Raw genomic sequence first — 491,414 nt, 5'->3', positions numbered from 1 at the left:
AGTGCTGGGATTACAGGCTTGAGCCACCGCGCCCGGCCGCGTTTGCTTTTTATAGCCCGAAAGTTGCAGGGGAACAAAGAAATTCTTTTGGCTCCCGCGCTTTCAGTAACCTTGAACGGCTGTCCCCTTATCGGAGACTTTCCAGGTGGTGTTTGTACTGGGCTCAGGGAGTTTTGAGCCCGGGGCTGAGGAATGTGCCCAGCTCCTTTCAGTAGCAGCTTTAATCATTATTAACAGAAATCTGGAAGTAGTAATAATATCATTCAATAGGTGAATCGATAGATTAAACAGCCAGGTGAGGTGGTGTGTGCCTATAATCCCAGCTACTAAGGAGGCTGAGAAGGGAGAATCATTTGAGTCCAAGCGTTTGAGGACAGCCTAGGCAACATAGCAAGACCCTGTCTCTAAAAAAAAGAAAAGAAATAAAGAAAAAAGTAAAACAGTGGTATACCTATACAATAACCATATAATCAAATCCTACTCAGGAATGAAAATGAATGAGCAATTGATCAAGGGGAAAAGATTCCATTTGTATGACATTCTGGAAAAGGCAAACAATAATGATGGAAAACAGCTCAGCGGTTGCCAAGGGTTGTCGGGAGGTGTAGAGGCTGATTGCAAAGATCACAGTGGGGAATTTTTAGTTGTGATGGAACTGTTTTGCATGGTGTGCGGTGGTGGGTATATGACTGTGCGTTGTCCACTCTCATAGAACGGTACACCACAAAAAAATCAACTGTAATGTGTGGAATTTTAAAATATCATCCCGAATGTGAGCAACACAAGGATGGAAAGCAGATTGTGACAAGTGAATCTAACTATATTAGAAATATATGACATAACTTTACTGAAGGACATAGGGTAAAATGATGACCTAAGTAATGTTAAAAATGGTGCTTTGAGTAGAAACTAAGGCTAAAGACGAAAAGATGTGACATGAATACTGTACTCTAGTTGTAAATTTGTTTCACATGGGGATATGGGTTACTAATTCAGAATTACATTATACTATGGATGAATGCATGAATGACTGAATAAATAAATAAATGCTTTAAAAAATGGAAGCCAGATTTATTGTAGTCAGAAAAAGAAGTTACAAATAAGACCACACAAGATCAGAATGAACCCTGTGGTACTGGATTGGAATCAGACATTAGAACGAACTCATGTTTACTTATATATCCAGGTAGACAGATGCAGAAATGATTGTAGGGTGTGTGTGTGTGTGTGTGTGTATATATGTTGGTATACATAGATATATTTCTAACTCTGTGTACCAAGAAGCCTTGGCAGTGATACCTATTACAGAGAGCACACCAAGCACCCAGATCTTGGTTTCCAAATATCTTTCTCTGATGAAAGGAACCAGGGCTGATTCTAGGGCTGAGGCAGGGAAAACATACCATGAACCTGGAGTGACTTGTAGTGCCAGAAAGTACTCAAAAAACACAATGTTGGGGGGCAAGTGGCAATAGGGCTTTCTACACACACACACACACACACAATGATGGAGGTAAATCAAAGGGACACAGCAACCAACCTGAAAGAGTTCCCAATGGCCAAAACTGAAGCCATCTGAAAAACAAAACTTAAAAATTTAGTATTAGACTATATCCCAAAGTATGAAAGTGTATGAGTCTATGCCACAAATAAACGATTGAGTAAATAAATAAATGAGGGAGAAAGGACACGTGTTTTTTACAGAAGAATTCCAGACAACATATGTAGATTATTCGATACGTTCCACCCCAGGACGCAAAGCCTTGTTTGCGGATCTTGCACTCAGAACTGGAACCAAGGATCCGGCAGCCTCTACATTGCCTTGGGGGAACATAATGTCAATATCAACTGATCATGTGGGTGGGGTTACAGTAAGGATGTTAAGGGGGGAAAGTTATCCTGGATTTTCCAACAGGGCCTGATATAATCATGAGGATTCTGATAAGTGGGAGGCAGGAAGATCAGAGAGAGGAAGGCAATGTAACAATGAAAGAATATGTATTATTCTTACGGTAGCAACTTCATTAACATTTTTGCGATTCCGGAAAAATGGTGGTGGTGGCAGTGTCGTTTTTTGGGCTAAGTCTTCACATAAAAACACAGCAAATAAGATAGTAAATCTAAAGATCCACAGACAACATCTGACATCCCCGAGGATATGAAAACACCCAAGTCACCAACAGGTGCTCACCAAAAAGCATGGAGAGCCTGTCTGAGAACAGGTGGAATTAAGGGAGATTCTGCAGAAATCAATTTGTGGGTGGCAGCAAATTGACAATGATGCTACAAGACTGATGTGCAGGGACAGTCTGGGTGCTACACACTCTAGATGTTCACAGAATAAAACTTCCTTCTTTATTTGAGAAACATCTATTCAGATCCTTTGCCCACTTTTACATTGGGTTGTTTGCTTGCTATTGAGTTGTTTGAGTTCCTTATATATTTTAGATATTAACCCTTATCAATATATGGTTTGCAAATATTTTATCCCATTCTGTAGGTTGTCTCTTCACTCTGTTGATTGTTTCCTTGGCCATGCAGAAGCTTTTTAGTTTAACGTAATCCTATTTGTCTATTTTTGCTTTTGTGGTCTGTGTTCTTGGGTTCACATCTTTAAAAATAATTTCCCAAATCAGTGTCATGGAGGATTTACCCTGTGTTTTCTTCTAGTATGAAAGAAGCTTCATTCTAAGACAAAATCTCTCACTGAGAGACAATTTGGAGTAAATTCCAAATTGATCACAGGACAGAAAAGGTAGTGACAAAGGAAAAAGAAAGTTTAGATTAAAGACGGTAGAGAAGCAGAGGAGGTAGCACTAGTCCATATATATTTTTATCACTGAGAAAACAGCCGAAGAGAGACTTAGAGAACTATGAAGTTAGGAAAAAGGTAAATCATGTTCCATCTCTTCTCTCTAAAGTATAAGCACATTCAACTCACTTAAAAGATGAACAACAGAAAAGATGCACCCTCAAATTTCGTGCAAAGTCTTTAAACAGAGAGCGAGGAAGAATCAGAGGGAGTATAATGTCTCTGCAGATAATGAAACCCACCAGAAAGACATGCCCACAGAGCGGATGTAAACTGACCCATCATTTCAAAACCAGCCAAAAGAAATTAAGAGAAGATAGATCCTTAAAAAAAACCAAAAACAAAAACAAAAAAAACAGCATAAGCCAGAATCAAGGATGAGGTGATTGAGGAAAAGGAAGATTTGACAAGAGCTGTAAGAGAACTCAGGAAAGTACTGGAAATAAAAGAACAAAAATAATTTCAAAATAAAGACTGAATTAAAAGGAACACAAGAGCAAATAAACATAGTGAGCGATGTTTTAAGAGAAATCAAAGATGAGAAGGAAAAATGTCTTAAAAATCAAAAAAGATATTCCAAATGTGACATTTGGGAAAAGACAAAACTATGGCGAAAGTAAAAAAAAAAAAAAGAAAAAAAAAAACCAAAAAAACGAGTGGTTGCCAGGGGTTGGGGAGATAGAAGGATAAACAGGTGGAGAGCAGAGAGTTTTAGGGCACTGAAAATACTCTGTATGGCACTGTAATGGTAAATACATGTTGTTATGCCTTTGTCAAAACCCACAGAATGTACACCACCAAGAGTGAACACCAGTGTAAACTATGGACTTCATGAGAAAACGGGTCAATGTAGGTTCGTCTCCACAGCAAATGCACCTTTAGTAGCACTACCAAAAATATGGAGTATGTTGCAGGTACATGGGAATTTTGCTGTGAACCTAAAACTGCTCTTAAAATGCTTTTTTAAAATAAAAAACAAATGGAAAAGATAAAAAGAATTTGAGAGAAAAGTGATGGAGAATAAACAACAAAGATCTAACATGTTAATAAGAATCCCAAACAAGTACCGAAGCACAGGAACAGAGCCAGACACTAAAACTTATCATGTAAGAAAAGTTCCTGAAATAAAAATTAGCTTGAACTAGATATGGAAGAAACATTCTGCATTCTGGGAAAACTGAGCCAGGAAACTGGCACTGAGACATTTAGAGTAAAACTTATAGACTCCAAAAGAAAAGAAAAAATGTTTTTGACATTCAGGCAAAAAAACAAAGTCACTTACAAGGGGATAATATCAGAGTGCCTTCAGACTTTTATAAAATAGCACTTCATGCTAGAAGACAATGAAACAATACATAGGATATTCAAAGACAAAAAGTATGAGCCACAGATTTTATGTCCAACCAAACTGGCCTGGAGGAAGAAAGGCTACAGATAAACAGTTACAAACATACAAAAACTCAGGAGTATTGCTTTCATGAGCCCTTCCTGAGCAATCCACAAGAGAAGAACCTCAGAAGACCAAAAAGACTGGGAAAATATTGACATAAGGCCAAGTACTCTGCTCACTGAAAAAGCTCAGAACAATAACTCAGTAGCAATGAGTACCCACAGCACCCAGGTTGTAGTCTCTAAATACAATTTCACATTTAAAGGAACCAAGATGAACCCAAAACATTTTGTTTTGCCGGAAAGCGAGGGAATTATCAAAGACTACTGAGATGATGTCAGTAGAATACAGAATCCAATTTGAATGCACCTCCACTGGCCAAAGATGGGAGAATGTGAGAATCACAAAGAAAAACAGCTGCAACTGCATGTACTAAGTCAAATATATTTTTCATGGTCACCATTGCAACTTGTTCCAAAAATTGTCAAAGAGAAAGAATCAAGCAGTTATGGCTGACTTTCCTATACAAAAACTGTATTTCAGAGTAACCTAAACAATTGAAGAAGAAAAGTTATTTTTCTTTTCTTCTGTAGAGTCAGGATCTCACTATGTTGCCCAGGCTGGTCTTGAACTTCTAGGATCAAGCAGTACTCCCACCTCTGCCTCCCAAAGTGCTGGGATTATAGGCATGAGCCACCATGCCCAGCTGGAAAGTTCTTCTTTATAGAATAATTCCAACTAAAAAAAAATATTATCTCATAGAATATTGGATCTAGGCAATCATATAAAATGGATGTTAAAACCACTAGTTGCAAAGTTGATGGGGGTGGGGGGGTAGAGCTAGACAGCCAAATAGAAGCCACCAGTGATTGTTCCCCCACCACACACACAAGAATGCAAAATTGAACAACTATCCACACACAAAAGCACCTTCATCAGAACCAAAAATCAAATAAGCAATCACAGTACTGGTTTTAACATCGTATTAAGGAAGGATACAGTGAAGAGGTAGGAAAGACAGTCTTGAGTTGCCCACACCACTCCTCCCCTATCCCTCAGCAGCAGCTGCATCGCAAGAAGAGAGAATCTGTGTGCTTGTCGAGGGGAGAGTGCAGTGATTGTGGGACTTCGCATTGGAGCTCAGTGCTGCCCTGTCATAGCAGAGAGCAATGCAGGGCAGAACTCGGCCGACACCCGTGAAGGGATATAGACTAGCCCTCACCAGGCAAACTGTTCATCCCAGCAGTCAGAACTTGAGTTCCAGCAAGCCCTGCCACTGTGGGCTACAGGGCTCTGGGGTGCTGAGTAAACGTGAAAGGCAGTCTAGGCCGCATGGACTGCAATTCCTGGGCAAGTCCTGGTGCTGTGCTGGACTCAGAGCGGGTGGACTTGGAGTACAGGCAACCTAGTAAGATATCAGCGGAGGCAGCCGAGAGAGCGCTCACATCATTCCTCCTCTAACCCCATGCAGTGCAGCTTGCAGCTCCAAGAGAGACCCTCTCTCTCTTCTTGAGGAGAAGAGACAGGAGAGTAAAGAGGATTTTGTCTTGCAATGTGAGAACCAGCTCTGCCATAGCAGAATAGGGCACTGGGCAGTCATGAGGCCCCCCTTCCAAGCCCTAGTTCCCAGATTACATTCTAAACACCCCCAGGGCCAAAAGGGAACCTGCTGCCTTGAAGAGAAAGATTTAGTCCTGGCAGAAGTAATCACCTGCTGACTGAAGAGCCTCTGGGCCCTGAAGAATAAGTAGTGGTAGCCAAGCAGTGCTCACCAAGGGCCTTGGGCAAGACTCAAGGCTGTGCTGGCTTCGGGTGTGACCCAGCACATTCCCAGCTGTGGTGGCTGTGGGGAGAGACTCCTGTTTGAGGAAAGGAGAGGGAAGAGGAAAGGGGACTTGGTCTTGCCGCTTGGGCACTAGCTTGGCCACAGGTGGGTGAGCACCAAGTAAGCTCCTGAGTCCCCAGTTGTAGGCCTTGGCTCCTGGACAGTATTTCTGGACCTACCCTGGGCCAGAGGGAAGCCTACTGCCCTGAAGGGAGAGACTCAGGACTGACAGCATTCCCCAAATGCTGACTGAAGAGCCCTTGAGCCTTGAGTAAACATCATAGGCAGTAGCCAGGCAGTAATTGCCATGGGCCTAGGGCAGTGGTGGCCATGAGGACAGACTCCTCTACTTGACGAAATTGGAGGGAAGAGAGGGAGGGAAGAATGGGAAGGACTTTATCTTGTGGCTTTGGTGCCAGTTCAGCCACAGTAGAAGAGAGCCTCAGGTGGACACCTAAGGTTTCTGACTCTAGGCCCTGGCTATCAGACGGCATCTCGGACCCACCTGGGGCTGGGAAGAACTCACAGCCCTGAAGGGAAAGATACAAACCTGCCTGGATTTGTCATCTGCTGATTGAATAGCCCTTGGGCCTTGAGTGAATATAGGTGGTAGCCGAGCAGTGGTCACAGAGCAGTGGAGGCCTTGGGCATGACCTGGTACTGTGCTGGCTTCGGGTCTGACCCGGCACAGTCCCAGTGATGGTGGCCACAGGGGTGCTTGTGTCAGCTTTTCCCCGGCCCCAGGCAGCTCAGCACAGAGACAAAAGGAGAAAGAGAGAGACTCTGTTTGTATGAGGGAAAGTACGCAAAGAGAACAAAAGTCTCTGCCTGGTAATCCAGGAAATTCTCCCAGATCTTACCTAAGACCACCAAGGGGATACAACTAAGAGTCTACAAGAACTACAGCATTCCCGGGATTGGGGTGCCCCCTAAAGCAGATATGGCTACAGTGACCAGAGAAAGATTTAGATCACAATACCCACGTTCCTCCAAATACCTGCGAAGCTTTCCCAAGAAGGACAGATACAAACAAGCCCAGACTATGAAGACTACAATAAATACCTAACTTTTCAATACCCAGGCGTCAGCGAACATCCACAAGCATCAAGCCCATCCAGGAAAACATGACCTCACCGAACAAACTACCTAAGGCACGAGTGACCAACTCCGGAGACACAGAAATATGTGAACTTTCAGACAGAGGATTCGAAATGGCTGTTTTGAGACAGCTCGACAAAATCAATGGCAACACAGAGAAGGAATTCCAAATCCTATCAGATAAATTTAACAGAGAATGAAACAATTTAGAAGAATCAAGCAGATATACTGGAGCTGAGAAATGCAAATGGCATCCTGAAGAATGCTTCAGAGTCTCTTGGCAGAAATAATCCTGCAGAAGAAAGAATGTGTGAACTTGAAGATAGGCTACTTGAAAATACACAGAAGAGACAAAAGAAAAAAGAATGAAAAACAATGTAGGATACCAATAAGATCTAGAAAGTAGCTTCAAAGGGCAAATCTAAGAGTTATTGGTTTTAAGGAAGAGGTAGAGAGATCAGGGTTGAAAGGTTATTCGAAGGGATAATAACAGAGAACTTCCAAAACTTAAAGAAAGAAATCAATATTCAAGTACAAGAAGGTTACAGAACATGAAGCAGATTTAACCCAAATAACATTTCAAGACATTTCATATCAAACTCCCAAAGGTCAAGAATAAAGTAAGGATCCTAAAATCAGCAAGAGAAAAGAAACTAATAGCATACAACAGAGCTCCGATACATCTGGCAGCAGACTTCTCAGCAGAAACGTTACAGGCCAGGAGAAAATGGTCTGACATATTGAAAGTGCTAAAGGAGAAAAAAAAAACCACTTTTATTCTAGGATAGTATATCCAGCAAAAATATCCTTCAAACGTGAAGAAGAAATAAAGACTTTCCCAGACAAACAAAAGTGGAGGGATTTCATCAACCCCATACCTGTTCTACAAGAAATGCTAAAGGGAGTTCTTCAGCCAGCCATGGTGGCTCACACCTGTAATCCCAGCACTTTGGAATGCCAAGGCAGGTGGATCACCTGAGGTCAGGAGTTCAAGACCAGCCTAGCCAACATGGTGAAGCCCCATCTCTACTGAAAATACAAAAAATTAGCCGGGCGTGGTGACACATGCCTGTAATCCTAGCACTTTGGGAGGTCGAGGTGGGCGGATCACTTGAGGTTAAGAGTTCAAGACCAGCCTGGCCAACATGGTGAAACCCCATCAACATGGTGAAAATTAGCCAGATGGTGGCACACACCTGTAATCCCAGCTACTTGGAAGGCCAAGGCAGGATAATTGCTTGAACCCGGGAGGCAGAGGCAGAGGTTACAGTGATCCGAGATCGTGCCACTGCACTCCAGTCTGGGTGACAGAGCGAGACCCTGCCTCAAAAAAAAAAAAAAAAAAAAAGTGGGGGAGCTCTCCAATCTGAAAGAAAAGTACATTAATGAGCAAGAATAAATCATCTGAAGGTCCAAAACTCACTGGTAACAGCAAGTACACAGAAAAACACAGAATATGTTAACACTGTAATTGTAGTGTGTGAACTACCCATATCTAGAGTAGAAAGACTAAAAGATGAACCTATCAAAAATAATAACTACAACAACTTTTCAAGACATAGCATAATAAGATAGAAATAGAAGCAACAGGCCGGGCACGGTGGCTCAAGCCTGTAATCCCAGCACTTTGGGAGACTGAGATGGACAGATCACGAGGTCAGGAGATCGAGACCATCCTGGCTAAACCGGTGAAACCCCGTCTCTACTAAAAATACAAAAAACTAGCCGGGCGAGGTGGCGGGCGCCTGTAGTCCCAGCTACTCGGGAGGCTGAGGCAGGAGAATGGCGTAAACCCAGGAGGCGGCAATATCATTAAAATGACCACACTGTCCAAAGCAATTTACAGATTCAAGGCTAGTCCTGTCGAACTACCAATGACATTCTTTATAGAACTAGAAAAAGCTATTTTAAAATTCATATGGGGGCCGGGCGCGGTGGCTCAAGCCTGTAATCCCAGCACTTTGGGAGGCCGAGACGGGCAGATCACGAGGTCAGGAGATCGAGACCATCCCGGCTCACACAGTGAAACCCCGTCTCTACTAAAAAAATACAAAAAACTAGCCAGGCGAGGTGGCGGGCGCCTGTAGTCCCAGCTACTCGGGAGGCTGAGGCAGGAGAATGGCGGGAACCCGGGAGGCGGAGCTTGCAGTGAGCTGAGATCCGGCCACTGCACTCCAGCCTGGGCGACAGAGCGAGACTCCGTCTCAAAAAAAAAAAAAAAGTTTCTGTAGCTTTTGCTCCATAGTATTACTAGTCATCTACTGGCCAACAAAACGCATTAAGTGCATTAATAGCAAATCATATTAATTAAGGTAATGCTAGCCACTGCGATGAATAAGCTTCCAGCGTTTGGTGGCTTGATGCAATGCAAGGTTCTCACTCAGCAACAGTGCAGTATGAGCGCTCCCAGATGGCCGGGCTCCAGACACTATTTTTCAGCTTTGCCCTTCCCTCAGAGTGCAGAGCTCTGCAGCAGCCTGCAGACAGGGCAGGGGAGACGGAAAAGGTACATCTGCTTCATATTCACCTTGCAGAAGAGACACGTGTCACTTCTATTGGTGAAAGCTTGTCACATCTAGATGCAAGTGGGGGTGAGTGGAGAAGAGGGAGGGGAAATAGTGATCCTTGACTAGGTGGTCACTTCCCAGTGACAACTCTACACTCTGGAAAGGGAACAGTCTCAACATAGACATCTAGTTGTCCATACAAACTAAAATCAGCTGAGAAAGCCCTCAGAATTCGCGTAATTCCACAGCTTCCTTTCACGTGTTCATATTTGCTCTCAAATTCGATGCTATTTCATATACATATAATAGAATCAGTCGTATTTTCTGCCAGCTAAATATGCCAGGAAAACTGAGTCACCCCTTATATAAGTGCTGGGTAAGGGGGTGATCAAAAGTAGTCAAAATTGGGCCAGGCACAGTGGTTCACACCTGTATTCCCAGCACTTCGGGAGGCTGAAGCGAGTGGATCACCTGAGGTCAGGAGTTCAAGACCCACCTGGACAACATGGTGAAACCGCATCTCTACTAAAAATACAAAATTAGCCGAGTGTGTTGGCCGGTGCCTGTGATCCCAGTTACTCGGAAGGCTGAGGCAGGAGAATTGCTGGAACCAGGGGGGCAGATGTTGCAATGAGCTGAAATTGCACCACTGCACTCCAGCCTGGGCGACAGAGCGAGTCTCAAAAAAAAAAAAAAAAAAAAAAAAAGGTGGTCAAATTACCATAGGAAATCTCTTGAATTGCCCTCTGCATATACAGTCTGGTTAGGTCCTCCATAACCAGTATTCCCTTCAGTGGAGCAGACTGATCACTCTTTGACTGGGACCCAGAGGAAGGAGTTAGCTTGTTTTTAATGACCATATTCAGGACTGTTCTAGTTGTGCACTGCCCAAAAGGGACCTTCTAAAGAGGTGTCCTGCACATTCTCGCCGTCATGGATTTTTTTTGGTATTTACTCTGGCAGATTTCCAGCAGATGGCAGTAGAGGGTCTTGTGCTAATGGTCCCTATACGATGACCATTTTCAAGGGCAGGACGTTAAAGTCTTACCTAGACAGCGCTGCTTTGCATTAATCCTTTTCCCGTAACAACAGAGACATGGGTTCTTAATCAGAACGAATGTTTTGACTCCCACCAGACTTGCAGCATACTGGCAGCAATATTTACTGAATTCATTTCTGAGTTCTTTAGTATATATTTAACTCAGCCAGTAACAGTTGCCAGTGGAGAACATAGCTTCTCAAAATGAAAATTACTTTAAAACTCCTTAAGATGTACAATGTTGCAAGAAAAACTGGCAAGTGCAATGATCCTTCTTGTTTAAAAAAAAAAAGAGATCACGGAACACATACGCATTAAAACTGCTGAAGAATTTCATTTCCACAAAAGCAACATGTGCATCTATTTTTTTTTTTTTTTTTTTTGAGACGGAGGGGTGCTCTCTCGCCCACGCTGGAGAGCAGCGGCGCGATCTCGGCTCACTGCAAGCTCCGCCTCCTGGGTTCACGCCATTCTCCTGCCTCAGCCTTCCGAGTAGCTGGGACTACAGGCGCCCGCCACCTCGCCCGGCTAGTTTTTTTTTTTGTATTTTTAGTAGAGACGGGGTTTCACCGTGGTCTCGATTTCCTGACCTTGTGATCCACCCGCCTCGGCCTCCCAAAGTGCTGGGATTACAGGCGTGAGCCACCGCGCCCGGCCCATGTGCATCTATTTCATGATAAATTAATACATCTTACTGATTTTGAGTCACTGTTACCAAGAACTTGAAACTTCTATTTTAGGTTGGATGTTTTACATAATTCTAAACAGTGGCTTTATGTTTGTTATCACTGTTCATATTGAAAAATAAATACTATATCAACTTAAATAATTCCATATGCCTGGGTCCTGGGGTGGTGGCTGTCAGTGTGATGAGCTGCTCACCCTCTGAGATGGTTTTGGGATACTCATTGCAGCAGCAGAACACCAGGCAGAATCTTCACACCTGTTCAGATTATTTCTCCCCTTCCATGCAGTCCCAGACTCAGAGAGTTAGATTTGGAGGATTTCAACGAGCAAGTGGTTTAAATGTTTCCAGACGTTTTGTCAGCCAAAGACACTGTGTTCAAGGCTCTGGGGGTGGGGGTTAATGTTGCTGCCAACAGGCTGCCTTCAGGGCTAGTGCATCTCTCTGTGCCCGGGGAAATGTGTTGCTCACAGCTCTGGAGGCCGGGAGGTCCAAGATCAAGGTGCCGGCAGATTTGGTGTCTGGTGAGGGCCTCTTCCTGGTTCAGAGATGGCTTTGTCTCTTTGTGTCCTCACGTGGTAGACGCAGTGAACGAGCCCTCTGGTCCTTCTTCTACAAAAACATGAATCCCGTTCTGGGGACTCTACCCTTCTGACCTAATCACCTTCCAAAGGTCCCAGTTCCTAGAATCATCACCTTCGGGCTTAGGACTTCAACATACAAATTTGGAGGTAACATCCATGTCCAGTTCATTGACATAGGCATTTCATGATGAATGGATTTCACAAGACTTCAACGAAGCAAGACTTTTAAGAAAAAATCCATGCCAATGGCATAGCTCTTTAAAAGTTGCCTATCCCTAAGACAACGCAGCTATACCAGAAACCAGGTTTTGTGCCTAGTAACTGTTACACAGCGACAGCTGCAGTTGACAAGAATCTGATGACAGCATCCTTAAATGTGTGGCAACCCTGAAGCTCACTGACTCCCATATGATGATGGCTTTAGATACTGAGGATAAGCTCTTGTTAAAAAGGGGGCATGGGTCGGGCATGGTGGCTCATGCCTGTAATCCCAGAACTTTGAGAGGCCTAGACGAGGGATCACCTGAGGTCAGGAGTTCGAAATCAGCCTGGCCAACATGGTGAAACCCCGTCTCTACTAAAAATACAAAAATTAGCCGGGCATGGTGGCGCGTGCCTGTAATCCAAGCTATTCGGAAGGCTGAGGCAGGAGAGTCGCTTGAACTCAGGAGGCAGAGGTTGGGTGAGCCAAGATCGTGCCACTGCACTCCAACCTGTTGACAAAATGAGACTCCATCTCAAAAAACAAAAACAAAAACAAACAAACAAACAAACAAAAACAAAAGCATGTATTTCAGGCCGGACATGGTGGCTCATACCTGTAACCCCAGCACTTTGGGAGGCTGAGGCAGGCAGATCGCTTGAGGTCAGGAGTTCGAAAACAGCCTGGCCAACATGGTGAAACCCCATCTCTACTAAAAATAGAAAAATTAGCTGGGTGTGGGGGCACACACCTGTAATCCCAGCTACTCAGGAAGCTGAGGCATGAGAATCGCTTGAGCTGGGGAGGCAGAGGTTGCAGTGGGTGGAGATCGCACCACTGCACTCCAGCCTGAGTAAGAGAATGAGACCCTGTCTTCAAATGATGATGATAATAATAATAATAATAATAATAATAATAAGCCGCGCACAGTAGCATGTGGCTGTTGTCCCAGTTACTCAGGAGGCTGGGGCGAAAGAATCGCTTGAGCCCAGAAGGTGGAGGTTGCAGTGAGCCCAGATCCCTCATTGCACCCTAGCCTGGGGATAAAAGTGAAACCCTGTCTCAAAAAAAAAAAAAAAAAATCAAAGTTCTTTTGACAGTTCCTTTGAAATAATCCTAGTTCTGTTTCACCAAGGCAATGATTGTAAGATGAGAATTTCAATATTTTTTTAATTTTGGAAATTCTTTTAACTTCGGATATACTTTCAAGTGTTAGAATTAAATTTTAATTCATATATTAACAGAAATCTTACACTGTCAACGAAATTGCCTAGGACAAGACAGTTATGAATGACACACTACAAGTGATTTGGATGGTATTTGCCCATGGGTTCTGGTACAGCCACCGAACCATGTGGACCAGCTCTTCACGGTTGATGGCAGCAGTCGTAAACCTGAGACCCAGACAACAGAGTTTGTTTTGACAGGATGATTTAATTCTTCCATTCATTTTGGATGGTTATGCAAATTTGATTCATACATATGATTTGCCGATGTTGGATTTAAGCACGGTCCATATCTTTCCTAACTGAATCAAAGGAAAGAAATCTTGTGTGTGAGATTGTTGTATACAAAGACAGGCTGATACTCAGGGAAGGGAATTCTAAGAATACTTTTGCCAGTGCCTGGAGTGGTTTTCCAGCATAAGGGAAGGGTTGGGCTGAGCTGTGCACATCTTCCCACCCATTACCTCCCCCTGGGTAGGGGAACATGAGTCAAAGACAGATATAACTAGTTAGAGTGGGATGCAACAGCCCTTCTCCATGCAAACCTCAGCTTTCAGGGGGCTGTCAGCAAGGCATGGTTTGGTCTTTTTAGCACATTATTTTCAGTAATAAGTCAAAATGCCAAAGCAAGAATGCCACTGACATAATTTGTAGGATTTCAGATCCAATGCCTTATAATAAAGGAACTCCTGTGTATTTTTCCTTCTTGGTGAGTGGGCTGGCTTTTGGTGATAGGGTGATGGTCACATCACCTTCTCTTCTTCCTCACCTCTAGGTGAGGCAGCGAGGGACTCACCCTCCTCTCACCACACCATGGCCTCCTTACCTACCAGCCACTGTTGCAGTTAGGCTGATCAGGTGAGCAGAAGTGTTGTTGGTGTCTGAGTGTGACTGTCCCATGCTTTTCTCCTGATTTGCAGTGGCTGTGCAGGCCTTGAGTTAAAGAATCCGGATCAGAAGGAGAGGGGTACATGATGGGAAATTAGTTAATGGGTACAATGCACACTATTCAGGTGATAGACAACCTAAAAGCCCTAACCTGACCACCATGCAATCTATGCATGTAACGAAACTGCACATGTGCCCCATAAATTTGTACAAAAAAAAAACAAGAGCCTGGATCTCTGAGCCATCACTGCCGCCCACAAGACTGTGATATGATGAAGTAATAAACCTTCACTGTGTAAAGCCAATGACATTTGATATTTGCTGGTAACTTTTTATAATATTTGCCTGTATTAGTCCATTTTCACACTGCTGATAAAGATATACCCGAGACTGGGCAATTTACAAAAGAAAGAGGTTTATTGGACTTACAGTTTCACCTGGCTGGGGAGGCCTCATAATCACAGTGGAAGGTGAAAGGCACGTCTCATATGGCAGCAGACAAAAGAAGAAAGCTTGTGCTGGAAAACTCCCATTTTTAAAACCATCAGATCTTGTGAGGCTCATTCACTATCCCAAGAACAGTGCAGGAAAGACCTATCCCCCTAATTCAATCACCTTCCACTGGGTTCCTCCCACAAAGTGTGGGAATTGTGGCAGTTACAAGTCAAGACGAGATTTGGTTGGGGACACATTCAAACCATATCAGGCTTTGCTTTTTTCTCTCCGTGGATATCCTAAAACTTTTTTTCTTTTTTTCTTTTTCTTTCTTTTTTTTGGGTGAGACGGAGTCTCGCTCTGTCGCCCAGGCTGGAGTGCAGTGGAAGCTCCGCCTCCCGGGTTCAAGCCATTCTCCTGCCTCAGCCTCCCCGAGTAGCTGGGACTACAGGCGCCCACCACCTTGCCCGGCTAATTTTTTGTATTTTTAGTAGAGACGGGGTTTCACCGTGTTAGCCAGGATGGTCTCGATGTCCTGACCTCGTGATCCGCCCGTCTCGGCCTCCCAAAGTGCTGGGATTACAGGCTTGAGCCACCGCGCCTGGCCCTAAAACTTTTTTTCTAAGCCAAGGAACACTAGAAAGCTTTTGGAGGTAATAAATATGTTTATTACCTTGATTGTGGTGATGGTATCACAGGTGCATGCATATGTCCAAATTCATCAAATTATGCACATTAAGTATTTGCAATTTTTTGTATATTAATTTCACCTTCATAAAGTTGTAAAAAACATCTGAATATGGAAGGAAACATCTTCCTTCCTGTGCCAGTGAGTAGGGATAATATTTTTATACCTTGTCATTTCCAAATCTGCCTCCTGAGCTGCAATGCTCCTGAAGGTGCTGTCCTCGTCTCCAGGCTCTGATGATGTACTCTGCCCATCACCACACATGACACCTTGGGTCCGGAGACCTATCAGTTATTACTACCTGCGAGATGGCCAGGGGTGTGCTTGGGTAGGGGACAGATGTGGGGAGGAAGAATGGAGGGATATAGATATATCCACATTCAGATGGGGAATTGAGGCTTAGCAAGATGAAGTCATGTACGTGTCCAGAGCATACAGCTTTGAAGCCAGATAAGGATCCCATGCTACGTTATGCTAAGAGGAGTAGGCTCAGCTTGACAAGTTCAAGCTGAATGTGCCCAACTGCTTTCCTTGCAAATTTACTATGATTCTGTGGAAAACATTGTTTTTTCAAATTGTGGGCCGCAATTCATTATTGAGTGATGAAATCAACCTAATGATAAGTTTTAGGAGAATACAATAGAAAACAACAGATCACATTGGCACCATTCTTTAAAGTATTGTCCCTGAAATATGTGTTTGCTATACACATATACACGTGTCTGACTGAGGCGTGCGCCACATCTCTGGTGACAGATAGCAGTCAACAGAGTCTGAAATCATTGTGAGAATTAGGCTTTAAATATTTGCAAAGTTAAGAGAATTTTTAAAATGTTACCTTTGTGGGTAACTTGTGATGTCCAATGGGCCAGCCCTTAGAAATGTCCCTCTGTTCCTTGGTCCTAAGAGCATGAGGTGAATGAGGCTGCTTTATTTACTCTATCTTGAAAGGCACTAAAGCCAGCCTGCTCCGGCCGCCAGATCTGCTCCAGCCCTCCAACACACAGACCCGAGGATTCCTCTAGTAAACCTGGATCTTTCCTAAGGAACTGGCAATACTGAAAACAGGAGTCATCCTTACCAAACATCCCATCCCAAAGACCTCCCATATCCTGATCCTCAGTGTACCAAGAAATGCTTCCATCCTTCCAACGGCCAACCACACCTTCCCTCTTCCCTCCACACCCAGGGAATCCTCTATCCACTATCTCATTTCATCCCTCCCTAGTCTCAACCTGCTTCACACTGGACAGTCCGTTTTAGCTGGAGAAGAGAATATAATATGACACCTTTTTAAGGGAAAGTAAAGCAGAGTGATTGAGAAAGGAATTAAAATTCAGTGTGCAAGGAACTGAATGTTTGTGTGATATCTACAGCACTGTTTCTTAGACCTTAATGTGCATGCAGGTCATTTGGGGATCATGTTAAATGCAGATTCTGACTCAGTAGGCCTGGACCTGACACTCCGTATTTCTAGGTTCCCTGGTGATGCTGACGCTGCTGGTTCACAGAGCACACTTTAAGTAGCAAGGGTCTGTTTGCACAGTGGCTGGCACAGAGTGGGCACTCAAACATATTTGCCTAATTGAATTAAATTGCAGAGGAATTTGGGCTTTATGCCAGGACTCACCAGCAAGAAGAAGTGTGCTAAGGTAAAGTTATCAGCTAAACCACCAGCTCATATCCCAGAATCACAAAAATTCACCCAGGAAGTCATTTAAAAATTCCAATGCTTAGGACCCCGTCTTCAGAGATGCTGATTTAATCAGCCTGGGGTGAAGACTGGACAACCAACATTTAAAAAATATTTTTAAGTGATCCCAATATGCAGCCAGGTTAGGGAAATACTGAATTCAGTGAAACTGCGTCATTGCCTTCTATGGCCAGGCATTGGACTCTGAGCAAGGCACTGGAAGTACAGAGTTGACTGAGATCAGGTTCCTGCCCTCAGCGATCTAATAGGGGAAATAGGTCCACGTGTGACTTCAATGCAAAAAAGCGCTATAGTTTACTTATGAAAACTGTTTTGGGAGGACAGATGAGCGAGGAACTGATTCAGCCTGAAGGAAGTGGGAGGAAAAAAGGCCAGTGACCAAGAGTTAAGACATTTTGACTTTAAAGGATGAGTAGAGGGTTGCCAGGGAGATACATTCTGTTTTTCCAAATCTCTGTTCTTCCCCATTATTAGCCAGGGAAATAATGCTTGGCCAGGACGCGGGCTCCCGAATTCTGTACTAGCTGCCTCCTGCTGCCACAGGTTTATGGTGAAGATCTATCCACAGGGAATAAGGTCAATCCAATGCATGTGCTTTTTTACCAGCTGGGGATATTTGTAAGGCCATGTATATGCTATTAGCATGCTGTCTGAGTCAGAGTGCAGTCAGGGAAACAGCCCACATCTGATATTCAATAGAGTGACATTAATGGGGAACTAATTATTTGATAGAGTTGCTGAAAATCCAAACAAAGAATCATAAAGCAAATGCAGCACGCCCAAAAGCTCAAGGGATGCAAGGAGGTGATGGGATTAATGAAACCCAGGGGTCAGAGGTGTCTGACAGGAGCTGGAATCACAACACAGACTGCACAGAGGGAGCTGGACTGACCAAGGAGATGGAGCCATTTCCAATAACACGAGGATGATACCCAAGCGGGAGGCCAGAGGGAGACAGCGGCCTTTCCCTTCCTTCTGCTCCACAGTCTCCCATGAATGCATCCCATTGGCTAACTCCGGCCAGAAGACAGTTGGTGAAGAAGCCTAGGGGATCTAATTTTCAGGAGTTGGCCTCTGAAGGGTAGGGAGTGAATCTGGGTGTTAGTAAGCTTAACTCATGTATTCTGGATATCTGGCTAAAGGCTTACCCCAAAAGTGGACTGAGTAATTTCCTTGTCCCTCTCTCCTACACCTAAAACTTTTATCTTGGCCCAGGGTAAAACTTACCATCTGGTGTACTTGAGACACTCGGGTCAGAATCCCCAAGCAGGACACCTCTAGCTACGAGTGGATTTTTCCATTTACCCTAGGATGCTAGTCAAATATATATCATCTGTGTGCCATGGAGTAAACATATTTCGGAAGCAATACTATAAGAATAGGCAAAGAAAGAGGGATTAGAGGACGCTCACAGGTAGGAAGCTTCTCCTTGAGCAGAGTGAGTGTCAACAGCCCAAACTGAGGAGTTCCAAGATGAGGCAGTTCCAGACCCACCCAATAGTACTAGCAAAAAGAAAAGCAATCAAAGGAGACAGCCAACCTCAAAGGAGAGAAATGTGATTAAAATGCATTTTCTTCACATAATCCTGATGAAAGATAACTTAAAATAAAACCAAAAGTTTCCAAGCACCAGGTTTTGATATAAATAACAGGGCCCTGTAGAATGTTCTGCATCATAAACAATTGTGTCTTTCAGTTCCTATACCCACAGAAACAAAGTGTGGCACACACATGGGGAAAAAGAACAGGCAATGCAAACTGCCTAGGAGAGGGCCCAGATTGAATTGAACAGACAAAGACCTTAAGTCTATCATTATAAATGTGTTCAAAGAACTAAAGCAAACCAGGCTTAAAGAAGTAAAAAAGATTATGACAATGTTTCATCAAACAGACAGTATCAACAAAGAGACTTTATTTTTAAAAAACAGTAAAATTATGGCACTAAAAAGTACAGTAATTGACATGAAAAAAATCACTAAAAAGACTCAACTGTAGATGTGAATTGGCAGGAGAAAAGATCAGCATAATTGAAGATAGATCAATAGAGAATATGAAATCCAAAACAGAAAGAATAAAGAATGAAGAAAAAGAAACCAAATCTTTAAGAAATATGGGATACCATTAAGCATATCAACATACACTTAATCCGAGTAACAGAAGGAGAGGAGAGAAAGGAGCAGAAAAATTCTACCCATCCAAGATCAACCAACTCTAAGTAGAATAAATGCAAAGAGCTCCCCATGTACAAATGCATCATAGTAAAAATGCTGAAGATAAAAGACAAAAGGAAAATTTTGAAAGTGGCAAGAGAAAATGACTTGTCACATACAAAGAAACCCTAGTAAGAATGACATCTGATTTCTTATAATAAATTATGGAGGACAGGAGGCAGTGGGATAGCATATTCAAAGTGCCCCCGCCACCAAACAGCCAAGACTCATATCCAGAAAAACTTTCTTTCAAAAATAAAGGTGAAATAGCCAGGCGCAGTGGCTCACACCTGTAATCCCAGCACTTTGGGAGGCTGAGGCAGGTGGATCACCTTAGATCAGGAATTCTAGACCAGCCTGGCCAACACAGTGAAACCCCATCTCTACAAAAAATACAAAAAATTAGCCAGACTTGGTGGTGCACGCCTATAATCTCAGCTACTCAGGAAGCTGAGGCAGGAGAATCGCTTGGGCTTGGGAGACAGAGGTTGCAGTGAGCCGAGATTGCACTACTGCATTCCACCCTGGGTGACAGCGAGACTCCATCTCAAAAAAAAAAAAAAAAAAATTAAAAATTAAAAATAGGCTGGGCATGGTGGCTCACATCTGTAATCTCAGCACTTTGGGAGGCCGGGGTGGGTAGATCACGAGGTCAGGAGATCGAGACCATGGTGAAACCCCATCTCGACTAAAAATACAAAAAACTAGCCAGGCATGGTGGCGGGCGCCTGTCGTCCCAGCTGCTTGGGAGGCTGAGGCAGGAGAAGGGCGTGAACCAGGGAGGAGGAGCTTACGGTGAGCCGAGATGGCGCCCCTGCACTCCAGCCTGGGCAACAGAGTGAGACTTCATCTCAAAAAAAAAAAAAAAAAAAAAAATTAAAAATAAAGGTGAAATAAAAACATTCCCAGATAAACAGAAAGTCAGATAATTCATTGCTGGCACAACTTTTTCCTACAAGAAATACTAAAGCAGGTTTTTTATGCTAGAAGCATAAAAACACCAGATAGCATTTAATAATAGAAATAAATAGGAAAACTCACCAATATATAAAAATTTGAAAACAAGCTCTGAATAAACCAATAGGTCACTGAAAAAAATCTCAAAGGAAATTATTAATAGAAAATATTATAGATGAATAAAAATGAATACCCACCACAGAAAAACTTATGAGACTCAGTTAATGCAGCAGTTAGAGAGAAACTTATACATGCCTACTTTAAGAGAAGAAAAGAAATATTTGAAAACAACAACCTAACATTCCACCTTTAGACAGTGAAAAAAAGAGCAAAAACCCAGAACAAGCAGAAGGAAGGAAATAAGGACTATAGCAGAAATTAACAAAATATGTTATAGAAAAATAATAACAATTATCAATGAAACAAAAAGTTGCTTCTTTGAAATGATCAATAAAATTGACAAACCTTTCGCTAGGCTGATCAAGAAACGAGGGATAAGACTCATATTACTAAAATCAGGAATAAAATAGAGTATATTACTACTCATCTTAGAGAAATAAAAAGGAATATAAGGAAATACTATGAACAGATGTATGCCAACAAATCAGATGACCTGAATGAAATGGACATGTTTCTAGAATGATACAGACTATAAAAACTGACTCAGGAATAGGTAGAAAACATGAATACATCTATAATAAGTAAAAACATTGAAACAGTATCTATCTACAAAGAAAAACCCAGGCATAGATGACTTTACTAGTGAATTATGCCAACCTTTAAAGATGAATTAGTACCATTTCACAACAAATTCTTCCAAAAACAGAAGAGGAGGGAACACATCTCAATGTATTCGATGAGGCTCGTGCTATCCTGATACTGAAACCAAACAAGTACCTACAAGACAATAAATCTGCACACCAGTATCTCTTGTGCATATAAATGTAAAAATCTTCAACATAATACTAGCAAATTAAATCTAGCAATATATATGTTTTTGGTTTTCTGGAGTTTTGGGGTTTGTTTTTTCAGACATGGTCTCACTCTGTTGTGCAGGCTGGAGTGCAGTGGCACAATCATAGCTCACTGTAGCTTCAAACTCTTGAGTTCAATTGATCCTCCCATCTCGGCCTCCTGAGTAGCTGGAGCTACGGTTGTGTGCCACCACACTTAGCTAATTGTTTTGTAAAAATTTGTGTAGAGACGGCGGTCTCACTTTGTTGCCCAGGCTGGTCTCACACTCCTGGCCTTAAGTGATCCTCCTGCCACATCCTCCTAAAGTGCCGGGATTGCAGGCATTAGCCACTATGCCCAGCCCACATCCATTAATATATAAAAAGGATTATAACCATAACCAAGTGGGATTTATCCTAAGAATATAATGTTGATTTTATATCAGAAAATCAATTAATATGATACATCTTATCAATAGAATAAAGGAAATAAACCACATGATTATCTCAAAATAATTTGACAAAATTCAACTCTTGATGGCAAAAAGACTCAAAAACTAGGAATAGAAAGGAACTTTCTCAACCTCATAAAAAGCATCTATGAAAAACCTACAGCTAACATTATACTTAATGGTGAAAAGTTGAAGGATTTTGTGCTAAGATTGGAAATAAGAAAATGATGACCACTCCCACCACTTTATTCAACATTGTATCGGAGGTTCTAGCCAGCACAATTAGGAAAAACTAACTAAATAAAAGGTATACAGATTTCAAAGACAGAAAGAAGTCTCTAGCTGCAGATGCCAAGATCTCATATACAGACAACTCTAAAATATCCAGTAAAAAGCTTTGAGAACTAACAAATGGGTTTAGCAATGTTGTAGGATACAAGACCGATATACAAAAATCTACTGTGTGTTCATACAGTAGGAATGAACAAACAAAAAAGAAAATTAAGGAAACAATTTTGGCCCAGTGCAGTGGCTTGTGCCTGTAATCCCAGCACTGTAGGAGGCTGAGGCAAGTGGATCACCTGAGGTCAGGAGTTTGAGACTAGCCTGGCCAACATGATGAAACCCCATCTCTACTAAAAATACAAAAATTAGCTGGGTGTGGTGGTGCACACCTGTAATCACAGCTACTTGGGAGGCTTAGGCAGAAGAATCGCTTGAACTTGGGAGGCAGAGGTTGCAGTGAGCGGAGATTGTGCCACTGCACTCTAGCCCGAGCAACAGAGAGAGACTCCGTTTCCAAAAAAAAAAAAAAAAAATACAATGGGAATAAAGTTAACAAAAAAGTGCAAAAGCTATACTCTGAAAATTATAAAACATTGTTGAAAGAAACTTTTTAGAAGACATAAGTAAATGGAAAGACATCTATGTTTATGGATTAGAAGACCTAGTATTTTTTTCTTTTTTGAGACGGAGTCTCACTCTATCGCTCAGGCTGGAGTGCAGTGGCATGGTCTTGGCTCACTGCGAGTTCTGCCTCCTGCGTTCACGCCATTCTCCTGCCTCAGCCTCCTGAGCAGCTGGGACTACAGGTGCCCGCCACCATGCCAGGCTAATTTTTTGTATTTTTAGTAGAGATGAGGTTTCACCATGTTAGCCAGGATGGTCTTGATCTCCTGTCCTCCTGATTCGCCCGCCTTGGCCTCCCAAAGTGTTGGGATTACAGTGTGAGCCACCGTGCCCGGCCAGACCTAGTATTTTTAAGATGACAATATTCCCCGGATTTATTTATACTCAACACATTTCCTAACAAAATTCTACCTGGCTTCTTTGCAGAAATTATTAAGCTGATGCTAAATTTCATTTGGAAATTCCAGGGACCCAGAAGAGCCAAAGCAATCTTGAAAAATAGCAAAGTGAGAGAATCACACTTCCTGATTTCAAATTTTACTACAAAGCTAGTAATCAAGATAGTGTGATACTAGAATAAGAAAAAATGTACAGATCATTGGAATACAATTGGGAATTCAGAAATAAGCCCTCACATTTCTAGTCAGTTGATTTTTGGCAAGAGAATCACTGGAATTCAATGGAAGAAAGAATAGTCTGTTAAACAAACAATGCTTGAACAGCTGGCTATCTAGAAGACAAGCATGAAGTTGTTGTACCCTTACCTCACACCATATTCAAAAATTAGCTCAAAATAGATCAAATATCTCATGTAAGAGTTAAAACTATAAAATTCTGAGAAGAAAACATTGGCATGTATTTTTGTGACCTTAGAGTAGGCAATGGCTTTTTAGATATGACACAAAAAGCACAACCAACAAAATAAAAAATAGACAATTTAGACACTATTAAAATTAAAAACTTTTGTTTTTCTAAGGATGCATCAAAAAATTAAGCACCCCAGAGAAGGGGAGAAAAATTTGTAAATCATATTATCTGAGAAGGGATTTGTAACCAGAATATCTAAACAACACTTATAACTCAATAATACAAATAATACAATTTAAAAACAGGCAAAAAATCTGAATAACTATTTCTCCAAAAAAAAAAAAAAAAAGATATACAAATACCCCAAATGCATATAAGACGCTCAATTATTATTTTCTGCATTGAATTGTCTTGGCATCCCCATCAAAAATCAACTGACTATAAATGTGAGGGCTTATTTCCAGACCCTCAATTCTGTTCCACTGATCCTCATTTCTATTCTTACATCAGTGACATACTGTCTTGACTACTGTAGATTTGAAACCGGGAAGCATAAGTCCTCTAACTTTATTCTTTTTCAAGATTGTTTTGCTTATTCTGGGTCTCTTGCATTTCCATATAAATTTTATATCAGCTTGCCAATTTCTACAAAGAAACCAGCTGGGATTTTAATAGGGATTGCTTTGAATTTTAGATCAAGTTGGGGGAAATATTGCCATCTTAAAATATATAGTCTTCTGGCCACGCACGGTGGCTCACACCTGTAACCCCAGCACTTTGGGAGGTTGAAGTGGGCAGATCACTTGAGGTCAGGAGTTTGAGGTCAGCCTGACCAACATGACGAAACCCTGTCTCTATCAAAAATACAAAAATTGAGTGTGGTGGTGCATGCCTGTAGTTCCAGCTACTCGGGAGGTTGAAGCAGGAGAATTGCTTGAACCTGGAAGGTGGAGGTTGCAGTGAGCCGGGATCATGCTGCTGCATTCCAGCCTGGGCAACAGAGTGAGACTCCACCTCAAAAAAGTGAAATGAAATAAAATAAAATAAAATATATAGTCTTCCGATTCTTTAACACAAATGTGTTTCTGTTTACTTGGGTTTTCTTTAATTTCTTTCACTGGTGTACACGTTTTTGGATTTTCAGTGTACACATTTTGGACTTCTTTTCTTAATGTATTCCTAAGTATTTTGTTGTTTTTGATACTATTCTAAATGGAGTTTTCTTAATTTCATGTTCAGATTGTTCCCTGCTAATTTATAGAAATACGTCTATAAACTAGAAATGACTGTCTTGTATCCTGCATCCTTACTGGTTTGTTAGTTCCAGTGTTTTCTTTTTGGTGAATTCCTTAAGATTTTCTATATACACAATCATGTATATAGAAATCCGCCTATGTACAAGTAGTCTGTATACATGAATCTATACACAAGATTGTGTCCTCTACAAATAAATATAGTTTAATGTCTTCCTTTTAAGTTTAGATGCCTTTATTTTATTTTCTTTGCCTACTTGCCCTAGCTAGAACTTCCAGCACAATGCTGCATGGAGTGACAAAAGTGAGTATCCTTATGTTGTTACTGGTCTTAGTGGTAAAGCAATCAGACTTTCATCCGTAAGTATAATATTAGCTGTGGGATTTGTCAGTGTTTTTTTGTAAAATATTCTTTGTTAGTTTCTTTGTCTATTCTTAGTTTCTTTAATATTGGATGTTGAATTTTGTCAATTGATTTTTCTGCATCTAATGATATAATTATGTTTTTGTATTTGATTTTGTTAATATGGCATATTACATTAATTGATTGTCATTAACTGATTAATCGATTTTCCAGTGTTAAACTAACCTGTACTCCTGGAATAATTCCACCTGGTCATGGTGTATAATAATTTTCATGTGTTACTAGATTCAATTTGCTAATAGTTTTGGAGGATTTTCACATCTATATTAATAAGAAATGTTTCTCTGTGGTTTTCTTTTTATTGTGATGTCTACCATTTTGGTATCAGGGTTATACAAGCCTCAAAAGTAAGTTTGGAAATGTTGTCTCCTCTTTTAATTTCTGTAAGAGTTTGTAAGGATTCTTACATATTTGTTAAAATTCACTAGTGAAGATATCTGTAGCTGAGTTTTTGTTTATGGGATGTTCTGAAGCTACTAATTCAATTATTCTTGTCTTGTTATAAGTCTACTCATATTTTTTGTTTCTTCATGAGCTGGTTTTGTTAATTTGTTTTTGTTTCCAGGAATTTCTCCATTTCCTCTAAGTTACGTAGTTTGTTGGCATACAGTTATTTAGAGTTTTCTTTATAACCGTTGTTATTCTATGTAAGGTCAGTAGTGAAGTCTCCTCTCTCAGTTCTAATTTTAGTAATTTGAATCTTCTCTCTCCTTTTTTGTTGGTCAGACTAGCTAAAGATTCATCAAAATTGTTTATGTTTTCAAAGAATCAACAACTGGTTTTGTTGATTTTCTCTATTTTTCTATTCTGTATTTCATTCATTTCCATTCAAATGTTTATTATTTCATTTCTTATACTTGCTTTGGATTTAATTTGTTTTGTTTTGTCTTCCTTCCTTCTTTCCTTCCTCCCTCCCTTCCTTCCTTCCTCCCTCCCTCCCTCCCTCCCTCTTGCTTTCTTTCTTTCTTTCTTTCTTTTTTTTTCAGAGTCTTGCTCTGTTGCCCAGGCCTGAGTGCAGTGGTGCAATCACAGCTCACTGCAGCCTCAACCTCCCAGGCTGAAGCAATTCTCCCACCTCAGCCTCACTAGAAGCTGGGACTACAGGGTTGCACTACTACACCCAGCTAACTTTTCTGTATTGTTCTGTAGAGAAGGGGTTTCACCATGTTGCCCAAGCTCCTCTGGTACTCCTGGGCTTCAGTGATTCACCCACTTCCACCTCCCAAAGTGCTGGGATTACACCATGTTTGGCCTATTTTCCTATTTCTTAGGGGGTATAGTGAGGTAATTGATTTTAGATCTTTGTTTATTTATTTATTTTTAGAGGTAGGGTCTTGCTTTGTCACCCAGGCTGGAGTGCGACGGCAGCATCATAGCTTACTGCAGCCTGAAACTCCTAGGCTCAAGCCATATTTCCGCCTCAGCCTATGGAGTATCTGGTATTACAGGCAGGAGCCACCACATCCAGCTTTTCCTTTTTTATTATAATATAGTTTTTCCCAACTATAAATAGTTCTCTAAACACTGCTTTATCTGCTTCCAGAGGTTTTGCTATTGATAGATGCAGGGGGAGGATAAGAGGGAGGGTCCCCAGAGAACTTCCCGCTTGCCTGTGCACTGGGAGAACCGGGTGGAGCCGGGGGAAGTTAGGGCCATTTGCAGCCTGGAGAAGCCTGGACTCCTCAGTTTCTGTGTGGTGGCCTGGGGTTCAATCTGTGAGGTCGTGGGCCTGTTAGCAGGACTCCGTCTCGCTTTGCTGAGTTTTTTTTTTCTTTTTTTTCTTTTTTTTCCCTTTTTGCCCAATAAAATCCTGCTCTACCCACCCTTCCTTATGTCCGCATGCCTAAATTTTTCTAGTTGTGTGACAAGAATCCAGTTTTAGCCGAACTAAGGAGCAAAGTTCTGCAACATTTTGGGGCCCAGACGTGGGGCTTGAGAAGAGGTAAGATGTGAACCGAAAATTCTTTTTCCCTTTCATTTCTAAGCCTTTTTATCCTCAGACTTCTTCTGAGGTAGAGGAAACTGTGCACCAGCCCACCCCAATGGCTGCAGGCACGCAGGATGAATGGGCAAACAGGGACTCCCCTGCCCACCTCCGGGCCAGGGCTAGGAACCCATCTGTATAAGAACAAGAGGTTCTTTCCCCAGGCATCTTTCCAACCCTGCACTTTAAACTTTTTTTTCCCTTTTTCTCTACCCTGTCAGCAGTAAACTTTAAAGTGAAAGGGTTTTTTTTTTTTTTTTTCCCTTCCTTTTCGAAGGCATTTTACTAGGCCAGGAATGAGAAGGATCACTGTTTATAGTCTCTGCAAAGTTTTAATTATGAAAAAGGATTTGGGAGGTTGGTCTTAAGCTGTAGCCAATCTGGTGTGCTTTGCGTGCCTTTCTGTACGGTCTGCAGCAAACTTTGCTGAAGGCTTCCATCTTGTTTTACGCCGTCGGAAGCTGGCCTGTAACCACGTGGCAATGCTTTGTGGAGCCTCTGCCATTTTACAACGGTGGCCGGGGTTCAATCCTGGCCAAGGGACTGAGTACTTGAAGGTTGATACCTGTGTGACTTTCGCCATTTGCTGACTCTCTTCTTCTCTATGAACAACGTCTAGGCTTTTTCTTAAGTCTTCCTTTCTCTGGGTTATCTTTAAAGGTTCTAAATTTTGTAAGAACTGCTTACCCGCTTTGAAAAGACCCCAAAGACCCACAGTTGAATCATAGTCTTAATTGAGGCTTGTTGGTTTCACCTGCAAGGTTACTTCCAGTAAGGTTTGAAAGCCAGAAATATTGGCCACTTGGCAGGGCTAAAGGCAGGTAACAAGGGAGATGGCAGGGCTAAAGTCAGTTAACAAGGGAGGTGGCAGGGCTAAAGGCAGGTAACAAGGGAGGTGGCAGGGCTAAAGGCAGGTAATAAGGGAGTTAAAAGGATTTTCTTAAAGAGCACTGAGCTTAATTAAAAGTGGATATCCAAGTTAAATTTAAAAGGCTTTTACGTTTTTCTTTTCTTGGACCTTATTTTGCTGGAAAAGGGTTTTTTCTCAGGTGACTAAATTCTTTTTCTCTATTTTCTCTTGCTACTCTTATTATATATGCATTGTGTGTGTAATGTCCATAAAAAGACCTCTAATTAATTGGCCTAAAGGAAGACCCATGCTTGGATCAAATGTTTTTTAAAGGGAAAATAAAAGCTGTGATACCTTTTAGTTCACATGACTTTAATCTTTGAGAAATAAAAGCAGCCTTAAAAATTATCAGTGAAATGCAGATGTCCTCAAAGTGTAAATAGGTGAACTAAATTATGCAGGTCAGATACTAAGTTTGCTAAATGTTTTAAGGTGATAAACTGCCTTTTTGGTTTTTGAGAACTGTTTGACTTGCCTGCTTCACAATTGGTAAGCCCTGGGAACAATGGAATTAACCATGCTCTTAATTCTGCTGGAAGGAGTCAAACTTTGGCTGCACCCAGCACATAATTAAATTACTAGGTTTTGCATTAAAGTTAAAAACTGCTAGGAATGACCATTATAACATGAAATTAAAAGTACTGGAAATAAATTTACATGCAAGGTGCGTAAGAACAGTAAGATGTGTTTTTAGTAAAAGATTGTACAAAAGCATGGAAATGTAAATCCTTGCCTAGGGTTGAAGGATGATTTTGAATTGGATAAGATAAAGCTGAAGGTTTAAACAAATGATGGAAGGATTGTAAAAATTAATCTTGCAAAAATTCCATGTGTGAATATATTGACTAAATTAAAAAGGGCGTTATATGATTTTTCTGTAAATCGAGCATTGAACTAAAAGCACAAGGTGTTCTTAAGGCACTAATATTCTCTTTAGCAAAATTTGTAAGGGTTATAAAAGGTTTTTGCTTTTTTAAACTTTTGAGTCATAATTTTGGCAAAATAAGTAACATGGTAATCTGGAATTCTATTTCATAACATCAAGTGTTTTAAACTTCTAAGGCCTTTGTCCTTATCCTTATTCTTATTCAACAGCAGTTAGATGTACTTCTTTAGAGGGGGCAATGATAGATGCAGGAGGCAGATAAGGGGGAAGGTCCCCAGAGAACCTCCCATGGGCCTGCACACTGGGAGAACAGAGTGGAGCCAGGGAAAGTTTGCGCTGTTTGCAGTGGGAAGGAGCCTGGCCTCTCCTGTTCCCGTGCAGTGGCCTGGGATTCAATCTGTGAGTCCTGTTAGCATGACTCCATCTTGCTTTGCTGAGTTTTTTATTTTTTATTTTTTTCCCTTTTTGCTCTGCTCACCAGTGTGTCTGTGTGCCTAAATTTTCCTGGTCTTGTGACAAGAACCAGATTTTAGGGGAACTAAGGAGCAAAGCTCTGCAACAGTATGTTGAGTTTTCATGTTAATTTTTCTCAAAATATTTTTGAATTTCCCTTCTGAGTTCTTCTTTGACCCTTTGGTTACGGAGAACTGTCTTGTTTAATTTCCATTTATGTGCAAATTTCGCAAATTTCCTTCCGTTGTTGATTTCTATTTTAATTCCATTGTGGTCAGAGAACATTATTGGTATGACTTCAATTGTCTTTTATTTGTTTAGGCTTTTAAATGTCCCACCATATAATCTATCCTAGAGGATATTCCATGTACAGTTGAACATGATGTATGTTCTGTTACTGTTGGGTGGAATATTCTACAACTTTGTTAAATCTAGTTGGTTTATAGTATTGTTCAAGTTTTGTATTTCTTTTTTGATCTACCTCATTATTTTATCCACTACTTAAAGTGGAGTACTTCAATCATCAATTATTACTATTACAATGTCCACGTCTCCCTTCAACTCTGTTTTTGCTACATGTGTTCTGGGGCTGTATTGTGGATGTATATATGTTTCTAATTACTATATCTTCCTCATGGTTTAACCTTGTTACAATTATAAAATGTGTCTGTCAGTATTGTTGTTTTAAGTTTATTTTGTATTATATTAGCATAACTTCTCCAGTACTCTTGTTGGTTATGTTTCTGTGGTATACCTTTGTTCATCATTTTACCTTAAACCTATTTATACCTTAAAATTTACATTCATCTCTGTACACAACGTGTAGTTGGATATTTTTTAAAAGTCCATGCAGACAATCTCTGCTTTTTGATTGGAGTATTTAATGCATTTTTACTGATCCATTGATTGATCGAGACAGAGTCTTGCTCTGTCACTCAGGCTGGAGTACTGTGGTGCAATGATAGTTCATGATAGCCTCAAACTCCTGGGCTCAAGTGATCCTCCCATCTCAGCCTCCTAAGTAGTTGAAACTACAAGTGTGAGCCACCATGCCTGGCTATTATTTTTTAAAATTTTTATAGAGATGGGATCTCACTATGTTGCCCAGGCTGGTCTTGAATGCATGACCTCAAGCAGTTCTCCCACCTCAGCCTCCCAAAGTGCTGGGATTACAGGCTTGAACCACCACACCCAGCCACATTTACATTTAATATAACTTGAGATAAATTAGTACTGATGTCTGTCATTTGGTATGTATTTTCTATATATCTTATATCCTGTGTGTTCCTCCATTCATTACTGTCTTCTTTTATAGTAAATAGACATTTTCTAGTATGCTATTTTAATTTCCTTGTTTCATTTATATATGTATATATAAAGTCATTTCTTAGTATTTGTCCCGGAGGTTACAGTTAGCTTCTCAGTTTAAAACAATTGAGTTTTTAGAACTTAATTTCAATGGCATACACAAACTTTACTCCAGTTAAGCTCTCTTTACTCCCCCACTTCTTTGTGCTATTATTGTCATACAAATTATATCTCTTTACATTATGAGCCCATCAACACAGATTTATACTTACTTTTTATGCAGTTGTCTTTTAAATCAGAGAGAAGAAAAGCATGACACACTGACTTTAAATTTGCCTTAGTTGTTTTCTTTGTATGAATTTGGGTTACTCTCTGGTGCCATTTTATTTCAGCCCAAAGGACTCCTTTAGTGCTTCTTAGTGGGTGGATCTGCTAGCAATGCATTCTCTCAGTTTTTGTTTATCTGAGGTAGTCTTAATTTCTCTTTCATTTTCAAGAACAGTTTTGCTGAATATAGAATTCTAGCTCTGCTTTTCCTTCCGTTCCTTTTATTATTTTATTATTTGTCATCTTATTGCCTTCTGGTCTCTATGGTTTCTGGTGAGAAAACAGCTGTTAATTTTATTAAGGATTCTTTGTACATGAGGAGTTGCTTCTTTCTTGCTGCTTTCAAGATTCTCTCCATCTTTGGCTTTAGATAGTTTGATTATGACGTATCTCAGCATGCTTCTCTTTGAGTTCATTTCAGTTGGAGTTTGTTGAAAGTTTTGGATTATAGATTAATTTTTAAATCAAATTTGGGAAGGTTTTGGTGAATGTTTTTTTCTGCACCTTTATCTCCCTCTTCTCCTTCTGGTACTCCCAGTTGGTACTAGATATATCTTAGTATACTTGATGGTGTCTACTGATCTCTTAGGCTCTGTTCATCTTTCTTCATTGATTTTTCTGTATGTTCTTCAGACTAGGCAGTATCCATGGACTTATACTCAATTTTGCTAATTCTTCTGCCCCTCAATCCTGCTATTGTTCCCCTCTAATGGATTTTTCATTTCAGTTACTATAGCTTTCAATTACAGAGTTTCTTTATATATAGTTAAATAACTCCTATATCTTTAACTATACTCTCTTTTTGTTGAGATATTGTTCTCGTACTTTCCTTTAATTTTTGAGACATGGTTTCCATCAGTTCTTTGAACACATATATAATAGCTGATTTTAGTCTTTGTCTAGTAAGTCTACAATTTGTGCATTTTCAATGATAGTCTGTTGACTGTCTTCCAGCCTGTGTCCTTTTCTGCCTGTTTATGTGTCTTTTTTTTTTTTTTTTTGAGACCGAGTCTTGCTCTGTCGCCCAAGCTGGAGTGCAGTGGTGCTATCTTGGCTCACTGCAACCTCTGCCTCCTGGATTCAAGTGGTTCTCCTGTCTCACCCTACCGAGTAGCTGGGACTACAGGCGTGTGCCACCACGCCTGGCTGATTTTTTTTATTTTTAGGAGAGATGAGGTTTCACCATGTTAGCCAGGATGGCCTCAATCTCCTGACCTCGTGATCCACCTGCCTTGGCCTCCCAAAGTGCTAGGATTACAGGAGTGAGCCACCGCGCCCGGCCTTTGTTTATGTGTCTTATAACTTTTTGCTGAAATAGACATTAAAAATAATGTAATGCTGCAACTGAAAACCATGCTTCCCATTCCCCCAGGGTTTGCTGTTGTTACTGTTTCTATTTGTTTAGTGCCTTTCTTGGACTGATTTTGTAAAGTCTGTCCTCTTTGTCATCTGTAGTCACTGATACATCACTGTAGCCATCTGTAGTCCTTGCTCAGTTAGCTTAATTTTTCACTAATGATGAGAGAAATGCTCTATCATTCCTCAAATGCTAGAATCAAAGATTTTCTCTTCCTTTGTTTATGGCAGGACTATGTGTGCATATTAATGCATACCTTCAATTTTCTTTTCTTTTTTTTTTTTTTGAAACGGAGTCTCACTCTGTCTCCCAGGCTGGAGTGCAGTGGCACAATCTTGGGTCACTACAAGTTCTGCCTCCCGGGGTCACGCCATTCTCCTGTCTCAGCCTCCCGAGTAGCTGGGACTACAGGAGCCCACCACCACGCCCTGCTAATTTTTTGTATTTTTAGTAGAGACGGGGTTTCACTGTGTTACCCAGGATGGTCTGGATCTCCTGACCTCGTGATCCGCCTGCCTCGGCCTCCGAAAGTACTGGGATTACAGGTGTGAGCCACCGCGTCCAGCCTCATGCCTTCAATTTCAGGCAGACCGTTCACATCTTTGCCTCAGCCTTCACATCCTGCTTGCTCAAAGCCTCAAGGTTAGCCAGAAGTAAAACTTGGGCCTTCTCAGATTTCCAGAAATATGTTAATCTTTTTTTTTTTTTTTTTTCCTGTTAGATGAGATCTTGTTATGTTGCCCAGGCTGACGTCCAGTGGCTATTCACAGGTGCAATCATAACACACTACAGCCTCAAACTCCTGGGCTCGAGTGATCCTTCCACCTCAGCCTCCTGAGTAGCTGGGACTACAGGCATGTGCCACCAGGCAGCTTATGTTAAATCTTTTTAATGCCCCCTCCCCATGGACATCCCATTCTTCACTTTTCTTTTTCAGGTTTTTCAGTCAGCCTGTTGTTAGCTTTAACTGGTGTCACTACCTGAGGCTGCTGTAATAGTAAACAATTGTTACTGATTGTTTTTAACAATGCCCTGTGGAGAGGGCCAGCTCTGAGTTATGCCAATTTAAAGACAAACCCTGGGAATGTAGCCTTTCCAGGAAGCTGCCAGACAAGTCAGATAGTGACAAGACTCTGGGGATGGGGCTCTTTCAGGTGCTCCACATCCTTTTTGCCCCCCAGTGGCTGCTAGACTGCTCTTATGGCTTCAGGACTGTTGGCTTTCAAGATTACACATATTCTTTTTTCTTCTTGTTTTTCGTCTTCTTTTTTTTCTTTTTTGAGACAGGGTCTCCCTCCATTGCCCAGGCTGGAGCACAGTAGTGCCATCTCAGCTCACTGCAATCTCTGCCTCCTGGGTTCAAGTGATTCTCATGCCTTAACCTCCTAAGTAGCTGGGATTACAGGCACACGCCACCATGCCAGGCTAATTTTTGTATTTTAAGTAGAGACAGGGTTTCATCATGTTGGCCAGGCTGATCTCAAACTCCTGACCTCAAGTGATCCTCCTGCCTTAGCCTCCCAAAATGCTGAGATTACAAGTGTGAGCCATTGCGTTCAGCCTGTATCCACCCATGGATACAAAAATCCGTGGATGCTCATATCCCTTATATAAAATGGTGTAGTTTTTTCATATAACTGATGCACGTCCTCCTGTATACTTTCAATCATCTCTAGATGACTTACAATACTTAATACAATGTAAATGTTATATGAATCATTGTTATACTCTATTGTTTAAGGAATAATGACAAGAAAAAATAGTCCATACAAGTTCAGTACAGATACAATTTTTTTTCCCAGATATTTTTTGATCTGTGGTTTGGTTGAATCCATGGATATGAAAACCATAGATTTGGAGAGTTGACCGTATACCTGCAAAAATACCCTGTTAAATGGCCTGAAGATAAATTCTCACGTAGGATGGTTCTAGTCCTAAAGATAACACTGCTCACCTCTTAATTATTGTCTACAGATCATCTAAATCAGCTTACTTATTGTATATAGATCATTTAAGTCAGTATGTTCATCAGAATCCCTTGGAGGGCTTGTTAAAATACAGGTCACTTGGCCCTACTTTTAGAGTTTCTGATTCAGTAGATCTAGGGTGGGGTCTAGGAATTTGCATTTCTAGCAAGTTCTGGGAGGATGCCGATGCTACTGGTTAGGGATCCCATGTTGAGAACTTCTGAAGGACTGAGATACTTTACCACCAGCATACTTAGCTATCACATTGTGATGCTCAGGGAAGATACAGCATGGTATTGTAAATCAAAAAGTGTCTGAGACAGATCTCAGTCAATTTAGAGGTTTATTTTGCCAAGGTTGAGAATGCAACTGGGAAAAAGAGGCACAAACAAAAGTAGGATTTGTGGCCTATGCTTTTTCCCAAGAGGGTTTTGGGGACTTCAGTATTTAAAGAGGAAGGAGTGGGCAGGAGGGGAAAGAGGAACAGTGAATTATGCATTTTACATAAGATAAGTAAACCAGAGTAGAGGAAGAGGTCAAATATGCATTTGTCTTGGGGTGGGTGGATGCATGATTCCTCCTCTTGTCTTTGTCTCATTCCTGTGAAGATAAGCTGTTAATTTACATTGTCAGGGTGAGGAAGGCCACCTGGGGAGATATGTGGCCTTCTGTCTTGCAGCTATCTCTTAAGGAACAAAAAGAAGGCAGTTTTTTTACATGATTCAGTTCTCAAGCTTAGCTTTTCCCTTTGGACTAGTGAGTTTGGGGGTCCCGAGATTTTATTTTCCTTTTACAGTATTAACTAACACGTGGCTCCCTTTTCTCTTGATAATTTTCATTCTACAGTGGAATTAGGGTCTCATTTGCCACACTGAAAACATGATTGATCTTTGAAAAATTATCCAGAATTACATAACAGTCAAGTGACAAATGTTATTGGAAGCTGATCCTCATTCAGTGTTACTGTACTAAATGAATGAATACCGAAATTAGACTGATACCTATTTTCAAATCTCTATAAATTTAATTTTTTTCTTTTTTAAAAGTTAGTGTTTAACAACTTTCTTAGCTTGATTATAAATAGCATGGCCATGACTGCCGGGCGTGGTGGCTCACGCCTGTAATCCCAGCACTTTGGGAGGCCAAGGCAGGTGGATCACCTGAGGTCGGGAGTTCAAGACCAGCCTGACCAACATGGAGAAACCCTGTCACTACTAAAGAGAGATGTCGCTACTAAAAATTAGTAGTCTCTACTAAAAATACAAAATTAGCCGGGGTGGTGACACATGCCTGTAATCCCAGCTACTCGGGAGGCTGAGGCAGGAGAATCGCTTCAACCCGGGAGGTGGAGGTTGCGGTGAGCCGAGATCACGCCATTGTACTCTAACCTGGACAAAAAGAGCGAAACTCCATCTCGAAAAATAAACAAACAAATAAAAATAAATAAATAGCATGGCCATAAAATTTATTGTTTGAACAGGAATACTTTTCAGAGGGAAAGGAGGCCCTGTTAATAATTTTGCTGGTAAAAAGATGTAAATGGGGGCTGTTCCAAGCAAACTAATTGGTCACAGTAATTAAAAAAAAAATACAAAAATATTTTTGCATTTCTACAAATGTGATTTTCTTGGATTTAAGTGTACTGTGGAGTCAAGGTTCTGTCATTATTTCTTTCCATTTAGCTGGAGAAATAATAAGAGGGAACTGTTTTATTACTAAGTTACTTTTCAGAAGAGAAATAAAATAAAAAGTCAGAAAAGAAATAAAAATTTAAAACTAGGGCTCTTTCTTTTTTTGTTTTTTTGAGATACAGGGTGTTGCTCTGTCTCCCAGGCCTCAAACTCTTCTGCTCAATCGATGCTCCTTCCTCAGGCTCCCCAAAAAACTCGTTTTTTATTTGTTTATTTTTATTCCAGACTATTGTCTGTATTTTGGTGACTCGAGGAGGATCAGAAGTAATTCTAAATGAGTTCGGAGAATTCTTTTCATTCCTAAATCTCTTTTCTTTATGAAGTAAATTATATGTATAAATGCTCTGCCTGAGAAGTATTCTGGTTTATCGAATTAAAATAGTTCTAAGAATTTTTTTTTCGGATAAAATGTGAAGACTCAAAGATAAAGATACGTTTAGTCCAATATTTGCCCTTGCTCAAGGAGAAATGTTGTTTTAAAGTCTAAGTGAAAATTTTTTTCCAAAACCTCTGATTCCTCTTCTTGTCTATGGCAAAATAGAAACTTGGGGCCAAGCGTAAGGACAGATGCTGCTGCAAGTCTGTGAGTGCACACTTAACGCACACAGGCCGGAACAGGTCTGGAAGGACATACACTTAGAAGTTAGCAATTTTCTTCTTTTTGCAAGTCTGTATTTTCAAAGAATTAAGATTTTAGTTTTTTTGCTTGTCTCTGGTTGGAATGTTCAGTTTCCTGAACATCTCCTGGGAAGTGAGCACGTCTGCATTTCAGGAAGTGCTGTTGTCTCAAAAGGTTGGGGGCGCACCCCCGGGTCGCGGCTCCTCCAGGAAACCTTCCCTGGGGGATCCGTCAGGGCCTCAGAAGCCTCAGTGAAGGTGCCACCGTTCAGTCAAGTCCAGAAGTTCAAGAACTCCTTGCAGGTGAAGCAGTCACAGGCTAGGGTGGGATCATGTGGGAACCCAGCAGTAGGAACTGGCGCGGGCAGCTCGGCCACCGGCCCTGCGGCCTCAGGGGGCGGCCCCAGCTCGGACTGGTCGCGGGGCGGGGGTCGAGGGCGCGGGCAGGCCTCAGCGCGCATGCGCGGCGAGGGGGCGGGGTCAGGGCGGGGCTGCGCCCGGCGTCTAGAGCGGCGGCGGCTGGGGCTGCGGCGAGCGTGGAGGGTTCGCGGCTGGTGCGCCGCCGGGTCGGGCTCCGCGGGCCGGGGCGGGAGGACCAGCACCTGAAGCCGGGCCCGCCGCCCGCGACTTCACAACCAGGCGGCGGCGCTGCTGCTGCGGGGCTCCGGCGCGCGACCCGGCGGGACAGCGGGGCGGCTGGCGCCGGGGGCCGGGGAGCGCCAGGTAGGTGGGTCGGGCCGGGCGGGAGGCGACGCGGCCGCCGCGGGGGCCGGGGCCGGGGACTGACAGCGGGCGCGGGGGCGCGTCCCGGTCCCTGCTGGGCCGGACGGAGACGGCGCCCGCGGTTTTCATGGAAATTGCACTGCCTAGCGGTGCCAGCGGTCCACCTGCGGTGGCGTCTTTTGAGAACAATCCGAGCCCGGCCGACCCCGAGCCCCGTGAAGACGCGGCCGCCCCGGCAGGGGGCCGGGTGCCGAGCGGGCGCGGGGCCGCGGGATGCAGACGCGGCGCCTGCCCGGTGCGGCTCCAGGGCTGGGTCTCCGGGCTCCTGACGCTGGAGGCCTTGCAGTGTTTTGGGTGAAAACATCACCGGGTGAAAGTAAACATGCATCTCCGGGTAGGAAATCTGGTCTCTATCCTCGAAACTCCTCCCTTTTCTGCCCGCCCTTAGACCCCGACAACATTTCTGGCATGTTTGCTTTCTGTTATTTTATTTCTCTCTGGCTTTGCTCGTCAATTAATTGAGGCCTGAGAAATGTGCAGGGATCTGTGGCAGTCTCTTGAAAAGCCAGCCAGGAATGGGTAGGCCCCAAAGACAGACATTCAAAATGTCAGAGGTAAATTTGTGTCTTTGTGGGCGAAGGAAGGGCGTGTTGATGGTCTCGCTTCCCTCCCCCTGTTGCCTGCCCTCTGACATTACATAATGATGGGGCCTTCCTGCCCCGAGTTCATCCATAATGACAGACCATGAAAATGTTCCTCTGGGTGAAAGACCTATAGCTGGTAGAGCCCATCTTCTCTTTGGCTTTGCCACGGAATGTGTCTTCTGCTGGGAAGCTGCCTAAGAGTGGAATTTGATTTGTCACCTGCCCCTCAGGACATTTAAACCAAGGGAATGGGGGTGGGGTGGCGATTTGGGTGTTGCAGAGAAATTCTGCCAGGTTCATCTGTTCACAGTGGGTTGTGTGGACCGTGGGGAAGCCAGTGGGGTTGGGGACAGAGTGGGTTGGCTACGGTGTGAATCATGGTTCTGCCGCTTGCTGACTCTGGTTCTCGTCTCTAAAAGGTGAGAGCAGAGCTTTTTTTGCTGTTTGTTTTGGAATCTAGCTGCTGTTGGCGTTGGCCGGTGCACGTAGAATTGCTAATTTTTCTTTGGTTGAAAACACGCTTTCTTTAACGAAAATTTTGTTTTTGAATCTGGGCTAGGGCATTTGTTTCGGGGGTTCTTTGCTGAAGTGTCGACTGCTAATTTACTGTTGTCTTTGAAGAAAGAATGATGGGGCCCATGTGAGAAGCACAGTGTGGTTGGTCCGTTGGAGGACTGGTACCAGGAGACCTTGCTGCTGTCTGTCCCAGGGGTGGCGTTGCATGTGAACGGGCCTCCCAGTGCCTCATTCCCTGTGATGTCTTGTAAACACGCCTGTGAAGCCAGAGCTACTTGGTAGAGTCTGGCTTGAAGATAAGGCTTAAAGAAATGGATGTAGGCCGGGCGCGGTGGCTCAAGCCTGTAATCCCAGCACTTTGGGAGGCCGAGACGGGCGGATCACGAGGTCAGGAGATCGAGACCATCCTGGCTAACACGGTGAAACCCCGTCTCTACTAAAACATGTTGTGTCTGTCGGCGCCAGTTTGCCACCGGAGGTTGAGGTAGAGAATGGTTTGAATTGGGAGGCGGAAGCAGTGAGTTGACGTCACTGCACTTCCAGCCCGTCGCATGAGCAAGACCCGCCCCAAAAGAAATGGATGGGACAAATTCAAAGAGAAAGAAACATTGTATTTCTACTGAGCTCCTTACAGAATTCGTCCACTTACCTGGCCACCTTACTCATCATGTGGCAACTTTCTTCATTTAGAGTTTTCTGTCTCAGGGTGTTCATCTGCTTAGGTAAGTCTTGTTTCCTAACTAGATTCAGAACCAAGGGCAGATGTTACAGTGCGTCCCTGTTTTCAAAACTGGATATTTTGTAGTATTGCTGTTGAACCGAATATTAGCTTTTTTTTTTTTTTTTTTTTTTGAGACGGAGTCTCGCTCTGTCGCCCAGACTGGAGTGCAGTGGCCGGATCTCAGCTCACTGCAAGCTCCGCCTCCCGGGTTCCCGCCATTCTCCTGCCTCAGCCTCCCGAGTAGCTGGGACTACAGGCGCCCGCCACCTCACCCGGCTAGTTTTTTGTATTTTTTAGTAGAGACGGGGTTTCACCGTGTTAGCCAGGATGGTCTCGATCTCCTGACCTCGTGATCCGCCCGTCTCGGCCTCCCAAAGTGCTAGGATTACAGGCTTGAGCCACCGCGCCCGGCCAGCTTTTTTTTTTTTTAATCACTTTAAGGAAAGGATGAAATAATATGCATGAGAGCTTTTTGTAAACTGTAGAGCACTAGAAAAATGGGATGTGTGTGACAGAGAACTATCAGCCGTGCAAGTCCCTTTAACTAGCTGCCTGCCTAAGAGGGAGCGTTCTCAGCCAGCATCTCTTCAAATGCACACAGGAATGGACCTGAAGGCGGTGTGGGGCCAACAGACCCACTGATCCCCAGCCCAGGGCTTAACATCTCAAGAGTTCAGTGAGGCAGAGTGGAGGGGGAGGCTTCCCACCAAGACTGTTTCATGCTGTTTTCATTTTTAAATGAAAAGCTCCTTTTTAGCTTAGTAATCCAGAAAGGTTGTCACAACATCATCAACCGCTCGTGGTGTCAGGAGGCTCTGACTTTCACTGAGAAAAAAATAGCACAAATCTGCAGTGAAAAAGGCTTGATTATGTTGGCGCTTCTGTAGAACTTGATTAATGAGCTGGTCTTGAGAGAGCCTTCAAAATGGCTTTTTTTTTTTCAGTGTCCTAAAACAGAAGCTCTGTGAGGAAAACATATTTCCAGGAGACCAATATTAACGCCCATGCATGCTTGCTTCATTTTCTCTCTCTGTTTTAAGGAAAATGCCATCAGGAAGCTAATCCCAGGGAATTTACCTATATTTCTATTCATATGCACATGTTCTCTAATTTTTTTTTTTTTTTTTAGTATTTTGATATAGTTTTAGACTTACAGAAAAGTTGCAAGAATAAGCCAAAGGTTTCTCAGATTCTCCAAATGTGGACATTCTGTTACACTGCTTTATCATTCTCTTGTATTCCTATGTATTACTACTTTTTTCTGAACTACTTAATAGTAGGTTGCAGGCTTGAGGCCCTTTTACCTCTAAATGCTTCACTGTGTATGTCCCAAAAAACAAGGATATTCATAACAACAGTAATCCCAGCACTTTGGGAGGCTGAGGCAGGCGGATCACAAAGTCAGGAGATCGAGACCATCCTGGCTAACATAGTGAAACCCCGTCTGTACTAAAAATACAAAAAATTAGCTGGGCTTGGTGGCAGGCGCCTGTAGTCCCAGCTACTTGGGAGGCTGAGGCAGGAGAATGGTGTGAACCCGGAGGTGGAGCTTGTAGTGAGCAGATTGCACCACTGCACTCCAGCGCGGGCAACAGAGTGAGACTCCATCTGCAAAAAAAAAACAAAAAAAAAATCATGGCTGGGCGCAGTGGCTCATGCCTGTAATCCCAGCAATTTGGGAGGCTGAGGCAGGAGGATCACTTGAGGTCAGGATTGTGAGAACAGCCTGGCCAACATGACAAAATCCTGTCTCTACTAAAAATACAAAAATTAGCGGGGTATAGTGACAGTCCCAGCTACTTGGGAAGCTAAGGCATGAACTCAGGAGGTGGAGGTGGCAGTGAGCCGAGATCATGCCACTGCACTCTAACCTGGGCAACAGAGTGAGACTCTGTCTCAAAAAAAGAAAAAAAAATCAGGAAATTAAGGTTGATACAACACTGTTTAGTGTAGAGGTCGTATTTAGATTTTGTCAATTGCTTCTATAATGCCCTTTATAGCAAAAGAAAATCCTAGATCATCTGTTTTGCATTAGGTTTTTCTGTCTCTATAGTGTCCTTTAATCTGAAACAGTTATCAAGTCTTTCTTTTGTATTTCACAGCATAGACATATTTGAAGACTACTGACTTTTTAAGATAATGCCCTCAATTGGGTTTCCTGTGGTTTCATGATTAGATTCAGGTTTTGCACTTCTGGCGGGAGTAGCACAGGGTTGAAGCAGTCGCAGTCTTCTCTTCTCTCTCTCTCTCTCTTTTTTTTTCTTAAAGAGAGAAGGTCTCTCTTGGTTGCCCAGGCTGGAGTGCAGTGGTGCCATCGTAGCTCACTACAGCTTGGACCCCCTCCACTCAGTGATCCTTCTGCCTCAACCTCCTGAGTAGCTGGGACTATAGGTGTGTGCCATTGCACCCGGCCAATTTTTAAATATTTTACAGGGACAGCATCTCACACTGTGTTGCTCAGGCTGGTCTCAGATTCCTAGTCTCGCCATCCTCCTGCGTTGGCCTACCACAGTGCTGAGTTTACAGATATGAGCCACTGTGCCCGACTGATGCTGCAGCCTTCTTAGTGTGCCCCAGCAGGAGGCATATGCTGTGATTTTCCCCTTCTCTGGCCCTGTTAACTTTGATCACTTGAATTAAGGTGGTATCTATCTCATGGAAAAGTTACCATTTTTCCCTTTGTAGTTGATCTGTGTCTCAAAGGCAGAGAATTTGACACTATGTAAATATACTGTTACTTCTCATACAGTTACTGACTAGTTTCAGAATCCATTGATGTTTCTTACCTGAGTCAATTATTAACATAGTTGGCAGATGATGATTTTCTAGTTTCATAGTTCCTTCTATATTTATTAGTTGGAATTGTACTGAAAGGAAGAACCTTCCTTTCTCTATTATTTATTTTTTGATTTGTATCGCTGGACTCATGAATTCTTGCTTTATTCAATAGATTATAGTCCATTGCTCCAATCATGTATTTTATTGCTCAAATTATCCTAGATTTGGCCAGTGGGAGTCCCTTCAATCTGGCTTTTGTGTCCTTTTGACAAATGCTCATCATTCTTTGAGGACTTTTCTTCCTGGCACAAAATCTTCAAGACTCAGCCTCTACTTTCCTTGTCCCAGCCCTGGAATCAGCCAAGCTTTCCAAAAGAGTCCTGCAGGGTTTCCCTTTAGTGGGAGAACGGCATTAAAAACCAACAGACGGCCGGCTGGTGGTTCACTGTAATCCTGTTATATTTTTGGAGGCCCAGGCTGGCTGGATCACGGTGATCAGGAGATCGACCAATTTGCTACGGTAAACCCCGCCTCTACTAAAAAATACAAAAATCCTAGCCGGGAGTAGGGCTTCTGTAGTCCCAGCTACCCAGGAGGCTGAGGCGAATGGCATGAACCGGGAGGGCGGAGCTTGCAGTGAGCCAAGATGGCTGCCCACCCGCGACTCCAGCCTGGGCGCATAGAGCGGTGACCCGCTCAAAAGGGCGCTGCGGCTCGCTTCCTGTAATCCCAGCACTTTGGGAGGCCGACGGGCGGATCACGAGACTATCCTGGCTAACACGTGAAACCCCGCCCCTACTAAAAAATACAAAACTAGCTGGCGAGGTATGGCTTCTGTAGTCCCAGCTACTCGGGAGGCTGAGGCAGGGAGAATGCATGAACCCCAGGTATGAGCTTACAGTGAGCCGAGATCCGCTACTGTGACTCCAGCCTGGGCGGCTAGAGCAAGACCTCGGGCTCTCAAAAAAAAAAAAAAAAAAAAAAAAAAAAAATTATTAAAAATAAACAAATAAATAAAACCCCCTAGATATAAAAGTACCTTCAAGCCCGCCCTACTAAGCTACTGAGGCAAGTCAAATTTCATCTCTAGACCTTCTCAGGGGATGGATGCTCTCATTGTAAACATTAATGTAGTCACATTACACAATTTCTGTGACTTGGTACTCCTTCCATTAGGCTGTGAAACTGTGTTTCCCTTTAATTCGGCCACCATTTAAGAGAATAAGTCTTGTCAATTTTGCCAGTCTAATGGGCAAGGAAGACATTATTGTTTTAAGTACATTTCCCAAATTACCAAAAATATCGGATACCTTTTCTTGTTAATGTATATTTTAACTTCTAATGAATTACCTGTTTATATGCTTTGTTCATTTTTTCTTATCGGGCTGTTTTTCCTTATCTTACTAGATTGTGGAAGTGACTGTAACTTTGAATTTTATTCTTGGCAGCTTTAGAATGCTTTCTAAAGTGTGAGGCTTTTTTTTTTTAAAGTCCTAAATGCCAAGGAACCCCAGCTTTTCTGAGTACCCCCTGCATGCCAGGCCTCCCTGGACATCCTGTGGGAGGTTCTGTCCGAAGGTGAGCTGTGGTATTGAGGAGTGGTTAAGACACCCTCCTGAGGGTAGTTAAAAGAGGCTAAACTGGGACTAAAACCCAGTTATATCACCTAACTTCCTTCACAGGATTAAAAAATAAATGCTTTTCAATGTAGGGATAAAAATTGATTACCTGGACTTGCCGGTATCAACAATTTCTATTTTCAGTATTTTGGTTTATAAATCAGGACTTTCTTTTACACAGTCCTTTTTGCTGAGCATACACACATGCACATCTTTCAAAACTCTTTATTTTATCCCTAGAACTATTGTGGACTATGGCGCTGCACTTTCTGTGAGCATCCAGCTAGCTGTGTGACTTTGGGCAAGGGGCTTAATCTTTCTGTGCCTCAGTTATCTCATCCACAAAACTGGGCTGATGGTAGTAGCGGCCCCAGAGGCCTGTTGGGGGATTAAATGAATTAACAGTTAATCCTGGTGCCTCAGAAGTGTGCAGAACGGAAGTGGTACAATGGGTTCATATACAGAGTGTGGGTGGTTGGCGGAGCTTGGAATTAGATCAGCCTTTCCTCTGTGGATTTAAGCTCTTAGTTATCTCTCTTTTTTTGAGATAGAGTCTCACTCTGTCACCCAGGCTACAGTGCAGTGGCACCATCTTGGCTCATTGCAACTTCCACCCCGTGGGTTCAAGCAATTCTCCTGCCTCACCCTCCCGAGTAGCTGAGGTTACAGGCATGCACCACCACGCCTGGCTAATTTTGTATTTTTAGTAGAGACAGGGTTTCACCATGTTGGCCAGGCTGGTCTTGAGCTCCTCACCTCAGGTGATCCACCTGCTTCAGCCTTCCAAAGTGCTGGGATTACAGGTGTGAGCCACTGCATCCGGACTTAGCTGTCCCTTGCATCATAGCCTGTCTGGTATTGGAAAGCCAGGGTCCTGGGTGCGGTGTGCGTGTCTCCTCTTTCTGGTCTTTGCACGTCCCTTTGTCGTGCCTTGTGAGGCTCGCAGGCCCATGCCTGCCAGCCAGCCCAGCTGGCCTCTGGTGTTTGCCCACAGCCCTAACCTGGAGTATGTGTAAGACTGCTGGTCTTTTAATATGGAACTTGTTCAGTGAGGCTCACCTGGTGAAGGACTTAGGCACAGTAAGCAGATGTATATGGTGGGGGCGGTGGCGGGGATCATGCTCTGGTCAGGTCCATTTTCTGGAATAGGGGCAGGAAGACAGGGATGTCCTCTGATGTCCAGGAGGAAGGGTGGGGACCACTGGAAGAGGAAAGTGTTTACCTGCTCCCAGCTCTGGTCCTGGGATCCTCCTAGAGCCCTTTCCCTGAGACACCTGGTAGTTCTGACCTCCGGTTGCTGCAGCGCCCCTCTTGTTGCACCTCACCAGGTGGTATTCTGATGTCTCCTGAAAATCCCCTACCCCTTTCCTGCGCCTCCCATAGGCCTCACGCAGGTGGCCTCAGCTGCTATTATGAAAGCTGTCTATTATTAATTCACCCTAGTATATTGAACACCCCTCTTTCCCTCTCTCGTGTTGCTTGCATTTCTAAATGGTGTATTCTCAAACCAATTAATTTGAATTTTCAAGAAGGATGACCTGAGTGTGTGAACTCTGGAAATGTGAAGGAAGTGTTTAGGCAGGTGGTTGTTTCTGGGGAACAGGGTCCTACGAGGAAACAGGGATGCCCAGTTCAAGCTTTTCCCTGGATTATGGGGTGTGTTAGTTGGGATGCTTTAGGCTGCCAACAGTGACATTTATTATCTCAGAGAACTGGAGTCTCCATCAGCACGCCACAGTTTCATCAAGGACCTTGATTCTGCTCCTCTGTGCAGCCATCACTGCCGGTTTCATCCTAGCGGGTTAGTCTCCTCGTGATTCTGAGATGGTCGTTAGGGGCAGTGGAACTGCATACTTCCTTGTTCCTGTCCAGCAGGAGCAGGGAACGAGACCAACCAGCTGATTCCCCAGCCAGCGTGTACCAGTCCTTCCCTCTGGACTGTGAGAGCAAAGGGTCACGGGGCCTTCCCTGGACCAGCAACTTGAGGCTGTTGAGAGTGCTGTGTGCTGATTGGCTTAGGCTGGTGGTCCTCCAGGTGTGATCCTCAGACCAGTAGCGGCAGCATCACCTGAGAACTTGTTAGAACTGAAGATTCATGGATCCCACCCCACCCACTGAATCGGAAACTCTGGGATGGGGCCCAGAAAGCTGTGCTTTGAGAAGACTTCCAGGTGATTCTGATGCAAGGTCACATTGGAGAGCAGCTCTTTTAGTTTAATCAAGACTTCCCCCACTCCCCAGTTGGAGACAGAGCTGACTTCCTGAGGACCGGGGAGGAGGTCAGGTCCTAGAATAGCAAGAAGGAAGAGTGGATGGTGGGTGGCCGGCCCACCGTGTGAACTAGCCAGTGTTTAAGGCCCTGAGGGCCACTTTGCTCTCCTGAGTCCTTCCCCTGCCCCCCATTCGCCGGCTTCTCCACCCATATAAGTTTCTCAGTCCCCTTGCGTGAAGCTTCTTCAGTTCCTCCAAGTGTGGCCTATACTCTCCCTGTATGACTCGGTGCCAAAGGAAGCAACCTCAGTAACACCCCAGCTCCAGGTCTGTCTCTGGCCTAGCAGGGACGGAGTCCACCGAGCTGGTGCCGAGAGTCCCCATGGGCTATTTTTTTTTTTTTTTTTTTTGAGACGGAGTCCCGCTGTGCTCCCAGGCTGGAGTGCAGTGGCTTGATCTCGGCTCACTGCAAGCTCTGCCTCCCGGGTTCACGCCATTCTCCCGCCGCAGCCTCCCAAGTAGCTGAGACTACAGGCGCCCGCCACCACGCCTGGCTAGTTTTTTGTATTTTTAGTAGAGACGGGGTTTCACCATGCTAGCCAGAATGGTCTCGATCTCCTGACCTCGTGATCCACCCGCCTCGGCCTCCCAAAGTGCTGGGATTACAGGCTTGAGCCACCGCGCCCGGCCCCCATGGACTATTATGACTCATCTTCTGAAGCCATTCCTGAAGCGTGTTCATTTGTGTAGGGGCTGCCTACGCTGCTGCTCCTTGCTCGGCTAGAAAAAAAGAGCAGTGCAGTTAGTAGGTGCTTGAGAAATATTTAGGGAATTGGCCTGGAGACAGCCCAAGTGATTACTTTCAGTGGTGGTTTTTGCCTGTGTTCTGTCCCCTGTTTTGCAAGTACAACTCCAACTTAATGTTTGGGTGAAATGAGTAGCCACCTCCATGGTGTAATTTGTGAGATCACAATGACCCACTTTTCTGAATTTTTCCTGAAACTAAAGAGTTGAGATATTTCTGGACTTTCAGCTTTAAAGATTCATCTTAATACATAAAAATAACGTTTAAGGGTAGTCTTGCGCTGAGCTCTAACCACATTTGCACTAATTATTGAGGAAGGAAGGGCACCTGAGGAGGAAACAGGCTAGAGAAGGGTCCACACGGCACGTTTCAAAATGCAATGGTTCATGAAATCAATTTGAGGTTGTAACTAGCATTAAAAAGCTTTTTTGAAATATCAGATATCCAAGTAGATTTCCTGGGGGAAGCATAACCCTTTTTTGGTGAAATATCTAGTTATTCACATGCAGTGTATTTGGGGTATTGTGATGGCGTGACTGTTTCTTACAGTGGGTTTTGGTAAAGATGTGTCAAACCCTAGGGCTGAGTGCAGCGGGTCCTAACCTGTAGGAAGGCGGGGCCTATGCTGGATATGTATACACTTGGGGTCTTTTCCTGGGCCTGGGGCCTGTGGCTTTTGTCAGAACGTGGTGGTCTGTGACTCGCCATAGATCGAGAACCACTGACCTAAAACCAGAGGAGACTTTCAGTGGTGTGGGCCAGTGGGAGTGGAGCTGGGAGCATGAGGAGCAGGCACAAAGCCCTGGGCCTGGTCCTGCTGTGGAGTATTGTCCATGGCATTAAGCCATCTGGGCCAGATCCTCCTGATGAGGAGGCCTCTGCACGGCCACCCTGAAAGACAGGGGAGATGGTGGCAGGGAGTGTGTTGATCACCTGAGGTCAGGAGTTCAAGACCAGCCTGGCCAACATAGTGAAAACCCATCTCTACTAAAAATACAAAAATTAGCTAGGTGTAGTGGTGCACACCTGTAGTCCCAGCTACTCAGGAGGCTGAGGCAGGAGAATCACCTGAACCCGGGAGGTGGAGGTTGCAGTGAGCTGAGATCACACCACTTCACTCCAGGCTGGGTGACAGGGCAAAACTCCCTCTCAAAAAAAAAAAAAAAAAACAAACAAAAATTAACTCTGGTTGCCAGATGGGTCCTTTACCTATCAGGTGGATCCGCATATTTCTTCATAAGAGAGAGTCTCCTTGTTTGGGGCTGGCCCCAGTGAAAGCATTGCTGCTTGTGACTCCCCGCTGGAATCCTTTGTGCCTTGACACTGTCAGGATAGTTCCCAAGGCTGGCTTCGGGTCAGCCATGACCCCCATTATTTAATGCAGGCTCTAGTCTGGTTTGTTTCACAAAGCTTGTGTAGTGATGGCTTTGGCATGTTTGTACTTGTTGTTTTGGGGAAGGGGCAAGTTGGATTGTAGGTAGAAAGTGCTGGATGTGAATCCAAGTCAGCTTTCTCATCTGTAAAATGGGGAGGGTGCTAGTCTCACGGGAGGGTGGCGGGGATTGATAATATACATGGGAGAGGGCTGTGAACCGCAGTGCACTGGATCAGTCCAGACACGAATGTTTCCACCCCCGCTCCACCTGACAGTCTTGGTAACTCTGTTTTCCCCACAGCACTGTTATTTTTCACGTGTGCTCAAAGGGCTGGAGTATACCCTATTGTTGACTCCTGCTCAGGGCACCATCCAGGGGAAATGTCACAGAAGAGGGAGGTGCTGAGAGGCAGGGACATCCAGCCGAAGTTCAGAGGAGAAGGGTGTGGGGGTGGGGGGTGGGAGGAGGAAGTGGAGGGCTGGCACTCCCTAAACTCTCAGTCAGCTGGTCACTGACCCAACTGAGCCTTCTACTGACACTGTTTTTATAAGGAATGGAAGGACTAATGATTGTACAACGAGCTGAAATGTTGAGTATTTTCACATTTCTTATTCATTCTTTGTTCTCAGTGTATGCAAATGTTAAATGAAATGATCACATTACATAATTGGGTGATAATCAAATGGCAATAAAATGGTATGTTTGACAGAGCCCAATATTTTAAAATAGGGCTACGTGCCAAGAAATGTCAAGATAGGCTGGGTAAGGTGTCTCAGGCCAGTGATCCCAGCACTTTGGGAGGCCAAGGTAGGAAGATCGCTTGAGCCCAGGAATTCAGACCAGCCTGAGCAACAAAGCAAGACCCCGTCTCTACTAAAAATTAAAAAATTAGCCAGGTGTAGTAGTGCACACCTATATTCCCAGCTTCTTGGGAAGCTGAGGCGGGAGGATCACTTGAATTCAGGAGGTTGAGGCTGCAGTGAGCTACGATCGCACCAGTGCACTCCAGCCTGGGTAACAGAGTGAGGCCCTGTCTCTATAAAAAAAGAAAAAAAAAAAGAGATACCCCAGAATCTTCCAAATATTGTTACCCCTATGGTTTGGAAGAGGGGAGTGAATAAATGGATTGGCCTTAGGGACGACACCTTGCTGGTAGACTGTGCCCACCTCAGGTAGACGGGAAGGGCTAGCAGTCTCATGTGTAGTTTGTCTCCAACTTGCCAGTGACTTGGTGAAGTCATGCCTGAATCTCACCCTCCTCTTTTCTTGTTCATCTAGTGAAGGTGATTTCCTTTGTTCCTCCCCCGTGGCATCCTCCCTGACGGCGGAATGGAGTGGTGGTAGTGCCCAGGGGCTACATGGGTGAAGTGTGGTGTGTTCTTGATTTAGTTGGCATTGGACTAAGACACACACGCATACAAGTGTCTATTTAGGGAAGTTGTTCTTTGGTCTGTTTCCTTGGAAATACTGCCTTTTTATTCTTTCACTTTCTCTCCCCTCTGCAGTGATTCAGCAGCAGCTTTCTAGAGAAGAAGAAACTACATAGTGTCAGAGACCCTGGAATACCAAGGATCGGTCAGTGGAGAGGGAAGCTGCCTGTGTGTCACGCAGGCCACATTCTTCCTGGTCCAGCTAGAGCGTCCCGTGCCTTTCCTTGGTTTTTCCAGCCTCTCTCCATCACTCCTTCTGAGGCCCTTTGCAGACAGTCCCCCAGTGCAACTACAGCATTTTTGTAAGACCAGCCCTTGTCGTTTTCCCCTTGACTGAGGGAGACCACTTGACTCTAGCATGCTGTATGCACACTTATCTTCTGTTTCAGGTCTGAACTGTCTTTCTGGCAACTTTCTTTCCTCTTAGCCATTCCTGACTTGTTTCAAAAAGGATATGTGGACTTGAAATTACCAGTTAAAGCAGAAAATGATTAAAAAGAAAAAAAGGGCTTCAAATGTCAAATGGATACAACTGTGTAAGTTGTAGAAGAAGCTCTGAACACGTTACGGGGAGGTTGCCATTGCTAAAAGCTTTTACATTTTTTATTTACTTATTTTTAGAGACAGAGTCTTGCTGTGTTGCCCAGGTTGGAGTGCAGTGGTATGATCATAGCTCACTGCAGCCTTGAACTCCTGGGTTCAAGCATCCTCCTGCCTCAACCTCCCAAGTAGTAATGACTACATGCGTGTGCCGCCACACTTGGCTAATTTTTAATTTTAATTTTTTCTAGAGACTGGGTCTTGTTGTGTTGCCCAGGCTGGGCTTGAACTCCGGGCCTCAGGCAGTCTGCCTGCCTCAGCCTCCCAAATTGCTGAGATTACAGGGCATGAGCCACTGTACCCAGCCACTTTTACGTTTTTCATTCTCATCTGTTTCTTCTGGAAACACCACAGAGACCATGAGAATAGGAGCTTGTCTTACTCCATAGTGCAAATAGTCTTACAGATAGTGTTCCACCATCAATTGCCCAAAACATGTGTTTTGTGACTATTATTGTAGGGTGCCTTTGTGTATGGTATGTTAAATAACTCCACTGGAGGGAGGAAGATCTTTGTGTTTTGAGTCAACTTAATTATTTAATCATTCTTTAATTAGTGTAGTGTCTTTACCAAGCTAGATAATTAATATCTTTTGTCAAAGAGAGAAGAAAGCCAGTGGATGGGTTGTGAAGTGGTGAGGGACTTTTTGTATGGGTGGGTTTTCGTGTGGCTCAAAGGGAAGGATACCTCAGTGACAGCAGTGTCACCGGAAACAACTTCGTACCAACTTGCATGGTGAGGAACATTCAGGTTTTAAAGTTAGTCTCACTCAGTTCCTCCTGGGGGACAACATTGGCCTTTCTCATTGGGGATTTGACTGTTGGGGTTGGGCCATGTCCCTGGGTGTGTCCCAGCCCAGACACTCAGGGTACTGGCCACCCTGCCTCAGCCCCCTCTGGAGTGAAGAGAATTTTAAGCAGTAGTGGATATAACTCATTTCAAGTAGGATTAGATCTAGCGGGGTGAGCATAGTGGCATGCACCTGGTGAGGCTATAGTCCCAGCTACTTGGGAGACTGGGGCCGGAGGACTGCTTGAGCCCAGGAGTTTGAGACCAGCCTGGTCAGTATAGTGAGACCAGCCTGTCCCAAGCAAACAAACAAAAACAGGATTCCGTGAGCTATGACTAAATTCCAGGGCGGTAACTGCTGTGTTATTCTTTGGGAACTGAGCATCCCAGGGTTTGACCAGTGTTTCATATGATAGATTGGCTCTTTTGTAAACTATTAGGACTATACCAGTGTTTGTCATGGCAGCTAGCAGCCTGTGGCGTAGATGGTGAACCTAACTTAATGGACTACTGTCATGAATACAGACAGGTGCTATTTTTACCTCATAACCTAGATTTGTCTGCAAATTAAACATTTGAGACAATAAACAGGAGTTTAGTTTATTAAAGCTGTTTGAACTTGCTACTCAGGCAGGCCTAGAAATAGGATTGGCTAGCTTTTTTAGGATTATATAAATGTTGACTCTATTAGGGAGAAATTCTTATTTTTGTTTTGTTTTTATTTTAGAGACAGGGTCTCACTGTGTTGCCCAGGCTGGAGTGCAGTAGACAGCCATAGCTCGCTGCAGCCTCAAAATCTGGGGCTCAAGTGATTCTCCCACCTCAGCCTCCCAATTAGCAAGGACTACAGGCGTATGCTACTGTGCCCAGCTAATTAAACAATTTTTATTTTATTTTATTTTATTTTTTTTAGAAATAAAGTCTTTTTCTGTGGCCCAGGCTGGTCTGGAACTCCCGGCCTCAAGTGATCCTCCTGACTCAACCTCCCAAAGTGCTTGGATTGCAATCATGAGCCGTCACACCCTGCCTGACTTCACATTTAAAAAAGGCTTGAGCCTGGGCAACATAGCGAAGCTTCATCTTTACTAAAAATTAAAAAATTAGCTGGGCACACACAATTATGTGGTGCACACGTATCTGTAGTCCCAGCTGCTCAGGAGGCTGTGGCAGGAGGATGGCTTCAGCCCAGGAGTTCAAAGTTGCAGTGAGCTATGATTGTACCGCTGCACAACGTCTTGGTGACAGGGGCTTGCCCCTGCCTCGAAAAAAAAAAAATCATCAAATAGCCCTTTCTCACCTTCTCTACCCTGGGAGTGGCTGCGGACAGGCAACAAATGAACACAACACATTTCCTGGTACCCAAGATGAATCTTTGCTGCCTGTGATGCCTGAGCCTAGTGATTATCTTCCAGAGTGTTTTGCTAGCCAGTTCTTTCTCCATAAAAACATTCGGATTTTTTTTTCCTCTTTGAGAGTGAAATGTTTTACTTAAGGAAGCTGACCACCGAACTTCATAGAAATGCCTTCCAGCCCCGTCATGGCTGTGCTGGTCTGTGTGGTTTTCGAGGCTTGCTTTCCCATTCTGCTGGTATCCTGGGTGAGCCTCTGGCCCAATGAATGGGATGCCACACATTTTTTTTTTTTCCAGGAGAAACAGAAGGTGTTGGGACCTCTGAGTATGCAGAGTGAGGCGTGGCCAGGGGGAAGTGGTTCTGATTTCCACATTGCGTCTCTCTGGACCTTAAGGGGGAAGGCACTCAGTGGAGCACGGCAGGGAGAGAAGCACAGCAGAGGTGAAGGTCTCAAAGCGTGACCGACTGTGAAAAGTGGCTTTCAGCACACCCCTTGTGACCCTGCTAACACCTGTCAGGATGGCAGCCACCACACGCCCGAAGGCACCCGAAGTGCTTGATTTTGACTGACTTTTACCACATTTGCCACCAGTGTGATTAGAGCATTCATGGGGCACGGAATATGGTACCAGGTCAGGACCGCGTAGTACTCAGGCAGAGCTTTGTCCTTCGGGAACGCTGCTCACTTGTGAGACAAGATGGATGGTTCAGGTCTGGACTGGCCCAGCGGAGGGAGTGACACTGAGTAGACCTGGGCCAGGGGCTTGCCCCTAAACCAGTGGTCCCTGCACCTGGGAAAATCAGCACTCTGATTGCCTCACCTGGTTTCCCGCCCACCCCTCCCTACCCTAGTTGAGTGGCCTAAGAGAGGGTAGAGTTCAAGGAGCTGTTAGGAGGAAGGGGGTCACTGCTAAGTAGCCAAAAGGAAAAACAACATAGAAGTAAGAAAATCTACCAGGACACCCAGGAGGGCTGGCGTGCAGAGTGCTGAGGGGCCGACTCCCCTGCGTCCGTGTGTGGGAGGCCCTCTTACCCTCTTGTCCTTGGTGTGCAACTGGTTAATAGTAATTCCTTGAGGATCTGGAGAAGTTGCTCAAGTGTTAGATTCCACTTCACTGCGTGCTGCGGGGCATTGTGTCCCACAATGGCATTTATAGTTTGAAGATTGCCAGAGTTCTCTATGGATACACCCTGCGAACATCGTGGATCTGGGTTGTCATAAGACTTAAGTGTCCTTCAGGGCAGGGACAATAGCTCAGTTTTCTTTGTATCTCCAGAGTGCCCCACTGTGCCTGGCACAAAATAGGCATATAATCAATGTTTGTTGAGTGAATGAATGAACAAAGCTAGTCTGTCCTTGTCAAAAGTAGCAAGAAAAGCCTCAGCCTCTCTTGGGAAGACAGCCTGCTTCCCTGAGGTCAAGTTGAGGTTCAGTCTCACTGAGGAGAAGGAGGTGAGACCAGAAGCCACTGCACAGCTGCTGCCCCAGTAAGTTCTCGGGGAGAAACCAGAACGGTCAGTTTGTCTCACTGTGCTTGTCAAAGGCAGAAGCTTCTTCTCAGCAGTGACCTTTTTTGTCCTTGGCACACAAGCCCTTTTGTCCAGGTGGCTGGAACCTAGGGCTGCTTCCGCTCCTCTGGGTGAGAAGGTGCCACACCTTCGGGTTTGGTCATCGTGTGTGTGTGTGTGTGTGTGTGTGTGTGTGTGTGTGTATATGTTTAAAAGTCAAAGTTTTCCCCATACGCATGTACATGTACACACATATGCAAGTGTGGTATTATAGGTGCTAAAGGGTGCAGAGAAGCCTGGTAGGGTAGGGGCACCCAGGAAAGGTGACCTCTTCCTCTCATGGGTTTTGGGGAGCATCACAGGGCCTCAGGGAAGGGTGAGTTATGTGTCAAGGGAGGGCAGTGGCTCAAGCCAGGGGCCTTCAGAGATAAATGAGGAGGGACTGGGGCAGTGCATCAGGAAGGAGGCTCTGGAGAGGCAGGGCCAGATCACCCAGGGGCTTGAGCCCCTTCAGGCCTTTCGTAAAGTTTGGGAATTCATTCATCCCACACTGGAGGGTGTCAGACTCTTTAAGACTCTTCCATTCTTTTTGTTTGTATCATTACTTTAAATGACAGAAGCAGTTCCATACTCATTTTCATGGACTGGGGAGACCTTGCTTGGATCACGGTAATTCTTACAACAGTGCCAGCGCTCTCACCACCAGTTTCGGGGGATGGTGGGCTGCGACTTGGCTTCCTCGTCTCCGCTCCCTGTTGCCTGTACAGTTGCGGATGCCACAGCTCACCGAGTGCCGCGTGGCAGTGGGTCCTATTGCAGGATGTTCACAATGCGGACCACAGGGCAGGGTGTCCCTGGCCTCCACGGGGTCAGGGGTGGAGCTGTTATCTGTGAAATGACAGAAATGAAACCCGGCAATGGGGAAGAATCGTCTGCACCCCCTGTAAGCCACCTATGAAGCACTGTGCTGAAACACCATGAGGAAGAGGAAGCATTGGGGTGTAAAGAAACCCGGAAATACTGGTTTCTAGAAACGGTATTAATTGTCCCAGGGGCTCTCCCTACAGTGTGAAATAGCTGACTGGGCAGCTGCAGCAGGCTCCATCTTCTCCATAGCCATGCTCTTCCCGTGACCTCACGGGGTGTCTGCGCAGCAGGTGCGGTGCGAAAAGACCCAGTCAAGCCTGCGAGCCAGTAGCTGGCGAGGGGTGGTCTGGTAGTGAGAGACGATTACAGGGACGGGGTTGGCTCGTGGTTCTGCCACCCCACCCTCCATCTCTAAGATCCTGGGACTCTGACTTGGAATATAGACTTCACTGTACCACGTGATGTAGTGACGTGGCAGAGGAGGCAAACAGGGTAGAAGGAGACAAGTCAGAGAAGAAGGAAGGAGGCTCACCGCCAAGGCCGTGGCAGTCACTGCCGGCAACAGTCGTGGGCCTGGCTTCAATTCTGTCACCTGCGGGGGTGACTGCCCCAGAGCAGGGCCCCTTGAAATCTTCCATCCCCTTATTAACTGTGCACTAATGTCTCTTGGAGAGGCTTCTCAAAAACCTCCGCGTACTTAACTTGGTTTGAGGCGTTTGATAACATTTTATATTTTGTTTTTTAATAGGCAAACATTTTCATGGCTTAAAAATTGTAAAATATAGCAGGATATGTGGTGAAGCCTGCTTCCTACCCTATCCTCTAGCCATCCGTGTCCCCTCTGTTAAGACACCAATGCCATATGCTTGTGGGGTGTTTTCCTGAAGTTATGCTGTGTATATGCCAGCGGGCCTGCGTGTGCAGACATGAGACAGTTTTCCACACCCCGGTGCCATGCTGCGTGCTCGCTCTGCGCCCCTTCTCCTGACGGTTTCACTGGCCCACAAGGAGTTTTGTGTTCCTTTGTCCAGCTGCATGCTGGCCTGCTGCTGCGCTGTGCTGCAGATTCTTCAACCAGTGCTTTCTGGATGCCTATTAGCCTCTTTCCAGCCTGTGCTTGGCACTAATACGTTAGTGAAAGAAGTTGCACCCCCCTTGCTGTGAGGTCTGGCCCTAGGCTCTGGCTGGATTGCGTATCACTCTAGCTGGAAAAAGAGGGTGGGGGTAGACGACGTTTTTAAGCTTCTGCCCATCTATTTTAATTATGACCTGGCCTGTAGGGTTTTCTTTGGGAAATGGGCAGTTAATGGTTAGATAGTATTTGTAAGGCGTGTGCCTTTAAAAGATTGCCTTCTAGTGGCCGGGCGTTGGTTACTCGCACCTGTAATCCCAGCACTTTGGAAGGCCAAGGCGGGCGGATTACGAGGTCAGGAGATTGAGACCATCCTGGCTAACACGGTGAAACCCCATCTCTACTAAAAATGCAAAAAATTAGCCAGATGAGGTGGTGGGCGCCTGTAGTCCCAGCTACTCAGAAGTCTGAGGCAGGAGAATGGCGTAAACCCGGTAGGCAGAGGTTGCAGTGAGCCCAGATCGCACCACAGCACTCCAGCCTGGGCGACAGAGGGAGGCTCTGTCTCAAAGTAAATGAATAAATAGATAAAAATAAAATAAAATATTACCTTCTAGTTAACACACAGACCTTTTATTTTTTTAATTTTAATTTTAATTTTTTTTTTTTTTTTGAGACAGACTCTGTCATCCAGGCTAGAGTGTAGTGGCGGGATCATGGCTCACTGCAGTCTCTGCCTTCCAGGCCCTAGTGATCTTCCCACTGCAGCCTCCTGAGTAGCTGGGACTGCAGGTGTATGCCACCATGCCTAGCTAATTTTTAATTTTTTTTTTTGTAGGTAGGGGGTTTGGCCATGTTGCCTAGGCTGGTATTGAACTCCTGGGCTCAAGCAATCCACCTGCATCAGCCTTTCAAACTGCTGGGATTACTGGTGTGATCCCATGCCCGGCCAACACATAGACATTTAATTTTTTGTTTATTTTTAATTTTTAATTTTTAAAAATTTTTATTCGAGACAGAATCTTACTCTGTCGCAATCTCGGCTCACTGCAACCTCCACCTCCCAGGTTCAAGCCATTCTCCTGCCTCAGCCTCCCAGGTGGCTGGGATTACAGGCGTGTGCCATCATGCCTGGCTCATTTTTGTATTTTTAGTAGAAACGGTCTCGTTTCTACTAAAGGATCTCGAACTCCTGACCTCAGATGATCTGCCCGCCTCCACCACCCAAAGTGCTGGGATTACAGACGTGAGCCACCATGCCCGGCCCACATAGACATTTTAAACTAACCTGTAGCATCCTACAGTGAGGCTTGTCAAGGCTGCTTTTGACCCCAGTTTCAGGTACATTGGCTCTGTTGGGCTTTCCTCCGCCTGGCCTATCAAGGGGCCAACTCAAGCTGCAGGTGCAAAGGCAGATGGTTCTGAAGGGACCTTAATGACAGCCAGGCCCAGGAACATCCAGTGCTTGTGTGGAAGTCTACATTTCAGCTGTGATGATGTCTCGCTGAGGCTGGTTCTGGCCATGCCCTCCCGGCGTTTCAGCTGTACCAGCCAAGGTGCCCTGCATCTTAGAGGGAAGGGAACGGCCTGGGCAGGGCATTGCACATACATTCTGGAGTCGTGTTGGTTGGTGGTCTTCAGTTTCTGAATCTGCGGCATGGTCATTCGTCACAGGTGGGGTGATACGAAGTTACCAAGTGGGAGCACACCTGCCCCTTCTCATTTCACTCATGCAGCAGGTCATTTTCAGGCACAAAGGAAGTGACTTGTGGAGCTGGCGCTGGGGTCCGTAGGAGAGCAGGAAGTAGTAGCCACCCACAGAGGGCTCACAGGCATGTGCTTTCGAGACTGCTTACAAGCCCCCGTGTGGGATTTAAGGCAGATCAGAGCCATGAGCCTCGGTGGACAAGTGAAGGTCTGGTGGGTGTGCGCTGTTAGCCCTAGAGTCTGCTGCGTGCTGTAGTGCCAGGGGCCGAGGAATGCTGAGGCAGCTCTTCCTCCGGTCTCTGCTCGCTCCATGCGCAGCCCTTGTCTCCTGCCTGATAGTGGTCAGTGGTCAGTTGGCTCAGGGTACACGGTCTCCACCCAGTGAACCGGGCGCTGGCAGAAGCTCATAGAAGAATGTGTGCAAAGAAGATAGCTCAGAGGGCCTGCAGATGGCTGCTTTTAGGAAGTGAATAGGCTTCTTCTTTTTCTTCATTTTTTTCTTTAACATACTCTTGAGGTTTTGAGGCTCCACCCTGAGCTCTTTGTGTCTGAGGGTGGCTGTGGCTTGGTGAAGGGCACAGTCTTCAAATCTTGCACAGGCTGGGGAAGGTTGGGACAGCACAGCCCTGACTCTCAAACAAAATGGGGCAGAGGGGAGGGCAGGAGAGCCGTTAGATTCTCAGGGCCTGATCCTCACAGGAACTCTGGGGAAGCTGAGGCGCAGGGTCTGCACGGCGGAGGCCGAGCTCGGCGGAGGAAGTGGAATTATTGCACACGGTGTGTTTCGACACTTGAGTCTCACCCCTGAAGGAGGAAAATCGAGAGTGGGGGTGCACGGAGCAGGGGTGAAGAAACAAAAAGCGGGGGTTTAGGGGAGAGAGAAACCTCTTTGCATGAGTCAAGCTGAAAAGCACTTTGGAGGGTCAAGTGTTAGCCAGTGTCTTCTTTTGCCTGCCCAGCTCCTCCTTCTGCCGTGTCTGCCTTGACAGGGGCAGAGTTCTCAGTTCCCACGTCAGACTCAGCAGCAGCTTCTCCTTTGACGGTTGCAAGTCCTGTGGCTGAGAGAAGTACTTGTGCTGTGTTTTTGCAAAGGTAAGGTGGCCCTGATCGCAGCTCATGATGCCTCGGATCCGGGGGGTCCGCTCCACGAGGTATGAGCAGAGGCCATCCTGTGAAATATTTTCACTAACTGAACTGAGTGTTGAAGACAAGGCCTGTGGCAAAGTTATATTTATATGGGACAAGCTGCGAGTCCTTGGACAACCTTGGAAACTCCTTTTTAGGACAGAATCAAGTGAGATGATACACACGCAGGAGCTTTTGTGAGCGGGGTACAGAACTCACTATTGCAGCACAAGGTTGTAGCTTTTCACACAGCTTTTGAGGATGGGTTGGTGGTCCAGGGAGGATGTCAGGAACTGTCTTTCACTAATGGGGATCCTGGAATTCCTACCACGTGCCAGGTAGCGTGCTTATGGCTTTGTATCCACTTCCCTTTTAATCCCTTGTATTAGCTTCCTGTGGTTGCTGTAACAAACTCGGTGGCTTAAAGCAACAGGAACTTATTCTCTCACTGTTCTGGAGGCCAGAGTCCAGAATCAGCCTCACTGGGCTGAGTCAAGCTGTGGGCAAGGCCGTGTTCTCTCCAGTAACTTAGGGCAGAATCCATTCTGTGGTTGCTGGCGTGTGCCTCAACCGCTGGCCCCTTCCTCCATCTTCACACCAGCAGGGTGGCATCTTCTCTCCATGACTCCACTTCTCTCTGCTTCTGTCACACGGCCTTCTCTTCTCTCCAAAATCTGCTGCCTTCCTATAAGGACATTTGTGATGGCATTTGGGGCCTACCAGCGTGACCTGGGATAATCTCATCTCAAGATTCAAAACTTAATTGAGCCTGCAAATCCTTTGCTGTGTAAAGTAACAGTAATAGGTTCCGAGGATTTGAAGGTGAACCTCTTTTGCAGAGGGCATGATTTGACCTGCCACACCTCACAGCAGCCTGATGAGGACTATACTGTCCCACATACAGTGGACTTGATGAGGAAGCTGAGGCTTGGGGAGGCCCAGGGGTGGCCGTGGTCCTTTCCTCTCCCAGACTCTGGGGTAGCTGACTCTGGGGTCATTTTGTCGTGTTGCTGGGCACTCACTTGGTGAACAGATAATCCCCTGTCGTTTTACTATGTTGTTACATGGGTTTGAAAAAAGAGTTTTTCAGCTCTCTCTGGCTGAGCCCCCGTTCCCGTGAGGGCCTGTGGTTTCTCCTCCTGGCTCCACCCTGGCTTCAGCGCGGTGCTTGAGCGGACAGTGGCTTGGGTCTCACTCTGGCGCTCTCCCCCTTCCTCTCTGCTCTGTCTGCCACAAGTCTCACGCCACCCTTCCCCCCGACTGCTGAGGAAGGGACCTTCTTGTTATTTTTATTTTTATTTTTTGTGATGGAGTCTCACTCTGTTGGCCAGGCTGGAGTGCAGTGGCGCGATTTCTGCTCACTGCGAGCTCTGTCTCCCGGATTCAAGCAATTCTGCTGCCTCAGCCTCCTGAGTAGCTGGGACTACAGGCTGCCACCACCACGCCCGGCTAATTTTTGTATTTTTAGTAGAGATGGGGTTTCACCATGTTGTTCAGGTTGGTCTCCAACTCCCAACCTCAAGCAATCTGCTTGCCTCGGCCTTCCAAAATGCTGGGATTGTAGGCGTGAGCCACGGTGCCCGGCCTTGTTATGTTTTTTTAGCTAACCCTATAGAGCACTCACTGTGCACCAGCACCTGCTGGCTGAACGGGGTGACAGACATTGCCTATCACAGATTACGATGAGTCACCGGCATTTTTGGAACTTTACTGTGTTGCTGTGCATGCTCACTTCATGTAATCCTCTCTTTACTGTGTTGCTGTGCATGCAGCACTTCATGTAATCCTCTGGGATTAGATGATAAGTGTCTGTCATCCCATTTTACCAGTGAGAGAATTGCAGCTCAGAGAAGTTGTCGCCCAGCTGGTTGGTGGCAGAGGTTTCAGAGGTCTTTCTGTGCATGAAACCCTCACTTACGGTTATGCCAGGTAGGGCTGGAAGGGGGTAGACCCATTGCCAAACTCACAGGAGAGAGAGGAGGGCACTGACAGGTGGTGATGTCTGTCTGTCTTCTTTCTGGTGGGGACCCACAGTTTTATTTCCATCTCTTCTTCTTTTTCTTTATTAATACTTGTCTCACACTTGTGTGTGTTTTGGGCAGTCCCTGAATAACTACAGCAGGCTTCCGAAGGCTGAGTTTCTTAGAGTAGCCGGGAAAGGGCCTTTGTCTTTTCCTCTTAGATGTTCTCTTGGTCTGGTTTGTGCTGCTATAAAAGAATACCTGAAGCTGGGTAGTTTTTAAAGAAAGGAGGTTTACTTGGCTCACAATTCTGATGGCTGGAAGGTTCCAGACTGGACATCTGCATCTGGTGAGGCCTCAGGCTGCTTCCCCACGTGGTAGAAAGTGAAGGGGAGCTGGCGTGTGCTGAGCTTGCATGGCGAGAGAGGAAGGAAGGGAGTGGTGTGGTGGTGGTGGTGTCCCAGGCTCTTTTCACAGCCAGCTCTTATGGGAACCAACGGAGTGAGAACTCATGCGCTCCCAAAGAGTGGGGGGTTGGGGGAGGGCATTAATGTATACATGGGAGATCCACCCCCATGACCCAAATACTTCCCATTAGGCCCCACTTCTAACATTCAGGATTAAATTTCAGTGTTTGGAGGGGAAAACATTGTCCCCTTGTGCCTGTGCCACACCTGCCCCTCCGTCCCCCTCGTCTGCTGATTATTCATCACATCACACTGTTAACTTGGTCTCTCCATCCGTTTAAACCCTTTCTCCTTTCCCCCTACTATGTTACTGTGAGGACTGCGAAGCTGTCAGCAGTGTTAGCGACACCGCCCACGTGTGGGTGCGACAGGTACAGTGAACCTGGTATCATTAGTGTCCTTTGCTCTTGGAACTGAGCAGAAATGATCTTCTCAGCCTCCATGGATTTGAATTCTGTGTTCTTGATGTGAAGCTTCTTTTCCTTAAGTTCGAGTTTTTGCATATACACCCCACACAGAACACTTGCATTTAATTTTCTTGTCTATATATGCACACACAACACATACTTGATTTTCTTGCATCATAACGTTTTTCTGATTTTAAATTAGAAAAGGGCAAATGAGTTGAATAGTTACCTATTAATTATAGATAATTATCTATTATCTAATTGTCTGTTATCTAGTTCTCTATTATCTAACAGTTATCTATTATTAACTATCTAATAGTAATCTATTTCTTTGGAACTTAAGTACCAACTTAGTGGTAATTTTACATGAAATGAAATGTTCTCTGGGTTCCAGATAACTTATGAATGGGCTTTTAGAGTACAGCCTGTTGGCTGAATAGGCCGTAAGTTCAGCCTCATCTTTGTAGAGTTCCACAACTAAGTTTTACAATTATTTAGGAATGATAATGCTTAGCATACTTTCCAACTCAGTGAGACCATGTCCTGACTGAACTTGTAATAACCCTGAGTAAACCTTAGTGAAATAATATTGAAACTTGGAGGTTTTACAGTCAGAGAGATCCTTAGACACACTAATTTTAATGTCTCAGTAAAGAAAACAATTTTATTGGTTGATTGAGACAGGGTCTTGCTCTGTTGCCTAGTCTGAAGTACAGCCATGTAATCATAGCTCACTGCAGCCTTGAACTCCTGGACTCAAGTGATCCTCCCACCTCAGGGTTCTGGGTAGCTGGGACTACAGAAATGCGCTACCATGCCTAAATTTTATTTTTTACTTTTTTGTAGTGATGGAGGTCTTGCTATGTTACCCAGGCTGGTCTTGAACCCCTGGCCTCAAATGATCCTATCACCTTGGCCTCCCAAAGTGCTAGGATTTCAGGCATGAGCCACCATGTGTGGCTGAAAACAGAAAATTTATAAGGTGCCACTAGGGGAGGGTAATGAAGGAAGGGGATTAAAATCCAAACCAAAATAAGTGCTGTGTGGTGTGTGGCTGGTGGGTGGGTCGCATTTCTGATTCTAAGAACTGTGGCATTTCTTTTTGTTGGTTCTGTTGATCCTGAAACCAGTGAGACTGCAGTTTGTGAAGGATGGTGCTCGAAGTTGATAACTCCTCCTGGTTCACTGCAGGACCATGAGTCCAGCTGAGACCAGATGCAAAGCTCAGGGCTGAGATTGAGAGCCAGAGAGACCCAAAGTCTCTACATCACACCACACTGGTACTTCCAGCCTAGGAGGTACGGTGGCCGCCTCCCAGGGTGGTTGCTGAGATGGTTTTGAGCAGAGATGAGCTAACCATGGCAGGACAAAGTGAACGTCTGGGAAAAGGGGTTGTGGGGACTGGAGGTAAAGGGAACTGGAATAGTGTTGCAACTTTCCCCATCCTGGCTGTACCTTACCATCACCTGGAGGCTTTTGAAAAACATGGCAGTCCTGCCCCGCTCCCACACTATGCTAATTAGTGTAATCCTGGGTGCAGCCAACATGACGTTTGCCACCTTTCCCATGAGGTGATTCTGAGGTACAGTTGGGGTGGAGAGCAGTGGGCCTTAGAGGTTCAGAACTTGGCCTCCTGGCTGGGCACAGTGGCTCACGCCTGTAATCCCAGCACTTTGGGAGGCCGAGGTGGGTAGATCACAAGGTCAGGAGTTCAAGACCAGCCTGGCCAAGATGGTGAAACCCCATCTCTACTAAAAATACAAAAATTAGCCGGGTGTGGTGGCACGTGCCTGTAGTCCCAGCTTCTCGGGAGGCTGAGGCAAGGAATTGCTTGAACCTGGGAGGCAGAGGTTGCAGTGAGCAGAGATTACTCCACTGCACTCCAGCCTGGGCGACAAAGCAAGACTCTGTCTCAAAAAAAATAAATAACTTGGGCTGGGCACGGTGGCTCACACCTGTAATCTCAGCACTTTGAGAGGCCGAGGTGGGCGGATCACCTAGGTCGGGAGTTCAAGACCAGCCTGACCAACATGGAAAAACCCTGTCTCTACTAAAAATACAAAATTTAGCTGTGTGTGGGGGCGCATGCCTGTAATCCCAGCTACTCGGGAGGCTGAGGCAGGAGAATTGCTTGAACCTGGGAGATGGAGGTTGCGGTGAGCTGAGATTGCACCATTGCACTCCAGCCTGGGCATCAAGAATGAAATTCCGTCTCAAAAAAAAAAAAAAAAAGTACGTGGTCTCCTGATGAAATAGGCCCACCTATTTCAAATCCCCTCATACTGGTATTGAGCCAGTCCCTTAGATGCCGAGCCTCAGTCCCCTCCATCTCTCAGGCTGTGAAGGTGAACTGTGATGTGTGATGTGTGATGTGCATAGTGGCAGTATGTTCTGCTGTGCACCACGGAGGATTCCACGGCCATAGAGGCTTAGTCATGACTGATGTGAAAGGGCCAGCAGCACGTGACCTCCCGCCCCTCTCCTTACACATCTCACTTGGTAAAACCATAGTCCTGGCTCTGGCCACTTCTCAGCACAGTGGCCTGTGGCTGGAGAAGAACACATGACATGTTGGTGAGTCTCTAAATTCATGGTCTCAGAGCTCCAGTGAGCCATTGGACGTGCTTGGCATTCGGCGTGTTTCCCTGTGGTCCTAGACTGGGGAGCGGCCCCTGGATTTTAAAGAGCTCTGGACCCAGTGGTGCAGGTGGGGAGACCTGGCCGGGGAGGCCACTGAGAGGCTGACCCAGTGCAGGTGCAGCTCCACCTGGAGCTCCCCTGATTGGACTCTGCCTCATGAGGGGCATGAGACTCACTCGGCGCTGCTTCTGAGCTCTGAGTCCTTGCTCCTTAGTGGTCTGTCCCTTCCCTTCGCCGGGAGGCATGGCTCGCTGGGCTTTGGCCCCCGCAAGGAGGCCTGGTGGGGCCTTTCGCCTTCTTAGCCAGGCACTGAAGGAGCAGGAAGGGGAAGCATGATGCCAGAACTGCAGGAAGAAGTGGTGCTGAGTTGGGTGGTCACTTGCTTGGTGTGGCCTCTGGTTAGACGTGGTTCAGGACCATGCTGCAGGAGGAGCTAGAAGACTTTTCTTTCTTTTTTTTTTTTTTGAGATGGAATCTTGCTCTGTCGCCAGGCTGGAGTGCAGTGGCGCAATCTCGGCTTATTGCAACCTCTGCCTTCTGGGTTCAAGCAATTCTCCTGCCTCAGCCTCCTGAGCAGCTGGGACTACAGGCGCGCACCACCATGCCCGGCTAATTTTTGTATTTTTAGTGGAGACGGGATTTCACCATATTGGCCTGGCTGGTCTCGAACTCCTGACCTGGTGATCCACCCACCTCAGCCTCCCAAAGTGCTGGGATTACAGGTGTGAGCCACCACACCCGGCCGCTGGAAGACGTTTCTGAAGAAACCATTACCATCCTTCTCTGAATAGGTTTCAGTGTGGTTTTATGTTTGTTACAACCTTGTTGATCTGTAGTTTCAGAAACCAGAATGGTTTGGCCCAAGCTTTTGTTTTGAGGTCACACTAAAACAGTGCTAGCTGTGGGTGTTGGAGGTGCCTCCTGTGTACGTGAGTGTGCGTGTATGTGGTGTGCAGTGCATGCATGTGTGTGTCTGTGGCTTCACAGTAGATGGCCGGCGTGAATGACGACCTGACGTGAATCCTGTGAGAAGCACTGTTGAGTTACTTCCCAGTCATTCCACGCAGGAGAAAAGGACGAATGACCCTGTTGGGTTAAAACACTGAGTTTCGAAAAGCTTTTTTCCTTTTATACTTGGCAGTCTCGCAAAGCTATCAGGAGAAAATGTAGAATTAAAATATATAGCAGGTGGGAGTATGGTTTTTTAACTTACACTTAAGGTTTCTATGGTATCTCATCGTGTGTGGAATATTTCTGTTAGACCATCTGAGAATTTTAAGCTCTGGTGGATGGAAGTAAGGTTGCTTTTGAGCAGAAGGTTTGCCGTGCTGCTGCTTCTCAGAGGCTGAGCGCTGAGGAACCAAGGTCGACGCCCAGTATGTGCTGGCCACAAGTGGACTGTGTAGATTCGGAGTGCTTAGTCTGGCGATCTGCAAGCTTTTAAAACATTTCTTCATTTAATAATCTATAAATGTCGAAGCCTCCCACAATGTTGCCGACCCTGTTAGTAAGTTTGCCGCAGCCCCCCCAGCTGCCAGGAGTGCCTGAGAACCCCTGTGGGGGCTGAAGTCACAGACAGTGCCGTGGAGTTCGGGACTGTAGCTCTGGAATTCTGCCACAGGCCAAGCAAACTGCCAGGGGTGTGTGGTCTGGGGTGAGGCCTGATTGAAGAAGTAACAATCTTGGATGACTTTGAAAAGCTCTGGGAGGTGCCGCTGATGTGATGTTGGTACTGGGAGTGTGCTGGAGGGTCACCTGTCCCCGCCCCTCTTTCTTTGCCCCGCAAGGAGGGTGTGGGGATCAAGAGTTTCAGCTGGGCGCTGGTCGGCTCCAACAAGGCCTCTTTTTGGTCTCCCATGTGACTCCATTTTCTCGTTCTCTCCTGTGGCCGGGCCTGTCTCTGCCGCCCCAGAGCAGCAGTGTGGTCCACGTGGGTGGAGACCTTCAGGGGCCAAGGAGGGCTGGGCCTTGGGAATGATGAGCTTGAGCTCCTGTTAGAGTCCGGGGTTGGGGGAAGGGCACGAGGTACACAGCTGGGCTTGACCCAGCCCTGCTCCTGGGAGTTCCCTCAGAGTGTGCCCCGAGCAGAAGGGTCTGTGCTGTGAGCACACCCACAGCAGTGTGCACAGACTTGAGTCCTCCAGCAGATTCTCTTGGTTGCCCTGGATGGAGTTAGGATGAAACTCTGCTGGGGAGAGCACTGTCCATGGAGAAGCCGACCTGATGTGGACAGACGAGCTCTGTGGCAGGTGTCCAGGGAACCAGGCCGGTGGTGCAGATGTCTGTCCCTTTCTGCTGAAGTGCTCTCTCCCGCATGCAGCTGTTCTCCGTGTGTCCTCTGTCCTCTGGACGATGACTTTCTGAGGGAGAGGCCACAGCAGATACGTCTGTCCCCTCCCGTAGCCCAAGCCCAGAGCTCACTGAGGGTCTGCAGTGGGCATTCAAATCTGTGCATTCTCAGCAGGAAGCATCTGCAGGACGGGGGAGTGAGGATTGAGAACCTGAGATTCTCTTCTCACAGGAGAGGGCACTGGGGAGCCCAGGGCAGTGGCCTAGGTCACAGCAGCTTAGCTGGGGCATGGCTAGCTCTGGAGTCCAGGCTCCAGGCCTCCCTCTCCGCAAGGTGCTCCTTCCTGCTGCTCTGAGCTGCGTTTCTACTGCATGTGATTTACTGGGCGAGGCAGAGAGAATTGCTCGTAGGTGCAGTGGAAGTGTGGAGGCAGTGTGGTAGGAGTGTGGAGTGTGGAGGGCAGTGTGGGGACAGTGGAGAGTGTGGAGGGCAGTGTGGGGACAATCACGGCAATCAGAAAAAGTAATCAGGATTTCATCGATATCGGTAAATCAAAGAACAAATCACGAGAAATAAAACAAAATCGAGAGACAAATCGGCGTAAAAGCAAATCGAGAACAAATCGATAAAACGTCATCGAGAGATTTCGTCAGAAATAAGAAAAACAAATCCGGGACAATCATCAAATCTCCAGGGTATAATCGAAAATCATCGCTAAATCACGGCGAAAATAAATCCGTTTCGTCGAAATAAAACAAGGTATCATCCGTCGTCATTATCTCGGCACAAATCATCCAGAAATCCTCGAATCTCGAAGGCACAAAATCAGAACAATCCGAAATCATGAAAAACAAATCATCCAGAAATCGAGAAAAAGGCAAATAAAAGTTTCAAAATAAATCCTAAAAGTAATCTCAGAACAATCGAAATAAAGAAAAATCTCAGAATTTCATCTTGGAAAAAATCTCAGAACAATCGGCATCAAACAAATCAGAACAAATCGGCGAAAATCAAACAAATAAAGAACAATCATCAAAACAAATCTCGAGAGATATCGAAAAATCTCGGCAAATCCGAGAGATAATCGAAATCTCGTAAATCGTTTCATCGAAAAATCTCGGCTCATCCATCTCAATCTCCGAAACAAATCGAGATCCAGCAAAAAGCAAAATAAATCTCGGCTAAATCAGGATTTCAAATCGAAAATCTTCGAAAACAATCAGGATTTCGAAAGAAATCTGAAAAATCAGAGACAATCATAAAAGAAATATGAACTCATCCGAAATAAAGAAATAATCAGAGACAATCATGAAATCTCGAAAAACAAAATCGAGACAATCGAAAAACAAATCCGAGATTTCATCCGAAATCTCGGCACAAATCAGGACAAATAAAGAAAACAATAAATAAGAGAATCATAAATCTCGAGAACAAATCTCGAAACAATCAGTAGAAAAGTCAAATCAGGAGCAATCATCAAAGTCAATCTTAAAGTTTCGTCGAAAATCCGGTAATCGAAAACAAAAATCGAAAATCTGAAAAAACAAATCAGAACAATCGAAATCAGAAAAACAAATCTAATCGAAGAAATCTCGAAAAACAAAAATCTCCAGAAGTTTTTCAAATCATCTCGAAAACAAATCTCCGAGAGACAAAATCGGCATCTCGTAAATCAGATTTCGTCGAAATCATCAATCATCGAAATCATCGAAAAATAATCCAGAGACTCAAATCTCCGAAATCTCGGCATCTCGAGATTTCATCGAAAATCATCGAAAAATCTCCGAGATTTCATCGAAGTGAGGGGAGGGAGTGTGGCTGTGAGTGAGGAGGTCAGTGTGGGTGCAGTGTAGAGGGGCTGACGCCGTGTCGTGGGCTACCTGCTTCCCCTCCTTACTCTGGGCATGGGCCGTGATGGGCTGCAGTGTGCTCAGGAGGGCCTCGAAGTCCTCGGTGAATACAGCGCCTCACCTGGGCCGGATGGTGACCATGAGCTGGTTGCTACCTTTTGAGTCTTGGTGGGTGGGTGGATGGCACCCAGGGTCACACAGCATTAAAAAGTGGATCCAGGCCTTAAAGTATCTTGATTTTCCGCTTCACCAGGTGGTTGAATGAAAACATGTTGGCAAGGTAATACATGTGATCGGGGAAGATAAGTTTATTTACAGGAGGACATTTTCATAAGTTTTGTTTCAGGGCATTACATATCTCACATGGTTACACACTGTGAAGGTATTACCTCTGGTCTCATTCAAAAATTACAGAACAGCATATCGAGGAGAATCACCTCTCCCACCTTGTCTTCCAGTTCCTCTCCCCAGAGGCAAGCAGCGTGCCCAGCATTTTTGTGAGGCCTTCGGGAGCGGTCTGCCATATACAGACACGGATGCTTCCACACCCTTTCTTCTGAAGTGTGCATTCGTTGGAGCAGCTTGTTTGGAAAGCCGTATATGCGGGTTGTGAAGTCACTTTTGGTTTTGATTTCAGCCTTCCATTCTTTCCCTTTCTGCATGTGTGGTATCTACTATCACCTTGGCAGCCTCAAGAGCAGCCTGTGTGGGTGGGTTTTGGTGTCCATGGTGCCGTGGGCGAGGGCCACCCCCAGCCCTCCCAGTGCTTGGCGAGGCCCGAGAGTGGATTTTGCTTTTTGAAGCAGGATTTGTACACAAAAGGACATCCTCTGAAATAGTTGGGGTTGGGAGCTTGCTTTTCGCTGCGTTGTGTTGTCTTCTCTGTAACGTGGAATACCTTAGAGATCCAGTTCCACCTGTGCTCCGAAGAGCCCTGGGTGGGATGAGCCCACGCTGGCACCGCATGGCCGCTTACCCCACAGGCATTATGGGGAGAGCCAGATCAGGCGAATGGCCTGCCCGGGTCCTCCTGCTTGGTGAGTGACAGACAAGACCCAAACCGGGCTTCTGGCCCTAGCTCTGGGTGTACCCCGATGTCCTGGGAGGCGGCAGACCCATCTCACCCGAGTGCCATCACCCCGACATTTGGCAGCCTCTCTTTGCAGATTGCCATTAGCATCAGCCTAAGTGAGGTGCAGGAATTTCATAGTTACAGCTTGGGTTTTTTTTTTTTTTTAAATTCTATTTCATGAATAAAAAGCATCTTCAAATAAGTTTTCTTGTGCACCAAACCCATGTGGGGCCCTGGGGGATCCAAAAGTTATTTTTTATTAATCACTTGATAAAAGCTTATTTGGGGCTCCTGCAGTGACTCAGCTTTGTTAAAGATGAAGAGTTAAAGACGACTTAGGCCCTTCCCCTAAGGAGCTAGAGGAGACAAGGATGTCCTCTGTATCAGAGGTTTTTTTCTTTGTGGCAACAGAAAGGGCCATGTCACAATAAGCAGAGGGTATTTCCTTCTGCCTGGAAGTGAGTGAAACTTCACAGTGGAATTGCTGTTTAAATTGGTCGTGTAACATCAGTATGAATTGCCAAGCAGACAGGAACAGGAGGGGCGCTCCAGGTGGGAGCGGACGGCTGAGCAAAGGCATGGAGAGGGCCCTTGTGAGATGCTGTCGGGAGCAGCTTGTGAGTGTGGTACTTAGGAAGCTTGGGAGACGGAGGAGGGCGGGAGATCCACCCTGGGTGCAACCTCATGCTGCGTTCGGTGTGTGCCGAGAGCCACAGAGGGGATTTAAGCCAGGGAGTTAGCCCATTCGATTTACAAATTAAGACAGACCTCTCAAACCCCATGGGTGGTGCTTGAAGTTCTGAGGTCATCTGTCTTTCTCAGCTATTTAAACTCAACTCTTGACCAACCGGGATGACAGGTGAGGTAGGAGAGGGAGTATACGCCTTGGAGGCAAGCAAAACTATGGGTAATACAGGAGTCAGAATATAGTGCAAAATACATTTAATCTGGCTGAAATTCCTTGTCAAATTTAGCAGGACATTGAACGTTTACAGATACTTTGTTTTTTTGCTTTAGGCATCAATATTACATTGCATGACCAACAGTGGTTGTAGTCTCCTGCTGTTTGCTGGGGCATACTGGGCTGTGTGGGCAGGGCTGGGGCTCAGCCACCCTCTCCCTTCTACCTGCTTTCCTCACCTGGGGTGGGGGTTTTGGGAGGAGGGGAGCAGTACTACCTGTGATGGGGAGGGACGGACCTCTGTAGGGGGCCCTGCATATCCATCTTGCCTGCCAGTAATCACTGTGTGGAATGCAGTTATAATGGTTTTTATTTTAAAACTTTTTCCACAAATGCACTATCTTCTCATTTGTTTACCAAGGCTAATCCACAAATGTTTAATCCACCCACAGGTAATCCAGATTTGATGGCAGAACTTTACTGAAATCAACTCCAAATAGTTTTGTGGTAACAAGTCTTTGCAATGATATCTTGCCCTTGTTTTTTTCCTTAATGAGTCAGATTTGCCACATGAAATTTCTGCCATCTCAAAACTTTTTAAAGAATTTAATTAGAATGGGTACATAGGATAATGAAGATTCACATTGTAGAAACTTTTAAATGTTGAGTTTCAATTGTTCCTGGAATTTTAAGTTTCCTTTTTTGGTGCCAGGTGATGCCCAGTTTCAGGGACAGGTGTTGCCAGGACACACGAGCCAGTGCCAGTTTGACTAAGCTTTAGGGTTATATATTAAAGTAACGCATGGCTGGATGCCCAGTCAAACTAAGACATGCTAAGCTCCACGTCTGAGCAGTGATGGCCCTGTTTGCTGTCCCTCGGAAGGGTTCACACCCAGGAGCTCAGAGCAGGGACTTCTCTTTGCTCTGGGGACGAGCTCTCCTCCACCAAGGCCCGCTTAGGTATCCAGTCTCCAGCCACAGTCGGGGAGGCTCTCAGCTGGGGTGCTGGGACCCAGTCCTGGGGTGCGTGTGGGGAGGAGCCCTGCTCGGGGGAGGGGTGGTGCCCCCGGAGACCTCTCCGGGCTCAGAGGGCAGTGATGGACATTCTGAAGCGGATCCAGCAGGGCCGGCCTCCCTCTGAGCTCATGGTTTCCGCAGCGCTTTCCCTCATTCACCATCACCTGGGAATGGCCACGAGAGCCTTGCCTCCCTTCCTGTCTTCCAGAAATTCTCATGGGACCCTCCCGCCCACTCTCTTCCTGGCCTGTGACGATAGTGGGTTAAGTTTGCACTTTTAACAGATTATTAACCTTCATCACGGCCTCGTTTGCTGTTGTAACTGTTCCCTGTTCTCTGGGTGCTCGTGGAATTTGAGTCAGGAGGACCACCAGCAGCCATGCTAGCTCTTGCGGCCTCAGTCTTCTGACCTTTAAAATGGGACTGGAGTGGGAGACGGATCCAGTGCGAGTGCAGTCCCTGCGGCCCGCAGCCTTCTGTCTCTGTGCAGTGCTGGTCTCCAAACTCCAGGTCTGTTTTGTGGCCTGTTCAGGAACTGCCTCTGAGCTCCCTAAAATAGGATGTGCTATTTTGGACACTGCTGTAGGTGGGAGGGGTGTGTGTTTAAAGCTAAAATAGAACGCACTTTAATTTGCGGGTGTTTCCTTTTTCTTTCTCAGCCACACTGTGTTTAAGTCACAGTGTCCTCCCTCCCACCCAGGGGCACAGCCTCAGGCAGGCCCTGCTCTCGGTGGAGGCCTCGTCATGACGAGGGAGGTGGCCACCAGGGAGGAGGATTCCTGTCGCTTGGGACCAGGACTCCTCCAAGTCCAGGGAGCTGTTACAGGGCTCTGTTCCTGGATGGCTTGTCTGCCGATCCGAGGTCCAGGGTGTGAGAAGCTGAGCCAGCCTTGCAGTCCAGCTGAGTGCCTCTCCACCAGACCTGCGCTGCAGTGAGAGTGAAGGCGAGGCAGGCTGTGGGGGTAGGAGTGGCAGAGCATACCCCGATCCCTAGTTAGTGGAGTTAACTCTGGGCACGTGTCAAGTCTCCCTCCCCCGACTTCCTTTGCAACAAATCATGGTGATCTCTTTGGACCTTTTCGATGGTTACCAATGTGGCTGTGAAGAGGGTCCCTGCCCCAGCTGGGGAGGATCGGGTGAATGGGCGTAGGAAGGGTGAGGGGGTGAGGGTCGAAGGGTATGATGGATTTCCGAGAAGCCTGCAGTTGTGTGTCTGTCCCATTCTGTCCTGACTTACTCTGCATTCAGTTCTAGCTGAGCGTGAATGCAGCCCACACCCATGGCTCTCTGTGGTGGTGCGATGTTTCTGTTTTTTGAAAAGAGAGAGGTCTAGTGTTTTTGTAGATTGTTAGGACTTAACTGGAAATAATCGTGTTGAGTCTTCAGGCATCTTTCAAAGATGGCAGGCTAGAGATGGCTACTCCAGCTTGAATGCCTAGCAGTCACCTGGAAGACGTGTTCAATGCAGATGCTGGGCCCTACCCGCAGGGAGTCAGGCTTCGTAGATGGGCACTCCTCCCAGCTCCCGGGGGCACTGCTGCTGCCAGTTCACAGAACACACTTCCAGTTGCCCGAGAGTGCTTGTTCCTGTTCCACTCCCCACTCAAGATATTATTCGCTGATTTTTTATCACTTTCCCCAAACTAGGCTACTTATTTTGGTGCTAATTGATGGCCCTTCTAATTTTAGGAGTGGGAGGTACTCCTGTCCCCATTTGGCTGCAGTGGTGCCAGTGGGGGGTATCTGCTGTGCCTTGGGTGGGAGCTCCTCCTGTGTGTGCGTCGTGAGGTATCCCAAGGCTACCCTACTTTGATGAGTTGAGCAAGGTGTCTTAGAAGCCAGGCGCTGACTGCTCTATCATAATTACAAGCCAGTTCGAGATAAATACATAGTCAGTGGCATCTCTGCATGGGGATAGCTGGTTTGAAGCAGCTTGCTCCAGCCATGGGAAACAGAGTTTTGACCCAACTATTTGTGAACTGACAGTGTGGGCTGCATCAGGATCTTCCCAGGTGTGCCAGGAGGCACAGAACCCACGTGTAACCTGCAGCCCACAGTTTCTGTGACACAGAAAGTGTGGCCAGGTGCTGGGAAATTGTTGTCTCACATAAAACATCTGACATGCACCAGCTTTTCTGAAACAAATAATGGTTGCAAATGGAATTCGGGGCACACAGGACAACAGATTTCTTCCTCTCCTTGAAGAAAGCTGTCTCCTTTATCCCTTTGACCGACTTGGATTGAGCTGGAGCCCTTTGTGCCTGACTCTGGGCTGGCCCTTCCCTCAGGGTCTCTGTCTGGTCCATGGGTCAGCTCTCCCTTGGGCTGTGCACTTCTCTAGAACTGCCTCCCAGACACCTAGTTTGTGACTTCCTGGAAAGCCTGTGGCAGGGAGGTATTTTCTTAAGGCTGTAGAAACTGCCCCCAGACAGCCCAGAGGAGCAGGGTCCTGCCCCCAGGAGTGCTGCTTGAGGTCTGTTTCCTGCAGTCAGGGCTTCCAGCCAGCTCGCTGTCCTTCCAGTGCCTCTTCTGCTGCCCGCCAGACACGGAGCCTCTGGCTGACGCCCTCCCTGCCAGCCCCAGAGGCCTGCCCTCTCAGCCTCTGCTGAAACTAAAGCTTTTTTCTGTTTCTGTAGGGCACTGGGTGGGGCCTTGCCAGGGGCTCCTGGTTCTGACTGTCTTGGGTGGGTAGGGAACTCAGCCCTGAGAGGTTGGCTCGCTGAGCATTTACCATATGCTGGGCATTGGGCCAGATGTCTGTCTAGGATCAGTTTATTAATCCCCGGCTACCTGATGAGGTAATTATTATTCATTTCCATTTCGCAGAGGAGGGAAGGGATGCTCAGAGAGAGGTGGAGTGACTTTAATCTGGTGCCCTATCATATGCTCTCGTGACACAGGGCAGCTTTTTGCTGTGGAAAGGACTGTCGTCATTTTACCTGTGTTAGGAACATCATCACTGACTGTGGTTCCCCTTCACTGTCATTCTGGACATCAAGGGCTGAGTCTGGGCTCTTTCTCCTATGGGTGTCTGCCCTCTCACTTGGCCCCAGGCCTTGGTGGCCCTCTGTGCACTGAAGGAGTAAATGACCCAGGTGGCCAGCTAGCTCCTTTGATTTACACACATGGTCCCTCACTCCTGGCCAGCATCCCTTGCCAGGCAGAATGTGCCCATCTCCAGTCCCTTGCATTGCTGGCAGCCTCGGACCCCAGAGCACTGCACCTTCCACCAGCCTGTCTTCTTGCCAGCTGTAGCCCCGGGGCCCGTGTGTCCATCTCCCCAGCCAAACTCCCCCTGTGCTGGCCTGTGAAGGGTGAGTTGGGGGCAGGGCACCGCACACCCCGGACCCTTCCAACCCCAGGAAGGGGTTGTGGTGCCGCACGTTCTCCGTTCCGACGTGCTTCTCAGGCTGCAGGCCGTGCATTACCAGTGTGCAGTTTAGGAAACCGAGGCCCAGAGAGAGCAAAGCAGCACCTGGGGATTGACCTTGAGTCAAACAGGTGTGCTGCAAGTTCTCCTGCTAGTTACCTTTCAATGCCAACACTGGGGAGGGGGTGTCCTAACAAAACAATTTAATCAGAGCACCGTGAACTTTTCCTGCAACTGACACGTCCATCTCAAGGTGGAGGGTGTTATTACCTGCTGTCCATTGTAATCCCTCACCCCACAGAGAGATCAGGAAATGAACAGGAGACTTGGAGGAACGTGAACCTGGTGTGATCCTGAGCGGAGCAAAGACGTCTTCCTCTGAAAATCCTCTGGAGGGAAAGAGACGGTGTGCATTTCCTGTACCAGTGGCGGCTTGGTCCCTTGGCACGCACACATCGACCACTCTTGGCAGCCGGAACCCTCGCTCCTTCTCCTTCCGGTTGCCTGTGGCTCTTGGATAATCCTGTGGTCTCTTCGGAGTGCTGGTTTCTTTAGGGAGCTGCATTTGGCTTAAGGCTGGCATATGTTTTAGCTGTCTGAGTGGGTTTAGATACAAAGATTCAGTGACAGAGTTCTCTATATAAAATGATTGTATCACAGTGAGCCTCAGTAACAGATTAATGGGGACGGAAGGATTTATTATGCTTCCAAGTGATCCAGTGTGAGCAAGCAGGCTTTGTGCCAGGGGAGAATTCTAAGTGCTTGTCCTCCCTGGGGAATGGTGTTTTGCAGAATCCCAGGAAGACAGGGAGGCTGTGACAGCCTGTACATGTGATGCTCGGCTGGCCTTGAGCGTCAGCTAGCTTGCTGGTCTTCAGGGTGCTCCCTGTCCATGGCACCGCCTCTGGCTGGGCATTCCGTTCTCTAGTGAAAGGTTTCCTCAGCAGCACCTTTGCCTCTCCTCCTTCCTTCATGACGAGTTTGCCATGTTGGAATTGGATTGTTTGATGTCTTGTCCTGGTTTAACAACTCAACATTGTGTATGTTAAAAGCTCGAAGTTTAGACTCACACCTGTAATCCCAGTGCTTTGGGAAGCTGCAGTGGGGGGATCACTTGAGGCAAGGAATTTGAGACCAGTTTGGGTGACAGAGTAAGATCCTGTCTCTAAAATAAATACAACTTTTTAAAACTTGGAGTTGAAGCAGAAGCCATGTTAAAGAAAGTGGCATGGCAGGTGATGTGAGGGACCCTACTGGGCCACCTTGCTGTAAAATGTTTTCTGTATCCTGCTTTTTTCCTCGTTGCCTTTACACCTGTGGTTGCCACAGTATCATATTTTGGGGCTGAGACTCTGGAGATCTGGGTAAAATCCCATCCTAGAGGGACAGCAGGTTAAATCGCTTTTCCTGTCTTGGCCAGCTGTGGTTTAGCTTATTGGTGCCAGTCAGAGCAGGGCCTCGAGGGATATTGGGACTAGTTGCACCTGGTTCAGAGTACAAGGCCCTGCAAAGAGTGCAGTCTGAAGAAGAGTGGGATTAAAAACGAAAGCAGCCAACAGAAAGGTGGGCACCTAGAGGCAGGCACAACTGGCTGTCCTGGAAAGCAGAGAGGGGCGGCTGTGGGCCTCTGTGCAGGGGCCCTCCAGTGGTCACACCTGCCAGAATGGAGGTGTCTCCCCCGTGGGCCTGTCACGGGGAGGCCAGCGACCAGCCAGTCAGCGCTGACGGTAGGCAAGTGTGGTTGACATCCAGGGATGAGCCTCTGAACGACCCTGGGATGTGATCCAAAAAGATACATGTGTACTCTTGCATTTAAGAGAAGTGCAGAGCTTTTGCTCTAAGCTTACACTTGAAAAAAATTTTATACTTACATTGCTTTTTTGAAAATAAGTGAAAACATAAGATAGGTTGAATATCCCTGATCTGAAAACTCAAAATTTGAAGTACTTCCAAACCTGACACTTTTTTAGCACTGACATGACCTTCAGAGGAAATGCTTATTGGAGCATTTTGGATTTCAGATTTTTGGATTAGGTATACTGAATCTGTAAGTATATAATGCAAACATTTCAAAATCTTAAAAAAAATTCCAAACCCTAACCATTCCTGATGTCAAGCATTTCAGATAAGGGATACTCAACCTGTTCTAATAATGATTTTGGCAGGTACCTTTTTGTACTCTATAATAATAAAATGTTTATTAGGCAGTCCTTTGTGTGAAAAATGATAGGAAGAACAATACAGTGAATCACCACTCAGCTTTAGACATTTTGATGACCAATACACTTGAAACTACATATGCCTTCCCACCTTCTCTCTGGGTTACCATCACCCTGAATTTGCTTTTCATTTTTTCCATTCATCACATTCTTTTTGTTTTGTGACCCAGTCAGTCTTCCTAGTTTTCACGCTGGGAGACAGGAAGCAAGCATTGCTTAGCTTCACTCTTGTGATGCTTGTGGTCAGAAACAGGTATTGCTTGAAACTGGGCTTGTGGCTGCAGGGCTGCCCCAGGCGGGCAGAGATGGTCAAGTGCAAGGTGGGGCTGCTGTGGGGCCAAGTCCTGATGGATCATGTTCCCCCTGGTCTTGCCTTTCTGCTGTCTCGCTGCATGTGGGGTCTGTCCCCACTGCCAGTGGGAAGGGCAGGCTAGTCTGTGTCCGTCTTTGTTGCAGAGTTGGCTTCCTTCAGGCAGGTTCACCCTGCCACTGAACGTCCCTGTGGTCCATGCCTCAAACACCTCATCATTAGTGTTGCTTCTGAACCCTGCCTAAACGTAGCAGCATGGACCAGCTCTCAGTCCTTTCTCTTCCTGGGCCTACCCTACCTTCCTGTTGGCTACTCTGCTCCCATGGACGGTTGAGAGGGAGACCCTCTTTGTGGCTATCCAAAGTTGCACATTGGCTGCCTGCAACAGATGGACTGCATCTGTAGTCGGTCTAGTGAAGTCCGCGCTTCCTCTCCACCCTCTTGCCTGAGCCTCCGCCTTTGCATAAAGAAGCTCCTGCACCCCCATCCCTCCTTGCCGATGCCCCTCTTCCCACGCCACCTCTTCACATAACCGAAACATGGCTGGTTCTCCCAGAAGAGCCAGAGGCCTCTAAATGGAGTGAGGACCTTTCTCTGCATGTTCTGTCTCTCTCCAGAGGTGGGCTTGGAATCTCTTTCGCTTTCACCCATGACTGTGCCACCCCTTCCATTCCTGTCCCTGCCCTGTGTCTCTCTCGGTTACCCCCAGCCCCAGAGGTCTCTGAGGTCCCATCACCTTCTGATGACTCTGTCTGCGGGGACGAGTCTGTTGTTCACTGAGCCCCTGGCCTTCGGCTTCCTCTCCCATGGTCATTCCCGAGGCTGCCCGCCCCACCCAGTTGCCCACCAGCCTTCTGAACTCCCATCTCCGCTCCTCCTGCGTGGCCTGTTCTGGCTCCGTCTCCTCCCTGTCTGCCAGGCCCACTGGATCTTCGTTTACCTTGACCCTGCAGTCAGTGAAGACCAAGCCCCAGTGACTGTCCTGATGAGCTCAAAATTCAGAACACAGTCACGTGGCCGGGGCGGGGAGCCGTGCACAGGGCCCTGAGAGGGTGTGAGGGATTTGAGGCAGCCTCTGGAAGGAGAGCCCTTCCAGCTGAGAGGAATGCAGCCCCGGAGAGGCGCTAAACAACCTGAGGATGGTACAGTTCCCCAGTTACTAAAATTTTGCATACTTCTTGTAAAGAGTTTAGTAAAACATAGTCTAGAGGAAGCAAACCAGAAAAGCATGATGTGTCCATCCCCCAGCGCTAACATTTTTGTATGTGTTCTTCTCCTGTCTCTCACTCTGCGCGAGGGCTTCTGTGTCTTCGTACTGGTAGGTCTTACTTAGAATCTGACTTTTTCGCTTGCCAAGTTGTCATAAAACCGATTTCCATTTCAAATGTCTGTATGGTATTTCACATATGATGAAGCCATTATTTACCATTTCCCTGACAGGCTTGTAGGCTGCTATTAAATCTTGCAGTTTATGGTGTCAAATCCTTTATGGTACAAGTAATGCTGCAGTGAGCATCCTTGTCTGAGATCCCACTGAGAGTATTGGCTTCAGTCTTCCAGTCAGTGGCTTTTCTCCCACTTGGCTGGCCTCTTGTAGGGAACAGAGAGTGTGTGTGTCCTGGTAGCTGAGTAAACTCCAGCTCTGCACATCTGCTTGGTGGAGTGGTTGGGGTCTAAATGAGTGTGACTTCAGCTTTTGTGGTAGTGGAGACCGTCCTGATCACGCAGAGTCCTTGCTGCTTGCAGGCCTGTGGCTGCTGAAGAGCTGAAGAAATGTTACTTCTTTGTAAGAAATATTTTAGATGGAAATGAAAACCTGTGATAATCATGTGGTCTGGTTGCAGCATGAAATGTGTTCACAGGCTAAGATTCAGGTGAAAAGGTAGGATGCCATATCTTGTGTACTTGCTGAGCTTATCTGTGTAGAATATCCAAGTCAGAACTGATTTTAGTTAAGGTATCTGCGGGAGGTGGGGTTTCCCTCTCTCTGTTTTCCAAGCCTGCAGTAACAGAACTATGGCAACCATCTTTCTTTTTAACCTTTCTGTCTTACTGCCCTACGTTGGCCACAGTCAGATTTCTTGAAAGCCCCTAGGGCTGGGCGCGGGTGTCTGGTTGCCCCTTCGAGGCTCAGGGCTCACTCTCGCTTCGGGAACATGAATGCAGCTCTTCTGGTGGTGAGAACCCAGCGGAGGGTTCCTTTATTTTGTTGATTTCAGGGTGTAAGTATTTAAATATTTGAAAGTATTTTGATTTTTAAATGAGACATGTGGGAACTTTTTTGATTCATCACCCTTGGAATGGTTACAGAGTTTTGTTTTTATAATACAAAACTTTCTTGAGGTAAATCTGTGACTGAGAAAATAGAGATCTATTTGAAATATCTTGTCTAAAGTACTAAAGTATTGCTAGTTGATAACCACTTAAATTGAGTATTTTTCTTCGTAAACATTAAGTTTTATTGAAAGAGTTGCTGTGATTTCCAGACAGTCTTCTTTACTGCTTATTAAAATAAGGGGAGGGCGCCTCCAGATGAAAACGTTAAACTAGAGGCAGGTCTGCTTGAAAGTTTTGACTCAGGACCTTCAGTGGGAGATTTGCCAGAGTCCCACACAATAGGGCACAGGCTCCTGTTTCCTTGAGTCTCTGGGAGGAGGTTTCACCTCTCTGTAATGGAAAGTTGGATTTCTAGGTTTTTTTCTGGATACTTGATGGGGTACTGTAATTGTGTTGACTGACTGATGCTCTTTCCTGGAGTCTCGCTCATTAATTAGGCCCATTTCTATGGAATGCACAAATATTGAAGTCTAAGAATCAGATATATGCTGGTTGAAGATGCTGTGTGAAGCAGCAGAGCTACTGTGAACTCTCTGGGGTCCCAAAAGTCTAGGAAGTTTGGAAAATCATCCTCCTTGTCCAGGCCTGTGCTCCCCTGTCCTCTCTGTTTGCTTTGCTTCCTCTTTCTCCTTTCCTTGCTTTTGGTTATCTTCTGAAAGATGAGACTTTACTTTTCCACACCTTCCTGACCCTCCCTTTCCCCAAAGCAGCGATGCATCTGAATGGCCTAAAAAGGCATGGAAACCCAGGGGTTCCTGATCAGGCAGAAGTTCCTCAGGTGCCCACAGGGCCTGAGGTCTGGGGTGAGGAACACCTGGTTCAGGTCAAAGAGCTTTTAGGGTGTGGGACTGGATTTTTGCATACAGGTTACATCAGAAGGAGTCCAGGAGTAAAATTAATTCTTAGAAGGCCAAATTGCATGAAAGGCAAGGCGAAGAGGGGTCTGCAAACACCAACCGCCTCTCAAGTGTCTGACTGTACTTGTCTCACGGCCTCAGCCTGGAGGGAGCTGATGGGGGAGGCATCTGTGGGCCCTGACCTGGAATGCTGCACAGTGGCCTCAGCCAGTGACAGGGGTGGGTGAGGCTGAGTCTGGAAGCAAATGCCAGCCCACAAATGTGCAGTGATGGGTACCTACAGAGGTCAGGGATAGCTAAGTACTGTGGAGAGATAAAATGTGGCGTACCTGGCCGGGCCCAGTGGCTCAAGCCTGTAATCCCAGCACTTTGGGAGGCCGAGACGGGCGGATCATCAGGTCAGGAGATCGAGACCATCCTGGCTAACATGGTGAAACCCCGTCTCTACTAAAAAAATACAAAAAAATCTAGCCGGGCGAGGTGGCGGGTGCCTGTAGTCCTAGCTACTCGGGAGGCTGAGGCAGGAGAATGGCGTGAACCCGGGAGGCGGAGCTTGCAGTGAGCTGAGATCCGGCCACTGCACTCCAGCCTGGGCGACAGAGCGGGACTCCGTCTCAAAAAAAAAAAAAAAAAAAAAGAAAAGAAAAAGAAAAAAGGGGGGAAAAAGCAAAGACTAGTTGATTCAGAGCTAAGGTTGTTTGTTAAATAAACTTTTAAATTTTGGAATAGTTTTAGATTTACAAAAAAGTTGCAAAGAGTGCCTGAAGTTCTTCCTTATCGTACCTCCTGCCAGCTTCCCTGTTGTTAACATGTTAATCACCATGGTACATTGTAGTGCATTAGTCGTAACCAAAATTGATACATTATTCACCAAATTCCATGTTTTATTCACGTTTCCCTAGTTTTTAACGTAATCATTTTTTTCTGTCCTAGGATTCTATCCAGGATACCAGGTTATGTGTGTATGTCATATCTCCCTAGGCTCCTCGTGGTTGTGAGTTTCTCAGAATTTCCTTGTTTTTAATGACCTTGACGGTGTTTAGAGACAGAATCAATTTTTATTTTATCCTATTTATTTATTTTTTTTGAGACAAGGTCTTGCTATGTTGCCTACGTTGGTCTCAAACTCTTGAACTCAAGCAATTAGCCTGCCTCAGCCTCCCAAAGTGCTGGGATTTCAGGCCTGAGCCACCATGCCTGGCCTGTCTCTTATTTATTTAGTCATTTATATCAATATGAACTCATGTTTTTTTTTTTTTATTGTTTGGGTTATAGTTGTCAAAGTTGAGTAAAATATAGAGACAATTCTCTGTTTTATTTAGGAAGCAAGAATTGTAGTTTCGGGCATGTACACAGACTGGGTGGTCTTCTGTATGTCTGAAGAACAAAGAGAAGGTTGGAGGTTTCAGAAAAAGCAGAAACGTTACCCATTATTTTGAAAGACAGTTCATTGGTACTAGTAATGTTTCGAGGAGCTGGCAAGCTCTGATTGGTGAGTGATGGCAGTGGATAAAGCTATTCTTAGAGTCACAGCAGGTTGTTTCAGTAGCTATTAGATAAAACCGGTTTCAGGTCACAACAGGCAGTTTCAGCAGCTGGACTTGTGGAGAATTACCTTCCTGTGGCAATGGTATGTGCCCAGGGTGCTCTGTCCCGCCTTGGCTTCTCGATTCTGTTTTAGTTGGATATGACAGGAATAACCCAATCCATATGATCAGTGTAATCCAGTACTAGGGTATTCATTGTGTTGCTCAGATTGTTCCAGCTTTGGCCACTGGGGGCTCTTCCAGTTAGCTGGTGTTCCTCTGACACACCTCCATTACTGTGGGTTGTTTGATTTTGAGTACTTCCTTATTGGCACTGCAAGATACTCCAGGCTCATCTTGTGTATCTCCTGTCCGAGCCCTAGAATCACCCATTTCTCCAGAGAACCCTCATCCCTTTTATTGGAGTGTAGTCTTAGAAATCAAGATGTGGGTGCCAAGTGGCTAAAGTTATTGTGATCTCAATTTGTGTGTACTCAGCTGAGCAAAAGCAAAGCATCCAAATGGCAGTGGCAGCAAGAACTACCTGAGGATTTCTCCCCATTTGCCAGTCCTGTGTTTCCTTCTTGGGCTCTCCCCACACAGTTTTCTAGTTGCAGACCTGCTGTGCGCCTCATTCAGAGTTCTTTACCTGAGATTGTCTCTGTCGTGGTGATGTCTGTATGCACAGGCACTCACTCTTGCTCTGAAGTCACTCACCCTCTCGCCAGCTCGTGGTGGAGAGGCAATAAATAGATCTTGAATGAATGAATTCTGCTAGTTCCTCTCTGAGTCCTGTAGTGGCTCTAGGTCGAAAGCAGTAAAATCTAAACAGAGGAAAAAAACCAGAGGGGAAAATAGCTTGGACACACGAGAATCTTTGTAGACAGGAAAGCAAGTGGGAGCTCCTTGGAGAGGGGAGTTGCTTGAGACTGGAGTTCAGGGAAAGGACCAGGAGACTGGGTTGGTACTGGTTCCTGCGGGCTGGAGGGGGTGGAGTAGGGAGTGTTGTGAAAGCTTCAAGTGCAGAGGACTGAATGGAAGCCTCACAACGCAACCTAAGGACTTTGGATTCTTGCTTTTGAATACATGCACTGCGTGTGTGTGTGTGTGTGTGTGTGTGTGTGTGTGTGTGTAAATGGTGTAGTTTGTTGACTGTCAGCCTCACTAGGAGGCTGGTTTGGAGCCTGTTGCCTTAGCTCTGTGGGGGGATGATGGGAATAGTGAAAAAGAGGGTGGCAAAAGCAGAGAGTCTCAAAGAGGGGACAGAACTCAGTGACTGACCAGTTTGGCTGATGGTTGGAAAGAGGTGTCAGATACATCTGAGCTCTCAAGAATGGTGGTATCTGGAAGGGAGAGAAATCGGGAGGAGCCAGTTTTGAAGGGAATGTGGTCTCGGGTCTCAGTGGATACCAGGAGTTCAGAGGTGGGTAACTTGGAAATGCAGGACCGGGCCTTAGGAGAGTCGTTAGGGCCAGGGCGAGAGGGGTTTTGACATCATCTCCTGGATGGCCTTAGTGGATAAAATTGACAAGGCTGCAGAGTGGAAGGATATACCAATGCCCAACCCTGGCTTGAACTTGTCCCTGTCCCTCGAAGTTGGGAAGCAGAGATTCCCTGTCATGTTGGATGACTCAGAGGGGCCCTGGGATGCTGAAGCACCAAGTGGGGGCTGTCATTTACACACCGTCTGTGGATACCGTTGGTACCAAGCAGTATAGGGTCTTTTATCTTGGAGATTCTGAGCCTCTGTGATGGAACCCTGAGGTGCGCATCTACTATGACAGTCCCATTCTGAGGGGAAATTTGGCCCTAATGCTTCCTCTTCGGCATAGCAAACTCTGCTTCCTCTTCTGGATAGGGTGCACAGAAATGTTTTCTCTAGTCTGTAACTATGGACAGGTAATTTGTTTCTGGGAGGTAAACGAAGTAGGTCACCTTTAACGATTTGATCTGAGTTTTTGTCCTCGAATGACATGGAATTACACATAGAGTTTATATTTATACACCCCCCTACCCACCTCATGCAGCTGCAAGATTCTGTCTGCCTTTTCTTCTCCTTCCATATGGGATTGACATCCTTGTAGGATCCAAGTGCTTGTGGAGTGAGGAGGACAGTCTAGAAAGGCCTAGGGCGATGGGAGCTAATGCAGAACTCCTTGTAACCTCTTAAGGTGCGGTGGCTGGCACTGAGGTTGGGGCTGTGACCATGGTGAGAGGTGCTCCAGGTCTGGGTGTGCCTCTAAGTCTTATAGATGGCTTGGACATGAGGGAGGGAGGGACTGACAGGAAGCACGAAGATTCCACGTGTTTGGCACGGCCACTTACTTGGAGAATGGCAGTGCCATTGCTGAGATGGAGAAGACCGGGGCAGAGCAGGCTGGACACAGCAACAGCGAGCATCCTGGAAAATTGGGCATCACTTGAAGGGCTGGGTGTTTCATCTGGTTTCCTTTTTCTGGCCATGCTGCATATCACATGGGAATCTCTACAAGCAGAGGAGGAGAAGGTGGTTTCAGAAACAGCACTTGGCCCTGGAGAAAGGCATCTTGTGTGAAGATGAAGGTGCCCTGTGGGAGGAGCTGTGCCCATCCCTCAGTGGTCTCCTCCATTGGGCCTCACAGAGGTACCTCAAGTCCCTGCACCTGTGCTATCATGGCTATATATGGAGGTGGAGCCCGGGGTTTCTGGTGAGGGAGTTTGACACTTCACTGGTTCATATGTGACATACTCCAGAGGTATTCGCGACCTGGTTCAGTCCTGACCCCTTTATTGTTCTCATGGGGATACTTTCCTTCCTCTCTCGTTCTGTTTGAAACTAGGGCTCCACATCTTGCCCTAGAATTGCCAGCCACCTGTGATGCCAGGGCCTCCAAGTAGATGAGGCCAGAATCTCCAACAGTCACCTGCAGCTGGTGTGGATGGAGATCCTCTGCCTGCCTCTGGCCAAACAACAGCTTGAGTTTATTTAAACCATCAGTCCTTTGGGCGTCATAACAAGTCACGAGGGGCTTTTGTTCGTTTTCCAAAATTATTACTTTGTAACGTCTGGAGTCTTTCTGCTTTGGAAACAAAATGAAAACCCTTTGCAAAGAAAATAAGCATTTTAATGATAGCATTTTAATTAAAAAAAATTACAGTATGGAAAAAAATAAAATGAGGTTACTTTTTTTTACGTTGACAGAGAAAAAAATTCAAAACCCAAACAGGGTCAGACAGACAATAGTAGGAACAACAAGTTCTGCCTGTGTCTACGTGCAGCAGAAGCAGAGACTCAGTCAGAAACAAACTGTATTTCCAAAAAGGGGGCGGAGGAGGAGCTTCGTGCACTTCCTTGGGATTTTCCCATCGCGGGTAGTAACAACGTCAGATGGCAGATTTTTCTGTTTGGATTAAAGTTTCTATTTTCAGCAACCACTTCGCTGAAAGCATGCTGCTCTCTGACCCGAGGGTCTCATGAGCAGCCATCCTGGACGCAGCCCCATGTAGGGCCTGGGGAACAGAAAGTCAGCTGAGTGCCCTGAGTCCCCACTTACACCCCCAGGCCCCCACCATCGGCTGTTCTTTTTAAAGCATTCACTCTTGCTGTCATCTGGATGATTTGGTTTCCAAGCCTCCAGCCAGGAAGACGCTGCACGTGTTTCCCTTGACAGGAGCATCGAAAGCTGGTAACCTGGTGGCAAGTGAGGAAGGTGAGCCCATCACGATGAGTAGACGTGACACCTGGAAAGGTGCAGCAAGCCAGGTGCATTTAATACGATCTGCGGTCCTGTGCATCCCAAGAGAAGGCACTTTGTACACCAGTCACCTACCTGAGTCATGTTCCTTTTCATCCCCGTGTCAGAGATGAGCAGACGGTGGAGCACCAGGGAAATGACCCTTCGGGGCACACAGTCATGAACAGGATTGGATCTATACAGCATTTTAGCTGTGTTATGATTCTCTAGTTCAGAATAGTCTTTAAAATCGGGGAAGAATATACAGATGCTCCTCAACTTACGATGGGGCTGCATTCCCACAAACCCATAAGTTGAAAATATCATATGGCACAAGTGCATTTTTTTTTTTTGAGACAGAATCTTGCTCTGTCACCCGGGCTAGATCTCAGCTCACCTCAGCCTCTACCCTCTGGGCTCAAGCGATTCTCATGCCTCAGCCTCTCCAATAGCTAGGATTATAGGCATGAACCACCATGCCCGGCTACTTTTTGTATTTTCAGTAGTGATGGGGTTTCACGATGTTGGCCAGGCTGATCTCGAACATTGACCTCAAGTGATCCGCCCGCCTCAACCTCCCAAAGTGCTGGGATTACTGGTGTGAGCCATCGACAGCTGCAGTTTTTACTTCTGATGTTTTGGTCTTATGATGGGTTTATTGGGATGTGACACCATTGTAAGTTGAGAAGCGTACTGAGTGGATTTCACACCATCCTCAAGTCGAAAAATCATTGAACTCTTGTAAGTTGGGGACTGTCTGTAGTACATGATAGAAAAATTTTCTCCTAGCATGGTTTGCTTTTTATAAAATTTCTACCCAAGTTGTATCTCACTGGCCAGGAGCTGCTGCTGGAGATTTTCCTGCTGTAACATCTCTCTTGTCTGAAAGGGTTGGTTCTATTGATGTGCTGCCCCTGGGAGGGCCAATGCATTAGGCCTTTACTCATTCCTGTCTTACTCAGAGAATCGATCCTGCCTTCAGCTGGCTAGGAGGAGATCTCAAAGGGGTGAGAGGGCAAGGCTGTAGAGACCTGGGAGCCCGTTAGGGATGACTGGATTGGTGTGATCATGAAGGTGAGCACAGTCAGGTCCCAGGGGGAGGTGAAGGCAGGAGCCAGCTCTGGAAAGGGTCCCCGTGGGGCCTGTACAGGAAGCATAACTCTTGGACTGTCTGGTATCAGTTTGATATCTGAGGGACTCACGGAAAACAGAGCCTAGCCAGGACCCCTGTCCAGAGTAATAGCAGCTGTGGTTTGCCAAGTACTGACTTTGGATCTTGCAGGCTATTGAGAATTCCCATTTAATAGACAAGGAGCCTGGGGCCAGAGGGGTCCTGGAGTCCAGTTCAGTTCTGCAGCACCTCCTACATGGCAGAGCAAGCATTGGAGCCAGCGGCTCTGGCTTCTTCCCTGATATCATGGGCAATGGTCTTATCCTGGAGCTTCAGCCTGAAAGACCCTCCACCAGCTGCCCATCAGGTGGACGTGGTTGGCTGGTGGCGTCACATTCCCTCCTTAATGTGGATTCTGAGAACAGTCTTCTGTCCTTGAAGATTGGGCAACAGTTGGGGACTTCCAGGAACGTGTTGGTGACTCCCTTTGCCCCTGTGCTGGGTTCCCTGAGCCCTGTGTTTTTTGGAAAGGGTAAGCCCTTTTTTTGGATGTTGGTTGTGAGTGGGAACTGCGCCCCCTACGTATCCAGGGAGCTACTCCGAGGGAGATGTGGCTTGTCTGCCTACCCTGACTTCCTGGTGACTGGTGATCACACACCTCTCATGATACTAAATTTTCCTCTTATTTTCAACTTACTTACTAATGAGGATATATGTCTGGGTGACTGTTATTTTTCTGTTTTTATTTTTTTTTTTGAGACAGGGTTTCACTCTGTCATCCACGCTGGAGTGCAGTGGTACAGTCTTGGCTTTCTGCAGCCTCAACCTCCCAGGCTCCAGAGGTCCACTCACCTCAGCCTCCCGAGTAGCTGGGACTACAGGTGTGTGCACCTCCACGCCTGGCTAATTTTTGTAGACACAGGGTTTCACTATGTTGCCCAGGCTGGTCTTAAACTTATGAGCTCAAGCAATCTGCCTGCCTTGGCTTCCCAAAGTGCTAGGATTACAGCCTCAGCCCCAAAATAATGTCTTTTTAAAAGCGTGGTTTAATTCTATCTGGCGAGGCAGAACTCTACATAGAGTGTAGAGTTCATATTCTCCAGGTTAATGCCAGCTTCCCTAACATGGCATATTAAGCAGGGAGGAACTTTTGAGTATAACATTTTGTGGATTAAGAATAAAGAAATTAAGATTAAATTTTATTGGGATTCACTTCTGGAATAGTGGTATTAGGGGCTGTGTGGACTTGTTGCTCAGTGAAACAATAACCGATAAAAATTATTTTAAGAAAACAGCCAAACTTGGAAACTTGCCGTATGTCCTAAGGGCATACAGCAAATGAAGAAACATTTATTCAAGAAAATCTGCTAGATCTCACTAAGAATAGCAGATGTCTGTGGCACTCGAGCAAGGACCTGCTCCCTCCTTCCCTTTTCCCATCCACTGCCCAGCTCAGCATGAGAAGCTATCAAGAGTGACCAAGAAGACTGGGCTCCCTTTTCCCCAAGTTCCCCTCAAGGGCTATGGCATCTCCCCAGGAGAGCAGGCTATCAGCATCCTCCTATCTCTGGCAAGGTTCCATGTTGCAGAGGCTAAATTCCAGGAGACTGTTGTTGCCCCTACTCATAGGGCAGAGATTCTACCTGAGGCCGAGAATACTGGGTCCCCAGTTGCCCTTTGTCAGTCCAGCTAGTTTGTAGGGCAGAGGTTCCATCCTAGGAGAATCAAGCCAAGAAGAGCAAAGGCTACTGCCCCCATCCAGCACCCTGTTCATAAAGTGGAAGCGTCACTCCGAGAGAAGTGGGACAGTGTCTGTGCTCCCAGCTCTAGAACAGCGACTCCATTTTCCCAAGTAGGAGAGGTAGGATATAATAACAGAAAGCTCTGAAGCTCTCTGAAAGATACTGACTTTGTTTATAAAAGTGTAGGGAAAGTTCAAGCCTAAGGGTGTTCTAAAAAAAAAAAAATGGAGATTTTGGTGGTAATTAATAAGAGACTGATAAGCAACAGGCAAAAACTTGGGCCAGAGACCAGGAAAGAGACAGTAAAGAGTCATCTGGGGTCAGAACAAACCTCAAACCCTGACATCAAAAACTATCCCTGTGAAAGGTCTCCATTTAATTAGATAAAATGTAGAACAATTTATGCCCTAGGCAGTGGTCAAAAGCAATAGAGCAATCAGGCAGCAATTAGTGAGATCTAACAGCTGGGTATGAAAACACCAGAGGTAGACAGCTTCATGAAGAGATTAGGGTAGATACAGACAGCCCTGATAAAATGATTGTCATCCCGGAGAGAATGTGTGTACACTCAAGACTGTGCCCCCCTGAGGAGCAAAATCAAAGGTTGGGTGGGGAGAGGAATATACTTCACCACAGGAGTCCAGCCAAGTCATTGAAAAAATAAGCAAACAAAAACAAGCTCTGGGATAGAGGAGCTTGTAGTATCCAGAGTTGCTACAATATTTTAGCTAAGATGTCATTTTCAACACAAAATTATATGCAAAGAAATAGACAATGACAGAAAAATGGGTATGACAGAAAAAAAGCAGGCAACAGAAGCTGCCTGGGAGAGGATACAGATGTTGGGCTTAACAAAGACTTTAAAACTGCTGTTGTATTTGTTCCACTGGTCTACTTGTCTATTTTTATACTAGTACCTTGCCCAGAAATAAATTTAGACATTTGTAGCCAACTTATTTTTGACAAAGGTGCCAAGAAAAGGCAATGGGGAAAGGACAGTGTTGTCAATGAAGAGTCAAACTCTGTAAAATATTTGAAGAGATTTATTCTGAGCCAAATATGAGTGACCAGCCCCAGGAGATCTTGAGAACATGTGCCCAAGGTGGTCAGGCTACAGCTTAGTTTTATATGTTTTAGGGAGACATAAGATATCAATCAGTACATGTAAGATGTATATTGGTTTGGTCCGGGACAACTCAAATTGATGGGACTTCAGCTTATAGGTGGATTCAAAGATTTTATGATTGACAGTTGGTTGAAAGTGTTAAGTTACTACCTAAAGACCTGGAATCTTAGAAGGGATTGTTTGGGTTAAGATAAGGGGTTGTGGAGACCAGGGCTTTATCATGCAGATGAAGCTTCCAGGTAGTAGGCTTTAGAGCTCTTGTAGGACCTAAAATGGTGCCAGACGCTTAGTTAATTCTCTCCTGGGTCAGGCAAAAGACCTGGAAAGGGAAGGGGATTTTCTACAGAACATAGATTTTCCCCCACAAGAGACAGCTTTGCAGGGCTACTTCATAATATGTCAAATAAATATATTTTGGAGTAAAATATTTTTATTTCTTTCAGGGCCTGCCATCTATCATGTGACGCTATACTGGCATCAGGCTGGAAGCTGGTGTCTTATTACTACAGAGAGTCAGTCTTAAGATCTCTGTTTTATCAGTCTTAAGACCTCTGTTTTAATGTTAATGCTAGTCAGTTGTGCCTAAATTTCAAAGGGAGGAGGGTATAAATGAGACATGTCCAACCTCCTCTTCCCATCATAGCCTTAACTAGATTTTCGGGTTTACCCTGAAATGCTCTTGGCCAAGAGGAGGGGTCCAGTTCAGATGCTTAAGGGGCTTAGAATTACATTTTTGTCTTATAGTCTCCAATAAATGCTGTTGAGAAAATGGGATATCCACCTACAAAAGAATGAAATTAGACCCTTATTTCTTACCATATACAAAAATTAACTCAAAATCAATTAAATACTTAAATATGACACCTGACACTATGAAACTGCTGAAGAAAACATAGGTGAAGTGCTTCAGGACATTGGTATGGGCAAGGCTTTTTGAATAAGATCTCAAAAGCACAGGCAACAAAAGCAAAAATAGAAAAATGGCATTACATTAAACTAAAAAGCTTCTGTACAGCAGAGGAAACAATTGACAGAGTGAAAAGACAAACTGCAGGATTGAAGAAAATATTTGCAAACTATACATTAGACAAGGGGTTAACATCAGAAACATACAAGGAACTCAGACAGCTCAATTGCAGAAAACAAATAATCCAATTTAAAAATGGGCAAAAGACCTGAATAGACACTTCCCAGAAAAAGACATACAAATGGCCAACAGGTATAGGAAGAAATGCTCAACATCACTAATCATCAGGGAAATGCAAATTAAGGAAACAGCTGTAAAGTGAGGAAGAAGCTTGGGGCCTGGAGTTTATAGTCTGGGGTTGGAGTGTCCTGGTTCTACTGCTATCTGCTTTATGACCTTGAGCTGGTTGCTTTTCCCTCTCCGACTCTGGGTTTCACGTGTGGCCCTGAGCACTCAGGAAATTATCACTGGGAAGTGCTTGATGGAAGGTCTTTTCCACCCTACTCTCAGCAGGTCAGATATGGGGAGGAGAGAGAGGGAGTTAGGTTTCTCTGCTTCGCTGTTGATATGGACTTGGTGCCCTGTGTCCCAGCCGCTCTAACTGTGGCTGAAAGCAGCCAAGGTAGAGCTCAAGCTGTGGCTTCAGAGGGTGCAAGCCTCAACCTTGGCAGCTTCCACATGATGTTGAGCCTGCCACTGCACAGAAGTCAAGAATTGGGGTTTGGGAACCACTGCCTAGATTTCAGGATGTATGGCAACTCCTGGATGTCCAGGCAGAAGTTTGCTGCACAGGTGGGGCCCTCGTGGAGAATTTCTGCTAGGGCAGTGCAGAAGGGAAATGTGGGGTGGGAGCCCCCACAAAGAGTCCCCACTGGGTCACTGCCTAGTGGAGCTGTGAGAAGAGGGCCACTGTCCTCCAGAGCCCAGAATGGTAGCTCCACTGACAGCTTTCACTGCGCACACCTGGAAAAGCCACAGACACTCAAAGCCAGCCCATGAAAGGAGCCAGGAGGGGGACTATACCCTGTTGGCTCTTTGCACGTCTTCTTTTGGGAAATGTCTATTCAGATCTTTTGCCCATTTTTAAATTGGATTAGTTGTTTTCTGCAGTTGAGTTGTTTGAGTTCCTTGTATGTTTCTGAAGTTAACCCCTTGTCTAATGCATAGTTTGCAAATATTTTCTTCTATCCTGATTTTGTCTTTTCACTCTGTTGATTGTTTGCTTTGCTGTGCAGAACTTGGGCACAACTGCCCAAGGCTGTGGAAGCCCACCTTTTGCATCAGCATGACCTGGATATGAGACATAGAGTCAAAGGAGATCATTCTGGAGCCTTAAGGTTTGACTGCCCCTTTGGATTTCAGACTTGCCTGGGACCAGTAGCCCCTTTATTTTGGCCAATTTCTCCCATTTGGAATGGCTGTATTTACCCAATACTTGTACCCCCATTGTATCTAGGAAGTAACTAAGTTACTTTTGATTTTACAGGCTGGTAGGCAGAAGGAACTTGCCTTGTCTCAGATAAGACTTTGGACTGTGGACTTTTGAGTTAATGCTGAAATGAGTTAAGACTTTGAGGGGCTGTTGGGAAGGCATGATTGGTTTTGAAATGTGAGGACATGAGATTTGGCAGAGGCCAGGGGTGGAGTGATATGGTTTGGCTCTGTGTTCCCACCCAAGTCTCATCTTGAATTGTACTCCCATAATCCCCATGTGTTGTGTGGGGGGCCTGGTGGGAGAGAATTGAATCATGGGGGGTGGTTTCTCCCATACTGTTCTCATGATAATAAGTCTCACGAGATCTGATGGCTTGATGAAGGGAAACTTGTTTCACTTGCTTCTCGTTCTCTCTTGCTTTCTGTGATGTAAGATGTGTCTTTTGCCTTCTGCTATGATTGTGAGGCCTCCCCAGCCACGTGGAACTGTGAGTCCATTAAATTTCTTTTTTATTGTAAATTACCCAGTCTCAGGTATGTCTTTCTCAGCAGCATGAAAATGAACTATTACAACTGTGCACCCTCTGCAAGCAGAAGCTGGCTCTTCTGGCTCTTGGCCTCTCACTGGCAATACTCACCAATTCAGGTGCTGGATTGGGTGGTGATAAGATGGAAGATGCAGATACAATCCATAAAGCACTGTGTTAAGGACTGAATTGTGTCCCGCCTTCAGATCCATATGTTGAAGTACTAACCCCCAATGTGACTGTATTTGGAGATGGCATCTGTAAACAGATAATTAAGGTTAAATTAGGTCATAAAAGTAGAACCCTAATCTCATAGAACTGGTGTCCTTATAAGAAAAGAACTCATGAAAGAGGTGCACAGAGAAAAGGCCACGTGAGGACACAGCTCAAAGGTGACTATCTGTAAGCCAGAGAGTGTGGCCTCACCAGCAAATGAATCAGCTGTCACCTTGACCTTGGACTTCCCAGCCTCCAGGACTGTAAGGAAATCAATATCTATTGTTTAAGCCCCCTCGTCTGTGGGATTTTGTTATGGCAACCTGAGCAGACTGATCCACATGTCTAATGTGGAATCTCAGTGCTCTTTTTGCCAAGTTCTGCCCCCCTGAGGAACTAGGAAAGCAGTCCCACTCACAATTATCAAAGCGCAAGCATGAATGATGATGACAAATAAAAAAGACTGTTTTGGAGATTATTTTCTTTCTGCCCTTCTTCATATCTGTTTGCTGACCAGCCTGGTGACAGAAGCCATCTGTCAGCCTGCTGTGGGGTCTGATTGTGAGCATGGTGACACAGGGGAACAGAATCGCATGTCAGCATTTATCCCAGAAATGCCAGGTTTGCTTCAGATTTTGATTTCCTCCCTATTTTCTCCCCTCAAACAGTGGTGGATCATCAAACAGTATTTTTAGAACTGCCTTGCAGCTTCCCTGTAGAAACCTTTCCTCACTACATGGTTTAATCCTCTCATCTAGCCTTGTTTAAGATCTACAGAATGCTATATTTATTTAACTTTATTTGAGATTTCAAGGCTTTTCTGATTGTTGCTCCAAGTAATCTGATGAATGCAGAACTCCAAAATTTATGCCTTAAAAGGCTTAACTACTGGTATGTTTGGGGACTGACTTATTTTCTCCCTTTATTCTAAACCATATAGGGCAGGGCAGCTAAAAAATCCCCTTGGAATTAATGTCAGAAAGTCCCTTTTCAAAAATTAATAAACTTAAAAATTTTTAGAGCAGTTTTAGTTCACAGAAAAATTGAGTGGAAAGTACAGAGAGTTCCTGTATATCCCTTATCTTCACACATAAAGTCTTTTAATTGGGCCATTGTAACTTTCAAGGACAAAAGGATAGTATTCCCCTTTATGGAGAAGTAGTAAGTTTCCTGGCTAGATTAATGGCCTTCAGTGATGGATAGGGGAGAGTGCAAGTGTCTGGCTAACTGCTCAGCCTGCGGCTTGAGTGAACCTGAGCCCAGGACCCAGCAGAGTGTACTTGTGTCTGTGGGTCTGGTGGAGCCATATGAAATGTCAATGGCAGACCCATATCTAATTCCAGGGGAAACCTTTCCAGTGGTCACAACCTTGGGCTGTGGTGTTCTCCAGAGAGAGTGTGGCATTTAAAGATTGAAATCCTAACTCCTACCTTTTTAAGGTAGTTTTTCCTGTATATCTCATTTGATCCTAGCAAGGCCTAGTGTCGTTTAACTTAGTAACTTGTGGTCTACAAAGCCCTCACGCATGTTTTCTTACTTGAGATTTCAGCGAACCTCTAAGGTGGGAGTATTGTCCCCACTTTATGACATTGGGTGTGAGCTGAGAGCCAGATTCTCCAACAGCCAGCAGCTGATTGGTATGTTTGATGATCCACCAGCACTGTTTGAGGGGGGAAAATAGGGAGGAGATCAAAATCCAGCTGTGGATGGAGATGGCATGCTGTCCTCCATGCACCCTGCCGCAGGTCCACTGTCTGCCAAAGGGGATGTCTGCTGTTCCAGAAAAAAAGTCATTCAGTGGCACTTGCGAAAGCATGTGAATAAAGGAAGACTTTATCCAGGACCATCACGATAGGTATGGGGACCACAGCAACAGGGGCTTGCAGAGGAGCGAGATTGGGCTCAACTCCCAATACAGCACAGGCAAGTGGGAATTTATAGCCTAGGAACAGGGTAGGAGGTCAGCGGATGAGAACTTACTAAGAAGAAACATCAAGAGTAAAGTGGATTCTGGCTAAACCCACCTAACAGGATTCTTGCTAAAGACCGGCCAGGACAATCAGACATCACCTAGGGAATGGTGGTAGAGGAGCCTAATCAGATATTGAGGAGGGGAGGTTTTTGCTAAACTGGCTCGGCAGGGTTCTTTGCTAAAACTGGGTTTTACAAGGAAGTGCACAGATGGGCCTGGAAGGTTCAGGAACCTGACTCAAGTTTGGCTAAGCAGAAAATCTTTGTTACTGCCACTGGTGGAATGGCCGCAAGCCTTCTATTTGAAGAGTTTTAAATTTGTTTTATAAATCCTTAAATACTTAGCTAGTTTAAAATATTCCATGTAGTAAATTTAAATTAAAAAATGTGTTTAGGCCAGGTGCAGTGGCTCATACCTATAATCCCAGCACTGGGAGTTTTTTGGGAGGCTGAGGCGGGCGGATCACTTGATTGGGGGTTTGAGACCAGTCTGGCCAGCATGGTGAAACCTCGTCTCTACTAAAAATACAAAAATTAGCTGGGTGCGGTGGCACGTGCCTGTGGTCACAGCTGCTTGGGAGGCTGAGGCAGGAGAATTTGAGGCAGGAGAATTGCTTGAACTTGGGAGATGGAGGTTGTAGTGAGTCAGGATTGCACCGCTGCACTCCAGCCTGGGCAACACAGCAAGACTTCGTCTCAACAAGAAAATGTATTTAAAGAAAAACCTATGGACCACAGTACAAGGTCATGGTAGAAGCAATGATTTCCTGAGTGCCAGTAGTTCAGGAAATACTGTAGTATCCATGCTAACTTCGGGAGGTGACGGTGGAAGTCCAAGTCCTGCGCTCTTTCCAGCCTTGCTGGTTGTACACAGAACGTGGAGGGCAAGAATCACCCCAGCCCCCCATTCTCTGAACCCTGATGTCCTCACTGAGGCAGGGAGTCATGATTTCCCTGTGGTGAAGCAGGCCTTGTTGTGAGGAGCACATGACAAACAGAAGAAACACCACTGATACCGCTTTGGGCCCTCCAGCAGCTTAGAACCCTAGCCTGGGGGAGGGAGCTGAGGGCTGGGGAAAGGGACCACATCTGGCAGGGGGACACTGAAGTGCCTAGTTTGTGATTTCCCTGGAATTTGATAGTTAAATTCAAACCTGGACCAGGTTGAGAGCCCAGGGGCTCCAAGTCTACATCAGTTGCATTTGCATCACATTTATCTGCCTCTCATGGTTGAAGAACATGTCGGGCCCATGCACGGCTGAGCTGAGCAATGCTGTGAAGCGTTCAGCGGCGTTACTGTTAGTCTTGGCCTGTGCAGGTTTCTCTGACTGATCCTGTTGGTATCTGTGACCTCAGTTATCTTCCTACATCAGTGTCCACCTGCTCCTGGGTACACTGTTCTGGAATGATGTGAATGTGTTCACACCTTGCTAGTGGGCGTGCATCTGGCCATGCAAGAGCCCAGTCCTCACGGAACCCTGGTTATGGGGCCAGATGATAGTCCTGAGGGCATTAGGCGGTACCTGTGTTCTCCTGGGCTGGCCACGTTCTCCAGATGAGACAGAGCATTCCTTCTGCCAGAGGCCTGCCCACAGTGGCTCCACCGTCAATGTCCTGGTTTGCACGTACGGAGGCAGGGCCTGAAGTTGTTGTTGGTAAGGAGGGGCTTGAGGTGGCTTGGAGGCTGTACCTGCTACATGTTGGTTTACAGTTTTTAGTTTTTCTATAGGTTTCTTCCAGTGGGAGATGGGATTACTTCTAAAAAATGAATTCCAAAGGCACATTTTTCCCTGATCTCTTTATTTTCCAGCTACCAAGAGTGTTTTAAAAAATGTAAAAGCACACGTAGAAATTGTAATGAGCTTTCACTGTCACTGCTCTTGGTGGTGGTAATTTTACGTATAATATATGACAGGGAGACACTTTGTGAGGGCCTTTGTTCTCAATGCATTCTCTCCCTCTCAGAACTCAGATGTAAATAAAGTTTGGAGAAAGAGATAATGGTGAAAGTACCTCAACATTTTCTTATTTTTGCATTGATATTCCTACTTGTTAGCATTTTCTTTGGAAACAGCACCACAACCAGATTAGGAGTCTTTCTGGAACAGAGGGAAGATAGTTCTTGTGACTTTTGTGAGCAGTCTCACTACTGCACTGTTTATGGGTGGGGTCACCTGGGAGACCCAGCTCAAAGGCAAAAGATGACCCTGCTGTAAGGGTTTTCCTAATAGACCTGAAATTGCTTTACCCTCTTGAATTACCCAAGTGGTTTTAGTTTCTTTTGTTGTTTTTGATGTTGTTGGATTTTGTTTTATATTTGCAGAATCAGTGCTTCCTTCAGAGATAGTGAGTTTGGACTGACTAGGTTTAGTCGTGCTGATGACAAACTGACCTTTGGAACCCCTGGAGACCTCCTGGGACAAACGAGTTGCCCTTTATGTGTTGGTTGTGAATGTTGCCTGTTCGTTTGGTGGTGGGTGCCATCGTGACCCAGCTGTACCAGGTCTGAGCAGGGATCTGTCTTTGCTGGTGAGAAGGGATGCTCATTGCAATTCTTGTGGGCAGGTTCCTCCCTGGTTTGCCCCAAGTGAGAAAGAGATTTATCTTCAAAAGCCCAGTAGGAGAGTCCAAGAGAGTACCAGGACTTTTCAGGTTTGTTTGAACAATTGAGATCCTAGGGAGTTCTTCACTGCCTGCAAGCTAAAACCCAGCTCTGTGGTCTGGTGTTAGAGGATCTCCAGAATTGACCTCGTCCTGGCTCTCCAGCCCCATTCTCTCTTTCCTTAATACACAAGACTTTCCTGTTTCCTGAATGAATGCTTGTTGCTGGATGCGCCTGTGCCTGTTGCTTTTGAAGTCAGATCAGTTCTCACCTCATCTGGATCATCTCTTGCCAGCTTTCAAGCTTCCTCCTTGCCTCCCTTGCAGCATGGGGCATGCATCTCATTTTGTCTTGGAGTTGTGTTATCTGAATGTCTTACTCCATCATTAAACTGTTGCCTTCTTGCAGGCAGAGATCGCTTCTGACTCACTTGTGTGTTCACTCTAAGTGCCTAGCTCAGTCCTTGTTAAACAGACGAATGGACATTTCCAGATTACAGACTTCTCTGGACACTCGCCTCAGAAGGCATTTCAGGCCATCAAGCCAGGCTTGCTTGACAGGATGACAGAGACTCCTCCTCCTGCAGGCAGGGCTGCTGTCTGTCTTCTGCCCTGGTCCCTCCCCTGTTAGCCTGATCTTTGCTGGTGGTTGAGAAGAGGTGCCACGTGAGAAGAAGGCAGATGTTGCTGTTGAGCGTGAAGGTGCTGCGTGTCAGTTGGCACCTGTCCCTACATGGTTGAACTTACTCAACCACAGCTGTGGTGGGTAGCTACAGAGCACTGCCCAAGGAAGGGCATGGGCCTCAGAGGCACAGCTGGTTGCACTCTTTTAAAAACTGCATTTCTTTTTGAGGTTTCTTGATTCCAGCCGCTGTCAGCTTTGCAATAAAGAGCTGTGGTCAGGCCACTGTGGAAGAGGCCCCTGGAGGGCTGCCAGTGGGGGGTCCTCCCTCACCAAACGTTGAAGGCTGAACAACAGCAACACAGCCGAGTAGCTGAAGCTGTAGAACCCTCTCTCCAGGAAGGTCCTATATAAAGATGAGGACTGCTTGCTGCCCTTTTGATTAGTTTTAATGAGAATATGGAAGACTGAAGTCCTTTTGTGTCTTCGCTAAGTGTTCGCCCCAACACTGAATGTTTCAAACAGGATTCCATTTTCACAGCAAAAATAAACAGGTGATACATCACTTTGCCAGAGATCTGCATGTAGTAAGGTTGCTGACTGTGTGACCACTTTGTTTCGTGGGACCCAGAGGACCAAGATGTCTCTCCCCGATTTCAATTTGTTGATGAGGAAGCTAGAAACAGCATTGTAACGTTGGTGCTGCCACTCGGAGGCCTCGGGCAGGTCGTCCCCAGTCTCCTGGCTTACTGCCGGGTTTCTAAAATAGCATTGTCTTCCCGGCATTTCATTGATCTGTGGTGGTGGCTTCACATTTATAGCCCTTTATGGAATTTTGTTGCTACTCAGAAAATTTTTAATTTTCTTGTGAAGCCAATTTTGACACTTGCGAATTAGAAAGCAGGCTTTCCTAGTGCTTGTAAAAATAAACAGAGCCCGCCTGACTCCACTTGTCTGAAACATGTTATTATTAACTTTCAATTTATTATCAGTTCTGCTCTTAACGTGGTGCTCTAGAAGGAAATGATGTGTCTGGTGTTAATCTTCAGTGCCTCATCAGGGCCACGTGCCATCCTGCTGAAGGTGCAGGACTGGTAATGGCGAGGGGGTCGACAGCTTTGGCTGGCCTTGACATTCTGCACCATGGGATTGAGCAAGCTTGAGCCCGTCTTACCAGATTCACTGTAAGCTCTCTGTCTTGTCTTCGTTTTCCCAAAGCTCTGTTAGCATGGACTTTTGAAAGTTGCCTGAATATTAAAGTGTACTATTCTAATAACTTGTTTTCTAGTAAACAAAACCAAAAGTTGGCTTCATGGTTGCTCACTGACCTGGCATAAACTAGAACATGAAGCTTCTCATTTAGAAAAGGTTCAGGCAGCCTGCTGGGATCTGCCCAACCCTCTAGGAGGTGCCATGGATGCCCAGCTCTCCTTCCAAGGGTGCACTTCGCCTTTAGGTTTGGGGAAAAGTACTGGGCGCGTCTTTGGGACTGTTGTCTCTCATGAGTGGGCTGACCTTGGTGGAGGCCTGCGTTTCCCATGTGAGGCCTGACGTTTTACGTGTCCAGCCGGAGGGATGAGCTGGTTCACTTTCCCTGCAGCGCTTCCTTGTTGAACCTGAAAGAGAGGACAGGGGAGCTTTTGTAGGAGAGGGAGGACACATGCTTTATTCTTAAAACTGTGGGGCGTGTGTCACCAGAGAGAACTGGAGACAGCGGCGACTGTTTCTCTAAACACCTTGCACACTCTTCCCTGACCAACTCAGGAATGAGTAAAGCCTGTCGGTAATAGTAAAGAGAAGGCAGTTACAAATAAAACACAGTCGTCAGACAAGCAGAGCAGAGAAGCCGCACTCGCAGAGCCAGCCGTCACCGCAGACACCGAGGCTTGAGTTGTGTCTGACCGATTCCGCAGGAGGGTGCGTTTCCCCTTCCACTTCCCCATTGAAATATATTATTTCTGTACAATATTTATGGAACCCCTGTCTCCACCATTAGAAATACAGAAGAGTTTTGCTTTTTTACTTTACTATTAGTTGATATTGTGGGCTAGGTTTTTGTCTGTTTACCCTGTTCACAAATTTTTTTTTTTAATTTATTTTTTTAACTATTTATGACAGAAACATTAACAATATTTCTTCAAGGGGTTTAATTTCAGCTTAATTTAAGAAAAGAAAATCAGGCTCAAGCCTGTAATCCCAGCACTTTGGGAGGCTGAGGCGGGCGGATCACGAGGTCAGGAGATCGAGACCATCCTGGCTAACATGGTGAAACCCCGTCTCTACTAAAAATACAAAAAACTAGCCGGGCGAGGTGGCGGGCGCCTGTAGTCCCAGCTACTCCGGAGGCTGAGGCAGGAGAATGGAGTAGACCCGGGAGGCAGAGCTTGCAGTGAGCTGAGATCCGGCCACTGCACTCCAGCCTGGGCGACAGAGCGAGACTCCGTCTCAGGAAAAAAAAAAAAAAGAAAGAAAAGAAAATCAGACATGAATGATACAAAAAATAATCTTCTCTCATCTTAAAGTTCTGCCTTTCGCTTCTCCAGGAAGCCCCATTTCCTGACTGGAGTTTGGTGTTGCTTGATGGGAAAAGCTGGAGATGGAGTCAGAGACTGAGTAACCCCAGGGGATGCTTATGAAGACATGGGTGGGGACAGGGTGGGAAATAATGAGGAACTCTACAGCTGAAACAGATAACGCCTTTTCTTAGCATTTGGTAGCAGTCCAATGAACGTGCTGTGCGCTGTCCTGCATATCAGAAAGAGCACTGGACTAGTAAGGCCTGCTTTTAGGTCCTGACTGCTGCTCCTGACCTTGAGGGAGCCCCTCTACCACGGTGTGCCTGGCTCCCAGGCATCAAACTAGAACAGCCGTCTCTCCCAGCCCAGCGGTGTGGTGTGAGGACCAGGCGCGTCAAAAACCGTGGGCAGCATTTGCAAGCTGCGTTGTTGTTGCTTGCACTGACAAATTTCTTCCCCCTTGAGGTTTTTGACCTACAGAGACCTCTAGAGAAGGTATTTCCTCCCATGGAGACCAGATGAGGCAGGTGAGCGGGCGGAAGGCACCTTGGCCTGAGAAGTTCTTGGTCTCCTCCTGTCTTGACCCTCTTCTGTGGATTGGAAACATTGTGAGAAACCACATCCCTTGCATGCATTGGCAGCAGATCCTGTTGAAGTCCTGGGAGAACACAATGCTGTGAACAGACGGAGGGGAGGAATGGTGGCTGCTCCTCGCAAGAGGAAGGGGTCCTGGGCACATTTGGACTTTGCCTCCGGGAGTGGCCCACAAGGCGGGCCCTTCCCTACGACGGGGAGGGGGAGTCAAGGAAAGGAACTCAGCATTTTCAGGGCTACGTTTTCACACAGCAAGCCCTGAAGCTGTGTTTGTTTCCTGAAACGATCTTGATTTCATCCAGAGGAGGAAAACGAGGTTTTGGAGAGTCTGCGGTCTGGGTGCTTTCATCCTCGTTCACAGTCCAGGGAGGTGTGGCCGCATTCGCCTCCTCTGCCCTGCTTGGCAACTCACTTTCTTGGGGAATGGTGGCCGCTGGCCGCTGCTGTTTTGACCAGATAGCTGGGTAGACCCTGAAGGGGCCATTCTGGCCATTTCTGGCCTCAGGCTGGGCAACAGTAGAGTAGAGGATGTAGAGGCTTCTGGTTATGCCTCTGTAGTGTGAAGGTTGTGCGTGACGGATCCTTGTGTTGGGGTTTGCTTGTGTTAATTTATAGATCACTTTTAGTTTTCCAATAGTTTAAATGTTCTAAACAAAAGAGTTTATAACTAATTATGTGTTTCTGTTGTGTGTCTGCTACAATGTAAAGCCATCTAGTTAACATGAGAGTTATTTGACCGTTCCTTTTAAAGTTGAAGCAACACCTGCTGTAGGGGAATCTCCGTTTGGCTGCTGAAAGTTGTGATGGATTGAAGGGTGGTGGTGCCCCATGCCTTTGTGGGCGCTGTCTCACACCCAAGCTCATGGGTAGTGTTGAAGCCCCCACGCTACAACGTGACCCCCACTCCAGCCTGGGGGGCCTGGCTCAAGCTGGAGAGAACTGGGAGAGCACCCATGCAGGCGGCCTCTGGTGGCTGGAGCTGGAGGGTTTAAAGTTGGGGGCTGCCGCAGCCCCCACCGTGTGGACTGGCTCATTTGCAGAGTGGGAGGATGATGGACATGAGTAAGCGGAGGGGAAGGGCCACATGTGCTGCCAGCCTTGGAGTCAGTGGGCCAGCTCAGCCATGTTCCTGCTGAGGTGTTTAGCTCAGCCCAGACTCCCAAGACACATACGCCTTTCTGCCTGAGCTCCCCCCACCCCGCAGTGTCCTGCCTGAGCTCCCCCCCGCAGTGTCCTGCCTGAGCTCCCCCCGCCCCCGCAGTGTCCTGCCTGAGCTCCCCCCCTGCAGTGTCCTGGCTGTTCTCTATGGTGTCTTAGTCAGGCTAGAAGGAGTTCCCATGACTGTTCTCACCGTGATGGCATCGTCACTGCATCCCCGGGGTTGAGGGCGTGGATGGTGAGGGCATGGGGTGAATGCAAAACACTGTAAGGCAAGCAAAGGACATTGCAGTGGCTGGGATGTGGGCTGCCCACTTTGCATTCTGTGCTGAGAAGCCATGAGCAGCTGTAGTCACACCCCTACCGGAAGGGAAGAAGGAGAGAAGCAGAGCTTGGGTTAGAGACTGTTCTAGAGGCTGGGGCAAGTCAGGGTCCAGCTTCCAGGTGGCCAGCTCTGAGCAAGGGAAGCAGGAGCAGGCACCAGGCCAGGCCTGACAGCCTTGTGTTTGGGTGGAAGAAGAAAAGGGAAGAGAAATCACCATCTTAGGCAATGAATAAGGCACACCCAGCCTGCTTTGGGGTTTGGAGCCTCCCACACCCGGCCTTCACCATAGAGGAGCCAGACTGGGTTCATGCTCCACAGTCTTCCAGCTGCGTCTCCTGGAACCAACCTTTGAGTAACAACCCCGGTGAGTGATGGTACCCCCCTTATTGTGGACCCACACTCAGAGATAAGCCCAACCCACAGATCACAGGAAGCTCGTGTCCTTATCTCTTCAGTTCTTGGCCCTCTTGGAGCAGCATGTCTCCTTTGATGAGGGGGTTGAAACACTGGATGCTTTCCTCGGTCCTTTCATACACTTATTTAGAAATTTGTGTGGCACTGCTGGAAGGCCTTCCTGGACAACAGACGGGCAAACTTTCAGTTAATTGTGTGAGGGCTTCAAGTGGTTTCAAGTGAGAGTGGAGTAAGAAATGAGACTTGTCAAAGTCCTTGCCTGTTGTAGGAGAGAGAGCCGTGCTGCCCCTGGTGCATGCTGACTGCAGTCCTAACCAGGCAGCTCTGACAGCAGACCGCCATGTGCAGTGTTCCTGTTGTCTTTGTCTGTGGTATTGGGAAATTGATGTGGTAATCAAATGACGAATGAGGCCTGGTGTGCGGGAGTGAGAGGGGTCATGTGTGGGAACACTGGGTTGATTTAACTCAAGGAAAAGCCCCAGAATTCCTGGCTGCAGCACGCAGGGTTGCCCCTGCCTGGAAAGGACAGAGTAGCAAGCCAGCCCCTCACCCAAGGGAAGGCTGCAGAAGAGGTTTGGCCCCCACCATTGTGGCCCTCAGGTTGTCCACCATTTATCTTTGTTACACTTTGTGATGTAGCTCTAGACCAACCCTCCCATCATCTTTGTATCCCTAAGGCCTGCTCCGTAATAGACCCTCACCTGTTTGTTAAAGCAGGGGTCCACAGTCCCCGGGCTGCAGACCAGTACTGGCCTGTGGCCTGCTAGGAACTGGGCTGAGTGGCAGACATTACTGCCTGAGCTCCACCTCTTGTCAGTCAGCGGCGACATTAGGTTCTCACAGGAGCCAAACCCTGTTGTGAACTGCACATGCGAAGGATCTGGGTTGCGTGCTCCTTAAGAGAATCTAATGCCTGATGATCTGAGGTGGAACAGTTTGGTCCTGAAACCACTCCCCTTGACCAGCCCCCCAAAATTGTCTTCCACAAAACCAGTCCCTGGTGCCAAAAAGGTTGGGGACCGCCGTGTTAAAGACATTGCCAGTTGACAGAGAAGAAACAGCATGAGGTGCAGAAGCAAGAAACTGGAGGTGCTGAGGAAAGAGTGGCTGAAGTGTGTGGTGTGGGAGGTGGCCAGCAGACCTCCGCCAGCCCCAGGCTGCTCCTGGCAGCTTCCAGACATTGCGCTTGTGATGATTGACACATCTCCCTCATCTCCCAGACTGTGAGCACCTGTTTTGCTCAGCACAAACATTTTAAAGCACTTTCTTCAGGGCAGCTTCTTTTCAAACTGCTTCTTACAGAAAGTCCCCTGAAGGTTCATGGTGTGTGGGTGAACCACAAGGAGCTGAGCTGCAGTTCTAAACTGGGCTGTCTCAGAGAGCTCCAGGAGAAGCTGGGAACCAAGAAGGACATCAAAGAAGTGAGGGAGTTGCCTGCCTTGTTATCTGAGGAAGGACAGTCCCAGACAGGGTGGCTGATGCAAAGGCCACACCAGATAAAGTCTAAACAGCAAAGAGGCCAGGGTAGGCGCAGGGTGAAGACACTGCTAGGAGATTCACGGGCCCCATCATTGCTGTTGGACACAGACTCTGAGGACTATGGGAGGGACACTGGTCAAATTCCCAGGATGTGGGAGCTGGGGTACTGAGGGAGTTGAAGTTGTACTTATGGGGAAGATAGAGCTGATAGAATTGTCGATGGATTGGACGTGGCATGTGAAAGAAGGAGGAGGCCTGGATTTGATTTCTTGCCTGGAGCAATTGGAGGGACAGAACTGCATCTACTGAGATGGGAACCCTTGAGGGGCTGGTGAGGTGGGAGAGGAAGGCTGGAACGGTCTGGGCTTATTTTGCTCCTGGAGCATCCTCGTCTGCCCTTTTGTTTCCAGGGATATCCATGTCCCTATCCAAGGTATCTCAGTCAGTTCAGGCTGCTATAACAAAACTGAGACTGGTAAACAACAGAAATGTATTTCTTAGACCTGTGGATGTTGGGAAGGCACTGGCATTTAGGGTCAGCTGAGGGCCTTCTTGCCATGTCCTCACATGACAAAAGGTGAAGGGCGAAAAGGGCCTACCGAGTTCCCTCCAGCCCTTTCATTCAGCACTAACCCCACCCATGAGGCCAGAGCCCTCAGGGTCTAATCACCTCCCAAAGGCCCCACTTCTTAATACTATCACATTGATGGCTACATTTCAACATAGGAATTCTGGGGGATACGTTCAGACTGTAGCACAGTGACCGACTCCCTCCATCAGAGTCTTGGATGTGCATTTGTATTCTGGTTCAGGCCCTGTATTATAATAGTCAACATATTTATTAAACTAATGAGGCATGTCAGTTAAGTAAATGAAGTTAACTCGTTGCCAGTGCTACCTGTCCATCTTCACTGGCAGACAGTGAGGCTTGGGAAATGGGAAGCCAGAGATAAATGAACATCTCCCAGTGAGCACAAGCTCGGGGGCCCTGAGTCAGGTCATTTCTGTCTGCAGGTGAGAAGGGATGCGCATTGCCAGCATGTTACTTCTCTTCCTGTGCTTGATTTAATTTGTTTTTTTTTTTTTTTGAGATGGAGTCTCACTGTGTTGCCCAGACTGGAGTGCAGTGGCGTGATCACTGCAACCTCCGCCTCCCGGGTTCAAGTGATTCTTCTGCCTCAGCCTTCCTAGTAGCTGGGACTACAGGCATGTGCTAGCATGCCCGGCTAAGTTTTTGTATTTTTAGTAGAGACGGGATTTCACCACGTTGGCCAAGATGGTCTCGATCTCCTGACCTTGCGATCTGCCCTCCTCAGCCTCCCAAAGTGCTGGGATGACCCGGCCCCTGTGTTTGATTTTCTAAAGCACATTGCTTTCCTGTGTTTAAGCCCTAGCAGCACTGCATGGACGTTTTGCAGCATGCTTGTGTGTTAAGTGTCCTTTGAGTCAGAGCTTTCCTCACAGTGACCCTCTCCTGCCCTGTGCAGGTCCAGGGAGGTGGGAGAGGGCTGGGCCCCGGCTCTGAGGGGAGGAGGAGGAAGACCTCTCCAGTGTAAGAGGACTGTGATGCGGCCCCTGGAGAACATGGATGTTGTATCCTGGAGGGACAGAGCCCCTGCCTCACTTCCCTTGAGAACGTGGATGTTGTATCCTGGAGGGACAGAGCCCCTGCCTCACTTCCCTTGAGAACGTGGATGTTGTATCCTGGAGGGACAGAGCACCTGCCTCACTTCCCTAGGAGTCCAGGGTCCGCTCACTCTCCTCTGAGTGGGGGACTGTGAATTCCTTCCAACAGTGGTCGTACCTTCATTGGACAGGTGAGGAAACTGATGCACAGAGATGGGACCCTGTGGAAGGTCACACGCTTCATGGTGCCTCACTAGGTCTGATGCCACTGCCTGGGCTCCCCTCCCCCATGCCACCAAGCCGTATTGCCTCAAGAACAGGCCTGCGCTCTCATGTTCCTTTCCAATAGCAACCTTTGGGCCTAATTTTTGGTGATTGTAAACTGCACCGCAAGCAAAGTACCGGTGAAAAGTTCTGGTTGGAGGAACTGGAGAAAGTAGGAAAGTTGGGTAAAATTCAGATAGACTTAGCTATAGAGAAAGGGCTTCCAGGCTCACAGATGGCCCCAGTACAAGCGCTGTGGGGGCCAGCCTCAGGGGAGGTTAGGAAAAGCCAAGGCGAGAACCTCGCATGGCCGACAGCGCATGCCCCGAGCTCTGTGCAGACGTTTTCTGTGTTTCTTCACATACGTGCTTGCTCCTCTGTGTCCCGGTGAGACCAGTGTTATTTCCGTTATACAGAAACTGAGGCTGAGAGAAGCTCGGTGGCTCTTGCACCTATCGGGGAGGAGGGATCTGAAGTGGGATTAGCTGAGCAAGTGGTTGGATTCCTGAGGCCCCACTCTGGGCCTCACAGGTTGATCCAAGGGTTTAGTTTGCGGAAGGGCAGGTGTCGACACCTGTCTGAATCCATTTTCTGCTACTCTAACAACATACCACAGCCTGGGTAGTCTGTAAAGAAAAGCACCTTATTTCTTACAGTCTGGAGGCTGGGAAGTCCAGGAGCATGGTGCCAGCATCTGGTGAGGGTCTTCCCATGGTGGAAGAGCGGAAGGTAGAAGCCAGCACAAGAGATAGGGAGAGGAAACTGGGCTAAACTCCCGGTTTATGGGGAACCCACTCCGCTCACTCCTACAGAAACAGCATTAATCCCTTCATGAGGACAGAGTCCTCGAATGGCCTAATCACCTCTTAAAGGCCCCACCTCCCACTGCTGTTACGACGACAAGTTTTCAACACAGGAACATTAGGAGAACACATTCAAACTGTATCAAGAACCTTCTGTGGACCAGGGTGCTAGGGGCCTGGTGGGCTGGGAGCCAGAGCTCAGGAGAGGCATGAGGAAGGCCTTCCTGAGACCCCTCCCAGGTACCCTCCACTCTTGTCCTTGTTCCTGCAGCATCTGGCCTTTCCATCCTAGTTAATACCTGGGCCTTTGAGACAGCATTTGTGTGTGTGTGTGTGTGTGTGTGTGTGTGTGTGTGTGTGTGTTTTATGCTAGAGAAGCATATTTTACTTTGTTTAAAAGGTTAAGATCTTCCTAAGCAGTTGGCTTTTGTTTGAAAGAAAAAAAAAGGAAGACCTGCTTGCTTCCACTATTCCCTCGCACTGTAGGATGGGGAAGGACATGCAGCGCTGGAGGAGTCTCCATAGTGGGCAGATTAGAATCCAGGACCCCAACTGCTGTATCCTAGGCCTCACTCCTCCTGCATCACCTCCCAGAATCAGTCCTTTTGCTTTTATGACCCATGCCCACGCCACAACCCCTTCCCACTTGCCATCAGATGGCAGTTTTCTCCAGTGTTCACCATTCTCTTCTTCTTCCGGGGCAGCCCCCTCAAGTTGGCCATATTTAAGGAAGAATGAGTTTTCGTGTGTTCTTCTCACTCCGTGTTCACACACTCCTCTTCTCATACCCATTTTATCATTTGCTTTGCATTAAAAGTAGATTCGTAGCACTTAACGTTCCCATTTGTTATGTAGAGGCATTCATTCACTCACTCACTCACTCACTCATTTCAAATATGAATCAGAGGAAGTTTCTGTTGCCATTGGCTGTTGCTGTGGAATACTTGGAAGCAGGCCTTCCTGGTCCTTGCTGTGTGCAGCATGTACCTCGGCTGGTGACGGACCTGAGTGGATGCTTGGGAGCAGAATGTGAGCTGTTGTGGCAGTGGGTGTGCCAAGCCCACGCATAGGCTGGTGCTGCCTTGTCTTTGGAGTGGAGCCTCCAGGTTGCTGGTCACCTTGGGCTTGGCCATTCTGGAGTTACTGCTCCTGTTCTCTCTGTTGGTCTTGCCCTGTCCCTGCTGCCCACCCCTGTCACCGCAGTCATTCTGGGTCTGGCCCATTCAGTTTGTGTCATCAGTGGCTGCACTTTACTTACCCTGTGCCCATCCCCATGTGTGTGCCCATGTTATAGAAAGTCCTTCTAGATGCCCATTCTCTTATTTGCTGGGCTTCAAGAATGGGTGGCCCTGAAGTCCCCAAGGGTCTCAGGACCCCTGTTAGGTATAAACAAGGTCTGAGTAGAGCCCTGGGTAGACTCAGTTTCCATCTGGCTCTAGGGGACCTATGGAAACAGAGCTGGTCTGGGACACTGTGGTTGAGATTGGGTCACATTTAGGTTGGATTAGCAGCTCTAGTAGAGCCACTTCAGTGAACCCATCATCTTGACATTAAAGCCATCTCACACCATAGAGTGTCCAGAGTGGTGACGTCCAAGGCTGGCCTAGGGAACACTGGGAGTCGGGGAGGATCAGGGGATGTGTTCCGGGTGTCCTGAGCCCCACCTGGAGTTGGGGGGGGGTTGGTATTGTGAAATCTATATTTGGTCTTTCTCCCTCTTTTCCTGAGGTATTCTTAGAATCTCTGGAGTGATAGGAGTGTCTTTGTATGCTAGTGACATGACTGGTGGCTGGGGGCTCTTAGATTGCGCTAGGATTGGCTGGTTGCCAGGGTAACCAATCCCATGATTAGAGGGCTGGAATTTACAGTCTTCCACCCTCCCACCTCTGGGGAGGGGAGAGAGGCTGCAGGTTAAGCCGGTAGATCAATGGCCAGTGCTTTAGTCAATTATGTCTATAATGAAGCTTTCATGAAAGACCCCAAAGGAGGCCAGGTGTTAGGGCTCACACCTGTAATCCCACCACTTTGGGAGGTCAGGGTGGGATGATTGCTTGAGGTCAGGAGTTTGAGACCAGCCTGGACAACATAGACCCCATCTGTAATTTTAAAAAATTAATTATTATCCAGATTTGGTGGCACACACGTGTAGTCCCAGCTGCTCAGGAGGCTGAGATGGGTGGATGGCTTGAGCCCGGGAGTTCGAGGCTACAGTAAGCCTTACATCATTGCACTCCAGCCTAGGAGACAGAGCAAGACCCTGTCTCTAAAAGCTGAAGGGGGAAAAAAAGTACAAAACCCCAAACCTCCAAAGGACTGAGTTCTGGGAGCTTTTGGATAGCTGAGCATGCAGAGGTTCCTGGGGAATGGCACACAGGGCAGGCAGCTCCACGCCCTTCCCACATGCCTTGCCCTATGCACCTCTTCTGGCTGGAGGTTCGTCCGCATCCTTTGCAGTATCCTTCCTGTCTGTCTGCAGGAAGGTGATATTTGTCTCTCTGAGGTTATTATTAATAGTAACTTTCAGTGCCAGTGAATGGTGTGACACCTCACTGGTGTATGATTTTAGCGGTCCTGGATTTGGGGTTTCTGAGAGTAAGTCTTTCCTCTTTCTGCCCCTGTAAAGTAGCCTCTTTTTTAGGGACTCCTGACTCATGGTCAGCTTCATGCCAGCCTTTCATTTTACTTTCTCTCGTGCTGCCTGTGTTTGGAGAGTAGAGGCACAGTGAAGCTTCTCAGCCCATTTGCTGCCGCGGTGACAGCAGTAGGCTGTGGTGGGTAGGACGGGGTGGGGTAGGACAGGGTCCGGTGGGTAGGGCAGGGAGAGGGACCCCCATCGCACCTGGGCTTTTTCTTTGGGTTGATAACAATAGTTCATCCTTCATCTCCATGCGACTTTGAAAAAAATCACTCTGTCTGAGCTCCGTGACCTCATCTGTGCAACTCCTTTTAGAAATTATTGTTAGAAGAACTCCAATGAATAAGCAAAAGTGGAGCTCTGACGTGTTAATCCTCGCCCCTCAACTCCAGCTCAGGGGAGCCTGAGAGGTTCCTGGGGCGGAGGGGCCTGCAGTCCTCCCTCTAGGCCTCTGGCGAACCTTTCCCAGGGCTGCTGCTGAAGGCCTTGCCACTTCACTGGTCCTGTGTGAATCCTAACACCCCTCCCGTCCTGCCAGTGCCCTCTCCACCACCCCTTTCCCTGCCCCCCATGGCTGGAACGGACATCATGGGAAGTGGAATAGAACCTCAGGGTTTGCTGTCCACTTGATGCCCCGCTGCCGCTTGTTGGAGGGGTCATGTGACTGCACAGCATGAGGAATGGGAGCTGCTCACTTCTTGGGTTTTTGCTTTTTTTTTCTTGACACCAAGAAAAAATTCCAACCCCCTAGGCAGCTCCCACACAGTCTGTCTCCTCTTCTACTTAAGTGCAGTTTTTCCTCCTCATGAGCTCTGGTCTTCAAATGGAGCTGGGAGGCAAAACAAGGACCTTGGGAATAGAAGAATCCTTGGTGAATTACCTTATATTAATGAGACCAAGAAGAGAAATCACGTTCAGCTGAGCAAATTAGCTTTGCGTTCTGGGCCTTGATGACTTAAATTGCAGATTCTAATTAAATGTCCCCAAATAATTACGAAGTGCTTCTAAGGTCTTTTTGACCTAAAAGTTTCTGTGGCCTGTGAACTCTCTCAAGTGTAAAATTGGTCTGTAGATGTACCCCGTGAGGCATTTCTATCTCCAGAAACCTCACCGCGCCTAAGATACAAACCACCCTCCTAAGGGCAGAGCAGGCAGGTGGAGTGGGCAGGGGCCCTGCGGGGAAAGGTGGAAAGGGGTGGGCATGGGTGAGTTTTGGAGCTTCCCCAGGGCTGGCAGGATGTTGGGGTACAGATGTGTCCCTCTGTTAGGTGGCCTGTCTCCACTGTCGCAACCGAAGGGGGTGACGGACACCTTCACTAGCAGGCTGAGCTGGGCGGCAAGGCAGGCAATGGAAGGCTGGAGACACTGGGAAGAGGTTCAGAAGAGAGGAGCCCTTTCTTCTAGCTGAAATCATGCCTCGGGTGCTGCCCTGCCTCTGGCCAGCATGGGGTGCAATCTTCAGTGACACAAGAGGATGGCCGTTAGAGAAGGAGGAAGACAGTTCCCCATGATCACACCCCCAGCATGGCTGTCGTCTTGATGCAGCCTCCTGCTGGCTCTCCCCTCTGTACAGTATCTCTTTAAACGGCTGCAAACAGAGCAAAGGTGGGCTATTTCTTTAAAAACACATGATGCAGAACTGACGTCAGTGTTTTTTTGTTTTTTGTTTTTTTTTTTTTGCTATGCTGTCTTGTATACACTTTGTATTGGGGTATAAAAATCACCTGCGTAGAGCTCAGTGAATTTCACACAGTAAAGTCTGTGTGTAAGTCACACCCAGATCATTTCCAGAGCCCCAGAAGCCCTCTCACTCTCCCCAGTCAGTACCCACCCCTTCAGGAGACCACTCTCCATACTCCAAACGCCACAGATTCGTTTGGCCTGTGCTTGAACTTCATATGAATGGATTTGCCTGGAACGGTCTTAACTTTTCCCCTTGACGTTGTTTCTGAGACTCATCCCATTGTTTCATCTGTTCTGTTGACGAACATTTAGGTTGTCTCTAGTATCTTACTCCTGTGAACGTTGCTGCTCCAAACCTTCTCTACAGGCTTTTGGTGAGCGTAAGTGTGCGTTTCTGTTCGCAGCTCCCAGTCTGAGTTGTATGCCAGGTCACAGGGTAGGTGTATGTTCAACTTAAGTAGAGACGGCCAGTTTTCCAGCATGGGTGACTACTTACGCTCTACCAGTAGAGTGTCACTTCCAGTTACTCCACATCCTCATCAACACTTGGTGTTGTTGGTCTGTGTCATTTTTGCTGTTCTAGTGCTTGTGCAGAGGTATCTCATGGTTTCAGTTTGCATTTCTCTCGTGACGCATGGGGTTGAATAACTTTTTATGTGTCTATTGGCTATATTATGATCATTTTGATAGCCAGATAATAGTGTGTCTTATGGATGTTCCAGAACATTCTTTTCTTACCTGCAGCTGGACATTTGGATTGCTTTATTATTTTAAGTAATGCTACAATAAGCATTTTTACCCAGTAGTCTTTTCCGTGTTCTAGACTATTGGCAAGAGTTTTGTTATCATTTACACATTTTGATCATTAATGCCAGATGGCTTTCTGAATGTTTGAAGTACTCTAAGATGGACTAACAATGTAGGAGAGTCCTAGACAGCTTCCCCCAGGTCCTCCAGCAGTGTGTATTCTCATTAAAGAACAAACAAAACTCTTTAGGAGGACTAATTTAGGTGAAGGAAAGCATATTTAGCATTGTGTTACTTAAATGAGTTTGGTCACTTTTTCAAAATGTTTACCACGTGTGTTCCTCATTTATGAATTCCTACCTTTTGCCACTTGCATTTTGGTGAGTGTTTTGTTAATGTGTACAAGCATTACTGTAAAAAGCAGATGTTAGTGTGGTAAGTGCTTTCCTGTTTTACCAGTCACATTGCATATTGCTTCACTTGTGTGCCTTTGACGTTCACCAGCAAATCTTCCCCTTGGTGATTTTTATTGTGGCTCCCCCACCAGGACACTGCCCTGCCTGCGGAGATGCCCAGGCTGAAGGTCCCTGGGCACCCCTAATGGGAGGGATGGGAGCACAGCCTGCAAGAGACACTGAGTCGGCCTTGGGCTAAGCACTCTGCTCTTGCTGTCATCTGATTCCCCGACCTGGTGCTTTGAGAGGGATGGCTCATGAGCCAAGCCCTGAGGCCTGCCTAACAGCCCCTGTGGTGCTGAGGCTGGCTGGGGCCTGGGGGCCCAGCAGCAGCAGCACTGTGGGAGCCTAGTGGAGTTTGCAGAGCCCTCTCCTGTTCATGCACATTGGTTTTCATTGCAGCCCCATGAGACGGGTGCAGCCCATCCATCCCGAAGGGCAGGGCCTTAGAGAGCCTTGCTGCTTCTCCCAGGGCCTGTAGTTTGTGAGTGGGGAAACTGGTCTCAGATTCTCATCTCCTCATCTCCCTAAACCACACCCAGCTGCCCACTTGGCTCTTTAGGACAGGCCCAGACTCCCCCAACAGATCAGCCCTGCAGGGGAGAGGCAGATGTGCTTTCTCTTTCTCATTCATTTTGGGTTTGGGCAAAACTTGTATTTCTGAGCCAAAAGGTTGGATTGGGATGTGGAGCTCAAACAAACGTGGATTAGCTCTTGGCCTCTCCACGTTTCCAGGCATTGCAGTCTCAGGAACTTCATGTTTGAGCAGCTTGTTAAGTTTTCGCTTTCTTATTTTTAGATGATGGATTTGGACGTGCTTCTATGAAGAAATGCCACATGGTCCAAGAGCAAACATGTCCAGTAAGTTGTTTGGTGAATTAACCCAAGGACAGGAGCCCAGGTCCTTCAGGCACAGGGTGTGGACACTCTTTGAGAAGACAGGGCTGTCTCTGGAAATAGGAAGACCCCTGAGACAGTGTTTAAACCAGGCTTATTGCTCAGTCTAATTATCTTAACTTCTAAAGGTTGGTTCTTTCTAGAGACAGCAGGAGTTGTAGCACATAGGGTTGGAAAAACCTGAAACTCCCTTCTTGCTGCTTAACCTAGTTCTGAGAGCAGAGTGTGAGCTCTGGAGCTCGGAGCCATGTGAAGTGTCTGACTCAGCCTGTGGCAGTGTTTTACCCAGAACCCTCCCTTTCCACAGCACAGCACCCCCCACTTCGCTTAGGCCTAGATTACGTGCTTTGCGGGAAGCAAAGCCTGAGACCCAGACACGTGAAGTTTATGCAGCTCCGGGAAGAAAGCCAGCAGGCTAGAGTTGTGAGCTTCGTCCCGCTAGTGTTTTGCCACCTCTACGTAGCCCGTGGGCTGCTGCCCTTACCCTTGTCACAGAGGCTGTGTTGAATTGATTTAAATTTTTAAAGGTTCTACGAGACTTGCCAACAGAAGAGCATAATAAAGAGAACAAGAAAAATCTTAAAAGCCATATTTTATGATTATATGAAAACTGTCATTCACTGTGGCATATCTCCATTGAATAGGACAGGACATCCTCAAGGGATCCCATGGACACCCTTTGTTGGGGAGTGGGGAGGAAGAAGTGACCGGAAGGGGCGGGGAGCAGCGGACGGTCCACCCCGGTTCCTCACATGCTGGGGAACCCTGTCCCTGTACCTTGCCCCCCTTAGGTCACGTTCTTTCTAAATGAGAGCATGGTTTCTCTCGTCACCATCCCCCTGATTTCTTACCAGTACTCCTTTTCTCAGGGCTACTGCCACTTTAGCGGACTAGGGCTCGGTGCCAAGGCTTCCCGGGTAATCAGGCGTGGTCTGATCCAGGATCAAGAAGCACGTTATCACCAATGACATCATGACAGCAAGAGAGCACAGCCCTCGCCATGGCGCCAGGGCCCGTGCGGTGCAGCGGGCTTCCACCATCGACGTGGCGGCCGACATGCTGGGCCTCTCTCTGGCAGGTGAGCCTCACGGGGCCTGCACCGGGCTCCAGGTATGAGCTCACAGCGCATGGGCTCCACACTGTGGCAGTGCTGGGAGGGACCCGATGAGTCCCCACGACTACCCTAGACTACAAGGTACTCTGGTTTGGCATCCTTTTGGTTGAATGAGGAAATAGGGGAGGGGGGCATCAGCCCTCTTCCTGTGAACCGCTTCTGCTGGAGCCTGACTACATTCGTTTTCCAGTGTGGTGGGGGGCACCAGCAGGGTAGTGTGGGAATGTCCAAGTGTCTGGCTGGCTCATGCCCAGGCCATGGTAAAAGCCCTCCCTGTTGTGGATGTATAGATCCGAGGAGAAGCAGGGGTTTGGCTGTGGGGTCAGGGGCTTCTTAGCAATCTCAAAAACAAAGTATTTTTAAAATAAAGAAATTGTCTTGCATGGCAGTTTTTGTTGTTGTTGTTGTTGTTGGGGGAAAGTAGAGGGTTATTTGTGCATTTAATCTGAAAACAGGGAAAAGTTTATTAAGGGTGATTTTTCTGTCATTTCTTTTCTATTCAGGAAATATACAGGACCCAGATGAGCCCATTTTAGAATTTAGCTTAGGTAGGTATCTTTCATTGTTTTTTGTCTTAAAAAATATTTTACTTAAAAATGAACACAAAAACAAGACCACCAGCACATGGGCTTGTCTCAGAGAGCTTGCTGACGCCGCCGCCGCCACTGCCGCAGTGTTTCTGAGAAGGCGGGGCCCTCACAGCTGTCAACTTCTGTGGATGGGAAGGCACCTCGGAGGCTCCGTGCCCACAGGTTCCTGGCTCCTCAGCATGGGGCCCGCTCCCTTGGGGGTGTGCTTTCCACAGGGGGCTGGGGACGGGGAGGTGAGCCCACATAGAGCTGCCGACAGAGCCCTCCCCACCCCCACCCCGATGGGAGAAAGGGAAGGAGGGGCTGGCAAAACCGGGCGTAGAGTTCAGCTTTGTTGCCCCCGGCTGCAAGGCCTTGTGTTGGCTGAGTTTCACTCTCCAGCGCTCAGTTCCCTGTTGTATAAAAGGCAACACTGGCACCTGCGTGCTGTCTTTCTCAGAATCAGATAAGAATATACTGAAAAGTGGATCAGAATGTGCTGAGTCTGGGGTCAGTGATGCGTGGCATCCCTGTGCTTACCCAGAGGCCTGAGATGCCTCTCCATCAGAGCCCAGTGCTACCCAGCACTCCACTCCCCTTTTCCCATTCCTTGGTCAACATGAGTTGGTGGCCTGGCACCAATGTCCAAGAGGTGATGTGACATAAAAGAGGCACCTCCTGGGGAGTCAGATGACCTGGATTCCAGCCTTGACCATGCCAGGCTAACCACGTGGCCTTGAGCCTGCCACTCAACCTTGCTGGAACAGTTTCCTCCTGTGGTACATGAGGATTCTACTGCTTGTTTGAGAGACAAAGAAGATCAAGGTGGTTAAGCACCCCCCAGCCCCAAAAGACTTGGACAAATTGCAAAACCCATAAAAGTGTAAGTACACTACTGGCTGGGTACAGGAGCTCACATCTGTAATCCTAGCACTTTGAGAGGCTAAGCCAGGAGGATTGCTTGAGGCCAAGAGTTTGAGATCAGCCTGGGCAACGTAGCAAGACCCTGTTTCTAAAAAAGATAAAGAAAAAGAAAGTACCTGGCTGTGGTGGCACACACCTGTATTCCCAGCTACTGAGGAGGCTGAGGTGGAGGGCGCCCTTGAGCCTAGGAGTTTGAGACTGCAGCAAGTTATGATTGGGCCACAGAGGGATACCCTGTCTCTAAAAAATAATAATGAAAAAGAAACAAAAAATAGAATTTGGAAGAAACTGAGACATTGCAGAAAGTTTCAAAGAAATTATAATTTGTATTGGCCAGGTGTGGTGGCTCACTCCTGTAATCCCAGCAGTTTGGGAGGCCAAGGTGGGCGGATCACCTGAGGTCAGGAGTGCAAGACCAGCCTGGCCAACATGGTGAAACCCTGTGTCTACAAAAATACAAAAATAGCCAGGCATGATGGCGGGTGCCTGTAATCCCAGCTACTCAGGAGACTTAGGCAGGGGAATAGCTTGAAGCCAGGAGGTGGAGGTTGCAGTGAGCCGAGATTGCACCATTGCACTCCAGCCTGGGCAACAGAGCAAAACTCTGTCTCAAAAAAAAAAAAAAAAAAAGCAAAAATTATAATTTATATACTCAAGAAAAGATGGTATATCTATAAAACAAAACCAGGACACTATAAAGATAAAAAGAACAATTGAAGAACAAGAACAATCTTAGATATTTAAAATATGATAGACAAAATTTAAAAAATTCTGTAAAGTTTGGAAGTTGGTCAAGGAATTCTTCCAGAAAGTAAGATTTTAAAAACAAAATAGAAAATGGGTAGGATATAGAAATGGAAATTTTGAGAGTAAATCCAGAAGGTCCAATATTTAGAAGAAAAAACAGAAGAGAATGTAAGGGAGGAAATGCAAAGAAAGAGGAAATCTCCAAGAACTGAAGAATGTGTCTGTAGGTTAAAAATGTCTACCAAGGCTCAGCACAACAATGAAAGAGACCCATAGCAAGATATGCTGTGGTGAAATTTCAGATCATAGAGAATAAAATGAAGATCCTAAAAAGTTCCAGGAAGAAAATAAAACAGATCATACCCAAGGATCAGGAATAAAACTGGCATGGAATGTCTCAGGGACACTGGAAACTGGAAGACAGTGAGACAACACCTTTAATTATATTTTCAACCCAGAATTCTCTGCCCAACCAGACTATCAGTCAAATGTGAGCGTAGGAAGAAACTTGTTTCAGCTGCACAGAGTTGTACAGCAAAAATTTACTTCCCCTGCATTCTTTTCTCCAGAAGCTAGTGGAGGATGTGTTCCCATCCTAAAGAGGGACCACACTGAGCAAAGAAGTCATGGGATCCAGGAAACAGGGTCATCACAAGAGGGAAGTGGAAGGAATCCCACATGGTTTTTAATGAGTAATATGTGCTTAACTTTCATCATGACAATGTGGATTTAACAAAAATTGAGCTAAAATGATTGCATATGGAGAGAGGATGACAGTTGGTATAATTGAGTTAAAAATCCTCATCCCCTATAAAAGAAATCAGGACATTTCTGAATCTGGTGAATGGAAAACAGTAATATAGTCATGTTAATTGGGCACATGGAGGAATAAACTGCTTTAAAAAGTAAGGATGAGTTTTATGTTAAGTGAATTTTACCCCAGTTTTTTAAAAGGGGAGGAGCCGGGCGTGGTGGCTCACGCCTGTAATCCCAGCACTGTGGGAGGCCGAGGCGGGTGGATCACAAGGTCAGGAGATTGAGACCATCCTGGCTAACACGGTGAAACCCCGTCTCTACTAAAAAATACAAAAAATTAGCCGGGCGTGGTGGCGGCGCCTGTAGTCCCAGCTACTCAGGAGGCTGAGGCGGGAGAATGGTGGGAACCCGGGAGGTGGAGCTTACAGTGAGCCGAGATGGCACCACTCCACTCCAGCCTGGGCGACAGAGCAAGACTCCATCTCAAAAAAAAAAGGAGGAGCAGGAGCTGAATTATTGAATGGACAAATGTGTTGACTTTTAAAATAAAAATTTACAATTTAAAAAATGTATGTTCATTGTGAAACCTTCAATACAGAAAATGTTGAAGAAAAAGAAAACTCTATTGCAGCGAGGTTGTCAGTTACCACTTTGGTATATATCCTTCCAAGTATATATGTTTGACCCTCACAGAGTAGTGTATGGAGATTTTTCGTGATTTTTGGTTGTGGAAGTGATAGAATTATTTCCAAATATGTCATCATAGTGCTCTTGACATTCTTTTTTCATGTAGCAAAACATCTTTTTTAATATGTATGGGATCTGCTTCATCATTTTAAATGCCTTCCTAGAGCTCTAATAGCACTGTGCCATACTTATTTTAGCCAGCCTCCTACTGTTGGACTTTCAGGTTCTTCCCAATTTGCCATTATAAACACCATCACAGTGAACGTATTTATGTATAGATCTTTCATACATTTTGCTGGTTATTTCCTTAGGATGTACTCTTGAATATAGCATTGTTGAATCAAATGTATGCAGTTTACCTCAACAGCATTTATTTAGCATTTATTCAGCTGGGATTACAGATGATCAGGTTGGAGAGACAAGGCTTACACATCAGAGGTGTGTGGTTTCTATGGAAATATGCCCAATGAGTGACGTAAGTGAGCCTGCAGGCTCAGAGAAAACTTAATGGAAGCTATGGAACTTGAGGCAGGCATCAAACCCTGGTTGAAATTTAGATAGGCTGGGTTGCGGGAGGAGGCCAGGAGAGAATGTCCCTTGTAGGAAGGCATGTTCTGAAGGTGGCCATGGGACCATCAGCCCTTAAAGTAATCTCAGTCTTCCCAGCCTTTGGCCACCTGCTGTACCTTAGTCCGTCTGCCATCATTACTGCCTGAAAGACCTGAATATTCCTACCTTGCATAGGTGTCAGGAAAACTCACACCTGATAAAAGGGCAAGTAGAGGGAGGTCACAGGTCGCTTAAGGGTACTTTGTAACTTAAAGGAGAGACAAGTAGATCAGTCAAATTGGGGGATTCCTGTTGAGGCAGACATAATGGAAGAAACATGAGAGAACTTAAAATAGTAATAAAACCTTGAAGCCTCTAGAAGAAAAATAGGAAAACTTTCAAACTCAGGGTAGGCATAGATTTGGACAGAGCACAAAAAGCACTTCGTTTTAGTTTGCTACTGCTGCCATAACACATTACCACAAAAAATTAGCAGGTTAAAGCAATACAAATATGTGATCTTACAGTTCCCTTAGATTAGAAATCCAGTGTACTCACTGGGTCTTTGCGTAGAGTCTCACAACACCAAAATCAGCGTTAGCAGGGCTGGATTTATTTAGAAGGCCTCTAGGGCCTGTTTCCTATCTATTTCCTTGCTCATTCACGTTGTTGGCAGAATTCAGTTGCTAGTGGTTTTAAATTTTAGGACCCCAGCTTTTGGCTAGCTATCAGTTAAGGCCCGCTCCCAGCTCATAGAGGCCACTCACATTCCTCTTGTGGGCTTATAGTCCTCTTCCTCCATCTTCAAAGCTGGCAGTGGCAGGTCTAGTGGCCCTCCATGCTTTGAATCTCTCCTGCCTCTTCTTCCGTTGTTATGTCTTTATGATTCACCCTAAGGCCTTCCTCTTCTACTTTTAAGGGCCTCTGTGATAGATTGAGCCCATCCGCACGATCCATCTGAAGATCCCGTAATCACATCTGTAAAGTCTCTTTTGCCATGTAATGTCATCGATTCGTAGTTTCTGAGGATTAGGACATAGATACTTTTTGTCAGGGAGGGGCTTCTCTGCCTACCGCTCCCTAGAATTTAAAAGGGATACATTGAATTTCATCAAAATAAGAAATTGCTGTCCATAAGAAACATCACTAAGAAAATGAATAGATGAACCACAGACTGGAAAAAAATATTCACAACACATATACTTCACAAAGGACAAATAAATAGTGAAAAAGTAAACAACCCAATTTTTAAAATGAGCAAAAGACTTGAGCAGACGCTAGACAGAATAAGTTATACAAATGAACAATAAACAATAAAATGATGCTTAACGTCGTTAGTCGTCATGTAACCGTAAATTAAAACACATCCATTAGAATGGGTAAAATTAACAACAACAACAAAAACACTTAACTGTACCCAACTGGAACTTTTGTATATCGCTGGTGGGAGTGGAAAATGATACAAACACATTGGAAAACAGTTTCTCGTAAAGTTAAATAGATTTCAGTCGTTTGTAATTATGCAGAAGAAATGAAAAAGTGTTCACAAAAAGACATGAACAACAACATTTATGTCACCTTTATTTAATAGTTCAAAGCTGAAAACAACCCAAGTGTCTATTAACAGTAGAATGAATAAATTGTACAGTGGAATATGACTCTTTTTTTAAAAAAGAATGAATTATCAATACATGTAACAACATAGATGAGTCTCAAAAACATTCCGTTTGTATGAAATTCAAGAACAGACAAAAGAATAGTGATGGAAATCAGAAAATGATTGCAAAACTAGGAGATTTGTATAAGAGGAAACTTTCTAGTCTAATGAAAAAGTTGTACCATCTTGTTTTGATGGTGCTTACATGGGTGTTTATGATTGTCAAAACTCATTGATCAGAAAAACCTAAGCTCTTTGTATTTTATTGTATCCAATAAATAATGAAGGTTCATGAAGATATATGAGAAGATATTACAGAGAATGAAAATTAATTTTTGGAAATAAAAATCAATTTACTAATTTTAAACCACTAGTTGACATTTAAAAAATAAAATAAGAATGATGAGGGCAGATATGGCAGAGTGAAGACTTCCAAAAATCTTCTCTTCTATAAAGGCAATGAGTGTACAAAAATGGTCAAAATTGTTTCCGAACTCTGAAAATTAACAGAGGCCTACAGTACTCTGGGGAGCATTTATTTAAGAAAAATGGTGTATTAGTCTGTTCTTGCAGTGCTATAAAGAAATACCTGAGGCTGAGTAATTTATAAAGAAAAGAGGTTTCTTTTCTCTTATGAGGCTTATGGTTCTGCAGGCTGTTCAAGCATGGCACCAGTGGCTTCTCAGCTTCTGCTGAGCCCTCAGGGATCTTTTATTTACAGCAGAAGGAAAAGCAAGAGCATCTTACATGGTGAGAGAGGGAGGAGGTGCTGCACACTTTTAAACAACCAGGTCTCACGTAAACTCAGAGGTAAAACTCACTCATCACCAAGGGGATGGCGCTAAGCCATTCATGAGGGATTTGTCCCCCATGATCCAAACACCTTCCACCAGGCCCCACCTCCAACATTGGGGATTACATTTCAACATGAGATTTGGAGGGGACAGAACATCCAAATAATATCAAATGGCTTCTTAGTTAGAACAGAGAGCTTTATGATGTTTTAACTTGCCCCGTTATCATCCTCTCCCTAGCTCCAGGTAGCCTTGAAAGCCAGCATCTCTGATGTTATAGTGAAAAGCAATAGCCTAAAGGTCACTGAAGGGGACAGAATGGGGTTGGAGATCCTACAAAAAGCCCCTTTCTTAGAGAGTTGTCATTATTTGTCCTGTCTGGCAGTTCCCTGGAAAACCCCACATCCCATACCTGCCTTTATTTGGCTTAACTCAGAATCAGTGGGAACAGTTTTTTCCCTGAGAATGTTTGTCAAAAACAATCACTGTCCATTTTTTGACATTACAGCTGTCTGAGGTAGTGATAACAGTTGGAGCAAACAAAAAGCTAAGCAAAAAAACCTTAAAAGGGGAAGCTGGGGAATGAGATATTCACAGGGAGATTTGAAAAGCTCTTTCATATTCCTGGGAACCTCAAAGGCCCGTGAAGGGCTGTGCACATGTCCAGAGCTGTGTGCATACTCAGGAGACTTGAGAAGGCCCTAAGCAAGTACCTGAGATTGACCCTGAGGTTCTATGCAAGCAGCACATGAAGTCTAAGACAGAGTTATAAACTGACTGCCTGAACGATGAAAATGCACCCCAGTATACACACAGGGACTGTTAGCTAAAGCTACAGCAAAGGTCTGTGATTCTGGTATTTACAGAAACATCTGTCCAACCATTATCTGACTACTAACCTAATGAAGCAGTCACTTCAATGGCCACACATGACAAAGAGTATTACTTTACAGAATTCAATCAGAAAAGGCACTGAAGAAACAGCCACACAAAAGAGCAGCAACAACAAAGCCTGGGGAAGGGGGAGAATCTAATTCCAGAGATCCCACATTGTATTATCTAAAATGTGTAGTTGCCAACCAGAAGTTATGAGACATTGCAGATAACAAAGTATGGCTCATACACAGAGGGAAAAAAACCCATACAGTAGGTAGAAACCATCCGTAGGAAGCACAAATGTTGAACTTAGTAGACAAAGATTTGTAAATCAGCTATTTTAAGTATGTTGAGATAACTGAAGGAGACTATGTCCAAAGAACTGAGGAAAATGTGAGAACAATGTCTCACCAAATAGAGACTTGAAGAGATAGAAACTATAAAGATATCTAAATAGAAATTCTGGAGTTCAAAATTATAATAACTGAAATGAAAAATTCATTAAGAGAAGCTCAACTGTAGACTTGAGAAGGCAGAAGAAAGAATCAGCAAACCCGAAGACAGGTCAGTTGAGATTATCCAGTCTGAGGAACAGAAAGGAAAAAAGAATGAAGAAAAATGAACAGAGCCTCAGATACCTGTGGGACACAATCAAGTGCACCAATATATGTATAATAGGAGTACCAGAAGAAGAGTAAATCGAGAAGGGGGAAGATAAAAATGTTTCAATAGATAATGACCAAAAACTTCCCATATTTGATAGAAAACATGAATCTACATATCCAGGGAGCCCAATGAACTCCACGTAGGATAAACTCAAAAGAGATCCACACTTGATACATCATACTCAAACCACTGAAAGCCAAAGACAGAATCTTTAAAGCAGCAAGAAAGAAGTGATCTATCGTGTATAAGGGATCATCAATAAGAGTAACAGCTAATTTCTCATCAGAAACCACGGAGGTCAGGAAGGTGGTGGGATGATGTATGCAAACTGCTGAAAGAAAAAGACAACCAAGAATTTTCTATTCATCAAAAATGTCCTTCATAAATGAATAAGCCATATGTGGTATGTTTGTACAATTGAATGTTACTCATCAATGAAAAGGAACGAAGTACGGATATTTGCTAGAGTATGGATAAACCTTTATAATATTCTAATTGAAGAAGCCAGATACAAAAGCCACCTATTGTGTGATTCCACTTATATGAAATGTCTGGAATAGACAAATCTATATAGATAGAAAGTAGATTAGTGGTTTCATGGGGGACCAGTGAATGTTGTAATGGGTTTGGTTTGTTGTTGTTTTTGGGTTGATGAGAATGTTAAGATGTTAAGGAATTTGTGGTGATGGTTGCACAACTCTGAATGCCTTTAAAAACCACAGAATTGGGCCGGGTGTGTAGCTCATGCCTGTAATCCCAGCACTTTGGGAGGCCAAGGCAGGCAGATCACAAGGTCAGGAGATTGAGAGCATCCTGGCTAATATGGTGAAACCCCATCTCTACTAAAATTATAAAAAATTAGCTGGGTGTGGTGGCAGGCACCTGTAGTCCCTGCTACTCGGGAGGCTGAGGCAGGAGAATGGCGTGAACCCGGGAGGCGGAGCTTCCAGTAAGCTGAGATCACGCCACCGCACTCCAGCCTGGGCAACAGAGTGAGACCCCATCTCAAAACAAAACAAAACGAAACAGAGAATTGTGTACTTTAAGAGGGTGAACTTTATGATATGTAAATCATATCTTAAAAGAAACGTAGTAAAAATCAAAGCAACACTGCTGAAAACTGTTACAAATCTGTGAAGGTAAATGAAGGAACCATCTCACAGTTCAAGGAAACAATATCAAGAAAGAGATTGTTGGTGAAGAGATATGACAGATTTGGGAGTTCTGGTATTTGATCAATAGGAGACCTAGAAGCAGAGAGCCGCAAAGAGGAGTAGCAGCGAGCCAGAAGCAACAGAAGAATTCTTTGCAGAGGGAAGAATGGACTTAAGACTCAAGAATATTCCAACTGCCAGGCATCTCCTTGTGAGACTAACACATTCTAAGGAGAAAGAAAATCTTTTTCTAGATAAATAACAAACAAAAATCAAATCTACCATTAAGGACAACTAGAAAAAATGAAAAAAAAATCTGAACTATCTGGTCCATGCGACCAGAGAACTGATAGGACCGTAAAGAATCTGAGAGCAGAGGCCCACTTATTCCTTTGAGGGCTTACAGTGGTTCCCAAGAGGAAGGCCAAGAGGTCCAGAGGCTGCGCAATGCTTTAGACAGTGTCTCAGTGCAGAAGTGACAGGGATTGCTTTCTAGGGTCTGTTAGGGGAAGGATACTTGACGAAACCCCTCTCACTCTGATCTAGAATCCAGAAGGCTAAATCTAAACCTCTAGAGTAAGGGGAACCAGAAGCAGGTGTTCATAGGGACTACAGGTTCATTAAGTTACTGCAAGTAAATGAAAACATTTCAGAGTGCTAGTCCTCCCTAGAACCTTGCAGAAGTAGTTACAAATCTTCTCTGGAGAAAGACAGCACCATCCTAGGCCTCAAATCACTTCTACAAGCAATTCTTGTAGTATTCAGCATAAAATCATGATTTCTCAGAAACATGAGGAAATAAGAAATATGAACAGAAACAGTAAGCATAGAAATAGACCCAAAGGGGCCGTATATATTAGAGTTAAGAGACAAACACTAAAATAACCGTTATTGACTATATGTCTTAGTTAATAGGGACTACTATAACAGAATATTGTAGACTGGGTGGCTTGAAAAATAGAAATTTATTGCTCACAGTTCTGGAACCTGGGAAGTGCAAGATTAAGATGCTAGGATATCTGTTGTCTGATGAGGGCCAGCTTCCTGGTTTGCAGATGGACGTAGTCTTGCTGTGTTCTCACATGGCAGAGAGCAGGGCAGAGGGAGCAAGCTCTTGTGTCTCTTCTTTTAAAGGCACTAATCCCATTCATGAAGAGTCTACCCTCGTGACCTAATCACCTCTGAAAGGCCCCATCCCTAATACCATCACATTGGGATATAAGATTTCAACACATAAGTTTTGATGTTTGTGTCAGAGGACAGACCTACTTAAAGAAACTTTAGGGGGACACAAACTTTCAGTCATAACACTATGGTAAAGAAGAAAAAAGACGACATTGAACATTTTCAGAGAACTAGAAGCCATGAAAAGAACCACATACATATTTTAGAATTCAAAGAAAAATTTCAAGAAGAAAATTTACAAAATGAAGCCAGAGCCATAAAAATAATGGAAAAAAAGCTCAGAGGAGAGTAAAAACAGCATAGTGAGAGGTCTCACATTACATTTATTCCATATCTTTAAGAAGGAACACAGAAAAGGGTCCGAAGCAGTATTTATAGGTGAGCATTTCTCCCAAACGAATACAACAGTTTCACCAAATAAATACAAACAAACGTACCTCGGCACATCATAATGAAACTGCTGAAAGCCGCAGTCAGTGGGAAAATTATAAAAACTGTCACAAAACACAATCTTAAAGTAGCAACAACTAGACCAACAGCTGACTTCATAACAGAAAACACAGAGGCCTAGAGACAATACATTTAAAGGGCTTAGAGAAAATAACTGCTTAGAGAACATTTCCTTCAAGAAGTAAGGTGGAATACAGATATGTTTTAAACCTTGAAAGCTGAAAGCATGCCAACACCACACTTACAGAATAAACAATGCTAAGAGATGTTCCTCAGTAGAAGGCTGATGATTCCAGGTGGGCGCTCACCAATAGAGAAGGCACTGAAAATTCCAAGACATGAGATTAGGGGTCAACATCTGGGTTATAGCTACACGAATAGCAACTATAAAAAAACATGCACACACACACAAATGTGTGTGCTAACAAAAGAGAGAGCTGGTATGGCAATCTTAATGTCAGAAAAAGTGTAATTAGAACCCGGAAGAGTAGATCGAGCTGTGAACGGTGGTTTAGTTAGGTCACCACAGGTCCTTTCAAAGGACGGAGATAGCCAGTAACTTACTCCAAATGAACAAAGACATCCTCCCAACTACACTCTCCTCAGAGCATGTCAAGCTATTGCTCTCCCCCACCCTTCCAGAGTCATAGCTCTTCCTTCCCTCTTTGTATTTTTCTGTCTTTTAATCTCTCCTTTTTTCTCCCTGTTCTTTCTTTCATTTTTATTAGTGTCTTCCTTCATCCCATCACTCCTCCTCTCCCTGAATTTTCTGTGCATTTGTCTCACCTGTTGTGGACACAATAATATATTTTTAAATAGGAGTTCATATGTTTTTTCTATTTTATTTTAAAATTGCAATAAAATGTACACAAAATGTATTATTTTAACCATTTTTAAGTATACAGTTCGGTGGCGTTAAGTATAGTCATGTATCACTTAACGGTGAGGATACATTCTGTCAAATGTGTCATTAGGCGATGTTGTCCTTTTGTGAACATGGCAGAGTGTACCAACAGGATCCCAGATGGTGCAGCTTCCTAGGCTCCTAGGTATAGCCTGTCACTCCTAGCCTGTTAGACTATGTTCATGGTGTAGCCTGTTACTCCTAGCCTGTTATTATGTCCATGGTATAGCCTATTACTCCTAGCCTGTCATGTCCATGGTATAGCCTGTTACTCCTAACCTGTTACTATGTCCATGGTATAGCCTGTTACTCCTGGCCTGTTACTATGTCCATGGTATAGCCTGTTACTCCTAGCCTGTTGCTATATCCATGGTATAGCCTGTTACTCCTAGCCTGTTACTATGTCCATGGTATAGCCTGTTACTCCTAGGCTGCCAACCTGGACAGCATGTTACTGTACTAAATATTATTGGCAGTTGTGTATCTAAACATAGAAAAGGAAATGTGTTTGTACTGGGATGTTAGGATGGCTGTGACATCACTAGGCAATAGAAATTTTTCAGCTCCGTTATAATCTGTGAGACCACTGTCATATATGTGGTTTATCATTGATTGTAAATGAACAGTGGCTCACTTAAAAAAAAAAAAGAAGAGCTTTGTTTACTTTGCCATAGAATTCTAATTTTCTTCCAGCATCCATCCATCCACCTGCCAGGACACGTGGGGCACCATATGCTCAGAGTCAGCCACAGCAGTCACAGGATGCAAGCACGGGTAGCTCTGTCTTAGATTTCATAGACTCCGTGGCTCCTTTGCTTGATTGCTTAGAGTTGGAATAGTTACCGAGGTCAAACTTGAAGGGTTGGACCTATATGAGGTTTCTGGCTTTGTGTTCCACTCCATGGACATGGGAAGCCCCCGTCAGCGCAGCCTTTCACTGAAGTTATGGCATTGCTGTCTTGGAGGGTGCTGGGGAGGGGGCGTATAAAGAGATTGTTTCAAATTTTAAAAATCACCTCCCTGTGACAACTGACGATGTGATCGTCTCACCTCTTTGAATGTCGTTTACTCTTTGTGCTTTCTTTGAGTCTATTTGGAACAGAGAACTGAATGAGAGTCTGGTTTTAAAGGATTCATTTCTTTCCCATCTTGATTCTGTAGCTTGCAGTGAGCTGCATACTCCATCGCTAGATCGAAAGCCAAATAGTTTTGTTGCGGTGAGTGTCACCACCCCTCCTCAGGCATTCTGGACGAAGCATGCACAGACGGAGATCATTGAGGTGGGTGCTGGTGGTCCCTCCCTGAGGTGCTGTGGGACATTCTCTAGTGGTGTCTCTTGTCCTGATGTTCAGTTACTCGTGCATCTGTAGCTGAAGCCGTATTTACGTGAGTTGTTGCTATTTTCCCGTGGGTTTTCAGTACATTGATATTGTTCATCACATTTACTCATCTGGGTAGCATTTATGTTGCCATATCCTTTACAGTTATTGATTAACTATTGGCAGCTTGTTTTCGAACAATGATCCTGTAAGCTTTATTGCCTTGTAAGAGGTAAGACCTAATTCCTTCTTGTCACCTCCAGTTGGCTGTTACTTTGGAAGAGTTGTGCTCGTTAATCAAAGTTTAGAAGAGTATTAACTATTAACCACTCTCTTGTCCAGACATACCCCTATTTTTGTTGGTTTTTGTTTTTACAGCCTTTTGAGTTTTGTGTCACATGTTTACGTTTTCCACTAAGTTACATGATAAACATTTATGGAGGGAATTTTGCAAAATCCTTTTAGATCATTGAGCACATTATGTAACACTAAGTGTAGGAGTTGGTGGCATGAGATTCTGCAGTTGTAAAGTGAAGAATTACCAAACTTTAACTGCATTTCTTCTTCTTCACCAGTTGTGCATTTTGGAAGCTAGCCCACCCTTTCAGTCTCTTAGGAACTTATTTCCAAGTTCATGTCAACAATTCTGCTTTCTAAGCATTTGTCGAGTGCTACCTACACATCTAAGCATAGTGCCAGGCACTGTGGATGATACAGAGCCCACCAGGGCACAGTCCCTGCCCCGAGGAACTGACCAGCTGGTGGATGGGGGAGGCAGAAATGAATATGGCTGCCCCTGTGCACAGCGAGTATGGGAAGTATTGGAGTAGGAAGGTGAGGAGAGCACCAGGAGGCTGGGATCCTATCTGACTCTCAGAACAGGCTTCCTAGGGTGGGGCTTCATGAAATTCTGCTTCAGTACGTCTGCATTTCTCGCAAGCATTTCTTGCAAGCTCCCAAGTGCATTTCTTGCAAGCTCCCAGGTGATGCCCAGGTAGCCAGTCGGGGGACTCCATGTGAAGAGCCCGCCAAAGTTCTGTTGTGGTTATGCAGATGTGTGACCACAGGGAAGGACCATGCGGGTTTGGGGTCTAACTGTATCCTGGTCGGTGTGTGAAAGGCACACGTAGGAGAGCAAGGAACGAAAGCCTTGAAGGCCGTGGTGTTAATCAGCACACGGTAGTGAGCCCCAGTGTAGGCTTCTGGGCAGGGGAGTCACCTGACCAGATGTCCTAACTTGTATAGGACAGTCATTTGGAGGAGTGAGAGTGGGAGGGAGTGGAAAGAAAGGAGTGTGTGACAGAGGCTTTGAAGGTGAACCTTGCAAGGGGAGTTGCAAGAGAATATCGTCTCCCAGACAGCAGGGAGTTTTGTCTGCTTTGCTTCACTACTGTTTCCCAGACACTTAGAATAGTGCCTGGTGCCCAGTAAATGTTTGTGGAAGGAATGAGTGAATGAATGATCACTGGGTGGTTGAGAACAACAGAGAAGAAGGCACCAAAGTGCATGCCCGGGCTTTTAGCCTGCTTGGAAAGGGAGTCAGAGGTGGCCTTAGCCAAGGGCGGGTAGAGGGAGAGATGAGTTGGTCGAGGCCCTAGCAGCCCACCCAGGTGGAGTTGTCCGGTCAGCTTGACCGCCTGGATCTGGATCTGCAGAGAGAAAATGGAGGCAGAGGCCCAGGGAACGGTGGCTGTGATAATTACCTGGTACCTGAGAGAGTATGGTATTACGGGGCTTTGGAGGACACGGCTAAGCTGCCGGGAAATAGTCACCTATGATCTAAAAACTAGTAGTTGATCCTAAAAAAAGGATAGCTTTTAAAAAGTCAGGCTTTAATTATTCCAAACACAGGCTTCTAGAAATATATAATAAACCACTTAAGCCATTCATTTTCTCTCTTTCATCTGCTTGTTTGTACCTCTTAAAGGAATAACCCAAAGTCGTAGGTCTAAATACACATTACACTTTAAGTCATAAAACTAAGAGTGCCTGTGGACATCCAACTTGTTTCAGTTTTTAGAAATTCCTCCCTCTGAGTGTGAAACCCATGAAATGAGTCCTCAGGCCCAGCTTGTTTCATGGGCTGATTTATTGTGTGTGGATCTGTCATGGTCTGTCAGACTTCCTTTTCCTCTTTTAAAAAGCAGAGGGTTTTGTTTGTTTGTTTGTTTTATGTATTTATTTGAGCTGCCTTTAGCATTCGTGTTGATTCAAGACAGTGAGAATGTTAGTTTCTCATTCTGAAAATGTTGATGTATTTCAAAAGCAATTACATTTTAAAAACCCAACCCTGTGTTCTGATTATTTCCTTTTCTGTTCTAGGGAACCAACAATCCTATATTTCTAAGCAGTATTGCCTTCTTTCAAGACTCTCTTATCAATCAGATGACACAAGTCAAACTCTCCGTGTATGATGTCAAAGATAGATCTCAGGGAACAGTTAAGTAATGCGTTGTAGTTCGTGGGATTTTCTTCCCTTTGAAAAAATTATGTAATCATTTGAATGAGAGGTGAACACAGATTCACTTCACTACTGGCTCACAAGTTAGCTCATGTCTAAATGCATTTGTCTTTGCAAATTTTTAAGCTTTCCCATCGGGCTTCTGACATCAGAGTAAGAGGTGCTGTGGGAGGCAGTCAGCTGGACTCTCTGGGGCCGTGGTAATTGCATCAGAAGCAAAGCAAGTACACCAATGCTGCCTCTCTTCCTTCTCTTCCTCAGATGTATTTACTGGGCTCTGGAACGTTCATTGTCAAAGATCTGCTGCAGGACAGGCATCATAGGTTGCATTTAACACTAAGGTTGGTGTTCAGTGTTATTCCCTTGGAAGGATCTGGAATGGTGAGGTCCAGGGACAGGTGGGGGAAGGACCCACTTCCTATACTGAGAGAGCACCCTTCCCTTCCCAGAAGCAGTCTGTGTGGCGACACTGTGTTGTCTAAAACAAATTACTTAGCCTATCAGGGAATGGAAACTTTTAGCATCCATAGGAGATATGAGCACAGCTGTTGCGAGCCCTAAAGGAAGGCCTGGATACATATCTAATAATACTGAGTGTGTTTCTCTGTTATTTAGCCCCTCCCCAGTAAAATAGAATCTCCCAGACAGCAGGGAGTTTTGTCTGCTTTGCTTCACTACTATTTCCCAGACACTTAGAATAGTGCCTGGTGCCCAGTAAATGTTTGTGGAAGGAATGAGTGAATGCAAGAGAAACCCCCACCGTGTCCCAGGATGAAAAGATGAAAGATATCAGGATGTCAATCCTTCCAAATCATTTTAGGGGCACTTCCCACCAAAAACTCTGACATGGTGTTCTTTTTTCAGAATAATGTAAAAATTGTGAGAACTATGATCTGGGAAAATAATCCAAAATAGCTAGGAAAATTTGACAAAAAATTAAGTCCCTGCAATGTTGAGACGTTCTGAAGTTACTGTAAGTAAAGTAAAGACAGTATTGCAGGCGTTGACTATCTAATCAGTGGACAGGATGAGAACCCTGCAGCATCGTCTAAACATAGTTTGTTTAGAGAACTTCATTCAGGAAAAAGGAAAAAGGAAAAATCTTAGGTAAAATGAGAGGGATCATGTAAGGAAAAGGACTTCGAGAAAAATATTTAGTTACATCATGCGTCAGAGTTAACTCTAGTTGGGTTAGAGTTAAATGTACAAAATGGACACCATTCTTTTTAAAGGAGCTAAAGGCGACTGATCATTGAACAGATAGAGCAGGAAAGGACTTCACAGGCACGAGGACAGGGCGAGGAAATCACAAAGGAAATGGTCAGTAGATGGGACCAGACAAAAATTTAGAACCTGGTTAAGTGAGACCTTGTAAATAGAAAGCCTGAAGTTCCAGGGTGTCCCCAGGCTCCCTGGATGGATCAGATGAGCCCAGGCCACCATCAGCCACCTAGGTAAAATTAGAGGGATCGTGTAAGGAAAAGATGTCAGGGCGAAGCTGACTGAGGCTGGGGTAGCATCAGCTCTGTCATCTCAGGATTCAAGGGCTTCAAGGAGCCCTGACTGGATTCCATTACTTGGAGTCCAGGCTTAGGCCTTGGGCTAATATAAACCTGAGGGTGGGGTGGGAAGGAACAGAAAAGGGCCCAGGGCCAGAACAAGGTGTTCTCTAGTCCTCACTCTGCCACGTGTCCCCCTCACCCACTGGGCAGGGGTGAACCCAGGCACTGGCAGCAGCTCGAGAACAGCATTGGCTCCTCCTCAAGGAGGCACCCTCTGACTTCACCCGCACGTCCACACTTCCCTGTGGTGCGTTGTCCGTGCAGACACAGCCCTCCGCTGTGCCCCATGGTTTCCTTGTCTGTCTCGCTGGGGAGGAGCCCTGTGTACACAGCGAATGCTGACCGACTGGTCAGTCAGCTCGGCCCTGCTGCCCTCAGGACCCTGATGACCCAGTATGGCCAGGACTTTGCATTTCAGCAGAAAAGAAGCACAGTTGCAGCACCACTCATTAAAGCATGTTGTACATCACAGGTCTGCAGAGAGTGACCGTGTGGGTAACATCACCGTGATTGGCTGGCAGATGGAGGAGAAGTCAGACCAACGGCCCCCTGTGACCCGGTCTGTGGACACTGTCAATGGGAGGGTGAGTTACGCCACTTTCCTCCTCTCCTTTAGAAAGAGCAAGGGAATTAATTGGTAAAAATGCGGCTCTCGTGGACGTAGCCTTTGTGCTCAGCAATGGGCAGGGCCTGCTGCTTGATGTCGCTCCCCATGGACACTCCGGTCCTCCTTAGGCACACCTTGAAGCAGGAAACAGGGCTCCCGCCTGTAAAGCCCTGCTGCCCCGGAGCCTGCCTGTGTTCTGGGTGCTATACTGGCCACATCTAGAGGGCAGGAGTAAGCAGGAAAGAGCCCTGCTGGAAGAACTGCAGTCAGGGGGCAACTTAGGGGGTGTGGAGGGCAAGTGAAGAGGCATTTAGGACCCAGGTCATCTGTCCTGTTTTGTTAATATCTTCCTCTCCCAGACACATGCGTGCCCTGCAGTCTCCTGGTGCATACCTTCACCTTTTCATACGCTCCCATCTTCCCCGATCCTCCTCCCCCTCTCCAGCTACACCCTCCTGCACCCACTCTCATGCACAGTCTCTCACACAGACACTCAAAGAAAAATTCTAATTTCAGAGCCCCAACGCTGGTAAGTAGTCATTGTTGTACAATACAGAGATGTCTCATTTCACCCAAAATAAGCCCAGAATGTTAGTTCTGGAAATATCCCTTGCATCATCTATTCTCTTCCTCTCGTTTTATACATCAGAACACTGAAACACAAGGTGAAGTGGCTGAGAAACCACGCATGCCTGGAGACTTGTGTGTGCATGAAGTGGTTCAACACACTGGGAGGTGAATTACTTTGTGGCTTGGGCAGCATCTTTATTGTAGAGTTCATGGTGGATATTCATCTTAAGAGTTCTGTTGTGATGTATTTAGGCCACTGTTTCTGCTGAGTGTTCTGGAGTCATCTGAATCTCACAGTTTTCTTGTGCATTTCCTTACACATTATCAGATGGTTCTTCCCGTCGATGAGAGCTTGACGGAGGCATTAGGAATCCGATCCAAATATGCTTCATTGCGAAAGGACACTTTGCTGAAATCGGGTAAACAGCTTCCTCCTTTGGTATTCTTGCCTCTCTTGTGAGTATCCACTTGGGCCCACAGTCCCCTTTGCTCCCCACCTGCTGCGATTGTCCCAGCCATGCACCCTAATTGTCACCTCTCTGCTGCTTATCCTCGTGTTCTTTTTGCAGCATATAAAGAGTTACTACAAAAAACAATAATAATTTTCCTTTAAAGAGGATTAAAAAATAAAAAAGAGTCAGTAATACTCCAAGGAAGTCATACTTCATCTCACTCTTTCCTGTTTCACATTGGGGTTGGTGACTGGCGACAGCCTCCCTGCCCCCAGCTGCTCGCGCTTTAGAGTTAGTTACATGTTCTGGGACAGGAAGATTGCATGTTGCTGGGAAGAAGCGTTCAGACCTAGTCACTTGGTAGGTTTTCGGTGTAAGTGTTTTAATTCCCGTGAGATGAACAGTGAGAGGACTTGAGTTGTCACCATCCCCGAGGGCCAGGAGCGAAGAACCCACGAGGCAGGTCTGCAGCCAGTTCACATGCAGCCTGTCTCCCGTCATCCCACCTCAGTGTTCGGCGGCGCCATCTGCCGCATGTACCGGTTTCCAACCACCGATGGTAACCACCTGCGGATCCTGGAGCAGATGGCAGAGAGCGTGCTCTCCCTGCACGTGCCCCGGCAGTTCGTGAAGCTCCTACTAGAGGAAGATGCAGCCAGGTGAGGCCACACGGAAGGACTGACTGTCCATCATACCCGTATCATGTGCCCCTTCCTTTCTGAGATATAGTGGGCAGAGCACGGGCATCAGATAGACCGGACTGCAGACACAGCCTCTCCCCTGCAGCTCTGTGGCCTTGGCTTGCCTAAGCCTCAGTGTGCTCATTGGGATCATGGATTCCTGTGCAGGGATTTTGTAAGACAGCGTGCTTGAACCCAGATGTGTGTCCTGCACTCAGAACCTCCTCCCTTCTCCTCTTTCCTCTTCTTTTTGAAACAGAGTCTTGCTCTGTTGCTCAGGCTGGAGTGCAGTGGTGCAATCTCAGCTCAACGCAGCCCCCGTCTCCCAGGTTCAAGTAATTCTGCTGCCTCAGCCTCTGAAGTAGCTGGGATTACAGGTGTGCGCCACCAGGACTGGCTAATTTTTGTATTTTTAGTAGAGATGGCGTTTCACCATGTTGATTAGGCTGGTCTCGAACTACTGACCTCAGGTGATCCACCCACCTCTGCCTCCCAAAGTGCTGGGATTACAGGTGTGAGCCACTATGCCCGGCCCGCCTTCTCTTCTTTTCTTTCCCCTCTCACTAGTCCTTCAGAAAGTTAGAAATAACTGGTAATTGTTTGATCCTAGCTGCCCAGCAGTAGTTTTCTAGGTTAGGGTCATAGATAAGGGCTCCAGAAGACTGAGTATGACCTGTCAGCTCACTGTGGTCCCATAAGGGTCTTAACCCTTCTGCATCTCTCAACCCAGGGCATATTTTGTCAGTCCTAAGGTGAGGAGAAGCCCAACAGGTGGCCCAGGCCGTGCAGATTATGTCCCCTGTCTCTCTCTGTTTCAGTTTTGTGCTGCTGTAACAGAATGCCAGAGACTGAGTAATTTATAATGATAGAAAAGTGTTTGACTCATGGTTCTGGAAACTGGGAAGTCCAAAAGCATGGTGCTGGCATCTGGTGAGGGGCCTTCATGCTGCATCATCCTGTGGTAGAAGGCATCACACAGCAAGAGTGCTCTTGAGAGAAGGCCAAACTTGCTTTTATGACAAACCCACTGTTGCAATAACCAACCCGTTCCCACCATAATGACATCAATCCATTCATGCGGGCAGAGCCCTCAGGCCACATCATCTCTTAAAGGTCCTACTTCTCAAAACTGTGGCATTCAGGATAAAGTTTCCAACATAGGAACTTTGGGGGATAGTCTCAGACTGTCATTTCTCCTCCTTGTCCTCAAATGATGTTAATTATAAACACAATATAACAGAAGCATGAAAGAAAGCAAGGTAGCCAGAATCCTGCTGTTTTCAAAGAGCTATTTTGTTTACATTTTTTATCTGGAAAAAACATCACACTTAAAGATGAAGGGCAAGAATAATGCAATGAGCACCTAGATACCTTTCACCTAGAATCACCAATTGTTAATATTTTGCCAATTGCTTTCTCCATGTATGCACATATTTTAGTAATTTTAATTTTACAAATTTTCATTAAGCTTTGTCCATATTTTTGTGTATTTACATAGTGACAATCTATTTTTCCATGTATTTTCGGTTTTTATGTTTAAATTTCCCATTACATGGTGTATTATAACTTTAAAGAGTTTCTTCATTTTTTATTTGAGACAGGGTATTGCTCTGTTACCCAGGCTGGAGTGCAGTGGCGCCATCAGAGCTCACTGCAGCCTGAAACTCCTGGGCTCAAGCCATCCTCTTACCTCAGCTTCCTGGACAGGTAGAACTACAAGCACACACCACTATGCCCAGCTAATTTTTTCATTTGTTGTAGAGACAGGGTCTTGCTATGTTGCCTAGGCTGGTCCCCAACTCCTGGCCTCAAGCACTCCTCCCACCTTGGCCTCCCGGAAAGCTGGGATTCCAGGCATGACCCACCATTCCTGGCCAAGAGTTCATTCATTTAACAAGTGCTTTAGTTCAAGGGTTTTGTTGTTGTTTGCAGCAAGAACCACATGTCAGGCACTGTTCTCGGTGTGGGAGGCTTCTTGGTGAGCTCAGTGTGGGGGTTGGTTGGAAGCAGAACTGGGAACCTCACACAGGAACTCCAGATGTGTCCGCGTGTGCTGGGAATGAAAAGGGAACTGTGAGAAGAAAGAGGGTGCTCAGGGCAGGCCTCTGTGAGATGATGACATTAAACTAACACCTAAAGCCTAGGAAGCAGTCACATGAACACGGCAGACACAGTCCAGAGACAGAAACTAGCAGTGGCCTGGCAGACAGAGCTGCTGTGCTCAGAGCGGCCTGAGGTCATGGGGCGGCTGGCCATGTAGCCCTACCTGCTCTGGGTGTCCTTTTGTATTAATTTTGCTATTTTAATAATAATAAAATGGCACAGCTTTTAAAAACAATTTAGACAAGTCAGATTTCCTAAGACCTTATATAAAATTTAGCTTTTTTTCTTTCTCAAAGGAAAACATGAGTGCAGTATAAAAAAAACAAATAGCGCAGAAAGGTTTTAACTAAAAACAACTCTTGGGGCTCTACTTTCTGATCTGCTTCCCAGAAACGATCACTTTTTTAGAGTTTTCGTGTTTACTGATGTATTTCTAAATAGATGTGTAAAGTGTTCTCTTCATTAATCAATTTCAGGGATTAGCTACCGATTTTCTATGCTGAGGGTTTGGCCTTTTATACCTTCCCAGTCCCCATTTTCCTAATTTGGTTATCGTTTTTGTTTTTAAATCCATCTTGTGATTTTGCTGTTAGGATTGTGTAGCTGTTCTTCATTGCTGAGCTAAGGAATTTATATTTCAGTTCTTATACAGCTTTTATTTTTTTGGAGATGACAATTCCTCTTTTTCTTCTCTCCTCCCTCCTCTTCCCCCTTCCCCCTTCTGTTACCCTGTGCGTCTGTCGAGCACACACATAAAGACAAGATCTGGCCTGATTTCATCCACAGTGACACAGCGGGCCACTTTTAGGTTCAGACGGCTCCTCTCTCACATAGACACGGAAGGAAGAATAGCCAGAGGTCCCAGCTCCCATGGTCCTCGTCCCATACCCAGAAAGGATGGCAGTGAGACAGAAGGGCTTGTGACGGCAGCGCGATCTGTGGAACTCCGCTGCTGAGGAGCCAACTCGAGGCTGCAGCTGAGCAGTTTTAGATTCTGCAGCTCCCTTATCAGGGGGAGGGCAGAAGGCCCACACCTTAGGAGAACCCGGGAGGCGATGAGAAACGCCGTCCTGATAGCCTCCTAGGGGAGATGATGAGACAAGCAGGAGATGGCTCGGGGCGGTTACTCACTGCCTGCAGTCCTCTCTGTTCCGGGAGGATCACACGTGGTTTTGCCCAGACTCAGGTGGGCTGTGGTTTGAGCCTGTGCCTGGGGGTACCTGCAGGTCATCAAGGTAAAGCTTCTCCCCAGCAGCCCTGCCTCCTTCTCCCCACCTGCACTTAGTTTCCCTTGAACATTTGACTAAGTTCCCGTGAAAAGCTACTCTGGATACATTCCCGTGTGGTTAGTGGTCTGCCTTTCATGTAGCTAGTTGCCCTTTGGACAGGTAGTGTAACCATTGTCCTGGCCCGCCCTAGGCATCCGTGATTCTTGCCCTGCAAATGCTGTTGTCCTGGGTAGGCCTCCTGGGCCTCTCTGGGGAAACCAGTTAGCCCGCAGCCTGATGCATCTGTGTCTTGCTTTCAGAGTGTGTGAGCTGGAGGAGCTGGGAGAGCTGTCCCCTTGCTGGGAGAGCCTCCGTCGTCAAATTGTCACCCAGTACCAGACCATCATCCTCACATACCAGGAGAACCTGACCGACCTCCATCAGTACAAAGGTGGGCGCACCCCCATGCTGTCCCCACACACACACAGGCACACACACACACTCTCACTCACTGTCACTCACCCTGCTTTCCCAGCCAGAGATCTGGAAGACAGGGCCACTTACACATTCCCACTGACAGACCCTTTAATGGATTTTTAAAAATAACTTCTCATGTAGGTGTGAATTCTTTCAAATATGGGTTTTTCAGATCTTAATTAAAAAGACCAATCTGTGAATTGCAGTGAAGAGTCCTCCTATGGTGTCATCTACCAAAACAGTCACTGTGGAATGAAATTTAGGGGAGGCGAAATCTCGGGCTATTACTGGTTCATGTTATTTCTTCATCTTGGACTAATGTCAGTATAGTGACCGAAAGGATGTAGGTCACTCGCCTGGAAACAAAGCAGGTTTTCTTTTTTTTTTTTTTTTTTTTGAGACGGAGTCTGGCTCTGTGGCCCAGGCTGGAGTGCAGTGGCCGGATCTCAGCTCACTGCAAGCTCCGCGTCCTGGGTTGACGCCATTCTCCTGCCTCAGCCTCCCGAGTAGCTGGGACTACAGGCGCCCGCCATCTCGCCCAGCTAGTTTTTTGTATTTTTTTAGTAGAGACGAGGTTTCACCGGGTTGGTCTCGATCTCCTGACCTCGTGATCCGCCCGTCTCGGCCTCCCAAAGTGCTGGGATTACAGGCTTGAGCCACCGCGCCCGGCCTAAAGCAGGTTTTCTTGATTTCGCGATTTAAAGAGTCAGGGGTAACTTCTGTTAAACATATAAATTGTTAAGGGGGAACTCTGTATTTTAAGGCACAGAAAGCAAAGTGGAGTGTGAATGAACACCTCACTGTTTCTCCTTGAAGGATGCCATTTGATTTTCAAAACACTCTCAGGGCAGATTTAGAAATCTGTTTTTGCACCTTTTTTATTCCAAGTGGAATGAATTTTTTGGTTTTTCATTACTCTATGTATTACTTTAGCATTTTGAATTATTCTCTATTTTTAGATTCTTCCCTTTGATTCCTCTACATAATGGAATTTCAGGGTTTAAGGAAAACCATAAGCCCTTAATGTGGTTTTGACACAGAACCTATGAACCCGTCCGTAAACTTGGATGAGAAGAAGCCAAATGCAGAACTGACAAGGAGGTGTTGCTTAGGCTTGGCGTGAGTCTGAAGAGAGGGTCTGAGTATGTCACCAGGAGAAACGGCAGCATTTGCCCAGGAAGGAACCGAGGGACTCACCCACGCCTGCTGCCTCTTACCTGGGAAAGTGTGAAACCCACCCAGCCTTGAGTGTTCTAGAGCAGAGCTTCTCAAATGTCAGTGTGCACCCGGATTCCTTGAGAACTGTGTTGAAGTGGCGGTCCGGGATTGTGCCTTTCTCATAGGCTCTCGGACGCTCATGCCGCGCTCTGTGGACTGCACCCTAAGTATCAGGCCTTAGAGAGCCATCTCCTGTGGCAAACTGGGGGCACACAGTGGCTGGTCTGCGATTCGTATGCTGGCAGTATCAGTTGATATTTTTCATTAGATGAAACGTTTTTTTCTTCTACTCTTGTGGTTGTCAGTTTAATTTGCAATCCCTTTATTTTGTAGGCATGTGATTCTCTAATTAGTTATGGATTCTGATTATAGAAACAAGATTGTGGATATTTGTTATAAAATAGTGTCCAGGCTCCTTAACCAACAGACGTGAACAGGGAAACATCGAAGTTCATGTGTCAGAAGGCTGGAATCAATGCTGTATTGCATTTGCTCATCTTGATGGGCCTGAAGGGTTGAGAAGGCCTCTTCATCGCCTTCAAGAGTTGAGATGTATTGCTCTAGCCAAACCAAATTCTTAGCTGTTTGATGATGGCGGTCTCTGGAGTCAGAACAGGCAGTCTCTGGCATGGACCCCTTTGCTTATTCCAGTAGTGCTGACATCGTGCTGCACAGAATGACATTTTTTGTATCAGATCTCTCAGTAGAGAGCCGGGTCTTGGAAGACGCGGCATCATTACCATAGCTTTTTGAAGCCAGTTCTCCCTGGCGCCATTCATTCCCTGAGCACCCAGAACCAACTCTCCTGACCAGCGGGCTGCCCTTGGCGTCTCACCCACCTGCCACCTGCAAATGAAATGTGCTCATGGCAACTCAGAACCTTCTAGGCCACTGCTGACACATACCTGCATATATGCCACAGCATCCTCTGAATTCCATGTTCGACTTGCAGCTCGTGAACGCAGCATGCGTGCTGATGGCCTTTATCTTCTGTTCCATTTCTTAGGGCCCTCGTTTAAAGCAAGCAGTTTGAAAGCAGATAAAAAGTTAGAATTTGTTCCCACAAACTTGCACATACAAAGGATGAGAGTTCAAGACGATGGAGGATCAGGTACCTATTTTTCTGCCCCCTCTCGTTGAATCACATTTTGCTGCTTTTCTCTCTAGGTACTCGGTCCCTGAGTGCCCCACATCTACCCATTTCCCTGTGTGCTCTGGGCGGCTGGGAGGAGAGATTTGTCACAAAGACCTTCAGAAGGTCTCTGTTAAGAGCCCACACCCCTTCCTTTTGTCACTCCTCGCTCTAGCTTCCCTTTGTATTTCTGCAGTAGAAAGTTGCCTGTAGGCCATTCTTCCCAAGGAGGGATGCAAACAGGAGTTACAGGGTGGCTTTCTGCAGCCCGTGTGGCTCCACTTGAAATGTTTTGAACCCCTTTTTGCTGAGGTGATGGCACTGGGCTCCAGGAGACCCTTGGGCGGCCAGGGCTGTGGGAGGGAGGGTCAGGACCCCAGACTTGTGTGCATATCCCTATAGCTGGCTTGTCCACAGGCCTGAGCCCAGAGTAATGGAGGAGAGCTTTCTGTCATTCAGATCAGAACTACGATATCGTCACCATCGGGGCGCCAGCAGCACACTGCCAAGGTTTTAAGTCAGGAGGTCTCCGCAAAAAGCTGCACAAATTTGAAGAGACCAAGAAACAGTAAGTAGCCAGAGAGAGCTTGTGGTCCTTGTACAGTTTTCTGATGCTTCTTTTCTCCGTTTAAAATAAAATCAAAGTATGACCACAAGAACATCCAGCCATCTGATCTGCCTCTGCGTGGCGGGAGGATGTGCCTCATGGAGCCTGTGCCGCTCTGTTGGCGTGTGACTGAGCTGGGTGGGTGATGAGGGCACTGGATCGATGGTCCTGTCCTGCAAAATGAGGAGCAGATTGTGATCCCACCTCAGAAGTGGTGCTCCAGGCAGCCACCCTGTGCGGACTCTGCTGGCTCGGCATCCTTTAGAGTCCCTGGCCAGTCAGTTGAGCACCACAGGCACTGAGCCTGGAGCACGCTGTTTCCTAGAGTGCAGCAGTGGTAAACATTCCCAGTTTCTGAAAGATCTGGGGGGCCGTACAGAGCTCCTGTCCTGAGCAGGAAATTTCCAGGTAGGGCGGGTGGTGAAGGGCATGTCAGGCAAAGACGTGGCAGAAGCAGTGCACGTGGCGAAATGTGGCCGGGTGCGCAGTGCCGGCGGCGGAGAGCTAAGAGGGCTGGCCTTGCTGCCAGCCTGCTCTGTGACCAGAGGTACAGTGCCCAGCAGATCTAGGCTTGGTTCCAGGAGCTCAGGGCCTTGCCTGGGAGTAGACAAGTCAGCAAGCGCCATTTGGCGTGACCAATGCCCGAAACAAGCATGCTGTTTCGGGTGCATGGAGCAGGGCATCCACCCAGCCCCCAGGGGTGGGAGGGAGAGAGCCAGAAATAAACCCAAGCTGTTGTGTTAGATGTGCGGGAGGCATTGATGATCTTCCAGAACGTCACCTGTGAAGATTTCAGCGGCTCAGGAAGTGGGGGTGATGAGTGTCGATGACCAGTAAGGTCCTTGGACTGTGACCGTAAAATAGAGGAAGTAGCATGAGGTGTTTGGTTTAGGGAGAATAATTATGACTTAGCGTGTGTTTGGGCTGATAGGGAAAGACAGGAGTGGATGAGGTAAGGTGAATGAGAAGAAAACAGTGTTGGAGCAGGGTTCTCACGGGATGGAAAGAGGCAGGAGCAGGCGTTCGTCAGAAGGGCCAGGAGAAGAGGGGGCGCTGCAGAGAGATGTTTGAGGTGGGAAGGAGCAAGCGGAGGCATCCATGGCAGCCTCTGCAGCGTGTGGGCTGGGGAGGGTCGGACTCAGCAAGCGAGCATGGAACAGTGTGAGGGAAGGTGAGCAAAGGCCCAGGGAGCATCACAAGAATCCCATGGATGGTCAGGTGAAGCACTCTGGCACAGGCCACGGAGCTGGTGGGTGGCACCTGACTGTGCTGCCACGGCTGGGAGTCAGGACATGACCTGAGAAAACGGACTCTAGGCTGGAGCTGGAAGGAGGTAAAAGGTCAGATCCGTGGCTGAGGGGGTCAGGGAGGCAGCTAGGGGCATCACTGCTCAGGGGCAAGGCTGAGCAGGGAACGGAAGAGCGTGCCCTGTGAGAAGTCACGTTCAGATACATGCACAGGCTGCCTGGGCCAGCCCAGAGCCCAGTGAGTCCTGGAGACGGGAGGAGAAACAGGGAAGGGGAATTCAGGCCCCCAGACAACCTACTTGACCTCGATTCATTCCCAAGGGTGCTTCCCTAAGACATACCAGGTAACTGGACCTGCCTTAGGATTCGCTGACTCCAGCGTCCCTTTGGGAAATAGGAAGAAGACGCAGCTTCCTGTGCCCACCGCAGCTCTGCACAGCCAGCCAGAAAGCGTGTCTGTCGCTCCATTGCATGTTGCCCTGTGGAGAGTGTGAGCGTGCAGCTTGAGATGGGGTGGGGCCTTGAAGGAGAACGCGTAGTAACTCTGTGTGGCCAGTCGAGAAGGGGGCCTCCTGGGGGTCTTCATCCCAGGCGGCTTAGGGTGTTGATTCCTGATAACTCTGCATGTTAACTTTAGAATTTATTTCTCAAAATACCTCTTTAGTATTTTTCAAATAGATAAGTTTCTACTTAATTTCCTACTAATGCCATCAAGCCACTTATGGATACGGTATTCATGATCTGAACTTTCCTTCCAATGCAGAGGTAACTTGGCCTGAGGTGAGATATCTCCCTGGGGCTCGAGCACAGGGAATGAGGCTGCCCTGAGGAATAAGCACGTCGGGCTCATAATTGTAGTCATCCCTGTAGTTGGGACCTCAACACATAATTTTAAGTATTTTGTCAAAAAATAAGTTGGCTTTTTAATTTTTTTGTTTTTGCATTTGGTATTTGCTAACAAACTGCTAATATTTCATTTTGGTTCTTTTCTTTAGCAGTTTTGAGGAGTGTTGGTGAGTTTTCTGTCTGTGGAGAGAGTGTCTGTTTGGGTCTCGTCCTCACGCAGAGAAAGCTTGTGCCATCCCCACCCCTCCTCGTGTGGGCTTCCCCCACGGTGCTGCCATGGTTCCTAGTCACGCACCTCGTAGACAGTTCTCCCTTCCAACTGCAATGTTCTTTAATAATGAATAGCCAATCTTCAGTCTGCTGTTTTACCTTTCAAACTTGGCAGCCGCGTGTTGCCGTGCTCGCTCTGAGAAAGGTCCTCGTTCTGTTTCTCCCAGGAGGAGGAAGGGCCCAACCTGGGAAGCCTCTAGGTGCCGAGTTCTTGTGTCAGCCCCTGGGTGCAGCTGGGAACCCCTTTCTGTCTTAAACAGGAATCTTGTGGCTTTTCAGTTTTCACTTCACTATTACCTCTTGTACAAATGAAGCCAGCCTACCTCTTCATGATACTTATTAATTTATGCTGATTTTAACAACACTGTTACCAGGGTCAGTTTTACTCCTGGGGGTGGGTGCAAACCAAGATTTAATACAACTGAGTGGCTTTTGCCACCAGATAATTAGTTGACAGTTAGAATCCACAGTGTCTGCTGCCTGGGCTTCCCTCCTGCTGCCCCAGGCTCATAACAGAGGCTCTGCGGTGGTGCTTCATTCAGAGGCACCTCCAGCCCCTCAAGAAATGCTGCTGCCTCAGAGCCTGTGACCCATGGGGCTCAGGGGCTATGGCTGGGCCCTGCTGGCGGTGTCAGGCTCTGCTGGGGGCATCTGACAGCAGGGAGCACTGAGGACATTCCTCCATGTCCAGGCTGAGGCCTCTCAGCTTCCCCCTGGGGTCCTTTTCCCTGAGGGTACTTCAGGTACAAGGGAGGGAGGAGGGCATCTAGGGACGGTCGCTGCTGCTCCCGCCTCCCTAACGGAGGAGACCCACGCTACTTCTGTGGAAGTGGCTCCCAGCCTCCCCTCCCTGCCTTTTCTCTACTGGGGCCTCTTTCAAGGCCTGATCTTTCCCATGGGGACAAGTAAAGTACTTAGGGGTTGAGTCTAGGGGTGCAGGGGAAGAGGAATGGGAGGAGAGTGCCAAAGGCCCAGCTGCCACCAAGGCCTGCTCCTGGGTAAATCCCAACCCAGGTGTTTTGGGTTGAACCTTGTTCCTGGGGAACTTTCTGAGTTCCTGGGTTCCCTCTGAGGACCCTCCATTGCCCAGTCTGGGCCTGGTCACCCCTTCCCCCTCTGCCCCCTGCTCCCCGTATACAAGACTGTCCCCAAAGCGGGGAGGGGATGGAGTGGGGAGGGTTATAGGCAGAAGGAGTGTCCTTTCCTGGAGACTGTGTGAGGGGCTAAATCCCAGGTGGAGAGGACCCAGCCTCCCAATCCTCCTACCCTTGCAGAACCCAGCTCCATGGGGGCTCAGCCTCTGCAGAGGTGATCCTGCTCTTCTAATGTCCAGAGTGACTGTTGCTCAGCAGTTACCAGCAGTTCCTGGCCAGGGCCACAAGACTCCACCCTTACGCTCTCGTGGCATCTTCAGTTTAGCCCATGACCCCAGCTCTGGGTAGGTCCGGGTCTGGGGTGGGGTCCTAATGCAAAGTCCAAGGGCCATACCTAGGATACTGCCTCCTGGGGCTGCCCCTGGGCTCATGTCTACACCTCCATCCTGCCGCCTTCATGTGGCCGCCTGGTTTTTAAAACTAGGTAGTTGAGCACACATGCTTCTATTTTCCTCATCATCCTAAACAGTACTTCTTTGGAATTTGCCTTTTCTTGCCTCTGCCATGTATATCCTGTGCATAAGTCCCAGGTACCATCGTTAAAACATGACTTGTGAGAACACAGGGCAAGTAGAGGGCAGTGCTTTTCTCTTGGCCTGGGCAGAGGGTATATATTTGTTGAAGGGCACACGGCCACCTCCTTGCACAGAAGTAGATCTGCATACAGCACATTTAATATATGTACTCTAAATATTGGGGGTCTGGGAAGAATCCATTTTTTTTCACCATTTTTGGAGTCAGGGTCTTGCTCTGTCCCCCAGGCTGGAGTGCACTGGCACCATCAAAACTCACTGCAGCCTCAGACTCCTGGGCTCAGTTGACTCTCCTGCCTCAGCCTCCTCAGTAGCCAGAACCACAAGCACAAGCCACCATGCCTAACAAATTTTTACATTTTTTTAAAAGATGGGGTCTCCCGATGTTGCCCAGGCTGGTCTTGAACTCCCGGGCTCAAGCAGTCCTTCCACCTTGGCCTACCAAAGTGCTAGGATTATAGGCCACCATGCTTGGCTGAATTGATTTTTTAACACCCTGTTTTGAGATTGTGTTTTTAAGACGAAATGATCCTAGAAGGCAGCTATTCATTTGGAAGAGTGATTGCAGATTGGAAAGTAGTCGTGTGCACATCGTGCTGTGGAATGACTCCTGTTGTGCCCCGCGAGCTTGAGTGCGGTCTGCTGCATGAGCTTCTGGCACATCCATTGTTTTTTATTGTGGCGTGTGGGCTTGTGGTGGTGGTGTTTCTTTCTGGGGTGCTTTGGTTTTCGGTTTTTGCATGTTTGCCGCATAATCCAGCAAGGGAAGGGGTAGTGGTGGTTTCTTGATGACCCACTTTGGGACTTCCCTGGGAAGGGGCCAATGGGAGAAGATTCTCAGCCCTGAGCAAGGTGACTGTCATCTCCAGGGGAAGTGATGGAGGATGTGGTGAGAGGTGCCCTCGCTCCTCCTCTTTCTCGCTGTTCCCCAGAATTCAAAGGGTCACTCTTTATAGGGACCAGTCAGGACCCCTCGTCCTATGTGTGAAGGGACACCAGTTCTACCTAGAGCTCACAATTTCAAATTTTAGGAGGAGACCCTCTGCACTGGTGGCTTGTACTTCTTCCTGCTTTCCTCAGCTTCCTCAGATGGTCTGAAAAATAAATGTATAATATTGCATTGATTGGGATCCAGGCTAAGAGACACGCAATTCATCATCACCATGTAGTTGGACCCAACACGCTGGCCAGGCCCCTATAGCGGGGGGACGTGAAGTTGGTCCTTCAGAGCCTCCTGATTGTGCTGGGAGGGGCCAGGCTGTAGGCTTGGCATCAGACCCCTAGACACACACACTGCTTGGTGGCGAAGAGGTGGGAAGGAGGGAGAGCCAGGGTTTCACAGCCACTGAGGAGTCCGGCTTTGCCTGTGGCTTGGCATATTCTCCACTTTCTCTTCATTTGATGAAACATTAGTTCTCAAATTAGGGAAGTCCTGGAGTGAAGGAAAGGGAAAGGAAACCCAATTTTCTAGGGACTTGCTGGGGTCAGACATGAGAGGAAGGATGACTGTGGGTGTGTTCAAAGGGAGCTTGAATTCCTGATTGGCCAAGTGAAAAAAAATAGGTTTTGGTTGCTTGGGGACAAAGTCCAACACCCACTGCAGTCTCTGCTACACTGTGATAACCTGACCCCTTCTTCTGTAGATGGTCTCCACGTCTCCACTGAAGTACTGCTTATAAGTTAATAGATAAGGTTGTGAGGTGAAAGATTATGATCATTTGGGTGATTACGGGATATGATTGTTCAATACCTGTTCACACATTTACATACACAAGTGAAAATACAGATACATGCAAATACAGATGAAAGACTGAGTCATAGTTTAATATTTCAAGCTTCTGCCATATAGACAGGAAGAATCCACTGAGATATACTTTGCTCATCAACAACTAGAGTAGCCTAGGAGAACAGCCCTGAGTCCCAGAACATCCCTGAGTCATCTTAGGGTTAATGTGACTGGGGCTGGGATGATGCTGTCGTCCTTTACAGATTCTGGAGAATCCCTTAGAATCTGTTCTTATCCTTTCCAGTACATCATCTGGCTGCCAGTCCATAATCTACATACCACAGGACGTCGTCAGAGCCAAGGAGATCATCGCCCAGATCAACACCCTGAAATCCCAAGTCAGCTACTATGCAGAGCGGCTGTCAAGGGCAGCCAAGGACAGGTCTGCCACTGGCCTTGAGAGGACACTCGCCATCTTGGCAGACAAGGTAGGAGGGGTGCCCTGCTGCGTGTGGGCTGGGGAGTTTCCTTGGGTTTCTGGGGGCCGCCGGGCAGCCCAGGTGTGCCTAAGCCTAAGGTGGTCCACAAAGAGCATGACATTGGGAAGACTTTGAAGGTCTACCTGAGGTCCATTTCCCACAAAAACCAGGGAGGTTTTGTGATTCATCCGCAGAGCTGGACAGACAAAGGGCAGAGCCCAGGGCTCATGACTCTTAGGTGCAGCCTCAGGCACGTGTGCCCTTCAGTGAGTCCGTGGGGCTCATTTTGTTGAGGCTAATACAGTTCCACCTCTTTCTCAGTAATAGCCTAACCAGCACTTTTTTTTTTTTTGCCACATTTCTATTGTAGTTGAATTTGAAAACAGAAACTGAGCTATTATACAGACATAAGATAAGAACAATATAATTTTATTGGCTTACATACAGTCAGTACACCAGCTTCTACTTAGCCATAACTTGATCCTGATTTAAAAATATGTAAGTATTAATCCCAACTGAGGAAGTGGCTATTATCAGACCCTTTTGATGGATGATGCTTTTTCCCATCACTCAGTCTCCCTCTCAGTGCACACACACACACACAGATTCTGACTGCACCTCTGCACTCACACTCACTGTGCTATTGAACTGCTTTTCCTGATCAGAATGTGTAATATCCTTCACGTGTGTTCACACAGCATAAAGAGTGTGAGGTGGGGGTTAGATCCACTGGAAAAGAAAGATGTAGTTGTCAGCAGTAACATTATGAACCACAGAACCCGTGATGCGTGCAGAATTCTCCTAAACCAGACATGTTGTGCCAGGAGGCCAGCTACCCAGACCCAGAACTTGATGTATTAGATGCTGAGGAACGAAAGATAAGACTTCCACAATTGAACCAAAGTAAGACCTGACCCCTGGACACTTGTTCTCTGGAAGGTGGAGGACAGACCAGGAAGTCTGTCAAGGCTGGGGCAGTGGGCTGTCTCTGCAGGCCGCTCCCCTAGCAATCACAGGTCAGAGGCAAGCAGGGATCAGAGAATGTCAGAGATTTCTCACCCTCTTTTCCTCTTGCTTGGTGGGAAATTCTTGTTAAGATTCAGCCCCAGCGGGCCACACGGCCGTCTTCGTATTCAGACATCTTGAGGGATGTAGCCCTTCAGTTGCTTTGCACTGTGGAGAAAGGCAGAGGGGTGCAGTACTGGGCTTTAAGCCCATTCTCCATTTCTCAGATAAGGCAGGGGCCTCCCCAACCCCTGGCCTGGGCTCAGCAGCCTTGGTTTGTGTGCACCTGCAGACACGGCAGCTGGTCACGGTCTGCGACTGCAAGCTCCTGGCCAACTCCATCCATGGGCTGAACGCCGCGCGGCCTGACTACATTGCCTCCAAGGCTTCTCCCACTTCGACTGAGGAGGAGCAGGTGATGCTTAGAAATGACCAGGACACCCTCATGGCCCGGTGGACAGGGAGAAACAGCCGATCTTCCCTGCAGGTGGACTGGCACGAGGAGGAGTGGGTGAGTCTGCTGCCGTGGCTGTCATCCCACTGCTGGACTTGGGCCGAAAACCGCAAAGCCTGTTGCCAGTCTCTGTCCCTCCGAAGTGCCTCAAGGTTTGACTGCTGTGAACAAGCTCCAGGTTTCCTTCCTGGATGGCTCCTTGGCTCCTGATGCAGGGAGGGAGATTATTTTGGAAACCTGGTGTCCAGATGGGGTAGAGCTGTGCTGGGGCCTGGGCCAGCCTCAGGCCTGGATGAAGAGGAAGAGAAGTGGGTTGTCCTCCCCCGTTGGAGGTCTCTCCTTCCCCTGCCACCTGTGCCTTCTGTGGCCCTGGGATGCTTGAGACCAGTCAGGCCTCTCCTACTTCCTCAGTGCTCTGTTTGCTGTTAGATTTTCCAGGGCTATGTGTATGTGGGGATGTGGGAGCTCTGGTGCTGGGGCAAGTAGTTGTGGATTTTGGAGCGGCCGCCCTGACATTGCATCACATTATTGTTCCTCAGAGAACTGGCGCCGGGAGCAGGATCTGTGTTCTTGAGGGAGTGACATATTGTACAACTTGTTTTTGCCATTGATTGAGACTACCGCTTAGAGGCATTGTTCTGCAAGCCCTGAACTATTAATCAGCAGCAAAGTAGCATCCTGTATGCTGTGTGTGTTTCTGCACATCACTCCCAGACCTCCCTCACCTCCTCCCCACCTCCTCTATCCAAATTTCCGTTCCCTTCCATCCAAAGGAGACCTCCATCTTGTCTGTGTGTGACGGTTGTAGGAAGTCTGCAGTGGCAGGAGGAGGAGATGGGACAGTGCCCTGTGGCCCTTCAGGCAGCACTAGAGGGCCACCTGGCCTCCAGAAGAGTTACTAGCAAACCTCTCCCAAACTCTAAAAACAGTGGCCACAGGAGATCGATACATCATTGAAAAGCAAATGCAACTTTAATGGGGAATGAGGAATCATCTTTATATTTCTAAACTTTGAGGTATTTTAACAAGTGTGGAAGCCCAGGGCAGGGGATCGGTGGAGGGCGATTTGGTTTGTGTTCTGTTTGTGTTTCTGTTCGGGAGAGCTGACCCACACGGGCCCCTTTGATTTGGAAGGAGAAAGTGTGGCTGAACGTGGACAAGAGCCTAGAATGCATCATTCAGCGTGTGGACAAGCTGCTGCAGAGGGAGCGGCTGCACGGCGAGGGCTGTGAGGACGTCTTCCCCTGTGCAGGCAGCTGCACCAGCAAGAAAGGTAACCCGGACAGCCACGCCTACTGGATCAGACCAGAAGACCCCTTCTGTGATGTCCCCTCCTCACCATGCCCCTCCACCATGCCCTCCGCTGCATGCCATCCTCATCTGACCACACGTGCGTATGCATCCATGCTTCCCACACGCTGCCTCCACTTCACCTTGTGTTGCTTCCGTTTGTCTGTGTCTCTGATCCATGCACTCCTCCCCCACGCAGACTGCAGGGAGGGCCGCCAGGTGGAGCGGGGGCGTCCCAGTGCACAGAGCAGCGGGCGGTGAGAGCGGAGTCTCCGGTTGCCTTTCTATGTAACTGGAGCCCGTGTGTGATTCTGCATCTCTGGCAGTCAGAATCTCAGGGTCTTCTTGGGATACACCATCATGGCTCTAAGGGTTGGCCTCCTGGGCTTTTCAGGTTTGTAAAGCAATCTGAGAACCTGAAGGAGGCCAGGATGCAGACGCCTTTCTGATGTGATTGTCTATGGCATTAGGAATTGGTTGAGTGAAAGGGGAAAGGGGAATTGTGCAGGGACACAGCTGGATGAGAGAGATTGGCAGGTCCAGTGGACACGTCTGAAAGCTGGTTGGCATTGGCTGGGCACTCTCTGATGCAGCAGAGGCATGTTGCCTTGGGGCTTGGTAACAGAGAGTGGGCCCCTGTTCCTGGGCTTCTTGTGGTCCGAGTCGTGTGGTTTGGCAGGACCCTTCAGGGTAGGACATTGGCATGAAGCAGCTTCACAACAGTCTCCTGTCCGCAGAGACACGGCACGCCAGGACACTGTCCTGCAGAGAGCCTTAAAGCTGGGAAACAGTCCCTGCAACTGAGGTGCCTCCCGTCTTTTCCCGTAAGAGCCGGAGAGTTACAAGCTAGGTGGCTGAGACTTGCCCACAGACCTAGCTTCTGCCTCCTTTTTGTTCTCCTGCGGGAGTTTTAAGCCATAGTAGGAAAGGCCCAGATGTGCTGGGATTAGGCTTCCTGTGATGAGGGCTTTTATATTCTGAATTGGGGAACTTCCATTCAAGGTGTCAGCGTGCTTCTTGGTCAGAGCCTCTGGGCAAATCCCCCTTCGGGTTGTCAGACGCCCTTTGCCTCTTTACTCCGCCTGCAGTCTGTTTCCAGGGCACTGTCTCACTTGAGCCTCTGTCTCGACCGTTGTCCCGTCACCCATCTCTCCATCTCTGGGGGTTTATAGTTTCACTTCCCCACACCTGTGATTGGTTCATGGAACTATTTTATCTTTATTCATGTTCTCTTTTTTATGTAAATCGTGTTCCTTTTGAAAACTTTCTGAAAGTTCGTTGTTTATTTCTTTCCACTTTATTATCTTGTGATTTTAAATTTTTCTACAGATAACGAAAAGAGTAATTTATTGGCTGTTTTAAATGTGGGAGCTAGTTTATTTCATCAGATGGGATTATATCCCTAACTTAAGTGTCATTTTTTTTCTAGGCACATCCTGTATTGTTTAAATATAGATACATTTTTATTCAGTTTTAAAGTTATTTAAATGAGCATTTATGCTATTTAGGGTTTGGCTTGCGTGTGCCATAAAAATCAGCTGTTATAATAATGGGAATGTGAAGCTTACTTACATTTGAGAGAGTCTAACTCTGCTGATCAGTACTCAAAGAAATGTATGAAACCATATGCCACCAAATTATCTGTGGATGGTCCTTAATTTAAACATTTTTAGCACAGCCAGGAAGCTGTTCAGTCCTCAGTGTAAGCAGGAGGATCAGAAAGAAGCAGTCTGTGAGGTATTTATTTCGGTGAGTCTTGTCCACAGTGCCATGGCTTGGCTCTGTCGTGGCTTTTTATACCATTCCAACTTACTGGAGCCATTGTTTTGGCTTAATGAGCAGGTGTGTTCACACCAACATATTTATTATATGAAAATAACTCTGTACTGCTCTGAAAGGCATCATCACTTTTCATTCCAGTGCTATACCCTGTCCTAGGTCCTTGGTTTTTATTTTTCACCAGGGAGCTGCCCTGCCTCAGAGCTGCCCTGCCCTGATCAGAGAGCCCTGTCTGGCAGGTGAGGGTCACCCAGGGCCAAGGCTTTGTGGGGGACCCACTGACAAGTGTCTGCCAGCCAAAACCACAGAGGCTCCTCAAACTTCCCTTCTTCTCATCTCTCCAAAAGTCTCCCGTGACCCTCCACCCCCACCTGCCAAGGTGTGCCACTGTTGCCCCACTAGGATTTAGTGGCTTCCACCGCCTTCCTCCTGTACGCTCTGTCACTCTCCTCATACCCAAAGAGACCCTTACACCAAGTTTTTCTTAGTCTGGGGTCTGTGGGTACCCGCAGGTTCTTGTACCCCTGAGATTATGTGCTGGAATCTGCGTGTGTATAGAGAGGAAGTCCAGAGTGGTCATCTGTTCCCAACTGCATGACCCAAGGCAAGTTACAAACCATTATTCCAGGAGTACCAGGGAAGACCCCCTCTTTCTCCCCTTTGATTGAAAGATGAATTTAGCAAATCGGGTTTAATCCCTGATGCCTTCACAGCAACGGTCCCAACCCAGCTGTTGGGGAACAGGCTCCTAGACCTTCCTCCTCATTCATAAACTCAGAATCCTAGAAGATGGGTTATGGGGAGGCAAAAATCTGTATTTTTTCAAGGCCTCGCATAACCTGATGAGCAGATCAATATGTAAGAGCCACAGTTCCGAATCACTGTGGGTTTCTACCTTTGTTAGCAACATGGTCTCAGGGTATCTGGGTTAATGAAGAGGTTGAACTCTTGACCTTACAGATGGCTTTGTATTCTCTTTCCCCTTTGCCAGTTTGAAAAGTCACTTCCAAAGACGATGAGAGAGGAAGGATGCTTTGCCCTTCTTTACAACCTAGGTTGTAAAATACCCATCAAGCTGTTCTGGCTGTTCTTCGGGATCCGGGATCCGAGGCCACCTCATTTCCGCATCCTGAAGACATTCTTTGAACTGAAAAGCTCAGACATAAATTAACATCAATGTTTTCTCCCATGATTCCTTTTCAAACTCGTTTTCTCTTAGATGGTGCACCCAGTTAACTGGAAAGTTTAGTTTTTAAGGGAAATATGAAATTGAAATAAGGTTAAATGGAATCAAAATTGGTGTTCTTTAAGGACCTGAAGGGACATTCTAATTGGAGACTACCCCTAAATCACAAAACTTCGCATTTGGTTTAAATGTGGAAGATTGGCATCGTTTTTTTTTTTTTTTTTTTTTTTTTTTTGGTATACTGGTTTCATTCCTGGATCTTAACACTTTGGATCTCAGCAGTCAATCCTGAGCCCAGGCTTCCCCGGTGAATCAGAGCAGTAGGCCTGACCGGGGAACACTCCGTGTGCTGGTCAGTCTCTCTCCTTACAAGTTGCTTCCAGATGCCGCAAGCCAACGCAGGGCTCCCCCACTACAATGTGATTTATGTGGGTGCTTTTTCCTGCAGCATTTATCACATTGTAATAAGCTAGATCGCACATCCCGAAGAGCATTTTATGTTGAAGTATTGGCAACATGAATGTTTAAGCCGGGAAATCTGTCATTGTTTACCACTGAGAGGGCTTGCTGCCGGAGTACTTTGGTGAGCCTTCTTGGGGAAGAGGCAGCCAGGCACCAAGACCTCTTCTCTGTTTGTTAGCCACGTTACTGCAAGCTGCTGACGCAGCTGCTCTGGGATTGAGTTGCTTGGTTTGAACTGTGTGCTGCTCCTTAATCATCCATGTCGCCCTCCATTTCTGTGCAGATTGCAGCCCCCCTCCTGAAGAGTCCAGCCCAGGTACGTGGTTTCCGTTCAAGGCTCCTGCTGACGCCCTCTTACTTAATACTCAGGTAGTGTTTTGTAGCTAAATTACCAAAGATTGCCTTATGATCCCAGAGTCGGGAAAGTATTCCAGGACCTCCTTCGTTGTGAGGCATGAAACACTTTCCACAGGTTTGATGAGGGACCAGCTGAGCGGAGGAAATTGTGACCTGAGGCAGACTACCACATGTCTTTGTTTTACTCTTACATTCTAAAGTCTTTTCAGATGAGCGCGTTGGGCTTCCTGACGTGGGTGACCTGAGGTAGGGAGGTACACATTTTGGACTTTCTGGGTGCGGTTTTAGAATTCTTACCAGACATTGCTATGGGCCTCAGTTGGAGTTAGTGCCAGAAATGTAATCTCTTTGCTGCATTTGCATGTAGAAACCAATGTTTATGGTTCTAGTTCAGGGGTTGGCAAGCTACAGCACTGAGCTAAATCTTGTCCACAGCCTGCTCTTATAAATAATGTTTTGTTGGAAACCAACCTTGCCCACTTGTTCATGGATTGTCTACAGCTGCTTTTGTGCAGCAGTGCCAGAGTTCATTGCAGCAGAGAACCCGTGGCCTTCAAAGCCTAAAATATTTACTATCTAGCTCTTTACAGAAAATGTGTGCTCGGCCGGACATGGTGGCTCCCGCCTGTAATCCCAGCACTTTGGGAGGCCGAGGCGGGCGGATCACGAGGTCAGGAGATCGAGACCATCCTGGCTAACAATGTGAGACCTCGTCTCTACTAAAAATACAAAAAAAAAAGGAGCCGGGCGTGGTGGCGGCGCCTATAGTCCCAGCTACTCGGGAGGCTGAGGCAGGAGAATGGCATGAACCCGGGAGGCAGAGCTTGCAGTCAGCCGAGATCGCGCCACTGCACTCCAGCCTGGGTGACAGAGCAAGGCTCCATCTCAAAAAAAATAAAAAAATTAAAAAAAGAAAAAGAAAATGTGTGCTGACCCCTGATCTAGTTCATATTGAGTTTCCTGGGTATTGCTTGTGGTTTTGAGCATGAGTCCCCCAAATAATAAATATGATTTGATGTTCTTTTTCTTACATTCCAAAAATCAGCTGCATGGTCAGTCTATCGCTTGCGTATTTCTGACTGGTTATACATGTAAGAGAGCAGGATACTTTGTTGATGTCTAGAATGTAACGAGTCCATGACTGTGGGATTTACCAGGCTAACGGCTATTCCTGTGCGTTGCTAGTGAAGCCTGTCCACCCATACAGCCCCGTGAGTCAGCGTAGTGTGGTGGCTCCTGGCAGCAACCCCAGGACGCTCTTAGAAGTTAGCCCGTCGGCGGGTTAATCTGATTGGACACCTCATAGGGACTCTCCCAGTTTGCTTTCAGCCCCTTCATAGTTTCTCTTTCCCCAAAAGTCAGTGTCACCTTGAGCAGGCCTTGGGCCCCACCCCCTTGGACCCTGAAGGTTACTGAGGCCTTGGTAGATGTACGAATAGTTGGCCTTGGTCTCCTCCTCAATTTCCTCCCCTGGGCCCATGCCTCAGCTGACCTCCACGGCAGGCCAGTGCCTTCAGACCGAGCTGTCGCCTGAGCCTCAGTGGTGCTGAAGCCTGGGGCCATACCCAGCAGTTAGGGCCAGGAGAGGGCTGGTGGCATGTGCATCTGCTCCCACAGAAGCTCGGGGGTCTTCTCAATTCTGGGCTCCTGAGGGTTGCAGAACTAATGGGAAGTCTCGTGGGTCCCCGGGCAGCCCACGGACAATGCCTGGCCTGTAGAGCCCTCCTTGTTGTGCGTCAGCTGGGACATTTCCAGAAGCACTGATGGCTTTTTCACAGTTGATGCTGATGGACTAAAATGGTCCCTGCAAGGAGTTCTTTTGGCTTTTCCTGGAGAAGTGCATTTAATCTGGGTTAAAATATACACACTTACAAAGGCACACACACTCTCCCTTTCTCCTTCCCCTACTAATGAGGGGAAAATGCAGAAGCAAAGTCCGGAATTGAAAGTGCTCTTCAAAGTTACCTAAGTTAGTATGGCCCATGGATTCACTACCGGTCTGCAAACATTACGGGTTAGGAACTAGATAAGGAGCTTTCTACAAAAACACGGGTCGGTGACGTCACTCAGGACATTGTTTCATTGAGCTGATGTTTTTTCATAACTCGGCTTTCTAGTGAAGGAAGCAGAGTATAAACCCTTCAGCGATCCCGGTGACCCAGGTGCCTTTACGTCACTAGATCCTGGGTAGAAATCATGTTACTGCCCAAGAAACTCATTTTGGTTGAAGTTTTTAAAAATTGTTCCAGACATGTCTGAGCCCTTCTCTGGGCAGATAACCACACTCACCTTCTACCAAGTTCCATATCTCCTCTTTTCCAGGACACACGTCTTAGTGCTTTTTAGCCATTCTTTCTATACTACAATTTTTTTTTCCATTTTTTTCCTAATATAGCAAAGCAATCATTCTCATGGGAATTTAGTTTAAAGAGAAATAGGCAAAGTGAAAAAGTTGTAAGACCGGTTGTATATTTTGATCATTTTCAGATTAAAATAATCATGATTTTCACGATATGCATGATAGGTAGAAGAGCAAAGTAAAACTGGCAACATTTTCTTTAAGAGCATGTACTTCTTAGAGAAGGATAGTCTACTGCCTACCTTTCCCCAGACTGTTTGGCTAGAAAAGCCTGTTTGCCATTGGCATTTTTGATAGGCACTTCATGTAATCGGCATACATTCAGCAGAATTCTTCAAAGAAACAAAAACATGGTCTCTGAGGACTTCAGTGGAGGAAAGAGACTCGGATATTATCTAGTGCCTCTCTCTCATTTTATGAAAAAGGTCCCACATGGCTGAGGGGTCAAGGGCCTGGCCTGTGGTCACCTCTGCTCAGCAGTGGCCGGGGCCGGGACTCAACATTTTCCACCTCTCAGTTCAGTGTTCTTCGTCACTGTGGTTCCTTTGCTAAGACCTGTCTGCTGTGGACTTTCTAAATTTAAGCCTGCTTTTTCCGTTATAGATACAAATGCTGTCCACAAACAGTTAGTGTGCCTGCATGTGCAATTAGGCCGCCTCCAACTTTTGAGCTGCTACAGATGCTTAAACATTTCCATTAACCAAACACTGAGTGTAGGGAATTCTTAGCCATGTTTCAGTATCTCTTTAGGTTGGTTTCTCAGTGACATGCTAACCATCCAGCTTGAGAGGACAGGGCCAAGCCACCCTTCTCTCAGTCTCTTAGATTCTGTTTATCTGAGACAGAGGTTACCCTCTGGCAGCCGCACAGCTCCCACAGCGGGGCCTTCCCTGAGTGCCATGCCGGGACATGGCCTGGTGCATTCTGTGGCTCGAACCCTCACCCTAAGGGGTGTGCACTGCCCGGGCTTCACTCCACAACTTCTCACCATGTTTGGTGTGATGGATTCACCAAGTGGTGATGGCCAGATGCCTATTTCTGGTCTTAGTGACCTGTTACAAATAGAACCTTAATGAGGGCCTGTCTTCCCTTTTAAATGTCTTCTAAATAGGAAGGAAAAAAAGAGTCAAAACCCAAAATATCTTTCACCCTGTTTTTCTCCCTTGAGGTTCTGTTTTTAAAAAGTTGTTTTGGTACAGGATCAAAGTTTCCGTATATTCCTAAAAGAAAACTGAGCTAGAAATAGTACTGGGGAAGGAAGGTGGGGGTGGGGAAGGAAGTGAGTGCAAGGTGGGGCCGTTTTGAGGGCTGAAAGCTCTGGAACTGTGAGGAATAGTCCCCCTCCAGGTGTGCAGGGTGAGAATTGAACACAGTTGCATACAAGGCTTGGCAAGGGCAGAGGAGTCTCTGACTTGACTTCATACCCAGGTCAAGAGAAGGGGGAGCACAGAGAACCTTTCTGGGGTCCTTCCTCTTCGCGTGGAGGTGCTACCGTGTGTGGAAGGAGATGAGCCCCTGCAGACAGAGCATTTTCTGGCCTCGTCATGACTTGCAGAAGTTTTTTTGTTGTTCTCCCCCAAAGGCATTGTCTGAAGTATTTCTGTCTATGGTCCCCAACAGGTTCAGGAGACCAGGCATGTGTTGGAGGTACCAGGGTAGAACTGATGTCTGAGGTTGCTGGAAAGAGCTGGGGCTCGAGGGCTAGGGACTGGGTTGGTTCTAGACAGAGCTAGAAGATGGGGTGGAGATGGGCGAGTGGGAGGGCTGCAGTGGTTAGGGGCCAGGTGACTTGTTAAATTGCCAGAACCTAATTCTTCAAATACCTCTCTCTCATTGTGATGACCCCCTCGCTTGTGCCGCAGGTGAATGGAGCGAGGCCCTTTACCCGCTGCTGACCACTCTCACCGACTGCGTGGCCATGATGAGTGACAAGGCCAAGAAGGCCATGGTATTCCTGCTCATGCAGGACAGCGCACCCACCATAGCCACCTACCTGAGCCTGCAGTATCGCCGTGACGTGGTCTTCTGCCAGACGGTAGGCCCTGGGAGCACCCTGAGGGAGGCAGCGGGCACCTCCCAGCTCGGAAAAGACAGGCTTAGGAAGCCCTTGCCTCTCACTTCACTTGTAAAGTGAGCACGCTAACCCTAACCCTAACCCTAACTTTGCACCTGCAAAGTCTGCTGATTCTGCACCCAGGAGGTAGTGAGGGCGTGGGTGGTGCAGGCCTCTTTGCTGTGCCTTTTTTTTTTTTTTTTAATAGCTGCACAGGAGTTGAGTGAGGGCAACAACACAGGTATTTGCTGTCAGTGCAAACATTGCTGATATAACAGTGGGTGCCTTAGCTCTGCGGCTTGTTGCAGGACTCTCTCATTGTTGAGAGAAGTGAAGCCTTGAAATGAATGTAACAAGTTTAATAGTTGCCAGTGACCAAATTAGTAAAGTGAACAGTGCTTTGGGGTTGGGCTGGTTCTCTCTGAGTTCCCTCACCCATCGTGGAGAGTCCTGTTTCATTCCACAGAAAATCTCCCACTGAGGAAACTTTGAGTGACTATGTTGTCTCTCACTTCTGTTTTTTGCTGGGGCTGAGTTTCCAGCCAGGGTGGCGTGGCTGTATGAGCAGATAGACCCTTTCACTATGAGTAATTAATTATGGGCTTCCAGAAGGTTCCAGCCTAGGAATAATGCCAGGTACAGGTCAGGTCAGAAGCCAGGCCAAAACCAAACCTACGTTGTGAGTGACAGGAATAGCAAGCCCACTGTTGGGCATTTTCCCATGGCCAGGGCGTGCCCCACCTGGGCTTCTCGAGGGACAGGAGGTGCCGCTGAAGCCCCTTTGAGCAGTGGCAGCAGAGGAAGGGGGCGGTTGGGGGCTGGGCATGATCTGACTGCCATTTGGTGGGCAGGCATGTGACCCTGAACCGCTTCACCCCACGCCCCCACAGCTGACCGCCCTCATCTGCGGCTTCATCATTAAGCTGAGGAACTGCCTGCATGACGACGGCTTCCTGCGCCAGCTCTACACCATCGGGCTGCTGGCCCAGTTCGAGAGCCTGCTGAGCACCTACGGTGAGGCGCCCCGGGCCAGGATCGGGAGCCCTACTTGCGTGTGTGGTTTCCATCCTTTCTGGCTAGGTGTTTTTCTCCCTGTACCAGTAATGTGTGCTGATTGGAATAAATCCAAAATACATAACAGCGGACCAGATGGCAGTCCTGGCAGTTACACAGGCACACGCCTTGGTTTGTTGTGGTTTCTGGTGGAGGATGGATGCTAATTACTTAACCAGTAACTTCCTGTTGGACTTCGGGTTGTTCCTGAAACACCAGTGCAGCAGTGGCCTCTGTGCACGAGGCGCTTGTGGGCCTGTTTCTACGGCTCCTGAATGACTAGAAAGAGAGTTACTGGGTCAGAGGGTAGGAATATTTTTAAATTTAATAGATATTTCCAAGTTGCCTTCCAAAAAGGCTCTCTTCTTCCTACCCTTGTTTATTATTTATTTCTTCTGAGAAGGTGATAGAAAGCATTTGTTAATCTTTGGAAACTGAGGACATCAAATAGATATCAAGCCCTGTGTAACGGGAGGGTCTGGCCTCAGCAAAGCTGCTTTAGCATCTCTCATTTCGTGTTTCAAGAGCTGGCTTTGCTTTCTGAGTTTATGTATTTGTTTCCTTCCCTACTATCCTGTGCTTGCCCAAGAAAGAATGGGAAAGGATGGCGCGTGTTTCCCCTGGCTGCGTGTTCTGATGTGGCTGTGGGATTTCAGAGGCATTGTTGACTGACAGGAGTGGGTTGCAGGGGAAGAGGCTCAGAAACTCCCCCTCCCCCAGAGCCACACCTGCACCACTCCTGTCACAGCCAGGCCTGAGCTCAGCTGCCTTCTGCTGAGACTGGGGAGAGCAGCAGGGCCCTCTGCCTGACAGCCCCGCCCCTCTCTCGTGTCCAGGGGAGGAGCTGGCAATGCTGGAGGACATGAGCCTTGGGATCATGGACTTGAGGAACGTGACCTTCAAAGTCACTCAGGCCACTTCCAGCGCCTCCGCAGACATGCTGCCCGTCATCACAGGAAATCGGTAGAGTGTTGGTTTAAAATTCTCTGAGCCAGAGAGCAGTGTTCGTATTTGTTTATTTCAGGGAATCTACTCTTCCTTCTGAATTTTTTATCCTATTTCATTTTGTTAAATACTCTGATTACAGCCCCTAGGTTAGTACCACTCCCTTAAAGGTCTGTGGTTGGCCGTTTGGCCATCACTGAGCCAGAGGGCCAGCCTGGGCAGTGCCGTCTGCTCGGTGGCCCTCTGGCCTCACACTGCTCTCCCTCTCTCCGCCTTTCTCCAGTGACGGGTTTAACGTGCGGGTCCCTCTGCCGGGTCCACTGTTTGACGCCCTGCCCCGGGAGATCCAGAGCGGCATGCTGCTGCGAGTGCAACCCGTCCTCTTCAACGTGGGCATCAATGAGCAGCAGACACTGGCCGAGAGGTGTGTGCCGGCCCTTCGGGGCTGTGGGAGTGCGGCGGCCCTGGAGATGACACAGAAAACATACTTACCCCTCTTCAGGCTCCAAGTGCTGGACAGACGTCGTTATCCTTCCTTCCTTTGGCCAGCATTTTCATCATGGCCGTGCACCTCACTGTCTCTGGTGCTAGGGACACAGGGTGACCCAAAGGTGGTCTCTGTCCCCAGAGACTTAGCTGGTGGGGGAGAGAGGCATGGATGCAACGATGAAGACTGATACAGAGCATTGTGGGATCCCGAGTAGGGCACCCAGCAAGGTCTAAGGGGGTCTGTAAAGGCTTCTTGGAGTTGCAGGGGATGAGGCTTTGAAGTGTGAGTAGGAGTTGGATGATTAGGTGGAGGGGAGACGTGTCAGATTAAGAAGACTGAGGAAAGGCCTGGCGGGGAGAAACAGCATGGAGTTCAGGGGCAACAGGTTCCAGGCAGGGATTGGCAGGTAGGGGTGGACAGGCTCTGTGTGCCAGGCTGACACTCATGCCTGAACCTAAAGGCTTACACCTTGTAAACTGCCTTCCAGGGTCACTTGCCACTCTGCGGAGGGGAGTTGTGTGTGCCTGTGTGTGCACGTGTGTGAGGAGATAGGGTAGATGGGGTATATGTACCCTGTACTGGCCTTCCACTACATGAGAATGAGTCCTGTGTTGTCATTGATCTTCATGTGATGTGTGTAGATTAGTCTAAACAGATATCTTCAAGTACTTGCTGTGAAGGAAATTTGGTTTCCAGAATAATATGCCATGTTGCTGCTGGGCCTTCTCATGTCCAGCCCCAGTGGTTGATGTCCATTGACGCCCAGGTGTAGGTCACCCCAACTTAGGAAATATGGTGTTGCTGCTGGGAGACAATGAAGAACTTTCAGTGGGCCAGGGCACAATCCGATTTACATTTCAAGTAGGTTGTTTCGCTGGCACGTGCTGGGAGGAGATGAAGGGGACAAGTGTGAGGAGGAAGCTGCTGGGAGGAGTCCAGGCCAGAGGTGGGAACCTGGATCAGGGCTGGGGGAGTGTTGGTGTTCTGCAGAGGGGTAGGCTGGGGAACTGTTTAAGTGGTCAGTGGAAGGGTTTAGTCTTTAGTGGGGCTGGCGCTGAGCGGGAGGAGAGTACACCAGACAGACCCACCCACTGAGCTCATAAACTGGCAGGAGAGTCGCGTCCAGAGGCAGGTGGTGAGCTGGGTTTGGGCTAAGGGCACGAACCCAGGAAGCAAAGCCCCAAAGGTGTGAGCAGAGCTGGAGGCGCCTATGCCAGGGAGAGGCACAGCCTCACTGGAGCCCCAGCAGGGAGGTGGCCCAGGGAAGGGAGAATGATGGTGCCTGCATCTGGTAGCTGCGGATCCCACGGACTTGCAGGAGCAGTTTCTGGAGAGGACTGAGCCAGGGCCAGGTGCGTTGTGTAGAGGGGAGGGTGGAGGATGCAACACTGAGGACAGAGAGGACTTGGGAAGGGCAGGTTCTTGGCTTTGTTCCTTTATTGGCCCTGCGGTCACTGTGAGCTGGGCCTGTTTATAAGCTGAGGGGAGAGCCCTCAGAGGGGAGGCCACAGGCCCAGGGATGATCCCCAAGGGAGCAGGTGCCTAGAGAAAAGGCCATTGTGGGCACCAGGGGTGGATGGGCTGGGACTCGTAGGAGGGAGTCCTGCCCTCTGAGGGATGCTCTAGGGCTGCAAAGAAACTGATACTCAGAAGGCCCCTCAGCAGGGACTTGTGAGACTGCACTGGGGCCCAGGACCTGGACTTCAGAGCCTGCATTTTCTAATGAGCACCTTGTGCCTTCTTTGCAGGTGGCATTTTATGGCCTTGTTTCTTAGGCATTTGGCACATGCTCCTTGCAGCACACGGAGTGTAATCGGGGTGAACCTGCACGATGAGGAAAGGGCAAGGGCTTCATGGTCAGTCCTGGAGGAGCTGGCAGTCAGGCGTGTGCATTCTGCACACAGAGAGTGACTTCAGATTGGAGTACAGGGCTGCAGCCTCACCTCCCAGCCGTACCTCACTGCCGTCCCCCCTCCTAAGTGCCTCAGGTGTGCTGCACAGGGGCTGTACCAGATCATGTTCTGATCATCTCTCAGCACGCCTGTAACAGTGATACATGATTCCTGCCAATGGAATGCATTTAAACTGACCAGCACCGCTGAAGAGATGCCTTTATGCTCGGAAGAAGGAAAGTGGCTTAGAATTTAGATATGCGTAGGAACTGTTTGAGAGAATCAACATAGTTAGCGTCCATGCAGTTGTGTTCGTGTTGGAAGAAAGTAACCTTACCCAACTAATGGCATCCCCTATAATCTCCCAAGGTTTGGCGATACGTCTTTACAAGAAGTCATCAACGTGGAGAGTTTGGTGCGGTTAAATTCCTACTTTGAGCAGTTTAAGGAAGTTTTGCCTGAGGATTGTAAGTATTTCTTCAGTCACGGTAGGTTTCACTTACTCGTCTTTTTATCAGTTTAGATGTCTGAGCTCTGGCTTGCCCTGCCTCTATTAGTTCATGTTCCTTCTCTCCCTAAACACACACATGCAGAGAGAGAGAGAGAGAGAGAGAGAAAGAGAGAGAGAGAGAGAGAGAGAGAGAGAAGCTTCCCTTGGCCGCGGCCCTCATCCATCTCTTTGCTGTTGATTCTCTACTAGCCTGTGAGACATGGCTCCTTCCCACGCTGTCGTAGTCACTGACACTCGATGCGTTTGGTGGCACGCATTGTGTACCTGCTGGTAGGGCTTGGGGGAATCCCAGAGGCAGGACCCACCCTCGGCCAGGTGAGCGGCCCACACACCTCCCTTTGTGGTGCTTAGAGAGGAAGATGCGGGGCCAACATCGCTGGGTGTTTGGGAGCAAGATGGCCCCATCTCGGCGTCTCCTGGAGGCCGTGGAGGTGCTGACAGTCATCTCTCTGCGTGCCCTCCAGTGGAGATGCTGCAGCTAGGGCTCTGCAGCCACAGAACTCAGGGAGAAACCGAGGGCTGCTCAGCACTGCCTACAAGTAGAATTCCCTCCTGAGTTCAACCCAGTGAATATTCCCTGCGGACCTGCTGAGTGTAAAGTGCTAGAGGATCCGATGGCAAATGAGGGGTGGACCCTGCCTTGGAAGGAGAGCTGGTCCCAGAGTGCCGGCCTCTCTCTGCAGGCACTGCCACAGTCACTAGGGGGCGCCACGCGGCCGAAGGCGTCATCCCCACTGCGTTACACGAATGTCCTCTGCTGGGGGTTTCCAAAGAGGGAACCCACGTCGGCTGGGCTTTAAATTGGGCAGGCTTCATCTGCATCCTGTTGGACGGTACGGTAGACCTTAGACTTTAGAGATAGTCAAACAGTACTGCTGGTGAACCTTCACAGGTCACGGATGTGCCAGGCACTGTGCTGGGCTCTACATACATTTCCACGCTGAATCCACAACAGCCCATGGGTGGGTAATAGGATCCATGTCCAGATGAAGAAAGGGGCGCCTGGCTCTGAAGCCCATGTGCTTGGACTGTGGCCGAAGCCGTCCTGCTAGGAGACACTGATGCAGAACACTCCGGGCCAGGCCAGGAAGTTGTGGCTTCAGTGGTGTTCAGCAGGGAAGCAGCAGAAAAAAAAGCCGCCTCTTCACAGGTTCATCTAGCAAGAGTGTGTGGCGGGGCCGGAAGAGGGGAGGCAAGCCGCTGATGGCCAGAGTGAGGCTGTGAACTTCAGATGACACTTCAGATGAGGTGTTGCTTCACTCTGACCGCAGCCGAGTAGTGACAGTGAGCGTGGAGAGAGGGATAAGGTATTAGGAGGGTCTGGGCTGAGGATGCGCTTGTAAGCGGCCACGTGCAGCTGGCGCTGGGGAGGTGAGGGCTGTGCCTGCTGGGAGAGCTGACAGACCTGGCGCTGGGCAAGGACGCTGGAGTTGGCAGCAACAGCAGGGGCTGCCCCGCCGATGAGAGAGGCACAGGGCTGCAGGGGAGAGCGAGCACAGCACTGGCCCAGCTGAGCTGATGACGTGGGCAAGTGACCTGTGGGGAGTGCAGATGTGGAGCCACAGAGCAGAGCCCTTTTGGGGTTGAGGCCACTGAGTGGCAAGACAAGAAGGGGCTAGAACAGCATCTGGAGGGGCCCCTGCCCCGGGGGACAGCAGGGAAGGCCAGAGTGGGCATCACAGGCTAGCAGGAAGAAGACAGGAGCCACGAGGGTGTGGGGCGCTGCTGGACTCCGGATGTGTGGACAAGGAGCTGCCGGTGATCTCTCCCAGACAGTCTCACTGTGGCGAGGGCTGGGCCAGGGATCAAGGGGTGACAAAATGGTGCTGCCTTGGAAGGGCCCACTTTGTCCCGAAGACTGTCAGCGACTTGAGGGATGGGGCTGTGGGCAGGTGGGACACACCCTGGAGCTGCAGGGGCCATGGGAGTGCTCAGAGGCCTGAGGAAGGAGAACACACAGGGCTGGAAGATGCAAGAGGACTGCAGAATCCCAGGCGAGGCCCTGGAGCGGGCAGGCGGAGGGTGCCCTTGCAGGGAGGGAAGGAGGGAGGAGAGAAGGTAGGGACACGAATGGAGGAAGTTTGCTCAGGCTGGGCGGCCTCAGTCTCCCCAGTAAAACAGGTGTTCTTGTCCAACTCAACACGAGAGAGGTGAGCACAGAACTGGGGCCTTGAAGGGAGTGGAGGTGACTGGCACAGATGCCATTGGAGCCAGAGAGCCTGGAAAAATACAGATGCCCGGGCCCCACCCCAGAGTGTGGTAAGTGGGCAGGGCCTGGGCATTAGGGTTTCAGAAACTCCCCAGGTGGTCCCTGTGTGCCACAGCCAGGGTGGTAAATATAACATGAAGTCAAGGTCCTGCAAGGATTTGGCAGCTGAAGGCCATCAGTGCCGTGGGCGTGGGAGCTGTTAGAAGGCGTCCTCATGCTCTTTAGCAGGGGTTGGAGTTCAGACAGCAGATTTATCACACACTCGCCACAAGCCGGGCCCCCTGCTACCCACTTTATGTGGATTCTCTAGTCTGATCCCCACAGCAGCCCTGGGAAATGGGCACCAGTTTCACACCCACTTGGCAGATGAGGAAACTGAGGCATGGAGAGCGAGTCTCCCCAGGAGCTGGGCCAAGCCCAGGCAGCGTCTTCGGACTGCTGTGGGGGAGAGGATGGGCCCACCCGCAGGGCCAGCCAGGGAGCCAGGAAGGTGAGCAGGGAGGGAGCAGGGGCGCGCTGAGGCCGGGAGGAGCGGGAGTGCTGAGCGGCTGCAGTAAGTAGGAAGCGGGAGTTTGTTCCTAGCGCCCAGTCCCCAGGGCTCGGGGAGCCGTTACCATAGGCAGTGAAGGCCCAGGGTGAGCGAGGCCTCTGGAAGCCGAGCAGCCAGGCTGGACCACGCAGGCAGGAAGGAGCCGACTGGACCGTGACCCAGGAAGCTGGGGCAGATGCGGCCCAGGTACCCCTCCCCGCAGGAGGATGGCTGGTCTCTGAGGCTGAGGAGATGGAGCCCACCAGTTGAATATCCCCAAACTTTGCGTGGTTCCTCAGTGGACAGGTATTCATTAAAGTAGGGGCTGCAGGGGCAGCCAGCGAGAAGCCAAAGTGCATCCTGGGAGGTGAGATGGTGCTGTCTACGCCGGGGGCATATATCCTGACCCGGCTAAGCTCCCCTCCTCTGGGCTCCCACAGCTTCCATCTCAGCTGATGCCAGCTTTCCATCTCTGTCTCTGGACCGTCCCCTGACCGGCGTGGTGCGGAGCGCTCAGCAGCAACGTGAAGTAATTAGCACAGAACCTGTGTACACCACGGCAAGGCTGTGTGGTGGAAACCAGGTGTGCAGTTAGATCCCAGATGCTGCCATGTACTTGGTTTGGCTTTGGGGATTCCGGCGCTGTGTCTGTTTTCTTTAGCCATGACCTTGAGGCTCTTCTCTTTGTCTTTAATAATCCCAGTGTTTGAAAATTCCAGAGTACCTTTCGGGAGTGGTTGATGTGTTCCTCAGTTTTGTCTGGGGTTTCTTGGTAAGGTGACCTGATGGATCTTCAGGCCCAAGGGGTCCTGGAAGGACCTGGAGATTGCCAGAGTGGAGGAGGAGCTGTTAGGATGTGGCAGCAGGGGCCTCCCTGGGTCCTGCAGAGGTGTGTGCTCCTGGCAGGGGCCAAGGGACCCCTGGGGGGGGCTACGCTTTCCTGATCCCTCCCCAGGTTTCCAGGCCTGCTCAGTGGCCCAGACCCACTGCCCCAGTTTCTTCCACCCTGGGGCAGGTTTGAAGACCAGCTGGATCCCGCCTCCAACTCCCTGCTAACTCCCTCCTCTGGGAGGGGTGCAGGAGGCATGGGTAGTTACAAGGAGTCCTGTAGGTGGTTCGGTGGCCATTCCCAGCCCCTCAGAAGAACGGAAGGGAGATGAAGGAAATGTCCTTTGAAGGTGGCAGTAAAAGAAATTAAGTGCTCACCACACCAGCAGCCATGTCCTATCCCCAAACACCTCCATCCCTTCTTCCACTGGGACCTCATCGTTTTACCACTGTGTGCCACGGCAGCTCACTTGGGTGGGCTCCCTCTGCCGGGGGTGTTCCTGGGTGCGGCACCCACTCCCACGGACGCCTTTTCTCTTCCAGGCCTGCCTCGGTCTCGCAGTCAGACGTGCCTGCCAGAGCTGCTGCGGTTCCTGGGTCAGAATGTGCACGCCCGGAAGAATAAGAACGTGGACATTCTCTGGCAAGCCGCTGAGGTACTGGTTATAGAGAGGAAAAGGAGGCTATCGCGGTGCCCACTACCGAACGCCATGACAGAAACGTTACAAAGCAGAAACTCCGAGGAGAGCAGAGCTCTCCACACGGGGAGAAGAGGGAGTCACTGAGAACGTTCAGTTCACGGGTCCGTTCCTTTGGGGCTGCCTGAATTCTGATAAACCTGACACAGTCCATCTCTTGGGCATTTACTAGCCAGGCTGATGACAGTTGTCACCCTCAGAAGCCTGGCGATCGATACCAGCTGAAACCACTGTCTTACTGCATCATTTAATAGGGTCAGAAGGAGGCCATGTGACCTTTCAGGTCTCTTTAAACCATCTTTATCGTCCATTGTGCTTCTGATCTCCTCATTTTCCCAAGCACTTACCCTGCTCATATTTTTTTCTAAGTTTATTTGTGGAATTCCAAGCCACTGCTCTGAGCCTGGGTATCAGAGCAATTTCGTAGCTGGTCATTCATTCACCCTTGATGAGGGGTGAGGTTAATTCTTCTCCACAGCAGCATAACCTGCCCAGCGCTGGGACCCGGGCACACGTGGCCTCCAGTGGCATTGCCGCTCCCTGCCTGGGCCTGAGGAAAGGGAGGGTGAGCCCAGGAGGGAGGTGGCACTGCGCTGCCCACCACACCTCAGCCACCACACCTTGTCACAGAGCTCGAGCAGCAGAGGGTCCCGCCCTCCACGGCTTCCCCGAGCAGCTCACTCTGAAGTGTGCCGCTCCGTCTTGTCAGGAAGGTGCTTCTCTCAGCCCCGGGTCTCTTCCACAGCAGCAGACGGTCTCAGCTGCTCACGGTGCGTGGCCGCCACTTCAGGTTGGTTATGAGTCCTGTGTTCAAGCCGGGCTTCATGAAGCCGCACTTTGTGAACGTGCTGCACATTCTGGGTTTGTTAACAGTCGTGGCTGCTGATACCATTCCATTGAATTCAGCTTTAAAGAGTGAACATTCCCCTCCATCTGCTGAGTGCCTCAGCCGGTCAGACTTTATCCTTGTGGGAAGCAGGGGGTGGGTCAGTCTGCAGATCTCCCCTCTCTGGCCCAGGCTGCCCTCTAAATCTTTTCCTTCTAACAGAACACGTTTTGAAGCACAAAGTGACAGGAAGTTCAGCAGGTTTCTCAGGCCTCATTTTTCAGGTATCCTCTTGGTTTTGGGGCCTCATCTGGCATTGCTTGCTCAGGACAGGCCCAGCAAGTGAGGTGTAGGGCAGGGAACACACTGGCTGCAGGGGTCTCTGCAGCAGGGCAGAGGGGGCTCCCTACTGTTTTTTTTCTGGGGGTTGCTAAACCCCCCTGGCCAGGCTGTGACAGCCTCTTACCTAAGCACCTTAAGAGATTTTGTGTGAAGAGCAAGCCTTTCCCACAGGACACGAAGAATACAGAGGGTGGCCGGGCTCTGTGGCTCACGCCTGTAACCCCAGCACTTTGGGAGGCTGAGGCAGATGAGTCACCTGAGGTCAGGGGTTCGAGACCAGCCCGGCCAACATGGTGAAACCCCATCTGTACTAAAAATACAAAAATTAGCCGGGCGTGGTAATGCACGCCTGTAATCCCAGCTACTCGGGAGGCCGAGGCAGGAGAATTGCTTGAACCTGGCAGGCGGAGGTTGCAGTGAGCCGAGATCACGCTACTGCACTTCAGCCTGGGTGACAGAGTGAGACTCCATCTGAAAAAAAAAAAAAAAAAAAAAAAAGAATGCAGAGGGTGACACAGCTAGGTGTCTGAACAGTGGTGGGGTATTGGGGGACGTGCACTCACTGATTCATTCTCCTTAGAATACACACACAGGCGGCTTTACAGACGAGCGGTGCAGAGACCTTGTGCATGCCTTGTTTGGGAACTCTGGTCCTACCTGTCTATTGCCATGTAATAGAAAAATCATTAAGTATAGGGACAACTGACCATCCCCTGTCACCAGAACAGAAAAGCAGTCCATCAAGTCCTGTATTTCTTGTTCCTGTAGAGGCCTCAGGGTGTACAAGCATGAGTGTAGAGGTGGCAGGCTCTCAGAGGCCCCTAGTTGCATGAGTTCTCACGTTGTCCACCCAACCCCAGTCATTCCCTGGGGATAAGGGGTTGTGGGGTCTTATATCAGCTCAGGTCTGGTTGTGCTGCCAAATGAGATTGCCACAGATGTACAAGAAAAAATCACCTTGTTTCAGAGCTTGTTGGATTTGGTGACTGTGTGCCTAGGATTGTATCTAGTGGTGCAGGGAAAATGCGCTGAAATCTCCCCGTGGGGAGAGGAGGTGCACTCAAGTGGCCTTTTCCCAGTCCGGAGGCTGCCCTGCCCCCTACTCTGTGAGCCATTCTGTTGTGAGGAGGGAAGTGTGCTGGCATTAACTCTGTGACCGGGAAAGGATGGCGGGAGGAGGCCTGTGGGGCTGGTGGTCAGGAGGTGGCCAAAGGGCAGTGCAACTTCTGAGCTGCTCCCGTCTGTGCAGGTGAGAGAGGAGAGTCGAGATAGTAGGTCTGTTCCCTACCTTCCAGGGAGATCTGGAGACCTGGCCCAGGACTATGGGCATCCTGAGAGTGGCTCTGGCTTCCCCAGTGGGTCATCTTTGCCGCTCTCTTTCCCTGAGGGATCAGCAGTGAAGGGCTGAACGTGACAAGAGGGCCCAGGCATGGTTTGGAAGGGGACAGCACACTGCAAAAGAGTGTCCTGTGGGAGAAGACAGGCCACATGAGGGATGGCAGGGATGACGGCAGGCCCACAGGCAGCATGCTCCCCAAAGGGCTGATGTCTGTAAGTGACTTGGTTTATGTTACCAGCTCTGGCAGGGCATGGAGTTGGGGAACAGAATGGGAGCATCTGGCCAGGCCTGGGTGCTGAGTTTCTGTCCCTGCCCTTGCTGGGCTGCTTGGGAGCCTCTCTTGGGTGTGAAGGGTTCTACCTTTCTGCGGAGCCTCGCCTCCTAAGCACGGCCCATGTTTCTGTTGGCAGATCTGCCGTCGCCTCAATGGGGTCCGGTTCACCAGCTGCAAGAGCGCGAAGGACCGTACAGCCATGTCAGTGACGCTGGAGCAGTGCCTGATCCTGCAGCACGAGCATGGCATGGCCCCGCAGGTCTTCACCCAGGCCCTGGAGTGCATGCGCAGGTGAGTGCCGCAGCCAGGCCGTGCGCCCCGCCTGCCCCGGCCCGTGTAAACTGCAGATGAGCTGGTGCCCTGCTCCTGCCCGCGGGGCCTACCCTGCATGAGCCCCTTGACTCCGGCCGTCACACTTGAGTTTGACAAACCAGTCAAACTATTGGCACAATCAAATTCAGACAGGGTGCTCTTGTAAGGAAAGGTGGGGGGAAAGAGCTAGCAGGACTTTCTGAGCAGGACTGCCTGGAAAACCGGTAGACTGGTGGGCCAGCCAGGGGTCAGGCAGCTAAACGGGAAGCTGGGATGCAGCCGTGACATGCAGTGCCCTGCTGGCCACCTGCCTGGCCGTGGGCGTGACTTCAGGCCAGTGCTTTCTCAGCAGGCATCTGCTATTGTCGTCGTGTACATATTGATATCCGCACATTTCCAAACTCGAGCGAAGCAACGCGTCTGCAGGTTGCACCGGTCTGCTCCGCTGCTTCTCTAGTAGTCGACACAGTTGGCTCTCACGAGCCAAGTGTCACATGAGTGTTTTATCATGAGAGCTGTCCGTGTGCCCTGGCGACCTCACCCTAATGATGTTCTGATTCTGAGGCAGCAGGCGTGTTTGCAGAATGAAACCCGGAACTAAAAGTGTCTCCTGTTGATCGATGCCTTGTTTCAAGCACTGCTGGGCAGCCCCCTACCTCACATACCAAAAGAAAGGATAAGAAACCTGGTTTCCCGTCTCCTTCGATGTAGTCACCAATGCTGTTAAAGTCTCGTTTCCAACGGTCACTTCTACTAAATGTTCTGTATCATTTGTCCTCTCACCAAATTATTTAAAGTGTTCAATTCTCTTATCCTTTCTGTATGTTTCTGCCATTTGACCTTCTCACAACAATGCACAAAAGCAACGCGCGAGTCCCTGCCTCTTGATAAGCGCGTTTTGTAAAAATGGAATCGTTTTGTCCTGTGTTGTCTTTCCAAGTTCATCCCAACCTCTCTGTGAAAGCTCGCCATCCCTCTGCCCAGGCTCAGGGAAGCAGTGGAGACTCAAAGACCCCTGCTCTGGGGCGCCTTTTTAAAATTTTAATTCCCTGGTCTGCTCCCCAGGAGCCTTGGTGCCCTTCAGGCCTGATGTCCAGTGTGACCCTGGTGCTGAGGGACGGCGGCTGCGCCTGTGCCCATTAGCTGCACGGGGGTGGGAGGGGACGTTCTGGTGAGCTGCAGACCTCCGCCAGTAAAGAAAGGAGAATGAAGCGGACAGGGATCCCTGCGGTGGTGGCAGCAAGGAGCAGGATCAGGGCGAGTCAGGAGCCGGCACCCCAAGTTAGGCACACAGTCCACGCGGAGACCTCTACTCAGTTCTTGGGCTCTCAAACAAGTTCAACAAAAACTATTCATTCTGACCACCTCTGAACACAGAGACCTCAGGAGACCAGTGACAAAGTGGCCCCAGGGAGAGCCACAGTGCGATGGCTGGCCTGCCACTGAGCCCAGACCCGCAAGGGCCCTGTCCGCCTGCCCCAGCCCACTTGGGTTGTGTGCTCAGGACAGCTGCTACAGTTACAACTGTTAGGATGCACAGTGCACAAAGCACTTTTTATAACTTTTAATCACATAAGGAATTGAAAATCCTTGTAGGAAAATTAGAAAATACAGATAAACACCCACACTAGTTCTTCAGAACCCTCCCCACAAAGAATCCCCCAGTTTCGTACTGTGAACAGGTCGCGCTACTGACATTTGGATAGATACTGAGATAAGAGACGTGTGTACCTGCATCTGGGTGTGAGGACGTACACAGGGGCTAACCAGTCCCTGCGTTACACAGAGCAGAAACACCCACATGCACAGACAAGTGTAATTATATTTGCAATTAAGAGTCTTGTGAGCATTTTTTAGGTTAATAAATGTAGACCTTATCTCTCTCTCTTTTTTTTTTTTTTGAGATGGAATCTTGCTCTGTCACCCAGGCCGGAGTGCAGCGGTGCAATCTTGGCTCACTGCATCCTCCGCCTCCAGAGGTTAAGCAATTCTCCTGCCTCAGCCTCCTGAGTAGCTGGGATTACAGGTACCCACCACCACACCTGGCTAATTTTTTGTATTTTTAGTAGAGATGGGGTTTCGCCATGTTGGCCAGGCTGTTCTCAAATTCCTGACCTCAGGTGATCCATCCACCTTGGCCTCCCATAGTGCTGGGATTACAGTTGTGAGCCACCACACCCGGCCACTTTCCACATACTGTAATTTATCCAATTTGCTGTCATTTAATATTTAAAAGCTGTATGTGGTTTTCCAGCATTTTAATCAAAGGCACAGTGAATATCCTTACACATTCTCCTAGCCACATTGCCTTAGGTTAAAAAGTATACATGTTTGTAAGGCTTTTGCATAATTTTAGTACAGATCATCAAATGGTCCCCACAGTAGCTGCTCTCGTGCCCGGTGTCCCAGAGTGCACAGGACACTACCCATGCCAGGCGCTATCTGTCCTGTCACTCTCGGGAGGCTTCTGAAGCTGTAAGGGCTGTTGTTTCTCCGCATGAGCGGTAAGGGCCCTGGGGCCTGGCAAAGGGAAGGAAGGCCCTTCCTCCTGGGGAACAGGCAGCATTCCCTCTGCCCCGCCCTCTTCCTCTCTCAACACCCCCTCGCCTCCAATCATGGATGTCTTCTTAACTTGCTTATTTATTGGTTTTCTGAAATCTCTACAGTGAACATGTATTACTCTTAATAGTTTTTTAAGAAGTTATAAAAACAAAACAAAGCTGCATCTTACTTTACCTGTGCCTGCCCCGGAATTCTCACACCAGCCCTGGGGACACGGCTCGCTGCCACCTTGAGCCGACCCTTGCAGGTCTGAGGCTCTTGTCACAAGCATTGGTTTTAAGGTGACTTCTGTCTTCGGTACGATCCCATGAGGGGAAGACGTGTACCTGTTCAGACGGCTGCAAGCCGAGGTGGCTGGGTCACAAGCTAGCAGCTCTGGCCGCTGGGGTGCCGAGGACCTGCAGTTTAGCGGAGAGCCCCAGAAGGCAGCATAAACTTCCACCCTGCCCGTGGGTGGATGGGGATGTTTTGGTTCATGGCTTTCTGGCTTGCATCTTATCAGACGAAAGAGTAGAGCATGCAGGTGGGGTGGAGGCGGTGGGGGCCAAGGTGGCACCCAGGCTTTTCTCCTGGAGGCCCAGGGTGACTGGTGGCCAGGGCTGTGCTGTCAATGTTCAGCCACCAGCCCTCTCCCCAAGAGCCCTGATCTGTCATGTTGGCCATTTCTGTGGCATAAATGCTTCTGCCAGGGCCCGTTTCAGGCTTACAGTGTGGCACCACTGAACATGGAGTTGGGAAGAAAGTCACACATTTGGCCACTGGGGCACCCCTGCCCCCAGTCCTGGGGCTGACGCCCTCGAAGTAGGCCTTCCTGAGGAGCCACAGGGCCCCCCACCAGCCTGTCCTGGCAGGGAGTGTGGCAGCGGGCCAGTGCTCCGCGGCTTGGGAATCGCGCCCTCGCACAACGGCACATTCCAGCAGGGCCACGGGGCCTTCGGGCTGCTCTGGGAGAGCTGGGGAGGGCCCTGTGTGAAGAGGAACCCTGGGCCTCCTGCCGCCCCATCTCCCAGTGGAGCCTTCACAAGCTGCCTGCTGTGTCCTCAGGCCTCTGGTTCTGTCACTGCTGCCACTTGGCAGACATAAATGTGCTCCCAGAGTCGTGTGGTGCTAGGTACCATCTCACCTCAGTGCAGTTCTTCTGTAGCACCAAAAGGGGAGAGAAGCCCCAAATTTCCAGTGTGGTATTGGCTGGATTCCACCCTTGGGGATGCTTGTAGAACCCTAACTTGCAAAGATGGAAACAGCAGTTCGCTCGTGCCTGCATGGCTGAGCCTGGAACCCGAGGCGGGGCTGGCGGGGGCTCTGCGCTTGGTGGGTTGGTACCTGAGGTAAATGGTTTTCGTTTGCGTGGTTGATCAAGAGGCAGCTTTGGCCAAATCCTTTGGACCACCCCCTGCTTAGGCATCTGTGAGAAGGTCAAACCCCCAATGGTTCTTCATGTTCAGCCTGCTTCTCAGAAGTCCCTGTCTGTGCAGCATGTGGGAGCATGGCCGGGCGGCATGGAGTTGGGCTTGGCCAGCCGAGAGAGTGAACATGGAAAACCATTCGTTCAACCTACATGTGTTTATTTTCAGTAGATTGCAGTATTTTTTCTTATTTTCACTTCTCTTTCTCTCCTTTTTTTTTCCTGTGACTGTGCTGGTTTTGTTTTGGTCTTCCTCTCATCCCCGTTTCTGCATTCCATCTTTTCTTTCTCTTGTGACTTCATTTCGTTTTTGTTTAACCTTATCTTTTGGTTCTCTTCTTTATCCCATCCTTTTTGATAAAACCCATCGCATGTGTCTTCTTTCTTTCTTTATTTTCTTTCCTTTTTCGTTTTTCTTTCTCCCAAACTTTTTCCTTTTCACAGCATTGGAACACGGGAGGTAGTCACCCAGAAGAACTTGAGCGGCCTGGTGCCCATCCGAGACTTAAGGCTAGACCCCAGCCTCCTCTGTTCCATTCCTTTATTGGCTCTGAGCCCCAATTTACTGATTGTGTGGCTCTTTCTGAGCATAGCATACCTGGTGACCAAATTGCGTTGCAAATGAGTATCATTCTGAAAAATTAATAAGTCACAAGAAAAACAAAAGTGCCAGAACATGTCCAGCCACCGTGTACCTAACTGGACAGAAGGAATGTGTCAAAGCGTGGTCTGCCAAGAAATATTTCATGCCTTACATTTTGACGTTTTGTTCTTCTGAACTGTAAATATCTGCCAAATTATTTCACCAAGAAGACTTGTTTGTTTAGCTCCTGTAGCATCTTCAGTGCTTGTAACATGTTCTTACGGTACCCTGTCACTGCACTGTTTAGCTGGCCTGGAATTCCTTGTACCACGTCTCTACCTTCTGATGTACAACTATCTATCACCTGTACCTCTCATGTGCCCTGTTTCCAAGAGAAAGCAGTTCTGTTTGAAGAGAATTTGTATATTTGATACTATTCTTTAAGTGTACTGCTAACCCTTCCTTTCCTTTCAATGACAAACAAAAAGAAAAAGACAGATGCTTTATAACCGGCTCATCTAGAAAAACCTATCTAATAGGACATGTACTTTCTGCTTTCATTTCAAAGCGTAGTCCCTGAATTACAGTAGCAAACAGTTTGCAGAGTCCTACCATTTCCTTGCTTATGTTTATTATTTCCAATTAAGGATGACACAAAGCTGTGAATACAGTAGTACACTGTAGCAAGAGCCAGACACAGTCAGACACAGAAAGATCACCTACTGCATACGCCAGACACAGAAAGAGCACCTACTGCATACGCCAGACACAGAAAGATCAGCCACTGCATACGCCAGACACAGAAAGAGCACCTACTGCATACGCCACAGAAAGATCACCTACTGCATATGCCAGACACAGAAAGATCACCCACTACATACGCCAGACACAGAAAGAGCACCTACTGCATACGCCAGACAGAAAGATCACCCACTACATACGCCAAACACAGAGCACCTACTGCATACGCCAGACACAGAAAGATCAACTGCATACGCCAGACACAGAAAGATCACCCACTGCATACACCAGACACAGAAAGAGCACCTACTGCATATGACATTAGATTTACTCTTCACCATGTAAGGATCATTCAGCTGGTTTGAGGAATTAATGCATATAGTCACCAAAGGCTGTTAAAGTTATATACTTTTATTTATTTTAAAGCAGTATTTTTCATTTAAAAATGGTATCTTTAATTGCAGATTAAAGTTCCAACATCTTTTCTCTCTTACTAATCAAATATGATTGATAATCAAATCAAATCAAAGAAAAATTGCCAAAAAAAATGATCCCTGACTTGTGGGCAGTTGCGGTGGATGGAGCCGTGAGAGCAGCAGGCGCTCTGGTTTCTGCCAGTGCCCCTCAGTCCTCACGCGGCATTCCCTGCAACGCGATGAAGTGTAACCTTAACACCCATGTGGGGCAGAGGGTAACTGTACACCTGTAAAGGTGACCAAATAGATCAGGAAGAACTCCCCACACCCTGTGCAGGACAGGCAGCGGCTTCTCTGTTTTCCAGTTCATATTACGTTGTGCCCCCACTTTCTATCTCCGGCTAGTTCCCCATACACTGTAGTTGATGAAGACAATTTTTTTTAACCAGGCCAGAAAAATGGGAATGAATTTAGAGAAGTTTGCTTTTCCAGAAACTTGACACCCACGCATGCCCAGAAATCCAGTCGGCCACAAAAGTCCTCCCTCCAGGACTCCCAGACCTTTCCCCGGGCTTTCTCTCATTTGGTATCATCTCAGAGTCTGGGTCCTAGGAATCTTAGAAGTGGTTAGCAATGAATGGCAAATGCTAGACTCGACACTTTACATTCTAAAGCGTAAGACCATCCTGAGCACTGCAGGCTTCCCAGGGCAGGTGTCACCTGTGTGTCACCCCGTAAGTGAATCCACGCTTCTCCAAGTGCAGCATGTTCACTTGTCTCTTCTAAAATAAATGAGGTGGCTCTTGTGGCATAGCTCCTGGCAGCCTTCAGTAGGGAGTCTCTCACCAAACGCCAGCTCCTGGGTGGTGTAAGCTCTGGTAGCATGACAGCAGTCCCTGGGCAGCGTCCTGTCCAGCCTGTGATTATTTGAAAGGCATGTTTGCCACTTTCCCTCTTTCACATTGAGGCGTGCACTTCACCTGAGACCATCTTGTTTGCATTATTTGAAAGCAAGAAACAGTCCACAGCCTCCTCCAGGTCCCATTTCACAGCTTCCTGGTCCTGCTCCTGGTAATGTGGTTCCAGTGCCTGCAGTGGTGACTCACGCGCACTCCCACCTCCACAGCAGGGCTAGTGGCTGGGCAGAGCCCATGCACAGAGGGAGGCCCTGTGACTGCAGACAGCACCCCTCCCTCTCCCAGGGTTCAGGGATGCTTCTGTGGCATCCCCTAAGGGCCCCTCCCAGGCCCCTGCCCCATAGCACAGAGAAGCTGTGCCCAGGCCGAGGAGCCCCTCCCAGGGGGCCTCAAGGACACCACGGCCTGATCCTTGATTGTCACCACACCTTTTCGCCCATGTGGGCTTGGCCCTTGGGCTGAGAGAAATGAGACCAAAGGGAGCGAGATAAGGTTCTTCGTTTCTCTCCACCAGGGGCTGGGTGAACATCAGTATGCCGCCTGTGCGCTTGGAGAGCTACCAGAAGGACACCATGAGATTAGCCTAGGCAGTGGGCTGGTGTTGGCTTTTTAAAACTTAAAGTATTTGAGAAAAGAAACTCCGTTGCTCTCCCTTTATGCTGAATTTTAATGTCACTAAGGCCTTTTAACTCATGAAATCAGGCCAAATACATATTCAAAATCTTACTTGCTTTAGTGAGAAATAGGATGAAACAAAGATGGGGAGATGATTCAAGAAAGGGGTCACTGACATTTAGTGATGGTTTTTAGTTGCACAGTAGTAGTGCTGAGGCACTGTCAATGTCAACCAGCTCCTGGTGTTCAGGGAAACCATGATCAGGAGTGGCTCTCTTTGGTTGGTCTTATAAAATTGTTGTGTAAGTTTTTTCAACTAGGGTGACAGTCACCATTTACACCTATGGCTTGGTTCCAGCAGAGATTTTAACACGATGGCCTGTTCCCCCACAAAGTGGCAGGTGTAGCAGCCACGCCATGCTTGGCCATAGAATCACTAAGATCCTGATGCCTGCAGATGAGTTCTCAAGTAGAAGACCCCACTGGAACCGGAAAACTAGAGGATTCCCTAAAATTACCTGTCATTTGGGGTGTCCATTTTAATTTTCATTTCAAAAATGGATGCCCTTGGAAAGAAATAATTTGTTGATATAATAAAATAATCGTGGAGCTTTGAAATAATTAAGTCCCTCTTGCTAAAATCTATCTAAGACCACCTCAACATGTACCATTGATTCCTAAAAAGTATGCAGCCAATGTAATCAGTGGAGGTGTCCTGCCTTAGGGCAGCAGCTTGGCCTCTGCAGCAGGAAGCCCCAGTTAGCACAGGCTGCCCTCGCCACCTCTGCACACCGCGCCCCGGGCCCTCTTGCCAGCTCATCCGCACAGGCAGGTGGCGGAATGACTGTCGGCTTGTAGATCAGCCACATCAGCCGGATTTTGCAAATTCAGACATCTGGGGGAAAGTAAATACAATTTGATTTGAAAACTACGTTGAAATGAAAGTATAATCTTTATTATAATTTCACGTCTGATGTGTTCAGCCAGCTAAACTAGGCACTAGCTCCTTTAGCATGTAAATAAAAGATAACGTCAAAGTTCACAAATTATTCTGCCTCGCGCCTCACGGCAGTTTAGTGTTTACTAGTGATAGGTGGTTTTTAAGCAGTTTGTACGTTTCTATATAAATGGAGAAGCCATATCTGAAGTAGTTCATTAATGTAAGAGTTTCCAAAGATTAAAGGAGATTAACTGTATATAAGAACCTATAGCTTCTGCTTTAAGTGGAAGTACGTTTTTGATTACTGAATGAATGTTAGGCAAACATGATTGTTCCTTGCTCCAGGGGGCCTGCTCCTGTGGCCTAGGTGTTCAGCTCAGATGACACACATCTAGCTGAGGCCTTGAGGCTCTGTGACAAGAAAGCATATCCAAGTTACCAAATTAGTTATAACAACCAGGTGGATACTTTTCTAAACTATCGGAGCTTAGCTTTTGAATAAAAATTACTGTCTTACCAAAAGTATTTTACATGTTCTTGATAATGAGACTGTCATTTTCACTTTAAAAGGCTTGAGCAATTGCCACTAATGTTTTTTTTTAAATGCATGACATAATGGTCTTCACATAATTTGAAGTTTTTTAAAAAAATCACTGTTTCTTGGTAACTGCAAATTTTACATCTCATAAGGGGAATTTTGTACTAAATTTGATAACTAGTTGATTTCACTGCTAGTCTTAGACCAGTATAAAGCTATCAAGTTATACTGTGCTGTGGGAAGTCATTTATGTTTAAAATCGCTTTTGCCAGTTAGTTTTATGTCTACACCTGAACATTTCCCAGAGAACTCCCTGGATGCGCTCACTGAGCAGGTGAGGCCACCTCACGCAATGTTTGTTTTTGTCCCCTGGATTGCCATGGCAACCCTCCATCAAATGCAGCTGGGGATGACGCTGGTAGTGAGTTCTCTAGGGAAGGGTACCTGTGGGCTCTCACTGGCTCAGTGGCACCTGTGCAAGAGGGAACACATGGGGGCAGCCCACCTGTGGAAGGGTGACTGGCTGCTACCAGAACTCGGTGAGATCCCTCCCTCATAACATTCCAGCCCTGATTGCCAGGCTGCTCTGCAGACAGTGCATGAACCCACTGGATTACCTGGCACCCAGAACAACTGTCCTCTGGGAGACAGCAGACCAGAACAGCCTCCCTAGCCAGCTGGCTTTGCTACCTGTTGAATTCTGCAAGGAAAGTCCGCATTTTGAATTCGATGTGACTACAGCTCTTGCTAATATAGAAAAGTGCGGCTCTTTAAAGCTCTGAAGTGCAACTTTAGTAAGAGTAGTAGTATTTCTCTTTCCACTTCATTTGCTATGTAAGAGAATCTTGGAACCACAAGTTATGGTAGAACCCCAGATGACTCAGACATGAGCTACATGAAGCCATTCACTTGGAAAACGTTTGCTTCCACTTAGCTACAGTGCTGCTTTTAGGAACGCACAACTCACAGCCCCATGCAGCATGTGTCCGTCTCTGTGCTTCTTAGTTGCCTTGTTCAGAAACCTGCCATCTTACGTATGTATTTGTTGTAAATGAGTCCGGCACCCATTTAAATTAATCTTTTTTTTAATGTTATGAAAATAATCAGTTCATTTCATCTTAGTTTAAGTCTTTTCTTTTTTCCTTTTTTACTGCTGTCATTTCTTGTGCTTGTTTTTTTCCCCAGTGAGGGTTGTCGAAGAGAAAATACAATGAAGAATGTTGGAAGTCGCAAATATGCATTTAATTCCCTGCAGCTGAAGGCTTTCCCCAGGCATTACAGGCCTCCCGAAGGGACTTACGGAAAAGTTGAAACGTGAACACACGGTTTCCTCTAATTAGCTGTTACATAATAAATGTGGGTACCCTCTAGTGTCATATATGAATTCTTCAAGAAGACCCGAAGGATTGGTTTTTATTTTTTGTGTTTTTTTTTTTTTTAAAAAAAAGAAACATTTCACTAAAGAGTTTCTGGAGCATGTTTTTTGTTTTTTGGGGGTTTTTTTTCCCATTGGAATCAATAGGAGGTAATGTTTGGCTCAATAGTGTGGACAGTAACAACTGCCCATTTCAATAGCCTTTGGCTGTAAACTACACAGATCTCATCAATAGTTACCTACATGAATCAAGCTAGGTTTGTCCGAAATGCTAGAAGACTTTTTCAGACGCCTACTTGCTCACTTATTTTTCTACAGAGTAACTCAAAAGTGACCATTGAATTACAATCCACTTTGTAAAAATCTGAATGTAAAACAGTAAATAATAAATTAAATAATTGGATCGTAGGCAGACCAATAAATGTGATTTGGGGAAAGAAGCTAGCACCATCTCATGCACTGAGAATAACAGGTTCTGGTGAATTATCCAACTACACCACCACCTGAAGAAGTTGAAAGAAAGATTGATAAATCAACGGGAGATAAGACTTGGTTAGAAGGTAACATCTGCAAGGCACCCCACACAGTTGGGGCCACTCTTTTTTCTGTCCCTCATGAGTTACAGAACAGGGAGTCTGCTGGAGACACAAAGCCAGCAGTAAGGTCCCTTTAGCCTGTCTCCTGTTCTCTGAAGCTCCCTGCCTAGGCTTCCCCACACCCAGAGGACACATTTCCCCTTCTTCTCTAGATGTTAATCTAGGGCTTCAGATGTGGCATGTCAACATCCCCATGGGGAATTTATGACCATAGAGATAGTAGAAACCTAAATATTTTCGGAAAATTTTTTTTTGCAGGATTTCCAATTCATCTTCGAAAAGACAGTACAATCGTGTTTGAACGTCTGATAAAAGTGTCTTATTTTTAGGTTTGCAATAATTGTTACTTTCTTATTCTCATTCTTATGTAAGATGACAATTGAGAAACAGTTGAAATTATTCTCCTCAAATGAGATTTTGAAAGGGATTTATGGGCCATAAAACTTAGGAATTTCATAGAAAATTGTGTCTGGTCATCTTTTATAAGATGATGATGAGTCTTATCTGCACATAGCAGACTTTTTTTCTTAGGAGTTTATATGTTTTATTGATTCTGTTTATGATGTTTACATGTTCTTGAAAAGGTTGTCAAAGAAATATATATGGCACATATTAATGATGCTGATCCTAATGATTTGTGAACCTCCTAGAAATTCTTACGTCTAAAAACCTAGAGATTCTTCTGGTTCCTTTAGAAACATGTAACAAACTTGGGCCAGGGGTGCTGAGGCACGGGGAGGACTGCTTATTAGCAGGAACACAGAGGGAGAGGGCATCAGGTAGGGGTAGAACTGGATGACCTTCCAGACCTGCTCCTACTCAGAAGTCAGCACGCAAGCAGAGCCTGCTGTCTCCCGATGCTTGCAGGGAGGAAAATGTCTGTGGAGGACACTTTAATGAAGGATGAAGCTCTCTGCTGCTCCCTCAAAGCTGGGTTCACTGTGGCAGGCAGGAGGCCGAGAAGCTCCTGCCCGCCAAACCCACTGCACAGGTGGCTGCTGCTGGTGTCAGAGTCTCCTTTTTAAATGTCAGTTTCTGTTCACAGACAGTTCGTTTCAATATGGCTGATTTACCCTTTCACCTCCCCACCATCTCATTTAATTGGTAAATTTTTAGTTCCATCTTTTCTCATTTTAACTTTAAAAAAATCTCCTTGCTTTTAAAAAATACAAGTATTACTCACATAGCTTTCAGATCTTTTTTGTCTGAAGAGCATTAAATATCTGCACTTATCAAAGGGAATATAGCAGATGTTGATCATCTGTCAGCAGTTTTGCATGTGGCACCTTTATACGAATTATGTTCCCAATTTTCGCTTTATGTAATGGGTCACCATAAAACTGTAAGACTTGGCAAATGCTGTAGAAAAGGTCCGGGTTTCAGGATTCTCTCTGAAGGCATCGTTCCTGGGCGTCCGGCACCTGCAAGGGTGTGTGTTGCGCAGCCCTGGAGGCCAGCAGCTTCTCTCTTCTCTAGGAGTTTCGAGTTTTCAGAGGTGCAGGGAAGGCAGTTTTACAGGTTACCATAAAATAGAGGTTCCGTCTATTCCATCCAGTGTTCCTTACAATGCCTCCCCACTTAAAAAGAAAAGAGATCTGTGGAAAACCGGGAATGTCATGTGGATTCTGTCAGAGCTTCTACAGAGCACAGTTGCCTTTAGTTTCCTTTAAAGATGTAAAAATATTGTATAATACAGTTTTGTCCCTACGTAATTGTATTTGCCAAGCTTAGTGCATTATGATACCTTTATTTATTTGTTTTGGGCAGTATTAATATATATATATAAACATACAGTTACTGTTTTATATATTCTTAGGTCATTCAAAGCCATGTATGCTGTAAATGTGCTAGTCTTTAGAATGACACATAATAAATAACTGACAAGATATTAAATGTGGTCTTGCCTGATTGATCCTATTGGGAGGACTAGTTCTATGTGACCAGCCTGTGACGGGACCGTTGTTGTTGGGCATTGCGTTGAGAGCTCGGGTGCTGAGTACATATGTTTGTAAACATGGGACCGTGGGAGACTTCCATTTTATAAGCTTGTTTCTGCCTAATCTGAAGCAGAGGGGCAACAGGGTCGAGGACTTTGGGAGCGGCCAGACCAGGTCCCAGTCCAGGTTCTGCCCCTCACTGGCTGGTGACTCTGAGCAAGCTGCTTGACCTCTCCAAGCCTCCGTGTCCTCGTGTGCAAAGTGTGGACAACAACGGTACCGTCCTCATGAGGAACGTGCAGCACGCCGCGGAAGCAGGTGCTCGTAAATGGCAGCCATTGTTGTTGCCTTTCCGTCCGTGAACATGGACCACATCACCTCCGTGGGTAACCCAGTCCTTGTTGTATGACTTGTCAAAATGCAGTTCCACTTGTATTGATAGTGACCCTGTTCACCGCCACCAGGACTGCATCTTGCACCACCGTGCCATCTTCTAGGCACACACGACCCGTTATCTCCCTTGGAAAAATTCCTCTCACTGGAAATGTACAATTAAAGAATGATTGAAATGTTTAACTCTTGGAGTTTTCAGTATTACCAGACTCCTAGAAATTTAAGCTACCACCAAAAATAACATGTGCCTTTTCCCTTTATTCTCACTGATGGTAGCAGTGCACCTCGTTTCAATGTCCATTGCGTTGATTACTGTGAACACTCAACATCTTTTATACCTTATGATATTTCTATTTTTGTGACTTCATTGGAGTGTTGGCCTATTTCATGTAGATTGTTTGTAATATACAATGTATTAACCCCAGTCATATGTTGCACACTTTTTAACCTATTTGTCAGCTGTCTTTTGGTCTGTGGTAGGGGGTTATACAATATTTTAAATGGTTTATATAGTCACATATACCTGTCTTTCATTTTGATGCTTGTTCTGAAATGGAGTCCTGGCTTCACCATGGAAGGTGGGACATAGGGGGCAGCCATGTCCTTGTGCGCACGGTGGTGTGGCTGCGTGCCTGCGACGAGGGGCTGGACTAAAGTGCTCACTGGCACCTTGCTTGGTGCGTGGGCCGTGCTCAGTTTAATATTATTAATAGTTTCTACCTTCACTGTCATGTCCCAGGATGATTTTTCAGCATTTACCTGTTCTTATTTCTAGGATATTTATGGTTTCAGTTCTGCATTTAGATTACTCCATCTGGAATCATCTTGGTGTCAGTCCTGTGTTGTGCTTAGAGTATGCTAAGGTCAGAGGGAATCCCTCAAGGCCAGGCCTAATTTTGCTTCTCTTTAAAGTTAAGCCAAGGAGAAGACATGTCAGGACGCCCAGACATCAGCCACCGTGAGCTGCTTCCTGCCCTCCCTCCCCATGCCATTCCCCGCTTTGGTTTCCTGTTGAGTCTCTGCTTAGTAGATGACTTGGCACAGTCTGGCTGCCCAGATCTAGGGGAGCTGTCCCAGGGAGGCTTTGCACTGGAGGAAGGTAAGAGGAGCTGGAGGTTGGAGCTTCCCGATCTGTGATTTTTCCGAGAACAGAAATGATTAGTCATGGGGGGAAGTTACTTAGTTATATGTTGTTCTACGGGGTAACCACCCTCTGTTCTCTACTAGCATCACCCCGCAGGTTGGCACCATTTTTGAATAGAGGCTTCTCACAGTGTCCTCAGCAGTACTGAGTGCTCCTCGTGTTGTAGTAACGAGCAGCAGATCTCTGGTCACTCTGAAGGGCTGCCAGCCTTTCTCTTTTCTCACGCCTGGGGGAGAAGAGCTGTTCTGTGTTTAGGGGTGTTGGGAACACATGGACAGAAGGAACTGGCCTCATGTCCCATCGTGCTCCTGGGATGGCTCTTCTAGGACCAGCACTTCCTCCAGGCAGGCAGGCCCTCACAGAACTCTGCATTTGGAGATGGACAAACTCTCTTGTCACTTGCACCCCAAAATGTTCTCCTGTACAAGCCCCTCTTAAGAGCTGATTTTCCGTAAGTTGTAGTGAGGGCACCGCTGTGCTGTGCACAGGAGGAACCCCGGCCCAGAAGCACAAGCTCCCTATGGAACCTGCAGGGATGGCAGTGATGACAGAACCAAGGGGGTCAAGGAAGGTTGGAGAGGAGTGGGCAGCAGAAAACAGCTCAGGCAGCCTGATCTGGCCCCCGGTTGCCCATGAGGGCCTCCGGAGAGGGGCAGAGCTGGCTTATCGGGATCCGTGATGGTTTTTACACTTTCAAAAGTGCCCTCTTCTCAGAGGCCCTGGTTATTTCCAAAAGTAGGAAGTAATCAAATTTACAGTGGATAAAATCCAGTATTTGAAATCAGGAAGACAGAAAAAAAAAAAAAGCAAAATTCTGAGAGGTATATGCTGACCAAAAAGATCTTTCATTCCTGTGAACATCAGGCAGCGCAGCCTCTGGCAGAGAGAGGAGAGCTGGGTTGTAGAGATGGAAACTTGTGTTTGGCAGCCTGTCTGCTCCCAGTAGGGGCCCTGGCCGCCACTGACCTCCTGATGCCTCGCTGACGCTAACTGTGGGTACCAGCCAGCACAGTGGACATCGGCCCCAGGATCAGTCTACGATTTGTCTGGTGGCCAAATGGTGACTTTTAAGTGGGGAAAACTGGTGGGGGCTTCACGGTGCTCTGCAGTGTGGTGGGATCTGTGAGCTGTGGCCTGCACAGGCCCTCCCTCCCCTGCCAGGGACACCAGGCAGACTTCTCCGGCCTGAGGCTGCGCCCTCCATGCAGTTCCACCCCCATCCTGTGCCAACAGCAGGCAGACGGAGAGTAGCTTGGTCTTGTTTTTATTAGCTATGGCTCTCCAGGCTATGACAGGGCTCCCAGGGTGCAGCCTCAGAATGCCCACGCTCTCTAGACCCCTCCACCGCGCCCGTGTCTTTGCCATGACTTCTTCCTGCACCAGGCCCCATGCGCCTTGCAAGCCAGTCCAGGCAGGTCTTTCACACTCTGTTGTCCCACGTAACAGAAAAAGCTGAGTAGACAGGGTAGGAAACATACTTCTGTCCCCATGGTTCCGAGGAGGATGCTGTGTTAGATGGATGGAGACAGACACAGCACTTCACTGCCTCCTCCTCCTCGCCACCCGGCCCTCCCTTGGTGTCTGTGGCCTGACTCTCTCCTGGTGGTCCTACGTCTCTGACCGTCCCTCCTCACTCTCAGATTGGCTGTCGCCCACCACCTGCCAGTAATGGCGTGGTGTTCTCCTGGGGTCCGTCCATAACTTTCTCACTTAAGATGCTCTTCCTGAAAAATCTTACACATTCCTGTTGAACAAACGGTCACTTATATGCTAGTGACGCCTAAACTTCTAGGTCCATCCCAGACTCTCCCCCAGGGTCCAGATTGCCTATACTTGCAAGCACTGTGCCTGTCACTTTGCCTGTGTCACAGTCATCTCAAACACAGTGTGCTCATGCCCCTCCTCCTCCAAGCTGGCTGATCTCCCTCTAATAGATGACCTTGGGGTCATTTTCTCCTCCACATCCCATCAGCCACTGAGACCTGTATCTCTTGAGAACCATCCCATAATTTCCATCCTTGCACCCCCAGGCCTGGTCTATAGCCCCTCGGATCTGGACCTCTCCGGAGCATCCTCACCCCTCCTGTAAAGCTGGTCTTAGGTCTGTCTTCCTCTATGGTGATTTCTCCCCACAAATGAAGTTGGCCCTTTCAGAAAAAGTTCCTCTCCTTCAGTGTTGACTGTGACGACTGTATCATGCATATGCTGTCCACTGTCAGTCCCCTCTGTATTCACAAGAGCAAGTGTAATGCCTGCCGTGAAGGACCTAAAGTTTGTTGAATAAACAGATGAACAGATGGTGGTTTTGTGGTGGTCAACTGAAATCTTTCCTATTTCAGCACTGGACCACACTGTTTTTCTCTCTATGTAATCAGTTATGCTAAACGCATCCCAAGGAGCGAAATTCAGAAGGTCAAAGGAGAAGGCAAATGGCAGAGTGTGGTAAAGGGGCTAGTGAGAGGGTCTCTAAAAAAGGCTAAAATTACAGGGGGTTCAGGCAATGTTATCTTCATCTGGATGGCCAGTTACATGAGAGATTACTTTGTTCTTAACATACGAACATCCTATTCACTTTTCGGTATACTGGTTATGTTTAACAGTAAAAATTAAATGTTAAAAACCCACCATTGTTGAACAATCTCCAAAGGAAATTAAGGAAACAGTTCTATGTACAGTAGCATCACAAAGAAAATTCTCAGGAATAAACAACCAAGGAGACAAAAGTCTTGTATACTGGAAACTACAAAATTTTGCTGCAAAGAAATTAAGGATGCCAATAAATGGAAAGACATCTTGTGCACATGGATTGAAAGACCTAATATTGTTAAGATGACAGTGCTATCAAAAGTGAGCTACAGATTCAATGTACCCCCCCCCCATCAAATTCCCAACTGATTTTTTTTTGTGTGGAAATAGAAAAATCCATCCTAAGATTTACATCGAATCTCAAGGAATCCTAAGTAGCCAAAACAATCCTGAAAAAGAACAAAGCTGGAGGTCACATACTTCTTGATTTCAAAGCTTATTATTACAGAGCTACAGTAATCAAAATAATGTGGCACTGGCATAAATACGTACAGACAGAAGTGCAAAAGAGAATAGCATGCCCAGAAATAAACCCTGGCATATATGGTCAAATGATTTTCCACAGGACGCCAAGACCATTCGATGGGGAAAGAACATCTTTTCAACAAATGGTGTTGGGAAAACCAGCTATCCTTAGGCAAAAAAATGAAGCTGGACATTCACACCATATACAAAAGTTAATTCAAAATAGATCAAAGACATAATTTAAAAGCTAAAACTCTTAACTCCTAGAAGAAAACACGGGAGCAGCCTCATTGGAGTCGGCGGTGACTTGGGTATGACACGAAAAGCACAGGCAACAAAAGTAAAAATAAACTAGACTACACCAAAATGCAAAACCCCTGTGCATTTAAAAAAAAAAAAAAAAAGAAAAGAAAAGGCAGCCTACAGAATGGGAGAAAATACTTGCAAATCATGCACCTGATAAGAGGTTAACATCTAGAATATACAAGGAACTTCAACTCAACAACAAAAGAGCAAACAACCTATTTTTTTAATACCCATCTACCACCTTAACCATTTTAAGGGACTGAAAATGATTTAAACCATTTGAATGATTTAACCCATTCAAAATGACTTGAGACATCTCTCCAAAGAGATATACAAATGGCCAAGAAGTACATGAAATTATGTTCACCACTAATCATTAGGGAGATGCAAATTAAAACCACATTGAGATACTTCACACCTATTAGGATGGCCACTGTTTAAAAAAATAAAAAAAAAAACAAGTATAGGCAAGAATGTGGAAAAGTTGAAATCCTTGTGTGCTGTTAATGTAGACTACTACGGCTGCTGTGGAAAACAATACGGCTGATCCTGAAAAAATTTAAAAATAGAATATGTGCTCCAGCAATTCCACTTGTCGGTATATACCCACAAGAACTGAAAGCAGGGTCTCAGATATCTGTATACCCATATTCACACAGCATTATTCACAGTTACCCAAAGGCACAAGCAACCGAAGTGTCCACTGACAGATGAGTAAACAAAATGTGCTATGTACGTACAATGGAATATTATTTGGCCTTAAAAAGGAAGGAAATTTTGATATGTACTACAACATGGATGAACCTTGAGGACATAATACTAAGTGAAATATGCCAGTCAAAGACAAATGTGGTATGAGTCCACATGAGGCACTTACTGTAGTAAAGTTCATAAAGACATAAAGTGGAATGGTGACTGTCAGGGTAGAGAGGTGGAGGGGTGGTGGAGTGAAACGGGAGTTGTGGAGATTGGTTGCATAATTGTGAACGCACTCAACTCTGTTGAACTGTACACTTAAAAATGGTTAAGATAGTAAATTTTATATGTATTTTACCACAATTAAAATTTTAAAAATAGATTGCAAATAAAGGCCTGAAAAATTATTTTTAAAATGAATCACAGACTTACATGTAAGAGGTAAAACTGTAAAACTCTTAAATGAAAAGAATAAATTTCCATCAGCTTAGATTAGGCAATGGTTTCTTAGATACACCAAAAGAAAAAATAAATTGTAATTCACCAAAATTAGAAATTATACTTCAAAGGATACCATCAAGAAAGTGAGGAGGCAAACCACAAATTGGGAGAATCTGTGAATCACTTATCTTTAGGCGACTCATATCTACAACATACAAAAAACTGTTACAACAGTAAAAAGAACTGAACTGAAAACTGGACTAAGGACTTGAATAGACGTTTCTCCAAAGACATACAAATGGCCAATAGGCGCATGAAAACATGCTCAAACATCATTAGCCATTAGAGAAATGAAAGTCAGAATCTCAGGTGGATAGCACTTCATACCCAGTAGAATGGCTATAATCAAAACATGAATTATAACTGCTGGTGATGTGGAGAAATTGGAACCCTCAAAGATGGTTGGTGGAAATGTAAAATGCTACAGCTTCTGTGAAAAATTTTGGCAGTTCACCAAATGTTAAAGTTGGGCCAGGAACAGCGGCCCACGCCTGTAATCCCAGCACTTTGGGAGGCCGAGGTGGGAGGATCACCTGAGCCAAGAGTTTGAGACCAGCCTGGGCAACATGGGGAGACCCTGTCTCCACAAAAATACAAAAAAATTAGCCAGGCATGATAGCACATGACTGTGGTCCCAGCTACTCAGGAGGCTGAGTTAGGAGGAGCCTGGGTGAGACTGCAGTGAGCTGCAATCATGCCACTGCATTCTGGGCAACGGCAGAGACCGTGTCTCAAAAAAAAAAAAAGTTGGAATTATATGACCCTGTAATTCTGCTCTTACGGAAACATGCTCATGCAAAATTTGTTCACCATTGTTCATAGCATTAGTCATAATAGCCCAAAGTGGAAACAGACCAAAGTGTGCCAACTGATGAATGGATACATAAAATGTGGTACATCTATACTGTGGAGTATTATTCAAAAATAAAAGGTAATGAAGTACAGATAGATTCTACACGGGGATGAGCCTTGAAAACATGGTAAGTGAAGCCAGTCACAAAAGGCTACATGTTATATAAAAAGTGGATTAGTGGCTTTTAGAGGCTGAGGGGGAAGGGAAGTGACTGCTAATGGGTACAGGTTGCTCTTTGTAGTGATGCAAATGTTCTGGAATTAGTGGTGTTGGTAGCTCTGTAGATACAGTATAAAAACCACTGAACTGATAAGTTTCAGGGTGAATCTGATGGTATGTGTATTTCTCCAAATAAAGCTCAATAAAGCTGTTAATAAAGATGAGAGGGCTTTATAATATACATTTTAGAGTTGTTTACTTTTATTAATAAAAAGTTTATCACTTAAATATGTATACAGTGAAAAAAACCATGACTGTCCCTTTCCCAGTGAAAAGGAGTACACTCAACAGAACTTTGTGATATTCTGCAACAATGACCCATGCTGGGGTGGAATTCTCACTTTTTAGTAGAACCTTTACAAACTCAAGTGAGCTGTACAACACCCTGATTGCTTTAACTCCAGTGAACCATGGAGGTATAAAGACGCTAGGGTTGTTTGTGATTCTTCAATGCCAAAAGTAAAGTTGGAAACTTGGATTCCTGTTTGACTCTACTGTATTAAGTGATCAGAATAAAATTACTGTAAGGCTAATCTTCAACCACTTCATGGTTTTCATTCTTGCTTTCTATAGTGAACATCTGTTGTTTCCACTTGCTCTAAACCCCTTTCCTTTTGGGATTCAGCTCACTGCTCATCCATGTGATTCTGACAGGAGTCAGCAATGACAGCGCAGATAGCCCAGGCCTGGCGAAGATCACAGGCCCCCATCCCCTTTTCCATAGAGACTGGTCCAATGCAAGGGCAGGTGATCCTGGGAAGACCAGAGTCCTTTTATAGGATTTGATTTGTGAACCCTGAAAAAGGAAGTTCTCTCTCTCCCTTTTGAATCATGGATCGTAAGGATGTGGGCTTGGAGCTCACACTGGCCCATTATGTAGAGAGGGCCAGCCTGAAAATGAAACCAGGAAACACAAGCAGTCCGAAGATGATGGTAAAGAGCCTGGGCACCACAATCTGGGGCCGAGCGCCAGCTACGCCTGTGGATTCTGTTGAGGTGCTGAGGTTATTACTTCAGTGAATCACAGCACACGTGAAGTATTTCTTCTCTAAGGAATCAAACACAATTTATTTTCGAACTAGACAGGAAAAGACTGAATAAAGAAAAAGTTCATCCTAAACTTTCCCAACAGACATCTGGATGGGCTCCATGTTATCAACTCTGTCAGTCACATCAGTGGCCTGTACAAATTGTGTAATTCGATTGAAGAGTCAAGTTTGCAAATAACAGTCTTTCCATTCTCTGTGCTTTAGAACAATTCTCAAAACACATTTATTATGCTGCCAACCCATAACTGTTCAATTAGGTTTTTCTTCTAAAAATAACTTGGATCAAGAGAATCATTTACTTTATAAATATTCAAAAACAGAACTCATCCATTTTCGTCAGTGTTCCATGGAGGGGAAATCTGGTCCAACCAAACAGATATAGTAAAAAGTTGTTTCCTGTTTTGGCTTATTTGTGTTAATGACCAGAGAAAATATCTGTTGTCTTCCATCTTGGCTTCAACATAATGTATCAATATCCTTTTCTTCCTCTGAATCTTGCTCTGTTATCCAACTGAAAATAAATATACAATTAAATCAAATTTGGTACAATATAATTAATTAAACACCCCTTATTTTGGTAAGGGTATCACTGTATGAGAGAAATAAACCAGTTATTAGCAAAATCAAAAAGGCAATGACATCAGAACTACCAAGAAAAACCACAGTAATGAAGATGGCACTGACAGGGCACGGTGGCTCACTCCTGTGATCCCAGCACTTTGGGAACCCGAGGCAAGCAGATCACCTGAGGTCAGTTCAAGACCAGCCTGGCCAACACGGTGAAATCCCGTCTCTACTAAAAAAAATACAAAAATTAGCTGGGCATCGTGGCAGGCGCCTGTAATCCCAGCTACTCAGGAGGCTGAGGCAGGAGAATCTCTTGAACCCAGGAGGCAGAGGTTGCAGTGAGCCAACGTCACACCATTGTACTCCAGCCTGGGAAACAGAGTGAGACTCTGTCTCAAAAAAAAACACAGCATCCTCAGGTCGAAGTGCTTTCTTCCTTTAATGGGATGATCTTATTTCTGGTTTTGTACTTTTCTCCAAGAAAAGGGTCTTAGTTTCCATTCCAAAGATCTCCGTAGATCTTCCAAATCAAAGAAAGTTAGAAAGAACGCCAGTTTGTAATTATCTTTTTAGGCCCTGTTTCTACAATCCATCCCTCCAAAATTCAAACACAGATACAGGCACTTTCTCTTAGTCACATAAGGCACAAGTGTATACAGCTTAGAGCTCCACACGAGAGGTCTGTGTACACTTGCCAACCGAGCTGAACTCGAGAGTGGCCAACAGTAACTTTTACCCATATATACCTGCCGAGACTTCATTCTCACCCTTTCGGAAATGCATGAAGTTCAGCAGCTGTGGCTAGCACGGTGACAGAAGAACATAAAAATGAGCTGTGGGTTTTCCTGAATGCTACCTAACATTAACCCACTGGAGTAAGAACTATTATCTACATCCTTTTTTCCAAACCATATCACTGCAACTCATCTATAACTATTAAGTCATTCATATATTTAACCTCCATATAGCTAATTTTTAGCATAAGCTTTTAAAAATCTTTAACCACTTACCATTGATCTTCTACACTCAAAAAATGCATATTTTAAAGCGCTGCAGTGTCCTTCCTTCAAACACTGCCGAGGGGATTTTCCTTCCTATGACAGACACAGAAAACAATATAAACACCTTGGAAATTTTCTCACAAAGTACAAAATAATTGTCCTGAAAATAGTCCTTTTTTAAAGTGTTAAAAGAGGAAAATAGAGAGTTATGTAAGAAATAGTTCTTGACCATCCTGGCTAACACGGTGAAACCCCGTCTCTACTAAAAAATACAAAAAACTAGCCAGGTGAGGTGGCGGGCGCCTGTAGTCCCAGCTGCTCGGGAGGCTGAGGCAGGAGAATGGCATGAACCCGGGAGGCGGAGCTTGCAGTGAGCTGAGATCCGGCCACTGCACTCCAGCCTGGGCGACAGAGCGAGACTCCGTCTCAAAAAAAAAAGAAAAAAAAAAAAAGTTAATCTATTTGGGCTGTTGGTGCCTAAACAATGAAAAAAATTGTAAAGTAACTTGGGAACTTTAAGGACACTGCTGAATTCTTGAAAACACTGGTTTCCATGGGACACTTTTCCTTAAATTGTTTATATTAATATCTAGAAAGGGACACCTTCATTTCCTTATGGGTGAAATGTGTGAACTGGGTACCCTAAAATCAGAATATTTTTAGTGTCAGTACGAAACACTTTACATAGCTAAAGTGTATGAGGTGGGCTAGAATACTACTTAAATAGAAACGTGGCCCATTCATGCACCAGGAAAAATGTAACCCAAAGCTCATATGCTCTGCATAATCAGGGATTTTCCCTCAAGCAGATTTTGACTCTGCAACCGCATCACTGCAGCCACTCCCCAGAACCTTTATGTTCCAAGTGCCAGGCACACTCCGCTAGTTTTTACTATGAAAAGCTACAGGGTAGTATGTCTGTGGTATTCCTGTCCCCCAGGATCCTGGCCACCTTCCAGTCTGTATGTCTGCCTGGGTCCTAGATATCAAATGTCATCTACACCAGTGACTCTCAAAAGTGGATCAGAGTCGCAAATTTCCTTCCTCTCCAAACTCTGCAATTCTGCTGGCGGGATGCCTTGCCCACATGAACAATGTGGAGGCAGACAACAGACTAACCATACAAAAGGTTGTAACTATAGTTTATAAGCTGATGCCTCTTCAAACTGTATCTAAGAAGCTACCTTTTTCAAAAGCTTTCAACCTATATTGCCAACTGCCCGGGGTGAAAATCCATCTAGATACACTAAAGCTAAGAGACAGTCATTCATCATCCACTCCACCCAAAATAACACACTGCTAGCTGTCTGCTCTTCCTTTTCATCCAGCACATGACTGGGTGAGGATCTCCTGGACACCCTTGCATTTAGCTGTGGTCCTGTGACTAAGTTCTAGCCACTGGAATGTGTGGGAAACAGGTGTAGAACTTCTGGGTTGGTCTTTAAAGAGGCTTGCCCCCTTCCTCACTTCACTCCATCAGGTTGCCACGCCTGATGATTGCAGTCTTGGACCATGAATATGAGAGCAACACCCTATTTCCTATATTTTCCTATTTTCACAGCACAGAGTCACAAGAATAACAGTGTCTGTGTCCATGGAAGATTGAGGGAAATGACCAGGCCCTGATTATAGGCACAAGAACAAAAAAGAGAATTCTCTATCTTATTTAAGCCACTATTATTCTGGGTCTCTGTAACATGTACTTGAATCTGTATTTTAACTAATACACTCCCAAGCTTTTTTGCCTTCTGAGGTCAAGATTAGTCAGTGCTCTCAAACATGGCTGTGCCCAAGAACCAACCTAGGAAAGAAACTTTTAACTTATTGGGGGTGGGGTGAGGGCAGCAGCGGAATCTGTACTTTTAAAAAGCCACGCTGCTTCTAGGTGATTCTGATGAAGAGTCAGCAGGTCTGGAAGCTGTTAGTGGAGACAAAGAAGACATCCTGTGATGAGTGAAGTTCCTCTGGCAGAATTTCATTGTCCTGATCATCCAGGAGTCATTAAATCCTAAGAAGTCTCTTCAAAAGATGCCTTTTGAATCTGCTTTTTAAACCCTGCTTCCCTCCAGGCCCACTGGAATTTACATCCTTACCATTACCCTGAGTTTCTCTGAGGCCCTCTAACTCCTTGACTATCTCCCTAGATTGACAATCTCCTAGAACTAAATACATGTTTATGTTGAATTTCTCCCTAGAGTGAGGTGCTGCAGGTTTCAGGTGGACTGGCAAGAAGAGACTACAGCACCAACCTGCCCTAAGATCAGATTAACCTTTTTATTCAAGAACTTAAGAAATCAGAAATTTCCATCATAAATAAGGTTGCCATACACAGCAAGCAAAGACCTCAGCAGAGCTTTCCTTGGTCTTTCAGAGTCCCCAGTGAGGAGCGGTCGGCAGTAGCTGCCAACAGACTGTAGGAGATGGTTCTGGACCTGCAAACCTCTTCACTTTTGCCCTTTTACACTCCAGCTGAAGTCACCACTCAGAATGAATTTAACGCAACCTGTAAACGAACTTCCATCTAAGGAACTGTTTATAAGCATCACGTTTTCTGGCTGACCAAACTGAGCACTGGTAAGGCCACATATTCAATGGCGGGAAAAGCAAAGTCTGTACCAGCTGTGGCGACCACAATCTCTACCTACAGCATTCCAGCCAAACGGCCCCGCTTTCTACACTGCAGAGGACATGTCCCATTCGTCAGTGTTTGTTCCCTGAGCCGGAGCCTGGCACTCCATACATGTTTGCTGTATCAACCGCTGCAGAAAGCCAGCTTGGACTTCTCTGTGCTGCTGCTATTATCCTCCGCTTGGACTTTCTTTCCTCAGTCCTACTCGGTGTACTTTCTTCCCTTGACTAATCAACGTGGCCTTCCGTGCTGAACGTCTAGATAAAATCCAGTCTCCTCACTCTGACACACGCGCAGGCCTTCACACCTGGCTGCAACCTTCCCCTCAGGCTTCTCTCGCATTCCCGTATTGCAGGACGCTAGCTCCTCTGGGCCCTCCCACGTCTCCCTGCCTCTGCACTTGCTGTTCTTTCAGATCTTCCCCACAACCACAACAGTTCCCACTTCTTTACTTGATAAACTGCTATTCAACTTTTAAGACTCAGCTCAAATGTCACCTCAGAAGATTCCAAACTCTGAAGCAAAATCAGATGCTCTCCATTGGGCTAAGGCATTTTTTTCCTCAATATCTAGTCATTAAACACATGTTTAATAAATGCTTACAGCCTTATGGCAGGAATTTAGACTATGTCTATTTCTCCCATGACACCAAGCTTACATGGGTAGTGACTGCAACTGATTCATCTTCGTTATCACCAGTGTCAGGCACCATGCCTGCCACTTAAGAGGCATTTACCAGGAGCTGGCTGAATGGCAGCACCAGTGAATAAGGGGCAGAGGGGACACAGCCCCGGACAGGGGAGCCTGAAAACAGCGGTACCTCAGTTTCCTCATTTATGTAAGGAAGTTGGGCGAGATAATCTCTTAAATTTATAATAACTCAAGTTTTACTAGACCTTGGGAGGCGAGAATGGCCGACTGCTAAAATCAGTGAACCAAACATAAAATTGTGACTCGGCAGAAACACTAATACGGCCCTATAGTGGATGTCCATTTGGGGGTAATCTTTTCTCTGAAATAACAGCAACTTTCTGGAACTACATCTCCCAATGCAAAGATAACCGCACACAATTGAATGCCCTCTGGTCGGGCCTCTGTAATTGGAAAAGGCACTTGTGGTTTATTTGAGCTCTAAAACCAGAACCCAGGTCCACTCTGAACCTCACTACATGCCTCAGTGCATTCCGAGAGGGTGCTGAGGAGACCTGTGTCTGTAGTAGGGGAGTGAAGTAAGAGCGTAGGGGAAGCAAGATACCAAATCGTGAAAATATGGAGTTGCTTTATTTTTACAACTTAACATCCAAGAATGCAGAGAACTGTAACTTAGAAACAAATTCATATCAACACAAGGCAAACTGAGCACACATTCAGTCACAACTGAACGGGCAGGGGACACGACTGGCCAGGGCAGTGTACCAGGTTTACGCAACTCTCTGGAATCATTAATTCTGCAGATCATCATTTCTAGGCAGGCAAGAAACCTGGCTTATTCTCCTTTATGTCTCCAGAACCCGGCAGAGTGCTAGCATGCAATACACGCTTCGTGAACTGAAATGGGTTAATCTTTGCAAAAACCCGACACAGGGTGGGTTTATCGTTATCTCCGATTTAACCCCACAGGGAACTAGCTCAGCGGATCTGCGCACGTTCAGTGAGCCCGAGCTGTGACCTCCGCCCGGGATGGTTAACTCCAACCGCCGCCGCGGGCGACCCGCTGCCCTCCGCCGAGCCGGGCCTCCCCGGGGCAGGCGTCGTCACCACCGGGAGCGCCCGGCCGCGCTACCTGGACCACACAGTCCGACTGCAGCAGACACTCGCCCAGGTCCTCCTTCAGGCCCGCGCACGCGCCGCCCTCCGGCTTGTCCTCGTAATACTTGGGCATGACGGCGCTTCCCGTCCGCTGCGGACTCTACTTTCTTCCACTGCAACGGTGGTGACCGGATCCGGAGCAATCGAGGCCCCAGTCTCAGCGGGCCGGAAGCCAGCGGCAATAACTTCCGGCGGGCCACGGCGGTCGGGCCGAGGACTACGGGGGCCGAGGGGTGGCGCGTGCGCGACGGAAGTGGGTGCGCGTGACGGGGCGCGCCGGAAGCGCCGGCTACGTTGCGGGAAGGGAAGCCCGCCTGGTGGCGGCTGGGCTCGGCTGCTGGGAGGAGGTGGTGGGCTGGTTCGGACGCGGGTCGAGGCTGTAGCAGGATTCCAGGTGAGGCCTGAGGACCGCTCTGTCCTCCCGCAGCCCGGGTTCGCGCGGGGGGACATTTAATCCCGACAGCTTGCGAGCTGATATCGCTGCGGCCTGACAATGACCATGTCGGCGTCCGGCCCCTCGGCCGGCGATAGAGTTGCGGATAAAATGAAAGGACGCCCAGTTACCTTTGCATCATAGATAAAGAGCATTTAGTATTAGCATGTCCGAAATGTTGCGTAGGATGTAGGCGTACTAAAACCTTATTCGTGGCCTGTCTGAAATCCACACGGAGCTGGGCATTCTGTTTTTATTTGCTAAACCTGGCGGCCGTATCCGCGGCCCCGGGCAGGGAGGGAGCAGCTGGGCCCGGTCAGGCGCTGCCGGCGTCCCGGGGGCCTACGAAGTGGAGGGGAGACGGGCAGCCGGGCAGTGGCCGGCGCTCCCCGGAGCTCGGACCGGTTGGACTGGACTCCGACGCTACCGCTCCCTCTGCTGACCTATTCCGGATGTAAAACACTAGGGATCGGAGTTTTGCTTGGTTTTTAATCATTCTAGTGACCGAGGAGCTTGCTGGCAGTGCGCTGATGGATCTATGTGAATAGGCCATTTGTTTTACCTTTTCGGTAACACTGTTCTAACCGGCTGAAACATTGCTTTCTTAGGCATTTTCTTAAAAGCTTGGTGGTTAAGAGCACGGAATTTCGAGTCAGATTTGGAATCTTGGCTCTATCACTCTTCTCGGAGTCATGGGGCTGTCACATCATCCCCGTCTCTGTAATGGTAGCTGCCCCTGGATATGTGTTATTAGGTGATTGAGAAGGGTGAGCTGTTGCCCTTGCCTGAGGTTGCAGGCTGCGCTTCCCAAGCCCCAAGCCCCGCCTCAGAACCAACTGCGTTTGCTTTTGACTCCTGGCCTTTCTCTAGGGTTGGGAAGAACATGGAAAGTGACCTCCCTGCCAAGTAACTCAGAAGAGGGGTGCCCGTAGCCAAGAGTTTCTTCAGCATACGTGTAAAAGAAATGTTTTTCTCCCATCTAGGAAGATGTTACCGAGTACTTCAGTGCATTCCTCAGTGCAGGGGAACGGAGTCTTGAATTCCAGGGATGCAGCAAGACACACAGCCGGAGCGAAACGCTACAAATATCTGAGAAGGCTTTTCCGCTTTCGGCAGATGGACTTTGAATTTGCTGCCTGGCAGATGCTCTACCTGTTCACATCCCCACAGAGAGTTTACAGAAATTTTCATTATCGAAAACAGACGAAGGACCAGTGGGCCAGAGATGACCCTGCTTTCTTGGTCCTGTTAAGTATCTGGCTCTGTGGTAAGTGTGTTTGAGACAGAATTGAACGCTTAGCGTTTCTGATTAGACTTTTTATTTGTTATAAATGTGTTGTGGGTCAGAATCTGGAAATACTGGAAACTATTTCTCCTTTTTACTGAAGCCTCAAAAATCTCGCAGGAAAGAAAATTGTAGTCTTGGTTCTACAGGTCCCAAGCAGATGCCAGAGTAAACTGTTACCCTGGGACATTGAAAAGCAGGGGACAAAATTCACTCCATATCTTTTCAACTGCTGTGAACCAGTATGCAGCTGACTGTGAAAAGGAATATGAAACTGGAAATTGCATTTCAGTCAGGCAAATCCAGAGTGAGAATTGTAAAAGTATTGATGTGAACCTGAGAAACTGAAGTTCTCCAATTCCATAATGCAAGGGTCTCATTTACCTGTAGGGTGTTGAGGTGGGTAAGATATTGAAGTTTACAGGGTGTTTTGCACCTTAACTGGACTTAAGGTATGTTAGTGCCTTCTCTAGACTGGCGTTCTAAATACTGAGGCCACCGTGGTGAATCAGCCTGGCAGGGGCCCACCTCAGGAAACTTCCAACTCTCTCAGTGGCCACGCTTTGTTCCAAGGTGGTGTTCACACATCTTGGGAGTTTTGTGTACAGACCTGTCTCTCCCACTAGCCTGGGCATCTGGAGGGCAAGGGATGTGTTCTGTATTTCCAGAACCTAGCCGAGTCCCTAAATGAATCTTGTGAATCTTTCTTTCAGTGTCCACTATAGGATTTGGCTTTGTGCTGGACATGGGATTCTTTGAGACAATAAAGCTTCTCCTTTGGGTTGTATTCATAGATTGTGTAGGCGTTGGTCTTCTGATAGCAACTTTAATGTGGTAAGTACCATAACTTTGGTTTTTCAGATACTGTTGTAGCATCTCCATTTGTTTGCTTCAGAGCTACAATGGCAGCAGATAGAAATTGAAACCAAGGTAGAGTCACTGAATGATCGATTTTGACTGCCAAGATTATTACAATTTGCCCTCCTGTGTTGCCACCTAGATCAGAAAATAAAGACTGGTTTATATTGTCAAATATAGCAAATAATTGAAATGAATTTATGGTTGAACCCAAAATACCTATATAGGCCCCAATTTAGAAAGTTTAGTTTGCCAAGTTTATGATTACCGGTGACACAGCCTCGTGGAGGTCTTGAGACATGTGCCCAAGGTGCTTGCTCTACACATTTTAGGACTGAGATATCAGTCAACGTGGTGTAAGAAGGCGGCCACGTTAGCCGGGCACGGTGGCTCAAGCCTGTAATCCCAGCACTTTGGGAGGCCGAGACGGCTAATCACCAGGTCAGGTACTCCAGACCACCCCGCTAAACACGGTGAAACCCCTGCCTCTACTAAAAAAAAATACAAAAAAACCAGTCGGGTGAGGTGGCAGGCGCCTGTAGTCCCAGCTACTCGGAGGCTGAGGCAGGGAGAATGGTGTGAACCTCGGGAGGCGGAGCTTGCAGTGAGCTGAGATCCGCCACTGCACTCCAGCCTGGACGACAGAGCCAGACTCCGCCTCAAAAAAAAAAAAAAAAGAAAAAAAAGAAAGTGGGGAAAGCAGGTTATAAAGCAGATCAGAGACAAATGGTTGGCCCCTGAGTCTTTGATCAGCTCACTGAACACAATAACTTAATACTTGTGAGAGGCAAGTATAGAATAGTCATGCCTTAGTCTGGCTCAGTGAGTCTGCATTTTTAGATGAACAATGGGGCAGAGGAAGCAATCAGATAAACACTTGTCTCGGGTGAGCAGAAGGAGGACTTTCTGTCCCACACCTGTAAAGATAAGCTATCTTAGGAATAAAATAGGAGGCAAGTTTGCCTGACACGGTTCCCAGCTTGACTTTTCCCTTTGGCTTAGTGATTTTGGGGTCCCGAGATTTATTTTTCACATACCAACAAAATCCCTGGTTTTGCAAAAATGTTACAGATTGAGCCAGTTCTGCTTAAGTTGTCTGGATGATAGCATGGTTTTCTGCATTTGTCAGGAGGGACCACTTCTTGATATTCATTGCGTTTAAATCCATTTCGATCTAAAGGGTTATTTTGTGGAATCTTACTTTGAATCTTTGCATTAAATGAAGTATACTTGAAAAAGAAGGATTTTTTTTTAAACTTCTCATGCCTTCCTACTGAGAATAAAACTCTCTAACCCTCACCCCCCTCTGTCTCTCTCTCACACACACACACACACACACACACACAGGCTTTGTCAAAAGGGTTCTCAGTCTGACTTTGGTTGATTTAACAACAGCAGCGTACTGAGGACAAATCTGGTGTTTAAATCCTTCTGTGTGGTTGGCATGCTGGATGAAGGGCAGGGGATGTGGCCAGTGATCTCAGTGAGGTCTCAGTGGTTGAGTGGGCTGGTCAGCCAGTAGCACATTTTGAAGCAGAGACGGGTCCAAATGCCAACTTAGTTATCTGTGAAACCCCCTTTTTTTTTCTTTATTATTATACTTAAAGTTCTAGGTACATGTGCTTAACGCAGGTTTGTTACACATATGTATACTTGTGCCATGTTAAGGCATGCACCCATCAACTGCCAGCACCTATCAACTCGGCTATTTACACTGTGTATAACTCCTGCAATGCAATCCCTCCCCTCCCCCCTCCCCATGATAGGCCCTGGTGTGTGTGATGTTCCCCTTCCCCGGTCCAAGTGATTCATTGTTCAGTTCCCACCTATGAGTGAGAACATGCAGTGTTTGCTTGCTTTGTGATAGTTTGCTGAGAATGATGGGTTTCCAGCTGCATCCACGCCCCTACAAAGGACACAAACTCATCCTTTTTATGGCTGCATAGTATTCCATGGTGTATAGCCACATTTTCTAACCAGTCTGTCACTGATGGACATTTGCTGATTCCAAGTCTTTGCTATTGTGAATAGTGTCACAGTAAACATACGTGCATGCATGTGTCTTTATAGCAGCATGATTATAACTCTTTGGGTATATACCCAGTAATGGATGGCTGGGTCATATGGTACATCTAGTTCTAGATCCTTGAGGAATTGCCATACCGCTTTCCATAATGGTTGAATCCAGTTTACAATCCCACCAACAGTGTAAAAGTGTTCCTATTTCTCCACATCCTCTCCAGCACCTGCTGTTTCCCTTGACTTTTTGCACTATTGCCATTCTAACTGGTGTGAGATGGTATCTCATTGTGGTTTTGATTTGCATTTCTCTGATGGCCAGTGATGATGAGCATTTTTTTCGTAAGGTCTGTTGGTGTATGAATGTTCTTTGAGAACTGTCTGTTCATATCCTTGGGCTCCACTTTTTTGATGGGTTGTTTGTTTTTCTTGTAAATTTGTTTTGAGTTCTTTTGTAGGTTCTGGATATTAAATTCTCTTGTCAGGATGAGTAGATTTCGTAAAATTTTCTCCCCATTCTGTAGGCTGCCTGTTCACTCTTGATGGTAGTTTCTTTTTGCTGTGCAGAAACTCTTCAGTTTAATTAGATCCCATTTTGTCAATTTTGGCTTTTGTTGCCATTGCTTTTGGTGTTTTAGAGATGAAGTCCTGCCCATGCCTAAGTGTCCTGAATAGTATTACTTTGTAGGGTTTTCTCTAGGGTTTGTATGGTATTATGTCTAACATTTAAGTCTCTAATCCATCTTGAATTAATTTCAGATAAGGAGTAAGGAAAGGATCCAGTTTCAGCTTTCTACTTATGGCTAGCCAATTTTCCCAGCACCATTTATTAAATAGGGAATCCTTTTCCCCATTTTTGTTTTTCTCAGGTTTGTCAAAGATCAGATGGCTGTAGATGTGTGGTATTATTTCTGAGGACTCTGTTCTGTTCCATTGGTCTGTATCTCTGTTTTGGTACCAGTACCATGCTGTTTTGTTGTACTGTAGCCTTGTAGTATAGTTTGAAGTCAGGTAACGTGGATGCCTCCAGCTTGTTCTTTTGACTTAGGGATTACCTGGCACGCGGGCTCTTTTGGTTCCATATGAACTTTAAAGCAGTTTTTCCACCTGTGAAGAAACTTATTGGTAGCTTGATGGGGATGGTATTGAATCCATAAATGTTTTGGGCAGTATGGCCATTTTACGATACTGACTTTCCTTATCCATGAGCATGGTATGTTCTTCTCCATTTGTTTGTGTCCCTTTATTTCACTGAGCAGTGGTTTGTAGTTCTCCTTGAAGAGGTCCTTTTACATCCCTTCTAAGTTGGATTCTAGGTATTTTATTCTCTTTGAAGCAATTGTGAATGGAAGTTCATTCATGATTTGGCTCCTCTGTTTGTCTGTTACTGGTGTATAAGAATGCTTGTGATTTTTTTGCACATTAATTTTGTATCCTGAGACTTGCTGGAAGTTTTATCAGCTTAAGGAGATTTTTAAGCTGAGACAATGGGTTTAAATATACAATCATGTCATCTCGGCAAACAGGACAATTTGACTTTCTTTTCCCAACTGAATAATTCTTTATATCTTCTCTTGCCTGGATTGCCCTAGCTAGAACTTCCAACACTATGTTGAATAGGAGTGGTGAGAGAGGGCATCCCTGTCTTGTGCCAGTTTTCAAAGGGAATTTTTCCAGTTTTTGCCCATTCAGTATGATATTGGCTGTGGGTTTGTTATAAATAGCTCTCTACTATTTTGAGATAATGCTCCATCAGTAAATCTAATTTATTGAGAGTTTTTACATGAAGGGCTGCTGAATTTTGTCAAAGGCCTTTCTGCATCTCTTGAGATAATCATGTGGTTTTTGTCTTGGTTCTGTTTATATGCTGGATTACGCTTTATTAATTTCAGTGTGATGTTGAACTCAGCCCTGCATCCCAGGGATGCAGCTTCTCCACTTGATCATGGTGGATAAGCTTTTGGATGTGCTGCTGATCCGCTTGCCAGTATTTTATTGAGGATTTTTGCATCATGTTCATCAGGGATAATTGGTCTAAAATTCTGTTTTGTTGTTGTGTCTCTGCCAGGCTTTGGTATCAGGATGATGTTGGCCTCAGAAATGAGTTAGGAGGATTCTTTTCTATTGATTGGAATAGTTTCAGGTTGAGAAATGGTATCAGCTGTCTTTGTAACTCTCTTGGTAGAAATCAGCTGTGAATCCATCTGGTCCTGGACTTTTTTCATTGGTAGGTTAATTTATTTACTCTCAATTTCAGAGCCTGCTATTGGTCTATTCAAGAATTCCGCTTTTCCTGGTTTAGTCTTGGAGTGTAAGTGTCCAGGAAATTATCCATTTCTTCTAGATTTTCTAGTTTATTTTCATGAGAGGTGTTTATAGTATTCTCTGATGGTAGTTTGTATTTCTGTGGGGTCGTGTAGGATATCCCTTATCATTTTTATTATGCCTATTTGATTCTTTCTCTCTTTTCTCTTTATTAGTTCAAGTAATGGCTCCATCAATTTTGTTGATCTTTTCTCAAAACCAACTCCTGGATTCATTGGATTTTGAGGGTTTTTGTGTCTCCCATCTCCTTCCAGTTGTGCCTTGAGCTTAGTTATTTCTGCCTCTGCTAGCTTTTGAATGTGTTTGCTCTTGCTTCTCTAGTTCTTTTAATTAGATGTTAGGGTGTCAATTTTAGATCTTCCAGCTTTCTCTTTGTGGCATTTAGTTATAAATTTCCTCTACACACACTGCTTTAAATGTGTCCCAGAGAGATTCTTGTATGTTGTATCTTTGTTCTCATTGGTTTCAAAGAACATCTTTATTTGCCTTCATTGCTATGTACCCAGTAGTCATTCAGGAGCAGGTTATTCAGTTTCCATGTAGTTGAGCTGTTTTGATTGAGTTTTTAGTCCTGAGTTCTAGTTTGAGCACTTTTAGTCTGAGAGACAGTTTGTTATAATTTCTGTTCTTGTACATTTGCTGAGGAGTGCTTTATTTCCAATTATGTGGCTGGCGTTTGGAATAAGGGATGTGGTACTGAGTAGAATGTATATTCTGTTGATTTCAGTGGAGAGTTCTGTAGATGTCTATTAGGTCTGTTTGCTGCAGAGATGAGTTCAATTCCTGGATATCCTTGTTAATCCCTTTCTGTCTCGCTGATCTGTCTAATGTTGACAGTGGAGGTTGAAGTCCCCCCATTATTATTGTATGGGAGTCTAAGTCTCTCGTAAGTGCCTAAGGACTTGCTTTTATGAATCTTGGTGCTCCTGTATTGGGTGCATATATATTGAGGATAGTTAGCTCTTCCTGTTGAATTGATCCCTTTACCATTATGTAATGGCCTTCTTTGTCTCTTTTGATCTTTGATGGTTTAAAGCCTGTTTTGGTCAGAGACTAGATTGCAACTCCCTGCTTTTTTTTTTTGTTCTCCATTTGCTTGGTAGACCTTCCTCCATCCCTTTATTTTGAGTCTGTGTATGTCTCTGCATGTGAGATGGGTCTCCTGGAATAAATGACTGATGGGTCTTGACTCTTATCCAGTTTGCCAGTTCAGGCTCCTTTAATTCGAGCATTTAGTCCATCTACATTAAGGTTAATATTGTTATGTGTGAACTTCATCCTGCCATTATGATATTAACTGGTTATTTTGCTCGTTAGTTGACACAGTTTCTTCCTAGCCTCAATGGTCTTTACATATCGCTTTTTGCAATGGCTGGTACCGGGCAGTCCTCTCCATGTTTAGTGCTTCCTTCAGGATCTCTTGTAAGGCAGGCCTGGTGGTGACAGAATCTCTAAGCATTTGCTTATCTGTAAGCAATTTTATTTCTCCTTTCCACTTATGAAACTTAGTTTGGCTGGATATGAAATTTGGGGTTGAAAATTCTTTTTTTAAGAATGTTGAATATTGGCCCCCACTCTCTGGCTTGTAGAGTTTCTGCCGTAGAGATCTGCTGTTAGTCTGATGGGCTTCCCTTTGTAGCACCTGACCTTTTCTCCCTGGCTGCCCCAATAGCTCTTTTCCCTTCATTTCAACTCTCTTGTGAATCTGGCAATTCATGTGTCTTGGAGTTGCTCTTCTCGAGAGGAGTATCTTGTATGCTCTCTATTTCCTGATTTGAATGTTGGCCTGCCCTACTAGGTTGGGAAGTTCTCCTGGATGATATCCTGCAGAGTGTTTTCCAACTTGTTTCCATTTTCCCCTCACTCCCAGGGCAATCAGACGTGATTTGGTCTTTTACATAATCCCATGTACTCTTCCAGGCTTTGTCTACTTTTTCTTCTTTTTCTTTAGGTTTCTTCTTCGCCTATTTCATTCATTTGATCCTCACCGCCGATACTCTTTCTTTCCAGTGGATCGAAATACCAGTTTGTGCATTTGTCACATATTTCGCAGGTCATGGTTTTCATCTCTGGTCAATTCGCTTATGGCCTTCTCTGCATTAATTATTCTAGTTATCAATTCTTCCACTCTTTTCAAGATTTTAGTTTCTTTGCTTGGCATGTAATTCTCCCTTTAGTTCTGAGAAGTTTGATGAACTGGAGCCTTCTTCTTCTCATCTCATCAAAGCTACCTCTGGTCCAGCTTTGATCCGTTGCTGGCGATGAGTTGCGTTCTTTGCAGGGCGATGCCTATTTTTGAATTTCCAGCTTTTCTGCCCTGCTTTTCCCCCATCTTTGTGGTTTTATCTGCCTGTGGTCTTTGATGATGGTGAATGTACTGATGGGGTTTTTTGCAAGTGTCCTTCCTGTTTGTTAGTTTTCCTTCTAACAGCGTCAGGACCTCAGCTGTAGGTCTGTTGGAGATTGCTTGAGGTCCACTCCAGACCTGTTTGCCTGGGTATCAGCAGCAGAGGCTGTAGAAGATAGAATATTGCTGAACAGCTGCAGTGTACCTGTCTGATTCTTGCTTTGGAAGCTTCCTCTCAGGGTTGTACTCCACTGTGTGAGGTGTGGGGTGTTGGTCTGCCCCTAGTGGGGATGTCTCCCAGTTAGGCTACTCAGGGGTCAGGGACCCACTGGAGCAGTCAGTCTGTCCGTTCTCAGATCTCAGCCTCCGTGTTGGGAGATCCACTGCTCTCTTCAAAGCTGTCAGACAGAGTCGTTTGCGTCTGCAGAGGTTTCAGCTGCTTTTTGTTGTTGTTGTTGTTGTTGTTTAGCTGTGCCCTGTCCCCAGAGGTGGAGTCTCAGTTGAGAATGCAGAAATCACCTGTCTTCTGTGTCGCTCGCCATCTGTGAAACTCTTAGTCCCAGTCTCTTTATTTTGTAAAATTGAGTTAACTATTTTGTCCAATTTTTGAGAGAATTATGTTATGAAAAGTACCTGACACATAGTTAAGTGTTCAATATTTGGTAGTTACTAATATTTTAAGCAAAACTCTGCAACTATAACTTCTGATGATACCAGCCTTTTTTTTTTTTGAGATGAAGTCTCACTCTGTCACCCAGGCTGGAGTGCAATGGTGCAATCTCAGCTCGCTGCAACCTCCACCTCCCGGGTTCAAGCGAATCTCCTGCTGCAGCGTCCCTGAGTAGCTGGGATTACAGGCACACTACCACCACACCCGGCTAATTTTTGTACTTTTAGTAGAGACGGGGTTTTGCCATGTTGGCTAGGCTGGTCTCGAACTCCTGACCTCAGGTAGTCCTCCCACCTCGGCCTCCCAAAATGCTGGCATTACAGGTGTGAGCCACCATGCCTGGCCAATACCAGCCTTTTACAGGCGTAGCTCAGATATGCTAGTTCCATGCCAGACTACTTCAGTAAAGCAAATATCGTAGTAAACTGAGTCACAGAGATGTGTTGGTTCCCGGTGCATATTAAAATCATATTTACACTGTACTGTAGTCTTAAGTGTACAGTAGCACTATGGCTCTAAAAAGCAATGTACAGACTTTAAAATGCTTTATTGCTAGAAAACGCTGACACAGAGACGTGAAGTGAGCATATGTTGCTGGAAAAATGGCACAGGAAGACTTGCTGGACATGGTTGCCACAAACCTTCAATATGTAAAAATTTAAAAACTACTGTATCTCTGAGGTGCAGTACAGTGCAGTGTGGTAAAATGATATATGCCTGTATTTTTCTTTGTAACTTCTGACTAGTACAGCAGAACTTTTGTATATGCTAGTTAGCCAATAAATGCTGTGCACTGTTAACATAAATTCTAAAATCTGGCCTAGAATTAATACTAATGTAATCACGTATTCATTACCAAGAAATTCATGAAAAACAAATGGTGTATTTTGAAATTTCAATAAATAAGACTTTCAAAGGAATAGTTTCATTCATAACAAGCATTCTGCCATGAATCCAGTAATTCTGGAGGCCACTGTCTTAGTCTGTTCTCAGCGCTGCTATAAAGAAATACCTGAGACTGGGTAATTTATAAAGGAAAGAGGTTTAATTGACTCACAGTTCCGCATTGCTAGGGAGGCCTCAGGAAACTTACAGTCATGGCGGAAGGCAAAGGAGAAGCAGCCACCTTCCTCACAAGGTGGCAGGATGGAGTGAGTACAAGTGGGGGAAATGCCAAATGCTTATTAAACCATCGGATCTTGTGAGACTCACTGACTATCACGAGAACAGCATGGGGGAAGTTATGTCCATCTGGCCCCACCCTTGACATATGGGAATTTCGGAGATTACTGTTCAAGATGAGATTTTGGGTTGGGGACACAGCCAAACCGTATCAGCCACAGAAACCAAATCAACCTGGAGATTAGCACCTTTCATGTGAGTCTGTATCATAGTTCGAATTACATAGAAAGGGATTCAGTGTAGTTTTGAGCACCTATGTTGTGTGAGGAACTAGAAGGAGAAATGACTGCATGTAATGATGACCATCACAGATGTATTACTGAAGCCAGCATAAGGAGGTGGTTTGTGGAGATGGGGAATAGTTGACTCCTGGCACCAGGAATTGCAAGTGCAGAGGCATAGAGGTGTGGAACAGCATGCTAGGTCTGGGAGCATAGGGTGACACCAAGTGACTGGGGAAGAGATGTGACTACAGAAATTAGCCTTAATGCCATTCAGGAAAAAAATTGGACTTTATCTCATAGACTGCATGTTTGGGTTGGGGGCAGAAGGAGGTGGGGAGGTTTGAGGCTTTGAAGTAAGGAAATAATGTCAAACTCACACTTCAGGAAAAATCTTTTCCATGGCAGTGGAGGAGGCAAAAGTTGGAGTAGTGAGTGGGCAAGGCTGGATACACTTGCAGAGGTCTGCGTAGGAGTAGAGGAGGCCCAGATAGTATGGTGGTGATGGGAATAGAGAGGAGAAATGGATTTGAGAGCTTCCTGAGATAACAAGGTATGAGGGAGGATCAGGAAGGGGGAGTAGGTGGGAGGCTCCTTTGGGATGGCCTGCAAGGTTTGGCCTTGGAGGACTGAGGAAGCAGCAGGTGCAGATGAAGCAGCCCTTGATGGCCTGTTGAGTTCAGGGAACTTGTTGAAGAGTGGAAAAGGTCAGTAGACACTGAGGTTGATGACTCTAGACCTAGAGGCAAGAGTCTGGGCCATGATGAGCCTCTGACTGGCGTTAATATGGAGCTGGGAGGTGAAAACCACAGTGCCCTGGAGTGCTCTCAGAAGGCACATCTGTCTTCTAGCGGAAAGACTCTCACTGAGGCCAGAAGCTTGGAAAGTGCCCATTTGGGATAAGCAGGGGAATAGGGGCAGCAGAGAACGTCTGCTTTCATGGAGGGTGCTCTTGGGGAGTGAGCTACATGTTGATTCCATACAATTTGAATGGCACACATTCTTGGCTAAAAAGGAAACTGTCTTGGGAAGCTCTAGTTTGTTCAGTATTGTTTTGGCATTTTCAGATAACTAAATGCAGGAACTGTTACCATTAGTATTGTACCATGTTTTTCATCTGTTTATTTTTCATTTTTATCCCCAGTGTCAGAATAGTATATTCTTAATTGTATCCTTGAGATGAAATGAAGTAATATATTAAAAAGTACATTGAATTTCCAATATATGTTTATAATACAACTTTTGTTCTTTGAAGATCTACTTTTCTATTACTTGGATATTTTACTTTTTATTCATCATTGAACTGAAAAACTAGCAGGCCATGTTGTAGAACAGTGACATACGCTTGAATAATTGTTCTTACGGCTGGATGTGTCACTCTTCCTAACTGCTTCTTACTATTTCATCCTCCTCTTAACAGGGGTCTTGGGCCTGTTCATTATCCACATTTTTTTGGTGACACGATTCAGGCCCGTGGCTTTAAATATTAATATCATCTACACACTGATGAGTTTATATCTGCAGTTTGGACTTGTCCTCTAAACTCTAGACATGGTATACAACTTTTTACTCCATACTAGTTGGCATCTTCAACATAACAGGTCCAAATTCAAACTTCCGCACACTCCTTCCCACCTCAAAACCACTCTTCTCACAGCCAGCCCCACCTCAATTGAAGGCGGCTCCATCTTCCATTTGTTCAAGGCAGAAATCTCTCAGTCATCCTTGAGTCTTTTCTTCTCATACTGACATCCAATAATGTCGGGGCTCTACCTTCCGAGTATCGTGTGTGCCACATCTCAGCACCTCCCCTGCCACCAGTCCCTCTGCTCATCTCTTCCTTGCTGTAGCCTTCTAACTGGCCTCTGCTTCCAGTGTTGTCTCTCGAGTCTGTTCTCAGATCAGCCACCAGGGAGGCTCTGTCAAGGCATTTAAGTCAAATAAGACTTCTCATTTCACCAGGAATAAAAGCCAAAGATTGTAAAATGGCCACAGGCTCCATGAAACATGGAGTCAAACATGGATCCTGTGTGACCTGATGTTGGACCCAACCCTGTTTCTTCTCTGACTTCATTTCTTGCTCCTTTTCTTTCAGCACATTGGTCTTTTTACCATTCCTCAGACCTGCCAGGCACCATCACACTGTCCTTGGGTCTTTACCCAAATGTTACTTTATAACCCTCATATGTAAAATTGCATCTCAGGTTTGTATTCTCCACATTTCTCTACTGCTCTCTCTCTTTCCATAGTACCATGTAACATATTTATATCATGGTCAGCCTTCCTTCCTAGGTGGAAGGTAGGGATTTTTGTCTGTTTTGTTTACTGGTATAGCTCCAGATTTTAGAATGTCTGCCACATAGTAAGTAAACATTTACAGAATCAATTTTATTATGAAAGAAATTTTAATTTTGCTCTTAGGTTCATCTCTAACAAGTATTTAGTGAAACGACAGAGCAGAGACTATGATGTGGAATGGGGCTATGCTTTTGATGTGCATCTCAATGCTTTTTATCCACTCCTGGTCATTCTGCATTTTATCCAGCTTTTTTTCATCAACCGTAAGTAGCAGTTACTTAGAATATTATCCAAGTCTTCACTGCATGCATTGGTGAAGGGACTCATGGTCTGCATCTCTTCTGGCAGATGTTATCCTGACAGACACATTTATTGGATATTTAGTTGGAAACACCTTATGGTTGGTTGCAGTTGGCTATTATATCTATGTCACTTTCCTGGGATACAGTGGTAAGTAATTTTTTAAAATGTTTTTGGGTGAGAACATAGGAAGAGGGGGAAAGTTGTAACAGTAATACTAATAGCTTGCTTTTATGGAACACTTACAGGCACTGTCCTAAATATTTTATGTGCATTATCTCATTTAATCTTCATAATTACACAGGTTTACTTGTTTCTGGTTTTCAAATGAGGAAACTGAGGCACAGAGATTAAGCAGCTTACCCATGGTCATGCAGCTAGAAAATGGCCTAGCTGGTATATAACAGATTTTATACTTTGAAGGAGCCATGTTAAACCATACTGGTTATCTCCAAATGACTTGCAGGAATCCAAGACCATTCGCTCCTCCTCTTCTCCCATGCTTTCAGGTTGTGGGTTACCAGCCGGAGGGTAGAGCGAAGAAAGGTGGGACCCAGAATCTTGTTACACAGGTCTATGAACTGAAGTTCTCTAAAGCCTTTGGAGTCATACTTCTCGCCCCCTTTTTAGTTTTCTTGATTACCGTATGGTTCTGTAGACGATCACAGAAGATCGGGCCCAGCATTTATCGTCCTCAGGACATGTTTGCAGATTTACTCTTAAATCCTGTTGTCAGTTCATTTTTCTTAATACGAATGAGGAACATACATTATTTTTCATTTATGTTAAGAAATGATCTCCATTAAATAAAGCCAAATAAAATCTAGAGACTGCACTGTATGTTTCTTAGCCCTTCCTTTCCTGTTACTGTGGATGGTTAGGGCCTAACTGTAAATACAGATGGCTTTGACTGTGCCTGGCTCCAGAGTTGTTCCCACCCCCATTCTCTCCCCTTTCGGCTGGTTGGCCAGGGAACACTTAACCCCTTCATTGTAATGCTTTGTTTGGGGAGTGCTTTCTCTAGTCCAGGGGAGATGTTTGTGCCATTTCTAATGAATTTGGAAAGTGTTTTGTGATGAGAACACTGCAGCACTGTGGTTTCTCTAAGTGGTTATTTGAACACTGCTCCTAACTCCTATACCACTTAGAATAGTTGGAGTACAGCTCAGTTTCTGTTTAAGACCTTCCTGTATGAGAAATACTCAGGTCAGGATGCATGGGGTAGGGTCCCGCCAACTAACCAGTGACCAAGAAACATCAGTATTTGGAGCCAGATTTTTATATTTAAGAGTTTCAGTTCTTTTTGAAGCCTGGGCTACTAGTTGAGCTCACACCTTCTTAAAGTGGGGGTATAATGCTTTACACTGGAAAATCTCACATAGCTAAAAGATATTTTCCTATATCATCCATCTCTGTATTTGAAGTTGGACTCCTAGAGGCTTCTGAGGCAGTCACAAGTTTCAGTTCACCACTGTTTTCATGAATATTTGTGATATTTCTCCCTCACTGTTAACCTCTCTTGGTCCAGTGTATGTCCCACTCAGTCTCTGTACTGAAATAATTCCTCTCCTAGGTTTCTTCCCAGCCCTAGACAAGAAGGAAACAGCACAGAGGGGTTGGGAGGAGTAGTCTAGTTCTGGGTATAAATAGCATAATCTTACTGATTCAAAAGATGCATTCCCTTCCACCCCACATGTTGAAGTAAGCTGTCTTTCAAAATGTTCATTTATTAGTCAATTTTTTTTTTTAATCAGTTTGGATTCCTTTCTTTTCCAGCATTGCCATTTTTGAAAAATACAGTAATTCTTCTGTATCCATTTGCACCTCTGACTCTGCTCTATGGGCTCTCCCTGGCACTGGGCTGGAACTTCACCCATACTCTGTGTTCTTTCTATAAGTACAGAGTGAAGTAAAAAAAGTGAGAATATTCAATCATAACTGTGTCAACAGTATTGTGAAGTGATCATTTCTTGTAAAACTTGTAAATAAACGATCTTTGTAGATATCTTAAAGGTGTAAAGTTTGCAAATTTGAAGAAATATATATTAACACTGTGGTCAGGTACATTCCTTAAAACTAATTAAATGTACATTTCTGTAATAAATATTTTTTAAACTAAAGCATGTGTGTTCACTCTAATATTTGCAAACCTAAGAGCTACATGTAAAATGCTAAGGGCATGGGGAAACGTGTAAAACAACATGAATTAAGTATTTTTGAAAGAGTATCTAATTGGAGAACAAGGGAATAATCATCCAGCCCCATCTCTCTCCTGTTGACAAAAATGCATAATCTCCATTTCTAATGAGCTGTATTTTAAATATTTAGATAAGCCACATGATCCCTTCTAACCTTCAGAATTCTCTTTAACCTGTAGTATCCCTCAAACGGGGGTCACTGTACTTCAGGCCCTAAGCATCATTAGTAGCATTTTCTACATTAAAAACTTACTAGCCCCTAAATATTTATCAAAGAGGCCCAGGTAGCTACTCTTATTTTAGGAACTGTATAGTGCATATAATAAAGTGAACATCAGCATAATATTCATCATCACTGTCTTCACAGTAAGGCTTTTTTCCCCCTTTAAAGACTTTACAAAACCCAAATAAAGAATCCACTCTTTTTTCTAACTGAAAATGGATAACTAGTATGTATCAGTGTTAAACAAAATTAATAATAAAATACTACTCATTAAGTTTCACCTGTTTTTATTAGAAGGAATCTTGAATTCAACATGGCTTTTTAAACTTCTTTATTTCAAATACACATGAACGGTCGTGGCACAGAAAAACAGTGATGAAAGGCACAATCAACAGGACCAGTTATTAGGTTTTCAATTATAGCAGCAAATCTGAAAATAAATAATCTTCCTTTAAAAATCCAACAAGTACCTAAAATATTACTACAGATACGAATCATTCAGCCAATGAAGACATTTTAAGGAAAATATATACAATACATTTAAGGAAAAAAAAAAAAATCTGGTACAACCTGGCAAGGAGATTCCTCAGGCAGCTTCTCTAAGGGATGCTTCCAGAAACATCCCCTAATGCAAAGACAACCTTTCCAAAGCGTTCTGAATGGGACACTTCAGTTTTTTCATTCCATAAATGAAACACAGTTGTTATACTATGCTGATTTCTAAATCTTTCTTAGAAAACATTACTGCCTACACTGAAATGAAAAGTATCAAATCTAGTGGCAGTGCATCTTACAGTACTGTCGATAGCAGCCATTTTTAAGGCTCAGAGAATATGTCTTCAAAAGATATTTTCACCAAATTTGAGCACACACTGAGCATTTCAAATAAATAATGGAATGCTAATCAAGCAAAAGTACCAAACCCTTGGATCCAGGACAGTTTGCTAATTACTAACACAATGAAACAGCTAGGAGCAAGTGACACATAAAATAGCCTCCCTAAAGTCCAAGAGTATTAAAATATTCCCCACAACAAAAACAATCTTCATTTAAGAACAATGTTAGCACCACTATTTTTTTTTTCCACAATTTTTACTGCAACGTTAACAGTGGGAAGGATACTTCGCGCAAAGTGCCTTCCCGTCAATGCTCAGTTTACTTTCTTGAATAAGGTCTTCTAAATTCTCAGCTCAGACGCACTCTGGAGTGCCAGCTCGCTCACTCCCGTCTGTTCCTTTGAAAAGGATCTAGTTAGTGCCCAAACCGGTGAAGGAGTGTTTCAGGTAAGAAGAGAGGAGTTTATATATAGGTGTTGATACAGATATGTATAACAAAATCCTCAGTTTGGTTGGGTCTTTAAAAAATATCTTTTTAGCACTGTATGATCACATGCACTAAAGAAAGTAAGCATACTAGTTATCGTAGCATATAAGATCAATAATTTAAAATGCACAACTACCAAAGTCAAACAAAATTTTACACACTATAAATATTGCAACATAGCTTGGAAAAGTTCCTTTTCTATAAAGGGATTGGATTGGATAAAGTTCCCTTAAAACATTAAGGTATGATTATGACTCACATTTCTTAACTTTTGACAGTCTTAACCTCTCGTTTTCTTTCTTTTAGTTCTACTTGTCTTGTATCAAGGCCATGGCAATACAGTAAAAATAAGCACAAAAATTAATGGACAAAATAAAACTTCATTAGCAATTAATGGCTTGGAAGCAGAGAGGTATTTGCAAAACATTCTCAAACTGCAAACATTTGGCTGGCCCATACAGGATTTGATCTGTTCTAGATGGTAAAAAGAGAAACTAAGTTTTGGTTAAAAAAAATTAAGTCCCTCGATAAACAGTAGATTATCTGATCGCTACAAGGCCAAGGTTGTTTTTGCTGTTAATGTTGTATCTAAAATACCACTGTTAATCATTCTTGAATTTACTTCTGACAGGCTCAGAGCAGTCTAAATCAGCATAAAGTAACACCTCTTCTAGAAATAAAAAAGATTCATTATACACTGTTTCAGTCCTATTCCTATAGTCTCATTCTAGCAGTTCCTTTACAAAACGCTACTCAGTAAGATGCTGCAACTTTGCCAACAAACGTCCAATGAAGACGAACTGAGATCTCTGGCAAGAGAACATCCCAAACGAGGTCCAGGTACATGACTTGCTACTGAAGACTTTATTCATGCATTTACCAAGAAAGATCCAGCATACTACAGGGAATCAAGTACGAAGAGTTCCTCTTTACTTCTTTTAAAATACTGTATTCATTTCCTATTCCGACATAACAAATTTGCCACAAATTTAGCAGCTTAAAACACCACTGATTTATTCTCTCATAGTTCTGTAGGTCAGAAGTCCAAGCAGGCTTCACTGAGTTCTTGGCTTAGGGTCTCACAAGGCTGGACTCAAAGTGTTGGCCAGGCTGGGTCTTACCTGGAGACTGGAGATGAATGCCTTTCCAAGCCCATGAATGAGCTGAATTCAGTTCCTGTGGCTGTAGGACTGCAGTTCCCAGCTCCCTGGGCTATTAGCCAAGGCCTCTCTCAGCTCCTTAAAGCCACGTGCATTCTTTCTCATGCAGCCCCTACCTTAAAACAGCAATGGTGCCTGGGGTCCTTCTGCTTTGTCTCTGACTTCTGCTACCAGCCCGAGGAAACTCTGCTTCTAAAGGAGTCACAAGATTTGATTAGCCACCCCCAGACAGTCTTCCTTTTGCTACATAACATGATATAATCATGGATCAAACAGGTTCCACCCATGCTCAGAGGGGGAGGATATTGTACAAGGTCATTGGCAGGGGTGTCAGTAGGGGTCACTCTTAGAAATTTGCGCACCACAAATATACACTGCTATTCACTAGAACAATCTCCAAATGTGCTGTTTCCACATAACCAATCTTTTCTTTGAGGGACAGCACTGTTGGGAGACAACCTCTTTTTCATTATTATGATAGATTTTTTAAAGGCCTTCATAATTTTGCTTATAGTTTTAAAAATAACAACACCTTCTAATTATTTACTAGTGCAACCACTGATTTGAGAAGCTACACACTTTGTTCAAAGGTATTCAACCATCTCCAATGCTTGAATAAATACACACATACGTATCTACAAGTCTGTGTGCTAAATAATCCTTTGTGTTCACTTTTTCCAAAGCTTTTCAATCACATTGTCTGTTCTGACTACACAGTATGGTACACAGTATGGTACAGTGCATGATGTGGAGAATGCATGAGACTAAGATAAAGAACTTAAATCTTACATCTTAGAATTCTAGAAATGGGTCCTCGGCTTTCTCTTCTCACCCAAAATACTCATCATCATTTGCGTTATGTTCTATTCCCATGTCTGCTTTTAACCTCATAAGGAGAATGTATTAATCGTGGTTTCTAAACTGTTCATAACGAGCACTCTGGACACAGTACTGGTCAACAGAGCTCTCTGCGGCGATGGAAAAGTTCTGCGTCCGTGGTGTCCAGTGTGGTGGCCACTAGCCCCACATGGCCACTAAATACTTGGAATGTCACTAGTGCGTGTGATGGCAGAACCGGGTAAAAAAAAAATTATTTTAACAGCCCCCATGTGTCTACTGGCTGTATGTGTTTTTAAAACTAGTCCCAACCTTTGACACTTTTTCCATTTCCTATTTTGGTAAAATGGTTCAGTGCCCTCTCAAGGCAGAGTATTTACCTTCTTCCAGTTCCAGGGACTCTTCCCCTCCCTTAATCTTCTGCCCTCACACTGCTCTTAAGGGCGACCACTACAATTTCTTGCCGGGGAAAGCATGGCTGCTTCTACTAGTTGAGTGCAGAACTGGGCAGAACAGAGGGAGTAACCAACAGTGAGAGGCCCTGAGCACCCATCACAGGAGAGGACAGATGAGCAGTATGAGCTGCAGGCTCGCCTCAGGAACCTGAAATCTGGTGAGAGAGACAACACACACCATACACACAAACTTATCCACAAACAGTCAAAAACTAGACAGCTGATTGTGTATGCAAGAGTATGGCAACAACAGCAGGGAGAGGGAGTTAAGAGAGAGAAAGTGGGCTGGGCATGGTGGCATATACCTATAATCCCAGCACTTTGGGAGGCTGAGGCAGGAGGATTGCTTGAGACTGGAGGTCAAGGCTGCAGTGAGCTATTGAGAGCACCACTGCACTCCAGCCTGGGCAACAAAGTGAGACCCTGTCTCAAAAATAATACAAAATAATAATTTTAAAAAAAAGAGAAAGAGGAGGGCAGCTGGAAAAACTGGTCCCACATCCAGATGCTGACTGGCCGCCTGCCTTGTGCCTGGCCCACCCTAGGCACTGGTAGATTCATGGGGAGGGAAGTACAAGAAAGTCCTGGAATGATAGGAAAGATTTGACTAAAAGGAGTCTTGGGAACAACAATGAGTTTCTTAGGAACAGGTAGGCTGATGCTGGGAGGGGAAACTGCATGAAAACAGGGAAAAGCGAGCCAGGCAGACTGTCTTTAAAGAAGTTGTAACAGATCACACCAGGTGCTGCACTAACTTTCTCCTCCCTAGATTTCCAGCACATGGTCTTTCTTCATGAAACCAGAGTTGGCAACTGAGGAACCAGGGACCCAAGGGGACTCCTAAGCCCAACTGCACAGATTTTTACCTCTGGTTACTCAGTTATTTTTGCGGTCATTTAGTACGCCAAGCTGGCGGCAAAATTTTATGATGAAAGGTTATTCCTGTTTTTGAATGAAATTTACTTGTGGGCACTGGGCCAAGGAAATTTGAGAAGAAAAAAATTCAAGAAAGTGAAAAGTAAATGTAAAACATCCTAATAAAAAAATTTCAACTGGCCTTTAACTGACATAAAAATCATTTTTGGCAACGTGATTGACTTTTCAATCAAGAAAAGTAGCTAAAAATTGTAGCAACATGGAGTGATGGAAATAATTGTACTGTATCAGTGTTTCCAAACGTTTGCACTTCCTAACACTGCACAGGAAATGAAGCTATTTGATGCTGTTGGTTCAGCACATTGGGTAACTAGATGAAGCTCCTCCAGGTTAGAGGCTGCCAGCTGGAACCTTGCCCCAACGCTAGGCCCCAGCTGGCGGCCACTCTGAAAGCTCAGCAGAATCCATCTCTGCCCATCTGCAACCAACCTGCAACCCACTTGCGGCACCCCAGTGTGTCCAGCAGACTGGCTGGGAACTGATGTTGATCATTCATCTTTTTTTTTTTTTTTTTTTGAAATGGAGTCTTGCTCTGTTGCCCAGGCTGGAGTGCAGTGGCGCAATCTGTGCTCACTGCCAGCTCCGCCTCCCGGGTTCACGCCATTCTCCTGCCTCAGCCTCCTGAGTAGCTGGGACTACAGGCGCCCGCCACCGCGCCCGGCTAATTTTTTTTTTTTTTTTTTTTTTTTTGTATTTTTAGTAGAGACGGTGTTTCACCGTGTTAGCCAGGATGGTCTCCATCTCCTGACCTCGTGATCCACCCATCTCGGCCTCCCAAAGTGCTGGGATTACAGGTGTGAGCCACCACGCCTGGCCAACAATTCATCATTTTTTAAAAGGACTTTTATAAAGATCACTGATTGCGGAGACCGGTAATATTCTTTGTTTATAGTGGTAATATAATTTGGAATTGCATGTTTGAGAGTAATAAATACACTCTCTCCTGGACACAGGACTCACTTAGCAGTTCATACTACAGTAAAATCATTTTGGACAATATACTACTACTAATATATTTCGCCAAAAACCAATATTACAATTTTACTTTAAAATTATACCAATTATGACTCATACAATAGCAACACCTAGAAAACATTGGTCAGAACTCATCAAATGAGTGCAGATATAAAAGAATCAACAGGAGATAATGCACCTAATTCATGGATTAAAGACAAAGATTAAAAACGAAAGAAGAGTTTGTCATTTTACACATCAGAGGAAATATAATAAGTTAAGTCTACAATAATCTGGGTTGAATGCATCACACTTACACATTGAAAATTTATCAGACTGACTTTCTGTGGCTATACACCATACACAGTAAAGTAACCCTCAGGAAGGACATTAGTCTTTAAAATCTTGGCTTTTAAGGAATGACAAATGTCTTTGAAAATATTTTGTTCAGTCACTGTGATTATAAAAGTACTTCAGTTAAGAAATCCATCTATAATCAATCTTAAATGGCAGTGTATTTGAAAAATGGCATTGATTTGTAATGTTCGCATTTCCAAAGAAAAATATAGAAAGAACTTAAAAAAGCAAGGTAACTGGTTTTCAAAAAAAGTATCGATTCAAAAATCTACTGCACAAAAATATGTACTTCTTAAGTGTTTCTAATAAATTAATTCCATAACATTTTTATGTATATTTATATATTTATATATATAATCCCTGATAATCTATAAAAGAGGGTCTATAATAGTAAAATAAGTGAACCTCAAAAGTACCCCCTTCATAAAATGTATGCAACATTAGTTTTTCTCAAATTTAAGGAATGTAACAATATGTACAACTCTTATGTATTAGTATAATACCAAAATAGTACAAGTCATATTAACAGGCTGTCATAATTGAAAAATGTTTGAGTCAAGTTAAAATCGGAGGACAGCTTAGTTTCAAATGAATACAATTATGGGAGATTCACTTTCCAAGTGGAAATGACAATTGTCTTATCTACAGTAGATTTCACAAGAGGTAGTGTTCAAGTAGAAATAAAAAAAAAAAGATACATGCTTGACTATCTTTAATTAACAAATTCACAGGAAAAAATGTGTTGGTTTCTCAGCAGATGATCACTTGGTGGCTTTTTTAATATGAATCTGAAATACAAAATCATAAAAGGTATGATAAAGCTGTTAATTCTCAATTCCAAAAAGGCCTTAAATACAAAATAAAAACATAATAAAAATGTAGTTTCTAAGCTGTTTCACTGATTTGATATATGCTTACCTCATTAAGAATGGCCCAAACAGCAGAATTCTGAATAACTGAAAGTCGAAAGGCTGAAATGGGATTGAGGCTTGGATCCACCATTCCTTCTGCAACACCATTCTCAAATTTTCCTTCAAAATAAAAATCAATACTTGTTGGACACACTGAGATAAGCAAACATAAAATATCACTGAGTTAAGGCAGGAAAGGAATACACCAAAATATTTCTAGTCGATGTCTTTTGACAGGGCATGGGTAATTTCCTTCCCCCTTCTACTTTTGTTCAGCTTTTATATTTTTCATGAAGAAGTGCATATTTAAAAACTTCACAGGCAATTTACTTAATTAGGCAGAGCTATACTTTTTCTCACTACAAATTAAAAAACAAAAATATATTTGTTCTTACATCAACAATGTTTTAACCTATAGGTTTTTTTGTAAATTGTGATTTACCTAAATCTTACCAAAATATAATCTGTACCATTATGCACTCTGATTGCTTTGAATGTTAATAACAAATTTTGATTTGTGAATTAAATATGCACACAGTTGTTCACCTTGAGCAAGGACTCAATACAAGTGTATTCTTTCCAAAGGCACATTTAGAAGGAATTAAGAAATAACGCCTCCTCTACACAGTTCAATATAAAACTCCATTATAATGATAAGCTAAAATAGGCTCTCCTATAAAAACAAAGACCAAGAACCAGACAAGGTAACGTACCTCTGTACCACCTTTCTTTATATAAGGAATAATATCCATCTTAAAACAAAATAAAAAAATGTTGTCAGAAAAGTGACAAGAAAACGGTTCATCGTGGGCCAAATTCCTTTAAGCCAATGGTTGGTAAACTTTTTCTATAAAGGACAGTCCTTGTGGGCCAAGAGGAATTTTGAGATTACTATGTAGGGTAATATATACAGGAAGAGAGAAAAAAAAAATTTCACAAATCTGAGGTGGAAATTCAATGTATAATGATAACTGAATACAATATATAGTTTTTGGTAATCTAGGTATACCAAGGAGAACATAATTCCTTTCAGGAGTATAACATGTCACTTAATTGGGGTTCAAAGTTAATGTTCCCTATAATCAAAACTGACTGCAAATGTTCCCTTGTTATTGCTGATTTATAATGATATTTTATATACATCTTTGAAACATTCTTTCACACAGCCTAGGTGCTGCCTAATCCTGATATCAATCCACAAACACACGATTTTACTGGGGCACACGCATCCCTTGGGGGGCATTTATGGAATTCGATTTGGTTTTCCTTTTGGTATATTATTAGCCTTCTGGTATATTATTACACTGCAGATGAATCATTTCCAATTGAGATTTAGGCGAAGTTCCTCAATTCAATGGATTTTGAGATATGGAAATTTCTCTTTCATTTGTATTGAGGTCCAAAACCACTGCTGGGACCATAGTTTGTGCTTGGAAAGTGCATCTGCCGTAAATTTGTGTGGGATGGAGATCTTGCTTCCTGTTTTAACTTTTGACAACATGAAAAATGTATAAAAAGCTTGATGGTACTTCAAGTCCAATGTTAACTAACTGTCATTACAATGATTTGACTGCAATGTAAGTTTTGCATATAAGCACCATTTTGTCTTGTAATTTTAGGTTGAATTCATTAAGAAACAATATTAAGTATGCAGCAAAAACTAATTTTCTTTTTTTTCTTTGAGATAGAGTCTCACTCTGTCACCCAAGCTGGAGTGTGATGGCACAAGTCTCACTCTGTCACCCAAGCTGGAGTGTGATGGCACGATCTCGGCTTACTGCAACCTCCACTTCCCAGGTTCAAGTGATCCTCCCACCTCAGCCTCCGGAGAAGCTGGGATTACAGGCATGTGCCACCACACATGGCTAATTTTTGTATCTTTATTAGCGATGGGGTTTCACCATGCTGGCCAGGCTGGTCTTGGACCTGTGACCTCAAGTGATCCACCTGCCTCGGCCTCCCAAAGTGCTGGGATCACAAGCGTTAGCCACCATGCCCAGTCGAGCAAAAATGAATTTTCAAAGTGATAATAGTTGTTGAGGGAAGTTCTCATTTGGGAAAATTTCAATCTTGGTCCTGAACTCAAAAAAACTGCAGTAAATCTTTACCACTGCTAAGCCACTGAACTGCTGTGTGGCAGGGCAAGTCAGGATATTCAGTTCCTATTTCTGACAAAAATTCACAGCATCTGTGATGGCTAAGTCCATGAGAGTGAATAAGGTTCACTGTTGACACTTTGGTTCAATGACATATGAAACATTCACATCTTTTCTGCAAAGTACCTGGCTGATGAATAATAAAATAAATAACGATAGGCTTTAAATACCTTACATTTTCTCAAGCTTTATAAATTAATGCAACTAAGCCATCTTCTCCACACATTTTTTTTTTTTTTAAACCACCATTTGGTGTAGCACATCTTAGCAGATTCTACTTCAGGTTTTACTGAATTTGTGTTTTCTCAGCCTGTGTGAAAATACTCTTCTCTGTAGTTGTTCCAAACTGACTATTTATGGGGACCAACTCTTCAGTCTCTTCAGCCTTGGCATTGATTCTAAGTAACAATTGAGCAGTACCAGTGATAACTCCATCAACTCCTCAGGAGCCAAGAAAAACACTCAAAATAATCTGCTTTGCTTTTTGACTACTGATATTGCTCCCAATGTCCTTAAGTCTTCAAGCAATTGTTATTGCTGAAAGCCTCCTATCCTTAAATAAGTTTACTTTCTCAGCTGCTGCTACTAAACAGGATTTAATTAACTCATGATTGGTAAGTGGTTTTTCTTGCTTAGCTAAAAAATGAGCCACTTGAAATATCACTTTGGGAACAGCCTCATTTGCATTTTTAGTGAAGAAATTCTGCTGTGATGAGATATTCCATTCTCAACTTTCCAGCTTTTCTGACCACTGCTTTCCCCTGAGTTGGGAATATCGTTGTATTTAGCCTAATAACACACAGCTCTCACGTAACTGCACAATAACTACAATAACTTGCCAACAATTTTGTAAAATAACCCACATTCTACTGTGTTATAAGCCACAATGCTCAAAATCTACTCTTCTTGCTTTGAGGATGGATAAGTACTTGTAATATTTTTAAGTCACAGCACCACGATATGTGTGGCTCTCAAAATACTGTCCAATTATAAATGCATCATTGTGCAGCAGTGCGAAGCCAGGAGAGAATGACCTTGATCTCTACTGCACCTACTCACTCATCTCTGCTGTTGGAGAGTAGAAGCACACACACACTACATTAGAAAATGAGCATGGCTGTCTTCCAAAACAAACTTTATATATGGACACAGAAATTTGAATTTTATATAATTTTCACATATCACAATGTATTCTTTTTACTTTTTTAACCATTTAAAAATAAAAAAAGAAAAAGACTTAAAAAATGTTTTTAGATCACAGAGTATTCAAAAACAGGTGGAGGGCCAGATGTGCCCCATGGGCTGTAGTTTGCTGATCGCATGCTGTTACATTATGCGATCCATCGTCCAGTCTCACAACATAGTAATTAGATTAATCATAAGATAAGGTACATTCAGATTGAAAATTCACAGCAGAGCAGGCTTGTACTAATTTGTATTGTAAATGTTGAACCTAGAGCTTCCAAAGTAATGCTTTTATTCAAAAATCATTAATAAACTTATTTCATAGAAGTTTGTCCATACTTGGTGCTGGACTGGGGTAGCAGGTAGGTGCTACCAAAAATTATTATTGAATATTGAATTGGACAGGGGATTCAGAGCTTAAAACTATTGCAAAACTTGGAACATTTTAACCAATGCGACACTGAATACTGTCACCTGATGAGTTCATTTAATTAGAAAAATAATTACCAAATGATAACTAGCTTCATCAAAACACTCTCACCCAGCAATTTGTCCTCTCCCATGTATAAGAACAGGATATACACTGCAGCAAAAGATTGCAAACAACCTAGGTATCCATCACTAGGAGTCTGGCCAAATAAATGATAATATGCTGATACAAGGGAATTCTAGGCAGCCAATTAAATGACTGAAGAAAAAATAAAAAGAATAAGCCAGGCACAGTCGCTCCCAAAGTGTAATCCCGGCACTTTGGGAGGCTGAGGCAGGTGGATTATCTGAGGTCAGGAGTTCGAGACCAGCCTGGCCAACACGGTGAAACCCCGTCCCTACTAAAAATATAAAAATTAAGCCAGGCATGGTGGCTTGCACCTGTAATCCCAGCTACTTGGGAGGCTGAGGTGGAGAGAAACGCTCGAACTCAGGAGGCAGAGGATGCAGTCAGCCAAGATTGTGCCACTGCACTCCATCCTGGGCAACAGAGCGAGACTCCATCTCTAAATAAATAAATAAATAATGAAGAAACAGTTGAAGATAATGCAGTTGAAGATTTGCTTCTCTTCCTAAGTCTATATTGTAGAGAAACTCTCATACATGTGCATAAGTGTTCAAAGCAGCCGTGTTTATTACAGCAAAAACCTGGACACAAACTTTATGACCAAACAGAGAACAGATTGTGCTATCCACAGAATCCATCCATACAGGAGTGAAAAAGAATGAGTCGTAAACCCACACCCCCACATGGATGAATCTCACAATTGTGAGGGGGAAGAAACCAAATTGTAGACTACAGAAAGATATTTATATCAAATGTGAAAACAGGCAAAATCCCACTGTGCATTGCTTAGGAATATATTCCACAAGTAGTAAAAATGGAAATGGTAACCATAAAATTCAGGTATTGAAGGAGAAGAGAAGCTATTAGGGTATAGCTTTGGGTAGAAGGAGAAGAGAAGAGAAGCTATTAGGGAAGGACAGCTGAATTGGCACATCTTAAGCTGGAGGGTGGATACAGGTACTCAGCATATTATTACTATTAAAACATTTAAAGTTCATGTTCCATATTTCATAGGCATTTCGTTCCATGAAAAAAAGAGATGTAAAACTGGGTTATAGGGCATATCATTTGTGTGTGATGATGTGTTGTTCTTAGAGAACATATCCAGATATTGTTATTTACGCATAGAATACTCCTGAAGGGACACAAATCATTACAGGAACTGCCTCTCAGAAGCGCTGGGGAGGAGAGGGAAGAAAAGGGAAGAAGACTCAAGACTACTGTTTTAGATTTGTATTTGGTACCGTGTGTGTGTGTAATGACTTTTCAAAAGACAAATTTAGCCTTTGTCCTTAACCCAATGGTCTGGAAGGTAAGTATTAAAAGACAGGAAAGAAGAGAAAAAGTGAAGGAAATTACCAGAATGACTGGAACCCCACACTCCTGGCACTGATAGGCACGGCCAAGGCTATATTCGTGGCTCCCCTCCGCCTGCCATGCCTGACCAGTGGCCCTTTCCTTCTCCCGCCGGCTCTCTGCAGAAGGTTCTTCTGCCGTCTCACAGCTTTAACCCACTGAAATAGAACTAGTATTTCTTCCACAAGACCACTCCTAGCTATCAGGCTCTTCTCTTCTAACCCCACCCCATCCACCCTCGGGTCTCCACTGATGGCCAGCTGATGGTCTACTGTTCTTGCCAATGCCTTCACGCCTAAGTTGCTACCCAGTCTGATCCAATTTAAATTCAAGCCCCTCTCCAGGGCCAGTCTTGGCGAGAGGGAAGTGGAGCGGGGAAGTGCTGGGTAGAGAAGGGCATGAGCCCTGGCTAGAGCTCCACCCTCGGCCCTGCACCCACCGACCTAGGTGAGGACAGGCATTTCTGTCTTCCTGCCCAAATGTTGCATTTCCCAAGACCACCCTGGCCTGCCACGCCCCCATATGTGCCACAAAAGCCCTGAGACCCTACCAGGCAGGCACACAAGCGGCTGGACGTGGAGGGGAAGGGAGCACGCGGGCAGAAGAGCACACCCACGGATGCCGTTGGGCCATCAACAGCCGGAATGACGCGGAATGTGGCCGGGGCAGTCGGAGGAGAGCCTAGGCCGCTGAGCAGTCCGACTCCAGGGCAAAACGGTCTCCCTTCTGGCTCTCCCATCTGCTGAGCGCTACCTCCACCCAGTAAAACCTGGCACTCCTTCTCCAAGCCCACGCGTGATCCAAGTCTTCAGGCACACCAAGGCAAGAAACCCTGGGATACAGAAAGCCTCTGTCCTTGTGATAAGGCAGAGGGTCTAATGGCCGGGTGCGGTGGGTCACGCCTGTAATCCCAGCACTTTGGGAGGCCGAGGCGGGTGAATCACAAGGTCAGGAGCTCGAGACAAGCCTGGCCAGCATGGTGAAGCCCCACCTCTACCAAAAATTCAAAAAATTAGCCAGGGGTGGTGGCACGTGCCTGTAATCCCAGCTACTCGAGAGGCTGAGGCAGGAGAATCACTTGAACCCCGGAGGCAGAGGCTGCAGTGAGCCAGGATGGCACCACTGTACTCCAGCCTGGGCGGCAGAGGGAGAGACTCTGTCTCAAAAAAAAAAAAAAAAAAAAAGAAAAAGGCAGAGGGTCTCCATTGAGCTAACAAACACAAGCCACCTATGGACAGCTAAACTAAAAAAGCACCTTGTAACACGCACACACTGGGGCCTCGGAGCTGTAAACATTCACCCCTAGACACTGCCTGGGGTCAGAGCCCCACAGCCGGCCCTTCTGCATGCTCCCCTACGGGTTTGAGCAGCAGGGTACCCAAGAAACAAGCCACACCCCCAGACACGCCCTGAAAGGCGGATAAGGGAACTTTTCCTGTTTCAACCGCAGCTTGTTTGCACTCCAAGAGGGCTCTTACTAGCATCTCTTTCCCTAGTTCTCCCTGTTCAACTTTCCACTGGGATCAGATTTGCTCTCTGTAGCTACTATCTCTAATTGCTTAACTGTAGCTACCATCTCTAATTGCTTAACACTAAAATTTCCATTGTATTCCACAGCACCCTTAGGCTTGAACTGCCCTACATTCTGGTTCAAGTAAGTCATCCCCCTCTTTAGGGAGAACTACAGAGCTCTCCGTTCTTCTGACCTGCCTCTCCGTTGGGCAGAATCTCTACACCACTGCTCTGGGTCCTTGGCAAGGACGGCAGCCCCTTCTCTTGGAGTGACATCTTGCTTTAGGATCAGAGCACTGGTCGTGGCAGTAGCCCTTGGTTTTTGTCTTGTTTTGTTTTGTTTGAGACAGAGTCGCCCAGGCTGGAATGCAATGGTGCAATCTTGGCTCACGGCAACCTCCACCTCCTGGGTTGGGTTCAAGCGATTCTCCAGCCTCAGCCTACCAAGTAGCTGGAACTACAGGCATGCACCACCACACCTGGCTAATTTTTGTATTTTTAACTAGAGATAGGGTTTCACCATGTTGGCCAGGCCGGTCTTGAACTCTTGAGCTGGTGATCCGCCTACCTCGGCCTCCCAAAGTGCTGAGATTACAGGCGTGAACCACCGTGCCCAGCCAAGCCCTTGGTTTTCTCGGCTGGTTTCTGCTACTGGACTGGGGCAGTGAGCTGGGGCAGCGGTGATCAGGGCCAAGTATTCTCCCCCTGCTGTGCCTGGGGCACACTTCTGCCCAGATTCATCCGCTGCTCTTGTCTGGAACAAAGCTTCTGGAACAGAACTGGGGGTAAGGACAGACGCTGGCAGCCTGACCTTCCTGGGGAGATGCCACAGCCCTAGCCTAGAAGCTGGCAGGAGAGTCCAGGTACAGTCCAGGCTGTACCTGCACAGGGCAGAGCTTCTGTCTCCCTGAGCTGGGGTGGTGTGGGTGATGAGGCTAGTCCTGGTTCCCTCCCCGAGATCTGGGAGATTCTCATGAATAAATGTTCCTCCATTTGCTGCCAGCCCTTAGGACAATCTTCACAGATTTAAAATAGTTTTTTAAAAAAAATTTTCACCAGTTATAACTGTTTTGCTACCGAGAGGGTCAAGGAAGCTCCTCACACACAGTTCCATTAAAGACTTCTTAAGGAAGCAGAATTTTCCACATTCAGTTGAAAAAAGATCAGCTGCTCTTTAGTTCTGTTCTGTTTGATTACACAAGGTCCTAGGCTGATGATCCAGAGTTCTCTTCTCATTCTAAGAACATGAGTTGATATTTTAGATGGTCATTTTCTTCAAATTACTATAGAGATATTTAATATAGATGTCTCTATTTCCTATGCTACTTTTGTAATCTAGAACATACCATTCTCAGAAATTTAATAAGTGACAGGTAATGGGGTAATAAATGTCTTGGACACTCGGCTGATTTTGTGCATATTTCTAGAGATGGGCTAAGATATTGCCCAAATGTAAAAATCATTCATCCACCAAAACTATAAAGAAAGTAGCCAGGCTTATTGTGCAAGCCTCTTAGCAACGGCTGAATGACACCTGCCAAAGGCAGAACCGCACTAGAAAGGGCTTACAAATGTTATCTATGCTATAGACCTACAATATCAAGTTACCAATATTCGCTCTTGCCTAATACTAAGAGAAGCATTCGTTTGTTTTAAGCAAAAGGAAATGTACAGTTATTTATTGAGTCTGTGTCTACCAAGTAACAGGCCCTGTTAACTACAGGACATGCAGGGGAGACACAGCCCCTCCCTCTCCGGGGGGAGCGCACAGAACGGAGCTATGGAACGACACAATCACACAGCAAAGGCGCACACCGGGGGGTCTGAAGAGCAGGGAAGAGGGGCCACTAAATGGGCAGATTAAAGGTGAAAAAGCATTTATTAGAAGGAAAAATAATTGACCAAACATTTCAGGCACAAAAAATGGCTAGAGATGTGGCTGCCCGGAGAGTATGGGGCCTTCATCAGAGGAACAACAGTCTCAGGGCTGGAGAGAAAGAGCGAGAGAAAGTCACAGACGTGAAGGTGGGTGGGAGCTAAGGGATCGGATAACGAAAAGGTCTCAGGATTCTAGTTACGTTTCAGAAAAGTAACTGCAGTGGCTCTAGAAAGCCACAGCAAGACGCAGTCCCTCCCTTGGCTGTCAATCGGAGACACGGGGCAGACTGTCCCTCACAGACAGGGCGACTCAAGGCTTTCAGATGAAGAACTAACAGATTTGTGCTAATGGACAGCAAGAAGAGGGCGGTCTTCAGGGTGACTCCCAAGGTTAGGCTTAGGCGACCAGATGGATAGGGACAGCAAAAACTGGTGACCAATAAAGAAATGTGGGTGTTACAGACGCTCGTGGTAGGCGGCTTGTGGCCGGCAGGTATAAGGCTATGTCAGTGGACATCTCAACACAGGTGTGATGCTGGAGAAGCGGGGAAGGGGCCTGAAGCACAGATTCTGGCCTGTCATGTGAGCTGAGACCGGAGAGGAGCTAAGCCCGTTCAGTAAGAGGCAGTACAGGCAGACTCTCTATCAGCATCAACAAGAGCACGGCAGATGGAGCCGAAGGAACAAGAAAGACGAGCTAGTCAGGTGTTCGAGACCAGCTTGGCCAACATGGTGAAACCCCGTCTCTACTAAAAATGCAAAAATTAGCCGGGTGCAGTAGTAGGCACCTGTAATCCCAGCCACTTGGGAGGCTGAGGCAGAACTGCTTGAACCTGGGAGGCAGAGGTGGCAGTGAGCTGAGATCCGCCACTGCACTCCAGCCGGGGCGACAGAGCAAGACTCCGTCTCAAAAAAAAAAAAAAAGAAAGACGAGCTAGTGAACCAATCTGTGATATGAAATCCTACTTGGGTCAAATAATAAAAGCAAGTACTACAACACAGTGCACATAAAACCCTGGAGGACACTGGGAATTGTAATCCTCAAGTTGCTTAACATCTGAAAAGAACTTAAAAGTACTTCAGGAGCAAATCCACAAAAATAAAGGCCATTTTACTAAAGCAGATATTACCTATTCTGAAATAGCCATCTTCTAGTCGTTTGTCTTTGGTTTCTTTGCTTATTTCCAAACCTTCACTCTACAATAAAACAAAAGCATTAATTTCAAAAATAATTCTTTCTATTTAACCTAAGTTGTCAATATATCTTAATATAGATGAAGTGGCATTTGTAACACAGCTATCCCTAAAAAGAGAAATATTATCTCAGTCTTGAACTTTAAAAAACGTATTATATTAATAATAAAAGGTGTTTTCTTAAGCCATCATTTGAATCTGTATATAATATATTGGTGGTTGGAAATGAAACATTAAATCAATTAAATAGAACAGTATTTTCTATTAAAACTATAGATGAACTGTGTAGTTAACGTGAAAGAAATCTAAGAATTCCATAGAGACCAATAAATTAAACTGTGTATTAATTAACAGGCATTAAAAACACATAGAATTTGGGACTCAAAATACAAATAGCAAGTAAACACTAAAGAAAACAATGATTCAGGCCAGGCGCAGTGGCTCACGCCTGTAATCCCAGCACTTTGGGAGGCCGAGGCAGGTGGAACACGAGGTCAGGAGATCGAGACTATCCTGGCCAACATGGTGAAACCCAATCTCTACTAAAAATGCAAAAATTAGCTGGGCGTAGTGGCACGTGCCTGTAGTCCCAGCTACTTGGGAGGCTGAGGCAGGAGAATCACTTGAACCTGGGAGGCGGAGGTTGCAGTGAGCCAATATTACACCACTGTACTCCAGCCTGGCGACAGAGTGAGACTCTATCCAAGAAAAAAACAAAACAAAACAAAACAAAAAAACAAACAAAATGATTCATTTCTTTTCCTAGTAGAAACGTTCATATTATTTACAACCTCCACCTCCCAGGTTCAAGTGATTCTCATGCCTCAGCCTCCCGAGTAGCTGGGACTACAGGCGACTGCCACGATGCCTGCTTAAGTTTTGTATTTTTAGTAGAGATGGGTTTTGCCATGTTGGCCAGACTGGTTTTGAACTCCTGACCTCAAGTGATCCACCCGTCTCAGCCTCCCAAAGTGCTGGGATTACAGACGTGAGCCACCAGGTCGGCCTGTTATTTTCCAAGATAAAACGAAGGCTGTTTCTATGAATGTGTCAAATGCACTCGTCAAATATAAAAGTGCTTCATATTTCAAAAAAATTAATATTATTCACCATTGAGTCCTGCAAATCATGAGAATTTTCTTTCCCCTTAAAAACAAGAAAAGCTTCAAGCTAAGTCTACTAGTATAGTTATTAGGGAAAGGTAAGAGGAAAAAGCAGTCATACCTTAAAAGGCAAAACTTCCACAGTTGTGTTTAGCAGAATGTCTCCAGGATGTTCTTGGTTGCCGCTATGGAACAAATAACTGAAAATACAAACATCCAGATAAAAACACAAGTTGGGCTAGATTCTACAAAGATTCAAGAAAATGAGCTTACCTTAGAGTCAACTTTTCTGGACAAGACTCTAAGCAAGCAAAGTTGACAATGATAGAGCTTGTAATAACTGCACAGTATGTGTTCTGAAAGGTTGTAGGGGACGACTTAAAGACTTAAGAGCATGGCCCCTAGTTCAGTCCTTCTGTCAGAAACAATTATGTTTGCTGCTTAACCTAGTAATGTACCTAGACATTTTCAAAAAGGATGACAGTTTTATGTCACTGTCTATAATGCTTTAAATATTTAAACCTCTTCCCAGGAAGAGTCAAAATTATAACACCTATGTAATACTATTGTATCTTGTATCAGAAAAAAACTTTACTAGGACAACCGGTAGTCATGACATGTCCAAAGACCAGTTCTAGGCTGGGCGTGGTGGCTTACACCTGTAATCCCAGCACTTTGGGAGGCTGAGGCAGGAGGATCACTTGAGGCCAGGGGTTCAAGATCAGCCTGGGCAACATAGTGAGAACTTGTCCCTACAAAAAAAAAAATTAGCCAGGCATGGTGGTATGTACCTGCAGTCCCAGCTACTCAGGAAGCTAAGGTGAGAGGATTGCCTGAGATTAGCCCGGAAGGTCTAGGCTACTGTGAGCCATGACTGTGCCACTGCACTCCAGCCTAGGTAACAGAGCCAGAACTCATCTCTAAATAATAATAATAATAGTAATAAATAATAATAAAAGAAACAAAGACTAGTTCTATCCAATACAAATAACTTTAATATAAGTATACTAAAAGTAAATTAACCTCTTAAAATATCTGAATATCAATATTAAAACATTTGAAGAATGACTAATTAATGATACATGGTGACAGATCTAAAATACTCTGTGGGTATGAGTATAATACTGTTTTGATACTCTGAAAACAAACTAGTAAGTATGCGTACGTGTCAGTGTGTGGGGAAGGGTGGAAACAAGGTAAGACATGCAAAGTATGTCTGAATCTAAACCTAACTTGAGTTCAGCTGCATGGTTAAAAGTTTAGGCTTAGGAGTCAGAAAGACCTGGGTCCAAATCCTGGGTCTCTCACTTACTAGAATTTTCACCTTTCACGAGTTTCCTCAGCTTTCTGCACCTGAGTTCCTTCTGCAATGCAGATAGTCCCATCTACCTCAGACGACTGCTGCAATCAGTTCAGGAGAACTGACAAAAGTCCCCTGCACATTCAAAACGCTCAGCCAGTCACAGTGTGGTTACGATACAGTTACAGCCGCAGGACGGGAGATGTGGCTGTAAAAGGGTAACATGGGAATTCTTGGGGGTGATAGAAACGGTCCTTATCTTGATACAGTGGTGTCAAAACCATAGTCTGCAAGATGCTACCCTTGGGCAAGTGGGGTGATAGGTACACAGGATGTCTCAGTTTTACTGAGTGAATCTACACTTTCTCAAAAGTCAAAGACTAAGAAAAAGAAATTGATTGTTGGCCAGGTGCGGTGGCTCATGCCTGTAATCCCAGCACTTTGGGAGGCCGAGGTGGGCAGATCACCTGAGGTCGGGAGTTCAAGACCAGCCTGACCAACACAGGGAAACCCCATCTCTACTGAAAAAAAATAAATTGTTGAGGGAAAAAGCACACAAAATAAATGTATCAAGTCAAATGAAATCGTCCCTGTTATCTCACCTCTATTAACAGTTTAATAGATATTTTACAGATTTGTTCTATGTACATAATATATGTAAAATATTGCTTTTATTATTTCAAAAAATCCTTCTATAATCTTTAAGTCTGTATCTCTATATAGAATGCTATATATTCTCGAATCCTATACACATAGAATGCTATAATCTGTAAAATGATAACGATTATCTATAAAGTTATAAAATTTGCTTTTAACTCCACTTAGTGCATATCTAAAAAATTTTTCATGCCAATACATATTAATCTATGTCATTATTTTTGATGACTGTTTACAGCATTCCACTGCGTGGCAATATCATTTTATTTAACCAAACACACGCTAACGGACATCTATGCTGTTTCTAATTCCATGCTGGCTCTCTGAGTGGTAAACAGTATCTCAAAGTGCAGAATATTACTAATAGTATAAAAATGAACTGTAACAGCAAAACAAATAAATGCTCATGCGAGCGCTAAATATTATTCAAAACTATTTCTGTATGTTCTTCCAGTGGTATTCCCATTGCTTAAAACATTTTTACAACTTGAATTCCTCTTTGGAGTCAGTTGAGAGTAACAAAAGAAGATTATTCACATCGTATCACAGCTCTAAACTGTTTCTGACCACCTTAAATAGAATTACTGACAATGACTTCTGGTGGGTTCTAGAAATCAAATTAGCCCTCCCATCAGGACACACAGAACGAAATACCACCTAGTGGGGCACTATGTTCTTTTAAGTCTGCCGCGGCCAATCTGGGGAACACACCCAAACCTGAAGAAGGACTGAAGGAATCATGACTATTAAATTAAAAATAGGCCAGATGCAGTGGCTCACACCTGTAATCCCAACACTTTGGGAGGCCGACATGGGTGGATTACCTGAGGTCAGGAGTTTGAGACCAGCCTGGTCAACATGGTGAAACGCCATCTCCACTAAAAATATACAAAAAAAATTAGCCAGGTGTGGCAGGCACCTGTAATCCCAGTTACTTGGGAGGCTGAGGCAGGAGAATCTCTTGAACCCGGGAGGTGGAGGTTGCAATGAGCTACATCGCACCACTGCACTCCAGCCCGGGCAACAGAGCGAGGCTCTGTCTCAAAAAAAAAAAAAAAAAAAAAAAGAAGAAAGAAAGTCCTAAATTTTGTAAAATGAATATAAATGCTCAAAAACATAAAACGGCTGTAAATTTCTCCCTGGTGTACCGAAAATAACCTAGCATTTGTAAAACCATTGACTAAAAATAGTCATACTCTGTCAAATCTGTCATTTCAACCAAATTACTGGGCTAATCAAGTAGGTCCAGATCCATCTTCAAGGGACATGCCAGGATAAAGACATAAACACTAATTTGAGATTTTTGAGAGTTGTGCATAAAAGTATTAAAAAAATTATACTAGATGGAAGTCCAGAAATACCAACGAAGCTCACCAAACATGTCAAATGTCGATGTTACATCTGAACACAACACACTCGTTTTATTATGGAGTTGTTTTACATGTAATTTAAAGCCCAACATTTTGGAGCCCACTGTGTCCCCACATCTGTCATGCACACACACACACAAATCTATTGTAAATCACATTATGAATAAGAGGTCTGAATTGTAAGATCACAAACATTTCAGTAATCACCAACCTTTCTACATTGACTGGTTTATCAAATTTAAACAAGATGTAGTCTCCAGCTATCGGTGTGATAGCCCAGAAAAAATCCTCTCCCATGTAAGTCTTCTCCAGCGTATGCCCTTGGTAGACCTTCAAGGAAGTAGACACCTCTGCAGGCGGGTTTACATGGATTTTAAGAAGTAACGGTTTCATGTAATCTTTATCCTGAGAGCAAAGACATACATGTTATTAAGTAATATACAGCTTATTTAAGAAGAAAAACAATAATTATACCTTAACAAGTTGTATGTTCATGAGAAAATAAAATTAAGTCACCAACCGTGAGTTTTTGGATTTTTCCTGATAGTGATGAGTGCAGACCAACGTGTTGGAAAAGGGAAGGTCTGAAGCGAATTCGCAGATTTGCTTTCTGTCTATCACAGTGTTTCTAAATATTTAAAAAAAATCACGTTAGTGTTGCATAATAAAGTGAAATCTTGCCCTCACCGGGAAAATGAGAAGTCCTTTATTAAAATATTGAAAAGAAGGGCGGGGCATGGGTGGGTCATCCCTGGTAATCCCAGCATGTTGAGAGGCCGAGGCAGGTGGATCACCTGAGGTCAGGAGTTTGAGAGCAGCGTGGCCAACATGGTGAAACCCCGTCTCTACTAAAAATACGAAAATTAGCCAGGTGTGCACACCTATAATTCCAGCTACTCGGGAGGCTGAAGCAGGAGAATCACTTGAACCCAGGAGGCGGAAGCTGCAGTGAGCCAAGATCGTGCCACTGCACTCCAGCCTGGGTGACAGAGTAAAACTCTGTCACCAAAAAAAAAAAAAAATGGAAAAGAAAACAACATCAAGTCATAATTACAAGTCATATTTTTTTCTAGTCTTTGAGGCACTAATAGATTTGCTGCTTACTTGATAGACAGTCATGATCCAGAAATTTAAAATAAGCATAGTTAAAGGAAGAATGAAGGGTCTAATTTCAACCATCCTTCAACACATGTCAATAAAGATTTGACTTTTAACATTAAAATGCACAAACTATAGACTAGGGGGTTGGTTCAAATATACAAAATATTTTTGATTGAATAATATAATGAAGCATTTGCAAATTATAAATGGCGCATTTTGTTGCATGAAAGCAACTTGAAAATGTGAGGCACTCATTTGCCTAGAAGTAAATGATATGAAAAATTCCACAGACAGTCTCTGTCAACACAGGGAGGGACACCTATGTTTCTTTTTTTTTTTTTGAGATGGAGTCTCGCTCTGTTGCCCAGGCTGGAGTGCAGTGGCACGATCTCGGCTCACTGCAAGCTCTGCCTCCCGGGTTTATGCCATTCTTCTGCCTCAGCCTCCTGAGTAGCTGGGACTACAGGCGCCCGCCACCACGCCCGGCTAATTTTTTGTATTTTTAGTAGAGATGGGGTTTCACCGTGGTCTCGATCTCCTGACCTTGTGATCTGCCCGCCTCGGCCTCCCAAAGTGCTGGGATTACAGGCGTGAGGAAACTTACAGTGCCCCATGGTCTAGATGTTCCATCTCAACCTGTCCTCATGCGTGGGCCCGTGTGTGAAGGCTGTGCAACACTGAGGACCCCCTTGACAGGTATTTTTAGACTTTTCATTTTCAATAACTTATATAAGTTTGGGACCAAAAAAAATCAAAAAACACATATGTATAAGAAATTTACACTTGGCTGGGCATGGTGGCTTATGCTTGTAATCCCAGCACTTTGGGAGGCCAAGGTGGATGGATCATCTGAGGTCAGGAGTTTGAGACCAGTCTGGCCAATGTGGTGAAACTCCATCTCTACTAAAAATACAAAAATTAGCAGCCGGGCCTGGTGGCTCACATCTGTAATCCTAGCACTTTGGGAGGCTGAGGCAGGGGTGATCATGAGGTCAGGAGATTGAGATCATCCTGGCCAACACAGTGAAACCTGGTCTCTACTAAAAATATAAAAATTCGCCAGGCATGGTAGCGCGTGCCTGTAGTCCCTGCTGCTTGGGAGGCTGAGAAGCAGGAGAATCGCTTGAACCCGGGGGGGCAGAGGCTGCAGTGAGCTGAGATTGCGTCATTGCACTCCAGTCTGGCTGACATGAGTGAAATGCTGTCACAAAAAAAAAATATATATATATATATATATATATATATATATTTAACCTAACCCTAACCCTAACCCTAACCCTAACCCTAACCCTAACACATATATATGTGTGTATATATATATATATATACTGGGTCCTAAAATGCCTATTTCTCAAGAGGTTTCACTTCACTGGCATTATTACTGTCACTATGATACAGGTGAAATGGTGTATTTTCTTTGCACAAATACTCAAGTGGAAGGAAAAAGAAAGGGAGGAAGAGTCACAGGGAAGGGCAAAGGGCGGGAGAGGAGTGCGAGGTTGAGGAGACAGCGAAACCACCAAGGCAGTGTCTGGAACTCAGCCCGTCACTCCAGCGGCAATGGAAGGACTCAAGGGCCCAAGGAGGCTGATAACCCTTTGGGAGAATGTGTGAATGATTCGCAGGGTTTCCCGGGCCACTGTCAAGCATGTGTTGACAGCACCCTCGACATTCTAGGGGAAGCAACTGAAGAATTACAGGCCACAGAAAAACATGGACGACAGAAGGGTGAAGGAATGGATGAAATCGTCCAAAAGTTCATGTCCCCAAATTTATGGATGATTTAGAGGGTTTCTGTGGTTTTAATTTTTACTATAGATTTTTTCACCTCACAGGCTCATTTTAGAACCTAACCACATATTAAATAAAATTGCACAGGACGAATGAAATGCAAGCATATTGTAGGAGGTTAAAGATGACACTAACTTTTTTGTGTCCTACAATAAAAATTTCTGTAAGTCACAGTGAAAATACATGTAAGGACTGAGATCTCTAAAAAATGAATTGTTTAAAACAATTTATATGTTCAACTAATTGTCGGAAAACAGATAACTCTGCCATTTTGCTATATTCCATGATTTCCTCTAAGAATTTTTTTTTTTTTTTAATTGTGTGTGTGTGTTTTTTTTTTTAAACAAAATGCAATGGTAGCCTACAGACACCAGAGGGTAGTATCTTAAAAACTAGCAGGTATGAGGATTCAACTATTCTAGGGAGCAGAAGGTCATGAAGTCACACTAATGCTTATTTGTTACAATGAACGGTAAGACAACTCTATGATGACATTTTCTTACAATAATACTTATCATTACACATCAAAATGGACCTTTTTAAGAATTTGTACTTCTATATTTTGTTTATGCTTACACCAGATAAATTAAAAGCTGTATTTTTTTCAGAGATACAATTCAAATTGGACGAGGAAAACATACCTAATTACTCTTTTTTAAAAAACATTACTGTTTTTTTTTGGTAGAGATGGGTCTTGATATGTTGCCCAGGCTTGTCCTGAACTTCTGGGCTCAAGTGATCCTCCAGTCTTGGCCTCCCAAGGTGCTGGGATTACAGGTGCGAGTCACTGCACCTGGCCTAATTACTCTTTTTTTTTTTTGAGATGGAGTCTCGGTCTGTTGCCCGGGCTGAAGTGCAGTGGTGTGATCTCGGCTCACTGCAAGCTCCGCTTCCCAGGTTCACGCCATTCTCCTGCCTCAGCCTCCCGAGTAGCTGGGACTATAAGTGCCTGCCACCACACCCAGCTAATTTTTTTTTTTTTTTTTTTTTTTGTATTTTTAGTACAGACGGGATTTCACCGTGTTAGCCAGGATGGTCTCGATTTCCTGACCTCGTGATTCACTCGCCTCAGCCCCCCAAAGCACTGGGATTACATGCGTGAGCCACCGCGCCCAGCCTAATTACTCTTGACAATAAGATCTCTATGGTAATAACGTGCAATCTGAATGATCAAAGCAAAAATTATTATTCACTTACTTGACTGCAACCATCACCCCAAAGGTAACCATATTATTATGAACACTGGCTTGTTGTGAGTAACACACTGAAAGGTACTTTAACGTGTCATTGTTTTGGTATAAAATATTACTTCTATTTTATTCCTCATGTACAGACGTGTTAGGGTCTAATAAAGTCCGCAGTATACATGGAAAAAGAAAGTGAACAGGAAACATGAAGAAAACAAACTGCAATGGCATCGCATGCAAAAACGGATATGACCAACATCTCTAGCCAATAGTTAGCGAACTGCCAGGGCTTACAAACACTAGAAACGTTTATCAGCAATTTAAAGGACGTCCATCATCTTGCAACAGCTTCCTGCTTTACAGGATTTTCCACTGCTATCTAAAAGTTCTTCTACTACAGAAACTTTGTATCAGCTCAGGAAAGAAGTTTTATATCACCTAGCTATCTAACTATGTATTTGCAAAATCTCTAAAAGTCACTTTCACGAAATACAGAGAAGCAACTCCCTCCGCTCTGGTGAGGAATTAACTTACTGCATCTTTTTCCGGGTTGCAGACTTTCACCCAGAGAATATGGTCCAAGAGCCAGTCAATGGGTTTCTCCTTGTAAAACATGAATATGAATTCCACAATCAGAGTAAGATCCGGCGCTTGAAACATTTTGCCTGAAAAGATATATTCGCAGTCAGTCGCTGCAGTACAGAAACCAAGCACCAAACCGGCTGACATTCGTGAACTCTTGTCCACGACCTACGCTGAAGCTTGTCCATTCAACTACAAAATCATCATAAACAATTTCTCCACTTGCATTATCCAAATTAAACAACGTTGCTTCGGCTAAACTTTTTCATGAGCTGTCACCTGGGTGTAAACAGATGTAGTAAATTCCTGATGTTATTTTAGTAATCTATCATATACCTAACGGCCCAAAGCATTCAAAAGGCAAATCAGAAATTTTCCCCTTCCTGTGTTACTAAGATTCTTCCCATTAAACACTGAGAGGTTTAGGTAAAAAATTTTCATCTAAATCAATAAATCCAAACAACAAGGACTCCTAATTTTGTTTTCACTGAAGCATTCACAGGTAAAGATGGTTTTTGAGTCTTAAGTTTTGAGTTAAATGATCAAGAAGGTCAAAGGTCCAGCCTCTAACGCTTAAAGTGTTAAAAAGTACCATAGGAGATGAAATGTTATCCTCTGAGTATTATTTGAACCCTGTAAATTTCCTTTAATTCTTCAACTTTAAACATATATATGTATTTTTTTTTGTTTTAGATAGACTCTCGCTCTTGTCCCCAAGGCTGGAGTGCAGTGGCATGATCTCAGCTCACTACAACCTCCACCTCCCCCGTTCAAGCAATTCTCTTGCCTCAGCCTCCCAGGTAGCTAGGATTACATGCACCTGCCACCATGCCAGGCTAATTTTTGTATTTTTAGTAGAGACAGGATTTCACCATGTTGGCCAGGCTGGTCTTGAACTGACCTCAGCTGATCCACACGCCTCGGCCTCCCAAAGTGCTGGGATTACAGGCATGAGCCACTGCGCCTGGCCAACTTCAAACATATTCTTTATAGCTGGCTAATTTTGAAACAGCACCCAAAAACATTTAGAAATGAGTGCCCCAACTAGTTAAGAGAAAAATGAATAAAAATTAATCACCGAATGAGGACTTCATGCATTACATGAAAATACTAGGAATTCATATGAGAAAACTCTTTGTGGTCCTCTTTTTAAAAGAACCGCAATCTTATGTTAACAAAGGAGCTGGAAATGCCAGAGAAGAAAAAATCAAACATGTTCACCAGGACCACGGTTGCCATTGCGGAGAACTCTAGAAGAAACACAACCATCTGAGAAGTCTCCAAATTATCTTGGGTTGACTTTCATCATGTCATACAAAGAGGTTTACCTAACTTAAGTTTTCTCAAAAACAACCCATTTCTATAGGAAAAAAGACAACATTAGGACAAGTAAGCATTTGGTTTTAGATTCTGAGAGTTGCAGTCATTTCTGAAAAGTATGTAAGTGTGACACTTTTCTTACCAATGAAGCCCAGCTGGGAAAACTCTAGAATCATCCATTCCTCAGAAGAAAGTTGAAGTGCAAAATTTTTTATGGTATTAAAATAATTTTGTTTGACAATAATATCATCTTCAAGCTACAGAAAAGTGAAAAACCATATTAATAACATCAAAAAAAAAAAAAAGAAGGAAAGGTATTGAGAGAAGGACATTATTATGGAAAAATACAAGCATACTTTTATCATGAAAATCAAGAAAACAATGGTAAAAACAATAAAAATATAAAGTTAGAGATTATTAAAAGAAAGTGAAGAAAATAAAATGGAAGAAATACATCGTAAGTCAACTAAGCCACTCCTTTCTATGGGAAATAACAATGAGGAAAATGAGGACATCCTTTCCAAGTAAGTCAGCTGGAATGATGCTGACATGTGAGTGGACGGGGCAGAGAGAACACAAGATAAAGGTCTTATCACAGCAGAAATTATGGGGACAGAGGGGGAAGAGAGAGAGAAGGAGGATATCAGGATACATTCTACGGGGGAGAAAGCACAAAGACAGTTTATACTGCATTTAGTAGTCTTCCTGTTAGTAGTGATAATGTTATTGGTATTTTGAAGCTATTTTAGGTATATTATAGAATAAAAAATTATATTATTAGGATATTATTAAAAACCAAGGCTTTTAATATAAAAGAAAATAAATACATGTAAACATTTGGAAAGCTAAGTACAAGCCCTATAATTTTATTATAACCCTGAAATCTTATATCTTAATCTAGTTTGAATTGGAACTATCAATACAAACTTGTGATTTTTTTCCTCTGTAAAATAAAATACACTTTTTCTTGCTGAAAGTCCTAGAAGCAAAAACAAGACAATAGCAATGGGCACCTTTAAGCGCTCAGATTGTGTTTCTATATACCACACATCCTGAAGAGGAACAGAGCTCCTCAGAGAAATGATCCGTTCTAGATCTGGGATAGAAAATCATCAAAGAAACAATCACAATTACTGAGGCCAGGTGCCGTAGCTCACGCCTGTAATCCCAGCACTTTGGGGGACCAAAGCAGGTGGATGGCTTGAGTTGCCCAGGAGTTCAAGATGAGCCTAGGCAACAGAGCAAGACCTCATCTCTACAAAAAATAAAAAAATTAGCCGGGCATGGGGATGGGTACCTGTAATCCCAGCTACTTGGAAGGCTGAAGCAGGAGGATCACTTGAGCACCCCCAAAAGATTGCTGGACTTATATAGAAAGGATACAAAAGCCAATTTGAAGGGGTTCCCACTGGATTATGATGTACCAATGAAAGCATCAATAAGAATAATGATTGTAATGGACTGGGGCAAATCAAATGTATTTTAAATATCCATGAGTTCATAATGATACATTGTTTTAAGGGGATACATGTGCAGGTCTGTTACATGGATAGATTGCATAATGCTGAGGTTTCGGCTTCTACTGTACCCGCCACCCAAATAGTGAACATAGTACCCAATAGGTAACATAATGATACTTTAAAAACAGCTACCACTGGAGATTGCTAAGGCACCAACTTTAAAAATTAGTAAGAGAATGAAATCAAGCATTTACTCCAGCTTTTCTTTAAGAACTATTTTTCAAGGTAATCTAATAACGGGAAGAAAAATTCTTTATTAGAAGAACTCAACATAGCATTTAGAACTAAGCTAAGAGCATCAGCAATTACAGAATTAGGAAAGCACCACTTGGAAACCGCTAATGAAATAATTGATCTAGGGAAGAAGAATCAATGGATGCTGAAACCTTAAGTGGAACAGCTGCGGGAGAGCTAAGTTCATAATGCGGCAATGAGGCGGGCAGACGGAACCCACTGATGACTCTCAGCATCACTGCAGGTGGGACTGCCTGAGGTAACGTGCTTTCTTTTTTTATTTTTATTTTTTATTTTTGAGATGGAGTTTCCCTCTGTCGCCTACACTAGAGTGCAGTGGTGCGATGTCGGCTCACTGTAACCTCTGCCTCCTGGGTTCAAGTGACTCTCCTGCCTCAGCCTCTCTGAGTAGCTGGGATTGCAGGCACACACCACCACGCCTAGCTAATGTTTTTGTATTTTTAGTACAGACGAGGTTTCACCATGTTGGCCAGGCTGGTCTCAAACCCTTGACCTCAGGTGATCCGCCTGCCTCGGCCTCCCAAAGTACTGGGATTACAGGCGTGAGCCATGGCGCCCGGCCCGTAACACGCTTTCTTATGCGCTACCATAAGAATTACTCAGTACCACCTGTGAAGTGCCTGCATCATCTATCACGTTTCCAGAAGGCACCGTATTCAACTCAGAGTTCTTTGCAATAAAGCACTTTATGAAACTGTGTGATGCTGTCCGTGGCAACTCCATTCTAAGCCACAGCATCTCCCTTTCCCCTGAGCTGTATGTCTGTGACAATCACAAAGTCACCCCTGACTCCACTGCCTTTTGGAAAGCATTCTTTAAGAGTCATGGGTGTGGGCTGGGCGCGGTGGCTCAAGCCTGTAATCCCAGCACTTTGGGAGAGGCGAGGCGGGTGGATCACGCGAGGTCAGGAGATGAGACCATCTGGCTAACACGGTGAAACCCGATCTCTACTAAAAAATACAAAAAACTAGCCGGGTGAGGTGGCTGAGCATGATCCTTCTCAGGAGGCTGAGGCAGGAGAATGGGTGTAAACCCGGGGAGGCAAACTTGCAGTGAGCTGAGGTCTGACACTGCAGCCTAGCGACAGGCCGAGAGACTCCGTCTCAAAAAAGAGTCATGGGTGTGATACATTGCTAAGCCATTACAGCCACAGACCATATCGAGGGGATAATTACGAAGGCTGGAATAAATTCCTTTGCCACATCACCTCTCATCTTAGTCTTCAACAAAATATCCCAGGTAAAATCTACATATGAACATTTAAAACTATCATTAACTGAGAACTTTTTAGACTAGTATGTTTTTCCCACTAATACTTTGTAGACGACAATGAACTCACTGAGAGAACTGCACATAATAAGCATATGTGAAGACTTGAATATAAAGCAACTCACTCTTTCCTGAGGCATAATTTTTGGGCAAATGTGATTACTTTAAGAATGTTCAGGCCGGGTGCAGTGGCTCATGCCTGTAATCCCAGCACTTTGTGAGGCTGAGATGGGTGGATCACTTGAGGTAAGGAGTTTGAGACCAGCCTGGCCAATATGATGAAACCCTGTCTCCACTAAAAATACAAAAAGTTAGCCAGGCGTGGTGGCAAGTGCCTGTAATCCCAGCTACTTGGGAGGCTGAGGCAGGAGAATCACTTGAACCTGGGAGGCGGAGGTTGCAATGAGCAGAGATCACACCATTGCAGTCCAGCTTGGGCTAGAGGGAGACCATGTCTCAAACAAACAAACAAAAAGAAGAATGTTCAAGCCTGGGCAACAAAGTGAGACCCTGTTTTTACAAAAAGAAAAAAAAAAAAAAAAAAAAAAGCCAGGCATGGTGGCGCATGCCTGTGGCCCCAACCACACAGGAGGCTAAGGCGGGAGAATCACATGACCCAGGTCAAGGCTGCAGCGAGCTGTGAACTGTGTTTGCACCACTGCACTCCAGCCTGGGCAACAGAGGAAGACCCTGTCTCAAAAAAAAAAAAAAAAAAAAGCTCATTGACACCAGTGGCTCACATCTGTAACCCCTGCTCTTTGGAAGGCAGAGGCAGCAGGATCATTTGAGGCCAGGAGTTCAAGACCCGCCTAGGCAACATAGCAATACCCCCATCTCTACCAAAAAGAAATACAAAAATTAGCCCGGTATGGTGGTGCATGCCTGTAGTCCCAGATTCCTGGGAGGCTAAAACAGGAGGATCACTTGAGCCCAGGTGTTTGAGGTGCCATGAGCTATGACTGTGCCACTGCGCTCCAGCCTGTGTGACAGTCAGACTCTGTCTCTGAAAAACAAAAGAATGTTCACTGAATGTGACTTTGAAACAGCTGAACAATTAGAAACAATCTAAATGACCAACAACAAGGTTGATTATGATATCTGAATAACAGGACTTCAAGAAGGGATTAAAAATCACACCAATCTATATTCACTGGCATATAAAGGTATGTATCAACAATATGTTAAGTGACAGCAAAAAAAGGTTATCAGACAGTACATACAGCATGATCCTCCATTGTAAAAGAGGGCTGTGTGAGAGTGACATCAGCAAGACAGAAACAGGAAACCCAGACCCACAAGACACATTCGATTCAAAATCTGAGCATTCGACAGCCACAGGCCCTCTCTCGGGCACAGTGCACCGTGAGGAAACTCTCAATTTCCGACTTCTCCCCGAGGACAGAAGGAAGTTGGTGTACGCCCAGTGTTTTTGACTTTTTCAAGTGCAGCCAGAGGGAATGATTTCTGTCTCATCTAAATCAAAGTAGTGACAGGAGCAGGGCACCAGGATAGGAGCTAAGAACAAAGGCCATCACTTGGCACCAGAGGTTGCAGTACCAGCGACAGAAACTAGGTGGAGCTCCAGTACTGCAGCTTACTACAATACCAACAAGGCCACAGTCCCGCAGAGCTCGCGGGTAGAAGTCAGTGAACTTCAGTTAGGAGATTACACCCACAGGGGGAGAGGACATGGCCCCAGAAAAGGCTCAAAGGGCTCCAGAGCCTTTAACTAGGCTGACTGAAGAAAATCCTTCCGCTACAAAACCAGACTGCAAAGACTGGGAGAGGTGGCTGATTGTTCAAATGCCAAGATCCCAACAACAAAAACAAGATACACAAATAAACAAAAACACGGCATCCCCAAAGGAACAAGTTAAAACTCCAGAAACCAACCCCAAAGAAATGAAGACATATGAATTGCCCAGTAATTCAAAATAACTGTCATAAGATTGCTCAGTAAATTAAAAAAAAGAGCAGAGAGAGACAACTAAATGAAATCAGGAATATGATGCATGAACAAAATGAGAATATCAACAGAGATACAAACTACAAAGAGCCAAACAGAAATTCTAAAACTGAAGAATACAAAACCTGAAGTGAAAATTTCACTAGAAGGACTAAACAGCAGACCTGAGCAGGCAGAAGGATCAGTGAACTTAACGATAGGACTTTTGAAATTACTGAGGCACAGGAGCAAAAAGAAAAAAGAAGAAAAGAAAAATAATGATACCCTGAGGGACCTACAGACAGCATAAGGCGAAACAACATACACATTATGAGAGTTCTACAAGGAGAACAGAGCCAATTTCAACTTCCCAAATATGAGGATAGAAATGGGCACACAAATTCAAAAAGTTCAAAGAACCCAACTACAAAAAATCGATTTACATCAAGAAGTATCATAATGAAGTTGTCAAAAGTCACAAAGAAAGGATCTTGAAAGCCGTAAGAGGAAAGTGCCCCAACAAATACAAGATAACATCTATTAGATGATGAGCAGATTTCCCAGCAGAAACTTTATAGGCTGGAAGAGAGTGGAATGATATGTTCAAAGTGCTAAAACATACTAAACAAAAACCAGCCAGCCAAGAATATTGTATCTGACAAAATTGTAATTCAAAAGTAAAGAAGTCTGGGCGCGGTGGCTCACACCTGTAATTCCAGCACTTTGGGAGGCAGAGGCAGGTGGATCACCTGAGGTCAGGAGTTTGAGACCAGCCTGAACAACATGGTGAAACTCTCATCTCTACTAAAACTACAAAAATTAGCTGCGTGTAGTGGTGGGCACCTGTAATCCCAGCTACTCGGGAGACTGAGGCAGGAGAATCACTTGAACCCACTAAAAATACAAAAAATTAGCCAGGCATAGTGGCAGGAGCCTGTAACCCCTGATTTGACTCTACTGTCTTTTGGAAAGCATTCTTTTTTTTTTTTTTTTTTGAGAGGGAGTCTTGCTCTATTGCCCAGGCTGTAGTGCAGTGGCGCGATCTCGGCTCACTGCCAGCTCTGCCTCCCAGGTTCATGCCATTCTACTGCCTCAGCCTCCCCAGCAGCTGGGACTACAGGCGCCTGCCACCACACCCTGGCCGCTTTTTTGGATTTTTAGTAGAGGCCGGGGTTTCACCGTGTTAGCCAGGATAGTCTCGATCTCCTGACCGTGATCCACCTGCCTCGGCGGCATTCTTTTTTTTTTTTTTTTGAGGCGAGGGTCTTGCTCTGTCGCCCAGGCTGGAGTGCAGTGGCGGATCTCAGCTCACTGCAAGCTCTGCCTCCCGGGTTCGCCATTCTCCTGCCTCAGCCTCCCGAGTAGCTGGGACTACAGAAGCCCATGCACCTCGCCCGGCTAGTTTTTTGTATTTTTAGTAGAGGCGGGGTTTCACTGTGGCAGGTTGGGTCTGGGCCTGACAGCAGTGATCCGCCGTCGGCCTCCCAAAATTAACAAAGTTACAGGCTTGAGAGCCACCTTTGCCCGGGCCAGGGAAAGCTTATTCTTTAAGAGTCATGGGTGTGATACATTCCAAACCATGCAACCCTGGAGTCATATCCTGAGGGGATAATTACGAAGGCTGGAATAAATTCCTTTGCCACATCACCTCTCATCTTAGTCTTCAACAAAATGTCCCAGGTAAAATCTATCCTGTATGAACCTTTAAAACTACCATTAACTGAGAACTTTTTAGGCTAATATGTTTTTCCCACTAATACTTTATAGATGACAATGAACTCACTGAAAGAATTCCACCTAATAAGCTAATGTGAAGACCTGAATATAAAACAACTCCCTCTTTCCTGAGGCATAATTTTGGGCAAACGTGATTATATTAAGAATGTTCAGGCTGGCCACAGCAAGGTGGAGGTTGCAGTGAGCCAAGATCGTGCCACTACTGCACTCCAGCCTGGGGAACAGAATCCATCTCAAAAAAAAGAAAAGAAAAAAGAAGAAATTAAGACTTTCCCAGATAAACAAAAGCTGAGTGGGTTCATCACCACTAGACCTGCCCTATTGCTGAAGGAACATTTTCAAGTGAAGTGAAAGGTCAATAAGCAGTAATAAAGCACCATATAAAAATACAAAACTCCCTGATAAAGGTAAATATAAAGATAAATATGGATGTAGTAAGGTAATGCAGGTGCATGAATCACTTTAAAATCTGGTACCCCTTTTAAATCTTTTAATCACATTAAAATCACTTCTTAAAGACCAAAAGCATAAACAATAATTATAAATCTAAGTTAATGTATATGCAATATAAAAAGAGGTCACTGATGTCATTGGTAAAATAGAGTGCAGGGGACACACAGATGTAAAACAGTAGAGATTTTGTCATTGAAGTAATCAGCTTTAAATAGATTGTTATAACTTTAAGATCTCTTATGTAATTGCAATGGTAACTACAAAATGAATATCTATTGAATATACACAAAGGGAAACAGGGAATCAAAATACGTCACTATTTTAAAAAATCAACAAAACACAAAAGAAAGCAGCAAGAGAGGAAAAGATAGACAAAAAGTTCCCAGACATACAAAAAATAAAGTAAATGGCAATAGAAAGTCTTTCTGTATTAGTAATCACTAAAAATGTAAATGGGTCAAACATCCCAATTAAAAGACACAGGCCAAATGAAAATTTTTAATGAGATCCATTAATATACTATCTACAAGAAATTTACTTTACATCAAAAGACACACATGGGTTAAAAGTGAAAGAATGAAAAAAAATAATTCATGCAATGAAGAACCGAAAGAAAACAAGGGTGGCCATACTTAGACAAAATAAGACTTTAAGACAAAAACTGTCACAAGAGACAAAGGAGGACATTATATAATAATAAAAGGGCCAGTCAAATATCTGAAAAGACATAACAATTCTAAATAAAGATGCACCTAATAATAGATGTCTCAGATATACGAAGTCAACACTGACAGAACTGAAAGAAGAAACAAACACCACCGCAGTAATAGTAGGGATTTCAATTTTCCACTTTCAGTTATGGATAGATCAGACAGAAGATCAATAAGGAAACACTGGACTCAAACAACACTATCATCAAATGGACCCAACAGACATAAAGAGCACTGATCTCAACAGCAGCAGAATACACATTCTTCTCAGGAGCAATGGAACATTCTCCAAGACAGACGACATGTTAGGCCCCATAATGTCTCAACAATTTTTTTTTTTTTTGAGACGGAGTCTGGCTCTGTCGCCCAGGCTGGAGTGCAGTGGTGTGATCTCAGCTCACTGCAAGCTCCGCCTCCTGGGTTCACGGCATTCTCCTGCCTCAGCCTCCCAAGTAGCTGGGACTACAGGTGCCCGCCACCTCGCCCGGCTAGTTTTTTGTATTTTTTAGTAGAGACGGGGTTTCACCGTGTTAGCCAGGATGGTCTCGATCTCCTGACCTCGTGATCCGCCCGTCTCAGCCTCCCAAAGTGCTGGGATTACAGGCTTGAGCCACCGCGCCCGGCCACCAATTTGTTTTTTTTTTTTAAGACAGGTTTTCACTCTGGCACCCAGGCTGGAGAGCAGTGGCACAAAGCTCACTGTAGTCTCGATCTCCTGGGCTCAATTGATCCTCCCACCTCAGACTCCCAAGTAGGTGGAACTACAGGTATGCACCACAATGCCCAGTGATTTTTTTGTATTTTTAGTAGAGACAGGATTTCGTCATGTTGCCCAGACTGGTCTTGAACTCTTGAACTCCTGAACTCAAGTGACCTGCCCACCTCAGCCTCCCAAAGTGTTGGGATTACAGGTGTGAGCCAGTGCCGCCCGCCAACAGATTTAAGAAGACTAAAACTATGCAATGTATCTTCTCTGACTACAACAAAATGAAACTAGAAGTCAATAGCAGAAAACTAAACTCGGAAAATACACAAATGTGTGGAAATTAAACAACTCATCCCTAAACAACCAACGGGTCAAAGAAGAAATCACAAGGGAATTGAGAAAAAAATCCAGAAACAAATGAAAACAACAACAACAACAAAATACTAAAACGTATGATATGTAGCAAAAGTCATACAAAGAGGGAAGTTTATACCAGTAAACATTTACATTAAAAAAAAAAAAAAGAAGATCTCAAAAATCAGCAACCTAACTTTATACCTCAAGGAAACTGAAAAAAAAGAAAACAAACTAAACCCAAAATTAGCAGAAGGAAGAAAAAAAAATAAAGATTAGATCAGATAAATAGAAAAAAAACAAAGAAACCTAGAGTTGGTTTTTGAAAAGATCAATAAAATGAATAAACCCTTAGCTAGATTAGCTAAGAAAAAAAGAAAGAAGATTCAAATAACTAAAAGTAGAAATGAAAGAGGGAACATAACAACTGATATCACAGAAATAGAAGAATTACAAGTGACTACTAGGAACAATTATGTGCAAACAAATTGGATAATCTACAAGAAATGGATAAACCTCTAAAAACATACAACTTTCCACGGTGAATTATGGAGAAATAAAAACTTTGAACACACTTATAAGAACTAAGGGGATTAAAGCAGTAATCAGAAACCTCTCAGCAAAGAAAAGCCCAGGACCAGAGGACTTCACTGGAGAATTCCACTTAATACTTAAAGGAGAATGAACATCAGTCCCCCTCAAACAGCTCTCTTCCAAAGAACTGAAACAGAGGAAACACTTTTCAAACACGTTCTATGAGGCCAGCATTTCTCTGACACCAAAATCAAAGACACAAGAAAACGACAGACCAATATCCCTGATGCAAAAATCCTCAGCAGAACACTAGCAAATGGAATTCAACTGCACATTAAAAGAATTCGGTATACCATAACCAAGTGGGATTTATACCTGCAATACAGGGATCGTTCAACACACAAAAATCAATTAGTGTAATATATACTACATTAAGAAAATGGAGAAAAAAACACATGATCATCTCAATTGATATGGAAAAGCAGGTGACAAAATTCAAGACACTTTCTTGATTAAAAAAAATGACAAACTAGAAATAGAAAAAAAAACTTCTTCAACAAAATAAAGGTAATATATGAAAAACCCATCGGTAATATCACACTTGGCAGCAAACAACTGAAAGCTTTCCCTCTAAGATTAGAAGCAAGGCAGGGAGTCCCACTTTCACCACTACTAGTCAACATAGTGCTGGAAATCCTAACCAGAGCTATTAAACAAGCAAAAAAGTAAAAGGCACCCAAACTGGAAAAGAAGAAGTAAAATTATCATTATTTGCAGATGAAATGATCTTATATGTAGAAAAAACTGAAGAATCCACCAAAAACTACAAATAATAAATGATTTCAGCAAAGTTTCAGGATCCAAAGTCAACACACAAAAATAGTTGTATTTTTGTATACTAACAATGACCAGTCCAAAAAAAAAAAAAAAAAATCAAGAAAACAACCCTATTTACCATAGTATTAAAAAAGATCAAATACTTAGGAATACACATAACTGGGGAGGTGGAAAATTTTTCTACAAAACATTTCTAAAAGAAATCAAAGAAGATACAAATAAATGGAAAGACATCCTGTGCTCATGTATTGGGAGACTTAATAATATTAAAATGTCCACACTAGCTAAAGCAATCCATAGATTCAATACAATCCCTACCAAAATCCCCAAGGCATTTTTTACAGAAATAGAAAAAAAATTATCCTAAAATTTACATGGAATCTCAAGGAGTCTCAAGTGACCCTAAACAGTCAAAATAGTCTTGAAAAAAAGAGAACACAGTTGGAGGTCTCACACTTCCTAATTTTAAAACATGCTACATGTCAGGCGCAGCAGCTCATGTCTACAATCCCACGACATATTGTGTTCTTGGTAAAAGCTGAACTGTTGTGCTGCTAAAAAAATTGGACTGTTAGAATTAAATGTCAATTTTATTATCTTCAAAATAGTGGTAACAGTATTGTGGCCTACAAGAAAAAATTATTTCATTGTAAGCCCACTAAAGAAAAATTGTAAGAAAATTCATCTTTAAAATCTGCCACATAATGACATCTTAGTTCTTCTAGACAGCGAAGAGAGGGAAGAGGGGAGAGAAGATGGGGGAATGGGAGGAAAACAGGAAAAAGGTAAAGCGTCCCTACTCAGTGGAGAAACGTCAGAGCCCACATGCTTGGTTACCATGGAGACCCCTCTGCGCTGAGATAGTTATGATTTGTCAGATCTCAGAGGGTTTGCACTTTCAAAACTTCCTGTTTTAATGAAAACATACCCTTGATAACACTTTTTCTTTACAAGTGTGAAAAACATTAAAGGAAAAACCCCACTTACCTGAATGTAATATATGCCCTTTTCTTGAGCATACATCATTAGAAAACAGTAATCTAGGTTTTGCTTTGTTCTCCATCTGGAATAAACATTTGCAAAAAGTAAGTTAGGAATCAGACTCAAACTTAGTAAAATAAGATTAAATGTATAAACCTCAAGTGTCTATATGTCATCTATGTATATGTACACACACACACACACACACACACACGCACTCAGGACAAGGAGTCAAAGAAAATTCACTTTCCTCTAATGAAGCCTTTATCAAAATGTATTCCCAAGAACACTAATCCTCAAGCTGTCCTGAGGAAAAAAGGAGTCTAATTATCAAGTAAGTCTGTATACATATTCCCCTTCTAGAAACATATTAGTTCATCAGAGGCACGAAAATATCCAGCAGTAAAGACATTTACTGGAAAAAAATTTCTTAATACATATTTTTTCCAAACTTCCTTGACCACAGACCCTTTTTTCAGTAATATCTTAATGTTTCATCAAACAAGTGCTTCAAAAATTGCACTTTTAGGATCCCTGCTCTAGTGCCTAGGACTGTTTGCACACAGATAAAAGTTCATAAATAAGTACTGAATGCTTAAAAAATTCATATTTAAATTTACAGTATTAAACCCTGTCACTGAATTCCTGGTGGCCTACAGAAACACTCTGATGAAAGTTAAATAAGAGAAGTGGATCTAAAAGCTAGTTTAAGAAAACACAGTAAAATAAAAGCTGATGTGAAGTTTTTACATATGCTAAGAAAACTCCACATTATTTCACAAGTGTCCTGGACTTAACGAGACTGACCTAGAATATTTTACCAAATTCAATTCTAAAATGTCTTCAGCTTCGATAAATAAAAACCACATGTATTAGATGTTTACGCGCACAAGTGCGGAAGGTTTTAAAGAGTAAGCTCACCTTACTCTTTCTTTGGAGTCTCCAAATGTCTCCTTTAGGTTTGTCAAGTCTGGATAGTAGCTTTCAGGGGGTGATATGACTTCCACCAAGCCAGAACTGATTTCTTTAGAAAATCTATTATGAGAAAGGTTAGCTGGGTTACTTAAGTTCTGTAGGATTTTATTTATCTCAAAGCTCAATACACTGTGTTTAACATAAAACACATCAGTAATCATTTGTAGCAACGTATAATGTTATGGCCACAAGGTGTTCAACGGAGCATCGCATCATTGATTTCCTTTACAGAAAATACAGTTTTTTCTAATAGCGAAAGTTTTTTTTTTTAAAGTAATGCTTTAAAAACTGTAAAACACTGCTCTTATTAAAGTAGCATAGAAATCCTAAGCCAACTGCAGGCATTAACATTCCTAAAATGCATCTGAATTAAAAAAACAAATCAAGGTCTCACAGAAAATAGAAAATTGAAGAAAAACAAGTAAGTGTGTATCTTTAAATACATATATTTATGCAAAAACCAAAGTTCTGACATCTTCGAGAAGCTTTGCTTGTGGGTTAGAGACCACATGTCATTCTCAACCAGCGTTTCTCAACTGGGGGTGACTCTGTGCCTCTGGGAGGACATTTAGCAATGTCTGAAGACATTCTGGTTGCCACAGCTGTGATCAGCACTACTGACGCCTGGTGGGTGGACATTAGGGATCCTGTCCCACATTCTACAATGCACAGGGCAGCCCCCACAACAAAAAATCATCTGGCCCAAAATGTTCACTGGGCTGAGGTTCAGAACCCTTTCTAAAGTTTTTTAATTAGTCTGTACTGACCGAATGGTAATTTATTTTGCATTTGCATTCTCCCTTGATTCATTTTTGCAAATCTCCACAAAATGCTAGTGCGACTGCCTGCCTTTGCACAAATGTTCTTAGTGTTTAACTGTGCTTTTTGTCTGAGCTTGGTTTTCTACATACTGAGGAAGATGTAAATCAATAGAATCCTTGCATAAGCCCACAGACTTGCCCCTGAGGTCAGTGGGAAAGGGGGCCAATCATCACTGCTCTGTTCCTTTACTTAAGAAGTCTACGCCAAATTGTGTTTCTATGAGGACTTCCAAGAAACTCAGCACTTCAGGAAAATCAAACAAATAGCAATTTAATCCTGAACTATGCATAATTTTTAAAAATATTCAATTTTAACATTTTGATGGACAAGGAGTCACATTATATTAAATGTAGGGTTAGCAAATGATTGTTGCTTCTTTTTGGTCTTTTCTTTTTAAGTAGAAGGTATGTCTTTTAGGGTCAAAAAACAGATACAATTTAATGAAGAAATTCATAGCAAGATTAATTTTATTACATTATTAAAACTATTAAGGCAATATTATAAAAAATAATATCTGAAACTTACTAAGCTTCCCCTCTGTTACCTACCATGTGCCTTGCTCATAGTGAACTGCTACTCAATCTTTGCAGAAGAGAACAGATTAAGACATAGTTTAAAATTGAGGTCTGAAATTACTACATAAATATCTACCCTGAGAGCAGAAAAATCTTGCCTGGTAGATACAGTGTGAAAGATTTAATCTCATATGACTCTCTGTGTATTCATTGTCTTCAAGATTAAAGACTGTTATTTAATAGTGTTACATACATAGGTCATTCAAGTCTTTTCTATAATGAAATTCTATAATGAAATATAGTGAATATATAATGAAATCTATTCTATAATGAAATACACCAATTTATCCCATCACATAACTGGATATACATGCACCTACTTTATGACAATATAAAATACCAATCAGAGGTGATCTAGTAAACAATGAACTCCACAGAGAAATGAACTATCAGGGAAGGCATTTTCTTTTAGCAAGAAATCCAAGAGATAACAGTAACCAAAATATTCTTATGTTTATAATTAAGAAGAACTTACTCTTTCTCCAGGTTGGCTACAACACCATGTACATAATCAATATCTGTCTGGGAAAGAAAAAAAATGTATCTACATTCAAGTTTTTATGTTTTTATTTAACTGTTTATACTGAACTCAAAATTAAATGAATGATAAAAACATTCATTAAAAACATATATTAAATTTTTAGACAATTGATTATATTTGCATTTCTGCATTGTTCTATTGTATTATGGAATGTCATTGAGCACTTGCTGATAAAATAAGCAGATATTGACGTTTTTATTATTTTTTATTGTCTGTGTTGCATTCACTACGAAAACTGAGTACAAAAACTATTTCTACTTCTATCAAAACATCCAAACTATAGTGAACAGTATTAGCGACAGATGCTGCATGATATGAAGAAAGATTTTTCTAACTTGGAATCATAAACCCTAGATTCAAGATTTGCCTCTGTAGCTACTTAACTGTGTGCTCTAAAGTAAGTCATTTCTCTGAGTTTCAATTTCCTATTCTATTAAAAAAAAGGAAATACCTTAGAGATTATGAGATTAAATGATAAAACTATGTAATAAAAAAGCTGCTGTTATTACATTATATTAATATTATTACACTGACACTGAAAACTGAATCAAGAGCACTTCAGTTAGAAATAAACATTTATCAGATCTGTGTATTTTTAAATTATGAACAAGTCAAAATTCTAATACTTCTTATTAATTTTACTTTCTTTTATTTATTCTTTTAATGAATCACATATTCACATTTCACAAACATTTATCGAATGCCTACTCTAGGCCAGGCTGGAACCACTGCAGTGAATAAGTCTATGCATGGCAGGTATGTTTTAAACAGACATTTTCAACCAAGTTCAGACCTAACCCAGCCTGGAGGGTAGAAGCATCAGAAGAGGCTGCCTGGAAGAGGTGACATTCAACAGCAAGAATTGGCTTGTTCCAGGGCTCTGGCTCCCAGGGGTCTAACAGAGATAAACACCATTAGCTCTTCTCTTCTAAGAGGTAAACTGAGTCTGTCTCTGATGCTACGTCAAAGACCATGGAATTGGGCCACAGTGAAAATTCCAGCTTTGCCTCTTACCAGCTGGACAGCCTTGGGAGAGCTGCTAGGCCTCTCTGGGCCTCAGTTCCCTGGTAAATTCGAGAAGACAGGAGAAACCGCTTTCTAGGATAGCTGTATCAGATGCTAGTCCACCTAAGACCAAAACTTCCCCAAAACTTACTAACAAAGATCTGAAACCACAGAAAAGTGCTATGTCAGACCTTGAAGCTGATGATGCTAAGGACAGTGTACCACTGTCTTCAAGCCCTCCTGCTACACATTTCCCATATGAAACTGAAATTACAAACACAGTTCCTAAAAAGAATGTGACAGTGAAGAAGACAGCAGCAAAAAGCCAGTCTTCCACCTCCACTACTGGTGCCAAAAAAAGGGCTGCCCCTAAAGGAACTAAAAGGGAACCAGCCTTGAATTCTGATATCTCTCAAAAGCCTGATCCTGCCAAAACCAAGATTCGCCGCAAAAGGAAGCCATCCACTTCTGATGATCCTGACTCTAATTTTGAGAAAACTGTTTCGAAAGCAAGAAATCCAGCGGGGAGAGTGATGAATTCCATATGGACTTTGACTCAGCTGTGGCTTCTCGGGCAAAATCTGTGCGGGCAAAGAAACCTGTAAAGTACCTGGAAGAGTCAGATGAAGATGATCTGTTTTAAAATGTGAGGTGATTATTTTAAGTAATTATCTTACTGAGCCCAAGATGGGTTTTAAAGTTACCTGAAGCTCTTAACTTCCTCCCCTCTGAATTTAGTTTGGGGAAGGTGTTTTTAGTACAAGACCATCAAAGTGAAGTAAAGCCCAAGTGTTCTTTAGCTTTTTATAATACTGTCTAAAGAGTGACCATCTCACGGGCATTGTTTTCTTCTCTGCTTTGTCGGTGTTTTGAGTCTGCTTTCTTTGGTCTTTAAAACCTGATTTTAAGTTATTCGGAACTGTAGAAATAGTTATCTGGTCACTTCAGCATAAAGCAGTGTGTTTATTAACCATCCACTGTGCTAAAACTAGAGCAGTTTGATTTAAAAGTGTCCCTCTTCCTCCTTTCCTACTTTCAGTAAATATGAGATAGAGCATAATTCTGTTTTATCTTAGTTTTATACATAATTTAACATCAGACAGAACTTTATGGTTCTAGTGTAGATACTCTACACTCAGCCTCTTACGTGCTAAGTTTTTCTTTAAGCAATCAGAAATTGCTCACGTTCTTCATCTTCTCAAATCATCAGAGGCTGAAGGAAAACGGTTTGGCTGTGTCTGTAACTTGACACAGTCAATAGAATGAAGAAAATTAGACTAGTTAGGTGATTATTTCAGCTCTTGACTGTCCCCTCTGGCTGCCTCTCAGTCTGAATCTCCCAAAGAGAGAAACCAATTTTAAGGGGCGCTGGATTGCAGAAGACTTGAGGACAACATTTGCTCCAAGATCTTGAATGTTATACTGATAACCATGCTCAGCAATGAGCTATTAGATTTATTTTGGGAAATCTCCATAATTTCAATTTGTAAACTTTGCTAAGACCTGTCTACATTGTTACATGTGTGTGACTTGAGTGATGTTATCAGTGTTTTTGTAAATATTTACTATGTTTTTCTATTAGCTAAATTCCAACAATTTTGTACTTTCTAATAAAATGTTCTAAACATTGCAAAAAAAAAAAAAAAAAGACTGATTAACAGGGTGGAGTACAGGTGATGGGCAAATGTAAATAATTATAAGCATTATTTCTCCAGTGTGTGTGTCCAGACACCATCCTCCTCCTAACTCCAGATCCTTGCCCCTTCAAGGACCCCAGGAAGCCCAAGGGACAACCAGGCCAGGGACATGGCAGGCTGGGTTGCAGGGCCATGGCCATATTTTTGAGCCAGCCAGAGCCCTACTGATCTCGTTTGGCTGTGCCCCCACCCAAGTCTCATCTTGAATTGTAGCTCCCATAATTCCCATGTGTTGTGGGCGGGACCCTGTGGAGACAGCTGAATCATGGGGGCGGCTTCCCCCACACTGTTCTTGTGATAGTGAGTAAGTCTTACAAGATCTGATGGTTTTTGTAAGAGGTTTCCCCTTTCACTTGATTCTCATTTTCTCTCTTGTCTGTTGCCATGGAAGACATGCCTTTCGCCGTCTGCCATGATTGTGAGGCCTTCCCAGCCATGCGGAACTGTGAGTCCATTTTTCTTTATCAATTACCCAGTCTTGGGTATGTCTTTATCAGCAGCGTGAAAATGGACTAATACACCTACCTATCCATTTTAAATACAGCAATAACTCATAAAAATGCTCAATTGTTAAAACACTCAATGATATATAAAATATCATCTATCTTATAAAGACTGTCAAAATACTTAATACTTGAGAAAAACAAACAAAAAAGGTATAGCTTAATCCTGGAAATTATAAAACCATCAAATTAGAAAAAGTTTTTATAACAGGTTTTCTGGAAAAAGTATTTTAATTTCTGTAATTGAAAGTATTTCTAATTTTTGTTGTTCAGTCTAACAACTCATGAGTAAGATAGTTTCATGAGACCACATCCTTCAAACTCTTAACAAACTATGGAGACACAATTTGAATATAGCTCAAAGCTCTTTGTACTTCCTCTATAGAAGTCCAAACATTAGTGATTTCTTTTTAAATAAATCATTCACAAATTTGACCAATGAGTATTTAACCACTCATTAATCTATAATTTTGAAGAATATGAACAAGCATGGTTTTTACGAACTTCACTGTGTTTAACAACCTGAAATTCAATTCGATAAGCATTTAGTGAAGGACAATAATTTGTCCACCTAAGGAAACAGGAATACAAAGGTGAATAACACCAGTTCCAGGTCTCTGGCAGGCTGTCCAAGAGGGGAACTAAGAAGAATAAACTTATGTGAACTTAGATTTGTTATGTAATGTGTAATAAAATTTACAAAACAAAGTAATCCATGTGTACTACTACACAAAATCCTATGTTGCCTTCTAGTTAATGTATGTAGTAAAAGATTCACTTAAACAACTGTAATTTGTGTCACTTTACACAAATTACAAATTTAACAAAAGCAGTTCTAGGAGGGAAGAACAAAAAATAACAATCCTTCTCAAACTATTTCAAAAATGTGGAAGAGGAGGGAATACTTCCAAACTCTTCTTAATGAGGCCAGTGCCACTCTGACACCAAAGCCATATGAGGACATTATAAGAAAATTATAGGCCAATATTTGTGGTGAACATACACGCAAAAATCCTCAACAAAATACTAGCATTCAGCTACACATTAAAAGGATCATTCACCATGATCAAGTGGGACTTATCCCTGGGATCCAAGAATGGTCCAACATATACAAATCAATGAATATGATAACTCACATTAACAAAATAAAGGACAGAAACCATACGATCATCTCATTAGATGCAGAAAATACACTGGACAAAATTCAACATGCTTTCATTATGAAAAAGTTCTCACCAACCTAGGTACAGAAGGAATGCACTTCAACACAAGAAAGCCATATATATGAAAGACCAACAACTAATGTTACACTGCGTGGTAAAAAAATTAAAGCTTTTCCTTGAATATCTGGAACAAGACAGGGAAGCACACTCTCAACACTTCTATTCAACATAATACTAGAGGTCCCTGACACACTAATTAGCCAGGAGAAAGAAATAAAAGGCATCTAAATAGAAAAAGAAGAAGTGAAATTGTCACTGTTTGCTGATGACATGATCAACTCACACTTACAGAAAACCGTAACGTTTCCACTAAAAAACTGTTAGAAGTAATAAATACAGCAAAGTTGTGGATACAAAATCAATATACAAACATCGGTAACATTTCCATATACTAACAATGAACTATCTGAAAAAGAAATCAAGAGAATAATCCCATTTAGTATAGCTACCAAAAAAAAAAACTTAGGAAAAAATTTAACCAAGGAAGTGAAAGAAGTAGACACCAAAAATTATAAAATGTTGATGAAATAATTTGAAGAACACACAGATAAATAGAAAGATATCTTGTGTTCATGGATTGGAAGAATTAATATCATTTAAATGTCCATATTACCCAAAGTGATCTACAGATTCAATGTAATCCCTATCAAAAAATCTAATGACATTTTTCTCAGAAATGGGAAAAAATCCTAAAATTCATATATAACCACATACACACACACACACACACACACACACAAAACGAATAGCCAAGTTAATCATGAGGAAAAACAATAAAGCTGATGGCAACACACCTTATTATTTCAAACTATACTATGAAGCTACAGTAATGTAAACAGTATGGTATTGATTTTTTTAAAAACAGACACACTGGCCAATGGAATAGAATATAGAGCCTAGAAATGAACCCATGTATGTATGGTCAGTTGATTTTTGGCAAAGGTGCCAAGAACACGCAATGAAAAAAGTTTCTTTAGTAAATGGTGCTGAGAAAACTGGATATCCACATACAAATGAATGAAAGTGGACCTTCAACTCACACCAAATATACAAATCAACTCAAAATGGAATGAAAACAAAAGAAGACTCTCAAACTACCAGAAGAAAACATAGGAGAAAAACTACACAACACTGGCCTGGGCAATGGTTTTTTGGATATGACCCCAAAAGCTCAGGCAACAAGAACAAAAATAGACAAATAGGATCACATCTAACTAACACTCTTCTACATGGCAAAGCAGATAATTAACAGCATGCCTGATAACCTGTGGGTTAGGAGAAAATATCTGCATGCTGCACATCTGATAAGAAGTTAATATCCAAAGTATGTAAGGAACTCAAACAGCTCAAGAGTAAGAAAAAACACTGGAAAAATAGGCAAGGGATCTGAATAGACATTTCCCAAAAGAAGACATACAAATGGCCAACAGCTATATGAAAAATGCTCAACACTGCTAATCATTAAGGAAATGCAAATTAAAACCACAATCAGATATCATCACATCTGTCAGGATGGCTAACTGTCAAAAAGACAAGAGATAACAAGTATTAGGAAGAATGTGGAGAAAAGAAATGGATGGCTATATACACTGTATCCATGTGGGATACACACATGGATCTACCATATCCATATTATCAAGCTCTGAGTATAGATTGGTATATAAAGAAGATTTCTGCTTGCAGAACTTAAAACTGGTGAGAGAAGCAGTTCATAAGCAAACAAAAATATGTACACATATGGATGTATATATATAACTGAATATTGTGTTACAAAAATAGAATGCAATAATAGAGGAAACACAGAGATGACCTATTTCAACATTACATTCAGAGAAAATCTGTCTGAAGATTTAACATTTAAGCCTAAATTTGATATATATTTCTATTCAAATGTACAAAACTAAACAGAAAACATTAAAAGGGCTATTTTAAGTTTATTAATTGGAGCTTTGTCCTTAATAGTATGTTGATGCTACAGCAGTGGTTCTCACTTGTTATAAGAAACCATTTAGTTCAAAAGATGTTCATCATCTACCCATCTCTGATCACCTCCATGAACAGTCTCTCAGTCCAGGCCTCACCTCGATTATGGCAACAGCTTTCTAACTAGTCTCCTTTCTTTTGCCCTTACCAAAGCACAGTAGGATCCTTTTTAAAAAGGTTAACTCATATTATTCTTGCCAAAAATGCATAGCCAAAATAGAATCATGAGAAAATAGCAGGTAAATCCAAACTGAGACATTTTACAAAATAACTGACCAGTACCCAACAAATTTGTCCAAGTTCCTGAAAGACGCAAACATACTGAGGAGCTGTCGTGGACAGCAGGAAGCTAAGGCATGAGAACCACTAACTGCAGTGTGGTGTTCCGCAGTGCATGCTGGAACAGAAAGGCAAACCCAGGCGGAAAAACGTGAAACTCAGGGAAAGTCTATAGTTCGGTTGAGTATTATACCAGTGTTAATTTCCTGGTTTTGATAACTATGATAAGGCTATGTAAGTTGTTAACATCAGAGCAAGCTGAGTGAAGGAGATACCCTCTATAATTTTTGCAACTTTCTATAAATCTAAAATTATTTCAGAATAAAAAGTCGTTTTAAATACTTTTTTTCTTTTTAAAAAAAGGGTTAGTAAAGTGTCTTTTCTATTAAAAACTCACAAATGACTTTCCATCTAAATTAGGGTCAGGATTGGCAAAACAGATCCGCTGCCTGTTATTCTAAAGTAAAACGTTATTGAAACTCAACCCCACTCGTTCATGTATTGTGTATGGCTGTTTTTAAACTAAAATGGCAAAGCTGAATAGTTCCAACAGAGACTGTATGACTCCCAAAGCCTAAAATATTTATTATCGGTCCTTTAAAAAAAGTTTGCCAGCCCTAATGACTTAGAGTAAAAGCCAAGTTCTTGCAATGGCCTATAGCATCCTATGTGATCTGGCCCACTCCACCCTTCTCTGACTGCCTCCTGCTACTGAGCCCCCCACCTTCTCTATTCAAGCCATATAGGCTTGCTGTCTGGCAAAAGGTGCCAAGCAATGCTCTTGCCACAGGGCCTTTGCACATACAGTTCCTCTGCTTGGATTGTCCAACACTTACATCCCTCAGGCTTTTGCCCAAATGTCCTGTCCACCCTCCCTGGGCAACCCAAAGCCTCTTTTCTTATGTACTGATTTATCCTCCACAGCACTCATTATCATCTAACATTCACCTAACATATTACATATTTCAGGGTTTTCTTTCTTGTCCTTCTCGATAAGTTTCAGTGGGCAGAGGCTTGTAAAAATATTTATTGAATTACAAGCAAATTATTTGCTTGTAAATATTTATTGAATTACAAGCAAACTTTACGGAATATCGTTCATACACACATACACATACAATTTCTTTCCTATAGTAGTTTGTATGATTTTTCTATTTTAAGAAACATAGTCTTGCTCTGTCACCCAGGTTGGAGTGCAGTGGCATGAGTGATCATAGTTCACTGCAGCCTGGAATTCCTGGGCTCAAGTGATCCTCCCACCTCAGCCTCGCAAGTAGTTGGGACCACAGGTGTGCACCACCATGCCTGGCTATATTTTTATTTTTTGTACAGATGAGGTCTTGCTATGTTGCCCAGGCTGATCCCAAGCTCCTGGGCTTAAGCAATCCTCCCTTTCAAGTCTCCCAAAATACTGGGATTAGAGGCATGAGCCACCATGCCCAGCCAGTTTGTATGATTTAAACCAATGCATAAACATTTTTAAATCTAGCTGCTGAAAAATTACAGGCCAAAATACTACTGATACACCAATACAATAAATCTAGCATTTAAAATCAAGAATAGAAGCTAGACAGATTAAAACACTAGACAGATAATTAGCAAGTATATGGAAGACCTGAACACTATCAACCAACTTGATCTAATATGTATCTATAGAAAGACACTTCTAGCTACTCAGGAGGCTAGGGCAGGAAGATTGCTTGAGCTCAGGAGTTCAAGACCAGCCACTGCCACAAAGTGAGACAAAAATTAAAAACTAAAACTAAAACAATTAGCCATGGAAAGGCATGGTGGCTCATGCCTGTAATTTCAGTGCTTTGGGAGGTCAAGGTGGGAGAATCGCTTGAGCCCAGGAGCTCAAGGTTACAGTGAGCTATGATCACAACACTGTACTCTAGCCTGGGTGACAGAGCAAGATTCCATCTCTAAAATAATAAATAGATTAGATGGACAGATGGATTAGACAGACAAATGATAGATTAGATAGATGATTGTAGAAGGAAGGAAGGAAGGAAAAAGGAAAGGAAAGGAAAGGGAAGGGAAGGAAAGGGAGGGAAGGGAAGGAAAGGGAGGGAAGGGAAGGGAGGGAAGGGAAGGGAAGATAGGAGGGAGGAAGGGAGGGAAGGCACTTTACTGGATAACAGCAGAATTCATTCTTTTTAAGAACACATGAAACACTGTCCGGGACAGCCCATACACTAGGTCATAAACAAGTATTGATAAATTTTAAAGGACTGAAATCATGCAAAGTATGTATTCTCTGACTATGAAGTAGTTAAATTACAAATCAACAAAAGAAAAAAATTTTGGAAATCCTCAAATGGATAAAAAAAATTTAAACACTTTTCTCAACAACTCATGGGTCAAAGAAGAGATTATAAGAGGATCAGAAAGTATTTTGATCTGAATGAAAATGAAAACATGACATATCAAAATTTATGGGATGCAGCCAAAGTGGTGCTTAGAGGGAAAATTATAGCTTTAAAACTGGCTATATTAGAAAAGAAGAAAGCCTTCCAACCAATAATCTACCCAATCACCTTAGAAATCTAGAAAAAGAAGAGTAAGCCAAACTAAAAGCAGCAGAATAAAGCTATTAAGATTAGAGTGAAAAACTAATAAAACAGAACACAGAAAAACGACAGAGAAAGTCACAGGGAGTTTTTTTTACTTTACTTGCTACCTAAAAGGACTCAGAAGAGGAGGAAATGGAGAAGGGAAAGCAAAGAAAACAGGGGCTGGGGAATGGGCAGGGGAATGAAAACAGGAGACTATTTTAACCACCTTTGTAGAACTATTGGACACTTTAGCCATGCACATGTATAACTAATAATTTTTTTTTCAAAAAGCAGAAAAATAAAGCTAATGGCATTAAATATTAATATTCTAGTGTACTGCTAGACTTTAATATGGGGCCAAAATTTATTACCTAATGGGTTTTTAAAGATTTTTTTTTTTTTGAGATAAGGTCTCTGTCACCCAAACTGGATGCAGTAGCTTGATCACAGCTCACTGAAGCCTTGAACTCCTCAGCTGAAGTGATCCTACCTCAACCTCCTGAGTAGCTGGGACTACAGGTATGTACCACAATGCCTGGACAATTAAAAAACATTTTTTTTAGAGATAGAGTCTTGCTCTGTTGCGCAGGCTGGTCTACAACTCCTGGCCTCAAGTGATCCTCCTGCCTCAGCCTCCCACGTCATTGGGATTAGAGGCAGGAGTCACCATGTCTGGCCTTTAAAGAGTTTTAGTCTCTTCCAGTACCTTCCTCCTTTTGGTGTTTCAATGGACACTTGTTCAGTAAGTAGAAGAATACTTAAAATGAAATGTACCCTTCTTCCTTTAAAAAAAAAAAATGATTAACGGACAACTAAAAGAGTTTGTATTGTTTCTATGGCTGTTGTACTCTTCAGGTGCTTTGGGACAGAAAAAGAGTTCAAAAACATTCAGGTAACTAAACCTTGGTTGAAGGCAGACTAAGCTGTCTAACTAGAACAGACTCAGCTACTTACACAGAGTTTGGGTGGGAACACAGCACTGACAGTACTTCCCACTTTCCCTCCTGGAAATCATTTACAATTATCAATGAGAACCTGATGCAAAAACTGCAAACTTTATTTTAAGGTATTAATAGCCCAAATTCTTAAACTCCAAAGGGATCCAGTTTAGTCGTAATAACCAGAGGTAACATGAAGAGCTGCACAGGCTAGCAGTATTTGCAGGAAGTGGCCCAACTGCGTGGCAGAAGGAAAGGCAGAATCGTCTGGAACACTACTCTGTCACCTCATCCTCCTGTAAACCAGCAGCCTAGGGAAAACTTCATCTCCAGTGATGATCCTTAAAGATGAACCAGCACAGCAACTATCCAAAGTAATAAGACAAAAAGGGGGAATTCAGCAGAACAAAAACTATATGTATGTATGTGCGTATAAACATGTATAAACATGCACACGCACACACACACCAGCTGAAAAATTATGACCAAACATTTCACCATTAATTTAAAATAACAAAAAGCTCCCAATTAAAGCAGTTGCACCAGGCAGCAAAATGCATATTAATTCTGATATCTAAAAAATAAATAATGAAAATAAATCAAGTTAGCATTTGGGTGAACATGTTTGAAAAGTAAAAAATGGAACTAAAATAGAGGAAAAAATTAATAATGTTAAAAGCAGACATCAATGGATCAGAAAACAAACAAAAAAGGAAATAATAAATACACCCAAGAAGGTTTTTAGAACATCATGAATGAAAACAGATCCGTTAACTAGCCAGTCACAAATACACACGCATGCACAAAGCAATCAGGGGGAAGCATCGCAAAAAGAACAGGAGCCTGCATTTCCCACCTCTGCCTAAAGCAAAGTTTAAAAGTTGGATAAAATGGATAATTTTCCAGGAAAATATTTTATCAAAATCAGAAGGAAATCTAAATAGCTGTTTATGCTCTAACATGAACATTAACCTTATACCATCTGTACAGAATTAGGGCCATTACATGTCTCTGAATGGGTACAGCTATCAACAGTCATCACGGTAAACTGAGTGTCTAAAACACAGTACTGGAAGGAACACTGTTCAGTGTACACAACACATATGGAGATTTTAAAAACCATGTGATTATATTTTTATCAAAAAATGAATTAAAACACAAAAGAAATAATATTTCTTAGTATAAATGAAATGCACAACAGAAAATAAAAATAAAAACCAAAAATGCCACAGCAATTTAATAAATACTCTCTGGTTATTCAATTTCTATATTCCTGCTGTGCAAATTCCTTTTTTCTTTCCTTTTCTTTTTCTTTTTCTTTTTTTTTTGAGACAGAGTCTCACTCTGTCGCCCAGGCTGGAGTGCAGTGGTGCGATCTTGGCTCACTGCAACCTCTGCCTGCTGGCTTCAAGCGACTCTCCTGCCTTAGCCTCCCAAGTAGCTGGGACTACAGGCGTGTGCCACCATGCCCAGTTAATTTTTGTATTTTCAGTAGAGATGGGGTTTCACCAAGTTGGCCAGGATGGTCTCGATCTCTTGACCTTATGATCCGCCCATCTCAGCCTCCCAAAGTGTTGGGATTACAGGAGTGAGCCACTGCGCCTGGCCTCTACTGTGCAAATTTCTGACCCTAGGCAAACTAACTAGCCCTGTTAAACCAGCTTACATCAAAGAGTTTAAAGAAGGCATAATAAAGGTCTCGGGCACTCTTCCTGTGAAGCACAAACCAGAATGTGTACTATAGTAAAATAAGAACACTGGAGAGGGTGGAGCAAGATGGCCGAACAGGAACAGCTCCAGTCTCCAGCTCCCAGCGTGAGCGACACAGAAGATGGGTGATTTCTGTATTTTCAACTGAGGTAGCGGGTTCACCTCACTAGGGAGTGCCGGACAATTGGTGCTGGTCAGCTGCGGCAGCCCGACCAGCAAGAGCTGAAGCAGGGCAAGGCATCGCCTCACCTGGGAAGCACAAGTGGGAAGGGAATCCCTTTTCCTAGCCAGGGGAACTAGGACACATAACACCTGGAAAATCGGGTAAATCCCACCCCAATACTGCGCTTTACCAAGGGTCTTAGCAAACGGCACATCAGGAGATTATATCCCACACGTGGCCGGGAGGGTCCCACGCCCATGGAGCCTCCCTCATTGCTAGCACAGCAGTCTGCAGCAAGGCTGGCAGAGGGTCGCCCTCCATTGCTGAGGCTTAAGTAGGTAAACAAGGCTGCTGGGAAGCTCCAACTGGGTGGAGCCCACAGCAGCTCAAGGAGGCCTGCCTGTCTCTGTAGACTCCACCTCTGGGGACAGGGCACAGCTAAACAAAAAGCAGCAGAAACCTCTGCAGATGCAAACGACTCTGTCTGACAGCTTTGAAGAGAGCAGTGGATCTCCCAACACGGAGGCTGAGATCTGAGAACGGACAGACTGCCTGCTCAAGTGGGTCCTTGACCCCTGAGTAGCCTAACTGGGAGACATCCCACACTATGTGCAGGCCAACACCCCACACCTCACACAGCGGGGTACACCCCTGAGATGAAGCTTCCAAAGCAAGAATCAGACAGGTACACTCGCTGTTCAGCAATATTCTATCTTCTGCAGCCTCTGCTGCTGATACCCAGACAAACAGGGTCTGGAGTGGACCTCAAGCAATCTCCAACAGACCTACAGCTGAGGGTCCTGACTGTTAGAAGGAAAACTATCAAACAGGAAGGACACCTACACCAAAACCCCATCAGTACATCACCATCATCAAAGACCAGAGGCAGATAAAACCACAAAGATGGGGAAAAAGTAGGGCAGAAAAGCTGGAAATTCAAAAAATAAGAGCGCATCTCCCCCGGCAAAGGAGCGCAGCTCATCGCCAGCAACGGATCAAAGCTTGACGGAGAATGACTTTTACAAGTTGAGAGAAGAAGGTTTCAGTCCATCAAATTTCTCAGAGCTAAAGGAGGAATTACGTACCCAGCGCAAACTAAAAATCTTGAAAAAAGAATGGAAGAATGGATAAGTAGAATAATCAATGCAGAGAAGGCCATAAACGAACTGACAGAGATAAAAACCATGACACGAGAAATACGTGACAAATGCACAAGCTTCAGTAACCAACTCGATCAACTGGAAGAAAGAGTATCAGTGATTGAGGATGAAATGAATGAAATGAAGTGAGAAGAGAAGTCTAAAGAAACAAGAGGAAAAAGAAATGAATAAAGCCTTCAAGAAGTATGGGATTATGTGAAAAGACCAAATCTACATCTGATTGGGGTGCCTGAAAGTGAGAGGGAAAATGGAACCAAGTTGGAAAACACTCTTCGGGATATCATCCAAGAGAACTTCCACAACCTAGTAAGGCAGGCCAACATTCAAATTCAGGAAACACAGAGAATGCCACAAAGATACTCCTTGAGAAGAGCAACTCCAAGACACATAATTGTCAGATTCTCCAAAGTTGAAATGAAGGAAAACTGTTAAGGGCAGCCAGAGAGAAAGGTCGGGTTACCCACAAAGGGAAGCCCATTAGACTAACAGCACATCTCTCGACAGAAACTCTACAAGCCAGAAGAGAGTGGGGGCCAATATTCAACATTCTTAAAGAAAAGAATTTTAAACCCAGAATTTCATATCCAGCCAAACTAAGTTTCATAAGTGAAGGAGAAACAAAATCCTTTACAGACAAGCAAATGCTTAGAGATGTTGTCACCACCAGGCCTGCCCTACAAGAGACCCTGAAGGAAGCACTAAACATGGAAAGGAACAACTGGTACCAGCCATTGCAAAAACATGCCAAAATGTAAAGACCATCGAGGCTAGGAAGAAACTGCATCAACTAACGAGCAAAATAACCAGTTAATATCATAATGGCAGGATGAAGTTCACACATAACAATATTAACCTTAAATGTAAATGGACTAAATGCTCCAATTAAAAGACACAGACTGGCAAACTGGATAAAGAGTCAAGACCCATCTCACATGCAGAGACACACATAGGCTCAAAATAAATGCATGGAGGAAGATCTACCAAGCAAATGGAGAACAAAAAAAAAGCAGGGGTTGCAATCCTAGTCTCTGATAAAACAGACTTTAAACCATCAAAGATCAAAAGAGACAAAGAAGGCCATTACATAATGGTAAAGGGATCAATTCAAAAGGAACAGCTAACTATCCTCAATATATATACACCCAATACAGGAGCACCCAGATTCATAAAGCAAGTCCTTAGAGACTTACAAAGAGACTTAGACTCCCATACAATAATAATGGGAGACTTCAACACCCCACTGTCAACATTAGACAGATCAACGAGACAGAAAGTTAACAAGGATATCCAGGAATTGAACTAAACTGCCCCAAGTGGACCTAATAGACATCTACAGAACTCTCCACCCCAAATCAACAGAATATACATTCTTCTCAGCACCACATTGCACTTACTCCAAAATTGACCATATAATTGGAAGTAAAGCACTCCTCAGCAAATGTACAAGAACAGAAATTATAACAAACTGTCTCTCAGACCAAAGTGCTATCAAACTAGAACTCAGGACTAAGAAACTCAATCAAAACCACTCAACTACGTGGAAACTGAATAACCTGCTCCTGAATGACTACTGGGTACATAACGAAATGAAGGCAGAAATAAAGATGTTCTTTGAAACCAATGAGAACAAAGATACAACATACCAGAATCTCTGGGACACATTTAAAGCAGTGTGTAGAGGGAAATTTATAGCACTAAATGCCCACAAGAGAAAGCTGGAAAGATCTAAAATTGACACTCTAACATCACAATTAAAAGAACTAGAGAAGCAAGAGCAAACACATTCAAAAGCTAGCAGAAGGCAAGAAATAACTAAGATCAGAGCAGACCTGAAGGAGATAGAGACACAAAAAAACCTCCAAAAAATCAATGAATCCAGGAGCTGGTTTTTTGAAAAGATCAACAAAATGGATAGACTGCTAGCAAGACTAATAAAGAAGAAAAGAGAAAAGAATCAAAGAGACACAATAAAAAACAATAAAGGGAATATCACCACCGACCCCACAGAAATACAAACTACCATCAGAGAATACTATAAACACCTCCATGCAAATAAACTAGAAAATCTAGAAGAAATGGATAATTTCCTGGACACTTACACTCTCCCAAGACTAAACCAGGAAGAAGTTGAATCTGTGAATAGACCAATAGCAGGCTCTGAAATTGAGGTAATAATTAACAGCCTACCAACCAAAAAACGTCCAGAACCAGATGGATTCACAGCTGAATTCTACCAGAGGTACAAGGAGGAGCTGGTACCATTCCTCCTGAAACTATTCCAATCAATAGAAAAAGAGGGAATCCTCCCTAACTCATTTTATGAGGCCAACATCATCCTGATACCAAAGCCTGGCAGAGACACAACAAAAAAAGAGAATTTTTAGACCAATATCCCTGATGAACATCGATGCAAAAATCCTCAATAAAATACTGGCAAACCGGATCCAGCAGCACATCAAAAAGCGTATCCACCATGATCAAGTGGGCTTTATCCCTGGGATGCAAGGCTGGTTCAACATACGCAAATCAATAAACTTAATCCAGCATATAAACAGAACCAAAGACAAAAACCACATGATTATCTCAATAGATGCAGAAAAGGCCTTTGACAAAGCTCAACAGCCCTTCATGCTAAAAACTCTAAATAACTAGGTATTGATGGAACGTATCTCAAAATAATAAGAGCTATTTATGACAAACCCACAGTCAATATCATACTGAACGGGTAAAACTGGAAGCATTCCCTTTGAAAACTGGCACAAGACAGGGATGCCCTCTTTCACCACTCCTATTCAACATAGTGTTGGAAGTTCTGGCTAGGGCAATCAGGCAAGAGAAAGAAATAAAGGGTATTCAGTTAGGAAAAGAAGAAGTCACATTGTCCCTGTTTGCAGATGACATGATTGTATATTTAGAAAACCCCATCATCTCAGCCCAAAATCTCCTTAAGCTGATAAGCAACTTCAGCAAAGTCTCAGGATACAAAATTAGCACGCAAAAATCACAGGCATTCTTATACACCAGTAACAGACAAACAGAGAGCCAAATCATGAATGAACTTCCATTCACAATTGCTTCAAAGAGAATAAAATACCTAGGAATACAACTTACAAGGGATGTAAAGGACCTCTTCAAGGAGAATTACAAACCACTGCTCAGTGAAATAAAAGAGGACACAAACAAATGGAAGAACATACCATGCTCATGGATAGGAAGAATCAATATCGTGAAAATGGCCATACTGTCCAAGGTAATTTATAGATTCCATGCCATCCCCATCAAGCTAACGATGAGTTTCTTCACAGAATTGGAAAAAACTGCTTTAAGGTTCATATGGAACCAAAAAAGAGCCCGCATTGCCAAGACAATCCTAAGTCAAAAGAACAAAGCTGGAGGCATCACGCTACCTGACTTCAAACTATACTACAAGGCTACAGTAACCAAAACAGCATGGTACTGAGATATAGACCAGTGGAACAGAACAGAGTCCTCAGAAATAATACCACACATCTACAGCCATCTGATCTTTGACAAACCTGAGAAAAACAAGAAATGGGGAAAGGATTCCCTATTTAATAAATGGTGCTGGGAAAATTGGCTAGCCATAAGTAGAAAGCTGAAACTGGATCCTTTCCTTACGCCTTATACGAAAATTAATTCAAGATGGATTGGAGACTTAAATGTTAGACCTAATACCATAAAAACCCTAGAAGAAAACCTAGGTAATACCATTCAGGACATAGGCATGGGTAAGGACTTCATGTCTAAAACACCAAAAGCAACGGCAACAAAAGCCAAAATTGACAAATGGGATCTAATTAAACTAAAGAGCTTCTGCACAGCAAAAGAAACTACCATCAGAGTGAACAGGTAACCTACAGAATGGGAGAAAATTTTTTCAATCTACTCATCTGACAAAGGACTAATATCCAGAACCTACAAAGAACTCAAATAAATTTACAAGAAAAAAACAAACACCCCATCAAAAAGTGGGCAAAGGATATGAACAGACACTTCTCAAAAGAAGACAGGCATACAGCCAACAGACACACGAAAAAATGCTCATCATCACTGGCCATCAGAGAAATGCAAATCAAAACCACAATAAGATAGCATCTCACACCAGTTAGAATGGCAATCATTAAAAAGTCAGGAAATAACAGGTGCTGGAGATGTGGAGAAATAGGAACACTTTTACACTGTTGGTGGGATTGTAAACTAGTTCAACCATTATGGAAAACAATATGGCAATTCCTCAAGGATCTAGAACTAGAAGTACCATATGACCCAGCCATCCCATTACTGGGTATATACCGAAAGTATTTTAAATCATGCTGCTATAAAGACACATGCACACATATATTCATTGCGGCACTATTCACAATAGCAAAGACTTGGAATCAACCCAAGTGTCCATCAGTGACAGACTGGATTAAGAAAATGTGGCACATATACACCATGGAATACTACGCAGCCATAAAAAAGGATGAGTTTGTGTCCTTTGTAGGTACATGGATGAAGCTGGAAACCATCATTCTCAGCAAACTATCGCAAGAACAGAAAGCCAAACACCGCATGTTCTCACTCATAGGTGGGAACTGAACAATGAGCGCTTAGACTCGGGAAGGGGAACATCACACACCAGGGCCTATTATGGGGAGAGGGGAGGGGGAAGGATGGCACTGGGAGTTATACCTGATGTAAATGACAAGTTGATGGGTGCTGACGAGTTGATGGGTGCAGCACACCAACATGGCACAAGTATACATATGTAACAAACCTGCACGTTGTGCACATGTACCCTAGAACTTAAAGTATAATAATAATTAAAAAAAAAAAGAACACTGAATTAAAAAAAAAAACCCAACATTGTTTTCATACTGTATACTAAATACTCCATGAACCTGAAAATTCTAGAAACTCAAGTTTTCAAAGTTGAACAGTAGGTGCTCGTCCAACTTGATGAATTTGTTATTTCCTTATAGAATCTAAATTCAAATCCTATAGTTTTTATGTAAGGTATTTGGAATGCTGCTGGGCAAACTGCTGAAACAATGTGAATAAACAAGGTAATATAAAAAAATATCTTAGGCTGGGTGTGGTGGTGCACACCTGTAATCCCAGAACTTTGGGAGGCTGCAGTAGGAGAATCACTTGAGCTCAGGAGACAACCTGGGCAACATAGTGAAATCCCGTCTTTACAAACATACACACACACACACACACACACACACAAAAAATACAAAAAATTAGCTGGGCATGGTGGTGCACACCTGTAGTCCCAGCTACTCGGGAGGCTGATATAGGAGGATTGCTTGAGCCTGGGAGGTCGAGGCTGCAGTGAGCCAAAACTGCACCACTGCACTCCAGCCTGGGTGACAGAGTGAGATCCTGTCACAAAATATATACATATATATTCATTCAATACAAAGTCCTCTTCATGGTTACCACCAGCATCATTTGGTTGTTCTGGTTTAGGCAATATTCTGCCTGAAACCCACCTCAAAAACTCCTTCTGTCTCTTTCTAACCACTTCATTTAGCCATCACCTCCGCATACATATGATTTCCTGTTCCGTTTTGCAACAATTACAAAGAATTCAGGTGTTTTTCAACAAGAGACAACCTGTATCAGTTAGGAAACAGCCTAAATGTCTATCAATCGCACATTAAATAAATTGTGCTAAAACCACATAATGAAATATTTTATAGCCATAAAGAATGATGTTGTGATATTTATTCTTGTTAGCATGGAAAAATGTCCACTACATTAAAATATATATAGAATGATCCCATTCATATACAGCTGTACAAGCCACAGGAAAAAAACCCTTAACATATATTTTGAAATAGCTATATTTATATAGAGGAGTAACAGGTAATTTTTCATTATACATTTATGTAATTGTTTTGAACAGTATGCATTTGTTTACTTCTCTAATAAGGAAATCATCAAGACCATTTTCATTTAAAAAGACATGGGGAACTCTAAAAAGTTACGAATTAGTGGGCCAGAACTATACTATGTCCTAAATCCTTTCCCATTCTGAAACTCTACACAATAATTAAGAAAATATTTACTCTATGGTCTTCTTCCTCATGATTTAAAAAGAACTTTTTCAAGATTTATTCTTTCTCTAAATCTTTTGAGGATACTAAAATACAAGAAGTGTGGTATTTCTCATTCACACGATTTCTTAGGAGTACAGAGAAGGGATGGAGAGAATAAAAGGATGATGAAACCCCAGCTGAGACTAAACCTTTTTCAGGTTTCAGGACTCCCAAAGATCATCAGTGCAAATGTCCAAATTTAAGTCTTAGAGCTAGAAACGGGGACATGTCTTTTTTTTTTTTTTACATAATTTTTTTTTTTTGTTATTATACTTTAAGTTCTAGGGTACGTGTGCACAATGTGCAGGTTTGTTACATATGTATACATGTGCCATGTTAGTATGCTGCACCCATTAACTCATCATTTACATTAGGTATATCCCCTAATGCTATCCCTCCCCCCCCACTTCCCCTCACCCAGCGACAGGCCCCGGTGTGTGATGTTCCCCATCCTGTGTCCAAGTGTTCTCATTGTTCAATTCCCACCTACGAGTGAGAACCAACCCAAATGTCCATCAATGACAGACTGGATTAAGAAAATGTGGCACATATACACCATGGAATACTATGCAGCCATAAAAAACGATGAGTTCATGTCCTTTGTAGGGACATGGATGAAGCTGGAAACCATCATTCTGAGCAAACTATCACAAGGACAGAAAACCAAACACCGCATGTTCTCACTCATAAGGGACACGTTCTTAAAGATCTATGGGTATATCATTCTATTGACAACAAAGATTACTATTCCTGGTTTGTAACTGCAGGAGAGAAGTAAAGGCAAACATAAGTTAGATTTACATTAAACTGTCAGATAGAATATATTACCTAAGCTTTACTCATCACATTTTTTAAAAGTGCTTTTAAAAGCATATTCAAATATTCAATTAGGGTTTCAACTCTTATAGGCTATATATGGTAAAAACATAACAACAATTAAATAATTACCTCTCCTATGAAGACTACTATCACACAGTCCAACTTCTCTTCAGGATACAGATTATCAATAAGGGAATGAAGAGTTTCTATGAGGTAAGATTTAACTTCTCTTTTCACTGTGGGAATGCCCATGACTATGGAAACTGAAAAAAAAAAAACAAACCATAATTATATTAAAAAATTGTACAAGGACAATACAGAAAAACACTTCCATTTCAAAAGTATTATACCCTCTCAAATGGATAGGAATAATTGATGGATCAAAATATATTAAGTTTCAGAAAGAAAAATAAAGAATACGAGGGCATACCTATAATGACTGTAATTCATTTTCACATAGCTTAACCATAAGAAAAAAGGAACTGATAAAAATGAAAGACATTAAACCTCACACTAAAAATGAATGGCTCTAAAGTATAAACAGCAAACTGTATTATACAACTAAAACTTAAAAATACTAAACATATCTTAAAAATTAATGTCTTATCTATTGACTTCAAGTATAAGACATGCCAAGAAGAGCACAACATCAATTGTGTGGTTGTTCTTGCCAACAATGCATAACCTCAACTTAACCACAAAAGAACATCAGAGAAATCCAATCTGGGGCAATGCTCCACAAAATAACAGTACTCTTTAAAGTGTTAAGGTCATGAAAGACAGAGTAATGAACTGTCCCTGATTGGAAAAGACTTAGGAACCATGATAATTAAATGAAATATGGGATCTTGAGTTGGATCCTGGAAGAGAAAAATAACAACAATGAAACACATGACAAAATCGGAATAAGAGCTAAGGTTAGTTAACACTGTAGCATCGACGTTAACTTCCTGGCTGTTGATCACTGTACTATGGTCATGTAGGGACACTGGGTAAAGGCATATGAAAACTTTGTGACCGGGCACAGTGGCTCATGCCTGTAATCCCAGCACTTTGGGAGGCAGAGGTGGTGGACTACTTGAGCTCAGGAGTTTCAGACCAGCCTGGCCAACATGCTGAAACCCAGTCTCTACTAAAAATATAAAAATTATCTGGGCATGGGCGCGTGCACCTATAATCCCAGCTACTTGGGAGGCGGAGGCACAAGAATCGCCTGGGAGGCAGAGGATGCAGTGAGCTGAGATTGTGCCCTTGCACTGCAGCCTGGGTGACAAAGCAAGATTCCATCTCAAAAAAAAAAAGAAAAGAAAACTTTGTGTACTATTTGTGCAACATTTTTAAAGTCTAAAATTACAGTCAATGTTCCTGTAATGCTTGTTTTCAACACAAATTTGTTTCTACATGATTAACATATTAGGGAAAAATTGGGGCATAACACGTAAAGTTCACATTAGCTTACGTGCAATTTGTCTTCTGAAACAAACACCAGGTCAGCAACAGAAAATTGTACCCAGCTGAACTGAGTTCAGGAAATTGAACCGAACCGTGCAGAACTACTGCATACAAAATGCACACACCTCAAAATACCTACCAGCTGTCTCAGTTCACCACAGCTATCAACCACACCCATCTACACTGGGTGTTGCAACCTTCCATCAGATTTCAAATAACCTACCTCACAGCCCTTCACAGTAACTTACAAGCTGCAACCTTGAGCAACCCACTTTAACAAGCAAATCTCAGGGCTTTTTCAAGATAGAGTGCCACATCTATGTATTTCTCAATCATTTAACCTGTGAAAAAATGTGCCACCATTATTATTAGGTTCTTATCCTTTTCTATGTGTAACTGACAAAGTTTTTTGAGTGTTGTGATCCTAACCCCCTTGCTCTCATTTTTTTGCACCATTTTCATACCACAGTGATTTTTTAGGAACATATTGCATTATAGAGGTATTTCAAAGTAAGTTTTTTAAAATTATGCCTTAAAGTCTTAGTATACTAAGTATGTATCAATAGAGAAGTATTTTGAATATGTTAAAAACAACTTAGTCTTAATCATGCAACAAGTTTTTGGAGATACTAAAAAATACTTATAATTCACAGAATTCTAATGCCAGCGGCTGGGTGCAGTGGCTCACGCCTGTAATCTCAGCACTTTGGAAGGCCGAAGCGGGCGGATCACGAGGTCAGGAGATCGAGACCATCCTGGCTAACATGGTGAAACCCTGTCTCTACTAAAAATACAAAAAATTAGCCGGGCATGGTAGCGGGCACCTGTAGTCCCAGCTATTCAGGAGGCTGAGGCAGGAGAATAGCTTGAATCCAGGAAGTGGAGGTTGCAGTGAGCCAAGATCGCGCCACTGCACTCCAGCCTGGGCGACACAGTGAGACTCCATCTCAAAAACAAACAAAAAGAATTCTAATGCCAGAAGGAAGCGTAAAGACCATGGATCTACCACCACGACTCTTGAGGTAAGAATACTAAGATGTGAAAGGTTTAAGGGACTGCCCCAAGGTCTCATGCCACATTCCTCTATTCCATTTTAGGTAAGAAGAGTTTTCAAGCACTCAAAAAGATATTTGCTCTACAAGACTCCGTCCCCCACCTCCAAAAAAAGATATTTGCTCTATTTGTTTTGCACATATTTACTGCAAGGCATTATTCTAGGTGTCAGGCATACAATGGTAAATAACATAGATAAGGTCCCTGCCCTCATGGAACGCACATTCTAGAAAGGGGAAAAAGATTTAAAATATATGTATCTTACAGGATGATATATATAGGTTGATACTGTCAAAGTGATGAATGGGGAGGGGGTACCCCTATAGGTCATGTGGTCACGGAAGGCCTCTCTGATATCAGCTGAGCTGGTAACCATGAGAAAGAGCTGATGAAGAACACCGCAGAAGGGGAAGCAACAAGGCCCTGAAGACAGAATGATTTTGACATAGTCAAGAAATACCAAGAGCAGGCTGGATCGAAAGCAGAATAAGCCCACATTGAGAAAATCAGCTGGGGGTCACATTGCATATAACAAAGTTTGTTTTAATGCTGAGTGCAAGAGAAAGCCATTGTAAGGTTGTAAGCAGGGGAGTGACATTATCCAATTTGTAATTTTAAGAGATTATCAAATTTCACAAAAAGTAAAAGCACTTTGGGAGATCAGTTAGGAAGTTACTGTATTAACTAAAGTTCTGTATTAACTATCAGTTCTTTAGTTACTGTATTAACTAAAGAAAGATGGTGGTTTAAATGAGGCTGTAGGGTGTTTGAAGAGGTGGAGATGAGTGGATGATGGAGACCCTCACCAATGGGGCTTCAGCTGGCAGACAAGAGAAGAGGAGGAATCAAGGATGACTTGAGTAAGTGGATGGGGCAACTTTCACTCAGAACAACATACTTGTGGAGAGGGCCCCCAATCCAGATTTCTGTTCTGACCAAGTTACTCTGAGATGCCAAAAGACAGGATGAGTTACAATGGAAGCAAAATTACACAGAATAATCTACCTCAGAATTTAAGGCCAGGTGTGGTGGCTGATGCCTTTAATCCTGGCACTTCAGGAGGCTGAGGCAGGAGGATCACTTGAGCCCAGGAGTTCGAGACCAGCCTGAGCAACGTGGCAAGACCCTGTCTCTACAAAAAATAAAAAACTTAGCTGGGCATAGTGGAGCATGCCTGTAGTCCTAGCTACCTGGGAGGCTGAGGTGGGAGGATCACTTAAGCCTGGGAGGTGGAGGCTGCAGTGAGCTGTGATCATACCACTGTACTCCAGCCCGGGCAACAGAGCGAGACCCTGTCTCAGAAAAACAAAAAAAAATTACAAGCGTAACAACTAGGATGAGGAGCATTCTTAGAAAATGCTAACTCATATGGAGTGCAAAGACTGCACTTATGATGAAAGCAAAGCCCATGGTGATCCACAGTGTGCAAACAAAAATGGCATAAAGTCACAATGCAAATTCTCTATCCCTATCACACTCTTGGGGATTTTTGGTTTCTGCTTTGCTTTGCTGAAGTTTAGATGGTACGTGATATGGTTTGGCTGTGTCCCTACCCAAATCTCATCTTGAATTCCTACGTATTGTGGGAAGGACCTGGTGGGAGTTAATGGAATCATGGGGGCAAATCTTTCCCATACTGTTCTCGTGATAGTGAATAAGTCTTACGAGATCTGATGGTTTTAAAAAGAGGAGTTCCCCTGCACAAGGTTGCTCTCTCTTTGCCTGCTGCCATCCATGTAAGATGTGACTTGCTCCTCCTTGCCTTCCGCCATGATTGTGAGGCTTCCCCAGCCACTTGGAAATGTAAGTTCAATTAAATCTCTTTCTTTTGTAAATTGCCCAGTCTCAGGTATGTCTTTATCAGCAGCATGAAAATAGACTAACACAGTAAACTGGTACCAGTAGAGTGGGGCGTGGCTGAAAAAATACCCGAAAATGTGGAAGCGACTTTGGAACTGGGTAACAGGCAGAGGCCGAACAGTTTGGAGGGCTCAGAAGGCAGGAAAATATAGGAAAGTCTGGAGCTCCCTAGAGACGTGTTGAATGGCTTTGACCAAAATGCTGATAATGATATGGACAATGAAATCTAGGCTGAGGTGGTCTCAGATGGAGATGAGGAACTTGTTGGGAACTGGAGTAAAGGTGACTCTTGTTATGTTTTAGCAAAGAGACTGGCAGCATTTTGCCCCTGCCCTAGAGATTTGTGGAACTTTGAACTTGAGAGAGACGATTTATGGTATCTGGTGGAAGAAACTTCTAAGCAGCAAAGCATTCAAGAGGTAATTTGGGTGCTGTTAAAGGCATTCAGTTTTTTTGGTTTTTTTGTTTGTTTGGTTTTGGTTGTTGTTGTTGCTTTGAGACAGAGTTTCACTCTTGTGGCACACAGGCTGGAGTGCAATGGCATGATCTCGGCTCACTGCAATCTCCACCTCCCAGCTTCAAACAATTCTCCTGCCTCAGCCTCCCAAGTAGCTGGGATTACAGGTGCCCGCCACCATGGCCAGATTTCCTGTGCTGTTTTGTATTTTTAGTAGAGACAGGGTTTCACCACGTTGGTTACGCTGGTCTCGAACTCCTGACCTCGTGATCCACCCGCCTTGGCCTCCCAAAGTGCTGGGATTATAGGCATGAGCCACCACGCCTGGCCAGCATTCAGTTTTAAAAGGGAAAGAGCATAAAGGTTTGGAAAATTTGCAGCCTGACAATGTGATAGAAAAGAAAAATCTCATTTTCTGAGGTGAAATTCAAGCCAGTTGCAGAAATTTGCAGAAGTAATGAGGAGCTGAATGGTTAAGCTCAATGGGGAAAATGTCTCCAAGGCATGTCAGAGACCTTTGTGGCAACCCCTCCCATCACAGGCCCAGAGATTTAGGAGGGAAAAATGGTTTCCTGGGCCGGGCCCAGGGTCCCTCTGCTGTGTGCAGTCTAGGGACTTGGTGACCTGTGTCCCAGCCACTCCAGCCTTGACTAAAAGGGGCCAAGGTACTGCTCAGGCCGTGGCTTCAGAGGGTGCAAGTCCCAAGCCTTGGCAGCTTCCGTGTGGTGTTGAGCCTGCAGGTGCACAGAAGTCCAGCATTGGGAACTTCCACCTAGATTCCAGAGGATGAATGGATACGCCTGGATGCTCAGGCAGAAGTTTGCTGTAGGGGTGGTGCTCTCATGGAGAACCTCTGCTAGTGCAGTGCGGAAGGGACATGTGGGGTCAGAGACCCCCTAACAGAGTCCCTATTGGGGCACCACCTAGTGTAGCTGTGAGAAGAGGACCACCGCGCTCCAGACCCCACAATGGTAGATCCACCCATGGCTTTCACCGCGTGCCTGGAAAAGCTGCACTCAACACAAGCCCATGAAAGCAGCCGGGAAGGAGGCTGTAACCTGTAGAGCCACAGGGGCAGAGCTGCCCAAGACCAAGGGAACCCATCTCTTGCATCAGTGTGACCTGGATGTGAGACATGGAGTCAAAGGAAATCATTTTGGAGTTTTAAGATTTGACTGCCCTGCTGGATTTTGGACTTGCATAGGGCCTATAGTCCCTTTGTTTTGGCCAATTTCTCCCATTTGGAATGGCTGTGTTTACCCAATGCTGGGACCCCATTGTATCTAGGAAGTAACTGGCTTGCTTTTGATTTTACAGGCTCATAGGTGGAAGGGACTTGCCTCATCTCAGATGAGACATTGGACTGTGGACTTTTGAGTTAATGCTGAAATGAGTTAAGACTTCAGGGAATGGTTGGGAAGGCATGATTGGTTTTGAAATGTGAGGATGTAAGATTTGGGAGGGGCCAGGGCAGAACGATATGGTTTGGCTGTCCCCCCACTCAAATCTCATCTTGAATTCCTGTGTGTTGTGGGAGGGACCCGGTGAGAGGTAATTGAATCATGGGGCAAGTCTTTCCTGTGCTGTTCTCATGACAGTGAATAAGCCTCACGAGATCTGATGGTTTTAAAAAGAGAAGCTTCCTTGCACAAGCTCACTCTCTCTTTGCTTGCTGCCATCCATGTAAGATGTGACTTGCTCCTCCTTGCCTTATGCCATGATTGTGAGGCTTCCCCAGTCATGTGGAACTCTAAGTCCAATTAAACCTCTTTTCTTTCGTAAATTGCCCAGTCTCAGGTATGTCTTTATCAGCAGCGTGAAAACAGACTAATACAGTGTGTTTAGAGAATAAACCATTTTATCCCTAATACACTATTTTAGAGTTAAAATTTACATTATTTAGCTTAAACCAGGGTATTCAAAGACTTCAAAAGCACTAAAAATGAAACCTCTAATTTCAGCCCAACCTACAAAATTAGAGTAACCGTGCTTATGGTAATTTGCAAAATTACCACCAAAAAAGGGTAGTTTCCTTGGCCTTCTGAGCCCATGGAAGGGCTGCACTTCTTAGTCCCCTTATGGTTGGGGACTGTGGGGCCAAGGGGATATAATTATTAATAGCCCATGAGTCATTGGCATGTGTAATCTGTGGGCTGAGCACTGATAACTGCAGTGTGAAATCCTTGAGATTGTCTGTTCTCTTGGGCAGAGCAGCCAGAAACATTCAAGATGGCAACTGTTCTGTCAGCCTGGATCCCTGCATGACTGGTCGACCTTGGTGGACATGTACTATGAGCAAAAAAAAATACACATGTGTTATCTCAATCACTGAGACTCTGGGGTTGTTAGTTACCACAACATAACCCAGCCTGTCCTATCTGATACCATGTTCTTCTACCATTTACAATCCAGAAAATGTAAGTATTCTACTGAGTAAGAGTTCAGAAGAAATATGTCAGCAAAGTGAAGAATATAGTCATATCATCCTTTTAGGGAGGAGCAAGATGGACCAAGGAAACCAAACAGAAATAGAGCCAATGGGTTTGGCTAGGTACTGGGATCACTGATTTTGTTTTAATTATGAGTGCAAGAGTTCCATTGATTAACCACCTAGGATTTCCAATTCAAGTAGTAAGTGTGCATATAATACATCTATTACGTACTAGACTGTCTGAAATACAGCCATGAGATAGGTAAGCCCCCTACCTCATGGTATTTATAATTTGACAGAACTATCAACTGTGATTATTTCATTTGCTTCCACTTTCCTGGGAAGTTTTCCAATTCTAGTTTGTATTTCTTTTAAAGTTAAAAAAAGAATTAGGAAAAATCTTGGCATTCTCAATCTTCAGTAACTCAATCTACCTTCAGTTATAACTAAATTATGTCCCCTTAAAAATGTTCATTGCTAGCCAAATATTTTTAGCCTATCATGTTTCCTTATGGTTTGACTTTAGTCATTTATTCCTCATTTCTTTCCTTATATCTCATGACAATATTTTTTTTTCTTCTACTGCCTCGTTGCCCTTTCTCTGCCTCTGTCTTCCTTGTGTTCATCTTCCTCTTTCCCTGGAAATTAACTGGTGGAAAACCTTTAAGTCTCAGTCCTAGGCCCTAGGAGATCTCATCCATTTCTTTGTCTTCAATCACTTACTCCCAAACAATGACTCATAAAATTAAATCTAATTCGGATCTCTCCTTTGAGTCCCAGATCTAAATATCCAACTGCCTACTCCAACATCTCCACTGTGATATCTCAAAATCACCTCCAAATTATCACATCCAAATTTAATTTATAAATTTCTCTTGCAAACCAGTGATGCAAAACAGTGTCTACTGTCCCCTATCTCACTGAATGGCCCGCCACACATCCAGCCACTCAATCCAGAAACCCTGGGTTCATTCCTGACCACTCCTCTACCTCAGTCCACAAATCCAGAACACTATGTCCTCCCTGATACATTCCCGTACGTTCCAAACGACTCTAGGTCTGTCTTCTACTTCCCATCTCTACTACTACCACTGCTACCTTGTCCAAGTTGACCCTCTCTCCAGTGGATTACTGAAACAGCCTATCTGGTTCTTCGTATCTATTCTTCTTCCCACATCCTCAATCATCCTTCCCATTGCAGCAAATGTTATCTCTGTAAAATTTAAATCTTACCAAGTCATTATTAATAAGTACTGTTGAAAACCCTTCAATGGCTTCCTACTGCCCTTAGGATAGAAACCAAAATCCCATAAATGGTCTAGGAGGCCCTACATGGTCTGGCCTCAACTTACATCTCTAGCCTCATCTTGTTCCACACACCTCCTCACTCTACACTTAAACTACAATGACCTTCCTTCATTCTCTAGAACATTCCACACTCCCTTCCACCACAGGACTTTTGTGGTGCTCTTTCCATCTTCTGGAATATTCTTTTTTTCCATTGTGATGGAAAGAATAACAGTCTCCCAAAGATGTCCATGCCATAATTCCTGAAGCCTGTGAATATGTTACCTTACATGGCAAAACGGACTTTGCAGATGTGATGAAAGTTCTTGAGATGGGGTAATTATTCTGGATTACCTGGTGGGCCTGATATAAACACAAGGGTCTTTATGAAAGGAAGGAGGGAGGGTCACAGCAAAAGAAGGAAATGGAACAACAGAATCAAGAGGGTCATGGTCAGAGAGATTTGAAGATACTGTACTTTGAAGATGAAGGAAGAGGCCACAAAGTAATGTGGAAAAGGCAAAAAATAATAAAATAAAATAAAATAAAAAGGATCCTCCCCTAGAGATTCCAGAAGGAACACACCCCTCTTGACAATCTGGTTCTAGGACCTCTGCCTTCCCAAACTGTAAGATGAAAAATCTGTGTTGTGGTTTAAACACAGCGATTTTTGTGTCAATTTGTTACAGCAGCAATAGGACACTAACATACCCATCTTCACCAGTAAATGACAGATTCTATCAGCCTCAGGCCAAACATAATTTCTCAGAGTTCCTTAAACTCCCTAATTAGGCCAAAAGTCCTTCTTACACATTCTTAAAGCATCCTTTACACTGGTAATTACAGTTGTAATTATACAGTTGTTTGTACAATTGACTACGTGACTAATTCGTGTCTTCTTTACCGGGCTGAACCTCCACAAGACTCGGAACCACATCTAATTTTGTGTACCAAAGTATCTGTCAAGGTGCCTGGCCCATAGCAATTGCTCGTGGACTTTTATTGCAGCAAATACTCCAAGAATTATCTGTTATCCTCCACCAAGCAGTAGTGCCATTTCGCTAGATAACCCAGTAAAAGTCTTTTCTCAGCTCTCTTGCTCTGCCCTAAATGGGCCCTTCAACCTGAAGACCTGAATGTTTCTTCAACTCAAAGAAATTTACTCCTATAAGCTGGTAATTCCCTCTTTTCACTCTCTTTGTTCACTCCTTCTGAAATTACTACCAGATGACCATTAAAACTTCTGTCTACTTCCATTCTTTATGCGTTTATTGCTGCATTCTGGAAGAAACACAGAGCTCAGTCTTTCTGATCACTAATTTGATCTTTAGCTATGTCTAGCTAAAATTCCGTATCGGTCCCTCATATGGGATTTTTAAATATAATCATTGAAATCATAAGTACAAAGATTTCTAACGGATCCTTTGAGAATGGTCAGTTATTGTGTTATGGGCAAGTTGTCCTCCCTCATTTCTAAAAATATGTTGATGTTTTATTTTTAAATCATATTCGTTCTGTTTGTTCTGCAAACTCAATTTTCTTTAGTATTAAGTCATCCATGGTACTAATTTTCTTAAATGATTCGGTAACCCCTCGTTGCTGAAGTCGCCTTGCGCCCGTTTGCAGTCTCTGGGTCTGTTTGCCGCAGCCTGCCTTGGCGAATGTGGTGGGAGGATACAGATGTGGTGCTGGGTGGTGCGCCGGCCGTTTTCTGTTCTGGGTGTGAGAATCCCAGCCACTCCCCTGGGGTCAGCAGCCACCGGCAGCACTGCCCTTCCTCTTCAGCCTTACGATGGCTTAGCTGTTCTAAGTGCTGTTCCCTAATTAATCAGCCTGAACACTGGAAAACAGAATTTTTAGCAAGAAGCTGTTTTTCTTTATCTACGAAACAGAAGTTCTGAATATGAAGCCCTAGATAAGTTCTGGGGTTCCATAAAATTCCAGAAATTACAAACAAAATTATATTTTCTATGGGCATTTTCCAAAGGAGAGATTGACAGCTTTCCTAGAATATCCAAAGGGTCCTGTAACTAAAAATATTAAGAGCTGTTCCCCAACGATTTAGGGAGGAAGATGTTTAAGGTAGTAAATATGGGTTATTTGCCTATCCGTTTTTTCTACCAAGCTGTTTTTTCTACCTTTCAAAAATAGTGGCAGCTTTATAAGAATGTTAACTATTAGAAAGCTGGTTGACCAAGATTTTATTCTATTTATAATGGATAAAGTCATGTAAACAAATGGGATGGAATACATAGCTTCAAAAGAAAGAGAATGTCACATTTATAAAATAAAAACCTAATAGAGACCTTGGAAGTTTTAAATGACTTTAAAATCACTTCTAATTTCTTTTCATTTGATACTCTTATGAATGAAGAAATAGTCTAAACAAACAAACCCACAATTACTTAAGACATCTTATCTAAAGAGTGGTTATTAAAGGGAGACATGATATCAGCTTCAAAAATAATTAACAATCAACATTCTAAAACAAACAAACAAAGAAACAAAGTACCACACATACCTTGTTAGTCTCTGTATACCTGGCACCTGCAAAATGCCTGGCTTCAATAAATATTTTTTGAATCATTAGAGAAAGGAAAGGAGTTTGTTTCAACATGCTATTTTAAGAGTTTCTACCTCCTTAAGAAGGAAGGTAGTGTATTATTTCAACTGATTAATGAAATAGACAGCAGAACTAAAACAAGATGAATGTAAAAGTTTACATTTATAGATCAGTGAGAAGATGTGATCCCCCCAAAAAGACAGCAAAATACTTAAGAATCCCATTGAATCAAAAGTAGACTCAGCTTTTCAAAAACACTAACCCAAAAATGAATTTTGGTATCTATGAAGTAATCATTTCATCACTTGTTAAAAACTTATAGAAGAACAAAATAATATTGTGCCCTCTGCATTTTAAAATCTACGAAGAAAAGATTAACAAAGTCGACACGGCGGAATAAAAAGTATGAGTGGTAAATGGCTCTTGGGCTGGCTTGCTCAAGCCCACCTCCACTCGGCGGAGTGTACTTCGGTTTCAATAAATTTGTGCTTACGTTGCTTCAAAAAAAAAAAAAGAGTGGTAAATAGTTTCTATAAGGAAAATTGAGGAAGTTCTGTTGGCTCTGACAAGAAGAGAAAAATAAGCTATATAGTATCTTTTGAATAAATTAGGAAGAAGTAACTCAAAGTATTTCTACTACTGCATAAAAAGTTACACAAAAGTTACTACCTACTTACATCTCTGTACGAAAAGTGAGGCAGACGTAAGAAAAACCTTTGTGACGTGACCAAAAGAGCTGTTAATTTTGAAATAAGATACAAGGAGAAAATGTCATCTCTCTACTTCCCAAATCTCTAAAACAGAAAAATGACAAAGGCGTCAACATTTGTCTGCCTAGGATGGGGCCTGAACTAGATTTCACATGGTCCCTTTCGGCTATATTACTTTGGTCTACAAAGGAAATGTCCAACTCCTTTCAACATGGGGTTTAGAATGAGACCCAACCTGATGTGCACAGATAAAGAAAGAACTTCTATTTTTTGACCTCCCAGACTTCTGATGGTGAACATAAGAGTCCAAAACACAATTAACAGCAGTAGTACAACTGCAGTAAGAAACAAAATAAACCTACCTCCTGTTCTTCCATTGCCAATCTGCACAGCAGGTCGAAGACTTCCTTCATTTTTCAATAAATGAGGCAAATGATAATAAATACTTGGCACTTGAAGAGATTTTTTGCTTGTTAACTCCTTTAACAGCTTCAGGGTATTATCTGAAACACAGAAGTATAATTAATACACAAGAATTACCTTACAGAAATTGTTGATTTTATAAAACCAGCAGTAAAAATTAATGAGAACTAGAACTAAAGAATTTTCTTTCCTAGTTTCACACTCTGGTAAATGACATCTCCATTTAAGATGAAAAGGACACTTTCAAAGCCAGAGTCTCACAGGTCATGATGTTGATAAAAGTGGCTGAAGGAAACCAAAATGGCCAGCTAGAGGACCATAAGAAGGTGGGATGCTAAACGCTCACCCATATAATGTGTTAGAACTCAAGTTTGCCAAGTGGACTCTAAATATGCTGTCGGTTTATGAAAATGTAATAAATAATAATAAGTATATTGACTATCAATCACTTTCATTTTCTTTTTTTTTTTTTTTTTTTGAGACAGGGTCTTGCTCTGTAGCCCAGGCTGGTGTCCACTGGCACAATCATGGTTTACTGTCACCTTGACCTCCCAGGCGCAAGAGATCCTCCCCACCTCAGCCTCCTGAGTACCTGGGACAGCAGGCACATGCTACCACAATGGTTAATTTTTTAAAAAAAATTTTTTTTTTTTTTTTTGTAGAGACTGGAATCTCACTATGTTGCCCAGGCTGGTCTCAAACTCCTGGCGCAAGCAATCCTCCTATCTTGGCCTCCCAAAGTGCTGGGATTACAGGCATGAGCCACCATGCCCAGCCATTCACTTCTTTATGCATTACATGTTATCAAAATTTCACATGGAAGGAATTTTTTTCTGAAAACTTCAAGTAAAAAAATATAAACAGCATGAGCTGGGAATGTCCAGCACAGATCACAACTTTCAGAGAGTTTCATTTATTTTTCTCACTCCTTGGTAGTATAAATAATATTGTTTTAAAATTTCATTAAATTAGAATTTAACCTTAGAAACAAGGAAGTTAGCAGTAGGAATTTGTTACCTCAACTTCATTAAAAATGAGAAGAATCAAAAATTCACAAAAGAAATGCAAATGACTGTCATATGTAAAATTGAAGTTTAATCTCATGAGTGAAGAAACAATTACAAATTATAATATATCTATCAATTTCCACCTATGAAATCAGTAGATTAAATAATAATATTAAATACTGGTGATAACAAGATAAACGTTCCAACTATTCAAAGCAGCATCAAAAACCCTAAAACATTTCTGTCCTATTACTCAGTAATTTCCCTTTGAAGAATTTAGCTTCTATGCATTCAACAAATATTTAGTGATTATCTATTTTATTCCAGCAAATGTACCATGTGTTCAAAAATCAATAGTCATCAAAACACAGATCCTATTTCTAAGGAAGTCATAATCCAATGAAAATAACTTGAAGGTTACTAGAAATATGATTTATATACAAATATGTTCACCAGAGTTATAAACTACAGGGCAAAAGCAACCCAGAAAACCCCATTTGAATAACTGTAGAAAAAATGTTTACTATATTATGGTATCTATAGCTGGCATATTCATAGCCACTAAAAATAACATTTTGAAGATTATTTAATGACATAGTTTTAAAATGCTCATAGTATAATTTCAAGAGTGAAAATCAGGTCATCATACACAATAACAACTTTGAAGAAAAACAGTCATGGAAAAAATACTAGAAGGAAACAAAAAGTGTTAGTAGAAATCACAGGGCATCAGGCTTATGGGTGATTTCTGTTTTATCTACACCAGTCCATGAGTTTCAACATCAGGGGGACATAATGTGAAGTTTATCAGCAGGAGGAGAAGGAGTATGCAACTTTACAAATAAGGGCAGGCAGTGGATCTGGAGATCCAGATGAAGCTAAATGAAAACAGGTGAAGCTAAATGAAAAAGTATGCTAACCTAGAAAGATTATGCAAATTTGGAGGCAATCAATTAGATACGTATGTCGATTTCATTATCAGATAAAGAAGAGCGCAGAAAGAGAGATCATTTGACCTCATCTTACTCTGACCAGGATTTCTCAGAGAAGAAACAGGCCGGATACTCCTAAAGTATCCAGTAGAAAACTATGCGTGTTCTTCATTATAAATCAGGTTTAAGAGCACTAATTGCTTCAAATAGCTCAAAGATTTCTCCAGAGTCCATCTGAAGTCCACGCATAAGTCATCACAGAAACACGGATACACAGAAAGTTAAATTGTAATCTCATTTTGAGTATGTTTTCAGAAGATGCACGTTCTTCACTACTGCCAATGAAATTTATTCCACTGTAATTTAACTTTTTTTGTTTCTGAGATGGAGTCTCGTTCTGGAGTGCAGAGCTGGAGTGCCGTGGCGTGATCACAGCTCACTGCAACTTCCGCCTCCAGGGTTCAAGCGATTCTCCTGCCTCAGCCTCCCGAGTAGCTGGCACTACAGGCACGCGCCACCATGCTCGGCTAATTATTGTATTTTTAGTAGGGATGAGGTTTCACCATGTTGGCCAGCCTGGTCTTGAACTCCTGACCGCAAAAGATCTGCCCGCCTCGGTCTCCCAGAGTGCTGGGATTATAGGCGTGAGCCACTGTGCCCAGACAATTTAACTTAACATGACTCTCTTAAAATCAAATTTAGCAGGTAATAAATTTTTTTTTTTTTTTTTGTAATTTACTAGAAGAGAAAGTTTTGTGTGGTGGTTTTTCTCTCTGAAAAGGGTAACAGATGCTGGCTGATAAACTATTCTACATGACTTTCAAAAAAAATATTCCACATGCCCCTTTGAAAATATAATCTTTTTCGGCTGGGTGTGGTGGCTCACGCCTGTCATCCCAGCACTTTGGGAGGCCGAGGCAGGCGGATCATGAGGTCAGGAGATCCAGACCACCCTGGCTAACACAGTGAAACCCCCTCTCTACTAAAAATACAAAAAAATTAGCCGGGCGTGGTGGCGGCACCTGTAGTCCCAGCTACTCGGGAGGCTGAGGCAGGAGAATGGCAGGAACCCGGGAGGCAGAGCTTGTAGTGAGCCGAGATCGCTCCACTGCACTCCAGCCTGGGCGACAGAGCGAGACTCCGTCTTAAAAAAACAAAAAAACAAAAAACAAACAAAACAAACAAAAATATATATATATTTAATACAAAAAATACTGTTTGTACCTGAAAACTTATTCAACGCATCCTTACTTCCATTTGTTTCTGCTCCTACACGCTTAAACTGTTGCACAATGGTATTTAATTCAGAAGAGCGCTGTGAGATTCTATGTTCAGCTATTCGAAGACGTTCTTTCAAAGCAAGGAATTCTCGTTGATAAGCAATCAGTTTTTCTAGAAGCAAAACCAAAACAGTTATAGTATATGTCTTAAAACAAACAAACAACATAATCTAAACAGAACTGTAAAATTACAAAGTTTAAAGTTGAGTTTTTCAGAAGAAAATATTTATTCATTGATACATAACAGAAAAAAAGGGCTCTGACTTGTTACATAACAAAACTTACATGCTCTTATTATTTGTAAGAATGCTCTTAATGCTTATTATTATGCTCTTACTATTTGTAAAAATGTGAGCAGTCTCCAGCACTTCATATAATTAAAGACGGATAAAACAATAAAAGGTTTAGAATAAACACTTTAAAGCATCATACTAACATCATCTGTCAAAGGGTACAAACAACTATAAATACCATATTCACATCAACCAGATAGAGAGATGAGGCAGAAACTGATGGTAATATATACAATAGTATAATGAATATAACATATTTTATAGCATAATCATTAATTTCCATAGACCATACTTTTCCTCTGAACTTCCTAGTCCTCAAAAGATTTCCCTAGGCCAGACATCAGTCAAATTCCTGATCTCTAAAAACCCAGTGAGTGGCCAGGCGTGGTGGCTCACACCTGTAATCCCAGCACTCTAGGAGGCCAAGGTGGAGGATGGCTTGAGCCCAGGAGTCCAAGACCAGCCTAGGCAACACAGCAAGACCCCATCTCTACAAAACAATAAAAAATTCGCGGCCAGGAATGGTGGCTCACGCCTGTAATCCCAGCACTTTGGGAGGCCCAGGCGGGCAGATCACAAGGTCAGGAGATCGAGACCAGCCTGGCTAACACGGTGAAACCCCGTCTCTACTAAAAATACAAAAAATTAGCCAGCCATGGTGGCGGATGCCTGTAGTCCCAGCTGCTCAGGAGGCTGAGGCAGGAGAATGGCGTGAACCCGGGAGGTGGAGCTTGCAGTGAGCCAAGATCACACCACTGCACTCCAGCCTGGGTGACAGAGCAAGACTCCATCTCAAAAAGAAAAAAAAAAAATTAGCTAGGCATGGTGGTGTGCACCTGTAGTCTCACCTACTCAAGAGGCTGAGGTGGGAGGATTGCTAGAGCCCAAGTGTTGGCGGCTACAGTGAGCTATGATCACACTACTGCACCCCAGCCTGGGCAGCAGAGTGAGACCTTGTCTTAAAAAACAATAAAATAAAAATCCACTGAGCTAGATGTACAATGACCCTTGTTAAAAGTTATTCATTTTAATAATTTAAGAGCATCACAGGACAAAAAAACCTGGTCTAGGAAATAAAAGTGGGCTTTGATGAGGATAAATGTAAGCATTGACACAACGAGTAGAAATGAAACAGCACAGAGACAAAGCACACAGTAGAAGAGGCTCAAGGCCAGAACTGGACACCAACACCTGAGAGATGGTGGAAGACAAGAGGACATTCATTTACTTGCTCGGTGGTACTGAGTTGTAGTGGAAGCTGCGAGAATGTTATGCACAATGTCCGCAACCTCATTAAATTAGGATAAACCACAAGCGTGCTTCCAACTTCTATAGGAAGCTAAAGCTACTACTTTGACACCTAAACAAACCTTAAAAAGGCCTTTTTTTTTTTTTTTTTTTTCCTGAGATGAGTCTCACTCTGTCGCCCAGGCTTGAGTACAGTGGTGTGATCTTGGCTCACTGCTGCAACCTCCGCCTCCTGGATTCAGACAATTCTCCCACCTCAGCCTCCCGAGTAGCTGGGATTACAGGTGCACGCCACCACACCCAGATAATTTCTGTATTTTTAGTAGAGACAGGGTTTCACCATGTTGGTCTGGTTGGTCTCGAACTCCTGACCTCAGCTGATCCGCCTGCCTCGGCGTCTGAAAGTACTGGGATTACAGGCGTGAGCCACTACACCCAGCCAGAAAGTCTTGTTTTTAACATTATAATTTCTGCTTTAATCATGGATAGAAGCAATAAAAACAGACTTATGAAAAATGAATCTGCAGTCTTAGTAACACTCAAGTATACTGTTCCTTGTCCCTTACATAAAGATCCTTACAGTAAACACCTCTTAAGATTCCATAGCAGAAAAAAAATATCTCTGGCTTAACTGCCATGCTTCACCACATGGAATAACAGAAGCACGTATGTCACCGTATTTGCCTTAATTTGCTCAGAAGGAAAGGAGAAGAGGTAGGACGGAGAAGGCTGTGATGGGGAAAGGGCATACAGGGAGCTCCAGGGTGCCAGCTACGTTCTGTTTCTCGATCTGGGTGGCAGTTTAGTGAAAGTCATTCATGGTTTAGGCATTTTCTGCATGTGTAAATTCACAATATAAGACATGTGAAAGAGATACTATTCCCAAACACAAAACTATGAACGATTATATTAAACAATTATAAGAAGAGACACATAAGATGTATGTGAAGAAAAGTACAAGCCTTTTACTGAAGCCTATAATAGAATCAATAAAATTATCTCTTATTCCTAAATAGGAAGACTCGGTCTTAGAAAAAGATTAATTCTACCCTAAGCAAAAGAAATTCAATTGAGTATCTTTCTTTTTTTTTTTTTTTTTGAGACAGAGTCTCGCTCTGTCGCCCAGGCTGGAGTGCAGTGGTGCGATCTCGGCTCACTGCAAGCTCCGCCACCTCCCGGGTTCACGCCATTCTCCTGCCTCAGCCTCCCGAGTAGCTGGGATTACAGGCACCTGCCACCATGCCCAGCTAATTTTTTGTATTTTTAGTAGAGATGGGGTTTCACCGTGTTAGCCAGGACGGTCTCGATCTCCTGACCTCGTGATCTGCCCACCTCGGCCTCCCAAAGTGCTGGGATTACAGGTGTGAGTCACCACACCTGGCCAATTCAGTATCTTTCAAAATAACAAATTTTTTGAACTTGATGTATAATTCTAATATTTATCTAGAAGAATTAATGTTTTTAAAGGGCCAAGAAAAATCTAGAAGATAATATGGGGGAACTTGCTCTGAGATCAGAATATGTTATACAGTTACAGAAACTAAAAGAGTGAACTGCCAGTCCAGAGAGTGTGGACAAGGGCAGATCAGTATAAACACAGTGTCCAAACACAGCGTGTGTCCAGAACAGATCTTTGAGTTCTTCCCTTTTTATGTGAACAACATTCGAATCCTACCCTTAAGACTTAAGCAGTGCCTAGATACTGGTTTCTCAACACCATTTGCCACTAAAATAAATTAGAACTCTTTGGAGGCCGGGCGTGGTAGCTCACCCCTATAATCCCAGCACTTTGGTGAGAGGATCGCATGAGCCCAGGAGTTTGAGACCACCCTGGGCAACGCAGCAAGACCCCGACTCTACTTAAAAAAAATTTTTTTAAGAACTCTTTAGAGAAATAACTTTAAGATAAACCTAGGATATTCTTCTGCCAGCAAGAAAGTACTATCAAAAGAAAAAAATGACCTAGCCAAAGGGCACAGAAGGGCAGTCGAGAGGCCCCCACTGGCCAAATGGGGAGCAATTTAAGTACCAAAATAGATATTGATGGTAATGGATTATAACCCATTGAATAAAATAAGAATCCATGAGTCCGTTGGGAGGCTGAGGCAGGAGAATGGCGCGAACCCGGGAGGCGGAGCTTGCAGTGAGCTGAGATCGCGCCACTGCACTCCAGCCTGGGTGACAGGTGGAGACTCCGTCTCGACAAAAAATAAAAATAAAAAAAAAGAATCCATGAGTCCGTATCAACAATAAATAAATAAAAATGAGTGGATGAGGGGAAAGTGTTTCTTACAGAATGCCAATTACTAAATGTAGAAGAAATAATGAACATTAGAAAAACCACCATTTTGGGCCGGGCACGGTGGCTCACACCTGTAATCCCAGCACTTTGGGAGGCCGAGATGGGCGGATCACCTGAGGTCGGGAGTTCAAAACCAGCCTGACCAACAAGGAGAAATCCCGTCTCTATTAAAAATACAAAATTAGCTGAACATGGTGACGCATGCCTGTAATCCCAGCTACTTGGGAGGCTGAGGGAGGAGAATCGCTTGAACCTGGGAGGCAGAGGTTGCGGTGAGCTAAGATCACCACTCCAGCCTGGGCAACAAGAGCTGAACTCTGTCTCAAAAAACAAACAAAAACAAAAACACGATTTTGCAACCATCATAGCAATAACTGACTCAGGCAAGCATCAAAAATGCATGCTAAAACTAACCGGTGAAAGTCTGATGAGAAACAGGTATTTATAGCATCTCAAAATACCTCCCCACAAAGTACTCATTACTTTACAAAGAAGGAAATGATAATACCACAGGGGAAAAACCTGACACCACCTTCATCAAGTGGTCAAGGTTAAAGTTGGCAATAATGGGACAGACATCATGTGCCTCGTGAAATGAACCCCAGAGGATCCCCCTCATTACGTGGAATTCCTGCTAAAAATGCATAATATGATTCTAATCTCAAGGAAACGTCGGACACATTCAAATCGGGGGATTATGTATAAAACAAATGGTTCCACTTTAAGACACGTCAAGGTCATCAGAGACAAAGGCTGAAGAAATGACCAAGGGTAAGGAGAGACTAAATGCAAAGCACTGTCCTGGACTGGATCCTGGACCAGAAGAAATAAATGCTGTCAAGAACATTACTGGAAAAGTAACAGAACACAGACTGCAGAATGGGTATCATTGTGCCAGTGTTAAATTTCCTGAATTTGACACTTGAACTGTGGTAAGGTAAGAGAATGTCCTGGTTCTTAGAAAATAAACATAAAATTATTTAGGTGTAAAGGGGCATGATTTCTGCAATTTACTCTGAAATGGTTCTGAAAAGAAACAAATTGTAGAAAGGAAGATGATAGAGGCAAAATGTTCACAATAGGTGAAATGTATAGAGAAGTTATTTGTACTACCCTTCATTTCATCATTTTTTTTTAATACAAAGATTATTTAAAGTAAGCAGGAGACTGAATGGCAGATATAGGCTCAGTCTTTCATCAGCTCTTGAGTGGCAGAAAGGGATAGGAGTCTGAGGGCAGTCTCCATCTCCACATGCATTTTCTTGTTATGTTTTGAAATCACCCTCTCAGAGACCAGCTTCACCAAGTAGGCAGAATAAGCAGTCCCAGCAGAGAAATGCCCCACCCCTAATTCTAAAATGCTTCCCTGCTTTGAGGGGAACGGTCCATGCTTTTGGAAAGTTAGCTTAGAAAAAGTCCCTGGGGGCCCATGGGCTATTGGATAATATCACAGATATTTAGTTTCTAGCCCGGATGCTATTGCTGTTCTTAGTCCAAGGCCCACAGCTATGAAAAGGCTCCAGAGGGGCCATTTTTGATCTCTCTCACATCCATCCTTTGTTTCTGACTCCATTCTGCCATATTGAAAGAGTTCTCCACAACAACAGGGCACCGTCATATTCCATCTAGAAAGCCAACTCAGTTTTCTAGAACTTTCTAGAATTTTCCCTAGAATTTTCTCCATTTATATTTCCCATAATACTACACAGCTTTCTTGAGGAAGAGAGCTATTTATCTGCTTCCAGCATTCAGTTCACTTTAACATAACAGATGAAAAAATTCCTCCAGATTAATACATTTGATAATTCCCTATTGTCAACATTAGTAGCAAAATTCTTATTTTTGCTTTTCTTTGAATCATTTCAATCGGTTTGTAGGGAGGGTTATGGCGGGAAACTGAGGGAACTCTCATACTACCATCTTACTGGGAAGTGCCAGGTTTTGTTTGTTGTTTTGTTTTTACTGTAGACAAAATCTAACTTTTTTAATTGTAGAAAATTATATGTCCAGCCTAGGCAATGAAAGTACAAATTATGTTTTGTACAAATCATGTTTTGTGAACCCAAGATTCTAAAACAAAATTTCCAGAGAAACCACTTTGATTCTTCAACTCAAATATTTAGGTCAGTTTTCCAGTGAAAAGGGTAACTTTGGACTTTCAAAGACTTACTAGGCTAAACCGTATAAAATTGCTGATATTTGATCCTTTTTGGCAAAAATGGTAATTTCATATGAAATTGTTCAACAGTATAAATGAATGATTAACATAAACAAAAAGCACCAAGAAGTCACATCTAATGTGTGGTGAATAAAAACAGACCAGAGAACTTTATTTTTAAAAGAATAGTAACTTCTTATCAGCAAGATGTACAAGACACTACTAAATTCAGAGCTAACATTAAAAACTGGCTTTTTGTATTGAAATAAAAACTACCAAAAGTTAAACCCACTCTTTATTTCTTAAATTAAAACATTTTAATATTTATTAGATAATAAAATTCTGGCACTGAAAAAAAAATCTGGGCTGGGCACGGTGGCTCACACCTGAAATCCCAGTGCTTTGGGAGGCCAGGGCAGGAGGATTGCTTGAACCCAAAAGTTTGAGACCAGCCTGGACAAAATAGGGAGACATTGTCTCTACAACAAATATTTAAAAATTAGCCAGTGTGGTACTGCATGCTTGTAGCCCCAGCTACTCAGGAGGCTGAAGTGGGAGGATCCCTTGAGCCCAGGGGTTTGAGGCTGCAGTGAGTGGCAAATGTACCATTGCACTCCAGTCTGCGCGACAGAGCAAGACCCTGTCTCTTAAAAAAAAAAAAAAAAAAAGTAGTCATCTGGTTCAACTTCAGTACCACATTGAACTGATACAGTTCTTTCCACAGATAAAATTTTTAAAAATATGAATGAGGAACGTTTTTAGTAAGATTCCAAAATTTAACAATCTTTACTTCTCAGGAAGCCACTGCCTTTGAAAAAAGTTTTATTTCACTTTTTAAAGATTTCACATGTATCACTCTTATACAACCATTTTAAATTAGAAAGAAGATGGCCTAGATGAAATTGCAGAAAATTTCCCACTTATAAACCTCTTAAGCATAAAGAAAAAAAATAAAAGAACTGGATTCAGAGGGTGGTTTAGGAGAACTAATGCCATAAAAAGCCAAAAGACACAGTGAACAGGAGTCCAAATGAAATAGGCTGAAAGAACAGAACTTGAACAGACAATTCTAAATAGAATGGATGGCCAAAACTTACAAACGAGACCAAGTATCTCACTGTTTCCTGAATTTATCATGCATAAGAACCACCTAAAAGTAAAAGGGTTCATTAAAACGCAGAGTTCTGGACTTCACTTCCAGGGATCCTGATTCCATAGGTCTGAGGTAGGGCCTGAGAATGTTTTTTTGTTTTGTGTTTTTTTTTTGAGACGGAGTCTGGCTCTGTCGCCCAGGCTGGAGTGCAGCGGTGAGGTCTCAGCTCACTGCAAGCACCACCTCCTGGGTTCACGCCATCCTCCTGCCTCAGCCTCCCGAGTAGCTGAAACTACAGACGCCCACCACCACGCCCGGCTAATTTTTTGTATTTTTAGTAGAGACGGGGTTTCACCGTGTTAGCCAGGATGGTCTCGATCTCCTGACCTCATGATCTGCCCGCCTCAGCCTCCCAAAGCGCTGGGATTACAGGCGTGAGCCACCGCGCCCGGCCTAAGCTCCCAGGTGACGCTGATGTGCCAGTCCCAGGTCCGTGAGCTGTGAAGCCCAGAGGCAGCCAGCGTTATCCTCAGGGTAGTTCTAGACTCGAGCAGCCTAGAAGTTGATGTAGTTCTAGTGTACCAGTTCCTTCTCCTCTCCTTTCCTCTGGCCCACGGGTTAAGGGTTCCAGGGACAGGGGGCGCTCATTAAAATGTTTAGGGCCATAATCCTGAAGATTAACTTGGGGCAGAAAGGGGTTTCCAAGTATCCAGTGAACACCAGTTTCAAAGGTCTCTTACGTGGCATTGTCAAGATTATTCTGGTTTTGGAGTACTCCAGTCAGGATCCAATACATACGCATGGACTCTGAAAATAGCTGCACCCTTCTAAATTCACAAGGGAAAATGGGGCTCAAAGATATACAGGATCATACACTTTATTTAAATTAAAATAATGTATATAATTCATCTATTCCCTTACAAGATGTTTTCAGTCTACTTACAAATCAGTGACTAGTGAATACCAAATTGGCTATGGTTGAAATATTTTCTGGAATGCAACCACTATTTCTCTAAGCTGTCGGCTAAGTAATATAATCATTAACAATGTCATTCAAAACAAACTTCCAGGTAGAGGTTTAATAAGTTAAAATCTATCTCCTAACCTAATAAACATAACACCTTAAGACAAACAAACAATGCTGCAAGTACCTATAACACACTTTGTTTTTTTTTTTTTTGGAGACAGAGTCTTGCTCTGTCACCCAGGCTGGAGTGCAGTGGTGCGATCTCGGCTCACTGCAACCTCCGCCTCTTGGGTTCAAGCAGTTCTCCTGCCTCAGCCTCCCAAAGAGCTGGGATTACAGGTGCACACTGCCACACTCGGCTAAGTTTTTATATTTTAGTAGACATGGGGTTTCACCGTGTTGCCCAGGCCGGTCCTGAACTCCTGACCTCAAGTGATCTGCCCGCCTCGGCCTCCCAAACCTAAATAGATGTAATAATTTTCCTTGATTTCCCTTGGGAAAGGGCAATCTCTTTTTAGTAAGTTCATCATAAAGTCCCAAATTCCCTTATCATAATAAAATGAGGAACTATAAAAATTCATACCTCATGATAACATTCATTAGAGTACACTTAGTTATATGTTTATAACAGCTCTTCACTTCTAAATATATTAACAATGATTGTATTCAACCTTTTTAAAATTCGACAACCACAAGGAGCTTGGAATAAAAATTATAAGATGGTTATAAACTATTTTCCTTAAGTACTTTAAAGTTACTGGGAGATACTTCTTCAGAGGTATATTTCATTCTAAAAGGAAAATTAAAAATATTTTGTATTCTGAAAGCTATAATGCCCTGTATTTTCCTATGAAGAATTCCCAAGACACAGCATTAGAATTCTAATGTAGTTCTACATTAGGACTAGAAAGATAACTACATAGTTATCTAATGTAGAACTATGTAGATAGTTATAACTGTTATAAACATATAGCTAAGTGTACTATGTAGATAGTTCTACATTAGAACTATCTTTAACTAAAAAGCAGGGTACTGATAATTAACCAGTCACACACTATGGAGTAGCTCTATTAACAAGCGTGTCCTCTTACTGCATGTCCCTAGCTAGATCTGGTTATTCCTTGTATGACCTATTTCATGCTTTCTCCTTCTTCCCTCTTCTCACTTTCTTCTTGTTTGTTCACTTCCACCTTCCCCCTCCTAATATTCTTCTGCAAAGTCTTTTTTAAATTCTTCTGTGTTTTCTTTTCTGGACTTTACATTTTCAATCAAACTTTACTGCTCTCACCTCTTTCTTTTCATGTTATTCATGCTCCCCACACCCAACCCACAATAGCCCTGCCTCCTTTTTCTTTGTTTCAAATTACTGAGGACTTTTTTTCTCCAAGTGAACGGTTTAAACAGTCTACTCGCTTGCCCTGCAGGCCCAAACCAAAATCACAGTTGATACCATTTCCTATACCAGCTAGTGCTTCTAGGCTGTGGCACTCCTACTTTAACTGTGGGAACTTGACAGACCCACCCTGTGGTCTTGTGAAAGGGGCCTAGCGAACCAGAAGATGCCTCAGACTGAAAAAGAAAAAAACAAACGAATCTGCCTCACTACAGGTGAGGCAGCAGGGAGAATGTGAGCTACAGCCTACTCCACCCTTGTCTGACTCTTCCAATAGTCCACTGATGATGAGGCAGGTGAGGATACAGGTTATCAAGATTTTATCTTCCCATCCCATCTCACTCCTCCTTAACCCCCAGTATGTCACCAAGGCCCACTGCACCCACATTTAGCTACAGTTTCTTTTTTGAAATCTTCTATGTTTAAGGACTGAAATTTCATGGCTTTTAGTCTTTCTTAGAAACCTTCCACAGGATAAAGGAACATTTGGGCTTTTATTTATTTATTTATTTATTTATTTATTTATTTATTGAGACAGAGTCTCGCTCTGTCGCCCAGGCTGGAGTGCAGTGGCCAGATCTCAGCTCACTGCAAGCTCCGCCTCCCGGGTTCACGCCATTCTCTTGCCTCAGCCTCCCGAGTAGCTGGGACTACAGGCGCCCGCCGCCTCGCCCGGCTAATTTTTTGCATTTTTAGTAGAGACGGGGTTTCACCGTGTTAGCCAGGATGGTCTCGATCTCCTGACCTCGTGATCCGCCCGCCTCGGCCTCCCAAAGTGCTGGGATTACAGGCGTGAGCCACCGCGCCCGGCCTGGGCTTTTTTTTAAACAAAAAAAATGAATATAACTCATTCTGTCTAGCAATGACCGTATGTGTCCCTCAGACTGTTTTATAAATCTAAGACACGGTGGCGAGCGGACTCTGCAGTGACCCTCGTCCTTCTGGTATTCACAGACTTCCATAACCTCTGCCCCTTGAGTGCAGGCAGGAGCAATGACTTGCTTCTAATGAACAGAAAATGGCAACGGTGATAGACGTCACTTCCGGGATTAGGTTATATTATATAGGACTCCATCTTATATCAAACATCTATAGTGTACAGTATAATATATGGTGTCTACAGACTTCCTAGCTGGCTCTGAAGAAGTAAACAACTGAACTGAAAAGCCCATGTCACAAGGGGCTTAGCGCCGCTTCCCAGAAAAGAGCCAGCAACAAGCCTGGGCCCTCAGTCCTACAGCCACAAGGAAATGGCTTCCGCCAACAATCTGGGTAAGCTCGGGAGCATATTCGTTCCAAGCCAGGTCTCAAGATGATACTGAGGTCCAGCTGACACCTCAATGCATCCTTCTGAGAGCCCAGGTAGACGGCTCAGCTAAGCCAGGCCCAGTTTCCCAGCCCACAGAAAACGAGAGATAATAACTGTATGTCATTTTAAACCACTAAACTTGTGGTAATTTAGTATGCATAAATAGACAACTAATACAGATATAGGAGATCAATGAGCCTATTTTTTCTATATCTTAAACCTTTTTGCTATTTCATTGTTCTAAGAAGTATTTTACAATTACTCATCAATCATTCCTAATCATGCTAAAAAAAACTAAATAAAATGGAAGAATGATAGAATCACCTGGAGGATGGTACACAGTGACGTAAATCACCACTATTATATTATCTTTTAGTTTTCTTATTGCGTTGCTAAGACTATTGGCATCATCTTTCAATGGTATAAAAGAAGTTCAAAAACACTACTTTGTAGTCTTCTGTAACCTCTGCTGAAAACAACTGAGAATCTAGGATTTTTCCTTTTTGTACCCAAAATGGCAAAAAGAGGAAAAGTCACAGCAAAGGTATCTCACAACTGTAGGACAAATCAGAAAATGAATGTAGAAAGACAGGTAGTATCACCACAGGCTCTAATGATGTTGGTGAAACTGATCATAAAAGCAAAATCTCAGACTATGAGTCTTCAGATGACAATATCCTTGAAGAACTTTCTCTAGTTCAAGATGACACTTCCAGTTCCAGACCAAGATGGAATAGACACACTTCTCTCTATGCATCCTGCTAAACACAATTATAAACCCAGATATATAAAGAAGAAGGCTGGACACCATAGCTCACATCCATAATCCCAACACTTTGCAGGCTGAAGCGGGTGGATCACTTGCACTCAGGAGTGAGAGACCAGCCTCAGCACCATGGGGAAAACCCTGTCTCTACAAAAAATACAAAAATTAGCCAGGTGTGGTGGCAGGCATCTGCAGTCCAAGCTACTCGGGAAGCTGAGGTGGGAGGATGGCTTGAGCATAGGAGGCAGAGCTTGCAGTGAACTGAATTTGTGCCGGTACACTCCAGCCTGGGCAACATAGTGAGACCCTGTTTCAACAACCACCACAAAAAATTAAAAATAAGAAGACTCTGGAAGGTGGAAAGCAGAAGGCGGAAAGGGCAGAGTCACTAGGACCCAAGAAACAACACAGCAGTGAGTTCTGAGTTTTCTTTCTGCCTCATATATCCTAGAATGGGAACTAGAAACATCAGCAACCTGAAAACACCAACAGGAGCACACACACACACAAAAAAAAAAGGACTAAGAAAAGCCTGCTAACTCTATGCAAAGGACTCAATAAGGGGCAACCTACCAGGACAGAAAACGTCAGACAATCACCACTCTACTCCAGCCATACACCATGAAAACATATGGTCCCCTCCCCACCCTATCAGCAATGGCCAGGCAGGGAGCCTAGACTTCCACCCTTGCCCACTTGTAAAAAGGCCCCCTCACACCCATAATATGTGGATGAGGTCAGGAAAGACTGAGGGAGGGAGCTGGGACTTTCACTACCCTCCACCAGTAATGAGCCTCCCAGTGAGGCATGAGTGGAGGCCACAGGGGAAGCAGTAGCAGCACCCCTTCTCCCCTCTTAGTAAGGGTGGCGTCAGCACAGGCCTTATGGGAAACTGACCTCCCAACCCTGCACAGCTGGAAGGAGGAATCCCTCCCTGCTTCTGATGGATGCTTTGGACTTTCATCCCATTCCTACCAGCATAATAAGGTGGCACAGCCCCGCACCCTCCCAAAATGATGTCAGAAAAGGCCAGCTATGACAGACAATGTAAATAAAAGCCAGTCTTATAACAAACACCCAAAATGCCTTGAACACAACTGAAAAATCACTCATAATATTAAGAACCAGGAAAATCTCAACATCAGTGAGAACAAACTATGAACAGGTGCTAACACCAAGATGATGCAGATGCTGAAATTATCTTCTAAGGATTTTAAAGCAGCCATCATAAAAATGCTTCAATGGGTACATTAAACAAATTTTTAAAAACTGAAACCCTAAGCAAAGAAAAAGAAAATATAAAAACAATAGAAGTTTTTATAAATAAAAAAATAAACAAAAAACAAATAGAATATAAAACATAATAATTGAAACAAAAAAAAACTTAATGGGTGAGCTCAAGAGCAGAGGGAGAGAATCAGTGATCCTGAAGAAAGACAACAGCAATTACCCAATCTAGGCAGGAGAGAGAAAACAGACGAAGGAAAAAATTAACAGAGCCTCAGGAACCTTTGGAACTGTAACAAGAGATCTGAGATCTAACACTGCTATCGTCAGCATCACAGAAGGGATGGAGAAAGAGGGTGGGGTGGGAAAAGTACAGTCATGCCGCATATATGTACAGCAGTCCTGTAAGATTATAATGTAGGCTGGGCGCAGTGGCTCACACCTGTAATCCCAGCACTTTGGAAGGCGGAGGCAGGAGGATCGCTTGACGCCAGAAGTTCAAGACCAGCCCGAGCAACACAGTGAAACCCCATCTCTACAAAAAATACAAAAATTAGCTGGGTAAATGTAGTCCCAGCTACTAAGGAGCTGAGGCGGGAGGATCACTGGAGCCTAGAAGACTGATGGTAAAGTGAGCCATGCTTACACTACTGCACTCCAGCCTGGACATCAGAGCAAGCCCTGTCTCAAAAAAAAAAAAAAAAGATTATAATGGAGCTGAAAAATTCCTATCGCCTAGTGACACTGTAGCCATTGTAACGGGATAACACAATGCATGACTCACATGGATGTGGTGATGTTGGTGTAAATAAACCTACTGCACTGCCAGTCATATAACAGTCTAGCACATACAATTATGTACAGTACATACTTGATAATGACAATAAACTGTTACTGGGTTTTGTATTTACTGTACTATACTATACTTTTTATTGTTCTTTTAGAGTATACTTCTGCTCATAGGAAAAAAAGTTACCTGGAAAACAGCCTCAGACAGGTCCTTCAGGAGGTATCCTAGAAGGAGGCACTGTTCTCATAGGAGATGACAGCTTCATGTGTGTTACCGCCCCCGAAGGCCTTCCAGTGGGACAAGATGTGGAGGTGGAAGACAGGGAGACTGATGATCCTGATCCTTTGTAGGCCTAGGTTAATGTGTATGTCTCTTCATTTTTAACAACAAAGTTTAAGAAGTAAAAAAATGATAATTTTTAAATAGAAAAAGCTTATAGAATACGAATATAAAAAATATTTTATGCGGTTATACAATGTGTTTGTGTTTTAAGCTTAGTATTATTACAAAGGAGTCAGCTAAAACTTTTTTAAGTTAAAAAGTTACAATAAGCTAAGATGAATCAATTATTAATATTTTTTGAGACAGGGTCTTGTTTGGTCACCTGGGCTAGAGTGCAGTGGCCCAATCAAGGCTGACCGCAGCCTCAACCTTCTTGGCTCAAGTGATCCTCTCACCTCAGCCTCCAGAGTAGCTGGAAGTACAGGTACGTGCCACTACGTTCAGCTAATTTTTGTGCTTTTTGTAGAGACAGGGTCTCACTCTATTGCCCAGGCTGGTCTTGCACTCCTGAGCTCAAGTGATCCTCGCACCTCAGCCTCCCAAAGTGCTAAGATTCCACGTGTGAGCCACTACTCCCAGCCAGGTTAATTTATTGTTGAAGAAAGAATAATATTTTTATAAACTGAGTGTATCCTTAGTTCGGTATTTGTGAAGGCTACAGCAGTCTACAGGAGTGTACAGGAACGTCTTAGACCTTCACATTCACCCCCCACTGACTCGCTGATATCTAGAGCAACTTCTACTCCGGCAAGCTCCATTCATGGTGAGGGCCCTCTACGGGTGTACTGTTTCACCTTTTACACTGTATTTTCCGTTTATCTTTTCTATGTTTGAATATATTTAGATACACAAATACTTACCATTGTGTGGTAATTGCCTACTGTATTCAGTATGGTAACATGCTATATAGGTTTGCAGGCTAGGAGCAGGACATAGGTGTGTAGTGGGCTGTACCATCTAGGTTTGTGTAAGTAGACCCCATGATGTTCACACAACAAAACGACCTAACGGTGCATTTCTCAGAACACATCCCCATCATTAAGTGACACGTGACTGTACTTGGAGAAATAATAGCTAGAATTTCCCAAATTTGGTAAAAGACATAAACCTACATAAAGATTCAAGAAGTTGAGCAAAACCCACAGGATAAACCCAAAGAAACTCATGAAAAGAAACACCACAACTGAACTTTAGAGAACTAGAGACAAGGCCGGGCGCAGTGGCTCAAGCCTGTAATCCCAGCACTTTGGGAGGCTGAGACGGGAGGATCACAAGGTCAGGAGATCGAGACCATCCTGGCTAACACGGTGAAACCCCATCTCTACTAAAAATACAAAAAACTAGCCGGGCGAGGTGGCGGGCGCCTGTAGTCCCAGCTACTCGGGAGGCCGAGGCAGGAAAATGGCGTGAACCCAGGAGGCGGAGCTTGCAGTGAGCTGAGATCATGCCACTGCACTCCAGCCTGGGCGACAGAGCGAGACTCCCAACAAAAAAAAAAAAAAAAAAAAAGACAACTAGAGACAAAGAAGAAATCTTGAAATCAACCAGAGGGAAAACACATTATGACCTACTGGAGAAAAGATTCTGAATTACAGCAAATTTCTCATCAGAAACCATGGAGGCCAGAAGGAAATGGCACATTTTTTAAGCACTGAAAGAAAACAACTGTCAACCTCAAATTCCATCTATGGAAAATTATCCGTAAGGAATAAACGAAAAATCAAGATATTCTTATAAAAAAGAAAACTGATAGAATTTGCCATCAGCAAACCTATCTGAAAAGAATGGCTAAAGGAAGTTCTTAAAAAAGAAAGGAGATGATAAAGGAAGGAATCTTGCAGCATCAAAAAGGAAGAACTGAAAAAAAGAAAAAAATGCAAGGAGACATTCCTTTTCTCCTTGAGTTTTCTAACTTATGTTTGATAGTTGAGGCAAAACGCATAACATTGATGTGGTTCTCAATGTAAAAGAAATATTTAAAACAATTATAACCAGGCTAGGCAACCAAGCGAGACCCCATTTCTATAGACAAATTAAAGAGTTAGCTGGGTGTGGTGGCACATATCTGTGGTCCCACATATTTGCAGGGCTCAGGTGGGAGAATTGCTTGAGCCTTAGAGGTCAAGGCTGCAGTGAGCTGTGACAGAGTGAGGCCTTCTCTCAAAAAAAAAAAAAAAAATATATATATATATATATATATATATATATAAACTGGGGAGGGTAAAGGACTTCAAAGGAAACAAAGTTTCTATACTTCACTCAAACTGATAAAACATCAACCCCAGTAGACCATAAGTTATATATGTATACTGAAATACCTAGAGCAACCACTCAAATATCTATACAAAGGAATACACTCAAAAAACACTACAGATACATCAAAATTGAATTTTGAAAACGGTTTCAGGAACACACAAGAAGTCAGGAAAAAGAAAATTAAATCACAGAAGGAACAAACTATAAAGAAAGATAAAATGGTAGACTTGATCAAGCTTAACATAACAATAATCACATAAACATAAATGGTCTAGAGCTCTTGGGGAAGACTCTTTCAGATTCATCCTCCACCCCAGCCCCGGCCTCAGCCCCAGCCACCCACCCACCATGGAGAAGGCAGAGCTGGCCCAGCAGGCCAGGCACTATGACAACATGGCCACCCACACGAAGGCCATGACCAAGCGGGGCACCCAGCTGTCCAGTGAGGAGCGCGATCTGCTCTCAGTGGCCTACAAGTCTCAGTGGCCTACAAGTATGGGGTCAGGGACTACAGGTCCACCTGGAAGGACATCTCGAGCACTGAGCAGGAAACGGACACCTCCGATATGAAGTTGCTGCTGATTAAGTACTATGGGGAGAAAGTGGAGTCTGAGCTGAGATCCACCTGCACCATGGTCTTGGAATTTTTGGATACACCACGGTCTTGGAATTTTCTATATATTTTCTATATATTTCTATATATTCTCTATATATATTTTCTATGTATTTTCTATATATTCAATAGCCAATGCAACTAATCCAGAGACAACTGTCTTCTATCTGAAAGTAAAGGGGAATTACTTTCAATATCTTGCTGAAGTTGCATGTGGTAATGACCAAAAACAGATGGTACGTCAGGTGCAGTGGCTCATGCCTGAAATCCTGGCACTTTGGGAGGCCAAGGCGGGTGAATCACTGAGGACAGGAGTTCAAGAACAGCCTGGCCAACATGGCGAAATCCCCTATCTACCAAAAATACAAAAATTAGCTGGATGTGGTGGTGTGTACCTGTAATCTCAGCTACTCGGGAGGCTGAGGTAGGAGAATCACTTGAACCCAGAAGGTGGAAGTTGAGTGAGCTGAGATGGCACCACTGCACTCTAGCCTGGATGACAGAGCAAGACTCCATCTCAAAATAAAAACAAAACAAACAAACAACAAAAAACACAGATGACAGATAATTCCCAGGAGCTTACCAAGAGGCGTTAGATAATTTGATATGCAAGAGAGAGATGAAATCCCCACTTCCAATCTGCTTGGGGCTGGCTCTTAACTTTTCTACATTTTACTGTGAAAGCCTTAACAACCATGAGCTCACCTGCCCACTGGCTAAAATGGCATTTTTTGTTTTTTTGTTGGAGACAGAGTCTTGCTCTGTCTCCCAGGCTGGAGTGCAGTGGTGTGATTTCAGCTCACTGCAAACTCCGCCTCCTGGGTTCAAGTGATTCTTGTGCCTCAGCCTCCCGAGTAGCTGGGACTACATGTGCTCGCCATCATGCCAGGCTAATTTTTTGTATTTTTAGTAGACGTGGGGTTTCACCATGCTGGCCTGCCTGATCTCGAAATCCTGGCCTCAAGTGATCCATCCACCTGCCTTTATCTCCCAAAATGTTGGGATTACAGACATAAGCCACTGCACCTAGCCAGCCCTACAACAGCCTTCGATGAAGCCACTGCAGAACTCGATACGCTGAAGACTCAAAGACAGCCCCTCATCATGCAGTTTCTGAGAGACAACCTAACAACACCGTGGACATCACACAGTGCAGGAAAAGAACGTGATGCAGCAGAAGGGGCTGAACACTAAATGCATGCAGGGTGTTATCCTTCTTCCCTTCAAGAAGCCTTTTTTTTACCATGTCCATTCCTTATGAAACTTGGATTTCCTATAGCAAAGAAATCTATTCATGTGTATGGAACCAGCTGTTTACAGTATTTCCACACTGCAGCTTTGAGAAAACCTGATTGCCTGATTTGTGTCTGTCTTGGCCTTCCTGGTGTGCACTTACTCCTGTAGAAAAGTATTCACAGCTTCATTCCATATAAACCGAAAGGAACTTGAAGAAACCGATGTAGAGGACATATTTGTATCTGGTATTTAAGTAATCTTAACCAGTTCTGCAAGTGACTGTGTTTTGTATTACTGTAAAGATATGAAAATGTAGTTAATTACAATTTGAAGAGTGTTCCACAGAATTTTTTTTTTTTTTTTTTTTTTTTGAGAGACAGAGTCTGATTCTGTCACCCAGGCTGGAGTCTAGTGGCACAATCTTGGCTCACTGCAACCTCCGCCTCCCAGGCTCAAGAGATTCTCCTTCCGCCTCAGCCTCCCAAGTAGCTGGGACTACAGGCATGCACCACCATGCCTGGCTAATTTTTCTGTTTTTTGTAGAGATGGGGTCTCACTTTGTTGCCCAGGGTGGTCTCGAACTCCTGACCTTAGGTGATCTGCCCACCTCAGCCTACCAAAGTGCTGGGATTACGGACAGGAGCTACTACACCCAGCCAACCTCCTAATTTCTACATTCCCTCCCTTGCTCTTTGAGATTTCCTTTCAGTAAGCAATTTTTCTATGCTGTTAATATATTCCTTTTTAGTAGGAATGCAGAAGTATTAGACTGAATGGAAAAGCACTTGCCATCTCTGGGCTGGAGGCCATAAATTTGAAATGCCTCTTATATCACATATTACAGAGGTCATGTACATCTGTGGCAACAGGGAGTTTCCTATTCACTCTTCATTTGCTGCTGTCTATGTTGACGTCTCTTCCCAATACGAATTCACTTACACCTCCTGCCTTTGCAGTTCTGGTATTCACTTTACTGTGTAATAGAAGTAGCATGCTGCTGCCAGAACACAAGCATTGCTTTTGGCAAATTAAAGCGCATGTCATCTCTTAATACACTAGAAAGGGGAAATAAGTACACACGTCCAAGTCTAAAAGTTTAGTCCTTTTCCATGCAGATTTGTGCACATGTGACAGAGGGTATCCAGCCTGTCTAGTGATTGTTCTTTAGAGCTGGACCACGACTATGTGCCGCTAATCACTGGCTGTAGTCCCAAAAGAGCCTTCTAAAAATGCTATGCCCTGTGAAACAGCAGAGGAACACAAAATAAAGTCTCATTTTATAAACCATTTACTATGGCTTTGTAACAACTGCATACCCGTACTTAAGAAATAGGTGAATTTATTACTTTCTAAGGTTTATTGATATCTCCCTTTTATCTTATGTAAATTGTAGTCATGATGCCTATATTTCTGCATTGTGATCCACTTTTTTAGGGGTGCCTGGAAATGTACAGAATTGGACTGCATTTCTGAGAGTGTTTTACCGTAGATCAATTTCATGGGCCATCTCTTTCTCAGATGTAAATGATCTCTGGTGAAGTGTTATATGGAATAAAGTGGACATTTTAAAACTAAAAATAATATAAATAGTCTAAATGCACCAATTAAAAGGGAGAGTGGATTTTAAACTATGATCCAATTAAATGCCATGTAAAAGGATGGCATCCATGCCATGGAATCCTCCTCAGCAAGGTAACAGAGCAAACTACTCAAACACCCAGCAACTTGGATGGGCCTCATGGGCATCATGCAGAATAAAAAATTCCAATCTCTCACACACTGTACGATTCCATTTATACAACATTTCCAAAATGACAAAATCATACTGAAGGATAGCAGACTAGGTTCCCAGGGGTTAGGGATGATGGGGGATGCAGGGGTTGGTGTGACTATCAACACCACAGGGGAGATCTTTGTGGTGATAGAATTGTTCTATAGTGGTGGTTACAAGAATCTAGATGTGATAAAAGGACACAGAACTATCCACACTCAAAATACCAATGCCAATTTCCTGATTTTGATATTGTACATTATATACACCTAAGTTATCCCAAGAAGTAACTGTCAGGGAAAGATGGGTGAAGGCTGCACTGTATCGCTCTGTCTTTGCAGCTTCCTTTAGTTCCACAATTATTTTTAAATAGATTTTTTTTAAAAAGCCAAGCAGAAAAGAATCAATGATCGAATACTAATTATTAAGGGCAAAAAGAAAATAGGGCATGTTCATCCAGTGGGTCATTCAACTGAAAGGACTTCACCACAAGGTTTGTCAGAGGAGCCCAGAACAAGGGGATGTGTAACAGTACTCTTTTGTCTACTGTGTATTTGTGCAACAATATTAACTGGATGGGTTAAGAAGACAAATGCTAAAGGTTGATGTACACACGAAAGTGATTAGAGAGAGAGAGAATGTTAAAAAATGTTTCATTGATCATTCTAATTGCTGTTTATAAACCTAATAATAAAAATGTTTTACAACTGAAAAGATGGCCATTCTCTTTTCAAAATTGTTAGCTGTCAGTTTTCAAAAACTGCCATTTGCATTTGATGATTCGAGTGCAGAAGAACTAGAAGTAGCGATAAGCTGGCTGGGTGCGGTGGCTCCTGCCTATAATTCCAGCACTTCGGGAGGCCAAGACAGGCAGATCATTTGAGGCCAAGAGTCTCAAGACCAGCCTGGCCAACACGGTGAAAACCCGTCTCTACTAAAAATACAGAAATGAGCCAGGTGTGGTGATGGGCGCCTGTAATCCCAGCTACTTGAGAGGCTGAGGCAAAAAAAAACCACTTGAACTCAGGAGGCAAAGGTTGCAGTGACCTGAGATTGCATCACTGCACTGCAGCCTGGGCAACAGAGCAAGACTCCATCTCAAAAAATAAAATTAATTAAAAATAAATAAATATACTCTGAAATCTCCTCACATTTGCTTACATTAATGCTCATTAATCCTCTCTTCTTTACACAGACCCCAGTATCAGCCCTTTTATTCATCTCCTGGCCAGGAGCACAAAACTGTTGTCCATGCCTTTTCCTTTTCCCCTTCATTATCCTTTGCACCTTACATTTCTAACTGGAAACCCTTCAATGACTACCTGCTTGACTCTCCAACATGATCTCCTCACATTGCCCAGGATCTTTCTTGCTTCAGTATTAGCAAGCTGCCTGGAGTGCTCCAAGCCCACCCACTATGAGTTTCATTGCTCTACGTTCATGCTGTCTGCCTACCAGACCCACCTTCTCTTTCTTTATTGGAAAAAAATTCCATGCATCCTTCAAAATACTCTTTCGTTGTCTTCCTGTGAAGTTTTCTCTGATCTCTATCCTCTCTTTAGCTCCTTTTTATCTTGTTAACTACATTATTTTATATCAACACACACTGTACTATAATTACATACTTATCTCTTTTTCCCTCCTCAGCTGTGAGTTCCCTGACAGCAGGTTTGTCAGGAGTTCCTAAGACTATCCCCAGGTTCAGTGATTCACTTGACGGACTCACAGGACTCAGGGTTGAGTTGCAGCACAGGGAAAAGACACACAGAGAGAAGTTTGGAAGAAACCAGGTACGCAGGGACACAGGACGCACTTACTTCCCCCAGTAGCAAGTGCTGACAATGTGTGCAACGTGTTGTCTACCAGGGAAGCTCATTGGAGACTCAATGTCGAAGAGTGTTACTGTGGGCTGGTCCCATAGGCACCCGCTGCCTAGTACATACCAAAATTTCAGACTCCAATAAGGAAACCAGGTGTTCAGCATAACCACACAACTTGTACAAACAGTCTCGGCGCAATGAGCCACTCTTCTCATGTAGGCAAAGATTATTATCAGGGTTTATCAGCCAAGTTCCCAGAGGCCAGCCAAGGACCAGCCTTTCAAGCCGGCCTTTCTGACTATTAGCAGTCTCAGATTTGCCATGTTAACTCTTTTCTGCACAGCAGGAATCATAGTTTCGTCTTTTTTCCCCCTAAATGCCATTGCCTTACAGAATGCCAAGCAATAAGTAACAATGTCAGGGAACTGAGGCAAATCCTCTTAAACTAAAAAAAAAAATTAAAAAATTGATCCAGAATATGCACAAAATTCGTTAAACCATTACTTATAAGATTAAGCTAATTACAGTAATTGTAAAATGGAATATTATGGACCCACTACAGTTCTTGGTATGGGAAACATTTGTGATATATGAAGCAAAAAATGTACATGATACAATACGCGCAGCATAAGGGCAATCCCATTTTTTGAGGGAGACAGATATGCAGTACTGTGAGACAAATTAGCAAACGTGGGAAGCCGTGTTTGCCATTTCCGCTTGAACCCCTGAGTTTGTGACAAAACGCTCCCTGGAAGAATGCTTTGAAGACAAATACGGTAGAGCACATGGCCCACCACAACTCTTGCCTGAGTCATGATGTTTCTTACAGGATGAATGACCTGCCCTTGCCTTTTTCTGCACGTGAGATAACCTCTGACGGGGTGAGTGCGTATGCTTCTGCAAGCTATAACCAGATGTCCTCTGACACCCAAACCTTGTGATTCCACTTTTATGGAACTTTCTGAGCAAGTGCGATATGATTTTACCTGGAATGGACCCGCACTACCAGCATATAAGCAGTGGCTGAAACACTGCCAGACCCATCTCACCAGACCTCTCCAAAGGACCACTCCTAGGCTACTGGCCTCGGGCTATAGTCCTTAGCAAGACTTCTGAATAAAATTAACTTTAATTCTTTAAAAGCTTGATTTTTTTCTTTAGTTGACTATACATATAATATATACTACATATAATATCATATTCGTATGTAAGTATATGAGTATTTACTATATATCATATTAGTACTCTATATTATATTAGTATATATTGCATTATCTATCTATCTATCTATAAGGTAGGTCTCAGAACCCCTTTGCACTCTCTTCAAAATTAGACGACCCCAAAGACCTTTGGTTTATGTGAATGATATCAATCAACATTTACCATATTGCAAATTAAAACCAATAAACTTTTAGAAGACGTATTTAAAATTCATTTAAATTTGAATGATGGCCGGGCACAGTGGCTCATGCCTGTAATCCCAGCACTTTGGAAGGCCGAGGCAGGCAGATTACCTGAGGTCAGGAGTTCAAGACTAGCCTGGCCAACATGGCAAAACCCCGTCTCTACTAAAAGTACAAAAATGAGCCAGATGTGGTGGCAGGCGCCTGTAATCCTAGCTACTCAGGAGGCTGAGGCAGGAGAATCACTTGAACTGGGAGGCGGAGGTTGCAGTGAGCTGAGATTGCACCACTGTACTCCAGCCTAGGGAACAAGAGTGAGACTCTGTCCCCCCCCCCCAAAAAAAAAAATTCCATTACATGTTAGCATAAATAACACATTTTATTAAAAATAATTGTTTTCTTAAAAAAATTAGTGAAAAGAGTGACATTTGCTCACATCTCCTTAATTCAGCTGAACAGAATATAGCTGAGTTCTCATCTGCTTCTGCTATTTCTTATGAGAGGGGAAAAGGTCATTATAAAAATGGTCTTCACTTCATGAACCTCCTGAAAGGGTCTAGGGATCCCCACAGGTCCTTGGATCACATGTTCAGAACCACTAGTCCAGAAAAATGAAAGAAAATATACCAAAAATGTTAACACTGCTCTAAAGATTCAGTTCACTGGTACTTTATTTAAGATTTCTATGCATTTGCATCCTATTAGGTAAGGCTGATCTATTAGTCTCTTTTTAATGCCATTCTTGTCCACTACTGGTTTCAGAGTCCAGTACAACTTTATCCACTGTATCCATTGTACAATGGGTCTAGAACTGGACAATTACTCACATCCCCAAAACCTGATTAGTAATGCTTCTGAAGCAGCACAAAAAGATCAGTTAATGTTCTGTAATAACCCAATGTTCTCAATTTAGTCCCCTCTAATACGTCAGCCATGAATAATATCCTTTCAGAGTTAAGAATATATCAAACACAGATTCCAGACAGCCTCTGAGCACAGCACATGTACTGCTTAAGAAGCTTTCCAACCTGGAAAAATTAGGTTAGGAGTCTGTTTCAGGAAATGGATGCTAGCCAACGAAGCTGACCATAAAATAATACCATGCCAAGTGCAAGGTCTACACTGGCCAACTTTAACATATCAGCAAGACAGACTGCTGACCAATGTGGCAGAGGCTAGGTCTACATTCTAGACCCTCCTTAGGTCCTGTTTTAAAGTTAGGTCCTTATTTATAACACCTGAGACATTCAAGACTCTTCTTTTTAGAAAGTCAATATGGCAAAAACTTTCTTATGCCCTGATACTGTGTGTGTATATTTACAGCTTAAAGAGTCCCAGGTGTGCTGGTGACAAACCCTGGCTGCCAATCAGAATCACCTGCGGGCACGTTCAAGCCCTTCCCAGGGGGATGTCTAACTTCTAGCCTAACAGAGTGAGAGAGCTCTGTTATGAGCCTTCCCACAAAGCAACTATAAAGCTGGTCAAGAGTCAAAAACAGGTGCTGGAGAGGATGTGGAGAAATAGGAAAACTTTTACACTGTTGGTGGGATTGTAAACTAGTTCAACCATTATGGAAAACAGTATGGCGATTCCTCAAGGATCTAGAACTAGAGGTACCATATGACCCAGCCATCCCATTACTGGGGATATACCCAGAGGATTATAAATTATGCTGCTATAAAGACACATGCACACGTATGTTTATTGCAGCACTATTCACAATAGCAAAGACTTGGAATCAACCCAAATGTCCATCAGTGACAGATTGGATTAAGAAAATGTGGCAATATACACCATGGAATACTATGCAGCCATAAAAAAGGATGAGTTTGTGTCCTTTGTAGGGACATGGATGCAGCTGGAAACCATCATTCTTAGCAAACTATCACAAGAACAGAAAACCAAACACCGCATGTTCTCACTCATAGGTGGGAACTGAACAATGAGATCACTTGGACTCGGGAAGGGGAACATCACACACCGGGGCCTATCGTGGGGAGGGGGGAGCGGGGAGGGATTGCATTGGGAGATATACCTGAGGTAAATGACGAGTTGATGGGTGCAGCACACCAACATGGCACAAGTATACATATGTAACAAACCTGCACGTTATGCACATGTACCCTACAACTTAAAGTATAATAATAATAAATAAATTAAAAAATATATATATTTGAAAAAAAAAAAAAAAAGAGTCAAAAACAGCCTAGTTGGTGCTCTGGAAATGAACCAGGACATTCAACAACCTGAGACGTGTTTATTCATGAAAACCACCGGACTTCAGGTGGGAACAGCACAAGTCTGTGACTTCTCCAGCCAGGAGCTGCCCTCATCTCTCCTCCCCCCAGCTCTGTCAATTCAGACGTTAACAAGCCTGGGGCAGGCCTTGAAAACTAGCATACTCACTGTCGCTGCTGGCAGGGACTCAGTGGATTCAGAGCGTCCTCAGTGACAGCAGCAAGCCCAGAGGCAGGCGAGCAGCACGGAGGGCCAGAGGCCTGCAGCCATGAGGCTGCTGCTCTACCTGGGACAAGCAACGGACCGGCGCACCAGCTGGAGACTCAACAGGGAGGCCTTGAAAGCGAGACGGCTGTAGGGAGCTTAAAAAGCTCTTCATGCATCCCAGGTGGACGAGAGGCTCTGAGCATGCGCAGCAGACAGCAGTGTAGGCCCACACCATCCACGCACACCTGGTCATTAGAGCCGATGCGTGCACACACAGAGAAGCTGTAAAAGGAGACCAGGGCAAAGTACAGCTGGGGCGCACTCGCAAATAGCTTGCAGTGCCCTGTGCTCCACAGTCCAACAGGTCCTGAGCAGAGAAGGGAGCCCTACCCGCTCGAGGTGTCTGACTACAACCACTGACCAATCTTTGCTGAACGCTATGCTATGCAGACACAGGGGCAAGCTCTCTAGGAAACCAGGCTTAAAAATAAAAACTAATCAAAACGGAAGTACAGAGATATCCAGAGTCAGACACAGCCGGAGAGTCAGACTTGAGATTTAGTCCAGTCCAGTTACTTAAACAAATGAGCAAATAAAACAATCACCATCCACTTGAGTTAAAAATGTAAAGAATCCAGACCTGCATCAATGTATTACCTAAAATACAGGGCAGTCAACAAAAACTCACAAGACAGCAAAGAAAAAAACCAGGACCCATAGTCGGGGGGGGAAAAAAAATTCCAGCAGTCGATGGAAATGGTCTCTGAGTATTCCCAGATGGGGGATTTAGCAGATGAAGACTTCAAAACAGTTGCTATAAATACGTTAAAAGAACTAATAAAGCCAAGTTGAAAGAACTAAAGGACCATGTGAGGAAACTGACTCAACGAAGAGAGAACATAAAGAGACAGGAAATATAAAACAAAATGGAATTTAGTTGTTACAGCAACTAAAATTAAAATTCACTAGAGAGGCTCGGCAGCAGATTTCAGATGGCAGAAGAAGAGAAGAATCAGTGAACTTGATGTCAGGTTAACAGAAATTATCGAGTCTGAAGAACAGAGGGAAAAAAGATTGAGGAAAACTGAACAGACTGAACAGAGAGGCCTCAGAGTATAGGATACCCCCAAGTGTGCACAGAAGGAAATAGAGAAAAAGTAGGAGAAAAAAATATATAGGAAAAAGTAATGACTTTCTGCAAACTAGGAACAGAGGGAAACTTCCTCCACTGGATAAAGAACACCTTCTTGAAGGCAGAGGAGTCTTTGAAAAATGTCAGTCAGACCGTGGTGCACCCTCGGCATAAAGCTTCCCACTGAGGAATGAAATCCAAAGGTGTCACTGTGCCTCAATGTCCAGTGTGACCTGGCCCCTGCCTGCTTTTCCAGCTTTATCTCCCACCACACCCCCGACACTCGCTACCCCTAACAATGCTTTCACCACACTAGCTTTCTTTTATTATTATTATTATACTTTAAGTTCTAGGGTACATGTGCATAACGTGCAGGTTCAGTGACAGACTGGATTAAGAAAATGTGGCACATATACACCATGGAATACTATGCAGCCATAAAAAAGGATGAGTTCATGTCCTTTGTAGGGACATGGATGCAGCAGGAAACCATCGTTCTCAGCAAACTATCGCAAGAACAGAAAACCAAACACCGCATGTTCTCACTCATAGGTGGGAACTGAACAATGAGATCACTTGGACTCGGGAAGGGGAACATCACACACCGGGGCCTATCATGGGGAGGGGGGAGGGGGGAGGGATTGCATTGGGAGTTATACCTGATGTAAATGACGAGTTGATGGGTGCAGCACACCAACATGGCACAAGTATACATATGTCACCACACTAGCTTTCTTTTACACTCTAACGTGCCACACTCACTCTGGCCTCAGGACTTTTGTACTTGCCGTGATACTGCCGGGACCCCTCTTCACTCCAACTGTCTAGCTCCTTATGATTTAGGTCTCAGTTCAACTGTTACCTCCTCAGAGAGGCATTTTCTGACCACTGGCATCTAAACAGCCGTCATTCCCACCTCAGTCACTTGCCATCGCCTCAGCTTGTTTGGTTGTCAGTATTCATCCCTCTCTGAAATAACTCAGTCTGCCCAGTTGCTCAACTATGACTGTGTAATGTCCCCGCACTGAGCCTCTCTGTAAGTAGGCTCTATATAGCAAGGACATTACCTATCTTGTTTACCATGAAATTGCCAGTGCCTAGTGGATCGCCACCTAGTACATGCTCAATAAACACTAAGTGAATGAATAAATTAACTGAGCTGAAGAGAGAAAAAGCAGCAATATGAAGAAAGCTACTTAAGATCAAAATCACTATGCTGGCCTATGTAAAAAGTGTAAAAGCACGATGTAAGCAGTCGCTTACATCTGTAATCCCAGCAGCTGGGGAGGCCGAGGCGGGTGGACTGCTTGAACTCAGGAGTTTGACACCAGCCTGAGCAACATGGCAAAACCCTGTATCTACAAACAATACAAAAATTAGCCATTCAGCCTGGGCAACATAGCATGGCCCCATCTCTACCCTCCAAAAAATACAAAACGTAGCAGGGTACGGTGGCATGCACCTGTGGTCCCAGCTACTTGGGAAACTGAAGTGGGAGGACTGCTTGAGCTCAGGAGCCCGAGGTTGCAGTGAGCAGTGATCATACCACTGTCCTCCAGCTTGGGCAACAGAGCGAGACCCTGTCTTAAAAAAAAAAAAAAAATAGCCAGGCATGGTGGCAGGTACCTGTAGTCCCAGCTAGTTGGGAGGCTAAGGTGGGAGGATGGCTTGAACCCAGGAGGCAGAGGTTGCAGTGAACCATGATTACACCACTGCACTATAGCCTGGGCAACAGAGCCAGATCCTGTCTCAATTTAAAAAAAAAAAACAGTATTATGCCAATAAAACACTAATATCCTGTAACTAGGACTAGCAAATTGCCCTCAGGATCAAATCTGTTACTGCAGTAGTTTATGTGCTGAGACCAATAAGGTCATTGTTCACTTACGCCTCCACAGCTGAGCAAATAGGCTTCTGGAGAGTACCCCGGAGGCACAACTCACCTGTGGGAACAAACATCCCTTAAGGCAGGTGACAGGAGGACCTCCGGAGTGCTACATTTCTACCTGATCGTTAACCCTCGCTTTCTGATAAGGAAACCCAAGTTACTTACGTTGATTCCAAGAAGCTCCCCTGAGAAGAGGGTTTACTGAGCTTCTAGATCTGATCAGCACACTGAAAGATCACCTTTCATTATTGCCCCAGCAAAACGCTTGCCCTCCCCCCATTTTAAGCACAGATTGCAATGCTGTGCAGATTTCACAGGTGTGATTAATTCATTGGCTCGTGGACTCTCTCAGGTGCAGAGGTTCATAATGATCTTGAATGATGGTTCTAAATAGCAGGGACCTTCATCCCCCGGCACACCTAAGCGAGTTCAGCAGCAGCATCCAGGCTCCTTGTTCCACCTGATCATGGCCAGTTGTTCTCTACCACCACCTCTCACTTCATGAACAGGGTGACTGCATGCTATCTTTGCCTAGGATGGTTCCAACTGACAACTGTCACCCCAGCATGACTGTCAACAGTACTCCCTTTACTCTCAAATGCCCTGCTCTGGACAGTAAATCATATGATCACCCTAGCTACAGAGGAGATAACTATTATCCATTTTAAAAGTATTTATAGTGGAACAATTGATTAGGTGATTGTGGAGTAGTCCGAACTTAATGAAAATCAACTAACAGTAAAATTCCCATTATTGAACACAAAGACCTCAGTGTGCCCAAACCCTGAAAATGAGAAAACCAATGCAGACGTTGAACAGATTTATAAAAATAATAACACAGAGGTTTTGATATGGTGCCCTAAATGCTATCCACCATGTATGTAGGCACAAAAAAGCTACTTCTACTCTTTTATGTCATGACCTAAACCCTAAAAGTTAAGCTTTTGAGTGAAGAAGAATGAAAATTCTAGACAATAGCCAGTTTGGATGAATTTGGACGAGAATCTTGCTAGGAACTAGAGAACGGAATGGTGTAAGAAGTGGCTTCAGAGTGACATCAGCAAAAATGGTAGAGGAGGGACTACCGAGGTGTGTCCCTCCCCAGAAGTATCAAACTGATGTGAGTTTTTTTATTTTTATTTTTACGATCTCAGCTCACTGCAACCTCTGCCTCCAGGTTCAAGTGACTCTCCTGCCTCAGCCTCCCGAGTAGCTGGGACTACAGGTGCACGCCACCATGCCCAGCTAATTTTTGTATTTTTAGTAGAGACAGGGTTTCACCATGTTGGCCAGGATGGTCTCGATCTCTTGACCTCGTGATCCACCTGCCTTGGCCTCCCAAAGTGCTGGGATTACAGGCATGAGCCACTGTGCCTGGCCTCATGTGAATTTAAAAAAAAAAAAAAAAAGATGTAGAATATACATGGCATACTACTACCTGTGTGAAGTTTTTAGATACTAAAATTATATATATGTACATATATACATACATAAAAAGTGAATATTCACATCCATAAATCAACACATAAAAATGTACTACAGGAGTACACAACATGATGTGGTTTGCCCCAGTCTAGGCAGGGTGGCAGAGATGGAAACTGGGTGGGAGACTTTAGGGAGATCTGCCATGCTTTCTTCATTAAAAATGAAAAAAAAAAAGAAAAGACTAGAAGTAAATATTAAAAATCTGGGCCAGGCACGGTGGCTCATGCCTGTTATCCCAGCACTTTGGGGAGGCCAAGGGAGGCAGATCGCTTGAGCTCAGAAGTTTGAGACCATCCTGGCCAACATGGTAAAACTCCGCCTCTACTAAAAATACAAAAATTAGCTGGGTGTAGTGGCAGGCGCCTATAGTCCCAGCTACTTGGAAGGCTGAGGCATGTGAATCACTTGAATCTGGGAGGCAGAGAGAGGTACAGTGAGCTGAGATCACGCCATTGCATTCCAGCCTGGGCAACAGAGAGAGACCCTGTCTCCATTTTTATTAAAAATTAAAAATCTGAGTAATAGTAATATAGGTGTTTCTGTATCATTTACGATACTTTTCTGTATAATTTTTAAAAATTTAAATGGGGTAGAGTGGTGTGCAGGCATGGCCTCTGCCTCCTTAAGAAGCTCATTGTTTAGACTTCAGCCTAGTTTATTTTTGCTGGCTGCTAGTAATCACTGCTTCTTTTTATAAGTGTTTATGCTCACAGAGCACCCAATGAATATCTGTCCGCAGATGTCAAGCTCTGCAATCTGCGGTAGCCACTTTCTCGTCCTTTAATAACAGTAATAATGGTATCTGCCTTTATTTTACCTCCTAGCACTTCTCCCGATCTTACAGCTCCTCTCCGATCAACAGTGGAATGAGAGGGGAAAAAAAAAAAAATCATAGCAGTCTCATGAGAGCTAAAATGACCCTTGCAAGATGAAAGAGCAAACTACAAGAGAACCAAGGTCTCCAGACTCCCCAGTGATAGCACAGCCATTATTCCTCAGGAAAAGAAAACCACGAACAGCATCTGGAGAGGTCAACGACTTCCGCAACCACTCTGCCTGTCCCTTCTGAGAAGGGACCAAATCCTACCATTCCACAGCAAGGCTGCTCACGTGTAATCTCCGGAGTTCTTTCTGGATCTTCTCTGTGACTTAATCCAAACAGTGAGACATCTGTTTGGAGTCAAAAATTCCACCATTCCACAACATACCTAACCCTCAACAGGACTTGCTTTTACAAAATGGTTTCAAAGTAACCTAAGTTCCACACTGTGAATCTACATTTTCTGGCTATTTGTAATAATTTTTTGTCAGTTGCCTCAAGTTTACTTTAATCAACTGTAATAGACCAAAATATATAGGTTAAGCCTACGACATCCTCCCCTGTGATGCAGTCAATGTCAGGGGTATTTTAGTGAGCACAGTTTTTTTTTAAGAGATGGGGTCTCACTATGTTGCCCAGGCTGGTCTCGAACTCGTGGTCTTATGAGATCCTCCCACCTTGCCCTCCCAAAGTGCTGGGATTACAGGTGTGAGTCACTGCACCCCGCCAGTGAGCACAGCTGACCACAAGCTGCTTTTCAGGTCCATGATAAAAGGAAAATATTATAAGATTAATGAGATTTACTAATTAGATATATGCACTGATAATGTGTTTTATTTTAATGAAAAGCCATGAGATTTATAAGTACCCTCCTCTGCATCAAAACAATAAACCTGAAATCCTGAAGTCTAACATTATGTGTAATTATTTCTAGAAAAAAAAAGGTTATACCTGCCTTAAACTTTGGCACACATTTTGCTAGGAAGACACTTCAGCAGTTACATGTAGTAACAAAACAAAGATCCACTGCCTCACTCCAGTTAACACGTGCCTCTTCCAGAAATACCAGCAACCAGTAATGTAGAGGCTTCCACTTAAAGGGAAGTCTGCTGGAGTGAACAACAGATGTTTGCAAGATTGAGGTATCCTTTAACGAATGGCAGCGTGAACTGATTTTTTAACCTAAAAACAACAGTTAAACGGGTTGTTTCACCATCAAGCCAAACTAGTTTTTTGCCAACTTTCTTCAATGGAAACTGTGTACTTAAAAAGAAATGCAATATAAACAATAGGGTGAGAATATAATTAAATACTAGCTAAGAAGATACAGTTTTGTGAAAAGTATACAAAGCAATCACATTGGGTGACTGAGCATGCCAGAAGTTCATCTGTGGAGGGTCCGTCCAGAATACACTGCTCTACTGCCCTGAGAGCCGATTCTGGCTGTACACCCCACGGAACCAGACACACCTAGGGTCAGACCTTCTTTCTATCACTTTCTAGTCATCTCATACAGCTGGATTAAGTACTTTGCTAACTGCCTGCGTGTCTTCATGTCAAACAGGGATATTAATACTCACTTCCTTCCCTGTAGCTGTGTGTGGACTAAATGAGACCACAGAGAAAAACGTGGTCTACAAAGGGTGCTCTTCACTGCTCCCAAGCACCAACCCTGAGCTTGTTTTCAGTTTAGAAGCTACAGGCTTATTTCCCCTGAAATGACAACAGCATACGGCAATAATGGAGGTCCGATCGGTCCTATTATTTCTCTGCACAACTGTCTGCAAACAAATGGGACTTTATTACCAATTTACAAAGGGAAAAACAGGAATGGACAAAAGATAGATTTTGTCTATTTTAGGGAGAATGTTGCAGAATTACAAAAGAGGCAACTTGAGATAAATGCATATTATGAGGCGCAACAAAAATAAGACATTTTACAAGTCTTGACGTTCGAGTTTTTAAGTTTAACTGACACCAACTTAAGGAAAGAACAGCCCAGGAGAAGGGAAAAACCTAACATGGTAGCCAACCGCTGGACATCCAGTTTAGGAGTATGAGATTTCCTGGAACATTTACCTCCTTTTTCCATAACTCACACACAGGGTTTGGGAAGAATGTTTTTCAAAATTTTTGGTACTCTGAAACAGCAACCAAGCTGCCAACAGAAGCCTCCTTACACAGAAGCTTGCCAGGACAAACAAAGGGGCAAATTCAAGCCATGACTGGCCATCTGCCACAGCATAAAGCAAGAGATAAACTAGTTGGCAAACTCTTTCCCTAGCCCACAACACTTTTCACGTTCTCCTTTAAGTAAGAGGTTCAGGCTACCCAGTGTCCCTACAAAACTCCAGTCCTCTTAGAACTTCGCTTTAGTGAGCTGGAGTTCACCCCCACACAGCGAAGTCTTAGCCATCAGTGAAATCTCACTGAAAAGGAGAGTACAGCAACATGACCGGTTAAATCAGAAAAAAACAAAAAATGACCATTTCCCATTTCCCAAAAACAACAGGAACACTTTTGTCCATCACGAACCCTCACGGACACCCGAATTCTGCAGTCTCTAAAACAACTCCTCGTGAAAGGAACTAGGACTCTTAAGACATAGCTAATTCCACATCATCAAACAGGAAAATAAAAACCAGGATGATGGGTCTGCAAGCATGGAAACAGGGTGAGAACGCAAGAGTGCTTTCAAGGATGTCAGGGGAGAATGCAGAAAAGGCGAAGAAAACAGCCTAACATGGTACCCAGGGGCCAGGCTGTGACAATGTAGACATTAAGAGAAAAAAAATTATATTTAGTGGATATACATTTGAAAAAAAAAAAAAAAACGTATTCCAAAAAAGTTGAAATGCAAAAAGATAAAGACAAGGAATATGATTAATTTTGTGTCAATTTGGGTGGTTGTTGTTTTGTTTTTGTTTTGAGACAGAGTCTCACTCCGTCACCTAGGCTGGAGTGCAGTAGCCCGAACTCGGCTCACTGCAACCTTCCCTCCCCGGTTGAAGTGATTCTCCTGCCTCAGCCTCCTGCGTAGGTGGAACTACAGGCACGCACCACCATGCCTGGTTAATTTTTGTATTTTTAGTACAGACGGGGAGTGGAGGGGAGAGGGTGGCAGTTTCACCATGTTGCCCAGGCTGGTCTTGACCTCCTGGACTCACGTGATCTACCAAAGTGCTGGGGTTACAGGCATGAGCCACTGTGCCCAGCAATTTTTTCTCAGTTTGAATAAGTAGAAGACAGTCAATACAATAGTTATTTCCTTCATCTAATAAGTATGTCTGCTTACATAGAAACTTTTGTCTATCTTTGTGTGTAATAATGATGGAAGGAAAAAGGAAGTTCTGTGCAAACCCACAGTTTTGGAGCAAAATAAGAAGTATAAGAAGAACGGGGGGTAGGGAGGAAGATAAGCACAGTGGTCACAAAAAGAAGTTGGGTTAAAAAAAAAATCAGTCATCTATCGTAAAATAACCAAGATGCTAGACTAGATCTCTTGTCTGAGAAGGAGAAAAAAACTCTAAGCGGCCTTCTGATCAGAAGATTCCAACAAGAAATGCTTGTTTGCAATCTCTCTACTAAGTCGATATCACGACAAGTGGTTGGTAAGGAACGCTGTTCCATAGGGGAAACACCAGCCTGGGAAAAACTAAAATCTATATGATAAATCTGAGCTCAAAAGTCCTCATTAAACTAACAAGTTAATTTGAAAAAAAAAAAAAAGACCCAGACAACAAGTAACCTAGATTTAAATTATGTCAGGGAAGCAACCAGGTTCCTGGCGCCCACTCAATGCTCAGTCAATAATCCTGATCACATTTGACACGCATCGTCCCAGAAGACGTTCACTTTTTTATTTTCCAGCGTGGTAAGATTTCTAAAATCCCAGACAGGTATAAAAATAAGAATTACTATTAACCTTAGGAAGGTTTAGAAATGAAGAAATTAATGAAAAAGCCCATAGTATTGATAATAATACGTTTAAATATAGATATGGTAGTTTTACAATATTTGTACTTATTTCTTATATTGATGGAGGTGTTTGAAGTTCAGAAAAAAAAATCAGCTATCCACTTAAGTAACTTACAGGAGAAAAAAAGACATGTGTTCACACATGCATAAGTACCATGCTAGCATCAATCATGGCTCACTGCAGCCTCGACCTCCCAGTCCTCAAGCAATCCTCCTGCCTCAGCCTCCTGAGTAGCTGGGACCACAGACAAAAGCCACCACACTCGGCTAATTCTTACATTTTTTTGTGGAGATGGAGTCTGACTTTGTTGCCCGGGTTCATCTCAAGGGATCCTCTTGCCTCAACCTTCCAAAGTGTTGGGATTATGGGCATGAGTCAAAACACACAGCAGGATATTTTATAGCAAGTAAAATTTAGGATAAAGTAGTAACATAATGACACTCTTCACCACAAATTCCTGCCGAGCCCTTCAGATCTCTTGTCACCTTTACTGCTACCATCCCTGCTCCCAGCTCTAACAGTCCCTGTCCCCTCCTCAGTCCCTCAATCTCCTCCACTCTTCTCCATCCTTTGTGCATCTGGACCTGCATCCATCAGACCAAACACTGCCACGTGCCCACTCCTGGGTTCAATCCAATATCCACCTTCGCTATTAACACAGGAAATACCTTTCTCCCCCATTAAATGCCTGTCTTCTTTTCAGACCATCTCCAACACCGCTTCTTGTGAGAAGCCTTTCCAGAATCCCTCATCTGAATGTGCTGTTTCTACCCCAGTGCTATCACAGCACTGTGCTCACACCCCCATGAACGCATGAGTAACACTACCGATTCTCATCACTTGTCTGGGTCCTTCAGAGACGCACCGTGAGAAAGACTGCTTTTTAAAAAGCTGCTGACCTGACGAATGAAATAGTTGTGGACCAACGAGTGCACCAAAATACAGGAAACACAGGTAAATGCCAAATGTGCTTTATAGAGTTTGTTACACAGGTGTGACCCTTTGTGACAACTCATAGAGCTGTACACTTAACGATTTGTACACTTTTTAGATCTTTCTTATACTGTCAACATCGCTTAAAGAAGAGAAACTGCACGGCCGGGAGCAGTGGCTCAAGCCTGTAATCCCAGCACTTTGGGAGGCCGAGACGGGCGGATCACGAGGTCAGGAGATCGAGACCATCCTGGCTAACACGGTGAAACCCCGTCTCTACTAAAAAATACAAAAAACTAGCTGGGCGTGGTGGCGGGCGCCTGTAGTCCCAGCTACTCGGGAGGCTGAGGCAGGAGAATGGCGTGAACCCGGGAGGTGGAGCTTGCAGTGAGCTGAGAGATCTGGCCACTGCACTCCAGGCCGGGTGACAGAGCAAGACTCCGTCTCAAAAAAAAAAAAAAACAAAAAAAGAAGAGAAACTGCTCTGAATGCAATAAATATGTAAACCTGCTGAACTGAAGATGGATTCCCACGCCAACCCTTCATCTTCCTGGTTAGAAAATCATATCATCTCATCTCAATTGTGGAGGGAAGACAAAACCCTGACATGTGAACATTTATGATTATTTAAGCTGGAAACAAACTTTGCCAAATGAATACTGACTATAATTTGCTTTAAGTTACTTTCTAGCTTCCTGTTGGAAATACACAGAACAGAGCTTCTTTAAAAAAAATGCCCTTTTGGGCCAGACACAGTGGCTCATGCCTGTAATCCCAGCACTTTAGGAAGCCAAGGTGTGAGGATTGCTTGAGCTCAGGGGTTTGAGACCAGCCGTGGCAATACTGTGAGACCTCATCTCTACTAAAAATAATTTTTTAAAAAAATTAGCCAGGTGTGGTGGTACACACCTGTAGTCCCAGCTACTCAAGAGGTTAAGGTGGGAGGATTTCTTGAGCCCAGAGGCTGCAGTGAGCCTGGAGATGGAGGCTGCAGTGGGCTGAGATCGCACCACGGCACTCCAGCCTGGGCAACAGGGCAAGACCATGTCTCAAAAAAAAAAAAAAAAAAAAAAATGGCCTTTTATCTTTAGGTTTTGAAAAGTAAATATTAATAGACATGTAAAATATACTTCAGCAAAAAAAGATACAGAATCCGCTTTTCCCAAATAAGTTATTTAAATCTAAATGTTAATCAAATCAACTCTATCCCCAGACTTTCATGTTTACAACATAATTGGCAACTAGAGTTTTCTCCCAAAAACTAAATTCTTGATTTACCGTGGTTTGAATTAAAAAATTGAGGCTAAATCTAATCTAAAAAAATAAACAGAAACAAAAAACAAAAAACCTGTAGGCCAGGCACAGTGGCTCACATCTGTAATCCCAGCACTCTGGGAGGCTGAGGCAGGTGGATCACTTGAGGTCAGGAGTTCCAGACCAGCCTGGCCAACATGGTGAAACCCTGTCTACACTAAAAATACAAAAGAAATCCAGGAAGGATAAACCAGAAGATAGTGAGATTGAATACCTACAAGGGATGGATGGGAACTGGGTAGAAAGAAGGAAGGAATAGAAATGAGACAGAAGGAATGAGAAGAGACACATCTCTCAGCATACCTTTTTTCCTGTTCTGACTCAGAATCAAGATGTTTCACATATCCAAAATGTAAACGACTGCAATTAGCAGGACATGGGAGAAACCCAAAACAGAATACAAACAGTAATATAGGGACCTAAACAGATTATAAATGAATAACATAACCACACAGAAGAGGAAGTGACTAAAATATAAGCTAAGTAACTTTAGAAAACAGCATCTGTATATTACAAGACTAAATACAAGAAGAACTATGCACAAACATTGTACCCTAGTAAATTTAATTTTCACTTGTGTATGGGTTAGAAGTCTGAAACTACTGTTTGTATATAGTGAGATTGAGCATAAGCAATTCTACCGGGATAGTGAGTCATATCTTTTTTTTCTTTGAGACAGAGTCTCACTCTGTCACCCAGGCTGGAGTGCAGTGGTGCGATCTCAGCGGTGTGAACTCAGCTCACTGCAACCTCCACCTCCCAGGTTCAAGCTATTCTAGTGTCTCAGCCTCCTGAACAGTTGGACTACAGGCGCGCCCACCACGCCCGGCTAATTCTTTGTATTTTTAGTAAAGACGGGGTTTCACCATGTTGGCCAGGCTGGTCTCAAACTCCTGACCTCAAGTGAGCCACCTGCCTCGGCCTCCCAAAGTGCTGGGATTACAGGCATGAGCCACCGCACCCTGCCAGAGCCATATTTTTTTACCATCAGAGACAGGACTTACAAATAAGGAAAAGAGGAGACTAGCATGGACACTACAGTATTCGATTAAAATCCGAGGGATCACTATGAATTCATGGTGTTTAGTTTTAAGAAACGCAGGTGGACATGGCAATAGCTGCGGATGCTATGCATGCACACATGTATCCCCTCGCTCTGTGCACTGAGAGGGACTGGAAAGATGGTGCCACAGTAGGAATGAGCCCAGCGAGACTCCATTCTCCAAAGGAACTAGAGGCTCCTTGGAAAGATGATTGCTTCCAGGACTGGAGTAGAGAAAATACAGGACAAGCCTGGCGCATGCTATGGTACCAGAAAGGAAAAAATGGCTCTAAAAATGATGGAGACTAGATAGAGGTGGTAGTTGCACAACAATGTGAATGTACTAAATTGTTTATTTTAAAAGGGTTAATTTTGTTATGTTAATTTCACCTCGATAAATTTGAATAAAATGATAGGGGCACAACAAAAGGCTCAGAAGCCAACTTGAGGAAGCTCCTAATGGCCACCTCTGAGACAATGTCAATGACAAAATAAGTTACTGTAATAAAGGATCATAACCCACAGAATTAAATAAATATGCATGAGTTTATATTTATGTAAAGAAATAAATGAAGGAGTGCTGGGCGTGGTGACTCAAGCCTGTGATCCCAGCACTTTGGAAGGCTGAGGCAGGTGGATCACCTGAGGTCAAGAGTTCAAGGCCAGCCTGGCCAACATGGTGAAACCTGTCTCTACTAAAAATACAAAAAAAAGTAGCTGGGCGTGGTGGCACACACCTGTAATCTCAGCTACTCAGGTGGTGGAGGTACAAGAATCACCTGAATCTGAGAATCCGAGAGGCAGAGGGTGCAGTGAGCCGAGATTGTGTCACTGTGTTCCAGCCTGGATGACAGAGCTAGACTTCATCTCGAAAAAAAAAAAAAAGAGAGAAAAAAGAAAAATGAGGGAGAAGAGACATCTCATCTCTTCATTACAGTGGAATTCCAATTAATTAATAAGTACAGCATGAATGATGGAAACAGAAAGTTACATTTGGAAAACACCACAGTAAGAACTGCTGCAGGCAGCCATAAAAAAAGAATGAGATTATGTCCTCTGCAGGGACATGGATGGGGCTGGAGGCAGGAACAGAAAACCAAATACGCCATGTTCTCCTAAGTGGCAGCTAAACGAGAACACGTGGACACGCAGAGGGAAACAACAGACACTGGGGCCTTCAGGAGGGTGGAGGGTGTGAGGAGGGAGGGGATCAGAAAAAATAACTAATGGGTGTAATACCTGGGTAATGAAATAATCTTTACAACAAACCCCATGACACAAGTTTACCTATGCAACACATCTGCATTTGTACCCTTGAACTTAAAATAAAAGTTTGAAAAAACTGCTGCAGGCAAAAATCATCAAAGGATGTTAACATTTGTAGGTAAAAGTATGATGAGAAACAGGATATTGGCTTCCACAAAATGCTTATTAATTACAATAGAAAAATAGTAATTTTACATTGGAAAAGCCTATCAGACACCACTTCAACCAAGTGATCGAAGCAAACATCACCAGTAACAAGATGCATCAACATCACACACCTCCTGATATAACGTGGTAACTAAAGGACACAGCCAGGGTGCAGTGGCTCATGCCTATAATTCTAGCAGTCTGGGAGGCTGAGGCAGGAGGATTGCTTGAGCCCAGGAGTTCGAGACCAGCCTGGACAACACAGTGAGTCCCTGTCTCTACAAAAAATTGTAAAAATTAGCCGGGCATGGTAGTGCACGCCTGCGGTCCTTCCCTCAACTTTGGAAGCTGAGGTGAGGAGACTGACTAGGCCCAGGAAGTCAGGGCTGCAGTGAACCATGATCACACTACTTCGCTCCACCCTGTGTGACAGAGTGAAACCCCGTTTCAAAAAAAAACAAAAAAAAGGTAGCTGGGCGTGGTGGTTCACGCCTGTAATCCTAACACTTTGGGAGGCCAAGGCGGGTAGATCACCTGAGAGGTCAGGAGTTTGAGACCAGCCTGGACAACACAGAGAAACTCCGTCTCTACTAAAAATACAAAACTTAGCTGGGTGTGGTGGCGGGCACCTGGAATCCCAGCTGCTCAGGAGGCTAAGGCAGGAGAATTGCTTGAACCCGGGGGGCAGAGGTTGCAGTGAGCCGAGATTGCACCTCTGCACTCCAGCCTGGGCTACAGAGCGAAACTCCATCTCAAAAAAAAGGACAGAACATCAACATCATTTCTGTGGTATTCCTGTCAGAAATGCATTCGAGTTGTCCCTTGATATCCATGGGGGATAGGTTCCAGTATCTCTGAGGATACCAAAATCTGCAGACGTTCAGGTCTCTGATATATGACACAGGATTTACATGTGATCTACACACAGCCTCTTGCATACTTTAAATCATCTCTAGATTACTTATTACTTATAATTACTTATAATATTATAATATTATTATATTATGTAATATATAGATTACTTATAATTACTTATAATTATTATAATATAATAATTACTTATAATATTATAATATCTAATACAATGTAAATGCTATATAAATAGTTATTATACTGTGTTTTTTAGAGAATAATGACCAAAAAAAGTTTGTACATGTTTCAGGACAGACACAAACGCTGAAGACCTAACTACATTTTCCATCTGTGGTTGGTTGACTCTGTGTATACAGAGATTCAACCATATATACTTATTCAACTATATAAGTATACGACTGTGCCTCAATCTAACCAGATAAATCAGCAGGCAAATTCAAATTAAGGGGCATTCCACAAAAATGTCGAGGACATAAAAGACAAAGGAAAGGCCAGGCACAGTGGCTCACACCTGTAATCCCAGCACTTTGGGAAGCCGAGGCTGACAGATCACCTGAGGTCAGGAGTTCAAGACAGTCTGGCCAACATGGTGAAACCCTATCTCTACTAAAAATACAAAATTAGCCAGGTATGGTAGAGAGCACCTGTAATCTCAGCTACTAATGAGGCTGAGATAGGAGAATGGCTTGAACACGGTGGGTGGAGGTTGCAGTGAGCTGAGGTCATGCCACTGCACTGCAACCGAGGTCGTGCCACTGCACTGCAGCCTGGGCAACATAGCCAGACTCCATCTCAAAAAAAAAAAATAAAATAATGGAAGAAATTTTCCATACTGGAAGAAAGTAAGAGGACATGACAACTAAATGCACTGTGGGATTCTAGACGACTCTGGCACAGAAGGACGTTAGTGGGAACTCGGGTGAAATTCAAATAAGGTTTGTAGATTAGTTAACAATTTTAAATCAAAATTAATTTTTTGGTTTAGAAAATTATTCTACTCTGATTATATATAAGTTGCTAATATTGGGGAAGGCTAGGTATAAGGGAAAATCTGTGTACTATTTTTGTACATTTATTGTACATCTAAAAGTATTTCATAATAGAGTTTTTTAAAACATTTACTGCTGTTCAACTTACTGTTTAATTTACTGTTTTACTGTTTTGCAGCTCTCTCCTCCCTCCTCTCCTACACTACGGCAAGGATATTCCTCTGACATGTTCGAATGCGAATGTATTCCAGATCACAAACAGTGCCTGGCACACAGAAGACACTCAAAAAACACAGGTCGACAATTTCGGTAAGCCAGAATGATGACAGCATATTCCAAATCCTAGACTTAGTATTAATTTTCCTTATATCGTATTTGAAAAGCAGCTTTGCTTATTCTGTAAAGACAAACAAATCTAAAAACTTTGATTCACTGTTTACAAAGAAGAATCATAGTTTTCCATAAAAATGCTTTGTCTGGTGTTTCTGTTATAGCTAACAGGATATGAATCTGATCTTTTCTTACAGTAAGTGTTTTCTCAGAATATACTGCAGTCTACTGATTCAGAGATACACATTTTCTCCCATATTTCAACATCTGAAATCAAGGTGACTCTTACACGTGATGGCATGTCATAGTTTAATCAGCAGTTGCTTTTCCTGCTTAGCAGTACTTTACAACCACGGTGCATCTAATAGTGTATTAAATTTGATGAAATCTGGTAATGAATAAAGCATTTTCAAAATATTTTTGGAGCTCCACTTCCAACGCAACAGAATAAGCTCTGCTGATCCCCTGTGAAGTGAAACTAGTGACAACTACTGTTTTAAAAACCTCTTAAGAGGACCTGAAAATTGCCTCAAGGACAAACAGCAAATGAAGAAATACCTATATGAGAAAACCTATAAAAATTCAGTGAGAAAAGTGAGAGCACAGTATTTGAACCAAGATCATTCCCCGCTCTCCTCTCCTCCGCCAGTGAGGTGGAGACCTCACTCCAGACTACAGCAGCTAAGAACACAGGGCTCCCTTTGCTCTCCAGCTCCAAGCTGTGGGATTTCATCCTGGGAGAATCAGGACTTCAACTTTTCTCCTGCTGCCCCCAGCTGCCTGTAGCTAACGTTAAGTCCCAGGCAAGTGCAATTGAGATGTGGGGGGTCTCTTACTCTACACAACCCCTGCTGATGGAACGGAAGCTCTACCTTGCGTGCAGCGTCCTGAGAATATGAGGGCCCTGACAGCCCTTTCTGGGGCTTGTAAGGTAGTGGTTCCACACCTGGAAAAGCAGAGCCACAAGAACCTCAACCTCCTGGCCTCTCCACTTAGTGCTCAGCTCCTAGAGCGGGGCTGCCACTCAGAGAAAAACCTGTCATTATCCTCAGTCCCACCTCAAGACACAGAAATCTTGTCTGGAGCCACAGAACAGCTCCTGATCGCTTCCCAAAGAAGGAGCTTCATTTGCAACAGCTCCTGGAGAAGTTTGGGCCTAAGAGCCCTCTCAAAAACAGTGAAAGTTGTGGTGAGAGAATGGGGACAACTGTGGATCTAGTGAAGATACAGCCTGGAGTGTGGGGACTAGCTTGCAGGAGACAACCTGCAAAAGAGGTGGAAAGGAGGAGTCCTCCTGGGGTCAGAAAAATATCAGACACTGTCCTCAGAAACTATTTCTTCAAAGGAATCACGATTTTATCATAGAACATATCATAGGTCAAAAAAAAAAAAGGAACCAAAATGTAGTTTGTAGCAGAATGTATGCCCCAGGGCATTGGTGTAAACAATAAAACAATCAGCTGGCAATTAGTCTAGGAGTCTCAGAAAGAGTAAAGGGGCATCCCAGGGTGAGTGTGGGCAAACCAAGAGCTGAAGCTCCAGCCAGCCACTAAACAAATAAACCAGCAAATAATAACAGGTAAAGGGGACCTTAGTACCCAGGGTTGCTAAAATACATTTCTCTAAAATGTCCAGTTTCCAATAAAAAATTATGAGATGTACAAAGAAACAGAAAAATACAACCAATACACCAAATGGGGGAAAAAAAACCAAGCAGGTAACAGAAACTGCCTGTGAGTACAGCTAGACGAACTAGATGTTGGATTTATTTATTTATTTTTATTTATTTTTTGAGACGGACTCTAACTCTGTCACCCAGGCTGGAGTGCAGTGAGGTGATCTCGGCTTACTGCAACCTCTGCCTCCTAGGTTCAAGCAATTCTCCCTGCCTCAGCCTCCCTAGTAGCTGGGATTACAGGTGCCCACCACCACGCCCAGCTAATTTTTATATTTTTAATACAGATGGGGTTTTGCCATATTGGCCAGGCTGGTCTCGAACTCCTGACCTTAGGTGATCTACCTGCTTCAAGCCTCCCAAAGTGCTGGGATTACAGGCATGAGTCACCATGCCCGGCCAGGATTTATTTTTAAAAGGATTTCAAATCAGCCATTATAAATAAACTCACAGAACTAAAAGAAAATTTAATTGAAGAAGTAAAAGAAGGTATGACAAAGTGGCATCAAATATAAACTATCAATAAGAAGACAGAAATTTTAAGAAAGAACCAAATGGAAATTCTGGAGTTGGAAAGTACAATAGAAGTAAAAATTCACTAGAAGACCTTGTGATGGTTAATTTTATGTGTCAATTTCATGGGGCAAAGGAATGCCCAGACAGCTAGTAAAACATTATTTCTGGATATATCTGTGAAGGTATTTCTAGAGAAAATTAGCATTTGAATCTGTAGACTGAGGAAAGATGACCCTCACCAGTGTGGGTGGGTATCGTCCAATCTATTAAGAGCCTGAGTAGATCAAAAAGGTGGAGGAAGTGCAAATTTGTTTCTGGTCTGAGCTAGGATATCCCGCCCTCAGACAACAGCTCGCCTGGTCCTTGGGCCTTTGAATTTGAACTGGGACTTTCGTCATTGGCTCCCTTATCTCCAGGCCTTTGGACTGAGACTGAATTACACTACCAGCTTTCCTGGTTCTCCAGCTTGCGGATGGCAGATACTAGGACCTCTCAGCCTCCATAATCACATGTGTCAGTTCCTATAATAAATCTTCTTGTGTGTATGTGCACAGGTTTGTGTGTGTGTGTGTGTGTGTATGTGTTCTGTTTCTCTGATGAACCCTAACTAATACACACCTCAACAATAGATTTGAACGCAATGGAGAAAGAATTAGCAAACTTGAAGACAGGTTAGTAGAGATTATGTAAGCTCAAGAGGGAGAAAAAAAAAAATGAAGAAAAATGAACACAGCCTCAGACAAAGGTGGAACACCAATAAGCACACCACCACATGTGTAACGGGAATACCAGAAGCAAAGGAGAGAGAAAGGAGAAGAAAAAACATTCAAAGAAATAATGACTTAATATTTCCCAAATTTACTGAGGAACAATAAGTTATTCATCCAGGAAGCTCAACAGACTCCAAACAGGGTCAATAAAAGAGACCCACAAACACATGGTGGAAATGAAAAAAGTCAAACACAAGAAAATCTTGAAAGTTGCAAGAGAAAAATGACATGACTTACAAGGGAACTTCCATTAAGATTAATAGCTGACTTCTCAGCAGAAATTAAATAGAGGACAAAGGCAATGCAACGACACCCAGTGTTCAAAAACAACAAAAGCCCTTGTTAACCAAGAATCCTATGTCCAGAAAAACTATCTTTCAAAAATAAAGGTGAAATAAAGACATGAAAATAAACAAAAACTGAGGGCATTCATTGTTAGCAGACATGCCTTATAAGAAACACTAAGGGAAATTCTTCAGGCTGAAAGGAAGTGACCCCAGATGGTGGTTCAAATCCACACAAAAAGCAGCAATAATTATGAAATTAGAATATACACTATTAATGTATTTTTTTCTTCTTTCTGTTAACTGATTTAAAAAGTCAATTGTATAAAATATTTATATAATTCATTGCTGGGTCTATAACATGTGGAAATACATCAGTAATACAATTGCCAGTAATAGCACAGAAGAGGTAGGTGGAAATAAAACTGTAATGGGCTAAGGAAATAATAACACATAAAAATAATAATTATAACAATATATTGTTTAGTTTGCAACATTAACAGATGTAATATGTATAACAATACCCCCCAAAAGGGTAAAAAGGAACAGACCTACATAGGAGAAACACTCCTATATATTACTAAAATTAAGCTAGTATAAATCTACAGCTGATTCTGTTGAGAGACTACTAAAAATACTCAAAAGCAGTGAAAAAGTCATTGATGAAATTAAAATGCTATACTAGAATTCAATCAATGCAAAAAAAGCAATAAGGTAGGAACACAGGAACAAAAAAAGACACGAGGCACAGGAAAAACAAAAAGTCAGATGACAGAAATGAATCCAGTTATATTAATAATAGCATTAAGTATGTATGAATATACAACCCAATCAAAATGCAGAGAGTGTCAGACTGGATTTTAAAAGGCATGATCCAACTATATGTTGTCTACAGAAGACACACAGTAAATTCAAAGATAAACGGATTGAAGTAAAAGAATAAGAATATGTACAGGTCCCATCACTTTGAAAAAGTCTAGTAATTCCTCAAATGATTACACATAATAGAGTTACGATAGGACCCAGCAATTCCACTCCTTGGTAAATACCCAAGAGAAATAAAAACACATGTCCACACAGAAACATGTACCTGAATGTTTATAGCAGCATTATTCATAATTAGCCAAAAGTTAGAAACAACCCAAAGTTCACCAGCGGATGGGTGGATAAACAGTGTGGTATGTCCATACAACGGACCATTATTCAGCTGTAAGAAGGGGCGAAGCGTACATCCTCTCTGTATACTGTGCAGGAACCCCACTGTGAGGTGATCTGCCACTACATGGGTGAACGTTGAAAAGATTAAACTAAGTCAAAGAAGCCAGTCACAAAAGACCACATACTATAGGATTACATTGATCTGAAAATCCGGAACAGGGAAATCTGGAGAGATGGAAAAATTAGTAGTTGCCTAACCCCTAGGAGGGGAGGGGAGGGGAGGGAGGTGGGGATTAGGACAGTAATAGCTAAAGGGTATAGGATTTCTTTTTGAGGTGATAAAAATGCTCTAAAATTGACTGTGGTGATGGATATATATCTGTGAATTCACTGTACACTTTAAATGGATGAATTGTGTAGTATGTAAATTGTATCTCAAGCTGTTTAAAACTGTTTAAAAACATTTTTGCTGAAGGAATCAATCATTTATCTAACAAATGCTTATTACATGTTTACTAAGCACTACTGGATCAGGCACTGCAAAAATAATACCAGTCTCTGTCCCCATGGACAGGGACCTGTGACTGCTTCGTCAATCTCGCCCAGGGTCTAGATTGCGCCTGACCAGCAGGAGGCTCCGTCAGGAGCCCTGCTCCTCCCAGCAAGACAGACATGTAACTACTCCTGCCCCACTCTCACAACACCCACCTACAACTGTCCCAGTTTGTCCAATCCACATAATTGGAAATCTGCCTCATTTCTATGTGGGAATCCAGTATACCCCGCTGAAACTGTTACTCTGTCTTGCACCACAGCTTCCCTGGCAGGATTCCTGAAATACTCCCCAACCTATGCCAATCCCATGCACCAGCTCATGTTTTCTTTCCAGTGCTGAATGAGGACTATGTCAAACCAGTACTTCTAGAACCTGTACTTGTAAGATTCTCCCAGGGGCCTGAAAGCTTAAGGAGATGAATAACTCCTCCCTTCTCAGGCCCAGTCCCAAGGTGCAACTTGCGCCAGCAGCGTGCCGCAGCAAGACAGCGGAGGCAGCAAGAGAGCTGGCCCGAAGACACGCACCCCTAAAGATTGAGAAAGGGGCCACGTGGGTACAAGGTAGCAGTTAGGTCAGACTAGGACACTTCCTATTTACAGGAGACTATAAAACCTTTGCCCCATCCTCACTTAGGGCTGACACCATTTTAGGCCTCAGCCCGCCTGCTCATTAAAACAGCATGTTGCTCCACACCGCCTCGTGTTGTCCGTCACGTTGTCTGTTAGCACGGTCTCGGGGTTTGAACCAATACAAGAACCTTGCAGTACTGTGATTACCAGCGACAACACTGAGAGCGCCTAAGAGTCCTATGTGCTGGTATTAACGAGCATCTCACAGTTCCAAAGCAAGAATACTCTACTCCCCTTCAGAACTTGTAGCTGCACATACAGCTCCCGGTACCTGATATGCCCAGTGTTCCCCACTCTGCCTGGCTTGGCCTTCACATTCATCCTTCACATTCTACCTCCTGGGTAACGCACCTGAAGAATTAGGAGCCTCTGCCTCTGCTGTTCCGAGCAACAGACCAAGAGCTAAGAGCATAAGCTCTTGAATGAGGCTGCCCGAATTCAAACTTCAACGCCACTACTTAACATATGACCTTGGTAAGTTTCTCAGTCACTCTGCCTTGGTTTCTCCATTTACAGAAAGGGGATAATATCTCCCATGGTTGTTATGAGGATCAAAATACATATAATACACTTACAGGCAAGCACTGTTATTGTTTCTATCTAATTCCATTTGATGGTATATTTGTTTACATGCATCTTTCCCTGACCAGTCCCTGAGCTGCTCAAAGGCATAAAATTACCTATGGCTTTTCTTATTAATAGCATATAATACAGGGCTAGGCGCAAGATTTGCACATGTAAGGTACCCATGAATGAATGGGAAAAAAAAAAAAAAACCATTAGTCTAGCAATGTCAAAGGTTATAGAAACCACACTTTCAAAATAAAAATCAGAGCACGTGGTTTATGGGTGCATTAGAATTGAGTCTCTCAAAGCGGGACTTCTCTGGAAAATCCAGGCTGTCTGACTGCCAGCACTATCTAGAAAGAATCCAAATGCCCAACAGTTTTAGCGGTTACAGAAACGATAACATTTAACACAGAAGATTTTATGTAACCATAGCCAGAAACCTGTGTTGATACCTGGAAGAGTCTGGAAAAAACACTAAGTAGAAAATCCGAGCAGAAGTTTGCAAAGAGGAATTATGGAGTTATTCAGAGAATGAAGATCAAAGAGAACAGACTGTGTGTGTGCATCTAACACTGCGTGATGAAAGCATCTTTAGCTTTTAAATTCATTTTCATTCAAAAGACAGCTTAATAAAAATAATGATGCTTATTATAAGGCCTTTACATAAGAAATAAGAAAAATAAAACGGAGATTCCAAGACTTCTTAGCTTTCAAATAAGGCACAGTAAGAAGGGTCAAGTTTCTCCACTACTATAATTCTCTGAATAGATAAGTTTCCTAAAAAAAATATATATATATATATATACACACACACACACACACACACACACACACACTTTTCTGCTCATCAACCCTCTTATTTCATAAACAGACTTTTAATAGTCAGTCATTTTTTTTGCTCATGTCAGGGACAATCAATAGTTTGATTAACTATTCAAACTACTTCTTGATTGTCTGGGTGTGGTGGCCTGCACCTGTAGTCCCAGGTACTCCTGTGGCTGAGGCACAAGAATTGCCTGAACCCAGGGGCAGAGGTTGCAGGGAGCAGAGGTCTTGCCACTGCACTCTAGCCTAGGTGATAGAGTGAAACTGTGTCTCAGAAACAAAAACAAAGCACTTCCTGACTAAGCCTTCTCCTTTGGTACAATAAAAACATGAATTCTAAAACGTACGTATTTGTACACAAAGAAAAAAGGCCTTTAGCAAGTTTTTCATTCAACGTCCCCCAAGAGTTCCCCCCAAAATTAGAGTCCAACTCAGAGAAAGACAAAGAATGGGAAAAGACTCTACTTGCTCAAGGCACAGAGCATGTTTTTACTTATATCAGCTTTTTTTAACATATACATGCACAGATATATACATATGCAATATGTATATATAGACACGGATGTAAACACACATCAGAAAAAAATAAGGTCACAAAGCAATCTTTTCTGTTGTCTTCATATGAGTCAATAAAACAACATCAGCAACAGCAGCTTAAATAGCCCAGGTGATGACAGCTACTGTAACAAACCAAATATGCAACCACCTCAACATTTCCATCTTTCTTCTCAACATCAACATTCCTCAATCAAAGGAAAGAAGACAAGTAAGAAGTATGGGTAGGAATTTACTTCAAGTAGTTTCTCTTAAAAAAAAAAAAAAGGCAAATAAATACATTATCCTTAAATTATAGAATTCCAATCAATGAACAGATAGCTTCTCTTTAAAACACGGTTCAACAGCCTAAACGTAATTAATTTTTAAAAATGTTTTAATATTCCGATCAGAATTTCTACTCATCCCTGCTTAAATACTTTTGCCTAAGGAGTAATCTGTCAATGCACGCAGTTTAAATCATTAACTACATAGCACCCAATCATTAGCATAATTAGCATGTAAATTTCACGAAGGCACTAATTGTGTCCTTTTAAGTGTTTTATGCAACACTCAGTACAAGGAAGCTTATTAAACACTTATTATGTTTAGTAAAAAGAACAAAATGCCAAAACAAAAGTCTTTATTATTCAACTCGGCTGTCATGTATAATAAAAACCACTGATCAGTATCTGTTTCTCCAAGTACAATTATAAGAAACTGAAAACAAAACAAACCCCACTGGAATTAGAAATTCTGTCTCCTCTGTCCAAGAATACTGTTTCATTTTTCTATCAGTAAGAAACTGCCAGCAGATAGCATGTAACATGCAGGATGCCAGGGTATTTGACCTAAGCATTTAGGCACCTTAACCAACCAAAAAGTCTAGTACATGTCATGCACACTTTCTGAGTCATTTTCCTTACCTTTCCCATTTTGCCATGTAGTATACCAAGACAAAGTAAGGAAGGAAGTGATAAATGCTAACGCAGTGGCTACAGTTCCATTGCGGAGCCTCATCTCATTTCACCATCACACTGGTCCATATGTGTACGATGACAACACCCAGGACTGTTTTCGTTTCACCCTGAAAGTCAACCGAATGCAGTCCTCCTGGCTCTAGGCCAACAAAAATCAGTAAGAGAGGTTCATTTCAGATGATCTGCAGGAGAAGCCTAGCAGGGATGCCGTTCACAACTGTACGCGGGATTGTCTTTGCGGTCTTCATACGCTGATGCCTCGGCCTTTTCGCTTCCTATTCGGGGGGAAAAGAGAAAGACAAGCTCATTCACTAATGCAAAATGTAAGTTTCTTCATTCACTATTCGTCATTATAAACAGACTTTTGGCTAAATTGTATCTATAAAGATTATCCCTACATCGAAACTACTCATTTAACATACTAGAATTATCTGGTCCTTCTCCTCCTGGAAAAAGAATACAAAACAGCTTCAAACTATATTCCCTGCTCATTGGTTTTGTTTGGTCTGTAAAAAGAAAAGTGATGGCTACTGATTTTAAAGGGAGAAACGGAGCTCACAGATTCCAAGATGAGAACTCTAACGATCACACAATGGTTCCTGAGTAACATAAACTTCACTCTCCCCAGTTTTCCTATTGCACAATAATAGGAAATTTTTTTAAATAAGAAAATTGACAGAATATAACATATAAGGGTCAAAAGACGTGGGCCCTTGACCCAGCTCTGTCATTACTTACATGATTCGGGGCATGCCACTTATCTAGGTCTCAAGGTTTCATTCATAAAATGAGGAAACAATCTGTCCTGTGTCCTCTTTCACATATTGTCATAAATTATAAAAAGGTTACAGTTATTACTGCTATTTATCACGGTCATAAAATAAATGTCATTTTTCCATTGACTAACCCACTCCCAGGGTGTAAATAAACTGGAAATATTTAAGCATTTAGAAAATGCGGCAATCCAACCAGGATACGGTATGCCTTAGGCCCTATCACTCTGCATTGCTTTAACTCAAGAAATCTGGGAAATCACCACTGAACGAACAAAACTGTTGGGAAAAGGGAACGAAATGGTCTTAGGCACAGCATTCAGCATATAATAGGTTCTCAAAAAATGTTAACTGTACTAAAAACCAAACTTTTTTGGTTAATTTGAACAACAACAACAAAACCGGCCAGCTGCTGGTTCCAGTCCACTCTATGCATGGTCAGTCTCAATCCCTGGAGGCACGTCAGGCCCTCCTGGTAATATCCTGACACTGTGGTGGGGGAGTCAATGTACCTCCAAACACGGCCAGCAGTCCCAAGGGAGAATTCTCTCCAGGGAAGAGCATAACTGATTAAAGCAGACAATTCAGAACTTGCCACCACCACTGCTTCTTAACACTGAACATTACTAGAAATTCCCCCAGTAAAGAAAGATCACAGGGGCATAGTACTAATAATGACAGCCACTACAACTTACGAAATGTTTCCTATGTGCCTGATCTACCATATGGTTTAAATCTTCACAAAATCCTATGAGGCAGGCATTATTAACCCTGTTCTACACATAAGGAAATGAATCCAGAGAAATAACGCGAATTTGTTTGACTCCAAAGTCCAAGCTCTCATCTACTACACTTTCCCTCTCAAACGAGGCACCTGCACCTGGCAATATGAAGCTAAGTGCTAGGGATACTCCAAGCATCACGTTAAACTGCAGAATCTTCCCAGAGTATTAATTATACCCAACTGTAAGTGTAAATTAAAAAAAAAAAAATTATGTAACACACACTGATCTACTATGGAGTAAGTTGCAAAATTCATGGAAAATTTCAAAGTCCAAACATGCAACTTTAAACAAATCTCCACTTCCTGTAGCTTTTGGCTAATACCTCACCACCACCCTCCACCAAACTATGCCTGTTAACCCTCCTCAGACAGCAGCTCTATCTTCCATATAATATTCTAGAAGCACCTAACCTCTTTTACTACCTGAAGACAAAGAGCTCTAAAAATATTCTCAAGTAGAAGTTATCATTGTTCTCTAAGACTGAACTTATTCACCTTCTACAATTAAGACAAGTTAACATCAAACATGACCACATCTACAGTTTAATATTAAAATCTTCACAGTGGCCAGGTGTGGTGGCTCATGCCTGTAATCCCAGCACTTTGGGAGGCCGAGGCAGGCAGATTACCTGAGGTCAGGAGTTCAAGGCCAGCCTGGCCACCATGACAAAACCCTGTCTCTACTAAAAATACAAAAATTAGCCGGGCATGGTGGCAGGTGCCTGTAATCCCAGCTTACTCGGGAGGCTGAGGCAGCAGAATTACTTGAACCTGGGAGGCAGAGGTTGCAGTGAGCTGAGATCACGCCACGGCACTCCAGCCTGGGCGACAGAGCAAGACTCATCTCAAAACAAAAAACAAAAAACAAAAAAACAACTTCATATCAAGTCTCCTCTAATTGTCTTAAATCAATAAGCACCCAATAATGAATTCTGATTATAAAAACAGGGGTGATAATTCTATGAATTATATAACTTGGAACGTTAATCCCTGTGTGGCATTATATTAAAATACTTATAACTTTCAGCTGCTATCTACTTAACCCTGTTTCACTTCAGAAAGAATTTTGTTCTAGTAAAAGATCTAAAAACCATACAGGTTATTAGAGTAAGCACTCAATTCATAATGGGAGAGGTAAAGAGCCCATCATATGGTAAAGGATATTTTAAAAGTTTTACTAAATACAAACAAAACTCGTAAAAAAAAAATCCGTAGACATGCGTAGAGACAAGTAAAAGTAAAGGAACTCTGAAACCAAAGTAAACTATTGATATACTACCCCTAATATATGAAAAAATTAAAAAATACTGGATCCAGGAAGTTATGAAACTCTGAAGAAGATACCTACAATGAATTCTACTAGCAAATACGCCCTGAAGTTTTGCAAGAAAAATATGAGTGTTTTACTCAGTAAGAATGTAGTCATACATTTTTAATTAGGTTTCCCAGCTAATAAGTTTAACTGCACAGCACAAGTGAAGAAACTCTTCGGACAGGAAAAAAACAAGGATCTACTCGCTCTTCAATCATAAGACATAATTCACAGGCTGGCTTGTAAGGCACAGGTGACCCACATTTTTATTAGTGTCCACATTTGCAAAAATTTTAATCTAGCCCCTTAATATTCTCGGAGACTACAACCTAACACGTTTGAATCTTTAACAACAACAAAAAAGGTAGTGGCTAAAATTGCTAGTCATTTCTCCACCCTCCCAAAGGTGAACGGAACTTTCAACTCTAGACACCAGACTGTTTTGTTAGCAATCCTTTAAGGCCTTCAGTCTTCATTTTATTACTGGACACAAAACCTTTACTTATTTTAAAGTGTTCTCTGAAATACTCAGTATAGTGCATGGCTGAGAACACTTTGCTGAACGTTTGGCATATTCCTTAATCAGCATCCCACTGACAGGGGAGAGGTGCCTTAAGAATGAAAGGCACAATAATCCCTGATACCCGAAATCAATAAAATCCATGACGTAAGCCTATATAACTTTACACACCACAATTATGGCAAAATTCATTTACTTGCCATTTATAAACGAGTCAGTTTTCTTTAACACAGCTTACATAATGTCATCGCCCAGCGCGTTTTCGGATTTACACGTGTGGGTTACGGAAATCTATGTCAAGATAACCTGTTCATCAAACTATTTTTTAAACCTTTAGAAAAAGAAACATGAACCACAGAACGCATATTTTCATTCTAAATTTACAGTCTACGTTCCAAAGAACGACTCTGTCATTATCTTTTATCAAATAATTCGTCCAACAGCAAAAGCACAACAGCAAAATACACGGAAAGCATTCCAAGCATACATTGTGACTGCTTCTATTTTCCAATGCGGAATGTAGGCAACGAAACCGCTCCAGAGAAACGCACTGTTGCGAGGAATAAAGGCGGGTGTGCAAGCGGCTCGGAAAAGCCAGCTCAGAAAAGCTCGCCTCCGAGATGTCACCTGGCACACTTGGTGGAGTCCCCGAGACCCAGCCTCAGGGTCCTACTGCGGCTTCCTCGACACGCAGGGAGCTGAGGCCTGGGGAAACGCGGGGTGCTCTTCCACGCGGGCCCCGCAGCCCTTCACTTTGCGTGACAATTCCCTGCGAAGGCTTCACGGCCGGTCCCCTCCGGGAGCAGCCCCTGCCCCTGCGCCCCGGACCGTCCGGCCCCCGCCCACCTGCCCCGCGGCCCCGCGAAGGCGCCGACTCCCGCGCAGCCCCCGGGTCCCGCAGGCAGCTGTCCCTCCCCTTCCGCACCCCCCGGATCCGCACTTTGCTCCACTTTTCCCCAAAGTCGCCGAGCCCCGCCACGCCGGGGACGCACCAGGCGCCGGGCCGGCCGCAGGGAAGGGCGCGCGGCCCCGAGGGGTGCGCGGCGCGGGGCAGGGACGCTGGGAGGACGCCCCCGCCCGCCCCCGAGGCCCAGCCGCGCCCCGAGCCGGCCCCGCGCCCAGAGGCGCCGACAGCTCCCACCTGGAGGCCGGACCGCGGCGCAGTCGGCTCCGCAAACCGCCCAGTTGGATCTCCCGCGGCCCGGGACCGCATGGCGCCCCCGCTCCCCGCGCCCTCAGCGCAGCCGCCCGCCCCTCCCGCCCGCGCGCCATGCACCGCCGCCTTACTTGACCCCTCGCCACCGCTGGCGTCCGTTAGCCGCGGCATGGCCGGGCTGCTGGTGACACCACCTTTACTGGCGCTGCCGACCGCCAGCCCGCCGACGCCTCCTTGGACGCTTCGCCCGCCCGAAGATTCGCCCCATTATGCATTGATAGCCCGCCGCCATTGCCCGCGCGCCCCGCGCCCCGCCAGTGGCCCGCGCGACTGTCACTTAGGGGCGCCGCCGCGCAGCCTGCTTCGCGTTCGGGGGGCCGGCCTGGCCAGCGGGGTCCCGGCGAGGTCCGGAGCGGAGCCGCGGTCTCGGGTCCCCGGTCTGGGCGCCGGCCTGCTCCCCGCCGCCGCATCTGGCTGGAACCTCCCGGCGCGTGCAGGGGCCGCTCCGGCGGCCAACAAAGGCCCTCGGCCTGCGCCTCGCGCGCGACCCGACCACCCGGGCTGCCCCAGCTCCCAGCCTGCCTCGACCCGGCCCCTTCCCAGCGGCGCGCCCCGCTCCCGACCGCCCAGACTGGGCGGCCTCCCCGGGGACAGGCCCCGGGCCCAGCCCCGCAGGAGCTCCTGAGGCCCCGCGGACGGTCGCGACAGCCCCAACTTCCCGGTGAGAACCCCGCGAATCGGCCCGAAGGGCTGACTTCAGCAACGGGGAAGAAGAAAAACAACTAGGGTTTCAACGCACATCGTTGGGTGCTGATGCCCCTGATTTTCCACCATGCCCCGTTCTCCTGAACCCCATGTCCTTATCTGTCACCGTTTCACAAGGTTAGAGATTGACTTAAAAGGCAAAAAATTGACTCATTTGTAGAAAGCCTGGGTGGTCTGCCCCTGTTTTTCATAGGATGCCTGGGACTTGTGCTAACAGTAACTACCCCTGGGCACATCCTCTTTTGAATACTCAACCGTATAGCAGGTATGGGTGTTAGATCGTTCATTGCATATCTCATGTTTAGAGTTACTCTCCATTTTTCATAAGAGGAAACTCTGAGAGGTGAAAGGACTTGCCCAAGGTCACACCGCAGGTAACGGTTCAAAAACAAGGGATGTGTTAACTTTATTGCTGCAATAATCCTTACAGCAATCCTCCCGGGTAACATGTGAGGGAATTGAGGGGCCAAAGATCAAGAAGGAAGCCTTGTCCCTGTCAAGCTCCCAAAGGAATAAGTAGATTCTTTTCAGAAAACAGTGCTTTCAATAACTGAAAACTCTAAAAGGCATCAGTCAGAACGGGGCCCCTCCCCACCTCCGATATATTCCTTTATTTTTATCTCAAGATAACAACAATTAATAATCAGCTAGAACGTGCATGGAGTTATCAGCTTTCCCATGGTGAGGTTTCTCCATGACGGCTAATTTAAAACCTCAGGAAGAAACACGTGACATCCCTGCTGCCATGGCCTCTTACTCCTTTAGGGGAGAACCATACCAAAAGATCTGTCCACTGCCCAGCGCTGTGGACACAACTTAGGGGATCACAGCCATGGTATCCAATGCCAGCTTTTCTCTCTACTTTGGGTGTTTTCTGTCTACTTCCAGTTTGGCTGTGTCCTCACCCAAATCTCATCTCGAATTGTAAATCCCACAATTCCCATGTATCCTGGGGGGACCCTGGTGGGAGGTAATTGAATCATGGGGAGGGTCTTTCCCGTGCTGTTCTCGTGATAGTGAATACGTCTCACAAAATCTGATGGTTTTAAAAAAGAGAGTTTTGCTGCACCGATTCTCTCTCTTTGCCTGCCGCCGTTCATGTAAGAAGTGACTTGTTCCTCCTTGCCTTCCGCCACGATTGTGAGGCCTCGCCGGCCGTGTGGAACTGTAACTCCATTGAACCTCCTCTGTACATTGCCCAGTCTTAGGTATGTCTTTATCAGCGGCATGAAAACGGACACACACGTTGGGGACCTGAAAGCCAGGTTTCCTGTATTCCATGACAAAGCCATTGCCAAGTAGCAAGCTGGCAATTTGATTCATGACCAGATGTGTAAACAGAGGTAAAGACTGAGACCATTCCAAGGTAAAGCTTTTAATACATTGTTGGCTATAACTTGCCTAAAATATCTCCTAGGAATAGATGATTCTAGGCCTTGCTGTTACGGTGCTCTTAATGACAGACAAGCACACTACTTCTTACAGAGGAAGAAATACTGCCGTTTGATAACATCGTGGAGAATGCTCCCCAAGCCATTTTCATGGGTTACCCCAAAGACCAAATGGAACAGGAGCTGTTATCCTTATTTTATTCAGGAAGAAACTGAGGCCCTGAGAAATTAAGATATTTAACAGATACAGCCAGTAATTTAGGCTATTAGTAAATGTTTGAATCAGAGTTCAAATCCAGGTCTGTTTAACTCCAGAGCCCCTACATCACCCCTCCAGACTACCTCTCTGCTCACATCTTCAGCAAGTTACAAAATTTTGATGAGTGGATGAATATTTTTACATATATTTCCCAGCTGGGCACAGTGGTTCATGCCCATAATCCCAGCACTTTGGGAGGCAGAGGTAGGAGGATTGCTTGAGCCCTGGAGTTCGAGACCGGCCTGGGAAACATAGTGAGACCCATGTCTTTAAAAAAAAATTAAAAATTAGCCAGGTGTGTATGCACCTGTAGTCCCAGCTACTGGGAAGGCTATGGAGGGAGGATCACTTGAGCCCAGGAGTTCCAGGCTGCAATGAAATATGATCATGCCACTGCACTGCAGCTCAAAGACATGAGCGAGACCCTGTCTCTAAAAAAAAAAAAAAAAGCCAGGTGTGGTGGTGGCTTACTCCTGTAATCCCAGCACTTTGGGAGACTGAGGCGGGCAGGCAGATCACCTGAAGTCCAGGAGTCCAAGACCAGCCTGACCAACAGGGTGAAACCCTGTCTCTACTAAAAATAGAAAAATTAGCTGGGCATGGTGGTGCATGCCTATCATCCCAGCTATTTGGGAGGCTGAGGCAGGAGGATCTCTTGAACCCAGGAAGCAGAGGTTGCAGTGAGCCAAGATGGCACCATTGCACTCCAGCATGGGCAGTAAGAGTGAAACTCCATTAAAAAAAAAAAAAAAAAAAAAAAAGATGTTTATCTCCACCTTCTCCAGTTTTTTTTCTCTTAGTGAAGGAAGGAAATGAAAGCATTTACAGCCATTCTGTAAGCAGAGGCATATGCCAGAGGAGAAAGGAAAGGGGGGAAGGACAAGCTTCAGTTATGGACTCCATGGGCTTACTCAGATAAAAAGCAGGAATTCCCCCTGGACTCTGGGTAGTGGAGGAAACACAGCAGAAGATGAAAAGTATACAGGAAAAACACAACTGCTTTCACTGGGAGACTTTTTTGATACTTTGTTGCTGCTTCAGCTGGCAGCAAAAGGGCAGGTTTTGGAGGATACAGTTACACTTATCTCAAACCATATACATTGTAGCTCAGGAAAGTCTGGGTTTCAGTGAGTTGTCCCAAGAAACTGGAATTCCATAGAATATGTGATTCCAAGATATAGGGGAGAATTGGTGGATGATTCATGTTAACTTTGCACAGTTTACGATCCTGGATTTTCCAACTAGTCCATAGTATCTGTTAATTAATAATCAAAGACAATCCATCCAAACCCCACTGAATCCCATTCCATGTCTTTTTCTCTTTTTAATATTGTGGATGATGATTCTCCTCCTCTATCACTTCCTTTTTATTTCTTCTCTACTTCTACAGTTTCTGTTTCTGCCTTTATTGAATACTCAGTGGAAATGTACCCAAGAGGTTCTGCCAGAACTTGACCATTTTATAGTCTGTCCCCAACAAAACTTCTACGCTGAGGCTGTTTTCCTTTCCACACACATTTTCACTGTTCCACAGACTTTTTCTGAGTGCCTATGATTACAGAGGCAGCTGTTATCTAACCACAGAGTGCTCACGGTGAAAGAAGTGGCTAAGTAATTAAACCACAGTACAGTGCTGCAGACACACGGTGCTGGGACACTCGATAGGATTGAGCCATCTCGGGGCAAGGAAGGCTTCCTGGAAGTGATATCTGAGCTAAAAGCAGAGTACAGGAAGTGAATCTTTTCCTTTTATCTCTTTCATGGTAAATGGCTGTTGGCGGGGCCATGCCTATAGCAGTCAGCTTCTAAGAATTCAAGCACATAATCTCTAGTTTTCTTTTCTACCCCAGCCCCCTCCATGCATTAACAGTCAAGCTTGCATTATTTATGAATATTTATAAAGATTGTGTTTTCTGGCTTCTTGGCCACTAGCTCTAGTGAGATTCTTCCCCCGACCTTCTAGAGGAATCATCACATCAGGAGGCTCTCCCTGGCTTTTAAATTTTTTTTATTTTTATTTATCATGTTTTTTTGAGATGGAGTTTTGCTCCTGTTGCCCAGGCTGGAGTGCAATGGCGCAGTCTCGGCTCACTGCAACCTCTGCCTCCCGGGTTCAAGCGATTCTCCTGCCTCAGCCTCCCAAGTAGCTGGGATTACAGGCACGCACCACCATGTCCAGCTAATTTTGTATTTTTAGTCAAGATGGGGTTTCTCCATGTTGGTCAGGCTGGTCTCGAACTCCCGACCTCAGGTGATCTGCCCACCTCGGCCTCCCAAAGCGATGGGATTACGGGTGTGAGCCACCGCGCCCGGACCTCCCTGGCTTTTTAAAATGGTATATGCACAAATGGTAGGAGAACTCTCTATTGTAATCGATCAACAGCACACTCAATCACTAGAAACTAGATAAACTGGACCAGGGTGAACAGTATAGAGTCTATTGACTCTTTGTTAGATGCAGAGTGTTTCAGACACAGCATACAAACTATTTCTGTTGTCTAATCAGGGCACGGGAGGCCCAAGAAATTAAGGAGAGAAAATGCAAATACTGTGTTTAATATTCAACTCTAGGTGGATGTTAAGTTTCATCCAGATGAAAGACCTTAGATTTCTAACAGAACTGAATTATTATTATTTATTTTATTTTATTTATTTATTTATTTTGAGACAGGGTTTCTCTCCCATCACCCAGGCTGGAGTGCAGTGGTGTGATCTCGGCTCACTGCAATCTCCACATCCCAGGTTCAGTGATTCTCTTGCCTCAGCCTCCCAAGTAGCTGGGACTACAGGCACACACCACCATGCTCAGCTAACTGTTGTATTTTTTGTAAAGATGGGGTTTTGTCACGTTGCCCAGGCTTGTCTTGAACTCCTGAGTTCAAGTGGTATGCCCACCTTGGCCTCCCAGAGTGCTGAGATTACAGGTGTGAGCCACTGTGCCCAGCAAAATTATTCTTATTTTTAAATTTTTATTCTTCCCCCTACACCTTTGCTCAAAGAGAGAACCCTTGAAAGATACCTCTTCTATTTCACTTTCACACCCCTGGGGAAGATCTATCAAGTGACTCATACAAATGTCAGGTTGTGTGGCTACCTAATTATGAAATTGTAAGTCTTTACCATGCTTAAGTGTTGTGGCTGTTGGTATTTACATAATGTACACAAGGCATTCCTAAAATTTTTACAGAAAACTCTAGAGGATCCAACCTGTCTTAGTGGGGGACAGTCTCCCCTGCATGCATTGTTAGAACAAACCACAATGCAGAGTGGCAGCAAAAGTCTCTGTCAAGATGGTTTAGAAAGCTTGAAGGGATGTAGCTACACCGCTCAAGCTGACTCACTTATTTTCATTATATTCGATGTATACTCAGAAGACACAGTGGAAGAGAATTGTGTGCCAGACAATTACAGAGCTTTGGAGATTTTTTTTCTTTTCTTTTTCTTCTTTTATAAATTTGGTACTTGTAAAAGATACTGGATGAATAGCCCTGTATCTGAAATCCACCCATGCATAAAACCAATTCGAGCAATTCAGCTGTGCTACTCTATCAATACGTTTCAAAGAGAATAAAAATCTTGATTCACATCAAACGTCCAGTACCATGACTGCCAATTGTTGGAGTTACGGGTATCTGGACAACAGAGTCTATGCTACCTTGTCGTGGCCTCGGATGTTTCTTTATCCTCTTTTAGGGCAACTGACCATATCCCTACAAGCCAGAGTCCAGTCAAGAAAAAACGGTGGAGGGAGCCAGGCACGGTGGCCCATGCCTGTAATCCCAGCACTTTGGGAGGCTAAGGCAGGCAGGTCACTTGAGGTCAGGAGTTTGAGAACAGCCTGGCCAACATGGTGAAACCCCATCTCTACTAAAAAGACATAATTAACTGGGTGTGGTGGCACGCGCCTGTAATCCCAGCTACTCAGGAGGCTGAGTCAAGACAATCGTTCGAACCTGGGAGGTGGAAGTTGCAGTGAGCCGAGATTGCACCATTGCACTCCAGCCTGGGCAACAAGAGCAAAAACTCTGTCTCAAAAAACAAAAAACATATTAGGCATCGTTTCAAGCCAAACCAGAAGCTAGTCCTGGAAACATGAGGGAATGGAGAACTATAAGCCTCTCAGATCTTTCAGGTCAAGTGGGATTTATACAGATTCTAGAAAACACCTCTCTTATTTACATTGTTCTTAAGAGACTGTTCATGTGTCTCATGGCAGCCATCAGGACAGTGTCACTGGTAAAGAGAAACTACTGTATGAAACAATGCCTCTGTGTTGAGCTCTCATCACGTGATCAGCTGTCTGAAAGACATAGAATTGTAAAATGTGGTCTTGGCCCTCAAGGAGTTCACACTCTGGTTAGAAGAACACCCAAGACCCGCCTCTTCTCATGCCTGCTCGCCTCTAACCTCTGGCCCTCAAGCAGAGCCATTCCCCCTTCTATGCCGTGAGGCACACAGCTGCCTCTGGCAGACCCACTCCCATGTCCAGCCCACTGCCTCCTTGGCTAGCTAACATCCTTCAAGAGTCAGCTAGAAGCCACCTGCCTAGGAAGCCTCCCCTTACCCACATGCCTGGGAAAGCCACCAGCTGCACTGTCCCTACTCCTATCAGAGCATGTAGCCTCACTCACTCTGAGTTCCCAAGCCGGTCTGCCACAAGTAGGTTAGAGGAAGGCAAGCCTGAGAGCTTTTCATCCTTTGGAGTGTCTGGGTGCTGAGTGAGACCTGGAGCCAGCTACAAGCAGCCCAGGGTGCCATGGTGAATATTTTCATTTTCTCTGTGTTTTATTAAATGAAAAAGGCTTGGCAGCACCACTGTCATCATCTGCTAATGTATTTGCCTCATTCACCCAGCTCTTGAGGGCAGAGACTGTCTTAGTCATCGATATATCCCAGGCACCTGCGAGCCATTCTGCAAATGTTCATTGATGGAGTGGAGGAGGACTTCGTGGGAGAGAACAGACTTGATCTGAGCCTTGAAGAACAGATATCGGATTTGGACATGTACAGAGAAAAAGCAAATACACATGATAAGAGAAGGGTCACACCTGCAAGGTCACAAACAGGGTGGTGCACACTTAGTGTTCCTGGCACCTGGGCAGGATAGCCTGACCAAGACGGACGGTGTGAATAGAGGCATCATGGGAAATGTGTCACGCCATGGAAGCTGTGCAGTAGGGTTTGCGCCTCAGGCTTGGATAAGAGGAAAGCACTGAACATTTCTGAACGGAGAAGCAACATTATAACTAAAATATTCAAAGATGAGTCTGAAAAAAGGACAAATTGAGCAGAGGAAGTCTGATGTCACTGACAGCAGCTAGGGAGTTGCTGTGTAATATTTTCACCTGAATGAAAAAAACAATGGGTCTTGTGATCATCAAAAAAATATTTACTGATGGGCCAGGCATGGTGGCTCACACCTGTAATCTCAGCACTTTGGGAGGCCAAGGCAGACGAATCACCTGAGGTCAGGAGTTCAAGACCAGCCTGGCCAACATGGTGAAACCGTGTCTCTACAAAAATACAAAAATTAGCTGGGCATGATGGCAGGTGCCTATAATCCCAGCTACTCAGAAGGCTTTGGCAGGAGAATCACTAGAACCCGGGAGGTGGAAGTTGCAGTGAGCTGAGATCCTGCCATTACACTCCAGCCTAGGTGACAGAGAGAGACTGCCTCAAAAAAAAAAAAAAAAAAAAAAAAATTCCAGAGCTGCTACGATATACCCAGTCTACATACCTCTACTAGAGACCCTTAGTAAATATTTGCTCCTTGCCTTGGTTTTGCTTCCTACCTGAAATTGTACACTGGTCTAGGATTAAATTCATAAGGCTTAAGACGGGATAAAGGAGAGCAGGGAAAGAGAGCTGTCTTCAATACATGACCAAATGTGCTAGTATTAGTGTCTCAGAGGCAATTGAAAATGCCATGTTGCTTCAGAAACGGACTATAGTAAAAACTAAGGTGTCTCTTTAGAGAAAAGAACCTTCTGGAATTCTGAAGCCTCCATTCAATAGACTTGTTCAAGTCAGCATCTATATAAGGGAAGCATCTGTCTGGGAAGACAGAGACAGCATAAGAAATCAAAAATCAACAATGCCTTCCAAAAATAAAATATTCATTCATGGAAGCATCAATAACACATTCCAAGATCATATCCACAAAGTGCACTGTAACACTGAAAACCTAATTTTAACAAATTCTTTTTCTTTTCTTTTTATTTATTTTTTTTTTTTGAGACGGAGTCTTGCTCTGTCGCCCAGGCTGGAGTGCAGTGGCCGGATCTCAGCTCACTGCAAGCTCCGCCTCCTGGGTTTACGCCATTCTCCTGCCTCAGCCTCCTGAGTAGCTGGGAGTATAGGCGCCCGCCACGTCGCCCGGCTAGTTTTTTGTATTTTTTTTTTTTGTATTTTTAGTAGAGACGGGGTTTCACCATGTTAGCCAGGATGGTCTCGATCTCCTGACCTCGTGATCCGCCCGTCTCGGCCTCCCAAAGTGCTGGAATTACAGGCTTGAGCCACCGCACCCGGCCTTCTTTTTCTTTTTTTGAAACAGGGTCTTGCTCAGTCACCCAGGCTGGAGTGCAGTGGCACAATCGGGCCTCAGTGCAACCTCAACTTCTTGGGCTCAAGCGATCCTCCTGCCCCACCAAGGAGCTGAGACTACAGATGCTTGCCACCATACCTGGCTAATTTTTATTTTACATTTTAGTAGTGATGAGGTTTCACCATGTTGCCCAGGCTGGTCTGAAATTCCTGAGCTCAAGCAATCCACCTGCCTCAGCCTCCCAAAGTGCTGGAAATGCAGGCGTGAGCCACTGTGCCCGGCCTCAAAAATTCCTTAAAAACTTTTTGCCAGCCATTTGTTTTGTGTACTTAACAAATGCTTGTTAAAGATACATGTTACGGAAGTAAGTTGCCTCTGGTTCTGTACAGAATGGGATGGAAGAGCAACATTCGTATCTTATCCTGGAGATGAGGGGGATGTCAGCAGGGTCTTCCCAGGTGAGGGAGCAGGAGAACAAAGTTAAGAGAGGTGCAAGAAAGCTGAACATACAGTTGAGTTACACCCCACAGCCCTCACTCTAGAGGAACTCAAGTCTTGAGCCAGGAGCACTTCCATTCCTTCTCCTCTGGGCCCCCAGGATGGTTCATAGCCTTGGGCCATCTTCCAGCCAGCCCGTAGGCTTTCCTCAGTGTTGACTTCCTCCAGCAATTGAACCGTTGCTGTATCACCGAACACCTTTGTCCTGCTGGTTTTCTTCATAAGGACTCCATGTTAGCTGAAGCTTTTGCACACAAGACAAGCACATTTATTGAGTATCATTTTCCTGATATTGACTGAATTATACACAAACAGGCAATCAGAAGTTTGATTCACACAAATGGGATGCTAGCACAAAGAGGGCTAGCTGGGACCCAGGGCCCTAGCACTTGGGCCCTACCCCACAGGGATGATTTCAGGGACTGAGACCAAAAGAACTCTTCACATCTCTTCTTGGAAGGCCTTTTACACAGAGGCATGCAGTCTCGTTCTACCTCATCCAAGGTAGAAGCAGAAACGCAGAAGATGGAGCAGGCAGGAGCCGGGAGTAAACCAAGAGGAAGCCAAAAGGCAGAGAGGAAAGTGGAGGGAGAATGCCTGAGTCAGTGAACAGGCAGAAGTAGCAGAGACGGAGAAGCCAACTGAGGGGATGAGACACCAGGGAGGCAGTTTCTGTGGGACAGTGGGAGTGTCCACTGCTGGCGGGAAGGATGGACAGACTGGAATTCAGCCATGAGGCTGCAGGACCTTCCTGCTTGGATTCCTGCTTGTCTGAACTTACCATCATATAACACCGTGGACAGGGCAGAGCAGAGGGGCCAGGGAGTTGAGGAGGAGTGTCACATCCTCAAAACAAGACTCTTGTTTTTTATGAAGGACTGTGACCACTTAACAATATCACATATGTGAATTCAAATGCAAACAATCAAACATTCTAGAATAAAAGAGATACATGTGCTTTTCACATTATCCACGGTTTATGTTATAGGCTCTGTTATTCCTTCTCCTGTCACTCTGAGTTGAAGAAAGTAGTAGGTAATTATACTTATTTTCGTTTAAGACAACTGGGCATGGATGGAAGTTTGAATAAACAAACTTCCAGATCTCATGAAGGCAGCAAGAGATCCAGTAAGGATAAATGCATGACTGACTTTTCCATACAGATTCTAAAATCATCATGTAGAGGACAAAAATGATTTCCTTCTAGTAATCATGATTCTAAGTTTTCTGTTCCATTTATTTTACCAAAAGCCAAAATACTACCAAATGACCAAAATCACACAAATCCTCTTTAATTTCAGAATTCACTGGCACTACTAATTTCAGAATTCACTGGCACTACCTGTGTGATACTATTTTTTAATCATTTTTCTAATTTTCTAACCTGAATCCTATCTCACTGGCCACATTTATGTTGCCATTCAGCATTAACAAAGAAGGTGATATTAAGAAGTATTGAAGAGTTGGACTCTGAAACTTCCAGCCAGATGTGAATTTGCCATCATGGGCTTGTAATGAAAAAATATATAAAAGCTGCTCCCAGCTAATGGAAAAATAAATTGGAATTGTATTGGGAAAGTACCCAAAAGAACTGTCCTTAAATGAGAATTGGGTTTTTATTAGAAAAATCTGATAAGAGTAAAAAAAAGAACATTAGCTCCCCCCATCATCTAATGGTCTGTGTTACTGTTTCATCGTCCTCCTATAAAAGGACATTCCACTCGAGTATCTCTCAAATGTTTTCATAATTATGAAAGTATCCTTTGTCCAGCAACCTGAAATAATTTCTCATTTCAAATGGAAGCTTCAATCTTGCAATGAAAGTACATACGCCAATTTCTTCATCTTCCAAGCACTAAAGGAAAAACCATCACCTTGGCCTCTGCAGAGAAGAGCAAATATTTGGGAAGCTTTTTCCTCATAGATTTTAGTACTTCCCATAGTCACTATTTGATTATACATCATACTCCTTTCCTGTTAAATATTTTCTGAGTGCCTTCCTTGTGCCGGGCACTGGCATTGTGTGGTGCCCACAGCTGAACACAGCTCTTCATTGTGTCTGGGGTGAATGGTAAGGGCAGGTAGATACGTAAGAAACGAGGTTTATATGCCAGATTTTTCTAATAAAAACAGAAAGACTGAGATTGGGCTCAGTTTGTTTTGGTTTTTTTTGAGGGGGGAGGTGGGAAGCACAAGCACAAGCATAGAAAGTGTGGCCTGCCTTTAACGGATGCAGTGGTGGCAGGGGTCATGTTTTAGTGTAACTTGGTCAGAGCTGGGTCAGGAGATCTTCCTGGCGACAGCACGAACAGTGGGCAGGGGAGGAAGGGTGGGTCCTCTGAGCAAGAGCGAATCAGTCCTGACTTGGGGCTGCTGAGAGGATGGTGAGAGGAGGAGGCCACCGGAGGCACAGCGGTTGGGAGCGCAGGTGGGGCTGGTGGTAGATTCCAAGCCAGAGCAGGGATTGAGGCGAAGATGCTTGGGAGCTCGGCTACTTCAGTGCTGGCTCTGCTGAATCTGTGTTGGTAAGAAACACGGGGATGCTGCCCTCTGGCAGGAGTGGGCAGTGAGCCCCAGAACTTGAGAGAATCAGCGGGCACCAGCAAGATGGAGAGAGATGATGGCTGAGCAGAAGCCATGGCGTTTACCAACTCGGCCACTGGTCACTTCCCTGAGAGTCATTTCAGTGGAACAGTATTGGCTAAAGGCCACATGGCCGTTTGTCAAGGTTGAATGTGTGGGGATGGGCTTGGGCTATGCATTTGCAGGGAGGACTAAGGCTCTCTGGTTTTGTTTTTAAGAAACGCTGAGGCTGGGCACAGTGACTCATGCCTGTAAGCCCAGCACTTTGGGAACCTGAGGCAGGAGGATCACTTGAGCCCAAGAGTTCCAGACCAGTTTGGGAAATATAGGGAGACCCCCAACTTTACATAAAAAGAAAAATATTAGCTGGGCGTGGTGGCACAGGCCTGGGTTCCAGCTACTTGGGAGGCTGAGGTGGAGGAGCCCTGCTTGAGCCCAGAAGGTAGAGGCTGCAGTGAACTGTGATCGTGCCACTGCACTCCAACTCCAGCCTGGATGCCAGAGCAAGACTTTGCCAAAAAAAAAAAAAAAGAAAGAAAGAAAAGAAAAAGGGATCTAATGGATAAATCGTAAATCATGGTCTTCCCCATAACTGGCTGTATCCCACTGAGCATCCCTTTGTCTTGGCCAGCTTAGTATTCCTAACCACTCTTGACACCTCTGCTATTTTTCTATAATTATAGATAAGAATGAAATAATAGTACAAGCAGCTAGTATTTCCAAAGCATGTATACTCTACCAGGCATCACACTAAGAATATTAATACATATTAATTAATTTGATCTTTCCTACAGCCCTGAGAAGTTGGGACTCTCATTTTGCCTGTTTTATAGGTGAGGAAAATGAGGCAAGAGAAATTAAATAACTTACTGAAGTTCACACAACTAGGAAGTAGCTGAGCTGGGAGTCAGCCCAGGAAATGTGCTGAAGTCTATGCTCTTAATTTAGATGCTGGCCACCCTCCAACCACTGCAAAGGTAGAAAGGAAGGCAGGGCATGGTGGCTCACATCTGTAATCCCAGCCCTTTGGGAGGCCTAGGGAGGCAGATTGCTTGAGCCCAGGGGTTCAAGATCAGCCTGGGCAACGTAGTGAGACCCCACTCCTAGAAAAAAATTTATTTATTTATTTATTTATTTATTTTTTTTTTTTTTTTTTTTTTTTTTTTTTGAGACGGAGTCTCGCTCTGCCGCCCAGGCTGGAGTGCAGTGGCTGGATCTCAGCTCACTGCAAGCTCCGCCTCCCGGGTTCACGCCATTCTCCTGCCTCAGCCTTCCGAGTAGCTGGGACTACAGGCGCCCGCCACTGCGCCCGGCTAGTTTTTTGTATTTTTTAGTAGAGACGGGGTTTCACCGTGTTAGCCAGGATGGTCTCGATCTCCTGACCTTGTGATCCGCCCGTCTCGGCCTCCCAAAGTGCTGGGATTACAGGCTTGAGCCACCGCGCCCGGCCAGAAAAAAATTTAAAATTAGCCAGGCATGGTGGCATGAGCCTGTGGTCTCAGCTACTTGGGAGGTTGAGGTGGGAGGATTGCTTGAGCCTAGGAGGTCAAAGCTGCAGTGAGCCATGATCACGCCACTGCACTCCACCCTGGGCAACAGAGCAAGACCCTGTCTCAAAAAAAGTATAAAAGGAGTTCTAGGAGCTTTACAGAAACGAAATGAAATTGTAGAAAGCTTTCAATATTAATTTTTTAATATGCCAGCTCCTTTTAGAGAGCGCCATGGACTAAATTCAACATCAGAGCTGAAAAACCTACCAGCACCATAAGCCTATGATTTAGGACTCAGACACAGGAGGGATCTGAAAGCATCTAGAGTCAAGTGCCTTTTTTCACATAAAAAGAAACCACCATCCAGGCCAGTAGAGTGACCTGGCCAAGGTCACGTCGTGGCTAAGAGCCAGCAGAGACTGGAACTCAATGTCCCAAGTTTTTCCACTGCACCCAAAGGGCCTGGAGGTGGAGGAGACAGGGAGATGGGTGCAGTGAGGGAGAAAGGAAGCAGCTGAGGTGAGGCTGTGCCTAGGGCCCAGTCCAGGGTGCGGGCTGCATGGCACGGGCCTGCCCACAGGCTGCAGCCCATCTCAGGCCTCTACTGAGAGGTGGCTCAGAATTTGCATGTTACTTTTCAGCCATTTCACATGACTCATTTCCTTTTCCTCTCCTCCTGTGTCTTACGCTATCTATGCCCAGAACAAAGTGTTGATGAGGCCTGACCCATTAGTGCTTAATTAATGTTTTAAAATTAACTAATGTATCTGTACATGAGCAAATGATCAAAGGAGAAATGGAGAGGAAAAGTAGTTCCCCAGATCTCCCCTTCATCTGCTAGGGAAGAGGAAAAATAGCTTCAGTAGAATCTTCTTGAATCTTGCAGAAGAAAAAGATGCTGTCTGTAGCAGTAACTTGAACCGTGCAACGTTCATACTAGTCTTTTTTAAGATTTGTCCACTTCAACATCGAAGCTCCCAGCTTGTGAGCTGCAGTTGGTAACCTTCACCTTTTAATGACATTTCATCTTGTTGTCGACAGGGATGCAGTAATGTGAAAACACTGAACGTGTGTCTTTTGCAAAAACAACTTTACACACACACACAAAAACTTACTGTGCAAACATGGCTTCTCCCTAAATGGCCCTACACATAGGCCAAGAAACAAAAAGCACATTTTGCAAAATAACCACCTCTCCCAAAACTGTTACAGCTTTTTGGGTGGTGCTGAAACTTGTAAGCAGGAGAAGGAGAAGTTTTTACTATCCAAGGATCACCTTCTGCATTTGCCTTAAGTTAAATGACTTAAAGAGAATACAAACACATTTACTTTCCACATCAAAAATATGCCTAGTTTTTGGGTTGAATTTTAGAGTATGCTGAATAGGCAGTTATTTACATGGATTCGATTAGGAACACTAGGGCAACCCCAGAAAAAAATTAGTTTCCTTGGGGATTCACTGATGTCGGACCCTTAGCATTTCGTTTACGGCTTTGTTACTTCAGTGGAAGGATTTTCCATTTGTTCAAGAATGAAGGCTCCTGGAAAGCACGTTGCATTTCATCAAGGTTGATAAAGGCCTGTGGGTGCAGACAGGTCATCAAGACAAGCGAGGAGAGCTGGGGTAAGGACATTGCCAGCTTGATCACAATGGCAAATGACAACTCAGTTTAGTCCCCAGGTCAGTCAGGCAGTAGGGAGTCGTGGAGGTGAGTGATGGATGAGCAGCTGCTACACGGCTCCGGCCAATTTCTCACCTCCTGGGATGGAAGCCCAGAGTAGTCGCATCTGCTTTTTTCAGAAGCAATTGAAGTTCTGAGCCTAATGTTAATTTTCCCAGTTTAAAGTAGTTGAGGGACTATACAGGCCATATCTAGCGTGTGGGCCTCAGCTTCCAATCTCTGTGAAACCCTCTCACTTATTGTTGTCTTTAATGTAACCAATGGATAGGATTTCTTTCTCCCCCTTGGCACGGAGTCTTTCTTCATCACACAATCTGGACTGCAGTGGCAAAATCATGGTGCACTGCAGCCTTGACCTCCTGGGCTCAAGTGAGCCTCCCACCTCAGCCTCCCAAATAGCTGGGACCACAGGCAACCAGGCTCAGCTAATTTTTTAAAAATGTTTTAAAAAACAGGGTCTCACTATGTTGCCTAGGCTGGTCTCAAACTCCTGGGCTCAAGTGATCTGCCCACTTTGGCCTCCCAAAGTGCTGGGATTACAGGTGTGCGCCACTGCACCTGGCCAGGTAGGATCTTTAGAGCTAGCCTGAATCCTAAACTTTCTTTTTTTTTTTTTTTTTTTTTTTTTGAGACGGATTCTCACTCTGTCACCCAGGCTGGAGTGCAGTGGCGCGATATCGGCTCACTGCAAGCTCCACCTCCCGGGTTCACGCCGTTCTCCTGCCTCAGCCTCCTGAGTAGCTGGGACTACAGGCGCCCACCACCACGCCTGGCTAACTTTTTGTATTCTTTAGTAGAGACGGAGTTTCACCGTGTCAGCCAGGATGGTCTCGATCTCCTGACCTTGTGATCCGCCCGCCTCGACCTCCCAGAGTACTGGGATTACAGGCGTGAGCCACCGCGCCCGGCTTGAATCCTAAACTTTCCATTCAATATCTGTGTTATATATAAATGAATATATGGTATATACAGTTATGTCTCATTTAGTGACAGGGACACATTCTGAGAAAGGCATCATTAGGTGATTTCATCATTGTGTGAACGCATAGAGTTTGCTTCCACAAACCTAGATGGCAGAGCCTACTACACACCCGGGCTCTGTGGTATGGCCCATTGCTCCTAGGTTACAAACCTGGGCAGCAAGTCACTGCACTGAATACTGTAAGTGATTGTAGCATAATGTTAAGTATGTGTGTGTCTAAACATCTCTAAATGTAGAAAAAGTACAGGAAAATTACAGTATAAAGGATATAAAATGGTATACCTGTATAGGCCACTTACCAAAAATATACACTTGTATAGGGAAGGCCTGGAAGCTGCTCTGGGTGAGTCAGTGAGTGAGTGGTGAGTGAATGTGAAGGCCTAAGATATTACTGTACACTACTGTAGACTTTAAAACACTATACACTGGCCGGGCACAGTGGCTCACGCCTGTAATCCCAGCACTTTGGGAGGCTGAGGCAGGAGGATCACCTGAGGTCAGGAGTCTGAGAGCAGCCTGGGCAACATGGTGAAACCCCATCTCTACCAAAAATACAAAAAATTAGCTCAGCATGGTGGCGCATGCCTGTAGTCCCAGCTACTCGGGAGGCTAAGGCAGGAGAATCTCTTGAGCCTGGGAGGCAGAGCTTGCAGTGAGCCGAGATTGTGCCACTGCACTCCAGCCTGGGCGACAGAGTGAGACTCTATCTCAAAAAAACAAAAAACAAAACAAAACAAAAAAACGAACTATACACTTAGGTTACACCAAACTTATAAAAACAAAACATAATTGTTCTATGACATTACAATGGCTATGATGTCACTAGGCAATAGGAATTTTTCAGTGCCATTGTAATCTTTTGGGACCATCATTGTCTATGTGGACCATCCTTGACTGAAATGTCATTATGAGGTACATGACTGTACTTTATGAATATATGTGTTGCATATTAATATGTTACACATTGTATGCTATATCAGCTATTAATATTACGGGATTGTAGAAGCCCAGTTTTGCATCTGTAAGATACTTTTATTTCATTTTATGTTTTTGTTTATCCCATCCACCAACTGAATGCATCTGTAAAATAAATATGACAGCCACCTGGCAGGGCTGTTGTGTTTGTGGCACGAATTCTTTTCCATTTGGATTGAACGTTCTAGGGGAGCTGCTTGAAACCTGGGTCCCTTTAGGTTTGATAGTTTGTGAAAAAGCTGCTTTTAAAGCCAGGGTAAGGCAGATGGGAATGGGATTGGGAACTGATGAACACAGGGAAATTCTGGAGCAGCCACAGAAGGGAATGCTGGAGACTGGGCCTGTTTCCTTATCTTCAGCCCTTGTCTCCGGTTTTCATGACTGTGAGCTTTTGTGCATCTTAATGTAACCCCCTTCCTTTCCAGAAGTGTTCACTCTTTAAGATGGAACAGGTGATGAATGGGAAAGGGTGCTGGTGGCAGGGAGGGGCCAGGGCAGGAAGTGGCCCCAGTCAGCCCGGGAAGGTGGCGCCCCGCACTGTGCCTGGCAGCCTCAGGCCTGTGCGGCTGTCCTGCCTCCCCTGGTGTCTGCCTTAGACCAGACCTGTCCAGACGCCGTAGAGGTAGCAGCATGCTCGGTTTAACAAAAGCAGTTTGCAATGTGTAAAACACAATTTTAACTTTGTAGAAAGAAAAATAGATGTCTGTAGGAACGAAAAACCTCCTGTGTGGAGTACCCCAAAACGTGGGTGGGAGGGAGGATCGCTTTTCCCAGAACCTATGAGCTCCCCAGGCTGATGCTCTTCTCAGTTTGGATTTCCCACCTCACTCAGCAGCCTTGAGCTCTGCTGGGTCCCTTGTGAAATCCTTTCTGCTCGTGCTAGGCTGTGCTAAGCCATCCAGTCTTTGGCATTTTAGAAGAAGACAGGAGAAACGAGACTTTGCTGGGCTGTGCCCCACCTAGTTTTGTTTTATGTGGCTGAGTTTTGTTTTTTGTCTGTCACCCAGGCTGGAGTGCAGTGGTGCCGTCATGGCTCACTGCAGTCTCAAAGTTCTGGGCTCAAGTGATCCTCCTGCCTCCACTTTCCGGAAGGTGGGACTACAGGCATGCACCGCCACACTTGGCTAATTGTTTTTTATTTTTTGTAGAGATGGGGGTCTCCCTATGTTGCTCATGCTGGTCTCAAACTCCTGGGCTCAAGCAATCCTCCCACCTCGGCCTCCCAAAGCACTTGGATTACAGGTGTGAGCCACCCGCCCACTCCTGGTGTTCAGGCTGCTGCATCTTCCTTGTTTCCTCGGCACTCTATGCTTCCCTGGAGATGCCACGGAGATGGAGCTGAAGGTCAGGTCCTCAGCCCAAGGCCCCCCATGCCCTCTTTCTCTGTGAGTGTACTCATCCTCTCTACCCCGGCAGGCCTCCACTCCTGCCCCTGCCCTCATGCCACCATCCTGAATCACCGCCACTTGCTGCAACTTTATTTGATTGTCCCACACTGTAGAGTGTGTAACATAGAACCAGCCCGGAGTGGGCTCTCTCTCAGTAAATGAGAAGTGCTTTCCCTTTTGAAACCAAACTCATCATCTTTCTCCAAAATACATCTTCTCCCCCCAACTTCTCCATTCTGGGTACAGCATCCTCTTGCTCACACATGACTGAGGCTCAAATCTCAGACTCAGCCTTTGCTCCCCGCCTGTCTCTCCCCCTGCCCCTGTGCACTTCTGACTCAGCTGCCAACTCCCATCTGGCTGCCTGTTGTCAGCAGCCTTGGGTACATGCATCTTGTCTCATTTCTCCTGTCTCTTCATTAGCACTAAGCCTCATGACCTCAGCTGTCTGGTAAGTGTTGTGGAAGCCCTTGCAATCTCGCTTAAACATAAACAGGGAGTACATCTGGGCGCTGTGAGGGACAGAAACCGGGAACTGGAACCAGAAGCCGCAGAGCATCCAGGAATAAGGCATTGGAGGGAAGGATTGGGAGGTGGGAGAAGCAGGGACGGTTGATTTTCTGTAAAGGAAGAGTTCCAAACCCCTCAGCCTGGCACTCAAAGCCCGCCCTGGCCATGTGGTTTCCTACCAACGGCACCTCTCGAACGTTTCTCCTCAAAAACACCATGAACATTCGTGCTTCTTTTTCCTCGTGTCATTCAAAAATATGATTTTAAATTATAAGGGGCATTATGAAATAAAAATGTCTAAGAAAAGAAATACATCTCATTAAGATGAAGGTCTCATACACCATGAACATTCATGCTTCTTTTTCCTCATGTCATTCAAAAATGTGATTTTAAATTATAAAGGACCTTATGAAATAAAAATGTCTAAGAAAAGAAATATATCTAATTAAGACAAAGGTCTCATTTTCAGTAAGACATAAGTAAAATAAAACTTACAGCTTGACTTTTTAGAAAATGCACTGTTATGTAACCTATAAACTAGGTGGTATGGCATAGAAGTTTGTTCCACTATATATTGATGGAGTCTCAAAGATATAAAGGTGCTACGGTCTGAATGTACCACCAAATTCTGGTGTTGAAATCCTAACCCCCAAGGTGATGGGGCCTTTGGGAGGTGATTAGATCATGAGGGTGGATCCCTTACCTCTTCCATTATATGAGGACAAACCAAAAACCTGAACCAAGTCTGAACCAGGAAGCTGGCCCTCACCAAGCACTGCACCTGCCAGCACCTTGGACTTCCCAGCCTCTAGAACTGTGAGAAATAAATGTCGGTTATAAGCCATCCAGTCTTTGGTATTTTACTATAGCAGTTTTTGGTACTTCCATTATGGCAGTCTTTGGTATTGATACAGAAGGACTGGGCTCCCGACTAAACCCCACCCTTAAGCCTGGAACGGCGGCCCTAAGTGAAAACAGCTGACCCTGTTTTTCCACCCAAATGATGCCTTTTTGGCCTTCCATGCCTCATCCTGTGCCCATAAAAAGACTTCAGCTGGCAGAGCAACAGAAGTGGCTGAGTGCTGGGGATACACACGGCTGAGCAGTGAGGAGACAAGGAGCTGAGCATCAGGGGTACAAGCTGCTAAGCGTCAGGGATTCAAGCGATTGAATGGCAAGCAAAGAAGCAACTGAACATCAGAGACTGTGGATAGATATGGCTAACTTCAGCCGGTGCAGCTTTGGAGAGGGGCCTGGCTGGAAACAACCAGCCTTCAGGGAAAGATCACCTTCTTCAGGCACCATCTTCTTTCCAACTCCCCATCCCACTGAGAGCCCCTTCCATTGCCCAGTAAAATCCTCCACAGACACTGCCCTTCAAGCCATTCGTGAGACCTGATTCTTCCTGGAGGCCGGACAAGAACCTGGGTGCCAAGAGGTCAAGGGCTGCCACCCTAACCCTCCACTGAGCTGGTTGGCGCTTGGCTGTCCCAGGACGGCAGAACTCAAAGAGCCTTGGTTGGCCGCCGATGCAGGGCCTGCACGGAGCCTGCTCCCACCAGAGAGGAGCGACCGGCCAGTTCCAGCGTTGGTTCACTCCGGTTCCCACACTTGCTCACTCGCTTGCTCCCTCTTGCAAGAGGATTGAGCATGGGGAGGCCGAGTTAATGAGCCACACCCCTATCACAAGTCCCGAGAGGGGGTCAAGGGAATGATCCCATCTCAGCATTTTATTGTAGCCGTCTTTGGTATTTTGTTATAGTCAAGTGGATCAACAGAGAAAGGAGCTCCCCAGTGGGTATTTGTTATATTTTGTTTAATAAGCATTTTCGTTTCAGAAATAGCTGTGTTGGGGCTCAGAAATCAATATCCCCAAAGATGGTGTTTTGACATGCTGAACTGGGATCTCTCTGACTCCCCCACCCACACTGTCTCTCCCATGGAATCTGGAGTTCCTTTACCCACCTAACATCCAGACCCACTATGGAGAAGAATTATTCTTTTTCCCTCCCTGTTGTCATTATTTATTGCAGGAAAGGAGACCAAGATGTAAGCACATCTGAGAAGATCCTTTTCCAAGTATCCTGATGTCTCCAAGGGCTGTTCAGATTCCAAAGAGAACTATCTACAAGTTAATCTCTGTTACTGGAGTCATTCATTCTCCGCAGCAATCCCCTCCACAGAATTCCTCTTCTCCTCCCTCTCATCACCTGTTTTACCAGGATCCAAGCCTCCGTTCTTTCTGTAACCTCACGGAGAAGCTGGGTCTTCATTTGGAAGGCTCGCATGTATACATGATAAATAAATAGCTATGCGTTTTCTTCTATTAATCAGTCTGCTTCAGTCAGTGATTTTTAGTGAAACTTTAAGGGGCCAAGGGCCTTGGTCCTCATACTTGCCTGTCCAATATCAATTCTTCACTCTTCTTTACTAATAGAATCCTGATTTGGGTGGGACGGGGGGCATGACAATGTACCCAACCAAATAAATACCTTTCCAGTCTCTCTTGAAGATATGGGTGACAATGTGATAAAATTCCTGTCATTGATAACTAAGCAGAAGTTGTGAGGTGAGGCTTTTATATTGGCCCTTCCCGCTTCCTGTTGTGTGGATAATGAACGTGATGTCTGGGGCTTTGGCAGTGATTTTATGACTGTGAGGACAAAGACCTCACCCCCAGGGATAGTAGAGTTGAGAGTCAGGAAAAGCCTGGGTTGCCAATGCTTGGAGAAGCTGCCACATCAGCCCTGAACTGCCTAACTCCAGATTTCTTGTTATGTAAAATCCATAATCAGTGGTTCCCAGTTTTCTCACCAGAGAAGCTCTAAAAATTATTGCTGCCTGGATCTCACCTCAAAAGGTTCTTACGTAATTGATATGGGGTGCGGCCCAGCCATTTCGTTTTTAATATCTTCCAGATGATTCTAGTATAAGTCCCTTTCGGCTAAGAATGGTTTGGCACCATGGGATGTTAGCTGCTATGATTTTTGTATTAATCTGCCTTGTCCTCTTTGCTGCATGAATCCATTTCTTGGTTGCTGTCTCTGTTTCACTGTCATTTTCAGGAGACTTCATTTAACTGGTCCTAGGGATTTTAACTTACTCTTCCCCTGTGCGCCTCCTGATTTCTGTCCAGTTGCTTGTGAAATATTGGGAACAAAAATGCGATGAAGGCTCTGTCTCTAAAACTGCTGATTGAGATGTGGTATTTAACAGCTATGAGCAATAAGATTAGATAGATTTGGTTGTGTTTTGTTGCTGCTATGCCCACTAGGTGTGATTGAGAAGCACTAGGATGGAAATCAGGGAACTTTTCTCCTTGCTGTTTTGTTTCATTGTGCACACTAAACAAACAAACACTTCTTTTCTTTCTTGGATTCAGGCAAACTGGCTTTTCCTGTCTAATCCACATACCACTATTGCCCAGAACCTGCTTGCTGTGGTCATTCCCATCTTTACTGGTCTGTTCTCACATTGCCAATAAAGACATACGCAAGACTGGGTAATTTATACAAGGAAGAGATTTAATTCACTCACAGTTCCACATGGCTGAGGACGTGTCACAATCATGGCGGAAGACAAAGGAGGAGCAAAGTTATGTCTTACATGGCTGCAGACAGAGTGTGTGCAGGGGAACTCCCTTTTATAAAACTATCAGATCTCATGAGACTTATTCACCATCACAAGAACAGCATAGGAAAGACCCACTGCATGATTCAGTTACCTCCCTCCAGGTCCCTCCCACGACATGTGGGAATTATGGGAGCTCCAATCCAAGATGAGATTTGGGTGGGGACACAGCCAAACTATGTCACCATCTACATCTTCTGCATTTCCTTTGCCTCATTTGACATTTCTTTTGTCAGAGTCCATGTTGTGTATTATCTAAGATTCATGATTCATCTCATTTTATTATTCAGATAGTCTGAATAAGAGAATCCAATTTTCGGCAAAGATCCCCTCATTAATGTAACTGGCCTTAAAAACCTCTCTTATCCTTTTTAGTGAATGTGGCCAGTGACAATATAATCTTGCAAGTTTGACAATATCACCTGCCTCCTTCGTGGGAATCACAGCGTCAATCCCAAAAGACTCACCACTGAGATGTATTCTCGAACACTGGGACCAGTTTAAACTAAACGGCCGTGAGAAGAGAAAACTGGTGTTTCTATGTAATACTGTTCGGCCTTGGTATTATTTAGAAAAACAAGAGAAATGGCTTCCTACTGGAACTGTGGCCTTTAATACCATACTTCAGCTCGATTTGTTTTGTAAGCAGGAAGGAAAATGGGGTGGAATACCATATGTTCAAGTGTTTTGCTGCTCGGTCAGAATAAACCCTGCAGCAGACATGTGCATGTTTGACGAGAGAAAAGGAAGAGAAAGAACCAGACATACTAGATGATCCCTTGGTACTGCGCCCCCAGTTCAGTGGACATCTTTGGGTGGAGCAGAACCTCCTTCTGTCAGCTCTGAAGGTTCAGATGTGTCAGCCCTTTCTCCCTCTAGTCCACCTGAAAGTTCTGTTGAGATCCCTTCATCTACTCCTCCTTACCTGTCTAGTCCTACTGTATACCCACCACTCCCTGAGGAACTTAGCCCTGCAGGTACTGCTTAGAGCGGAGCCTCTTATCAACCTCCAAAGGGAAATCTTTGGCCACTTAGACAGGTGGCAAATGGGGAAGAAGTGACTGCAAGACTATATGTCCCCTTTTCTATGTCTGATTTGGCTCTATCTAAAGAGAAGTTTGGTCATTTCTTTTTTTTTTTTTTTTTTTTTTTTTTTTTGAGACGGAGTCTCGCTCTGTCGCCCAGGCTGGAGTGCAGTGGCCAGATCTCAGCTCACTGCAAGCTCCGCCTCTCGGGTTTACATCATTCTCCTGCCTCAGCCTCCCGAGTAGCTGGGACTACAGGCCCCTGCCACCACGCCCGGCTAGTTTTTTGTATTTTTTAGTAGAGACGGGGTTTCACCGAATTAGCCAGGATGGCCTCCATCTCCTGACCTTGTGATCCGCCCGTCTCGGCCTCCCACAGTGCTGGGATTACAGGCTTGAGCCACCGCGCCCGGCCTAGTTTGGTCATTTCTTTAAAGGGGCAGGAAAATTCATAGATGAGTTTGAGAAATTAGCTCCAACCTATGGTTTAATGCTGTAGGATCTGCACGTTTTATCGTCTCTGTGTTGTACAGTGGGAGAGAAACACCACATTTTGGGGACAACTAGGACCTATACAGATGAGGTATTAGCTCATAACCCTAACCATAATATATATCAGGCAGGAGGCGTAACGGTTCCAGATCAAGATCCGGAATGGAACAATCAAAGGGGCTGTGAGGACTTGGAGAGAAGAGACCATACAGTCACTTGTGTGTTGGAAGGGATGAAGAAATACGTGAAAAACTCTGCTCACTATGAAGAGGTTAAAGAAGTTTCTCAGGGTAAAGATGAGAATCCAGCTTTGTTTCAAGGGCGTTTATTTGAGGCAATTAGGAACTATAGTAACACTGATTCCGCCTCAAGAGAAAGACAGACCCTTTTGGGAGTACATTTCATAATCCAGTTGACCCATGATACCTGTAGAAAACTACAAAAATCAACTCTGGGTCCCCAGACTTCTATGGAAAAACTTCTGGATGTGATGTGGCATTTTTAGTTTTTAATAACAGGGAAAAACAGAGGAAACTTAAAGAACAAGAAGGACCTCCCGCAAGGGGCAGCTCTTCACTGCAGCCTTAATCTCACCTCCCACGCGGGGTTGCCCTCCTGACTCTTGGTCTGAACAAGGAAAGCAGAAAGATGAAAAGCCCAAAGCTGGGTATCTGCATCTCCATGCCTTGGACATAAATCAGTATACACACTACAAGAAAACTAGCCATTGGAAGGGGGACTGCCCAGCGCTCCAAAGGGGGCCATCAGCACCCAAATTAATGATGGCCAAAAAAGCCAGGCAAACCCAAGAGCGACGGGGCCTGGGACCTTCCGCCACAACTCCCACTGGACAACTAGCCATATCTCCGAAGGGGCCTCGGGTAACCCTCGACATGGCAGGTAAGACTATTAACTTCCTTTTGGACATGGGGGCTGCTTGCTCTGTTTTGACCCCATTATAATGGGACTCGGTCACCCCAAAACTGTATGGTCACGGGGATAGATAGACAAGCCCATAAATGCCATTTTACCTATCCTTTTTTTTTTTTTTTTTTTTTTGAGACGGAGTCTCACTCTGTCGCCCAGGCTGGAGTGCAGTGGCGCGATCTCGGCTCACTGCAAGCTCCATCTCCCAGGTTCACGCCATTCTCCTGCCTCAGCCTCCCGAGTAGCTGGGACTACAGGCGCCTGCCACCTCGCCCGGCTAATTTTTTGTATTTTTAGTAGAGACGGGGTTTCACCGTGTTAGCCAGGATGGTCTCGATCTCATGACCTCGTGATCCGCCCGTCTCAGCCTCCCAAAGTGCTGGGATTACAGGTGTGAGCCACCGCGCCCGGCCTTCCCTATCCTTTAACTCTGCTTCAGGGACTTTGGTTTTCTCACATGCCTTTCTTATCATGCCTGAATCCTCCACCGCCTTGTTGGGAAGGGATTTGTTAACTCAACTGCAAACAGTAGTATCTTTTAGAAACCAAAAGACAGACTAGGGGTTGCTTCTTCTCCTTTCCGGTGATAAAGGAGAAGAGTCAACAGGGGACTGATCTACTTTAGCTGTTGAAGTAACCTCCCAAGTAAATCCTGTAGTATGGGTCACTAATGTTACAGGCAAAATGTTACATCTTCCCCCAGTTTGCATCCAACTTAAGCCTGGTGTCCCATATCCCTGGAAGAGACGATACCCCTTAAAGCCAGAGACACAAAGAGGGATCCAACCATTAATAGCTAAGGTTTTGCAGTTTGGGTTGTGAAGGCCCTGTGAGTCTCCTTGTCATACACCAATGTTGCCAGTTAAAAAGCCAAATGGAGACGACAGATCTGTTCAAGATCTTCGAGCTGTCAATGACACTGTCATTCCCATGCATACTTTAGTTCCCAGTCCCCACACGCTGTTAGCCCAGGGACTTTGTTTTTTTTTTTTTGTTTTTTTTTTTTTTTTGCATTCCAGTACACCCTGATTCACAATTCGTCTTTACTTTTGAATAGACTGATCCTGATAGTCATGTAGCTTCTTAATTAACTTGGACAGTTCTTCCCCAGGGGTCTAGGGACAACCCTCCTCTGTTTAAAAATGCACTGACTAGAGAATTAAAGATGGCACAATTAAATAAAAACACTAATATCCAATAGGTGGGTGACTTGTTGGTTTCTAGCTCCACTAGAAGAAACTTGGACAAAAAATACCATTCAGTTACTAAACTCTCTGGGAGCTAGTAAGTATAGGGTCTTGGCCATACAAAGCCTAGATTTCAACTCAAGAGGTTAAATACTTAGAATAAGTCCCAACCCCTGACACCCAGACAATAACACCAGAATGAAGGGAAACTATCTTGGACATTCCAAAACCCCGAACGCAAAAACACCTGTGGACCCTCCTAGGGATGGCAGGATTCTGCTGTTTCTGGGCACCTGGATTTGGGCATATAGCCAAGCCTTGTTATGAGACGCTGAAAGGAGCAGATCCCTTTGGAATAGTAATTGTGAACAAGTTTTTAATACTCTCAAGGAGAAGTTGGGATAAACTCCAGCCCTAGGGATCCCTAATCTTGATAAGCCATTTTCCTTTATATGACTGAAAAACAAAGCACCGCCCTAGGTGTCCTTGTCCAGAAACTGGGAGATATTCCCTGACCAGTGACGTATTTTTCTACACAACTAGACCGTGTCACTTCAAGATGGCCTGGATACCTCAGGGCAGTTGCAGCAGCTGCCTTAGTGGATGAAACCAGTAAACTGGCTTTAAGACAACATCTGGAGGTTTTAACCCCACACCAAGTAGAAGGAGTCCTAGAAACCAAAAGACACCAGTGGATGACAGGGGAACTGTTATTAAAATATCAGGCTTTATTGCTAGACACTCCTGATGTAAATCTTAAAGTATGGCATACTTTAAATCTAGCTATTCACTTGCCTGAACCCACAGGCACCCTAGATCATTCTTGTCTACAAGTTATGGAGCAAGTTTACTCCGTGGAAAATCTCGGCTCACTGCAACGTCCGCCTCCTGGGTTCAAGCAAGTCTCCTGCTTCAGCCTCCCGAGTAGCTGTGCCACTATGCCCAGCTAATTTTGTATTTTTAGTAGAGACCAGGTTTCACCATGTTGGTTAGGCTGGTCTTGAACTCCTGACCTCAGGTGATCCACCCACCTCAGCCTCCCAAACTGCTGGGATTACAGGCGCGAGCCACCACACCCGGCCCATCACATTCTTTAAAATAGCGGAGAACTGAGTGACACATTCTTGAAAATATTCCATTCCAAATGGATGAAACCTAAGAGCAGTTGTTTAAGGGGCCTCGGATGCTGGGAACCTCGCTTCCCAGGGTGGCCTATTCTTGGAGACTCCAGGCAGTGAATGTTTTACCAGGCTGTGTGTTCACTCCATCTGTTATTTGCTTCATTTGTTCATCTTTAAAGGCACGCGATGCTATCAGACTTCATTCTATACATCTACACTACTGATTTCCGTTGACTTACCCCCCACTTCCCCCTATCTTCGATGGCTAGTCACTGTTTTAACCCCACACTGGGTTATGTCTTTTATTCATTTACTCTTGCACCCTCCTCTGTCGTCACTGACAAAAATTTAAGCTATACTGGCCCAAGATCAGCCTTTGAAAACACTCCTTGTGTGTTCTCTCGTGCCAACATTGGGACCATATTTTTCTGGTTGTTGAGTGATTTATGTGGGATGAGTTTAAACCTCTTACTGAAGTGAAGATGTATCATGTAAATGACAACATTTGATTAATCAAACTTAGACTCAGTAGTTAAATGTTCCTACTGCGACAGAATGTGCTCTTCCCATAGCCATACTGAAGAGTACTTCACGTCAATTCCTTGGAGGGGTGAAGTAGTGAGGCGGCCACAGGTGCTCGGATCAGGCAATTTCCTTTGTGAGGGCTGGAGGATGACTTTCTCCCCTTTCTTATCCTTAGCTACCCTGCGAATTCTCCTAAAGCTACTGAAACAATGGCAATGGTTTAGACGCCCTGCATCTCCAGGGCTCGTGGTTTGTGCACACGTCTCATCTAAATAAATATAAATACTTTCTCTGTTTCTATTTTATCTTCCCCAGATTCCTGTTTCTGTTGTTGCAGCTTCATAAAACCCAGAGCCCACCTGGCAATAGCAGCTGCTAGCCCAGGTCGAAGTTGGGGAGGGGAGCTGCCTTCCAGGTGCACTCTGTGTGATCCCAACTTCCTCCTGACAGTGCCAGGGACTCCCACGAACTGCTTTCGTGGTTGCATGCGAAAACCTTTGCATTTCTAGAACTCTCATCCCCAGCAGGCTGGGCTGTTGGCTGCCGTGGGATTGCTAGCTGGTCTAGACCCGGCCCCTCCTTCCCCAGGCTTTTCCCACCCCCTGCTTCTCTCTTGGCCTTGGGCCTCACGCCTGAGTCTCCAGCTGCCACCTTGCTGTTGGTTTACTGTTTCTCTGTGATGCTGTTTCTAGCTAGTTATAATTGGCAGGAAACCAGAGCCTCATCTGCCTAGGGCGGAAGTCACGTCTGGAACAGGCTTCCCTCTTAAGACTGTGGGCCAGCCCAGCATCTTGCCACTTTGTGTGGGACTTCCTCATTCTTAGTACATGACTGTTTGACCCTCAGGGATGCTAGTGTTTCCTGGCCTCGGTACAGTTGACTTCTCCAGAAACTCTCTGGCTCGCTCTCAGTTTCCTGGAGCCCTACATCCTAATCACAGAAATGGGAAAATCGTATCTAGAGTCCCATAGAAAGAGAAATAGAACCCCCATGTGTGCCTACAATTCATCCGTTCTCGATTCATTATTTTTAAAATGTAGCTGATGGTTCGGTTCTGAGACCAGATGGTACAAAAATTACCATTCACTCATGGTAGGGCCGCCAACTACAATAATCTTTCAGAAAAGTAATTTAGTGATATAAGTCAGGACCACTTAAAAAACCCTTAGAGTTGCTCATTCCACTCTTAGGAACTTATCCTAAAGACATCCACAGATGTGGACCAAAATTTGTGTGCAAGAATATTATGTAGAATTTCTGTATTGAGAGAATTTGGAGGCAGCCTAGCCGTCCAAAAATAGGACTAAATAAAACATGGTACAGCAATATAGTGAAATATTATATAACCATTAAGTTATGTTCTTCAACGGTTATTTATAAAATAAGGAAAATTCCAACATTTTTGAAGAGTCTTTTTAAAAACAAGAGGACAGGCCAGGCACAGTGGTGCACGCTTACAATCCCAGCACTCTGGGAGGCCAAGGCAAGTGGATCACTTGAGGCCAGGAGCTGGAGACCAGCCTGGGCAACACAGTGAGACCCCACCTCTACAAAAAATACAAAAAATTAACCAGGTGTGTTGGGGCACACCTGTGGTCCCAGCTACTTGGGAGGCTGAGATGGGAGGATTGCTTGAGCCCAGGAGTTTGAGGCCACAGTGAGCTGTGATTCTGCCACTGCACTCCAGCCTGGGTGACAGAGTGAGATCCTGTCTCAAAATAAAATAGAATTTAGAAAGAGCACATGCATGAACAATGGAACATAACACTTTAGGTAATAATATTATCCCAATCACATAGGCGTGCTTAGGGCAAACACAAAAACATTCATAGTATTTATCTCTGGTGGTGGAATTACTGGTGATTTTTGAAAAATACATTTTTTTTTCTGTATATTCCAAGTGTTCCACAATGAATGTGTCACTTTCCTAATCAGAAAAACAATTGTTATTTGTTAAAAGAAATTAGACGACAAAAAAAAGCAAAAACACAAAGGCCTTGCCTGTTCCCCCCCACCCCGCCCCCCGTTTTACCACATCCTTTCTCACTGATGTAGAGAAAAAAGGAACTAATATTTATGGTGCCAAGAATGTAAATCCTTCTTATAACTTGGAAAGTACATGTGTATCTTTCCCATTTTAAAGGTAATAAAGTCACCAAAGAAAAGGGTGGCAAAAATAAAATGTGAATGCAGGTCCACTGGCCCCAAAGGAATCTTCTTGCTTCTACAGTGTCCCACTCATGATAGTTTGAAGTTGCATCGTATTCTGTACCTGGGCTTTTTCATTTTATCAAAATAAACTTCTCTTTGGTAACAAAGATATTCTACTTTCTGTAAAACTGTTATTCCAGCTAACTTTTGTTAGCTGAGATTTTGTCTAAGTAGTACCAACGCTTTGAATAATCGTACTAAAAATACAGCCTAACTGGTCTGAATGAAATTGAACAACTGCAATTGTTCAAACAAGCTGGATGCAGCATTTTTGCACGTGTCTCGTCGTTTTGCTACAGTAGTCATTGCAAACGAGTGCCTGATACACAAATTTTGGAGAAGTCATGGTTTCGGGGGATCAGCTTGGAGAAGCTGCCATCTCCTCTGTCCTTCTGAGAACATCCTCCCAGCTGGTGGCATTAGCATTCTGCCTGACCAGGTAAAGCCCTGGCAGGTTGTAGGAAGCCTCCCGTGGGAGCTGACCAGACCTGGAATACCCCTTCTGCATCACCCCAAATTGAATATGGTTATGCAAAGAGCCTTTAACAATCCTTGTCACCTGGATCTGAAATACACTTTAACGATGTCACCTATGTCATCTTGCCACTTGCCTGCCCCCGCAGATTCCCTGCTGCTGTGTGACAATGGCCACTGTGCCATGCTCGTCTGTTACCCTATGACCCAGGAGGAACTGAGAAGACGTATCACTCCTCACCTTTTATGATAAGGAAATGGGGACCAGAGAAGTTAAGCAATTTGCCCAAGGCCATGCAGCTTTAAGTGCATGCATCAGAGCTGCTGCTGCATGTTTTTTTTTTTTTTTTTTTTTTTTTTTTTGAGACGGAGTTTCCCTCTCGTTGCCCAGGCTGGAGTGCAATGGCGCAATCTCGGCTCACTGCAACTCCGCCTCCTGAGGTTCAAGTAATTCTGCCTCAGCCTCCCGAGTAGCTGGGATTACAGGCGCCCGCCACCATGCCTGGCTAATATTTGTATTTTTAGTAGAGACGGGATTTCACCCTGTTGGCCAGGCTGGTCTCGAACTCCTGACCTCAGATGATCTGCCCACCTCGGCCTCCCAAAGGGCTGGCATTACAGGCATGAATCACCGTGTCTGGCAGGCTTTGGAGGACTTACAGTGTGGCTGTCTGAAATGAGATGTGTTCTGAGAGTGAATTATGCCCTGGACTTCCAAGATGTGTTTTGAAAAAGGATGCATAATATCTCATCCGTAATTTTTATATCAATGGCACATTGAAATGTTCATTTTGGATATACTGAGTTAAATAAAATACACCATTAAAATTAATTTCAGTCTCTTTTTTCTTTTTTTTTCTTTTTTAACGTGGTTACTAGGAAATCTTAAATTACAAATGTGACTCGCATTGAATTTCTATTAGCAGCAATGCCTCAGAACTCCGTTTTTCTCATCTGTTAAATGTTGTTAACAATGAGAACACCCATAAAGTTCCCAAGACAGTAAATGTCGTATACATGTTTATGTTCTTCCCACATCACTTTTTCTCACCACAACACCCGAGCCTCCTGACTTTCATTTGCGTGATCCAGATCCATTCAAAACCATTGTTCCATTTCCATCCGGATTTCTCCTGAGTCAGGGCCTTTTTTTTTTTTTTTTTTTTTTTTTTTAGTCATGTGTCATTTGAAATCTTATGATTACAGTTTGTAAATAGCAAGTCAGAAGTTGGAAACTCAGCCAAGATTCTGAAACTGCCTTGCCTAAAGCAGAGGCACTGGAGAATGCACCTATTCATAAACCCGTCCCAGGCGCTTGTGAGAAGATACACTGACATTTCGGCAGGAAATGCACACAAGGTAATTCATTCCTATAGAAGCTCGCTGAGCATCAGTCTGGTTGTGATATGAATTATTCATGTCCCCCCACCTCCCCCGCCACGCCAGCCTCATGTTCAAGGCTGATGTCAGTGCAGGGCCCATAGCTCCTCTCCCTAGACCCTTTCCTGGACAGCTGTGCCCAGGTCAACACCCCGTCCCAGAGCCAGCTCTCATTCTCTCTGTGGTGAGGGCTCACTCACGTGGGCCCAGAGGCTGCGATCGACACCTAATTGGCCACTACAATTCAATTTTCTTGTCCATCTGCCAGAAGACAGATGAATTCATCCAGCAGCCAGCCCAGGACTCCGGAGGAAACACCTCGAGATAATTTATGAATTGATTTATGCCACTTCTCTTTCCACAAAGAATGTATGGTGGCTGTGTAATGTAAGTGGCCTTTTGTTGAATTTACCAAATTGGTCTCTCATTGCGTGTTGTGGATGTCCTAGGAGGGAGTGACAAATGCATATGCTACAAGGCCCAAACGGTGATGCTGATGAGGAGCAAGGAGGAGGGAGTAAGCAGCAGGGAGCGGTGGAGACTGTGGCCATCGGAAGAGCTCCTGACCCTTCCGCAGGGGCAGCCGCTGCCCATCCAAGCAGGGTGTCACCTGTGATGATGCTCTAGGTGTTGCAAATCCCCTGATCTGTTACAAAAGGTCAGATTCCCAGATTTTAATGTGGCGATCTCCCGATTTTTGAAGCGTGGGGCTGCGTAAACCTGCCTATTGGTCCCATTCAGCCAGCCAGTTGATCGTCTCTGATCTTGTTTGTCTGCTTGTATAAATGGCAGGCTTTCACGCCGAGGATTCTAACTTCATGTTCTTTTGTATTCCCTCTACCCTTCATCCCTCCTTCCACAGTGGCGTGGCGTTTACACCAATTATGATTTTCAGAATTAGACACCAATTTACCATCCTCATAGTTGCTCCAGGCGCATCTTTTTAGTTATTTCCTTTTGTGTCCTCCTCCTTTTTTCTCAAAGTTCTCCAGACTCCGAGAGGAGGGGAAGCAAGAACAGGAGTCGTTAACGGCCGCTTTCCAGCCACACACCCTCATCTGTAAGAAAACGTGGCTGAGTCTCCCTCTCTGTGCTTTATCTTCTGTGTGGCCGAAGCATTGCCAGAATGTCAGGGCTCAGGACAGAAGAGGGGAAGGACGCCAGCTGAGGGTCCGGAAGGTCTCTCCTTTGTTGTAAGGCAGCGGTGGAGCAGTTGCAGGATGGCTGGACCCGCCTCCATACATCCTCTGCCAGGCGTTACTGAGCTCCTACCCACCTCCCCATGTGCCTGCCACCTGTGGGACACTTTCTTTTCTGAGGCTTGTCTTGTAAAAACTGCCACTGCCTCCTAATGTTGTGGCCCATTCAACTAGATACTTTGTCTTTGATGACAAGCCCTGGGGTCCCAAAGAAACCTGGGCTATCTCTGCATGAGTCACCAGAATCTGTAAGTCAAATTCAGTTTCGGTAATTGGCTATTTGAGTCTAAGAGGTAGTTTGTTTGGTTCTTGTTTTTTCTTTTTGTTTTTCCCTGTAGTATTGATAAAGACACAGATTAGGCCAGGTGTGGCAGCTCACACCAGTAATCCCAGGGCTTTGGGAGGCTGAGGCAGGAGGATTGCTTGAGCCCAGGAGTTTGAGGCCAGCCTGGGCGACTCACGAGAGACCCAGCTCTACAAAAACTTTAAAAATTAGCCAGGTGTGGTGTTGCGTACATGTGGTCCCAGTCACAGGAAAGGCTGAGGCCAGAGGATCATCTGAGGCCAGGAGCTCAAGGCTGCGGTGAGCCTGGATGGTACCACTGCACTCCAACCTGCGCAACAGAGGGAGACCTGGTCTCAAAAAACAAAAACAGATGCAAATCGACTTCCGTGACAGGAAGCAGGTCCAGATGACTGTTTTTCAATTGACAAATAGAAATTATATATATTTATGTTGTACTACATGGTGTTTTGATATCTGTCTACATTGTGAAATAACTAAATCACGCCAATTAACATATGCAATCTACTCTCTTAGCACATTTCAAGTATACAATACATTGTTACTAACTATGGACACCACGCTGTATAATAGACCTCTTGAACTTGTGTCTAACTGAAAATTGGTATTTTTTGGCCATTAAAGGCATTCCCCGTCACCTCTGCTGTGAGTCCCTGCTAACCACCATTCTACTTTGCTGTTATGAGTTTGACGTTTTTAGGTTTCTCTTATGAATGAAATAATGTGGTATTTGTCCTTCTGTGCCTAGTTTATTTCACTTAGCAAAATGTCCCCAGGTTCATCCACGGTGTTCTAAATGACAGGATTCCCTTGTTTTCTAAGGCTGAATCACATTTCATTACATTTATATACCACATTTTAAAAATCCAATTATCCATTGATACACACGTAGGTTGATTTTATATCTTGGCTATTGTGAATAATGCTGCAGTGAACACGTAAATGCAGATAACTCTTTGCCATGCCGATTTTTCTTTTCTTTTCTTCTTTTCTTTTCTTTAGTTTTCTTTTTTCTTTTTGAAACAGGATCTCATTCTGTTACCCAGGCTGAGTGCAGTGTCCTGTTCAGGGCTCACTGCAGCCTCGACCTCCCAAGTTCAGGTGATTCTCCTGCCTCAGCCTTCAGAGTAGTTGAGACCACAGGTGTGCACCACCACACTCAGCTAATTTTTAAATTGTTAGTAGAAATGAAGTCTCCCTATGTTGTGCAGGCAACACAGGGATCCTCCTACCTCAGCTTCCCAAAGTGCTGGGATGACAGGTTTTGGATATATATGGTAGTTCAATTTTTAATTTTTTGAGGAAGCTCCATCCTGTTTTCCATAATAGTTATACTAATTTCCATTCCTAGCAACTGTGTAACAAGGTCCCTTCTCTCCACATTTCCTTATTGGTGCTCAGAAGGCAAAATTTGAAGAACTACAGTGTTAGTATAAAAAATGTTACAGCACTTTTATGGGAATTGAAAGAAGACAGCTGCAATTTCAGGAAACTGATTAAGAAACACTTGGTCATGCAACATTTGCTCCACATTTTCAAGAATGTGTCAATCAGTTCTCCGCTTTTTAAAGAATGTGATGGGCCAGGTGTGGTGGCTCATGCCTGTAATCCCAGCAGTTTGGGAGGCCAAGGCAGGTGGATCACCTGAGGTCAGGAATTTGAGACCAGCCTGACCAACATGGTGAAACACAGTCTCTACCAAAAATACAAAATTAGCCAGGTGTGGTGGCACATGCCTGTAATCCCAGCTACTTGGGAGGTTGAGGCAGGAGACTTGCTTGAGCCCAGGAAGCGGAGGTTGCAGTGAGCTGATTACACCACTGCACTCCAGCCTGGGCAGCAATAGCAAAACTCCATCTCAAAAAAAAAAAAGTGACGGGCCCGGCACAGTGGCTCATGCCTGTAATTCCAAAACTTTGAGAGGCCAAGGCAGGCGGATCCCTTGAGCTCAGGAGGTTGAGACCAGCCTGGGCAACATGGTGAACCTCCATCTCTACAAAAAATACAAAAATTAGCCAGACAAGGTGGTACACACCTGTGGTCCCAGCTACTTGGGGGGCCGAAGCAGGAGGATTGCTTGAGCCCAGGGGGTTGAGGCTACCAAGCTGGCACCTCTGTACTATAGCCTGCATATCAAAGTGAGATCTTGTCTCAAAAAAAAAAAAAAAAAAAGAATGTGACAAATATAATGTAGCCTTCTCTTGATGACTCGGGGCAATCACTTATGATCAAAAATTGCATTTCTGTCTGTAATCCCAGCACTTTGGGAGGCCAAAGCGGGCGGATCACTCAAGAGGCTAAGACAGGAGAATGGCTTGAACACAGGAGGTGGAGGCTGCAGTGAGCCAAGATTGCACCACTGCATTCCAACCTGGGTGACAGAGTGAAACACCATCTCAAAAAAAGAAAAAAAAATTGTATTTCAATTCAGTAAGCATTTACTGAGCCTCTCTACTTCGTGCCAAGTAGTACACATTGACCTTTAGCCATTTTTTAATTTACTTTAAAACTAGGCTTTGAAAACATTATGCTAAGTGAAAGACGTCAGTCCCAAAGGACCATCCATTTGTATCATTCCATTTATATGAAATGCCCAGAATAGGCAAGTCTGTAAAGACAGAAAGTAGATTAGTGACCGCTTGGGGCTGGGGGGACTGGGGCGCAGTGGCTGGTGTGGAGTGATGACGATGTTCTAATGACATCTGGGGCAACGATAATGCCCTGCTGATTGCGGTGGTGGATACACAACGGTGAATATATTAAAAAGCGACTGCACGGTACACTGTAAATGGGTGACTTGTACTGTGTACGAAATATATCTCAATAAAGCCTGCTTTTTAAAAGAGATGTTGGCAATGTTCGGAAAACAGAAAGAGACAGCACCTGAACAAGGACGAGGAAGGGAGGATAGTGGGCGGGGCTGGGTCAGAATGATGATCAGTCCCTCTTTGTCTCCGTAGGATCTTTTGCCCCTCCTGGACTAGCTTGGGACACTCTGCTGCTCCACCATCTGCTCTCCCTCCTGTCCCCATGCCTGCCTGTGACAGCTTCGATGGCATCAGCTGCTCCCCATCCACTCTGGTTCTGAAAACCACAGAGGTTCAAGGCTGGACTTGGGAGTCGCAAAGCCCCCGGTTTTATGACAGGGGTGTGACCTGCACCAGCAATGTGACCTTGGACAAGTTTTTTAACCATTTTTCTTTCTTTCTTTTCTTTTCTTTTCTTTTCTTTTTTTTTTTTTTTTTTTTTTTGGAGACGAAGTTTTGCTCTTGTTGCCCAGGCTGGAGTGCAGTGGTGCAACCTTGGCTCACTGCAACCTCCGCCTCCCAGATTCAATCAATTCTCCTGCCTTGGCCTGCCGAGTAGCTGGGATTACAGGCTCCCACCATGTCCGGCTAATTTTTTGTATTTTTAGTAGAGATGGGGTTTCCCCACGTTGGCCAGGCTGGTCTCGAACTCCTGACCTCAGGTGATCCACTCGCCTTGGCCTCCCAAAGTGCTGGGTTTTTTTTTTAAACCTTTTTAAGCCGCACTTTTCTCATCTATAAAACAGGAATGATGATATCTATCTCATGGTGTTATGGTGAGGATTAAAGGAGATAAAGCGCAGAACGTGTCTGACTCATAGTAAGTGATCAAAAGGATTTTGTATCTGGGAAGGGGAACTCAGCAGGCTGTCAGGGAGAGTTTCACTACAGATAAAGCTGGAATCCTCAGAGCATGACGCTGGAGGTAGTTACTCTGGCTACTCAGCTCGGTCAGATGTTAAGGATGTTGGTATCAGTGAATGTTCCTGCCAGATGAGAAGTTAACTGAAGCACCAGTGTTCCTTAAAATAGTAGAAGGGGGAGGCTGGGAGCAGTGGTTTATGCCTATAATCCCAGCCCTTTGGGAGGCTGAGGCAGGTGGATCACAAGGTCAGGAGTTCGAGACCAGCCTGGCCAACATGGTGAAACCCCGTCTCTGCCAAAAATACAAAAATAAGCCAGATGGGGTGGCTGGCGCCTGTAATCCCAGCTATTCGGGAGGCTGAGGCAGGAGAATTACTTAAACCCAGGAGGTGGAGGTTGCAGTGAGCTGAGATTGCACCACTGAACTCCAGCCTGGATGACAGGGGGAGACTCTGTCTCAAAACAAAACAAAACACAAATAAAATGTCCCTTAACAGCTGTTAGCCACTGCAAGGATGGCTAATCTTACCCTGGCTTTTTTCTCCCTCATACAGTGTTGGTAGCAGAGAAGAGAGGAAGATCTTGAAGTTCCTGATGAGGCCAGTTGAACTCTGAGAACCTTGGGCCTCATCTCCCTCCCACTCTGCCCTCGCAAGCCTGGCTCAGTCTTGATAGCTGATGTGTGGAGTGCGTGGGAGAAGGTCGGGCTGGGACTCACTCCGATCAGATCCCTCTGTCTCCTCATCCCCAAGGCTGCTGTGATGGGAACAGCAGGAATCTGCTCCCCTCTGTGTCTACCCCAGTGTGGTTATTCAATGTTGGTGGCCTCTCAGTGCTAGAAAAGGGACATATTCTTCCTTCCAGACATCCTGGAATAAAGGAAGACAGTGGTTCCTAAGGACATCAGACACGGTGGGAGGGAAGGGAGCAGATGGCATATTAGTTTGTGTTGGCTGCCAAAGCAAATACCACAGACCACATGACTTAAAACAGAAGTTTTTTTTCTCACAATTCAGGAGGCTGGAAGTCTGAGTTCAAAGAGTCAGCAGGGCTGATTTCCTCTAAGGCGTCTGTCCCTGGCCTGTAGCTGCCATCCTCTCCCTGCGTCTCCACGTGGTCATCCCTCCGTGTGTGTCTGCGTCCAGATTTTTTCCTACAAGGACAGCAGTCATATTGAAGTAAGGACCAGTCCATTTTAATGTAGTCACCTTTAATGACCCTATTTCCAAATGCAGTCACATTCTGGATGTCTGGAGGTTGGGGTTTCAACATTTGAATCTTAGGGGGACAGAATTCAGCCCATAACAGATGGTGAGGGGGACAAGCTCCTTCTGCCACTTGCAGAGAATATCAAGATCACAGGCACCTGCCAGGAAGTCCCCGGGAGAAGGGTTCATCCTTCTACCCCGGAGGATGTCCTGGCCCGGGGTGGCCCGCAGGGCAGCAGCACAGCTGTGGGCTCACAGCTGGCCACTCCAAGATTCCTGGTGCCTGGGCCGGGTTCGGGTTTATTTGAACAGGAGACCCAGGAGGGAGCAGAGGCTCTTTCTCCGCTCTGCAGTTATGAAACATACTTAGGGGAAAATCAAACTCCACGCCAATTTAATAGTTATTAATAATTGATAACACTCATTCCTCAAGGATTGTTTGTACAGTGCTTGGAGGCCTGAGAATTGGTGATAATGAAATTTTAGCATAAGATAAAATTGGGTTAAGGGTTTTTCTGCCTCTGTTTAAAATGTTCCTGTATAAAATATTCATTTTAGGTTATCAACTAATAAACAAATATGTCCCCCATATGCTCCCATGTGTGAAAATCTAATGTGATAATGAAAGTAAAAATAGTAATAAACAAATGATAGGAAAAACGATCATTTGCTACACAATGAATAAATGATTAGAGTAATAGATTAACATGAAGAACAGGCACAGGGCGGGAAGGGGAAGGGGTTGGCATCTACAGCTCGCTCTGTGGTTTGTGTGGACACGTGACTCGATGCCAGCAGCTCTCTCCTTTGTCCTTCCAGCAGGTGTTACTGAGCCGTGATGACTTGACAGTGGCTGGGCGGGTCTCACCGGAACGGGGCAGGCGCGCTTTGCCTGTGTTCCTGACTCCCCCTCCTTCCCGTCTCTTGTCTTTTCAAATGACGCCATGAATGCAAGAGGGGGCAAAAGGTGAAATGCAAACCCTTTGAGTTAGCCCTGCTAAAATCTCCTCATTTCAAATCCTGCTGGCAATGCCGCCTGTAGCCTGCCTCTGTGCCCCGCTGGTCGCTTGTTCTCCTACCCAGTCCCTAGAGATCATGCCCATCAGGGTTCATCCTAGAGCTCCTGCTCTTCTCTATAGCCCGTTCTCACAGCCTTGGAAAATGCCTCCACTGACAACTTCCAACTTACATTCCGTGCCAAGACCTTCCTCGGAGCCCCAGCCTCACACATCCCACCACGCCTCACACATCCCCTCCCCTCGTCTCCTTGACATCTCCGCTTGGTGACATGCAGGCTTCTCAATCTCCCTGCTCCTTCCTCTGCCTCAGTAAATGCTGGCCCAGGCCGCTCACCTGCTTGAGACACAACCCCAAGACGCATCCTTGATGCTTCCTTTTCCATCACTCCCCATATCCAACCCGTCCATGAGTTCTTTCGGTTCTACCTTAAAAATACCCCTGGGGGCCAGGCACAGTGGCTCACACCTGTAATCCCCGCCCTTTGGGAGGCGGAGGCGGGTGGATCACGAGGTCAGGAGATCGAGACCATCCTGGTTAACACGGTGAAAGCCTGTCTCTACTAAAAAAAAAAAAAAAAAAAAAAAAAATTAGCCGGGCGTGGTGGTGGGAGCCTGTAGCCTTAGCTACTCGGGAGGCTGAGGCAGGAGAATGGCGTGAACCCAGGAGGTGGAGCTTGCAGTGAGCCGAGATGGCGCCACTGTACTGCAGCCTGGGCGACAGAGTGAGACTCCATCTCAAAAAAAAAAAAAAAAAAAGAAAGAAGAAGAATACCCAAGCTTCTTACTGCACAGAGACCCTGACTAAGCCGCCCCACCTATCTGGGCAGCCCTGTCTTGACTGTTCTTCGCTCTCCTCCGACATTTCTGGCTGGCTGGATCGCTAATGATCCCCTAGGACTTCATTTAATACTCTAAGTGAGATCCAGATCAGGCTCCTCAGCATCACCTGGAGCTCGTTAGAAATCTCAAGCCCTCTCCAGACCTACTGAATCAGGAATCAGGATTTCAGCAAGATCCCTGGGTGATTCAAATGCAGATTAAGGCTTGAGAAGCTCTGCTGCAGCTGAGAGCACAGCAGGCCCCTTTCCACCCCAGGGCTTTTGCACGTGCTCCTCTTTCCCCGGCTTCTCAAACAGCTTGCTTCTAGGACACCTCTGGAAATGGATGTGATGAACCATGGCTGCTTCTGGGGAGAGAAACGTGGAAGCTGGCATTGGGGATGGGAGGGAGAATTACTTTGAATTATATGCTCTCATTCACCTTCAAATAAGCCATTTTAACAGCTCTTTTTCAGTCTTCAGTTCTATTTACAGCCACTGTGAAAAGTAATCTCCCTTCCTTCCTTGGTGCCACAGTGTCCTTTGTTTCCTCAACGGCATTCGTTCATCATGATTTGGTGATGTTTCTTCACTGATGTCTTGCTTCCGCCATCAGCATACAGGAAGTGAAGACGGTTCACCCCCCTGCATCCACCAGCTTTAGATCCATGCTGCACACAGGAAGCTCTGAAACGCTGACAAAATGCGCTTCTCTGAAATCTCACGTTCAGATGCTCCTCCCTGACCCTTCCGTCCCTCCATGCAGTGCACCTACTAATTTGCTCCCACGACTCCTGTTTCATACCCACAGGAGCTCCGGTCCTGATGGCTCCGCTCTTATCTTCCAGCCTCCTTGGTTTGCATCTGTTCTGTGGCTGCTTTCTTCTCTGGCTACCACACACCGAGCAGGTGACCTGACCTCAGCATAACCGAGAGAAATGAAAGTCATCAGAGGCAATGCGCTCACTTCCCTGCCACGAAGCCCACAAACCTGTCCACGTTTGCTGCTGTCTTTTTCTCCCTTCCATTTGCTATTGTGCCACTGCTGTCTTGTGCTCTGATGTCACTCCTCCAGCGGTGCTGGTAAACGTTTCACACCTGGCTCTCTGGGAATAAAAAGGTCTGATCTGAAGAGATTGCTGGTTTCTGTGGTGTAAATACTCCCATCACAGCCAATTTCAAGCCACCAATGAGATAACACTACACGCAGAGTTGGAAGAGATGCATAGACATGAGTGATTATATAGCATTCTCGCCATAGGGACGCAATGGATGGACATTATCTCAGGGGAATAGCTATTGGTAGAAGGTAGCAAACTAGGAAGAGATGAGTTTTCAGTATGTATTGCTTTGTTTCTAATGTAACCTATTTAACTGTAAGTTTTCATCATTTAATTTTTAACACTGGCTGCATTTGGTGCCTGGCTCAGAAAATTCCTGCAGATTTCACAATCGGCTCTCCCACCTGTGGTCATGCCTTGCAGTCACTTTTCCACCCCCACACAGTTCTCCGTCACCACAGTCTGGTTTCTATCCTACATGCCAAGGAACCTCTTCTACCTCCTTGTTGCTGACTTCCTTCTTACCTTCCTGGATCCCCAGGGGTGTGGGACTCTGGGACCACCTACTCCTCCAGCTTCCACAGTCCTGCAGCGCCCGGCTTCTGCCTCTCCTCTGCCCGTATACTCCTGCTCTCTGTCCTTCCTCAATTCCTCTCCTCGGTCCGTCCCTCAGGGTTTCTGGCCTCAGCCCTGGCTCCCTTTGAAGTCTCTCTGGGCCACTTCGGCCATCTCCCCGCCCCATGATCCTCTTCTCTCTGTGGGTGACACTCCATTCTCTATCCCCAGCCCAGCCCTCTCCCAGGCTTTGGCCCACAGCAGGTGCTCACGGAGCATCATGGCTTCAGTGAACACATGAGGGAACGCGTCGTTGAAACTATCCCTTGTCCCCTTCTCACTGGCCCCCAGTCCATCCTCCACATTTATCCAAAACCCATCTTTCTCAAATGCAAGTCTTAAGCACTGCTTTCGAGCCTCTGGCAGACTGCTGCAGTGGCTCAGGGAGGCCAGGCTGGGGCCAGGCTGGCGAGAGCAGAGATGCACAGACCTGGATACATTCGTGGTGGCTTGTGGAGTGGAAGCCACAGACAAGGGCACCCACCGAATGTTCAGGGTGGGTGGTGACTCGTGGGTGCCTGGCATAGACATCCAGGGGCAGACAAACCATTCACTGAAACAGGGACTTCGAACCATTTCTGCTCTAACTTCTGATGCCAAGTGCGTGGGTTTTTACCTCCCACTAACCAGTTCTCCAACTCTCCTGACACCAACTGGGTGTCCTACGATTCAATTCAATTTTGACACTATCCATCAGCGTCAGGTCCTACAGGTTAAGAGCTCTGTCCCGCAAGGCTGCCCCCACTTCAGAGGCCAGTCGCAAGGCCTGGGCCTCCCATACGTCTGACCAATGGACTATAAACTGGTGGTTCCCACAAACTCCTTCTCAGGTTTAGAACAGCTCACAGAACTCAGGAAACATTTTACTTACACTTACTGGTTTATGATTAGGATGCAACTCGGGGACAGCAGATGAAAGGACTGCCCTGGGTGAGACATTGCAGTGGCTGCTGCGGAGCGTCCAGGCTCTCTCTGGACGTGCCACCATCCCAGCACCTCCCTGTGCTCACCAGCCCGGAAGCTCTCCAGCCCTGTCACTGAAGGGTTTTGTGGAGGTTACATCCCTTAGGCATGGTAGATTAAAACACTGGGCATTGTTGTGTACTTCAACCTCCAGTCCTTCTCATCTCCTTGGAGAGGAGATGGGGTAGCTGAAAGTGCTAACCCTATAGTCACAAGGTTGGTTCCTGTGGCAACCACTCCCATCTGAGGCTCTCTCGGAGCCCACCATAAGCTCAGGTATGGTTAGAGGGGGCCCATCTTGAATAACAGAAGACATTCCTCTCACCCCTATTTCTTAGGAAATCCCAAGGCTTTTAGAGTTCTTGTGCCAGAACCAGGGTGGAGAATCAAATATATCTCTTATGATATGACAATGTCACAAGGACTGTCACAGGAAGAGCAGATCTGTGTGCAGGGGAGGTGTCTAGGTGTACAGGTGCCTACTGGACTTCCAGAGACCAAGAGGGGCACGTGGTGTTCAGAACAGAGGTCTGGGAGGAAGTAAAGGTGGGAGCTGTCAGCATACAGATGATAAGAACGTCACATAGATGAACAGACATTTCTCAAAAGATGACATTCATACAGCCAACAGACACATGAAAAAATGCTCATCATCACTGGCCATCAGAGAAATGCAAATCAAAACCACAATGAGATACCATCTCACACCAGTTAGAATGGCGATCATTAAAAAGTCAGGAAACAACAGGTGCTGGAGAGGATGCTGAGAAATAGGAAAACTTTTACACTGTTGGTGGGACTGTAAACTAGTTCAACCATTATGGAAAACAGTATGGCGATTCCTCAAGGATCTAGAACTACATGTGCCATATGACCCAGCCATTCCATTACTGGGTATATACCCAAAGGATTATAAATCATGCTGCTATAAAGACACATGCACATGTATGTTCATTGTGGCACTATTCACAATAGCAAAGACTTGGAATCAACCCAAATGTCCATCAGTGACAGACTGAATTAAGAAAATGTGGCACATATACACCATGGAATACTATGCAGCCATAAAAAAGGATGAGTTTGTGTCCTTTGTAGGGACATGGATGCAGCTGGAAACCATCATTCTTAGCAAACTATCACAAGAACAGAAAACCAAACACCGCATGTTCTCACTCATAGGTGGGAACTGAACAATGAGATCACTTGGACTCGGGAAGGGGAACATCACCCACTGGGGCCTATCATGGGGAGGGGGGAGGGGGGAGGGATTGCATTGGGAGTTATACCTGATGTAAATGACGAGTTGATGGGTGCTGACGAGTTGATGGGTGCAGCACAGCAACATGGCACAAGTATACATATGTAACAAACCTGCACGTTATGCACATGTACCCTAGAACTTAAAGTATAATTTAAAAAAAAAAAAAAAAAAGAATGTCACATAGATGAAAGCAAACATTTTCAGCAAGTTTTCATGGATTTTAGAATAAATTCTAAATGCCTAGGCATGGTCTCCCACAATACCTCCGCCCCTCAGCTCCCCCTAGCTCTTGGTTTGGGTCTCAGCGCCGGCTCCCCTCCTCCACCCGTCCCTGCCCCACCCCTTCTTCCACTTCCTGCAAGAGGGTGGATGTCATGCCTGCCTTGGGTGGTTCGGGCTGTAATCCCAAGATACCATAGACTGGGTGGCCTCTAAACAACACGCTTATTTTTCACAGTTCTGGAGGTTGGGAAGTTCATGATCAAGGGGCAGATTCAGTGTCTGGTGAGGGCCCAATTAATGGTTCATAGATGGTGCCTTCTGTCTGTGTCCTCCCATGGTGGAAGGGGCGAGGGGGCTCCCTGGGACCTCTTCTTATAGGAACCTATCCCATTCATCAGGGCCCCACCCTCATGACCTAACCAGCTCTCAAAGGCCCCACCTCCTAACACCAGCACACAGGGGTTACGCTTCAACATAGGAATGCGCGGGGGACACCAACATCCAGACCGCAGCAAGGCTTCTCCTGCTTGCTCCAGCAGATCCTCTGGCTGCGGTGACCGCCACGTACCCTGAATGGAAGGGCTGTTCTGTGCCTGCCCTAGGACTTGGCCAACTCCTCTGCCCAGTGAGCTGAGAGCCCACTGGGGGCAGGGACATCCTTGTCACTCTCCCCGTGTTTCCTCAGTGCTTCCCCAGTGCCTGGCTCATGGTGGTTGTTCAATGAGCATGTGTCAGAAGAAGATGTTATGCTGTGAGCTCTCTGAGGCTTGTGAGCCGGCCTCAGGGAATGCAAGTCCAACCGTCATTGGTGTTGGAGGTAACCGAACACCAAGTCCTGGCCAGTCTCTCCTGGATGCTGTACACTGTGTTCTCGGGGAGGCAGGAGGACTTGCAGCGGATGCCAGGGACACGTGCCCACGTCAGCCTCCCCTTTTCCGGCCACATTTCAAACAGGTCTCAAGAGCCATGTAGCTTTTCCAGACTCACCTTGAGTAAACACACAGCTGCTGCCTCTCACCCACTGAGCTCGAATCTGTCGTCATTTTTGTATTGTGCACCCGTGTACGGTTTGGCTACAGGCAACAAGGTGCCGATCTGCCTCTTCATGGAAGCATCGAGGCTCTTGGACTGTGAACTGCGCTGGTGAGATGACGAGGAGGGGACATTGGGACTTAGCAGTTGGCACAAGGCCTCCTGGAGCAATTCCAGGACCCCTCTAGGGAGTTACCACAGTGGTGACAGGGAAGATTTACCATCTGGGACTGTGCTAGGTGCCAAGCGGAGCAGAGCTTGTCAGGTTCCCAGAACCGAGTATTAATCAAGCAGGAAATGTCTGTGCCCGTTCTTTGCTAAGCTGGATTCCTCGCTCACTAGGCATCAAGGTGCCTGTGGAGCACCCCAGGCATGAGAAAGGTCTCGGGAGGCCGAGAGTGCCTGGCCTGCCCTCCAGCCCCACCCCGGGTCACACTTGGGGTCCCTGCAGGCGGCTCACTGTGAATGGAGGAAGCCATCGTGGACTTGGGTCCCATGGGGCTGGCTCTCGGAGAAGCCCTGTGGAACCGTGGTTTGGTTCTAATGAGGGTAGAAGATTCCAAAAGTGTATCATGAAAAGCTCCATGACCACCTGTGTTTTAGAGACTTTGGTGACTTCAGAGGCCTTGAAATACAACCCCAGAGAATAACAGTCAGCTTTGGACATGTGTGTTTGTGTGTGCCTGCATGTGTGTGTGTGTTTTGGGTGGGGTGGGGAGGGATTCCTAATTCCCACCCCCCAGCCTTCCTCCTGAGCTGGAAGCCAGCCTTGAACAGGCGAGGGTGGGTTCTTACCTTCCTCAGAGGTGGTTGAGAACCACAGAGGCAATTCCAAGTCAAAATAAACCCGGAGCCTTGTTCCAGCTTCTGTGTTTAAAGGGAAAGTCACTGTCCATTTCTCCTGGATGCCCTCCTGCCCCGAGTCTCACTCCTGTGTCTGAACAGTGGGTGACTTCTCTCAGTGAACACACTTTTTGTTGATTACGATTTTCCAATCTGTTTCTGAAGCGGGGGGAAGTTATAGCTGGTAAATTCTCAGTCCGGACAACACACAGTGTCACTTCACAATAAAATGTGTGAGGACAGGTAAGACAGTTATTGTCCTTGCAACATTAGAGATCACCATTAGGTGGTATATTCGTCCAGGTTCTCAGAGAAACAGAACCAATAGCATATAGATATACAGTTATGTACCATATAACAACGTTTTGGTGAATGACAGGCCACACATACAACAGTATTTTTACCATGCCTTTTCTCTCTCTTTTTTTTTTTTTTTTTTTTTGAGATGGAGTCTCTCTGTTCCCCAGGCTGGAGTGCAGTGGGGTGATCTCAGCTCACTGCAACCTCCGCCTCCTGGGTTCAAGCGATTCTTTTGCCTCAGCCTCCTGAGTAGCTGCGACTACCAGAATGCACCACCACATCCAGTTAATTTTTGTATCTTCAGAAGAGATGGGGTTTCCCCATTTTCGCCAGGCTGGTCTCAAACTCCCAACCTCAAGTGCTGGGATTACAGGCATGAGCCACCGCACCCAGCCTTACTGTGCCTTTTCTATGTTTAGATACACGAATACTTACCATGTGTTACATGGCCTGGAGTATCCAGTACAGTATCATGCTGTATAGGTTTGTAGTCTAGGAGCAACAGGCTATACCATAGAGCCTATAGGCTTGTTTAAGTGCATTCTATGATGTCCACACAATGACTTAATTGCCTAACAACGCATATTTCAGAATGTATCCTCACTGTGAAGCAATGCAAGACTGCACATGAAGAAATTTATTATAAGGCATTGGTTCCCGTGAGTATGGAGGCTGGGAAGGCCCACGATCTGCTGTCTGCAAGCTGGAGACTCAGGAAAGCTGGGGGTTAGTTCAGAGGCCTAAGAGCTGGAGGGCCAGTGGTGTGGATTGAGTCTGAAGGCCTGAAAAGCAGGGGCACTGGGGGAAGGTGGCAAGCATCGGACAGAGAGATGGCAAATCCTCCCTCCTGCTCCAGTTTTGTTCTGTTTGGGTCTTCAGTAGATTGGGCAATGCCCGCCTGTATTACTGATGGCGATCTGCTTTACTCAGCCCACTAATCCAAATGGTCATCTCTTCCAGAAACACCCACACAGACAAATCCAGAAATAATGTTTAACCAGCTATCTGGGCAACCAGTGACCCAGTCAAGTTGAAACATAAAATTAACTATCACAGGTGTCATGGTAGCTTTTTTTCCTCTAAGTAGCTGAAATAAAAGTTAGACAATGCCCACTGTACCCTCTTACAGAATGAAGGAATGAAGCCTACACTCTTTGGCATTCTGAAAACAAAGCTGCCAGCCAGGTGTGTTCCCGTGTCAGCACCAGGAGCTGCTTTTCATTCCCCAGGTCCAACCCTGTCATAAAAGTACAAGCTGAACAATTAACAATTTGCAGATGATATTTAATGCCTTGGCGGGGGGGAAAGAACAACATGCCTTTTCTTTTCTGTTTTTAGTAACATTCTTGGTAACATATTTATGCATTTTGTACAGAAGATATAAGTAAATATCGTGGAAAAACACACTTTATATTCTCCAAGGCCTTAATAATCATGGCAGTTATCAAAGGCCCAAGAAGGCTAGGCCGGGCGCGGTGGCTCACGCCTGTAATCCCAGCACTTTGGGAGGCCGAGACGGGCGGATCACGAGGTCAGGAGATCGAGACCATCCTGGCTAACACGGTGAAACCCCGTCTCTACTAAAAATACAAAAAAAAATAAGCCGGGCGAGGTGGCGGGCGCCTGTATTCCCAGCTGCTCGGGAGGCTGAGGCAGGAGAATGGCGCGAACCCGGGAGGCGGAGCTTGCAGTGAGCGGAGATCTGGCCACTGCACTCCAGCCTGGGCGACAGAGCCAGACTCTGTCTCAAAAAAACAAAAAAAAACCCAAAGGCCCAAGAAGGCCTCAGCACTAAATCATGTGGCTTCAGAAATGCGTGAATAAATCTGTAGTCAAGCCTTTGCAGAGGAAATGTGAACTACAAATCAATTGGCCTCAGACAATTCATTTACTTAATTTATCCTTTGGATTTACAAAGAGACCCAATTAATTTAGAGATGCTTCCACTGGCACTTGCTGCTCTGAGGGCCCCTCGCTGAGAGTATTGAGTTCCTGGAACCAATGACTCACGTCGTTTCTTTCTGTGCATTGTGCTCGGCCCCTGGAACCCAGCTTTCCTCGTTTTAGAAGGTCAAGGGATTAACCTGTTCAGCATTTTACTTATTTATTTATTTATTTATTTGAGTCTCGCTCTGTTGCCCAGGCTGGAGTACAGTGGCGTGGTCTCGGCTCACTGCCACCTCCGCCTCCAGGCTTCAAGTGACTCTCCTGCCTCAGCCTCCTGAGGAGCTGGGAGTTACAGGCGCCCACCACCACACCCAGATAATTTTTGTATTTTTAGTGGAGACAGCAGTTCACCATGTTGGGCAGGTTGGTCTCAAACTCCTGGCCTCAAGTGATCCGCCCGCCTCATCCTCCCAAAGTGCTGGGATTACAGGCGTGAGCCACCACATCATGTTCCTTCAGCATTTTAAAGGGAACTCATCACCTGAATTGAGATGCTAAAAGGACTTTGCCCCAAGGGAGAACTCTTCAAGCTGACAGCCTGGCTTGGAAAACACCCACTGGATCACCAAATGCTGACTGAGGCTTAAAGAGAGTTCTAAGAGCCTTTGTTGGGAACAGCAAGCCCAGGACCACTCAAGCCGGTGTGTGTTTGGGCTCAGAACTCTCCTGGAGTGATTCACCTCACTCTCAGTGCAGCTGAGGCTGTTGACGTCACTCTTAGCTTTCCAGGCTGTTAAAATATCAATCATATCAATACACAGGGAGAAAGGAGAAAACAGTTCGGCCTAATGGATTAATCATGTTCTTTTGAATATCCCCTAGAATACGAAGAACTGAAGCTTTCCTCAAGATATCCTTTAGGAAAACTAACAGCTTCAAGGAGAAGAACCAAGATAAGTGGCCCAAGGTTGGTTCCCAGGGAAAGCAGAGAGGATTCAAGATGTGGATGTCTCAGAGCGCCATGTGAGCGCATTGCTTCCGTGAAACAGCAGTAGGTTGACCCAGAAAAGGTGCAGAAAACAAGAGTTCTTGAAGATTATTGGGTAGACTGAAAACTGAAATGTGACATGATTTTGAGTATTTACTGGAGTATAAGAAAAAAGAATCCGTGTGACTTTGATGCTTGGAACTGATTTAGTATCAGTGAATTATATTTATTTCTCCAATCACACTACTTAGTTCTGCAATGACTAATATTTATATAATTAAAATAATGTAAATATTGTTTCTTGGCTTGCAATTTTTAGAATCAACTTCTGGCAGAGCACCAAAGACCTAGTTAATTTACAAAACAGAATGCAAACATTATAAGATGGGTGCTGTGAAAGTTACAGTAGCATTAACAGCAGTCAGGCAAAGATGGGGAGAAGGGCAGGGTGAGGAAGGAATAGCAAGATCCTCATGTTGCCAAGGGGAGGCTCAAGAGGAATGGTCTGTTAATGGAAAAAGAAACAGCAAAGTTATAAAGGGAAACAAACCAATAGGAGAAACTATTAATATATATGTTGATAAAAGACAAGTGTTGGAGGGTTGCGGAGGAAAGAGTGTAAGAAAACAGCCTGTTGCAAGAGTAATGCCACCTGAGGTGAAATCACCATCAGGATCAATGTTTGACTCCTGAATACCAAGGTATTCCCATATTCCCACAGTCAGGCCAAGAAACAATGCCTGTAGCGTAGACAACTCTTATAAAAATGCTTATCTAACTTCCCCAGTGGTCACGAATCTTGCAGGAGGGTCTGAGACGTGACCAACTGTACATGTTTTACCAAAAGCAGTTTGCTATATAAAGACTACTTTCTGGAGGGCAAGTATAGGAATCAACCATCTCTTGGCCACCAGAGATATTGCTTCTGTTTGTTAGTTCCTATTAAACGTTTCTTTCTTTCTTGTCCAGGTGCGGCGGCTCATGCCTGTAATCCCAGCACTATGGGAGGCCAAAGCAGGCGAGTGTCACCTGAGGTCAGGAGTTTGAGACCAGCCTGGCCAACATGGTGAAACCCCATCTCTACTAAAAATACAAAAATTAGTCCAGCGTGGTGGCGTATGCCTGTAATCCCAGCTACTTGGGAGGCTGAGACAGGAGAATCACTTGAACCCAGGAGGCGGAGGCTGCAGTGAGGTGAGATCATGCCATTGCACTCCAGCCTGGGCAACAGAGTGACCTTTTTTTTTTTTTTTTTTTTTGAGACAGGGTATGGCTCTGTTGTTCAGGCTGGAGTGCAGTGGCATGATCATGGCTCACTGCAGCCTCCACCTCCCAGGCTCAAGTGATCCACATCAGTCTCGTAAGTAGCTGGGACTACAGGCATACACTACCATGCCCAGCTAATTTTTGTATTTTTGGTGGAGATAGAGTCTCACTATGTTGCCCAGGCTGGTCTCAAACTCCTGGGTTCAAGGGATCTATCTGCCTTGGTCCCCTCAAAGTGCTGGAATTACAGGCATGAGCCACCATGCCCAGTCTAAATGTTTCTTTCTGAGACACTGGATTTGTTAGCCTCTTTCTTCTTCCTCTCAGTTCCTTTGGCCTCTAGGGGTAGGCTTACCTGCTTACCACAGAAAAAAGAGGTAATGTAAGACAGGAAATTTTATTTAAAAAAAAAAAGTTTTTTAATTTTTAGTTTTTTATTTTTTGAGATGGAGTCTTGCTCTGTTGCTGAGACTGGAGTATTGTGGCATGATCTTGGCCTACTGCAACTCCCACCTCTCAGGTTCAAGCAATTCTCCTGCCTCAGCCTCCTGAGTCTCTGGGAATTACAGGCACCTGCCACCATGCCCAGCTAATTTTTGTATTTTTACTGGAGATAGCATTTCACCATGTTGGCCAGGCTGATCTCAAACTCCTGACCTCAAGTGATCTGCCTGCTTCAGGCTCCCAAAGTGCTGGGAGGAAATTTTCTCATGTTTCATGGTTGGGTGAGGGAGTCTCAATAGATTAATATATCAAGAAATAGAGTTATAAGCCTGTATTACCCAGAATTATATGTGCATCCACCCAAAGAATACAGAAAATAGTTAAATGTGATTATCCTGGAGAGCGGGACTGCTTTATGGAGAGCAAGGCTTTGCTCATTTAATATTATTCTATAGCTCAGGAATCAGTTAACTATGACGCACAGGCTGGCTGCCTCTTTTGTAAATAAAGTTTTATTGGAACATAGTCACACTCATTTGTATAAGTATGTGGATGTATGAGTGTATGGTTGACTTTGTGTTAATAATGGCAGAGTTGGGTAGTAGTGACAGAGACCACATAGCTTAAATATTTGTCATTTGGCCTTTTAAGAAAAAATTTGCTGACCTCTGCTATAGACTAGGATTAAACAAACAAACAAACAAACCCATATGTATGCTTTATGCTGATTCAAAAAAAAATTAAAGTGGGGGGAAAGTCTAAACTGCCCACTTTTCAAAGCCCATTTCCAAACCACTGTAGACTTGAACTCTAGGTTATAGAAACCTCCACATAACTTCTTTTCATTCCTAAATTGTCTCTAGTCACATGCATTTGATCCTGGAACTGGAATATTCACCATATTGTTTTATTTACTATTTCCAGCTCTCAATAGCAACAACAAAAATGTGGCATACAAAAAACCATGAAAAACACAGTCTAAAGAGATGAAGCAACCATTGGGACCAGACTCACATATGACACAGATGTTGGAGCTATCAGACATTAATTATGATTAATATGTTAAAGGACCTAAAGGAAAAGGTAGACAGCATGAAAGACCAGATAGGCAATTTCAGCAGAGAAATGGAAACCATTATAAAGAATCAAATGGAAATACTAGAAACAAAACACAGTAATGGAGATGAGATGTGCTTTTGACGGGCCCATCAGTATAATTGATAGAGCTGAGTAAAGAATAAGTAAACTTAAACATATTACCCAAAATAAAATGCAAAGGGGAATAAAGCAAAAAAAATCTCAAGACAGTACAGATAATCCAAGAACTGTAGGACAATATCAGAAATATCAGACAGTCTAATATAAGCATAATTGGAATTCCAGAAGAAGAAGAAAGAGAAAATTGGGCAGAAAACATATCTGAGAAAAATAGTGGCTGGAAACTTTTGAAAATTAGTGACAGAGCTTTATGCAGTGGCAGTATCATAGCCAATGAGGTTTATCTGAGGTGTGATTATTGCTAACTGAAAACTTTTCCTAATACTCCACCATGATGACTTGAAATATAGTCAGCACTGGCAATTTTTGACAGTCTGTACAGACACTGAACTTTATAGTTAAAAACTTAGCTAGAGACACAGAATCAAAGACTTAAGAATACCAGAGCACACCAGCAGGATAAATACCAAAAACAAAGAAACAAACATACCTAGACATATCATGTGTAAATTGCTGCAACTCAAAGACAAAGAGAAACTCTTGAAGGTGATCAGAGAAACTAAACATGCTATCTATTGAGGAACAAGGATAAGAATTACAACAGACTTCTGTCAGAAACCATGCAAACCAGAAGACAATGGATTAACATCTTTAAAGTACTAAATGAAGAACAAAAAAAAAAAAAGGCTGGCAATCCAAACTTCTATACCTACTTAGAATATCCTTAAAAAGATATGAGAAGTGAAAACCTTCTCAGGCAGACAGAGATTGAGGAAATTCATTGCCAGTAAACCTACTCTACCATAAATATTAAAGGTAGATCTTTAGGCCGGGTGCAGTGGTTCATGCCTGTAATCCCAGCACTTTGGGAGGCCAAGACGGGCAGATCACAATGTCAGGAGATCGAGACCATCCTGGCTAACATAGTGAAACTCTGTCTGTACTAAAAATACAAAAAAAATTAGCCGGGCCTGGTGGCAGGTGCCTGTAGTCCCAGCTACTTGGGAGGCTGAGGCAGGAGAATGGCGTGAACCCAGGAGGGCTTGCAGTGAGCAGAGATCGCATGACTGCACTCCAGCCTGGGTGACAGAGCAAGATTCTATCTCAAAAAAATAAATAAATAAATAAAAATAAAGGTAGATCTTTAGGGAGAAGGAATATGATAAAAGTCAAAAGAGCATCAGAAATGAAATAAATAAAAGCAAAGTAAAACATTTTTTCTTTATTTATATTTCCTCTAAAAGATAACTGTTAAAAGCAAACACAGTAACAATAGAATATGTGTTTATAACATACGGAAAAGTGAAATGTATGGCAAACAAGGCACAAGAAACGGGAAGGAAGAATTGGAAATACATTTTTATAAAACCCTTACAATAACTGTGGAATTGCATAATGTTATTTGAAGGCATACTCAGATTATTTTAAAATGTATATTTTAAATGCTAGAGCAACCACTAAAACTGTTTTTAAAGCATAAATGAGATAAAATGGAGTGATAGAAATACTTTAATAGAGGGGATATTCAATATTGATATATTAATAGAAGTGATAAAATTGAATCATAAAATATACTTCTGGTCTGGGCAACATAGGAAGACTCTACCTATGAAAATAAAATTAGCATGATGGCACATACCTGTAGTTTGAGAGGCTGAGGTGGGAGGATTGCTTGTACCTCAGAGGTTGAGGCTGCAGCGAGCTGTGATTGAGCTACTGCACTCCAGATTAAATGGCAGAGTGAGATACTCTCAAAATAAAATAAAATAATAGAAAAATAAACACAGAGAAGGTTGTAAAAGAGAAAAAAGGAACAAACAACAAATAGAACAAATAGAAAACAACTAGTAACATGGTAAATTTAAATCTAACCATATCAATAACCATTTAAAATATGAATGATCTAAACATGCCAATTAAAAGACTATGACTGAATAAAAAAGCATGCCTCAACTTCATACTGTCTACAATAAACCCACTTTAAAGATAAGACATACATAGATTAAAAGTAAATGGATGGAGGCTGGACACGGTGGCTCATGCCTGTAATCCCAGCACTTTGGGAGGCCAAGGCAGGCAGATCACTTGCGGCCAGGAGTTTGAGACCAGCCTGGCCAACATGGCAAAATCTCGTCTTTACAAGTAAAAAATAAAAAAAGGAAATAGCTGGAGAAATGTACACTATGCAAACACCAGCCAAAAGAAAGTTGGAGTAGCTGTATTAATTTTAAAGTAAACTTAAGAACAAGGAAGATAATCAGGAATAGAGGCATTATATAGTAATAAAGGGTCAATTCTCCAAGAAGACATAACAGTTCTCTACGTGTTCGCACCTAACCACAGAGGCTTCAAAATACACAAGACAAAAACTAACAGATTTGGAAGGAGAAATAGAGAAATCCACAACTGCAGTCTGAGAGTTCAACACTCCTCTTTCAGTAAATGATGGAACAAGTAGGCAGAAAAATCAGTAAGGATACAAATGACACAAACAACACGACCAACCAATTGGATCTGATTAACATTTATAGGACTTTTCGCCCAACAACAGCATTTCTCAAGTGTACATGGAACATTAATTAGCCAAGAACATTTGCCATATTTTGGGCCACAGAATGCCCATGTAAAGGCAATATTCCATGTAACAGGTAGTTGTGGTCTGATCTGTAGCCGAGAAGAGCAGGTTTGGATAGTTTGAAACAAAGTTCCTCTTTTCTTTTACCTGTCTCCTTCTTTCCATCTCTGCTGCTCTTCCACTCCCACTAAGAAATACTGCATGGAAACATTCATGTAGCTAATTACCTTGTTTATTAATCCTTTCAACAGACATTAGCTAGACACCTACTGTGTACCAGGTGCACCACCATACTGGCGATTGACTGGGTGTAAAGTAAAAGATGGCATTGCCGGGGCTGGTGAGTGCCTCGCAAATGAAGACTGTAGCCTTCTGCAGACTGACTCAAAGCAATGTCCTAAGAAGGAGGGAGGGGCACAGGGACTGAAGGTATCGGAAACTAGGGAGAGCGAAGAGAACTAAAAATGGAAGATGATTCTTTCTCTTTCTTTCCTTTTTGTTTTTGGAGACAGTCTCGCCCTGTCACCCAGGCTGGAGTACAGTGGCACGATCTCAGCTTACTGCAATCTCCACCTCCCAGGTTCAAGAGATTCTCATGCCTCAGCCTCTGGAGTAGCTGGGATTATAGGCATGCACCACCATGCCGGCTAATTGTTGTATTTTTGGTAGAGACAAGGTTTCGCCATGTTGGCCAGGCTGAACTGGAACTCCTGACCTCGTGATCCACCTGCCTTAAGTATCAAAAATAAGCTGGCCTTATTTGTGGCTGACCACAAAGGCTTAGAGTTGGTGGGGCCCAAGAAGTCACCTCTCCTAGCCCAGACCTAGAGAGGCAACCCCAATCCTAAATGTAGACCACACTAGACTTGTACGTTAGTTTATCAGGACTGCCATAACACAGTATCCCAGACTGGGCAGCTTAAACAAGATAAATTATTTTTTTCATAATTCTAGAGGCTGAAAGTCAAAAATCAAGGTGTCAGCAGGGTTGGTTTTTTTCTGAGGCCTTTCCTTGGCTTGTAGATGGCCATCTCTGTCTTCATCTGGTCTTCCTTCAGTGTGTGTCTGTGTCCTAATCTCCTTTTCTTCTTGGTACACCAGTCATCCTGGATTAGGGCCCACACTAGTGACTTCATTCTACTTTGATTACCTCTTTAAAGACCCTATCTCCAAATACAGCCAATTCTGAGGCATTAGGTTTAAAACTTCCACATATGAATTTTGAGGGACCCAATTGAGCCTATAGTTTAACTCTGAAGCCCGGCATCCCATGGGAAGAGATCATAGAGAGAAGAAAGCTCTGAAACCCTGCGATGGCCAGAGCAGAGGTGTCCAGTGGATACACGGAACTGTTGCCTGTAAGGGCAGCAACTGCTGGGATCCAGGTCCCCTGCAGTCACATTCAGGATCCCCATTGATCCAAGACACATCTGTCTCTAGCCAGTGCCAGGAAAGCCGGCTCTGATCTTGGCCACTGAGAGTTTAGTGCCCAGCCCTATATCCTTTGTAAACTCCTCATTTCAGCACCACTGGTGGACAGTGCTCTGAGTGGACAGGGTAATTTGAGGCAGAGGCTCCGGTGGGCGGCCCTACACCCAGCGTTATGGCGGGCGTCCAGCCACTGCCTCCTGCTCTGCCTCGTGGGAGCCTGGGCAGCCCGCACTGGCGGAAGCACCTGATCCTTATAGATGAGATGGTAAGTGGGGCGGCAGGGGTAAGTGGTGATGAAAACAATCCCTCCGCCCGCTCCTTGGGAGAGATGGAGAATCTAAATATAAAGGCTTCTGCTCCTGAAAGATTGGATTTATTTTGTCTAAAGGACTCCTTAGTGATTTGCTTCCAGTTTCCTTTGTCTCTGCAGCAATTTTGCATTATCCTAAGTCTGATGGCAGAATTCTTATTCCCATGGGAAATCTTTCAGGCGCAACTTGTTCTTTCTGGATCGTGAGCTCGATGTTGAATTTCAGTTTTTCTGCAAGTGGAATAGCAGCTGTCACACTGGACATTTGGCAGGGAGGGCCACTCAGGCTACAAGACCTGCAGGTCTGGAGGCCTCTAGCCTGCCTGCACACCTTCAGGGTGCTCTCTGGAGAGGCTGGGCTCCTGGGGCACACCCTAACCACAAGCCTGGCCGCTGCTGTTTCTATGCACCTTCTGGAAATCACACACATCTCTCTTTTCTTTCCATGCGAATAAGGATAATTTCCCAATAGAGAAGCATGGAAGGAAGCTAGACAGTGCATAGAAAGCAAATGTCAACCACACCTGTGCTGTCACCCAACACATGTGTTCAGCCTGCATTGTTTCTGCTATTTGACCCCAAAACACCTGTTCACCAGAGATTATTTCCATTGATCAAGGGATAAATATTTCCCTCCGCACAGGAGTTCAACAGAACCAACTGAAGGGCTCAGGGGTGGGGCTGGGGGAGCCGATGTGTACAGGGCCCAGAAGAGCTGCCTTCTGGTAATAAAAAGCTGTCAAAGCATTCTGGACAATGACATTCTACATAAAAGCCTACTTGGGGGACTTTCTGAATGATTACTTCTTGGTAATGAATAGTAAGAAGAGGACTATGTAAAATGCCCCTGCCTTAGATGGTACCTGTTGTCATTCTAGATGCAGAGTGGCTCCAGGCTGGGGACGCCGCTCAGTTCAGACTTCCTCTGAGGGCGAGGATCCATACAGCATCCTGGAGGGGTGAGGTCCTCCTGCAGCCTGCCCCCTCAGGTGCCAGAGAGCTCACTCCTGACTGGATATCCTGTCCTGCACTGAACAGCTCTCATAGTTAATACTTTTCTTTCTCTCGAACATTCATTTATGGTCCTGGTTTGTTCCCTGTGGCGTTATACAGAATGAGTCCACTTTCTCTTCCTCCTTCCTTCCAACAGCTGCTGTCAAAACCTCTCCTCCCTCCCCTGGTTTCTCTGAGCTAAGCCTCTCGCTTCTGTGAAGTCTCACCCACAGGAGACTTTCTCGCCTGCCATCCTGGTTGTCCTCACACGAACCCTCTCTGGAAGTTAAGGATTTGTGTAGGGGGTGCGTATCACTTCCGCCTACATTCCACAAGCCAGGACTTGATTATAGGCCTAGGCAGATGTGTGTGTTGGGTGGGAGGGGGCTGAGGCTGGCGATGCGGTTCCCAACTGGGCATCCGCTTCCAGAGCCACTCCATACCATGCGAGGGGACCACAGGTGTTCGAGGTATGCCTCCAGCTATCTCTGCTCACAGCCTGAGACAGCCTGCCGTTCGGGAGGTGTTAAATAACATTTTCTCACACTGTGCTTACGCTTATATTCTTAACCCCAGCTAAAATGTTAACTTTAAAACAAGCAGGGATTTTTCACTTCAAGATACAGAAAAATAATATGAAAAACCTGCTGTTGTGTAACAAATTATCCCCAGTCGTGCTGACTTAATAATACATGCAGTTTCAGTGGGTCAAGATTTGGGAGCAGCCTCGCCAGGCAGTCTGACCTGGGATTTCTCATGAGGCTGCTGTCAGTGTGTCAACTGGGCTGCAGGCTTCTGAAGGCTTGACAGGGGCTGGTGGGGCCCATTCCAAGGCAATTCATCCACTTGGCTGGCGGGAGGCCTCAGCCACCAGCACCAGCTTGCTGGCCATGGGAAGGAGCTGTGTGGGCATCTCCACAGGCTGCCTGAGTGTCCTCGAGATCCAGGGACTGACTTCCTTCAGAGCGAATGGTCCAAGAACATGCACGCAAACGCAGCGGTGTCTTTCATGGCCTAGCTTCAGACAGCACACATCTTCCCATCTGCTAACTGTTCCGCAGTTAGAAGTGAGCACTCTCCCGCACTCAAGGGAAGGGGAATTAACTCCACACGTTGAACAGAGGACTGCCACAGCATGTGGGGACATACTTTGAAATGCCTAAACTATTTCCATTTCAAACCTCCTCTATAGAAATTATTTTCCTGTCTTTTTCCCCTAGAATCTAATATAATAATTGCTGTCTTTGAATTTTTTTTCTTCCCCAGTTTTCCATTTAACAGTGATGCGAATCTAGAGCCCACCTCCCTGGTTGCATTTTTCTCAAAATGTCAGGGGTACCTCTATTTTCTCCGTTTTTTCTTCTTCTCAATGACTCTCTGCCTATGAAATAGACGAGCAGCCCCTCTGAAGTGTGCACAAGGACGCCTGGGTTGTCCTCAGGTGGGCAGCCTCACCCGAGTCAGAAACGGTGACGGTCTCAGGGAGAGGCTTATCCAAACCTGGATGGGGTATGGAGGAGGACTCTCTTCAGGGCTGTTTGCATTGTCAGTCCTATAAGATGGATTTTTTTTTCTTTTGAGAAGTGTGGCAACTCAGGATGGATGGAATCACAAGAACCACAGATCCTGTGGCTAGTGGTTTTAAGCACTTATCAAAGCATAGCCTTGAATGAGGTGGAGAACATTTTACTCATGACATTCTCCTCAGTGGGATGACTCCTTTTGTTCTGAAGATATTCTCTGTTAAGCTGCTTGGCGTGGTGTATGAGGGAGAGCTCAAGGCAGGCCTGATGTGCCTGAGACAACCAAGGGAAATTTGTCCTGCTAGGGAGGTGGAGCTGTGGGACTAGGAAGCTAGGGAGGGCCATGTCCCTCAGGATGCGTCCCCTCCTTGTGACCCCAGTCCCAATTATTTAATGGGTTTGACAAAGACACAGAATGCAGATATGCATGGAGTTCTTCTGCAGACTGCTGAAGGGGCCAAGTTCTGGGAAAAGAGAGCAAAACTTCCAAGAACGCACAAGTCCCAAGTGCAAAGGAGACGGTAGAAATAGAAGACCCAGGAACCAGGGGCAAAGCTTTGCATTTCCCAAGCATAGAATCTGATGGCATCCAAGTTGATTTTTACCTTGCTCTTCAGGGGAAAGGAGACTCCTGGGTATCTATCATATATATGGGCTGTCAGAGCGCTGTACACCCAAATAACATCACACACCCTTCTGCCTGAATACCAAAGCTCAGCACTAACACTCAAGCCACGGTAAGGAAAATGGGCCAGTGTTCCCATGTAGCCAGGGCAAGCACATGACCATGTCATCGTTACAGTGGCTCCCCCTTATCAGCTGGATCAAAACGTGGGGCTCCTATTGCCGGGAACCACAAAAGCAGCCTGCAAGTGTGGGTGCTTCTTCCTTGTCTGAATCTCTGGACGGCGAGGTGTGCTTCAGAAAGACCTGCTTCAGCAATTTTCCCTTCTCTCCTACAAGTCTATTCCTATTCACATGTAAACCTGCTCTTGTAGCAAATGAATAGGAAAACCTTCTCTTGCCCCCCAGCTACTGCCATTTCTTCTGCTCCTATTCACGTATGAGTAAAATTTCTTGGAAGTTGGTTATAGCTGATGTAGCTACAGGCTGGCCAGCTTTGACCTACTCTACCTATACCTCCACCCCCACTTGTCCATGGGAAGGGCCCTTGTCAAGTCATTTGTGACTTTTGGGTTCCCAAGCCAATGGCTGCTCTTGTTCTCATCTAGTTGGATCTCTCAGATCCCACTCTCAGCAGATCCCACTCTCAGCCGGTCCCACTCTCAGCAGATCCCACTCTTGGCAGATCCCCTCCGGGTCCTCTCAGCAGATCCTCTCGGCGGTCCCACTCAGCCCGGGTCCCACTCTCAGCAGATCCCTCTCAGCAGATCCCACTCTCCTTTGTGAACCTCATGGCGGGTCCACTCAACGAGTCCCACTCTCCTTGAATCCCCGCGTTCATGCCAGATCCCACTCATGGGTCCACTTGTTGAGTCCCAATCTCTCAGTGAGTCCCACTCAGCAGGTCCCACTCTCAGCGGATCCCACTCTCAGCAGGTCCCACTCTCAGCAGATCCCACTCTCAGCAGATCCCACTCTCAGCGGGTCCCACTGTAACCCAGTACTCTCAGCAGATCCCACTCTCGGCGGATCCCTTTCTCCCAGCAGGTCCCACTCCCAGCGATCCCACTTTCTCCAGCAGATCCCACTTTCTCCACTTCAGCGAGATTTCTCAGCAGGTCACTCTCCAGCGGGTCCACTTCCACTCCTTTGTCCCCACTCTTCCCGTCCACTCTCCTTTGGTCCCCCTCCCAGCAAATCTCTCAGCCATTCCGTCCCGGGTCCCACTCTCCGAATCCCTCATGAGATCCCCACTCCGCCGTCCACTCTCTCCATGGTCCCACTCTCCTTCGTCCCTTCATGAGACCACTTAATTCCACTCTGCTTGGTCCCACTCAGCAGGTCCCACTGTGAGTCCACTCTCAGTGAACCCCCACTCTTCATGAGGTCCCAAATCTCAGTGGACCCCCTCTTCATGAGTCCCAAATACTCATTTGGGTCCTGGTCCACTCTCCTTGAATCCCACTCTCCCTTCCAGTCCCTCTCATGAGTTCAAATCTCAGCAGGTCCAAATCTCAGTGAGTCCCACTCAGCAGGTCCCACTCTCAGCGGATCCCACTCTCAGCAGATCCCACTCTCAGCAGATTCCACTCTCAGCGGGTCCCACTCTCAGCAGATCCCACTCTCAGCGGGTCCAAATCTCAGTGAGTCCCACTCAGCCGGTCCCACTCTCAGCTGATCTCGCTCTCAGCAGATTCCACTCTCAGCAGATCCCACTCTCAGCGGGTCCAAATCTCAGTGAGTCCCACTCAGCAGGTCCCACTCTCAGTGGATCTCACTCTCAGCAGATTCCACTCTCAGCGGAGTCCCCTCTCAGCGGGTTCGTCTTACACAGCTGATTCTTCCCTCTTCTTTCCAACACTTTTTCTCGCCTCACTTTTGCTTTCCCTTTTCCTTCACAGACCCTTTCGACAACTCTAGATCCCTAGTGCAGGAGTGTCCTAGGATCAATCCTGCCACCCTGCTCTCCCTTGTCTAGACCCCTGACTTCCCATCCTATCCAAATGCTGATGACCTGCAATTGTACAACTTGATATTTCCACTGAGATGTCTAACGGGAATCTCAGATTTAAGATGTCCAAATTGAACTCCTTTCTGTGAATCTCACCCTCCACATCCATTTCCGTGTTACCACGACTCACCCAGAAGCTCCAACCAAAAATCTAGGTGTCATCTCTACCTCCACCCTTTCCTTCTCACACCAACCATGTCAAACCCAACTGCATGCTGGATTTGATGCTAACTTTATTTTTGAGAGGGAGTCTCATTCTGTTGCCCAGGCTGGAGTGCAGTGGGGCGATCTCAGTTCACTGTAACCTCTACCTCCCAGGTTTAAGTGATTCTCCTGCCTCAGCCTTCCTAGTAGCTGGGATTATAGACGTGCACCACCACAACAGGCTAATTTTTTCTTTTTTTTTTTTGTATTTTTAGTAGAGACAGGGTTTTACCATGTTGGCCAGGCTGGTCTCAAACTCCTGACCTCAGGTGATCCACCCTCCTCAGCAGCCTCCCAAAGTGTTGGGATTACAGGCATGAGCCACCGCACCTGGCCTGACGCTACCTTTAAATTGTGGTTTGAATCCATCTGCTTCTCTCCACCTCCAGCATTACCTTAGACCAGGCCACCATGACCATTTTTATAATTAGATCACCTCCAGTAAACCTTTCACTAACTACCCAGTCTCACGTAGTCCTTCCGGCATGACCAAGACCTTCTGTTTTAGGCTCGCCATTGAACTTACTGCTATTTTTACTTGGGGTTTTTTGGTATGTTTTGTATTTATTTATTGTCCCCCCACCATACCCAAATAAGACAGGTGTGGCACAAGGTTAGCCTGTTACTTGTTTGTTCATCAGTTGTCCCTAGGCCCTCACAGAATGCAGGCACTAAAGCGTCACCTGAATGAGGTGAAGGAATGAATGAAAATACCACATAGTTAAGGCAGATGCTTACGATTAAAAATTACAAACGCCTGCCCTCCCCTTTTCCACTCTGTCTAAGGAATTAAAAGAAGAGGTGTCCCTAGGACATAGAAGCCCCCAAGGTCAAGTTCAGTGCTCTCATGTCTGGGTTGTCTTTGAGGCCACAGATTCGCCACTGCACCAGTGCTTTTTATTTAAATTTTTTTTTTTTTCTGAGATGGAGTCTCGCTCTGTCACCCAGGCTGGAGTGCAGTGGTGCGACCTTGGCTCACTGCAACCTCCACCTCCCGAGTTCAAGCAATTCTCCTGCCTCAGCCTCCTGAGTAGCTGGGATTACAGGCACATGCCACCACGCCCAGCTAATTTTTTTTAATTTTTAGTAGAGATGGGGTTTCACCATGTTGACCGTGCTGGTCTCAAACTCTTAACCTCAAGTGATTTGCTGCACCAATGCTTTTTAAAAATGGGGATATTGGCTGGGTGGAGTGGCTCATACCTGTAATCCCACACTCTGGGAGGCTGAGGCAGGAGGATCGCTTGAGCCCAGGAGTTCAAGACCAGCCTAGGTAACATAGTGAGACCCCGTCTCTAAAAAAAAAACCAGAAGATTAGCCAGGTGTGGTGCACATCACATCTGTTGTCTCAGCTACTTGGAAGGCTGAGGCGGGAGGACCGCTTGAGCCCAAGAGCTAAAGGCTGCAGTGAGCTGAGATTGCTCCACCACACTCCAGCCTGGGGGCAGAGCGAGACTCTGTCCATAAAATAAAATAAATAAAACATAAAAATGGGGATGTTACTCGAGGGTAGTGTTTAAAAGCATGGGCCTTGGAGTCACTTTCCATGTTCATACCTGCTATAGGATCTTAGCCTCAATGTGCCTCAGTTTCCTCACCTGCAAAGTGGACATAAGTACTTACCCTCAAAGGACTGTGCAGAGGATTCTAAATTACTATGAAATACAGAGCAGCAGCTGGTTCAGGAATTGCTCCCCCGTCTTTCTTCTTAGGAAAACTAGGGCTGGTAATTCCTTGCAGGCTTTTACCATCTCTGCTGCCACTCTGGACTTCCCGACATCGCCAAATTTCGGCCAACGTCTCAGCTGGTTATGACAGAAGGGTCACCATCTCCACGCTGAAAGTGGCAACTGCAGGGCCACAACCTAGTGAATTCTCCCAGTGTCCTAAAAATGGCACCCTTCTAACTCACCAGGCGTCAGAGAGAATTAAACCAAGTCCTCAAATCCACAGAGAATATCAGCATCTGCTTGAACAAAACCAAACCAAATACTTTTGATCTTGCAGTATTTGGAAATCTGCTGCCTCAAAATGGTTCATCTGAAATCACCTGCTAAGGAGAAATGATGGTTTGGGGTTAATAATAGCCAACATGATTTTTGCCAGTTAAAACAATTCACAGACGCCTTGGCTTTGGGAGCAAGGCTAGATGGATGGAGTTCTTGTGTTAGAGCATATTCACCATGGAATTCAGTATTGACGTTCTCTAAGAGAATGCAATCAGTAAATCAATTTGGTTGGGAAAAAAACTGACCCAGGACTTTCTGAATAAAGGTAGGCTCAATCAACTTGTGTAGTACTAACAGCTAGAAAAATAATATTCATGAAGATGGAAAATACAATAAAAGTAGCAAGGCCCTAGGGTATATAAAATCAAATTATAGTATATCATGAAGTTTTACTGATTCTGATGGCTAAATGCCCCCAGCTATACGTATTCCCATGGAGACTACCTTGTTCAAAGGAACAAATTGGAACTGTTTTAAACAGTAAAGAGGCATTCTATAACCAAGACAATTCTGAGATTTCAAATATGTTTTCCTTCTGCCTGGTTTTTCCACATTCCACATTCAGGGGTCAGACTGGCTGATGCACTAGCAACCCAGCTTTCAACAGAAATATGCAGGTTCCATTGATTAGATGCTCAAGAATGATAACTTCTAAGGAATTTTTATATATTCAGTATGTCGTACTAAATAGTTGAAAAGAGTTAAAACCCTACATTACTGTCTGTCTTCAAAATTCTCACTGGGGGGGGAAAAAAACCCTCAAAAACTCAAACTCCACAATTAACCCAATTCAGAATTTTAAATGAGGCATGTATGACGCAAACTCAGCACTGGAGGATGTTCTCTAAATCTGAGGAGAAAAGACATTTACACTTAGAACAGAGGCATGTTTGAAACCTTTTATTAAACAGGCAATGCATTGTGCAGTGGTTAAAGACACAGATGCCTAGTGGAAAAGTTTAAAAATTATTTTTGGAAACAGTCTATGAATTGATGAACCCTGCCATGTTCCTTCATCTCCTTCTCAGAGTGGCTGTCTTTAGGAAAACAGATTGTTTTATAGCTGCTCTTGGAAACGGCATCTCTGTTTTGCCATGAATGTCATGCCTCGTAGTAAACATGAGAGAAGACAGGATCCACAGGCAAGACAGCGACCAGAGACATGGGCTGATCTCAGCTGGAAGCACAAATGTCCCTTCTCCTAGAAGGGCTTCTCTTCTGGCCTTTGCTGGGTGTCCTACTTACGCGTCCAACTTCATTTCTGTCTTCTTTCTTGTCTGAGGCTTCTTCATCAAGGGAATTCTAAAAGACACACGTACCTTTGGGCACAGGAACTGGTTCCTGGATCTTTCAGTGTTGTTCTTGTTTCTGGGCCCTCTGGCCCAGGAGTATGGCTGTGTGTTGATCCTCTTTGTTTTGCCTGGTTCCTTCCTCTTCCCCAAGTTCGTCATAACTTGATGATAAAATCAATCTTTAAGTTTCACGGTCTGTTTGCCACAATATACTGGCAGTTTTTTAACTAAGTGGCTTGTCAGGGTAGTGGACATGCTTTATCAGCACACTGCCCACCTATTTGATAATCTGGGGCATGTCACTCCAGGCTTGAGATTTCTTTCTGGCAAGTTCCATCCAGGATGGCTGATCTGTACTGGCATAACTGGCTCTCTTCAGCTGATGCAATTCCTTCTCCATCATCACTGCAGACTGAGCTGCTTGGAAGGGAGACAAAACAAACAGAAACATGAGCAGCGACTTCGGATTTTCCCTTAAGCCTCTTGCGTTTCTTGAAATAGACATCGAGGTCTTAACTGTGTTCTCGAACAGAAAATTCAATAATATGTGAACATGCAAGAAAGATTTGGGCCCAAAATATGTCATTTATGTGATAAAAAGACTTACGAACAAGTTCAAACAATTCTGGCAATGCAATGAGGTGAGAGAGACTTTGGAAATAAAATGGCAGGAGCTCTACAGATGGGCTGCACAACAGTGTCCGTCTACTTAACACTACTGAACTGTTCACTTAAAAATGGCTAAGATGGTAAATTCTGTCATGTGCCTTTACCACAATTAAAAAAATATATAAATTTCCATATATATGCATTTTCGTATATATATGTATATTTGTGTATATATATGTATGTATGTGTGTATACATATGTATTTTTTGAGACAGAAGTCTTGCTGTGTTACCCAGGCTGGAGTGCAGTGGTGCAATCTCGGTTCACTGCAATCTCTGCCTCCCGGGTTCAAGCGATTCTCCTGCCTCAGTTTCCCAAGTAGCTGGGATTACAGACATGCACCACCATGCCTGTCTAATTTTTTTATTTTTAGTAGAGATGGGGTTTTGCATGTTGGTCAGGCTGGTCTTGAACTCATGACCTCAGGTGATCCGCCCGACTCGGCCTCCCAAAGTGCTGGGATTATAGGTGTAAGCCAAGGCGTCTGGCCTAAAAATTTTTAAATATCGATACATGCAACAACAAAGGCATATCTTGAAGATGCTATGTTCAGTGAAAGATGCCAGATAAAAAAGGGCACATACGTTAGGATTCCATTCATTAGAAATGTCCAAAAAAGGCAAATCCATAGAGACAGAGTAGATTAGTGGTTGCCTAGAGCTAGAAGTGGGAGTGGGACGTGACTGTAAATGGGCATGAGGTTTCTCTTTAGTGTGAGGGAAATATTGTAAAATTAGATTGTCATCATAGCTGTGCGACTCTGCAAATACATACCTGCTCACTGTCAATATACAGTCATCCCCTGGTGTATGCCGGGGATTGGTTCTAGGACCTCTCCCACCTGCATACACCAAAATCTATGAATACTCAAGTTCTGCAGTCAGCCCCGTGGAACCCGCATATGCAAAAAGATGGCCCTCTGTTTTCTCAGGTTTCACATCCTAAGGATACAGGTAATTTTCCATCTGGGTTTGGCTGGAAAACAGTCAGCATTTAAGTAGACCTGTACAGTTCAAACTTGTGTGTTCAAGGGTCAACCTTATACTTAATGAACTGTACACTTAAAATGGATGAGTTTTATGACACGTAAATTATATCTCTGTAAGAGCTGAGTAGAAAACTCAAGGTGGCAAGTAATTCGCAAAAACCAAACCAAACCAAAACCCGAACTGCAGGAACGACCCAGGAAAATGATTTCAAAGTATGTGGTCATGTTTGCAGATTTCATACCCAAATTCTGATGGGACAAAGAGATTCCTCTTTGCAGCCCCTCCTTGAGGTTGAGCTTTGCCCCCTGCTTCCGGTCCACAGCGGGCTTCACAGGGGTTATCAGGAAAGACTTGCTGCGGACAAAGTCAGCTTGCTTCACAGGCTCCTGTTGGGACACAAGACACACGCTGCCAAGTCACCAGTGATTCAGACAGGGGCAAACACACCCGAAGTGAAGGAGCTGCAAGGCTGCCCGTCCAAGATGCCTGCACTGCTGGCACTTTCTTGGGAGGGCACCCTAGTGTCAGCTCACTAACACTGAGTGGTCAGATGCTGGTGCTCAGACCGGCATGTGGCCTTATCCTGGCACACGCGTGCATCACGGCTTCCTTCCTGTCCCCACACCTGGCTTCAGGGCCAGATGGCAGATGGCAGGGATCCCATTTGGCAGTGAAGATGATTTGTTTAGAATCGATTTGTGATTTTTATGACAGTTGGTATAGTTACAGATGTCCCAAACCGGTTACTACTTGTTTTCTAAATGCCCCACGCCTGCATGAGGGTCTTCGAGTCTGGGTATAGTGGAGGGTCTAGTTAAAACGAGGGGAAGCAGGTCCTACTGCAGGCTCAGGCTCTCTTCCCCACATGGCTGAAACACACAGATTTATCATGGTGCTATTGGGGGATACAAAAATTGCAAGTCTCGGCCTGATTCTAGGCATAGTTGTTTGGGCTGGTGAAAGCTGCCTTCGGTTGAGACTACAAAATGAAACCACAGGTTCCAGCCCTGCAGCCGCAGGTGAGGAATGAGGAGCTCCAGCATGTGGCCAGTGGAGCAGCAAAGAGCAGGGCTCACTCCTCACAGCATGATGAGCTGGGATGGAGCTGTTGACATCATTGCTGTGTGTCTAACTCAGAAGTTATTTTAACCTCCTTCCATTTTTCTAGATGCTGAGCTGCTACGTTGCCAAGGAGGCAGGGAGTAGAGAGCTGTCTGCACCGCCGAAGTGACTCACGTGCTTCTCTGTACCCCAACAGCTCAGCATGTGCAAAGGCAGGCAGAATGCTCCACCATGGAGGTTAGGATTTGGCAAGTCACTTATTTTGCTTCATTGGCCCTCGACCACACATCCACAAGCATCACAGGTGACGGTCCCTGTGACGCCCATGCAGGACGTGTGGTCCTTATGGGGTCCTCGCCCCAGTCCCAGCTGGCTGCTCCCTCCTGCACCCACAGAATGGAAAGCATCTGCTCTAAGCAACGGGGCTCTCTCGGGCACCTTGGCTTGCTTTCCTGGTTCAGACTTCAGGGTCCGTGTCCCAGGTTTGTCTTCCTGGTTGGGTGACTGGTCCAAGGTCCCTCGCCGCTTCTGCCGAGTGACGGTGATCCAGGGTGGCACAGGCTGCCCATCAGCTCCAGGCCCTGTTGCTGCAGGCGGTAGACTCTTTTCTGTTGGGTAAAGGCACAAGATTATAGAAACAGTCCTGTTCCCTCTTCGGTTTCACGCTTTGTGTCTCCCGCACAGTGAACACTACTGCTTTGGTTCAGGGTTGCAGGGGGTCTGGGAGAGCATTACTTTCTTTAGGGGACTTTGTTTTCTTATTAAAGATGCATCAGAGAGATTATGCTCCTCTAGTCTGAGTCACAAAAAATTAAATGCAACTGCTTCTATAGGGTCTGCGTGCACTTAAGCCAACTTCCTCCTAGGAATCCCTTCTGGAAGGAGATAAAAATAAGTACACAAATAGATACAATTTCTTTAATATAATCCTGTCATTGTGGACATACTACCCGATTCCTGCTCAAATGTTGTAGACGCACTATTAACCTCTTGTCTTCTAACAACTGTGAGCATAACCTTCCCTTTGTGGAGAGAGTGACACCAAAGACTGGTCACAGTTGCTTTCCTTAATGTTCTAGAGAGAAAAGAAATAGTGCCTTTGAAACTATATGTTGGCCAGGTGCGGTGGCTCATACCTGTAATCCCAACACTCTGGGAGGCCAAGGCGGGCGGATCACCTGAGGTCAGGAGTTCCAGACCAACTTGGTCAACATGGCAGAACCCCATCTCTACTAAAAATACAAAAATCAGCTGGGCGTGGTGGCGGGTGCCTGTAGTCCCACCTACTTGGGAGACTGTGGCAGGACAATCGCTTGAACTTGGGAGGTGGAGGCTGCAGTGAGCCAAGATCACGCCACTGCACTCCAGCCTGGACAAGAGTGAGACTTTGTCTCAAATATAAAAATAAAACTAAAAAAGACACCATATGTTTTGTTGACTCTCCTTCCGTATTAACTGTGCTTATCTTTGGGTGGTGAAACTGTGGGTCATTCCCCTCCTCTTACATTTCAACTCTTCTGTATTTTCATATTTTCTACAATAAGAATTTATTACCTTCATCAATAGAAAAAGGAAATCTGTGGATTAAATAAGTGGCTTTTCTTTTTTTTTTTTTGAGACAGGGTCTCACTCTGACACTCAGGCTGAAGTACAGTGGTACGATCAAGGCTCACTGCAACCTCCACCTACCAGGCTCCAGTGATCCTCCCACCTTGGCCTCCTCAGCAGCTGGGACTACCGTCATGCACCATCACGCCCAGTGAATTTTTTGTAGAGATGGGGTCTCACCATGTTGCCCAGGCTGGTCTCGAATTCCTGAGCTCAAACAATTCGCCTGCCTCAGTTTCCCAAAGTGCTGGAATTACAGGCTTGAGCCACCTCCCCTGGCCAATAAGTGGCTTCTTACAGGTACATCAAAAGCATAGAACCCAAGGTTCCCCATGAGCTTCTGGATGTTTGCCTGCCACGGGATAAAACAAAGGCTGAAACTGAACTCCGACCACCTGGCACCTCTCCTCGGTTCCCTTCTACAGTGCGCCTGAGTCAGCCGGGTGACAACAGCACCGTTTCACAGCAACACATGCAGATGTCCGGGAGGAGTTAACGTCACTGTTCTCTGTGGCCTGATGTATTCCACCCCTTGCTCTGGCATGCAGAGGATATAACTCACTTTGTCTTTGTTTCTACTTCCAGTTCAGGCTGGAATTCTTTTCCCTTAGTGCCCTAGTCAACAAGGAGGTACAAGGAGGGGTGGCCACAGCTTTGCAAGCTACAGTCTCCTGCTGGGAGCGAGAAGAGCCTTCAGCCTCACACACCCAGGATCTCCCCTGGCCCTGGCAGCCAGGGACGGCTCCCACTCCTTTTTCTGGCTGCTCCCTGGGGCCTCCACTGGACTGGCCCCCTGGGAATCCTGCTCCACCTCTTGGACTCATCCTACCCATTTCCTGACTCTTCAGTCTCTCCCTCTGCAGCTTTGCAGAATGCTTTGGTCTTCCATAGCTTGAAGTCTCCATGGAGCCTCACTGTCCCCTGAAGGCCCAGTTCTCCCTTCTCCTCTACCCTTAGCTCAAATGGCCTCTGCCCATGTCTCGTCAGCCACTTCCTGAACCAGCCACGAGCTGACACCACTGTTTGCATCCTCCCAACCAACAAACCCCAAATCCCAAGGTCAAACCTGGTACTCAACCTGCTTCACCCCTGCAGCTTTGGTGTGGCTGCACATCTGCACATCCTCTCTGGGGGAGCCTGCCCCCTGAGGCATCCCTCCAGCCTCTGAGGCCCTTCTCCAGGTCCTTGTCTGAGTTTTTTTCCTAATCTGGAACTCCTGCTTGCTCCTGACCCTCGGCCGTCATCGCTTCCTCCCAGCATTCTCTCTTCTACTCCTGATCCAACAGGCAGAACTGCTGAAATTACTAATACCTCCTAGTGTACAATCCAGTCCTACTTTCTATTCCCAGCCAGAGCCCAGCATTTCTATTCTCCTGTTTCACCTTTCTTCTTTCCATTCATTCAGTGTTTGCTACGGGCAAGGACTGCTTTATATTTGAGGTGGGAAAATAAACAACAAATTGTTCCTTCAAAAAGCTCAAAGTCTAGTTGGGGAGACAAGATGCAAACAAGTAACTGTGGTAGAAACTGGAAAATGCTAAAATTTACAAAGGGCTATGCGGACACAGGGCCTATCACTGGTGAGTGGGAGGAGGCGTGATTCTGGGTTGGGATCTGGAGAATAATCTTCCAGGCTGGCGATGGGGGCAGGTGGAGGAGTTGTGTAAACCAGTCCCAAGGATGGGTCTTTTCTGTCTTTTTTTTTCTTCTGTCCATCATGGGGGAGCTGTGGGGGTTTTAAACCATGGGCTCACTCTGGAGGTTGTGTGGAGAATCAGTCTGACTGTGGAGGGCCGAGAGGCTGGGACACTAGGAGGGAGGCTGTGGCCACAGCTCAAGAGAGTTGACAAGGGCTTGGATGTCCTGTTCTAGAATCCTCCCTGCTGGTTCGCCAGGGCCCCCAGACACTACCTCCTCCATCAAGTCTGTTCTGGTCAGTCTCTCTCCTAAGTCCTCTGTAACCTCTTGAGAAACTTGCCTCACTGTGTTTGGTACTAGACATATTTGCTAGCTGAGCATCTACCCCACTGAAGTATGCCTTTGGTCATAAGCATTTCTTACTACCCAACAAACACACGCCATAGACTATGTGCAGATACAGTTCCAAACGCTGAGCTTGGCAAGAGGTAAATTTTCTTTTCCTTACATCAAGAGCATGCTGGCAGAATTCCATCCCGACCACAGAAAGGTCACCTGCTGCTGCCTGTCTGTGGGGTAGGAACATTTCCAGCTGTACCGTGTGTGTGTTTACGCGTGTGTCTGTGTTCATGTGCAGACCCACAGGAGTGGGTGGGTGCCCTGGCTGGGCCAGGCTGTGCTGCTGTGGGGTAAGGCAACCTGTAATAGCAGCGTCACCAAGCAGTGGGCCAGTGTATGACCATGCCACCATTTCTCTCCTTTTTGGTTCCTGCCTCTTTCCCTGCAACTGCCGGTCTTTCCGTTTATTCTGTATTCTCTTCTTTCTCACCTTTTTCCTTGTCAGGAATGCAAGACCCTTGTAATCTCCAGACCTTGTTACAGGGACTGTCCAGGGCCACCCTCATAGGCAGAGGAGTGCAGGAATGGCAAATGGGGGTCCAGACACCAGGAAAAAGGGAGAAAACCCACTCCAACTCCCTAATGTAGTTCACAGATGCCTGAGATTCCACCTGGAGCCTCTCAGTGGGTAAGCTGAGAAAGGGGTGATGGGCTGAGCATCACCTTCCACAGTGCTGAGACTCAGAGATGCCGCGCCTTTGTCCCCAGTGAGCACAGGCAGAGCAGCTGTGTGATGAGCCACCCTGCTCTGTGGCAGGGGCCTAGCAGGCCTCTCCGAACCGTACACCCACCTCCTGTGCTTGGCACCCACACTGGCAGTGCAGGAGCTCTGGGATCTGCACAGCACCATACACCACCTGGGGAGGGCAGGAGAAGGGGCTGAAGCCCCCGGCAATGTGCGGGGTAAAGGCAGGCTTCAGAGGCCAAAGACCTTACGACGTGACCGCTCAAGCATGAACATTCAGGGTCGAGGCTGCACCACAAAATAGCTTCTGAGATTAAACATGTTCAAATGTCATTAATCCCGGGATAATGCAGATGTGGCCTCAGCTCAGATAAATCAGTTGAAAACACTCCTTTGTTTACCTCTTCCTGCCTCCATACACAGACAACCTTAATCTCCCGCGGATTTGGCTAAAGACTCTGACATCTCTTCTCCTCTCCAACTGGCAATGAGTTTAAGCTGTCAAGTGTGCTGGGTTTGCAGCAAACAGCCCAGGAGCATTTCTCACAGGCCAGGGACCAGCAATTCCAGGTCTGTGTCTGTGTGAGCGCCTTTGCGGATTGTGGAAGAGCCAGATTCCCCGTGCAGTGCAGCTGCCCTGGGAGGAAGGGTAGCAAGTTTGGTTTGCTGCAGGGCAGATGCAGCAGGACTCCTCTGAAGGCATGGTGCAGAGGGTGCAGGAAGCCGGGACGGCAACAGAGCTCCTCCCGTTTAACTCATAGGAAACCAACTTTGGATCAGAGAAAACAGTATGATGTCATTTAAGGATAGGATTCCTTCAAAGGAGCAGGTGGTAAGCTTGTTCCTCTCCAGATTCCTCCTTCTCCTTAACATGCCCCCTGCAGTCCAGCATCGATTCTGAAAAGGACGTTGCTCCAGCACTAACTTCTGAGGGCCCCTGTTCTTGGGGTTGGGCTCAACGGGCTGTGCTAATGAAGAATGTTTCCTCCCTGGGGCCAGGGCAACGGAGCTGCTAACGATGTGGCCCTGGGGCCCGCAGAGCTAGTGTAGGGCCCCAGGCTAGTGCTTTTGGGCAAATTCCAAGACCTCCCTGAGACTCATTTCGGTGTAATATGAAGAAACAGAAGCCTCTACACCTCCCCGTCAGACTGTGAAGATTCCATGAGATAACCCACTGTCTACACCTCCTGCTGTGATCATGAAGATTTCCTGACATAACCCACTATCTATACTTGCCAGTGCGGTGTGAAGATTCCATGACATAATCCACGACCTATGTCAGTGATTGTGAAGTGAAATAGCCACTGTCTGTACCTCTCGGTGTGGTTGTGAAGGTCAGGTGGAACAGCCACTGTCTACACTTCCCAGCATGGCTGTGAAGACTGTGTGAGAATCCAGGGAAAGCCGTTAGTGCGGTACCCGGTGTTAGCTGCCGCCGCCACAATAGCCGCTGTTGTTATGTGGTTGTTGCTAGTGTTGTTATCACTGTTCCCGCTGGAGGAGGGGTGGAGAATTTTGGTCAGCCCTTACCCCGGAGCTGATGGAGACCAGTGAGCCATTCTGCCATGACAGTGAGCCCTCGTGGCTCTTGTGATAAGAAAAGCACGGCAAGCACTGGGTTGCACCCCAGCCTCTTGCAGGGCCAGGCAGCCAGGCTGACTCTTGGCTCCCTGAGAACATCGTCCATGGGTTCTAGCAGACCGTCTTAATGCTGTGTGTGTGCCAGTCTGCCTGCAAGCCCCTGGTCACGTCTGCCACAGCGTGTGAGAGCCAGTGGGTCTGATCGGGGCTGCCCTGTTGGTGCTGCATCATGGAGGAGCCTGGCCCAAGCCACACCAGTGTGCACCGTAGTCCCGCTATCCACAGCAGCACTCTCTCCTCCATGCACATGCTGTGTGTTAGGTGAGCCTGGCCATCCCGGATGCAGGACACACTGCCCGAGATGAGAGCCCACTTTTCATCTGCATTCTCAGGAATCACTCTTAAAATACCCGCTCACACAGAACTCTAAATACCCTGTAGGAGAGAACCACGAAGTTTTCAGACCCACATTTGGCATTATTACTGAGCTATTTGTATTTGGGAAGATTTAAAATGAACCATTTCAAAAATCCTCAATGTTACACCATTTCTAGAGATGTTCAACGACACCTACGTGGGACAGGTTCGTTTTATCACTTCACTTTGACTTTCTGATTGGTGATGGTTAGTTCTTTTAGTGCCTATTAAAATTCAGCCTTAAGGTACTGTTTTTTTCCTTCAGAAAAACTTCTGTAATGACCAGTTGAGGGGCCAGGGTGGGACCCCAGTGGTGGACCACACCCTGTATGACACTAGGGACGCAGCTGTTAAGTCTGGAAGCTGAGGGCCGTCAAAGGACACAGTCTCCCCAGAGGCAACGAGCTGTAGTACAATGTAAATTCCCAGGTTTCTTGCCTTTTGACCGACGATATAAAGCAGAGGCTCTGCCTTAAGGTAAGGCAGCAGGATTTCCAGGCCTCTAAAAAATTTGGTATATGGTATCCTTTCTGAAGCAGCAATTTTTTCAGCCTCCCGAGTAGCTGGGACTACGGGTGCGAACCACATGCCTGGCTAATTTTTTTTTTTTTTTTTTTTTTTTTTTGAGATGGAATCGCTCTCTGTCACCCAGGCTGGAGTGCAGTGGTGCAATCTCGGCTCACTGCAAGCTCCACCTCCCGGGTTCAAGTGATTCCCTTGCCTCAGTCTCCCGAGTAGCTGGGACTACAGGCATATGCCACCATGTCTGGCTAATTTTTTGTATGTTTTAGGAGAGACAAGGTTTCACTGTGTTAGCCAGAATGGTCTGGATCTCCTGACCTCGTGATCCACCCGCCTTGGCCTCCCAAAGTGCTGGGATTACAGGCATGAGCCACTGCGCCCAGCCATGCCTGGCTAATTTTTAAAAAATTAATTATTGTAGAGATGGGGTCTCGCTATGTCACCCAGGCTGGTCTCAAATGATCTTCTCACCTCTGCCTCCCAAAGTGCTGGGGTTATGGCTGTGAGCCACTGCGCCTGGCCTGATGCAGCAATTTCTAAGAAACTTTTTCTTTTCATACCATTTCTTTCTTGTTCATAGAAGTACACGAGCATATTGTACAGATTTAGAAAGTAGATAAAAGTATAAAGGAGAAAAAAGCTTCCCATAAATCAACCACCCAAGGGAGCTGTGTGAACACTTCATACTCTGGCATACACTACTTCCAATTTTCTCCGTTATGCTGCCATCCTAAAAATGCACATCAACAGCTCATTCCCAGGCCTTCACAACATTCTCTGTGGAAGAGAGGCCTGAGTTTGCTCAGACTTCGGATCTAAAGTGGATGCATCATCGCCGTTTCTCACAGCCAGCTGAAGCTAGCACAGTCACTGTGCCTCAGTGCTTCAACAGATAGAGCCGCAGTCCTCTGTTCTGCCTGCTTTCCAGGTCCACTGCCACGGCCGTGGTTGACCTGGTGGAAATGGGACCCGACTACAGACACTAAGAGGACTTCTGGGGCAGAGGTGGGCCCCGGGCCCTGGGGACACATGGGGCCACACCACCGCTGCAGGGTTTCTCAGGCTTCCTAGATAAAGAACTTCAGGTGTTTTGTTTTTTAGAAGCCATTCATTGATCTGTTGTCAGTCTTGACTCACAGGCTGCTCCTGATCAATACATGCTGGCAAAGTCTACAGTCGCTCGTCATCACATCTGTCCCAGAGCTAGGCTGTGTGATCCCACTGTGGAACTCAGGGTGGTAATGCTCACCCAAGGCTTCTTCTCAAGACCGTGCTGAGCATTTTGAGACCGAGCAAGAGCTTTTCACAGGGCAGGCCCCCACTGTTAATGACAGGAGACGGGGCTGTGTCCCAGTTCCACCTCAACTTAAGCTTACCACCATTCCTTCCTCTCCTCATTCAACAAATCGAGTCAATCATCGCTGTGTGCTGACTCCGTATTTGAGAATTCGCCTACTTGCTAAAATACATTTGTAATCCCCAAATCAATACACATGGTGTTGGCATGGTCATTTGCAGACATGTGCAGGGCAGCAAAAAATTTGAGTTTCCCAAGGTGCAAGTTCCCAGCTGAGGTCAGGCAGTGACGCGCTGCCTTACTGTTTTAGCTCTTACGCCGTACACAGTATTTTTTTTTGTAGTCTATTCAGGGCCACATTTTTGGGCACTAGGTTTTCTTGTGATTCTGCTGGTTAGGCCCCCAAGTGGAGTGCTCATGCGTTCCTAAGCCCAAGGAGGCTGTGATGTGCCTGACGGAGACAATGTGTGTGTCAGATAAGCTTCATTCAGGCAAGAGTTACAGTGCTATTGGCGGTGTGTTCAGTGTCAATGCATCAAAAATATGTATTAAATAAAGCATCTTTAAACAGAATTACACAGAAAACAAGGTTATGTGTTGATCTATTGATGCTGTGGCAGGAGGCACACAGGAAGCTAACCTTGCATTTCCTCCAGGAGCAGTGGCTCAGTATTTGCTAAGTTAGCTTGTGGTGACTTTTCAGAACATAACTTCCTTAGACAATGAGAACGGACTGGACCTGGTGAGTGCCCACCAGGTACCAGGCCCTGGGGAAGGTGCTGAGTCTAGACAGGAAGGATTTTTTGAATCGTTCTCTCCAGTGCATGGAGACAGGCTCTCCTGCAAGAGCCATTAGGACCAGGGGGATCCTCTGACAGCCACCACAGTCCACAATCAGGAATGAGTTCCAGAGCCTGCTGAAAGCGGACACGGCAGGGCCTCTGGGGGGCTGGTCTCATTCTGTTTCTTGGTCTAGGGTGTTCAGTGGAAATGCACTGAGCTACACACATAGGATCTGTGCACTTCTCTGTATGCATATTATTCTTCAATTAGAAGTAAAAGCACACAAATAACAAAAAACACCCTAAGACAGGAGTTACTAGGTGCTTGAGAGTGACCAGGAAGAAGAGCCTAGCTCCCTGTGCAAGTACAGAGTGAGGCAAGTTTGCACACAGCGCTGTTTCCACACTGCGATTAAGCAAACTGCCCCGGATGCCCTCACCAGCGGACCCTTTCCACCGCTTCACTACCCCACAGCCTCAAGGGCACCCTCCCTAGGGCCTCACCCGCTTTGCCTTTTGTAAGCACTGCCTCCCCTCATCCACACAATCTCCTTCTTCTCTCCACCCTCCAGAGCCTCCCCTCCAGAGCCTCCCCCACTCCTGCTCCACCTCCTCTCCTAGGTGGAACTGCACCACAATCTCCTCCTTCCCTCCACCCTCCAGAGCCTCCCCTCCTCCTGCTCCACCTCCTCTCCCAGGTGGAAATGCACCACTCGGCCAGTGCAGAGGCTCTGACTCCACACAGACTCACTTTACAGCCTAGGGGCAAACAGAAGGACACTGTTTCTGGCAGCTTCTTTCCCAGCCACCCGCATGGGGCTGCCAGGGCCAAACTGCCCTCATCCCTTACCTGACTCCCAGGTCAGGAGGCACTGCCAAGGGCTCCTCAGCCGGCTCTCCTGCTTTCCCAGGCCAGGCTTTCTGTGGTTTGAATTTCCCAGCTGATGCTCATATCTCTTTTCACACAAGCTTCAACTCCCCATGGCAGAAAGACAAAAGCCACGGCTGCTTTAATAGCCCTAGGAGCACGCTTCTATCCTAAGAGGCGAGGCAGTGAGGGCCCGGAGGCGCCGTCCTCCCGGTGAAACGGCTGAGGGAGTCAGAGAGTCTCCCGGTGGCAGCACGTATTTCCGAGGGCCTCACGCGGTAGCACGTTCATCACGGGGTGGGGGTGAGTATCGGTCCTTGTCCCAGGGCAGGAGCTTGCTCAGGTCCCCACCATAGAAACCAGTGTGAGTTCTTCCCAAACGGGGCCCCGGGATCTGCTTTGGTTGTTGTCAGAGCCCCTACTACATCTGCTTTGGGGATCTGCTGCTCACAGGTAACATGTGTGAGAAGGCATTCATAGAGAAAAACAATCGTGAGTCACATCTGTGTGTGTGTGTGTGCAGCGAGGCCAGGAATCCGGCCAGCCATGTGTATTGGGGACACCCCAAGGGACAGATGACTTACCAGGCTCTTTTCCTGACTTCTGGGACAGCTGCCCAGCACCTGGCATGTCGAGGCTGGCAGACATCCCAGGGTGGCCTGATCCAACCTCCACATCCCACAGCGGAGACCCCGGGGAGCCAGGGCCGGGCTCAAGGGCACAGAGTTGTCAGTGGAGGAGGTGGACTGAAAGCACATTGCTAAACTGCCACTGTCTGTGCGGTTAAAGCCAGCCTCTCGGCAGGAGGCAATGACCAGTCCACCTCCACAGAGGCAGCTGGTCTCCACTCCCAACCAGCTGATAGAACTGGGACCTCACAAGGACACGGGAAGGGAAAGGCACAGTTATTTAAAAATGACTTTGAGCTAGAACACATGATTGAGAAAAAGGTGAAAAATTATTCGACTTACACTTCGAAATGTACACAAACGCCTCACCTTAGATTCCTTGTTTCCCCACCTCAGATCTCCAGGAACTGCTGGAGTTCTTCAAGAACTGTCTAGGGTGGCCAACAGAAGAGTAACTAACCCATTCCAGGGACAGCCATTGTCCTTGGAGCTCAGATTTCCCTTTCTCTATTACATCTGGGCCCTCCTTCACCCACCACTAGCCAGGTAGGGAAATTTCTCCCGACCAAAGAAGTGTTCACAGCTAAGGTTTATTCCATCTTTGTCTTCAGAGCAGTGTCATATTCATAATGACCCTCACAGCCCTCCTTGCAATGTAAGGATATTTTCAATCCCCATTTTAGATATGGGACCACAGAGTCTTGTGGAATAAAGTGACTTGTCCGGGGTCACTTGGCCAATATGTAGCAAAGCTGGGATTTGAACACAGACCTCTTGATCTCTAATCTTCATTCACTACATCACATACCATCTCTTACTAAGAGGTATGACCTCACGACTGTCCTATAAAACCACTTCCTCCCCATTTTAACTTATTCACTGAGTGGCAAACAACAGTTACTCAGCCTTGGCACTGCTGACATTTTGGGCTGGATAGGTCTTTGTTGTGGGGATTAGTCCTGTACACCATAGGATGCTCAGCATCTCTACCCGCCAGATGCTAGTATACCTCCCTTCCCCACCCTACCACAGCGGTGTCAATCAAATACGTCTCCAGGCACTGCCAATGTCTGCTGGGGCCCACACCTGCCCCAGCTGAGAACTGCAGTGCAGCATGACACTGGGGAGCGCGGGCTGCAGTGAACCTATGCGGGCTCTACCTCTCCTCCACAGTTTACTAGCTACATGCCTTTGTGCAAGTTCTTTAACCTAAGTTTCTTTTATTATCTGCTAAATAGGATTGTTGTTGAAAATTAACGCGTAAAGCGTTTTAACATATTACTCGGCACTTAGTAAGTGCTCACTGTATGTTAGCTATTGTTATTATTTGCCCATTTACTGAGCGGGTAAATCCGCTGTAGACCCCGACTTCGAGAAGCTGATAGAGGGAGACAGGCATACAGGCAGAAAGGTGAAGTATTACGGTGCCTCGACACCCAAGCCATTTTTGGGAAGAGCACAACCCTTACGGGGTCTCAGAAAGATGCTGTTTGCTAGTGACAGCCCTGAAACAGTGCTGTCCAGTAAAACTTTGTATAATGGTGGAAATGCCCTCTGTGCTGTCAACCAGTCATACGTGGCTCCTGGACTCTTGAAATGTGGCTGCTGTGACTGAGGAACTGCATTTTAATTTGGCTTACATTTACATTTAAACAGCCACGTGCAGCTAGTGGCTCTGTGTTGGAGCACGCACTCACCACTCCACATGTGGTCCGTGGACCAGCAGTGCCGCCATCATTCCAGAAGCACTGGGTGGGAAGCATCACCTTGAGCAGATTCATAAATACTCCTAAGTTTGAGAAGTGCTGCTGTCCTAGAGCCCAGGATCTCCACACTGGCCACACATTAGAACCACCTGGGCAGCCTTTAACACCCCCACTGTCTGGGATTCATCCTGGGCAGGTCCACTGAATCCGTGGGGGTGGACCCCCAGGTGACCGCCAGTCGCAGCCAGCATTGCCAACCGCGGATCTTGATGCTGCTCTGAGCGTCTGCCCAAAGAAACCCTGAAGAGAGAGCTCACAGTATGTGGTCCCCTTTCTGGCTAATACCAAGTGCCCCGCTGACCAGAGGGCCCAGTTCCTGAGAACGGGGCTGACATCTGCCCCCTGCCCCCAGGCTCTGGTAGATGTTTCTTATAACCAGCCAGTGCCCCTGGTCCCCAGGACATCGACCCCCAGGGCTGCCCATGCTACAGGTCCACACTGTTGCCACCTCAGACCTCACCTCCTGCCACACCCTTGGCCCTGCTCAGAGGGGCCTCGGACACTTCCCACTTGTCATGAAGACACTGTCTTCTCTTCTTCAAACCTACTTCTCTCCTGAGCCCTGGGGAGAGTGCACAGAGGGTCTCAGCACCTCCCTCCCCGACATAAGGTTAATGGCTGCCGTGGAGAAAGCACTGAAGCCGTCCCTCTGAAATGGCACCAGTGCAGCTGCAGGCGATGGGTGACGCTGCTCATCGGCTCCTGGGAGGTGGGCTGTACCTGTGCAGGGACCAGAGCATTGCACCTTCCCAGTCCTTCTCAGGTACCAGCAGTCACCATAGTCACTTTTGTTATTATCACTTTTTCTTGTTTTTGTTTTTGTTTTTGAGACGGAGTCTCGCTCTATCGCCCAGGCTGGAGTACAGTGGCGCGATCTGGGCTCACTGCAAGCTCCACCTCCCGGGTTCATGCCGTTCGCCTGCCTCAGCCTCCTGAGTAGCTGGGACAATAGGCGCCCGCCACTACGCCTGGCTAATTTTTTTTTTTTTTTTTTTTGTATTTTAGTAGAGATGGGGTTTCACCGTGTTAGCCAGGATGGTCTCGATCTCCTGACCTCGTGATCCGCCCGTCTCAGCCTCCCACAGTGCTGGGATTACCCCGCACCTGGCCATAATCCGTTTTAATTCAGTAATTAAAAAGTGTAGCCTCTGGGTGAAGTCAGGTTTTGACTCCTGAACGCAGGGTGTCTGAGTTGGGGTTTGAGAGGGCTTTCCTGAGGGCTGAGAGCTGGGGAAGAAGGAGAGTAGGGCGATGAGCAGGGCTCTCTAGAGCCTTACAAAGTTTTGTCCTGCCTGGGCCTCGCAGACACTTGAAACTGACACTGGGGGATTCCCAGCCACCACTGGGACTCCGGCTGTGACCGCTTCTCACTGTCCCCTTGTGCTCTTGGCTGGCTCCTCAGGCGAGGCTCTGGGAGCACAGGTGGGTCATGTGGTGGTCCTGTCTGCCCCATGCCCACAGGTGGCCAGAGTCCAGCAGCAGTCCTCCATGTCTCCCAACGGCAGGGCACACCTGTCCAGCTTCTAAGAAGTCCCATGGAAGCCACCCTTGCAGACCCTGCATGAGGGAAGTTCCCTCTAGTTCCACCCGTGTTGCGCTGGTGGCTCACAGGACTGCAGCGTGCTCTCCACAGAAAGTGTTTTGTAAATCCCCTTTATTCCTCCCCACTCTCCGTATGTTCTGAGGACGGGGGTGGTGAGTGGTTGGTGACTCCACAGATCCTGCACACGTGCTCTCTGGTATCTTACATCTCTGCACTGGTGCCTTAACCAAAACTGGGACAAGGAGAATCCCATTCTCACACAGCCTTCTGTGCAGCTGAGATGAGAATAGTACATGTTTAGGAAAGTATGACTGTACTGTATGAAACTGTATCACATTTTGCAGTTAAAATGCCTTTGCTGCCCTATATGCTGTTATTACGAATAACCTCATTATATAAAGGAGGAAATTAAGACTCAGGGTTTAAGAGACTCAACTTGCTCAGAATCCCACAGCCCGAGAGGTGCTCCTCAGAGTAAAACCCACAGATCCATACTCTTCAGTCTTACCACCCAGCCCCTGCCTTGCTCCCTCATCCCAGCACCTGGTCATGCAGACACAGCCTGGTCCAAGGACCACTCACTGCAGGCTGGGAAGCCCAGGGCACGGGTATGGGTGCTCAATCGAGGAAGAAAAACCCTGGAAGTTCTCAAGGGCTCAGGATCTAGTTCAGGGGTCAGGTGAAGGACGCTCAATACGGGCAGGGGTGTGTACAGAGTGCCAGGGAGCTGGCATCAGGGGCGGGGCTGCAGGAGATGTCGGAGGGAGTGGAGTGGCAGACAAACTGAGAGAGGCAGAAATGTTTGTTTTGGCCAGAATCTAAAAAGCCTTAAATGCCTTCTCCAGGAGTTTGAATCTTATTCTAAACATAATGGGAAGGCATTGAGAATTTTTACAGAGGAAAGCTCCACGGTTCCACCGGCGACCTGGGAAGAAAGGGGAAGAGAGTTGGAGGGAGGAGGCACTCACTGCAGGTGTCAGGTTAAGGAAGAGGCTGGCATGGGGACATGGGAGGATAAAGACGCTGCACATTGCGATGACCAGAACTTGCTGACCAAGGCGAACATCATGACTGGCATTTTTCATCCATCAGATTGGAGGAAAAAAAACACTGACGACATTTGGTGTTGATGAGGGGGTGGAGAAATAGTCTCTATTCTGCTGGAAGCAGTGTAAACCTGTACAACCTTTACGGAGGGTAATTTAAAGTTGTCTCTTAAAAGTGCACATGATCTGAGAATCTGAAAATCCACTTTTAGGAATTGATCATAGAAAAACAACAGTGTGAATACATAGGGATTAAAATGAACAAGAATGATTACTGCGACACTGTCAGCAAGAGGGAAAAAAGCTCAAACAAGTGGAATGCCCCTTAGGAGGGGAACAGTGACGTAAAATACAGAACACACAGAGCGTAGCCCTTAAACAGAAAGAGGTGAGGCAGTTCACGCTGATTAAAAAAAAAAAAAAAAAAAAAAAAAGGTGCCCATGCTTTACTGTGGAGTGCAAACGCAAGCCAAGATGTACAGCATTTTTGTGATTAAAATAAAAGGATCCACATGCCTAGATCTGCAGGCCCATCTTGCTGTGGTTATGACTGCGGTGTTCAAGGGAAAGAGGATGAATCTGGCAGTGTGGTTCCCCCTGGGGAGTGGGATTAAAGAGGTTCAGAAAGGGGTGGGCAGGAGGCCACTACCCCTTTTTTTTTTTGTATTTGAAAATTATTCTGGCCGGGCGTGGTGGCTCACACCTGTAATCCCAGCACTTTGGGAGGCTGAGGCGGGTGGATCACGAGGTCGGGAGATACAGACCATCCTGGCCAACATGGTGAAACCCTGTCTCTCCTAAAAATACAAAAAAAAAAAAAAGCCAGGCATGGCAGCGCGCGCCTGTAGTCCCAGCTACTCGGGAGGTTGAGGCAGGAGAATTGCTTGAACCCAGGAGGCGGAGGCTGCAATGAGCCGAGATTGCGCCACTGCACTGCAGTCTGGTGATAGAGTAAGAGACTCCAAGAAAGGAAAGGAAAAAGGAAAGGAAAAAGGAAAGGAAAGGAAAGGAAGAAAGAAAGAAAAAATTATTCTTACATTTATATAATAGTAAAATGCACCCTTTCGTTGTACAGTTCCATGGGTTTTAACACGTTTAGCTTCTTATAACCACCATCACAAACAGGATACAGAATATCAACACCCTGAAGAATTCCTTCTTCCTTCCCCTATGTAACCAGACTCTCCTTCTACTCCCAACTCCTGGCAACTACTGACATATTTGTTCTCTGTCCATATATTTTTGCCTCTTCCAAATGTCACAGATGGAATAATTCAGTTTGCAATTTTGAAAGACTGGCTTTATTCACTGAGCATGTACAATTAAGGCTACTGTGCATATTGGGGGTTCATTCCTTTTGATGGCTAAGTAGTTTTTCATCATATGGATGTACCACAGTTTGTTTACCCATTCACCAGCTGAAGTACATGTGGGTTATTTCCAGTTTTGGGTGATTATGTCATTTATATTTTTATTTTTGAGACCGTGTTGCTCTGTCACCCAGGCTGGAGTGCAAGTGGCACAATCTCTGCTCACTGCAACCTCCACCTCCTGGGTTCAAGCGATTCTCCTGCCTCAGCCTCCCAAGTTGCTGGGACCACAGGTGTGCACCACCACGCCCAGTTAATTTTTTATTTTTAGTATACATGGGTTTCACCATGTTGGCCATGCTGGTCTCGAACTCCTAGACTCAAGTCATCCACCTATCTCGGCCTCCCAAGGTGCTGGGATTACAGGCGTGAGCCACTGCACCTGGTTAGTTTTTGGTGATTATGAATAATGCTGTTGTAGACATTAATGTATGACTTTTGTGGGAATGTACATTTCCATTTATCTAGGATAAATACCTAAATTGGAATTGCTGGGTCCTAAGTGTATTTTTAATTTTATAAGAAATTGCCAAACTGTTTTCCAAAGTGACTGTGCCGTTTTGCATTCCCATCGGCCATAGAAATAACACTCTAATGAGAGTTGCATTTTCTCTACATCCTCATCAGCACAATGGTATTATCAATATTTTTCGTTTTGGTCATTTTAATAGTTCTGTAATTGTATCTCATTATGGTTTTGTGTTTCCCTAATGGCTAACGATGGTAAGCATATCTTCAGGGGCTTATTTGCCATCTGCACACTTTCTCTGGTGAAATGTCTGTTCATGTCTTTTGCCCATTTTCTAATTGGTTTGCTTTTTTTTTTTAACCATTGACTTTAGAGAAGACTTTATATATTCTAAATACTGGTCCTTTATTGGATATGCAGTTTGCCTATCTTTTCTTACAGTTTGTAGTTTGTCTTGTCAGGCTCTTAACTAGGTCTTTGGCAAAGCAAAAGTTATTAATTTTAATAATGTCCAATTCATCAAATTTTCCACTTTGGATGCTTTGATGACAAGTCTAAGATGTCTTTGCCTAGCCCTATACTGCAAATACTGTCTCACATTTTTTCTAAAAGTTTTATAGTTTTCATTTTACATTTAAGTCCATGACCTCTTTTGAGTTAATTTTGTATATGATGTGCAACTTAGGTCAAGGTTCATACTCTTGCCTATGAATGTTCCTATGCTTCAGGATCATTTGGTTGTGATGTACAATTTGATAATATTTTGCTAAGAATTTTGCATTTAGGCAGGCACAGTAGCTCATGCCTGTAATCCCAGCACTTTGGGAGGCCCAGGTGGGTGGATCACCTGAGGTCAGAAGTTTTAGACCAGCCTGACCAACATGGTGAAACCCTGTCTCCACGAAAAATACAAAAAATTGGCTAGGTGTGGTGGTGGGTGTCTGTAATCCCAGCTACTTGGGAGGCTGAGGGAGGAGAATCGCTTGAAGCCGGCAGATGGCCATTGCACTCCAGCCTGGGCAACAAGAGCAAGACTCTGTCTTAAAAAAAAAAAAAAGAATTTTGCATCTAAATTCAGAGATACTATAGTATATTAAATTGCACATCACAACCAAATGGTCCTGAAGCATAGGAACACTCATAGGCAAAAGTATGAACCTTGACCTAAGTCTCACATCATATACAAAATTAACTCAAAAGGACTTAAATGTAAAATAAAAACCATAAAACTTTTAGAGAAAAATATGAGGAAATATAGTATCTCTGAGTTTAGTATAGTATACAAAGAGTCTATAGTTTTCTGTATTGTCTTTAATTCCAGGATTACAATCACGCTGGCCTCATAAAATGGGTTGGGAAGTGTTTCCCTTTAGTTTTGCATGAGATTTTGTATAATTGGTGTTACTTCATCTTTAAATGCTTGGTAGAAATCACCAGCGAAACCCTGTGAAAATGGAGTTTTCTGGAAGGTTTTTACCTACAGATTTGATCACTTTAACAGATATAGGACCATTCATGCTACTTTTTAAGCTTGATAGTTTGTATCTTTCAAGGAATTGGCCCTTTTCTTCTCATTTGTAAAATTTATGTGCGTAGAATTGTTCATAGTATTCCCTTATTATCATTTTAATGCCTGTGGGGTCAGTAGTGGCACTCCATAATGTTTGTAATTTGTGTCTTTTTTCCCTCCGTTTTTAAATCAACTTTATTGGCTATTTTGAAGAACCATCTTTTGGCTTCATTAATTTTTTTCTATTATTTTTATATTTTCATTTACATTTGCTCTTATGTTTATTATTTCTTTCCTTCTTGCTTTAGGTTTAGTTTTTCTTTTTCTAGTTCCTTAAAGTGGAAGCTTAAACATTTTTGAAACATTTTTTCTTTCTTGCTTTGAAACATTTTTTTTCTAATATAATTTACTGTTGAGTTTCCCTAAGTACCACTTCATCCGCATTCCACAAATTTTGATATGTTGTATTTTCATTTTAATTCAGTGTTCTAATTTCCCTTGAGACATCCTCTTTGACCCACGGATTATATAGTGGTATAGGGTTTAATTTCAAATATTTGATGATCTTTTTCATATTTCTTTCCAGATATTTTTCAGATGTTATCAAATTCTTATTTAATTCATTAAGGGCACAGAACAAGCTTTGGATAATTTCAATTCTTTTAAATTTAATACAGGCTGTTTAGTGACAATATGGTATATCTTCATGAATGTCCCATGTGCACTTGAAAAGAACATGTATTCTGCTGTGGCTGGTGGGCTGTTCTATAAATATCAATTAGGTCAAGTTGGTTGATGATGATGTTCAACCGACTTGACCTAATTGAAATATCCTTCCTGATTTTCTACCTGCTACTTTTCTTGACTACTGACAGAGGAGTGCTAAAGTCTCTACATCTTACTATGGATTTATCTATTTTTCCTTTTAGTACTACCAAGTTTTTGCTTCATGTATTTTGAAGCTCTGTTGTTAGGGACACACACATTTAGCACTATTATGCATTCTTGATTGACCAATATTGCTAAAATTATCATTACATAATGTTCCATTTTATTACTAATAATTGTCCTTTTTCTGAAGTCTTCTTTGTGTGATATTAATATATAGCTACTCCAGCTTTTCCAATTCTAAAATTTCTATCTTTACAGCTTCTACTTTTTTTTACAGAGAATTTCTCTCTTTCCATTAATTCCAAGAGTACTCATTTTTACTTTTTAGAATGTGGCATAATAGTTGCTTTAAAGTCTTTCTCTAATAATTCCAACATTTGAATCCTCTCAGGGTTGGCATTTGTTGATTGCCTTTTTCCTTGAGAATTTTTTAGGCTTTCCTGGTTCTCTGTATGTTGGATAATTTTGGTTCATATCCTAGATATTTTGAATATTCTGCTGAGACTTGGTCCTGTTAAAATTCTCAAAAGGTTTTGCTGTACTCATTCTAGTCAGTTTTATGCATGTGCAGCTCAGGGATGAGCCCAGAACTTCATACGCAGATTTAAAGGATATCTAACTCAGATGTCTCCTTTCTGTAATCTCCACTCCTCAAGGTTCTATGGCTAGAAAGCCAAGGTTTAGCCTCTCTGCCCCGTAGCACCTTCTTGTGACTGGGACCACCTCAGGACAGAGAGGCAAGGGAAAGGGGCCTGCAGGACCTCCAACCACCGTACCTGTCGCTGCTGTCTGTGCTAACACAGGCGTATAGCTTCATTACTGGGTTTCTCCGGGTGTAGTATCTAAAGAGTCAAAAGAGCTCTGACGCACAGGAGCTGCCGTGGGGAGAGGCAGGTGCTCACCTGGAGTGCTCTAGGCTGGTGCTTACTTGGAGCAGGGCTGGAAGGGCTAAAGGGCTGTTGCCCTGCAGAGGGTATTGCTATCATCTTCGGCAGGGGTGAGGGGTGGGCCACTTCACTGATGAGCCAAGATTAGGACTGAAAGAATCAAGAGTTGTGCCTCACAAGGGACATCACTGCCACTGCCACCAGGGCAAGTAGTTTTCAGCTTGTTGTTGGCATTTGCCTGGCATAGGGATGACAGAACAGAAAGAACTCCATCCTGCAGGGATGCTGCCGCTAAGAGGGATTTGCTGCTTCGTTGCTGGTGTTCACTTGGAGTAGGGCCAAGGCTGTCCAACAAGCTCTGTCCCATAGGGGCTGGTGGTGGGGGTGTGCAGTGGGATCTAGGCTGGGAAAGTCTCAGGAACTCTGGCCTGCAGGAGTCGTTGATGCCACCAGTGACAGAGGTGCTCCTTCACTACTCACACTTGCTACGGAGTCATCGCTTGGGTCCTGATCTATCTCCTCAGGCTACCAGCTCCTCTTATCTACCTTTCAGAGTCCTCTGATACTCACTTTATGCATTCTGCATAGGGTTTGATGTTGTATCAGTGGGAGAGATGGGGTGGTTTAAGTGTTTATTCCATCTTGGTCAGAATAGCAAGTCCCTTTTCATGTCATTTTTAAAACAGTAGGATTACAAGGTGATTTTCCTATCATTTTTAGGCCTCTCAGGGTTGTTCATATCAAGATATTTGTAATAACGCTGAGGTTTCTGGCTTGAGTATCTGGGTAGATGGAGTACTGAGAAGGAAAGAGAACTGTGCTGGAGGTGGTATCGATAAATGGAATTATGAATGCTGAAGTGTCAAGTCAGGGCTGCTCATCAGATGGGTCGGTGGCTGGTTGCTGTGGCCCAAGAAGTCAAGGGAAGCAAGAACTCTAGGAAATGGGTGGGATTCTGTGATGGGTCTTGCACAAGGGAAAATTAGGAGAGGTCGCTTTGTACTGGGTGGCATGCAAGGATAAGACACACATGGCTGAGGAGCAGAGGAAGGGCAGGGAAACAGAGGTTACAGTGTTGATGACACTTGCTCAGAAGGGACTGTGAAGGGAAGGGCAAGACTAAAAAAAATGCCAATGTGAGCAAAGCTGGTTTTCTTTAAGAATTCAAAACATATGTGGGTATATATCCAAAAGAACTGAAATCAGAATCTCGGAGATATTAACACTCCCTGTTCACTGAGGCACTATTCACAACAGCCAAGATGTGGAAACAGCCTAAACGTGTTTGGACAAACAAATGGATAAAGCAACTGTGGTATATACCTACAATGGGATATTATCCAGCCTTAGAAAGGAAGGAAATTCTGTACTTGCAGCAACAGGAATGAACCTTGAAGACGTTATGCTAAGTGAAATCAGCCAGTCACAGAAGGACAAGTATTACACGATCACATTTCTATGTGAAATCTAAAACAGTCAAATTCATACAATTGAAGAGTGGAAAGGTGGTCATTAGGAGCTGGGCAGGGGAGAGGGAAATTGGGGGCTGTTCATTAATGTTTATAAAGTTTCAGTTATGTTAAGAAAAATACGTTCTAGAGATCTGCTCTACAACATTGTACCTATAGACAACAATACTGCATCGTACATTTTAAAATTTGTTAAGAGGGTCGATCTCACGTTAGGTGTTCGTATCACAATAAAATGAAATTTTGAAAATTCAAGAGATAGGAATATATTTTTAAGCAGGATGCCAACAAAACCCTTGACAGCTTGTATTCTAACCCAAATGAATTTGAATATATCTGAACTGTGTCATTTAAAAAGGGTGACAGTCTCTTCCAGTTCCTTTCCTTCAGAAAATGGCTGTGACATCCAAAGACAAGGTGGGCCAGAAAATGGCTGTCTACACTCCCCCGGCATCCAGCTACCACCTGCCTTCTCCATGCAATAAACTCCACGCATCAGTCCCCTGTGCTCTTCCCATCTTTTGGGGCCAAGAAAGAGTTTGCGTGGCAGGAGGACATTAAATATTTGTTGAAAACAAGAATGCATGAATGAGTGAGTACTGGAGTCTAGAAAAAGAGGGTCAGAGACTGGAGTGTGTTACTCTGTCACCAACCCTGTCTGGAGGAATCCAGCTCAGATTAGCCAACGCCGGTTATCAAATGAGGTCCCCAGGTGAGAAGGGTGGTTTCTTACGCTACCTTCCAAAACACCAAACTGTGACCATGACTTTGTAAAAAAAATAAATCTTATACCCAGAAACAAGACAGACTAGAAGGAGAGTCGACCTAGGAGTGATTTTTTTTCTACATACTTTCTGTGTTTTCCAATTTTTCCACACAATATTCTCTAACTCCTTTGTTCTCATTCTAATCCTGTGTGCAGAAGCTGCTTTATGACCTGTAATTTAGACTCTGGGATGGATTGAACCAACAGGAGGATGTAAAATGTTCTGCACAAATGAACACGGCTGATAACCCTGGGCCATTTACTTCCTAGGACAGATCAGCAAATTATGAACCAGGCCTATAAACAGGGCTCCTCTGCCTCGAGGAGCACAGACATGTACTAAGACTGCAGTAACCACTCCAGCACAGCCCCTGTGAGGCTCAGCCCCTTCGGCAAGCCAGGCTCCCGTTTACTACAACCAACCACCACTGCATCCTTCCCTACTCCTTCTGCTGAAGCGTTCCTCCATTCCTTCAAAGAAGGAAAACAAGGTGTGGAAGAGGAGAAGGAGGAATAAACCAGGTGCTGGGGACCAAGCAGCTTGAGTGCCCAAAGCTGAGTCATCTGGAACACGTCAATCATCCAACTTTACTGTACATGCCCTGGAGGGAGGACGGGGGAAGGCGGCAGACTATTCGGGAGCTCTGGGCAAGGTATTTGCCACCATAACAGCAAATATTAGGTCTTTCTGGAAGCAGAGTGGTATTGTTATTAAAACTTTCATTACCTGTATGTTTTATATGAACTGAATTGCTTCTAGCTAACATAATTTGGGAGCAATGAGAATGATAATAGTAGAAGTGATAATAATCAATGAAAGCACAAACAGATTTGGTATTTGGGGAAGGTGTGGGGGCAGCTTCACTACTGGGGTCTGACAGTGCAGACCCTGAGATTCTGCTCTGGTCAGCATGAGATAGTCCCTCAAGGTCCAGGTAGGATCAGGCAGCAGGCCCAGCCTGTCCTGGTACCTGTCCTTCCAGTACCACTGCCCCTGCCTCCAGAGTTGCTTCCCTATAGAATGCAGGTAATTCCTTCCCTCCTTTCTGTGTGGTAAAATGAATATCATTACTCATGCCCATAAAGTAACCTAGATTCTTCTTTCGCTTTGGAATTCATCTAACTCCGTCATTTCTATGGCTTTAGTGAACGTGATTAAACTTAGATGGACGAGACAATTCTCTTCTACTACATAAGAAAAGCTGTTAATAAACAAACACTCTATTACATTTTATAAATCAAAGAAAAATACACAAGGTCTTTACAGACCATCCCAGGCATTTTATAGTGAAGAAAACCTGGCTTAGGTTGAGGAACTCACATATAAATAATGGGCAAAGCATTGCCCTCTGAAGCTTCTTTCCCAGATTTGACTACGAGCTTGATATTCTGTTTTTAAGTTCCATTCATTTAGCAAGCCCTTGAGAGACATTTTCAATTCTGGGCCATGAAGGTCAGGGTTTCATGTGCACAGAGAGCGACTCCTTCCTCCCTTGCTACTTCAATGGCTTTTTTAATCACTCTACAATAGCTTCAATAACCTCAATGGAAATCTGCAGAGTGGATCGTCAGCTACGGCTTGAACTTCCTCCAAATTCCCGCACTGATTATCCTACTGCAGTGGCAGCAGCAACTCAAAATCACGGCTGTGCCAAGGGGCCTTCAGATTGGGAAGGCCACATGTGTGGGCTCTTTGGAACTGTGAATCCTTGTGTGTCACCTTAGCAATTTAAAGTACTGTAAAAGAGCCAGAAAAGATTAGACTATTTTGGAACTGTTTTCACATTGTTTTGTATGAGCTAATTTTCTTCCTGTGTATGCATCTTCCTCTTAGGGTACAGGATTCCCTCAGAGAGCCACCAGGTTCTATTTCCCTTCTGTCCTACAATACAGTGCTTGAGTAGCCTGAAACATTCTTTTTTTTTTTTTTTTTTTTTTTGAGATTGTGTCTCTCTCTGTTGCCCAGGCTGGAGTGTAGTGGTACAATCTTGGCTCACTGCAACCTCTGCCTCCCAGGTTCAAGTGATTCTCCTGCCTCATTTTTTTTTTTTTTTTTTTTTTTTTTTTGTGATGAGGGCCCTAGAGAGAAGTTTTCCATGGCGAGTTTTGTTTTTTAAAAATGTTTTGGCCAGGCTGGTCTCAAGCTCCTGACCTTATGATCCGCCTGCCTCAGTCTCCCAAAGTGCTGGGATTACAAGTGTGAGCCACCACGCCAGGCCAAAACATTTTTAAAAAACAAAATTCGCCATGGAAAACTTCTCTCTAGGGCCCTCATCACATGCACACACAACTTATTTGTGTAGTGTAGTGTCGTTTTCTGGCTCACAGATTTCCATTAATTTAAAAAAACCAGCAGGCCAGGCGCGGTGGCTCACGTCTGTAATCCCAGCACTTTGGGAGGCTGAGGCGGGCGGATCACTTGAGGTCAGGAGTTTGAAACCAGCCTGGCCAACATGGTGAAACCTCGTCTCTACCAAAACTGTAAAAAAAAATTAGCCAGGTGTAGTGGTGGGCGCCTGTAATCCCAGCTACTTGGGAGGCTGAGGCAGGAGAATCACTTGAACCTGGGAGGCAGAGGTTGCAGTGAGCCAAGATTGTACCACTACATTCCAGCCTGGGCAACAGAGTGAGACAGAGTCTCAAAACAAACAAACAAACAACAACAAACAAACAAAAAAACCCAGCAATGAAAGATTCTTTAGCTCTGCTGCAAATACACATTTTCAACAGATTTCTCATTTCCTCACTTCCGTAAGAAGTGACAAATGTCAAAGACAGAGAAAGGTCATCTACTTTGCTCATTTCAGAAGACAGCTGCTTTCAAAGATTGCTACGTTCTGCCTCAATCTTAACACAATCTCCCTTTCACGACAGCAAGTAAATGCTGACCCTCTTGAGAGAGACTTACATTTTATACAGACTTGTGATTCCAATACATGGAACACGTTCCATGTGCAGCTGGGCCACGCGAACCTGATTATGAACAGCAGGAGGAAATTCTTTCTTAGAGGAAAAGGTCAGAAGGACCCTGATAGTGGAGTATGTTTCATTTATCGCCAAGAAATAGCTTAGGCCCTGAAAGAACCTGCATCAAAATGAGTACGCAAGTCCTGGGATTTGGACTTTGCTGAGTTTCTCAGGTGAAAAGTGGGAGAGGAATTTGAGAGATTCGCTGAGAGTCCTATCAAAATCAGTTTTTACATTTCTCTTTATCTCATGTCTACACACTGACTTCTCTGTACTTATACAAAATCCTGGTATTTATTTTCCCTTTTCTACACTTTATTCCTTATTTTCTCTCTCTTTTTAAAAGAGACAGGGTCTCACTCTGTCACCCAGGCTGGAGTGCATGGCACCATCAGAGCTCACTGCAGCCTTGAACTCCTGAGCTCAAGCAATCCTATTTCAGCCTCCCAAGTAGCTGGGACTACAGGCGTGCACCACCACCACGCCTGGCTAGTTTTAAATTTTTTTGTAGAACAAGGTCTCGCTATGTTGCCCAGGCTGGTGTTGAACTCCTGGGCTTATCCGCAGGCCTTGGCCTCCCAAAGTGCTGGAATTACAGGCATGAGCTACCGAGGTCGGCCTATTCCTTACTCTAGATTAGGGGTGTCCAATCTTTTGGCTTCCCTGAGCCACACTGGAAGAAGAATTGTCTTGGGCCACACATAAAATACACCAACACAAAAGGCCACTGATGAGCTTTAAAAAAAACTTCGCAGAAAGTCTCAATGTTTTAAGAAAGTTTACCAATTCCTGTTGGGCCACATTCAAAGCCACCCCGGGCCCAGGTAGCGAGTTGGACAAGCTTGCTCTAGATCAGACATGATATTAGTGGGAATTCCGACTCCTTCCAACTCCCCTGCAACAACGTTTGTACCAGGAGCATTTACACGGTTAGCGAGTGTCCAGCAAGATGTGCCAGCGGATGTGGATCTCCCCAGGCCCTGCCCTTCCCGCACCCTCGACGCGCTCTTACCAGCTCCCCTGCGCAGCGACCTTTTCTCCGCCGTCCTGGGCTCCTTCCTGGGGTCGCGTTCTCCCGGGCCGGTGTCGGGGGGCGCGGCCTGGTGCGGCAGCGTGAAGCTCTGCAGAAGCGGCTTCCGGGGCAGGGGCGGCTTGGAGCTGAGCGGCTCGGGGGGCCGGGCCTTCCCCTTTCCTTGGTCGCTGGGGGCCCTGGCGCCTCGAAGGGCGGGGGCCGTCCCGAGGGGACACTTCTCCTCCTTCGGGAGCACGGTCAGCGACCTTTCTAACCGGACTTCCGCACTGTACCTCTTCACACCCTTCGTCTCCTGGGAGGCGCCATCCCTGTATTTGAGCGAGACGGAGGTGGACCGCAGCTTGACGGGGAAGGGGTTTCTGTCCTCACTCGGGGCCGGCTCCTGGGCGGCTGGGCAGGGCTCTCTCGTGCCGGGCGTGGCGGCCGCCTCCTGGGGGCTCCTGCGCGGCCCGGCCGGACTGGCCGCCCTGTCCCCCGAGTCCTGAGGGCCGCACTCCGCCGGCTTCCGAGGGCCAGGTTTCGCGTGCTGGGGCTCGGGGAGACCCTGGAGGTCGTCAAGGGCCGCCTCGCTCCTCCAGGCCGGGCTGCTCCTCGCTAGGGGAAGGCGGCAGCTGGCGCGTTCCAGCGGGCGGGAGGCGCCCGGGCGAGGCCGCGCTCGGCACGAGGACACCGAGAACTTCTTCGCGCCTCGCAGCTCGGCGCCGCCCCTCTCCGCCTTCCGCTCTGGAGCCGCCCTTTCGGCGCCCGCCGGTGGCGCCTCGGCCCGCTCGGCCTTGGGGCGCTCCGGGGCGGCGGCCTCTGCGTCGGGGGAACCGGGGCCGTGCTCCCCCGGGGGAGACTCCGCGGCTGCAAGCGTCGGGGACGCGGCGGGGCCCTCGCTGGCGGCCGCGGGCCGGTGCTTCAGGCAGCTCTTGGGCGCCGGCGGGCTCGGGGCGGGCGCCGCGGAGGGCTCGGTCCCAATTCTCTCGGGCTCGGTCCCAATTCTCTCCGGCTCTGCTCCCGCTCCTCTCTCGGGCTCGGTCTCTGCCCCTCTCTCGGGCTCGGTCTCTGCCCCTCTCTCGGGTTCGGTCCCCGCTCCTCTCTCGGGCTCGGTCTCTGCCCCTCTCTCGGGTTCAGTCCCCGCTCCTCTCTCGGGCTCGGTCTCTGCTCCTCTCTCGGGCTCGGGCGCCGGCCCTGGGGGCCCCTTCTCCTTGTCCGGGAGCACGGGCGGCGTCGGCTCCGCTTCCTTCGGGACACTGCGGTCTGGCCCGTCGGGAGCAGAGGACGCCTCCGAGGTGGCGGTGGGGTCAGTCTCGGGGGGCGTCGTGTCCCCCTCAGGGAGGGCGGTGGGAAGCGGGCTCGCGACGTCTTCGGGAGCACAGACCACCTCCTCCGCCGTGTCTGCGGCCGGGGCACACGGGCCTGCTGGGGGCGCCTCCCCCTCCTGCTTTCCACTGTCGGGACCTGGATGCGGGGGGCCCTCCGGCGGGGACGGGGGCTCCACGCGGAGGATGGGGGCCGACTCGGGCTCGGCGAGCTCCGGGGTGGTCGGGCGGCTTGAGGGGTCGTCCCCGGGGGCGCCCTCCTCCTCCAAGCTGGCCCGGAGCGCCGAGCAGTGCTGCAGGCGGGCGCGTCTGGCACGGACCCCTCCGAGTGGCGGCAAGGGCGCCGGTGGCCCAGGCTCAGGGCCTCTGTCTGGCGCCACGTCCTGCTGCCCAGAGCTGGGGCTCTCTTCTGGGCTGACTTCCAGCAGTGGCTTCTCCTCGTTTTCCTCCTCCTCTGGGGTGCACGTCAGGTCGCTCAGGGATTCAGACTGAGCGCGCTGAGAGAAAGAAAGATAAAAAGCATCGTCACTATAGCAAATTCCAGGAAGCCTGTCAGCTCCCCACTTTCTTCAAGGCTTGTAATGGCTTAGTGATAGCAGTGATAGCAGCACTCTAAAGTTGGCACTTAAGCAGGCATGTACCCACGGGTGTCTTTTCTCAGTTTGTATCCTCCTGGTCTACTTGGGCTCACAGGTGTATTGGGACAATGGCAGATATGCCTCCCAAGTAAAAGTCTACAGCTCCTCTGACAGAGCCTCAAAACCAGTGGACTAGAGAGTAACGCCAAGGGAAGGAGACCAACAGCAGCCAGCGTCTGCCATGCTCTGTGCTCCACACTTGTTATTTCATTTAATCCTCCATTCATCCCAGTGAGGAAGGGATGATGAGTCACTTTTTGCACTTGAGAGCCAGGAGCTCAGAGAGGCCAATACCTTGTTCAAGCCTGGCTGAGCAGGTGGCGGAGCTGAACAGCTGGGGCTCTATGGCCCTGTGTTCATCCCAGCCAGTCTCCCATGTCAACACTTTAGGAGTGCACCCTCATAGTAAAGTCAGACTGGTTTTCCTAAAAGATGGCTCGTATCATGCCAATAGCTAACCACAGCCCTATAGGATAAAACCAAAATTTTCAGCTAAATTTACAGTCCTAGATTCCCTGGTCTTAAGTTGTTTCTTCCACTCCCTACTCAGGTCAAACCAAGCCCTCAACACTGCGCCAGACACTTGGTCTGAGTGACTGTCACCTCCCCACTCTCCCCCACCCCCCTGCCCCCAACCTCCAAGATATTCTACCAGGACCCCCAAGGACTGCTTCAAACTCTCCCACTCTTTGCAGTTTAAGATTCCCCCCTTCTCTAACCTCCTGAAGCCCTACTGGCTTGGCAAACGTATGCTGCCTTGTGATATTCTTCTGAAAGATCTCTAGAATTCAGATTCCAGTCCAACTTCCTCCTTTTGTCACAGAGTCAGTTCCTGCTCTCTCGGGAAGGAAAGGAGCTCCAGGTAACCAAGAACCATTCAAAAGTAACGTGGAAATGACCAAAAGGTTGATGGTGTAGAGACTGATCTTTTTAGAAAGTTCGTGATATTAGACACCAAGAGTCACCCAGGCTATTGCTCTCTCCTTCCCTTTGTCTAAAGCAGGAAATGTGACACTCAGGGTATGTTTGCAATAGGTTTTTCTCCTTGCTGTTTGTTATTATTTTAACATTTTTCATGGCATCTGCTTGCTAATAGAATACAGGATGCCTGGGATGTCTGTGACAATACCTAAGCAAACTCGCACCAAAATACACGATCCTATTCTTCTGGATTTAAAAAGAGGAAGAGGCACAAAGAAAGCTACAGAAGAACTTTCAAAAGTTGCAGGTCCTTTACTTTGCCATGTTGATGACCTTCTGCTACTACAGGAAACTGCTGATGTTGAAACCTCTTTAGGATGGAGGTCACCTTTTAAAACTATCAGTCACGGAGCCCACACAAGGCAGCAGACGGGGTGGCATGCCTGTTCTTTCCCGTCCTGGGAGCATTTAGGGAGCATCTGAAAGCACCTTCGTCCCTGAGAGGGGCCAGGCCACAAGGAAGATCCTTATGGTTGGGAAGAGGGACCTCATGACCAAAGGGCAAAGGGTGCTATGGACACTGAAGGACAGAGGCCCCCAGCATCACAGGTTCCACAACAGTGGATGGAGGAAGATATGGACACCTCTGAGAACTTAAGATACCTATGCCTGCTCCTTACCAAGCAGGGAAGGGGAAACGAGGGAAAGACCATGGATGTGACAGAGTTGAAATCAAGGAAAGGCTGTGTTTACCTGTTTGCACAGACTGGCTACATCAGGTTTTCTGTTATTCTACAAAGTGGGATTCAAGAACTAAGTCAAGTTCAAATGTAAAGAAAGAAGGATACAGCCCTGCCCAGATGGGAGCAAGAAGGGAGGCTGCGTTTCCACCTGGAATAGACACCAGGCTTCGCTCTGTCACCAAGTCCTGGCCAGGTTGTGGCTGGCTATAAATGCCCTGGCCAGAGCAAAAGACATCCCCATGGAAGTCATAAATCACAGACTTGAGGACCAGAAGGGAGCAGCCCCTGGCCCTGTGGTCTCATTCAGCACGAGGACAGGCAGGTCTTCAGTGACTGGACCTTGTCACGCCGACACAGCACACAGCCTCTAACTGTACATGCACTGGACACACACACCTATGGCACAAGTATCCTGGTTCCTAGCTGGCACATCAGCCTGAAGGTAACTCACCTTGCTTCTTTCTCCAGCATTAGTCCCCTCAAAAGTCCACTCTGCTGGCATGAGTTTAAAGAGCACCTTCCATATGCCCAAAGGAAAACTCGCTCTCTTCAGGGAGTTGCTGAACTCCTGAGTGGCCCTAGTCCAACTGTCTGCAGCTGAGGCACCCAGCTTGCCCTGGGTACTTCACCAACACACCCCAATCATGTCGCCAGGGAAGGACACAGGATGTTAGCCTATGAGCATCTCTTTATCAGCACTGTCATTCTCTGTGGCCAGGCTGGCCCCCACTCCAGGGGGGGAGGCGTTACGGTGCCCGTCAGGTAGGGGAGAGGGAACAACCCTGTGTGAACCTCGAACCTGCCAGTAAATGAAGCCAAAGTGTTCCATGAACCAGTTTCTCAGCTTCTAGGACTAGGAGGTAACGACACCCCAAGGCAGCACACCCAGAGAGGGGTCTGTCTTTTCTCCCCATGCTACTGAGTAGGTCCTCGTCCAAGACAGGTGTCCACGCTAGTGTTTCGGCTTCTTTCATTCACTCATTTGTTAATTCACTCATTCATTTGTTCCGTCGTTCATCCAACAACTGTTGTCATTCAACAACTCTGTGACCAGAAATGTTCTAAGGGTTAAAAGTGCAGCCGGGACAGGGTCTCAAAGAAGACTGGCATTATAAGAGCACATCCATTTACAAAGGTCACTCTGGCATGAGGTGAGTGATCTGAAGGAAGTGAACGGGCAGGTGAGTTTCTCTGGGGGACTCTCAGGCCCCAAGGCTGGGACACAGCAGCACCAAGGCCTGAGGCTAGAGGCAGCTGTGAGCTCAAGAGGCAGAAAGGTGGCCAGAGTGCTGAGTGAGAAAGGTAAGAAGCCTGAGGGGTAGGCAGGACCTGATGTACCAGGCCTGGAGTGTGGACTTTACTCTGAGTGCAGGGGGAAGGCAACCAGCATTCAGTAGTGAGTGTGTGAGGAATGACGGACAGACGGATGGATGGATGGATGAATGGAGCGATTCTGCAAGGGAGAGACAGATCTGGTTTATGTTTAAAATGATGAGCAACTTCATCTTCTGCAGCATGGCTCCATGAACTGTGGGAGTGCTCGGAGGGGCACGAGACCCTGTGGGAGGGAGTGAGGTAGGTTGTGCGGGTTTGCGGGGGCTGTGTTAAGCCTGCCTGGCCTGCCTCTGTGTGGAGAAGGAAACCCAATTACCGATGAAAGCCGCCTCATCTTACTCGACCGCTGGTTGCGGGGCTTGACCTGGAGCTTGTGCTTAGCTGCAGAGTTGTCCAAGCAGGAGGAGGATTCTGGAGGGTAACTGAAGTCGGCCACTGGTGCCAGGCTGCTGTCCGAGGTCCGGGCAGAGACAGTGCTGTCGCTTACGTGGTCTGGAGACACGACAGAGACCTTCATGGGATGAGAACAGACACATAGAACATGAACCTCACCATGTGAAATAAGGACGACCAAAGCAACAATGCCCTTTTCTGCCCAGGCTCAGTCTTCTCACACTGTCTCTGGCTTGATGTGTGTGGAAATTCTTTCTTTATTTTTTTTTCAAGATGGAGTCTTGCTCTGTCACCCAGGCTGGAGTGCAGTGGCATGATCTCGGCTCACTGCAACCTCCGCCTCCTGAGTTCAAGCAATTTTCCTGCTGAGTAGCTGGGATTACAGGCACCCGCCACCACACCCAGCTAATTTTTGAGTTTTTCATAGAGACGGAGTCTCACTATGTTGGCCAGGCTGGTCTCAAACTCCTGACCTGGTGATCCGCCCGCCTCGGCCTCCCAAAGTGCTGTGATTACAGGCATGAGTCACCACGTCCAGCCAATACTTTCAATTAGATTCTCAGCAAGGAGGGGTCTAGGATCCTCCTGGAGAAAGGTAAATGGCTGGGAGTTTAAAGTACAGGGCCAGCTCCTGGAAACCTGCCACTCCTTCCCAAGACCATGCAGAGAACCTGTGTCTCAGGCTCCCGTGTCACTCTTCTGTGGCAGCTGGCACAGGCACTTCAGACAAGAGCTTTCTCTGTCAAAACACACCAGCCCGATTTGTCCAAGGGCACAGTCACCTGGTCCTGTCTCTGGAAGCTGAGAGGAAGGTTCAGAGGTGTGATTTTAGAAGCAGGGGCGCAGAAAGTGCCAAGCCCACCACCCAGCATTCCATCACTGGAGCCCTGTTGGTTCAACCTAGAAGGTCTCTGTGTGCTCATGTGTCTTTTTGAAGAAATCTGGCTGGAAACTGCCATCTGTTAAGTTACAGGTATTTTACTCATTTATACTTCAGCACGGAAGAACTGATAGCAAATAGCAAACATGTCACCTGGGACAAAGGGATGCTGACAGCCATGTGGAAGAATGAGGGCAATACCCACAGATCCCTGTCCCCCGAACTTGGCCAGCTCCACCACTGAGTGAGGTCGAAGTTTGCTCCCCTGTGGACACGAGTTGGCATACAACTCGGAGCGCCTGTGAGCACATGCAGCCCAGACGAGGGGCGAGGTGCACAGGGAGACTATGGGAGGTGGCAGGCTTTTCATATAACTCTGTGATCTTCAAACAAGCTTTGTATTCAAGCACAGTGTGCAATATTAGTGTCAAGTTTCCATTTAACTTTAGAATTTTATTCACACAACGATTCAGTAAGCCCTCAGGAAAACAGTGAATGAGGCAGTGAGACAACACACCAGTGCCGTCTCCAGTGGCAAACTCCTAGGGCCATGGGCACATCTGCTGTTTCTTTTCCATAACCCTGGGACCCCCACACAGAGCAGGTGCCCAGCAGCCTTTGCTAACCCAGACAGGGAACCATAAGGATGATCATACTGGAGAGATGGGCTCCGATACAGGAGGAACAACCTCTCCCTGTTACGTGAAGCTCTCTCCTATTAATAAAAGTGTAAGTTTATCTGTGTAAACGAGGAGGAGATAATTACTAAAATGGGGGAGAAGAGGATAAAAGTGGTCATAATCTACTTGAATTCTCTTTTAGCTACTCAGGTACTTACGGGAATAAGGCAAGAAAAATTATGTTAAAAATAAGTCACAAGTCTCCTGATCACAACTACATCTGTGCCTGTGGCTCTGGCTCTCACTGTGGTCACTGACAACTCAGGAAGTCGCCTTAGATTGGGAAATCGATACCTTTCCCAGAGAGCCTTCCTTAAAGGTCACAAACAGGATGTGTACATTTAAAAATAATCGTACAGAGTCTGTAATATTTACCCTTGTCTAGAGGAACAATGTATAAACATTTGCTTAAAAAGAAAATCTCACTGCCTAGGACTCATGAGAATAGACGAGAGGAGCCGCTTTGCAAGTGCAGTGAGAATGATCACGGTGCCTGTGACAATAATACCCCGGATGGTTCCTCTTTATAGAATAAAGCCCAATACCCTGAAGGCTCCGAAGGATGCAGAGCAGGCTCTCCTCCCTGTGGGCCACCCTGTGTCTGTCCTGCGTGGGCAGATGTCTTGGGTTCAGGCCCACTCTGGCCCCTGGGTTAGGGGACCTTGGCATGGAGCTTAACTTCCCTGACCTGTGTCCCAGGTACAAGCTCTCCCTGACTACAGAACTCAACTCCTCCGGCTTCAGAACTCTCACTTCTGTTTCCACGGTTGCTCTGAGAGATCTTGGGGTCCGGAAAGACCCCAAGGAGAATCGTGCCTGTTGTTGATCAGTGATGTAACTACGTGAGGTGGGCTGGCGCCCGTGTGGAGGAGGTGAGGGCTGGGAAGCTGGCTTCATGAGTGGGCTGGCAGCATCCAGAACATTCACCTCTGCATGGCTTGCTTCCAGTCACCCAGTGTTTCCTGAAATCTGTGCTTCTGGATGATTCTGCAAGCAGAGGGTTTAAAAGTCTAGCATGTGGCTCTTGGTTGCAGGGAAGGCAGCCCAAAGGACCCAGAGGAAACAGCCTGGGGTCAGCAGCTTTTCATGGGCGGCCCTGAGTGACAGGTGCTTTAGGATGTGTGTCCTCAAAAAGAGGGGCTCAGCCACTGAGGAGTGGGCCAGGGGCAGTGCATGCTGGAAGGGCCACTGGACAGGAAGCAGGGTGGCCTGACTGTTCCAGGGGTGAAAAGAAGCTGCTGGTCCTGCTGGGAAGCAGAGGTACTGATCTACCCAATCTCATCTTGTCCCCCCAAAACCCTCTGAGCCAAACCCTCTGAGGACAGAGATTCTAAGAGGCGATAAGCCTGCCTGAGGCCTCCCTCTGGAGCTGTGGGGCATGTATTTGCTCATTTGACACCAGGTCTGTGTTCCCTCCTCATCTTCCCTTCCCGCATCACCAGGAGTAAAATGACTCAGTCGCCTTGCCGGTTTATCACACTCTACCTGGCATGTCCTGCTTCATAGCAGGACACCTAGAATAGGACCAGTGAGACATCATGTTATCTTAAAAACCACCAGGTAAAACTTTCATCAGTTGTTATCACACTCGGTAATAAAATTTGAAAAAATTATTCCATATATTTCCTGAAAACCTTATTCTATCAGGAAATGTCACCTTGGTTATAACATCAAATACTTGCTACTAAAGACTCTTTTTCCATAATAATCTTAAATTTTTCTGTCTGTGTGGGCCTGTGTGTAAGCATGTGGGCCTGTGTAAGGTGTAAACAGCCTGCAGCCCATCGTTTTGGGGCTTTAGGCACTGTTATATCAAACACCACATATTCTACAAGCCCATTTTAAAGGGTCTGTTGTTTTTCCCTCTCAATCAACCAATTATGCGTAAAAACTTTCAGGCCTCTAAATGCAATCATTGTGTCTTCAAAACGATGAAGACACTTAAGATTACCTTTGTGTTTTTAAGTCTTAAAGGCTCAAATTTTGGTTTCCTGTGAAGCTAGTAGATTGTCCATATTACCCAATAATTGATAAAATCTCAGAGCTTTTTTTTTTTTTTTTTTTTAAATAAAGGACCAACCACAGGAGGTGGTTGTGCTGTGACAGAGAAGGTCAGGCTGGCCCAGTCCAGCCAGCTGTGGAATTTGTGCCTCATGCTGTCACACAGGTTTGGAGATAGGCTTGCTTTTCAATGGACGGGTTCCTCACTACCTCTCCTCTTACTGCCCACCCTGGCTAAAGGCAGAGAACTGGGATGCTGTGAGAGTCAGAGACCTGTGGGATGGGAGGAGGGGGAGTCCATCTATGACGAGGAACGAGGCAGCTCACGACAGACCTCTTCCTACGGCAGAGCTCAGAAATGCACACAGTCACATCTGCTCCTGAGAGGGGGACGCTGAAACTGCACACAGGAGTATCTGGAGGTGTTAAAGGGGTACAGGGTTGGCTCGGTGAAGTCTACGAAATAGGCCACACCATCCTCCTCATCCTTTCTCCCTTCTGCTCGAGGCTGGAGAGAAGGCCTGCATAGCCCACAGTCCTCAGACCCTGCTCATTCCAGGAGCAGGGACAGCTTCGCCCTGGAGCAGAATTCTGGAGAGAATAATTCTGTAGCCGACTTCATGTCAGTCCCCACCCCACACACTCAGCCACACCACAGTCCTTCTGCCTTTTTCATCAGTGACGTTCTGGGAACTCACAACTACACAAAAATCTGGTGTGGCAGGGTTTATAGGTGTCAACATTGAAGTGGCTACTGAACAGAATTCAGAGAAGCACAGAATCTGCAAGGCAGTGGGTCACAACGAAGCCCCCCTTCACTGTGAATGGCCCCTCAAGCAGGCCAGAGGTGACAGGGGCAGGTGTGTGGCTCTAAAAATAACTCTGGCCTTGATTTGTTTTTCAAGTGTCAGCGTAACAGATAACTCCAACTCTATCCATCCTCCACAGTCAGGCTTGTCTACACGGGAACGATGACCACCTACTTTTAATATTTATGTGCAAGTACAGTGTATGGGCATTAAGTGCTCTTACCACAATAACATAGTTTAAAATGTGGCAGCACCGCGAGCTGTGTTGTGTACGCGCGAGAAAGAGCTCAGTTCCTCAGGGACCCCCTCTTGGATTCTAATGGGAAAGGTGGTGTTTGGGACTGGTTCCTCCACCCTGCTGAGGTCATCAGTTCCTCTCTTGCTTGTCAACCTTTCCCTGCTGCCCTGTTTGCCAGCAACACAGCACATGACTACCCCTATGCCGACACCGCCTTCAGGTCACAGACTCAGGCACCAGAAACCATCAGAGCCTCGACTATCACATGCTCACTACTTGCCCCTCCCGCCGGCCAAATGTCGTGGCAACAGAAAACAGACACAACGTGTTTCCCTACTTCTAATGGGGTTCTGCGTCTGGTCATCTGCTCAGACAGGAAAGTCAAGGGACAGGGTTGATTCTGGGTTGATTCTATCAACCTATCACCCTCATAACAAATGTCACCAAAACCATGTCTCCTAACCAGACCTGAATTTCTACTCAAAGAACGAAAATAAACACAGCTCAAGGGCTGACTGTAGGCTCCAGTGACCCAGTCGGCCACACCATGCACAGCCTCACCTATCCATAGAAATCTCAGGGACACACACAGGGGATCCCAGAGCTCCAGCGCCCTCCAGGGCAAGTGTGGACGGAGACGTGCAGTGGCTTAGGCCGTACTTGCCTTTATGGTGGTGCCGGGACCCACGTCGTGCAGCAGAGACATCTCTGGGGGGCTCCTGGGCAGCCCATCATCCTCAGAGCTCATGCCAGCATCCTCTCCACGCTTGGCAGGAAGCCCCCCTGGAGGAGGCGGTGGCCCCATTTTCACATTACACTGTATTTTTAACTAGATTGGAATAAAGAACATGTGCTCTTATTTTCATCAATGATATTTATCAACAGATCCTCCTGCTCTAACTCATTCATGCTGGAAATGCCTTCAGTGTCTTGGAGTGGTGCAGAGACCTGAACGTGCATCTGCCACCAGCTCTTCCACTGCCATCTCTTCTTTGTTCATCTAAGAATGAGTTGAGATGCCACTGTAACTCATTTGGTGTCTCCTGGGAGAGCTGTCATGTACATGTGATTCTACTTTACGGCATATCAAATAAACCAAGCGGAAATCATTTAAAAACTTCTCAGTGGATACTTGACTTGCACACCAGGTGACATGACCAAGGAAACATTTACCTGCAGTGCTTTAATCCGATCACACACATTTTCTTGGGAAAACACCCGCACAGGCCGAGTAGGGTCCTGTCCGGACTCAGGAATGAAAATACTGTCGTGAGAAAGGGCCCGGCTGCCCAGCGTGCCCCTCGACTCCCTAGGATAAAAGAGCCACTGTGAGACTCTGCCCACCTCCATCTTACTGACCCCCGGGGGACTCAGAATGAGAAAGGGGGATGTGGGTTAACAGAATATCAAACGACACTCCCTCTGCTGCATTTACATTTCAGGGGTCCCTGACTTCAGTTCATCCACACACTGTCAACTATTTGGAGCATTGCAGAGATAGGAATCTTCCTAGGAGATCTAAAGGTTGCGTGAATTATTTTTATTAATGAAAAAACCAAGGTTTGACAAGGTGTGAGGTGCAAGACAGCAAGCCCGCAGAGGGGAGGGGCTGGCACGGCCAGCTTCTGAGGATGTCCTGGCTGCCCCGGGGAGGGTGAGGTCCCGCCTTGTGGGCAAACATGCAGCCCCTCCATGGGCTGAAGGCTGTATGTGTGCAGCAGGCTGAGGGCCTACCTGATGAACGCATCCTCACAAGACACACCAAGACATACATCCGTGGCTGGTTTGAAATGAGAACTACTAATCTGCAAAGCCGTGGCCTCTTTTTATGACCTGGCACCATCCGTGTGACCAAAACCTCTGTGCCTGCCTAGATCCTGGAGCAGAGATGGTGGCCTTCTGTCGTCGCCATCCCAGTCCTTTCCTCAGCTTGGAGCTCAAGAATCTGATCTGGGACTGAACCCACAGGACATTCACAAAATGTCCTAAAAGGATGTGGGAATTAGTTGTCAAATTTTCCTAGCAGCGCTGGCTGCCTGAACAATAGGTGGAAGGAGATGACTGAGACCCAGTGATGAAGGAAGGAAAGCCTACCTCTGCACACACTGGACATCTCGTGTGCACCACCCCACGTCCTCGCCTCCTGCCACTCCCCTACCCTGGACATCCTGTCCACCGTGGGGCATTAAGGACTCTGAGGTGTGGCCCTGTCCCACTGTCAACCAAACTGTGTTGGTTAATAATGCTTCCTTCTAATTAAACCCTCACGCCTGCAACCGTAAGCTTGCAAGTGGGAACCCATGGCTCCCAGGATGTGCGTGTCCTCACATGCCAGGGAGGGAACCACACCAACTGAAGGAATCGGGCCCTCCCTGCCCAGGGCAGCTCTTAACCCAAAGGTCGCACACACACTTGGATTTCCCCTCCCCAGGGGACAGCCCATGGCCCACACTCTCTGGGAACCACAACCACCACCTAAGCACCTCCGTTTTGGATGTAACGAGGAGTGCAGGCAGCATGAAGAGGCCTCTGCAAAAACACAAAATGGCACATGTGCAAGGCCATTCACTACAGCAATATTCAGAAGACTGAAAGACGGGAAACGCCCAGTGCCCCTCAGTAGGCATCTAACTGAATCAACCATGAATGTCATACAATGGAGGACTCCACAGCTGGTCTGATGGGCAGGAGGGTCTCCACACACTGCATACAGGCATCACCAGATACTACTAAGTGAAATAAATAACAACCACTGCAGAACAATGTCCACAGTATGTCAGCACTGCATAGGAAAGGGGGGCCTGGATATTATCTGAACATGTGTGTGTGTTTCTTATTTTTAAAAAAATGAAAACAGAAGAAGAAATAACAAGTAAATAAAAGTGGTTTCCTTTAGGGGGAAAGAAATAACTAGATGAGGAGACATAGTGCAAAGATACCTATATTTACAACTTTGTCTTTGAAACTACATAAACGTTTTATCTAATTAAAAGACGAAACCAAACAAAAAGAGAAATTAAAAAATCACTAAAAAGGCCCGGCATGGTGGCTCAAGCCTGTAATCCCAGCACTTTGGGAGGCCGAGACGGGCGGATCACGAGGTCAGGAGATCGAGACCATCCTTCCTAACACGGTGAAACTCCGTCTCTACTAAAAAAAATACAAAAAAACTACCCTGGCGAGGTGGCTGGTGCCTGTAGTCCCAGCTACTCGGGAGGCTGAGGTGGGAGAATGGCGTAAACCCGGGAGGCAGAGTTTGCAGTGAGCTGAGATCCGGCCACTGCACTCCAGCCTGGGCGACAAAGCGAGACTCCATCTCAAAAAAAAAAAAAAATCACTAAAACTAGAAAACAAACACAAACAAACAAATCTAATTTTATATCAGATTGTTGGCATGACCACACAGAGAATATAATAATTTCAAGTGACTTTGACTGCACATCCAAGATAGAATACATTCTAAGAAAAACAACAAGAAAACCAAAGACAACAAATTGCACTCACTAATCTTATGAGTAGTAATAATAATTAAAAAACCAAAAATATTGAATTGCACTCTGCAGTTTTATTAGCAATAACACTGATTATAAGACAGTGTGCAGAAAAGTATTTATAGTATCTTTAACTTCCATGTAGGAAAGGGATAAGGAAATTATTATGAATATATGATAGGTTAAAGAAAATAAGTCATTTCATTAATATCATAAGGAGCCCTGGTTTCCAGCATAAGAGAAAAGAGAATACAAAGAATTAAAGAAGGAAAAATGTTGTCTTACTAAACTTGAATTGGAAATATCAGCAAATTGATGATAAATTTTTCTCTTGAAAAGTGAACCATTTCCTAGCTATATCCACTGGACAGGTTTAGAATCAGTGACAGCCAATTAGTAATTATCACCCTGGCAGCTGGACTGAGGTCTTTAAAAGCCATTGCACACCACAAGGAGGGGGCCAGGGCCCTGTGAAGAAAGTGCTGATTCCAGGTCAGGGGAAGAAAATACACTAAATAAACCTGAGATTTCTCATTGGACAAGAAAGTAAGGAAGCCATCAAAGATGAATGGGGTCATGTCAAAAGACAGAACGAATTTCAAGTGACTCTCAACAGCCTAAGATGGAACAACTTGAGCATTACATGAACAAAGACTGTCATGGATTAAAAAGCAAATCAAATATATAAAAAGTAATGCATTCCAATGATATCGGGGAAAAAAAAGAAAAAACAAAACCCACTGGCCACTGTCAGGAGTTGCCAGGGGACCACGTCATTACTCTGAGGGTGGATCAATGAAAGGAGAGCCAAGCATGATCCTGACTTTCCTCTAGATTGTATTTCAGAGCAACCAAGCAATTGATGGAGGAAAGTTCTTCATCAAGGAATTTCAGTTAGCAAGCGTACAATGAATGACAGAATTAGAAAAACCACCACTTTGTGACAAAATAACAAATCATCACCAAGTGTTAAAACTGTCAGGTGAAGGCTGGTGGAGGGACCACAATGACACACCCTGAACCCACTGCTCAGAAAGCATGTGACTCATCCCGGGATGTGACAACATCCAGCACCTGCTTGAACCTGACAGCATCTGGATCCACCGAATGATGTACTGGGAATCGGGAGAATATAGGAAAGAGCTGAATCACACCAAGAGAAAGCAAAGCCAGAACACGGGACATTCTGCAGGACACGTGGCCCTGCTTTGCCTTCAGATCAATGACGTGAAACAAAGGGAGAGGGCAAAAGGAAATCGTTACAGATTTAAGAAGCACAACCGCACAGACACAGATGCAATGAATGGGCGTCACTTTCTTCAACCCACAGGGTCCCACGTGGTTTGCTCGCACTAATGTGCCTCAGTAAATGGAGCTGTTTTCCCCCCAGTGATGGATGAGAAGTTGCCGCAGACTCTCCCACAGACCAGACAGTACCTTCCTCTTCCTCTGTGTTGCTGTCTAAAAATGTCATTTGCACGTCCCAGGCCTCCTCATGCCCCACCCCCAATCTTCCTTGCCTAGCATCAAAACCAGCAAACTGTTAGCAGTCACTGAGCACCAGCTCCCTGCAAGGTGCTAGGAATATCAAGATAAAAAGCACACCGTCTCCACTTTCCCTGGACCCCGGTGGCAGGGAGGACATCAGCAAGTGGGCAGGACAATTCATCCCAGCTTGCCCCTCTGGCTGGGCTCCCATCTGTGGTTAGAGGGGCCACACCCAGGCCTGTCTCTCCAACACCAGAACTGTGTGCTCCAGTCAACAGACGGGGTGGATGGGGGTGGATGTTAGTTTCCCTGGGGCTTGCAAAGTGATGACATTGAATAATTAGCAATATTATCGGTGATAACATCTCGTTCCCCAAGAGTTCAGAGCACCGCCTAAAAAAGTGCATGCACGGCTGGGCACGGTGGCTCATGCCTGTAATCCCAGCACTTTGGGAGGCCAGGGTGGGCGGATCACGAGGTCAGGAGATCGAGACCATCCTGGCTAACACGGTGAAACCCCGTCTCTACTAAAAATACAAAAAATTAGCCGGGCGTGGTGGCGGGCGCCTGTAGTTCCAGCTGCTCAGGAGGCTGAGGCAGGAGAATGGCGTGAACCCGGGAGGAGGAGCTTGCAGTGGGCCGAGTTCAGGCCACTGGACTCCAGCCTGGGCGACAGAGCGAGACTCCGTCTCAATAAAAATAAAAATAAAAATAAAAATAAAAAATAAAAAATAAAAAATAAAAAATGCAAGCACAGTGTATCCCTTCCACACTTCACACGGTGCAATGTGAGTCTATTACAATCCCTGCTAGCACCAAAAACAAACAAAACAAAAAAAAAACCCAAAAACTGAAAAAAAAAAAAAAAAAAGTTCCAATCTTTCCTTTCCAGTCATCTGGTGCCACCAAGTGGCCAGTAACGTTTCTACTCCTTTAAAAAACAGGCGAGGAAGCTGGGGAGGAGGGGAGAGCAGGGGAGAGGACAGGACACCATTATCCGGATATTCAAGCCTGGAACCCATCTCGGCGTGGTCTGTACCCCAAACCTGAGGGATATTATGTTTTCTGAAGAGTTCTACCCTTAAAGGGCCAGTGTTGTCTTAAAAAAAAAAAAGGTAAAAGCTAGCATAGCAACAAATCTGTTTCGTTTCCTCTTAGTCACAGAAATAACTGCTAGAATAACTGCAGCATATGTACTGTAACTATATTTTAATGAAATACAAGTTACAAAAATAAGGATTTCTTTACTAGACCTCCCTAGTTTTTTGTGCTTATTGGGTCTGTTCTTAATGATATTTTTGGATGATTTTTTCTAAGAAAGCAAGAAGCACCCCCTCCCCACCCCCATCAAGTGAAAATATTCTGATTAGATTATTCAACGTTCAAGTTTAGAGAAATGTATTTTTCTAGTATAGTATCTAGTCCTCAAAAGAGTTTTAAGTCAAGTTAAACCAGGGACCCTATCCTAATCCTGTCACTTTCAGCTGTAGGATGCTGGGCAAGTTCCAAATTTTATCTAGGGCTTATTTTGTCCGTTTAGAAAATGGCATACAGTACCTCGTCTCCCACAGTTATTGTGGACTTAAACACACACAGCGTTCTCCACCCCTAAGTTTGAAAAGACAGAAAACACAACTTCTATGGAAGAACCTCTAATGGAATTACCCAGGAGGAAAGGGGGCTCAGAAATCCAGCAAGTCACCAGGATAATGAAATAGTGTATTTGGGTGCTCCTGGCCCGAGAGATGTAAAATGCAACTTACTCCAGCTCATCCTCGGAGTCGTAGCCCACTGGCCCAGACTCGATGGCAATGACCTCATTCCTCGTCTGACTCTGTTTCCAGGTGCTACTTTCTGTGGACGATGGCGATTCTTTTCTCTTCTTCTTCCCAAAAAACTTCTTAAAAGTTTTGAATTTAGATTTTTTCTTTCCTATACAGATGAGAGAAAAAAGCAAATAATTAGTAATAATAAGTAAGAGTGTTACAGTATGTGTTCATGTGCATGTATGCAATGGGCACGTAAAAGAGAGAAAGCAAGATTTCCATCCATGCATCAGTTATCTGCTTCTGGAAAGTCCTTTTACGGTGCAGAAGTACATGGTATACCAGTTTTGCACACCTGAAAACACATCTTGTTTTCTTTTATTTAGGATATTTAAGTAAAAGAGCCAAGAACCCTTTGGAAGATGATCACAGAATCAAAATTAGCCACTTTCTTCTCATCTATAACCAAGTTCTAATTTCTAAAATATATGTAAGTCAACTACAAAAGTCCTGAGGAGGTAAAGGTTACGGGATAACCCAAGCTATTTAGAAAATAATTCTTGGCCAGGCATGGTGGCTCACAACCTGTAATCCCAGCACTTTGAGAGGCTGAGGCAGGAGGTTTGCTTGAGCTCAGGAGTTCAAGACCAGCCTGGGCAACATAGTGAGACCTTCTTACTACAAAACAAAAACAAAAACAAAAAAAGTTGGGCATGGTGGCACATGCCTGCAGTCCCAGCTACTAGGGAAGCTAAAGTAGGAGGTTTGCTTGAGCCCAGGAGTTTGAGGCTGCAGTGAGCTATGACCGCACCACTGCACTCCAGCCTTAGTGATAGAGCAAGACCCTCTCTCTCAAAAAAATATTTAAAATTCTGAAATGCTTTGTCTAGTGTGAATACAGCAAGGACAGAGGAGGCCCAACCTCATGGGCAAGAAAGTGGCTCTCTAGGGCACCAACTGTATGATGAGCTAATGACTTTTGGTGAGAAAAATAATGAGACTGGTCATCTCCAAAGGGGAGGGGTGTGGCCAGGCTGAGCCCAACTCTGCCATGCTTCCTGGATTATTAGAATTCACCACACTTTTCAACATTTTGTGATCGCTTCTCTGGTGACAACTTCATTCTCTCCCACAAATTCTATCATACCCAGGTTTCCATGATTTCACATTAGCTGCTCAGCAAAGTTCATTCCTTTTCCAGAATAGTTACAGAACTGACAGTGGAGGGATGTAGCATCGTAGATTACCAGGATGCTGTCTAATACCTCCTGAAAATTTGCAAAACAATTCATTAGATTTTATAGTAATTTAATAAACTGAATTCCTTAAAAAACCCAGGATCTTTCTGTTGTGTTTATATTACTGCCTCCTTGGGAAGTTTACATGATCTTACTCTCATGGGGAGAATTCCTTAGGATTACTTTAGTAGGAGTTCCTACATCATTACAGGTAGAACAAATCACTCTCCAAGGATAAATCAGTTCTACGGCACAGTTTTCTCAACTCCTACTGTGGAAGTGTTCTCAACTTTGCAATCGTAGAAAATGTTTATGTTGTTAGTAGATGGTTCTCAGTGAGCATTTATTATTTTGAAAGACTCTTAAGAGTTTTCTGCATTTCATCAGGACACCCTGTGGCTTTTGCCTAGTCAACAAATTGGAATGCATCTTTGAAGGCCTGAATAGATACACAACCTCAATATCACAACCATCAAAGATGCTGCATTAATGGTGTCCTCATGTATAACTGGTAGACCTCAAGTATAACTGCTGTACACCTTTGTTCCACTGGCAGGGCTGAGTCAGCCATCCATTTGTTCAAGTTATATTTCTTCTGCTAGTCTTTGTAGTTCAATTTCTTTAACGGTTACAGGACTAGTCCAGTTTTCTACTTCTTGAATCTGTTTTTTTAGTAACATTTTTCTGAAAATGTATTTTTTTCCAAATTCTCAAATGTATTGGCCAAAAATTATTAATAATATCCTTATATCTTTCAAGCATTCACAACATCTATAGTGACTGATGCCTCTTTTCTTACCCTGATATGAATTATCATAAATGTGCCTCTTCTTTGTTCCTTGATCAATGGCACCAGAGGCTGATCAATTTTAATTGCCTTAAAAAAGTTTAGCTTTGTTAATTCTTTCAGTTGAATGTCTATTTCATATTGTATTAATTTCTGTTCTTATCTTTATTCTTTCCTTCCTACTTTCTGCAGGTTTACTTTACTATTTTCTTAAACTTCTTGAGATAAACATTTGGTTTATTACTTTTTAGACTTTCCTGCTTTTATAATATTTAAGGCAATGAATTTCCCTCTAAGTCTGTTTTAGCTGCATCTACATATTTTAGAACGTAGTATTTTCATTATTGTTTGGTCAAAAATATTTTCTAACTTCTATTATGATACCTTCTTAGACTTGTGGGTTACTTAGGAAAGTATGTCTTCTTCATTTCCAAGCAGTTGAGGATTTTCTAGCTTAATTAATTATTTCTAGCTTAATTATTATTTCTAATAATTATTGTTATTGATTTCTAGCTAATTAGTTATTGATTTCTAGCTCAATTAATTGCACTGTGGTCCAGTAACATACTCTGAACGATTCGAACCCATTCAAATCGGTTGATACTTGCTTTATGGCTTACCACATGAACAATTTTTAAAAATGTTCAACTAGAAGATGTGCTCTGAAAATAATTGCTGTTTTCCAAGTATTTTATATCTTTACTGACTTTTAAAATGTTTGTTTTAGCAATTACTGAGAGAGATGTGTTAAAAATAACCCCACTCTGATGACAGATTTTCTTATTTATCTTTAGTTGTCAGTTTCTACTTTACAACTTTATTTGTTGGGGAGGTTGCTTTCCTGCAAAAACCGGAAAGCCTGCTAGACAAATTCTAAAAGAGTTGTAATACTTAAGACTTTCTATAATACGTTAATGCATAGAAATATAAAATTATTATCTTGCTGAGGAACTGAACATTTTGTGAAAAGGCCCTCTTTATGTTTAGTTATGTTTTTTGCCTTACATTTCATTTTGACTGCTCTTAGTACAGGTAGATTATACCAAATCGGAAAATCTGAAATGCCGCAAAATCTGAAACTTTTTGAGCTCCCACCCGATGCTTAAAGGAAATGCTCACTGGAGCATTTCAGACTTTAGATTTTCAAATTTGAGACACTCAACTGGTAAGTATAATGCAAGTATTCCAAAATCTGAAAAAATCTGAAATCTGAAACACTCCTGATCCCAACATTTTGGATAAGGGATATTCAACCTGTATAGCTACACCATCTTCCTCTACCCAGCGCTCACGAGGTACAGGTTTTTGTATCCTATTACTATCCTTACTTTTCTGAACCTTTATAGTTAAGATTCATACATTTAGAGTTTTGGAATCTAATCTGATAATCTTTAACTCTTAAATGGAACAATTAATGTAATTAATTAATCTAGTCCACTCACACTCACTGTAATTACTGATATATTAATAAAAACAAATCTATCATCTTATGTGTTTTTTCATTGATCTTAAAAAAAAAAAATTCCATTTCTTCCATTGCTAGTTTATAACCCTTATCTTTTGCTTCCTCTTTCAGTGGTTACCCTAGAAATCATACTACACATTTGATTACAGGTCAATACAAGGACCTTAGAATACTTCAATTCCATTTTTGGCACTATTGTTTTAATTCTGATTGTTAAAAAAAAACCCGAAGTTATTTCATGTTCACATAGATGTATCCACTTGCTTATTGTTTTCTTTGTTCTTCATTGCTTCTCATACTCCAGATTGTGCACTAGGAAGATTTTCCTTTGGCCTGAGGGCACATTCGTGCAGAATCTGTGTTTACTGGGGGCTTACTGGGACCAACCCAGTTTTTGTTTGTCCGAAAATGCTTTCATTTCTCCATCACTCCTGAAATACATTTTTCCTAGGTATAACATTCTATTAAGCTGGTGCAAAAGTAATTGCAGCTCTTGCCATGACAGTTAATGGCAAAAACAGCAATTACTTTTGTGCCAACATAATAGTTTGGCAGTTACTTTTCCTAAGGATATTTAGGCTATTATTTCCCTGTTTTGTGGCTTCTGTTGTGTTGAGAAGTTAGGCATTAGTTATTTTTTTGCTCCTGTCCAGGTAATCTGCCTCTTTTTCTCAGACTCATTTTAAGATTTTTCATCCTCCTTGGTTTTCTGCAGTTTTACCTCATGTGGATTTTTCTTTGATTTATCCTTCTTGGGATTCATTGGGTTTCTTAAACCTGTGGGTTGGGTCATCTTTTTGATAAAATCCAGAAAATTCTCAGTCCTTCTCTCCTCCCCTGAGACTATGCTCAAATGGATATTACACCCTTTCACTTACTCTCTACGCTCCTTGTTCCCCTTTCTGTATTTTCCATCTTTTTACCATTCTATGGTACATTTTGTATAATTTCTTGTGATCTATCTTGATCTGATATAATCTGCAGTTATAACCATGCATTTTAATAATTACATTTTATTTTACATAAATATAATTGAAAATAAAATTTTAATAATTACATTTATTTTAAATGAATTTATGTAAAATAAAATTTTAATCATTACATTTATTTCTACAAATTCCTTTGTTTTTCAAATCTGCTACACCTTGTAAAAAAAAATTATTTTGTAAATTACACACAGTGAAATTCATTCTTTCTGGTGTACATAGAGTTGTACATAGAGTTGTATAATTATCACCACAATCAAGATACAGGACTGTCCTCATGCTGCCCTTTTGTAGTCCAACATTCCCCGCTACCTTTAACCCTTGGCAACCACTTATAACGTTTCTGTTCCTATAGTTTTGCCTTTTCTAGAATGTCATATAGATTAAGTCACACACTATGTCCCCTTTTCATTCTGGCTTCTTTCACTCAGCACAACACATTAGAGGCTCACTGATGTTATACCAAATCAATAGTCTATTTCTTTTGATTGCTGAGTAGAACTCCATGGTGTGAATATACCGGTTTGTTGAACCATTTCAACCTGCTGAAAGACATCTGGGTTGGGTTCTTTTCGGTTTTTAGTAATTCTAAATAAGTTGCTATAGTTTGTGCGTGTGTGTGTGTGTGTGTGTGTGTGTGAACATAAGTTTCCACTGCCAAGTAAATACCTAGGAGTTGGATTGCCGAGTCATAGGCTAAGTGTATGTTTAATTTCACAAGGAGCTGCCAAAATGTTTTTCCAAAGTGGCTGTGCCATTTTGCATTCCTCCCTTCAGTGTATCCTTATCGGCTCCTCTTGCTATGGTGGTTTTCTCCAGACATTTAATAGGTGTGTCCTGGTATCTCACTGTAGTTTTACTCTGCATTACCTAATGATTATAGATATTGAGATTTCTTCATATGCTTATTTGCCATCTGCACATCTTCTTAGGTTAAAGCATCATTTAAAATTTGCTCCTCATTTTGTAACTGAGTTATTTGTTTTCTTATTTTTGAATTTTGAGAGTTCCAAATATATGCTGGATATAAGTCCTTTATCAAGTGTGATTTATAAATATTTTCTTCTAGTCTGTGACTTGTCTTTTCATTTTCTTAAAAGTGTCTTTCTCAGAGCATATTTTAAAGTTTTGATGAAGTCCAATTTATAAATTTTTTCCTTTTATGGATTCAGGTATTATATCTAAGAATCCTTGCCTAATCCTTGGTCATAAATATCTTCTACTATGCTTTCTTTTAAAGGCGTTAAGAGTTTTATATTTAGGTTTATGACACATTTTGAGTTAATTTTTGTATAATCTGTGAGGTATATTTACATATGAATGTCCAATTGTTCCAGCACCATTTGTTGAAATATTATCTTTTCTCCAATGAATTGCCTTTGCAATTTTGTCAAAATTGATTAACCATATTTGTATGGGTCTGTTTTTGAACTCTACTTCCTTCTGTCTCTGTGTATCTATCCTTTTGCCAATACCATACTGTCTTGGTTACTGCAGCTTTATAGCAAGTCTTAAAAACAGGTAGGACGAAGCTTTCAACTTTACGTTTTTTCAAAATTGTTTTTACCTATTCTAGCTCTTTGTTTTTTCACACAAATTTTCAAATCAGTTTGCCAATATCTGCAAAAAGTTCTGCTGGGATTTTGATTGCTTCCTCTTTACCCCTCCTCCTCCCCATTTCTGATGGGTTATTTTAAAAAAATCATCCCAGGCACTATTATTATTTCATCTATGTGGACTTGGCTTTTTCCTAAATGAAAAAATCTCTGACTCTTCATGGAAATCAAATAAATTATTACTTGTCAGTATTCCTGCTACAGAATATTGAGCTAACTGTGTGTCGGTCTTCCATAACTGACTTTTAAAGACTGCACTGCAATCTTGGTGTATTTGTGTAAGAGTTCTGAGTGTTTTTCTGTATATGTTGTATAATCATGTCGTCTATAAATAGAGACAGTTTTATTTCTTCCATCTCTCTGTCTTTTATTTCTTTCTCTTGCTTTATTGCACTGGCTGGGTGCTATGCCACTTTTCCCTGGATGTTGTAAAACTTTTTTATTATCTTCAAACATAGTATGCATAGTTGTTTTATAGGATGTATTTGGTAATTCTGATATTGATGCCTTCATGTGTCTGTCTCTCTTGTCTGTCTTCACGTGTGCGTGGCGTTCTCCTTGTGTGCATATCTCCGTCCATAGTTCCCCTTTTCCTAAGGAAACCCTACTCCAATATGATCTCATCTTAACAAATTACATCTGCAATAACCCCGTCTTCAAACAAAGCCACATTTGGAGATGCTGGAGACTTCAACATACGGATTTGGTGGGAGCACCATTCAACACATAGCATGTTAGCTCTCATTCATAGTATACTGCTGCCTTTGATGCCTGGTTATCACTATGTGGTTGTCATGACACTGAAAATACTGTTTTCTGTAATAACTTGAAGTCTAAATAGAAGGCGCCTTCCTTTAGTGAATATTATTTGTTTCTGCAAAGTACCTGGGTTTGAATCCAGTCTAGAAGCAGTATGAACCAAGTTCAAGGGTTGAGGTTCTCTGAATTACCCGAATGGTGGAAACTCAAGCTACAAATCTACAAAAGGGTTGGTTTACCCCTACTTCACACCTACTCAGATTTGATAGCTCCTTGGCTCCCCTTTATTGTAGAGGGCATCTTCTATTAGACCATCTACCTTACACAGACCTTGTAGTTTGATATTTGACCTTGCTCTCACCTTCCACCCCATGAAGACATGAAAATTTCCAAGACTGGTAAATGATCTAAGGGCAAAAGTGGCTTTTATACTCTGTTGTCTCTCCAGGTTACCATTTTCCTTTTCTATTTTTTTTTTTTTTTTTTTGGAGGCAGGGTCTTGCTTGTTGCCCAGGCTGGAGTGCAGTGGTGTAATCATAGCCCACTAAAGCATTAACCTCCTGGGCTCACACAATCCTCCCACCTCAGCCTCCCAAGTAGATGGGACTACAGCTGTGTGCCACCATGTCCAGCCCATTTTAAAATTTTTTTGTAGAGACAGAGTCTCACTATGCCCAAGCTGGTCTTGAACTCCTGGACTCAAGCAATCCTCCCACCTCGGCCTCCCAGAGTGCTGGGATTACAGATGGAAGCTGCCGTGCCTGGCCCATTTGCCTTTCAATTCTGGCTTTATTATTTCTTACTGTGAAAAATATTTTAAAGAATATTCTTATCTAGAATTTTAAATTTTAAGTGGAAGAGGATTGGTCTGAATAACTTAAGCTCACTATTTGAAAAAAGGAAAACTTAGTCCGTTTTCTTCAGTAACCTCTGTGTGTATTCAGAACTAGCACTTATTGAGGTCATTTCAGGCTGATGAAATATTTATTCAAACGTTTCTTATTTAAAACAAGTAATAATTCAGTGTCCCATAATATGAGAAAATTTGAAACTCGATTTTTCTTCAGGGCTCATCTAAAAACCCTCATGTTAAATCTGGATTTATTTGGTATCCATTGAAATGTGACAGAGGAAAAATGGTTCTAATATGAAATAATAAGAAAAAATCTATCTTTAATATCTGAAATGGAGCCTTTGCTGATATTAGCATCCGAAGCTAGTGGCTAGCAGCTAGGATTTAATATTATTGGGAGCTGTTTCTCCTGAACTGTATCAAAGAAGATCACTACTGGCATTTTGAATGTAAATAAGAGAGAGATGAAGGCCTTGGTTACCAAAATAAGGGGAGTATATGAATGGCTAATCTAGGGAAAAGGTACATTGTGGGGAGATTACTTTTTTAATGTCAATTTTACAACTCTATCGACATAAACAGCAATATGTGGATAACAGTAAACCAATCACATGATTGGAGAACTCTTCGAATGTCTTGTGAGATGGTGATTCATGGGCCTGGAATTCAGCTCAGCAGAGAACATAGTAAAGATCTCCTTCAGAACAAAAGTCATGAAGGAGAGGGATCAAAGAGTCCTGATGTAATTATTTTTTTACAGATGATCAGGCTGCCAGGTACTTTGCTCAGCCTCCTACTGATACCTTTGGATATTCTTAGATGGTGAATGAATCCATTTAGTACCTCTTCCTTTGCATTCATGTCAACCAAACACGGGGACATGGTTACCTCCAGAAAGGAAGAAAATGAGCTAAAAGGTCCCTGTGCTTGACAGAGAAGCAGAGGAAATGTGCCCCAAGCAGCCTTAAATAATGTGCATGTGCCCTCAGTCACAGTGTGAAGGGCCTGGGGGTATCTGAGCACACTGGGACCTGAACCCCCACTTTTCATACAGAGAGCCCCAAAGGCCTGCCTCTGTCAGCCCCTCTCCCTGCCCCACAACAAAGCAAGTGCCTTCCCCAGAGCAGGGGAAGCAGGGCCTTACCTGTGCTGTCCTCCCCAAGGCCTTCTGCAGTCTCCCGAAGCTTAATGTCCATCACCCTTGTGGAAATCATGTCGAGCTCGCTGAAATTAGATGGAAATTCACGTTACAGAAACGTGGTTAGCAGAAGTTACCCATGAGTGAAACGGTGTTCGTGACTGCATTTGCCATGATCTGGCCTGCACACACCCCAGCAAAGACAGTCCAGGGCAGAGTGCAGCACAGTACAGGCCAAAACCACGTCCACAGCCACAAGATCAGCAACCGCAACAGTGTTTAATCACTGACTGGGGCAATTTAATGGAAAACAGATCACTGAAACAAATGCTTCACTAATTTACACAATGCAGATTAGGTTTCTTTCAAAACAGTTTTTCTCAAATTATAAGAAATGATTTTTTTTTCTCTTGTTTACTACAGGAAGTTTGGAAAATAGAATGAAAATCACCCATAACCCAACCAAGCAAGGATCACTACAGTTAAGGTTTTCATTTCCTTCCAATAATTTTTACGCAAATATTTTGTCCACGTGCACACATATCATATTAGGAAGCTTGACTTCCTGATTGTCTTACTTATACCACATCATTAAATTTCTTCACGTGTTATTTTAATGGCTACCTAATATTTTGATATACTACTGTACCATCATTTATTTACATTGAGATTCTTTTTTTTCGAATGCAATGAAAAATTTCAAACAGATACAAAAATGTGAAGAACATACAATGAACTCAAGATATGACTAATCTTGCTTCATTTTTACCCCCACACCCCATCCCACTCCTAGGAGGTGATTTCTAAGCAAATCATCCCAGACACGATGATCATTTCATCCCTATAAATTCAGCTGCTTCCTGAATTAAAAAATCCCTCACTCTTCATGGAAATCAAATACGTGATTATTGGTCAATATTCCTGCTACAGAATACTGAACTAATGGTGTCCATGCCTTCCATAGCTGACTGTTACAGCAGGCTCTGCCTCCAAGGAGGCGAAGGTTGCCCACCGACCAAGGGACAACAAATGGATCTCATGTCGCATGGAAGGTTTCAGAACTTACTCATGTTTTACATCCCAAGCATCTTCATACTGATAAGAGCATAACATGGGGTGGAGGAAAGGGGCAAAGACTTGGATGTTAAGCAGTTCTGGGGTGGCATCTTTACCCTACCACCTACCAGTGCCAGGCCTCAGTATCCTCATAGGCAAAAGGAAGATGATAATACTATGATGAAATGAGACCAGGACACGGCATGCAGCAGGCACAAGCTGAGCCCTGCTGTCAGTTTCCGCAGCCCACTCCTCACCGCCGCATGCTACTGTTTATGGACAAAGGCTTCCAGAGCACACATGCCCGGCACGGCCTGGCAGCAGGTAAGCGCCGGTCGTCCAAGCAAATGGCTCCCTTCAAAGTCGCCATTGTCAGTCATGGGACGAACACCCGGCTTCCCAGCTGACCCCTGTGCTTCCGGATCCCCACCGCCCGATGGGCTCAAACCACTGCCAGGTGACTGACGAAAACATGTTCAGGGTTGCAGAGGAATGTCTGCCCAGAGACCGCAGGCCGCACAGGTGGAGAACCGTTTCCTTCATGTGACATGCCAGGTGGAAACACCCCAGAGCTGTGACAACGGAACATCAGCTCTGTTGGGCCAAGTAACTTGTCCTTCTGAACACGCGTTCCCCAAACCGCAGTAAAGTCCAAGGAAACGCCAGATGTAAAACCGTACTTAGAAAGGCAGTGTGGCAAATGCCCATCCCTCCCAGACCTCCTTTTGCTCCTCACACGAAGACAGTGCTTCTCACTGGAACTCCAAGGTCAAGTCAGGCCACCTCAGTGTCCCCTCAACCAGCACCTGCTCTCCACCCTTCTACTCTTGGAGTTCTGAGAGCTCTAAATCCAAGTCAAAGAAAACTTACTCTTTCAACGAAATCCGGACAGGCACGGCCTCTTCATGGGTTCTAATGAACTCACTAGAGTGCTGAGCCTCCAGCCCCCACTGCAGGGCACAGCACTTTGTCAGTGTGTATCTGGGCACTCACAGAATCCAGGGGAGTCCTGCCTCTCAAAAAGACCCCTTAATGTGGAGGCTGCCCCACTCCCTCTCCCTCCACCCTAACTGACCACCGGCTCCTTCCCAGCTCAGAGCAGAGTTCCATCGTTAGTCTCAGCTTCTACTGAAATATTTCTACAGAAGTTAATTCACATAAAGAATGAGAACAGATTTTAATATGGTATTTTAAAGATTTCAATCTATTATATTTACCTACACAATGCAAAGAAAAATATCTGTACCCTGACTCCATACATCTGAGCACAGAATTATGGATGAAAGCTTTAGTGTTCACCCCACAGATTCCCTAATCCCACACCACCCTCCAGGCTGTTTGGACCCCTGTGGATCCTTTCTTGCCTCCCGGTACCGTTCTTTCACACTGGTCACCAAGGTTGTCATCAATAACTTGTTTGGGAGGTGTGTCTGCCTAACATCTCTTCCTCCCACAGCTGTGGGTTTTGAGGGGTGAGTGCTATGCCTATTATATTCACTGCTCCTTTACCAGTACCCAGGACAGTGCCCGACCAAAGAACTGAACAGAGCACACAAAACAAGAGAACTGACAAACTAGAGGGGCTTCTGGGTATTAGAACCCTTTGAGATCTTGGAATAGCAATTCATTTAACTTCAGAGAGCTGTAGAAAGACCCAGAAAGAGTGACTCTTGGTTCACCTTTCCCTTGTCAGTTTGAGGAGGTGATTTAATCTACCTGTGGTCAGCATTAGGGAAAACATCCACCTTTATTCAGTCTTTACACCTCCCTTTCCAACTGTGCTCTCCCTCACTTTCTTCCCATGGCAGGGTTCTGCCATCTACCCGTGTCACCTTCTTGCAGGTCAGTATCAGCAGTGATGTCCTCTCAGAGGTAACTATTTTAAGTAGAAAACTCCAATGAAAGGAAGTAACTGCCAACAAAGATTCTAAACTCCAGAAAAACATCCTCCGAATTTAAAGGTAGGTTAGACTTCCAAATGGTAGAGTAGCCTACACCACAATAAAACTTTCCACTGATGATAAGTATAAACCGTGGTGAAAAGATTAAAAACAATCACTTGAAGGCAGTTATGAGCAACCAAAAGCAGAAATTAAAGTGGAATCAACTCTTTTTTTCTTTTTTATTATTTTTTAACTTTTTATTTTTGGAATCAACACTTAAGAAGGGAACTGCAGCAGGAGTGATTTATGTGTGTAGGGCTTTTGGCCTGGAAAAGGTCTCAGGTATGTTTATTGTGGAGTGGCTGGAGCTCAAATAGAAAGCCATAATCTTATTGGCTTGATGAATCCAAGAATGGGATTTAGGACTGCCAGAGCAGATGGAAACTGAGGGAGAATATCTTAGGAAGGAAAAAATTTCAGAGACAGGAGCACCAAAATCCACATGTAAACCCCTTCCTAATTATTGGCTCCCCTCCCCTGAATTCTGCACATACTGGGGAGACTCCAAGGAACCAGGCAGAAGATAACAGCTGGGAGGCTGAGGGAAATGAACTAAAATTTTTCTACTGCTCACTGCAGGAGAGACAGAGTTCACAGGTAACAAATAGCCTACCAGAATAAAATCAGTAATCTTCAGGACAGCATAACAGATTCCAGAGTTCCTATGAAATATCATTTACAATGTCTACCATATAATCAAAATTTACAAAACATGTAAAGAAATAGGAAAATATGACCCATAGTCATAAGAATAAAACACCTAAGAGAGAATAATCCTGAGTCACCAAAATTTTTAAATAGCAGACAAAGACTTTAAAGAAGCTACTTAAAACAAAAATATAGCCATAAGGAATAAAAAGATAAAGAATTTCAAATTAGAAACATATGATATAAAGAAGGAACAAATGGAAAACATTAAGATGAAAACTGTAATTTCTAAAATAAAATATTTATTAAATGGGCTTAACAGCACACTGAAGACATCAAAAGAAAGGATCAATCAAACTGAAGAAAGATCAATAGAAATGATCCAATCTGAAGAACAGAGAGAAAAAAGACTGGGAAAAAAATTGAATATGAACACAGCCTCAGTGACCAGTGGTACAGTATTTATTTGTCTATCATATATTTAATTGAGCCCCAGAAGCAGGGAGTAGGGGGAGTGAGGAAGCAGGAGAGAGAAAGAGGGAAAAGGAGAGAGAAGAGAGAAGTAGAGAGGAGGGGTGGGGGGTGGAGAGAGAGAGAGAGAGAGAGGGAGGAAGGGAGGCAGGGAGAGGAGGGGAGGGGAGGGGAGGGAAGGGAAGGGAAGGGAAGGGAAGGGAAGGGAAGGGAAGGGAAGGGAAGGGAAGGGAAGCAGGAAAAAATATTTGGAGAACTTATGAATAAAAATTTCTCCAAAATAGTGGAAAAGATAATGTTACAGATCCGAGAATCTTAGCAAACGCCAAGAAAACCACAACAAGGCACATCATAGACCTCAAAGAAGTGTGGAACACAGCGTAGTGTACTAAAACCAAAGAGGAAGAGGAAATCTTGACAACAGCCAGAGAAAAATGACACATCATAAACAGGCAAACAACAACACAAATGACCAACAATGATAAGAAAATGCAACAGAATAGCCTCTTTAAAGTGCTGATAGAAAACAAAGAACAACCTGATATTCTATATCCAGAAAAATTATCCTTCGATAATGACGGCAAAATATAGACATTTTTAGATAAGTGAAAAGTGCAAGAATCTGTTTCCAGCAGATATGTACTACAGGAAATGCAAAACAAAAGTTTTTTAGGATGAAAGAAAATGATATCAGATTGAAACTGAAAGCTATAGAAAGAATGAAGCACAACGAATGTGGTAAATATGTGGGTAAATATTTAAAAGTACATGTTTTTCTTCTCTAAATTTATTTAAATGCATATAACAACTATAAAAAACTATTATGAATTTACAATGTATGTAGATGTAATATGTGACTATAACATAAAGGTAGGAGTTGTACATATGACTAGACTATCACAAGGTTCTAGTGTTTTATGTGAAGTGGTACAAGATTAATGCTAAACAGACAGTGACAACTTCAGAATTAATACTGTGATCCCTAGAGCAAACACTAAAAAATACAATGCAAGGAAGTTTAGCTAAAAAGCTAAAATAAAATTTACAATGGAACACCCAAAAATTCAATAAACCCAAAGAAGGCAGAATAGGAAGAGCAGAGGAACAAAAACAAAACCAAGCTAGCGCGGTGGCTCACACCTGTAATCCCAACACTTTGGGAGGCCAAGGCGGGTGGATCACAAGGTCAGAAGTTCAAGACCAGTCTGGCCAACATGGCGAAACCCCGTCTCTACTAAAAATACAAAAATTAGCTGGGCATGGTGGTGGGCACCTGTAATCCCAGCTACTTGGGAGTTATTAGCTGCTGAGGCGGGAGAATTGCTTGAACCTGGGAGGCAAAAGTTGCAGTGAGCCAAGATCATGCCATTGTACTACAGCCTGGCGACAGAGTGAGACTCTGTCTCAAAAAAAAAAAAAAGAAAGAAAACCAGATGGGATACATTAAAAAGAGGAAAAATGATCAATATTAAAGAAAAATATAAAGCTTCTAAAAAATCATCAGAACCTATCTACTTGATGTTGGGATAAGCAAAGATGTCTTACACATGCCTAAAAAAAAAAAAACCATAAAAGAAAAAATTTATAGTTTGCACTTCATCAAAATGAAATACTTCTGCTCATCAGAAGACAATGTTAGAAAAATGAATACGTAAGTGACTGGTAGAGAGAAAATATTCATAAAAAATATCTGACAAAAATAAAACCACTTGTATCTAGCATGTATAATCCCTAGAACCCAATAAATGAAAAGCAAACAATCCCTTGCCTTAAACTTGGGCAAATTATTTGAAATACAGGCAAATAGACAATAATGAAATGTCACATGAAAAAGAATATAATTAAGGAAACATCAGACAAACCCAAATGGGAGACATTCTGTAAAGTAACTCTGCAGTACTATTAAAAACATGTCAAGGACAGGAGGAAGGCCAAGACACTATTACAGAATAGAAGCAATATATGATCCAGGACTGGAAAATGAGGAAGTGCTATAAAAGCCACTATTGGGACAAATGACAAAGGTTACATATGGACTGTGGATTACATAATAGCATCACATCGATGTAAAATTTACTGATTTTTATGACTGTAACTATAGTTATTAAAAAGAATGTTCTTAGCCGGGCGTGGTGGCTCACGCCTGTAATCCCAACACTTTGGGAGGCCAAGGCAGGTGGATCACAATTTCAAGACCAGCCTGACCAATATGGTGAAACCCCATCTCTACTAAAAATACAAAAATTAGCTGGGCATGGTGGCGCATCCCTGTAATCCCAGCTACTTGGGAGGCTGAGGCAAGAGAATTGCTTGAATTGGGACCTGGGAGGCAGAGGTTGCAGTGAGCTGAGATCATGCCACTGCACTCCAGCCTGGGATACAGAGCAAGACTTCATCTCAAAAAACAAAAACAAACAAAAACCAAAACCAAAACCAAAAAACAGAAACAAAAACAAAACAAAACGAAAAAACATAAAAAAGTTCTTGTTCTTTGGAAGTACATATGTGATTTTTTGAGCTCACTACCAGTCCAAAAAATGTTATAAACTTATAGATATATATATTCTTTATATAAACATATAAAGAAATAAGGATATATCAAATGAGGCAAAGTGAAAAATTGGTAAATGTGACTAAAAATTATGTGATAAATTCCTTCACTATGTAACTTTTCTGTAAATTTGGTATTATATCAAATAAAAAATTACACAAAAATTATCCAAAAAAAAAAAAAAAAAAAGAGAGAAGCAGTAATTTCAGAACGGCAGTGTGAAGAATTTGGTGAAAAGTTTGACTCATACACAGAGAAAAAAATCAGGCAATAGAAACTTACTTTAAGAGGGCACAGGTGTTGAACTCCTCAGACAAAACCTTCAAAGCAGCTATTATAGATGTGCTCAAAGAAATAAAGGAAGATGTGCTTAAAGAGTTAAAGGAAGGGATGATTACAAGTTTATCAAATTGAGATTATTAAAATAGAGGTAGAAACTATAAAAATAAACAAACTGAAAATTCTTGAGTTGAAAAGTATAATAAGTGAAATGAAAAAATTCACTGAAGAGGCTCAACAGGAGATTTGAGTTGGCACAATAAAAAAATCAGCAAATTTAAAAAATGCAATTTGAAGGAAAGAAATGAACAGAGGCTCAGAAAAATTCGTCATTAACTATACCAATATTCAGAATGGGAGTCCCAAAGGAGAGGAGAGAGAAAAATGTAGAAAAATGATTATCTGAAATTATAGCCAAAAACTTTCCAAATTTGAGGAAAAATAACCTACATACCCAAGTAGCTCAAAAATCTTCAAGTAAGATAAACACAGAGGTCTGCTCCCAGACACAGAGTAAAAATGTGAAAGCTAAAGATAAGGAGAAAAACTTGAAAGCAACAAGACAAAAAAGACTTATCATGTAGATGAAAATCATCATAAAATTTATAGCTAATTTCTTATCAGAAACAATGGAGGCCAGAAGACAGTAGGGTGACATATTCAAAGTACCAAAAGAAAAACATTGTCAACCAAGAATTCTGTATCCAACAAAGTTATCTTTCAGAAATGAAGATGAACTAGAGATAGTAAAGATAAACAAAAACTGAGATGATTTCTTGCTAGCAGACCTGTCTTACAATACATATTAAAGGAAGTTCTTCTGGCCAAAAGCAACACCAAGCAGTAACTTGAATTGACACAAAAAATCAGAGGCATCAATAAAGGTAATTTTGTAGGAAATTATAAAAGATAGTATTAATTGAATATTTCTTCTCATTTTTTTCCTTATAGCTGATTCAAAAAGCAATGGCACAAAATGGTATTAAAAATTGCACTGTTGGGACTATAACATATAGCAATGTAGTATATTTGACAATAACAACAAAAAGGAGGTGGGTGGAAATGAAATTTTTGTAAATTTTAAAACTTCATATTTTCCTGATGCCTCAACATCCTCACAAACAGGCTGTGAACAGCATGCCTAGGCAACCAGGTGTTCCAGTGTGAGAAGGCTGGTCCCTGCAACAAGTTCCCCTTCTTGTCCCCTGACTATGACCTAGTGACATTCAAATGAACCAGTAAGATCCTCTCATGATTCTTGCAAGTGTACTCCACCCTAATCCCTAATAAAAGCACTTGCCCAGGGATCCACACTGTTACTTATCTCCCCACCTGCTCTGTTGAGTCTGCTCCCTAGGAGCTCCTCCAATATGATCCCATGCATGGTGTGGCATGCCACGCCTCCTTCTCTAGGACCTGTGAGTATAATAAATCCTTTAATGGCATCTGTCTCTCCAGGTGCAATTTCCATAGTCATGTGGAATGATCCTTAAACACCCTAAAAGGGGAATTTATTACCCCGTTTACAACATAGCTACATTGGAGTAAGAAAATGACATCAGATGGTAACATGATCCACAAGAAAAAAGAAAGAAAAACAAAAATGGTAAAAGCTCAATATATTTTGTACAGACCCTATAAATATGTTTTTTTCTCTCTTCTATTAGTTTCTTTAAAAGAAAGAAAATGATATAAAAATATAATTATTGGGTCTATGACAAATATAGATGTAATATGTACAACAATAATAGTACAACAAATAGAGCAGAGAATAAAACTACTAAGGAGCAATGTTTTTATATCTTACTGGAACTAAATTAGTATAAATCTTCAATTGATTCCAATATATTAAGATGTATATTATAAGGCCTAGATCAGCTACTAAAAAATAACAGAAGAAACTAGAATTAAAAATCAATAAGAAATTAAAATGTATGACTGACAATATAAACTTAAAGGGAAGTAGCAAAGAAGTCACAGAAGAACAAAGTACTCTGATATAAATAGGAAACAAAAAGTAAAATGGAATTTGTAGATGTAACCATGCCAATGACATTAAATGCAAATGGTTTAAATAATCAATATTAGAACAAATAAGCAGAAAATCAAGTGATATAAGAGACTTGAACAACCCTATAGAACAACTAGACCAAAGATGTGTGTATGTATGTATGTGTATGTGTATATATATATTTGCATATCTATCTGTCTTATCTATCTATGGAACATTAACAATGATACCATATGCTCAGCCACAAAACAAGACAAAATACATTTAAAAGAATTTAGTTCATACAAAATATATTCTCCAACTACAACAGAATTAAATTAGAAATCAAAAACAGAAAGAATTTTGGGAAGTACATAAATATGTGGAAATTATGCAATGAACCCCTAAATAACAAATGAGTCAAAGAATAAATTACATGAAAAATTATAAAGTCCTTTGAGATGAATAAAAACAAAACCACAACATACTAAAACATATGTGATGCAGATAAAACACTGCTTGGAGAAAAGTTGTGCTTATAAACACCTATATAAAAAAGAAGAAAAAGTTGGGTGCAGTGGCTCATGCCTGTAATCCCAACACTTTGGGAGGCTGAGGCAGGCGGATCACATGAAGCCAGGAGTTTGAGACTAGCCTGGCCAACATGGTGAAACCCCATCTCCACTCAAAATAAAAAAAAATAGCTGGGTGTGGTGGCCCATTCCTGTAATCCCAGCTACTTGGGAGGCTGAGGCATGATAATCTCTTGAACCTGGGAGGTGGAAGTTGCAGTGAGCCCAGATCGCACCACTGCACTCCAGCCTGGGTGACAGAGTGAGACTCTGTCTCAAAAAAAAAAAAGAAAGAAAATTTAAATTGCTATCATAACTTTCCACTATATAAAACTAGAAAAAGAAGGGCAATCTAAACTGAAAAGCAGAAGAAAAGATAAGATAAATATTGAGCAAAAAGTAATGAAACAGAAAATAGAAAAACATTTTAAATAATCAATGCAACAAAAAGTTGGTTCTTTGAGAAAATCAATAAAATGAACAGACCTATCACTCTACTGACGGAGAGTAAAAGAGAGAAGATTCAAATTGCTAAAACCAATAATAAGAGACCATCACTACCAACCTTAAAGAAATAAAAAAGATATATTTTAAGGGAATATTATGTATTACTGTATGCCAAAAAATTAGACATCCTAGATGAAACAGACAAATTCATAGAAAGACACAAACTACTGAATTTAAGTCAATAATAAAAATAATAGACTTTTAATAAGAAAAGAGATTAGTAATTTAATAACTTTCCACAAAGAAGAATCCAGCTCCAAATGTCTTCACTGGTAAATTCTATCAAATACTTAAAGAATTAACAGACACCTTTCCCTTCACAAACGCCTCTAAAAAATATAAGAACAGGTGACAGTTTCCAGCTCATTGTGAAACCAGTATTACCCTAATACCAAACCCAAAGACATCACAATAAAAGAAAATTATACACCAGTATCTCTTATGCATAGAAACACAAAAATTCTCAACATAATACTAGCAAACTAAATCCAGTAAGATATAAAAGTGAGTTTTATCTCAGGAACACAGGTTGGTTTAACATATGAAAACTAATTAATGCAAAAGCCATGTTAATAAAATAAAGGACAAAAATCACATGATCACTTTAATGGAGGTATAAAAAATAAAGATGCAAAACTCAACAGAATACTGGCAAAATTAACCCAGCAACATATAAAAGAGATTATACAGCATGACCAAGTAGGATTTATTGAAGAATGCAAGGTTGGTTCAACATATGAAAATCAAGGGAATAAATCACACTAACAGAAAACTGACAACTATTACATTATTATCTCAGTACCTACAGATGAAATCCAACATCTCTTCATGATACAAACGCTCAAACTAGGAATTGACAAAAGCTTCCTAAGCATGATAAAGGGCATCTATAAAAAACCTACAGCTTACATCATACTCAGGTAGTAAAAGACTGAATGCTTTTCCCTTGAGGTAAGAAAAAAGACAAGGACATCTACCGTCACACTGATAATCAACTTTGTACTGGACATTCTTGACAGGGCAAGCAGTTAAGAGAAAGAATAAAAAGCATTGAGATCAGAAGGGAAGAAGTTAAACTATTTATATTGGTAGATGACATGATCATGCACATAGATAATGTTGAGGGATCCATTAAAACATTATCATAACTAAAGTTTGCAAGGTTTCAGGATTTAAGACCAATACAAAAATAAAACCAGTTGTATTTCTACATACTAGCAATGAACAATCCACAGATGAAATTAAGAAAATAAACAATTGCATTTAAAATACTATCCAAAAGAATAAAACAGGAGTAAGTTTAACCAAGGAGGTAGAACACTTGTACACGGAAAATAACAACAATGCTGAAAAAAAATTAAAGAAGACATAAATAGATGGAAAGATATTCTGTGTTTATAAATCAGAAGACAATATTATTAAATGGCAATATTCTCCAAACTGATTTACAGAATCAATGCAACCTTTATCAAAATCTCAGCTGGATTTTGGGCAGAAAGTAACAAGTTGATCTGAAAATTTATGTGGAAATGCAAGGGACGTTGAAAAGTCAAAATAACCTTGAAAAATAACAAAGATGGAGCATTCACACTTTCCATGTTTCAAACCTTACTACAAAGCTACAGTAATCAGGACTGCATTGTAGAGGCATATTGGTAGACATATAGTTCAACAGAAATAAATGCATACTCTTACAGCCAATTGATTTTCAATAAGGTTGTCAAGACAATTCAATGGGGAGATATCATCTTTTCAACAAACCAGGCTGGAACAAGTAGACATCGACATGTGAAAAATAATGTGTACTCTTACCTCACACTATACATAAAAATTACCCCAAAATGGCTCATAGATCTAAATGTAAGTGCTAAAACTATAAAGCTCTTAGGAGATAACAGGAGTAAGCCCGTCATTTTAGGTTAGGCAATAATTACTCAGATGTGACATCAAATGCATCAAAAGAGAAGATAGATAAGTTTGACTTAAACATTATAAGCTTTTGATTCAAAGGACTCTCAAGAAACTGCAAAGACAACAGACTAGGGAAAATATTTGTATATCGTCTATCTGATAAAGGACTGGTAGGCAGTACATAAAAATAATTCTTATAACTCAATAATAAAAAGACAGCCCATTTAAAAACAGACAAAGGATTTGAACACAACTTGCACAAAGAAGGCATAAAGAAGGCAAATGAATGGGTAATAAGTGCATGAAAAGATGCTCAACACTTTTAGTCATTATAAAATTGTAAATCAAAACCATAGTGATGGCTCATGCCTGTAATCCCAGCACTTTGGGAGGCCAAGGCGGGTGGATCACTTGAGGTCAGGAGTAGGAGACCAGCCTGGCCAACATGGTGAAAAAACATCTCTACTAAAAATACAAAAATTAGCTTGGCGTGCTGGTGCATATTTGTAATCCTGGCTACTCGGGAGGCTATTGAAGAAGGAGAATCGCTTGAACCTGGGAGGCAGAGGTTGCAGTGAGCTGAGATCACACCACTGCACTCCAGCCTGGGTGACAGAGCAGGACTCTGTCTCAAAAACAACAACAACAACAACAACAAAAAAACCACAGTGAGTTACTACTTCATACGAAGGACTGTAATAAAAGACAGATAATAACAAGTGTTGCAAGGATGTGAGGAAATCCGAACCTTCATTCATTGCTGGTGGAAATGTAAAATGTAGTAGGTACTTTGGAAAAGCCTGGCAGTTCCCCAAAATGTGAAACATAAAATTACCATTCAGCCCAGCAATTACATTCCTAGATGTCTACCTCAGGGAAATAGAAACATATGTCCATGGAAGAGTCTGAGAAAATGGTAGTGTAGAAAGCACCAGGAATCTGTTTCCCCACTGTTTCTGCTAGTGCAATTGCACTAGTAGAATCTGTCTGATGTAACTATTTTGAAACTCTGGAGTCAACTGAAGGCCTGCAACTTCCAAGGGAAGGATCGGGGGTATGTTGTGGTTAATTTCTGTCCATTTCTGTTCTTAGCACCGCAGCATCCACCCATCCTCCCAACTTCTCCATGTATGTGTTCCAGAAACAGCTTGTACGCAGCTTGCAGAAGCCAGAGTGAGCAAAACGAACCCTGTCCTCCAGATACGGGGGATCTGTCCTCTGGTTGTTGCTTCTGATAACAGAGGTGCAGACAAAGAGGTTGCAGCCATTGTTGTTGCACCTCTCCCCATTGTTGCAAGACTCCCTCCAGCCCCAAGTGACTCCCTGCAGATTTAATGGGCTGGTACCCTTTTTCTTCTTTCACTTTTCTTGTTTCTCATTCTGAGAGCTAGATATCAAAGACTAGGCCACTCAAAAGCAACTACATATGAGAGGAAATTAGAAAGTCACCATACATGCCTGCAAAAAGGCTCAGTCTCAGGAAAGATCTGGGAAGGCCTTAAGTTTACACTTCAGGCTGATCATCAGCACTAAGACTGCCTGCAACAATTAAAACAAACAAACAACCAAAACCCAAAAATCCAAACCAGCAAACCCTGGGAAAAGGAGAGAAGCTAATTTCCAGAGTTACCATACTCTTAGACTCAAATATCCAGTTTTCCACAACAAAAAATCACAAGACATACAAAGGAACAGGAAAATATGGACCATCAAAGGAAAAAAAAAACAACAGAAACGATCTCCAAAACACACCTGATAATGGATCTACTAGACAAAGACTTTAAAAGAACTATCTTAAAGATGTTCACCAAACTAAAGGAAGATGTGGAGAAAATCAAGAAAATGATGTCTGAACAAAATTGAAATATCACTAAAGAGATTTTAAAATCTTGAAATCAAAAAGAAATCTGGGAGGTGAAAAGAACAATAACTGAAATGAAAAATTCACTAGAGGAATTCAAAGGCAGATTTGAGCAGGCAGAAGAAGAATCTGCAAACTTGAAGATATAACAATGGAAATTATCAAGTCTAAGGAACAGAAAAAAAGATTTGAAGAAAAGTGAACAGAAAATAAGGGATCTGTGAGACACCATGAAGTGGACCAACATACACATTGTAAGACTTCCAGAAAGAGGAGAGAGAGAAATGGGAAGGAAGAATATTTGAGAAAATAATGGCTGTAAATTTCCCAAATTTGATGAAATATACATTATATATTTATACATTTATACGTTTATACATACACATATCTATATATACATTTTACATTTATACATTTATTCATTTATGTGTTTATACATACACATGTTAAACATACATATGTTTATGCGTGTGTATGTATAAAACATCCATTTAGCTCAATGAAATCAAAGTAGGATGAACTTAAGCCCACACCAAGACACATTATAATCAAACTGTTGAAAGCCAAAGACAGAAAATCTTGAAAGCAACAAGAGAGATGTCACTTGTGACATACGACAGATCCGCAATAAGATTATCAGTAGATTTTTCATCAGAAACTTTGGAAGCCAGAAGGTAGTAGGCTGATATGTTCAAAGTGTGGGGGGGAAAAAAAAAAAAAAAAAGTCAAGCATGAGTCCTATATCTGGCAAAAGTATCCTTGAAAAGTGAGCGAGAAATTAAGGTATTCCCAAATAAATAAAAGCTGAGGGAGTCTGTTACTACTACAGCTGTCCTGCAAGAAATGCTAAAGAGAGTCCTGCAGGTTGAAGTGAAAGGACACTAGATATTAACTTGAAGGCATATAAAGAAATAAAGATCTCAATAAAGGTAAATACATGGGAATTATAAAAGCTACTATTATTGTAAAAATGGTGTGTAACTCCATTGTTTTGTATTTTACGTGATTTAAGAGACTAGCACTTTTTTAAAAAAAGAGGTACAGGCTTTTAAAACCAACTTACGATGGTTCAACTTACGATTTTTGACTTTACAATGGTGCAAAAGTAATACCCAGTCGATAGAAACCATCCATCTCTTGCAATGCTGGGCAGTGGCACCAAGTCTCCAGTCAGCTGTACCTTTTCAACTTAATGACATTTTCAACTTATGATGGGTATATCAGGACATAACCCCACTGTAAGTCAAGAAGCATCTGCAATTATTAGTCTCAAAACTAGATTCCACCTATATGAGGTACTCAGAGTAGTCAAAATCATAACATCAGAAAGTAAAATGGTGGCTGCCAGGGGCTGAAGGAGAAGGGATTAGGAAGTTACTTTTTAACGTGTACAGTGTTTCCATTTTGCAAGACGAAAAGAGTTCTGGAGGCGGATACTGATGATGACAGCACAACAATCTGAATGCACTTAATACCACTTAAAATTATTAAGATGGAAAATTTTATGTTATGTGTATTTTACCACAACTAAAAAATGAAAAAACATGCACACAAAAACCTGTACACTAATGTTCATAGCAGCATTATTTATATAATAATCAAAAAGGAGAAATAACCCAAATATCCATCTCTGGATAGATAGAATAAAAAACATGTTACATACATGTAACGAAAAATTATCCATCAAGAAAAAGGAATAAAGTAATGATATATGCTACAATCTGGATGAATCTTGAACACATTAACCTAAGTGAAAGACGAAGGCGGCAAAAGGCCACATACTGCATGATCCCACTTACACAAAATGTCCAGACTAGGCAAATCCACAGAGTCACAGCGTAGATTAGTGGTTGCAAAGAGGTGGGGAGAGGAATGCTGGGGAAATGCAGGTAGAATGGGAGTGACAACTAATGGGCACAAGGTTTCTTTCTGGGGAGATGGAAATGTTCTAAAATTAGATTGTGTTCCTTGATGCACAACTCTTTAACAAAAAACCATTGATTGTACACTTTCTTTTTTTTTTTGAGACGGAGTCTCACTCCATCACCCAGGTTGGAGTGCAGTGGCACGATCTCGGCTCACTGCAACCTCTGCCTCCTAGGTTCAAGCAATTCTCCTGCCCTAGCCTCCGGAGTAGCTGGGACTACAGGCACTCACCACCATGCCTGGCTAATTTTTGCATTTTTAGTAGAGACGGAGTTTCGCCATGCTGGCCAAGCTGGTTTTGAACTCCTGACCTCAGGTGATCCACCTGCCTCGGCCTCCCAAAGTGCTAGGATTACAGGCATGAACCACTGTGCCTGGCTTGATTAAACACTTTAAACGGGTGAACTTTATGATATGTAAAGGATACGTCATCAAAGCTGCTGAAAAAGGATGAAATAAAGACATTTTCAGAAAAGAAAAGTTGATACAATTTGTTTCCAGCAAACTCACACTGAAACAGGTGGAGGTGGGCTGGACTCCAACCCAAGCCCTGTGCACACCGGCAGAATGCGTGCCTCAGCCCTGCTCTCCCTCCACCAATGGCACTCCGTTTCCTTCCAGCTCAGGGCCTTTGCAGATGTTGTTCCCTCTGCTTGAACTTGATGTTCCCTGCCTTCACATTCCACTTTGGTCTTACTCCTACTCATCCTTCAGCTTTCAGCTTTCATTCCACTTCCCCAGCAACACCAATCTCTCCCTTCAGGATGTGTCAAGACCTCCCGCAACATACTGTGGGAGAGGTTATGCCTTTTGTTCACAAAACCTATGTGTTTTACACGTATACATGTTTGTGTGATTCTTTGATCCATTTCTCCTTTACAGATTCACGCCTGGGTACATTCCCCATACATTTAATCAATTTTTCCCTTTCCTGGGGAAAAAGATGAAAATAAATTATGACTTAACTATTGTTCTCTAGTGAGTCACGCCAAGATCTGCCTGTACCTTTTTTTAGAAAAATAAGTTTCACATTACTGAAGCAAATGGAATGTGAAATGCTTGCAAAGTTCCTGTGAGAAATCTCTGTTCAAAAATTGTGCCAGCTTGCTGCTTAATGATATTATTATCCTCAAAAGCAGAGGAACTTGACAGCTGGACCCACCCCAGAGAGGCAGGGCGTCAAGACCGGACCTCACTGCAGTCAACCCTTTCTCCCTGAAGGTGTCAGAGGACTTTCTGCTCTTTTTTTTTTTTTTTTTTTTTTTTTGAGATGGAGTTTCACTCTTGTTGCCCAGGCTAGAGTGCAATGGCGCAACCTCAGCTCACTACAACCTCCGTCTCATGGGTTCAAGTGATTCTCCTACCTCAGCCTCCTGGGCAGCTGGGATTACAGGCGCCCACCACCGACCTCGGGTGATCCATTCGCCCGGGCCTCCCACCTCCTGCTCTTTGAAGCTGTCATCCACTTGTGTGCAAAACCTTCTCTGTCCACTTGTCAGAAAGGACAGTGAGGACAGAGAGACAGATCTGCTCTGACATATGAGAGAAAGGCAAGCAAGGAAATCTCATAATCAAAGGGCTGAAATCAGAGAATATTCAGATGCTAAATGACAGAGCTCTAAGTGAAGCAAGAAGGGCGAGTAAAGGAACTTGGCTGGTCAGATTTGAAGTCTCTTATTGTCCTGCAGTTAATGTTTATTTGATTTTTAAAAACTAAAGTAAGGCTTGGCCTAGAGAAAGCCTCTTTCTTGCTAAGTAGGTAAAACTGGAAGACTAACTCCATGAGGACAGATAACATGTCACCAGCATGGAACTGCTACATGGAAGTGCTCAATGAATATTGTTAAATGAATGAATGAATGAGCAAACCATCCTGAGCACTTAGCGATAACACCTGCTAGATGAAAGAATCATTTCTCTTTTTTCTTCTTCTTCTTTTTTTTTTTCTTTTTTTTTGAGATGGAGTTTCACTTTCATTGCCCAGGCTGGAGTACAATGGCATGATCTCGGTTCACTGCAACCTCCTACTCCTGGGTTCAAGCGATTCTCCTGCCTCAGCCTCCCGAGTACCTGGGATTACAGGCACGCACCACTACGGCCGGCTAATTTTTTGTGTGTGTGTGTTTTTTTTTTTTTTTAGTAGAGATGGGGTTTCACCATGTTGGCCAGGCTGGTCTTGAACTCCTGACCTCAGAGGATCCCCCGCCTTGGCCTCCCAAAGTGCTGGGATTACAGGCGTGAGCCACTGTGCCCAGCAGAAAGAATCACTTCTTAATGATCACCCGGCACATTAATGCCTCAAGGACAGACTTCCTTCAAAATCTATGGCTCAGGTAGACAATGTCACATCTCTTTAGCCTGAGTTCTTCTTGCCTAGTGTCTTCCTATAAACACCATCCACCCTACAGCCACACAGAGCTGAAGGCTGCTGGGCTTTGCAGACCCCTCCGTTTGGGAGTAAAGGAATATAGAAGCAGAGGAGGTCCCTGGTGAGCATCTTGGTTTACTTCCCCAGGCTTCCCCTCGGCCATGGGCAGGGCAGGGACAGTGAGGGCATCCAGAGAGAATGGCAGGCCACAACTTGCTGGGCTGCTTCTTTGCAAGAAAATACCATAGCTTCATTCCAACACTCAGTCAGCCATGAGATAAACAGCATAGTTTATAAGCATATAAATAGTATCTTATATAAACTGCACTATTTTTTAGAAACTACCTAAATAACAGTTGATTTAGTGGTATTCAGAGTCCCTATAAATGGACAAATTAAGTAACTTAGCTAGGCATGCATACAGCTATCCAACACCGTGTATACTCATATATATGCACACATGAGCCCATGTTCACATGGGCCACCTAATCCTGCACAAACACCCCTGAATACAATTCATGTCTTAGACCGCGATGCATGACAGCTTTCACACGAGCAACCTGTTTTCACATTCATTCAGAAGTGAATGTTTTCATATGAGATTTGGAAAACATTAGTTTAGACATTTTCAGGTTATTAGAGTGAAAAAAAAAACTATCAGAGACTTTTACAAAACCATTATTTCAAAAATAGCTAAGCATCAGACTTCATAACCTTATTTTAGAAATTCTATTTGCATAATTCTTGGTAAGATACAATATAAATTCACTCTAACGCTGGGGAGTGTCTTACAAAGAGGCCATCTAACTTGGCAACGTTCAGTCTCTGAGTGAGAGCTGTAACTCGTGCTGACTGCTGCACACATATGTGACGATGAGGACACCGAAGCCCTGGGCACAGTTTTGCAAGGGCTGGCTTATTTTTAACGTCATGAGTTTATTAAGGTAATATACTCCATTTTTGTATGCATATATCCCCCAAATAATGCTTCATTTATCTAGAACCCTACATTTGTGACTGACATTTCTGCAGCACAGCAGAGGTGGAGCTGAATTTGTTTTTGTTTTTGTTTTTCAGTAGGAAATAACGCTCCAAAGCCTATTACCAGGACATAACATCACCACTCTATCCTGGCCCACACAAAATGGGCGGAATCGGCAATGAGGTTTCACTATTAGTAAAAAGAGTTTTATGAAACCGTAACAATGCTGATGACTTACATGCACAGGGCTTTACCCAGTACAAGGCCCTGTCCTCACAAGGAATCCTTGAGTTGTTGGGTTACTACTTGTTTGCAACAAAAGAAAGTGAGGCTTTGAGGATGGACTGTCTGCCCCAACTCCCCGAGCACCCTCCAACCCCTGCTGCCAGGCAGTGCGTGGGTCTTTCCAGAGAAGGAACAACAATTTCCCAAAACCGTTCACCCAGCTCGAGTGATGTGCGGATGTAACAGTCACCTGTACTGACAGAGACTGCCCGACTGGGAATTTTCCATGTGGGCTATGAGAAACACAAATCTGGTTATTTACGCGAAGCAAATGAATTTTAATCAAGCTATAGCTCTACTTCCCTCTGCACCACTGTGCACAGAGTCAAAACGCACTGAGAGGCCGGGTGCGGTGGCTCACGCCTGTAATCCCAGCACTTTGGGAGGCCGAGGTGGGCAGATCACGAGGTCAGGAGATCGAGACCATCCTGGCCAGCACGGTGAAACCCCGTCTCTACTAAAAATAAAAAAAAAAAAAAAATTAGCTGGGCGTGGCGGCGGGCGCCTGTAGTCCCAGCTTCTCGGGAGGCTGAGGCAGGAGAATGGCGTGAACCTGGGAGGCGGTGGAGCTTTCAGTGAGTGGAGATGGCACCACTGCACTCCAGCCTGGGCGACAGAGCGAGACTCCATCTCAAAAAAATAAAAAATAAAAAAAAATTTTTAAATGCACTGAGAGCCAAACACCTTCCAGGGATAGGGTCACCTATAGCAGGACAGGATGCCTCTGTGCAGGGCTCCGGCTTTGGCTGTGCAGGAGCTCAGGCAGAGCGTCTCCCAAGGCTGTGGCTATCAGTTGAGCACAAGTCCTTTGGTGCTGGGCTGTAGGTAGTGGCATAATTACAATACCTGTAAACTTTGACCTCTGCTGCCTTCCCTCCACTCAAAGCATACCGACTATGCCATGGAGATCCCAACTGTAAGCGCGGTATGGTGAGAATGGCACACTCTGCTCGCCCAGCCCTCCTTCCCTTTCCCTCTCCCTTTCTCTTTATGAATATGTGTGTGTGTCATAAAGGAAACAAGGAAAATCCTTATTTTGCTCCAGAATTTACACAACTCAAGGAGATAAAGAGTATGTAAGGAAGGAAGTCATAAACATTCTAGAACATAAGGTAACAGACGCTGCAGGTTTATCCATAGGCCTCAGGGGATGGTGGCCACCCATAGGTGGTCACGGCCTGGCCTCCCCTCCCTCGCGTCTCTCCCCCACCACCTCTTTGCTCTCAGAGGGCCCACCTGGGGTCAGGCCTGATGCACTGGTAAAAGGCAGCCATCCTCCTGAGTGTGCTGTGAGCCTCCAGCTCTCTCATCCTCCTGGAAGCTAGCAGCAGGGAGAAGAGTGGGCCTCCCTGTCCTCTGAGTGGTCTAGGGCCCACGGGTCACCACTGGTTGCTGATCAAGAGCCCTTGTCCCCATCTCTCACAGAAGCACCCACGGGCCAGGAGGAAGTGGGGCTTCTGCCAAGCCCAGCCCTCCTGTGCCCTGTGAGCTCCTTGGGCGGGTGCACAGGCACACAACAGAAAAGGCCGTCTAAGAAACACATGCACTTCCGCCTTCCACTCCAAGCCCTGAAGGCCGGGATGGGGGTGGCCTGGCTCTGTAGGGAGCTGGACTTGCCTCCCTGTGATTGGCATCCCCGCTGAGTTGCTTGGGCTTTGTTGATTGTGCTCACCATGGCAGCAGGCAAAGGGCAATGGCAGGTGAGGCTGCATTCCCCATCTGAGGAAGGGCAGGGCTCAGGAAGAAAGAAGAATGCTGAGAAAATCGGAAACAGCTTCTGAGCCAGACACACCCAGGCCCAGGGCTCTCCTCTCTCATTCCAGGACCAAAACCACACGGCCCCCTCCTGCCTCGCCTTGACGTCCACTTGCTATCTCGGTGCGAGGGACCCTGTGGGAGGCACGCGCATCTCTGCCCCGCACACTTGCTCCTCGGTTTCAGTTTTCTTTTCACTTTTCCTTAAAGGCTCATCGTGTTACCTCAGGTCCTTGATATGCTTTATTAACTGCTTTCCTGGGGCCGTCCCAGTGCTCCTTTACCAGGGATCTGCTTGCCCCACTCATTGTCCCACTGATGGGATTTCCAGCCCTCCCCCTGGAGCCCACACCTAGCAGGGGTAGGGGCCACGCCTTCCCAGAAGAAATCACCCACTGAACCTGCCCAGCCGGCTCCCCAGCCGCCCCACGTGACAAAGCCACTTGCCCTGGTGGCTCCTCTCTGATTACCTGCAGCTGCCACTTCAAAATAATAGACTCCTGCAACCGACATCACAATGCCACCTGACTCAAGTTCCTCCCAAGTCTGATGGCTGCCAACCGCAGCCGGTACAGTCAGCAGTTTCCAGGCAATATCTGGAGTGTTGACAGAGGGCTCAGGGTGGCAGGTGTGATTCTATGTTGCTAAAACCCAGGAACAGGCAGCAGCAAGGGCGACTTCTGAAGATGGTTCTGAAGAAGTCCTAGTTTGCTTTTCTGTTTTCCAAATGGCAACTGTATATAGAATTCTACTCACATGGCCTACAGTTTAAATAATAAAGCACAACAAACACATTTGATGATGACAGAAGAAAGCAGTGAGTTCAGAGGAGAGGTCAGATGATAATCACGCAGCGCGCTGAAGGTAGTTTACATACATTTGCCCTTTGTGCAATTAGAGTCTGCAGCCCACTGTGCTCCTGCCAACAACTTGGCCTTCTCCCAGGGAGAGGACCAATTAGCTGGTGGAGAGTCCCCTGTGTCCTGGGAGGTGGTGCAGGGGCCCCTGCAGCAGAGTGGATTACTAAAGGGACAGGGACTGGGCCCTTGAAGTCTCTAAGGACTGTCCCAGCCAGCAGCACTCTCTGCCCAGCAGCACGAGCTGGCCACACCCCACAAGGCCCACGGTGGCAATTCCACCCCGTTCAGTGAGCCGGATTGAGCTTGCAGCTTGCCTCTGCCACTAGCTTTCACCTGCTCTGGGCATGTGACCTGCCCTCTGTCAGCAGCAGGCCCCCTCAGGAGCCTCTTCAGTACTCTGTCCCCATGGAAGCCCAGCATGCAGGTCATGCCCAGCACAGAGTGGCCCAATGCCCCAACAAGACACCACTCCACACTGAGACAAAGCCCCCAAAGGGAGGCGCTGCCACATCGTGTGAATGCCCAGGGACCGAGAGATTTGCTGAAGAGCAGGGGTAGCCACACACCTGCAGGCCTTGACGCCTCCTCTCACTGCCCCCCACCGCCTCCCAGCATGCTCTCCACAGCACGGTGCGCACGTTACCTCTCCGCTCAAATTTCAGGAGCAGAAAAGGTCAGGAGTTTTCTTTCTTTGCCCTTCTTTGCTGTGCCCAAGTCATACGTTCCCTGAGACACCAGAGAACCAAATGAAAAGGTCAGTGACACCCATGTGCATCTATTAAAATGGAATTTATAAACCGCAACAGAAAATACCTTATGCAAGGACATCTAAGGACTTTGTGATAGGCCCTCCTCAGGCCCTAGGCTCATTTCATTCAGAGGGAAGGAAATGAACATTTATTAAGCACATCTCAGGTCTCATTTAAGGCCCACAACCAGCTATGAGTTAAATGGTCCGTCGCTTTTTTTCGCAGGTGAGGAAATAAGGGGTCTGAGCAGCTAAGCAACCAGTCCCAGATGACTGAGGCAGTCAGTGGAATCCGACCCTGAAATCAAGGCCTGTGCCCCGCACGTGTGAGCTCTTCCTCATGACGGCAGCTGCCTCCCAAGAAACCCTGGCCAAGAGTCTGAGTGACCAAGCAAGCTATACCCTTTCTGGGCTGGAATCTGACAGCATGTATCAAAACCTGCTGCTCTAGTAATTTCACTTCTGGGGAATTTGTCCTAAGGAGATAATCCTGCATTCTTCTAACAGTGTCCTGGAAACATCCTCAAGGCCCACCAGCAGGAGACATAGGCAGGAGGCCAGACACAGCAGCAGGTCACAGTCATAGGAGGGATGTTATCCAGTCACTAGAAATCATGATTTATTCATGAAATATGAAAATATTCAGTGACGTGGGACGATACCACCACACATTGCAATGGGGGCCAAATCAGCTCTGACAGACTCCTAAGAGTATCCAATAGCAAAGTCAGGGAATCAACCTCAGTGTCCATCAACAAATGACTGGATAAAGAAAAGGTGGTGCGTGTACACCATGGAATACTACACAGCTGTAAAAAAGGAATGAAATCATGTCCTTTCCAGCAACACAGATGGAGCTGGGGGCATGTACACCATGGAATACTACACAGCCGTAAAAAAGGAATGAAATCATGTCCTTTCCAGGAACACAGATGGAGCTGGGGGCATGATCCTAAGTGAAATAACTCAGAATCAGAAAATCAAATACCAGGCCAGATGCAGTGGCTCATGCCTGTAATCCCAGCACTTTGGGAGGCCAAGGTGGGCGGATCACTTGAGGTCAGGAGTTCAAGACCAGCCTGGCCAACACCATCTCTACTAAAAATACAAAAATTAGCTTGGTGTGGTGGCACATGCCTGTAATCCTAGCTACTAGGGAGGCTGAGGCAAGAGAATTGCTTGAACCCTGGAGGCAGAGGTTGCAATGAGCCAAGATTGCACCACTGCACTCCAGTCTGGGTGACAGAGTGAGACTCTGTCTCAAAAAAAAAAAAAAGAAAAGAAAAGAAAAGATCACATGTTCTCACTTATAAGTGTGAACTAAACAAGGGGTACACATGGACATAAATATGGAAGCATTAGACAATGGGGACTCCAAAAGGGGGAGGGTGGAAAAATTATTTATTTGGTACAACGTTGACTATTTGGGTGGTGGGTACACTAGAAGCCCAAACCTCACCATTATATTATAAAATACATCCATGCAAAAAACCTGCACTTGTATCCCTGGAGTAAAAAAATTAAAAATAAATAAAATAAAAGTGAGGACGTATCCCCGTCATTTGAAGAGCTTGCTCAGCATGGATTCCGCTTCAGTAAGCCTGGGCTTCAGCCCAAGACGCCTGCATTTCTAACAAGCTCTCAGGTGATGCTGACGATGCTGCCTGTGGACCTTCCTTTGATGAGTACCACGTGTGCAAAAGGATGTATGCAGTAAGAACCCGTTTTTATTTTTATGAAGCTCTTAGTGCATAGAATAAATAAAGGAAGGATCACAGAATGATGTGAACTGACGTTATCTCCGGGTCACGGAACGATGTTCATTTTCAACTGTCTCGTGCTTTTCCACGCTTCCTAAGTTTTCTGACTTCGCACGCATTTTGTTCATAACGAGAAGAAGCTCCAGTCGTTTCTGTTAGAGACAAGGCAGTGTGATGTAAAAAGACTGGGATTTGGGGCCCAGGATTTGGAGTTAAGTTACTTCCCCTCTCTGAGGCTCAGTTTCCTAACTTGGAAACCTCATGCCTAAGCGATTGTGAGAATTGAAGCAGATCCTATGGGTAAGTTTCTACGCCGTGCCTGGCACACAGAAGGGACTCTCGATGTCAGGACCTGCCTTCTCCACTGCTGGGAACAAGATCTCGTGTCTATGAGGGGCAATTTCTGTCATTTTCACCAAGTACTTTTGCATCGGCACCCTTGTTTGTCTCCATATCATCTCTGTGACAGAGGCTGGGGGAGAAGCTATCACTGCAGAACGTGAGAGCAACCGAGCTGCCCAAGGCCACAAAGCAAGTCAGCACGGGTGCCTGGAACCTCTGTCCCCAGAACACAGCTTCCCTGCTGGGCTCCACTCCCTCTAATGTACCCATTGCATGACCCACACACAGGGAGCACAGTGGCTGAGCTCTGACACCAGGCTGGGAACAGGCGTACTGCTGAACTGGCCTGGGACCGAGACACAGAACTGGAGTCTCTCTGGGCCTGCCAGGACACAGGCTAGAGGATCCCACACGCGATGTGCCACTTAGCCCACCACCCCTCTAAGAGGAACCCTCACTCACTCGTGGGGATTTAAAATCATGACAATGTGCTTTTCCTCATGGAACATTTTGAACATCTCATCTGTTGAAATAACTCCACAATGGGCCGGGCGCGGTGGCTCACGCCTGGAATCCCAGCACTTTGAGAAGCCAAGGCAGGCAGATCACCTGAGGTCAGCAATTCGAGACCAGCCTGGCCAACATGGAGAAACTGCATCTCTACTAAAAATACAGAAATTAATTGGGCATGGTGGCACATGCCTGTAATCCCAGCTACTCAGGTGGCTGAGGCACAAGAATCACTTGAACCCAGGAGGCAGAGGTTACAGTGAGCCGAGATCGCGCCACTGCACTCCAGCCTGGGTGACTGAGTGAGACTCTGTCTCAAAAAAAAAAAAAGAAAAAAAAAAAAAAAGAAAGAATTCCACAAGACAAGTTTGCTACTGGTAAGTTCTTTTCAGCTGCAAAGGCAGTCAACCAATTATAGCCCCAAAGCCCAACTGAGCTCTCAAATTACTTAGATCGGTTGTTTACAATGGTCAGAAATGAGTTAGGTAACTTTAGAATCTTCCCTTTGCTGTGTGATGTTCAGGGTAAACTTTTGCAAGTGGCACCTGCCACATCTACATTCTTTTCTCACTTAATATCCCAAAGTGAGGCTACATAGAACCTAATAGCCAACATGGATTACATTGATCCCTGATCAAAATCAAAACAGGAAACTGCAGCTGCCGCTCATGTTGCCACCCTGATGATTTTTCACAGCTCCCTCCAGTTGGACATGGCTCTGTGGGAACACCAGAGTGAAACCCGAGGGCTGTGCCCTAGCTGGGAGTCAGGAGGCTCTGCACAGGCTGCTGGGCAGAATCACTGCACCTTGCACCTCGTGGGGCCAGTCTCCCTCCACATGCCTGGACGCACCCCTCCCAATGTCCGGGAGGCAAAGAACAGTCATTGGAGAACTTGTTCTTAAAGATGGGACCTGTGTGGTGACCTCCTCCACGGCCTCCAAAAATCCACACTGTGGAACAACAAGGGACTGCAGAATGTCTGGAAGGTTTCTGGGCAAGGGGTGGTGACAGAACCAGTGGTTCCTTCTGTTCCGGTCTTAGGCCAGCCCAATATTGTCATCATCCGTCACCCCATCGCTCCACCATTAGAGGTAGCCCAAGGCACAGGGGACAAATGCTGGTGTTTCTACAAAGAAAGGCCCATCCTCATTACTGATTGCTTCATGCTGCTTCCAAGGGATTTCACAAACACAGACCCTCAGCTCATGAAGGCAACCTAGGCTCACTCCGATTCTGTTCCTCTGGCCATCCCTAAGGAAAGCAAGATGTCCTCCCCAAAACAACCCCACTGTAGCAATGCCCCGTACAAGGCCTGCTACACAATCTGTTCTTCACTTCCCTCCCACCTGGAGCCCATGTACTGCGTGCAGAGCAAACACAGTTTGCATAATAAGCATCTTATGAGATCAAACCACATTCGCAG

At 44.7% G+C, this 491,414-nt stretch overlaps 5 protein-coding genes and 2 non-coding genes across 32 annotated transcripts; 3 read left to right on the top strand and 4 right to left on the bottom strand.

Moving 5' to 3' along the window:
• Positions 1 to 37,061: 37,061 nt before the first annotated feature.
• On the top strand, positions 37,062 to 195,773 carry INPP4A (inositol polyphosphate-4-phosphatase type I A). 22 transcript variants are annotated; one of them, XR_002516783.2, is made up of 27 exons: positions 37,067 to 37,282; positions 113,156 to 113,217; positions 114,123 to 114,331; positions 114,871 to 114,915; positions 127,447 to 127,565; positions 129,927 to 130,043; positions 130,327 to 130,406; positions 132,100 to 132,211; positions 133,133 to 133,223; positions 133,768 to 133,915; positions 137,568 to 137,698; positions 139,949 to 140,053; positions 140,534 to 140,642; positions 142,924 to 142,941; positions 146,762 to 146,945; positions 148,234 to 148,452; positions 149,530 to 149,785; positions 153,396 to 153,428; positions 157,691 to 157,863; positions 158,772 to 158,895; positions 159,771 to 159,897; positions 160,163 to 160,303; positions 162,631 to 162,728; positions 165,951 to 166,093; positions 166,882 to 166,994; positions 169,954 to 170,108; positions 194,906 to 194,988. XR_002516783.2 is itself a non-coding variant. In XM_009184717.4 (27 exons), exons 3-27 carry the CDS (start codon positions 114,226 to 114,228, stop codon positions 174,719 to 174,721), a joined length of 2,913 nt encoding a protein of 970 aa, XP_009182981.1. In that variant the 5' UTR covers positions 37,067 to 37,282; positions 113,156 to 113,217; positions 114,123 to 114,225; the 3' UTR covers positions 174,722 to 183,873. The 22 variants fall into 22 exon arrangements, 18 of the variants coding, with proteins under 18 accessions (XP_009182986.1, XP_009182980.1, XP_009182981.1 ...); XR_636721.4 differs by lacking the exon at positions 194,906 to 194,988 and adding an exon at positions 180,032 to 183,575; XR_002516782.2 differs by lacking the exon at positions 194,906 to 194,988 and adding an exon at positions 170,698 to 170,896.
• On the bottom strand, positions 190,097 to 197,160 carry LOC101011139 (cytochrome c oxidase assembly factor 5). The gene is made up of 3 exons (XM_003909010.4): positions 196,947 to 197,160; positions 192,544 to 192,627; positions 190,097 to 191,477 (listed from the first exon to the last, which is right to left on the bottom strand). The coding sequence occupies exons 1-3, from the start codon at positions 197,043 to 197,045 to the stop codon at positions 191,436 to 191,438; spliced, it is 225 nt and encodes a 74-aa protein (XP_003909059.1). The 5' UTR covers positions 197,046 to 197,160; the 3' UTR covers positions 190,097 to 191,435.
• A 49-nt stretch (positions 197,161 to 197,209) lies between these two features.
• UNC50 (unc-50 inner nuclear membrane RNA binding protein) lies at positions 197,210 to 213,030 on the top strand. The gene is made up of 6 exons (XM_021925093.2): positions 197,210 to 197,366; positions 198,389 to 198,672; positions 199,404 to 199,524; positions 210,734 to 210,873; positions 210,959 to 211,060; positions 212,687 to 213,030. The coding sequence occupies exons 2-6, from the start codon at positions 198,393 to 198,395 to the stop codon at positions 212,821 to 212,823; spliced, it is 780 nt and encodes a 259-aa protein (XP_021780785.2). The 5' UTR covers positions 197,210 to 197,366; positions 198,389 to 198,392; the 3' UTR covers positions 212,824 to 213,030.
• A 615-nt stretch (positions 213,031 to 213,645) lies between these two features.
• Positions 213,646 to 344,524, bottom strand: MGAT4A (alpha-1,3-mannosyl-glycoprotein 4-beta-N-acetylglucosaminyltransferase A). Of its 5 annotated transcripts, none has more exons than XR_004178370.1 (16): positions 340,343 to 341,100; positions 290,274 to 290,441; positions 287,050 to 287,190; positions 275,004 to 275,137; positions 254,661 to 254,707; positions 252,735 to 252,848; positions 251,820 to 251,895; positions 240,655 to 240,769; positions 239,145 to 239,275; positions 235,052 to 235,159; positions 234,743 to 234,936; positions 231,326 to 231,404; positions 230,038 to 230,104; positions 220,272 to 220,384; positions 217,032 to 220,141; positions 213,646 to 216,006 (listed from the first exon to the last, which is right to left on the bottom strand). XR_004178370.1 is itself a non-coding variant. In XM_017947768.3 (16 exons), exons 2-16 carry the CDS (start codon positions 340,434 to 340,436, stop codon positions 220,115 to 220,117), a joined length of 1,608 nt encoding a protein of 535 aa, XP_017803257.1. In that variant the 5' UTR covers positions 340,437 to 340,671; positions 344,273 to 344,524; the 3' UTR covers positions 213,646 to 220,114. The 5 variants fall into 5 exon arrangements, 4 of the variants coding, with proteins under 4 accessions (XP_017803257.1, XP_021780784.1, XP_017803256.1 ...); XM_017947768.3 differs by adding an exon at positions 344,273 to 344,524 and having other exon boundaries at positions 213,646 to 220,141; positions 340,343 to 340,671; XM_021925092.2 differs by adding an exon at positions 341,135 to 341,626 and having other exon boundaries at positions 213,646 to 220,141; positions 340,343 to 340,671.
• A 53,019-nt stretch (positions 344,525 to 397,543) lies between these two features.
• Positions 397,544 to 397,682, top strand: LOC116270471. The gene has a single exon (XR_004178498.1). It is a non-coding gene; the product is annotated as a U4 spliceosomal RNA (small nuclear RNA).
• Positions 397,683 to 409,865: 12,183 nt separating this feature from the next.
• On the bottom strand, positions 409,866 to 488,200 carry KIAA1211L (KIAA1211 like). The gene is made up of 11 exons (XM_031655466.1): positions 485,251 to 488,200; positions 464,671 to 464,750; positions 455,820 to 455,988; positions 450,251 to 450,386; positions 449,742 to 449,906; positions 444,393 to 444,587; positions 440,235 to 440,936; positions 439,115 to 440,099; positions 413,431 to 413,600; positions 412,172 to 412,316; positions 409,866 to 410,689 (listed from the first exon to the last, which is right to left on the bottom strand). Exons 1-11 carry the CDS (start codon positions 485,322 to 485,324, stop codon positions 410,550 to 410,552), a joined length of 2,961 nt encoding a protein of 986 aa, XP_031511326.1. The 5' UTR covers positions 485,325 to 488,200; the 3' UTR covers positions 409,866 to 410,549.
• LOC116270406 lies at positions 458,679 to 458,740 on the bottom strand. Its single transcript, XR_004178444.1, has one exon. It is a non-coding gene; the product is annotated as a U7 small nuclear RNA (small nuclear RNA).
• Positions 488,201 to 491,414: the final 3,214 nt, after the last annotated feature.

This window comes from Papio anubis, chromosome 14 (genome assembly GCF_008728515.1).
Source record: "Papio anubis isolate 15944 chromosome 14, Panubis1.0, whole genome shotgun sequence".
NCBI lineage: Eukaryota > Metazoa > Chordata > Mammalia > Primates > Cercopithecidae > Papio > Papio anubis.
The sequence above is the reverse complement of the archived record's forward strand: the minus strand, read 5'-3'. Positions and strand labels throughout refer to the sequence as shown.

What these genes read in the sequence shown, in the direction of transcription:
- INPP4A (XM_009184709.4), top strand. Translation starts at nt 114,226, where the DNA reads ATGACAGCAAGAGAGCACAGCCCTCGCCATGGCGCCAGGGCCCGTGCG. An exon ending in CACAGACGGAGATCATTGAG is followed by an intron (nt 127,566 to 129,926) that starts GTGGGTGCTGGT and finishes TTTCTGTTCTAG; the next exon opens with GGAACCAACAATCCTATATT. An exon ending in GGAAGTTTTGCCTGAGGATT is followed by an intron (nt 162,729 to 166,881) that starts GTAAGTATTTCT and finishes TTTCTCTTCCAG; the next exon opens with GCCTGCCTCGGTCTCGCAGT.
- LOC101011139 (XM_003909010.4), bottom strand. Translation starts at nt 197,045, where the DNA reads ATGCCCAAGTATTACGAGGACAAGCCGGAGGGCGGCGCGTGCGCGGGC. An exon ending in AGTCGGACTGTGTGGTCCAG is followed by an intron (nt 192,628 to 196,946) that starts GTAGCGCGGCCG and finishes TGTCTGTCATAG; the next exon opens with GAAGGAAAATCCCCTCGGCA. An exon ending in TTGAGTGTAGAAGATCAATG is followed by an intron (nt 191,478 to 192,543) that starts GTAAGTGGTTAA and finishes ATTTATTTTCAG; the next exon opens with TTGGATAACAGAGCAAGATT.
- UNC50 (XM_021925093.2), top strand. Translation starts at nt 198,393, where the DNA reads ATGTTACCGAGTACTTCAGTGCATTCCTCAGTGCAGGGGAACGGAGTC. An exon ending in CTGATAGCAACTTTAATGTG is followed by an intron (nt 199,525 to 210,733) that starts GTAAGTACCATA and finishes TTTTGCTCTTAG; the next exon opens with GTTCATCTCTAACAAGTATT. An exon ending in CCAGCTTTTTTTCATCAACC is followed by an intron (nt 210,874 to 210,958) that starts GTAAGTAGCAGT and finishes CTCTTCTGGCAG; the next exon opens with ATGTTATCCTGACAGACACA.
- MGAT4A (XM_017947768.3), bottom strand. Translation starts at nt 340,436, where the DNA reads ATGAGGCTCCGCAATGGAACTGTAGCCACTGCGTTAGCATTTATCACT. An exon ending in TACATGGCAAAATGGGAAAG is followed by an intron (nt 290,442 to 340,342) that starts GTAAGGAAAATG and finishes TTTTGCTTCTAG; the next exon opens with AAAAACTGATTGCTTATCAA. An exon ending in GAAAAATCCAAAAACTCACG is followed by an intron (nt 234,937 to 235,051) that starts GTTGGTGACTTA and finishes CTTTGCTCTCAG; the next exon opens with GATAAAGATTACATGAAACC.
- KIAA1211L (XM_031655466.1), bottom strand. Translation starts at nt 485,324, where the DNA reads ATGAGAGAGCTGGAGGCTCACAGCACACTCAGGAGGATGGCTGCCTTT. An exon ending in GTCCCGGCACCACCATAAAG is followed by an intron (nt 444,588 to 449,741) that starts GCAAGTACGGCC and finishes CATCCCATGAAG; the next exon opens with GTCTCTGTCGTGTCTCCAGA. An exon ending in TTTGTCCCATCAGAATTTGG is followed by an intron (nt 410,690 to 412,171) that starts GTATGAAATCTG and finishes CCTTCCAAGCAG; the next exon opens with CTCAGTCTGCAGTGATGATG.